The sequence below is a fragment of the Pleurodeles waltl genome, chromosome 10, assembly GCF_031143425.1.
Source record: "Pleurodeles waltl isolate 20211129_DDA chromosome 10, aPleWal1.hap1.20221129, whole genome shotgun sequence".
In the NCBI taxonomy this organism is placed as follows: Eukaryota; Metazoa; Chordata; class Amphibia; order Caudata; family Salamandridae; genus Pleurodeles; species Pleurodeles waltl.
This window is the reverse complement of record NC_090449.1, coordinates 57,873,129-58,394,207: the sequence shown is the minus strand read 5'-3', so window position 1 is coordinate 58,394,207 and position 521,079 is coordinate 57,873,129. Positions and strand designations below refer to the sequence as shown.

The 521,079-nt window shown below is 45.1% G+C and overlaps 3 protein-coding genes across 3 annotated transcripts; 2 read left to right on the top strand and 1 right to left on the bottom strand.

Moving 5' to 3' along the window:
- Positions 1-43,606: 43,606 nt before the first annotated feature.
- Positions 43,607-412,178, top strand: USP11 (ubiquitin specific peptidase 11). Its single transcript, XM_069209659.1, has 21 exons — positions 43,607-43,837; positions 99,251-99,360; positions 101,041-101,171; positions 108,446-108,563; positions 131,747-131,892; positions 132,463-132,524; positions 164,522-164,621; positions 181,073-181,246; positions 203,230-203,388; positions 227,801-228,025; positions 229,341-229,424; positions 229,967-230,061; positions 266,249-266,461; positions 310,484-310,596; positions 338,306-338,668; positions 359,887-359,957; positions 382,956-383,068; positions 383,578-383,727; positions 387,639-387,754; positions 405,535-405,623; positions 406,892-412,178. Exons 1-21 carry the CDS (start codon positions 43,617-43,619, stop codon positions 407,117-407,119), a joined length of 3,081 nt encoding a protein of 1,026 aa, XP_069065760.1. The 5' UTR covers positions 43,607-43,616; the 3' UTR covers positions 407,120-412,178.
- Positions 412,179-435,795: 23,617 nt separating this feature from the next.
- On the bottom strand, positions 435,796-476,850 carry LOC138261039 (ER membrane protein complex subunit 3-like). The gene is made up of 8 exons (XM_069209657.1): positions 476,323-476,850; positions 466,384-466,441; positions 464,365-464,458; positions 461,325-461,429; positions 460,482-460,563; positions 450,134-450,213; positions 438,343-438,425; positions 435,796-436,657 (listed from the first exon to the last, which is right to left on the bottom strand). The coding sequence occupies exons 1-8, from the start codon at positions 476,475-476,477 to the stop codon at positions 436,526-436,528; spliced, it is 789 nt and encodes a 262-aa protein (XP_069065758.1). The 5' UTR covers positions 476,478-476,850; the 3' UTR covers positions 435,796-436,525.
- On the top strand, positions 476,800-513,970 carry UXT (ubiquitously expressed prefoldin like chaperone). The gene is made up of 7 exons (XM_069209658.1): positions 476,800-476,937; positions 482,643-482,821; positions 484,120-484,201; positions 487,850-487,917; positions 495,357-495,464; positions 499,805-499,868; positions 513,645-513,970. Exons 2-7 carry the CDS (start codon positions 482,739-482,741, stop codon positions 513,705-513,707), a joined length of 468 nt encoding a protein of 155 aa, XP_069065759.1. The 5' UTR covers positions 476,800-476,937; positions 482,643-482,738; the 3' UTR covers positions 513,708-513,970.
- The last annotated feature ends 7,109 nt before the right edge of the window (positions 513,971-521,079 follow it).

The window sequence follows — 521,079 nt, the reverse complement described above, 5'->3', positions numbered from 1 at the left end:
TATCGGTCTTTCTTTGGTTCCTCCCTGGCTTGAGGCTAGGGGTCAAAATTTGTGTCTCTGTACGCATGCATTTAGTAAGTGATGGTACCATGTGTTGGGGGGGTGGTGGGCTCCCTTAACTCTAGGGCGGTCATCCAGATAAGACAATCTTGTTGATTATAATACGTTAATTATAATCCTGAGTCGCTGGTGTGCATACATCATCCTGAAAAACTTTATGGGTAACCAAGTTTCCCTCACATCATTGCTTGAAATACTTTATCCACCCTTCATTTGTTTGCAAACAATTCCTAGATGTTGAAGGGATGTGAGAAGGCCTTGTTAAACAGCTGATTAGATCTTGTTCCTGCAAGGGGACCAAAAATGGCCAAGAATGGAAATGCGGGCCTCCTCTGCATCAGCAGTGAAACAACCCTTTAAAATTCCCTGAATTCACTAATTAATTGCCCTACCTCCCAGATGACCTTCCTTTTTTCTCTCAAGTCTCAACTCCGTCTATATGCCTCTGTTTAGTTCCTACATTTTCCAATCCCATTTTCATGTCTTGGTTGGTTGGTGGGAGATTGAAAATGAAATAGTGTTTGCCATGTTTCCCTGTTGCTGTTTGGCATCATGACCTGCGACATATCAAAAAAGCGATGGAAATAAATATTAAAGTTTGATTAAAAGAAAAAACATTATATGCATTATTTTGAACAGTGGAATGTCCCAAGGTATGGGTGCTAGTTTGGGGGTCAAAGGGCGCTTGCACAAAATGGTCACCTAGACTCCCAATTGAAGGTCTTTGTTGCTCACTTGTGCACTTAAGCCTAATGGTATCAGACCATTGTGGAACGAGAACCAGGATACTGCTTGAGAGTGAAATGGTAGGTTGTCACAAATGGTGGAATTGAACATCATCAGGACTAACATAACATGTTTTTAGCAAGTGTGGTTGCAGATACTGATGCTCTGCATGAGCCTGCCATCTAGTGTTGGGCACCAACGATTACAAATAGTTTTTCTTCCAAAAAGTCTTTTGAGTCATGAGGTCTCAATGTCTTCTCGCTTGGTCGTGGATGCCCATGAGCACCAACTGTTTTTTTTTTTTTTACCGCCATCGGCTTCGGAGTTGAAAGTGTTTCTACTGATCTCAATGAGTTTGTCAGTTCCTCTTGTGGCTTTGGAATTTGTTGCCTTCCATCTTGTCACGAGAAGGCTCTTCGAAGCACATTTTCTGTCTCACAGCTCTGCTTCTTGACACCATTGTCATTGAGCGACAATACCATTGACGTCTTTATGGCCACTGTGTGCTTCAGTATACCATTGGAGAATGAAGAGCATGTCAAAGTGATGGAACATACGCCATTCAGAAAATACCCACAGTGCCATTCTAAATACCCCTGAACTGATCTCCATGCTGTCTGTAATCTTCGCCCCTTGCTGGACCACAACGAGAACCAGTGTGACTCCTGTTCAGCATTCAGCGGCATAAAAAAACCTGCATGAGCATCGAGACAGACTGTGGGCCCAGAGCACAATGTTGAAATCCTCCTCTGAGATGCTGGACATCTTCGGGGAGGCTGGCCATCTTAGCGCCTAAGAAGAGGACTTGGGTGAGTCACTCAACCTCCTGTCCAGTCTTAAGGTCATTGACTCAGAAGGCTCCGAGCTAGAGGAGGAGGAACTTCTGGAAGAAGAGCTACTGGAGGACCACACCTCATGTGAGTACTCTCAATATTCAAGCCCATCTCATGGCCCATAAACGGGCACATGTCAGAGGCGAGAACCAACCCTCTGGGGAATAGACTTCGAGTTTGTGCCTAACCCACTAACACCAAGTGTGCCACTGCCTCCAAGTGCTGTTGACACTGAGGCAAAGGCTTGGAGTTGAGGAAGGAGCCTTGTTGAGCCTCGAGTCTGATGACACCTGCTGGCACCGAGCCCTCGAAGCTGGCTTCTCATGTGAGGCCAAATTTACTGTTGCCTCTGACGCCTCACAATACAGAGAAAAGTCAAATGCTCAAGGGACTGCAACAGGAGCTGGATGAAAGACATACAATGATAATCATCCTCACCCACACTGAACCTGCCACAGAAGCATGGGCTTGCTTTCAAGGATGTCCATTCACCAGATGCTCCTGTGCCCAACAGGCCTAAAGACTAAGCTTCTGCTTCTCCTCCTCCTCCTCCAACAATACTACCTCCGCCTTTGTCTCCACCACCACCACCTTCGCTTTTACCTCCTTTGCTGTATCCTCAGGGGTTACAAGAATCATACTCTGTCTAGGCCCTATTCCCTGGCCGCGGGCTTTGCCTCAGTCTTTCCTCACTTATTGGGAGAGCTTTGGGAGGATTATGACGTGGATCATGCGACAGACCCAGATTTAGAACATGTCACAGTCAGGGTCTCCTCATCGGATGACATGATGGGGTACCACGGGGTTATTCAACCCACAGCTGTGTACTATAAGATGGACTTCTGTGTCACCCCAGAGGATGATGATTTTTTGGTGGAGACACTCTCAAAGCCAGAGTGCTCTGTTCAATACCTCCCCATGCTCAAGGGCATGATAAAATCCACCCCTGGGATTTTCAAGGACTTTGTTAAATCCCAGGTAGTCACACCTCTCATAATGAAAAAAATACAAGGCTGCCCCCTCCAATCCCTTCGCATCATGGGTTGTGTCCCCACAGACTCCCTAGTTAGCACTACTGCCAGGAAAAAGGGCAGCAGCCCAGGCCACAGGTTACGTTCTGCCTCCTGACTAGGAGAACAAGTGGATTGATGCTGCCGGGAAGAGGGTAGTGGTAGGTGTGGCAACGTATTAATGCATCGCCAATTCTCCTGGTATAATAGAACTCACTGGGAGGAGTTGTGGGGCCCCTAAAACACGCCCCCTGGTCTGTATCATAAGAAAGGGGAGGAACGTTTTGAAGGAGGGAAAACCCTCTCTAATGCTATTAGGTGTGCCCTGTATTCGACTGATAAGTAGCCAGAGGTGTGAATACAACCATCATCCTCCGGTACCAATTCTGGCGTCCTTGCTCGGTATCCCCAGGTGTAAGCGAGAGGTGCAACAACACCTAGTCAACTTGCTGATCAAAATGGGATCACCTGTTTGGACATCATACTTGAGAAAATTAAGGACACAAAGAGTGCTAAAGCCATGAGTGCCCCTCAGGTCCCTTCTGGCAGGGGCTCCTTTTGGAAGCAACAAACGAAGTGGGTCCAAGGCCACTTCTCCAGACTCAGCCCAGTCCTACCAGCAGCAGTGTTAACACCAGCAGAGACTTCCAACTGTGCTCCTTTCGGGGTAATAGTTCATATGGCCAAGGATACCAGTAAGGGAGCCTCTCTCTCCAAGAACTGACATGCCCCTTACCCACTTCTTCCTCCTGAATTACAAAACAACTGTTGGGGGACACTTCAGGGATTCCTTCCCGGCTGGGAAGAGATCACCACAGGCTACTGATGGGTCCTATGCATGGTCAAGCGCTTCTGCTGCCTAGAGCTCATCTCAGTCCCTCCAAACCACCTATCCTATACACACACCCTCAGCCCAGAACAGTCTTATGTTACTGCAAGAGGTGCTTCAGATGCTCCTTCTTAAAGGAGCCATGGAGCCAGTGCCCTATTAGCTTGAGGGCAAAGGCATCTACTCCATATACTTTGTCATTTCCAAGTAGGACATATCTCTCAGCCCAATCCTCATCCACTGTCCTCTCAACAGATACATCCTGTCAGATCAGTTTCAATTGGGCTTCCTACAGGATTTCATCCTCTTGCTACAGAAGGGCAAATTCCCATTGTAATTCATGGTAAGTAGCACTAGCAATTCAAAGTGCTGCTGTTTGGTGTCATTACGGCTCAAAGGGTCTTCAAGTGTTTAGTGGTGGTAGCTGTTCACCTAAGAATGGGAGGAACTTGCATCTTCCCCTGCCCAGATGAGTATGTGATCAAGAGTGCAAGCAGATGGGAATCTCTCTCCCTCACCCAGGATGCAGGCTCCCTCTTACACAGCCTCAGGTTCACAATGAACACCAAAAATTCTCCCTTAGAACCACTGCAAGTCCAACACTTCCTCGGGTCAGTCCTCATCTCGATTGTGGGCAAAGCCTTCCCCGGCCCTTAGAGGGTGCAAGCATTCCAACAGATTCTACCTCTTTGTCAACACACTGCCTACTTCCAGTCCGCACAGTTATGCAATGTTCTAAGAATGATGACCTCATACCTTGCCATAATGCCCTATACTGATTTCATACGTGCCTTGCATGCCAGTGATCACAACTGGAGGGTCAGTTAGAGGATGTAGTGTTGGTAAGGGCCTGTGCCAATAACTCTCCATAGTTGTGAAACAGCAACAATCTGTTGCAGGGCAGCCCTTCACAGACCCAGTTTGGCAATTGACCATCATCACTGACACATCTTTAGTCCTCAGGGGAGTGCAACTCAACGACGTGACAGTCCAGTGTTTGTGGCTGACTGATCAATGAAGTCTCCATGTCAACTGCTGCGTAAACTAAGAATCTGGCTTAGTTCGATAAGGTTTGTTCACACACCCACGGTTTACATGAGTGAACGTGTTTCATTGTAGCATCGATTGAATGTTAAAGACAGATTATTGTAGCCCCACCCAATATGCAGTTGGAGTGGCATCAGTGCCTTGGGTTACTGATAATCCTTAAACAGGATTCAGGACACGTGGTATTTTGAGAAGCCCAAGTTTGCTCTTCACAATATTTCACACAAACTGAACTGCAGAAAAAAAACTCTAACTACAAAGTGTGTATTTCAGTAGTTTGGTTGTTTAGTACATCTACAATAACCACACAGAATAATATTAAAACAGCACAAAAAGCATGTTGTGACCGATGAGAATAAAATAATAATTTCTAAAATTGTTAAAATGTCATATAGTAACCTTACACCCTGAAACCTACTTCTGTGTGCTACACTAGGAGATCATGGAGCAGTGTAACTTGCATCTAGATTTTCTTAGGGCAATAATAATGCTCTTTATTGTGTGATTAATAAAACCATTCTTGTGGAGAATCAACACATGGCACACCTGTTTATAACAAAACACAGTAGTTATCAGCATTTGGGAGCCAGTGTTTCCCCAAAAGTAAAATACACATCATCTGTAACTTTTCTCCCGGACTTGCCTCTGTATCAGCTTTCAGCATAGAACGAGATGCGGCAGCGTCATGTCAAGATCTTCACTGGCATTATCTTGCAGATAAACTGGTTCACGTACCTCTGCCATCAAGTGGTCGATTGGAGAGCCTGTTATATCTTATCCGTGATTGGTATTTCTGACATAAGTGTAGGAATGTCTGACATAACCTTTGTGCATTCATATAAAGAAATAAGGTAAAAGCACTTTAATTGAGACTACAGTGTTTGTTATTGTTCTGTCAAACCTTGAAATTAATATAACATGGCACATGTCCCAGACTGATGATGCATAAGGTTTTCTAGTGATGTTTGTGTCTGTACATCAAGTGTCTTATCAATGTCATCGCCTAAATGACATGACACTTTCACAGATTCTTAGAAAGCTAAGGACAGAGCACATATGCATTAAAGGCAGACATGTCCATGAAAAAATGGAGTCTGGCTTTATGGACTTTACGTCGCACCCACTTGGAACTGTTAGCCATTTATCTGGCTTTCAAAGACTTTCCTCAACAGATTCAAGGCAAGGTATTGCATTGAACAACATGCCCACCATACTCTATCACATCAAACAAGTGAGCACACACTCCCCTCAGCTGTATCTAGCACTGGTCATCTATCACAGAGTTTATCTCCTACCAGAATATCTTCCAGGAGTGAAAGACTTTGCAGGCCTGCCCAGCGGGATGCAGTAGTAAGGCCAAGAATGGGAACTCCACCCCCAAGTCCTACCACCTTACTTTCGGAGGTGGGACACCCCAGACACAGATCTTTTCACCACTAATGAAAATGCAAAATGCCCAATCTTCACTGTTGGGGGTCTTTACCTTCACTCTTCCTCTTCTCCCACTGATACTGTACGTGGTCAGAAAGCTGAGGCAACCATAGTTCTCAGACCTAGAGATGTCAATTGTCCCTCACGAGAAATTCCTCAACAGGGCGGACCTTCTCACTCAAAACCACGGCAAAGTCATAGTCCCAGACCACAGACAGCTCAAATGGTTATATGGCTCCTGAGGCCCTAGAGTCTGGTTAGCTTGGCTAGCCTCAAGTGTACAAGGGCATACTCTAAGAAGCCTGTAGGCCCACTACCTGCACCTGCTATTCTGCTTAGTGTACTCCAAAACACATAGACCCTCTTGCAGTTAAGGTGTTTATGGAAGACCTTAAATGTACTATGCCACCAAGGATGCTTCCAACCCCAGTCTGGAATCTCACTTTTGTCCTTACTAGACTTATGGAGCCCCATTCCAAGCCACTGCATTCATGCCCTTTGCAGTTTCTTTCTTGGAAGTTTGCCTTCCACATTGCCATCCCATTTCTTAGGTGTATCAGCAAACTTTAGACCCTCACACTGCAGGAACCCTTTTTGCAGGTTAATAGTGACAAAGTAGTTCTTAGACGCAATCCTAAATTCTTACATAACGTGGTCTTCCCATTTCACCTTTATGAGACAATTGAGCTTCCAGTCTTTTTCTCTCAATCCTATTCAGTAGCCAAAAGTGCACTCCGCACACTTGGCATTAAACCTGCTTCATGTACTATAGAGACAGTACCAAATCCACATTAGCAAAAATTATTTTCAGCATTTTCACAGCCTCATAAAGGCCATTCCATTTCCAAGGCAGGAATCGCCAGGTGGATTGTCGAATGCATCCAAACCCTAAAGCTAGAAGAACTCTACCTTCCTGGTCCAGGCCACACTCCACCAGCAGGCAGGGTGCCACAATGGCTTTTCTGGTATAATAGTGGATATTTGTGAAGCTGCCACATTGACCACGCTGCATACATTTGTTGTGTGAACATCCTTTCAAGGCAGCAAGGCAGAGTTGATTAAACTGTCCTTGGGATCCTGTCCCAGTCCTCTGCACTATCCACTGGCTAGTCACTGTGTAGGAGTATATTGCTTTACAGTCAGTGCAGACCATGTGTAGCTACAGCCATACATGCTACAAACTGATTATTATTTCTTGTTCTTTGTCTTGCATATGCTGCTGTTTAGATCATGTGCCCAACCAACTCCTTCCTGGAAGCTAGTGTTTGTTACTGATGTTTTAATAGTATTCTCTTTCTACACATTCCTATTCTCATCAATTGGGTTAAAAAAAAGAACATCTAACAATGGAGCCGATCCCCTGCCATCCAGGACCAGAGAGGAGTCACTGAGACCTTGTGACTCAAATGATTTATTCAAAGAAAAATAACAGAAACATCATTCTAGCCTAACACTAGATGTCAGGCATATGGAGAAGCATGGTAATCTATGCCACTACATGCGACGAACAGGTGCTTGCAGGGGAAGTAACCTAACCCTTTTAAGGCATTTATTACAAAGAATATGTCTACGTTTCTTATCACTAATGCTGCCTGGCAGAATAGCACAGGAAAGCCTATGTTTGAGTTTTTTTCTTTTGTTTGTATTTCTCCTCTGATCTTATCAGTGAAGTTATTCCACCAGTTGACCCCCTCCCAAACTGTATGTCACGTGGCTCAAGAGGTTCCTATCAAATGACTGAGGTACTTGACTTTTATTTTTTTATTGGGTCTGATTTTTATTCATTCTTAAACTGTTCTTAAAATGATGCTTGAACATTTAAACATAACTCTTGCCTCTACTTGGAGCCAATGATGGGATTTTGTGGCTGATGCCACATGGTAACTTCTTCTCAGGACACCTGCTCGGTTGACCCTAATGTTATCCAATCAAAGTATCTCAGAAACTAGTGAGTACATAATTATTTTGTTATAGGCAAATATTGTGGGAATAACTATTCGTAGCATGTGATGGCTGCAGATTCACATGCTATGCACACTTCTGCCATCTACTGTTGGGCCTGGACTCTGTAAGTTGTTTTTCTCAAAGAATTTTAATGGTTGATGTGCGTTGTATCTCTTTCTTCTCGAGGTATTACGTATGTTCAGTGGCTCCTTTGTCAGATTATTTTTTCTGCCATTAGGCTTGGATGGTCTTTGTCAGCATTCATCAGTTTTGATGCCCACATGGCCCACCAGAAGAAAAAAGATTGAAGAACGACAATGGAAAAATAGCATACGACTCCGATACATGCTGAAAAGGTGTACACATCTAGCGCACAAATCAGATTTCCATGAAGTCGACATCCACACCTGTTGAGAATGCGTTTCTCAGGGTAATCGAGACAAGAAAATAAAGCTTTTTTCTACAGTGCCCTCAGTGTGGGGCGTATACACCTACTCGGATACTCACAAGGTCTGTAACTTGTGCTCATCACCAGAACAGAAGGCAGAGGACTGTGCAGGGTGCAGTCTTTTCAAAAACAAGAAGACATACAAAGTAGAAGAGCTAAGTGTTTAGAGCACAACATGGAGAAGGGAGCCGAGGCAGTGCTCTTGAACGAAGAATCACACAATGAAGGTGAGATCGCTGATTTACCTTTTCAAGTTGGGGTAGTCATCACAACTCCCCAGTGTGTCACCTTGGACAAATCTAGAGAAGAGGAACCTGAGTTGAGGGACGAGGAGCTGAACAGAATTCTCTGGTAACTGGATCAGGACTAAAGATGAAGATGACACCAAGGGCTGTGAGTACTATTAACCCACACAGATTTAAGAAAACATTACACACACCTCGCTCCTTCACGCCTAAGTGGGTGTCAACCCTCGAGTTCTTGTCAACACCATGAGTGTTCAGATCGGGCAACAAAGCCAAAACATGGGGATGGCATCAACACCACTCTGTACCGAAACATAAGTTAGCATCGACACAAGCATCAGCCCAAAGAAGACAAAACCAGCTTCAATGCTGGAAAAGTCATTGGATCTCAAGAAGAGCTCAACATTTAGCCACTTGGAATCCAGGTATCCATTGTCAAAAGAAAAACAGCAAGGACACCCTTCAACACTGAAAAAAGCCCGTACTACAAGTGAGACAAAGACACTTTCCTCAGCCACAATAACAGGGCCAGAGAAGCAGGCAAAAATACCACAGAAATGAATGCCATGAGAAGAGGAAGGCAATGTTTTTGAAGGACTGCACAAATATGTGCAGAAAAAACAACATAAAAACACTTCCAAAAGACATGTACAGGACTTCAGGGGTTACACTAACACCACCAAAGAGGGAGGCTATCGAACACAGTGCCAGAAGCCCTATTAAATTTGATCAACCTCAATCCCCATAACCTAGATCTTCTTCATATACACATGAAGATGAGGGTGGAAATACTGTTCAACAGGACTATGACTGATTTGCAGGGAAATACACACCTAAGTCCAGACCCATGGGACGATTATGACGTGGTTCTGTCTGACATCGATCTAGAACCACCAATTCTTGCAAAAGCCTCACCACACAATGGCACTTTATCATATCATATAGTGAGAACTGCAGATTATCATGAACTCTCAATGCAACCTACAGAGAAAGAAATGGATTTCTTAGTAGAGACAGTTTCACACATGAGCGAACAGGACAGTATCTTCCTATGATTAGATCAATATTAAATGTATCAAAGGACATATTTAGGGACCCAGTGAAACCTAGGGTACTTACTCCACGAATTGAAAGAAAATACAGCCTTAACCTTCAGACTCAATCTATAGCAGGAGTCACCCTACAGCAGGCTCCCTACTAGTCACAACAAGGAAGAGAAGAGTATCCCAGGGAACTGGGGATGCTGCACCTACGGGCAAGGAAAGTAAGCGCATCAACGCTGCAAGCAAAAGGGTGGCTACTGGTCACTCCAACCACTAGTAAATCGCAAATTCAGTGGGGTTACTGTGAAGATACACCAGAGCAACGTGGGATGAAATGGAAGACTTAATGCAACATCTCCCAGAGAAATATTGAAAGGCTTGGTGGCTGAAAGTAAACAAATCTTCAATGCAACCACCAGGTGTGCACTGAATAGTGCAAACACTGTGGCAAGAGGAAATAATGATTCTGTTCTGCTACATAGGCATGCATGGCTATGTATATTGGGCTTTAAGCCAGAAGTGCAACAGTACCTTCTTAATATTCCTTTTGATGGAGAACTTCTCTTTGACCCAGAAATAGACAAACAATTAGTAAGAATCAATAAAGACACAGACACAGTAAAGTCAAGGGGTGTCTTGCAATCATCATCACAAAAGCAGCAACCCACCAAAGAGGCACATACTATATATAAAGCATCGAAATCTTCTAAAGGAAGAAGTAAAAGCCTTGCTACAAAAAGGGGCAATTCAAACATCACAAGGAAGTATCCCCCCTGGTTTTCTAATACCCAAAAGGATGGCTCTTTACATCCAATACTGGACTCAAGTCCTCTCAACCAGTACATTGTATCCAAACACATTGACATGATAACTCTTCAAGATGTAATACCATTACTTCTAGAAGGTGACTTCATGACTGCACTAGATGCGAAGGACGCATATTTCCATGCCCCAATCCACCCAGCAAATCACAAATATCTCTGGTTTGTGATAAGTGGACGTCACTATCAATTCAAAGAACAACCATGTGGGGTAACAAAAGCTCCAAGGGTATATGCCTGTTTTCAGCTTATTGGTATCTTCTTGGCATGTTGTCTCTCGTGCTACATCACAAACAACCAATATGAGATGGTATAATCCCCGTCCCGATGAACCAAGATATGGTAGTATCTGACGCGAGAAAAATTGTGTGTGCACATGTCTTTTGTGTTAGACATACCTGCAAAAAAGTGTTTTTAGAGTTCCAGGGATCAGAAGATTTCTTTCAAGTTCTTGCGATGTCGTCATAAATCGCTCCTATGTTTTTTGTTTTTGAAATATTTTCCTCTGTAAATAGTCATGCAAGTGTGTTTTAAAAGCAATGAACCTGAAACTAGTACATTTCCACATTTATTTTACCTATAAATGTACACTTGCCTCCCGGGTTTTAAAGCTATGAGAATCCATATACAATACATCACTCATACAGGACACCCGCATGACATTAACATTCCACCACAGGTACAACTATTCAGATTTTCATTAGGAAAACGTGGCCCTTTTGTTTAACTCCCGTGTGTCAATCTGCACACACTTACTGCTCTGGTTTCAGGATGGGCAGCATTAAAGATCAATCTAAAGAAGACCCATCTTCTCATTTTTCCATTATTTAAACGTAAATACAGCGAAATATATAAGTCTGTCTGTATTTATCTCCAAAAATCTGTTAAAAAAAAAAAAACTGGAAGCATTAATCACAAAACACCTGGGATAGGAGCTGTCTGCGAAGTACTGTGCATCTTGATAGTCTGTTCTAAACAAAGGCCATAAAAACGTACTGAGAGGAATGTTGTATTTAATGGGCCTTAACATTAACACAAGGCCAAATTATACATGTGTTTCACTGATTTCTTTTATCTGAAATCCCAAAGAGGCAATGGAAATATTCAACAAAATGTTTTACTTTCGTATGGCAGCTCAGAGAGGGAATTCCCGTGCTTTACTTGTCTGTTTTAGAGACAGCCTGCTAACACCTGAGAACATTTCCTTTCACACCTTTAATACTCTGAAAGAGTTAGGAGTCTGAAGCAGCGGCAATCATGTTGTGTATGACCTGACAACTGACTGGTTCAACCTCATTTAACATTCAGGGATATGAGCCTGTCAAGGGTTCTGCAGACCACGGCCTCTGTCTGCACTGGACTAGAGTAGTGATGCCTGGCTTGCGGAGGAGGTTAAGGACAGCTTAAGTTGAGACATATTTTGGAAATATGCTCTGTAACAGTGAAGTTTGTGATCTTTGAAACGTTCTTCATTTGCCTTTCCCTGACAATTTTTTCGTTTCTGTTGCTCTATCCTTCTGCAAACATCTTAAATATGCTCGCTTCCAGTTCTTTGCTTTCAGAATTGACTGCCAGGAAATCTCCCCGCAGCGTTTTCAGCATTGTGAAAGAACTGTGCCAATCGCCGGTTTCTGCTAACACCGTACTCTCTTCACACTATCTCTCTAGAGTTCTTTCATGATAAGATCAATAAAAAGTACCTCCTCTTCAAATCATCTACTTCACATCATCTACTTCACTACTGTTCGACCACTTTCCTTGATTGCTGTCCCTCCTTTGGCCACTTCCATTGTGCTTACAAACACTGATACCCTAATTCTTTCTCAATTAGTTTTCCTCTTACTGTACACCATCGTCTCCACCTTCAGACCTGATCATCTCTGGATCCCTATGTCTCTGACATCCTATGTTAGGCTGCCAGCACATTCAATCCTGTTTTGTACAACTCCACACTGGCATTAGTCGTCGTTTACGCAAAAAAAAAAAAAACACAGCTCTTCCATCACTTTTATACTCCTCTCCTGTAGGAAGTTGGCTCTGTATGTGCTATTTCAAAGTAAGGAATAGCATGCACAGAGTCCAAGGGTTCCCCTTAGAGGTAAAATAGTGGTAAAAATAGATAATACTAATGCTCTATTTTGTGGTAGTGTGGTCGAGCAGTAGGCTTATCCAAGGAGTAGTGTTAAGCATTTGTTGTACATACACATAGACAATAAATGAGGTACACACACTCAGAGACAAATCCAGCCAATAGGTTTTTGTATAGAAAAATATCTTTTCTTAGTTTATTTTAAGAACCACAGGTTCAAATTCTACATGTAATATCTCATTCGAAAGGTATTGCAGGTAAGTACTTTAGGAACTTCAAATCATCAAAATTGCATGTATACTTTTCAAGTTATTCACAAATAGCCGTTTTAAAAGTGGACACTTAGTGCAATTTTCACAGTTCCTAGGGGAGGTAAGTATTTGTTAGGTTAACCAGGTAAGTAAGACACTTACAGGGCTTAGTTCTTGGTCCAAAGTAGCCCACCGTTGGGGGTTCAGAGCAACCCCAAAGTCACCACACCAGCAGCTCAGGGCCGGTCAGGTGCAGAGTTCAAAGTGGTGCCCAAAACACATAGGCTAGAATGGAGAGAAGGGGGTGCCCCGGTTCCGGTCTGCTTGCAGGTAAGTACCCGCGTCTTCGGAGGGCAGACCAGGGGGTTTTTGTAGGGCACCGGGGGGGACACAAGCCCACACAGAAATTTCACCCTCAGCAGCGCGGGGGCGGCCGGGTGCAGTGTAGAAACAAGCGTCGGGTTTGTAATGGAAGTCAATGGGAGATCTAGGGATCTCTTCAGCGCTGCAGGCAGGCAAGGGGGGGGTTCCTCGGGGAAACCTCCACTTGGTCAAGGGAGAGGGACTCCTGGGGGTCACTCCTCCAGTGAAAGTCCGGTCCTTCAGGTCCTGGGGGCTGCGGGTGCAGGGTCTCTCCCAGGTGTCGGGACTTAGGATTCAAAGAGTCGCGGTCAGGGGAAGCCTCGGGATTCCCTCTGCAGGCGGCGCTGTGGGGGCTCAGGGGGGACAGGTTTTTGTACTCACAGTCTTAGAGTAGTCCTGGGGTCCCTCCTGAGGTGTTGGATCGCCACCAGCCGAGTCGGGGTCGCCGGGTGCAGTGTTGCAAGTCTCACGCTTCTTGCGGGGAGCTTGCAGGGTTCTTTAAAGCTGCGGGAAACAAAGTTGCAGCTTTTCTTGGAGCAGGTCCGCTGTCCTCGGGAGTTTCTTGTCTTTTCGAAGCAGGGGCAGTCCTCAGAGGATGTCGAGGTCGCTGGTCCCTTTGGAAGGCGTCGCTGGAGCAGGATCTTTGGAAGGCAGGAGACAGGCCGGTGAGTTTCTGGAGCCAAGGCAGTTGTCGTCTTCTGGTCTTCCTCTGCAGGGGTTTTCAGCTAGGCAGTCCTTCTTCTTGTAGTTGCAGGAATCTGATTTTCTAGGGTTCAGGGTAGCCCTTAAATACTAAATTTAAGGGCGTGTTTAGGTCTGGGGGGTTAGTAGCCAATGGCTACTAGCCCTGAGGGTGGGTACACCCTCTTTGTGCCTCCTCCCAAGGGGAGGGGGTCACAATCCTAACCCTATTGGGGGAATCCTCCATCTGCAAGATGGAGGATTTCTAAAAGTTAGAGTCACTTCAGCTCAGGACACCTTAGGGGCTGTCCTGACTGGCCAGTGACTCCTCCTTGTTTTTCTCATTATTTTCTCCGGCCTTGCCGCCAAAAGTGGGGCCTGGCCGGAGGGGGCGGGCAACTCCACTAGCTGGAGTGTCCTGCTGGGTTGGCACAAAGGAGGTGAGCCTTTGAGGCTCACCGCCAGGTGTGACAATTCCTGCCTGGGGGAGGTGTTAGCATCTCCACCCAGTGCAGGCTTTGTTACTGGCCTCAGAGTGACAAAGGCACTCTCCCCATGGGGCCAGCAACATGTCTCGGTTTGTGGCAGGCTGCTAAAACTAGTCAGCCTACACAGATAGTCGGTTAAGTTTCAGGGGGCACCTCTAAGGTGCCCTCTGGGGTGTATTTTACAATAAAATGTACACTGGCATCAGTGTGCATTTATTGTGCTGAGAGGTTTGATACCAAACTTCCCAGTTTTCAGTGTAGCCATTATGGTGCTGTGGAGTTCGTGTTTGACAAACTCCCAGACCATATACTCTTATGGCTACCCTGCACTTACAATGTCTAAGGTTTTGTTTAGACACTGTAGGGGTACCATGCTCATGCACTGGTACCCTCACCTATGGTATAGTGCACCCTGCCTTAGGGCTGTAAGGCCTGCTAGAGGGGTGTCTTACCTATACTGCATAGGCAGTGAGAGGCTGGCATGGCACCCTGAGGGGAGTGCCATGTCGACTTACTCGTTTTGTCCTCACTAGCACACACAAGCTGGTAAGCAGGGTGTCTGTGCTGAGTGAGAGGTCTCCAGGGTGGCATAAGACATGCTGCAGCCCTTAGAGACCTTCCTTGGCATCAGGGCCCTTGGTACTAGAAGTACCAGTTACAAGGGACTTATCTGGATGCCAGGGTCTGCCAATTGTGGATACAAAAGTACAGGTTAGGGAAAGAACACTGGTGCTGGGGCCTGGTTAGCAGGCCTCAGCACACTTTCAATTGTAAACATAGCATCAGCAAAGGCAAAAAGTCAGGGGGCAACCATGCCAAGGAGGCATTTCCTTACATCTCCCTTGTCAGTCTGCTATTCTGGGGAAAGGATGCTATCAATTTGTCCCCTTTCTCAGGAACAACAGCCATCATTGCCACCTCTGATGATATTGGATCGAAGTAGCAGAGCAGCCTTGTTCAATACTGTTTCCCACATTGTTATCAATCGCTTTTCTTTGATAAGAGATTGGGAGAATGGCTTCTCGTGGCTTCACTCTTCCCTAGTCCACAGATCCCAAGCCGCTCTGATTCCTCCTCATTCTTTTCCTTTCTTGCCCCTGTAGTGTACTCCAAGGTTTTCTCAGAGCCCTGCATTTTTCAACATCTACATCAGCTCTCTTGCCTTGCTTATTTGCTCTACTGGATTTAATGTAATGTTGTAAGCAGATATATTATGATACACAAATTGTGTTCGTGAACAGCGACCTTAATTTTATCCAAGAAAGGTTCCAGTCTGGCTTAGTTGCAGTCGCATCCCTGGTTGTCCGGCAACTACCTCAAACTTAACAGCAAGCAGACCGGAGGGCCTGATCATGGGTGGGTCTCCCATTAATCAACAAAACTGTGTTCCTGTTGCCTCTGCCAAAAATCATGGCTTCAACTTTGATTCAGCCCTCCCTTTCTCTTCAAAAGTAGGGCAAGTGGCTTGTTCCTTTTATCTGCGTATGTTACACATGATTATCCTCCTCCTCTAAGTATTCATCAGGAAACCTTTGGTCCAATCAATCGTGCTTTTCCTTTACATATGTCTTTTATCCCTTCTTTTTGGTAATTCTGAACGCTGTTGCCATTCTCACTCTGAGACTATCTGATTGTAACAAAGTCATCTTTCTTTAAGACCCTATATCTTTCCATCAAGCTCTTCATTCATTAAACATCCATTTCTGCCATACCTAATGGATCATATGCTTCATTATACCTTTGTCTAACTCCTTGCTTCAAGAGATCCTACCTGGGAGATTGTTCTTTTACTTTCCTTGTTGCTGAACATTTCACCCCTTTTCCACTTGCAATGCATTCACCAGATAAGTATCTGTCAGACCATAAGAGCCCTAAGGTATGGCACTGCCAGCTTTCTTAAATTCTTCTTATCTGAGCCAGGCATTTCTTAGTGCTAGAATGCCATCTGAGGCAACAATGTTGTCTTTATAATTAATTCATTCTTGAACCACACATGTCTTTTCCTATTCCCATATCTCTTTGAGTAAATGGTGTTTCATACTGCACACACTTTGAACTGAATGACCTGTATGTAGGTACTCAGTTTGGGAGATGGGAAAACAGGTACAAAAAGTGATTTTCTCCTGATTACACAATATGCTGAAGTGAGAAAGTTGAAATTGGAGCCCGTGTCTGTATGATGTAGGTTTTCAATCCCTTACTTCTATCCTTTGACATTTTATTCTCTTTATTATCTTCTCACGTTGTTACCCTTGCCTGTCTCCACTTTCTTTCCCAATCTTCCCCCTCTGACTTCACTCTCTACATGTATTCACCTCATCCTGTCACTTTGTCTCTTCTTCTCTTTACTGTTTCTTCTCACTACTTCTTCTTTTCCGTAAACTTTCAATGCTCCTTTCCCCTAACCAACGCCTGTCGCTTTCATTTCTTTTGCCCATCACCTTTGCTTTGTTCAAATTTCTTCTGACCATCTCGTTTGCTTTGTTCAACCTCTGTCATCTTATTCACCCTTACTTCTCCATTCACTTTCCTCTTGTCCTGTTATGTACTCATCTGACACTCCTTTTCAGTTTTTATTCCCCCCTCCCCTCAAATCCCTTTCTACTTTTCCATCTCTTGTTTTTTTTTTTTTTTTTTTTTTTTAAATAGCTTGTTAGGTTTTGACACAGTCAGGCCCATGTTGAACATTTGACTGATTATTTCCAAACTTCTTCCGATCCGATTTTCAGGCATGGGGCATTAAAGGTCCAGTGTCATTCTGCACTGTTTTTCTTCCCAATCGTTGCTTCTCTCAATCTGTCCTCACCCCCTTTAACCTTACCATGCATCCTTTGTTCCTATCTCTACCATTCACTCCTTTTGCTTATTTTTTCTTACCTATATAATTTGCTTTGCATCTCTCTCTGCATTTCTTTCTTACCTCTTTACCCCATTCTTCACTCCTTTTTCTACTCTTTTCCCCCTCTCTCTGTCCTCTCTTTCCTGTTGTCTTTTTCCATATCTGACCCTTCCTTTCATCTTATCCTACATTTTTCTAATTTATTCTTCCCTTCTGGCCAGCACCATTGTGGTATGCCCATTTTATCAGGATATGTGACACTTCATGGTCTTTACGGCCTCAAGATGTCATGCGTTCATTATCTGGGTACTGCCCTGAGTGTAGGCAGGATAGCAAAAAGTATGGCATGGACTCTTTGTCTTTAACAACCAGCTAGTACAACATAATTTTGTGGGGCAGAGGAGGAGGTAAGCTGCTGCTGTCCACGTTTACTGTCATCTCTACTTCTGTAGGGTAGAAAGGGTTGCTAAAGAGACATTTTGGTTAGTCAGTCTTTTAAACAGAAAGCTCTAGCTCCTAAATATCTTATACTGATCTTGGAAACGATTGGGAGAGTATGATAAACACAAACTTTAAAGAGTAATGTTATTTGAGTTTCTTCTTTATATAGTGTGTCACATAATGAACCATAAGAAATTTAGGGTTGATCTCATCCTTCTGGTTATTCAAAATTCTATTCTTCTTCTATCAATTTGTCATGGTCCAACTCAATCCTGTGATGTGCCAATACGTCATTCAAGAAGTAAGCTATTTAGTTAATTTACTTGAAAGGCACACTGTATCACTCCTGTAGCATCTCCTTAAGCGTGAATGCCTTTTCTGATGTGATTGTTGAGATTCTCCAGCACCGATTGTTTAGTTGTCCCTTGTCGAGCTGAGAGTTCCACTGTGATATTTGTTTAGCAGTAGAAACATAACACATTAGAAACAGCTTAAAGCAGTATCACATGAATAGCAGTCACCTCATTAGAAAAGACCTGAACTTCCACCTGTGAGGTGAAGGCGCACTGAACTCCACTAGAGGCAGCCATACTTGGGTTCCATCGCACGACATGTGGGAGTCCCTCTCTGAGCTCTGTTTATGAACTATTTGGTTTGTCATTGATTAGTCCCCACTGTTTGGCATTAAATCAACCAGTGCCTATGTAGTTTTTAGGTAGTGGCAGACGGAACAGCTTTTTTCTCAGCAAGTGGCTAAATCATTGAGGGAATACCATTTCAGTGCATGTGGCTTGTATGAAAAGAAAGTAGAGGAAACGTGAACTAAAGAAGAATCTCCCCACGTAATCTGACTTAAAGCCAGATGTACCACCAAAGTCGTCATCTCAGGCACAGCCTAGGAGGAAGTACCTTAGAACTGTTTACTTGTCCATAACCACCTCCATGACAGATGCATCTGTCTCCTGTTCATCTACCTTCAAGGCCCCATCTGAGCTGTCCTCTTTGCCAATATCTGTTCCACCAGAGACTGCACGTCTCCAAGTAGACTCCAACAGCACACCCATTGATGACTTCATCATCGACAACACCTTTTTCAACCAAAAAATACACCGTCATCTGCATAGCCATCATGGACTGAACCAATACCATCGGCACCATAAAAGAAAGACTTGCTCTGTCCTCAGCACCTGTCAAGCATACATAGGCACCAAAAGATACCTCATCTACCAAAGTCAGACAGACGTTGCTACAAAATTCCTGGACACCAAAGGCCCTTTAAGGAGGCACCTGCCCACCTCAACTTAATGTGAAGTTCCTGAAGGAGGATTATGAGGTGGAGTATGCACTTTGAGGGGTGCTGTCAGGAGGAGGAAAAATCCACCTCTTGATGTGGTCCTCCTCACTAGACTAGATAGTACCAAGATTTTGGTGAAGAGCGGCATTAGCAAAATCCACTAATACTCAGAGTACCTGTTGACTTAATGTATGACCTGCATAAAATTATGCAAGCCTACTGCAGTCCATTCCCTCTAACTCCTGCACAACTGGACAGTACATCTGTGCTGTATCTGGTTCAGTCTCAACCGCACCACAACAGGCTTGGATCATTGGCTTCTAACTGCATCCATTGCCCACAATCTCCAGGCCTGATCCTCATGGGATCTGTGTGGGCTTCAGATGGAAATTGTTACTTAACTTGTAACCATCTATCTGATATAGGCTTCTAGCCACAAATTCCTCACCCTAGAATTATCCCCAGACATCAGACTAGATCCAGAAAGTTGTCTTGAGCAGTACCCGTGGGCACTGGTGTAGGAAGCTGGCTCTGTATATACTGTATCAAAATGAGATACAGTGTGCACAGGGTCCAGGGGTTCCCCAAGAGGCTTGACAGAGGCAATAATAGATAATACTAATGCTCTGTTTGTGATAGTGTGGTCAAGCAGTTAGGCTTATCAGAGGGTAGTGTTAAACATTTGTTTTACACGCACAAGCAATACATGAAAACACACACTCAGTGACTTAACTCCAGGCCAATAGGTTTCTATATAGCAAATATTATTTTGTTAATTTATTTCTAGAGCTACAAAATTCATTTAGCAGGTAAGTACATTAAATGAAAGGTACTTTACACAGTAATACTTAGAACTTTGAATGGAATCAACAATGGACGCAGTTTTCTTTAAAAATGGCAAAAAGCTATTTTAAAAGTGGACATTGCAATTTTCAACAGTTCCTGGGGGAGGTAAGTAAAGTACAGTTTCTGAAGTAAGTACCACACTTACGGGTTCAGCCTCCGGGGCATAGGTAGCCCACTGTTCAAGGTAACTGTTAGAAATGGGGTCTTTGGTTGACAGTCAGGTTACCCCCTGTTCAAGCAAGGATCCTCACTCCAGTCAGGGTAAAAGAGAATCACCCTCAGCTAACCCCTGCTTACCCCGCGGGTAGCTTAGAGAGCAGTAGGCTTAACTTCAGAGTGCTAGGTGTAAATTATTTGTACCAACACACACATTAACTTAATGAAAACACTACATTATGACACAACACAGGTTTAGAAAAATAGGAAATATTTATCTAAACAAAACAAGACCAAAACGACAAAATCCACAATACACAAGTCGTTATCAATTAAAAATCAAAAAGAGTCTTCAAGTAGTTTTAAACACACACTAATACTGTTAGCGTGAAAATGTACCTTGGGAGCGTCAAAAATAACCCCGCACAGGCAAGTGTGCGTCAAAAAGGGCTTGCGATGCATCGATTCCACTCACGAGTGGGACCTTGCGTAGTTTCTCCTTTCATCGGGTCGGTGCGCGTCGTTTCTTCTCTCCGCAGGAGAGCAATGCATCGATCCGGTCAGCACTATCGGGTCCGGGCAGGCCTTCCGTTTTTTACATGCCCAGTGGTGCTTGTGTCGGAAATCCAGCCGCACGATGATTTGAAAACCACACAGCGCGGGTTGCTATCTCCCAGCCTCCATCAGCGATGCTACATGTCGTTTCTCCAGCTGCAGATTGGAGTAGCGCTGATCTTTTCCCCACACAGCGTTCTGTGCGTGGATTTCTTCCTCTTAGGCTGCCAGCCTCTCCTTTCAGGGTCCGAGGAACTGGATGGGCACCACAGGGCAGAGTATGAGTCTCTCCAGAGACAGAAGGTGCTGGCAGAGAGAAGTCTTGGCTGTCCCTGAGACTTCAGACAACAGGAGGCAAGCTCTAAATCAAGCCCTTGGAGATCTTCACAAGATGGAAGGCACACAAAGTCCAGTCTTTGCCATCTTACTCTGGCAGAAGCAGCAACTGCATGATAACTCTACAAAGCACAGTCACAGGCAGGGCAGATCTTCTTCCTCAGCTCTTCAGCTCCTCTCCAGGCAGAGGTTCCTCTTGGTTTCCAGAAGGGTTCTAAAGTCTGTGGTTTTGGGGGCCCTTCTTATACCCTATTTCTCCTTTGAAGTAGGCCTACTTCAAAGCAAAGTCTTTTCTGATTGTGAAATCCTGCCTTGCCCAGGCCAGGCCCCAGACACTCGCCAGGGGGTTGGAGACTACATTGTGTGAGGACAGGCACAGCCCTTTCAGGTGTAGGTGACCACTCCTCCCCTCCCTCCTAGCACAGATGGCTGATCAGGAAATGCAGACTACATACACCCCAGCTCCCTTTGTGTCACTGTCTTGTGTGAGGTGCAACCAGCCCAACTGTCAAACTGACCCAGGCAGGGAATCCACAAACAGGCAGAGTCACAGAAATGGTATAAGCAAGAAAATGCTCACTTTCTAAAAGTGGCATTTTCAAGCACACAATCTTAAAATCAACTTTACTAAAAGATGTATTTTTATATTGTGAGCTCAGAGAGTCCAAACTCCACATTTCTATCTGCTCCCAAATGGAACCTACACTTTAATCATATTTAAAGGTAGCCCCGTGTTAACCTATGAGAGGAACAGGCCTTGCAACAGTGAAAAACAAATTTAGCAATATTTCACTGTCAGGACATATAAAACAGATTACTATATGTCCTACCTTAACATACACTGCACCCTGCCCCTGGGGCTACCTAGGGCCTAGCTTAGGGGTGCCTTACATGTAAGAAAAGGGAAGGTTTAGGCCTGGCAAGTATGTACACTTGCCAAGTCGAATTTACAGTTAAAACTGCTCACTGAGACACAGCAGTGTTCCACATGCAAGAATACATTTGAGACCTCTAAGGGAGTGCTTAGCATTGCAGTGATCACAAGTGAGGGGGCAACATGGAGGATCGGATGGACCTTTCACTCAAGGTCCATCAGGTATTACAATGGTGGAACTCACAGAACACACAAGTTTGGAGAGCCTTTAGGGACCCAATCCCATAGGTATCAATCACAACAGATGCATCACTCATGGGTTGGGGTGCTCATATGGAAGATATTGTGGTACAGGGACACTGGTCTCCAAAACAACAGACGTTGCACATCAATATGTTGGAGCTGTAAGCCATTCGAATGGCTCTTAAAGCGTTCCTGCCCAACATGGCAGGGAAAAATGTCCTTCTGAGAACCTACAATATGACAGCAATGTGCTACATTCAGAAACAACAAGGGACATATTCACTACATTTATCTCAACTAGCACAAGTCATATGTTAATGGGCCAACAAAACACACCGTCCACCTTCTAGCACAGTACATACCAGGAGTGACAACTTTCTAGCAGACCTACTAAGCAGAACGCAACAATAAGCACACAAATGAGAAATCCACGCTCAAACCCTACAATCATACTTTCAATGGTGGGGATCACCTACTATAAACATAATTGCCACCGTAGAAAACACAAAATGCAAAAACATCGCATCCAGGCACCCACGCCCACAATCCAAGGGCACTGTGCTATGGATGAACTGGTCAGGGATAGCTGCGTATGCTTTTGCACCTCTTTCACTCATTCCTTATGTGGTCAGGAAACTCAGAGAGACTTCACTAACTATGTTACCCGTAGCTCCAACATGGTCAACCTTGAACACAACTCTACTGGAACTTTCCCTAGTACTGCATGAGATGCAGCTGAGCATTCCAGATCTTCTCACTCACAGTGGGGGCAGAGTGACACACCCCAATGCTCAACAACTCAATCTTGCACTGTGGCTCCTGAGGTCACAGAATTTGGGTATCTAGATTTACCTCACAAATGTATGAACAGCTTAAAAGGAAGACAGAAGACCAACCACAAGGGTGTGTTATGCAGCAAAATGGAAATGTTATGTCCACTACTGTGCTGCAATCAGCATAAACCCATCCAAACCAACTGAACAACAACTTGTATGTTACTTGTAACATTTAAAAAAAGCACATCTAACATACACATCTATACGCTTGCATTTAGCAGCAATCGCAGCTTACTTACAAAACTGAAAACATCAATCTTTTTCATATACATGTCATAAAAGCATTCATGGAGGGACTTATGAGTTATTCCACCATGTAAATCTCCTGTACCAATGTTGATACTGAACACTGTGTTAACAAGACTAATGTCTACACCTTTTGAACCAATGGATAAATGCAAAATACAGTTCTTAACATTGAAAGTGGCATTTATCGTGGCTATCACATCACTGTGAAGAGTCAGTGAAATACACGCACTCACTATTGAGGAACCTTACTTTCAAGTATTTCAAGACAAAGTTTGCCTACAAACACCTAAGTTTCTGCCAAAGGTTGTAGCAGCTTTCTATTTAAATCAAACATTGGATTTACCTGATTTCTTCCCAAAATCAGAAACAGTTGTAGAAAGAGCACTACATAACACTGGATGTAAAACGTGCCCTTATGTACTGTGTGGAAAGAACAAACACATTCACGAAAACAAAACAATTTGTAGCTTTTTCTAGCCCATGGAAAAGCAATCCAATCTCTAAAGCAGGAATCGCTAGATAGATAGTAAAATGCATACAGATTTGTCACGTTAAAGCAAAATATACACTACAATGACCTCATTCAACATGGAAAAAGGCAACATCAAAGGCATTTTTAGGAAATATTCCGCTAACAGACATTTGTAAAGTGGCAACATGGAAAAACCCACTCACTTTTACTAAACATTATTGTGTAGATATGCAAGCCAGACAACAGGCTCTATGCACATTATTTCAAGCAAGTGCACCATGTGATGCCTAAGCGACTGCAAGGGGAGTACTGCTTTATAGTCTATGCATAGCATGTGTATCTGCAGAGAAACAAATGTTATGTATGGAGTATGTTACTTACCTTGTAAGCATCTATTCCGAGAGTGTAGTGCTTCAGATTCACATGCACCCACCCGCCTACCCAGTAGGTATTAAATGGTGACAGATACACAGAACTTTCAGCATGTTCAACACCAAGCACCAACTTAACAGAGTATATGCTCACTTCCATGTGGTGGAAAAAAAAAACACTACAGTGTAACAAAGGACCTATTGAACATGTGCAATACCTCAAGAAGGAGGAGATACGATGCACAACGTCGACCATAAAACTTCCCTGAGAAAAACAACTTGCAGAGCTCGTACCCAATAAAAGATGGCAGGAGTGTGCATAGCATGTGAATCTACAGCACTGCCTGCTACGAATAGATGCTTACAGGGCAAGCAACCTACTCCGTTTTTTCTACGAATTACACCTGGATAGAGGGCAGGTGTTTGTTTGGTATGCAAAGTTTTCTTGTGTCCTTGTTTGTATGAAAATACCCTAGCTGCTGTGTGCTCCTCCGGAACACCGTGTGCACATGGTAGGAATGATTCAGTAGTAATGTGAAGTACATGTGTAAGCCTTGACATTTTGAGGCATTGTTGCTTGGCTAAAGATGCAATGGTTTGACTCAAATCTATTTTCCACCCTATAAGGCAGTGAAACCAAGCCAAGATTTGAATAATGGCTTGGTAAGAAGCCTCTTTACAGGCTTTTACATGGATGCCCCAATAGAGGTTAGTGTGCAGAACATCTGGAACTTCCAAGTACCCAATATCTCTGCCACTTGGTGTGTAAAAGAGAGGTCATTATCCAAGAAAAATCAGAGGGTTCCACAGTACACAGATCTCTTTCATGTTAAGTTATATTTTTAGTGATCATAGATAGAGCTTCATGTCACATACTTACAAGTAGTATGTGAAAGACCATACACAACAACTTAAAAGTAAAGGCTTTGTAGACGGAATAAGTGAGCACCTCACACAATTTGTTAAAAATACCACATTTGTAGCATGTGTTACTGCAGATACACATGCTTTGCATACTCCTGCCATCTAGAGTAGGGTCCAGACATAAGTTGTTATTCTTCAAATAAGTTTTACGTCACAAGAAGTCAAGTGACTCACCCCCTGTTCCACAATGCACATGGGCATCAGCTCCACCATTAGATAGTTTTTTGTTTTTTTTAACCATTGGGTTTGGACATGAAAAGCAAAGACTCTGATACCGTTGTGTTTGTGAGCAGAAGCTGTTGATGACTTAGGCTGAACCAGAGTTCACTATTTTAGAAAAATCAGTTATTGAGTACTTGGCCCCCCAGAATGTAGACATTTGGAGCGGACTTTGTTTCTGCCCACACTGTAATTCCAAGTATTTCTTATCCGACCAGCAATAGATTTGTAACCTCTTCCTCTCTCCAGACCGCCAGGAGTCGAAGTGCAGTTTTTCCCCCCAATCTTTTAGGTGTAAAAAGACACTGAGAAACAGGAGCGAGAGCAAGACACTGGGAACTTTCAAGGATGTAGCATTAAGCAATGTTTGACATAATGACATTTTTCAGGGAACTAGACCCTCTTGATATCCAGAAGAAACTGCTGGGACCCCTTGAGCCACAGGGCATTAAGAGAACACCGTGACCCGAAACACTGTCACTAAAGGCCATTGATGAAAAGCATGACCTTTTGAAGTCAAGGAAGTCAGCAGCACTAAGGCACTGAGGTCCGTGAGTACTGATGCCGTGCATGGGAATTTTTTTTACCAAAAAGACATGGTGGGGAGGACCACCATTCCAGAGAAAGTCAGGCCTCAAGCCCAAAAACAGCCAAAATGTGGCTCCACTGCCTCCCTCTGGCCCCAGTTGGAACCAAGACAAAAGTTCTGAGGCAAAAGAACAAACCCACACTCCCACAGCACAGGCATGTCCAAAGGGACACAAATCTCTGACGCCATAAACAGCACCATCAGCTGAGATGCTGAAACAAGGTCTCTCAGGAATGAAATCAAAGTTGAGTGAACTTTCGATTCCCACTTCAGATCCACTGATATTAGAAAGATTGGCAAAAGAGCTTGATGCTCATCAAAAACCTTGTTTCATTCACCAGGACACAGGTAAGATCCTGACAAAGCCTTCCCAAATACCACCAGTCTCCATGCGTCCTCCCATTCCAACTAGGAGTATACGACAACTCAGCTTGTGCCCATGGTTACCACGCCAAAGCCAGCACCTTTGCCACCTTGTTCATCACCACCAGAAACACCACCACCTCTTTCACCATCTCGCCACTGTCCCCCTTGCCTCCACCACAAAAGCCAGAAGGATTGAATTGTTCCTTCTCGGATACAGGCAGACCATGCGTGGTGGGGGTAGCGGTCAAGGGGTGTACCCGTATGATGACCAACCCACTGGAGCAGAGGACGATCTGTGGGAGGATTACAATGTGGATACCTCAGAGGATCAGGACATTGAGCATTATGCAATAAATCCATCTCTCGTGGAAGATATAAAAGAATACCATGCTGTAATTCAGAGAGCGACTCAATACCATAATGTCACTATGCACATAGTGGAAGAGAAACATGATTTCCTCATAGAGACTCACCCGATAACTTTAAAGATCCAATCAGAGCCAGTGATCACACCAAGGACAGAGAAAAAGTATATAAGGTCACAGGTTCGACTAGACTTTCTAGTGGTACATACAACTAGGAAGGGGGTGTCATTACATACCACCGCTGGTTGCCACTGCCCCCAATAAGCAGGGTAAGTGTACTGACGCATTAGGCCGACTAGTTACTGTAGGTGCATCAACCCACTGGTGCATCGCGGAATCTGTTGTATTGTTGTCAAAGTATGACATTGCATTCGGAAGAAACACGAGCACTCAAACAGCAGCTTCCTGAATTATACAGGAAGTGTGGGGAAAAGTTTGTAGCAGAAGGAAAGATATCTAATGCCGCATCCACTGCACACTAGATGCTGCAGAAACTGCCCCCTTGTGTATTAACACCAGTATATCACTCCACAGACATTCCTGGTTTTAGGGTGTCAGATTTCAAACAACAGGTGCAGCAATACCTTCTTTACATTGCGTTCAATGGGGAACATCTCACTGGTCCCTAGGTCCACAAAATGTTAGAAAAGATCAAGAGGGACACTTACATTTCAAAGTGAGTGGGGCCCGTACCAACTTCTACCTCACAAGTTTTTGTTATTTTGTAGGCCATTCCCAAGCGGCTTACCAAAAGCAGGTCAACTCTCACATAAACATCTACTAAAGGCAGAAAATCAAGCCTGCTTTTTAAGATCCACAAAGCACCAGACATTGTTCAAGGGAAAGTCACAGTGGTAAAAGTAGTAGAGTCAGGGGCAAAAGGTGGTTCCCCATTGGCAATACCAAGCAGAGACTCATCCAGGGCACCCCCAAGCATATAGCACCAGTTGAGGCGGAGACAAGATTTCCATCCATACCGAGTGGAAATCACCTCAGATCAGTGTGTGCTCTAAATAGACCAAAGAGACGTCGAATTCCACCCCACCCAAAATACCACCAAGACATTGGTTTTTACAGAAAATAGCATCTCTCTCTGTTAGAAGAGGAAAGTTAAAGCTCTCCTGCAAAAAGTCACAATACAACTAATACCTCCTCTCGGAAGGGAGCAAGGAGTATACTTAGTGTACTTCCTCATTTCTAAAACTGCTGGAACATTGATTTATACTAGACCTCGAGCCACTCAATTAGTTCAGGCTGTTGGAGTACTTACATATGACCACCTTAGAGGATGTAATCTCAGTGTTTCGCAAGGGAAATTTAATTACGACATTAAACCATAAGGACACATATCACCAAATTCCTATTCATCCAGCACATCATTCCTAGAATTTGTGGTTAGTACTACCAGTTCAAAGTACTCCTCTTTGGGGTCACTACAGCCCCAAGGGGCTTTAGAAAATATCTAGCAGTGGTCACTGCTTACATCACAATGGTTGGTGTCCATGTGTTTCCTTACCTGATTGGCTGATCAAGAGCAGCAGCAAGCAAAAATGCCTAGCACTCACTCAACACAGCACTCAATTTATTGCACAGGTTAGGGTTCAAAATCAAAGTGGAAATGTTTCACCTTCAGCCTTAACGGCTGCAACCATTTCTAGGATCAGTACTAAATGCTGCCAAAGGAAAAGCATATTCCAATGAACGAAGGGCATAGCATTTCACCAGCTACTGCCCCTTTTAATATACTTGTTCAGTACCAGTGAGAATTGTAATGAGAGTGCTTGGAATGATGGCATCATGCATAGTAACTGTCCCACACGCCACATTACCTCACCAGTCAATGGACACAAGCAGAAGGTCAACTCAAAGGTCTAGTGTTGATAAAGGCCAGCACTCAGCGCTCTCTGTCTTGGTGGAACACCAAAAACATATTAATAGGCAGGCCTTTTCTGGATTCTCCTACGTAGGAGACAATTACCACCAACACCGCTTACTGGATGAGTCACTTACTGTGGAAGCAAAGCTGCACAGACCAAATACATAACTATTTCAAGCATCTAGCTATCCCGCTAGCATTCACAGCCTTCTGTGCAATTATAAACAACCAGTCAGTCCCAATCAAAACCAACAACTTAACTGCAATGTATTATATTTAAAAAATTGTAGTGGCACCAACATGGGAGGGCAACTTTGGTACGCAGCTCTATTAGAGATGTCAATCTTGCATCACAAGACACTTCCAATCAGAAAGGATCTTTCCACGCAGCTTAAAGGACTCAACAGACATCCAGACTCTAAAAAGCTCAATCCTGATATTTGGCACCTGAAGTCACAGAATTTAGCTTACTTAAATCTTCCATACGAACACATGGCTATGCTAAAGGAAGCATGCAGACATATCACATGTGCATGCTATGCTGCTAAATAGAAGCTACCTCAGCCAGCTACAGGTAACTGTAAAAGACATAGGGCCTGATTACAACTTTGGAGGAGGGTGTTAATCTGTCCCAAATGTGACGGATATCCTGCCCACCGTATTACGAGTTCCATAGGATATAATGGACATGTAATACGGCGGGTGGTATATCCGTCACATTTTGGAAAGATTAACACCCTCCTCCAAAGTTGTAATCAGGCCCATAATCTCTTCCCTCTTGCATTTTCATAAGGCAGGATTCGTGTATACATTTAATCAACTCATTCTGGCAGCATATGTGCAAAATAGAGACTGCTCTTCACTGTTTTCAGTTCCAGTAATAAAGGTTTTCATAGAGTGCCTTAAAAGGATAAGACGGCTGAGAACGCCTCCAGCACCAATGTGGAACTTAAAAATAGTGCTCACGTGGTTGATGGGACCACATTTTGAACCCTTGCAATGGGTCAGTGACACTGCTTGGAGATTCATTCAAAGAGAGGTATTACGTGGTTTTGAAGCACTATATAAGTGACCATGTGCTCAAATCCATATATATTTGGCACAGGTCAAAGATTCAGAGAAAAGCTGTATACTTTTGTGACTACATATGGGTTGTAGTAGAATACAGCTGCCCAAGCGTAGCACTGCAGAGTAATGGAGGTGTGTTTGGACAAAAAAGCAACACATGACTCTGTAAAGTTTGCACCAAATACGAATATGGTTAACGAACAATTCTAACATCTGAAATAGAATTGCGACGGTTGTACGAACACAGAACTGGCACCTCTTCCAGTAGTGCATCTGAAAACATTTCAGCGCAACTAGAAGGAGTAAGTGATAATCACGGGGTCAGATGCAGAGCCTCCAGTTTGCAGATGCATCATTGAAGGAGGATAGTGGTCCCTTTGGAGGACTGGTTCAAAGACATGCAAGAAGTCCAGGCCTGAGATTTAGGCATCAACTATAATTTAAGATAAGAATGTTGCAATTGCTATTTGGGATGCCGACAAGTTAATACATGGTATGAATAGGGAATAAATGTGGGTGAGATGTAGGGGCGTGAATTCAAAACTCAAGTAAATTTACCAGCTTTTAAGAAACAAGCATTGGAATCATTAGAAAAGAAAATACGTCTCTGCACTGAAACCTAATGGTTTTGTCAATGCTTTACCTTGTTAGGTATTCACTGTAGATGCACATGCATCTGTATGGTCATCTATAAATGGGTTTCTAATCTTGGACTAAATTAATTTAAAGATAGCCAGCATAGATACGTCTGCATCTGCTGTGGCCATATTTGAATGGGTTTGTTAAAATAATACAAGCTTATTTCTTGGTGCTCTCGCACATGTGCCTTTATGAGTATCCATTTTGAAATGGGTAAGAAGACAGTGGTGGACAAAAAAATAAATAAATAAAAGAAAGTTGGAGATGCACATAGAATGGGGAGACAGGGTGGTGGAAGCAGGGGAAATATTTTGAAAAAAACAAGGGATGGGGTGGTGGAAGCAACAGATGAGATGGGCAAGGGGCAGGAGAAGAAACAGGGAGAACAAGGATGAGTGGGAGGGAGGTGTGATGAAAGCAACATGGAGAGCATGGGGGCAGCGGTAAAGTATCGAGAAAACACGTATTTCCATGGAATACTTAAAGAAAAAATAATAGTTCCCAGAATGCAATCAAAATCAGCAGGTGAAAAATACAAGTCAACCAATTATAACAGTTTGGTCGGTTAAAGCATTTCCATTAGAAATTCATGTTGTAATAAGGAATTTGTTCAGGTGCATGAAGAAGACTTTTTATTAATAGGTAATCGCCAACTGTGAAAAACAGCTGACGGGATCTTCAAGAACAGCAACAGATTTGCCAATGTTCTATGGAGCATACCAACAGGTGAGAATTTGAAGATAGATGGGTGAAGGAAATAGGGCATGGAAGAACAATAGTACCAGAAGCAATCATGAGAGCCAGAATATAACACATCTTGCTCCTAACAAGGAGGGGCAAGGTAGAAGAATGGATGGAAATCCTGGGGTTAGATTACAATAAAGATTTGGGGTCAATGGATGAATGGAATACAGCTAATCAGCAGGATGATTCTCTGGCCAAGTTTAAATCCTCTATAAAAGAGTGTTGGCCAAGCACAAAAAGTGATGTGAATGATGACATCAAAGGTTATTGTGAAGTAAGATACAAAATCAACTAAAATAATAACTTCTTATGCAGGAATGACAAAATCATACCCCCAATAAATCTAAGAGGTAAAATCATCGACCTTGGCTACGAGAGGCATTTAGGCAGAAGCATGACTAAGGCTCATATTAGGGAACATTATTGGTTCCCTAATATGGATTCCAGGGTGGAAGCCAAGATGAAGGATTGCTCAATATGTGCAAACAGCGACAAATCAAGAATAGTCCACAGGTCCCAATTTCACCAGTATCCACCCCAGAAATCCCTTGGAAAAATTAGCTTTTGATATAATTGGACCTGTTAATATGTCAGGAGTGGTAAAATGTTTTGCATTTGTATTAGTTGATTACCACTCACATTGGATTACAATGAGAATGTTTCACCAAATTACAACAGTCACTCATAAAATTTCTGAAAGTTACATTTTCAACAGAGGGTATACCAGCTGCTATGGTTACACATAAAGGTGTACAGCTAACATCATCAGCAATGACAGAACTTCTCACTTATCTCAACATTGTTCACCAAAAAACTGCCTTATATCGCCCACGAGCAAGCGGTCTAGTTGAAAGGGTTAACCGCATGGTCAAGGAGTGTATCCAGCTGGCTAGCATAAATCACCTCAATGTGGAAAATGCTATCCAAGAAATGTTGTGGGCTTATCACACTACATCTAATTCCATTACTAATATATGTCCATTCTCAACATTAAAAGGCAGGAAACCCAGCACCAAATTATACCCTTCATGGTTGCGAGGAGGGGACAACGTTGCGCACAACTTCTCCTCAACTAAAAACAAAATCACTCTACACCAAAATAAATATATAAATATTATGACATCAAACATGGGAGGTGGGTGATTGGATGTACGTTAAAAGACCAGTTGGGAAGGCGGGAACAAGTTTGAAATATTTTGAACCTATGCGTTTTGCCAATATCAAACATAATGTGGTTGTCATGGATAATGGCCAATGCTGGAGCATGGATAAACTTGTCAAACAGATACCATCATCTAGCCCAATGGGAAAAAAATACCTTTGAAACCCATTGTGGAATTGATGACATCTGAAGTCAAGGAATAGGGGAAGCCTGTTTAGGAAGAACAACTGGTAGACAGATTCATGCTCCTGTTTGGCAAAATGACTATGAAATTAACATGTACATTTCTTGTGAGTGTATAATGATCTATTCTTCAGCATATGGGTTAGTTATACATATTATTAATTTAGGAACATATCCTTGTGTTTCTCTCGGTAATATAAAGGTACATAAAATGTGTATTTAATTGTTTATTAGGTGGAAAGATGTGTTGTAATGTATAAAATGTAAAAGCAGTATATTCCTACTCCCCTCTACTCTTAGTGTATTAGTACATTCCATCAGTTGTTCAGAAGCTGGACATAGAATGTTGGGTGTGGAATGGAGGTCTGAGGAGACTGGTGGAGTGAAGATGGAGCACTGGAGATGTGAATAAAGTATACCAATTAAAGGAGATTGTTGTCTTCATTATAACAGGAACCAAGGCCAAGCCACCACAACCGTCCTCAGATTTTACACTTGCTATACTTCTGCCTAAGTGCGCCTCATGAGCTAGGTCAGTTATTCTTTTTCTGAGCTATGATGGGGGGACCAGTTTGTTCCTTCTATAAATCTGTTTTGTGTACACGCTAAACTCATCTCTAACCTCCCAGTGACCAGCTATGTTCTCAGGAAGCATCTAGCAGGCCTCTTATTCATCATCCTTCATGCAGTCCTCCAACTCCACTCCATTCAATCCTGATAATTCAATAGTCAGCACTCCTCATCACACTCAGATCTTAGAGACATGTAGGAAAGACAATTTGCTGCAATGTTTTCAGTTACTGGTCAATATACTTTCTTAAAGATAAATCCCTCCAGATCTAGAAGCCACCAGCTAATTCTGGGAGTAGTACGCTCAAATCCTTTGGATGTAAACACATAGGTTAGGGGCTTATGGTCTGCACTGATTGTAAATGGGATACCCTGCAGGATACATTTAAAATGTCTACCCAGTAGAACACTGATTGTAAATGGGATACCCTGCAGGATAAATTTAAAATGTCTGCCCAGTAGAACGTAAGTGCTTCCCTTTATACTATGGACTAGTTATATCCGGACCCATTAGTATTCGGGAGACAAAAGCAACATTCCTTTACATCCACCACCTGATCAAAGTAGCACCCAGACCAGTAGTTAAGATTGTAGTTTTGATTGCAAAAGAGTTACCCAATGACATAGGCTTAGATAAAGCCATTTTTGTGCTTTCTTTGGATTTCTGGCCATCTTGGTGCCACTCAAACTAAACTCCTTTTTTAAGACAGATCTCATGATTTCCACCTTGGGCAGGTCCAGGAGTGACCTGAGTTCTTCTTTGTTAATAGGAGGTGGTGCCTTCACTATGGCCTCTATCATATCTAACATGGGTCTAATCCCATCTTTGGATGCACTATGTCTTATATACTCAATTGATCCAACTCCAATGCAACACTTTCCTCTTGTTATGGTAAGCCCTGCTTTTAATAGCTGCAAGAAAATTCTGAGATTGATTGTGGGCATATTCAGAGAAACCATGGACCAGGCCTGCATCCTGAAAGGAAAGAAGATTGGGCACACAATCCAGGATATTCAGCTGCAGCAGATGAACATCCACAAGGCATTCTCATGTCACTGAAAGCTCCAAGAAGATTTCTGAATGATATCGGGGGACAAGACTCAGGGTGTTTCTCAACATGTTGGCATGCTGAGGATAATTTAAGGATGCTGAAAAAGAGGGTATTAAACAATTAAGCTTAGGATATTGTGTACGCTTGGTAGGTGATGTTTGTCTACCCATGCTTTGCTATTACGGTCACATGGCTATAAGGTACTTAGAATTGTCTACGGGTTCGGTTACACCCTGCTGCTGTACCAGCTTATCTAATTCAGCCTTGAGGGGAGCATACATAAGAAGGAGAATGTGGTCAACTTTGTGCATAGTTGGCGTGGCATTGGATTTTAGCTTGATCTGTTGATAATGAGATAAAAGGCGAAGCTTATTTGTGAATACTTCGGAAAACTCTTTGCAGACTTCATGTCTGCAGAAAGAAATTTTGTGAACTGTCAAATTTGCTTTTTCTGACTTACTCTCACAACTGATTAGGTATATGTTCTCATTGCTATCAATTACTTGAAAAACAAGTTTATTGTCTTCTTGCTTTACCAGTTCCACTAGGTTAAGACTTTACTGTTTGCCTGTTCTCTACATGCTCTTGTGAAATTACCCTTCTGCACACCTGCACCAGGTAGTATTCCTGGCTTGACAAATCCGGTTGTGAACTAGGTGGTTGTTATAGCCATACCTGCTGCACTTGGTTTTGTTGATGACTTGTATTGACTTCATAGTAAGATTTTCCTTGTTGATACCAGATAGTTCCACTTTTAGTATTTCCTAAACCACACAGTTTCAGTAGACATCTTCATTTCCTTTATGCAGTCAGCCTCTTTCAGTCAGGGTTCTTTGCAAGTAGTTTTTCAAGGATTCACAGACTGTTTGTGCACTGGACTGACTGATCTCAAATAAAGGAAACTCATACTGGTCTGAAGTTGCATGTGTTTGTGTACTCTAAGCACCACAATACATATCCACTGTTTCATTTTTATCCTAGACTCTTCCAAAGGATTTTTGCCTTCAAGCATGCCATATATAGTTTAACCTAAATATTCCCCCTACTTCCTGAAAGTAACATGATACACATCTAATTGTGTAACTGAACCTTCTGCCTCTGTAGGCTGGTCCTGCAAGCTATCTTGGACATTCCTCCTTTCAAGGGATATAATGTGCAACAAAATATGTTTTTTAAGTAAAGAGGAAAATGTTTCTCTCCAATGGCAATGAAATATGACTCAAATAATTGTATCCACTGTTTCCATGGTATGGTAGGTTTACCAGCATCCTTCAGGAAGAGTGGAGATTGGGACCTGCTAGCCACACCCGTCACTCTAATAAAAGACTTAACAGTAGTTGTATAAAGAGGGAAGTAAAAAAAAAATTGTGTCTTAAGGTGTCCTTCCCCCCAGTGCACTAAAGAAAAAACGATGAGTGTGAATAAATCACTAATGAGTAAGAAGGTAGCAAACAGTAAGACAATGGCATCCACTGGGCAAAAAGTAAAGTAGTCAGAGTTTTCAGTATATGCAAGCATAGAGCATATATATATAGGGAAGCCATCTAGTATGAGTACTTGTGAGTTAGAATCAAATGTTGCTGGTTAGATCTCAGAGGCACAGTACTCTTCCTAGGGCAATGCAGGAAATGTAAAAGAAAGTAGGTGGAGATCTGCCATCATGAAGAGGGACAATAGGCCACTGCCGATCGGCATGTTGATGAGATGAAAGTGCAGAACTCAGAAGCAATGATTACATCTGCAGACTAGTGCAATGTTAGATATCCCCACTGCTAGCATGCAATGACACAGCCAGTGTAGACGGTAGGTGGCGCATCAGCATTGAGGAGAAAGGTGTCACAGAGGGTGAATGAAGGAGCCAGTCATCATTGAGGACTGCAGACTTGTGCTTCATTAGAGTTGGCGATTGCCACCTCAAGCGGGTCCAGATTTCAGTGGTGTGGCTGGGATGCAGTGGGATGTGGCTCAGCAGCGTAGAGGAGCAGGGTGGCACTGGTTAATCACAGAGGCAGAAAACTGCACTATAAGGAAGTAGTGCTAGTATTAGTTCTGCATCATTAGAGGTCAAGAAGAGCCCTGAGAAGAAAGTCCCTCATGTCGCACCAAAAGCTACATCTCAATCAACTCAGATTCTAAAAATGCCAATGTGATGAGCCTGGCAGACAGGTAGCAACCTAAATACCAATGTGGTGATCCTGGTACTCGGGTACAGACCTAAAGCCCCAGGTAGAAACAGCTATGTGGCAGCTATCAGTGAGAGGAACACAGCAGCATTGCAGAAGTAGTAAAACTACTGCTCAGCACTATGAAGAAGCACAGGCAAAGAACAAGGATAAAGAAGGCAAGGTTTCAAGTGGGCGATCACAACAGTTGCACCCTGCACAGCAACAACATTACAGTATTTGAATAAGGATCTCACTCAGAGTATGAAGAAGAGTTTTTATCAACACTCATCGCCAGCTGTAGGAACCAACTGTAAGGATCTGCAAGACACAATCCATTAACATTATATACAGGCCGCAATTAGGTATTGCTGCATCAGAGAGATCAATACGAAGCTTAATCAAGTGGGCAGTAATGGTCATACAATCATGTGGCTCTCCATCTTGAACTTGGATGAAAGACTCAAAAAAGGGCACCAAACAACAGTAATTTGAGAGGTGACCGATATGGATAGCTTAATTCTTTCTGTAGAAAAGTGTCCCTGCCAAGATGAAATGACTTAATTAGGGAACACAGAGAAGACGGAATGTATTTTTTTTTCCAAATCCTTGTGCCACTTCTTAGCTAATGCAATAAGGAGATGCAGTGAGTCAACCTTGCATTGGGCTTGTGAGTCATTTGTAATCAATAAAAGAATTACATATTAAACTAGAGTGGAAGGTGAAGAGATACTGATTGTCACTGTGTATTGGACTAAAGAAAAATGCTAACAAAGATTTACAGCAGTAAATTATTTGGCAGTGCTGGAATACAAGATAATATGGTTACAGTATGTATAAAACATGACATGGGTTTTCCATTGACAACATCTAAGAGCCATCTGGTCCAATGGGATCAGGGCATGTACACAGGAGGTGGCACCAATCAACTGTTCTCAGCGAAATTAGCAATGCTGTTTAATTTAAAGGAGGCCTCTGCCGAAGTCCCGATGGCTAGGTTTCCGCCAGTGTGGCAGCATCCCCGCCGGGCCCATTACGAGTTTCCTGCTGGGTCAGCGGGCGGAAACTCAGTTTCCACCCCCTGGCTCAGTGGGAAATGGCCTACAGCATTGTCTCCAACTCGTAAAAGAGCTGGCGGCAATGCCGTAGTGCGTAGGGTGTACCAGCACCTGTCACAATATTCACTGTCTGCTAAGCAGACAGTGAACATTGCGACGGGGCTGGACAGGTGGGTCCCTGCACTGCCCATGCCAAGGGCATGAGCAGAGCAGGGGTCCCCCCTGGGGCCCCCTGCACCCTGTCTCTGCTAGCCTTCTCATGGTGGTGCTTCCGCCATGAAACCGCTGACGGAGAAGGGGGTCGTAATCCCCAGGGCAGCGCTGCCCTGGTGGATTAAGACCACCAGACCAACGTGAAGTCGTAATCTGGTGGTCCGACCGCAGTGGTACCACCATGTTCGTGATATGGCACTCAGACTGCCACACTGGCGACGGTCTGACTGCCACTGCGACCCTCGTAATGATGTCCATAGTGTGACATTGTCAGAACCCCATTCAGAGTACCATGGGGGAAGCAGGTGCCCAACAGTAGGCGGGGGAGGTCTTTTACTCCTGATGTCCTGGGCCCAAACCAACTATGAATCCTGAACATCTGGGCCAAATACCACTTCAGCACTTGACTTTCCGAATTAGAATGGTTTGAGTCATCCAAGGCTCCCTTGTTGAGAGGGGGGGGGGGGAGTGGTAGATACTGTGGGATGAACACAGGATCACAACTCAAAATACGCACCACAGCAGCAATACATTTTTGTCCAGCCAAATACTCATTTTTATGAAAAACTAGTAGTATTTTATTTACTCTTATAATATGAAGAGTGATATGATAATCACAAACACCTACACAATTTCCCTCTGAAGTCAGGGCTCTAGTGTCTCGTAGGCAGTTCACTGTGTCTCACACTCTCCTCGCTCTAGCAATAGTGTTTTTTTCCCATTCACTATAGGCAACTTTTAGTGTAAGCTCCACCAGTAGAACGAGTCTCAAGAGTCTACTCCGACTCTCTGGTAATGTAAAAAGTGTTCCAGCGCAATCTACAATGCAAGTTTCCCTGAGGGTACTGCCCTAAATTCAGTCTTACCCGCACCTGCAAGACTGGAGTATCCAGAGTTCCTGAGAGCACCCCTTGTGCAGGCGCCAGCAGCTGGGTCATGTGAATTCACTGCATGTGGCACCGGTGGGCTGTACTCAGCGATCTCTAAGTTCCTCACATGTGGTCACACTCCTGCAGTGGCCGAAGGTTCCTCATGGCGCCTTCTGGCAGGGTAAGTCTTTTAGTCCATCCCTCAATAGGGAGAAAGTGATGCCAGGTTCCTGATGCTAGCCTCAATGTAGATGCGGGAAGATCCCAATATAGCTTCACTCCACGGGCGACGCTTATGGTAAGGTCACACTTCTTGCTGGTTCTAGGGACCTCTTTGGCATACAAGGCCACCATACCTCTGTTGTACATGGGAACTGACCCGACCGGCACAGCACATGCCTGCATGGTGGCTTTTCCTGGCATACAGGGTTTCCAGCTCTTCTCCATGCAGACTATGGCCTGTTCACATGGCAATCCGTCCACTCCAGCATCTCTTAGCATATGGGGTTACCGAATCCTCACTGCGCACGTGCTCTAGCCCAGTCGGCACAGCGATAAGGGTAGTTCAATTTGGGGAGGTGCCTCCTGGCATCCAGTCACTGACCCCTTCATTGCACAAGGGCTGCGGCCTGATCTGTACTGTGATACCCACAGTTCTCAACATGGCGGCCCATTCCTGGAATACGGGGGTTGACAACTTTGTTCTGCACACGGGCAATGACCAGCTCAGTGTAGCAGCCGTTCCTCACACCCCGCTCAGGGAATCCACTCAACAGGATTCCCCAATGGACCTCGCTCCCTCCAACGCTTTCCTCTTCCGCACAGGGCACACTGGTTTTGGAAAGCAGGTAGGCGCTAGTGCTCCAGGGCAGGTAGTTTTGGATTCTCTGAGTAATATCCCCTCACCTAGCAAAGCTCGACTGGCTCCTTGGCGGTTGACAAAGCTCTCCTTCTTATAGTTCATTTCCAGACACCAATAGATCCTGAGTCTTTGAAGTTTATATTGGGGGAGTTTGCTTCCTTTTGAAATGCCTACTCCTCTGCCCTCTCTTCCTCTTGAAAGCAGACTTTCAGAGCAGGAAAGACTCCAGAGCTGATAGCCCCACAACACAGGCCATGTGAGTGACTAGAGTTCACACCTGGATGTCAGGCACAGGAATATGTGTGTCAAAAGGTTAGTACAGGGCCCGAGCCCTTCTCTTTAGAATTCTCTTATTAGCCCCATCTCCTTCCTGGGATGTGCCCATGCTTCTTCTTTGTGACCTCTTTCTGAATCAAAGAGCACTATTTGAAGAGTACAGGGGAAGCCTGGCTCTTCTTCCTCCATTTTCTCCCACCCAGCTTTTCGGAATGCAGCAAAACACAAATATGTCTGGGGTATTCATCCACCTCCTTACTTGTCACAATGCAGGCCTGGGTCTCCCAAAATGGAACCCATAGTCTGCTATTCACAGGCACTCATACACACAGTACATGCGTTTAATATACATGGACTGCACAGCACTGTATCTTTCATGTATTGTTCCACTTGAAAGCACACATACATCGAGCACTGCAAAGTACTGCATTATCCCTGTAGTGTAACCCACCCAGGCACACATACACCTAGCACAGATACACGATTCTTGTGCTGCACCACACACCACACTAAACCGATGTAGGCCAAGGGGTGAGTAAAGCACACAGCAGCAGATTTTGAATGAGGGAGCCTGTAGGTCTCACTCCAATGACACAGGTTAAAAAGAACCTGTTCACTTCTCCTGATCACTACACGGTATGCAGCCACCACTGCAATTTTGCTCCTTAAGTCCTAGTAAAGACAGTAGCCTTTCACCACTATGAGGGTAGCCATTTGGGTGCCCCTCCGGGTCTAACAAACGGGGATGTGGAATTCCTATTGCCCGACACTCGGGACATATTGTTTGGGGTCAAGGGTAACACGTTTTCATGTTTATTTTGTCCTTGGGACAAGTAGGCCCAACACCCTGCAGCACAAACCCTTTGGCTGCCAGTTTACAGAGAAGGGAACGGTCTGCAGTCGAGGTAATAAGCGTGTCCAAACATTAATGCTGTTTGAACGTGTATTTATGGTTCATTAATTAAAAGCCTTCCTTTTTACGGTGAGCGCTGTAAATAAACGTTTGAAGGTCACACCGCAAAACTGACGGTGGCTCCAGTAAACAAAAAAAGTCTACACACTTGTTTGAAAACTTTAACAATATGAGGCTAAGTATAATGCTCCCAGAATGCTCTCTGATTAGATGCAAATGTTTGCAGCAGCCTGTAAGCAAGAGTGATGATTCTTTGCTTTCAAAAGTAGTAAAGTGTGTTGATGCATGCTAGTATTTCCAAAAAATATTCCTATTGGAAAGTCAGTGTAACCATTTTCAACACAATTATAAGAATCATAAAAATAAACAAGCACTGGCAAAGCCAAACGATTCGACATTTTTTGTGAGTCTTTTGGTTTTGTCAACGCGTGTCTTGATTTGATGTGTATTTTTTGTGGGAGCTGCCATGCCCTTACAATTGTATCAAACACTAGCAAAAAGAAAAAAATGTTTTTGGTCTCAAAAAGCACACATTGTCAGTAGTAGCGTAACAAAGACCCCGCAGCCCCCCTCCTGGGGTCCCCCTCAGCACTGCACCTGCCATGAGTGAGTCTGGAGGGAGGGGCCCTCCAGGTTCTTTGCAGGAAGCCTTCCCCATACCCCCCAGTTTCGTTACGCCACTGATTGCCACAGTGGTTCCTGGCACTGAACAAAACTACTTTGTGCCAATATGCTCTTTGTGGAAGAGCAGAATGCAATCACTCGCAGTAAAGCCAGCCAATAGAGAAATGGAAGTTTAATAAAAACAAAGGCCCAACTTTAAGTATGGCCTTGCGCCATCTAACGCCACATTAGCGTAATTTTTCTGACGCTAGTATGGCATTAGATTGACAAAACGCTGCACAATATTTACAAAGTGGCGCAATGCATGCAACCCTTTGCGCCACATTATGCATGCGCCATGCATAATGTATGCAAGGGGGCATTACGGCACTAGGAGGCCCGCAAAAATGGTGCAATGAAATCTAAAAGTTTTCATTGCGCCATTTTTAGCGTCATTTTTAACACCTGCAAAAAGCAGGTGTTAAAAGGACACACCCATTGGAATCAATGGTCCTCCTTGCACTTTGCTTCACTAGTGTCAGAATTTTTTACGCTTGTGGAGCAAAGCCCCACAATACTGTAAAATTGTTTGACGATGTTGTACCTAATACCGCCATGGTGCACCATATCTTAAATACGGCTCACACATGGTGGCATTAGGGAGGCGCAAGAAAAGTGGCTCTTTGCGATGTGAAGCGCTACTTCTCTTGAATCTGGGCCAAAATATCTTTGTTAACGCCAATTCTTAAAGAAAGTCACCCATGGTATATATCTTTGAACTAGTGGCTTTCATGAATTCACAAGACCTTACAGAAGTAGACCAGGAAATCGTAATCCTAGAAAATATTTCTGAACTGTATTTTAGCATGACCAAATATGCATGTGTAGATTTGCTCATGTGAAAATCTATTGAGCGTTTACAAGTTCACTTTCCCTCCAACCTCTTTCTCCCAGCCCTGGAAGAACTTCTACTTCTGCTCTTGTCAGGAGTACATTTCCAACTTTTCTCATTATAGTAAACTATTAGAGAAGAGCTGGTAAAAATCCTTAAAGCATTCAAGTTAGTAGGTTTGCAGACTCAAAGGCATTCCAGCCCTGGAACTATTGCTTACTGGTTCCTCCAGCCCCAGTATGTAGATAGGCGGAAAGGTGGCAACATAAGGAAATTCCTATAGTAGGGATTGAAATTGCAAGTATTCAAGCCCTACTACAGTAGTAGCCCTGACATAATTAGAGCGGCTATTATCAGAGCTCTTACATGAAGAGATTCCTGCAATAATTTGTCGCCGTACTACATGGCAGCAAAAGGACAAGTAGATTTTTTACAGGACAAGTAGATGTAAGAAGTAACCTGTCCCATGGACGGGTAGATATTTTATTAAATTCCACACCCCTGAACAAAACTGCAATGCATGAGACAGTCCTATGTCATGGTGCACACACATGACATGTGTTTGCCTATGACAACAAAAATCAGTATTTGGGACCCAGAAATCAGTATGGTTGGGTTACTCAGGGCAAGAGTGCACATCCATTACAGAGAACCTTTCTGTCCCAAAAGATATCATGGGAGATGTATTTTTTTTATATATACTGTTTTGATTGGCTGCTTCAAATTTGCATGAAGAAATGAGAAGTATAATACTCACTTCCTTGTACATAGTGGAATTGGAAATTCTTGATGCAATACCTAGAACATTTTTTATTTCCTCGAAGGAAGAAAGAGATTGTTTTGAAATGGTTAGGGGACTATGTGAGGGACTGATCACTGTAACTTATGGGGCACGTGGTTACTTTGTTGCTAATTTCACTGTTTTTACTGGGAAATCAAGTTTTTTTTTTGTTATTAAAGACATGTACGAGCCTTGTCTGTGCCCTTAATAGATGTTGCATTTAACTTTTGCTGGCAGACGAGCGAGCCTCTATCACTCATAAGGCCCTTCCACAATTATTCAGTCACCTTTACCTAGGAGACAAAGTTAAGCCATCTGGCGACTCTAGACCATCACAAAATGTTGTTTGTTACTAGGGCCTCAGGCCTTTAAAAATGAGACTCTTGGTAAACATTTGCTCAGGAAACTCAACCAGAATATGGAACTCATTACCTTGCACCGCCACCTCGCTGGCGATCCTTAAAACGGAACTAAAAACCCTTCTCCTTCAATGACATTTTAGCTAATGACATCAGCCAACCTCTGCAGTGGAAATGTGCTCTCTATCATCTTTGGCTTAACCTCTGACCACTGCAGATAGTAACTGCATTACTTCCATTTCATTGAACCTCGCCAGTTACTAATCTGTTCTACTGCCATCATACGTGCCAACATTTTGAAATTACAAGGAGGGAAATATTTTTTTTGGGGGGGGGGAATCAGGGGACTTCATTTTCCCCCTTGATGTACATTGAAGCAAAGCCAGTTGCAAGCAAGAGACGGGTAACCTAAAGCCATTTTTGGATTTAAAAATAGTTGTCTCCTGTCTGAATCGGGTCTGTTGCCGCGTGTATGTCAGTCACTTATAAAACCTACGTATTAAAACAACTGTAAATCGGGGCGTTATGTAATGATCTGCTATTTTGTAATTTTGAACTTTCTATAATGAACAAGAGGAACTCCGTTCCTTGTGTTACGATGTGCTCATTTGTCTCTTATGTAAGGGTCTATGCTTCTATTATAAAGCACTCCAAAACCTTTGGGTAATATATAAAAATGCATAAATAAATAAGCACACCTCTTCATCTTACATGCAGGTATTTTGAAAGAGGAAGTAGGAGATTTTAAAAAAATAATAATCAGGGGAATGCACGTTCAGGCAGGATGCCGTCATCCGATGCTCCCTCGACAATGCAGTTACGGAAAACAAAACGGTAATTTTCCAATATATCGGAGTACCTCTGCGCCCTTTATTTAATTCAACAAACAGAGCGGAACCATCACTTTTGCCGGTAAATAACGGGGTGCTTGTTTTGACGCTAGAGGTGATGTTCCGCCTGTGCCCGGACAGACAGTCTGTCTTTTATGTCCACGGGTAGATAACGGCAGCATTTTCTTTCCTCACAATCCGCCCCACTGCGGGCTCCAACATGGCGGCGGCGCACGGAAGTGACGACCAGAGGCGTGCGCCGCCGGGGCGGGGCGCCCCGGCTCTTCCTGTTTCCGGTACAGAGAGGTGGGGGGCGGGGGTAAGAGACGGGAAGCTGTGCGGTATAGCCGGTGAGATGGCGGCTGCCCTGCCAGGCCTGGAAGCCCAGCGGAAGCAGGTGCAGGAGGCCGGGGAGAAAGAGCTGCGGCCCGGGGACACCTGGTGAGGATCCTGGAAGCCGGCCTGAGTGGAGTGTGGCTAGAGACTAGCTGTCCTGTCTCCTGGGCAGCTGGTCAAGGCGGGAGAGAGGATGGTACTCCGGGTGGGGGTACCACTACAACCCTCGAGGGCTCTGGACTGCAGAAATAGCAGGCAGAGAGTCAGAGGATGGGGAGGTAGAGGGGGCCTGTCCTGGCACTCTTGGGGAAGTGAATGGACATTCTCTTCGGTGGAGTTGAAGGGTGTTGTGAGAAGTTTGCGTCTTTGTATCGCTGGCAATAGGGAAATAATGACAGCACCCGCCCCCTTCTCTTAGCTTCTCTGTTCCATCAGCGAGGTTTGTTTACCTCCTGTCAAAGCCCGAGATATGACCTACTGTTTGCAGACTCTTAGTTATTGCTCTACAGTACTTCATTGAACTTAACGTTATTTTCCATCCTACTTTGATGGCATGTACGTACACATTTTTAGAATTTTCATTTGGTGATTCACACGACCGTTAATTTAGTTCAGTCCCTGCTTTTAGTCTTGTTTACGTATTACTATTTTGAGTTTTTTTTAAATATACGGATTATTTAGCACTGAGCGGCATGTTTCTGTCAATTCCGTTTTATTTCCTTTTTTTTGTTTCATTAGTTATTACCTTTTTTCTCAACTCATTAATTTAACATGTTCTTCTCGTTTTCGTATATACTTGTTGGTTGTTTATTTTGCCATTGGTCGATTTCAAGAAAACAACACTGTGAATGCCTTTTCCCAAGTGTACATTTTTCTTGCACTCACCAACATTAACTATGTAATGATTTTGTGTCTGTCAATTTTTAAGTTAAAATGTTACTTATTCGGGACTTACTACTTTCTCGAGGTCCTTGAACTTGGCCTTAAATAATCTATTTTATTGTCTATTAGTGCATGGAAGCGGTCGAGTTTTACAACAACGTGTGTCTGCCCTTTAAAGTACTTCATGATGTGTTTACGAATATCGGGCAATTCTGTAAGAAGTGTGGTATACAATTAAGCAAGTTACCTTTGATAGTGTTCGTTTTTTGTGATCTACCCACATGGCTATATTGCTTCATAGCCATGCTAACAAGCATTTCATAATAATGCACCATTTTGGTAATATTTATTTTCAAACGGTTTTTGTTACTTTTTTTGCTTTCGTAGTTTAACATAAAACAAATTCACGCTGTTACTGTACAGTTATGACTATGTGATTTCTCCATTCTGGACATATTTCCTAACCAGTGGCTGGCTCCTGAATTCGTTGGTTCCACCTTTGCAGACATTTTGTAAAATATTAGGTATTTAATTCCCATTGCACACACAGGATACTTCCCTTATGTTTATAACTCAGCAAATCAAAACCCCCGTCATCCAGTAAACCTGCCAGTACAAAAGCATGCCAACTACTTGCTGAGATTTATTTGGGGTATTGTATTGCATGCACCAGATAAATTGACGTCAGATGCAGAATTAGATTGGAATGAGGCTAGAAAGTACAAGAATAAAGAAAAAGTCACGATATAGTTACATCGTGACTTTGAGTTGTACAGATCATTCTTGTCATTATAAAAGGTAGAAATGTAAGCCTCAGAAACTCTATATGTATATTTTTGCACCTGTGGAGAGTTATGCGATAGTTGGTATTTGGATGGGAGTTCTTTTAATTCCTCTCATGATGTTTGACAGTGCTTGGACTCTTCTATAGAGAAAGACTCGTTCATAGTTTATAGCTGTCTAAATTTTAAAGCTTCTTTGTTTCTGATTTCCTTTATGTCATATGTTTGTTCTCTAAATAAGGACTTGGCTTTAATTACTGGTCTACTCCCTTAAGTGTTTGACTTTTTGAATACGTGTGCAGGTGTCAGTTTTTCATTTAGTGACTTGAGGAACTCTTGTTTTGTCGCACTTGAACTTTAGGAAGTGGTTATATAGACATGTCTGAATTACTTCAATGTCTTTCTTGAAGGTAGCACCGTCTTCTTAGTTAATTTTGAGGTAGAGCTGGGTGTCGTTACCATGTTAATTTATGTTGTGCGTATTTGTAAAGCATACTATCAACCGTGAGGGGTTCCTGGCTGAACAGATGTGTGTGTGGCCCTGCCCATGGTGGGTTGGTTAATTGAAAACCCAACTTCTTGTGGAATTAAAGAAGAAATGCTGAGGCTCTGATATTGAGTGGGGGACGGTTTCCCCTCTTCAGGAGTTCTACAAGAAACTGCCTGCCCCCCCTTAACTGGTTCTGTGCATGTGTGCGAGTAAGAGTCCTGGGCTGGGTTGTGATCGGTTTGGTTGGTTGAAGGGCATGCAGCTTTTTGGGTAGGTGAGGCCCGAGTTGTGCAGTGCCTTGAATTTGTGTGTCTGGGGAGTTTGAATTAAGCACACTTGTGTATCAGGAGCCAGTGTGGTTCCCTGAGATGTAGTTTGAGTGCTCTGTGGATAGTTGAAGATGAGCCTGGTTTTTGAGTTCTGAATGGTTTGTCTTCTAGTGAGTTGCTTGGTGATCCCTGCACAGAGGGTGTTCCCTAGTCAAATTTGCTTGTGACTAGGATGTGAGTTATTCTAGTGTATCTTGGGAGCCATTTGAAGATCTTCCCCAGCATCTTCAGGATGTAGGAGCAGGATTCAGTGACAGAGTTGACTTGTTCAGTCATGTCCAGTTTGCTCTCAATGATCATTTAGAGGTCGCTGGCGTGAAATGTCAGTCCGAGTTTGGCAGGCCACTAGTTGGAGTCCCATGCTGAGGTGTTCTTGTTAAAGATCACTACTTCTGTCTTGTCGGTGTTGACCTTCAGACAGTTGGCTGTCATCCATTTAGCAACTTCGGCCATGCAAGCGATGAACTTTTTTCTTGTGTTGTGGTCTTGTCCGAGAGAGAAAGTATGGACGTGCTGTCTGTGTGTGGGAGGATATTGATGGTGTGTGCAAAGATGACGTTGGCCATAGGGATCATATATGTGTTATAGAGGGATTTGGTGAGCGTTGCAGTTTGCAGGTGAGTTTGGAGGCTTCCAAGTTGATTTATTTATTTTTTATTTTAATTTTTATTTTTTTCAGGGAAGGAGCTCAACTAACATTTTCTCCTTTTCCAGGTAATCCTAACTTTTGACAGCAGAGTTTGCAAATGCTTAGGATGACGTGGTTAAAATAAATGAAGGCTATAAATTGCATCATTTTGTTATGAGTCGCTAGGCTTACAGTTTGAGTGCCATCCATTAAGAAGGAGGAGATCCAGCAGAGAGCGGATCCTTGGATGCCAATCTTACGCAGGCACCTAATGAGGATGGGGTGTGAGACCATGTCAAATGCTGCAGAGAGGTTCAAGTGAATGAAGGGTGCTTTATCTCCTCTGTCAAGGATCATGCGTATGGCACCGGTGTGCTGTTTTCATACTGTGGTTATGCCTATATCGGGACTGCAGTGTTTAGGAGCTGGTGGTCGGTGGGGCGTCATTTGCTTAGTTTCTCAAAGCCCTTTCCTGGGTATGGGAGGAGGGCATTGTAGTTAGTAAGCGTGGCAGGGTCAGCGGATAGTTTCTTGAGCAGCAAAGTGATAGTGGCATGCTTGCAGGTGTCTGGGAATATGGCTAAGTCGATGGAGGTGTTGTAGGTGAGTGATAGTGCTTTGCTGATGGGTTGGAGTCCTTTGGTGTAGGCGTTGTGGGCGCAAGGGTCAGATGGAGACCCTGAGGGGTTGGTCTTCAAGGTAGTAGCAATTTCACTGGTGGTGATGGCAGGCCCCAAGATCCAGGTTTGTTCATCAGCCAGGATGGGAAGTTAAGTTGCAGATGGATCCAATTGAGGGTCAAATAGCTATATGTAATGATGATTTTGTTACAGAAGAATTCTGAAAGCTTATTGCAAAGGTTTATATTGCTGGAGGCGGTACAAGGTGCGATGAAATCTTTGATGCTAGGTTATTTTCTTTAATAGCTTAATTGAGTGGTTTGACAAAGTTAAATAATGTGAGGAGTAGTATAGAGACTCCATGAAAACCACGTGGAGATGGAGTTTGATCTGATAGGAAAATTCCAGTTTTAACTGTAAATGATCTGCTTTCCAAGAAAGATCTTAGCTATTTCAGACCGTCACTGCCCAGTTCCATTCTTTTCCGTAGAATATCGAGTAGTCTCATGGTCAACTGTGTGAGAAGGACTGTGAGGTTTAATATTTTAAAAGATGTCATCTCTGACTAATACGGTTTTAATCTCAAGACTTCATCCTTCTCTGAAGTGGTAAATGCAGAGTGCAACCGACTATGCTACCTGGAAATCTGTGTATCAATATAATATCAAGAAAAATATTTTAGCTTGTTCTCAGTCAGTATTGATTCCAATACTGGTGTGGACTAGTTCCACCTGGTACAGTAGATATTTATAGAATGGTGTATGGTGCATAATTCATTTCTTTAGGTAATAAAATAACTCTCATTCCTTCACATACTAATATTGTAATTGACTGAGTTAGCTGTATGAGGTTTTACTTGTACTAATATTTAGCCAGGTTGAACTTAACCGAAATTCTTTCAGTAATGGCAAAATGCCATAAGTTTTATAAAGTGTAAAGTTTGGGAGTTTCCAATGACTAAAATGTAGAACTATTGCTTTACTTATCAGGAGTTCTGTCATTACTGTATGTCACTAGTATATCTTGTGAGATTAGTGAAAACAAAGTTCATTTTATTTGCTACATTGTGGGTCATCTTGGGGTGCTACAGTCATTTGGACCGATGTTAACCTTAGATAATTGGGTTCCTGCACAGCGGTCTTTCCTAATCTGTTATACATTTTGTGCCTTCTGTTGGACAACATGAAACCAGGCAGGATGTGGGGTAGTGACTCAGTTCGAACCGAGTCTGCAACAAAATTTCAATTTATCCTGGCATCTCCTCTTGAATAATTCACGTTTTTTTTTTTTTTTAAAAGACTTGAGCAAATGACTTTCATCTAACTGCCTCCTCGCCAATATCCAAATTGAGTGGGGTGGATTGCATGGAGGTGGACTGAACTGGGATGGGGTGAATTGGAGTGGGGTAGGCTGGCTGGATTGAAGTGCAGTGGACTGAAGTGGGATGGGGTGGGCTAGATTACAATATATTGGGGTGAGATGGACTGGATTGGAGTGGACTGGACTGTGATGGGGTGGACTGTGGTGCAGTGGATTGGACTGGGGTGATTTGGACGGGTGACTTGGACTGGATTGGGGTGGATTCAGGTGGGGTGGAGCGAACTGGGATGGGGTGGGCTAGATTAGGGTAGAGTGGGGTGGATTGGATTGCAGTGAGGTGGATTGGCCTGGGGTTGACTGGGGTGGAGCGAATTGAGTAGGGGTGGATTGGATTGGAGTGGGGTGGACTGAATTGGAGTGGGCCAAGGTGGAGTGGTGCAGGTTGGAGTGGAGCATGTTGTTTTGAATTAAGGTGGTGCAGGTTGTTTTGGATTAGAGTGGGGCAGGTTGTTTTGGATTGGAGTGGGGCAGGGTGGAGTGGGCAGGTTATTTTGGATTGGAGTGGGACAAATTGCTTTAGATTAGAGTGGGCAGACTGGAGCTGGGGTAGATTGTTGCAGGTTGGGGTGGGGAAGATTGGAGTGGAGCATAGTGGATCGGAGTAGAACAGGGTGGATTGAATTTGGGTGGGGCAGATTGCTTTGGATTGGAGTCGGCAGAGTGGAGTGAGCCAGATTGTTTTTGATTGGAGTGGAGCGTGGCTGGTTTGGGCAGATTGGATTGGGGCAGAGCAAGACGGATTGGAGTGGGCCAGATTGTTTTTGATTGGAGTGGGGCAGGTTGGAGTGGAGAATAGCAGATTGGATTTGGGTAGAGCAGGGTTAATTGGATAGGAGCAGAGCAAGGTGGATTGGATTAAGGTAGAGCGGGATTGGGCCAGATTGGTTTGGGGAGGAGTGGGTGGATTGGATATGGGCGGGAGGAGCGAATTGGGGAGGGAGGTGGTGCGGAATGGATTGGGGCAGGATGAAGCCAGGTGGATTGGATTGGAGCGGGACGATTGGATTGGAGAAGGACGGATTGCAGGGGAGTTTGGAGTGGGGCATACTGTTTTTGAATGGGAGCAGGCATATTAGATTGGAGTTGGTTGGGAGGATTAGGGTGGGTTGGATTGGGGTGAGCGGTTTGGATTGTAGTGGGGAAAAGTGGGGGTGGATTGTAGTGGGGCATATTGGATTGTGATGGATTTGGGTGGATTACTCAATTATGTTACACATAATAAAGAACGTCGTATTGCAATATTTCCTACAAGATAAGCTCTAGAGAAGAGCACCCGTGAGAAAAAACAAAATAAATCATGAGTGGAAAGTGAGAGAAGACGACTTGGCAAAATAAAAGAAAGCTAGCTATAAAAAAACAAAACTTTGCAATTTTGTTTGTCCTGGGCACGTTTTTGCCAGCCACAAGCCTTATGTTTGCAGGGCATTAGAAGGTAAAAAATAGTACCTCAATCACATTGGGAATGCGGATGGGCACTGATTAAGTTGAATAAATCAGTGCTTGGTCCTTGTGCCACAGATAGTAACAGAAATGATGCCAGGCCTGAAGTAGACGAATCACGAGTCTTTAAAGAAGAGTGCCACGCAAGCCAACAAATGGTGACCGACGGGAGGTCTCCAAGCCCTTTACTGTACACAACAGAGACTCGCAAGCGAGGCGCGTGACTCTCGCAGGCTTAAGCCTAAAAACTGCTCAATTCCTAAGACCTTGAAATGCAGCTACATTTTTTTAACCTTTATTTTTTTGTGTGTGAACCGCTAACGGTCTCAGTAAATTGGTTGTGTTGGAGAAGTAAAACATGTTGGCACATGATCAATCGCTCCTCTTCGAAGACAGTGACCACCAAATATGAACACCATTTGTCTTAGCTGGTTAGAGTTTGTGTCCATTCTTGAAGACCACCTCTTATTTCTGATTAGTGTTGACTCCTGCCGCCTTGACATTCATGGCTTTTACAAATGATTTGGTCTGAGAATTTGGTTATTACCGTCACCTTAATTTGTCAGTAGGCTGAAAATCTTCCCATCTTATAAAACATGTGGCTGAAACTGGGAGGAAAGGTAATTTATCCACCATCAGATTTATTCAATGATAGTCTCTTTCTGACTTCTTAGCTGAAGACTAGATATATTCACCACATTTATCACACAAGACCGCCATTCTTGCCTGCATTAAAATAGACCATGGGTATTCAAAGGCAAGGTCGACTAGTGTTTCTCTTTGCTACTGGCACACATGAACAGCCACACTAGAACATATGAGTAGCTTAATGTAAAGCTGCTTCTCAGTGATGCCTAAACATATGTTCCTTAGCATTTTAAGTGGTTAAAGCACTCTCTTACTGCAACTTTACATTTAAATATATTGAAAGCAAGTCTTTAGAGTTATCCAAGAAACCCATTCATTTATGCTGATCACCAGTAGCAGCTGAATTCATAATTTTGGGAGCTTTAGATTACCTCGCCTTCTTATAACTGCTAGTTGAACAAGCACTATTTCCATATGCTATACTCATTCTGTGTCAGTAGAAAAAAACGACCTGACTTGATAAGAGTTGGCAAAGCCAATTGATCCGGGATTCACCGCAAAATCTTTCAGTTTTTCAGTGCTTGTTTTGTCATGGTTTTTACACCTTATTCCTTAAAACATCCCGGTTTTCATCAGTCTAAAAACGGACTGCTAAATTGGTTACGAGCTCACACTTTTTGGTCTCAAAAAGCACAAATTTCTATAGCAGTTCCTGGGACTAAAGATAACTATTTTGTATGTGCTTCTGCTGTTAGTGTAGAATGCCATTAATTACAGCAAAGTTGTCCTGTGGTTGAAGTGCGCTGGCCTACCGCCCCACGCTGTATTGAGTGTAAGAACAACGTTTCTCATTATGGCAAAAGATTAGAGAAGAGCTGGTGAAAATCTTTAAAACATGCAAGTTAGTAGGTTTGCAGACTCAAAGGCATTCCGGCCCTTGAACTATTGATAACTGCTTCCTCGCGCCCGACTATGTAGATCTGCTGAAAGGTGGCAACATAAGGAAATTGCTATAGTAGGTATTTAAATTGCAAGTATTCAAGCCCTATTACAGAAGTAAACCTGGCATAATCAGAGAGGCTAATATCAGAGCTCTTACACATTGAGATTGCTGCCATAATACATGGCACCAAAAGGACAAGTAGTTTTTTTTTACAGGACAATTAGACTTAAGAAGCAACCTGTCCCACGGACAAGTAGATATTTTATTAAATTCCACAACCTTGCTGGGGATTATTATATACCACTCCAAGAACAACGTAGTCCAAGGGAACCTGGGAAAGATGCTGACTAGCATTCACAACTCTAGTACTCTGAGTATCATCGCCCATCTCTCCCATAGGTAGGATAACCACAGCCAAAGTGCTAGCCCTGCGTAGTCTGCTGTATCATTTTTTTTTAGTACTGCCCGTCCAGCTGCCTAAATGACTTTTTTTGCGTCATGAACTCTGCCCTCATTTTAATTTGGGGATTGAGTCGGCTTGAGCAAGGGGGGGGGGTGGGTTCCCCCCCCTTTGAACTCCATTATGCTTTGGCCCAATTGCGGTGGCTGACACAATGGCTGACTGGACCTCTTGACCCGAGCAGTGAGTAATGCTGCAGAATCTGGGAGGCCACAGAGTGGTGGATTGGTTCTTGGTTCTTGTCAATGTGCTCCCGGCATCGGCTGCATGGCTAGAACGACCAGATACTGCTGGTGGATATACATTCAACCTAAATGCAGCCAGGCACCATACTTGCTGGCTCTCTCACTGTTATTGTTTCCCGCTTTCCATACTCAGAAGGAGATGTTCTCTGCACAAAATAAACTGTTTGTTTTCTCTTCAAACAATTTAGTAAAATGTTACAGGATTCACGACCTCAGTTTTGGAGTCCTTGATCTGGAAAAAGAAGACTCACCAGGGGAGAAAACAAAAATCGCTAAACAATGTACGCTGTTTTGAAAACAAGCCCACAGACTCAAGCGGCAAGGATTCCACCCTTTCACAGGATACAGTTTTGCCTTTGTCTTTTCAGAAAGGTAGACTTTCTTTTAAAATCAAGCAGCAGCATCATCTACACCATCACAGTAACACAGTGGTGGTGATGATGATGATGATGATGATGTTGTGGAGGTTCCTTCAACATCTATGCCAGTTGCACGTCACCCAGAGAAAGAATCTTTGCTTTGTCAATTGTTTTTACCCGGCTGCCCTACCTTGCAGATGAAACGTAATGCCTGGAAGATCGCATGTTGAGTACGTGAGCAAATACTGCGTAGAGGTCTCTCTGGGACATACTGATTTGGGACAAGATGCATCACAAGACCTCACCATCCCTTCCACCTGAATATGTACTCGAGGACTGAGATTTCGAGGTAGAGCTGTGATAAAGGAGAAACCGTGCATGCATACATACCAAAACAACTGGGAGGAGGTTAAGAAACCTTGGTTGCAGTGCTTCTTTACATACTGCAGGCAGTGCATAATGGTGATTTTGTTCGGGGAAGGACAAATAACTTATTTCATGGCGAAGCATACAAATATCTGTCCTTGGAAGATGAAGAAAAAAAATAACAAAGTGCCAAGTCATGATCTGCAGTCAGCCCCTTCATCACATCGCTAAAGGTCTACTACAAGCTTTGTACAAAAACTGCAGCCATTCCCTATGTCTGTGTGTAGTGTTGTGAATTACTCTCGCCTCTCATGGAGACTGCTGGATTAGGGGCGGCAATCCTTTTTTTTGTAGGTGACTGAGTCATCCTACGCCAGTTAGAAGCTCTCGGCCCCAACCTCCCAGCTCTCTGACAGTACCTCACCCAGACCCTAAGTAGAAAATGTCATTTCTGGCAGTCTAATGCATGAACTCTGGAGACCTCTCGGGGAAGGCGTTACGTAACAAATCTTTACCCTTTTCACTTGTTGGAAATAAGTCTCAAACACACACACACAGGCAATACAGAAGATGCAGGACGGTATTCAATATATTTATTGAAAAGACTGCGATCTACGATAAAATGCATTTGCTGCAATAATTATGACCATGAGAAATAACAGAAGCAGAATGGTGAGCATAAAAGTGGTGAATATGAAAACCTATAACATAGTGCAATAAACATGCAAATCCTAGTAATAAAGCCTAAGCCCTACCCTAAAGCGAGAGGTGTGCTTAAGCCTAATCTGCCAGTATAGTGTCCATGAGGAACACCCCAAACCCGTTACCTTGGGATGAGATCTGCCTCTTAGTCTCTGGATCAGGAATCGTAGAGACACAAGGCTGTGATTTGATGCAAAGCGGCATGCAGTCTAGATGGTGTGTCCTGGTGGAACCCCCTCTAATGACACTGGTCTTGTGAGGTATTTTTATAGGGCACATGTTATTGTTTGTGCAGGAATCCTGATGTGAGTATGTACCTAAATATCAGATTGTGAACACAAACTTGTGTCGGCAATTACATAAATACCTGACATGTTCGCATTCTGTTCTTGTTAACGTAAAACAAAAAGAGCATGATTACATAACTGATAATGATGCTTTATCAGAATAACACTGATTAGGAAAATTCAAACATTTCTCTAAAATGCACACATCTGCAAACAGTGCTAAAAGCAAATAATTGAATAAAATAAACCAGAGCATGAAAATAGGTCAAAAGGGATCAGATAAAAAAGGAAACTGGTCCACAAATTCTAAGCTATCTTCTGTGCCCATACAGGGAACTAAAATGGATCCACAACAGTAGTAATTGTTAGCCGTAAACCAAGGTTGAGGGTTAAAGGCAGATCCATGTGCAGTATGAAGAAAAAACAAATCACTGGAAAAAACGGTTGTTAAAGTGAAGGTATTGCTAGGTTTGCTCTAACAACCTAATGTATACTTTTAAAAAAACACTCCTAAATGCATTGAAACAAATCACTTTACGTGTAATTGTGGTTACAGCACAAAACCTAAAAACCCTGAAATTAGCCAGTTATGATTTAATGAACTGACTGTAACTTCCACCCCACAACCCCCCAAATCACCCCCTGCCCACCGCCTTCTCCTCAAGGTCATTCACTGCTTATGACTTCAAACACATGAGCTCAAGAAAATGGCAAAGCAATCTCCCGTCATCCTCTTTCTTTGCTGCTATTGGCATCCTAGATAAATGTTCACTTTTGCAAGTTGTATAAAAGGCTTTAAGGGTGTGTTTATAGAATTAAATGTCGTTAGATAGACATGTTGAAGGATCTATTGAGCGAAGCAATTGGATGATCCTTGTAGACCTAAAACATAACTTTTAATTCTTATCTATGATGCCCATAGTGTTTCTTAAATTACTTTGGAGGAAGCTGTTCAGAATGCTTCCACTACCAGTGCAGGCTTCCTTCTGCTTTTGTGCCCCTGGTGCTAAACAGGGGCTAGCCACCGAGCCCCTGGAGTCACTTCTTCTGTTCTGGCATAATTGAATCATTTCTTTTTTTCACAATTAATTGCCTTCAAGGAACTTATTTGTGAGTTCCTTGAGCGCAGGGGGTGCTGAAGCACACAGGCAGAAGAGAGCAGTGCAAGTGAGGATGAGGAGAGAAATACAAGGGCGGAGAAAGCGAGGGGATGGGGAAAGGCACACAAAGCAGATAGCTGGAAAATGATTGTATATTCATGGAGTACGTAAACAAAAAGAAAAAAAAATAGTTCCCTAAGAGGGAGCAGATCTAGCCAATAAGCCCGTCAATCCATAGTAGGGACAAACACACAATGACATAAATACCGTCCAATAAGAAGCAGCTAAGTGAGTGTCAAAGAAAACAAATAATAAGCAATAGGTTGCCTCTACGTCCCTGTATGTTCTTGGTATGTCCCATCACCCACGAAATCGCTGATGGGAGGTGTAGAGAAGATTCCCCATGCGCAGTATAAAAAAAATTCCCCTGGGGAAAAATAGAAAACATTTTTAAGAGCTTGACCTGCATTTGCGCCTAAAGATTTTCACATTAACAAATATACTGTAGCACGTTTACTGAGGTGACTATGGAATTTTTAAAGGATTGCTAGGCGTACAGTTTCTAGGTCTACTTCTGTAAACACGTGCACTTCTGCAATTTTGTAAATCTGCGCAATTTGGGTGTCTCTATTTTTGTTTATACCTTGAAGTTATTTTTCGGGTCCTTTTGGCACAAAAGAGTTGAATCGCAAATGATGTGGACATCAGCCACTCGCGTTCTATATATTCATGTTGGTCCCATGCTCCCAGGATATGATTACGACCACATATATGGAATATCACCCTGGCATAATTTTAAATTATCCTTTAAAAAGCGTCACTCTTGCATCCCGCTCTCACTATTTCTCAGATTGTCTTGAAACCCCTGTGCATGTTTTCATTTTCATAGTTGGATCCTCACCCACTATCCTTGCATCACCAACTGTTCCAGCCCTGTATTGTGGGTTTTTTGTGTTTTGCTTATTGGCTAGGTGAAGTGAATGACTTCTCTGGATATTGTCCCATTTTTGGGTGGTGCAGTGTTTCTTTTTTGCGTAAGAGAATTTTAAAATGATGAGTGAAATAGCTGACTTTTTTCAGCCACTTTTATTTATTCTGGGTTGCACCCTAGTATTTCTTTTCTTTGTTAATGTCCCACCCTTACTAAAAACAGCTTTCGCAAGCGATTATTATTTTTTTCTCTCTCCATGCTTACTGCATGAAAACAACCAACAAAAACTTTTTCTGTGCTCATGTCATTCGTTATTCAATTCATCCAGTGCATTTGGTGAAGAAGAAAGTGTATTGACCTCAAGTCCTGCGCCTCAAGACTTGCAAACAGCCATCTAATGATTTCTTGCTATTTTTTTGTGTTTGAATTCAACCAGTATTGGTGCTGGGACAGGCCAAAATATATAATACTTTGGTGTAATTTGCACACTTGCGTGTTACACTTGATGCATGAAATTGCCCAAATGAAGTACTTATGTCACTTTGTGTACTTACACACCATTCATGGAAGTAGTTACCACAAACACACTGGAGCAGAATAGCGCTAGGGCAAATTTTATGCTAAAATATAGGACCGATTTTTAGATTTGCTTTCATGTGATTTTGCTGAAAATTTGTGGAATTGAGTGAGTGAGAGTCAATGAAACAAATTTCACACACTCCTAATCAGTACCATGACGACTATGACGAGACTGGTATCAAATTGAACCCTTACGTTTATTGTGTTACAAAGTGGTATTTGTGAAAGATGTGTAAGTTAGCAAAGCCTATTGATATCAGTTTGAATATAGACACCCTTTGTACTAAGGCTTTCAATTATCCATTCAGAATGGTCAGTCTGTGGCCAAATTATTTATTGAGTTGTCTATAATTTGCATTAAGTTAAAGTAAAAATAGGAGGATTATGTGAATCAAATGTAAATTATGCCACACGTTTTCAGTCATACATGTAGCTTTTTAAGCATATGTTGAATGACTACAACAGAAGCACATAGCTTTGAAAACAGGAAGATACCTTTAAGTAAAAATTACTGTGGCAAATTAATTTATGGAGGGGATGCTTACATTAATCCCAGCCACTGGCAAATGCTTAGGTAATATTCCAGTCCGTCTTTTCACCCACCGTTCTATTCTAGACAGGGGCCCACCTTCAACAGATATGCGCTGATTGTGCTCCTAATGGCACTTGAACATCCCAAACTACCAGCGTAGCCCCATCAAGATGTAAACATAAGCAACCTCAGTATCAGCCTATTTGACCTCGTCAGCAGGCTGCAGCTTGAGGTCTGTGGTACAGTGAGCAAGCGACCCATATCTTGGCACACCGGTCACACCCAAGGCATCAACTATAACAGACAAGGTGATGAGGCCCATAGCAGCACTGGTGAACTGGTAATTGCCTGGGGCTGCTGTCCAGTACATCTTTTTTTCATGCATCTTGCCACTTAGACAGCAGCCCATCTTATCCAAATCAGTACCACTTATGTTGATTCAGGTCACTATCCAAATGTTTTAGGAATATTCCATAATTGTTTAATTTCTGAAAGGTACACATCGTTATCATAAGTTAATTTGTAGTATGGTAATTTGAAGCTGGTTTTGTGCTTACGCTGCTCAATCTTCTCAAGTTGCTTTCTTCAGTTGGTAATTGTTTTTTTGATATATTGTGGATGGGAGACATCGTGTATGTGTAAAAGGTTTGCTCTGGTGTATTTTGTCCTTATAATAAGGCACACTTGGGTAATATTCCTTTCTGTCTGCATATTCAAAGAGGCGGTAACCAACCAATTATGTGGATTTAACTGAGGTGTCTATTTTGTATTAGTGTATGCTTAGGCAGAGCAGCACTTTTGTAGTGCTCGTCCTGCTTGCTGTTGACTGGAAGGTGATACAGTTTAGCTCAATTAGCTTGTATGGATGGTGGTGTCAGAATACACTGAGCTCTTAAGGGTCCAATTTCAAAATATTTCTTTCTTATTCAATTTCATGAAGCAGAAGTCCTTAGCCCCTGGCTCATTACAGCGCTCTCCCATTCCATAGCAAATTGTCAGTTCGTAAAAGTGTCATCAAGGTCTTGCTACTCGTAGTGTACATCTCATTTTGTTGGACTGCAGGATCTGTTTGTCTGTGTGTGCCTGAAAACACCCTTATCTTACAAATTGCACTCAAATGGCTGAATACATTCTCCGAAAAATTTAAAATATATCTATATATATATATAGATATATATATTTTTTGGTGAGGCATCAGTGCAAAAGGACCTCCATCCATAAACAAGGATTTGTTTTTATAGTTCTGCCCAAAATGACAGTGATATTTGCTGCTAATGAGTGTTCAAGATAATAGAGAGGGGTTTACATAGATAGGCAAAGAGTTCACTTTAGCAATCATGGGCTCATAGTGTTAGTAACATTTTGTCTGGTTGCCCAAAGCATTTGATTTTAGCAACTGATAAAACCTTTAAAATTAGAGTGTCATTTTAAGTAAGAAAGGAGATCACTTTTAATTTGAGCCTACTCTGTTCGAAAGACTACCCATTATCCTAGCAAATTGCAGTCGGGACTGGGCAATTGTGCGCTTTTGGCTTCTCAACTCTGTCTGCTACTCCTAATAATCTGTGAGTTGAGGTGCAATGCTGGACAGAAGAGGATCTCTGAAAACTGTAGCCCCTTAACAATGTGTGTAAATGGCCAGGTCCACCATCACGTTGACTTTAGCAGTAATTGATCCAACTAGTGGTATTCCCTTTAATACTTGGTATAATCTTGTCATGCTGCCTAGTCCTGTAGATACAGCAAGACTATTATGCTCTTTACTACAGTAAATCTTTTGGTTACTGTGTATTCTCCATTGATGGTACTTGTAAACAACAACATGGCAGTAACCCAGAAGCACTAGGTTCGATCTTAAACCCAGCTTCATAGGAAATAATTTGATGTCATTGCTCCTCAACGAAAGTGCCAGGCACGTACGGTTTTCAATTATTTCTCTTTCAAGTCTTCTGAAATGCAGGCCAATAACAAACACTTGAAGCTGAATGTTTAGTTTTATTGCAGTGAATGTTATATATGAATCCAATCCCTCTCTATCTGCCACAGCATTGACTAACTGCAGCTATTCCTGTAGTGGAGGAAACTAAGCAAGAATTCAACTAGAGTTTACAAGCAGGTGTGAGCAGAAACATATTCTAGCATTTTGCTGCTGGCCAGTAGTACCCTTTTGCTTAGTAGTTGATCAAAAGGTGTGACATAAGTGCAGACCAAGTAATGCAGCATTGTGCTTTACTGTAATTTATTTCCCACTAATAGGTGTGTTTTTGTCCAACTACCGAAGCAGCAAGTAAAGAACAGTGACATTCTACTCTTGAGCCTCCAATGGTACAATGGTTTGACTGAAAATTTTACACAGAGGGGATTAAGGTGACTTAATGCCTATTTATCGAAGGATAAGGACAGAATATGAACAAATAATTAAACTTCCAAGTGAAGGGAAAACTGAAAAGGGAAAGTTATTGAGGTAGCTGCCAATCAGGAAACGTTGAATCCAGCTGAATGTTGACTACAGAACAATGCAGCAATCGCCGGTCTTTCCTGCTCGCTGTGTCTAGATGTAATAAAAGTAGCATCATAAAACCACTATCTGACCCATCAAGTTTTATTAATTGTGTACCTGGTAGAGAAAGCACATCAAGTATTATTTAATAATTTAAACCAGTAAGTAAAAATGAAACAAATAAAATTATTGAAAAAATACAGATAGTTGAACAAACTTGTCCCTCCATCTGCCTCCATGTTGGTGTCTAAAAAAACACTGACTAGATAAATAGCTCATGAAAATCTTGAGTCTTGCAGTTGTATTAGCTACTGCTTAGAAACAGATTACTATCTTGTTTAATCCCCCTCACAGTACAAGTGTTATTTTTAACAGTAAAGGGATCAAACTATTTCTGGATGCGACTTTTTACAAGCTGGCATACTACAAGCAAGTGGAGGCCCTCCTGACTGTTGGTCTATAATCATGGCCTTTTCCCTTAGTATTTGTTATCCGCACTGCGTTTGTCACGGGTTTTATGCCTGTTTCCGGCACTTACCTTCAACTTAGTCCTCATCTGTTTTCTAGTGGCTGAGCACTGATGAATAGGAGACCATGAAATACAGTGCTTGGCAAGGCAGCTTTCTGGAGTCTGCTAAAGTTCATATTCCTTTGTTTTTTCGTTCATGCTATTTGCCATATTAAGTGTATATGCGTGTTCTGTGATCCAGTGTGAGATTAGCACAAAGTGGTGACCTAAATCTAAGTTTCAGAAATATGCATTAACTGTTGTAACAAGAGGCCGTTTCAGCAACCGGAAGACCTGCAATAGTCTCTTAGTTGAAAAAACACCCATGTTTTTATTTTCACGTCTTTCCGTTTTTTCCAAAATGTGTGCTTTTACCCTGTGTCCTGAACCGGAGCTATCCAGTGATCATGGTGTCCTCCGTGTTTCCTAATTTGCGCTTTGAGTAACCAGCTCTGGGCTTTGAGGTGCACTGCACTAGTTCAGGGCGTCGGGATTCTGTGACACTGTGCTTATTTTTGTAGAATGTGTAGATCCATTTTATTGTAGTCATTGCTATTTCGCACAGCTTCCCTGAGCACAACAGTCATTTCTCTTCTAATTTGAAGCATAACAGCATGTTTATTTTGACCCTAAAGTAGTTCTCAATTTTGGGCACTATGCAGAGTATGCATGGGTGATTTCGTGTCCAACCCAGAATGTGTGTTCTCTCTCCCTTTGCTTCATTGTTTAACTGTATTGTGTACAGGGGTGTGGAATTTAATGACATATCTACTTGTCGGTGGGACAGGTTTCTTCATAAGTCTACTTGTCCTGTAACAAAATCTATTTGTCCCTTTGGTGCCATGTATTGCGGCAACACATTATGGCAACAATCTCCTTATATAAGAGCTCTGATAATTGTCTCTCTGATGTACCAGGGTTACACAATTTCCTTATTTTGTCTCCTTTACGCAGATACATATACAGTGGCTAGAGGTAGCATTAAGTGATAGTTCCAGGGTTGGAATGCCCTTTTGTGTTGATGCAAACCAACTAATTTGAATTTTTTGAGGTTTTTTCACCAGCTCTTCTCTAATCATTTCCCATACTGAGACAGGTTGAAAACGTACTCCTGACATGGGTCAGAAGTAAAACATCTTCCAGGGTTGGGGGAAAGGTAGTGTAAGGGAGCTTATAAATGCTCAACAGATTTTCACATGAGCAAATCCACATGTGTTCATTTGTTTGTGCTAAAATACAGTTCACACTTTCTAGGAGTAACACTTCCTGATCTACTTCTGTAAATTCTTTTGAATTCATGAAATAGTTGAATCTGCACTAATGCAAAGACATATACCATATTGTGACATTAGGCCTGGGAATAACCCATACCTTTTGTTTAATTAAAATTATTTCTCTGTTCGTCGATCAGCTGGCTTCACTGTTAAAGGTCACAATCTGCTCTTCCACCGGGAGCATATTGGCACACAATGTAGTTTTTTTTTCTCCATGCCAGGAACCACTGTGGCAATGTGTGCTCTTTTAGACAAAAAATAGTTTTGCTTTTTGCTAATATTTGTCAGATTGGTGATGGCCAATGTAAGGAAATGCCCCTTTTTGCATGTTCACCCCCATATTTTTGGACGGATGCTGCCAGTTTTTCGACTCCGAGTGCACTGAGGCTTTCTGACCAGTCCTTAGTTCCAGTGTTCTGAACCCATTGAAAGTATTTGTCGAATTGATTTCACCCAATTGGCAAGGCCTGACTTACTTATATGTCCCTAGTTTATGGTACCCAGGGCATGTATAGTAGAGTGTCCACTCTGGGCTGCAGCACTGCTTGTGCCACCCTTCGTGTAACAAGGTACAAAATGGCTGTCAGCCTTCCACTGCAGACTGAAAGGACAGGGTGTTCACTATCAGATCGAATTTTCCATTCCGACCAGTTTCAAAGCCACCCTGCCCCTTAACATTGCATATAATTAATTCTTCCCTACGCAAGGCCTAGATAGCCCCATGGTAGGGAGCTTTCTTCTGTTAAGTGAGACATGTACACTTCAGTATGTCTCAACAACAACACTTTCAAATTGTCAATTTGCTGTGGATAAAGTTGGTGGCCCCAAGTGGCATCCCCACTGGCTAACTTTTGACTGAGGCTTCCAGTCTAGGGCATGTGAGGTATCACATTATTAGCAACATTAAATGTGATCTGATGCTCAGTTCGAAATTAATGACACTATTAATAGTTGGCCACATTTAGAAAGTGACTATTCTGTGCTCTGTTCATCCAGTGGCCTCATAAAAGCACACAGACAGCTTTCTGACCGCCTGGGGAGATGTGTGAATGACTTCCAGGCCCAAGGACAAAGGCAGTGCTGCATCAGCAAGGTGTCCCCTTCTCTGCCCAAATGGCCACTCAAGGAATAAGCAGAGTTGCTTGCTTCAAAGGGGAAGCCACCTTTTTTGTGCCGCCTGGTCCATCATCCCTGAGCAGGATGCTTTTTGTCCTTGCAAGCAGTATGCAGACAAGGCCAGAAGCGGGAAACTTGCCCCAAAACTGGTTCTACTGTGTAGATGGTATTCTCAGTGAGCTACACCTCTAGGGTGGGCTGCCTTGCTCGTCACGACCGAGGAAGGGTCCTGCTATCTTGGAAGTGGCAAGAACGTGGCACTGTGGGATAGCTAGATGTCACACATCACAGGAACTTCGTCATTACGTGGAACCTAGTAGCCAATTGGCTAGAGTGGTCCCCTCAGGGCAATTTCCTGGGATAAATATGGCATCCATGGCATGTTGACCCTCAGTACTTACTGGATCTGGAAAGAGGATGAGAGGAAGGCCACTCTGCACAGGTGAGAAGCACACAGAGAGGCTGCGACGCCGGAACAACTGCAACTCTGCATTTTGGGCAAGTAGAATTTGGACCCGGTTCTGCATGCCTAGCTCGGGGGAAACACTAATCGCTGGCCCCAGACCAAAGCAGAGACTCTTAAAGGGTCAGTTGGGTGGCTCCCCCGAACAAAACTGGGGGCATTAAAGCCACAGGAGCCTAAGTCGCTACTCTGATATCCACCGCAGAAGTTTGAAGACAGGAGGGCAGCCTGTAGGATGATTTGGAGATAGCCAAAACATGCACCTGTGTCTGCTGGACTTGTGCTTGCTGGTTGTGATCAGATTTGGCACCCGAAAGGGACACCAGCCTCCACCAAAGATTTGCACAGTGACTGACCCCTGTCTTTCAAAATCGTATAGTCCGCATCGGCAGCCCTTAGAACCCAGCAAAGAGGACTTTGTGGGACCCTGAACCCTCTGGCCAAAGTAGCCATCACTCAACTGTGGACCGAGGGCTCGACTGGACTTCATCCCCGTGGACCGCACAGCATCCGGAGTATCCTTGAGCCTGCAACCCTCAGCACCAGGACCACTCCATTATTGTCTATGGCAGTCATCCTGGAAAGTTTGGATCTTGCTCTAAAAACGCTCTGGTGGCCAGTTAACTGTCCAAAGTATCTTTTCTGGCCCCCTAGATTTCTGTCCTGTCAGATTTGGTTGCCTAACTTTAGCCCGAGTTGCCAAACTAGCTTCTTCCGCTTTTCACAAGTTTTCACTGACCAATGTTTGTTTGCGGTTGATGCTAAAGTTATTTATTCCTTTAAAAATCTATATCTCTAAAACCCTTCGTGGGATTTTGATGCTTAAGGTCTCTAAAGATACATAAAAATCTAATCTATTTTTCCTGTTTTTTTTTTTTTTTTTGTTTCTTTCGTGTTGTGTGACTTTCTCATTCTGTTGTTTGGTGGTGTTAAATGCTTTACGCGTTTTTCCTTTGCTAATCCATACTGCTCGTAGCCATAGTTACCCAGGCTTGAGTTAAGGTTCATTAAATGTACCTGACTGGACCCAAGATGGTATTTGTGTGTTTACTGTATGGTAGGGCTACTCATCCATACCATACAGCACACCCCAGATCCTTACGGCCCAGCAGCTCCCACAGCAATAAAGTTTTACAAAAGCCATGTCAAAACAAGACACGCATTGGAAAAAAAAAAAAAGACTGCCACCCCACCCATAGCGCAGTGCTAAAGCATACAGAGTGATCCCCAAGTGCATATAGATATCGCAGAGCAATTATGATCTCTGGTATTCTGTGCACAAAAAATTGGTTTTAAATAATATTTCCTTATACCCACATAAAAACTACAAAATAAATCAAGTGCTGTGTGCTTTGCTTGGAAGAGCCATCACAAGAGCATATTTTACGGTTCTTGCTTCATATCAGGAAAGGCAACTAGATAGTGTACTATGAGCAGCCGTAGCCTAGTTAAAAAAAAAAAATAAAAAAAAATAATAATAAATAAAAAGCTGCTGGATATTGGCCTCCCACTACAGGTAATATTGACATTCGTCCTGAAAAACATTTGATATATGAGGCAACCATAGGCTTCCTCTACTCTTAACGGGCTCTACTTTTTTGTCTATAACTTTCGAAAAGTCTTAATTACGATCTTCTCAAAGGACAGAATTCTATGTGGATCTAGTGATATGGGTATATTAAACAGCAGTTTGAGAGAATCATGTATATAGGGGAGCCAGGTTTTTTTAAAAACCTGATCTAATGCGAGGCAGTCTAAAATAATTGATTTACTAAAGCATGTTTCAGCTTTTGCCCAGTTATAATTTGAAAGTAGTAAAAGCTTCAATAGGAATGAGTCTTCCAAACAGCATAATCCAGCCTCCTTATGGATAATAAAATGACACAGAGGATGGTGCCTAAGAAAAGGTTTTTTTCAACCTGAAGGGGACTACTAGGGACCCACAAGCCTCCACCAAACATGGCAGTTGAAAGCCCTCTTACCTTTTAATATAGCAATCATTTCCTTAATAGGGTGGCTGCCAAGTTTTGAATAAATTTGCCTTCACAATTGAGGAACCCCGACGTAAAAGGTCCTGAACTTGTGCATTTTTTCCCCCCTATAGACCATTGTGTATGTTTTCGAAGTATTGATCTCATTTTCCTTGCCTCCATAGAGTTGCACAATGAGTCCATCAGTTTCTGTACACTATTGGGTGTCCATGATAACAAGGTGGCATCACTGGCGTACAACAACACGAAAACCAATGGGCACGTTTACCTGTAGCGCACCATCAACCCCATTAATACAAAGCAAGAACAAAAAATTTGCCAAAATACAACCCTGTCTAATCCCCCTCTTAATTTTGGATGAAGGGGTACACTGACCATTAGGGCTGTACCAGACCTTTGCGGGCAAGTTTTTATACACCCATGAAAAGGAGACCATATCGGACGGGGCACCAAGGGAAATCCATGTAGACCAAAGGATTGATTGGTCTATCAAATCAAAAGCACTGCTAAGGTCAGCAAAACATAAAAAAGGAGACCCTGTCTTAACTTTAACCTACATCCCAATGAGCAGATCAAGGTTCACACACTGCTCTACTGTCTACAGTCCCCTCCTAAATCCAAACTGTGCCTCGGACAAGATAGTTCTATCCGCTGCTCACTCCTCTAGTCTTTGTAATTGAATCTTGCCCATCAGTTTAGCTGAAGAGTCCAGGAGGAAAATGGGACAGAAACAATTAGGTTCAGATTTTATCCCCCTCCTTAAAAATAGTTACTGTGATTGATACGGCCGACAAAGAGGGACTCGTGCCCTCACTGGTCGCATTGAACACTCGGCTCAAAATGGGACCCCATAATTTCCCCATTACTTTAAGCACATTGACTGGTACACTCGTTGGGGCCTGGTCCTCCCCCTTCCACCCCAATCTAGGGCAAGAAGAGCCTCATCCAGGGGTATATTTAAATGGCCATTATTCAGGTAGTCCTTACTCTCGCCCACTACCGGTATAGCATCCTCTTGGTGGGCTAACAAAATTACAGAAAGTGGGTAGCCCACGCTCGCTGAGAAACGAAATAATTGAGTTCCTGAAATGTATCACTCTTTAAACAAGCATTTGGAATGCAGTGGGTCCCGCGTTTGCTCGAGTTAGAGCTATTGGCGTTGTAAATTCCTAACGGAACTTTTCTTGGCACATACATAGGAAAAATTAAAAGTAAAACATTTGACATAAGCAAGCCAATTCAAAGCGCCATGAGCGTGTGCGCGAAGGAGAAACACACAAGGAAAGTTTTTTTAATTTAAAACAATTTACATACGTGAGCCAATTCCAAGCACCACGGCCGCCATGAGCGTGAGCTCCGAGACACACAAAAAGGAGAAAAAAGTTCAAAGGATTTTTGAAAGGCAATCCGACGAACGAGTGAAAGTGATGGGCGTGAGGTAAGCATGGTTAAAAGCCCATATAGATAACAAAACGTCGGAAAAGCAGCGCTTGCGCACTGCTATGCTCAACCTAAAAAGGAGCATTTGCTGTGTTCCAGGACAGTTGCATCACTTGTTTCTGCAGCCTGGGCCAAGCCTTCTCTTGTAGCACTCTTCCTGGCAGCTAGTGCCAGGTTTTAGTTCTATCATAATTGCTTAATAGCTGAATAATCCTCAGAGGAGCTAAGCAAGGCAGTACGTAGACGTTTGGGTGCCTGGGTACACAAATGGCCAAACCACTCACGATTCTTTGTTTTATTTGGTATAAAAGGTTCTGTAAGTAATTCCCTGAGAGACCTAGTGATATACTTAAGTCATACACTAACCTATCCTGGTTTGCCTCCTTGCACAAACAGTAGCTGAACTGAGCTGAGTTCAGGAGTAATAATTTCTGCACCACACAACAGGGATTTACCCCTGCCCATTTGATATGGACACAATTAGGTCTAACTAGGGTGACATTGGTGAAACATGTTTCTTTGACATTTTTTGCCTGAAGATTAAACATTAAAAATAACTAGTGGGTTGTGGCCACTCACAGCTGTCTGAATAATTCTAGGGATACAGACTAAGTTACGAATTGAAGAAGATAGCAGAACACAATCAATAGTAGTGTGGACATCTCTTCCAGTGAAAGAAGGGGATCTGTTCATTATCATCCGTATATCTACTCTCCAGTAGTATAAGGTCCTACTTAAATAATTCAGTGCTTTCGTGTAGTCTTTGTGTGGGAAATGCAAGACTCCATCACCCCCTATGCTAGTTATACTTTAAAAAAATTGACGATCAGCAAATCAGAACCTACCTTAAACGATAAATGTAAAAATTGAGAATGAAGTGATATAGAATCCGAATTGTGGGACGTTATATGCACGTCTGGGATTTACAGCACGCAACACACACTGACTGTAGATTTTGAACTCCATTAATTTTGATATGTCTACAACTGTGTGTGTGTGTGTGTGTGTGTGTATGTATATATATATTTTCCTTGTGCCTTCCTGGGGTTTCTTTATCATATCAAGGAGATGTTCGCCCCCTCTTTCATCCTTTCTGTCCCTGCGGGGTGGTCTCCGGTTTTCTGTGGCAATGATTCTCTGGAACTCGAACGGAAGACATCAGGACTCATAATAAGTGGGGTGTTTTTACTACTTAAAGGAAAAAGGGAAGCTGTAAGTGAGGGGGCCCATGGTGCAACTCAACCAGTGCACAACAGTTCGCTTTTTGTGGGTGTTTCAGTGATACCTCGGTTGCTCACAGAGCCTACTGTGGTGCACATGCATTCTCCTTGGTCCCCAGGCTCTCCCCTCCCTCAAATGCTTCTTGTCCTGTGCCCCACCTGTGACGGCCGCGTATGCGTTCACGTACCTGAAGGAGCAACATCCCTCCTGGAAACTAGCAGGATAGCACACCTTTCCTCCCTGTATTTGCTTGGATGCCCGTCTGGTCCTCCTCAGGACTCTCAGCTTCTGTCTCAGACAAGCTGGTTACTTTGCTTGGCTGGAGGATCCCTTCCGTTCCTCTGCCTGTTGCCTTGCTGGTCGCTCTTTCCTCCTGGTTTGGTGTCTCTCCATCGCTTGCCCTGGCAGCCTAACTGTTCTGCCGACGACTTCCTCTTCCGACTCCTTTTATTTTCATCACTGACAGGCACATCACTGTCCTGGATGCCCCTGGGGCACTCTGGCAGCACTTGGCATTCACACTGCTGAGCTACTGCCTCCATCAGGACCCCGTCCCTTGTAACCATCTGAGGTCCTATTACAATGCCCCCCCCCCCCCTTAAACTCCTCCCTGCATGGCCGATTAGGCCTTGACACAACAGGTGTCCTGCAGACAAAGTCAGCAGTGATCTGCTGGGAACCTGGTACGTGACAGTTCTGAAAGGAAAAAGGTTGGAAAGGTAAGAATCACATCAGGATCCTGTGGTCAGTATTTTTATGGCGGGCTAACCAGGTAAGTGGTGCATGATCAGTCAAAAGAGTAAAGGAACAACCAAGACTGTAATATTGTAGGGCCTCCATAGCCCACTTTATGGATAAATACTACTTTTCGATGATGGGATAATGTTGTTCTCTGGGTAGCAATTTTCTGCTTATATAGACAATATATGGACAATAGGATGCAACTGGCAGTTGTCGTGTGGTTGTGACAGGATGGCTCCAAGAACTTGTGTTGAGGCATCAGTTTGTGGGATGAAATGCTTGGCGAATTCAGGACAGCATACGATCGGCATTGTACAAAAGGCTTTCACTGTATCAAAACAGTCCTTTTGACGCTTGGGTAATGTAGTGAACTTTTTCATTAGTAGGTCAGTTAAGGAAGCAGCATGGGTGAGAAAATGAGGGATAAGCCCCCTATAATGGCCATCAGCCCTAGGAACGTTTTCGTTTGGTCTGGGAGTATGGACATTTGGCAATCATTGGTGGAAATCGATGCAAAATAGGTTTGTACCGTTTGGTTTCGTTACCAATACCAAAGGAGAACACCAAGAACTATTGGAGGGTTCTATTATGTCCCACTCCATCATCTGTTGTATGTTGTGTTCTCCTATTTGTCATCTAGCTTCTGTGATTTGGTATGGTTTGAGGTGTACAACTTTACCCATTTCTGTTTGTATGTCATGTTGTACTGACGTTGTCCATCCCAGAATGACGGAAAACACAGCCTGGTGGGATCTAACAAGGGATATCAATTGTGTTCTTTTTTTTTGTTGTGGTCAGTGCCTCTGCTATTTATGGAAGCCTGTTGGTTTCTCTCTCACTTGGGGACGGTGGTAAAACGAGGTCTATTGGCCTTGTGTTTGTTACTAATAACGCAGAGTGTTAATATCTCTTTGTCTGTTTCCTTCCAGGGTTCCATAAAATTTATATGATAAATCTGTCCCTTGTGTGAGGAGTGTGGTACTTTTGTGCGGAATGTAACAGGTGTTACTTGTTCTATCACTTTATAGGGGCCTTTCCATTTCACTAGAAGTTTATTGGAAGATGGCAGGAGATCAGGACCTTACTTCCAACGGGTAGGGTCCATAACTTAGAATTGTGGTTATACCCTTTTGTTTGTTTTTCCAGGGCCTTAACCATGTGGATTCTAATTTCATCCCATAAGTTATGTATCTTTTCTTTTAGATTGTGGGTATAATCTTGTAGCTCTCGTCCTTCATTTTCTTCCTCTTCCCACTCCTCAGCCACCATGTCCAGTAACATCCGAGGCTGGCGGTTGAAGACAAGTTCAGACGGTCTCTGGCCCGTAGAGGACAAAGTGGGTTCTGATGGCATACAATTCTAAAGGAGGTTTCTTGTACCAATTTTGTCCAGACTCTGATATGATTTTCTTGAGAAGGGTTTTGATGGTTTTGTTATAGCGTTCTACTAGTCTGCCTGTCTGTGAATGATAGTCATGGAGGCACGTGGCTGTTTAATTGCAAGTAGGTTGCATATCTGGGTCATGTGTCTGGTCATAAAAGGAGTTCCTTAGGAAACCCTGCTTTTGAAAAGAACTCTATCATGGCCTGAGTGATTATTTTCGTTGTCATGCTTGTGAGGGGAATAGCTTCAGGATGTCTGGTAGTGTAGTCTACCAGTACTAATACGTATTGATAACCCCTCAAGGGCGGCATAAGGGGACCTAGCTGATCCATCCCTTCCCGCGAAAAGGGTATATCAATGATTGGGTGAGGCTGTAGAGGGGCTTTAGGAAACATGTGGTGGGTTGACTAATTGACACCGAGGACACGTGCTGCAAAACAGTCTGATATCTGCAAAAACTCTCAGCCAATATAAACGGCATAGGAGATACTCTTCAGTCTTTTCTCTTCCATAGTGACCCTCCCCTGTCTGACTGTGGGCACGTTGTTGAACTTGTGGTCGGTGAGAGTCAAACTATAATCTGAGCTACAGTGTTCCCATTTTTTCTTGTATGTCCGATACAACAACCCTTGTTTTACTAGAAAGTAGGGTTCTACCTGCCCTGTCCCATTAGATACAGCAGAGGTCCAGGCATGTTGTAGGGTGGGGGGGGGTGGTCTTCTTTTTGGCACATCCGAAAGCTCCCTGGAGTGGTCAGTACCTTCATGGTTGTAGGAGAAAGAGGAGTTATGTTGGTTTTCGGACACTTTCTTGCCTATATTGCACTCCAAGAGATTGGTTTCTGTGGCATTTTTTGGGGTCTCTTTAACCAATGGATTAGGCTTCCACGTGGGAAGAGTAAAAGTGGGAGTTTTTGGGTGTGACACCTTAAAATCGGTAGTTCGATGGAATGCACAGGCAAGGTCTACTGCTACCATAATGGTTACATCTGGATGTTGTCTTATTCAGTTCCTGATTTTTCCCGGGAGCGCCTCTAAATATTGTTCTAGTATAATCTTATTAATGATGTCCTGTTTTGTGGCTTCTGTTGGTTTCAACCAACGCATAGCCATGTCCTGTACTCTGTAAAACAGGGTCCTCGGATTGTCAGGAGCGGTCCACTGAACCTTGCAAAATTTGACTCAGTAGTGTTCATTATCGTAGCCTAACCGTTCCAGGATGGTTTTCTTAATTTCATTGTATGGAGTGGTACCCTTGGGATTGACTGCCTTGTAAGCAGTCTGTAATTCCCCTGTAAGATGGGGCACCACATATGCGGCCAGGTAGTCAAAGTAACGAATCTCTCACAATTGGTGAAAAATTCATCAGGATCCTCCCTTGTCTCCTACTTTTGTAGGACTGTGCTTGGAATGTTGGAATATACCCGGGTACTGGCGAAGGTATGTGTGAGTCTTTGTATAGTGGTTTCATGAACTATCTGATTTTTCTCAATGAAGGTGGCTTGACTTTTTAGTGCACTTTGTAGGTTTTCCCGGTCGTTCTGGGTATCTTTTGCTTGCTCCTCTAATACTAACTGTAGGTGCCGCTGTCATATCCTCTAGCGTAAGTTTAGCTACCATTGACCGCTCTGGTGATTGTACCTCCAGACCACTTCTGACACCACTGTAGCGGGTTGGGGGTGGTGTTACATGCACTTTGGGATGGACAACACTCAACACACACTGACTAGGTTTTGAACTTCTTTTATTTTGATATGTCCACATCTGTCTATGTATGTGTGTGTCATATGTATGTATGTGTGTGTGTATATATGTATGTATGTATATATATATATGTGTGTGTGTGTGTTTGTGTGTGTATATATATATATATATATATATATATATATATATATATGTGTATGTATTCAAGAGAACTGGTGCATTATAATCGCACACCAAGGGCTGCACATCATCCAAAGACAGGCTCGTAAAAATAGTGAAAGACCACTAACGAGTAATTTCATCGGCTGCTATTTATTGAAAAGAATTTAAATGCAGGTAAAATCGACCCGCAAAAAGTGGTACATAGGCACAAAAAGAAAATCAATAATGTGCCCACCATAAACAAACAAACACACGCTGTCCCAACCAAATGTCTACGCGTTTCGGCCGAAGCCTTCAACAGGACATTGGCAACCATTTTTACACTCAACTATTTAAACCATATGGTCCTTCTTTGTTGTTAACTGCATGACTCAAGAGAAGTACAAACAGAGCGGCCATTTTGTAACGTGGCAATTCTAGGTTTGAAACTAAGGGACTGCTAATCCTGTGCTCTGATTGGGATAGAGACTTCAAATATGACATTATATATTTCTTTCATATTGTACTGCAATATCACATATATGGTCTGGTCGCCTATAAATATATAAAAAGTAATTATAATCACAATTGATGATTGTTAAATATAAGGAAAGGAATATCCTATATATGAGGTTTTTTCTATTTTTCTCTTCCTTTTTCCTTTTTGCTCTTAATATCAACATATTATCCATTTTTACCTAATAGTTTTAAAAGCCTGATATATAAATAAATATATAAATATATATATTGTCAATTAATTACAATATATTCAATCTATATACAAGCTATAAATAGGTGACTAAATAGATAGAATACATTCAATCAATTCTAAGAGGAAGATGCCAATAAAAATCATGTCCAGGACGGATAAATGTATAAATAGATATTAATAACCAAAATTCTGTACAATTTATATAAATATCTCCATTACTATTAATAACAATATCAAATTTCATTTTAAATAGATCATGATACAATTCATTAGATTAATCCTAATCCTCTGAATATTAATATATTGTAAAATGGAAAAAAGTTTATATTTCCATATCATAGGCAAACCTATCATTAATTAGAAAATTGCAAACAAACCCAACAAATTCAGCAACAAAAAAATATATATACACACCGCTATTCATTCATTCATCTTTTGCCTTCCTGGGGTTCCTTTATGATATCAAGGAGATGTTCTTGGGTTCTGTCCCTGTGGGGTGGTCTCCTGTGGCAATGATTCCTGGGACCTCAAACAGAAGACAACAGGACTCTGGGTAAGTGAGGTGTTTTTACTACTTTAAGATAAAATGGGAGTTTGTAAGTGAGGGGGTCCGCAGTGAACCTTAACCACAGTGCTCAACAGTTCCCTTTTTGTGGGTGTTTAAGTGATACCTTGCTTGCTCAGTGTCCACTCTGGTGCGTATGTATTTTCATTGGTGCCCAGGCTCCCCTCCCTTGAATGTCCCTTGTCCTGCTCCACACCTGTGACGACCTCGTATGCGGTCACATACCTGAAGGAGCCAATTCCCACCTGGGACGTGGCAGAATAGTGCACCTTTTCCTCCCTGTGTTTTCTTGGCCACCCATCTGGTCCTCCTCAGGTCTATCCGCTTCTCTCGCGGACCGGCTGGATTTATTTGCGCAGCTGGATGCTCTCTTCCACTCCTCTGCCTGTTGCCTCCCTGGTCGCTCTCTCCTCCTGGTTTGTCTCTCCATCGCTCGCTTGGTCCTGCAGCCACCCTGTTCCACTGTCAACTTCCTCTTGTGACTCGTTTCTCTTTGTCACTTTTGGGCATGTCGCTCTCCAGAGTACCCCCGGAGCACTCTGGCAGCACTCAGAATTCATTCTGCTAGCTACCACCTCCATTGGGACCCCTTCCCTCATAACCATCAGGGTCCCGGCACAGCGACCTTCTAATGGTAACAAGTTTGATATTAAGATCTGTAAACGTCCTTTGGCCTGTCCCACTCGGAACAGTATTGCTGGTAAAAAGTAAGAAGGGAACCCTTCACTATGAATTGGGTCCACACACCAGATTTCCTGGATGAAAATTGCATCAGAAACTGAGGTAATGTGGCGCCAATCCGGGGAACTCGGCTTACTTTGAAGCTCCCACACATTCCAAGTATAAAATGGCATGTCCCTTCATAAACCCAACATTTTAATTTAGAAGATAAAACTGGGAGGTTAGCTGAGCCTAAATTGGCATACTTAGATGACCGGTGAGATTGTACAGAGGCAAGGGTTGTGGGTGTGATTATGGATGTTAAAACTTAGGGGCCGCATGGCCTGGTCCATCAATTTACCGATGCTGTTAGAAAGAGAAGGTTCCTCCTGAATATAAAGTCCGTCATTCTCTTGCAAAGTGCCCAAGGCCTGAAACCTGTTAGACATGGGGCTATGGGGTAGGCTATAGACAAGAAACATCTGTTTAAATAATGGTTCATTGGGAAGCTTTGGGGCTCGACACAGATGGCAATAAAAGTAGCCCAGAGGAAAGAGAGTAATTTTCCCACCAGTTGGAATGAATGACACAGATCTTGACAAAGACTCTCCCGCAAATCTAGGTTTCTTAAAGTTAATAATAAAGTAGTCCTCCTTGAACGCTGGACCAATCCAGCCAACCCTTCTAGTCAGCAAGATTTGGTGGGCTTTAGCAAGCGGAAATACAAGTTGGATTCGAGCCAGTGTAGGACTTAATTCCGTAGTTGGGCAGGTGATTCCGTTGTACCATGGTGCAAACGAGGAATGTTGACCATTACTGCCACTTAGAGACATCAGGCAGGGGATAAATTAATGGTCACTGAGTTGGGAGGTTCCTCATTAACCTTTTCTACTCCCGTTTTCTAGGACTTTTTGAGGGTCATGAGAGGAGATTTCATTTAATCGCTTAGCACTCGAGTTTCTCACAGTCAGTCAACTAGGACGTGTCAGTCTGGGTCAACTCCCCTGCTGAAGTGCAGGGCCCCCCACTTGGCCAGATCCCCAGCTGAAGCTATAGTATTAAGAACTGAACCAGTGTTGGCAATGTTGGTAATAGCTTGAGAGTCTGAAATGGGGATGCTGGCAACACACTGTTATCCTAGCCTTAGTCTGCCAAAGCAGCATGTGCAAGAGGCACTGCATACAAGAATTAAGGGGTTGGACCTATCATGGAGTCCAGTATTGTTAGGGACCTAAGTCCGTTTCAATCTGGGGCATTGTCTCAGAGCAATGATAAGCCCAGGGGCTGATGCAGTGATGGCAGATAGGTGATGTTCAGCATGTTCATTATCCCTCCTTAAGACGCCACACTTCCTTTCTAATATATCCATCCAAGGGTAGTTGAGTTTGCTCTGGACTGTGCTATAGTGGGGGCCTTGAACTGTACCATCATAAAGTAGGACGAAGTAGCAGTAGCTGAGAATAATTTTAAACAGCACAGTCCTGTAGTCAACAAAGGCATTGGGACCAAGAAGGGTGGCCCAGTCCATCCTCCTCTGGGCTCTGACGGGCCCGATCTTGGCCTGCACTGCGGGAAGAGTGCAGCGCTTTCGTAGCACGTCACCTGCTGTTTGGCCCTTCCGTGTCCCTGGAAATGCTGTGGGACGTTGTCCCACTCCACCCAGGGCCTCAATTAAGATGTGGGCGGTGCAGGCAGGGAAAACGGACAAGGATCGTGTCCAGCACTGCAGGAAGAGTCCAGCAGTTTTGTACTTTGTTGCTTTCTGTTTAACCCCTCTCTCCCTGGGAATGCTCAGGGGCGTAGTCCCACCATAGCTAGGGACTCAGTTAAAATACAGGCAGTGCGAGCAGGGGAAACTGCCGAGGATCGTTTTCTCACAGGTTAGTCTTTAACACTGCACCATAAGGCGAAGTCCATAGTGCTCTGCTCAGCCGCAATCAAGGCGATGTCCTGTGGTAGGTGAGACTGTCAGGCTTAACCAATGGATTGTTTCTATTCATGTTTCCCATAATCTTGTTAAAACTGGTTACACTGACTTTACATTGTGAATATCTTTTTGAAATATTAGCACGCATGAACACATTTTACTAAGTGATCGTTCAAAGAAATGATACCTAATGTTTCACAGTACTGCAGCAAAACATTTTTTTCCTACTTGCATTTCTTCTTTGTGAACATTTTATTTTAAAAGCAAAGGAACACTAATCTTTCTTTCAAGCTTCTGCAAATATTTTCATCTAATCTGAGAGCATTCTGGGAGCATTTAACATAGCCTCATACTGTTAAACTTTGCAAACAAGTGTACACTTGTTTTTTTTTTTATTACTATTTTTATTTTTTATTTTACTGAAACCACTGTCAGTAGTGCAGTATGAACTTACATTTATTTAGAGCACTCACCCTAATAATAAAGGCTTTGCATTAATGAGTCATAAATACAAGTTTGAACAGCATTAACACATGGACACAACTATTACCTCAACTGCAGACAATTCAATTCTCTGCTCCATAATGTGGTACTGTAAATTGGCAGCCATAGTTTATGCTGCAGGGGCTGGGCCTACTTGTCCCAAGGGCAAAATAAACCTGCAAACTTGTTGTCCTTGACACCAGCCAATATGTCCTGCGCATCAGACTATAGGAATTCCACCCCCCCCCCCCGTTTGTAATATAAAGACACTTGTTTACTACACACTAGAAATAAACAAATAAATTGACTGTTAGCACTGGCCTTTGGACGGTTTTGCTAAGGCCAGAGTCAAAAAAAAAAAAAAAAAAAAAAAGTGGGTCTCTTCATCTTAACATTTTTGCATCACTCAATAATTTCCACATTTAGACGGTCAAGTGACTCCAGCTCCCTCCCTTTGACTCCCTTCTTCTCTAGATTGTTTGCAATCCTTTTGTCTTTTTTTGCTGTTAATAGAATTCCGGCTGGGTATAACAAGATGTAACATTTAAACCTAAATCTTATCTCTACTGGGAGCCAGGGAAGAGTTCTGATGAACAACACATCCTCACTTTAGGCGATGCCAACAGCCAGACATACCCTAGTGTTCATAGCTTTCAGGAGGGGCCCCATCTCTTTGTAGATATCCACAAATGTCAAGCTTTCATATAGCCCCAACCCGATTTTACAATCATTCCGATGAAGATAGAGCTAAGGACATGAAGAGCAAACTAGCTGATCTTTGAGGCACTCAACGGAAAGATAATATTCCTTGAAGTGTATCCTCCAGGGGCCTTCGTACACAAATTATGATCCCTCAAGAAGCTCTAAATTTGACGTTTTTAGATGTAATAACTGACCTTAGTGTGAAGATCGCAGATGATCGATGTTGCAGTGCCTGGCTTTATTTCCTCATAGAATGGCTTGTGTTTTACGTTTAGTTCAAAGATGTTAGTTCTCCACCATTTCTGGATTTCATTGAGGCATGAAAGAAATGTCGGAATGCTGTGCTGCTCCCACACACATACTAAAGTCTGTCTGTTTATAACTGCATTTTAAACTTAGGTTTTTGAATACTGTTCTGTTGGAGGGCTCCGATGTCTTAATCTATTCTAGAGCAAGAACAATCTGCATGATAAAACCAGGAAAATAAGAATACATTTCAAGTTTTGATAACTGAGGATCACCACAGCATGGCTCCTACCTGCAGCCATTTAATTTGCTTTATTTGTCAGTTTTGATCTAAGATAAAGAGAAGTCAGTGGTTACTGGGCAATATCCTGTGTGGGTTTGGGCATGTGCTGCTGCTGTACCAGGATGTATAGACAAGTTGCTCCCTTTAGGAGATTTGATTCTTTCAAGGTATTGTGGGTGAGCAGTCATGGATTACTGCAAGGGAAGGACGGGTTAGAAATCCAGATTCAATATAACACAGTATGTTTCTCAGTACCAATCATGTCAAATCTGTGCTTTATTTGAGTAACAAAATGACTTTAGGTAACAAGTAAGCAAAATAAAGAAGGGGCTAGTATTGTTCGCTCACTGTTATGCTAGCAAACATGTTTATTACTCTAGCAATGTAGCTAGCGTTGTTCCTGTTGCCATTGTTCCCATGTGAGGCTTGATTCACTTGATCTCTGGGATCTTTTTAAGTATCCAGTTGTTTAGTTCAATGTGAAGTCTAAACTCGAGCTTAAGGCAGCACTAGATACAAATGCAGGGGCACTGGTCTTAAGTCTTTTCTCTGTGTTTCACCGTGTTACAAGGTTGGCTAAAGCTGGTCACCCCCTAGAAACAGTCCAAATCCAAAAATAAAATCAATTTATAGCTCAGAAACTCATCTCCCAGGCATCCGCAGATGTCTTTATTCAAAGATTTAGGTGCTCCTGTTGGCTGCCTCGTCCTCACTGAGTGCCCAGAAACCTGTATCAAGTTTGGAGTAAAAGCATAGTTAACTGGAGTTAGGGACCAGCGAATGACGCAACAGGTTTCTAAGTTTTTGAATCAGATACAGTAAAACAGTGGGGCAGCTCCAAGTTTGTTTATGCCATTGGGGCCTATATCCTAATCTACTTGTCATGACCATGATTTATTCTTGGTTGGGGCACTTGCACGATTGGGTACGGCATTGTTTGCTAAACCAATTAGAAGGCCTACATCATATAAAATGTATCTTGTTGGCTGCCATAATTTTCAGACTGGCACATTACAGAAAGTATCTCCTACCCTACTATTCCTTGTGAGGGATCTAATATAACCCCTAGATATCGTCCTGCCGTGAAAAGAAAACAAGTAATTTTCTTTGTTAAACCTTAACCCACTCTATTTGTGGCATGCTTCATCGTCGATTCTCATTCTGGTCCCTAAAATCCAGGATGGGCTCAGATCTATTCCAGGGAGCATTTTGAACATTACTTCAGCTGGGTCTTCAGACTGTAATAAGAATACCTGAAACATTGCATTTTTTAAAGGTTCAAAACACTTTTGTGGGGGTAATGATATAATCCTGTTACCTAATAACTCGCACATTTATGCGGGTAAAAGGATCATTATATCGTTACCCTGCACACTTTGTTTAACCAGACCTAAACAACAGCATTTAAAGGGGTACCTTGGTTGTTTAAGGTATTTTCCTACCGCTGCTGAAATACGATTCGAACTTTCATTCCCAGTACTTCTGGGCATTTATTTTAGGGGAATAGAATGATTTGGCAGGATATTTTGTTGCAGTTGCCGAATCACCTCATAAGGGCATGAGGACCAAGGGTTTAAACGCAGGGAAAATAAATTCTACAGATCATCAGGTTAGTTTCACAATTTATGTAAATCTGATGCAACACGGCATGCTGTTACAACGTCTTCTTTTGTTTTAACCTGAACTGTAGCAGTAAGCCAGAACCACTTAACCAGTTTACAACACACTCGTATTGATTTTTATGCAAGGATTATTTTACTTCTTCATGGATGAGCTGATGGGTATTTTGCTATTCACCCCTAACAGAAAACTTTTTAAATTCTACAGATTTCTCATAAACTATTTAGAACGACATCTCCCTGCTCCTTTTTTCAAACTAGACGCCTGCCTTCTTACTAATCCCACTATTGAGTGATATCAAAAGCTTTTTCATTTGCATATTTAGGGTATTGGTATAGGAAGGCAAGCATGGTTAAAATCTCTAACTCAACAGTAAATAGTATGTTACTATTGATTACAAAAGGCCACAAATTACCCTCTACAGCTCTTGTTGATGAGGGAAAATAGCTGAGTGCCGTTGTTCTGAGTCTACAAATGGTATGCCATCCTTTTGCAGACTGTGATTATGATCGACAGTTACTTCACCCTTCAAAATCTAACAGCAGGTTACACAGGTGTACAAGGCATAGCAGTTTTGCAACCTGCTTACAGAAGAAGAAATGCAATATCTGTGCAAACCTTCAAAGGCTATTTTTTTTATTTCTTCTTCAAAAGCTGCATACATATTGGGTGATGTTTGTTTGTTTATTTTTTCAGATGCAGTGGTTTTAGAATCTCAGGTAATCTTTGCAAGAGAGTAGTTAGAATCCAAAGTTTAGGAACCAGGTATGCAAATGATCTGCCTCCTATTTGGCCCTCTGGATTCTTGGAGTCCTCGGTAAGCAGCAGTGGGCAGAGAAAATTGATCTAATCAGGTGTGAAGAGAGAAGGCCTCTGATCTTGGGTAGGGCCCTTGAGGTTGCGGACTTCATCTGCCAGACATAGCATTGTAAATGTAATTCTCGAGTCAATAGGCAGCCAGTGTAGCCTTCTCATGGCCTTTTTCACTGAGTCAGATCTTGGAATTTTTAGAAGAATTCTAGCACCCACATTTTGGACTACCTGCAGTATTTTTGTACCATAGTTTGGCAAGCCAAAGTAAGTGAATTGCTAAAGTCCAGGCAGGATACCACCAGGGACTGTACCACAATTTTTCTGGAGTATTCTGGGATGAGATCCAGAATCTTCCGAATGGTTCTTAGTAGCCCGAAGCAAGTGGCAGCAATTGTTTTTGCTTGGGTGACCATGACTAAGGCTTTGTCTAGCCACATTCCCAGAATCTTTCAAGGGGAGTTAGGATAGGAGGGTTTCCCCAAACAGTTTGCCCAACTGATCAGGGAGTGGGTTGTTTCCCAGGATCATTCACTTAGTCTTGTTATCATTTATATTTAGGCAACAATTTGCCATCCTTCTAACAACTTTTTTCAGGCAGGGACTAGTTGGTGATACTCCAGATTCGAGCCCTTAGGAAAAGAAACCACTAATGGTGTATTGTCTGCATAGGAGATTATGGACATCCCATATTCCTGGACAATGTCCGTTAAAGGTCGCATATAGATATTGAAGAGAGTGGGGCTAAGTGCCGAACCCTTTGGTTCCCCACACTTGGGTGGCAAAACGTCAGAGAAGCATGCATTTTCCATGATTTGGAAAGTTCTGTCCTTTACAAAGGATGTAAGCCATTGCAGCGCCTCATCTTGAACTCCCACTCCTTTAAGTCTTTCATTCAAGATCATATGATCCATTATTAACATTTATTTATAAAGCGCGCTACTCACCCGTGCGGGTCTCAAGGCGCTAGGGGAAAGGGGGGGGGTTACTGCTGCTCGAAAAGCCAGGTTTTTAGGAGTCTCCGGAATGCGGAGTGGTCCTGGGTGGTCCTGAGGCTGTATCAAATCCTGCATTTACATTCAGCAAAATGATTGCAGCTGCACCTCCCTGGTCAAGTAAACGTTTGAGCTCCTCCGTCACTGCTAGAAGATCTGATTCTGTTGTATGCTGTGTGCGAAACCCCATTACGCGGGATGTAAACATTGTTTGACTAAAATGGTTCTCTAGGATTTTTCCCATAACAGGCAGCAAGGAGATTAGTTGATAGTTGCCCGGCACTGAAGGTTCTAGGTTGGCTTTCTTCAGCAGGGTTCTAATTATTGTATGTTTCCATTTCTTTGGTGCTACCCCTGATGCGAGTGAAAGGTTAAGTACTTCAACTGTAGTTGGAAGTACTTCCAGACCCTTGTCCAAAATATGTAGCGGTACTGGGTCTAGAGGCGAACCAGATTTAACTTTTTAACCACAAACACTCTCCACATTGATGGCTGGAATAGAAACCAGTTGCGTTGATACTGCAATATCTAAACTCTTTTCTTTTCAGAATGTCACAAAATCTTCTAATCCCACAAATTGGGTTTACTAAACTTGCTATAATCACTCATTCTTAATAAAACCTTTTAACACTATTGTGTATATACAAGAAATTTCACAGAAATGACTTATCTGCTCAGAAGCAGCAAACATGTGGAGATGGAAGATTCTATTTCTGTGTGTTCCTTAAATGCTGTGTTCAGGGAACTTCATAGTGTTTGCTGCTCAGGAGGAGTAAATAAAAGTAAATCCATAATGCTTGCTTTCTGTTTTGCCATAAAATTAGAAGTAACTTCCTTCTGCAGGTTTCTTCCATTGTCCCCTCTTGCTATTTCATTTTTAGGTCGAGTGTGCATGCGCTCTGACGTACTGTAATCTATCTATGGGCTTTTAACCACGCCCACTGCATGCCCATCACTATCACTCATTCATTTAAAAAATCCTTTATCATAAGTAAATGCTTTACATTTGTCCCTTCTTGTGGCAGTTTTGTTACCGCCTTGGACATCGACCGTATTTCATGGATAATTGTGCGTTTGCCGATACGTTAGACTGCGAGTGAACTTTTTTCCTTTTGTGTCTCTCCTTTGTGCTCACGCTCATGGCTGCCATGGTGCTTTGAATTGGCTTGCTTATGTCAACTGTTTTACTTTTCATTTTCAATTTATTTAGCAAAAAAAGTCCAGTTAGGAATTTAATAGCTCTAACTCGAGAACGCAAGACCCATTGCATTGCAAATGTTTGTCTGCACTTATCATGGGCATTAGCGTTTCTGTATTCAGAGAAGTGCTTCTCTGCTGGCTTGCAGCATACTTGTAGCATCAAACTTGCTTTCCAAAGACCCCTGTCAATCTTCATTTCTCTGGTTGCTCGAATGCTTCTTCTGGCTCTGGAGCCAAAATTAATTGGTGATCTCCAGCTTTGTCCGTGTCTTGTCCCCACTTGTTGTGCTTATTTTAAGACTGTATTCTAACATGTTAGCCTCTGCCACATTTTTCTCTTTTGGCCTCTCCCTTCCTGAGGCTGCTAATTGACTCTGGGTTGTATGTGGCAAATGTCGGTCCCTGCCCAGGTGTGTACTACTTGATTATGGCTCAGGGAAGTAGTGAACCTCACCCCAACAAAAGTCTGCTTGCTTTTTTTCAGGCTTTTGATTTTTGTATCATGCCTTGTCACAATTCTCAGAGCCAGCCCGAAGTGCTAATTCATAGGTATCATAATCCGGCACTATTTAGTGTTGACCTGTACTAGGGAGTAGCCAAATTTCCTGTGAATACCAAAGGCCATGCATAAATGTATTCTTTGTCACCTATCCTTAATTGAATTTGAGACCTCTCTCCCTACTACATTTGAGGTGGTGTTTGTTTTTAGTGTATCCTATCCACCCGCTTGTCAGTTCTTAGAAACAATCCTGTTTTACTTTTGGCCTGAGAGTTGGTTAGATTTTTACATTCTGGAATGTGTAAATCCAGTGGAGGGTGGGACGTGCGCAAGAAGTCTGTTACCAATGTAGATGCCAGTTCCACTTCAGTACCTCCAGTTATTTGAGTGTAGCTGCTCTAGTCTGTTTGCAGTAAAGGAAAGTGGATCACAAGAAATGTAAATAAAGAAAAAAGTGAACATACTACTGAACAGCTTCTTGCATTTACTTTCAGGACAACCTCAGTTTGCAGACTGAAATTGGGAAAAGGGACAAGATATCAATTAGAGCACAAGCAGAAGAATTTCCCTGTTCTACACTTGCTATATAAGTATTTGTTATTGTGCAAGCCTAATATCATAAATTTGTTGACTGGAAATGAGACCCAAAGACCGCTAATAAGTTTATTTGGAATAGGCAGACCCATGGCACTTGCCTGTATGATAGTAGAATCCAGAATATTTAGTGCTTAAGTAAGTGAGAAAATTCTATCTTGTAACTCTGCATGCATGAAATCTAATTTTGCTAGATATGTGCATGGATATTTTAAGTCATCCAAACCTAAATAGTAAAGAGCATTATAAAGTGTAATTTGTTTTGTATTTAGTGTAAATTTTAAAGTACAGAAAGCTTAGCTGTTTCAAACGTGCATCAAAATTAATTGGAAATACCATAAATAATTTACGTATGTACTTTTAATGGAGGAAACCCTAAAAATATACATGTTTAGCTGGTGTTTAGGCCTGGCCGCAGCCTTGCTGATAAACAAAGAAGAAAATAATGCGCAGATTCAGTCACTAAAATAATAGAGGCATATGTACACTACACCACATCATCCATGCTCTGGGCATTTGTATACTAAATTGTATAGCCCTTGCAGTTTTGCTACATGAGCTGAAATAGATGAACACCTGGAGGGCATAGCCCTAGTATGTCTTTCTCCTGGCGAGTGGGAATTTCTCCTACAGCCTCTAACAATAGACGATATCAAAGAATCAATTTGCGCCATTCCTAACGGAAAAGCCCCTGGGCTGGAGGGGTTGTCAGGTGAATTCTCTGAAGAGTTTGCGGAACACCTTGCCCTATATATAAAGGCCATAAATGAGGAGGCATATCAGAAAAAAGTACTTCCTCCCTCACTGCATGAAGCTTTGATTGTGACCATCTTTAAGCTGGATAAAGCCCCATAAGATTGTGAGTCGTACAGACCTCTATCATTAATCAACGCTGTCAGCAAAATACTTGCTATGATATTGGCGCTGAGCTTACAACCGCTGCTCCGCAGTCTAGTCCTACTGGATCAATCTGGTTTCATTCCTTCTCATTCGACCAAGCACAATCTGCCCACCATCTTCGCTTTATTACATCAGGTAGACGCTGATTTGTGAGTGGTGGCTGTCTTGTTGGATGCTGCTATAGCATTCGATTCCATTGCATCGGAATACATGTTCACCGTAACTCCCTGTATGGGCCTATTGGAGATATTTCTACACTGGATACGTCTTCTGTACAATAACCCAGTGGCCCAGATTCAGGTAAATGGACACACTTTGGAGTGTGTTCCCCATTGGCAGAGGGACGAGGCAAGGCTGCCCCGTCATAATATTATTCACCCTTACTCTGGAGCCGTTAGCGTGCCTCATCAGGCAGATATATGCAGAAACCGCTTTAAGATTTCGTTTGCGACCATTAAGTATTTCTCTCTATGTAGATGACATGGTCTTCTATATTAGAGACCCTCCAACAAAACTCTCCCCTGTGATTAGGGAATACATCAAATTTGAGTGCTGTTTTGGCCTTTGCATCAATTGGTCAAAATCTGTTATCCTACCGCTTACACTGGCCACTAACCAGAGCGCCCTGGAATACCCACTGAGGTGGGACACTGAGCCAGTTAAGTGTATTGGCGTTTGGATACATAGATTCTGACGCAGTGCTGCGGGCAAACTGTGGCAGGGACGTCTCTAGGCTGGAATACCAGGTCAACCGATAGCAGGTACTGCCGCTATCTAATGCCGATAGACTAGCTGTTATCAAGATAGTGATTTTACCCAAATTACTTTATCTATTTGTAAATATCCCAATTGTCCTGCCAGCTTAATTCTTTAAGAATTTGTGAAGACTGTTGGCTACGCTGACATGGGCCGGTAAGCACTTGATGATCAATTGGGACATACTCGTGTTACCCTATAACTGTAGGGGCTTTAAGGCACCGGATTTCTGTTTATATTATTTGTGCGCTCAGGCGCATTTCGCCCAGTATTGGTACACAACACATGACTATGTTCCATATTTTGCCATTGAATATGATAATGCATATCCAATCCTTCTTTCAGCTATGTTGCCAAAAAGTGGATAGGAATTCCATGCATAGAAATAAATACACTGCACTCCACCATGGCAGCCTGGCACAGACTAGCATGCTGGGTGGGGAACTTTCCAGCGTATGCTCCCTCACTACCCGTAAAGCACCACCCTGATATATCTGTCTCTTACGAAGGTAAAGCGCTTTAGATGCTGACTAAGGTAAGTTTAACCACTTTGGGCAATGCTTATCCCTGTGGCAAATTTCTAACCCTCGAAGACCTTGCTGACCCCCAACAGATCACCCCATTATTCGCATTTACCTACTATTGCCTCCATGCAGGCTTGCGCTGGCTATATCCACAATTCCCTGATGAGCCACCTAAACTCTCTGCACTGCAGGTTTTACTCACTAGTACAACACAGAATTGTATGTTGATCACTAACCGTTATACCGCCGCCCAGGCTCGGCAGAGTGCAAATTGCTAGTAAAGCTTTAGTAGGCTGCAACAAAGCACTCCCACCACCCCTAACTGAAAAGGACTGAAATTATTGCGGTTAACAATTACGCACACACACACTTCCACCTGCAACCTGAGAATAATACATTTTAAATTCTTGCCTCAAATATATTATACTTCTGTAAATCTTTACAAATATGGACTTAAGGATGATGTAAATTGTGTGAGATGTGGAGAGGCAGACTTTTTACATTTGGCGTGGACCATTCTGTGTTGGAATATCAAGGGACAAGCCTCTATTTCTCCCCCCCCCCCCCCCCCCCAAACAAAACCCTACACCAGATGGAGGAATGGAGGACAATCACCAGATCTAAGAGAATACCAGGCATGACTAATCGTGAGAGCTTTTTCCACATTGTGGCCTGATGTACTTTATCAAATGCCCCAGAAAAATTGATAAAGGCTGCTTAAATCACCTCTCAAGGAGACATATTTCTCATTTATTATCTCAAGGGCCAAGATGTTAGCAATTGTGCCATGCTGTACTCCAAAGCCTGATTGCTCCAGAGGAATGATTTTATTCCTTTCTGCCCAGTCACTAATCTGGAAAAACAAATATTTGGCAAATAGTTTGCCGACCGAATCCAGCAGAGAAATCTGGCATTAGTTCCCAGGACAGTTGCTGTTCCCTTTCTTATGTAAGAGAGCAATAATACTACTCTTCCAGGACGGAGGAATTTTTCTGGTTTCATAGCATCATTGAAAGACTTGGGACAGGATTTTTTACTCCAGGTAAGAATATCATGTTTTATAGCCAAAATAGGGATTTCATCAGGACCCATTGCAGTCGAGCTACGCATGCCTCAAATGGCATCCTCAACTTTTTTTTAGAGTGGGGTATGTATATGAGGGGTCGGCACCAGTTTGAGGAAGCTCCATGGTATTCCCCTTTGATGCATAGAGACTAGATATGAAAGTGGACCTGCTTGTTTCGTTGATGGCAATTGGAAGGGATCTGGTTTCCGTGCCTCACCTATCTGCTACCAATGACCAGAAACACCTTGAATGGCTGTTAAAAGCTGCTTCCCTTACATCGAACCAGAATCTATCAGTAGTATCTATTTTTAAACTAGCTCTTAAACGCCTCCTCCTTTTTAATAAGCACAACTGAGTATGCCTTTCTAAAGTGCATTCCCTGTATTGTCAGGACTTGAAAAATCCACTCGACCACTTGCATTGGCGAGTCTTATTTGATTATTTTTAATACTTACTCATCCCTTCTGGTGAGTTGACACTGAACAGGTGTTCTGTCAGTTGAAAAGTGGAGGGGCATTAAAAGATGCCTTTAAATCTTGTTCTAATGTCATATTTGCTCTGTGTTTAGTGACAGAGGTCAAAAGTCAGTCTTTCTTACAATTAATTTTCCTTCTGACTGCAGAGTTCCAGGGCTTTGTAAGGTGAATTGTGTGACCTGCTGCTTAGAATGTAAAATAAAAGGATAGAGGGTGTCAGGTTTTTCCTAACACACATTTAAATGACTAAGTCAACTGTGCAAATATTTCAAAATATATTTCAGTAGTTCTGAAAGCCCTTTTTTATATTTCTGTGTGATGGAAAAATATTTTAATAGAATGAAAACAAATCAGAATACTTTACATGTTGATGTGCAAAGGATATGGTTTCTGAAACCCTATTTTCACAGATTGTTAATACACTATATAGTTTTATCAGTAAAGCTGCAAGTTATTGGAGAGGTTTTTGGACATTTCCTGGAAAGTTACTGTGTGTAGATGACAATGTTACCACATCATGGTTTAGTAATATATTTATTAAAATAGTGTTTAAACAAACTGAGAAACACTCCTGCCCTGATGGCAATGTTGTTGTTGTTGTTGTTGTTGTTAAACTAAAAGAAGTCCTAGGTTATGTGGGCTAGACAGCATGGGCTTAATCAAACAAGAGTTTTTTGTTGTTGTTTTTTTTACTGCAGAAATGCTGCGCTCACATATTTGAAGGTGCAATCATATGTGAGAATTAAGAAAAAAGCGACTCGATAACCATTTGCCTGGGATCACGCAATTTGAGACCCGTTTACGGGTCAAGTACATTACAGTTAGGTCCAGTAGATTGTTTAAGTTACCTGACCTGCCTGTTTTTTCGAGCAGACCTGCAGGTCTAGTAACATATTTATGATTTTTTTGAGCCCTGATTGTTTACGGGTAAGAGCATTGATTTCTCTGTTCAGTAAGAGTATGGGCCATGTGCTTGCTCTGGGCCTTCTGGCGGGTGCTCGTAATTAGCTACTGCATAAACTTCTCCAAAACATTACCTGCCCAGTTTTCAAGATTGCCAGAGGTGGTCTCTCAAATCCCATCAAACCCCTTAACCCTGTCGCAGGTCCAATGCGCTCTGCCAGTTTTAATATTACATTTTGATTTTGACCCTCCAGGGTTCAGCCGGGAGAACTTTCAGATTAATAAAAGCTACTAGAGTATTATGATCACTGGGTGCAGTTTCTATCACTTTTATGTCCTGTACCAAGGAGAATACCTGATAGCTGTTTACCACATTTGCTATACTACAGTCGCTCGTCTTCAGGTGCTCAAGGAAAAGCTTCCCACGCTTACCAGTTCTAATTTTATGGGGAAAGACACAAGTGGGAATCCCAAATGCTTCCTCTTTTTCCTCATCCCAGAATTGTAAGAGGACTTGGTTTGAAATTTTATAGTTTAAATCCCCAACCATGATAATTTGAGTCGCTGTCTCCCTTTCGCAAAACTCATTGATAAAAAGGAATATCTTAGCTAAGAGGCTATCATGGGGGGCTCCTGAGGAATATAGGAGTTTACCAACGCCAGAGGAGCTCCATTAGACCCTTCACCAACACGCTATAAAATTATAGCCACAAACAAATTGCTGGGATCTCTAACATTTGTAACGCCTGTGAAGCCTATTAGTCAGCAGGCAGGCTACCCTTAGCACGGCTTCTTTTTGAGGGGGTAGCGTTACAGCAAAAAGAATAATTATTGTTGCACACGAGCTCCACATTGGACCAAGTTTCTTGTAAGAAGATTATGTCTGCGTTTAGAGTGTTCAAAAACTCAATTTTTCCTCCTTATTGTTTATGCTAGCAATGTTTCAGTATACAGTAATGAGCTCATTGCTACTGCGATGGTGCTATTGGACAGGATATTGCAGAGGAGCTGCTTAGCGCAGCCGATAACCAATTCAAGAGTGGGCGTTGACGCTTAATTCTTGGGGTGGGCTCATCGGGGGGGCGGGGTCCATAAGTGACAATTCCCTGTCGTATTTCCCTAGAGAGATTTTTAAACCCTGTCGACCGTGAGTGTGGTTGTCGGGGATACTTAGGGGTAGTGGAATAGACATGTGCTTCCTAGCACCTTCAAGGGGAGACTGTGAATTCTTACCAGCTAGTGTGCTCCCCTCCTTGCTCAAAACAGGGACAACATCAATACCTTTACAGTGTAGCCATTCAGAATTATTTAAAATGTTGTTGACTATCTCGAGTATTTCTATTTCGAGTAAAGGTACGCTCTTGTTTTGAGGCCAGAACCAGAGTCCTCCATAGATACAAGTCTAAATCATTGCTTTCAATTAGGCTAAGCGACTCCAAAAAATACTTTAGAAGATGAGATCCATTTAAGAAAACGTCTGTGTCAAACAGAAGCTTAAAGTCTAAAGCTAAAGTGTTCACGTGGTTTAGACTCTTCTCCCTTCTTGAGAGTGGCGACCGGTCCAGCCAGTGTTTGAGTCATGTTTGCTAGGGTATTTAGAGGTAGCATACTTGACTGTGATGTAGGCGTATTTTGGCTCAAGATTGGACAATCCATGTCTGGCTCACAGGGGAAGCATAGAGGAGCGCGATTATTCGAGATTCAGTGATTGCAGTATGGTGTTGTGGAACAGGAACCTCAGGGGTTTAGAGGTTCTTGAGGCACAGGGGGAGCCTCAGAGAAACACACCTTTCTCAGACCTTTTTTAGAAAACCTTCAATTTTTTTTTTTTTTTTTTTTTTTTGCCCTCTTGTGATTTTTCTTTTGACACATTGTCTTTTGCTTCGATAGACAGGGTTATCTGGTCACGATGCTTGCCTTTGGACGTGCTTTAAAAATCAGAAATACTTCCTGTGCAGTACTTTTGAGATCAAAGTTCTGGCTTTTTCCTGGTGAAAAATCACTCAATACAAATCTGATAGTCTACCGGGCTCTTGATAAAAACTGAGTTTGTGGGTAGTATCTTAACCTGAGGCTCACCGGCCTGGGAGCAGAAGTCGATCCCGGGATGAGTACCCATGTTCTCTGCAATACAAGGCTGTGCTAAAACTTCTTCTCATTGTAATGTGAGTGATTGGAGTTACCTCCTTTGCTGGCAGTTAGTTTTTTTAGTATGGTTTAACAGTGTCAAAGATACAATCCGATCCCCCTACAATTTTTTCTACGAGATTTAGAATAGATGATAGAAGTCTCTCTAGGCTAAGGAGAGAGGAAGAAACTTTACAATTTGATCCAGGGGATTACTTAGGAGATTGACATTTAAGCTCAAGTCGGGAGTCACTGAGAGATGTGAGCATACTGAGGGATGGCTAGAAGGAGTACTGCTAAGGAGCTGCAAGCCCGTGGACAATGGCAGGGGAGAAGGCTGGAGAGTATTCTCTCCCTGTTGAGGACCAGATCTTTTATATAATTCTAAGTCCAGATCTGGAAGGGTGAAGTCATCCAAATGATTTTCCTAGTCAGTACTTTGGGGGAGAGCTTCTTTCACATCTCCAATGGGCAGGTCCTCCCTTGAAGGAGCAGAAAAGGCAAACATTCAAGCTGAAGGGAGGATGGCACTGGAGGATGGCGAGGCAACTTTGCAGGGACCATGGGCCTCAGTATGGAAGCAGGATACTAGGAATGCGGAGGAATCCCGAATGGCTTCATCAGAGACGTTAATGCATGCTAACTCCTGAAACTAGGATTCTCTAGTTCTCTCGGCGGAGATATGACCCCTGCCGCCAGACGGCCTAGACTCTGAGGGCTCAGTAGAAGCCTTCTCTTTGCCCCATAGAGAAAAAAATTGATTTCTACATTTTAGTCTCGGGCAACTGCACCTTTGTTGCAGAGAGGGTTGGATTTGGTCTTGGAACAATACCTGCCCGGGAGTAGATGACCACATCTGTTTTTTGTGGTCATTGTGCCTTTTCAATGCTTATAGTAGACAGTTACAGATGCTTCCTTAGGCGTCTGTAAAATATTTTGGTGAGCAGATCATTCAGCTGGGAGGCTGAGGCTTGGAGCTCAGATGACAATCCGGCCAAAGAAGAGATGCGCTGCTGTAGATTCCGATCAGGGGTATATTAATGATCAAGGTGGCAATACCTTAGGTGCAAGGCTAATGAGAGGTACAAGGAGAAATTGAGAAAAAGGCAACAAGTCACACCATGAGTGGTCCGTGTTCGCTTTAGTTGCCTTGGCACTGTTGACCTTTCCTGTAGGATATCTCCCCTCAGTTGCTCTGGAGAGCCTGGTGGGTCACCTGAGCCTCCCAGTAAGTTTTTAACTCTTTTCCGGATGTGTGGCTCCCAATGTTGGCAGCCTGAAGTGTTTGGTGCGCAGAACGCGCCTTCTCCGGGGATAGGTTGCGCTGGGAAGGGCACCGCAAACACAAACCAAACGGGCCCTTTCGGATCAGAAGCTTGTGGACAGGGGCCTCCCTGTCCGAGACTGAGGTTGCTGCTTTCTTAGTACGGCAGGCTGCGCCAGCACAAGCCTACTGCATGGCCTATGTAGCTGGAACGACTCCCTCAATGCCCACGTTGTATTGGGGAGAGCCGCCTGACTGTGGCGGCGCCCTGTTGGCTAAAAGTCTTGGTCTCCTGGCCTGCAGATCTGCAACATAGTACCCTACTGAGGGGCTGCCTTGTGATGTGTTGCACGGTCCTTTCTAGTGGCGGGGGGGGCAGCGTCCTGCAGTCCTCCAGCAGAGCCGGTAGTCATCGGGCCCTCCTTGTCGTGAGGCGCAGTCTCCTCTGCAAAGACCCCTATGGGAGGAGGGTTGGGGGTGCCAAGGGACAGGAGGACACTGAACCATGCCCACTTCTGCCTCCAACCTCTGACCTCCACCGTGGCAACCGGCCAGCTGACTCTGCGCCACCCGGCACCAAACACACCTCACTGCGGCTTCGGCGACTCATCAGAGATGCGGCTGACAGAACGGCTAGTGGTCGACGTCCCGAACAGACTCCCAGCTTCTGCGATTTCCATGCTCTGTTCAGATCAGCCGCTTGGGATAGCCGATGAGTAACGGCCAACAATCCACCTCGCAGGCTCTGGGCTGGTGGCTTCTGATGATGTCACAGCGCGTCTCAGCATTTTCCTGGATTAGGCCAAAGACATTCATGAGCTGTCTTGAATTTAGCTGAGTATCTGCTGTCTGCTTCTGAATAAAATTAGTAGTGTCCACGAGCACTGTCACTAAGGAGATTAATCCAATATAGTCCAAGGGTTGCTCTGAAATATAATTTAATATCAGGGAGCACTCTTCCTCCCTGAATTAATTAGAGTTACAGAAACCATACGGCATAAGGTGTGGAGTTGTTTGGTGCTACAGAGGTTAGAATCTTATTGTGTGGTATAGGTGTTGCTACCTACTGCTATATGTTGCAGGATGTGGTTTGGGAAGGTCTGCATAATGAAGACTAGTCTTGTATGGTGTTATGTAATATATTGTAGGTTCTAGGCAGAGGTGGTCGGTGCCCTTGCCCTCAAATTCTGCTGTCCTGTATTCTTCAGTTTCTTTGTAAGGGTTGTTTGTTAGTCTGTTGATGGAGATAGGTGACAGGATAATTTAAATGCATGAATCTCATCTTGTAGCCTTCCATGGCCAAACTGACTCTCTTGACCTTCAGCTATTGACATTGCGAGTAACATCTAAAGAATATTTCTAGGAAGTAAGGGCCAGGACAGGAGTCTTAGTGCTCGTAGAACACCTCAGGCCATTGCAGGGTTGGTGAGGGAAATGGCAGAGATTGAGCTTTTATTGTAGAAGTTTGTTTGATGTATATGAGTACCCTTGTGTCTCCATTTCTTATCCCAGAGAATATGTAGAAGCGCCACAGCAGGGTAGGGACACTTATGGTCCCAAGACAATACTCGAATGGGTGGTTTGGAACCGGGAGAAGGGGGAGCACTTTAAGTAGACATCGGGGCTGAGGAGTATGGGAGAATTCTTTGTCTGGCTGAGGGGGTAGAGATACCCTGTTCCCAACTGAAAATACCATTCCAGGCAAGCGTTTTAAGAAGAAAGGATTTAATGATACCCCTTTTACCATGTGCAACCTGCTAATTTAAGGTTTCTGAAAGCTGCCTTATTGAGTCATACACAATTGGTCCGTCAAAGTTTTTTTTCTGCTGTTCTTTTCAGAACATTGTCTGCATTTTCTTTTTTTTTAAATGTATACTTTGTTTCACGTTGGATTTTTCTGATGAATACAACTACCTGTGGATTCCTCAATTTATTAATTCTCCCTTTGCACCAGCATTCAACTGAAATTTTCTTCCTAGCTCCCCACTTCGACGAGGATGTCATAATTGCATGGCTCCGCATGCGACTTAGTCTGACGTCATTGTGGCAATAAGTCCTCGCCGGCGTGCTGACTTCAGCTCCCTTTTTTCCGCACCTTCGTCGCTAAAGTTTTTGTCTTAGCTCTTGAATGGTTTGTGTTTCCAGATATTGTTATTGAGCGATACAATGTCTCCGCTGAAAAAATCTGGATTTAAGCCTTATTATAAGTGTGGGGGTTACATGTCGGTGACGGATCCTTATGAGAATTGTTTGTGGTGCCTGAGTTCGGACCACGACGTAGAGGGATGCGTGTCCTGCCAGCAGATGAACCTGAAGGCCTTGAAGGAGAGAGAGGCTAAGCTCTTCTTGGGGAAAGCTAAGAAGGAGAAAAGGGGTCATCGAAGATCAAAGAAGAGGGATACTTCATCGCATAAGTCCTCGAGGTCGCGTAAGAAGCGATGCAGTCACGAATCTTGACACCGTTCTTCCAGGGATCGGTCTCTGTCACCTCCGAGATGGCGCCATGCGGCGTGGAAGATCAGTCCTATGGTGGCTCCTCCACCTCTGAGTCCACAGGATTCTCCGGCGCCAACTTTGATAGAGGTCTCCAAGTCCCCGGTGAGCCCTGCGGCTCAGTTTTCTCCTGTGTCCACTCATGGTCACGAGTCGGGTGTGCAGGCATCGGAGTTGGTTTAGGAGCATCAGGAGGAGCAGAGGTTTCCTGCCTTCCTGGCTCCGGGAGCGGATCCATCAGCGTTCCTCAATATTATGTTCAGCATTTTTAACAGAGCTATGGCCCCCGATGGTGCGCCTGCAGGTCCCATGGGTCTGTTAGCATTCACACTGGGTTCTCCGGCGCTGTACAAACAGGCTCCGTTTGTACCCTTCTATCTGGGTGAAGGTGCTGGTTCGGCGCCGATTACTTCGCCACCTCGGATGATGCTGCTGATGGAATCAATGTCGGTGCGGATGGATCCCATTCGACCCACAGTGTCTCTCCATCCTCTCCACCGGAGCATCCATCTGCTCTGAAACGGGCGTCGACGACGTTGGCCAATTCTCTGTCGACACCGCGTTTGGAGTCTAGACTGAGGTCGAGGAGAAGGGCCTTGAGGCTCTTGGAGGAGCAGGAGTATCAGCAACAGCTGTTGGGAGGAAGGCGAAATTCTGGAGCCTACTGGTGAATTTCAGGGCCTAGACTCTGCAAGTGGCTTAGATACATCCCCCCTAAGTGGGATTTCTCATCCCCTTGTGAGCTCACAGTGGAGGCGGCTTCTTACCACAGTGTAATAAGAAAGGCTGCTGAGTTTTTGGACCTTCCTTTGCCGGCATTGGAGTGAAAGAGAAACATTTTAACTGAGGTGTTACATCCATCTGCTACGTCATCTGAGCCTCTCCTCTCTTTTAACCCCTGTGGTGCCTTTGACGAGGTGGTCTCGTCCCTACACACAGTTTCCGTGTGCCTGGGACGAGACCACCTCGTCCTGCACCGGGCCCACGGGGAAAGCGCTAGCGCTCCCTGTGGCCCCCCAGCTCACCCCCCCCCCCCCCCTTGTCGGGGATGAAAGGGGAATCGCTTCCCCTTTCACCCCCGACTTACCCCCCCCCCCCCCCCCCCCCCCCTCACAGTGACGTCTGATGGCTTCAGCACGCAATCGCATTCTGACCTCAACAGAGGTCGCCTCCCGTCGGGGGCAGAAAGCTCACCAGAGACCGGGGAAGATTTTTTTTTCAAAATAAGAGGGTGGGGTTATGGCCATACCCACGCCCCAAATAAATGGGGCCAAAGTTGTTCTACCCACCACTGGGAAGATGGGGCATTACCCCGATCCACACCCCGGGGGGGCAGAAAGTCTACTAGATGCCATGAAATAAAAAAATTGTGGGGTGGTGACTACCAACCAGTATGGGCCTGGTTATGACCTCACCCGAACCTAAGGGGCTAACAGTCATTCCGCTCTCCCCCCCGCACACTAAAACATCTTATCCCATGGCAAGCAAGAAGACATTTGATTTTTTTGGTTTTTGTTTTACATTTGGGCCATGAAAGCTTGGTAACTCAAAATCATCCCACTTGGAATGGTGAGGGCTGCACTTTTAAAAAAATTTTTTTTTTTTTTTACTTTGGGACGCTGCCATGTAGAAAAATCCACAAGACCTAGACACATCTGAAAACTAAATATCTAGCTGATTCCAGGGTGGTGTGCTTCACATGCACACCGCACCATTTCCTTACCCACAATGCCCTGCAAACCTGCAACTTTGCTGGAAAGCACACATTTTTCTCACATTTTTGTGATGGAACCTTCCGGAATCTGCAGGAATCTACAAAATTCCTACCACCCAGCATTGTCTCATCTATACCGATAAAATTTCTGCTGCACTTGTCAGCCTAAAAATGTTTTGTTTCAAACTGCCCTTTTGGACCCACTTTGGTTCCCCCTCAATTTCAATGTGTTTTTGGCTCTTCCCTGTCACAAACACTTGGCCCACCTACACAAGTGAGGTATAATTTGTACCGGGAGACGAAGGGGAACGTTGGGTGGTAGGAAATTTGTCCCGGTACAGTGATCCCACACAGAAATGTGGAAACAAATGTAATTTTTTTTTTTTTTAGCTAAATTTGAGGTTTGCTGAGGATTCACGCAAGTCACACCTCCCTTGAATCCCTCTGGTGTCTAGTTTTCAGAAATGTCTGGGTTTGGTAGGTTTCCATAGAAGGCTGCTGAGCCCAGGACCAAAAACGCAGGTGCCCCCGCAAAAACAGGTAGATTTCTATTTGATAATTTTGATGTCCAGATAGTGTTTTGGGGCATTTCCTGTTGCGAGCAGAAGGCCTACCCACACAAGTGAGGTACCATTTTTATTGGGAGACTTGGGGGAACACTGTGTGGAAGGAAATTTGTGGCTCCTCTCAGATTCCAGAACTTTGTCACCGAAATGTGAGGAAAAAGTGTTTTTTTTAGCCACATTTTGAGGTTTGCAAAGGATTCTGGGTAACAGAACCTGGTGAGAGCCCCACAAGTCACCCCATCTTTGATTCCCCTAGGTCTCTAGTTTTCAAAAATGCACAGCTTTGGTAGGTTTCCCGAGGTGCCGGCTGAGCTAGAGGCCATAATCCACAGGTAGGCACTTTGCAAAAAACAGCTCTGTTTTCTGTGATAAAATTTGATGTGTCCACGTTGTGTTTTGGGGCACTTCCTGTCGCGGGCGCTAGGCCTACCCACACAAGTGAGGTACAATTTTTATCAGGAGACTTGGGGGAACATCGAATAGCAAAACAAGTGTTATTGCCCCTTGTCTTTCTCTACATATTTTCCTTCCAAATATAAGACCGTGTGTACAAAAGACATCTATTTGAGAAATGCCCTGTAATTCACATGCTAGTATGGGCACCCCAGAATTCAGAGATGTGCAGATAACCACTGCTCCTCAACACCTTATCTTGGGCCCATTTTGGAAATACAAAGGTTTTCTTGATACCTATTTTTCACTCTTTATATTTCAGCAAATGAATTGCTGTATACCCGGTATAGAATGAAAACCCACTGCAAGGTGCAGCTCATTTATTTGCTCTGGGTACCTAGGGTTCTTGATGAACCTACAAGCCCTATATATCCCGCAACCAGAAGAGTCCAGCAGATGTAACGGTATATTGCTTTAAAAAATCTGACATTGCAGGAAAAAGTTAGAGTAAAACGAAGAGAAAAATTGCTGTTTTTTCATCTCAATTTCAATATTGTTTTATTTCAGTTGTTATTTTCTGTAGGAAACCCTTATAGGATCTACACAAATTACCTATTGCTGAATTCAGAATTTTGTCTACTTTTCAGAAATGTTTAGGTTTCTGGGATCCGGCATTGGTCTCACACCCATTTCTGTCACTGACTGGAAGGAGGCTGAAAGCACAACAATTCGTAAAAATGGGGTATGTCCCAGTAAAATGCCAAAATTGTGTTGAAAAATTTGGTTTTATTATTCAAGTCTGCCTGTTCCTGAAAGCTGGGAAGCTGGTGATTTTAGCACTGCAAACCCTTTGTTGAAGTCAATTTTAGGGAACAAACCAGAAGCCTTCTTCTGCAGGCCTTTTTTCCAATTTTTTTTTTTTTTTTTTTTTTAAACAACATTTTTACTGTATTTTGGCTAATTTCTTGGTCTCCTTCATGGGAACCCACAAATTCTGGGTACCTCTAGAATGCCTTGGATGTTGGAAAAAAAGGACTCAAATTTGGCGTGGGTAGCTTATGTGGCCAAAAAGTTATGAGGACCTAAGCGTGCCCTGTCCCAAATAGCCAAAAAAAGGCCTGGCACCTGAGGGGGGAAAAGGCCTGGCAGCGAAGGGGTTAATGATGCCCTTACTGAGCCCATTGTGGACATTTGGAGGAAGCCTGTCACCACTCCAGCAGTTTCCAGGACTGTGGCTAGGAGGTACAAAGTTGCTCCAGGGGATCTGCAGTTTTTGTCACATCATCCAACGCCAGACAGGTTGGTGGTGCAAGTCTCTTGTTCTGTGAGGTCTGCTCCTGGTTCGTTACCTGCGACTCCTTCAGATAGGGAGTCTAAGCGTATGGAGTAAGCAGCTAAAAAAGGTCTTCTCCTTGTGGAGCATGGCCTTGAAGTCTCTCAATGCTACATATGTACTGCGGGGGTATATCCATGCCCTGATGGACTTGTGCCAAGATTGCCTCAGGATGTGCAGGGACGGTTTGATTAACTCCTGTTGGACAGTCAAGTGTCAGCCAAGCAGATTATTCAACCTGGCTTGGATACCGCAGATTGGGTTGCCAGGGCAATGGCACTTCAGTGGCAACCAGGAGGCATGCCTGGCTCAAGGCTTCTGGTTTCTCCACGGATGTTCAGGCTACTCTTATGGACCTTCCTTTTGATGGCGAGATGTTGTTCTGGTCCAAAGCAGACTCAGCTTTGGAACGATTTAAAGACAGCAGGGCTACTGCAAGGTATTTGGAGTTCCAAGCTTCCTCGCCCCCACACCCTTTTTAGGTCTTTTCGAAGGTTCAGGGTTTTTTGGCTAGGGGTCTTCGTTCCATGGAAGGCCGCAAGCCAGCGTTCAGCAGCCTGCCAACATTCTCGCTACAGATCTTATAGAGGTCGGGGGAGGGTTAGGATGCGAGGAGCCGCTCAGCAGCCTTCCACTTTATCTTCTTCTGGGGGAGCCCACCAAGGAAAGCAGCCCTAGTTTTCTCTCCATTTTACATCATGTTTCTCCCGTGGGGGGAGGTTATCTCATTTTCTCCACAAATGGGAGTTAATCACATCAGACTCTTGGTGCTGAATATTGTGGGGAAAGGTTATGCCCTTCCTTTTCGGAGTTTCCCCTTCCCCATCCCTCCCTGTCACTCGTTTTCAGTCTCACTCTAATTCACAACAGTCTATGCCACTCTACGCGTCTCCATTCAACTGTACAGCGCTCCACACTTCTCTCCTCTGCGCCATTAATTTTTAGCCATGTTAAATAGCACCAGCGCTCATGTATAACATGGCTAAAACACACTGGCAAAACCAATAGTTTGAAGCGATATTTTGTTTTGGGGTTAGATCAGGCAATCTCATCTTGGAATATAACGTACTTATTAAAGGATCCCAGTCAAGTGGCTCTATTTTAAGTTTTGCACATTTTGATTTCATTTACTTATTTTTACCCAGCCTACCTAGGAAGTTTCGAAGTAACTTTGTGTGTGATATACTGCTTTAATTTTTTGTTTTACTGAATCCTATATTACCTTTTATCTCAAACAGGTGGTTGCAGTATATTTATGCTAGTATACATGTGACACTGTAACTCCAGGTTCCCATGGTATCTGCAGCATGCAGGACAGTAAAAGGATTGCCCTTAGTCTTTCTGATGTTTGTGCAGCACCCTAAAAGTTTAAGTTGAAAACCTTGCCCAGAGTACTCAAATGTTTTCGATTGTCAGGTGTGACATGAAAAGGCACTTACATAAGTAAATGGAGACAAAAAAGTAATGTCTGGTATTTCCTCAGTCAAAACAACTGCACTCAATGCTGATGAATCACTGTTCTCTGCCTTCGCGAGAAGATCAAGCACTTCCTTTAATATTTTTTGCTCTTTGCTTCTCTGCAGGTATTTGTTGGATTACCGGTGGTACCAGCAGTGGAAGACCTATGTGGACTCGGGTGATCAGAACTCCAGCACTTTCCCTGGGCACATTAACAACATTGAGCTCTTTGATGGTAATGGGGTGGGATGTGGGGTATCAAGTATATTCTTTTCAGTGCTTCAAACATCGCAATCCCTGCATACACTTTCATAGAGTGTGCCAGCTTCTCTGGGGCTTCAGGTTCAATCTAGGTGCTTTTAAATTTATTGCATCAAATGATAGCTTGGCGACAGACTGGCAAGGTGCATCTTCTGTTTTGGGAATTAATTTATTATTCTGTATGTTTATAGGAACGGTTCATGTACAGATATGGTGGAGCACTTGTTCATTCGTGGAACATTTCAGGGTACATGTAAAACCCTTTTATAACTGGAATGATGCAGATTTAATTTCATTTGTATATTTCGAAGTTTTGCTGTAAAAACAGTTTTTTTCATGTTTTGTGTCAGCTCCCCACCTCAACTCCAGTGTAGTTTCCAACCCATGTCTGCAGAGTTTTTAAGCTTAAATCTGAGGCTCTAAAAGGAGGTTTTGTTTGTCTTTGTAGCAAGGCCTGTGAGTGTTTTTCTCCTTCGGGCGTTTGTTTTTCAGGCCAGCAAGGAATGCTGTCCTTAAATGTTTGTGAAAAAAGATTGTCAGATGCCCAAACAAGGGTTTTGCTTGGTTTTCACACTTCAGCACTAGAAAAGTGTCTAGATTCAGGTCGCTAGGCATGAGATTAATTTGATGGAGCTTATGCCTTCCGTCAGTCATGCTTATTATGTGCCTGCGTCAGTCTGTTGTCTCTCTGCCTGGGGGTCCAGACTGTAAAACAGGAACCATGTCTCCTGTTACACAGCGAAGCCAGAGCAGTTTATGTAAATTTATGGGGAATAAAAAATCCTTTACCATTTAAAGAAAAAATACAAAAAATTATATAGGTGTTTTACAAACATAAAGGAAAAAATAAATGCAACCTACTATAAGTAGGGAACTGCAGATTAGCTGAGCTGTTTTAAAATACGCATCCTGGCACAATTCTTTTTAATTTTTTTTATTTAGAATGTTGGGAGTACGTTCTTGTCTTCTCCTTGCAGCACAGTGCATTGGTTAAGGGGAATTCACCAAAGAACCAGTGCTAGACGATCGTGCAATATCCTCGTACATTTAAAACATTAATGTGCCTTTGTTACTTAAGAATCGGGTGAGTCAGTTTTCCTGTTGCTGGTGGGCGTTCAGCTTTGCCACTAGTGAGTGGTTTGCCAGTAGTGTGTCTTTCCTAAATTTGCTTTTGTGGCACCCCTACTATATCCTTGTTTGTAGAGAATTCCTGTATTAGTTCAATACAGTTATAAATGTCTGAGGATTCAAAAGTTGGAGCATTGAGGTAACTGGCCAGTATGTACTGAATATTTTCTTGAACCGCTGACTATAACAAAAAGACACACCTGTGCCTCTGGTCTACTCATTAGGCTTATTTTTAACCTGTTAAAAAGTGGGTACTTAGTGGGTTGGATGCAAGCATCTCAAAGTAATCCCAGCTTCTGCGGACTAGACTGTGCATAAAACCTGATGCTGCAGCTTAGCGCTCTCTCACCAGGTGTGAAGAGAGATGTCTCTACATGGTTCATTGTAATAGGGTTGGTGTTTTTGGATCCAAATGCAGTTGGATAACTGTGAAAAGAATGTTATAGGGCATAACATAGGGCTGAATGTGGTCATTAAGTCCTTAACATTATCCCCAACATTCTCTAATTTTCTTCCTCCTAATCAGATTTGGAGACTCACCGACTTAAAGAAAAACTGGTGGAAGATGAGGACTATGTCTTGGTGCCTGCAGAGGTCTGGCAAAAGTTGGTCAGCTGGTATGGATTGGAGAAAAATCAGCCTGCCATTGAGCGCACGGTGAGTTGTAGTGCCAACAGTGTCTGCAGTGCTATTTTGTACAAGACCGGAGTTCCATCAAGTAAAGCTAGTTATGTGCTGTAAACAGAACTAAAACCAAAAGCAGTAGCTGAATGTGTTTCTTCAGGAGGCAGCATTGGAAACAGAACCATAGCATAATTTTTATTTTTATCTTTGGAATTGGTTTGGAAAACCTGCAAATTCTTTGGGGCGCTTAAAGCCAGTGAATGTTGCCCATTTTCTGTATTACTCTGCACAGAATGTGAAGATTGGAAGGCTGCAATAGTAGTAAAGGAAAGTCTTCAACCTGGTTGCATTATGAGGAACTTTGACCTTTGACTGCTAACACTTACCTGCAATCAGCTAAGACAAAGAGATATGGTGGCTGCACAGAGACCTGCGCCTCTGAGACTTGGATTAGGAGAAGTACACCCCTGGGAACTTACCATCAATGTGCTGTGAAGGCATTAAGGAAAGCCCTTCCTAGGAATGAAGAATGCCCTGCTCAAACCACTGGGGACAATAAGCTCTAGACAATTAGGGAGGGAGACACAGACACCCATTGGAAAGCAAGATCAACAGCTGAACCCACTAAGCAAAAACGCTCCCTTACAGCCTAGGGAGCAGATTTAAGTAAACATGTTGACTGATGGGAACTCTGTAGAGAACATGTGAAAAGTTCCTGAGACTGGAGTATGAGAGGTCTGGCAGTTGTTTATTCTGAGGGTAGTCCAAAAAGACCTGTAACAACTCTTACATGAGTAGCAAGACGGAGACAATTGCATAGCATCTACAGCCAGGTCAGGGTGCGACTAAGAGTAGGAAGGAGTGTCATTCGCACGTTGCAGCGAAGGCAAACTTCTAAAATGACCTAATTTCTGTCCCTCCGTACACAGACTGGCAAATCTTAGTGCACTCTTGCACTCTGAGTGTATATGCTTATTTGCATGCCAAGCAGAATTGAAATTGCCAGAAGTTGAGGTGAAGACAATAGGGAGTAAAATTGGCAAAATTTACTTGAGCTTGGTCAGTGAAGCATACATTCAGCTTGCATAGAGCTACTAATTTGAGGATCTATTGTTGTTTGAAATTCCAGAATGCACAGAGCCTTAAGAAAATCTTACCCTATTTGGTTTGTTGCAGAGAGACCCTCAGCTTTGGTTTTACTTAACACTGCTTACAGAATTCCTGTTAAAAGGAAAATAAAATATCAGGTTGAAAGGGTCGGTAATACTGGTCCTGGCAAGCACCAGCAGAGGTAGATTATCCTTAGGAGCTGCATTAGGAGGGCCAGAATGGTGTACTTACTTCTGACTAGCAATAAGCTAAGATCTGGGTTATCCTTAATATGGATACCTATAGCTGGTGCCCATTCGTAGGTTGCCCAAGAGTTTGCACATTGTGTGAAAACAGCACAGCCTTCAATAGCCAGTATGGCATAGTTGTGAAGCAGAGTGTATACTTTATTTTGCTGTGACAGTGTTCTGTTCTTACTAAAGTATTGTGTTGTGTGAGATATATTCATTTGAAGATGCACAATCCCCTACTACAGGACTAGGATTGTCCTCATAAATCCTATAAAGTACAAGTGAAAGCAGACAGCCGGTGAAAAAGGTTAGGCACTCCATAGAACGAGTGTTAAAGGAGGTACTATGTGCCGTGAGGTAGTAAGCAGTCTTCCAGAGTGATAAACAGTCTGAAGGTTATCCATCTGAGTTAATGTGGAATAGTCTGGTGTACTAGGATGCTTATTTTGTTATGAGGTTAGCAGGAATCTTCAGGTAAGTCTTAGAAAGTGATTGCTGATCAGGCAGGCTGCAAATTCATAAAAATATTACCAGACCTGCAGGTCTATTGACTCAAATAATCTACATCACCTAACTGTATTGCTCTCTTGTGACCTATAAACTGTTCTCAAATTGTGTGACCCTGGGCAAATATTGTATTTCACTAAGACGTCTTTTTCTTCTTTATCAAATATGTGAGTTCAGTATGTCTAATAAATCAAACAAAAGAGGTTTTTTTGTAGAGCAGACTACACGTTTGCTCTAGTATAATGCAAATCTAGCGCACCTATATGGTACAAATGACCCCTGACTTACCTCTTAGTTCACTAACAGCATTGCCATCATAGTGGGGAAGGAAGTTTTCTCAGTTCATGTTTAAAAACCTCCCCCTTTTAATAATTATATCACTAAAGCATGTTGGGCTGACTGCAAATGACATTGGGCCACAGGCATTCCCACTGTCGTGCAGTTTTACTGATAATATACAAATATTGTGTAGGAATTTGAGTTTCTTCAAATATTTGATCCTCACCAATTGTAATTTGCTGATTTGTTTTGCTCTTGTTAAAATGTTTGTTTCTACCACACATTGAACTACCAAAATGTTTTTTTTCCAATTGGTTGATATACTTTGAAATATTTGTATGAATCGTTTACGAGCTGTTTAAATGCTGTATGTTAGAATAAATACTGACATGTTACTGCCTTTTGTTTCATAACGATTGTCAAATAGTTCACTTTACAAAATCCTTTATCTTAGCAGTCAGAGAAAAAAAAGTAAACATCAATCTCCAGGATAAAAGAAGCATCAGTTTGTAAGGAGACATAAGCTGACATTTCACCTCTGTCTTTGAACACACAGCAAATGTTGACAATATAGGAACAAGATTTAAAGTCCCCCTTTTGTGTACATTCACTTTCTGACTGAACAGTACCCATGTTCTTTGCCAGCGCAAGCTTTCGCTCCAGAAATGGTCAGTAGGCCCAAAAAATAGCTCACCCTCATAAAATCTGACTTGCTATAGCGAGTAGGAGACTAAATGTTGAGTCCTGCCAGTTTAGGCCCCTACAATGTTGGGTGAAAGAAGAAAGCTTTTCTGGACTTCATGAATACCTCATGGATTGGAGATGATCTGAAAGATGACTAGGTTTTAGGAAGCAAGCTCTTTATATAGTGGACCAAAACGAGGTGCACTGTGTAAGGATTCCAGGCAAACCCCAGTTGTCTCACAGAGGCAAAAATGATAACCTAAATGCTCTTTTTTTTTAGGTAATTTGGGCGAGCAGGTAAGCTTATCAGAGGGTTAAGCATTTGTTGCACACATAAAGGCAGTTATTAAAATACTTAATAAAGAAATTTGACACCGATTTATAAAAACAACACTTTTATATGAACTTGGAGACCTAGATCATCGGAATTGTGTAACTACTGAATTTTTGTAGGTTTTAAAATTCCACACAGTGTAATTACTGGAACTGTAATGTTATCCAATGGTGGGAACATATACTGCATTCGGGCACTTGTCAGCGACTTACAGGACTTTTTTCCTGGGCTTACGGTGAGTACGCGGCAAGGACCAAGGCACCAGCAGGCCACCTCGGTTGGCGCTGGAGGATCTGGGTTCAAAGGTGCTTTTCAGTCTTACGTGCCCTATTCACTTTAATGAGAAACGATCATCCGGAAGAGAGGCCTGCCAGTGAGGACTGGGTGACCAGTCCGGCTGAACCCAAAGGTGGGGCTCAAGTCTTGAGGGTCTTGGTTACGCAATTGCACTGTCAGTCTACAGCAACTCGGACTAGGGGGCGTGTGTGCAGTGGTCTTTGTCCCACAGGCTTGGTTTGTGAAGACTCCTCCATGTTGGTTCTTGCACAAAAGAGGCTGCGGGCAACGACTCTGGGGAACAGTCTGGCCAAACCCAAGGTAGTGGTTCAGCTCCGGAGAATATCAGTACCTTGTTGGCACAGTTGGTCTACTTTGACTCGGACTGTGGGGCTCTGGTGCAGTGGTTCTTTGTTGGTGTTGGGTTTTCGCGGTCCAGGGCTCTCACAGTTCTTCTTGGGTGCCTGAAGGGGAGTAGCACCACTTCTCTTGGGAGATGCTGGTTGTTCCTCGAAGTGCTGGCAGTCCTCCCAGGCTTTTGAAGGCAGAGCAGGTGTAGGACAAAACAACTTGAATGCAATTGTCGAGGACAGCATACAGGACGGCAGCGTTGGGGCCAAGTCAGTTGCTGCTCCTCAGTTCTTGCTTTTCGTAGGTCTTTGGTGCCCTTCTCAGCTCAGTAGAATCGGAGTTCTTGGCATCAAGAGTGCTACCTAAATACTGTATTTAAAGATGTTATAGGGGTGACCGGTAGTAGCCAGCGACTACCTACCTTTAGGATGACTACATCCTCTCTAAGACCATGTTTTGTGGGAAGTGAGCATGACCCTGACCCAGAGGACCCAATACTATAAAAAAAAAAATATCCTAGCCTGAGGGTGAACACACCTCCTGACTAGCTAATGTTCCCTCCTTCCCTGATGCCAAATAGGCCCTGGGCAGGATGTGGGATTTCCCCTGTTTGGGGGAAGCAAGGGTTGCATATCAAAGGTAGTTGGAGACCTTTGAAGCCTCCTTCCTTGATATGCTAATTACCAGTCATCCTGCTTGGAGACGGTGAGAACACTTCCGGCCAGAGGAGGCACTGTTGCCAACCTCAGAGTGTAGGCTTTCACCTCCAGGGGGTCAGAAACTTGTCTGTGGTGGCAGGCTGTTTAGGACCAGTCCGCCATCACACTAATGGTTGGTAGGTGTTCAAGGGGTACCTCCAAGGTACCTTCTCTGTGCATGTATTAATAAATCCATCAATGGAATCAGTGTGGGTTTATTAATAAGAGGTGCTTGATACCAAACACCATGGGTTTTAGTGAAGCCATTATGTAGCTGGGCAACTCGTTTTGACCAGTGCCTAGTGTTCACATGTGCTGTCAATAATTGAACATGCCAGGACAGGGGCATATCTGCTCATGCAGATATGTCCTCACATGTAGTATAATGCACCCTGCTTTAGGGCTGTAAGGCCTGCTGTGGGGGTGACTTACAAATATTCCATGCAGTATTAGGGGACATGGCACACAGGGTGTGTGCTGTGTTGTGTGTACACGTTTTAGAGCACCTTGTTACCCAGCCTGCACTGGCAGTGTACATGAGTTTAGTGCGGGGTCCTTATGTGTGGCACAAGATATGCTGCAGCTCTTAGGGAGCCTCTTCAGTACCTATGCCCTGTGTTCCAGGGGTATGCTTATTAGAGACTTACAGAGGTGCTAAAGGCTTCATCAATTGGGGATCCATTGACCAGATACCTTTTTTGGGGGAAAGAACACTGGCATTGCGGTCCTGGTTAGCAGGAACCCAGTGCACTCCAGTCAAGGTTGCATCAAATACCAGGCAAAAAGTGTGACTACTGCTAACAGAAACGTAGTTTCCTACACCGGTGATAGTTTGTTGGAAGTTTGTACCAGAGACTCTTGCACAAAACTGAGTAAGTCACCTGTGCTTGTATGTTTCACTGAGGAGAAGAGTTTCATTTTGTTGCAGAGGAATACAATATATTCTGCTGAGGCCTAGTGGCTTGAATGCTGTCATGCTCCATACAGAGAGCCAGTAAAGTCTTGTCCTACCCATTGTTATGGGGTGTTCATCTTTATTCTGCTTGCCAATCTGGGAGCAGCATTTGCACTTTCTTATACTGTGACCAGGAGGTAATGCATAGGCCATTGTAGAGGGGTTGGTTTAGTACATTTTGTATTTGAAAGGTTAAGCTTTTGCGGAGTGAAGTGGAATCGAATAGAAGGTTTTGCGGTGTTGGAAATACCTGCTCTTTGCAACTGAATTTGTGTGCTGGAGCATGCTCCACTCATGGTCTACCTAGACGCCTCACCTTGCAGCATAGGGTGAGATGTTGGTAGGAATTGTTAAAGGAGTGGCTTGGTTGTCTAGTCATCATGAGCTCTGTGATGGCTTGTGTTAATTCTTAGAAGATGGCCCTCTCATTCTGTCACGTTTTAGGTTAGTGCCCGTCTCCATTGGACTGATCAGTTGGGTCTAGCCCGCTGAATATGTGCTTAAGGTCGTCTTGTAGGTCATAGGCTTCACATTAGACAGGGTGTTTTGTCAAAGGAGTGGAATGCAAGTCTTTTCTTAATGAGTATGACCATGATGGGCATCCTGGCTATATTGAAAAGGATGAGGGAATGTGGAGTCTACTGGGGGTACATCAGTCACTAGCGGCAGATTGGTAAAATAATGTTAGTCTTTGTTGAACTTTGTTGACAGTTGCTATGAATTTTGACACCATATTTATTCTACCATGTTTTTTGCATAGGGCAGTTTTGAATGCTACAAACCTGTCATCAACAACCCAGAAATACTGTCTCTTGAAGTTTTAGAGATTGCACTATTTATGATACCAGGTTCTGTTACAGAGAGCTCATTTGTGTCTGTTAATTGCACACAGATTCATCTACGGTCTAGAAAAAGGGGGAACTTGGTTACCTGGGAGCTGCGAACACGGAACCAGAGGGGATGCTGCAGCTGAGAATACCTGCCACACGAGGAATGCTAGTCTGGCATTTTAGTCAACAAGATCATTATCTGTGGCATTAACTAGAAGGTCTGAAGATGTGATGGGTAGTTTAGTTCCTGCGTAATGAACAGTGAAGAAACCGAAAAGGAGTGTAAATCTAGAGAGTGGCAGTTATTTGTTAAGCAAAGCAGTGTTGATGAGAAGCTTTAACTTGGCGTGCCAACGTTTTTTCTAATCGGATTATTTTCTGGTGGGGAGGAATTTTCTGTTATTAATTTCAAGTACAAGCTGCTAGAGAGGGCACATTTGTTTTTGTAATGAGGTCTTGCTTTTTAGTTGAATTTTTAATGTTTTCGTAAAGTCATATTTACTTTTTTGCTGATGAAGGGAGAGCCCTGATTTTCTACTATGGTGCTTGAGAACACAACACCCTTATCCTGTAAATAGCAACTTCCAACCACCAAGTATAGCACACTGTCACAAGGCAACACCTAACCAGTAGAATGCCATTGCCTTTCACGAGTCAGGTGGTTATCTGTGAATTCTAACAGACTGCTGTCTGACCTGACGTTTACTCCTAGCACAACCAAATGATTTGGTGCATCGCTTCAGTTCTTAAGAAATTGATTTGACTGCATGGTGACATACATCGTCTTCTGTAACAAATCTCTTCAGCTCCTGAGTTTTCCCATGTTGGTGCTGCTGCGCTGTTTAACTGGGTATTACAAGAGCTTGTAATTCTATGTTTTTTACTATGGAATCAAACAACTGATAGTTCTGCTTGAGATTTTCTGAACGTTTTCCGGTATCAGCCCTCAGTGGTGGTTTAGACAATTGTTTTTCTTCCGAGTCTGTCTGTATTAGATGACATTCTTAAGTTTATGCTGCTGTTACCTTTAATGTATTCCATGTATTTCCACAGGTGATGGATCTGCCTAGCACCCAAAAGGTGGAAGTCTACTTGGTGGAGCTCTACTTGTGTCAGCATAGCGATATGGACAACGCCATGACATCAGAGTTCAGCCGCACAGACACAATAGGTGAGGATACATTCGACAACCTCCATTCTTTTCAGAAATGGAAATCAGTTAAGATGATAAAACCCAAAATATTTTGAAAAAACTTGGATGCTCAGTGGTTCTATATTTGCAACTGATTGGAAGATGAGAGTATTGCTCAATTATGATTTTCTCTGTTCATTTGCAGTAGAATATCTCATTACAATTCTGATGTCATTAATTCAAATGCAAGTAGTAAGTTTCACTGCGGTCATATGTATTTTTTTTTAATAAGGGAGCAGGATGTAAAAGCTCACATGAAAAAGACTAAAGTTGGTATGCGAACAGACATTGATTCTTGAGGGATTCCAGAAACTGCCCTCTCCCATCATGTCCTGCCGTCTGTTTTTTTTTTTTCAATGGAGCTAGAAACCAGGTCGTCTTGAATATATATATTTGTTTTTTGTTTTATTTGTTTGTTTTTTTGGGTGAAGAAAGGAACCTCTCCATTTTAATAAAATAAAAAATCCTGATTTTCTTAATTTTGTGCGTGTTCCTCTTCTGGGTTTGCAGTCAATATCCTACCTATTTGAAAGGTGGTCTGATAGAGGTTGGAATGCTCCCTTGTCCTAGAGGAAGACACAGGCCTACAGGACTGCCCACTCCAAGACCTGGGAGCATATGTCTGTCTCTTTCTAAATAGTGGCTAGCGAAGGTTTCACTTCTGGTTGCCAGCTTGGTTTGAGTATTCATCTTTTCAGAGGATTTGTATCTGACATCAAGGTTCCATTCTCACTTGAGGTCCCAGTTGGTATTGGGCTTAATTCCAATTTATGAACGCTTGAAGCAGGTACGTTGATTAGTTCCTTTACAGTGAAAACCTTTACAACTTTGTGTGGCAAAATGTCTCCCTAATTGATTTGATTATGAACTATGTATTAGGAGGGAATGTTTAAAGTTTATAAGAAGGATGCCGTGTTCATGTGCTATTGTGCCACCAGATAAATAAGTCATCATAAAAAGGGAATTCTAGACACTAATAAGATTTTGAGCGATACTACCTGTATTCAAAGCCGTTTCAAAGGGAGAGTTGCACAGGGAATGTTTCTTCCAGTACTATTAGCGAAAGACATTGGATGACGATATCAGACTGAGATAATTTGATGCAAATACAGTGCAGTAAGATCCAGAACTCACCCAAATCATCATGTATAGCCAGCTATTTAAGATGATGATAGAAGTTAAGGTCCTCATGTTTGGGCCATGACAACTGGCCAAAGGTTTTTGTTGTACTTTCCGCTGTGATGTAGATTTGTTATAAGCACTCCTGTTCACCCCACCGATCATCAGAATGACCTCTTTGTGGCTGGGAAGAAAGGCAGGCGAGATGAGCTAGCCAACTGTCTAAAATTCCAATCTTGTGCCCCTATGCAAAGTTGTTTCCTAGGGTTTTGAAAACTTACCTTCTGGAGTGGGAAGCTGTTAATAACATTCAGTCACTGAGCTTCAGGACCAAGAGGTTTACTATGCACACTATAATATTTGTGGGCAATGTGGCATAAAATATCCTAAGGGTGAATGGAGAACCCAGTATTGTGCATTTGTCTATCTTCTCTGCATTTCACTTAATGAACCAAGAGAAATAAAGGACCAAAATAATCTTGTGCTCCATCACTGGTTTGATTCAGCAGTACGTGACCTATACCATAGTGCTTAAGCTCATGTCACGTTGTAGAGTAGGCAGTGAATGACAGATCTGATAAAGACATCTTGTTGCAGATTCCTTACCATAGAATTTCCCCAGACGTCAGTTTGGATCTGGAGATTTTTCTCGAGCAGTACCACTGTGCGTTGTTAGTGTGAATTGGCTCCACGTCCATTGCCTGTGTCCTCAACACCAGAAATTAAGTTACAGGTCCTATATAGGTGGCACGCTGACGTCCTTTCTTTTCGCACCAACCAGCACTGATCCGAAGAAAAAGCTTACCTCTCAGTCACCCTTTGACTGGTCTTTTTCAACTTTTTGTCAAAGAATTTTGAGTTATAGTCCTGGTGTGTCGAGGATGTCTTCACCAAAGACCAGTTTCAAGCCCTGCTGGTTCTGTCATAAGGCGATATCCGTGATGTATCTGCACCTCATCTGTCTTTGGTGTTTGGAGCGCAACCACGACCCGAAATGGTGCTCAGAGTGCCAGGCCATGCATCCGAAGGCTTTGATGGAGCGGTCCTTAAAGCTGATGGCAGCCTGTCGCTTCACTCTGCGTAAATCCCGTTCTTGAAGGAGAGGAAAGTCTTGGGATAGATCGTGGAGCATCCCTTCGTCATTGCCCAACTCTAAGTTCTCGGGACAATCGTTTGTCAGTGCACAAGAAGAAGTCAAAGGCCAAGCATTCTTCGACTTCACCCTGTCCATCCGCTAATGGGAGTGTTGTTGCTCTAGGTCTCCATCTACAGAAGCTGCGTCTGGGTCGCTCCTTACCTCCCAGAGTTTCCGGTAGCCGCCCGCTCCCTGCCACACTCAGAATTTGATGAGGCCATGTGCCTGATTTTTGGGCAGCCACGTTCAGCTTGAGTGCCTTCGGGCCGCTTGGGTGGTGCCAGTCCCGCTCCCTGGTGGTGCCAGCCCCCATCCTCATTGCCGACTGTTATAAATGGGGTCTCTAGTTGGCAGTGGTTTGCACCCTATCCAAGTTGGGACCCTATCTCTAGTCAGGGTAAGGGAGTCACACTGCTAAGATAACCCTGCTCACCCCCTTGGTAGCTTGACACGTGCATTCCTGCTTGTCTCAGAGGCAATGTGTAAAGTATTTGCGTACACACACTCGCACTCTCTCACACACGCACACAGACTCCGCAGACAGACTCCACACACACACACACCTCCACACACTCTGACTCCATCCCCACACACACACACACACCCATACTCTACCCACAGACACACAGACTCCACCCACCGACTCCACCCACACCCATCACACACTCTACCCACACCCATCACACACTCTACCCACACCCATCACACACTCTACCCACACCCATCACACACTCTACCCACACCCATCACACACTCTACCCACACCCATCACACACTCTACCCACACCCATCACACACTCTACCCACACCCATCACACACTCTACCCACACCCATCACACACTCTACCCACACCCATCACACACTCTACCCACACCCATCACACACACTACCCACACCCATCACACACTCTACCCACACCCATCACACACTCTACCCACCCATCACACACTCCACCCCCACGCACACTCCATCCCCACACACTCCACACGCACCCTTCGCCCCACACACTCCACACGCACCCTTCGCCCCCACACTCACGCTCCACCCCACACGCCCCACACACTCCACCCCCACACACTTCACCCCTACACACGCACTCCACACACACTCCACCCCCACCCCTACACACGCACTCCACCCCTACACACACTCCACACACACTCCACACACTCCACCCCCACTCCCCCACACGCACTCCACCCCTACACACGCACTCCACCCCTACACACGCACTCCACCCCTACACACGCACTCCACCCCTACACACGCACTCCACCCCTACACACGCACTCCACCCCTACACACGCACTCCACCCCTACACACGCACTCCACCCCTACACACGCACTCCACCCCCACACACGCACTCCACCCCCACACACACACTCCACCCCCACACACACTCCTCCCCCACTCCACTCCACCCCCTCCACCCCTACTTCACCCCCACCCCTCCACCCCCACACACTCCACCCCCACACAGACACTTCCCCCCACACACTCCACCCCCACACAGACACTTCACACACACTCCACCCCCACACACTCCACCCCTACTTCACCCCACCCCTTCACCCCCACACACTCCACCCCCACACAGACACTCCCCCACACACTCCACCCCTACACACACACTCTCCCCCCTACACACACACACACTCCCCACACACTCTCCCCACCAGTTTAAAACAATAACCAATATTTATCTGAGCAGAACAAGACCAAAATGACAAAAATCCAACATACACAGGAGAAGATAAGAATTTTCAAAGATTAAATCTCAGTAAAGCGCTTACAAACACAGTAGCTCCAATTGCAGCCAGTACAACGTCTTGAGGGATTCATTCCCAACAGTCCGACACTACTTTTGAGGAAGTGAGGGGCCGGTCACGGAGTCGCACAGACCCTAGATACAGTACCTTGAAAAATGAGGAAACAAAGACATTGCCATGAGTGGGGGATGTGAGCAGTCGCTGGAGCCGGTGCGGCATCTGTTTCTTACTGCTAGGCAGGGAAGATGCAGGATTTGTTCCTTAAGGTTGCAGGGGAGGTGACTTTTTCCCACCAAGGGCCAGTTGGAGGCAACATTCACCATCACTTGCTCTGCTGGCAATCTTTCACATCAGACAGGTGAATTTTGCAGATAGTCCAAAGAGGCTACTCCTCTTTGAGACTATCCCTCTGTCCATGCCACCATCCTACTATACGATGTCGGAGGATCACTTGGCACTTCTCCACTAGGAGGTTATGCTCTCTTGGCCAAGGGTGCCTGTTCCCCGCTGCTTTCTGGTGCCCAAAAACAAAAAGGGACTTTGCCCTATCCTAGACCTTCGGTCCCTCAATCTCTTCCTCATAATGGAGAGGTTTAAAATGCTCACTCTGGCTCAAGTTTGATCTGCCCTGGACCCTAGGAAACTGGATGATAGCGTTGGACTTTCAGGGCGCTTACTTGCACATTTCCGTCCTGCATGCCCACAGATGTTACTAGCAGTTCATTGTAGGCTGCAAGCACTTTCAGTTCACTGTGCTGCCCTTTGGCCTTACCTGTGCCACTCGGGTGTTCACTAAGGTGAGATCGGTGTTTGCAGCTCATCTGCCCAGATCAGAGGTTTGTCTTCCCCTATCTGACTACTGACTGTTGAAGGTGTTATCTTTCCACCTCCATACTATGGCGGACCTCCTGCATTCAGTGGGGTTCAAGCTCAGCATGCCGAAGTCACACCTGGCTCCCTCTCAGACACTTCCCTTCTTCGGAGTTGTTCTGGACACAGTGCAATTTCAGGTTTATTCTTCCGAGAGGCTATGATACTGATATCTCAGCCTGTATGCCAGATTTCGGTGAGAGTGAGAGAGACTGAGGCTGGTGGTCCTCATGGCCTCTTGCATCCTGTTGGTGACATATTCCATATGGTATATGCAGGCTTTGCAGCAGGACCTAAAGTTCCAGTGGGCGTAGCATCAGGGAAATATCTCTGTCATAGTCCAGATCTCAGAGGGAACTGCATGAGATCTGCGGTGGTGGTTAATGAACCACGATTGGCCCAGTGGCAGATCCCTCTCCCTTCTCCAACCAGATCTGAAAGTAGTAACATATCAGTCACTCCTCGGATGGGACGGAGAGGCATCTGGTCTCCGGCGAAGTCCGGATTCCACATCAGCTTGTTGGACCTCTGGGATTAAAAGCATTGAAAGCATTTCTTCCATCTGTGAAGGAGAAGGTTGTGCAGCTGTTCACAAACACCACTGACATGCAGTACTGCAACAAGGAGGGCTATGTGGGATCATGGACCCTTTATCAAGAGTCTCTGCTCCTCTGTGGCTGGAACAACCGGGCATTTCCCGGTGGGTCAACTTATGGCTGGCTCACTGAACGTTAAATCGGATGAACTCAGTTGTCAGTTCTTAGTCTGTCAGGAATGGAATCTCCATTCGAAGGTGGCGCACGGTCACTTTCAGCAGGTGGGAGAGCCTTGGTTAGATCTGCCCGCTTCTCTTTAGAACATGCAATATAAGCAATCAATCAATATTTGTAAAGCGTGGCTACTCACCTCTGAGGGTCTCAAGGTACTGAGGGGGAGGGGCCTCATCCGAAGAGCTACGTCTTGAGGTTTTTCCCAAAGATGGTGAGTGATAGGCTTGTCTGAGGTGCAGAGGGAGGTTGTTCCAGTTCTTTGCTGCAGTGGAGGTGAAAGATAGTCCTCCTGCGGTTGTTTTGCGGATGCGAGGGGCAGTGGCCAGGGCCATCTGGGCGAAGCGGAGGGATCAACTGGGTGTGGAAGGAGACGCAGTGGTTCAGGTAGACAGGTCCTGCATTGTGTATGGCTTTGTACGTGTGGGTGAGAAGCTTGAAGGTGATTTGGTTCTCTACCGGTAGCCAGTGGAGGGTCCACAGGTGTTGGGAGATGTGTTCTCAGCAAGGGAGGTCCAGAGTGAGCCTGGGGGCGGCGTTCTGGATGAGTTGAAGTTTTTTGATGTTCCTAGTTGAAGTGCTGGCATAGAGGACGTTGCCGTAGTCGAGCTCGCTAGTGACTAAGACATGGGTGACTCTCCTGCGGCAATCTGCTGGGATCCATCTGAAAATCTTCTGAAGTTTGCGGAGTGTGCGCCAGCAGGAGGAGGCGACAGAGTTTACCTGGCATGTCATGGATAGGGAGGAGTCGAGGATGATTCCTAAGTTGCGGGCTTGCTCTGTCTGTGCAGAGAGGGTGCTGAGGGATGTGGGCCACCAGGAGTCGTTCCAAGGTGAGGTGGCGTTTCCGAAGATGATGAACTCAGTCTTGTCATAGTTGAGCTTGAGGCAGCTTTCTCTCATCCGGGTGTCGACGGCTTCCATTCCTGAGTGAAAGTTCCTTATGGCCATGTCAGGGTCTTCGGTGAGCGAAATGATGAGCTGTGTGTCATCTGCATATGACACGATGTTCATATCCTGGCTTCTGACGGCAGCAAGAGGGGCCATGTAAATGTTGAACAATGTGGGACTTACTGAGGATCTTTGGGGGACTCTGCAGTTGACTCCTGTGGGTCTGGAAGTGTAGGACGGGCGTCTGACCCTCTGCGTCCTCCCAGAGGGAAAAGAGTGGATCCATTCCAGGGCTTTTATGTGGATTCCTGTGTCGTGGAGTCTGGTGCTCAGAATGCTCTGGCAGACTGTGTCCAATGCTGCTGAGAGGTTGAGGAGTATGAGTACTGTGGTGTGCTAGCAGTATTACATGTTTCCAAGGAAGCAATCGCTAGGTGATGCTTTTCATCTCGAGTGGAACTCCGCCTTCTGTACGCCTTTCTCCCCATACACCTACTGCCTAGAGTTCTTGAGAAGATCAAGAACGACCAGGCCCAAGTAATCCTTGTGGCTCCGGAATGGGCCCAAAGGATCTGGTATCCCGAACTTTTAATCATGGCCATCGATCCTCCAATCAGACTGCCCTTTCAGTAGGATCTTCTGTCTCAGCAGCAGTGGAGAGTACTCCATCTGAACCTGTAGAGTCTCTGCCTTCTTGTGTGGAGTTTGAGTGGCGACATTTGACAGCTATTAACATTGGACCTTAAGTCTGTAATGTAATCTTGGCATCAAGGTGTCCCTCCACCAAAACAGTATATGCCTGTCAGCTGAAATTTGTGGTATGATGCACAGACAAGTCTGCTGACCCCCTTTCTGCCCATCTCTCTGATGTTCTGTTGTTTATACTTTTGTTGTCCCAGCAGAGCTTTGCTATGGGCATTCTCAAAGATTATTTGACTGCAGTCTCTGCTTTCTTATGGTTGCCTGATCAACCTTCTTTGTTTAAATCTCATATTGTAAAAAGGTGAGTGCAAAGAAAGGTCAGGCTGTGCAGCAGAGAACCATTTCCAGATGGGTCATACCGTGCACTACTTATGAAGCAACCCCCTGAGGTTTTGCGTGCTGATTCTACCAGAGGTAAATCTGCAACCACTGTTAGCCTGTGGAGTTTCAGTCCTAGATATGTCAGGCAGCAATGTGGGTGTCTCTGCACATGTTTACCAAACACTACTTCCTGGACGGTCTGGTCCCTCGGGACGGTCACTTTGCCTGGTCCTGCAGGACTTTCTGTTATGATCTCAGTTCTCAGACCCACCTCCGGGCATGGTATTGCTCGGGTATCTATTCACAACGTAAGGAATCTGCCACTAGAAGTCTTTATCAGATGAACAAGTTACTTACCTACGGTACTGCCTTATCTGGTAGAGACACTATCTAGTTGCAGATTCCTTACCGACCCACCCATCCTCCCCATTCTGCAAACTGATTTCAATGAACAGGGTTTCCCTTTTCAGGGCCCTAGTTTGGACACACCAGTGGTCAGTGTCCTGCATGGCTCTGCACTTCTGACGTGGAAAGTTGTGAAACAGTGTGCTGGAGAGGCTGTTGTTTAGGACCTGCAACGTAATTTCCAGCGTGGCTGGTGACCGACTCTGTGCCGATCAACGTCACTTAACGCTGCACAGGGGTACTGCTCGAGAAAAATCTCTGGAACCAGACTGACGCCTGGGGAAATTCTAACGTAAGGGGTCTGCAACTAGATGTCTCTATCAGATAAGGAGTTACCAGTATTGGGTAACTTGTCCATGTGTTTTCAGTATTCATGGTGGATTACTTCACCTTCTCCTTGCTAGCATCTATATCATTCTGAGAAAATGTATTTACTGGATGGAGAGCAATGATGTGAGCTCCTGCACAGTTAAGTGAATCAGTACCCAAGAAGTAACTAACATTGGCTTAGCCAATAGTACCCTCCTATTTGCTTGTTTTACCATTTCAGACCTATTCGTTTGTCAGTACTTTTTGCTAACTTGAGACAGGAGCAGCAAGCTGGGCAACTGAAAAGCAACTTGGGTATGTATTTAAAAAAAACAGCCAAGTGTGAGGGGGACTAGCAGGAAAAGCAAGTGATGTGCTGGGGTGTGGAAAGCAACACAACTTGAGGGCACAACTTGAGGAGTTGGTATGATGAAGTGAGCGGGGAGGTGGCAAACAAGACGGGGAGCTAGAAACCAGATGCGCCCTGATGGAGTGTTAGAAACATACGGTTAAAGTAGTTTTCTTATATGGACTTACAGAATGATCCAATTAAAAGGATTGAAAAGAAGATGGTCCAGGGGAGGGACAAATGCAAGGAGTAATGAGGCCCTCAAATAAGATGTTAACAAATGAGATTGACAGGATAGACAAACAGTGGTACGCAGGGGCAGCCCAAATATCCCTTTAAGTGTTTGTTGTCCATGGTAGGTCTTTGACACTAGACGTCTGAATGCTGTCTTAACTTGAGCCCTTAAAAGCAGGTTTCTGATGGTAATTTCTGCCTGTAGAGTCCTCACTTTTGAGTGTATCCCAGGTGTTGGACTAGTCTGGAAATAGCAATCTGGCACCTGCAGAGGGCACAGCCTCTGTTACAAAGTTGTTACAGTTGTGCATTTATCATCCGGCTGTATAGCACCGATACTGGCACCCTGACATTGGTTCCATTTTTTTTTTTTTCAACGTTTTTCAGAGCTTCGTTCTCTCACTTTCTTTGCAGAACATTTTGTGGCAAAAGTTTGCTCAAGCGGTATAGATAGATTATGGACACCTCTAGATAGGTCTGGTTTCAACCTGTCCCTGGTGCAATAGCCAAAGGTCCCACATTTATTTCCTGTGTATTTACTATCTTTTCCATTCTGAATGCCATTCCTCTTCTCTATGTGACCAGCATGCTGAAAGGGCTGCATGGGCACACCCTGTGGATTGCTTGTTTGCCTCGAATGATGACACGGACATGTCGAATATCTCCATGACCTTGCATGGATTGTCTTGAGTGGAATTTGGAACCGCTGCGGTAAACTTAGAAGATACTATCCACTGTGGTGCGATACATATGACAGCTTGGCAAGGGGTAACTATAGGTGGGAGAGTGAGTTGTTGTTTAGTAGTTAGAAGTTGTAGTGGACTAATGATATGATTGGATTTATTTTTGCACTCAATGTACTTGCTTGCTTGTCATTTTTAACCTATTATATGGGCTTGCTTGTCTTTGCAATCAGACTCTGCTTGCTTGCTTGTCAATATTAACTTATTTATTTTACGTACTTGCTTGTCATTTTTAACCTATTATATGTATGTACATGTTTGTCACTTTTAACCTATTTACGGAGTACTGTTGTAGTGCATTTTTCATTATTTGTAATGTATTCTGGCAACTATTGCTTTGTTTTTTAAATGAAAATAAAATGTTTAAATCATCTGTAGTTATCAAAAAGATACTTGAAAGATAGAGCATCATACTAAGAGGCATGTTAGATGACATGAGGGCAGAAGAGGAGAAAAAGAAGTAGAAGTTCGAAAGTTTAGTCTCCCGGTCAGCCTCAGTGACCTTCCTGCTTCCTGAGAGACCACTACAGAGAGAAGTCTAGGAAGCCAAGATTGGGTGGCAGGAAAAGACAGTCTCTGTTCAAGTGGAGGAAGATGGCAGATTCTGAAGCCGTTGCTGTCCAAAAACTGTTAACTTGCTTGCTGCAAAAGATAGTTCAGTGGCTACACACTTAAGGCGTTAACATTGTCACCAACGTTCTCTCTTTTTCTACCTTCTAATCGGGTTTGGAGATGCATCGACTTAAAGTAAAGTTGGTGGAAAGAACTATGGAATAACATGGTTAAAACTGACTTGAGCTTGGTCGGTTGTCTTCTGGGGCCAAAGTGAAGCATACATTCAACTGGCATTGAGCTGCTAATTTGATTATCTATAGTTGCTTGAAATAATAGTATGCATTTACTTACCAATCCAGAGAACATGACCGCCCATTGACACCTAGACATTAATGGTCCCGGTTAAAGAAACTTTCATTGACCATTGAACTCTGAACGTTGACTCAATCGACATTGACCACAAGTGCGTTAAGATTGCCATTGATGTTGAAGAAGCACAGATCACCCATATTTCTGTGAAAGAAGCAGATGACTTGCTCGCCATCTCAGTTTTCAGAATTGTGGTTAAATATGCTTTGAATTGTCCACTCTATCCATCTTCAGATGCTAAAATGGCCTCTCCACAGGCTCAAGTACAAGTTTTTTCTAAAAAGAGAGAAAGGGGAAGAGAGAAATTCCATTCATTGGGGCTCAGCAAAGATAGTATAGACTCTGTGCCCTAGACCTTTGCCTTATCCCCTAGATAGGCCAATAGTTCCTTTTGAAGATCTGGTGTATTCCTATTTGACACCCTTTGATCTGTTTCCTCCTAAAAGATGTAAAACCAACTTCTTTGGTTCGTAAAGTGGAAACCGCCATCTACATAAGTTTGCTCTTCTGATTCAAGTATGAAAGATACTGTGCTGGAGAAAAAATTAGGTGCCTCCAACTCTAGGTGTCCATTCTTTTTAGATTCCATATAGTTATATTCGACTCTCATCCTTTCCCAGTCAGAGACTCACTTCATTCATATGTACTTCTTAGACTTGTGCTATGAAATCTGAGCTATGGCTCCATTCTTGGAGGAGAACTCTGCATTGCCACCTCTTTTGGAACCACCCTACATTCAACCACTGGTTGTGCTACTAAACAAACTGTTACTGGGGTTTATGGCCATTTTAACAGTATTTCCTACTATTTACAGTTACTGGGATCACTGGATAATTGGTTTTACAGGTATGAGACTAAATTGATGGGGGTAAGTCTGCTCCGGTCCCTCCACTTTCTGGCCACCATCCTTGTGCAAAAAGCATAGGCATCAAAATCGACTTTGCTATCCAGATAGGCAGCCAGCTATCCTTACTAGTTTTGGTTGAAACAAAACTGTCCAGTGCTACTTCATCTCTCCTTGGGTTTCTGGATACATGCCTTCTAGGATGAAGACTAGTTTACTGAACAGAGTAACATGGCTAATTAACTTCTTTTTTTTCTTTTCTTTTGGACAGCGCCAGTACTTGATGTGACAAATTGGTAAATAGACTATTGCACCTGTACAAATCTGAACTAGAATCTCTATTGCATATGTTTGTTCTAGAAGTTTTTTAATATATTTTTTTTATCAAACCGGAATGAATGGAAAACATCAGGTTACTAGCATCAAGCAAAGTTTTTCCTTGAAAGATTTAGCGGCATAAAACACAGTGCAAATCCAGAAGAATTATGTTTTTCTTTTTGAATGTTCACACAGAAGGATGGAGTACTTCCTCTTTACATTTTTCCGTAATAAATTAATCAACAATTTTTAAAAACTTACATTGTTATTACATTTGAAAGTACAATTTTTCTTGGCTTTACACCACATCTTCACTTGTGTTAATTGTTGTGCTTTGTAAGTACCCTATTTTGAAGGGAACAGAGGTCCCTAATTAACAATGAAATAGCAAATCTATTGAGTAAAACAATAATGCTCAGATGATCTTGAATTCGCAGTTAAAATCACATTTATAATATAATATCAAATTCAGAATTCATTTTAATGGAAAAAACCCTGTAGAGCAAACAAAGCTTGATTCAAAACAAGCACAGGCAGAAAATTGCTTGGCGTGATAAACAATTCAAAGTCACAGCTTAACAAACACTGCTACAGCCTTTGTCGAATTGCAATCAAAATCTGGTGTCAGAGTGCTTATAGTCAACGACGTTTCATTCCTATGTACGTAAAAGGATCATCATCAGGACAACCTGTTGCTTGCCTGTGATGAAAGTAGTTAATTCAAACAGAACCTTTGAAATACCAAAAGAAGAAAAAAGAAAAGGAGAGGAAGGGAAACGAGAGAAAAGGGGAGCAGGGAAAGGAAGAATACATTATAATCAATAAAGAGACTATTGAGAAACAAATGAAAAAAATAGGAAGAAAATAAGCAGAGGTTATTAGTGCCGCCAGTTTGTGAAACATGCAGGGAGACCTCCATGCTGGGGTTCCCAGTGTCCTGGTGTAAAGAAATGGCTCCCTGTTGCAGTTACCCCCCACTTTTTGCCTGATACTGATGCTGACTTGACTGAGAAGTGTGCTGGGACCCTGCTAACCAGGCCCCAGCACCAGTGTTTTCACCTAAAATGTACCATTGTCTCCACAATTGGCACACCCCTGGCATCCAGGTAAGTCCCTTGTAACTGGTACCCCGGGTACCAAGGGCCCTGATGCCAGGGAAAGTCTCTAAGGGCTGCAGCATGTCTTATGCCACCCTAGGGACCCCTCACTCAGCACATACACACTGCTTGTCAGCTTGTGTGTGCTGGTGGGGAGAAAATGACTAAGTCGACATGGCACTCGCCTCAGGGTGCCATGCCAACCTCACACTGCCTGTGGCATAGGTAAGTCACCCCTCTAGCAGGCCTTGCAGCCCTAAGGCAGGGTGCACTATACCACAGGTGATGGCATATGTGCATGAGCACTATGCCCCTACAGTGTCTAAGCAAAACCTTAGACATTGTAAGTGCAGGGTAGCCATAAGAGTATATGGTCTGGGAGTCTGTCAAAAACGAACTCCACAGTTCCATAATGGCTACACTGAATACTGGGAAGTTTGGTACCAAACTTCTCAGAATAATAAACCCACACTGATGCCAGTGTTGGATTTATTAAAAAATGTTCACAGAGGGCATCTTAGAGATGCCCCCTGTATTTTACCCAATTGTTCAGTGCAGGACTGACTGGTCTGTGCCAGCCTGCTGCTGAGAGACGAGTTTCTGACCCCATGCGGTGAGAGCCTTTGTGCTCTCTGAGGACAGAAACAAAGCCTGCTCTGGGTGGAGGTGCTTCACACCTCCCCCCTGCAGGAACTGTAACACCTAGCAGTGAGCTTCAAAGGCTCAAGCTTTGTGTTACAATGCCCCAGGGCACTCCAGCTAGTGGAGATGCCCGCCCCCTGGACCCAGCCCCCACTTTTGGCGGCAAGTCCAGGAGAGATAATGAGAAAAACAAGGAGGAGTCACTGGCCAGTCAGGACAGCCCCTAAGGTGTCCTGAGCTGAGGTGACTCTGACTTTAAGAAATCCTCCATCTTGCAGATGGAGGATTCCCCCAATAGGGATAGGAATGTGACCCCCTCCCCTTGGGAGGAGGCACAAAGAGGGTGTACCCACCCTCAGGGCTAGTAGCCATTGGCTTCTAACCCCCCAGACCTAAACACGCCCTTAAATTTAGTATTTAAGGGCTTCCCTGAACCTAAGAATTTAGATTCCTGCAACTTACCGAAGAAGAAGACTGCTGAGCTGAAAACCCCTGCAGAAGAAGAAAGAAGACACCAACTGCTTTGGCCCCAGTCCTACCGGCCTGTCTCCTGCCTTCTAAAGAAACCTGCTCCAGCGACGCTTTCTCAAGGACCAGCGACCTCTGAATCCTCAGAGGACTGCCCTGCTTCAAGAGGAACAAGAAACTCCCGAGGACAGCGGACCTGCTCCAAAAAGACTGCAACTTTGTATCCAGAGGAGCAGATTTAAAGACCCCTGCAATCCCCGCAAGAAGCGTGAGACTTGCAACACTGCACCCGGCGACCCCGACTCGACTGGTGGAGAAACAACACCTCAGGGAGGACCCTCCGGCGACTCCGAGACTGTGAGTAACGAAAGTTGTCCCCCCTGAGACCCCACAGTGACGCCTGCAGAGGGAATCCCGAGGCTCCCCCTGACCGCGACTGCCTGACTCTAAAATCCCGACGGCTGGAAAAGATCCTGCACCCGCAGCCCCCAGCACCTGAAGGATCGGAACTTCAGTGCAGGAGTGACCCCCAGGAGGCCCTCTCCCGTGCCCAGGTGGTGGCTACCCCGAGGAGCCCTCCCTTTGCCTGCCTGCACCGCTGAAGAGACCCCTTGGTCTCCCATTGATTTACATTGCGAACCCGACGCTTGTTTGCACACTGCACCCGGCCGCCCCCGCGCTGCTGAGGGTGTACTTTCTGTGTGGACTTGTGTCCCCCCCGGTGCCCTACAAAACCCCCCTGGTCTTCCCTCCGAAGACGCGGGTACTTACCTGCTGGCAGACCGGAACGGGGGCACCCCCTTCTCTCCATTGAAGCCTATGCGTTTTGGGCATCACTTTGAACTCTGCACCTGACCGGCCCCGAGCTGCTGGTGTGGTGACTTTGGGGTTGCTCTGAACCCCCAACGGTGGGCTACCTTGGACCCCAATCTTAACCCCGTAGGTGGTTTACTTACCTGCAAAACCTAACAATATTTTACCTCCCCCAGGAACTGTGAAAATTGCACTAAGTGTCCACTTTTAAAACAGCTATGTGTTTTATGTGAAAAGTATATATGCTACTGTAATTATTCAGTTCCTAAAGTATTTACCTGCAATACCTTTCAAATGAGATATTACATGTAGAATTTGAACCTGTGGTTCTTAAAATAAACTAAGAAAAGATATTTTTCTATAACAAAACCTATTGGCTGGATTTGTCTCTGAGTGTGTGTTACTCATTTATTGCCTGTGTGTATGTACAACAAATGCTTAACACTACTCCATGGATAAGCCTACTGCTCGACCACACTACCACAAAATAGAGCATTAGTATTATCTCTTTTTGCCACTATCTTACCTCTAAGGGGAACCCTTGGACTCTGTGCATACTATTCCTTACTTTGAAATAGTGCATACAGAGCCAACTTCCTACATTGGTGGATCAGCGGTGGGGTACAAGACTTTGCATTTGCTGTACTACTCAGCCAATACCTGATCACACGACAAATTCCAAAAATTGTCATTAGAAATTGATTTTTGCAATTTGAACTATTTTTCTAAATTCTTAAAAGACCTGCTAGGGTCTTGTGTTAGATCCTGTTTAGAATTTCTTTTAGAGTTTAAAAGTTTGTGAAAGTTTGAATTAGAACCTAGAACTAGTTTTAGATTCTTAAAAAGTATTCCAACTTTTAGAAGCATAATGTCTAGTACAGAGATGAATGTGGTGGAACTCGACACCACCCCTTACCTCCATCTTAAGATGAGGGAGCTAAGGTCACTCTGTAAAATAAAGAAAATAACAATGGGCCCCAGACCTTCCAAACTACAGCTCCAGGAGCTTTTGCCAGAGTTTGAAAGAGCCAACCCCTCTGAGGATGGCAACACAGAGGATGAAGATAGTGACTTGGAGGGCAATTCCCCCCCTCCAGTCCTACTTAGGGAGAACAGGGCTGCTCAAGCCCTGACTCCAAACATAATAGTCAGAGATGCTGTTTCCCTCACAGGAGAGACCAACATCTCTGAAATCACTGAGGATAGCCCCAGTGAAGAGGACATCCAATTAGCCAGGATGGCCAAAAGATTGGCTTTGGAAAGACAGATCCTAGTCATAGAAAGGGAAAGACAAGAGATGGGCCTAGGACCCATCAATGGTGGCAGCAACATAACTAGGGTCAGAGATTCTCCTGACATGTTGAAAATCCCTAAAGGGATTGTAACTAAATATGAAGATGGTGATGACATCACCAAATGGTTCACAGCTTTTGAGAGGGCTTGTGTAACCAGAAAAGTGAACAAATCTCACTGGGGTGCTCTCCTTTGGGAAATGTTCACAGGAAAGTGTAGGGATAGACTCCTCACACTCTCTGGAAAAGATGCAGAATCTTATGACCTCATGAAGGGTACCCTGATTGAGGGCTTTGGATTCTCCACTGAGGAGTACAGGATTAGGTTCAGGGGGGCTCAAAAATCCTCGAGCCAGACCTGGGTTGATTTTGTAGACTATTCAGTGAAAACACTGGATGGTTGGGTAACTGGAAATGAAGTGCATGACTATGTTGGGCTTTATAATTTGTTTATGAAAGAACACATTTTAAGTAACTGCTTCAATGAAAAGTTGCATCAGTATCTGGTAGACCTAGGACCAATTTCTCCCCAAGAATTGGGAAAGAAGGCGGACCATTGGGTCAAGACTAGGGTAACCAAAACTTCCACTGGGGGAGACCAAAAGAAAGGGGTTACATAGCCTCCCCAGGAGAAAGTGGGTGACAATAGAAATAAAGAAAAAGAGTCCTCTGTAGGCCCCCAAAAACCAGACCAGGTGGGTGGGCCCCGAGACACAACCCAAAACAAAGGTGGGTACCAGGGTAAGAACTGGGATGCCACTAAGGCATGGTGCCATAACTGTAGACAGACAGGGCACTACACCAAGAACACTTCTTGTCCCAAAAACAAACCCCCTAGCAAAATCCCAGGGGTAACCAGTGTAGCCATTGGGGATGACTCCTCAGATGAGGAGGTCTTCATAGCCTTCAACTGGAAAAAGGGCCCAACAGGTGAGTTGGAGGTTCCAGAGGGAAGTAGACACTTCCACCACCTACTGGTGAATGGAATCCCAGCCACTGCCCTGAGAGACACTTGTGCCAGTCACACTATTGTGCATGACAGGCTGGTGTTCTCAAACCAGTACATCCCAGGTGAGATGGCCAGAGTAAGAGTTAGCCCAGACAGGGTCACTGATAGGCCTGTGGCTTTTGTGCCGATAGAAGTGGGTGGGACATTTAGCTGGAGAAGGGTGGTAGTCAGTACATACCTCCCCCTTGATTGTCTCCTTGGAAATGACTACCCAGAGGTTAGTCAGAGCCCAAGAGAGGAACTGGTCCAGTGCCAGTCCTCTCCCAAGGATTCTGGAGGTGCTGCCTCTGCAGTAACTGCAAGCAGGCCCCTGAAGAAAAAGAAAACAGTGTAGGAAGGGTGGACAACCTTTAGCCAAGGTTCCAGCAAGCCAAGGAGATTCTGCTCCAGTAGGGGAGAACTCCACAAGTGGCACTGATAAAGTCCAACCTGACCCACAAGAAGTCCTGGCTAGTCAGGCAACTGTGAAGCCTGAGAGGGTGGCTCCTCAGCTAACAGAAGAAAGAGTGGAAGAAGGGTGTTTACTACAAGGTGTGGTAACCCCCCACTCTAATACAGCAGACAGGCACCCTGAACCCAAAGAAGCCTGTAACTTAGCCCCTTCCCTTGTAGGTGAAAAGCTAAAGGTGTGGTTCTGGGCACTGACAGCTGTCAGTGGCCTCTGCTGGGTGTTAGCCTTTATGGCTGCACTATCCTTGGCATGGTGGTCAGACCCCATGCCAAATAGCAAGTTAGGCCCCCTGAACCTGTTGGTCATGGTGGGGTTACTCCAGCTCGGGGTAACCTCTTTGGGTAAGCTAGGGGTGACCCTGGCTAAGATAAGATTAGCAGAGGTGAATACCTCTAACCCCAAAATAGAGAGAATGGGTGAAGACATTAAAAGCACAGACAAGTGGCAGTTCAGATTAGGTCATATCACTGTGGAAGTGGGTCAGTTCCCCAGAGGGAATGACCTGAACAGGAGGATGTAAGGCAGAGTAGGCCCTGCAACAAACCAGCCTATTTCCTCTACTCTTCCTCGCCTGACAGACTAGGAAGACTCTCCCAGCTTTGGCTGAGTCTCCTGGCCTGTGGGCTGGGGGGGGCTTGTGTAAAGAAATGGCTCCCTGTTGCAGTTACCCCCCACTTTTTGCCTGATACTGATGCTGACTTGACTGAGAAGTGTGCTGGGACACTGCTAACCAGGCCCCAGCACCAGTGTTCTTTCACCTAAAATGTACCACTGTCTCCACTATTGGCACACCCCTGGCATCCAGGTAAGTCCCTTGTAACTGGTACCCCGGGTACCAAGGGCCCTGATGCCAGGGAAGGTCTCTAAGGGCTGCAGCATGTCTTATGCCACCCTAGGGACCCCTCACTCAGCACAGACACACTGCTTGTCAGCTTGTGTGTGCTGGTGGGGAGAAAATGACTAAGTCGACATGGCACTCCCCTCAGGGTGCCATGCCAACCTCACACTGCCTGTGGCATAGGTAAGTCACCCCTCTAGCAGGCCTTACAGCCCTAAGGCAGGGTGCACTATACCACAGGTGAGGGCATATGTGCATGAGCACTATGCCCCTACAGTGTCTAAGCAAAACCTTAGACATTGTAAGTGCAGGGTAGCCATAAGAGTATATGGTCTGGAAGTCTGTCAAAAACGAACTCCACAGCTCCATAATGGCTACACTGAATACTGGGAAGTTTGGTACCAAACTTCTCAGAATAATAAACCCACACTGATGCCAGTGTTGGATTTATAAAAAAATGCACACAGAGGGCATCTTAGTGATGCCCCCTGTATTTTACCCAATTGTTCAGTGCAGGACTGACTGGTCTGTGCCAGCCTGCTGCTGAGAGACGAGTTTCTGACCCCATGCGGTGAGAGCCTTTGTGCTCTCTGAGGACAGAAACAAAGCCTGCTCTGGGTGGAGGTGCTTCACACCTCCCCCCTGCAGGAACTGTAACACCTAGCAGTGAGCTTCAAAGGCTCAAGCTTCGTGTTACAATGCCCCAGGGCACTCCAGCTAGTGGAGATGCCCGCCCCCTGGACCCAGCCCCCACTTTTGGCGGCAAGTCCAGGAGAGATAATGAGAATAACAAGGAGTCACTGGCCAGTCAGGACAGCCCCTAAGGTGTCCTGAGCTGAGATGACTCTGACTTTTACAAATCCTCCATCTTGTAGAAGGAGGATTCCCCCAATAGGGATAGGAATGTGACCCTCTCCCCTTGGGAGGAGGCACAAAGAGGGTGTACCCACCCTCAGGGCTAGTAGCCATTGGCTACTAACCCCCCAGACCTAAACACGCCCTTAAATTTAGTATTTAAGGGCTTCCCTGAACCTAAGAATTTAGATTCCTGCAACTTACCGAAGAAGAAGACTGCTGAGCTGAAAACCCCTGCAGAAGAAGAAAGAAGACACCAACTGCTTTGGCCCCAGTCCTACCGGCCTGTCTCCTGCCTTCTAAAGAAACCTGCTCCAGCGACGCTTTCTCAAGGACCAGCGACGCTTTCTCAAGGACCAGCGACCTCTGAATCCTCAGAGGACTGCCCTGCTTCAAGAGGAAGAAGAAACTCCCGAGGACAGCGGACCTGCTCCAAAAAGACTGCAACTTTGTATCCAGAGGAGCAGATTTAAAGACCCCTGCAATCCCCGCAAGAAGCGTGAGACTTGCAACACTGCACCCGGCGACCCTGACTCGACTGGTGGAGAAACAACACCTCAGGGAGGACCCTCCGGCGACTCCGAGACTGTGAGTAACCAAAGTTGTCCCCCCTGAGCCCCCACAGCGACGCCTGCAGAGGGAATCCCGAGGATCCCCCTGACCGCGACTGCCTGACTCTAAAATCCCGACGGCTGGAAAAGATCCTGCACCTGCAGCCCCCAGCACCTGAAGGATCGGAACTTCAGTGCAGGAGTGACCCCCAGGAGGCCCTCTCCCGTGCCCAGGTGGTGGCTACCCCGAGGAGCCCCCCCTTTGCCTGCCTGCACCGCTGAAGAGACCCCTTGGTCTCCCATTGATTTACATTGCGAACCCGACGCTTGTTTGCACACTGCACCCGGCCGCCCCCGCGCTGCTGAGGGTGTACTTCTGTGTGGACTTGTGTCCCCCCCGGTGCCCTACAAAACCCCCCTGGTCTGCCCTCCGAAGACGCGGGTACTTACCTGCTGGCAGACCGGAACCGGGGCACCCCCTTCTCTCCATTGAAGCCTATGCGTTTTGGGCACCACTTTGAACTCTGCACCTGACCGGCCCTGAGCTGCTGGTGTGGTGACTTTGGGGTTGCTCTGAACCCCCAGCGGTGGGCTACCTTGGACCCCAATCTTAAACCCCTAGGTGGTTTTACCTCTCCCAGGAACTGTGAAAATTGCACTAAGTGTCCACTTTTAAAACAGCTATTTGTGTTTTATGTGAAAAGTATATATGCTACTGTAATTATTCAAAGTTCCTAAAGTACTTACCTGCAATACCTTTCAAATGAGATATTACATGTAGAATTTGAACCTGTGGTTCTTAAAATAAACTAAGAAAATATATTTTTCTATAACAAAACCTATTGGCTGGATTTGTCTCTGAGTGTGTGTTCCTCATTTATTGCCTGTGTGTATGTACAACAAATGCTTAACACTACTCCTTGGATAAGCCTACTGCTCGACCACACTACCACAAAATAGAGCATTAGTATTATCTCTTTTTGCCACTATCTTACCTCTAAGGGGAACCCTTGGACTCTGTGCATACTATTCCTTACTTTGAAATAGTGCATACAGAGCCAACTTCCTACACCTGGCCAAACTGTTCTCACTCCTAAAATATAGTGCCTGGACACAGTGTGGGCAATATACACAATAAGCAACTAATGTAATTCACCTACATGTCAACATGGAGCAAATCCTCCATAAATGGTGAGAGCCATGAATCTGAGAATAAATGTCCCTTACAGAGGTGCCATGAGAGAACTGTAAAGAAAACAAAGATACATAAATAAGGTGGCAATTGACAAGTCTGCCCAATCATATGACCAGAATTGGAATGAAAACCATATGTAATTGATACACCATATAAGTGAACAAAATCACCAGGACTGCTAGTATCTATCATACCCAGCAACAAAGGTGCCCAGTTACAGCATGGGAACCACAAAAAATCTATAAAGGAAATGAAACACAGAAAAATGACCCCCCAATACAATAATTGGGAGTGGAAGCACTAACGAGAATAGATGGTGGCCATATTAGGAATAGTGGCTTAGAAGGAAAGATTGCAATAAAGCAGAAAATACCGTTAGGATAATGGTGCATTTATAATTCTAAAAGATAATAAGAGGACCGTTCACCATAGAGTAAGGAGCACAGAAAAATCTGAGATGTCTTCACTATAGTAATCAGTACATAAAACAGTGCTTGCAAGCCACACCAGGCAGACCATGGGAAAACAATTGGAGGCATGCAGATGGACCGCCATGCCCTGTATCATAAGAAGCAATACTAAGCCATAGATTTCATGAACAAACACCCTATGGTGTACGAAACTCAGAATCAGAGCAACACAAATAAGAGAAGAAGTAAAACACACAAGATGCTGGAAGCACACTGCTGGAGTTCAGGCTTTTGTCATCCAGTCCTCAACTTGGTTAAGTCCACTGTGAAGGCTGTCCGTTCTAATGATCCCCTTCAACTCTTCTTTATTCAGAATTGCAGTGATGTCTCCGCAGTGTTCAGGTACTTTTGACCACTTCGATCACCTGCCACCTTAGGTAATTTACAATATTGTTGAAGTGTCCGAAGTATTCAGCTAAGGGCACATTGGCAACTTTACAATGGAGACGACTCCTGTGCTGGCAAATATGTATTCTCACTTTGTGTGATTTGGCCTTTATAGACAAGTCTGTGAGGGCAAGTGATTGCATAGATAACATTGGCAGTTTTGCAGTTATCAAAATTAATTAATACCATTTTTACATTCTTGTATACAAATTCTTTGGGCTCTATGGTAAACTCAAACACTGCAATTTCTGCTTTTTCTGCGGCTATTCAGGGGAGTTAGTCCCCCCATGCCAAACAATCTTGTTGTCACTTCCAGGAGGTAAACTTGCTTGCATCAAATGGTCTTTAATACTCTTACTCTTTCGAAAGGCAAAAATGGGCCCTTCTAAAGCTAATTTGCCTGCACTTAAGACATGTGAATGGCATAGAATCATTTTTTTTCTTTTATTGGAAAACGGTGTAGATGTGGTAACGCATATCAGTCTCCTTGTAGTTTCTTTGTCCTTAGGGGTTAGAAGCGCCTCCCTGTGGCATTGCCATGCTCCTTGTGAGTGTTAGATAAAGCAAATCTATTATAAATTCAATGGGTACTTGATGAGGACATGTCTTTGTCTCTAGAATATGCAGAATAGCCTCAATCCTGTCAGCTTGTGGGATATCAGTATAAAATGATTCTATGTCCATAGTACATAAAAGATGGTCAGTATTATCAAAAGCCATATCTTCAATTTGATTTTTCAGGTCCATACTATCTTTTATATAGCATGTAGTAGCCAGTACAAAGTCTTTAATAAAGAAATCCTTGTACTGACCAATAGGTTAGAATATTGAGCCACACCCAGAAATTATAGGTCTACCTGGTGGCGATGTTTGATTTTGTGTATCTTAGGTAGTGTGTAGATTACTGGTGTCCTCGGGTTCTTTATGTTCAAAAAGTAATATTCATTCTTGCTAATGAAACCAGCCTCCAGGCCCTTACCAGTTAAAGTACTAATTATGTTCTGGATGTCTTTGGTGGGATCCTTACTAAGCCTTACATGGTTCTCAGTGTTAAAGTTCTGTTGCGCAATCTCGTTCTTGTATTGGTCCGTATTTTGTATCGGAGCCCACCCCCCTTTGTCGGTTGGTCTGATAACCAATGAAGTATTAAACTTAAGGTTATTGAGAGAGCCTGTTTCTCAGACAAGGGCATATTATATGGGATGAACAATCTCTGATGCTAAAGAGTAGTAATTATCCTAAGCATTTGCACCTCTGTTACTTGTCACAAACATTAGTTTTTCTCAACAATGCTCTATTTGAAGGGGGGAACTTTGGAAGGTGCGTAAACATGAGGCCTCATCTCCATTCTTCTGCTTGACTATAAGGTTTCCCATTTCATTTCCTTACAGACACTGTACTGAAGGAAGCAAGACGCTTGTTCTCAGTACCAGCAGATGAAGAGACACGGCTTTGGGTGAAGAACTCCGATGGCTCCTGCGAGAGGCTGAGGAACATTTATATGACTGTTTTGGATGCCTGTCTGAGCACGGGGCAGGTAGCAACTAATCCCATGCAGTGTGTGTGTGTGTGTGTCCGTCCGTCTCTCCCTCCCCTTGAGGCACGAGTCAATAATTAAAATGGGCTTGTCTCCGTGATAAACTTCTCCCAGCCTTTCTCTCCTCCCTTTTTGCCCTAGTCTTGCAGGGCAGGCACTGACTGCACTTTTTCACTTCTAGAATTGATTTCACTCACATTTAGCAGAATCCCATAGTGAATGTATTCTTTTACATGAACTTCCTTCTTCGTCCCCAAGTAGGTTGTTTAGTAAGAGGCCCTCATTAGACTTACCAGTCCAGTCAAGTGTTCATTACAGTATTTGACTTGCTCTCCTTTCACACCATAGACTAACCATGGAAATACAGTTCACTCGAATATTATCATTATTATTTTTGTTTTTTTAAGGTCATGACCTGCCTGCTTGTGACACAGCACCAGTCTGCGTATATAGATTGATTCCAGTTGTCTGTGTTAATTGGTCAGACCTCTTTAAGCCAGGAGTGTGCTCATTCACATGTGTGTGTGTATAACACTTCCTTTGTGAGTTTTACGTTCTTATTTCTTTCAGACAGTCATCATGGAGACCCGGCACAAAGATGGTACCTGGCCCAGCTCCCGGCCCCATGGCATGTAAGCATGAAGAACCCAATGTCACCAAGCCCCTAAACGTTTATGCTGGCACAGTGAGGCTATGGGCAGATCTCAAGTTAGTTGTCAGGAGATAGCACAGCAGAATGCTCTGGTAGGAGGAATGTCAGAAGACCGAAAAGGGTCTAGATTCTGCATTGCTTTTTCTGACATTGCTCTGTTGTCTCAAACGTTATGGCTCAAAGAAGATTTTTTTAAATGTAATTTGAGAGTTTGATGCCACTGAAAGGCAGCATAGAAATTTGGGCAGATTCATTTTTCAACCTCTGTACCCTGCCAGGCTGCACAGGTGGAATAGTGAGAAGGAGCTTTCTGGGGAGTGTCAGTTTAAAGCAGCAGGCGTACATAGCTTGTAATTAAACAAAATCTACTTCTGACATACCTCAGTCTTCATGCATGCAAATTCTTTTTTATTCTTCAGTATTTTGGTATTGCTTTCCTGAGGTTTTTCAGTGCTCTTGTACATTAAGAGAACTGGTTGTAAATTTCCTGTCAAGTTCGCTAATATAAAAATGGCTCTTTATGAAGCATTTGGAAAATTATTGCACTTAATTTAAGTACACGCATCAACAGGCTTGTAAGTGTCTTCCCTAAAGGTATACCTGGTGGCAATTATGACTTAGAGAAATAATAGTTGAAGTATTTTCTCTGTGTCTGTCCACTTGTGGAATACAGTAGCAACTTTCCTTGTGGCATTAACCTCCACTTCTAGATTGAATAAGATTCAGGCATTTGGTTCTCAAGAAATAGCCTTTGTAGTTTTTTTTCTGCAAAAATAAGGCATTACTGTGGAAACATATGTTAATTTTCTAAAGAGGAGAGTAACCTTTTAGTATCCTCTAATCAATGCATTGCAAGATGGAAAGTGTCTTCTATAACCCTTGGTTACCAAAAAGCTGTCAATTTACTATGCAGACAGAAGTAATGTAAATCTGATTCTATATCTTTGTGTGGAAATTGTTAATGAGCTGTGCAAAGTGACCACAATTTTTAAAATGTAGACTCCAGTGCACCAGACTGAATCATCTAGTTTAAGCAATTTTTGTTTAGTTTATCTCTGCTATAAACAATATTTATTATTTATTAATTATGCTGATGCTTCTCTAGGTGGGGGTGAGCTTGTGATTCTATTCAATGTTTGTCTTGCCGTGATGAGCAAGGAACAGTGAGCTACTTGCAATCCTAATTTGCAATAGTGAGAAACTTTACTATTGCATGTGGAGTTACTGCCAAGATCCTGGAAAAGGAGAGTTCAGTATACCATGGCGCACTCACAGCAGAAAACATTACTGAGAGGCCTTGAGTTGTTGAGCGACAAGGAAAACCTGAAGAAACGGAGGTTGCATAGGGAGAGGGCTCAGACATCAAGGAGGTGCCAAAATAGAGAAGTTTTTCAAAAGACAGTGAGGCAAAGAGCCAGGTTAAACACCACTGTGGTGCAGTGGGGCTGAGCCCAAGGCGTTAGGACTTGAAGTCCTTCAAAACTACCCTAACACCAACGGTGATCGAGAGCTAACACAAACAACCCTGCTAGTCGAAGTTAGAAGACCTTGTTGGCTGTAAAAAGTCAGAACTGGTCTCAATTCAAAAATAGATTGGGAGTGTGGAAAGGGGCATAAAATAGCCTTGAGAAAAGCAGGCCTCGATGCCGAAGAGAAAGCTCACTACATAGAGATGAAAAAGTAGAAGCAGTCAAGAAGTTGAAGGATTAGCTGAACAACTCTTTTAGGGGGATTTTGCATCACACTAGTAGATCTGAGGGAGAAGGGGGAAGGAGCAGAAGGCGAGCCCACACAGCTGCAGCTCCAACAACACCCGAGTCCCAAGAAGACGAGCAAGGAAGTGAGTGCAGAAAGGGACCCTGAGGAAGGTCATGTTGAACATGAGTTCTTTCGTCAGCTGGAGTAAGCAAAAGAGGGAAAAGAAAGAGAGAGACTCTCCTAAAGCAGAGTTGGACATGTACCCCTCCAGACCTTCAGCTTGATGACATCACTGTGTACAACACCCTGGTCAGAAGGGCAGCAGACACCTCTTTGGTGCAGTTAAAGGAGGAAGAGGAGGAGTCATGTTGTCTCCTACAAACCATTCTGTCATCCCAAAGGAACCAGTTTATTCCAATGTTTGCAGCATCCTGGACCCGGATTTAAGAGGCCCCTAGAGAGCATGCCCCTGTTATGGCTGCGTAGAAAAGTGCCCCTTTTTGACATGGGCACCCCTTTCATTTTACATGGTATTTTATGCAATTTTGACTGAAAGTGCACTGGATTCCCGCTAACCAGGCCCCCAGTTCCATACCTGTTTCCCTAAAACTGTACAGTTGTCCCCCATTTGGCAATATTCTCCTACCCCCTCCAACCCCCCCCCCCCCCCTGTAAGTCCCTAGTAAACGGTACCCCTGGTACCTAGGGTATTGGCACTAAAGAGGGTCCCCCAGGGCTGCAGCTTGTATTGTACCACCCTCAGGGACCCCTTACTTAACACATGTTTACCGCCATTGCAAGCTGCGTGTATAGGTGCAGCTAAAAGTAAAAACATTACATGGCACACAGCTTGTGCCATGTCCGTTAACAATGCATGTTATATATGCAAGTCACCCCTACAACAAGCCTTACAGCCCGAGGCAGGGTGTATTATATTACATCTGAGTACATATCTGCCTGAGCAGATATGCCCCTGCTGTGTTTTTGTCGATTCTTGGAAATGAGTGTATGGGGAAGCCATTTTAAGTATGTGCTTGAACGCTGGTCAATATGAGTTTCCCATCTTATGATGGCTTATCAAACGTCTCATATTAATAAACCCTTGCTGATGCAAGTGATGGATTTACTAATACATGCTGCACCCAGAGGTGCCCCCTGAAAACCTTCCTATTACCAGTGTGTGGACTGTCTAATTTTAGCCAGCCTGCCGCCACCAGAGTCAAATCTGACCCCCAAGGATGAGAGCCTTTTCTCTCAGGCAGTCGGAGACAAAGCCTGCTCTGGGAGAGGTGCTTGCACACCCCTCCCAACAGGATGACCCATGAATCTGCATTCCAAGGCAAGTGTCTTCAAAGAAACCCACCGCTCTTGGTATGCAGATCTGGCTTCACTCAATGGAGAGTTGCAGAACCCTACCCCTTCTCTGCCCCAGGACCCACTTTGCACTGGGACAGGCAGAAAAATTAGTATGCAGGGAGGTGTCCACCTCATGCCAACCCCCAAGGTGCGCTGCCAGATTTGGACACAACTTTTTAGAATCTGCTTTCTTGGTGTTGGCAGATTCAAGAACTCTGGGCAGAGTTATGACCATTTCACACAAGAAGTTATCATATAGGGGGTGTAATGATCCGAAGGGTAAGTAACCAAGTGGCTACTACCCTGTACTCCCCGAAAGACCCCTGAAGCAGTGTTCACCGGAGCCCACAAGACCTACAAGTCCGATTCCTGCTGACCTTAGAAGAAGGATACTGAAGAGCAGCGAAAGCAAAGGAACTCCAGTGGAGCTGCTTCCCTGCATCTTGCAGGCACTCGAAGACAAACTTCGGCCCGCATAAAAACGGACACCTGAAAGCACCACTGCACTTGTGCTGCACAGCCCGAGTTGAAGTGGGCCAAGAGTGCCAGTGTGGTTTCTCAGCCCTTCAGAGACAGAGCCCACCTTGGGCTTGCCCACTGTGGGCCCCCCCCGACGTCAGCTACAGCCTCTTCTCTACAGGAGCACTCGCGGTTGAGATGGCCTGCGTGCAAACATGATGCCTCAAGACACCTCTGCACTCGCCACTCGTGGAGGAGAGGAACCGAGGTGTCCCCACTTCCCCGGACATTCAAAGATTGGAACCCACTGGTTGGTTTCCCCTGACTGGATCCCCGGTCCTAATCTGCAGCATCTTTTCGACCAGCCCGATGCCACACTACACCTCTGCACCCAGCCACTCCAGTACTGCCCAGGGGAAACCTGTTGGTGTTGTCCTGACTCTTTCCCAATTCTCACCTTAAATCCAGGAGATCTGTCTTGTAAGTAGCTGTACTGTACCAGTTTTGCCGTCTTTGTTTTTCCTCCATAGGATAACATTGCAGCTTCCAGAAGTTGCACTGTTGACTTTTCAGAACCGTAAAGATTTTTCTTGCAAAACATACTTACCTGAACGAACTGCCTCTGTTGCTAAAATATATATGATGATACCTGTTATTTTTGTAAATTGGCGTTCCTCTCTGAGTCGTGGGTCTTGTTTATAGACTGTGTGTATTTGCAGATGTCTTGCAGTCCACTCTGATAAGCCTAAGGCTGTTCGACCACACTACCCCCTAAAGAGTGTAGGAAAGTAGCATCTTTCTGACAGTTACCCCCACTTTTTGCCTGGTCAGTGTGTTGAGACTGTAGTACCATGGGATCCTGCTAATCAGGACCCGAGTGTATGTGATCTCTCCTCTAAATTTGGTTGCAGGTAAACTTTTTACACCCACAATTGGCATACTTGTGCACCCATGTAAGTCCCTAGTATATCATACTTGGATACCCAGGGCATTGGTGCCCCCGGGGTCTCCCTTGGGCTGCAGCATCTATTATGCCACCCATGAGAGCCCATGCAAACTGTGTCTGCAGGCCTTCCATTGCAGCCTGCGTGAAATGGTGCCTGCAACTTTCACTTCAGATATAAGGCTTTCCTTATATCGTGGTCACTGCACTGTAAGTCACCCCTCTGGTAGGCCCTTCAGCCCAAAGCCAGGGTGCATGTCCTTAAGTGTGACGGTACCCCTGCTTGAGGGAGGGTACCCCTACAAACCCCAGACTCCCTTCCCTGAGCTTTGTAAGTGGGGGGGGGAAGCCATCTTAAGGTTTGTAGTGGACACTGGTCAAAACTATAGGTCCAACTGCATAATGGCTTCTCTGAACCTAGGTATGTTTGGAAACCAACATCTTGAAATCATGCAACTACGCCGATTCCAGTGCTAGTTGCATGATCCCATGTAGTATGTGGATTCCTTAGAGGATATCCCATTTCTGCCTGTGCAGCCTTATGGGGTCTGGCTGCCAGACCACGCTGCTGCCAACCCCAGGCACTGTTCTGCCCTTCTGCTTATCACCCTAAATCAAGTAGGGGGAGGCAAAACAAATAATTTCCTGCAAGGGAAAGGTGTGACTACATCTCCTTTGGAAATAGGTGTCTCTAGTCTGGGGTGTGATGGCCTCTGAGCGCCACCAGACTGCTTTGAAGGGCACATTTGGTGCCCTCTTTGCATAATGCGGTTTGCCCCTGGTCAGGAACCCCCAGTTCCCGCTCTGGCTCGAAACCACACAAAGGACACTAATCCTTATTACATCAAAATGAGCCAGACAGACATGGGTCTCAGATCTGGTGGAAATGGCACAAGACACAGGGATGAGACTGTCAGCTATACAGGGTGTATTAACAGTGCCGGGAGCCAGATTTATCACCCAGAGCCAGCAACTCCTAGCCTAATAGCACAGTGTGTTAGAATCTACAGTTCTGAGACCAAGGGCTTCCACAGGTAGCCATGGAACTCCTTAGAGAAGCTAGTAGGCCTTCTACAAGAAAATGTTGCACCTCAAATTGGAGCAGGTTTCTACACTGGCACCCCCAGCAGAGAAGCCTGAAGACACCAACTGACTTGGCCCCAGGCCTACAGGTCTGTCTCCAGCTTCTGAAGCCCTGCAACCAAAAGACGATGCATCATGCAGGACCAGCGACCTCTTAAAAGCCTTAAGAGGACTGCCTGCACCCAAGAAGACCAAGAACTCCTGTGGACAGCGTCCCTGTCCAGAGAGGAACACCAACAAAAGACTCGAGAACCGCCCTGGATCTGCGAGTCCAGCTCACTCTGCACCTGACGCCCACAGCCCATGTCCAGGTGGCCCAACCGACTACAGCTGTTCCTCAGGCGTTTCTGACAGTGTCCACCCTGAGTTGACCCCTCCTGTCTAACATGACTCCTACAGCCTAAATCCGGGGGACCACCCCTGACCGCAAGAGAACCGTATGAAGATACCAGACGCCCAAAGGTAACACTGCACCTGCAGCCCCCTGACCTTGGGGAATCCGAGCACCACCCAGCGACGTCCAGCAGCTGGCCCTCCTCCTTGTACAGCCTTGGATATTCCAGAACTGACCCCCTGGACTTAGCCTTTAGTATCTTTTGTGACCTGCAGGGTTCTCCTCATTGGAAGCATTGGTGACAACCACCTGCCCCCCGTGCTCCTCTAAACCCCCCAGGTCTGCCCTCCGAAGACACGGGTACTTGCCCGCAGGCAGGCCTGATTCCGAGTGCCCCAGTCTCTATAGGAACCCATTTTAAATCAACCTCAACTTTGACCTCTGCATCCGTCTGGCCCCGTGTTGCTGGTGATGGGAGTTTGGGGTTAGCATCTGTTAAGCCTCTGGGGAACTCCTGAACTCTGTGCATACTATATCTCATTTTGATATAGTATATACAGAGCCAACTTCCTACTGTGGCCTATCAAAAAACTCAATAGGCAAACGTTTCTTCAACATGCCAGTGATGAAGAGTTTCCTAGAAGTGGTAAAAAGGGTTGCTCCATCCTATCAAGGTCAGTACACACACCACTGTGGAACATAAAATCTAGTAAGAACTCAGCTCATGAATTCTCCTTTCGAATCAGTGCTGCTTTTCCTTACATCTTTGCGGATCGTTGGTGAGATGCAAGGACTTGCAACACAAGGTCCTTACTTGCAGATGCATAAGTATCGAGCAACAAGGACAGTCCCACATTTTCAGACAAATCTTTCACCTGTTCATGTCAACCTAGCTATACAGCTACCAGCCTATTTCTAAAACCCAAGATCACAAGCAGGAAGATCCCTTCACTTGCTGGATATCAGATGGACTATCATGTATTAATTACGTGAAGCAAACCAAATCAGGAAGGTAAAGCAATTTTTCTCTTTAGCATCAGCAGGCAAGGGTTCACCAGTTGAAAAGGGGACCATTGCAAGACTGATAGTCTAAACAATCCAGAAATGTTGCAAGACGGCAGTAGCAGAGCTTGGGACTCAAACCAAGAGCACATCTGACAAGGAAGATCGGGGCAACACTTGGATTCCATAGGAAATGTTTCCATAGATTACATCTCTATGGCAACCACATGGTCTTCCATATAAACATTCACAAAATATGTGGATATCGTAGCTAGCAATAAGTCACAGATGAGACAAAGGGTGTAAAAAAGGCCTATGTGGAACCACAAACTCATTTCAGCACAGTCTCTCAAGAGGGATGAACTGCATAGTCATTAGCATCCAGAAAAGATTCAAGCTGTGAAATGAAATGGGTACTTATCTGTGTGAGTGGTTTTGCAGCCTGAAGAATTTTCTGTATAAACATGTGACCTTCCCACTCCCCAAAAAATAGTTTATTTTTTTAAGACCAGAAGTGTAAAGAAGATATAGAATGAAATAGGAAGTCACAAAAAGAATGAGTCACCAAGAGGGAAAAAAGAATCTGAAGCTGGCAGCTACACAGAAGGGCTTCGGGCAGGTGTCTCACATCACATGTGGATGGACAGTACTCCAAATTATTGCCACTGCCCAAAGAAAAGAGGGGGTCGTACAAGAAACCATTCTGGATCCAAGACTAGATGCTGCAATGATCCATAGCTAGTGAATCCCAAAAAATCTTCAAGCTGTAAAACAGCTTCTACAAGTAGGTAACCATTGAGTGCCTTGAGACCGGTGGTGAAAATCTGTGCTGCAAGGCCCGGTTTCCAAGTTGATGTAATGGCTATAATTCTGTCTCTCTGTTAACCCCTCAGGATACGCCTGTTGTATCTCCCCCATGGAATAAAACATTTACTGAATATTTTTGCGCTTCTCAATATCGAGTTATTAGACATAAGGCACGATGGTCTTTGTGAGAGCATGCCATTGGAACAGTCAAGTTTTCCTTTTTGTGATAAAAGGCAGTAAACAGTTTGTCATTTTGATCTCTGAAATTTTGTTTTGACAGATTGTTGTCAAACAAGAAGGGTCTGAATCTCTGGAAGCCCTTTGTACAGGAATAGCCTCTGGTGTGCAGGTTATCTATGCCTCTTTCTAGACTAAAGGGAGATGTGAGATAAAGTAATTGCTGGTGCTTGTGAAAAGCCCTTCCAGGGCTACAGCTAGTCATGAGGTTTAAAATGGTTATTATTATGGCATGTAAGTAGCAATTTTATTAAGTCATTCTTTAAACAAAAAAATAAGTCTATGGTGGATAATGTTTGTAACGTGATTGTAGATACACGTGCTCTGCATACTCCTGCCATCTAGTGATGGGCCATGACATTTGCAACGTGCTTTACTTCAAAGAAGTCTTTTGAGTCACGAGGTGCAGTGACTCCTTCCAGGGTTGGTGATGCGCATAAGTGTCAGCTCCATTGCTATATTTTTTTTCTGCCGTCCGTTTTGGACATTGAGCTTCAGGTCAACTCCTCTTGGGGCTCATCGTTTGACTTCTTTGCTCTATTTGCTCTTGTAGGCACAAAAAATAGTTGCATGTTTTTTCTGGGTCTTCGTGTTCACTGGCCTTCGCCAACTGGGACTGTATAGACCTCTTCCATTGGGGGGAGGGGGTACCCGCCCCCCACAGGGCTTTGTGCCCTCATCTGCTCAATGAAAATGCAAGGGCAGTCATGGAAAGGACTCCCTATCAATATTGCCCCCAATGTCACTCCAAGTACCCTTGGACCACCTCCAGTTCTGTAACCTGTTCCCTTCTCTGAACATTAGACCACGTGTCAGGCCTGCCTTTCCTTCTCTTCCTAGAAAACTTTGCGATACCGGTGTGACCGGAGGTTTACTTGACGGGGAATGCCATGACAAGAAGGAGACAACACCCCCAACATTTTTGGGTACTGAGGTGTCATGGAAGAACTGAGACTGGTCTGTCCAGAGCACTCCACATCCAGTTTAGTCCTGAGGCCAGCTTGTAATCCAAGTCGGAGGTTCAACAAGACTCAGAGGCCCAGCATTGCCGAAAACTATGTGAGTACACACCGCACAGCTGCAGACCGACACCACCCACATGCCGAGCACCGCCCTATTGGGCGTCAAGCCCAGAGACTCCTAAGCAGGCCTCCCATTTGGGCCTTGGACTGCACCGAAAAAAGACCTCCGAGCTAATACCACACCCTCCTCTGGCACTGAAGGACCAAAAAAAAAGTCATGGTCGTCCTTGAAGATTAAAACCCCATTGACTCCACAATTGGTGCTAAAACCCTGCACTGAAGCCTCAATCAACATCAAGGGCAATTTCTGCAGTGAGGACTCAAGAGTCCTTCGACGTAGGGTCACTTGCCACCGAAGCCTCCATCAATTGCGACTGAACAGCTAATCCTTCCGCGTTTGCTGGTGGAACTCAATGCATGTCAAAAGTGACTTTTTATCCACCTACAGACTGTGAGAATCTCTACAAATCGGTCACCCAAGGCACAAGTCACTCCGCCACAGAGGAGGAAGCTGACATTTTAGGAGCAGATTGCCTTGGAGCCCCCGACACACAAGCACAGAAAGCACTTGGACAGGGGCACTAGTCCACTACATACATGCCCTCCTGTTCTACCTCCCCTCCTACACCTCCCTTGTTTCCCAGGTGCCACCTCCGCCACCTTCCCCAGATGGTCCACGACACTCCTACGGGGCTAGGAGAAATGGAAACAGAACCGCTCTTAAAACCAGTAGACCCCTGTGAGGCCCTTTATGAACCTGAACCCATAGATAACCTGTGAGATTGCTACAATGTTATTCCCAGTGGTAGACACGTATCCATAACTGTAGCAAACCAAACCTTTCCCGCTTGATGACACTACCTCATATCATGAATTTATACTAGGGGCTGCTACTTGTCATAAAGTAGACATGCACATCATCCAGGAAGATGATGACTTCCTAGTTGAAACAATATCCAAAACACAATGCACCCTTCAGTTTCTCTCAGTGCTCAACGGTGTGCTCAAGACCGGGCCTGAACCATTTAGAGAACCTGTTAAGGCTAGAGTCATCATGCCCTGTGTCAATGAGAAGTTTAAGCCTTGTCCAGCTGTTTCCCCTATATTCATGGCCTTGTCTCTCTGTGCTCCCTTGTAGTCCACACAGAAACGCACAAATGTTTAGGGAACTGGAGATGCCCCGCCTCCTTACAAGCCAGTAAAGAGGCTGGCTGCGCATTCAGCCACCCATTGAGTAATTATGAACATTGTTGACTTTCTCTCCTGCTACAACACAGCACATTGGAACGATATGGAGGGACTCATCTAACCTCTCCCAGACCAAGCTGGTCACATAGGGCAAGATATTCTTCAACAGTACCATCTGCTGCACCCTCAACACTGCTGATATTGCAGTTAGGGAAGTCAATTTGAGCATCCTCATTAGACGCAGCACTTGGCTTCTTGTCTGACTTTAAGCCAGAAGTGCAACAGCATCTTCGTAACCTGTTTTGATGGAGACCATCTATTTGGGCCACAGGTGGATCAAATGCTGGAGAAGCTTATAATAAATATACACAGACAAGGCAATGGGTGCTTTACAGACATCCTCTCCCTGAGGGGCCTTTTGTAGGCCCTAATACAGAGGTGGCAGTAAGGTCTCTTTCCCAGACTCACCCACTTCTTACCAACTGCAGTGGCAGACAACTCTCCATTACTGTCTAGAGCTCCCTGCATCCCCACCTAACATCCCAGCCTGCAAACACAATCTCTGTAGAATATCAGCACCTCCTTCAAGAAGAGATGGGATGCTTATTCTCAAGGGGACAATAGAACCTGTGCTGCCACAACAGTGTAGTGTATTCCCTATACTTAATGTTACGATAACCCAAAAAAGATATGATCCTAAAGCCTATGGCCTATCTCAGGCTCTTAAAAGAGTACATCATGTCAGATTATTTTCATATCTTCATACTGCAAGATGTCATCCCACTGCTGCACCAAGGAGTCTTCATGACCACTCTCTATCTGAGAACCTATACTTCCACATACCCATCCGTCCTACTCACCACCGCTACCTGCGGCTCGTGGCCATCGTTATCAGTTCTAGGTGCTGCCCTTCGGGTCACCACGGCGCCCATGGTATCATCAAATCTCTCACTGTGGTAGATACTCATCTCAGAAGGCAGATGCTGCACCAATTGGGCTTCCACATCAATTACATAGAGCTATTGGCAATTGAACTAACACTCAAAGCCTTTTTCTCTCAGTTTCAAAATTCCTTGCAAAGACAGACAAAATGGCAGCCATGTATTACTTTACAAAGCAGATAACTTCCTAGTGGAGAACCTACCAGGAATGGACAACGACTTTGCAGACCTGCTCAGTAGGGTGGGGCAACAAGTCCCAAGAGTGGGAACTCTACCTGCAAGTCCTGCTACCATACTTCTGTTGTTAGGTGTTTCCCAACATCGACCTTTTTGCCACTGTCCAAAACACAAAATGACAAAGCTTTACCTTTAGGTTTACACACGTACAATCAGTTGGCAATTCTTTATGGATGAATTGGTCAGGGATGTTTGCCTACACTTTTCTGCGCCTCACGCCTTCCGTATGTGGTTCGGAAGCTTGTGCAAACATGCCTAACTCTCCTCCTGGCGGCTCCCACATAGACCAGACAACCCTTCTAGAGCAGTCAGCGCTTCCCTGCGGAGCCTTCCCAACACAACGGATCTTCTCTCACAGAACCATGGTGCGATCAGACATCTGAACTACAGGCAACTCAATCTAGCGACCTGGCTTCTGAGGTCCCAGATTTGTATTATCTTAATCTACCCCCAAAATGTATGTCTATGCATAAAGAGGAATGTAGACCCTTTACACAATCCTGTTATGGGGTTAAGTGGAAAAGGTGTGTCCACTATTGCCTTTAAAAGTACATAGACTCACTAAAACACGTCTCCAGGAATCAGGCTTAGATTACACTTCCATGCGCATGTCATCTAGCTGCAATTGCAGCTTACTTTCAAAACAAATAGCACTCTTGGTTAATTAGACTAATTGTCATTAGGGCTTTCATGGAAGGGCTGAAATGAGCCATCCTGCCCAGAGCACCTCCCTCTCCTGTCTGGATCCTCAATATTGTCCTTAACAGGCTAATGGACCCTCCTTCTGAACTCATGCTTGTAGGAAAGTGTTTTTTTTAAATATTCACCCTCACTTTGTCACTGGTACTGAGGTTTTTCAGCGAAGGTGCACTGGGTTCCTGCTAAACACGTCACCAGTACCTTTTCCCTAAAACAAGGTACATGGTCTGTGTACAAAGTCCCTAGTAAATGGTACCCTGGTACCTAGGGCCTAGGTACTAGAGTGGGTCCCTAAGGGATGTATTGTGCCACCCTAGGGGACCCCTCCTAAAAGTTGCACACAGCCTGCCTTCAAAGACTGAGTGTCAAAGTGCAAGCCATGAGTGAAAACACCACATGGTGCACTAATTGTATGCCATGCCCAAGTCACTGCATCTAATATCTGTAAGTCACCCCTACAGCAGACCATGGTGTCCTAGGGCAGGATGTATTATATTAGATATGAGGATATAGCTGCATGAGCAGGTATGCCCCTGTGATGTATGGTTCAATTATTTAGACATTGCAAGTGAACAGGGAAGCCATCTTAAGATACATACTGGCGCTAGTCAACACAAGTTACCAAGCTACATAATGGCTTCAGTGAAACCTGTGGTATTTGGTACCAAACACCTCATCTTAATAAATCCAGACTGATGCCAGTCTTTGATTTATTATGACATGCACCCAGAGTGCACCTTATAGGTACCCCCTAAAATCTACTAGTTCTCTAGTGTGCTGTCTGACTGGTATCGACCAGCCTTCAACCGCAGGTATGTTTCTGATGCCCTGGAGGTGAGAGCCCGCACTTTTAAGCCCAGAAACAATGCCTGCTCTAGAGCAACATGTTATCACCTCCTTCAGCAGGATGGCTAGTGAATCTGCATACCAAGTCTATGGACTTCAAAGTCCCTGCTGCCTTTGATATCAGCTCCCGGCTTTCCCCCATACTTGGGAGACGCAAACCTCCTCTCCTGCCATTTGGCACCAGGTCAGGTGGGAAATTAGCTATGCAGTAGCGTGTTGCACTACCAGGCTAGCCAAACTCCTAAGTTGGGCTGCTGGATGTGCTCCACGAAGGAAGGGTTGCACCATATTTTTTGTGGATTTAGGAATACTGGGACTAGGTTATGCCCACTCTCCACAGGAGGTGGTCATATAGGGGGTTGGATACTACCCTCCACTCCCCTAAACACCCCTGAATTGTATATTTAGTTCCCCCCCCCCCGACACCAGAAGAACAGATTTGACTGACAAAAGAAAAACCAAGAAGAGCCAAAGAACCGAGAACTCTGCATTGCTGATGGACTTTGGCGAGAAACACTACCTGCTTACCTGCTCCTATCCCAACAATCTTGGCAACCTGACTCCTCTTGCAGCTGGTCATCCCCCAAAAGCCTTGGAAGACCTCTAGCACTTCATTAAGCTGTCAGCATCTCCCTTGAAGTAGAGGAGCCACTTCCCTGCTGGTACCAGCCACAACGTCCGGTTCACCGATCTGCTGACCACCAGGTTCACTAACGTAGCAGTTGCCCTGGAGGTCACTATGCTCCAGGAGGACCGACCCACCTGCCCACCAAGAGAGAAGACACCAAGAGAGAAGCCCAAAGTAGGGTGCAGGACCCTACTTGGGGCTGTCCTGCACCAGTACCTGGGGTACCTGACTCTTTGCAGCAACCAACGCTTGTCTGAGTCCAATCTGGACTCCACCTCAGAACCCAGAGACCAGCTGTCGAGGGACGTCAGCATTGCAGAGGCCATCACTGACTGTGGACCAGGTGCCCTGTTATTGTCCCCTTTTTGCAGGTCCAACCGAGAACTGTAGGCGTCTTGACACTGGACCACCCGACAACTGGAACTCACTGCACCTGAGCTCCATAGTCCATGACAACCGACTGTGTTCCTTTGCTCCCAGGACCACCACCACGCCGACCAAGCCCCCCGTTGGAAGCTCCCAAACCTGTCCCCAAGTTCCCCTCTTCAGCCTGTTTCCAAGTGCCCCCCCAGAGCCCACACCAACTGTGCAGTGCGCAAGACAACTGATGTATCCTCTGCTTCCAGATGACCAAGGGCAGGTAAACCTAAGCTGCTGGTGTTCTTGTGACCTTACTCCTCCAGCACCCCATCACCTAGAGAGGACCCCTGAGAATTGACTGCAAGGACCCTTATGCAGTAAAAGTACTTTACCAAGGAAGTCCTTTACTACATAAAATTTCATTTGAGTGAACTTGTTACTTAGAAAAATTGATATACTGCAACAGTGCTTGCCTCTTTTGAAATTTTTCTGGTGTTGAAACATTCTATAAAAATAACTGTTTTTCTAAGCCGTGTTCTCAAATTTCTTCTTGTGTGTCACATTTATTGACTCTGTGTTCAACAAATGCTTAGCCCTACCCTCCGGTAAATCTATACTGCTCACCCACACTACCATAAGAGGGCATTTGGGATTATTATTTTAACCCCTGTTAACCAATAAGGGTTGCCTGGACTGTCTGCATATTGTCCCCTTACTTTTGGTACACTACATAGATAGCCAGCTTCCTATAATGCCCACTACATTTCCTGCCCTGAAAGGCTACCTTCCTCATTGCTATCACATATTTAGGTTGTGTTGGTGAGCTCCAGTATCTCACCCTGGAGTATCCCCTCCTCCACGTTCATGTGACAGGATTATTTTTAAGACCAAGTCTTTTTGTAAGGGACAGCAACTCTTTGTTGCTTTCACCAAATCGCATAAAAGACATGCTCTGTTCAAGGTGAGTGTGGCTAGGTGAATAGTCAGATGTATCCAAACTAGCTACATTAAGGGTAAAAGCAAGTTGCCCACTCCATGCAGACCACAGTCCACTCGCAAAAAGTGTGCCTCTATTGCTTTCCTTGGCAACATTATCATAGCTGACACATGTAAGGTAGCTACATGGTCCACTACACCCGTTCACCAGACCTGTTAATAAGCAAAGGTTGGCCAACCTGTTCTTTAAATTCTTTTTCAGTCCTCTTCATCATACTCTGGCTAGCCATTGCATAGGTGGTGGTCCTGCTTTACAATCTGTGCAGAGAATGTTTATCTACAACCACGTTCTACAAACTGAATGTTGCTTAATTGTAGGCATCTTTCGGTGATGTGCAGCGCTGTCGACTCACATGCGCCTGCCCACCTCCCTGGAAGTCTTTGGCTGCTGCAAAGGTATTGTGTCTCTCTCCCTTTTGCAAGGTCATCAAACCTTTCTTTCGGAATCTCCATCCTCTCCCACTGTATGGAAAACGGTGTAATAACGGAGCCTATGCCCTTGCGTATTACCAACCATAGGAGGCTTTATTATACCTTGTGACCCGAAAGACTTAGTTCAATGAAAATGTTAAATGTCCAAGACTAGGAGGTAGGAGTAAACAGTATGTGAATTACAGCAATGCACACCACAAACCGATGTCTACAGTGTAAGTAACATATTCCTTTTGCTTTCCCTTGTTAGTTATTTAAAGCAGGAATGGCATTTTCATCTTCTTTCTGGTCAAATATATATTGTTTTAATTGACTTTCAAAGTAAGAACATAACAAGCCGTGCAGAGGTCTTGAGTACAAGTTCTGTACAACTCGTTAGAACCTTGCAATAGTTTTTAACCATGAGCATCTTCAAACATGACAGAATAAAATAGAAGTACGATACATAATAGGGAATACAACAGAACGCTGTACGAGCCTCTAAGCAAGTCCCTTGTAAGGAGACTGTTCATTACCACACTTGGCTGTCATGTCACCTGTTCATAGCAGTGCACATCATGCAAACGTTGCACCTCCTCTTCCGAGCCAGAATCCAAGTCTGATTCCCGTCATCATTAAGTTTGACAAGGAGCCACCTCCAAGTCATCACATCTGTAGCCCTGTTGTCAGTACGAGAAAGGTACAGATGTTGCTCTTCATCCAATCTCACACTCAAGCAGATCCCTAAGCCAGGAGGATGTCTGCAGTGGTTTGGTCCCCAAACACCTGATGGCCACCCGCTGTTTAGCCAGAAGGAGTGAAAGCTGTGAGAGTCTATATGGGAATCTTCTGTCCCTTAGACCTCCTCACCATACCCAGCAGGCAGGCCATGGGGCAAGTGGGAATCTCTATGCCGATGGCAACCTCGATTTTAGGCTCTACTTCCTCCCAGAACCCCTGGACTTAATCACAAGCAAGATGTAGGAAGGAGGCACCCACCACCCTACACTGCATACATCTTGCTGCCCTAGAAGGATCGATCTTATGGAGTTAAGAAGGGGTCACGTATGTGTGGCTCAGGTAGTTAGTGTAGTAATTTAAACCTGTTAGAGGACATGTCCTCACCAGTTTGCAGGCACTCAACTAATCCGCTTCTGCAGTGGATTCTCCCAGGCTCGCTGAGCCTTGTAGGGAGATTGAAAAATTTCCGCCTTAAGGGCTTTTTAAAAGAGGTTAATTAGCCCCCCCCCCCCCCCCCCCACACACACACACACACAATTGAAGTAATCTGCCCAATACCTGTGTTGGCTGCTGGGCCGGTGCTCAAAACAGCACGAGTTCCCAGAGTCTTACTTCCATGTCGAAGGGAGGTTTGCACACTACCCTCTTGACCACTGCTTCCCATATTGCAGCAGTGTGCGTACCAGGTACGGGACAGGATGCTCCAGTCGACCTTGTTGCATCATTATATGTGCAAATCTGCTGTCCCCAAGCATATCCTGAAACCATAGTGCGGCATACTGAAGATGAGCCGCAAAATAGTATAATTCCATGTCCAGGAGTGGCAGACCTGTATCCTCCAGGTCCCTCTTAAGGACTGGCAGGGCACCCTGCTGTTTCTTCCGGACCAGACCCACAAAACCCATAAACTATTCAGTTAGTGGAAGATTTGGGCCCAAGCGGGAATAGCAAATTCTGCACTAAGTAGAGACAGCGTGGAAATAAAACCATTTTGGCTACTGCCGCCCTACCCATCACCAACAGGGACAATTTATTCCACAACCCAGTCGACCCAACGAGACCCAAGTCTGGAAGTTGTTCGGGGGGCATCCCCACAAGTATCCCAAGGGGAAATTACAGCGTCTTCCGGATTTTAACCTTTAGACTGACAATCTCACTGAAGTTGTTCAGTAGCCTCATCGGGATTTGCACTACCCTTCCGGGGTAGTAAATATTTAATAATGTGTCTTCCTTGTATACCCTAATTACATGGTTTGAACCACCCACCTCAATGCCCCAGAGATCCAGTTCTTTGAGAAGCTGTAACCCAAAAGGTTCAATGGCAAATGCGAATAAAGGCAGCAAAAGAGGGCAGCCCTGCCTGGTGCCCCTCCCCATCAACCAAGCCTCCAAGAGTTCTTCCCCAACCTTGATACGCACTACTGGGTCTGTGTACAGCAGCTTCACCCGGTTGTTTGGGACGGGACAGAACCCCAGCCCCTGCAACGCATCATCAGATAGTCCCATTCCACAGCAGGAAATGCCTTTTACAGGTCTGTGGATTCAAGGGTATGGATATTGAATGCTGTATTACAAGCCAGCATGAACCCACATTAGTCTTTGTGCACCAGTCTCCGAATGCCAACCCCAGTCTAGTTACCAACAATTTACAAAGGACTTTAATATCTGAATTAATTATGGTGAGTGGCCTATAAGAGGAGTGGTCCACCCCCTGGTTTTAGTATGAGGCAAACTATTCCCATTGCACATGGAGGGCAGGGGGATCCACTTCTTCTGCGCCTCAAGTAGCTTTTCCTGAACCTCTGAGGAATAGGTCTGAAGGAATTGATCAGGGAAGCCGTCCCCGCTGTAGGCCTTAGCTTTAATAAGGTCATGAGGGCCACTCCTAACTCCTCCAGGGTGAGCGCCCTGTCTAACTCATGCACACAATTGAGTGACATGGGTGGTAAGCCCACCCCTGCAAAAAAAAACTCCAACACTGCCGGGCAAACAACCCCTCCAGCTTGATACACCGTTTGGAATTGTGCACCGAGGGAACGCAGAATGTCCTGCTGACTCATCTCCAGACTACCACCTGAGACGTGAAGATGCAAAATAGGGAGGGGCCTCCAAACTGTGCCTAAGGATTCAAGCCAGAAGCCTACTGAACTCATAGCCCTCTCTGCAATACTTGGCGGTACTCTGGACAGATGTACTTTCAAGACTTATCCTGGAGCCCTTCAGTGGCATGCTTAGCACTCATCACCTCGCCTTGCGACTCCACCGAGCCTGCCTCAGATCTATGAAGATCCGCCAAGCTTTGTGCCCACTCCTTGACACCTGCCTCCAGCTGTCTCTGAATACCACAGGTGGTTCCTGTGCCCACCCCTTTCGTGACCACCTCGAGGGCCTCCCACTTAGTAGTTCCAAAGGAGGAACTCCCCTAATTAGTCCCCAAATGATCAGTGAGTGTGGTTGCTAGTGAGTCACTAGACACCGCATCGTCAGGAGCTCAGAAGGCATGCGCCAACTCCAAGCCAGGCAAAGGGGAGTGGGGAGGAAATCACTGCTGCACCGCATGCAGAGCAGAATCATCTCAGGTGAGTACCCACGCTCAATCCTGCAGGGTCCACCCCAGCTACCAAAAGTGGCCCAGACAGCTATAAGCGTTATGCGTCATAGTGACAGGTGTATTCCTGTTCCCCTTGGTGGAGTACTCGCCACCCATCCAGGAAACCTTTTTTTTTTTTTTTTTTTTTTTTTTAAATCTTTTTATTAATCATTCAGTACACATGACAGCACATTTTGTTATCGATAATTTTGCAAACTGTTTACACACATATATAAGCTTGTACAGCGCGATAGCGCAGTGAAGTGTAAAGAAAAACAGATAAAAAAAACAAATAAACAGTGCAACTTGAAACTGAGCGACATTTAATAAGTCACAGCTAAACAATACCAATATCGCGACTGGTGCTGGCTACGCCGATTAGAGGGTTGGGCAGAGAAAGGATGATACAACTACTGTGTGTAGGGAACAATGGGGACATAATTGAGGTATGAGTTGTGGGGTAGAGAGGGGCGTGGAGACATACGAATAATGAGCTAGGCTAGACGTGGATTACAGGAAAACATATTCGAAGGTGAGGCACCATGAGATGTTACGTTATTGCATTGTGGAAAATTAATAAATCAATAATACACATACCGTTGTTAATTTAGGGGGGGGTATGTGTCGTCTCTAGCTTCCATGGCTACCACAAAAGTGTCCCAGACTTCGGGTCCGTCTTGTAGAAGGCCTCTTTGTTGTAGTAAGCGTAGTGTCTGTGCTTCGGCTTGTGAGCGACTATGTAAGTTGCGAAGCCAAGCAGAATGGGATGGAACGTGTGGGGCCTTCCAATGCGTAGCTATTTGGCGTTTAAAGACGACGAATGCTAAGTCAATGAATCTGTGTGTGTGTTTATCGCTTTTGGTACGGTGCCGTATGCCAAGTAAACAAGAGTCTGGTGTGGGCAGCAGAGCATGGGATGTAATATCTGCTGTGACGTCCGTGACACGGTGCCAAGCCGAGTGTATGGAGTGACCGCTCCAGACCATGTGGTAAAAGTCTGCCGCCGGAGTGGCGCATCTGGGGCATGTCGGGTTTGTGCTCGGGTATAGTCTTTGAATGCGGGCCGGGGATAGCTATGAATGGTGGATATAGTTGAATTGGGTATAACGCAGTCTGGGATTGCAGGATATTGACTTAATCATTGTGAGAGCTGCAATCCAGGTTTTTTGTGATAATGGTGAAGGGAGGACGGAGTCCCAGCGTGCTTTAGCGAGAGGCAAGGGGGAGGAGATTCCATCTAACAGTATTTTATATAGTTTAGTTATGATGCCTTTTGTGTTACCTATAGTAAGAATAGTGGTAAGTAATTGGGACTCGGGTGGTACGTTATTACCAAAGCCCCAAAGGCTACTAAGTAGCCGTTTAATGGCGCTATACGTCAAAAAGGCTCCAGTGTGCATAACCCCAGCGTCCACTAGTTCCGCAAAGGTGCGCACAGTGGAGCTAGAGTAGCAATCGCCTACATTCAGTGTGCTTATGTCACGTGTATCATGGTGTGATGAGAGTATTTGGGTGCCCGGCAATTGGAGTAGTGGTAGCAGAGGAGAGTAAGGTGGCGAAAGAGACTTGCTTTGAACGTATCTACGCCAGCAGAAACGAACTGCTTCTAACAACATGGGTTTTGGCGATAGGCTGTTAGAGCCGGATAAAAGTGCAGATAATATCGTTTGTGGGGCTATATATGCTTGCAGCATTATGCATTCGGGAGGAGGTGTTTCCCTGAGCCATGTGGTTAACCATAGCAGCTGGGCAGCCGCATAGTATAATTCAAAGTTAGGCATGCCCAGTCCTCCCGTTTCTAGCGGGTATTGTGTTATAGCTAACGCCACTCTACGCCTGTCTTTGCCCCAGAGCAGGTCAGTTAACAGGGAGTGCAATTTACGAAAGAACGAGCGTGGTAAACATAGTGGAAGGGCAGTGAAATAATATAAGAATCTGGGGAGGATAATCATTTTGGCTATTGCTACTCGACCCATGGGAGATAGGGTAAGTGAACTCCAGAACGACAATGAGTTGCGGGTAGTGCTAAGTGCCCTGTCGATATTGCCCTCTTTCAGATCGGCAATGGAGTGATAAATTTGTATCCCGAGGTATTTAAAGGTGGTGTGTGACCATGGCAGCTGATATTGCGGTAATACCGTGTGAAGGACGGTTGGTATGGGGGTAAGGGGGAAAATACTTGATTTGCACCAGTTGACACGTAGACCAGAGGTGAGGGCAAAGGAGTCAAGCATTAAGAACACCCCTGCTATAGAGGTGGAGTGGTTGCGCAGGTATATCAGGGCATCATCTGCATATAAGGATACAATGTGATGTGTTCTAGATTCGGAGATGCCCCAAATGTGTGCATAGCTAAACAGCTGAATTGCTAATGGTTCCATGGCTATAGCGAATAATAAAGGGGATAATGGGCAACCCTGTCTGGTGCCTCTGCCTATAGGGAATGCTTCTGAGATAGCAGGACCATTTTTAACTCGAGCTGTGGGTTTGGAGTAGAGCGTTTTTATCCAATTAATGAACCCAGGGCCGAATCCAAACGCTTTGAGTGTGCGTAGAAGATAGTCCCGGCTCAACGTATCGAACGCTTTTTCAATGTCTAGGGAGAGGGCTACCGCTTCTGATTCTGTGTTGTGTATTATGTGGATTAATCTTCTAATATTTAAAAAGGTGCTTCTCCCTGGAATAAAGCCATATTGATCAGGGTGTATTAAGCTTGATAAGTAAGGGAGTAGTCTGTTTGCCAGTATTTTCCCCAATAATTTGCAGTCTGTGTTGAGGAGAGAAAGCGGTCTGTATGATTTGACATCGAGAGGGTCTCGGCCAGCTTTTGGAAGGACAACTATTAGGGCTTCACGCATGGAATCCGGTAATTGCAATTTATTGCGCGCTTCCTTGAACACCTCTGAGTGGTTGTAGAAGGTGGGTAGCATGGGAGTTAAAATACTCTACCGGAAGGCCATCTGAGCCAGGGGTTTTGCTACGTGCCATTTGCGCCAGAGAAGAACGCAATTCTTCTATAGTAATAGGACCCTCTAATGCGGGTGCATTGTCGATGATATGTTGGTTTTGGGAGACTAGTGATAATATGTCAGCCAGTTGATGCTCCGGAGGAGGGGGAGGAGGCATATATAGGGTACGGTAGAATGTAGAAAAGGCATCGTTAATTCCTGCTTGGGTGTTGGTAATAACATTGGAGTTCAAGCGTATTGCGCCGATAGGTGATGATTGCAAAGGTTGGCGGGTCAGCCACGCTAGCAGTCTCCCTGACCTGTCCCCCTCAGCATGTTGTCGTTGCATGTAGTGTCTGTAGTCATGCTTACATAGTCTGGTGTCTGCTTCTTTATGGGCTGCTCTGAGTGAATTCAGTGCTGCTGTTGTGGATTCATTTCTAGAGACCTCAACCTCTATTTTACGGAGTTCAGCCTCAAGAACTTGTAGTTCTTTGAGTGTCCTTCTTACCCCTACTGTGGCCGCGAGGCAGTGTCCTCGTATTACCGCTTTATGGGCATCCCATTCTATGGCGCGAGATGATGTTGTATTTTTATTCAGTGAGAAGTAATCAGCCAGACACTTACACATTTCTGCGTGAAAGGGGGGGTCTAAGAGCCCTTCTGTCTGAAGTCGCCATGTTGGTATGCAAGTGTGGATGTGGCCCCCGGAGATTATTGTGCAGAGCGGGTTATGATCTGATATGGTGCGTGCTAGGTATTCTGTCGAGCACACTTTCTGGATTATGGTTGCGAATGCAAAAATCATGTCTATTCTGGTGTGTAATTTATGCACAGAGGAGTAATAAGAGTATTCGCGGTGGGAGGGGTGGCTGATCCTCCAAATGTCCCTCAGACCGTTATTGGAGGCCCAGTTTATTAAAGCTTGAGAGGCACGGGTGGATGAAGCCGTTGTGAGTGGGGGAAATGAATGGTCTATGTGAGTATCTAGGACGCTGTTAAAGTCACCTCCCCATATGCACTCTAATGTTGGGTCTCTAAGGTTACCAGTGTTAAGCGTGCTCAGGAAATCGCGTTGATTTGAATTTGGGGAGTATAGTGCTATTAACGCTAAGGGGATCCGTCTAGGGCACCCTCTAATATTACATATCTACCGTTTGGGTCGCATTGTGTACGAGATGTATTAAATGGGACCCCGGGGGCAATCCATATCGCCACCCCTCGAGCAAAGGTCGAGGAAGTGGTGCCGTGTAATTGTCCTTTCCATTTTGAGCGTGTGCTTTCCAACGTGGATTTAGAGAGGTGTGTCTCTTGTAGTAAGGCTATGTGTACTTGATGTCTTTTAAGGAATGTGTGAACCTTTTGCCGCTTGCCAGGTGTTGCCATACCTTTGATATTTCATGTGAGTATCTTATATTTCAAGATACTTTGTTGTGTTTGGGAGGCCATGAGATAATTTTAGGTTTTAACACGATCCAAGAGATGAGTGCCCTCCGTCCCCATTGCGGAAATATTGTCTTGTTTACCCTCCAAGGCTAGCCAGTTAATAAGCTTAGTGTTGCTGAGTGCAAGCCTATTAGTAAGGTAGATGTGATATGCACATCTGTCATTGTGTTTATGATTAATTAGCATGTGACAAAACCTACAACTAAGAAAAAAACACCCAAAACCAACATATAACATCAACTGGGATAATGAAAAAATCGAAAAAAGTACCAGCGATAGCCGGCATGGGAGAACAGTCCTTATGGAGCAGGGGGGTGCCGAGGGGCATTAGATCAGTCATGGAATTGCCCTGCCCTAATTACTCACGGCACGGGGTTCACCGCCCGGGACCGCAGGCGGCGGCACGCTGCAGCGAAGGATCAGTGGTGTCGCCAGGTCGTTTCTGAGGAGCTTTGGGGGGGGGGGGGGGGCATATTATTGTGTGGAAGGAACAGAAATACGTGATGCTTGGTTGTCCTAGCAGATATCGTCTGCTGTTTGTGGCGTGAGGGTAGGACCACGTGTAGACTCTGCTGAGTCGGAAGTTATGTTGTGGTCTAGTTCCACGTCAGTTAGAGGAGGCAGGGCTGTTGGCGACATGTTGACGAATCTGAATGTGGCCTGCAAGAGAAAAGAGAGCTCCGTTTGTGACTGTTCAGGTGAGGGTTTAGTGCCTTGTTTTTTGCGTTGCCTTCGCCTTGTCTTAGTAGAGGACCAATTTTCATCCGGGGTGCATGTGTCCAACAGGTCGGCGAGACCCTTGGCATGTAGCCAGGTCCAGGCGTCTTCTGGTGTAGTGAAGAAAAGTACCCGTGCGTCATCTTGCACCCGGAGTCTGGCTGAGAACATCAGCGCGTACTTAATGTTGTGTTTGCGAAGGCATTCTTTGACGCGATAAAAAGAACTCTGTTTCTTCTGGACTTCTGCTGTAAAGTCTGGGTAAGCAGTGATCGTTGCCTTTTCGAAGTGTATCGGACCAGACTTGCGAAATAACTGTAGGATGTGGTCTCTGTCCCGGTAATTGAGGAGTCTTGCTATCATCGAACGAGGCTGTGCGCCAGGTGGAGGGGGTCTGCCAGGGACCCTATGGGCTCGTTCGACAGAGAAGAACTTCGGGATATTGTCTTTAAGAATCATGTTCGTGAGCCATTGTTCTATAAATAATTCTGTGCTGGGTCCTTCGACATGTTCAGGGAACCCCACAAAACGAATGTTGTTACGCCGAGATCCGCCCTCTGCATCTTCAACTCTCCGTTTTAAGAGATCCACTTCGGTTGTTAAGTGAGACAATTGTGATTGAATTTCTTTCATGGTCCGAGGGAGGGTTGCAGAGTCTTTTTCTAATTCAGACACTCTGTCGGCCAGTGCGTGTTGATCCGTACGGAGTATATTAAGGTCTTCTGCCACAGAGTCTATCTTGGCTTCCACGGTGGACTTGGTGTCGAGAATGGCTTGCAATATTTGTTCAAATTGTGACGTGTGTGATTGTAAGGTAAGTTCCATTTTCTGCAAAGCCAGTTGCATGGTAGCATGGGACTCCAAGGAGGAAGGAGCGGCAGAGTCCATTTTGCCCAGAGGAGCGCGTGGGGTTTTTGGTTTGACCATTTGACAAGTACAGATCCAAGTGGGTGCTGACTGAGCAGGATCAGTTGGATGTGATGCAGGCGGAGGGAGCAGAGAGGCCAGCCGTGACGTGGTGCAAATTCAGTTCCAGAGGGTTATGGATAACTGTTGAAAACCAGAGTCGACACTCCAGAGTCGGCGAAGTGCTTAGCGGAGTTTGGAAGATGGCTCAGCCAATACCAGCACGATTGTGCTACAACCGGGCTAGTGCTCAGTGGTTAGTAGAATACTTTATTGCTTCGATGTATGCCTAACGTGCCACTAGGTTCCAGACAACGAAGGGGTCAAGTGCCTGCGACTCGGTAAGTGTCGCCGAAAGGCTCTCCTCGCCTCTCTCCCCACCTTAGCACCCCACTGCGTCTCTGTCTTCAGTCGGTATTTCTGGCGCTACACCGCTCCTGCGGTGCAGCCCAGGCTGGTATTAGGCGGGACTACGAGTTTGTAGAGTTTTTGGCGAAGATTTAGGCCCAGGTACTGGGCTGCGGGCCTGCTTCCCAGCTGCACCAGGGTCTTCACATTGGTGGGCCCCTACCAGGCCAGCAGCAGCTTCCCCAGTCTACGGGGCACAGCAGGATATCTAGCGCGCCCACTCCTAGTGAGCACTGTGGACAGAGTCTACTGAGGAGTCCTGTAGAGGTCTGGTTAGCTTGCCGTCCCTATAAGGAGTCCAGGGCGATCACTGATTTAGGGCGTCCGCACCTTTGAGAGCAGAAAGAAAGGGGTAGATAGCACCATTCTCCTTGAAGCAGATGTCCTGATTTCCAGTACGCCGGCTATCCGCTTCAGGTCGGGCAAGGTCAGACCTATGCAGCTGCACTTTAGCCTGTGTGCGAAGTCCTGTGGTCCTCCCTTTAGCGCGATGGGTTTTTAAGGATTATAGCCTGCTCCAGCAGGCATCCGCGGGCGGGGCGCAGTGCCGCGGCGGGTCCGCCCCAGCGCCATCGCCCCACAGAGCAGCAAAGGATGTGGCGTTAGTCACCAGTGCCGTGCGCCGGGCCGGAGCTCTCGCTTCCCGGCCTCTGGCCGAGGCGCGGGTCTGGTCTCCGGCATCAAGCCCACGGAGGCGTCGCATCGCCCAGAGCGGTGAATGCGTAGGCCGCAGATGCGGGCGAGAAACCAGCTGTGCGGCGGGTCACTCCGGCGCTCAGGCGTCGGCCGCGAGCTCTGATAAACGAGCGCGGCCGCCAAGGCAAGTCCCGGGCGGCTGGATATACGGCGTCCGCCACCCTTGGAGGAGGTAAGGGCGCCGTGAGCAGGATGTTTAAAGGGCCAGGGATCAGAGCTGCAGTTTATGCTGCTGCTCCGGTCGCCATGTTGGCCACGCCCCCCACCCATCCAGAAAACCTGGACTCCACATGACTGCTGTGAAGCGGTCATCAGTGGCTTAGTCCCCCGTCTTGCTGGGTGGCAATCCCATTCGCCAATCAGGACACAGTTGAAGTCTCCTGTCCAGATCACAGGGGATCCCAGACTACCCTCCAGTAAGTCCTGCATCTCCTCACAGAAATTACTGTCATACACATTAAGGGCATAAGTGCCTCCTGCCATTGGGTGCTGCCTCCTCTTCTTGTGACTCTCCCAGCTGCGGAGGGTCACCCCGGACTTTCCTCCTTGGGTCGAGTCCCCTGGTCCTTGCAAAACCTTCTCCTACTCTTCATTTGCCAAGGCTTGTTGGTGGTTATCCAGTGCCACTGACTGACTGAATCATGACCACCGATATGGGACATCACTTGCATCACTTCTGGAACTCCTCTTCTGCTCCTGTGCTGCACTGCTGACATTCTTTGTCCACAGCCGACCTGGTCGTGCATCCCCAGAAGGGTGGGTAGTGGCTCCTCCCACAACCGGACACTCCAATTCAAACTGTACTTGGTCCCCTTCCTTTGCAGGCCCTCTTCTGTCAGGATCGACCTTTTGGTTCTTCCAGTCTTGTCTAAGTCTTGCACAATCCTTTTCCAAAGTCCTCCTGTTGGTTTTGGGGAAAACCAGGTACTTGCATCTCCTCTCCTGGTCGCTGGGGGTCACTCTGGTACTCGCCTCTTGGGGTTCCTAGTTCCTCCTTGTAGGAAGTTGGCTCTGTATGTGCTATTTCAAAGTAAGGAATAGCATGCACAGAGTCCAAGGGTTCCCCTTAGAGGTAAAATAGTGGTAAAAATAGATAATACTAATGCTCTATTTTGTGGTAGTGTGGTCGAGCAGTAGGCTTATCCAAGGAGTAGTGTTAAGCATTTGTTGTACATACACATAGACAATAAATGAGGTACACACACTCAGAGACAAATCCAGCCAATAGGTTTTTATATAGAAAAATATCTTTTCTTAGTTTATTTTAAGAACCACAGGTTCAAATTCTACATGTAATATCTCATTCGAAAGGTATTGCAGGTAAGTACTTTAGGAACTTCAAATCATCAAAATTGCATGTATACTTTTCAAGTTATTCACAAATAGCTGTTTTAAAAGTGGACACTTAGTGCAATTTTCACAGTTCCTAGGGGAGGTAAGTATTTGTTAGGTTAACCAGGTAAGTAAGACACTTACAGGGCTTAGTTCTTGGTCCAAGGTAGCCCACCGTTGGGGGTTCAGAGCAACCCCAAAGTCACCACACCAGCAGCTCAGGGCCGGTCAGGTGCAGAGTTCAAAGTGGTGCCCAAAACACATAGGCTAGAATGGAGAGAAGGGGGTGCCCCGGTTCCGGTCTGCTTGCAGGTAAGTACCCGCGTCTTCGGAGGGCAGACCAGGGGGGTTTTGTAGGGCACCGGGGGGGACACAAGTCCACACAGAAATTTCACCCTCAGCGGCGCGGGGGCGGCCGGGTGCAGTGTAGAAACAAGCGTCGGGTTCGCAATGTTAGTCTATGAGAGATCTCGGGATCTCTTCAGCGCTGCAGGCAGGCAAGGGGGGGATTCCTCGGGGAAACCTCCACTTGGGCGAGGGAGAGGGACTCCTGGGGGTCACTCCTCCAGTGAAAGTCCGGTCCTTCAGGTCCTGGGGGCGGCGGGTGCAGGGTCTCTCCCAGGCGTCGGGACTTTAGGTTCAAAGAGTCGCGGTCAGGGGAAGCCTCGGGATTCCCTCTGCAGGCGGCGCTGTGGGGGCTCAGGGGGGACAGGTTTTGGTACTCACAGTATCAGAGTAGTCCTGGGGTCCCTCCTGAGGTGTCGGATCTCCACCAGCCGAGTCGGGGTCGCCGGGTGCAGTGTTGCAAGTCTCACGCTTCTTGCGGGGAGCTTGCAGGGTTCTTTAAAGTTGCTGGAAACAAAGTTGCAGCTTTTCTTGGAGCAGGTCCGCTGTCCTCGGGAGTTTCTTGTCTTTTCGAAGCAGGGGCAGTCCTCAGAGGATGTCGAGGTCGCTGGTCCCTTTGGAAGGCGTCGCTGGAGCAGGATCTTTGGAAGGCAGGAGACAGGCCGGTGAGTTTCTGGAGCCAAGGCAGTTGTCGTCTTCTGGTCTTCCGCTGCAGGGGTTTTCAGCTGGGCAGTCCTTCTTCTTGTAGTTGCAGGAATCTAATTTTCTAGGGTTCAGGGTAGCCCTTAAATACTAAATTTAAGGGCGTGTTTAGGTCTGGGGGGTTAGTAGCCAATGGCTACTAGCCCTGAGGGTGGGTACACCCTCTTTGTGCCTCCTCCCAAGGGGAGGGGGTCACAATCCTAACCCTATTGGGGGAATCCTCCATCTGCAAGATGGAGGATTTCTAAAAGTTAGAGTCACCTCAGCTCAGGACACCTTAGGGGCTGTCCTGACTGGCCAGTGACTCCTCCTTGTTGCTTTCTTTGTTCCCTCCAGCCTTGCCGCCAAAAGTGGGGGCCGTGGCCGGAGGGGGCGGGCAACTCCACTAAGCTGGAGTGCCCTGCTGGGCTGTGACAAAGGGGTGAGCCTTTGAGGCTCACCGCCAGGTGTTACAGCTCCTGCCTGGGGGAGGTGTTAGCATCTCCACCCAGTGCAGGCTTTGTTACTGGCCTCAGAGTGACAAAGGCACTCTCCCCATGGGGCCAGCAACATGTCTCTAGTGTGGCAGGCTGCTGGAACCAGTCAGCCTATACAGATAGTTGGTTAAGTTTCAGGGGGCACCTCTAAGGTGCCCTCTGTGGTGTATTTTACAATAAAATGTACACTGGCATCAGTGTGCATTTATTGTGCTGAGAAGTTTGATACCAAACTTCCCAGTTTTCAGTGTAGCCATTATGGTGCTGTGGAGTTCGTGTAAAACAGACTCCCAGACCATATACTCTTATGGCTACCCTGCACTTACAATGTCTAAGGTTTTGTTTAGACACTGTAGGGGCACAGTGCTCATGCACTGGTACCCTCACCTATGGTATAGTGCACCCTGCCTTAGGGCTGTAAGGCCTGCTAGAGGGGTGTCTTACCTATACTGCATAGGCAGTGAGAGGCTGGCATGGCACCCTGAGGGGAGTGCCATGTCGACTTACTCATTTTGTTCTCACTAGCACACACAGGCTTGTAAGCAGTGTGTCTGTGCTGAGTGAGGGGTCTCTAGGGTGGCATAAGACATGCTGCAGCCCTTAGAGACCTTTCTTGGCATCAGGGCCCTTGGTACTAGAAGTACCAGTTACAAGGGACTTATCTGAATGCCAGGGTGTGCCAATTGTGGATACAATGGTACATTTTAGGTGAAGGAACACTGGTGCTGGGGCCTGGTTAGCAGGGTCCCAGCACACTTCTCAGTCAAGTCAGCATCAGTATCAGGCAAAAAGTGGGGGGTAACTGCAACAGTGAGCCATTTCTTTACACTCCTGCTCCCATCTACTGATTCCACATCCTTGGGTTGGTGACTGGCTTGCAAATTCCACTTTCTTAGTATATGGTTCGGTCCCCCCGGTGCCCTTCCTGTTTGCCATTGCTTTTACCAGTGCCTATTGCTTTCTCTGCTACTTACTGATTGCTAATGTGTATATAATAGTGTGTTTTCTTACCTCCAGTTGACGTATTGCCTATTCAGTAAGTTAGTGTTTGTGTTATTGTAAGAAAGTACCTTTCTTTTTGTAACACTGTGTGGTTCTTTCATGTTTGTAAGTGCTGAGAGACTCTGGTGGTATTGCATAAGCTTTGCTTGACTCCTAGATAAGTCTTGGCTGCTCATTCACAGCACAGCTACCACTAGAGAGCCCTGGCTTCCTAGACACTTGCCTACTCTTCACCAATAGGAGATACCTGGACCTGGTATAAGGTGATAACACCATAGGTGCTCACCACACACCAGGCCAGCTTCCTACAGTGGCGAGCTCCAAATGCCCTCTAAGGATGCAGGGTTGCTTCGGGGGACTACCACCCAAGCTGCTGGTGTTTCCTGAGGTGGCATGATTTCTAAGGATCAGCCCCAGGCCGAGAAGGAGCTTCCTAGGAACCCATCCTTTCAGCCATCTTGCATGGCCGCACCTCACATCCCAGTCAAAGTTAGTTGATTTTTGGCACTGTGCAGACTTTTCTGATTAGAATTCTACACTCCGGCCTGTCGCGTTGTTCTGCATGTCCCCTTACAGCCCATGTGCTAAGTTGTTTTTTTTTTGTCTTGTGTATGGATGATAAGATCATTGTTTTGGCCCACATGGGGTATTTGACCTTTAAAGCAACTATTCCTAAGTAATTGTAGCCAACTGGTTACTGTAGTGTATGGAAAGACACATGCAGTAAGGGGCTTAACAGAAAAACTAGCAGCCCTAGATTCATTTTTGCTTTTTAGGCTTCATCAGTGTGCTGCATTACCACTCCTTGTGGCACAGGATTCTACCTCCTTTTGACAGAGGTAAATGTCTTAGTTATTGTCGGAACAGGAGTCATTTGCCTCAGTCGCCATTACCCAGTAGTTTACTTTCAGTGGTTTACCAATCAATCAGGGTAAGAAGTGGATAATTAGAGGAAGATGGAGAACCATGTTAAGTAGTAAGATAACGTGAAAGAAAACTAAAAGGTCTGCTGTGTTCTATGCTCTTAATGAAATTGCATAACTGCCTTCTCCGTATGAACAGTCTTAAAAATGAGGCCTAAATTATAGTTATGGAAGCTTTTGTGTCCATAAATCCAGCAGTCTTGCTAGTGTGGGCTATATTTGCATGTGATTATGGACAGTCGTTATAAGGTTAAAAAAGTGCACTTTATTATGATTGGCAAGAATGTTGTTATAGGTTTGTCCACAATTAGGATTCCCAATCTTCAGCACTTGTATTCAGTATGTGCAGAATAAAATGTGACAGTAACATCTAGTTATCATCCCTAGAAAGATAACATGCATTGCACAGAGGTAGTTGACAGTCGTAGCTTCCTGGACATATTCATTTCAGTGTGCAGACTTTTATTTATGCCATATTTGAATGGAGGTTGAAAGATGGGAGTTCCATGGAAGACCATGTGAGATGATCCTAACTGATTAAGTGAAGTAGACTGGAGCAAACTAAATGATGTAACAGGAGAGCTCAGATGTGCCACTGTTTAGAATGTATTGTGAAAAACATTTTTCATCAAACCTGGATTAAGATTGACTTGATTTGTGTCTTTTTTTCCCCATGATCTAGAACTACACATTAAGGAACATTTTTACCTTATTAGATGTAGCTGTATTAAAGTGAACAGAGTTACAGGCTGATTGGTTAAGACTCCTTGGCAAGAGGAAGTCTGAACTAGTCAATTAGACTCTTGATCTTGTTTTGGCAAGTACAAAGACAAGCATTTTGTTTTGTTTGACAAAATCCCTTTTAAACAAAGCATCTATTTTATCAGTGCTCTGGGTCCTCCTAAAATTTATACTTCATATGATGAAGGCTTACTTGTATGATGATCTGAAGTGATATTTAGTTGTGAATGTTTATCTAGTTTTGATTCCTCACTACTATTTAACACCAAAATGATGAATAGCTTTCCAAGTGTATGCAGCCCTATTATGGCTTGTGGAGTAAGGGAGAAACATGCACTCTGTCTGTGTTGTCTGTGCTTTTCTAGGTGTGTTTTCTTGCATTGTGAACTCATTCTAGATTCACTAGCTGTGCGTATTCCTCAATCCAATGGTTAGATTTTAGACTGCGTTTATTTTTTCTTGTAAATGTTTTGGTTTATTCCACGTTACTGTATGTGACACTATCTTTCATGGTGTCTAAAACTCAGAAAGCACCTGCCCTCGGGAGCATTCTGTAGATTTTGTACTCTTCAGAATACATTCCTAGCAGCCTTTTGAAATTCCTAAGTACGAGCTTTCTCCTTGGTTTCTTTTAGGCTCTGCTCCTCTTTAGGTATGCAGTAAAGCAGCAAAACTGATGTATTTCTGAATAAGCTCTTAGCATTCCCCACCTTGCTGCAAATGACAAGTTGTTGTTTTGTTCTCTCCTCCGCCTCAGCAAGAATTCGGTGGATGATGATGAGGTGTATCAAGGGCAGCCTGGTGTCTGTGGTCTGACCAACCTGGGGAACACCTGCTTCATGAATTCTGCCTTGCAGGTCAGTAGTCTTGAGTTGTCTGTTGCAGACCAGGAGGGTCAAATACTTTAGAGAATAAGCAGAAATTACAGGTTGTGATAGCTGTTAGTGAGCAAACCAAGAACTGCAAGGGGGAGTGAGCTGCTGTACAGGAAAGGTGCAGATTATTTTACTATATTTAAATCAAACCACGTTTTTTTCTCGCAAAGGATGACACCGTACCAAAAGTGGGAGTAGTTATTTGACCTCTCTGCTGTTATTTCTACCAATCACTGTGGCATTCCTTTTGATACATTTTTATAATAGACTAGCAGCTCCAATTTTTGGGCTATGTGCAGTTGGACAGTCCCATCAAATGATGTGCTCTTGTCAGACAGATTCAGAAGCTAGATAAACTTTAGTATTGTATGTATGTTTCAGCTCCTTTGTCGGAGGTCTTCCACCAGAGCAAAGCTGAGCCCTTCATGGGGTTTAAGTTTGTCACTCTCTGAATTGTTTTCCTTAATTGATGAAAATCTAATATCTTTTGGTGAAGCAGTAACCTCCCCCTGACTCAATTTTCTTGTTCATCCAGGATGCTTTAGCAAATGTTTCCTCTTAACTGGCATGTCACTATACTTATTTACTGTTTTGCATATATTTTGCCCCTATTATTCTGTGACTCTGCAATATCATTTATTCATTTGTTGTGCATGGTTTCTTTCAGTTCTCTACTGTGATGTAACGCTCCTTACCCATTGTCCCTCAGTCCTTCAGTAGCAGCTATTCATTTGATATACTGCTGTGGTGTGTTTCTTCCTTCACACTGTGAAGTAATGATGATTCCTGACCCGCAAGTGCTTTAACGGTTTCTCTTTGACTCTGAAAAACATCTGCTTCTCCTGTGTCTAAGGATTTTATCCCATGGTCTCTGGCAGTTTAGCATTGTGCTAATCTGTTTGTGTTCTTTGTATTAATAATGTAATCTAGTGGTTGGATGCTTATTAAAAAGAAAATATAGTTTAAAGAGTGACTGTTTTGTGGCTAAGGTCACTTGCAATAAAATGTTCTTTATATATCATATGTTCCTCGCGTGATCTCCAGTTTGGGCTGCATGACCCTCCGTTTTTGCGTGGTCCAGTACATCAGAGTCCCGATTTGTCACTTGATACCTTATCCCACATCTCCAGTCACATCCAGGCATTCTCCTGCATATTGATTGAGACCTCCCTTCCGACAGCACCCACATTCTAGCAGAATATACAAGCCTATACCCGAGCCCCATGGATCTGTTTACTTTTGAGCTCCATGGAACTTTTCTGAGACACTTGTTCCTTTTTGGTGTAGTTGGGGTAAATGGAGATCTTGTGGCTCTAAAATTGGACATTGTTTGTCTCTCGAGCTGCAAGCAGGCTACAGTCCCTGTCTTCATAGTTGAGGATATGCACTATAATGGCCTGCAGCAGGTGCACCCGGCTGGGGCTGCGCCACGAGTGGCCAATGCACCCTTTTAATGACCCCCAATTTCTCTGGGATCAGGGCGTGTTTTTTTTTTTTTTAAATACTTTGGAGTGAAAATCAGTTGTTTAGACAAACCTTGCAGGACAATTCTTATAGCATTGTTCGAAGCCTGAATGGCTCTTAAATAAATCCTTATTGTTGACTGTGACCCTCAAAATATCCTCTTTGAAGTGTCACCATTCCCTCAATGTAGAACAAGGTAACTGCCCAACATGGCTCAAGCATCGTTAAACTGCTCTTCAAAATAGCATTCATGCTAGCAGAAGCTGTCTCATGAAAAAATCTCTTAGCAGTTTACAACTCTAGAGCACTCTGAAACATGAGTTAACACTATTGTCTTTTTTGCTGTGTGAGTTATTCCCAACATACATCTCTTGGCATCAGAAGAGCTCATGAGGATGCCATTGTGATAAATTGGGGGCATTTCTTTTGTCTCTTGTTCATATGCTGGTGACCTCTGTTGTCCAAATACGGGTGACCTCTCTTGTTCAAATACAGGTGACCAGTGGGGTTGCAAAATGAGAGATACAGGAATGTGTAGGAAGCTAGCTATGTATGCAGTGTACTAAATGTAGGGGTGCACTATGCAGATTGTACCGGCTACCCTTATTGGCTTACAGGTTTTAAAATAACCCTGAATGCTCTCTTTTGTGGAAGTGTGGATGAGCTGTTTAGGCTTATCAAAGGGTAGTGCTAAACATTTGTTAAACACAGAAAACAAATTAGGCAGACGCTTAAGAAGAAACTCAAGACTAATTTAGAAAAATGTTATTGATTTTTTTATTTTAGACACCAAAATCTACAGACTTAGTGATCTAAATATCAATGTTATGGTTAGGCAAAAATGTCTCCTCAAATGCGCTTTTATGCAGTAATGCATACAGACATTTGCAAGCGATTTCTGGGGGTTCCCCTTTAGGACTTAAGGTGTTAGGGGATCAAAGGTCAAGTGAGCCACCACCAGTTTGAGTTTACCTACTGTGGAGTTTCTGGGTGCAGAGGTGCTGGATGGGTCACTAGAGTTATGCATTGCACTGTTGGTGAAGGAGTGGGGGGTGTGGGGAAGCTCGGGTGCACAAGGTTTTGGTCGACTGTCCCTGTGTGTCGAAGGCGCTCACGGTGCTTGGTCAGACCTGCAGAAGGGGGAACATAAACAGTAGAGCCACTCTTGGGATCAGTCTCATCGGTTCTCTTGTCCCTCTGTGATCAGTTCAGTCTTAGCAGCAGTGGTGTCTGCACTAGACACACAACAAGTCTTAGCTGCGGCAGATGCTCTGGTGCCCAAGGTATTCGTGCTGTGATGTTCCTGAAGGGGGCAGCGCCTCGATGCTTGGCAGAAGTGTTGGGATTGGTCTCCTGATCACACAACAGCCTCCTCCTGTGAAGTTGCTCCCTCAGTGGCATGTTGACCAGCAAAACGTAGGACCGGGCACTGCGGTTGGTGCCTTGAGATGCAGTGAAGTGGCTCCTCCACTCCAAGGGTGGCGGGTTGGCGAAGTGCTGGCAGTCCTCCAAGGCTTTTGGAAGATGCACACTGTAGGATTAGATGGATAGTTGTGATTGTTGGGACAGCAGCAGGTAGGCAGGGTTTGGCACCAAAAGTCCTCTACTTGTATGCAGTTCTCATATTGGTGGGCTCTTATTTGTCCTCCTCTTCTTCAGTCACTCGAATCTGAAGTCATGGTAAAGAGGGTGGGGGCACATAAAAATTCAATTTAGGTGAGTGTAGAGTAGTAGCCAAAGGGTTATAAGTGAAGTACTCTAAGGTCCAACACTTACCTTCTGTCACATAATACCAGTATTAGTATGAAAGGTGGGTCACCAGTTGAGGTTTGAACCACTTGTTCCTCAAATTAATCAGCTGTATGGAAGGCAAGTAAGTGAACCCACCCAAGGTTAGATGTTAAAATTGAGCACAATGGCCCTTGAAAGGTGGTCTCATTCAAAAACAAATTCTCCAGTTTATTCTTCAGAAAAGAGATCAATGTAGCACTTGTGATCTAAATATTCTTTATTACAAAGGTTTTGAAAAAAAATCCCAGCCAACACGCGCCACTTCCAAGGCTGAGAGCCTTGGGCTTTCTCAAGGCTGCTAAAGCAAATAACGTAATTCTCAATTAGTCCTTAAAACCTAAAGAATAGTGTAACCATCACCCGGTGTGACAAGTGCTATTCAAAGAAAAGGATGAAAAGTAAAGAGGTGAACACCCAGAGATTCTGGAAGTAGCAAAGGAATGGTCTTTGGCTTTTCCCGTGGAGACTATAAATTACATCAAAATATATCCGTAAGGCATGGATTCCCTACTAGTTGCTACGTGCTCACAGCAAGAAATGCTGATTCTAGGATACCAAACAAGAAGGAAGGAAAAACATAATTGTGAACCGCCTGTGCTGGCATGTGATTTGGATACGCCAAGGAATGAATAGGATTGTAGGAAAGAGCCCCTTTTGGCATGGTCCCGGTCCTCTCCCCCTTCCCCCCCCCCTCCCCCACACACACCTTTTGCCTGATAACTGTTGCTAACTTGAGTGGGTGCTGGGATCTTGTAACTAGGTCTCAGGACCTATGTTCTTTCCCTAAACTGTACCATTGCTTCCATACTTGCCACACCTCTGGCACACAGCTAGGTCCCTTGTACAAGATACCAGTGGTACCTAGAGCCCTGTGGTTAGAGAGGGTCCCCAAGGGCTGCTGCATGTATTATGTCACCCTAAGGGGCCCCTCACCAAACACATGCACACTGCCATTGCAGATTGCGTGTGTTGGTGGGGAGAAAAAGGTAAAGTCAACTTGGAATCCCTCCCTGGGTGCCATGCCCACGAACAGCTGCCTGTGCCATAGGTAAGTCACTCTAGTAGCAGGCCTTACAGCCCTTAGGCAGGGCACACTACACCACAGGTAAGGGCATAGCTGCATGAGCAGTATGCCCTTCCAGTTTCCCTTGTAAGTGCAGTGTAACCATATTGAGTACATGGGCTGGGAGTTTGTCATTACGAACTCCACAGCTCCATGATGGCTTTACTGAAGGATGGGCAGTTTGGAATCAAAATTCTCATCTCAATAAACCCACACTGATGCCAGTGTTGGATTTATTGACAAATGCACACAGAGGGGATCTTTAAAGATGCCCCCTGAAATTCACCCAAATCTCTAGTGTGTGGCTTACTGGTCTATGCTAGCCTGCCACTACGAGAAGAGTTTCTGACCCCATGGGGTGAGAGCCTTTGTGCTGTCAGGAGTCAGGGACAAAACTTGCTTTGGGTGGAGGTGCTTCACACCTCCCCCACTCTGCAGGAACAGCAACATTTGGCGGTGAGCCTCCAAGGCTGCTGCCTTTTGTTCTGCTGCCTCAGGGTTCTCCAGCTAGTGGAGATAACCCTCCCACCCCCGATCAAGCCCCACTTTTGGCAGCGGGACCGGCAAGAAAATTAGTAAGCACCAGGAGAAGTGCCCGCCCCAGCTGTGACCACGCCTATGGTGCCCAGAGCGGAGGTGAACCCCTCCTGAATCTTCCATCTTGTTTTGGAGTGTGATAGCCAATAGGGCTAGGTGTGTGCCCCTCCTCTCCAATGGGAGTGGGCACAGGAAGGGTGTAGCCACCCTAAGGGCCAGTATCCATTGGCTACAGCCCTCTGACCCCTGTAACACCCCTAAATCTGGTATTTAAGGGCAACCCCGAACCTTGCTCTTCAGATTCCTGGCGAAACTTAAGAACAGGGACTGAAGAGCCGCACCACCAGTGAAGACTCCAGATGACAAGTGACTTGGTCCCAGCCCTACTGGCCTGTCTGCAGCTTCAAGGCTCCTTCTACAAGAAGATGACTCCTCCTGCAGGACCTGCAACCTCTACAAACCCTCAGAGGACCGCCTGCCTTCCCTAAAGACCAAGATCTCTCCGACAGCAGCCCTGTCCACAAAGAAACCTCTAACAAGGACTCCAGAACCCTCCGGATCCGCGAGTCCTGCCCACTCTGCACCTTATGCCCATGGCCAGAGTCCAGGTAGCCCAACTGACCATAGAGAGTCCCCAGGCGATTCCGACCTAGAGTCAACCTGGTGTTGACCCCTTCTGGCCACCACAACGACGCTTGCAGCCTAAATCCAGAGGACCCCCCTGACCACGACTGGATCCGGTGAAGGTACCCCTCCACCCTCAGTCCACTTGCCTTGAGGAACCCAGCTGTCAGTCCATCGACGTCCAGGGGAGCCTCAACTTACCTGTCCAGCCATTGGTCTTCTTCAGCCGACTCCATGAACCAAGCCTGCAACCTCTTTATGAACTCTGAGTTTTCAATTGAAAAGCATTGGGCGCCTGACGCTGTGTTTGCACCCTGCCTCCCCTGTGCCGCTGAGTGTGTGTTTTGGAGGCTAACCTGTGGGCCTCTCTTCGGGCCCCCTGCCTCCGCCACCCCCACAACATGCTGATCTAAACGCCCCTGGACCCTTGCCCTGAAACTCCATGTACATAACTGCAAACCGTTCACCTCAGAGTACCCCCAGTCTCCTTAGGATTCCATTGGGAGCGAGACACCTTTTTTGACCTCTGCATCCAGCCAGCCTCATGTTGCTGGAGGTGCACCCTTTGTGTCTTCCTAAACTTTGCCCTGTAGACACCTTGATTCCCAAAGACTAAGACCATAAGTCTGGTACTTACCTGTAAACCCTGTATGTACACCCCGTGCTCCCCCCGGTCTGCATAGTCTTAAATGAAAATTGCACTAAATGTCTATTTTCGATATTGAAAAGTATTACTTACCCAAAGACTGTTTTTATCTGTGAATTTCAAACAAAGCGCATTTGATACTTGAAAGTGATACATTCTTGAAACTGAACTTACTTGCAACAAAGATCATTTTGTTTCTAGAAATAAAGTAACAAAGTATATTTTTTGATGTATAAAACATTGGACTCTAGTTAGTCATTGAGTATGTGCCTCATTTCTTGACTGTGTGTACAACAAATGTTTAGCACTACCCTCTGATAAGCCTAGCTGCTTGACCACACTACCACGAAAGAGAGAATTAGGATTCTCTACTAAAGCCTCTGGGGATCAACTGGACTCTGTGCACATCAAACCTTACTTTGGTATGGGATTTACAGAGCCACCTTCCTACTAGGATGATCTAAGATTTTGTGTCAAGGTGAGAATTATTACCTGGGGGATGATGGTGACCTCGCCAGAGGAACAGAAAGAAATAGGCCCTCCTCCCCATGCATTACACCAGAGGTTGAGTGGGGTCAAAACTAGTTGTCAGCTATATACTATACCTCAGAATCCAATAGTCAGTAGTGACTCGCATACTTAATTCAAAATCTTTTAATTTTTAGAAATAATTTTAGTGTGAGTACATCGGTATGTCAAAGTACTTTAAATAAGACCAGCATATATTGATAATAATTTTCATAAAGTTCAAACAGTATTCTGTATTCAGAGTATAAATATACCATAGGTAGTATACTGTAATACATATGAGAATTGAACTATCCCTTACCAATTAGAAAATTATAGTGATATACTGGAGCGTTATGTAATACTGTTATCTGAAGGGGAAGCTGGTAGAATGTAGCTAGCAAAAATTAGATTATACGCCGTCAGGTCTTTAGGGAGCGGTTAGGGACCCTTGCAACATATGATAGGCGTGCATAAAGAATCTTTATAGACAATGGGTCTATGTAGAGCTCTCAGTATCTTATGTGGCACGCTTAGACACATATAAATTACTGGGGCGTATGTGTCTGGCTCTTCAAACACCTGAGGACGAAGCTACAAAGCTTGGGGGTCTAAAGAAACAAAGGCGTGTGATAGCCCACATGTACAATCTAAGGTCGGTGTAAGAATCATCTTAGAGCAGTACAGTCACCAGATAACATGGTCCCTAATTCAATACTGGGATGAATCTTGAAAGGGTCCAATTTGGTGTGGTTGCCGAGATCGGATTCAGCGTTCCAGCTGCGCACCTTGTTTAGTTAGGGATAATCCCGCTTTTAATACATTGTCCCAGCGAAGGGAGTACTAATGTTGAAAAAAGTGGTGGCCATGATAGAGTGGTTCTATCGGCAGGCTGTCACAGCATGTATTAATACAGTCGAGCACGCAGAGTTACTTGAAGGGTGTGTCAGGTGAATGAACAGAAGATCTGAGACTGCTGTTGGAAACGGGTACAAAGAAATGTAGTTGTATAATGAAAGCTGACATCGCTTTTGTATCGCCACAGCTGCCATTTTGGACATAATGCATCATACAAGTGTCCCTAAAAGGAGAGCAAAGATCAGCATTGAGGTGGTGGACAGTAGTGCAGGATGAAAAACGGTGGCATGAAAATATAGTAAACAAGATAAATTAGTGTAATGCCAGTGATGTCACATTAGTCTAGTAAGACACTATTGGATATTCGAAAGAAGAGGACCAAGAGACAGGTCAGGTAGATACATTGATAGACATAATGAAATTCCTGTGTTACTTAAAGGGAGATAGACTAAACCAATTAAGAAACAAAAAACAAAAGAGAGATTATACACAAAGAATGGCCTGCAGCCAAATTGGGGCTAAGGTAGACATTCACATTTTTAGGAAATGGAAACGGGCATATACACTCAAGTCACTGAAAAACAGGAGTGCCAAAGCTTCAGGTTCAGACCCAGTGCTGTTCAGGGGGAAGTCTCATGGTTGGTTGATCTACTAAGTTCGTATACCAGCACTGGTTGATGATTAGATGCTTCTTGTGTTCGTTCCTCTCCTCCGTAATCGAACTAGACATCACAGGTGTATATTTGCTCATGTACCCCCACATTTTGCCTGGCTGTTTAAACAAAGTGCACTGGGTTCCTGCCATCCGGGTCCACAGTGCCAGATCTCTTTCACTAAAAATGCAATTGTTAGCCATTTGGCAACAACATTGGCACCCCTGTAAGTCCATAGTAAATGGTACCCCTGGTACTTAGAGCATGAGTACCAAAGAGGGTCCCCAAGGACTGCAGCATGTATTGTGCCACCCTCAGGGACCCCTCACTTAGCGTGTGCAGACTGTCATTGCAGGCTGTGTGTCTTGGTGCAGCTAAAAGTGAAAGGTGCAGCCTGTGTGCCATGTCACCCAGGATTGCATGCAATCCTACTAGGTCTTTGTCGATGCTTAGACATAGTGATTAAAAAGGGAAGCTATTTTACGTACATGCGCTGGACACTGGTCAGTACGAGTTCCCCAGCTACATGATGACTTCACTGAAAATAGGTGTAGGAAGTTGGCTCTGTATGTGCTATTTCAAAGTAAGGAATAGCATGCACAGAGTCCAAGGGTTCCCCTTAGAGGTAAAATAGTGGTAAAAATAGATAATACTAATGCTCTATCTTGTGGTAGTGTGGTCGAGCAGTAGGCTTATCCAAGGAGTAGTGTTAAGCATTTGTTGTACATACACATAGACAATAAATGAGGTACACACACTCAGAGACAAATCCAGCCAATAGGTTTTGTTATAGAAAAATATCTTTTCTTAGTTTATTTTAAGAACCACAGGTTCAAATTTAACATGTAATATCTTGTTTGAAAGGTATTGCAGGTAAGTACATTAGGAACTTTGAATCATTTCAATTGCATGTATACTTTTCAAGTTATTCACAACTAGCTACTTTAAAAGTGGACACTTAGTGCAATTTTCACAGTTCCTGGGGGAGGTAAGTTTTTGTTAGTTTTACCAGGTAAGTAAGACACTTACAGGGTTCAGTTCTTGGTCCAAGGTAGCCCACCGTTGGGGGTTCAGAGCAACCCCAAAATTACCACACCAGCAGCTCAGGGCCGGTCAGGTGCAGAGTTCAAAGTGGTGCCCAAAACGCATAGGCTTCAATGGAGAGAAGGGGGTGCCCCGGTTCCGGTCTGCTTGCAGGTAAGTACCCGCGTCTTCGGAGGGCAGACCAGGGGGGTTTTGTAGGGCACCGGGGGGGACACAAGCCCACACAGAAATTTCACCCTCAGCGGCGCGGGGGCGGCCGGGTGCAGTGTTAGAACAAGCGTCGGGTTCGCAATGTAAGTCAATGAGAGATCAAGGGATCTCTTCAGCGCTGCAGGCAGGCAAGGGGGGGCTTCCTCGGGGAAACCTCCACTTGGGCAAGGGAGAGGGACTCCTGGGGGTCACTTCTGCAGTGAAAGTCCGGTCCTTCAGGTCCTGGGGGCTGCGGGTGCAGGGTCTTTTCCAGGCGTCGGGACTTAGGTTTCAGAGAGTCGCGGTCAGGGGAAGCCTCGGGATTCCCTCTGCAGGCGGCGCTGTGGGGGCTCAGGGGGGACAGATTTTGGTACTCAGTCGTAGAGGAGTCCGGGGGTCCTCCCTGAGGTGTTGGTTCTCCACCAGCCGAGTCGGGGTCGCCGGGTGCAGTGTTGCAAGTCTCACGCTTCTTGCGGGGAGTTGCAGGGTTCTTTAAAGCTGCTTCTTGAAACAAAGTTGCAGTCTTTTTGGATCAGGTCCGCTGTCCTCGGGAGTTTCTTGTCTTTTTCGAAGCAGGGCAGTCCTCAGAGGATTCAGAGGTCGCTGGTCCCTTTGGAAGGCGTCGCTGGAGCAGAGTTCTTTGGAAGGCAGGAGACAGGCCGGTGAGTTTCTGGAGCCAAGGCAGTTGTCTTCTGGTCTTCCTCTGCAGGGGTTTTCAGCTAGGCAGTCCTTCTTCTTGTTGTTGCAGGAATCTATTTTTCTAGGTTCAGGGGAGCCCTTAAATACTAAATTTAAGGGCGTGTTTAGGTCTGGGGGGTTAGTAGCCAATGGCTACTAGCCCTGAGGGTGGGTACACCCTCTTTGTGCCTCCTCCCAAGGGGAGGGGGTCACATCCCTAATCCTATTGGGGGAATCCTCCTTCTTCAAGATGGAGGATTTCTAAAAGTCAGAGGCACCTCAGCTCAGGACACCTTAGGGGCTGTCCTGACTGGCCAGTGACTCCTCCTTGTTTTTCTCATTATCTCTCCTGGACTTGCCGCCAAAAGTGGGGGCTGGGTCCAGGAGGCGGGCATCTCCACTAGCTGGAGTGCCCTGGGGCATTGTAACACGAAGCTTGAGCCTTTGAAGCTCACTGCTAGGTGTTACAGTTCCTGCAGGGGGGAGGTGTGAAGCACCTCCACCCAGAGCAGGCTTTGTTTCTGTCCTCAGAGAGCACAAAGGCTCTCACCGCATGAGGTCAGACACTCGTCTCTCAGCAGCAGGCTGGCACAGACCAGTCAGTCCTGCACTGAACAATTGGGTAAATTACAGGGGGTATCTCTAAGATGCCCTCTGTGTGCATTTTTTAATAAATCCAACACTGGCATCAGTGTGGGTTTATTATTCTGAGAAGTTTGATACTAAACTTCCCAGTATTCAGTGTAGCCATTATGGAGCTGTGGAGTTCGTTTTTGACAGACTCACAGCCCCTATACTCTTATGGCTACCCTGCACTTACAATGTCTAAGGTTTTGCTTAGACACTGTAGGGGCATAGTGCTCATGCACATATGCCCTCACCTGTGGTATAGTGCACCCTGCCTTAGGGCTGTAAGGCCTACTAGAGGGGTGACTTACCTATGCCACAGGCAGTGGGAGGTTGGCATGGCACCCTGAGGGGAGTGCCATGTCGACTTAGTCATTTTCTCCCCATCAGCACACACAAGCTGGCAAGCAGTGTGTCTGTGCTGAGTGAGGGGTCCCTAGGGTGGCATAAGACATGCTGCAGCCCTTAGAGACCTTCCCTGGCATCAGGGCCCTTGGTACCAGGGGTACCAGTTACAAGGGACTTACCTAGGTGCCAGGGTTGTGCCAATTGTGGAAACAATGGTACATTTTAGGTGAAAGAACACTGGTGCTGGGGCCTGGTTAGCAGGGTCCCAGCAAACTTCTCAGTCAAGTCAGCATCAGTATCAGGCAAAAAGTGGGGGGGTAACTGCAACAGGGAGCCATTTCTTTACAATAGGGATATTTGATATCCAACATCTTCTATTAATAACCCCTCACTGATTCCAGTGACGTATTTATTAATACAAACAACCAGAGGGCACTTTAGATGTGCCCCCTGAAAATCTACCATTTACCTGTGTTCTGGCTGACAAGTTCTGACTAGCCTGCCACCACCAGAGAGGTTTCTGACCCCCAAGTGTGAGAGCCTTTGCTCTCAGGTTGACAGGAAGAAAGCCTGGTCTGGCAGGGGTGTTAGTATACCCCTCCCAACAGGATGAACTGTGAATCTGCTTTCCAAGAAAGCCAAGAAACCAAGACAGATCAGGCAGCTCAACTTACAGGTGGGACTGAACTGCTCACCTTTCAGTTCAGTTCCACCCCTAAGTTAAGCTGTCTGATGTGCGCACAACTTTTGAATGTCTGCCATCTTGGTGATGGCAGAACTAGGAACTCTGGGACAGGGTTACTGCCACTTCCCACACAAGATGTGGTCACATAGGGGCATAGTGACCCCATTGTAAGTAATCCCTTAGTTACTAAACCTACATACCCTTAAATGCCCCTAAATGCAGTATTTAGGGGAGCCCCTGGCACCAGGAAAGCAGATTAGTGCTGACCTTTGAAGGAGGACACTCGAGTCACAAAAGCAAAAACTGAGGAAGAAGCAACTGACTAGGCACCAGCCATGCCAGCCTGTCTGCTGTTCCCACCAAATTCCGGCAAAGTAGTCTCGTCCTGCAAGCTATTGTGCCACCAGAAGCCGGGGGGGGACTGTCTACTTCAACAAAGACCCAGGATCCCCTGGGGAGCAGGGGGCCTTCTTACTTGCATCTTGCAGGCTTCCCAAGAGAATTGTGAGGACTGTGGACCACGGAAAACTTGACACTGGAAAGCACCAATGCACCTGTGCTGCCAAGTCCTAGCTGTAGTGGGCCGAAAGTGCCAGCATGGTTATACAGTCCTCTGAAGACGAAGCCCACCTTGGACTTTCCTATTGTAGACTCACCAACGCCTCCTACAGCCTCTGTTTGCAGGTTCCCACGACTGAGAGTGCTCCTGGACACAAAAGCCCAACACCTCAAGTCACCTCTGCACCCATGGCCTATAGAGACAAGGACCTAAGGTGTCCCCGTGTCCCAGAGCATTGAGAGAGCTGAGCCCCTTGCTGGTTCAGCCGACTGGCTTCCCAGTCCAGGTCTGCAGCCTCTTTGTAATCAGACCGATCCCCATAGATAAACATTGTGTACCCAGTGCTGAAAGGCACCTCTGCACCCAACTGCCCCGTACCACCTGAGGTGACCTTTTGGTGCTTCCATGGACCTTACTCCATATCTGCCTTAAGTCCAGGAGATTGGCCCCTTACGTCGTTGTACTATACCTGTATGTAGTATTTGTTTTTCCTCTATAGGAGAACATTGCTGCTTCTGAAAAATGCAGTCGACTTTTGGAACCTTTAAAGTTTTTCTTTTGCAAAACGTACTTACCTGCACGTATTGATTCTGGTGCCTAACTATATAGATATATTTGTTATTTTTGTAAATGGGTGTGGATCTCCTTATTGAGTTGTGTCTCACCCAGTCCCCACTTGCAGCCTCGTTTTCCCAGGACCGTTTGCCACTAAAGTGAATAGGGCACCCGACGCTGAAAAGCACTTCTGTACCCGGACACCCCAGAGCCATCTGAAGTGACCGGCTGGTGCTCCTCTGGACCTTGCCCCATACTTAACTCCAGAAGAAAACTCCTGTAGTTATTGCCAAGTACCTGTATGCAGTATCGATTTCTTTTCAATAGGATAACTTTAGGGCACCCAATGCTGAAAAGTACTTCTGCACCCGGATGCCCCAGTATCTCTAGAAATGACCTGTTTGGGCTGCCTTGGACCTTACTCCATACTTACACTTACAAAACCGTTCTTCTAGAGTAAGGTAAGTCATTGCTAAGTGCCCAAATGCAGTTTTTCTTTCCCCCTAGGATAGCATTACCACGTTAAAGTCAATGCAAGAGTATTTTCTGTATACATAAATATTTCTAACTTTAAATGCACTTACCCGATACAATTTCTTGGTTCTAAAAAATTTGTAAAAATTTGTTATTTTTCTAAATTAGTGTGGATCTCCTTATTGAGTGTGTATGTATCATTTATTGACTGTGTGCATGCAATAAATGGCTAACACTCCACTTTGATTAGTCTAAGCTGCTCAACCACCCTACCACAAATAGAGCACTTGGGATTTTCAAAGGAACCCCTGCCCATTTCTAAGGGGATACCTGGAGTCTATACACAGCATACCTCTTTTTGGTGTACTATACTAAGAGCCAGTTTCCTACATTGCTGACGAGTAACCACTAATAAAACCTTTAGAAGACCCCTCACAAAAGATGGTCTGCTGATGTCATGAGGTGGTTTGTGAAAAATAATCTTAAGTGAGTGCCGAGCCATAGTCATTGTGTTCTTCTCAGTCGGGTTCTTGATAGCATGAACATCCACTAAGCTATTTTCGTTTTCAAGTTAACTAAATAGGACATTTTTAGATCCAGCCTCTTGTAGGAAACTGGCTATCTATGTAGTGTACCGAATGTAGGGGGCACTATGCAGATAGTCCAAGCAATCCCTACATGTTTACTGGGGTTAAAATAATAATTCATTATGTTCTCTTTTGTGGTAGAGCTGTTTATCCGAGGGCAGTGCTAAGCATTTGTTGTGCTGAGTCAACAAATGTGACACTCAAGAAGAAACTCGAGACCAATGTTTAGACTTATATAGTTTATTTTATTGAATGTTTCAACACCAGAAAAACTTCAAGGAAAGTAAGTACTGTTGCAGTGTATCAATTTTTGCAAGTAACAAGTTCACTCAAAGGTGCTTTTACGCAGGAAAGACTTCATTTGGGTGAAGTACTTTTTCTGCATAGGGATCTTTGTAGTCAATTCTCAGGGGTCCCCTTTAGGTTGTAGGGTTTTAGAGGGGTAAAGTCACAAGGAATACCAGCAGTTTGATTTTATCTGCCCTGGGTTGTCCGGGGGCAGAGAGGTTGGATCTGTTAGGTTCCTTGCGTACCTCACAGTTGGCCTAGAGCGCAGGCCATTTGGAAATGAGCTGTAGAGGGGGACTTGAGGGCAAGTCTGGGAGCTCCCAACGGGGGCTCGGTCGGTGGGGGTACTGAGAGTGAGGGAACCCTATTGATTGTCGTGGACACAGGCCGTCAAGCTCAGGTGGAGCGGGTTTTGGTTGTCAGGTGCTCCTGCATCAAGGCGCCCACAGTTCTTTGTTGGACCTACAAGAAGGAGATGAAAACAAGGCAGCTGGTCCACTCTTGGTGCCAATCTCTACAATGCTGACATCCCTCGACGGCTTGTCTCTGGTTGTGATGTTGGAGTCTGGATTGGAGTCAGACAAGCACTAGTTGTTGCAAGGGGTCCTGTACCCAGTGTATTGGTGCAGGACTGCTCTGGTTGGTCCTGGGGTCTTCTCACTTGATGTGGAGATGGGTCGGTCCTCTTGGAGCACTGTGACCTCCTCCTGGGCGGCAGCTATGTCGGTGGACCCTGTGGTCAGCAGAATGGTGAACCGGACGTTGCGGTTAGTGTCTGCAAGGTGCCGGGAAGAGGCTCCTCCACTTTATGAAAGAGGCTGATGCTTTAATGAAGTGCTGGAGGCCCTCCGGGGCTATTGGAGGATGCACGCTGCATGAAGAGTCAGTTTGTCGCAATTGTCTGGACAGAAACAGGTAGGGTTTCGCTCCAAAGTCCACTAGCAGTCCGCAGTCCTCACTGGCTCAACTCTTCATCTTTCTCCTTTTGTCGGATGAATCTGCATCTGTCAGAAGGGCACCTAAATACTCAATTTATGGGCATTTAGGTGAGTGTAGGGTAGTAGCCAGTGGGTTGCTTACCCCTGGGGTGACTATACCCCGAATATGACTGCTTTCTGTGGGGAGTGGGCATAACCCTGTTCTAGAAATCTTAATTCCACTGAAAACAGGACAATGGAGCACATCAGGCAGCCCACCTTAGGAGTGTGGCGAGCTTGGTAGTGCAATACACCTACTGTATGACTAATTATTTCCTATCTGTCCTGGGTAACTTGTGTTGACCAGTGCAAAGTACGTACGTTAAGATGGCTTCCCGGTTCAATTGCAGTGTCTAAGTAATTCAAATAGACATCGCAGGGACATATTGGCTCATAGAGATGTCCTCAAATAAAATATAATGCACCCTTCCTTAGGGCTCTAAGGTCTGCTGTAGGGGTGACGTACAAATATTTAGATGCAGTGACCGGGGCATGTCATGCAATGTGTGTGCAATGTTGTATATTAACACGTGGCTTGCACTATGACAGTCTGTGATGGCAGGCTGTTTGTAGGGGAGGTTCCTTTGGGTGTCACAATACATGCTGCAGCCCTTAGGAACCCTCTCTAGTACTCAGACCCTAGTTACCAGGTGTAGCATTTACTGGGGACCAACAGAGGTACTAGAATGGGTACCAATTTGTACACAATTAGACCTTTTACCTGGTGGAAAGAGCAATGGCACCTGGGACCTGTTTAGTAGGAGCCTGGTGTACCTCAGTCGAAATTCTTTAATACCAGTTGCAAGAAGTGGGGGTGACCATTTCAGAAAGTGGCACTTTCCTATACCCCTAAATACCAGTGTAATGGAAAATGTGACAGTCTAGATCCTGTTGAGTTTCAGAACTGTATTTACAGGTAATTTCATTCTTTACTTTTTCTGCAATTACTAAAAAGAAATTACCCCCAGCTCATTAATTCCAGTCTTAGATTCCTTCCATAGTGGTTGTTAAGGTTTCCCCATTCCAGAGATTAGATGAATTCACCTCTAGTGATAGAGTAGGTTTGCCTCTTCTCCCAGGAGCCAAAACAATGTTTCCACTTCCACAACAAATGTTAGATGTTTGTGTTGTGAATTATTCAGTAGTTCTCCCTGTTCTGTGTGCTCAGCAGTTTAATTCTCTACAATTATTATAATTTCTTACCTGCTACGATTTTTAGTGTTTCATCCTCTTCCACTCATGTGTTTAACTCCTTCTTTTTTGCTTTTTTCCCCCTTAGTGTCTCAGCAACGTTCCGCCACTGACCGAGTATTTCATAAACAACTGCTATCTGAAAGAACTGAACTTCTGTAACCCATTGGGAATGAAGGGGGAGATTGCAGAAGCATATGCGGACATCATAAAGCAGATGTGGTCGGGTCATCACTACTCCGTAGTACCCCGTATATTTAAGGTGAAAATGGGCTGGGAAGAGTGAAAACTACCAGAAGTCTTACATCTTCATCCTTAAGCCTGCAAAGCATTTTCTAAATTGAGAAACCATATTTGTTGTGTAATCTGTTTCCAACAACTTAAAGGAGTTGGAGCAGACCCATTGAAAGTGATAAAACCCACTTTAGAAATGCTTCTATTTAGATCTGCCAGTTATACTGAAGAAAACAATCCGATGAAGCAGAATATCTCCACTCTGGTGTTGCATTTTCATACACATTCACCCAGCCTTTTTAACTTGTAGGAACTCTGTGTTGGATTCAGCCTGATTTTCCTGTTGATATCCCACACAACATATTTGTGGATGTTAATGTAAACTGGATGTTCCTTGTTGAATCCCTAGTTAATAGATCGGATGAGCCCTTACGTTCAGGCACCGTCACACCTGCATATGGAATATCCAATAGGTTGTCAGCTGTCTCTTGTGCCAGCATAAGCTGCTCCAGTGTCAGCTTTCCAATAGATAGTGGAGAACTACTCTACCCAGATTGTACAGAGAAAATAAGCAAATCCGTTCACACCAACACTGCTTTTTCCACAAATAAATTTCTTCAAATTCTCACCACCTTTCTTGCTTCTTAGCCCCTCCTTTCCATGCAGGGAGGAGAGAAAGTAGAGGTTATTCTCCCAGCAGTTTTGTAGCACAGTTCACCAGAGAAATTGCTGAGCAGTAAAGATATTACACTTTTCCCCTCACTTTTTTTCTGGACTACTTTGTTTTCCCCCCTTGAAATCAATAGTTATGCATACCCTTTTCGGAAGATAGCTAGCTGCATGACAAGAGAGAATCTGTGCTGCTCTATGGTTTAACATCTCCTTTATTTTCTTCTCTAGCAAACTTGAAATCATATGAGCTCATTAATATTAATTTATGTTTAACAGGCCCAGAAACAGAGCTGAGCTCTGATGTCTGGGAGTGATCCCAAATTGTACGATGTGCCTACTGCTGTCTCCTCCCAGGCATTGAAAAAATGATATCGGGGGAGGCATCATTGTTTAGTACAGAGCACAGTCCTTTTTAGGTTTCGCCTTCAAGCATGCTCTTGAGCACTGTGCTTGTGAAATCTTTTGCGAATTAATAAAAATATATATATATATTAAAAGGGGCTTAGAACGTGCCCCTTACCTGAACTTTCCATTGGCTTAGTCCAACGTCACTCTAGCTTACATGCTTCAGATTGTCTAGGACATAGTCTGCTTTCATTTCCTGCTCTCTGTTACCCTGCTGTCCTGTTGTCTGGTCAATTCTAGACCAAGTACTCCTTCCAGTCACTGCCATTCGCTAGTGGCCAGTCTCCTTCCACTGGCTACTTCACTGCGAAGGTACCTTTTATTATTTACACATGAAGTGTTGAAGATGTTTATCCCAGTGTTTGCGGCTGTAAGAGGCTTTCACATTGAAAAGACTACTTGTTTCTTGTTCTTAATTCATTATTCACTTTCTTTTGCGTGTTATATTCGTGTTTTTTTTTATTTACACATGAGCAGTCAAAGGTGGTGATCCCAGTGTTTGCAGCTGTAAGAGGCTTTCCCGTTGAAAATATGACTTGTTTCTTGATCTTAATTCGTTGTTCACTTTCTTTTGCGTGTTATAATTCGATGTTTATAGTTCTGTGCATGTCTCCTTATATGTAGCATTTGGTGCTTGCTTTTCACATTTAACAAACCCTTGCATGTCAGAATAATAGTTTAGTTGCCCCTTTCTTTAATTGATCTTTCTCGGAAATGCAAATTGCAATCTAAAACAAACAATATTGATTAGGAACATTTTTGAGTACCATTGATTTAATATTTTTGAGATATTGTGTGTGGAGGTAGCTTGTTTACGTACATGAACTTTAGTTTGGCTCTCATTACATGTTGTAGATTTTCACTCGTTAATTTCCATGCAGCTGAGATTTTGTAACTTTGGATGAGTTGATTTTGTAGATGCTGTCAACAGTTATACTTGATCATCTTTGTAATTTGGTTGTAACATTGGAAAAACAAGGATTTAATTCTAGTAGCAAACACAAACTTTAATCACACTGTAACTTACTTTGTTACTTTAATGTTGATGTTTAAGTTCAGACAATGTTATGGTGTTGTTAAAGACAACCCAATACCATAAAATAACTAGTAGAAGGAAATATGGTGATGTAATACATTTAGAGGTTATTGCTAGTGTTGTTGCCTTACTTTGAAAGCATCTGCGAAGAACTGATCTGGGACATGCTTTACCACCATAATGACTTCCAGGCTCAATAAGCGAGAGCTGTACTGCTGGCCAATTCACAGAAGAAATTACGTTTCTTTAAAGCATATTTAACATACCTCCCATTACAAATGCAGTTGTTCCTAGCGCTACCTTTGTAGATAAGTGTCAATGTGCAGTGAGGTCCCACATTCCTTTATTGCTGCTTGCACATAAACATATCTGCTGCTACTTTACTTTTGTAAGTTGCGCATAGAGTTCTTAAGCCTCTGGATACCTTTCTTTCATTTATAAGGTTCTTTGCATCTACAAACATTGAGGTTCTTCCTGAAGAGTGTTTTTTTTGTTTCCTTTTTTTAACTATTATTAATTGATCCTTCTTCCCGGCATTCACACCACTAGTAACCTGTCAAAATGCTTCCTGGTGTACCCATGTAAAATGGGCTCCTGGTATCTGTGTGGGTACTTAAATACAGCCATAACAGAGTTGCAGAAAAGTTTAGACCCCGGGGGCCTGTGCAACTGCACCTGCTGCACTATTGATAGTTGAAACATTTGTAAAATGGTATAAAGCGTTCTGAGGCAGTGGGGTGTGGTAGTGAAAGCTTACCTTAGTTTGGACACTGTTGCCTTATAGGGACAGTAGCTCAGCCAGTTAAACACTTGTAGCTGATACCTATTTGTATCTTGCAGTTCACACGTTTGAAATCCAGCTGTTAACTCTGCTTTTCATCCTTCAGAGGGTGATGAAAACTAGCAGTGCGTTCTGCAATCTTTTGTAAATTCAATGCTGTTAATCAAAAATTATGCTGTTGGGCATTGTTCATACTACAGGTTTCATTAATTTCTATTTTGAAAAATAGACCAAAGTTGTCTTTGCAGTGTGTGTTATTAAACTGTGGAGATATGCAATTGGATATTAAATGTTAAAAATTAAGTTCAAGCTCTCTATAGATAATCAGAATTCATGTAGATTTTCTTGTATTTCTTTGGACAGTTAATTGGGGCACAATAATCTTCCTAGTCCCTGTGTACATAAAATCCTGCATTTTATTTTTAAATACACAGACATTTTCTCTTCACGTTTCTTTAAGTTTAGCTGCAAAAAAAAAGTATGGCTGAAAGTAAAGAAAATAAGTGCGATAAGAAGCGCCCACCACAGGTTCCATCATAGCTGATTATTTTCTTTACTTTAATCCAGCATGTCTAAAAAAAAAAAATTGGCGTTGACAAAGCCAATAGATCTTGCATAGGCGGAACCTATTGGCTTTGTCAAGGCTTGTTATCTGCAGCACTCCATGGGACTGTCTACCACCTAACATTTAAATACCTATTAACTTGGTGTCTTAAGTACTGAACTTGGTGCCCTTGATCTTTGTCATGTCTTAGACGTGTATTAAAGCTGATGAGTATTTGTGGAGGATAAACTGCTGTAGTGAGTTGAACTCAACATGTATGGCAGCCCAAGATGCAGGTCACTATTTTGTAGGTTGGCAATTGTTTCATTATGCCAGCTCCCATATACCTCTTGAGTCTGCCATTTCTCCTTTGAAGAGGTTGAGATTCATCTACCACAGTGTAACCCACCCGTCTCCTTCGTCTTAATGGCAGTGCTTCCTTTGTAAAATGGGCTACATGTCTGGAGCCATTACACAATACCAGAGTCCACTTAACTTGTTGCAAAGATCAGCATGGTACTATGCAGAACAGGTGAAGGTGTGGCACAAGAAGCATGTCTGCCAGAATTTGAGTAGCCCCTGGAATTCAAAAGATCAGGACAAAAAGCCAGACATGGCCATGATGGAAGGATATGTATTGGCTCTCTTGCTCAGCACTTAGTTCAACTTTTCATTTGGGCACGAGGAAGCCTGCACAATTAAGGGGAAGACACAGAGAACTCCTTGATATGTCATGCTTCCCCTGGACAGGGTCCAAGTTTGGGAAAGCATATGGAGTTGCGTTACTGCCGGATTTGTGGAGAGAAGGGCAAGCTTCTGCCTACACTAGAAAATGGATTGAACCTTTAAGGAGGAAGTGAGTTAATTCACCAAAGCAGTTTCTGCACTCATTTGACTGTATGGGCCTCTTTGGGAGGACATCTTGACTGATGGCCCACATGTCAGAGGCCTCCCTAATCCAGTTGCTTTTATAAGCAAGAAAAACATTCCAGCAGAGTGTAGGAAGCCGGGTCTGGTTTCAGTACCCATCCCACTTTTCTCCTGTTCTTTAATGGAACTTTGACTGAAGTGCACTGGGTTCCTGCTAACCAGTATTCCTTCCCCAAACCAAGACACCTGATCACTTGATCCCCAAGTGGCCAGCCCCATTAGCACCTCTGTAAGTCACTTGTAAATGGTACCCCTGGTACCTAGGGCATAGGTACTGAAGAGGTTCTCTAAAAGCTACAGCACAACTTGTGCCACTCTAAGGAACCCAGCACCAACCTCATGCAGGCTGTGTGACGAGGTGCTCCCAAAAGTGAAAACACCACATGGCACACAGGCTGTGTGCCATGTCCCTTAAACACTGCATATAATATTTGTAAGTCTCCCCTACAGCAGGCCTTATAGCTTTAATGCAGGGTCCGTTATTACATGTGTGGGCATGTGTGTAAGAGCAGGTAAGAGCCTGCTATGTGTTTGTCGATTATTATGCATGGCAAGTTTGTAGTAAGGTCATTTTAAGTACATGTGCTGAACACTGGTCACTACGAATCCCCCAGCTACATAATGCTTTCCTGAAACTAGGGATGTTTGGTATCCAACATCTTGTATTAATAAACTCACTGTGATTGATTTATTAATACATGCACGCAGAAGGCATGTAAGGAAATGCCTCCTTGGCATGGTTAGCCCCTGACTTTTTGCCTTTGCTGATGCTTTGTTTTGATTTTAAAGTGTGCTGAGGCCTGCTAACCAGGCCCCAGCACCAGTGTTCTTTCCCTAACCTGTACTTTTGTTTTACACAATTGGCACACCCTGGCATCCAGGTAAGTCCCTTGTAACTGGTGCCCCTGGTACCAAGGGCCCTGATGCCAGGGAAGGTCTCCAAGGGCTGCAGCATATCTTATGCCACCCTGGGGACCCCTCACTCAGCACAGACACACTGCTTGCCAGCTTGTGTGTGCTGGTGAGGACAAAACGAGTAAGTCGACATGCCACTCCCATCAGGGTGCCATGCCAACCTCACACTGCCTATGCAATATAGAGAAGTCACCCCTCTAGCAGGCCTTACAGCCGTAAGGCAGGGTGCACTATGCCATAGGTGAGGGCACCAGTGCATGAGCACTGTGCCCCTACAGTGTCTAAGCAAAACCTTAGACATTGTAAGTGCAGGGTAGCCATAAGAGTATATGGTCTGAGAGTCTGTCAAACACGAACTCCACAGCACCATAATGGCTACACTGAAAACTGGGAAGTTTGGTATCAAACTTCTCAGCACAATAAATGCACTCTGATGCCAGTGTACATTTTATTGTGAAATACACCCCAGAGGGCACCTTAGAGGTGCCCCCTGAAACCTTAACCAACTACCCGTGTAGGCTGACTGGTTTTAGCAGCCTGCCACACTCAAGACATGTTGCTGGCCACATGGGGAGAGTGCCTTTGTCACTCTGTGGCCAGTAACAAAGCCTGCACTGGGTGGAGATGCTATCACCTCCCCCAGGCAGGAGCTGTAACACCTGGTGGTGAGCCTCAAAGGCTCCCCCCCTTTGTTCCAGCACCACAGGGCACTCCAGCTAGTGGAGTTGCCCGCCCCCTCCGGCCACGGCCCCACTTTTGGCGGCAAGGCCGGAGGAATTAATGAGAAAAACAAGGAGTCGTCACTGGCCAGTCAGGACAGCCCCTAAGGTGTCCTGAGCTGAAGTGACTCTGACTTTTAGAAATCCTCCATCTTGCAGATGGAGGATTCCCCCAATAGGGATAGGAATGTGACCCCCTCCCCTTGGGAGGAGGCACAAAGAGGGTGTACCCACCCTCAGGGCTAGTAGCCATTGGCTACTAACCCCCCAGACCTAAACACGCCCTTAAATTTAGTATTTAAGGGCTTCCTTGAACCCAAGAATTTAGATTCCTGCAACTTACAGAAGAAGAGGACTGCGGAGCTGAAAAACCCTGCAGAGAAGAAGACACCAACTGCTTTGGCCCCAGCCCTACCGGCCTGTCTCCCTCCTTCAGAAGAAAACTGCTCCAGCGACGCTTTCCCCAGGACCAGTGACCTCTGAATCCTCAGAGGACTGCCCTGCTTCCAAGAGACCAAGAAACTCCCGAGAACAGCGGCCCTGTTCAACAAAGACTGCAACTTTGTTTCCAGAGGAGCAGATTTAAAGACCCCTGCAATCCCCGCAAGAAGCATGAGACTTGCAACACTGCACCCGGCGACCCCGACTCGACTGGTGGAGAAACAACGCTACAGGGAGGACCCCCCGACGACTCCGAGACTGTGAGTAACCAAAGTTGTCCCCCCTGAGCCCCCACAGCGACGCCTGCAGAGGGAATCCCGAGGCTCCCCCTGACCGCGACTGTCTGAATCCAAAATCCCGACGCCTGGAAAAGACCCTGCACCTGCAGCCCCCAGGACCTGAAGGATCGGAACTCCAGTGCAGGAGTGACCCCCAGGAAGCCCTATCCCTTGCCCAGGTGGTGGCTACCCCGAGGAGCCCCCCCCTTGCCTGCCTGCATCGCTAGAGAGACCCCTTGGTCTCCCATTGAAACCTATTGAAAACCCGACGCGTGTTTACACACTGCACCCGGCCGCCCTGTTGCCGCTGAGGGTGTACTTTCTGTGCTGACTTGTGTCCCCCCCGGTGCCCTACAAAACCCCCCCTGGTCTGCCCTCCGAAGACGCGGGTACTTACCTGCTGGCAGACTGGAACAGGGGCACCCCCTTCTCCATTGAAGCCTATGTGTTTTGGGCACCACTTTGAACTCTGCACCTGACCGGCCCTGAGCTGCTGGTGTGGTGACTTTGGGGTTGCTCTGAACCCCCAACGGTGGGCTACCTTGGACCCCCATTTGAACCCCGTAGGTGGTTTACTTACCTGCAAGAACTAACATTACTTTACCTCCCCCAGGAACTGTGAAAATTGCACTAAGTGTCCACTTTTAAAACAGCTAAATGTGTTTTATGTAAAAATTAATATATGCTATTGTGATTATTCAAAGTTCCTAGAGTACTTACCTGCAATACCTTTCAAATGAGATATTACATGTAGAATTTGAACCTGTGGTTCTTAAAATAAACTAAGAAAATATATTTTTCTATAACAAAACCTATTGGCCTGGAATTGTCTGAGTGTGTGTTCCTCATTTATTGCCTGTGTGTATGCACAACAAATGCTTAACACTACTCCTTTGATAAGCCTACTGCTCGACCACACTACCACAAAATAGAGCATTAGTATTATCTCTTTTTGCCACTATCTTGCCTCTAAGGGGAACCCTTGGACTCTGTGCATACTATTCCTTACTTTGAAATAGTGCATACAGAGCCAACTTCCTACAGGGCACATTAGAGGTGCCCCCTGAAAACTTACCAATTGCTGGTGAGCTCCCTGACTAGTTCTAGCCAGTCTGCCACCAGCAGACGAGAATCTGACCCCAAAGGGTGAGCGACTTTGCTCTCTGGAGGTCAGAAACAAAGCCTACCCCGAAAGGGGTGTTCATACCCCTCCCAACAGGATGACCCACAAATCTGCATTCCAAGGCAGGAGGCTTCAAAGAAGGCCACCACCTTTATAATGCAGAATTTATTTTCCTCAGAGGAGAATGCTGACCCTCTTCTGCCCCAGGACCAATCTGCCACATCAGCAGACGAGAAAATTAGCTATGCAGGAGGTGTTGCATTTCCAGGCTGGACACACCCCTAGGGTAACCAGCCTGAAGTGTACACAGTCTAGGAAATTCTGCCAGCTTGTGGGTGGTGTAATTTAGGAACTCTGGACAGGGTCTGCTGAACCTGAGAACCAAGGAGCATGACTGACTTGGCGCCAACCTTGGCAGCCTGCTTGTTGCAGCTGGCCCTTGAGGAGCAACTGACGTGCTGCTACTGCAGCCCCCAAGAAACCGGAGACCTTCCAGTGCTTTGCCAATCGCCAAGAAGAACTCCCTTGCAGCAGAGGAGCTGCTTCCGTGCATCTGCAGGCAACCAAAGAAGAATTGTGACGACCTGGGACCACTAAAATCCAGTGCCAGGCATGACCACTGCACCCCAGTCGCCTAGCACGAGCTTAAGTGGGCCAAAGGTGTCAACGTGGTGTCCAGGCCCTCCAGAAACGAAGCCCACCTTGAGTTTGCACACTGTGGACTTCCCAACAGCGCATGCAGCCTCTTTCTGCAGGTGGACTCCAAGCACGACTATCCCATGCACTGGAACTTGATGCCAAAAGACACCACTGCATCTGAGTCCCACAGTCTGAGGAGAAGTGGACCAATCGTGTCCTGATGTGCCAGAAGATCTCAAGGGTCGAGTTTCTTGACACCCTTGTGTGGGTTCCCCCAGATTGGCCACCCAGTCCCTGCTTTCAGCCTCTTTCTGATCAGACCGATCTCCCCTGCAGTGAATGGGAAACACAACGCAGTAACACCTCTACACTTAGACATCCCAGAGACACCCCCTCCCTCTCCTCCATCCCTGATTGACTGGCAGGTGCAGAACTGGGGGATCCACGAAAGGAACCCTTAGAGTGCATGGGATCATGCCACCAATACCTGGGAATCAGTATTAGGATATGATTCTGACATGTTTGATACCAAACATGCCCAGGTTCGGAGTTAGCATTATGTAGCTGGACTGCAGGTAGTGACCAGTGGCCAGTACATCCAGGGAATTGGAACTGGAGTTCGCAGGGGCACCTCTGTTCATGCACTATTGGACTGGCAATGCTCGGTAAATTAACATGTACAGCTTCATGGAGCCTTGGGCTGAGCACAAGATGAAATGTCATGCAAAAGAACTAATAAGTTCTGCATGCAAGGGCAGCTGATAAAAATAATAAAACATCTCCACTAAAATGAACCCTTGCTCAAATAATGAAAGGAGATAAATGAAATGAACTAGGTAAAATAGCACAGGCCTGAGGCCCAGAGCGAAAATAAATTTGCCAATGCAAAGCGCTAAAATAACCCACAATAGTCCCATTTATTAGTGACTTAAGATAGGTGCTAAAGGTCTGATCACTTGGGGACAAGTGACCAGTGGTCTTAAATTTGGGTAGGGAACAACTGGTAGTAGGCACCTGGTTAGTAGGCACCCAGTGCACTTCAGTCAGTTACATCAGAAACCAGGCAACCAGAACTGAGTTTCCTTCACCCTGGGATTAGAAAATGCGGTTTCTTATGCTTCATTGTCGTCACCTTGAACACCCCCCCCCCCCCAATTCCCACTCACCTGATTTGCAAAGGTGAAGGCATTGATCACAGGCCATCTTTGGGGGTCAGGGGTCCACATATCCCTGTTCCTTGATGAATGGCAGCTGAAAGCAGGCTTGCAGTTATCAGGCCTGGGGCCACCTGCTATCCTTCCAGGATTTCTTTATCAACAAGATGAACTCCCATGTCTGGTGGGTGCAGAGGATTACCTTTTTAAAGGAGTGGTTCTCGAAATGATTGATTTCAAAGCATTTCTTTAGTGGAACATCCACCGTCACTTGATTCAGCATTGGGGCATGCCTCTCGGACAGCATCTGCATATATTGTACGAAGCAGCCTAGGGCCTGCAGTGGTGGCTAAAAAAACGCATCAAGACTTATGACTGGATGTTTCCTTACTTTATCCAAAGCTGACTGAGGTCTTGCATGTATTGTTTTTGGTCTGAGTGTGGGCGGCAGCACCTAGGAGAGTCAGATCAGAGGCCTTGGTTTCCAGTGGTGCAGCAGCACTCTATCAGTCTGCTGGTGTTGGGCACCATTTCACTAGCTCTCAGGGTCTTCCTACAGTTCATCAAAAACATGCTACAGCTTGACTTCAGTTACCATATTTTACTCATGGGTTTCCAGCCCACTTCCTGGAGTAATTGACTGTTCAGCCTCACTACCTTTGTCGAGTTACATGCTGAGGAGAGAGTATGTGAAAAATTCACTCTAAGTGCACCAGCATGGTGGCCCAGGACACTGGTGTTAAATGACATAACCCTAACAAGTTATGGCCCAGTAAAGTCTACTTGACCTGAATACCCAGAAAACATACTCCCAAAACCACTAAAGATGCTCCATGTTTGTGTATTTATCATATGTCTTGGAATAGGAGCTTGATACAGTCGTATTGTCAGGTAAGTTGAGGAGACCCCTCAGATTTTGCTTGTAAGACATTAACTCATATTTTTTAAAAACCCAAGCAGTTGCTTAAAACACAGTGAAAGTAGAGTTACGGCTTATAAACTAAACTGAAAAAAGTGACACTGGCCAGAAATAGTTAGCTGAGCAAACAATGACTCTTGCATCAAACCATAACATCACCAAATGCAATGTCCATGACATCACGCATGATTTCACAGATAACGCGGCCAGTAAGATCAAAGGTGATCTTACTTATTACCTTAACCTGGACTGTATCAATGCCTTCACTATGGATGCGATATTTTGTATTTTGGATATGTTACATAATGATTTATTAAGGCCTGGTATTTAATACAAATATTGAAAAATCATGATCGCTGCATATTGTTTGCATGTGGGGGTTGTTATGGTTTCCTAAGCTTAACCATACCTTTCTAATTTCGGGGTTTACATCCTTCCTGAATTGACAGAGTAAACTACAGGTATGAACAGGAGAAATTCAGTTGTTGTAAATTCTCTTTAGAAACTGTCCATTAGCAACAGCAGAATGAACCATAGGAGTATACTGGTTTCAGGTAGCAAGATTAAAAGCTCTGTACTGTCTACACTGGGTAACCGGAGAGTGACCTACGATCAAGTAGTAGGTCAGGATCCCTTGTAAATATGTCAAGACGCCTTCCAGGAGGAATGAAGACAATACATTTACAGGAGAAACACTCCCAGAGCATTTCCTCAGGAGTTGCGGCGGTGTCCCCATATCACAATTCGACATGCAGGCCCACAATCGTAGAATCTGCGCAAATAAGACAAACGTGGTAAGTCACTAATCAAGTAAGGTATGTCCTAATGCCCAGCAGGTACATTAAACATCCATCACTATCATAGAGAAATGGTAATGCCAAGCAGATTTCAGACTTCCCGTTTTAGGATCTAGTCACTAGCAACATGCATTAGTTCTAGGGTGCAGTGGAGAGGTCCTTGTAGGGTCCCCTCGGGAGCAGCAGGATGTATTCCATTGTCAAGCAGTGTTTACACGTCACCAGGGTAAGTACTCTGTGGACTCGATACATGAGCAACTGGGGGACAACTGCATAATAGGAATCTAACACCTTTTGGACTAATAGTTTTGGTAGAAAGGTAATCCTTGGGAAGGAAAACAATTAGTGGGCTAGAAGAATTGAAAGATAGAATGTGTTAAGAGGAAGGAAGGTGTCAATGAAAAATCTGTCCCAAGTCCCTACCTGTATTTGCTTCACCCATGTAGGGAAGATATCACAGGAGCCCACCCTTAACCTATTAGTCATTCACTGGAATGACCTGAGATGATGGTTCAATAGGGGCGGAAGTAGAGTAGCAGATGGAGAGGAAGGACAGACGACTAAGGGGAAAACCTACACTGCATCCCCTGAATGACTCTTGGTACTTAGGGCCAGATGTACCAAAGGATTTTACCCATTCTGTGTCTATGGGAAAAAGCTTTCGTACATATGGCCCTTAGTGTAGAAAGCACAGATCAAGGGAGAAAGCGGAGTTTGGTTAGATCAGATAGGGTGGCACTGTGGACCGGAAACTGGTGCCTGCTCTGTTTGGTGCACGTGTAGGAGGTAACAAAAACATAAATGTTCAAAACTAATTTCAGTATGCAGTTATTGCATGCAGCGCTCACTAGCCACAGCCGTTAACAAGTATAAATGTAGTATAAATATTACTAGAAACTTAACACAGTCGCCTCAAGTGTGCATGCAATTTCAGAACCGTTCAGGCAGGGCAAAATACAGCCATACCAGCTCCAAATGGTTTTCGGTGAGCAAAGGAAATTGTGGGGTGTCTGCATTTAATTGAAGTATCCTCTTCTGGAAAAAAAAAAAAATATGTGTGTGTGTGTGTGTTCAATGGCATGTGTAGCTGCAGATACACATGCTTTGCACATCCCGCCATCTAGTGTTGGGCTCGGAGTGTTACAAGTTGTTTTCCTTCGAAGAAGTCTTTTCGAGTCACGAGATCGAGGGACTCCTCCCCTTTCGGCTCCATTGCGCATGGGCGTCGACTCCATTTTAGTTTTTTTTCCACCATCCGGTTCGGACGTGTTCCTTTTCGCTCGGTGTTTCGGTTCGGAAAGATAGTTAGAATCTCGGAAAATTCGACGGTATTGTTTGTGTTCGGTATCGGGTTAGTTACAACAGATCGACACCGACTTTTGAAGAGCTCCGGTGGCCCTTCGGGGTTTTTTCGATCCCCGGTTGGGGCCTGGTCGGCCCGACCACGTGTCTCTTCAAGGCTGATGGAACGGACCCCATTCCGCTTCTGCCCCAGATGTCACAACAAGTATCCTTATACAGATCAGCACCTGGTCTGTAACTTGTGTTTGTCTCCAGAACACAGAGAAGATACTTGTGAAGCCTGTCAAGCGTTTGTCGAGGAAGACACTAAGAGACCGAAGAGCAAGAAGACTGCAAATGGCGTCGGCGCCGACAGGACAAAGACACTTGGAGGAGGAAGAAGAAACCTTCTCCATCCAGGAGTCTGACTCGGAAGAGCTCGATCCCAAAGAGACGCCTAAAACCGTGAGTAAGACGTCGACACACAAAACTCACGAGAAGACCACAAAAGCCCAGGGGACGCCACCGCCAGCAGGCCATGGCTTAACCCGAAAAATAGGTGACCGGCCATCGGCACCGAAAAAGGGCACGCATGTGTCGAAGTCATCCGACTCTGGTCGAGATACCGGCACACAGCAAACTCGAGCCCGAGACAGCGGGTCTGAGCAAGTTCGACACCGAGGGTGGCACCGAGAGACCGGCACGCCGAAAATAAAGGTGTCGTTGGAGCCGAAAAAGGCTACCGAAAAGGTTTCCATTCCGAAACATCCAGCCTCTGAACCAAAATCAAGTTCCTACACAGAGGAACAGGGACTGTCCTCCCAAATGCAAGGACATAAGTTCGGACAAGAACTACAGTCACTGGAGCCAGACTACACTCAGAGAAGGCTCCACATCCAAAAGGACACAGGGAAGATAAGTACTCTTCCCCCAATTAGGATGAAAAGAAGACTTGCCTTTCAAGAAAAGGACAAGCAGCCACAGACAAAGGTGGCAAGACAAACAACACCGCCACCATCCCCACCACCATCAACGCACACATCACCGGTAGCCACTCCACCACTGATGCAATCCCAAACTCATACTGGAATGAGTCAGGATGATTCCGACGCATGGGATCTTTATGATGTGCCAGTGTCAGATAACAGCCCAGACTGTTACCCAGCGAGGCCGTCGCCACCTGAGGACAGTACAGCCTATACACAGGTGGTGTCAAGAGCAGCTGCATTTCATAACGTCACCTTGCATGCAGAACCTATTGAGGATGACTTTTTGTTTAATACACTATCCTCTACTCATAGCCAATACCAAAGCTTACCTATGCTACCCGGAATGCTAAAACACTCCAAACAGGTGTTTCAGGAGCCTGTGAAGGGCAGGGCCATAACTCCAAGAGTGGAAAAAAAGTACAAGCCACCGCCAACAGACCCTGTCTATATCACGCAGCAATTAACACCAGACTCTGTGGTAGTAGGGGCAGCTCGCAAGAGAGCAAACTCTCACACCTCAGGAGACGAACCACCTCCAGACAAGGAGAGTCGCAAGTTCGACGCTGCGGGGAAAAGGGTTGCAGCACAAGCTGCCAACCAATGGCGTATTGCCAACTCACAGGCACTGCTGGCAAGATATGATAGGGCTCATTGGGACGAAATACAACAAGCCATGCTGAATATGCCTTTTAACGGACAGCAGTTGTTTGGGCCGGAGGTGGACACTGCTATTGAAAAACTTAGACACTGATACGGCCAAAGCCATGGGCGCACTCTTCTCCCCACAGAGCAGAGGCACATTTCCCAAAATGCAGTTTAGCGGGGGGTTTTGAGGACAAACTACAGAACCCACAACCTCACAAACAAGGCCCACTTATCAGAGCCAATATCAGCGGGGAAGTTTTCGGGGACAATATAGAGGGGGACAATTCCAAAAGAGTAGAGGGAAGTTCCAAAGTCCCAAAACTCCTCAAAACAAGCAGTGACTTCCACGTCACAAATCCCTAACACCGGTGGGGGGGGAGACTAACCAAGTTTTACAAACATTGGGAGGAAATAACAACAGACACTTGGGTCCTTGCAATTATCCAGCATGGTTATTGCATAGAATTTCTCAAATTCCCTCCAAACGTCCCACCGAAAACACACAATATGTCAAAACAACACATGGATCTTCTAGGACTAGAGGTCCAAGCGTTGCTACAAAAAGGAGCAATAGAATTAGTACCAATTCAACAGAAAGGAACAGGAGTTTACTCTCTGTACTTTCTCATACCCAAAAAAGACAAGAGTCTAAGACCTATATTAGATCTCAGAACATTAAATACCTACATCAAATCAGATCACTTTCACATGGTGACATTACAGGACGTAATCCCACTGCTCAACCAACAAGACTACATGACAACACTAGACCTAAAGGATGCATATTTCCATATACCGATACATCCTTCACACAGAAAGTATTTAAGGTTTGTATTCCAAGGGGTACATTACCAATTCAAGGTGTTGCCATTCGGAATAACAACTGCGCCAAGAGTTTTTACAAAATGCCTGGCAGTGGTAGCTGCACATATCAGAAGGCAGCAAATATGTGTTCCCGTACCTAGACGATTGGTTAATCAAAACCAACACGCTAGAACGGTGTTCACAACACACAAAGTACGTCATAGAAACCCTCCACAAACCAGGTTTCTCAATCAACTACGCAAAGTCACACCTTCAGCCGTGTCAGACACAGCAATACTTATGGGCGACAATCAACACAGCAAAAGGGATTGCCACTCCAAGTCCACAAAGAATACAGGCATTTCACAATGTAATACAGGCCATGTATCCAATACAACCAATACAAGTCAAAATAGTGATGAAACTCCTAGGCATGATGTCCTCATGCATAGCCATTGTCCCAAACGCAAGGTTGCACATGCGGCCCTTACAACAGTGCCTAGCATCACAATGGTCACAAGCACAGGGTCAACTTCTAGATCTAGTGTTGATAGACTGCCAAACATACACCTCGCTTCAATGGTGGAACAATATAAATTTAAACCAAGGGCGGCCTTTCCAAGACCCAGTGCCTCAATATGTAATAACAGATGCCTCCATGATAGGGTGGGGAGCACACCTCAGTCAACACAGCATCCAGGGACAATGGGACACTCAGCAAAAACAGTTTCACATAAATCACTTAGAACTACTGGCAGTATTTCTAGCGTTAAAGGCATTTCAACCCATAATAAGCCACAAACACATTCTTGTCAAAACAGACAACATGACAACGATGTATTACCTAAACAAACAAGGAGGGACACGCTCTACACAGTTGTCTCCTGGCACAGTGAATATGGCATTGGGCAATACACAACCCCATTCGCCTAATAGCACAGTTTATTCCAGGGATTCAGAATCAGTTAGCAGACAATCTCTCTCGGCATCACCAACAGATCCACGAATGGGAGATTCATCCCCAAATGCCAAAACTTCGTATCCAGGTACCCACAAGATCAGTCTCAGGGCAATGCGTTATGGATGAGTTGGTCAGGGATATTTGCATACGCTTTTCCCCCTCTCCCACTCCTTCCATATCTAGTAAACAAGTTGAGTCAAAACAAACTCAAACTCATACTAATAGCACCAACTTGGGCAAGACAACCTTGGTTCACAACACTACTAGCCCTCTCAGTAGTGCCTCATGTCAAACTACCAAACCGACCGGATCTGTTAACTCAACACAAACAGATCAGACACCCAAATCCAGCATCGCTGAATCTAGCAATTTGGCTCCTGAAGTCTTAGATTTCGGACACTTAGACCTTACACAGGAATGTATGGAAATCATAAAACAAGCTAGGAAACAAACCACTAGACATTGCTATGCAAATAAGTGGAAAAGATTTGTTTATTATTGCCATAATAATCAAATTCAACCCTTACACGCGTCTGCCAAAGACATCGTAAGCTACTTACTACATTTGCAAAAGTCAAAGCTAGCTTTTGCATCCATTAAAATACATCTCACCGCAATTTCAGCTTATCTGCAAATTACGCACTCAACTTCACTTTTTAGGTTCCCAGTCATAAAGGCTTTTATGGAGGGCCTAAAAAGAATTATCCCACCAAGAACACCACCAGTTCCTTCGTGGAACCTCAACATTGTCTTAACACGGCTCATGGGTCCACCGTTTGAACCCATGCACTCATGTGAGATACAATATTTAACATGGAAAGTAGGATTTCTAATTGCCATCACATCTCTAAGAAGAGTAAGTGAAATACAGGCATTTACCATACAAGAACCTTTTATTCAGATACACAAGCATAAAGTAGTTTTACGAACAAATCCTAAGTTCTTACCAAAAGTCATATCACCATTCCACTTAAATCAAACAGTAGAACTACCAGTGTTCTTTCCAGAACCAGATTCTGTAGCTGAAAGAGCACTACATACATTAGACATCAAAAGAGCATTAATGTACTACATTGATAGAACAAAACAAATTCGAAAAACAAAACAACTGTTTGTTGCTTTCCAAAAACCTCATACAGGGAATCCAATATTGTAAGGAAATGCCTCCTTGGCATGGTTGCCCCCTGATCTTTTGCCTTTGCTGATGCTATGTTTACAATTGAAAGTGTGCTGAGGCCTGCTAACCAGGCCCCAGCACCAGTGTTCTTTCCCTAACCTGTACTTTTGTATCCACAATTGGCAGACCCTGGCATCCAGATAAGTCCCTTGTAACTGGTACTTCTAGTACCAAGGGCCCTGATGCCAAGGAAGGTCTCTAAGGGCTGCAGCATGTCTTATTCAGCACAGACACCCTGCTTGCCAGCTTGTGTGTGCTAGTGAGAACAAAACGAGTAAGTCGACATGGCACTCCCCTCAGGGTGCCATGCCAGCCTCTCACTGCCTATGCAGTATAGGTAAGACACCCCTCTAGCAGGCCTTACAGCCCTAAGGCAGGGTGCACTATACCATAGGTGAGGGTACCAGTGCATGAGCACTGTACCCCTACAGTGTCTAAGCAAAACCTTAGACATTGTAAGTGCAGGGTAGCCATAAGAGTATATGGTCTGGGAGTCTGTTTTACACGAACTCCACAGCACCATAATGGCTACACTGAAAACTGGGAAGTTTGGTATCAAACTTCTCAGCACAATAAATGCACACTGATGCCAGTGTACATTTTATTGCAAAATACACCCCAGAGGGCACCTTAGAGGTGCCCCCTGAAACTTAACCGACTATCTGTGTAGGCTGACTAGTTCCAGCAGCCTGCCACACTAGAGACATGTTGCTGGCCCCATGGGGAGAGTGCCTTTGTCACTCTGAGGCCAGTAACAAAGCCTGCACTGGGTGGAGATGCTAACACCTCCCCCGGGCAGGAGCTGTAACACCTGGCGGTGAGCCTCAAAGGCTCACCCCTTTGTCACAGCACCGCAGGACACTCCAGCTAGTGGAGTTGCCCGCCCCCTCCGGCCCAGCCCCCACTTTTGGCGGCAAGGCCGGAGAAAATAATGAGAATAACAAGGAGGAGTCACTGGCCAGTCAGGACAGCCCCTAAGGTGTCCTGAGCTGAGGTGACTCTAACTTTTAGAAATCCTCCATCTTGCAGATGGAGGATTCCCCCAATAGGGTTAGGATTGTGACCCCCTCCCCTTGGGAGGAGGCACAAAGAGGGTGTACCCACCCTCAGGGCTAGTAGCCATTGGCTACTAACCCCCCAGACCTAAACACGCCCTTAAATTTAGTATTTAAGGGCTACCCTGAACCCTAGAAAATTAGATTCCTGCAACAACAAGAAGAAGGACTGCCCAGCTGAAAACCCCTGCAGAGGAAGACCAGAAGACAACAACTGCCTTGGCTCCAGAAACTCACCGGCCTGTCTCCTGCCTTCCAAAGAACTCTGCTCCAGCGACGCCTTCCAAAGGGACCAGCGACCTCTGAATCCTCTGAGGACTGCCCTGCTTCGACGACGACAAGAAACTCCCGAGGACAGCGGACCTGCTCCAAAAAGACTGCAACTTTGTTTCAAGAAGCAGCTTTAAAGAACCCTGCAACTCCCCGCAAGAAGCGTGAGACTTGCAACACTGCACCCGGCCACCCCGACTCGGCTGGTGGAGAACCAACACCTCAGGGAGGACCCCCAGGACTACTCTACGACTGTGAGTACCAAAACCTGTCCCCCCTGAGCCCCCACAGCGCCGCCTGCAGAGGGAATCCCGAGGCTTCCCCTGACCGCGACTCTCTGAAACCTAAGTCCCGACGCCTGGAAAAGACCCTGCACCCGCAGCCCCCAGGACCTGAAGGACCGGACTTTCACTGCAGAAGTGACCCCCAGGAGTCCCTCTCCCTTGCCCAAGTGGAGGTTTCCCCGAGGAAGCCCCCCCCTTGCCTGCCTGCAGCGCTGAAGAGATCCCGTGATCTCTCATTGACTTACATTGCGAACCCGACGCTTGTTCTAACACTGCACCCGGCCGCCCCTGCGCCGCTGAGGGTGAAATTTCTGTGTGGGCTTGTGTCCCCCCCGGTGCCCTACAAAACCCCCCTGGTCTGCCCTCCGAAGACGCGGGTACTTACCTGCAAGCAGACCGGAACCGGGGCACCCCCTTCTCTCCATTATAGCCTATGCGTTTTGGGCACCACTTTGAACACTGCACCTGACCGGCCCTGAGCTGCTGGTGTGGTAACTTTGGGGTTGCTCTGAACCCCCAACGGTGGGGTACCTTGGACCAAGAACTGAACCCTGTAAGTGTCTTACTTACCTGGTAAAACTAACAAAAACTTACCTCCCCCAGGAACTGTGAAAATTGCACTAAGTGTCCACTTTTAAAGTAGCTATTTGTGAATAACTTGAAAAGTATACATGCAATTGAAATGATTCAAAGTTCCTAATGTACTTACCTGCAATACCTTTCAAACAAGATATTACATGTTAAATTTGAACCTGTGGTTCTTAAAATAAACTAAGAAAAGATATTTTTCTATAACAAAACCTATTGGCTGGATTTGTCTCTGAGTGTGTGTACCTCATTTATTGTCTATGTGTATGTACAACAAATGCTTAACACTACTCCTTGGATAAGCCTACTGCTCGACCACACTACCACAAAATAGAGCATTAGTATTATCTAATTTTACCACTATTTTACCTCTAAGGGGAACCCTTGGACTCTGTGCATGCTATTCCTTACTTTGAAATAGCACATACAGAGCCAACTTCCTACAAATATCCAAACAAGGCATTGCCAGATGGATAGTTAAATGCATTCAAACCTGTTATCTCAAAGCAAAAAGAGAACTGCCTATAACACCAAAGGCACACTCAACTAGAAAGAAAGGTGCTACCATGGCCTTTCTAGGAAACATTGCAATGACTGAAATATGTAAGGCAGCCACATGGTCTACGCCTCATATGTTTACTAAGCATTACTGTGTGGATGTGTTAACAACACAACAAGCCACAGTAGGACAAGCAGTACTACGAACTTTATTTCAAACAACTTCAACTCCTACAGGCTGAGCCACCGCTTTTGGTTAGATAACTGCTTACTAGTCTATGCAAAGCATGTGTATCTGCAGCTACACATGCCATCGAACGGAAAATGTCACTTACCCAGTGTACATCTGTTCGTGGCATGAGACGCTGCAGATTCACATGCGCCCGCCCGCCTCCCCGGGAGCCTGTAGCCGTTTGAAGTTGAACATTTGTAAATTTGTAAATATATCGCTTTAAACTACATTATGTACATACATATTTGCTCCATTGCATGGGTACTATTACTATAATACACAACTCCTACCTGACCCTCTGTGGGGAAAACAATCTAAGATGGAGTCGACGCCCATGCGCAATGGAGCCGAAAGGGGAGGAGTCCCTCAATCTCGTGACTCAAAGACTTCTTTGAAGAAAAACAACGTGTAACACTCCGAGCCCAACACTAGATGGCGGGATGTGCAAAGCATGTGAATCTGCAGCGTCTCATGTCACGAACAGATGTACACTGGTAAGTGACATTTTCCATATAGAGGTGTACATTATTGTTTTAGAGGTGTACAGTCAATTTATTTTCATTGTTGCAAGCAAACATGTCAATCAGACGAATTATGGTTTCTTTTTGATTTACCCAGGTAGCTGTTTAAACTTTGTGTGGGCGAGAGGATGAGGGGATAGCCTGCTTCAATCTAAGTAACTTGCTGGTGTTTCTCATAATTTGGGGAAGTGTATACCCCTTCTCATTTTAGTTGCTGGATGTTTCGTCTAATCAAGAAAGGTTGATTACGTGATCATTCAAAAGTTGTTAGGTTTTTCTTAACTTTTATATCCAGCAGCAAAGCGCCCATGGCTGCCTTATTTCTCTTCTGTCAATAATATAGAATGTTAGCACTCTGTTTTTATTAAAACTCTGTCATTTCTATAGAATTAAGTAGTCAACAAAACTGTTTAAGTGAGGTCATAATTGATGACCCCACAGTGACAAAATAAAGAAGTTGCATTGAAAGGTACTGGGGTGCAGCCAACTCAGTAACACGAAGGAATGAAGACAGTGCAATGCTTTAAAGCAATTCTGAAAAGCAAATGATCAAAATCTGGAGTTCCTCACCCAGAGTCATTATTTAATGTGACCTATTTGGGTATGGCTTCAGGGGATGGATTGAAAGAAAATATTCCTCTACTTCAATGAGGTAGTGTTGAAGGAGTTAGTAATGTATATCTGGAGGGAGTAGTCCTAGGATGCACAAGCATTAAATAACTGGACTTCATAAAGATGTGTCCTGTAGGTGGCACAGGAAATGAGGGCGAAAGTATTTTAAACTTTTTGTCTCGAAGTTTAGTTCCCTGTTTTTTAAATATTTAAAAATCATAGTGAGAGCTAATGCCGATTTATTTGACATCAATAAGTAATGTGAATCTGGACACATTAACATTTTGCAAAAAACTATGCATGGTATAATATTGCAAACCAAAGAACAGATAGACTAGATTACCCATGGATAACTTGTTTGGTGATCTTTACAGCCTACAGGGACCTTCTGCTCAGTTGTGTACACAGGAGGTGCTCAGAATTGGATGTCAATAGAGCCTTGCGTGCCAGATTTTCAGGGTAGACCTATTCATGTTCGATAACGTTTTATTTAAGTGTATGTACATTTATTTTGTGAACATTCTAAAAATGTTTACCTGGCTCTTGTTTAGAGTACTGCTATTGGAGGAGGGCCCATATTCTACCCCTTCTTTTGTTGGTTTAATGTCTACGTTTCTGTGAGTTTTTATTTTTGGAAGTAGTGCTACAACTCACACAAGTCACATTTAAACTGTACAAGGAGAATCGCATTCACACTAAATGTGTAAGATCTCTTCTGCCCAATTTTTCCTTCTTTCACAGACCAAGGTTGGACACTTTGCCTCACAGTTCCTGGGCTATCAACAGCACGACTCACAAGAGCTATTGTCCTTCCTTCTTGACGGCCTCCATGAAGACCTGAACCGTGTCAAGCAAAAGGAGTATATTGAGCTGAGGGATGCTGAGGGCCGGCCGGACCAGGTGAGTTCATGGGAAAACCAAAAGTTTGCCATGGTCGTATGAATTGTTCCATGTTTTGAGTCACAGCTACGCCCATTGAAAAATGGATTCTGACATACCAGTTGGGGTAAAGCTGTTTCTTGAATGGTTGCAGATTCTGATGAAATTAGGAATTGTATTGACATTATCTGGTTCTGCCAATAGCTAATTAGCCCTTTTTCATTATTATGTCCCCCATTTTATTTTAACAATCTGAGCATGTACCCTTTAGGGGTTATAAAGTGTTTGCGATTACAGCACAAGCTATATTCAGTAATGTTAAAATCTATGATTTGCTCAGATTGGGTTAACTGTGGACTGTTTTTAATGGAGAATGTACATGGGCTTTAGTGCACTAGGGAATATTGATAGCACAAGTGATGCTGAGCTCAGAACTAATGCCCCGGTACATCCTTGAATGGGGAAGATGATACAAGGGTTGCAAGAAAGGACACTGCTGTAGAAGAAAGTGTGTTGGGGGGCAGGCGGAGGAATCATGAGTGAAATGTTCTACTCAGGGTGCGCACCATCGACAGTTAAAGCAGGAGAATCAAAGATTGACCAATTTCAAGATGGAAGCGATGATACATATAATCTCTGGGTGTAGACTGAGACAGCTCACAGTTTTAGTTTGTACAGCTATACTTTTCATCGGCAGGCACTATAGATGACTGCATTCTACTTTGCAGTGCCACATTGCCCAATATTTTCGGATTTAAATATCCGACTCTACCTGACGGACATTTGTTGCTTGGCTAAAGCAGGTTTTAAAGATCATTTAACATGTCTGTAGTGTTCTAGGCTGACTGTTAATGTTTATATTTAAAACTTTCTTGTCATGGCAGTCATTACTATATTGTAAAACTCTGGAAGTTAAAATAAGGAAAGAAATTATTTCTGTAAATACTGATTATTGTGTTTACATAAAAGAATTTCACAGAGAAAAGGAAATTACAGAACACTGATGCAATTATGTGGTGCATATGAAACCTATCCAAGCACAGTCAATAAATGAGACCCATTTCCAGTAAGAATATCCAAGGCCAATTTAGAAAAATAACACTGAACTGTATATTATTTAGACACAAGATCCTCGGGATCTGGTAAGTACTTTACACATTTTTAGATTTGTACAGGAAAACAGTAGAAACTCACAGTTGTCAGATTTGAGGCATGAGCCTCAAATGCAGTAATGTTATCTTTTTGGTAAAACATTCACTGCCTAGATGTACTTGCAAACGGTTGTAGCAAGTCTCCTTTGGGGATTAAGGTGCTTGGGTTCAAGGGTCCACAAAACCACCAGCAGTTGTGTGACACAGTCCTGTGGCGTCTGGGTGCAGAAATGCTGGCTGCGTTGGTAGCCTCAAGGGCTACGCGGTTGAGCTGTCAGTTTAAAGGGACCTGACAAGCAGCAGGGTCTGCAAGGGGGGACTTGAGGACAAGTCTGGTGGAACCCAACTGGGGGCTTGACACTGGCAGAAGACGTGTACTCTGGCTGTGGGGCTCAAATGCAGAGGTACTGGCTGGTGGGCCACTTGGAGAAAGAGACTGTCGCAGTTCTCGGCGATATCTGCAGAAGAGGGGAAAGAAACCCAGCAAGACAACATCTGGCATGAAGCTGGCCTCTGTTAGTCCTTCAACATGCAGGTACGATTTTGAGGCAGTGGTGTTCATGCTGAACACAAACAAGCCTTGGTGCTTACAGCAGGCTGCGGTACCCTCTGTTTTGGTGCAGGGAGCTTCTGGGGTGGATCAGTGCCTCGAAGACTGGATGGGCTGAGGGGGGCTCACCTCCTGTACACTTGGTGACCTCCTCCTTGGTTGCTGCTGCATATGTGGATTTGGTGGTCAACTGTTGGACCCGGCTGTGCAGTCGGTGCCTGCAGGATGCAGGGAAGTGGCTCCTCCACTCCAAGGGAGATGCTGGCCAGTTGGTGAAGTGCCGACAGTACTCTGAGGCTTTTGGAGGATGCACAGCTGCAGGACAATTCCGGCCTTTGTGATTGTCAGGACAGGAGCAGGTAGGCAGGGCTTGGCACCAAAGTCCACAGGTAGGCCACAGTTTGCGCGCTCGTCAGCTTTTTGTCCTTATTTCGTCAGTTGAATCTGAGCTCCTTCTGTCAGGGGGATCCCTAAATACTGAATTTAGGGATGTTTAGGGGGAGTGTAGGGTAGTTGCCAATACCCACGGGTGACTTCACCCCCCCTCCCCCCCCCCCCCCCCCCCCCCCCCCCCCCACACACGACCATTTCCTGTGGGTAGTGGGCATAACACTGTCCCATAGCTTGTAGTTCCACCAAAAACAAGAAGGTGGAACCCTTCCTAAATGGGGCACATCAGGCAGCCCACCTTCAGGCTTTGTCTAGGCTTGTAGTGCAACACACCTATTTGCATAGCTAATTTGCCACCTGTCCTATTGCCAAATGGGCCTCACGGCAGGGAGTGGCATCTCCCAGGTCAGGGAGAAGCCAGAGTTGCATATCAAAAGCGGCAGGGACTTTGAAGTCCCAGGCATTGATATGCAGATTCACTAGCCATCCTGCTGGAGGAGGTGTGAATACCTTCCTCCAGAGCAGGCATTGTTTCTGCCCTCAGGAAGAAAGCATGGGCTCTCACCTCCAGGGGGGCAGCAACTCATCTGCGGGGGCAGTCTGGTTGATACCAACCAGTCAGCACACTAGAGGACAAGTAGGTTTTCAGGGGGGTACCTCTATAGTGCCCTCTGGGTGCATGTCATAATAAAGCCAGTGCTGGCATCAGTATGGTTTTATTAAGACAAGGTATTTGATACCAAACATCCTAGGTTTCAGTGAAGCAATTATGTAGCTCTATAACTCATAATGACCAGCGCCCGTACATACCTTAAGATGGCTTCACTGTTCACTTGTACCATCTAGCACAAGGGCATATCTGCTCATGTATATGTGCCCTTGTGTAATGTAATGCACCCTTTGTAGGCCTATAAGGCTTTGCTGTAGGTGCAACTTACATATATTGTATGCATTGATTTGCCATGTTGTGTTATCACACATGGGTTGCACTGTGTCATGCAGCATGCAATGGCAGCCTACATGCAATTTGTGTGGGCCTTCCTTAGGGTAGCATTGTACATGCTGCAGCCCTTAGGGACCCTCTTTAGTACCCATGTCCTAGGTACTGGTGTAAGATTTATTAGGGTCTTACAGGGTGCTAATGTAGGTGCCAATTGTAACACAGTAAGAACATTTTACCTTGTTTTTATGGAAAGAGCACTGGGGACTGGTTAGCAGGGACCCAGTGCACATCAGTCGAAAAACATCAGTGCCTGTGGTAAAAAGTGTGGCTGACCATGACAAAAGGGCACTTTCTGACAAAACGTAAAGGGAGACAGACCATAAGAAGGCAAACATGGTTTTTGCACATAATGGAAATAAAGCTACAAGTATTGGAAAGGGGTTTTCAACAATTAACACCCCAGAATTAGACTGGTCCGCAGCCACACTAAAAGTGAAAAGCCAGAGCTGTGCATCCAGGTGCACGCACTACCTCTCCCATGCGAATGCCCTATCACTAGACTACCAGTCTGTCTAGCAGCCTGTCTCCTGAAGACATAGAATCTGGAGTTCAGGGATTCCCAACGAGAACCATGGACGTCCTGAGGGAAACCAGAAGACCAAGCACAATAACAATGCTGCAGAGTGAGAGAAATATATGTTCACTAGGTCAACAAAGTCTGTCTCATGGGCAGTTAATCACAGGACACTATTCATTAGATCACTAACACACCTTCTAGACTAGCGCCTCACCCACACTTGCCTTAATGCTAGCCATAGTACAATAGACAAGGGGACACATGGGTAGAAATTTCTTCAGTATGCCATTCGTCAAGAGATACCTAGAAGCAGCAAAAAGAATAGCAACACCCGGATTAGCAGCCGTCTGATATTTAAGCTTAGTGCTCACACGTTTATTGAAGGAACTCTTTGAGCTACTGAGTAAAGTTAGACAAAACATTTAACACTAAAAGCAGCATTCCTAATAACAATAACGTGTCTGTGCAGGATATGTGAACTACAAGTGATTCAGACACAGGAACCCTACTTGCAAATCCACAAAGACAGTGGGTCATGCAAACTAACCCACAATTTCTACACAATGTCCTATCATACGGTCATGTCAAACAAACTATACAGCTGGCAGGTTTCTCCAGCCATCAAAAACGTATGCAGAAAATCCTCCACTAGCTAGACATTCGTAGCTCAGTTATACTACCTGAACAAAACTAAGCAAATCAGGAAAGAAAGCTATTTATTTATTTCCTTTCCCAAAGCAAGTGGGCTCACCAGTGACCAAAGGAACCATTGCAGAATGGACATTTCTGATAATCCAGATGTTACAGTTGAGCACCAAAACAGCTAAAAGAGAAACCTAGAGCCCACTCCATAAGGTAAAAGGAGGCAACCCTCACATTCTTGGTGGAAGTTTTGTTAGAAGACCTATGGATCAATCAATCAGTAATTTGTTAAGCGCGATACTCACCTGGTAGGGTCTGAGGGTGCTTGGGGTTGGTGGGTGCTACTACTCTAAGAGCCAGGTCTTGAGGCGCTTCCTGAAGGTCAGGAGGCCCTGGGTCAGACGTAGGTTGACCGGGAGTGAGTTCCAGGTTTTGGCGACAAGGTGGGAGAAGGATCTGCCGCCGGTTGTGGTACGGTGGATGTGGGGGACGGTCCTGAGGGTGAGGTTGGCGGTGCGGCGGTGGCGTGTCGGGATGTGGAAGTTGAGGTGCTCGTTGAGGTAGGCAGGTCTGGCGTTGTGGAGAGCCTTATGAGCGTTGATCAGGAGTTTAAAGATGATCCTTTTATTGATGGGCGCCAGTGGAGGTTTCTGAGGTGGGCTGAGATGTGTTTGTGGCGAGGGAGGTTGAGGATGAGTCGTGCTGAGGCGTTCTGGATGCGATGTAGTTTCCTCTGGAGCTTGGCTGTTGTTCCCGTGTAGAGAGCGTTGCCGTAGTCCATTCTGCTGCTAACAAGGGCGTGGGTGACCGTTGTTCTGGTTTCAACGGGGATCCATCTGAAGGTCTTGCGAAGCATGCAAAGGATGTTTAAAGCTTGAGGATGTGACGGCGTTGACTTGCTAGGTCATAGAGAGCGATGAATCCAGTATGAAGCCGAGGTTGCATGTGTGGGTGGTGGGCATTGGGGCAGATCCCAGGGTGGCAGGCCACCAGGAGTCGTCCCATGCTGATCTGGTGGAGCCCAAGATGATCTCGGTCTTCTCAGAGTTCAGTTTGAGGCGGCTTGCCTCCATCCAGTTGCCGATGGCGTGAAGTACGGTGTGGAGGCTGGTCTTGGCGGTTGCGGGGTCCTTCATGAGAGAGAGGATGAGTGGAGTGTCATCCGCGTAGGAGACTATGTTAAGGCTGTGGGATCGGACATGGTGGCGAGCGGTGCCATGTAGACATTGAAGAGGGTGGGGCCGAGTGAGGATCCCTGGGGAACTCTGCAGATGGTCTTGTGGCTTTAGACAGGAACGGGGGGAGGCAGACTCTTTGGGTTCTGCCATAGAGGAAGGATGTGAGCCAGTCCAGTGCTCTGTGGCAGATTCTGGCATCTTGGAGGTGTGTGCGAAGGGTATGATGACAGACGGTGTCGAAGGCTGCAGAAAGGTCAAGGAGGAGGAGGGCAACGGTTTCACCTTTGTCGAGCCTACTCCTGATGTCGTTGGTGCAAGCAATAAGGGCTGTCTCAGTGCTGTGGTTCTTGCAGAAGCCGGACTGGGAGATGTCGAGTAGGCTGTTGTCCTCCAAGAAGCGAGCTAGTTGGTTGTTGACTATCTTCACGATGACCGCAGGGAAGGGGAGTATGGAGATGGGCTGGTAGTTTTTGAGGTCTTCAGGGTCGGCTTTGGGCTTTTTGAGCAGGGCGTTGAATTGCAGTCACTTGATCATCAGCACACATCATTACAAAATACTATTGTGTGGGCAAGTCAACAGAGGAGCCATGGTGGTACAAAAAGTGTTAAACATCAGTTTGTTGGCATAAACCTGTTTTAACCCATCCTCAAAAAAAGAGGTTATCTAGTTCACATGCTTGAATCGTTCCCTATTGGCGAAGTGGGTATCCTGAGGTACCATGGTAAAGCAGTACGTGAAACTGTCATAGGCTATAATGGCATTAGGCCATCAACTTGAACTATGATCAGTCAGGTGCTAGCACCCTCTAGAACACTCTCAAAAGAGGCAGAAACCCTCAGATTTTCTGCCACACATTTTTTGAAGAAAGTCTCCCTGAACTCTGCTCAGTTTTTCTGTGATTTCTCAATTTTTTAAAACACTTTTTTATCTACAACGTCTGAGCCTTGTAAGAAAGGCATATTTCAATCCTGGAAGCCCTGTGGGAAGAAAACTACATGTGGACGATCCACACAGACTGTCTATTGCCCCTACCCCCCCCCCCAGTATCCAGTAAGAGAGTGCAACATTTGTTGCTCTGACCAAGGGGCTTCTGAGGAGGGTAGAAAGGCCTAGAAGGTACACCATAAGGACCCTCTCAAAAAATAGAAACTTAAGCTTATCTTCACAGGGTCGGCCTCCTCCCATCCTTACACTTCATCTTTGATGAAAAGGGAGCAAAACTGTTCTCGCTTCTCAGATCCGTTGATGTCGAGGACATTAAATCCTTTCAACATCGTCAAGGAGGACGGTACCGTTGACGATATTGACAACAACAGCGACCCTCGTCACAGTTTCATCGACGAAGGCATTGTCGTTGAATATCAACTACAGCAGCTATCAATGCTCCCATTTCATCCATCAAGGCATTTTCTTCACTAAGTCACCCTCGATGGTGGATTTGGACTCTCCAACACTGTTGAAGATACTGTCTATGAAGACATCGACAAGCACACCATCGACTGCAGCACCGCCAACACCATCTACAGTAACCCCATCGACAGGAGATTTTTAATTTTTTTATTTTTTTTTATTACTGTCAATGCCTCAATTCACATTTACGTCATTGGTGAGTCCAACAACTAAGATAAAGATTACAAATATCACAAAAACTGCTTTACAACCGGAAGTGACCTCTCCAAGCAAGGTCTCCGCTTTGCTGGCAAGCCATTTAGTGGACTAGGAAGAATCAGGTGGTGACAGATCTTTTGGGGATGCACACAGCCCTTCAGAGCTTCATGTGAATTACCAGGAGGAAGATAATGACGTGGACAAACAACAATGCTTATGAACCATACCCCTCATAGCAAACATTATGAACATTAAGTATCCTCAACATCATCAGCCTAGCCAAGATGTTATGCAGATGCGTAGCTACTTCATTAGTACAATATTTGCAGGGCCATGCTGCAGGATCAGTGGAGAAGGTTTTCTGAACCTCCTAAGGAACAACAACCACCACCTCAGACTGGTTCTCCTGCCACCCCAAGAAACATCCCTCCTCTGGTAATGCCCTGGTTCACACCAGCCTCAACTAACGCTGCCAGCCCTGCAGACTAACTCATTTCAGTGTGGTGGTCTGCATCACCGCACTGAAATGCAATGTCACACATTATAGCACCTCGTTTGTCCTGCTCTGGTGGTTGCTAATGCACTATACAATTGCAGTGGGAATGCCTCGTGCTGCTCCCGGCAGGCTTGGGGGCTCTGGCTCTGCTGTTAGAGCTCAGCCTGCACAGTGCTACAATGTCGCACCCGACATTGGCGCGACATTAGCAATGACAGTCACGGGCGTCCGGACCGTTTGTCTGAGTGTCAGTGCCCAGTGGTGACACTGAGAACTTTATTTGAGATGCTGTCCAATAGGCGGGTCAGTCTGCTCCGGCTGCCTCCTGCGGGTGGGCTGCAATGGCAGTTGAGTTCTCAGTTTTGGCTGCCTGCTGCTGCACAGATGGTCAGGTGCAGAGGTCAAAGTGGTGCCCAAAACGCATAGGCTTCAATGGAGAAGGGGGTGCCCCGGTTCCAGTCTGCCAGCAGGTAAGTACCTGTATCTTCGGAGGGCAGACCAGGGGGGTTTTGTAGGGCACCGGGGGTGGGGACACAAGTCCACACAGAAAGTACACCCTCAGCGGCACGGGGCGGCCGGGTGCAGTGTGCAAACAAGCGTCGGGTTTTCAATAGAAAGCAATGGGAGACCAAGGGGTCTCTTCAGCGATGCAGGCAGTCAAGAGGAGGGCTCCTCGGGGTAGCCACCACCTGGGCAAGGGAGAGGGCCACCTGGGGGTCGCTCCTGCACTGGAGGTCAGATCCTTCAGGTCCTAGGGGCTGCGGGTGCAGTGTCCCTACCAGGCATCAGGTTCTTAGAAGCAGGCAGTCACGGTCAGGGGGAGCCTCGGGATTCCCTTTGCAGGCGTCGCTGTGGGGGCTAATGGGGGGCAACTCTGGCTACTCACGGTCTCGCAGTCGCCGGGGAGTCCTCCCTGAAGTGTTAGTTCTCCACAAGTCGAGCTGGGGGCGTCGGGTGCAGAGGGCCAAGTCTCACGCTTCCGGCGGGAAACACGAGTTGTTTCAAAGTTGCTTCTTTGTTGCAAAGTTGCAGTCTTTGGTTAACAGAGCCGCTGTCCTCGGGAGTTCTTGGTCCTTCTAGATGCAGGGCAGTCCTCTGGGGATTCAGAGGTCGTTGGTCCCTGTGGAAAGCGTCACTGGAGCAGGGTCTTTAGAAGTGGGGAGACAGGCCGGTAGAACTGGGGCCAAAGCAGTTGGTGTCTCCGTCTTCTCTGCAGGGTTTTTCAGCTTAGCAGTCCTCTTCTTCTTAGGTTGCAGGAATCTGAGTTCCTAGGTTCTGGGGAGCCCCTAAATACTGCATTTAGGGGTGTGTTTAGGTCTGGGGTTAGTAGCCAATGGCTACTAGCCCTGAGGGTGGCTACGCCCTCTTTGTGCCTCCTCCCTGAGGGGAGGGGGGGCACATCCCTAATCCTACTGGGGGAGTCCTCCATCTGCAAGATGGAGGATTTCTAAAAGTCAGTCACCTCAGCTCAGGACACCTTAGGGGCTGTCCTGACTGGCCAGTGACCCCTCCTTGTTTTTCTCATTATCTCCTCCGGCCTTGCCACCAAAAGTGGGGCCGTGGCCGGAGGGGGCGGGCAACTCCACTAGCTGGAGTGCCCTGGGGTGCTGTAACAAAGGGGGTGAGCCTTTGAGGCTCACCGCTAGGTGTTACAGTCCCTGCAGGGGGAGATGTGAAGCACCTCCACCTAGTACAGGCTTTGTTACTAGCCACAGAGTGACAAAGGCACTCTCCCCATGTGGCCAGCAACATGTCTGTTGTGTGGCAGGCTGCTAAAACTAGTCAGCCTACACGGATAGTCGGTTAAGGTTTCAGGGGGCACCTGTAAGGTGCCCTCTGGGGTGTATGTTACAATAAAATGTACACTGGCATCAGTGTGCATTTATTGTGCTGAGAAGTTTGATACCAAACTTCACAGTTTTCAGTGTAGCCATTATGGTGCTGTGGAGTTCGTGTTTGACAGACTCTCAGACCATATACTCTTATGGCTACCCTGCACTTACAATGTCTAAGGTTTTGCTTAGACACTGTAGGGGCATAGTGCTCATGCACTTATGCCCTCACCTATGGTATAGTGCACCATGCCTTAGGGCTGTAAGCCCTGCTAGAGGGGTGACTTATCTATACTGCATAGGCAGTGTGAGGTTGGCATGGCACCCTGAGGGGAGTGCCATGTCGACTTTGTCGTTTTATCCCCACTAGCACACAAGCTGGCAAGTAGTGTGTCTGTGCTGAGTGAGGGGTCCCCAGGGTGGCATAAGATATGCTGCAGCCCTTAGAGACCTTCCCTGGCATCAGGGCCCTTGGCACCAGGGGTACCAGTTACAAGGGACTTACCTGGATGCCAGGGTGTGCCAATTGTGGAAACAAAAGTACAGGTTAGGGAAAGAACACTGGTGCTGGGGCCTGGTTAGTAGGCCTCAGCACACTTTCAAATCAAAACTTAGCATCCGCAAAGGCAAAAAGTCAGGGGGTAACCATGCCAAGGAGGCATTTCCTTACAAGACGCGACCCACCACCAGTGGCTCCCCACTGTGAATCTGTTGGCACACACTGGCAATTAATGTGGCAGTGGCATCCTCGCCACTGCACGCACACGCCTGCTTTATCCCACCACCTGAGACTTGACTCCAGTGCCAGCGGTTGACTGTTTGCTGCTGAGAGAGCTCAGTGCTGAGCCAGAATTGGTGTGAGAGTTAGTTAGTCCACGGCACAAATCAATGTAGCCATGGGGCTGCCATTTGTCACAGTGCCGGCTCGCTTGCTGCCCTCCAAGAAGTAAGTGTGCTATCAGTGTATTCACGCACTGTGCTCAGTTTCAGCAGTGTTCGTGCACTTAGTGTAGTCGAGTCTGGGGTCAGCTGCCGTGCGACTACAACCACTGCATGCTCTTCGTCTGCTTATAGCGCTCTGGATGGCGCCCCAAAACAACAATCTCCCCAGCACCAGGAAAACGTATTTCTTTTTTCAAGAGAAACAGCCGCAGTGCCTGGCTGTGACCTGTAAGTTCCCAGTCAGCCCCACTGCTCTTTTGAGCTTGCCCTTATTCCGTGCTGCCAACTCAGGCAGGTCGAAGTTTTGAGTCAGTTAAAAAATTCAGTTATTTATGAACACTTCCAGACCACTTTATTTTCCACCATTTTTAAATGGAGAGTCATTTAACATCTTGCACAATGGCCCTGGGCAATCAAATACTACCTGTAAAAGATGTGTTTACCGTTTAATATCATGGTTGCACATTTTGTTTAACAGTACACTGGGTTAGTGCCCTTTTATTTCTGGTGCTCTACAGCAGTTTTAAGTTATCCTTAGAGTTTCTTGATGCTCTAATTATTTTTATTTTTTATTTTATAGGTCTCCCTTGTCTTCATTGCTTGATGTTTGTAAGAAAGTGTCACTCGGTCATTGAAATGTCACTCATAATTACACTGAAATTATGAAAATGTCACAAAGCAATTTGAAATCTTAGCAGCTATGCGTTATTCCTCCAAGGCAGGATCACAGTTCCACAGGGAATGAGAGGAAACGAGATCCCTGGGCATCAACAGCCACAAGACGAATGGGATGATTACCTGTCACTACTCTGTCTTCACCACCACATCCTTCAGACCTTCCCCCAGAAGACATGGGATTTTTCACAATCTATTGGACTGTGATGCAGCACAATTCCATATTCCAACCTCTGTTAAGCAGTCCGACTGTTTTCTTCACGATTTTAAGGAGCAGGCCAAGAAGTCTGAGAGAGCCATTCCTATAATTCGGTATTTAGAAAGAGGGGGGAAAAAACTTATGAAGGCTACAGTACCTCCTTGCCTGTATAAGAAATACAAGGCCACAGATGATCCCCCCCCCCCTCCCCTCCCCCACCTCATCAGTCACCCTAAACCTGACTGTCATTTCACAGTCAGCACAAAGGCATTTAAAAACCATACCGTTATCATTTCTGCGCACCCAGACAAGGAAAGCAAACTCTTGGACAATGTAGGTGTAAGAAGCTAGCCTGGTGTGTGGTGAGCACCGGTGGTGTTGTCACCTTACACCAGGTCCAGGTATCTCCTATTAGTGAAGTGTAGGCAGTGTCTAGGAAGTCGGGGCTCTCTAGGGGTAGCTGTGGATGAGCAGCCAAGATTTATCTAGGAGACCTGCAAAGCTTATGGAAAACCACCATAGTCACACAGCAGTTACCCACATGAAAGAACCACACAGTGTTAGAAAAATAAAGGTACTTTATTATGGTATCACAAATACTAAAATACTGTATAGGCAATACTCCAATAGGAGTTAAGTAAACCCACTCTTACGTACACATTAGAAGTCATTGATTAGCATAGAAAGCAATAGCAAATAGTAAAACCAATAGCAAATAGTGAAGGCCCCAAGGGGAAACCAAACCATATACTAAGTAAGTGGAATTTGAAAGACAATCCCCCACCCAAGGAAGTGGAATCAGTAGATGGGAGGTGGAGGAAATAAAAACCCCAAAAGATAAGTACCTGGGTCCTCCCATCGACCAGTAGGGAAGAGGAAAGTACCTGTTTTTCCCCAAATCCACAGGAGAAATTTAGAAAAGGACTGTGCAAGACCCAGACAAGCCTGGAAGAAACCAAAGGTGGATTCTGACAGAAGAGGATCTGCAAAGAAAGGGGACGAAGTCCAGTTCGAGTTGAAGTGTCCGACTGTGGCATGAGCCACTACCCACCCTTCTTTAGATGCAGGACCATGTTGATGGGGGACGAAGAGAGTCCCCCATCAACATGGTCCTGTTGGTCCCCAATGCAAGTGATGTCCCACGTCGGCAATCGTGATGGAGTCTCCCCACTACCACCACATACAGGCTGTTACCTGGACCAGTTACTGGCTACATCCGCTCCTTCCACCCATGTGGGTGCAAATCTCTCCAGCTACCTTCCACAGTAGAAGGAGATAACATAACATTGGGCAAATGTGTGTTGAACTTAATAAACTACAGCCATACCCTGGAGTTTGTGCAGAAACCACCAAACACTCCTCCAAAAGGAGCGCACTCACCTCATCTTTATTTACTGAGGAAAGAAGCCCTAATAATGCTGGCCGCAGGTGCGATAGAAAAGGTTCCTTCTCATAAAAAGGCTTGGGATTTGTTAGAAATGGGGTTTTGGGTTGGCAGTCAGGTTACCCCCTGTCCAAGCAAAAGCCCTCACTCTAGTCAGGGTAAGTCACACATAATCCAAGGTTATCCTGTGCCCACCCTCTGGTAGCTTGGCACGAGCAGTCAGGCTTAACTTAGAAGGCAATGTGTAAAGTATTTGTGCAATAAATCATACAATACCACCATATAGCACCACAGAAATACACCACACAGTGTTTAGAAAAATATATAATATTTATCAGGATAATTGTAGGTCAAAACGAATGAAGTTGCAATGTGAAGTTGTAGAGATATCACTGAAAAGTGATATAAAGTGTCTTAAGTCTTTAAAAAGCAAACAAAGTCTCTTTCAAGCACAAAGTACCTGGTTTGGAGTGGAAAATCTCCTCAGAGGGCCACAGAAAAAGAGATACGTGGAAAAATGGTGTGTGCGTCGATTTCTCCCCAGCACACATGGACTTGCGTCGTTATTTTTCATGCGGGGAAGTCGTGCGTTGTTTTCCGGCGCACGGACAGTCTTTCTGTGGATCGCAGGGATTACCAGATGTCCCGGGTCTGTGCGTAGATTCTCCTGCTTGTTTTCCGGCTGCGCGTCGTTCTGCGGGGCTGCGCGTCGAAGTTTCGCTCTCACGGCAGGCGTCGAGCCGATTTCTCCTCTGGAAGTCGGGCGGCGTTGTCCTTGTGAGGCCGTGTGTCGAAGTTCCGGTCGTCCCAAAGGCGTTGCGTCGATCGGTGTGCGGCGTTTTTCTCGCCACGGAACAAGCTGTGTGTCAAAAATTTCGGCGCACGAAGCGTCCAAGTGAAAAAGAGAAGTCTTTTTGGTCCTGAGACTTCAGGGAACAAGAGGCAAGCTCTATCCAAGCCCTTGGAGAGCACTTTCACAGCCAGACAAGAGTTCAGCAGGGCAACAGCTAGGCAGCAGTCCTTTGTAGAAAGCAGTCAGGTGAGTCCTTTAGGCAGCCAGGCAGTTCTTCTTGGCAGGATGCAGGTTCTGGTTCAGGTTTCTTGTCCAGCAAGTGTCTGAGTGAATGCACAAGGAGCTGTCAACTAAACCTAGCCAGGCGTGGATTGAAGGGCACAACAAGATTTTAGTGCAAAGAAATGCTCACTTTCTAAAAGTGCCATTTCTAGAATAGTAATATTAATACCGACTTCACCAGTCAGCAGGACTTTATATTACCATTCTGGCCATACTAAATATGACCTTCCTGCTCCTTTCAGATCAGCAGCTGCCACTTCAACAGTGTATGAGGGCAGCCCCAATATTAGCCTATGAAGGGAGCAGGCCTCACAGTAGTGTAAAAACGAATTTAGGATTTTTACACTACCAGGACATATAACTACACAGGTACATGTCCTGCCTTTTACCCACACAGCACCCTGCTCTAGGGGTTACCTATGGCACACATTAGGGGTGACTTAGATGTAGAAAAAGGGGAGTTCTAGGCTTGGCAAGTACTTTTAAATGCCAAGTCGAAGTGGCAGTGAAACTGCACACACAGGCCTTGCAATGGCAGGCCTGAGACAAGGTTAAGGGGCTACTGAAGTGGGTGGCACAACCAGTGCTGCAGGCCCACTAGTAGCATTTAATCTACAGGCCCTAGGCACATATAGTGCACTCTACTAGGGACTTATAAGTAAATTAAATAGCCAATCATGGATAAACCAATCAATAGTACAATTTACACAGAGAGCATATGCACTTTAGCACTGGTTAGCAGTGGCAAGGTGCCCAGATGTCAAAAGCCAACAACAGGAGGTCAGAAAAAAAATAGGAGGAAGGAGGCAAAAAGTTTGGGGATGACCCTGTCAAAAAGCCAGGTACAACAGGATTCTTTCCCTGTTTTTCCCTGGTACGAAATCCTGAACCTCAGGAAACTGAACACATTTTTGCACAAACAATCTGACATCCTTCATCTGTTAAACAGTGGAGATTGCATGACATAATTGGATTTGCAAGATGCATAGTTGCACATTCCCATTCATCCCGAGCATTGCAAATACCTTTGTTTCCAAGCCAAAGGACAATGTTCTTGCCAATCTCGATACAATCAGGCTGGATAACAAAATTCACTCTCCTGTAAGTAACCAGTCACATACGCCTTATGAAAATGCGAACGCTCCTGATGATAAACCAGGGCCAAGTATTACACCGAGAGCCAGTGTAAGAAAGTGCTCTTGTTGGCATGGTTATCCCCTCCCTCCCCCCACACACACTTTTTGCCTGATATTGATGCCAACTTGACTGAGAGTGTGCTGGGATCCTGCTAACCAGGCCCCAGCACCAGTATTCCTTCCCCAAAACTGTACCATTGTTTCCACTATTGACACCTCCCTGGCACACAGACAAGTCTCTTGTAAAAGGTACCCATGGCACCAAGTGTCCTGTGGCCAGGGAAGGTCACCAGGGGCTGCAGCATGTATTTTGTCACTCTGTGGGATCCCTCACCAAGCACATGTGCACTGCCCTTGTAGCTTGTGTGTGCTGGTGGGGAGAAAGTCAAAGTTGACAATTCACCCCTCTCAGGGTGCCATGCCCATAAACCACTATCTGTGGCATAGGTGAGTCACCCCTTTAGAAGGCCTTACAGCACTAAAGCAGGGTGCACTATACCAGAGGTGAGGGCATAGCTGCATGAGCACTATGCCCCTACAGTGTCCAAGTCAATTCTTAGACATTGTAAGTGCAGTGTTGGCATATTGAGAATATGGGCTGGCAGTTTGTCATTATGAGCTCCACAGCTCCTTAATCCTGCCACTGAATACTGGGAAGTTTGGTATCAAACTTCTTAGCACAATAAACCCATGCTGATGACAGTCTTGGATTTATTGAAAAATGCACCCAGAGGGCATCTTAGAGATGCCTCATGTATGTTAGCCAAACTGTTAGTGCAGGACTGACCAGTCTTTGCCAGCCTGCCTTTTTCAGACTAGTTTCTGACCACATGGGTTGAGAGTCTTTGTGCTCTCTGTGGCCAGAAACAAAGCCTGCACTGGGTGGAGGTGCTTCACACCTCCCTTCTGCAGGAACTGTAACAACTGGCGGTGAGCCTCAAAGGCTCAGGCCTCTTGTTACAGTACCCGAGGGAACTCCCGCTAGTGGAGATGCATGCCTCCCAGGCAAAGCCCCACTTTTGGCAACAAGTCTGGTGGGAAAATTAGGGAAAACGAGGAGGAGTGACCTCCTCAGCTGGGGTCACCCTTAAGGTGTCTAGAGCGGAGGTGACCCCCTCCTTGCAAAATCCTCCATCTTAGTTTGGAGAGCAGGGACCAATAAGGTTAGGTCTGTATTTCTCTCCCCAAAGGGAGTTGACATAGGAAGGGTATAGCCACCCTCTGGGACAGTAGCCATTGACTACTGCCCTCTAACCCCTGTATCACCCCTAAATCCAGAATTTAAGGGCTCCCCTGTACCTAGCTCATCAGATTCCTGGCTACCTCACAAGCAGAAAGGACTGGTAAGCTGAACCCCAGCATAGAAGTCTGAAGATGCATACTGACTTGGCCCCAGCCCTACCAGCTTCTAAAGCCCTACTAAAAGAAAGTGATGCATCCTGCAGGACCAGCAACCTCTGAAAAGCCTCCAGAGAACTGCCTGCATCGAAGAGGACAAAGAACTCCCGTGGACAGTGGCCCTTTCCAAGAAGATGCTCCATAAAAGGACTCCAGACCGCCCAAGATCCATGAGTCCTGCCCACTCTGCACCGAGTGCCCATGGCCCGTGTCCAGGTGGCCCAACCAACTAGAGCTGGTCCCCAGGCTGTTCTGAACAAGTGCCCACCCTCGGTTGACCCCTGATGTCCAACACTATGCCTACAGCCTGAATACGGGGGACCCCCCAACAGAACCGGAACCCCTGGCCTTGGGGAATCCGACCTTTGGTGCAGCAACATCCAGCAGGCAGCCCTCCTCCTTGTCCAGCCTTTGGTTTCCCGGACCCGACCCCCTGGACTTCAGCTGCAGCATCTTTGTGACCCCTGGGGTCCCCCATATAGGAAAGCATTGGAAGCCCGATGCTGTTTTCACCCTATACCTGACTGCCCCTCTGCTACTGAGGGTGTGTGTTTGGAGCTGACCTGTGCCCCTGCCCGTGGTGCTCCTCTAAGCCCCATAGGTCTGCCCTCCGAAGAAGCGGGTACTTACCTACAAGCAGGCCTGATTCCGAGTGCCCCCAGTCTTCATTTTGCTAAATTTTCTTCCCCTCCTGGATTTTTTTCTGAAAATTGCACTGTCCACTTTTAAAACAGTCTATTGCTATTTATTCGAAAACCGTATAACTGCCAATTTTAAACAGTGTTAATGATACATACGTTGAAGATTTATTTGCACATGTACTTACCTGCAACTTGAATCTTGTTGTTCTAGAAATAAAGTAACAAAGTATGTTTTTGCTATATAAAAACCATTGGCCTGGAGTTAGTCATTGGGTTTGTGCTTCATTTATTGACTGTGTGTGTACAACAAATGCTTTGCACTACCCTCTGATAAGCCTAACTGCTCGACCAGAGAGCATTAGTATTATCTACCTTAGCCTCTGTTAAACCTCTGGGGTATCACTGGACTCTGTGCACACTAAATCTTATTTTGATATTGTATATACAGAGCCAGCTTCCTACAGCCAGCCTTTATACAATTGGATGCGCGGCTCCTGAGTTCTGTGAGTTACAAGATTTAAAAATCACTCAAGAATGCAGAGATATTACATCCAAAGCAAGAGCACAGGGTACAAACAAAACTTACTGGCCAAAGTGCAAAAGATTCTGTTCCTGGGGTCAACAAAATGGCTTACACCCGTTTGAAGCCTCTCCTGTACAGATTTTGCCTTATCTCGTTTCGCTGACCAAGTCAGGCCTTGTTCATGCATCAGTTAAGGTTCACCTTGCTGAAATTTCAAGGTACAGACGTTCTACACATGCTCTATCTCTCTGCTCAACAAGACTGATTAAACAGTTCATGAAAGGGCTTTTGAGAGTTTTCACACTGGTGTGAGCTCCTCCCTCGGAATGGCATCTCGACGTGGTCCTCTCACAATTAATGAAACCTCCTTTTGAATCCATTCATAAGGCTGACCTAAAGTTTCTCACGTGGAAAGTGGCTCTACTACTCGCTCTCACCTCCACGAGAATCATTAGTGACATACAGGCCCTCACGACCCAAGAGCTTTTTCTACGTTACACAGACAAGTTTGTACTTCTCAGAACAAACCCACAATTCATGCCAAAGGTCCCTTCTGAATTTAATCTCTACAAACCTATCATACTTCAAACATTTTTTTCCCGACCTATTCACACTGGCTGAAAGGGTTCTCCATACTGTGTAAATTAAACAGTATCTCACGTTTTGCCTCCACTGTACTAAACCTATTTGCAAAACAGATTAACTACTAGTCTGTTATGGACAAGGGCATCAATGGACTGCAGTGACGAAAGCAACAATAGCGAGATGGATTTCGGTAGCAATTTAGTTTTGCCATTATAAAGCGGGCAAACCCCTAACAAGAAAAGCAAAAGCACATTCTACAAGAGCAGTATCCACTTCAGCTGCTCTGTCTGATGGCATTCCACTGGAAAAAATGTGCTGTGCTTGGAAGAGCAGACTTTGGTTCATGCAGCACTACTGCCTAGAATCTACACAGCACAGCAACGCTGGGTCAGGCAGTGTTACGCCATCTATTCCAATAGGGTGAGCCCCTAAAAATAAATAATAAATTCAAATGTTATTCAGACTGCTGTATATTTTACGCTTGTTTATCCTATTAATGTTAATTTATCTAAATGTTTTAGATATGACTATTTACGATTACAGTGCATATACAATTTCTGGGCCGAGCCACTAGAAGGCGGAATAATGCACAACACAAGGTTTTGAAGCACCTGTCAACAAACAGTAGCACACCTCCTTGTGTGACGACCCATCACCTGTCTGGGGAGGACTCTGGTTATACTTACTCAATTGAAGGAAATAACCTTGAACAAGTGGGTGTTTTCCACCATCACACACTCCTTCTGTATAGCATTTCACTCTGCCCTCCAAATGTCCTGCTGTGACACAACTGCATCAGCCATTAATGCTACAGGCTACTGTTGAAGGAGGTAAAAGGGCTCCTGCTCAAAGGACTGATTGAAGTTGCCCCAATGCATCAGCAAGACCTAGGAGTCTATGCTCTGGACTAACTAAAGTGGAAGACTTTTTTCCCTTAAATTTGTTTCTCTCAATTGACACCATCTTTAGCACCATTTATCAGTCCTTAGTAAATGGCCCTCCGGTGCCTAGGGTAGTAAAGAGGGTCCCTAAGGACTGTAGCACGAATTGTGTCCCCTTAAGGGACCCTTCACCAAGCACATGTCAGGCTGCCATTGCAGGCTGCGTGTCTTGGTACAGACAAGTGAAAACATGGCATGTCTCACAAACCCTAACACTGCATACAGAATTGGTCTGTCAGCCTTAAGGAAAGGGGGCATTATATTACGTGTGAGAACATATCTGCAAGAGTAGAGATGCCCCTGCTCCATCTTTGTGGATTCTTAGACATAGTGAGTTCCCAGGGAAGCCATTTTAAATGCATGTGCTGGACACTGGTCAATAACAGTTCCCCAGCTACATGATGGCTTCACTGAAGATAGGGATGTTTGGTATCAAACGTCTTGTATTGATAAGCCCACCCTGATACCAGTGATGGATTTATCAGTTCATGCACCCAGAGGGCACCTTAGAGGTGCCCCCTGAACACCTACCAGCCTCTGGTGTGCCTGCTGACTAGTTTGAGCCAGCCCGCCACCATCAGACACAAGTCTGACCCCCTAAAGTGAGAGCCTTTGCTCTCAGGCGGTCAAAAGCAAAGGCTGCTCTGCGAGAGGTGTTATACACTCCCACCCAACAGGATGACCTGCAAATCTACATTCCAAGGCGGGGAGCTTCAAAGAAGCCCACTGCCTTTGGTATGTAAATCTAGCTTCTCTCACAAGGGAAATGCCAACATAGTCCCTCCCCCTCCCTAAATTCAGTATTTAGAGGAGCTCCTGCCACAAGAGAAGCGGATCCTGATGACCTAAGAAGACCAAGGACCCTGAAGGGCCGCAGGAGAGAAGAAGCAGCTGGCCTGTACCAACCCCGCTGGCCTTTCTGCATCCTTTGTTGAAATTTTCACCAAAGCCGACTCGTTCTGCAGCTGTCTCTCCAGAAACCCAGGATGACTGCCTTCCTTAAAAAAAGACTCAAGACCTCCAGTGAACAGCGGACCTGTTCTCCAGCAAATCCAAAGATGGGACTCTGAAGCCTCCAGAGCTGGCAAAACACGACACCCGCAGTCACCACTCCTCCCACCGTCTCCGACCCGAGTTGAAGTGGCCTACCGGTGCCAATAAGGTTCCCAAGCCCTCCAGAGTCTGAGTCCATCGAGGTTTCACCCCTCCTGAACTCCCCGACAACGCCTGCAGCCTCTGCACGTGATCCCCCTCTACTGTGACTGCTCCAGTAAAGAAAACCTGACACCTGAAGACATCTTGCACCTGTCGCCCCTGAGCCGTGGAGAAGAGGACCAAAGGTGCCTACCTATGCCTGAGCATCGTGAGGCCTGATCCCCACTGTTGGTTCAGCCCAGCTGGCTTCCTGGCCAGAGCCTGCAGCTTCTTTTCGCAGTGACTGATCTCCATTGAAACACATTGGGCACCCAACATTGGTTTGCAACCGCAGCTGACCGCCCCTGTGCCGCTGGTGGTGTACTGCTGGTGCAGCCTTGGTTCTTGCCCACCACTCACCTTAACTAGTGGAGACTTCTTGAAAGTCATTGAACCCGACCTATTTGGAGAACTTGTTTTTCCTCCCATAGGATAACATTGCAAAACTCACAAATTGCACTGTGTCCACTTTTTCAAAGTGAAAAGAATTCCTCTACAAGAACATGTTTACATGAACGATTTTTCTCTGATGCCTAAACACATATAACGATACTTTATATTTTTATAAATTGGTGTGGATCCCCTTTTTGAGTTGTCTGTCTCATTTGTTGACCATTGTGTGTATTTGTGGAAATCTTGCACTCCTTTGTGTTAAGTCTAAGGCTGCTCGACCACACGACCTCCAAACAGAGCACTTTGGGATTGCATAGCGAGCCCTGTCCCCTCATTGGGGTACCTTTGGGCTCTTTACACGGTGTATCTAGTTATTGATATACAACATAAAAAGAGCCAGCTTCTTACAATCCTGCTGCTCATTGTAGGAGAACATATGACCACTCTTGATCACAATGATGCCTACTTCCATATCCTGATACATCAGACTCCTCGCCACTGCCCAATGTTTGTGGTTAGTGGAGTTATCAGTTCAAAATATTACCATTGTGGATTACAGCAGCCCTGGAGTATTGAACAAATGTCTAGCTGTGGTTCTGTGTGCCTAAAACGTAGTCACATTCATGTCTTTCCATACCTGAATGACTAGGTAGTAAAAGTCATGCGCTTTGCTTCTCCCACCCCAACAAATCATTTTACTTTTTCTTGAATTAATCTTTACTATGAATTCAAAGAAATCACTTGTGTCTTCTAGAAACTCAGATGTTCCTAGGAGTCACAATCATCAATTTAGCCACAGGAAGAGTTTAACTGTCCAGACATAGCAGTGTCATTACAAAGACGTGTTACCCTTTACCGGATGTTGAGTCCTCTTACTGAGGATGATTATGAAACTGCTATGCCACCAGATTCAAGCTAGCCTGGCTGATGAAGGGTGAGGATGCTTGTTTCTGGTCCAGGGAGGACCTGGCCTGGCAGTTCGGGCTGGACTGTTTCCATGGGGAACAGGGTCAAGGCTGATTTGTGTGTGGCTGGGTCTGTACTGAAATGGCATGGTAGGCAGAAAAATTGATGGATTAAAACCAGATCTGTGACTGGGGTGAATGCTTGACTAGTTCTGCATTCCGTCCATCATCTGTTGTTTTTGTGTTTGGAATGACGGCATCATGTACTGCTTTAGTCCCACAAAACAAGGTTACATACGTGCTTTCTACAAGAGTGCCTCTCTAGGCAGTTGCCATAGGCTACTGGCGAGTGGGAGGATGTAGTATAGGATCCCAGTCTTCAGCATGAACTGTAATGGTGGAACAAGAACCATTTTTTACTGAGCGGGTAGGTTTTTGACCCTAAAGCTGAGGTGACCATCAATATAATCTACTCTCTCCAAGTTTGGTGATCTCATACTGGCAACCTCACAATCCAGGGCCAGTGGTACTAGCAACAGTCTTCCCCACATACCTGTGTTGGAACTCATGGCACTACAGTTGGCCCTCTCAGCTTCTTGGACCCAAATTTACCAGGTTTCTCATCTGAACAGACATGGTCTCCAAGTATTACATATAGAAATAGGAGGCGATTTACTTATTAGAGCTGTCACAAATTTCTGGTGTTGGACAGTTCGCCACCAGGTTTCTTTGCTGGCAGAGCTTCTCTTTAGGGTGTATAACAGTTTTTCAGATCTCCTTAGCAGGATCCACCAGTAACCTCAATAGTGGGAGATCAACTCTCATGTACTAAATTCTTACTTCCACGCCAACTATAGACCATTTTACTACAAATGGCAATTGAAAAATGCCAAGGTTTCGCATCCAGCTATCTTAACCTTCAGCCTCTAGGCAGTGCCATTCTGAATCATCTGGCCGGGGATTTCTGCGTAAGCTTTTAATCATCTCTCATTTATTCCATATGTAGTCTGAAAAATGTGAAAGATATGAGTGACTGATTCGCCCCAATGTAGTCAAAAGAGCTTCAGACTGCAAAACCATTGTTACAGTTAAGTAACCTGCTTCTTCTCTCTTTTCCTAGGGATGTAAATCTGCTCTCACATAAAAATGACCAATTCACCTAGATGTGCTAATGCAACACCAAGGCCCACTGATAGACCACAATATTAAGATAATAAATTTTGCAATTAGAAACCTTAAGTCTTAGTTTGGATACCTAGGGCTTCCACCAGAATGCAGGTACTTAATAAAAAGAAGCTAGAAAGGAATGCCTGCCATAACTATATGATATGCAGCTATGTGAAAAACTATGTACTCTGCTATGAAGACCTTCACATTACAAAACAGTAATTGCAGCTTCCTACACCTTCAAATGTCGGGACTTTCCTACTACTCTTTTTGAGTACACGTAACAACATTATCCTCTTGCATAGAAAACAGACAACTCTAGTCTATCTTTCATGTTAAAGCATCCATGAAAGTTTGTGGGGTAATCCCACACCCCAGCTATCCACCAGTCTCTTCTTGAGCTCTTTAATATTTTCCTCACTAGGCACCTGAGAACACCATTTGAGCCCCTTTGTCTGTTTGCCCTGCAATTTCTCTTATGCAAGGTGGTTTCCTTGTGGCTAACACCTCCCATTGTAGAGTCTATGAACTCCATGTTATGTCTTTTGAGGAACATTTTATGGAGGTGTGCAACCATCTGGGTGCACTTAGAACTCTCCCTCATTTTTTTGCTGAAATGAGTATCGACATTTCATGTAAATCCAGTTCATTATTTTGAACAGCATCTTTCCACAGCCACCGTCTGCGCTAGAGAGAGCAATGCCACTTAAAATTTGAAGAGCCAAGATGTACTACGTGGACTGCACTTTGTCCATTAGGAAGACAAAGGCACTCTTTGCTGTATTTTATACATCCTTACCTTGGCAACACAGATTCTAAAACAGGTCTAGCTATGTGAGTTGTTAAACGTATCCAAACCTTTTATGCTAAGGCCAAAAGCATGTTGCACTCTATTCCCAGGACACATTCTACATAAAAAGGTGCCTCAATGCCCTTCTGGGGTAGCGTCTATGTTAGATATATTTAAAGCTGCAGCATGGTCGACCAAGTCCAGCAAGAGGCGCACAGGTCGGGCTAACTGTATTAAAAACACTGTGCCAAGTGTGTCAGCCTCTTCTGTCAAGCTGCCACTTTATGGGCTGGGTACTGCTCTCAAGTCTCTGCGCTGCATGTGATTTAAAGCAGCATATGCTGCAAATTAAAAATGTTACTTATCTGTAAGTTTGCAGCTTGTTGTTCAGTACATTCACATGCACCCTGCCCACCTCCCGAATGCAAGCCCTGCATAACATGTGGTTACATAGCTCAAGTTTGGTTATTCTACTTAAATATGTTCCTTTCTCAGTTAACATCATTTATAAAGCTATGTGTCTGCATGTATACACTTATTGCGAAAAAACGCAATTTGAGATAGTCTTTGTCCTGGTGTGTTGTGGGTTCCTGCGAAGGTATCAAGACTCCTTGAAACTGAAACCTCTTCTCCAAGGAAACCAACTTTCAGCGTCCAGCCCAACACTGGATAGCAGGAGTGTGCACAACCTGGGAATTTAGAGCATAAGAAGCTGCAAACTGGTTGTTACAGGAACAACATTTTCTTTTCATTTTTGCACATGCTCCTAATATGCTACGTATTATCTGACACTTTATTTGATGTCAGAAGGAGTGGTGCAGTTTATTATGCCAAAAGGTTTGGGCCACTGTATGCTTGGAACCTATATTCTGATTAGTAATTTCAGCCACCGTATGGCTGAAACCTATTTTTGAGACTTATTTTATTAAATAGATACTACTTAAAGTCCAACTATTTGTATGGAATTACGTGCATTGCAGAACTCAGTTACAGCTTCAAGCCCTCTTACAGATCACATGCTATGTTACAGGTGTGTCGGTGCCTCTTATGTCCCTTTGCTCTTGACTGGTACCAGCACTTTCTCCCTCTCAAAACTTGTTTCTTTTTTCCCGGTCAGGAGGTTGCAGAGGAGGCTTGGCGAAACCACAAGAGGCGAAACGATTCCATCATCGTGGACATTTTCCATGGCCTCTTCAAGTCCACCCTGGTGTGCCCCGAGTGTGGAAAGGTGTCTGTGACCTTTGACCCGTTCTGCTACCTGAGCGTGCCCCTTCCCACTAGCAAGGACCGGCAAATGGAGATCTTCTTTGTCTCCATGGACCCTCGGAAAAAGCCCGAGCAGGTACTTGATGTATAAGTGATGACTGCTCCTGTTATAACCATTGATGAATCTTACTGCTGATTAATCAAAACCACACAGCGCTCTTCCAGATCAGTGAGTCTGCTCAATTAAAATTACCCACTTTCCAATTGATAGTTTAAAAAACAAAAAAATAGTGATCAAAATTACAGTCCTTTTTAAAACAATAACGCTCGATCTGATCTTCCGCCATACTTCACAGCGCATAGCTGCATTCATTAATTTATCTAAAATTGAGGTCATTTGGACATTTCCACTGCTCTTTGGAAATCTCAGATTCTGGAGACATCCCATTTTAATAAAAAATAATTCAAAAATGGCTTTGTCCTCTTTCTGGTAAACTTAGATTACTTCCCTACCAAAACACTTAACTTTGACGTACAAAATGTTTTGCCCTATTACTGAGACATGTACCTGATCTTCTACTGACCCTCTTTCTTGATAAATCTTTTCATTTGGTGTCCTTTTACCAATGTGTTTCAATCATTATAGACACAGGTTCTTCTGTAGCTAGGGGTTCTACTTATAACTGTATCTACTTATAACTGTATGAATGCACCCTTAACTCTGTTGAAAACACTCCTGTTGATTATATGATTGGGAATTCATACTTATCTGTACAAATGCACCACAATCCTGGTCTGTAATCTTCTTTTATATTCTTGTGCTAAGACTCTTACATGCCTGTCTGTACACATCAGTCCTAACCCACAGCACTAGCTGCTTTTCAGTACCTTGCCCGTGGACCTCATGGCTAATTTACCGCACCTCTGCTGCAGCAGACATGCATAGCCATTACAGTTTACCTACTTCTTGAGCGTCCTACAGTTGTTTTTTAAATACTAAAACGTAAAGCTGTACGTGCATGTCAATCCTGCTGTCTGGGATCACTTGCTACCTCCTTTGATCTTAACATGACATACCCAATATGAGGTTTGAACTTTTCCCTTTATGCACGGGGGCAAGGGTCTAGACACCTTTCTGTGCCTCCCCATAAAAAGGAGCACAATCCACAGGATGGTATAACTTTTAATAGTCATTGAAAATATGCCATTGTTGATGCACACAGCAAAATGCTGTTGCGGATGTAATCACTAGACAGCGTAATTATGCACAGGGTAGGAGCTTGTTTCTTTGTAGTGCCGATTCTATTGAGCCAGTCATTTAGCAAGCCTGTTTTCTAATTGTCATTGGATGTTTCTTACATGCAATTGTCTTTAATTTATGCAAAATTGCCTTTGTGTTTTCAGAATCTGTACTCATTCTATCTGATTTTCTCATCCTTTCTATACTTTAGCACCGATTAATTGTACCAAAGGCTGGCAAGGTTCTTGATCTGTGCTTTGTTCTCTCAAAGCATGTACGGGTTCCTCCTGAGCAGGTGAGTGTCTTATTGTGAGAAGTCAGCCATAATAAGTCGTAAGGGTCCAAATACTAAATATATCCGGTGTTGGTGGAGGTCCTGGGAAGAAAAAGGTTCCTGCATGGTGAGAAGATAAAATACAGTGAAGGGAGAAATGTAGGAGAATGCTGAGATCAAACCGATTCCAAGTTGGAGAATTGGAAAACTCGAAAGGCTCTGATAAACTGATCATTTTATTTACATTCCCAGTCCCCTTAGACTTCTTTCAATGTGTTTAAAAGGAAGTTTGCTCTTAAATTTCATTAATGCAATTGTTTTACAAGCTCAATAGTGATGATTCCTTCATTTGGGTCTCTTTAGTGTTTCAGTGGGTTTTGGGGGCTAAAAACTATAGCTGGCAGAGGCAAGGAAGAGTGGGGGAAGTAGCAACTGCTCTGCCAAAATACACGGTGGGTGTAGAATGGATTATGAGTTCCCCTTGAAGCATTTGGCCTTGTGGTGAAAACATTGCATCTCTCTGCTCCAATCACTTACACTGGCTTCATTCTCTCCTTTGGCAGATGATGGTGGCAGATGTCTTCAGTCATCGGTTCTACAAGATCTACCAGATGGAGGAGTCTTTGAACTCCATTCTGGACCGGGATGACATCTTCATGTGAGTCTCACCAGCTGTAACTTGGTGGGGAGAGCATTGGTATGAGATGTTAATTTTAATTTCTTGAAAAAGCAGTGGCCTCGTAGCCATAGGTCTAGCTACGTTAGTCAGAGAGCTTTAATATTTTTCCTAAAAGTGAGGGCAGACATTGCAAATTTCTGGACTTACTAGACCATTTTCCCCGCTCTCCATGCCAACCAGGAGAGCAGCTAAATAAAATAGTCTAAATATTCTGTCCATCTCAGTGAAATAATTAAAATAAATCTTCCTTCTCCATTAGAAGATGTTCACTAATATTCACCACCTTGGAACACTGTTTATGAATAAAAATATTTCCCAGAGAGTTTTTATATTCTTTTAGAGACCAGAAAAAAAACAGGTTGCTATCTGTTGGTGATATGTCACTTTAAGGGGGACTGTCTTCTCTCAAGTCATACAGTGCAAAGGCAAAGACGACCACCTGGTCACTTTATCACCTTTTCGTATTACCTTGATGCCTTTGATATCTGGCTTATTTTTAAACATTTGTGGTTGCGACAGGTTGTTTTTTTGCCTTCAATTTATTCTCAATTGATCACGTTTTGTGCGTTGTCTTTTCTTCGATACTACACTGTATCAGAGTGTTCTGTTTGTCATTAAATACCATGGAAGATGTGGTTTAACACATGTAAAATTGACCTGTGAGCCAAATGATATTGTGTGGAGACCTTCTAGAATGATTAAGCTTGGAAAAATACTAAAGAGCCAGCACCAGTGTCTACACACTTCAACAGTTCTGGACTGGGAGGGGTGGGGGTGTTAAAACAATGCACCTTGCTTCCACCCAGTCTGAAACCTCCAGTTGTCCAAGTGAAAAAAGTGATCATATTAAGTCAGTGCTGTTCCTAGTTGATGTTTAGAGCCTCACAGGCTTAGTATATTTGAAGCACACACTTTCTATGACCTTAAGGTTTATAACTTTTAAAAAGTACATCTGCAGTACCATTGTTAAGGGATTGTTTCAGGGACCGTAAACGTGTACCAGGGACTCCGCCAGATGCATGAAAGGCTTTTTTTTTTATTCTTTTTTTTTTAAACAAACCTCTTTGTTTCTTTTGTTGTGCTACCTTTTGCCTCGATCCTGGAGAAGTCAATGTTACTAATTCTCAGCATCACTCTCCCAGGCCTAGCTCTAGAGGGAGGAGCCAAGCATGAATTGGGAGATGTACTCAAGAGGACATATTCTCCAGGTCATGTAGGCCTTATGACAATTGAACAGCACCATTCAGATGACATAGGTCCAGTAATGAATATCAGTACTGACACCTTATCCAAATATCTTTGTCTCTGAGCATTGTTCAGATGAATTACATTCTTTAGTGGGATCCTGGATACAGCTGCAACCATACTCGCCCTTTTGATTTCTGCCTGTCCTTCAGATTTTATCTTCAGGGGCTTCACCTCCTTCTAAACTGACACTTATGCTTGTACCAGGGCTCATGGTAACATTGACACCTGCTTTTGCTAAGATAGTAGAAAAGTTTGTTTTGGACTAAAACCTGCTGAGAAAGAACCAAAGACTAGACGTTTGTGCTTTCAGTGGGCTGAAAGCAGTATCCTTTCCTCTCCTTCATAACCACTGTTCTCTGGTTAGAAAGCAGGCATGTGGAAGTTGTAGGTAAAAATGCCTGATGTCCATTCACAATATCTGTAAAATAAACATATGTGACAGAACTTTTGGAAGGCAGCAACCGGTTTCTATGAGAATTATTTCTCAGTTCAAGCTCAGAGATTTGGAGTATGGCTATAGGTAGGTAGTTAAATAAAAATGATATAAAAGCAGCAACAAAGCTAGCTGACATTTCATCGCAATGAGATGTTTCCTCACCTGTCACTTTAGTTCATTCTTGAATTGGGTGCCTACCAAATCATTCTGGAACTCCCATTCTCAGGTGCTTCCCCAATTTGGATCATCTGCTTGTGTTGAGATCCACGCAATAACAAACAAGACTATCACAGTAACCAGTGTGGGACTTATTAATTAAGCCTTAGTACGGAACCTCAAGGAAAAGATGCATGCAAGATCATATTCAAGCCCCCTGCTAGTGGCATCTTTAAAGCCTCATCAGTCAAAGGTGAGAGAAGGAAATGGGTTAAAAGCCCCAAACTAATATCTCTCACACAACTCTTCCACTTTCTCCCCACTGTCAGGCATGTTGTGGGAGCAAAAATTGCGAATTTACTTTCCAAAGAAGCAGAAACTCAACAAAGACATTCAGTGTTGTACAGAAAAGCAATTCAATACAACATTTCTCAATGTCAAACTGGCAAACTCCAAGCAACTTCTGCATCTGGAGTAGCTATTTCAAGTAGTATGTGTCCACCGAGAAAAGTACCCATATCTTGTGCAGTCAAGTGTGTTTGCTGCCATTTATTTCTGTTGTGGAAGAAGAGCATTAATATGAAATTTTATCCCATCCTAGCTCTTAAAACACAAAAGGAATCTGACGAAAGAATGGTACATGAAGTTGGCACTGCAACCTATGTATCCATACTTGCAGAAATGGACCTTTAGGGTGTGCATTATTTCACAGCCCCAGGGCATGAAAGAGCACGCTCTTTAAATTAATTGAGAATATCTAACACAATCAGTTGAAAGTCTGTACTGTGCCTAAAATCAGCTATTATGTTGAAACTAGCTGCTGTGTTTTCTATAAATGCTTAGGTTGCAAGTGGCCAAACCCAAAAATCAAGGTGTTACTACATCCATTCAGTTTGATGTCGGTTAAATATTTTGGCTGAACTTTGAACCCTATTTCAGGTGCCATAGTCGTTAAGACAGCGAGGTGCCATATAAATCACCACAAATTAACACCTGTACGATCAAGGGATCCCTTGCTTGAAAGCTGTTCCGGGCATGGCTTGTGCATCTGGTGAGGGGGATTCCTATAGCAATCAGAAATGCTTGTCCTTTAAAACCTGTGCGCATCAGCATCTTGGCTGGTCTTCGGGGATTAATGGCTTCATATATCTGTTCTGTACCTTATTTGAACTCCTTGCAAGCTGAACATACACGTCAGTGAGAATAAATGTCATGGATTTGGGTGGAATGCTTTAATGTAAAATTCACATTGCTATGATCTGTTTGCTACAACTCTGTAACTACTCTGTTCTACCCAATTGTGGATCGTTTGGTTCTGTAAATGTGTTCATGTAGAGGTTTAACACAGCAGTATGCTAACACAGATTGGGATGCATAGAAGTCTCAATTCTTTTCCCTGAATTTCACTGGTTGCTGAAAATGTGCAAACAGAAAACACAACTACAATTTATTCCCTCAACAACCCAAGAAGCCAAGAAGACTCGGTCAGGAGTAGCTCAAATCGTAAAGATAGCTGATAACAGCGCTTCATCTCTTAGTTGTAGAAAATTTTAAACTAGACCTGTTAACTGATCTTTCAGAAGATGACTAATTTAGCATCAGGAGGCTATTCATGCAAAGGTATCTAACTTTTAGTGGACCACAGATCAAACGATTTGAAGAAGCAAAGCAGTGTAAAATCACGAGGGTGTCCATCATAGTTTCTGGATATTTCCCATGGCAGTACTTTTTTTCATTACCTTGGCAAATGATTTCCTGGTCTGTCCCACACAAAGATTATGAAGGATACTTTCAGACAACATTGCAGAGACTTTAACAATGAACCGCCTGCAACAAATATTCTTAATTAGATTTATTTCAGGAATCTGATCCAACAAAGTCTTCTCCTGTAAAAGGCTTTTTACAGCATTCATTGTTTTCCACTGTTACACCTACCCTTAATCAGTCCCCCTAAATACAGCCCTAAACCTAATCCTTTTGGTATTCCTCATATCTCGGTTAACTACAAGTTGCCTTGCCTTAACACTCATCCTAACTCTCAATCTAACATGCAGCATGAATCCTTTTCTGGATTCAAATGCTTTGCATTATTCTGCCATCTCGTGGTTGGGTCTGGAATTGTCCTTTATTTTTTTTTTGGTGAGCGTTGTCGACTACCATTTTGTGCACTCCGGATGTTCCTGTGTGTAGAGGCCACATCCTGATTCTTTTTTTTTTCCCAGTGTTGGGGTCCAGAAGCACCAGAGAAGCTCCAAAAATGATTCGAAACTTTTTTGACTTCACCGGAAAATCTTCTAGTTGCTGAAAAAACGCTAAGAGAATGATGAGAGAGAGAAGGGGACACTTCCTCACCAACCCTTTCTGGTGAGGGATCTTGCCGGAGCCAGCTATGTGGTCAGAGAATGAGGGCAGGGAGGGGACATGGAAAATACCCCCTTTAAATTGTGTCCCAACTGCCACCACAAGTTTGGGCAAAGAGAACCCGACAAGGTCTGTAACCTCTGCCTCCCAAACAACCTTCAGATGAGGATTGTGAGGCCTGCACCACGTTCATGCCGAAGACTTTTAGAGTGTGTCGTAGACAAAGTCTACAACAACACACATGGCCACCCAAAGATCACAGATATTGCTGAAAGATTTAGGCCTGTCCAGCGACAAAGACTAAAACGTCAAGGAAGCTGAAACTATACATGGCGGAAAGTTGGACGCTGAGACGAAACAGGTGACGATGGGTGGTGAAAAGAGAATGCAAAAGGTAACAAAGCATCAAACACTTTAAGTCCTCGGACAAAAAGTCCAAGAAGGCAGCCTCAGCGCCGAAAAAAGGTCAGCCCAAAATTAAAGAGGCCCACGGATCCAGAGCGGGGCATACCAAGACTACGTTGAAACCCTCAATGTTGACAACAGTGGAAGAGGGGGGTCAAAGGAGGGAACTAAAATCTTGACATCGACAAAACAGTTGGCACTGAAGAAAAGGCTTTCACTGACGCCAAAATGAAGGTGCAGCAGGTCGAGAAAAAGGAGAGAAGACTGGGGGCCGAAATGGCAGCACTACTTCAAAGAAAACATGAATTTGACAAGTCCTTGAAGGAATTCTAAATTGCGAGGAAACAGTTGACAACCTTTGATGTCATAGACTACGAATCCGCCTTGGAAGCTAAAGCAACACAATAGAAAGGACCTGAGGAGCAGACTGATGGCAGAGGGGACTTTGACCAGTCAGGGGTCGAGATGGAGACAGATTCCCCAGAAGAAGGGGTGGACATCTACCCCTCGACGCCATCATCCAGACAATCTCTTATTGTACAATAACCTTATCAAAAGGGCTGCTGACACCTATGAGGTACAACAGGAAGACGAAAAAGACACTTGCTTCCTATTAGAGACACTAATGGCTGCTCACAGGGGTAACTTTTATCCACCAGTGCTACCAAGCATTCTGGGTTAGGGGAAGGAGGCATTCAAGGAAGCTGCAATAGCCAAGGCAGCCTCTCTAAGAGTTGAGAAAGTATAAACCCTCAATACAAGCCCCAGGTACATACAGTGCAATGCTCCAGAAGACTCCATCTTGGTCTCAACTGCTAGAAAATGAGAGTGCTCCTGCTTCAACAGGGCCCCTGCCCAAAAAGGAAAGTAAGGGCCTTGACATTGTGGGAAGGAAGATGGAAAGAGGCTGCAATACAGTGACTCGTTGCTATCTCCAAAGCACTGCCAAATCAAGATTCCCATCAGCAGTGGAATGAGATGGAATCACTCATGCAGTACCTACCTGAAGAATACAAAAAGAGGGTCTACGTAATCATGCAGGAAGGGCGTAATATTGTGAATACCTGCCTTAAATCAGCTCTGGATGCAGCCTTTACTGCGAGCAGGCAGAAGTGTACCAGCACCACTTTGAGGAGGCATGCCTGGTTTAGGGGTGTCAGGTTTTAAGCTGGAGGTGCAGGCATAGATTACAAACATGCCATTCACAGGAGACACCCTCTTTGGTCATGCAGCGTAGGAGTCCTTCCATCAAATTAAAAAAGACAACGAGATAGCCAAGGCCATGGGAGACTTGCAGTTCAGGGGATCCTTTGGGGGGAAGGCAGCACAACAAGAAGGCCAACAGGTAGAACACTGTTCCAACATGGCCTACAGCAACCACTGGCATAGGGCAGCTCCCATCAGGACCCACAGCAACCAGCTTATCAACAGTGGCAACACTCTGCCAGACAGTCCTTTCGATAGAAAGGGACAAGGAAAAGACCACAACCCCTGAGGGAGAGGAACATCAAGCAAGTGACTCACCACACAAGTCGGACATAACACCAGAGGGAGGCAGAATAAAACATTTCCCAAGGGAGTGGGAAGAAATAACACCAGACAAGTGGCTCTTAAATGTGATACATCATGGTTATTGCATAGAACTTGTTGCTTGGATGCAGATTTACCTTAGAGAAATGAAACAGTCATTTGGCAAAACAGGAACTGTTTAATAAAAACACAGCGGCTGGGAGTGAGCAGTACAGAGTTGGGATCTGATGACTGTAAAGAAATGGCTCCCTGTTGCAGTTACCCCCCACTTTTTGCCTGATACTGATGCTGACTTGACTGAGAAGTGTGCTGGGACCCTGCTAACCAGGCCCCAGCACCAGTGTTCCTTCACCTAAAATGTACCATTGTATCCACAATTGGCACACCCTGGCATTCAGATAAGTCCCTTGTAACTGGTACTTCTAGTACCAAGGGCCCTGATGCCAAGGAAGGTCTCTAAGGGCTGCAGCATGTCTTATGCCACCCTAGAGACCCCTCACTCAGCACAGACACACTGCTTACAAGCCTGTGTGTGCTAGTGAGAACAAAATGAGTAAGTCGACATGGCACTCCCCTCAGGGTGCCATGCCAGCCTCTCACTGCCTATGCAGTATAGGTAAGACACCCCTCTAGCAGGCCTTACAGCCCTAAGGCAGGGTGCACTATACCATAGGTGAGGGTACCAGTGCATGAGCACTGTGCCCCTACAGTGTCTAAACAAAACCTTAGACATTGTAAGTGCAGGGTAGCCATAAGAGTATATGGTCTGGGAGTCTGTCAAACACGAACTCCACAGCACCATAATGGCTACACTGAAAACTGGGAAGTTTGGTATCAAACTTCTCAGCACAATAAATGCACACTGATGCCAGTGTACATTTTATTGTAAAATACACCACAGAGGGCACCTTAGAGGTGCCCCCTGAAACTTAACCAACTATCTGTGTAGGCTGACTGGTTCCAGCAGCCTGCCACACTAGAGACATGTTGCTGGCCCCATGGGGAGAGTGCCTTTGTCACTCTGAGGCCAGTAACAAAGCCTGCACTGGGTGGAGATGCTAACACCTCCCCCAGGCAGGAACTGTGACACCTGGCGGTGAGCCTCAAAGGCTCCCCCCTTTGTCACAGCCCAGCAGGGCACTCCAGCTTAGTGGAGTTGCCCGCCCCCTCCGGCCACGGCCCCCACTTTTGGCGGCAAGGCTGGAGGGAACAAAGAAAGCAACAAGGAGGAGTCACTGGCCAGTCAGGACAGCCCCTAAGGTGTCCTGAGCTGAAGTGACTCTAACTTTTAGAAATCCTCCATCTTGCAGATGGAGGATTCCCCCAATAGGGTTAGGATTGTGACCCCCTCCCCTTGGGAGGAGGCACAAAGAGGGTGTACCCACCCTCAGGGCTAGTAGCCATTGGCTACTAACCCCCCAGACCTAAACACGCCCTTAAATTTAGTATTTAAGGGCTACCCTGAACCCTAGAAAATTAGATTCCTGCAACTACAAGAAGAAGGACTGCCTAGCTGAAAACCCCTGCAGCGGAAGACCAGAAGACGACAACTGCCTTGGCTCCAGAAACTCACCGGCCTGTCTCCTGCCTTCCAAAGATCCTGCTCCAGCGACGCCTTCCAAAGGGACCAGCGACCTCGACATCCTCTGAGGACTGCCCCTGCTTCGAAAAGACAAGAAACTCCCGAGGACAGCGGACCTGCTCCAAGAAAAGCTGCAACTTTGTTTCCAGCAGCTTTAAAGAACCCTGCAAGCTCCCCGCAAGAAGCGTGAGACTTGCAACACTGCACCCGGCGACCCCGACTCGGCTGGTGGCGATCCAACACCTCAGGAGGGACCCCAGGACTACTCTGATACTGTGAGTACCAAAACCTGTCCCCCCTGAGCCCCCACAGCGCCGCCTGCAGAGGGAATCCCGAGGCTTCCCCTGACCGCGACTCTTTGAACCTAAAGTCCCGACGCCTGGGAGAGACCCTGCACCCGCAGCCCCCAGGACCTGAAGGACCGGACTTTCACTGGAGAAGTGACCCCCAGGAGTCCCTCTCCCTTGCCCAAGTGGAGGTTTCCCCGAGGAATCCCCCCCTTGCCTGCCTGCAGCGCTGAAGAGATCCCGAGATCTCTCATAGACTAACATTGAAAACCCGACGCTTGTTTCTACACTGCACCCGGCCGCCCCCGCGCTGCTGAGGGTGAAATTTCTGTGTGGACTTGTGTCCCCCCCGGTGCCCTACAAAACCCCCCTGGTCTGCCCTCCGAAGACGCGGGTACTTACCTGCAAGCAGACCGGAACCGGGGCACCCCCTTCTCTCCATTCTAGCCTATGTGTTTTGGGCACCACTTTGAACTCTGCACCTGACCGGCCCTGAGCTGCTGGTGTGGTGACTTTGGGGTTGCTCTGAACCCCCAACGGTGGGCTACCTTGGACCAAGAACTGAACCCTGTAAGTGTCCTACTTACCTGGTAAAACTAACGAAAACTTACCTCCCCCAGGAACTGTGAAAATTGCACTAAGTGTCCACTTTCAAAACAGCTATTTGTCAATAACTTGAAAAGTATACATGCAATTTTGATGATTTGAAGTTCCTAAAGTACTTACCTGCAATACCTTTCGAATGAGATATTACATGTAGAATTTGAACCTGTGGTTCTTAAAATAAACTAAGAAAAGATATTTTTCTATATAAAAACCTATTGGCTGGATTTGTCTCTGAGTGTGTGTACCTCATTTATTGTCTTGTGTATGTACAACAAATGCTTAACACTACTCCTTGGATAAGCCTACTGCTCGACCACACTACCACAAAATAGAGCATTAGTATTATCTATTTTTTACCACTATTTTACCTCTAAGGGGAACCCTGGGACTCTGTGCATGCTATTCCTTACTTTGAAATAGCACATACAGAGCCAACTTCCTACATTGGTGGATCAGCGGTGGGGTACAAGACTTTGCATTTGCTGGACTACTCAGCCAATACCTGATCACACGACAAATTCCAAAATTGTCATTAGAAATTGATTTTTGCAATTTGAAAAGTTTTCTAAATTCTTAAAAGTCCTGCTAGGGCCTTGTGTTAGATCCTGTTTAGCATTTCTTTTAGAGTTTAAAAGTTTGTAAAAGTTTGAATTAGATTCTAGAACCAGTTTTAGATTCTTAAAAAGTATTCCAACTTTTAGAAGCAAAATGTCTAGCACAGATGTGACTGTGGTGGAACTCGACACCACACCTTACCTCCATCTTAAGATGAGGGAGCTAAGGTCACTCTGTAAAATAAAGAAAATAACAATGGGCCCCAAACCTACCAAAATACAGCTCCAGGAGCTTTTGGCAGAGTTTGAAAAGGCCAACCCCTCTGAGGGTGGCAACTCAGAGGAAGAGGATAGTGACTTGGAGGACAATTCCCCCCTACCAGTCCTATCTAGGGAGAACAGGGTCCCTCAAACCCTGACTCCAAAAATAATAGTCAGAGATGCTGGTTCCCTCACAGGAGAGACCAACACCTCTGAAATCACTGAGGATAACCCCAGTGAAGAGGACATCCAGTTAGCCAGGATGGCCAAAAGATTGGCTTTGGAAAAGCAGCTCCTAGCCATAGAAAGGGAAAGAAAAGAGATGGGCCTAGGTCCCATCAATGGTGGCAGCAACTTAAATAGGGTCAGAGATTCTCCTGACATCCTAAAAATCCCCAAAGGGATTGTAACAAAATATGAAGATGGTGATGACATCACCAAATGGTTCACAGCTTTTGAGAGGGCTTGTGTAACCAGAAAAGTGAACAGATCTCACTGGGGTGCTCTCCTTTGGGAAATGTTCACTGGAAAGTGTAGGGATAGACTCCTCACACTCTCTGGAAAAGATGCAGAATCTTATGACCTCATGAAGGGTACCCTGATTGAGGGCTTTGGATTCTCCACTGAGGAGTATAGAATTAGGTTCAGGGGGGCTCAAAAATCCTCGAGCCAGACCTGGGTTGATTTTGTAGACTACTCAGTAAAAACACTAGATGGTTGGTTAACTGGAAATGAAGTGTGTGACTATGTTGGGCTTTATAATTTGTTTATGAAAGAACACATTTTAAGTAACTGCTTCAATGAAAAGTTGCATCAGTATCTGGTAGACCTAGGTCCAATTTCTCCCCAAGAATTGGGAAAGAAGGCAGACCACTGGGTCAAGACTAGGGTAACCAAAACTTCCACTGGGGGTGACCAAAAGAAAGGGGTTACAAAAACTCCCCAGGAGAAAGTGGGTGACACTAGAAACAAAGAAAAAGAGTCCTCTGTAGGCCCCCAAAAACCAGAACAGGTGGGTGGGCCCCAAGACACAACCCAAAACAAAGGTGGGTACCAGGGTAAGAACTGGGATGCCACTAAGGCATGGTGCCACAACTGTAAACAGTCCGGGCACCACACCAAGGACACTTCTTGTCCCAAAAACAAACCTCAGAACAAAATTCCAGGGGTAACCAGTATAGCCATGGGAGATGACTCTTCAGATGAGGAGGTCTTCATAGCCTTCAACTGGAAACAGGGCCCAACAGGTGAGTTGGAGATTCCAGAGGGAAGTAGACACTTCCACCACCTACTGGTGAATGGAATCCCAACCACTGCCCTGAGAGACACTTGTGCCAGTCACACTATTGTGCATGACAGGCTGGTGCTCTCAAACCAGTACATCCCAGGTGAGACTGCCAGGGTAAGAGTTAGCCTAGACAGGGTCACTAAGAGGCCTGTGGCTTTAGTACCCATAGAAGTGGGTGGCACTCTTAGCTGGAGAAGGGTAGTAGTCAGTACAGACCTCCCCCTTGATTGTCTCCTTGGAAATGACTACCCAGAGGTTAGTCAGAGCTCAAGAGAGGAACTGGTCCAGTGCCAGTCCTCTCCCAAGGTTTCTGGAAGTCCTGCCTCTGCAGTAAATGCAAGCAGGCCCCAGAAGAAGAAGAAAAGAAAACAGAGTAGGAAGGGTGGACAACCTTTAGCCAAGGTTACAGCAAGCCAGGGAGATTCTGCTCCAGTAGGGGAGAACTCCAAAAATGGCCCTGATAAAGTCCAACCTGACCCACAAGAAGTCCTGGCTAGTCAGGCAACTGTTAAACCTGAGTGGGTGGCTCCTCAGCTAACAGAAGAAAGAGTGGAAGAAGGGTGTTCACTACAAGATGTGGTAACCCCCCACTCCAATACAGCAGACAGGCAACCTGAACCCAAAGAAGCCTGTAACTTAGCCCCTTCCCTTTTAGGTGAAGAGCTAAAGGTGTGGTTCTGGGCACTGACAGCTGTCAGTGGCCTCTGCTGGGTGTTAGCCTTTATGGCTGCACTATCCTTGGCATGGTGGTCTGACCCCATGCCAAATAACAAGTTAGGCCCCCTGACCCTGTTGGTCATGGTGGGGTTACTCCAGCTCTGGGTAACCTCTTTGGGTAAGCTAGGGGTGACCTTGGCTAAGATAAGATTAGCAGAGGTGGATACCTCTGACCCCAAAATAGAGAGAATGGGTGAAGACATAAAAAGCACAGACAAGAGGCAGTTCAGACTAGGTCCTATCACTGTGGAAGTGGGTCAGTTCCCCAGAGGGAATGACCTGAACAGGAGGATGTAAGGCAGAGTAGGCCCTGCAACAAACCAGCCATTTCCTCTACTCTTCCTCGCCTGACAGACTAGGAAGACTCTTCCAGCGTTGGCTGAGTCTCCTGGCCTGTGGGCTGGGGGGGGCTTGTGTAAAGAAATGGCTCCCTGTTGCAGTTACCCCCCACTTTTTGCCTGATACTGATGCTGACTTGACTGAGAAGTGTGCTGGGACCCTGCTAACCAGGCCCCAGCACCAGTGTTCCTTCACCTAAAATGTACCATTGTATCCACAATTGGCACACCCTGGCATTCAGATAAGTCCCTTGTAACTGGTACTTCTAGTACCAAGGGCCCTGATGCCAAGGAAGGTCTCTAAGGGCTGCAGCATGTCTTATGCCACCCTAGAGACCCCTCACTCAGCACAGACACACTGCTTACAAGCCTGTGTGTGCTAGTGAGAACAAAATGAGTAAGTCGACATGGCACTCCCCTCAGGGTGCCATGCCAGCCTCTCACTGCCTATGCAGTATAGGTAAGACACCCCTCTAGCAGGCCTTACAGCCCTAAGGCAGGGTGCACTATACCATAGGTGAGGGTACCAGTGCATGAGCACTGTGCCCCTACAGTGTCTAAACAAAACCTTAGACATTGTAAGTGCAGGGTAGCCATAAGAGTATATGGTCTGGGAGTCTGTCAAACACGAACTCCACAGCACCATAATGGCTACACTGAAAACTGGGAAGTTTGGTATCAAACTTCTCAGCACAATAAATGCACACTGATGCCAGTGTACATTTTATTGTAAAATACACCACAGAGGGCACCTTAGAGGTGCCCCCTGAAACTTAACCAACTATCTGTGTAGGCTGACTGGTTCCAGCAGCCTGCCACACTAGAGACATGTTGCTGGCCCCATGGGGAGAGTGCCTTTGTCACTCTGAGGCCAGTAACAAAGCCTGCACTGGGTGGAGATGCTAACACCTCCCCCAGGCAGGAACTGTGACACCTGGCGGTGAGCCTCAAAGGCTCCCCCCTTTGTCACAGCCCAGCAGGGCACTCCAGCTTAGTGGAGTTGCCCGCCCCCTCCGGCCACGGCCCCCACTTTTGGCGGCAAGGCTGGAGGGAACAAAGAAAGCAACAAGGAGGAGTCACTGGCCAGTCAGGACAGCCCCTAAGGTGTCCTGAGCTGAAGTGACTCTAACTTTTAGAAATCCTCCATCTTGCAGATGGAGGATTCCCCCAATAGGGTTAGGATTGTGACCCCCTCCCCTTGGGAGGAGGCACAAAGAGGGTGTACCCACCCTCAGGGCTAGTAGCCATTGGCTACTAACCCCCCAGACCTAAACACGCCCTTAAATTTAGTATTTAAGGGCTACCCTGAACCCTAGAAAATTAGATTCCTGCAACTACAAGAAGAAGGACTGCCTAGCTGAAAACCCCTGCAGCGGAAGACCAGAAGACGACAACTGCCTTGGCTCCAGAAACTCACCGGCCTGTCTCCTGCCTTCCAAAGATCCTGCTCCAGCGACGCCTTCCAAAGGGACCAGCGACCTCGACATCCTCTGAGGACTGCCCCTGCTTCGAAAAGACAAGAAACTCCCGAGGACAGCGGACCTGCTCCAAGAAAAGCTGCAACTTTGTTTCCAGCAGCTTTAAAGAACCCTGCAAGCTCCCCGCAAGAAGCGTGAGACTTGCAACACTGCACCCGGCGACCCCGACTCGGCTGGTGGCGATCCAACACCTCAGGAGGGACCCCAGGACTACTCTGATACTGTGAGTACCAAAACCTGTCCCCCCTGAGCCCCCACAGCGCCGCCTGCAGAGGGAATCCCGAGGCTTCCCCTGACCGCGACTCTTTGAACCTAAAGTCCCGACGCCTGGGAGAGACCCTGCACCCGCAGCCCCCAGGACCTGAAGGACCGGACTTTCACTGGAGAAGTGACCCCCAGGAGTCCCTCTCCCTTGCCCAAGTGGAGGTTTCCCCGAGGAATCCCCCCCTTGCCTGCCTGCAGCGCTGAAGAGATCCCGAGATCTCTCATAGACTAACATTGAAAACCCAACGCTTGTTTCTACACTGCACCCGGCCGCCCCCGCGCTGCTGAGGGTGAAATTTCTGTGTGGACTTGTGTCCCCCCCGGTGCCCTACAAAACCCCCCTGGTCTGCCCTCCGAAGACGCGGGTACTTACCTGCAAGCAGACCGGAACCGGGGCACCCCCTTCTCTCCATTCTAGCCTATGTGTTTTGGGCACCACTTTGAACTCTGCACCTGACCGGCCCTGAGCTGCTGGTGTGGTGACTTTGGGGTTGCTCTGAACCCCCAACGGTGGGCTACCTTGGACCAAGAACTGAACCCTGTAAGTGTCCTACTTACCTGGTAAAACTAACGAAAACTTACCTCCCCCAGGAACTGTGAAAATTGCACTAAGTGTCCACTTTCAAAACAGCTATTTGTCAATAACTTGAAAAGTATACATGCAATTTTGATGATTTGAAGTTCCTAAAGTACTTACCTGCAATACCTTTCGAATGAGATATTACATGTAGAATTTGAACCTGTGGTTCTTAAAATAAACTAAGAAAAGATATTTTTCTATATAAAAACCTATTGGCTGGATTTGTCTCTGAGTGTGTGTACCTCATTTATTGTCTTGTGTATGTACAACAAATGCTTAACACTACTCCTTGGATAAGCCTACTGCTCGACCACACTACCACAAAATAGAGCATTAGTATTATCTATTTTTTACCACTATTTTACCTCTAAGGGGAACCCTGGGACTCTGTGCATGCTATTCCTTACTTTGAAATAGCACATACAGAGCCAACTTCCTACAATGACTGTCTCTCAAAGTTAGAGTTCTGAGTGTCCTTTTCTACAATTTATGAAGGGTTATAAAACAATTCTATATATCCTTTACATTAAGGAATCCGGGCCTAGTCATGGAGTCGTAATTCTGACTACCAGATAAAGTATTCGCGTGGAAAAAATGGGGACCAGTAGGTAACATGTCCAGATGTCCAGCATGAGGAACACATTATCACTGCGTGTTGTGTTCTAATTGGCTGAGTGTTCCTAACTTTGTGGCATCTAACTTTTATGGTGTTTTGGAAACGCACGCCCCGCCAACCAAATGTGTTTTATTGGGGGCAAATTTCCTACAACTATTGTTGTTGCCTATCTGAGGGATCAATCTGGGTTTTTCCTGTTCGAGTGGTTGTCTGCCTGCTACGTGTCATGCCACCTGTGATCTGTCAATCAGCATCCGGTCTAGGTAGTAAGGCTTGCCTGACTACATATTTCTGACTCTGGCTTGATGAAAAGGTCACATCGGGTGGAATAGACAATAGTAATGAGTATGTTTGTTATGCACGCACATATCATGGCACACATTGACCTGTCTTTATCTCTATCAACATTCCCTCCTCTGGTTGAATTTCAACTACCTTATCCACCCCATACTGCAGGACAGTCGCATTATTTGAGGGGTTTGTGTTTCTGTTGTGTCCATTACTATTTCCCTAGTTGCATTCTACCTAATTTGAGGACTGCATTTTTACAGCGGGAAACCTCCACTTGCAGGAAACACGAAAATAGCCCAAGAATGAGGATCGAAAGCAGTGACATTGCACAGTCTGGTCACCCACGGGGGGGGTCCATGAAAACCAATCAAATAATCAGTCCTGCTCAGGGGCACCTTCCTCCTTCATGTCTGCTTGTGGACGATGCAGTGCATGGATGGCAGAAGTGAGTGTTCCATTGTTCAGGTTGGTACCAGGGATAAAACTACAACAAGATGAGCCGATCTTGGTGCACACCCCACCCTCCATTGCGGTCATAGAGTCCAACACATACTGATGTTGCATCACCATTAGGCAGATGGTTCTTAGTTCTTCCTTTATAGCGTTTAGGCTGAGCTCAGTATCGTTGATCATTTTCAACATTTCCCACCTGGTTACCAGCAAGCTTTTGCTTTTGTTTGTAGGGTGAAGAAGGGTATGGACCCTCCTGTGTTTACTTGAGCCTCAGTGAATAGTCTGAATTCTTCCAGAATGTCCTTGTACTGAGCCCAGCCAAAATAATAAGCACTTTTTTTCTCGAGCCTGATGCAACAGAGTTGCTTTCTTCTGTGGCGGATGTTGGAACAACTTGGACAGGTCTTCTCCAGGAATCACCAGGTTTGAGGTGTGTGTGGTCATGGGGGAGCAGAGTACCTACCATCAGGGGACAAGTTGAGCTTTGGCTATTTCTCCACACTGCCAGTAGAAGTCCATCAGCGCAGAGATTTCCCAGTGCATTTCTGGTGCGTGCACTATTGCTTCACAGTTCTCATTCGTGCCGAGCAGGGTCGTCCCTTTTCATCTGAAACACAAAGAATACAATGTACATTTCAGTACAATTGCGGGTTGCCCCTTCCCCTCCATTCACGTGTACCAATCTATCTCTGCAGCCCAGGCTTCCTCACATGGGATATTTATGCTAGTGTTCAATCCTCCGTTATGAAACTTGTTTCTCCTTGTATCATTAAGGTGGATGGGCCTACACAGGAACTTCATGACTGGGGTTCTTTTGTTATTAAAGAAGTCTGCCTGAGACACGCTAAGTGCCACCCTGGGGCCAACAGACGGAGGCAAGAGCAGATGTGTTTGTGCACTGGTGCAGCAGTTTTGTTACCTCCAAGAACTCTTTTCTGAAATGTCTCGGGCCAAACTGTGTCCTCCCCTACAGCGCCCTGCCTGTGCGTCCTGTCTAGCTCAGTTTGAATATGGCTAGGCGTGGTGTAAAGGTACAGTGTGGTGGGATTCGTCTCATATTGAGTGACGTTTACTACCACTCTATGGGGTTCTATCCTACTAGGTTGTATCTTGGCCCTAATTCTACAAGGGTACAGGTGGATGAGACCTTTTGCTTTCTCAGTGGCTACCTCTTGGGATAAATAAAGCCTTTCTGCGTCTTCAGCGTGTGGTATTAGTGAACAGGAATAGCATGGACTAGCTGCCTGGGTATCCATAGCGGTCATGTGCTGATACCATGTGTTGTGCAAAAGCGTGCAATGTAGTGTATGTCGAATACTAACATTAGGTTCATTGTAATTATAGGTGATGTGGGAAATGCCCCTACGCAAGCGCTGTAGATGTCGAGGTGGACTCTGACTTGGCAGATTTCTGCCTATGGATGGATGTGGCCATACTCACAGCAAACAGAAGGTGTACAGTAATACATAACTTTTGGAATCCTGCAGCTCTCGGGATGGCTTCCTGGTGAAACATCAGTGGTTTTCTGGTGATCGGGGGTGTTTCTGCTCTGGCAAATGCTGCAGTACCGGGGGTGCCTGTGCTTTGGTGAAAGAGTTTGTAGAAGTGTCCATAAAAACAGTCCAAAAGCAGTCAGTGGTCTTTGCGCACTTGGGTCTTGTCAGGGTTCTGGAAGTTGCAGCTGAAGCGGTAGCGGGCCGGTGTAAAGGTGTGCAGTTGGGGTTTGGTCGCAGACCTGTTGGATAAGAGCTGTGGGTTGTAGATTGGCTTTAGAAAAACAAATATCATTATTTCGTCTCTCGAGAATTTTGTGCCTTACTTTTTAGGGTCGAGCCTGCGTTGCATGCGCTCGCGCATGCGTATCGCAGTGAGACGCTTTGTTATTAGAAAAGGGCTCGCAGCCCTGTCGACATCACGTCAGTGTTATTAATTGGTTCGTGGGGTTGCCTATTAAAATCCGCTTGTTTTCATTAGTCGAAGGCATGCACACGTCATGCCTTTTCCGGTGGCTAGCCCTCCTCGAGCGCATCGACCAAGTACAGAAAACATGCGAGGCTCGTTGTTTTCTGTCCTGCTCGTGGACTACTTTTTCTCCTTTTTACTAGCGCGATTTCGCGTGGCAGAAGTCGAGCGCTTTACACAGTTAATTCCACTTTTTCGGGTTACGTACATAAATGCACTTTTGCCGATAGGTGAAAAGTCGGGTTAGGAGTTTACAATGCTATCAGCTCTAACATGAGCAAACGCGAGACCCGTTGCATTGCAAGTGCTTGTTTTTACTTATGTTCTGTACATTTATTTTGGAGGAGGGGGGGCATTTGGTCAACTATTTTAGTAAGTGGTAAGTGCTTTAGTCATGGGTAACTTGAGTTTTTTTTTTTTTATGGGTCATTTGGTCCCCTCTCCTCCAGTAGCGGCTGCTGCCAAGAAGAGGTGGGGCCACCGGGTTGTGGGGGAGGAGCAATAAAAATTTAAAAAACGTAGCTGCTGACTCTGTGTTTTGCTGTTCCCACCGCCTCAATTCTTTTCTTCTTCCTCCCCACCCAATTATGACCCTTCTCTCATGCTATCTACATGAGAGAAGCCCCAGGATTGGCCTGAGCGGGCAGTGGGCATGCGCTCTGAGTGGGAGCCTGCGCTTGGTCTCCACCTGACTGTGTACCACAGCCGGGTGGAGAATTCTAAGTGCGCATGTCCGTTTGGTCGGTCTTGGACGGCTGGCCAAACTGACATGGGCACTTAGAAACCCACATACCACTCCTCCTCCCTGGTGACGTGGGTGTGGCTGGCCCCGCCTTCAATAAGCCGAAAAATCTAGTAATTAATAATAAAATAATTTTATTATCCCTTTATTTCTTTGCTTTCAGCAGCGGGCGACGCTCCTCTACCATAGCGGAGGGGCCACCCATGCTCCTCTCACCTTGGTAGAGGAGAGTGTTTCTATGGGGTGATCTTTGTGGGAGTATTCCTTTTTTCCCTAACTTTTTTTTCCCTTATGTGTGTGCTCTACTGATGTGGTTGGAACCTTTTTGGCCTACATGTGCGTGGTGCGATGTGACAAGAAGAGGTTGTGTTGCAATTTGGGTGTTGCTGGTGGTTGCAACATGTTTTGAGGACACGGGTATTGCCCTCCAGTTCCGGCACGTGGTGTGCAATGCGTTCTCCCTAATGGAGTCAGGTGTCCTGGCTACGCCCTTCTCTGGAAGCTTTGTTTTGGGCTACGTTTTAGCATGTCGCTGGGCACCTTCCTAGGTCTTCATGCAATGCTGTTTTTATTGTGTTATGCTGGAGAGGGTCGGAGAGGTGCTCTGTGGCTGTTTTTGGGTCTGCTGCCCAGGTTGGGACCAGGGATTTCTACTCTGCGACAAGCCACCCTCGCTGGTTTGGAGGGACATGGTGCGACAAGGAGCCTATGGCAGAGAGATGGTATCTAGAGAAGATGGCGAGGCCTTTGCACAACAGTTTTGCCAACTGCTGGTTAGAAGGGAAGGGCCAGTGTGATGAACCCTGGCCAGAGGAGGGATCCTTCGAATCAGAGAACATGGCTGTCGCGGAAGACTGCATCTGACACCAGGGGCGGATCCCAAATGGAACTTCCCCTACATGCAGTAATGCCTGAGAAGATGGGAGCGCTATTGAGGAAAAAATACTTATCACTTCAAAATAACAATACTTCAACTTCATGGAAATAAAGACAGTCTTGCTTGCTCTGAAAGCCTTTTGAACTCAAATCATGGGGGAGACTGTGCGGATACATACATACAGACAGCACAACCACTATGTTCTACCTGAACAAGCAGGGAGACACAAAGTCCTACACGCTGAGGAAACTAACGCAATAAATTTGGCAAGGGTAATTTCAAGGAGGATCAACCCCTTCACCGTCTGCCTACTGGGGAAGGAAAACATGAAGGCGGAGAGATTAAGACAGGAAAGCGGTTCGCACAAATAGGAACTTAATCAGGAAACACTGGAAAGGATATGCAGAGCTTGGGGAAGACCAACAGTAGACCTGCTCGCAACAGCAGAAAACACAAAATGCCAAAACGTCTCCTCCAGGTTTCTAGACCATCAGTCTTAGGGGAATGCCCTGTCACTAAACTGGTCAGGGAGATTATTTACGCTTTTCCACTGATTCCCCTTAATACAGAAAGTACTGGAGAAAGCCAAACAACGAGGGACAAATCTCATCCTGTTAGCCCCCAGTGGGCCAGAGAGATTTGGTCCTCAGAAGTGCTTGAGTTGTCCATGGGGACAAATTATTAAACTCCAGACAAGGAAGGACTTGCTAACAATGTAAAGGGGAAAGGTGTACCACCCAGAACCGATAACACTCAGTCTAGAGGACATGGCGACTGAATTCAGAGAGTTTGTACACCTAGATCTAATAACGAGAATAATGGAAATTCTTAAGAAGGCAAGACAACCTACCACAAGAACATGTTACGCAGGCATATGGTAAAGAGCTATCCACTGATGCAAAGAATGGTAAAACGGAAACAATACAACACATGCGAGAGTGTTAACCTTTCTCACTCATCTATCGGATGGTGGGTTTACCTACTCATCGTTGAAGGTACACCTAGCAGCAGTAGTAGCATATACCAGGGGCACCTCGTGTGATAGTTTCTTCATTTCACCAGTAGTGAAGAGATTCCTAGAGGGATGAAAAAGAATTGCATCACCAAGATCGGTTTCAGCTCCATTGTGGAACCTAAACATGGTGTTAATGCAATTAATGACAAACCTGTTGGAACCTCTGCACAGAACCAATCTATCTCAAATCACTCACACAAGACTGCATTCGTAATCACTAGCACTTCACTGTGAAGAGTCAACAAATTGCAAGTGCTAACAGTACAGGAACCATACCTGCACATACACAAGGACAAGGTAGTCCTCTGAACCAACGCTTAATTCCTACCTAAGGTAATCAGCAGTTTCCATATCAAAGCATACAACTGCCAGTGTTTGTAGGAAAGTACCCTCTTTTTGGCATGGTTACCCCCCACTTTTTTCTGCTATTAGTGTGCTTAAACCATTTTACCTGGGATCCTGCTAACCAGGACCCCGTTGATTGTGCACTCTCCCTCCAAATTGGTTACGTAAGACCTTTGTGCACTCCACAATTGGCATACTGGTGTCAACTTATAAGACCCTAGTATATGGTACTTGAGTACCCAGGGCATTTGGGACACCATGGGTCTCCCATGGGCTGCAGCATGTCTTGTGCCACCCATGGGAGCCAAAGCAAAATGTGTCTGCAGGCCTGCCATTGCACCCTGAGTGATAAGGTGCATGCACCCTTTCATCACAGGTCATTACACCATGTCACTGTAAGTCACCCTTATGGCAGGCCCTTCCAGCCCAAAGGGCAGGATGCAGGTCTGTGTGTGAGGGCACTCCTGCATGAGCAGAAGTGCCCCTACGAACTCCAGTTCCATTGCACTTGACTTTGTAAGTGCAGGAAAGTCATTTTACACGTGTACTGGACACAGGTCACTGTGTCCAGCTACATAATGGTAACTCCAAACCTGGGCATGTTTGGTATCAAATATCATACCCCAATACTGTTGCCAGTATTGGTTGCATGATTCCATGCACTCTGGGGGCTCCTTAGAGGACCCCCCGTATTGCTCCTTCCAGTCTTCTAGGGTTTTCCAGGCTGCCTGTGCTGCTGCCACCCCTCAGACAGGTCAAACAGGGGAAGACACAGCAAAGGAATTCCTATGGGAGAGAGAGGCAACACACTGTAGTGTAGCCATTTTTAATGTAGCTTTATGCACGTTAGCTTAACGTATTAGGCCTTTGTGCCCTTTGCCCTAGATACATTTTATTCAACCTCGCACTGTTACTTTACAATAACCAGTTTCACGGTCTTGTTTTTATTTCATTCTATCACACTGTTTAGCTTACTTCAGCACTGTGTTCTCAAACAATACATTCTTGCTCGCTCTGTGCTTCAGTCTGGTACATTGCCGGTAAACGTGGTAGAAGTTTAGTCTCTAGTGTTCGTAGAAAGTACGCATCCTTATGTAGGGACATTTCTTAGAACATCTGCGTGTTAGTTATAAAAACACTTTCTAGTCCTAGTATACGTTAGAGGGAGATTCCGAGCAGCAACCTACAACTAGACGCTGACTGCCCCGTTGCAGATGCTGATGCAGATTACAGGCCTTTGCTCAGGTATGAGGGTTGATGTCCTCCCGGGGGAACCTGAAAGGCAGGCTTAGAGCTTCAGATGCTGTGCTCAGAATATAACTTAGAGAGAACATAATCTAGTTGCACTAGGATAGCCTTATTCTTGTGCTTCACTCTCCTCGTTACTATTTTAATCCTACTGTGTTGTGTAGTTCTGGTTATTGCAGCTCACGCTTTGCTATCTAAAATGCAGTTGTTTTATTAAACCAATCTTTAAAACTTAAACTGCCTTTGTCATTTATATATGAGACCGTACTGTGTATGAGAGAGCTGGTTGTGACCTGAGTGACCACGACTTCCCTGGGAAGTACTAAGATGTCATGCGCTCGGCTGCCCAATTGTCTCTTCCCTTCGGGAGAGATGAGGCACTGCTAGTTAGCCGGAGCGAAACCGGATTTGGGGTGACAAGGGTCCTTCACGGTGGGTCAGACTTAGTCCCCCACTCTGCGAGCGATCTTTCCGCCCAAAAATCCAGTAGTCTCATTAGGATAATGAGAGCCTACGCGACAACACACTCCCTTTGAAATAGGTGTTACAAGGTTTGGGAGCCGTAGTCTCCCCAAGCCACCGGTTTGCTTTGAAGGGCACATCTGGTGCTCTCCTTGCATAATCCGGTTCGCACCAGCCCAGGGACCCCCGGTCCCTGTTCTGGCACGACACTGGACATGGGTGGTGCCCAGAGCACCTCCAGGTGGCCACTCTAGTTTGCCATCTAGAAACCAAGATATGCTGAGACCCCTGGGAGCATCTGAGTGGCCAGGTCAGGCAGGGTGACGTCAGTCTGCTCCTGATGGGTGGTCACCTTGCAAGGTGACCAAACCCCTCTTTAGGGCAGTTTAGGGTCTCCCTTGTGGGTGGATCTCCAGATTCGACATGCAAGACTCCACCAGGATTACTCTGCATTGTTTACTTCTGCCACTGGTACCGCAACTGGTCACCAGGAACTGCCAAGACCTGACCTTGCACCATTGTTTCACGACTCCTTCAAACAACTGCAACATTTCCCTGGCTGTGCATCCTCTGGGGTCAGCAAGAATTCAGCTGCTCTAGGAAACCAGAAGGAAACTCCCAGGCACCTACAGCAGCAACAACCAGCTGCGTGGATCTGCTGTCCTCTGGAACCACGTGGATCCTGCATTACAGGTTGTAGTCAGGAGTGGGCCCTTTGGTCATCTCTGGCCTCTGTCTTTGAGCCTTTGCCTCTTCTTGCAGGACAGCACCCCTGTGCACCATGACTCTTGAGGCACTGAAGGCTTTGTTGACTTCTGCTCCAAGCGATCTTCAGGCTCTGAGTAGCCCCGCCTCCAGCACTTCATCCTGCCTGGGACAGACTCCTCTGCTGATCCATCTATGTGGGACTCCTCTTCAGGTGTGCTGATTTGGCCTCACTGCAACTTACTGTGCCTGCTGCCAGTGGGTTACCTGCAGGGACTGCAACTGCTTCTGCTGGCTCTCTCGACTGCCGAGGGTCAGCCCAGACTACTCTTCAGCAAGGTCCAAGGGACTCGATCGTTGGTCTTCTTCAGCTTTGCAACTCTTCTTTTGCATTTACCAAGGCTTGTTGGTGGTTTTCCCACACCACTGACCATCTGCAACCAGACAACCGACGTGGGACACCATCTGCCCCACCCACCGGACTTCACTTCAGCGCCCGGGCTCCACAGCTGGACTTGTTCCCCATCAAACTGGTTCTTCATCCACAGAAAGGTGGGTAGTAGCTCTTGCCCCACTGGACACTTCATCGTGGACTGGACTCTGTCCCCTTCTTTTACAGGTTCTCTTCTTTCAGAATCCACTGTTGGTTTCTTGAAGACTTGTCCTGTTCTTGCACAATCCTTTTTCTAAGTCCTTCTGTTAGTCCATGGGAAGAGCAGGTACTTATCTCTCCTCTCCTGGTCGCTGGGGGTCACACTTGTATTCAGCTCTTGGGGTTACTAGTTCTTCCAGCTCCCCTCTAACAACTCCACATTCTTGGGTAGGAGACTGTAACTCGCAATCCTCTTTCTTAGTATATTGTTTGGCCCCACCAGGCCCTTACTAATTACACTAAGTATTGCAAATGCTTGTCGTTTCTCTGCTAATTTCTGATTGCTATTGTGTATACAACTAGTGTGTACTTACCTCCAGTTGGGGGGGGGGGTGGGGGCTGCCTATAAGTAACCTAGTTTTGTGTTACTATAATAAAGTACCTTTATTTTTGTAACACTGTGTGGTTCTCTCATGTTTGTAAATGCTGTGTGACTACGGTGGTATTGCATAAGCTTTGCATGTCTCCTCGATAAGTCTTGGCTGCTCATTTACCGCTACCTCCAGAGAGCCCTGGCTTTCTAGACACTGCCTACACTTCACTAATAGGAGAGACCTGGACCTGGTATACAGTGACAACTCCTCAGGAGTCCACCACATCAGGCCAGCTTCCTCCATAGTAGGTCAAGATTACTGTCAGTACAAGGTACTTCCCTTCGGCCCCCGAACATTCCTGAAATGTATGGCAGTGGTCGCAGTACATCTCAAACTCCGAATATTCGTCTATCCATACCTGGATGACTGGATGATCAAGGCGTCAACTCCACAAGAAGCCCAAGCTCATTATCAAATGACGATCAATGTCCTCCGTCGACAACTGCTGCATGTTTGATACCAAACATCCCTATCTACAGTGAGGCTATCATGTAGCTGGGGAACTTGTCTTGACCAGTGCCCGGCACATGCATTTAAAATGGCTTCCCTTGTCACTATGTCTGAGAATTTACAAACACATAGCAGGGGCATATCTGGTCGTGCAGATATGCCCTCACATGTTATATAATGCACAATGCTTTAGGGCTGTAAGGCCTGCTAGACAGGTGACTTACATATTTTGGTTGCAGTGTTAGGGGACATGATACACAGGCTGTGTCATGTCATGTTTTAACTTTTGTCTGCACCAAGACACACAGCCTGCAATGGCAGCCTGCCATGTGCTTAATGAGGGGTCCCTTACGGTGGCACAATTCATGCTCCAACCCTTAGGGACCCTTTTTACCCCAGGCACTAGGTAACAGGTGTACCATTTACAAGGGACTTAAAAAGGGTGCTAATGTTTTTGCCAGTTGGGGAAACCTTGGCAGTTTTGGGAAAGAGATCTTGCACTGGGGACTTGGGTAGCAGGAACTCAGTGCACTTTAAGTTGAAATCTCATCATGGACCAGGCAAAAAGTGGGGTGTAACCTTGTCAAAAAGAGGCACTTTCCTACATGACCCCCTCCAAAACGAAGAAGGATGAAACTAACCTTTCTTAAGAGAGTCTTCATCTTCTAAGTGGAAGAACCTTGGAAGGCCATCTGTACTGGCATGGGCAGTCCTAGGTCTGTGTTCCACTGTATAGTCCATTCCCTGTAGGGAGATGGGCTACCTTAACAGTTTGGGGGTTTCACCTTTGATTTGTCTTAGCCATCTGAGAGTTCTGTGGTCAGTTTGAACATGGAAGTGAGAGCCAAACAAGTATTGCCTCAGTTGTTTCAAGGGCCAAACCACAGCAAAGGCTTCTGTTCCAGGGAGTAACCTCCTGCTAATGAAAGCAACAGGTTCGTAATGGCTATCGTCATTGATTTGCGGTAGGACTGTCCCTATCCCATGTTCAGAGGTATCTGTCTGCGCTATGAACTGCTTGGTGTAACCTGAAGCTTTTAGAACAGGTGCTGAGCACATTGTTTCCTTCAGAATGTCAAAGGCCTTTTGACAGCTCACTGTCCAGTTCACTTTCTTGGACGTCTTTATGGAAGTCAATTCTGTTAGAGGTGCCAGAATGGTGCCATATTCTTTCAGGAACCTCCTGTAGTACCCAGTCAAGTCAAGGAATGTCCTGGGTGGTTGGAGCTACCCAGTCTAGAATTGTCTGAATCCTGGGTTTTAGTGGTTGAACTTATCCTCCACCTTCAAGGTGACCCAAGTATACAACCTGACCCTGCCCTATCTGGCGCTTGCTTGCCTTGATAGTGGGGCCTGAACATTTCAGAGACTCTAGGACTTTTCCAAGCCGGATCAGGTGATCCTGCCAGGTACAACTAAATACAGCAGTATCATCAATATATGCTGCACTAAAGTTTTCTAACCTAGCAAGGACTTTATTCACCAACCTATGGAAGGTGGCAGGGGCGTTCTTCATTCCAAAGGGCATTACAGTAAACTGATTATGCCCATCAGGAGTGGAGAAAGCTGATTTCTCTTTTGCTCCAGGAGTCAGATCTATCTGCCAGTACCCTAATTAGAGATCAAAAGTACTGAGATATATGGCTGCCCCTAACCTGTCAATCAGTTCATCAGCGCTGGGAATTGGGTGTGCATCTGTTTTGGTTAAAGCATTAAGGACCCCATAGTCCACACACAACCTCATTTCTTCTTTCCACCTTGGACACTAAGACAACTCAGCTGGCCCAGGGCCTCTCAGAGTGCTCAATAACTTCCAATTCCAGCATCTTGCTTACTTCATTTTTGATACTCTTTGACATGATCAGACTATATATATATATATATATATATATATATATATTATATTATATTATATTATATTTTTTTTGTTTGTTTTTTTTGTTTTTGTTTTAAGTAGTCTGACCAGGGGTCAAAGAGAACAGTCCAGGATACTGATGCAAGACTTGTTTGCAGTCAGTCTGCTGTTGGTCAGTAAAGGTTTCTGAAAAGGCCATTCCTTCAACTAAACCATGTTTGAGGTTGCTGTAGAGGAGTTCAGGGAAAGGTTCACTCTCCGCTTCCTGTCCCTCATCAGTGACCATGAGCATGGTCATCTCAGCCTTGTCATGACACTGTTTAAGGCAAGGTGATTTCCCCTCTCTTTCTAGAATGGGTAGTGTAGGAAGTTGGCTCTGTATGTGCTATTTCAAAGTAAGGAATAGCATGCACAGAGTCCAAGGGTTCCCCTTAGAGGTAAGATAGTGGCAAAAAGAGATAATACTAATGCTCTATTTTGTGGTAGTGTGGTCGAGCAGTAGGCTTATCCAAGGAGTAGTGTTAAGCATTTGTTGTACATACACATAGACAATAAATGAGGTACACACACTCAGAGACAAATCCAGCCAATAGGTTTTTGTATAGAAAAATATCTTTTCTTAGTTTATTTTAAGAACCACAGATTCAAATTCTACATGTAATATCTCATTCGAAAGGTATTGCAGGTAAGTACTTTAGGAACTTCAAATCATCAAAATTGCATGTATACTTTTCAAGTTATTCACAAATAGCTGTTTTAAAAGTGGACACTTAGTGCAATTTTCACAGTTCCTAGGGGAGGTAAGTATTTGTTAGGTTAACCAGGTAAGTAAGACACTTACAGGGCTTAGTTCTTGGTCCAAGGTAGCCCACCGTTGGGGGTTCAGAGCAACCCCAAAGTCACCACACCAGCAGCTCAGGGCCGGTCAGGTGCAGAGTTCAAAGTGGTGCCCAAAACACATAGGCTAGAATGGAGAGAAGGGGGTGCCCCGGTTCCGGTCTGCTTGCAGGTAAGTACCCGCGTCTTCGGAGGGCAGACCAGGGGGGTTTTGTAGGGCACCGGGGGGGACACAAGTCCACACAGAAATTTCACCCTCAGCAGCGCGGGGGCGGCCGGGTGCAGTGTAGGAACAAGCGTCGGGTTCGCAATGTTAGTCTATGAGAGATCTCGGGATCTCTTCAGCGCTGCAGGCAGGCAAGGGGGGGATTCCTCGGGGAAACCTCCACTTGGGCAAGGGAGAGGGACTCCTGGGGGTCACTTCTCCAGTGAAAGTCCGGTCCTTCAGGTCCTGGGGGCTGCGGGTGCAGGGTCTCTCCCAGGCGTCGGGACTTTGGATTCAAAGAGTCGCGGTCAGGGGAAGCCTCGGGATTCCCTCTGCAGGCGGCGCTGTGGGGGCTCAGGGGGGACAGGTTTTGGTACTCACAGTATCAGAGTAGTCCTGGGGTCCCTCCTGAGGTGTCGGATCTCCACCAGCCGAGTCGGGGTCGCCGGGTGCAGTGTTGCAAGTCTCACGCCTTTTGCGGGGAGCTTGCAGGGTTCTTTAAAGCTGCTGGAAACAAAGTTGCAGCTTTTCTTGGAGCAGGTCCGCTGTCCTCGGGAGTTTCTTGTCTTTTCGAAGCAGGGGCAGTCCTCAGAGGATGTCGAGGTCGCTGGTCCCTTTGGAAGGCGTCGCTGGAGCAGGATCTTTGGAAGGCAGGAGACAGGCCGGTGAGTTTCTGGAGCCAAGGCAGTTGTCGTCTTCTGGTCTTCCTCTGCAGGGGTTTTCAGCTAGGCAGTCCTTCTTCTTGTAGTTGCAGGAATCTAATTTTCTAGGGTTCAGGGTAGCCCTTAAATACTAAATTTAAGGGCGTGTTTAGGTCTGGGGGGTTAGTAGCCAATGGCTACTAGCCCTGAGGGTGGGTACACCCTCTTTGTGCCTCCTCCCAAGGGGAGGGGGTCACAATCCTAACCCTATTGGGGGAATCCTCCATCTGCAAGATGGAGGATTTCTAAAAGTCAGAGTCACCTCAGCTCAGGACACCTTAGGGGCTGTCCTGACTGGCCAGTGACTCCTCCTTGTTGCTTTCTTTGTTCCCTCCAGCCTTGCCGCCAAAAGTGGGGGCCGTGGCCGGAGGGGGCGGGCAACTCCACTAAGCTGGAGTGCCCTGCTGGGCTGTGACAAAGGGGTGAGCCTTTGAGGCTCACCGCCAGGTGTCACAGCTCCTGCCTGGGGGAGGTGTTAGCATCTCCACCCAGTGCAGGCTTTGTTACTGGCCTCAGAGTGACAAAGGCACTCTCCCCATGGGGCCAGCAACATGTCTCTAGTGTGGCAGGCTGCTGGAACTAGTCAGCCTACACAGACAGTCGGTTAAGTTTCAGGGGGCACCTCTAAGGTGCCCTCTGTGGTGTATTTTACAATAAAATGTACACTGGCATCAGTGTGCATTTATTGTGCTGAGAAGTTTGATACCAAACTTCCCAGTTTTCAGTGTAGCCATTATGGTGCTGTGGAGTTCGTGTTTGACAGACTCCCAGACCATATACTCTTATGGCTACCCGGCACTTACAATGTCTAAGGTTTTGTTTAGACACTGTAGGGGTACCCTGCTCATGCACTGGTACCCTCACCTATGGTATAGTGCACCCTGCCTTAGGGCTGTAAGGCCTGCTAGAGGGGTGTCTTACCTATACTGCATAGGCAGTGAGAGGCTGGCATGGCACCCTGAGGGGAGTGCCATGTCGACTTACTCGTTTTGTCCTCACTAGCACACACAAGCTGGCAAGCAGTGTGTCTGTGCTGAGTGAGAGGTCTCCAGGGTGGCATAAGACATGCTGCAGCCCTTAGAGACCTTCCTTGGCATCAGGGCCCTTGGTACTAGAAGTACCAGTTACAAGGGACTTATCTGGATGCCAGGGTCTGCCAATTGTGGATACAAAAGTACAGGTTAGGGAAAGAACACTGGTGCTGGGGCCTGGTTAGCAGGCCTCAGCACACTTTCAATTGTAAACATAGCATCAGCAAAGGCAAAAAGTCAGGGGGCAACCATGCCAAGGAGGCATTTCCTTACAGGTAGGATCCACTTAATTTGTCCTGGAGGGCCCTAGGAGTCACAGGCTCCAAAACACATACCTTCTGCCCTGGTTGGAACTCCACTGGTGCAGTCTTTTGGTCATGCCAGAGCTTTTGGAGCTCTTGGCTGGCTTCATGGTCTTTGAAGCTTTTTTCATGTATTCAGCTATTCGAGAGTGAGGTGCCAAGCACATGGTCCACAATATCCTGTTTAGGTTCTCTGAGAGGTTACTCCCACCCCTCCTCCACAAAACAAAGTGGTCCCCTCAAGAGGGCCCAAACACAAATTCCAAGGGGGAAAAACCTACTCCCTTCTGTGGCACTTCCCTGTAGGTGAAACTCAGGCTTGGAAGTAAGACGCCCCATGTCCTTCTGAGTTTTTCAGTGAGTCCACCATTCATGCCTTTCAATGTCTTGTTGAATCTCTCAACAAGGCCATTAGTTTGTGGGTGATATAGGGTAGTGAACTTATAGGTCACACCACATTCATTAATAAGTGTTTTAGGTAGCCAGACATGAAGTGTGTACCTCTGCTGACGCCTCCTCCTTTGGAAAGCCCACTCTGATAAGGATACCAGTGAGGGTCCTCGCTACTGCAGGGGCAGTAGTATTCCTCAGGGGGAATCACCTCAGGATACCTGGTCCACTACAACCAGTATAAATTGGTTTCCTAATGCTGTTGGAAGGTCTAGGGGACCAACAGTGTCAATCCTGTACCTCTCAAAGGGAACCCCAGCAACTGCAAGTGGAATTAAGGGGGGCTTTGGATGGCCACCTTTCTTTCCACTGTCTTAACAGGCGGCACAGAAGTTACAAAACTCCTTCACCTTCAGGGACATTCCTGGCCAGTAGAAGTTGTTTCCTAACATACTCTAAGTTTTAGCCTGGCGAAGATGCCCAGCTAGGAGGATATCCTGGGCCAAACTGAAGAGAAACTCTCTGAACTGCTGAGGCACTACCACTCTCTTAGTGGCACCAGGTTTGGTGTGTCTGGCCTCAGAGAAAGGAGTCCCTCCTCCCAATAGGTCCTGTGGGAGCCACTGACATCTCCCTTTTCTGATCGCAGCTTGCTGTCTCAGGCCTTCAAGAGTGGGACAGGTCATCTGCCCCTGGCACAGATCTTCCCTAGATGGTCCCCTTGGGCCCAAGAGCCCTGCCATGTAAGGACCAAGTTCTTGGAGCTCAGTTCACTCTGGGTCTTCTCCCTGAGAAAGAGGGTACCTTGTCTGATATCTGTTTAGAAGCTGATTTCCCAGACTTCTTGCTCTTTCTCTTGGTAGTTTGGGCCATTATTCCAGACTCCAACTCTTTTTCCTCCTGGGCTTTACATTATGCTAGTGTTTTAACACACACACTCTGGTATACCCAGCTAAGCTGCATGAGTCTTCGTTTGACCTCAGCCCCTGCTGAGGACTCCAGATCCTTGTCTAGCAGACATTGTACAGGGATTGCAGGAGATACCACCACCTTCTTTTAGCAAGTAACTACCTACCATCGCCATGGGATGTCTCTTAGCCTGATTATCAACAGTGAGGACACTGTTTCACCAGTTAAGTATTGTCCTGAGAACACCAGTTGCTCAGTCATCATGGTGACACTGGCATCGGTGTCTCTCAGTGCTTCAATCCATATCCCGTAGATTTGTAGCTGTTGTCTGATCGCTCCAGATTACTGGGCCAGACAGCCAGGGCACCTACACCCACCCCACCTTCTGAAAATATTTGCCTCAGTGGGTTCATTGATATGGTTGGGACCCAACTGGAATCCCATCTGGAGACTTACCACTGCATTTACTGCAGGTGCACTAGAGGCATTCTTTTTGTTGGAACAGGTAAAGTCTTCATTTCAGCGCCCATGAGCTTTACTGTCATTACACTAAGCATGTTTAGAATTCCCGTGTTTACCTTTGTACCCACCCTTGGATTGGGAAGAGTCTCGGGCCCACCCTCCTGAGAAGAATTTTGGGGACCTTTTAGAAGACTTTGTTTATATCTTTTGCTTGGTCACCATCTTTCCCTTGAGAGGGCTTTTTGGCCTGTTTCCTGTAGTCACCCCTTCGCCCTCGTGGTAGTTTTGGTTAGCCTTGTTTTGACCCAGTGGTCTGCCTTCTTCCCCAACTGTTGCGGGGAAAGTGGACCCAGGTCTGCCAGGTACTGGTGTAACTTTTGTAAACAATTACTTAACAGATGCTAATTCAATTATAAAGCCCTTCATAATCATGCACATTGTTACTTTTTAGACAGCCACTTAGTGTTTTCACTGAAATGTTTACAAAATCTACCCAGGTCTGACTCTGGATTTTTCAAGTGTCCCTTAACCTGATCCTGAGCCCATCAGTGGTGAGTATAAAGCCCTTAATCAGGGTATCCTTCATGTGGGCAAATAACTCAACATCTGCCTCATTTAGTGTCTGAAGTCTGTCCTGCATTTATCAGAGAACAGTTCCCAAAGGAGAGGGCTCCAATATTTCTGACTTAACTTCTTGGTTCTATAGGCTCTCTCAAAGGCTGTGAACCATTGGGTGATATCATCACCTTCTGAGTATTTTGGGACAATCCCTTTTGGGGATTTTAGAATCACAAGTGTCTTCCCTAGTTTAGATTTTTCTGCCACCGGAGATGGATCCTAGGCCCATCTCAGCTGCTCTGTTACTCTAGGGCTATCCTCTTGGCTAGCTTCTAAAGAGCTGCATCTTCAGTATCCATATCTTCTGAGACAGTACTAGTAGTTTTCTCAATGGAGGTATTGTCTGATGAGGTACACTACCACTCCAAACATTCCACCACGATATCACAAATTGTCCCCAGAACATACCGTTCCGTTACAACAAGAGGTACAATCTCTACTATTAAAGCAAGCAATAGGATTTGTTCCACATTCTCAACAAGGATCAGGATTATACTCACTATACTTCCTCCTTCCCAAAAAAGATGGCACCCTCAGGCCCATCTTGGACCTCAGGCCCCTCAATTTATACATCCTGTCAGAGCATTTTCACATGGTAACTCTGAAAGATGTTATTCCACTACTACAAAAACAAGATTGCATGACTGATATAGATCTCAAAGATGCGTATTTCCACATACCCATCCATCCAGCTCACAGAAAATACCTCAGGTTTGTCAAAGCAGGAAAACACTATCAATTCAAGGTGTTGCCATTTGGTATAACAACAGCTCCAAAAGTGTTCACAAAGTGTCTAGCAGTAATAGCATCCTACTTAAGAAGACAACACATCCATAGCTTTCCATATCTAGACGATGGGCTAGTAAAATCAAGCAATCTTATACAATGCCAACAACACACTCGTTACATGATAGAAACCTTGCACACCCTAGGATTCACTCTAAACTACCAAACGCCACACCTTCAACCAGCACAGGCATAACCTTATCTAGGCGCTATCCTAAATACTCAACCAGCCCTAGCTTATCCAAATATACAAAGGATACAAGCTTTCCCAAATCTCATACCACTCATACAGCCAAATCAACAATACACTGAGATTTATCATGAAGATTCTAGGAATGATGGCATCTTGCATATCGATAGTCCCACATGCAAGACTAAACATGAGGCCCTTCCAACAGTGCCTTTCACAACAATGGTCACAAGCACACGGTCAACTTCAAGATCTAGTGTTGATGGACCGCCAAACACATATGTCCCTTCTATGGTGGAATCGCAGCAATCTAATGAAGGGGCGGTCATTTCAAGACCCTGTGCCTCAGACCATAATCACAACAGATGCATCAATGATCGGTTGGGGAGCTCACCTAAACAGTCAGACCATTCAAGGGCAATGGGATGTCAAGCAGAAACAGCTACACATAATCCACTTAGAATTATTAGCTGTGTTTCTTGCCCTAAAATTGTTTCAACCTCTTTTCAAACAGAAGAATGTTCTCATAAAAACAGACAACATGACAACCGTGTATTACTTCAACAAACAGGACGGGACACATTCATCTCAGTTGTCCCTTCTAGCCCAAACAATTTGGAAATGGGCAATTCACAATCAAATTAATTTACTAGCACAATATATTCCAGGGATAGACAATCAGCTTGCAGATCTCCTAAGCAGAAATCACCAACAAACACACGAATGGGAGATTCACTCCCAAGTACTTCAAAAATACTTTCAAAGGTGGGGAACACCAGACATAGATTTATTTGCAACAAGCGAAAACGCAAAATGCCAACACCCCGCATTCAGACACCCACATCCCCTATCCAAGGGCAATGCTCTATGGATCAATTGGTCAGGGATATTTGCTTTCGCGTTTCCCCCTCTCCCACTCCTTCCCTTTCTAGTCAGCAAACTACATCAAACGTCACTCATCATGATACTCATAGCACCAACATGGACATCTGTCTGCAGTACCTCATTCCAAACTTCCAAACAGACCAGATTTGTTAACACAAAACAAAGGTCAAATCAGGCATCCAAACCTCAATGCTCTCAATCTAGCGATTTGGCTCCTGAAGTCATAGAATTTGGTTACCTTAAATGTCCACCAGAATGTATTGAAGTAATTAAACAAGCATGTAAACCTACTACTAGACAATGCTACGCAAACAAGTGGAAAAGATTTGTCTACTACTGTCCGTCTAAAAACACTGATCCACTTACAGCATCTATTCAAGATATTGTATGTTATTTACTTCATTTGCAAAAATCTAATTTGGCTTTCTCCTCCATCAAGATACACCTTACTGCAATATCTGCATACTTACACACTATTCAGCATACTTCTCTTTTCAGAGTTCCTGTTATAAAAGCCTTCATGGAAGGATTAAAACTCATTATTCCACTTAGAACACCATTGGTTCCATCGTGGAATTTAAATATCGTGCTTACCAGGCTCTTGTAGCTATTACTTCTTTAAGAAGAGTTAGTGAAATACAAGCATTCATTCTTGAAGAACCGTTTTTTCAAGTACACAAACATAAAGTTGTACAAATCCCAAATTTCTACCGAAAGTAGTATTTCCATTTCACATCAATCAAACAGTGGAATTGCCAGTCTTCTTTCCTCAGCCAGACTCTGTGGCAGAAAGAGCTCTTCATACCCTAGATCTCAAAAGAGCTCTTATGTACTATATAGACGGAACTAAAGATTTTAGGAAAACAAAGCAACTTTTTGTTGCCTTCCAACAACCACATACAGGCAATCCTATATCAAAACAAGGTTTAGCAAGACGGATTGCTAGATGCATACAGACATGCTATATCAAAGCAAAAAGTCAACTTTTGATCATTCCTAGAGCACATTCCACAAGAAAGAAAGGTGCGTCAATGGCATTTATAGGAAACATACCAATGGTTGATATTTGTAAAGCAGCCACATGGTCAGCTCCCCATACATTTACAAAACACTTCTGTGTTGATGGTTTCTCACAGCAACAAGCCACTGTAGGCCAGGCTGTCTTTAGGACATTGCTTCAAACAACTTCAACTCCTACAGGCTAGCCACTGCTTTTTGGGAGGACTAACTGCTTTTTAGTCTTTGCATAGCATGTGTATCTGCAGCTACGCATGCCATCGAACGGAAAATGTCACTTACCCAGTGTACATCTGTTCGTGGCATGTAGTGCTACAGATTCACATGCACCCCCCATCCTCCCCGGAAGCCTGTAGTCGTTTAAGTTTTTACATTTGTACATCTGTATATACATTTATATTTGCATGGACATCTTTGTATTTCTATACTCTATCACTCCTTCCTTCACCCTCTGCGGGAAAACAATCTAACAATGGAGACGATGCCCATGCGCACTGGAACCGAGAGGAGTCACTCGATCCCGTGACTCCAAATAGACTTCTTCGAAGAAAAACAACTTGTAACACTAGATGTCGGAAGAGCTATGCATAGCATGTGAATCTGCATAGCCTAGCTTATATGCTGCAACACTTATGTCTTAAGTGTTTCTCCAATCCTTACTGAAGGCAAAAATCTACACTCAAGAAATCATATTTTAAAGGGGCGCTCCAGGATACCCACAAGTGGGCCGGACTGTTCAGTGCTTTTTAATTCATTTGAGATTCCCCTGAGAGAACACTAGGATTACAGGTAAGAAACCATTTCTTCTCTGTGTTAGATGTTAAAATAATCTAATACTAAACATTCACCACAGTGCATTTGAGGGTCTTTGGACACTGTGCTCTAAATAACTGTCAAATTCCTCTTAGGTTGCTGCCTTTCCATCCTCAGTAGTTTCCTTTTTTTTTTTTAAAGAAAAAATGTAAGGCGGCTTTAACCCCCACCACTTGGTTTTTAAGACAGGTGCTATTCTCATTAGTTGACGAAAATGTAGTCTTTTATAAAAAAAAAATATATATATATATTTTTGAATGGTTGAAAGAAAATGCACCTGATGGGGAATTAGTTTTTAAGCATTTGCCTTTTGATACATCTTTTCTATAATTTGCTCTGCATGACCAATCTCAAAAGATGCCATTTTTGTAACTTGTGGGCAGTTACTTCCTAATGATACAGTGATTGACAACATGTTTGTCAATCATTGATTATATTTGTTCTCCTGAATTGGCTTTTTTCAAATTAAGGTTTGCTTGCTCAGTTTAAATTGAACATTTAACTTGGCAGAAGGCACTTAACATTGACTGTACAAACAAGTAAAGTAGCAGGCAAGTGGCCTGTGAACAAGTGAGTTGACCAAAACAGTAGCAGCTGTTACTTTCTGCACCCGATTTCTGAAAAAAATGGTGCATGTGAGAATAAGAGTTTTTCCGGATGCATAATCATTCCTAATTGTGCGAGAATTGCACCAAAAGTTTGACATCTATCTGCCAAAGCAAACTACTTGATCTAAGAACATTGATACACCAGTACATTTATAAAAATGACTTGCACCTCATAGCTTTGATTCCCTTTGCCTCTCCACCTTTTCTTCTTCTCTCTGCACTTTCACATCTTTTTTGAGGAAAACTAATCTACCTTTCTCTTCTCTCTCCATAGCTATGAAATTTCCATCAATGCCCTTGATGATGATGATGGCGGAGGAGGGGACGATATTGTCTTGCCCATCTATCTTCGGGAGCGTACACACTCCAGGGAGTATGCAGATAGTTACTATGGTGTCTCACTTTTCGGGCATCCCTTATTGGTGTCAGTTCCGAGGGAAAAACTTACCTGGGATTCACTTTACCAGATTTTACTGCACCGGCTCTCGTAAGTATAACTAGAGATGAGAATGTACTCCTTACATAATTTATGGTTTGATTGCAACCCCACGTCTGTGGTCTCTCAATGAGTTGGCAGCCATTTAAGAAAGCAAATTTAAAAAAAAAAGGTTTCTTTAAAGCAGAAATTACTGTATTTTAAATGGTAATGTAATAGTAAACCACATGTTGGAAATTGTTTTTTTTTTTTTATTTAAAATAAGAATAAAACAATGTTTGAATTCAACACAGTACATAAGCAGGTTTACTTACTGCTATTGAAGACTATATCAGTAATGTAGTGCTTAACATTGAGATCTTCAGTAATGAGACTTGACAAATATGGATAACCCTTACTTAGCATCCTGTCTGCCATTAATTTACTTCACTCTTAAGCTTTTCTTTGAAATATCATCTTGTTATAACAGATTCATCCTCACACAATGAAAGATGCCCATGCTCAAATTGGAAATGTGCTAATGTGGATTATTAAAATAGGTACCAAAAAACAAAGGGAGAGATACTTGAGAAAAGAGAAATAAAAGAGAACATCGTATGAGAGAGGAGCTGCAGGAGAGAGGAGAGAATAGCCCTTTTTGGTCAACCGAAGTGCCAGTTGCTATGTTAAATGTATTCACAGCCTTACTTTCTTAAGAAATAGAAGCAAAACTATTTTAATTATATTATAATACTTTGCAGGGATTGTTGGCGATAAATGTCTGGCTTATGCCATAATTTATATCCTTTTTTTTATTTTTATAGCGGGAGCTACCATGCCAGATGTAGGTGCAACAAAATTACTTACCAGAACCTTGAATGCCAAGTGTGGTGTGAACATCTAGTGGGTTCCTTCCTATTCTATAATAAACATGAAAGCAGAAGTCACTAATAGATCCAATAGGAGGACTTCATTTGCATAAATTGGGATATTTGAACCATACCCCAAAATAAGTAAATGATTGCTGGATCGCTATGGTATGCCCAGTGTATCTTAGATTTTTTTCATTGTTTGCCAGTAAGTGTTGATTGTGTTCATGTGTATAACATATGTTGGAAAGTACCTGAGGATTTATGCCAATGACAACATTGGTATGATTTTTCAATATCTATTTGTTTTTATAAAGAGTCTCCTAAATCATCATAAACCTGGTTTGGGTGATTGAGGTGGAAATCTTTGGGTTGAAGGTAGGTTAATATATTGTTTTGTCCAAAATATGTCCCAGCAGACAATTCAAAATTAATGTAAGTAATACCTTCCAGCTTAATATTCATTTTATGCACATTCAATTGTCAAGGGTAAACTTGTATACATGCGTGATTACCTTGAGGGGTAACTACCCCTCCATATTCGATTTTATATCCCGGGTAAGCAGTGTCCAACACCTCTAAAGAAGGCTTTGATTTTTCAGACCCTGTGGAAAATTAAGGCTTCATGCTCGGCATCCACTCAAGGAACCCATTTATTGCCTTTATCCTGACCACACAGCTAAGCACTGTAAGATTGGTCGCGAACCATCAAGGGCTAGGAGGGTGGAGTTTTTTTGCAATGGCTCCAGAAATCAAAATCAAAAGCATGTACTATCCCCAGATGAAGAATCGTAAGGTTTTTCAAGAGAATCTGAAAAAAAGTGCAGGAAAGGGCTTATCCTCTGGAAGCGACAGCAGCAATGCTTTCTTCATCCAAAGAACTTCCTAAAAAAGTAATTGGGAAATCGAGAAATGTGAGTCTTTTCAGGTAACCATCTTGACTAAAATAATTACATAAACAAACAAAAAACTTTTGAGCCACTAAAACCCAGGAAAAAAATATCTCTGCTACTGGAGAAACTGAAATTGTCAATGACCTTGTTGAAGGGAACAGCATTGTCCTCAACAAATATACTGTAGACAAAGATCTCTGTGAATGAAAAATTGTAAGGAAACAGGCTTTTGCAGGTTTATCCCCACTTTTTGCCCCAATTATGAGAGCTGTGCACTGATGTATGGCTCTGAAAAGCCATGAGCCCTGCTAAACAGGAATCGGTGCATGTACTCTGACCCTTAAAGTGGTGCATGTTTAATTTGCTTGTCCCCAATTGGCATAGCCTAGCTTACTTGTAAGTCCCTTGTATATAGTTCCAGGGGTACCCAGGGCCTGTATGTTGGACTGTCCCTCAGAGACTGCAGCATTTGTTGTGCCACCCCGAGTTGGACAAGATAAAACATGGCTCCCAGTTTGCCACTGCAGACTTGAAGGTCAGTTTAAAACTGCACACTCATCTCTGCCATTTAGGGTAGTGGTAAAGGCCAAACCTCCCTTTTTAATATATGCAAGCGCCTCTTATGGCTGGCCTAGAGTGCCTTAAGGCAGGGTGCTGTACATTAAAAAGTGGAACATGCACTCTCACATCTTCCAGCAGTAAAAACCCTAAATTGTTGTTTTTACTGTTGAAAGGCTAGTAGCCCCATTGGCCAGTACAAAGTTACTTGCTGCCACCCCAGCCCTGTTAACTTGTGAATGAAACTACCAAGGTTTGTACAGTGCATTAAATCTGATTTTATGATTACATCGAAGTTCATGTCACTGGTGGGCAAAGTGCAACTTTAGAACTTTTCACTTAGTTGGCCAAGGTTTCTAGTGCTCGTTCACTGATGTAAACGTGACTTGTTCTGCAGAAAGCTTCCTGCCCTCCTGGGGAGGGGAAATAGCCTTTTCTGTTCAGCAGGAGCAACACGTAGTGTAGCCACGCAAGTGTTAACACACTTGCCCAAACCACGCATGTGCTTGAACCACGCAAATGCAGGGTTAAGGCACCATGCATATGCATGGTTCAGGCACATAGCCGGTAGAGGAATGCGGCAGCTGGGTAAGTGGGGCTGGGGCGGTTGGGTGGATTTTTAAAGTCAGGGCGGGGTACATTTTAGAGTTCAGGTTTGGGAAGTGGGGGTCAGGGTAGTCTTTAGGACAGGGTGGGGTAGTTTTTAGGATAAGGCAGGGTAGGTTATTGGGTTCGTGGCGTGGGTTTAGGACTGTTTTTATGACATGGTAGGTTTTACGGTTTAGGGCAGGGTCGGGGTAGTTTTTAGTACAGGGTGGGGTAGGTTTTAGGGCTCGGGCGGTGGATCAAGGTAGTTTTTAGGACAGGACAGGGTAGGTTTTAGGGTTCAGGGCGGGGGTTTCGGAGTAGTTTTTAGAACAGGGCTGGGGTAGTTTTTAGGAATGGATGGGGTAGGTATTAAGTTTTAGATTGTGAGTCAGGGTAGTTTTTAGGACGGGGCAGGGTAGGGTTTAGGTTGGGGATGAGAAGTCGTTTTTAAGTTAGGGCTGGGTAGGTTTTTGGGTTCAGGTAGAGGCGTCTGGGGTAGTTTTTATGACGGGGTAGTTTTTAGGGCAGGGCTGGGTAGGTTTTAGGGTTCGGGTGGGGGGTCAGGTAGTTTTTAGGACAGGGTGGGGTCGTTTTTAGGACAGGGTGGGGTAGTTTTTATGACAGGGTGGGGTAGGTTTAAGGGTTTTGGGTGTGGGTCAGGGTAGTTTTTAGGACAGGCTATGGCAGTTTTAGGGCTAGGTTGGCATAGGGTTTAGGGTGGTGTCAGTAGTTTCTAGGACAGGGTGAGGTTTCTAGGACAGGGAAGGTTTTAGGGTGGAGATCGGAGTAGATTTTAGGGCAGGGTAGGATTCAGGGCAGGATTTAGGGTTTAAGGCAGGGGCTGGGGTAGTTTTTAATACACAGTAGGATTTATGGTTTAACGTGGGGTCGGAGTAGTTTTTAGGACAGGGTGGGGTAGGTTTTAGGGCAGGGTAGGATTTAGGGATTAGGGCAGGTTTTAGGGTTTAGGGTGGGGGGATGGGGTAGTTTTTAGGACAGGGTGGGGTAGTTTATATGACAGCTTAGGGTTTAGGGCAGGGGGTGTGGCGGGTCGGGTTAGTTTTTTTAGGGCAGGATGGAGTAGTTTTTATGGTTTAAGGCCTGGGGTCAGGGTAATTTTAGGACCAAGTGGAGTTTCTTTTAGGGTTTAGGGAGGGGGTCAGGGTAGTTTTTAGGGTGGGGTAGATTTTAGGGTTTAGGGCGGGGGTCGGTAGTTTTTAGGATAGGGTGGGATAGTTTTTAGGACAGGGTAGGTCTTTTTGTGATTTAGGGTGGGGCCGAGGGGGGTGGTTGTATCACACAACCTGTAGCATTACCACATATACCTTTACTTTGCCCCGTGTGATTGTAAGCATGTCTCACCAGGGGTTGTATGACAAACCCCAGGAAAGGACACAATAAGGGCCTGCGTGGGAGAGAGGTGTTGTCTCCCTCCTGCATAAAGCCACACGGGTGTTAGCCCAAAATATGAGCTTCAAAGAAGAAGCAACCTTTTGAAGAGCAAATGGGTAACTCTTGGGAGAGGGGCTTCTCCATTGTTTAGGCAGACAGGCTGGCACCTGAGACAGGAGAGGAGAAGCCAGTTGTCAAACTGTTTTCTCCAGGGATGTGTAGCCCTTGGTAGCCACACCTTTGGGAGTGGGCTAGAGAGCTCTCAGTAAGAGAGAGGTCTTGCCATTTGGGAGCAGTCAGTATGGTGCATCCTGGGGTAGCCCGATGCCTCACTTGCCAGAAAGTGATCATCAGGAGGGAGGGAACCTGGGAGTCATTTCCCTACCAACCACATCCTACCCTGAGGACATTTTCTGTAGATAAATAGGGCACCTCTGTCACCCAGAACTCGAATCTCGACTGACTTTGAAGAAGGACAGAAGAAGGAATTCCTTGCTGCAGCAAGTGATCATTTAAGAAATGTTACACTGATGAAGATTGCACCTGGTAGTTACTGAAGACCGACACTGTCTGCCATGGACTGTGTCAAGGAGAAGCTGTCTCCGGATCACAATCAAGCCAAGCAAACTCCATGGGCCAGTTGACTGGCCGCCTGTTGCAGCACAGAGATGCAACAGGTGAAGACGCCTGTTGGGGCAAGTTGGTAGCCCGAAGTCCTCAAGCCATTTCCCCTGTCGCCGTGCAGCACCAAGACCCAATGCACAGAGTTGAACCTGAGTTAGCTGACCCTGGGAGTGCTGCTTGAGAGTTGGTGAGACCCTCAGAAGTCAAGTTATCAACTCAGGAAGGATTAGCCTGTGACCAGGAAAACAGGCAACTGGTAGTCCAGTGGCTGCTAGACTTTGGCCAGAGTGGAGAGGACTTTGTGTGATGTTGACTCTGCAACCAGGACCCCCTCACTATCTTTGTGGGCTGAGGAATCCCTGCAGGCAGACTCCTGTCTTCCACAGCATCCTGAGAGCATCTTCAGGATCCCTTATGCCTTGCATCAGGACCGCTTTGAAGGAATCCATTGCAACATGGATAAAGTGCCTGGAACTGCTGAAGGACTTCTTCTCAAGTGAAGGTAACTATTCTTTAGGACCTTACTGAACCCCCGACTTGCTCCTTGAGGGAGTTGGTTGCCCCAAGTACTTCTATCCGACCAAAGTGACACTTGCCTAAGTGTTCTTTGAAACAGGTTTCAGTGTCCAATTCATTGACTTTGCCAAGGTTTGTAGGAAGCTGGCCTGGTGTGTGGTGGGTACCTATGGTACTTACACCTTATACCAAGTCCAGGTATCCCCTCTTAGTGAAGTGTAGGCAGTGTCTAGAAGCCAGGCTTTCTTGAGGTAGCTGTGGATGAGCAGCCAAGGCTTATTTAGGAGACATGTAAAGCTCAGGCAATACTACTGTAGTCACACAAGCACTTACACACATGAAAGAAAACACTCAATTTTACAAAAATAAAGGTACTTTATTTTTGGCACAAAATACTAGACAGGTGACCCACCCTTAGGAGGTAAGTAATATACTAAATATATACACTAGCTATCAGAAATAGGCATAGAAAAAGTTAGAAAACAGTGCAAACTGTAATAACCAATAATGACCCTGGGGGAGCGCAAACCATATACCAAAATCATGGAATGCGAAAAAGGTACCCCACCTAGGTAAGTAAAATGTGTAGAGGGGAGCTGGGGGTATTAGAAAACCACAAAGGTGAGTAACACAGTACCCCCCAGCGACCACAAATGCAGGAGTAAAACACTGGATTTTCCCCAAACTACCCAAAAGGAGGAAAAGAAAAAGAAGACAACCAGAGTAGATTGCAAGAAAAACTGTAGTGGATTCCTGAAGAAAGAAGACCTGTGGAGAGAAGGGACCAAGTCCAAGAGTCACAGTGGAGTGGAGCGGTACGACCCACCCAGCTGTGGATACAGGAGTTGGTCGACGGTACTGAAGAACAGGTCAGCACTGCAGCCCAGGAGCCGGAGAAGAGTCCAAATGGATGCAGATTATGTCCCGCGCCAGAAGGAAGATTGCAGACTTGTCGGTGCAGTATTTCCACCAACAAGCCCGTGGCAAAGGCAAACTTGTGGTTAGTAGAAAAGAGGTGCTGCCGGGGACCAGTAAGGCCCAGGAGGACTCAGCCCAGGAGGACTCAGCCCAGGAGGGGGAGTCACAGGGGACCCTCAGCATCGCAGAGAGTCCACAGGAGTCCCACAGGACAGGGACGCAGGAGTTGCAGAAGGATCCCACGCAGCACTACAGAAGTGGAACCCACATCGCAGGAGAACCACACAGGAGGCTGTGCTTTGCAGGATGGAGTGCTGGAGCTACACATCGCCTGAAGAGCCCTTGGTGGAGATGCAAACAAGCCTTGGCAGCTGCAAGAGATGTGGTGCACGGGGATACTGTCCTGCGTGGGAAGGCAAAGGCTTACTTCCACGAACATTGGACAGTTGGCAGAGAGGACCAAGAGGACTATTCCAGACCACCATCTGTGATGCAGGATCCACGCAGCTCAGCAGGATTGGGGATCCACGCAGCTGGTCGCCGCTTGTTGTAGGTTCCTGCGGTTGCAGGGAAGGGAGTCCTTCACACAGAGAGATTCCGTCTTCTAGTGCAGGCTGAAGAGTTGCAGTCTTCTAAGGATGAACGGCTAGGCAATTGTTGCAAAGCTGGCAGGAGCCCTGGAAACAATGTTGCTGAAGAGTCCTTTCTTCTTTAAAGCAGCTTTTTGGGTCCTGGAGGTTCCAGTCGCAATTCCGGAGGCCATAGATCAAAGTAAAGGTTGCAGAGGAGTCCTGATGGAATCTTGCAAGCTGAATCTGGGGACCCACCCAAGAGAGAGAGAGAGAGACCCTAAATAGCCCTGAAAGGGGGATTGGTCACCTAACCAGGTACGCACGTATCAGGAGGGGGCTCTGACATCACCTGCCTTGCCTGGCCACTCAGATGCTCCCAGAGTTTCCTGCCAAACTTAGAACAAGATGGCATAACCCAAGGACCCTCTGGAGGGGCTCTGGGCACCACCCCTGGGGTGGTGATTGACAGGGCGGTGGTCACTCCCCTTTCCATTGTCCAGTTTTGCGCCATAGCAGAGACTGGTGGTCCCTGAACAGGTGTGGACTGGTTTATGCACGGAGGGCACCAAATGTGCCCATCAAAGCAAAACCAGTGGCTTGGGGAGGTTACCCCTCCCAAGACAGTCATACCTATTTCCAAAGGGAGAAGGTGTTACGTCCTTCTCCCAAAGGAAATCCTTTGTTCTGCCTTCCAGGGTTTGAACAGATCAAGCAGCAGGAGGGCAGAAACCTGTCTGAGGGTTGGCAGCAGGTGGCCTGCCCGGAAAACCCTGTAAGACTGGTGGTAGCAATACTAGGAGTCTTCTAAGGAGCCCCCAGAATGCATGGAATCATACTCCAATACTTGCAACAGTATTTGGGTATGATTCCGACATGTTTGATACCAAACATGCCCAGGTTCAGAGTTACCATTATGTAGCTGGACATGGGTAGTGACCTTTGTCCAGTACACACATAAAATGGCGTCCCGCACTCACGAAGTCCAGTAAAATGTTGCTGGAGTTCGTGGGGGCACCTCTGCTAGTGCAGAGGTTGCCCTCACACGCAGGTACCTGCACCCTGCCCTCTGGGTTGAGAGGGCCTACCATAGGGGTGACTTACAGTGACCTACCTGGTGCAGTGACCTGTAGTGAAAACAGGTGCATGCACCAGTTTTCGCAGGCTGCAATGGCAGGCCTGGAGAACCCTTTGCATGGACTCCCTCTGGGTGGCAGAATAACTGCTGCAGCCCATAGGAAATCCCCTGGAACCCCAATGCCCTTGGTACCTAGGTTCCATATACTTGGGACTTACATGGGGGGACCAGTATGCCAATTGTGGGAAGAAAAGGTTAGTAGCAACCAAATTTAGAGGAGAGAGCATAATCACTGGGGTCCTGGTTAGCAGTTACCAGTGAACACAGTCAAACACACTGACAACAGGCTGAAAATGGGGGGGTAACCATGCCAAGAAAGAGGGTACAAGGCTTGTTCTCATGGTTGAGTAAAATTGCATTGATTTATGGATTTCTTTTCATTTTAGTGTCTGAATTCTTATGAAAATAGTCTATTTTTATATATTGGTATTGCATTTCTTCAGTGTTGTCAATTCCTCTTCAATTTTTTGGGTGCTTTTTAAATGCTTAACACTTGTTCCTCTGTGTGAGCCTTAGTGCTAAATGTCACATCTGCCCAGGATTGAGCTGAGGCTTTTACAGACGAAACCCAGGGGTCCTAAAGGGATTGATAAGTGTATTACACGGTGAGGTTACACTACCACACCATATAATACACATAATTTCCTCACAAAAGTCCTCAAGACTTCAACCACTGGCAGCTTGTTCATGGCCAAGACCACACAATCAACTACCATATTGTTCATGACTATTCTGTGGACTAAAGCTTTCTTGATGACAGCGTATTTAAAGTCTCAGAAGCCACAAAAAGTGACAAAAATTTCGGAAAACGCTAACCCAACAGCTTTGAAGCCTGGGCATACATCACCATGCAAAGCCTTCTTGACTGCTTTTTGACAGTGATGTTGGATGATGAGGGACCGTTTGAGTTAACGTACAGTTCCACATGGCTCAAGGTCGAATATCAGGACCCTAACAAGGAAGAAGATGGTGAAACAGAAGATATCTTCCAGTGCCACAGGGACTAGGGCAAGAACAGACTAATGCTAAGAGTTTTTACTAACTGTTTGCTCAACACCAAGAATGTTGACAGTATGAAGAAGTTAATGATGATGGCTTGCAAGTCTCAGATCATCCTGTGGTGCAAGTACCAGGTAACTTGTTATGGATCTCAGACTACTCTGGTAGACCTGCAGCAGGTGATGCACTTAGACAGCCTTCTAGTCCATCTTCACTGTCACAGTAGACCTCAAATTCATCCTACCATTTTACACACACTTTTGTATTTACCTTAGTGGCATAATCGGGGTCTCACCTACTACATTATTCTGTCATCACAGCCTATGACAACAGTTAGTGACAATGATGATTCCTGTGTAGATGAAGCCCAGGAGGAAGCAGAAGTCAAATATGTTACACTGCCATATACTGGTCCTGAATTGGGATGATTATGTGGAACTGGGAGATTCAACTACTCATCCAGCAGTCTCTCCTTCCAACAATAGAGGATTTCATAACTTAAGAAACATGACATCAAAAAGATTACACTTCACAGTTCCTTCAAGGGAAACAAATTTTTTTCTATATGATGTTAGGAGCCAGTTCAGAAAGTTGTCAGTGATTCAGCCATTGTTCACATCTGGTCTGAAGGGATTAAGGTGTTGTAAAATTTAGCTGTCGTTGTTCCCAGACTCAACAAGAACTACAAAGTGATGAACATACTTTGGCGTGCTTATTGGTCATCATTGGGCAGACTTTATGGTCAGGCAAGCTTCCCACAGGTAATCTAGAAATCCAATGTCAATCTGCTCTGTTCTGCCAGAGATGAAGGGTTAGGGCTCGACCACATTGGGAAGATATTTTCTGCAACAGCAGCATCTTTGGTTAGTGCTTCCCATGCACCAGCAATCATGGCCTACTGCAATAGACATATGGTAAAATATTGCACCAAATTTAGTCGCACTATCTGAAGACATTAATAATAGTTATTGCCATTGACACTGCGACCAGTGGATTCAGGCAACTGAATAGTGCAGCTGTGCCCTGCAACCTAGGATGGTTCTTGGCCCGCTCTTTCAGACCTGAGATGCTAAGGAATATCATAGGAGGCGGGGTGGCATGTTTCAGTCCTACAGTTACCAGTCATATAATTTCCCTCAACAATCCTCCTGTGAACCGTATACCCCTCAATAGAACTCAGCCTCCAGCATCCTATCAGAGACTGACTCCTCATCAAAGAGACTACAGCTTGTCCAAAGACCAAAAGTCATCCAGATGAGTGACAACTTTCTGGCGATGGTCACAGAAAATCCAGACAGATCTGTATGGGGGAATATCTTTTGTTATTTCAAACAGAGGAAACATTTTTGGCTCTCTGCATCCTGTACAGTTTTTCCCATTCTCTGGAGTTCGTTCAGAAGCCTCCACCAACACTCGCATCCAAAAACCCATCAACCTTTTCATCTGTTAAAAGCAGAGATCTCAATGTTAAAGAAGGAGGGGTTAGAATAGAAGTATCTGCTGTCTGCAGTACATATGTAAATTTCTATTTATGATTTTTCTGAAAGAGAATTCATGCGAATGGGACAAATGTCAAATCTATGTTCATTAAATACGTTTATCAAGAAACAATTTTACATGGTTACTTTAAAGAAAGTCCTCCAACTTTCAAAAAAGGTGTTTCTGATGGAGACTTCTACAGGAAGCTGGCTAACTATGTAGTGTACCAATGTATGGGGATACTAGGCAGATAGTCCAGGCAACCCTTATTGGGTGACAGGGGTTAAAATAACCCTATTTCTGCATCTTAGGATCTTCATTGATAGTCATAAACTTAAAATAGTTCTGTGCTACCTGTGCGGACCCTGGAACACCCTCTTCAGGATGTTTTTATGTCTCATAATAGTCTTAATCATATTGATCACTTGAGTAATTTTCTTCATAGTTGCAGTGTAGACTATCAGTGATGTATTTTTCCTTGAAATGCTGAAGCAGTGTAGTATGAACCTAAGTGAGAGGGAAAAAAATACTTTTTTATTTTTATTTTATTTTTTAAAAAAATCTGCAGCACTTTGTCATAGAAAAAAGTTAGCCCTGACATAGGTAGCATTTAAGGGAAAAACAGCCTGATGGTCTAATGCTGAAAACTTGAAAATAGTCTGTGCCTTTAAGGATCCTTGAGAAACCCCTTCCCAGAATGCACTTCAGTGGCAGTTTGCCTGAGAGAGTTAGTTATTTCTTCCGGCTCCTTCAGGTAGGATCTCTGAACACTTCAGGTGATTTTTAGGTCAAGTATAGCGCTCAAGTGCTGATTTTTCTGACGTGTTGGTATGTAGCTGGGCTTTAAACCACATACATCACACGCCCATCACTACCACTCATTCGTGGGCTTTCCCTTCAAAACACCTTTGACATTGATAAATGCTTTACCTTTGTACCGCCTTGGCCATGGCCCCTATTACATGGATAATTGCACTTTTGCCGATAAATTTGACTGCGAGTAAACTTATTTTTCCTTTTGTGTGTCTCGCTTATGTGAAACTGTTTCACTTTTAATTTTCAAATTGTGTGGCAAGAAAAGTTGGATTAGGAGTTTACTACGCTAATAGCTCTAACCTGAGCAAATGTGAGACCCATTACATTGCAAATGCTTGTTTTTCTTTGTGCCAAATTGATGTGAGAAAATATTTTCTCTGCATTTTCAAACCTTTTTCATTTGACATTTCCTCTTTGGTTCTGTCAAGTGACACATTTTTCTGTATTTTTCATTCTTTGTGAAAGTTTTTTTCTGGTCAGAATGCCAGCTCTCTTCACAAAGTGCCCTTAATGTGGCACGAAACAAATCATCTTCACATGTCCATAAAGTATGTGTAGAATATTTGTCTCCTCAACATACCAATAAGGGCTGTGACATTAATAAGAAGAGTTCAAAAAGGACTCTCAAAGATGGAGAAGGCACAAGACAATGTGGCTGGATGGAAGACATGAGAAAAAAAACAAGAAAGAAGAAAAAGAGGAGAATGGAAATATCTCCTCTCAAAAGAAGAAAAATCAGGTACAGCAGGAGTTCTACTTTCAAGAGCTCTCCCTCTCGACACCCCCACCATTCTCATCAACATCCTAGATCGACGTCAAGGTCATTGCCGTCTTAAGGTATGGCTCCATTCTGTTAGCCGCCCAGACAAGGATCAAGGTCGATGGGACACTAACAACATCACTGATCGATGTCCAGGTCCACAGGGAAACTCTCCATGACACCATGAACTTAACACCAACTCCAGCACGTGCGCTATTGAGATCCCATAAATCGCTATCAGTCACATTGATAATCTACGTCGATATCACACCTTTTGACATCACACTCACAGCATTCTGAGTCAGTCCCTGAAACTCACTCGACGTCAAAGACACATTTCACTGCCAATAGGTACGTCTTCTTCTAAATGAAGTCGTATGACATTGATGACACCCCAATCGACGTTGAGACCATCTCACAAAGAGATTTCATCATACTCCTGGTCAGGTTCTTCGCAACGTTCAGAACCACCTAAACATGACTTAAATCTACCACAGATACGTCCAGTAATTCCACCTGTGGACCCCCTCAAGTTCACCTATCACCATTTAATCTCTCACCAATAAAACAATGCAATAGGGTGAATTCCGTGTCTCCAATTAGTAAATGGAAGGCTCGATCACCAGCCAAAACAACTCCTACTAGACCGTTTTCTCCCAGAACATCATCTCCATTTTCACGGTCCAGATCACCAGACTCGACAACTGCTTCTTATACTCCAACTTCTCCAGCGCAGTCTCTGAATAGAGTATTGCCAGTGTAGGAAGTTGGCTCTGTATGTGCTATTTCAAAGTAAGGAATAGCATGCACAGAGTCCAAGGGTTCCCCTTAGAGGTAAAATAGTGGTAAAAATAGATAATACTAATGCTCTATTTTGTGGTAGTGTGGTCGAGCAGTAGGCTTATCCAAGGAGTAGTGTTAAGCACTTGTTGTACATACACATAGACAATAAATGAGGTACACACACTCAGAGACAAATCCAGCCAATAGGTTTTGTTATAGAAAAATATCTTTTCTTAGTTTATTTTAAGAACCACAGGTTCAAATTTAACATGTAATATCTTGTTTGAAAGGTATTGCAGGTAAGTACATTAGGAACTTTGAATCATTTCAATTGCATGTATACTTTTCAAGTTATTCACAAATAGCTATTTCAAAAGTGGACACTTAGTGCAATTTTCACAGTTCCTGGGGGAGGTAAGTTTTTGGTTAGTTTTACCAGGTAAGTAAGACACTTACAGGGTAGCCCACCGTTGGGGGTTCAGAGCAACCCCAAAGTCACCACACCAGCAGCTCAGGGCCGGTCAGGTGCAGAGTTCAAAGTGGTGCCCAAAACGCATAGGCTATAATGGAGAGAAGGGGGTGCCCCGGTTCCGGTCTGCTTGCAGGTAAATACCCGCGTCTTCGGAGGGCAGACCAGGGGGGTTTTGTAGGGCACCGGGGGGGACACAAGCCCACACAGAAATTTCACCCTCAGCGGCGCGGGGCCGGCCGGGTGCAGTGTTAGAACAAGCGTCGGGTTCGCAATGTTAGTCAATGAGAGATCAAGGGATCTCTTCAGCGCTGCAGGCAGGCAAGGGGGGGCTTCCTCGGGGAAACCTCCACTTGGGCAAGGGAGAGGGATTCCTGGGGGTCACTTCTCCAGTGAAAGTCCGGTCCTTCAGGTCCTGGGGGCTGCGGGTGCAGGGTCTTTTCCAGGCGTCGGGACTTAGGTTTCAGAGAGTCGCGGTCAGGGGAAGCCTCGGGATTCCCTCTGCAGGCGGCGCTGTGGGGGCTCAGGGGGGACAGGTTTTGGTACTCACAGTCGTAGAGTAGTCCGGGGGTCCTCCCTGAGGTGTTGGTTCTCCACCAGCCGAGTCGGGGTCGCCGGGTGCAGTGTTGCAAGTCTCACGCTTCTTGCGGGGAGTTGCAGGGTTCTTTAAAGCTGCTTCTTGAAACAAAGTTGCAGTCTTTTTGGAGCAGGTCCGCTGTCCTCGGGAGTTTCTTGTCGTCGTCGAAGCAGGGCAGTCCTCAGAGGATTCAGAGGTCGCTGGTCCCTTTGGAAGGCGTCGCTGGAGCAGAGTTCTTTGGAAGGCAGGAGACAGGCCGGTGAGTTTCTGGAGCCAAGGCAGTTGTTGTCTTCTGGTCTTCCTCTGCAGGGGTTTTCAGCTAGGCAGTCCTTCTTGTTGTTGTTGCAGGAATCTAATTTTCTAGGGTTCAGGGTAGCCCTTAAATACTAAATTTAAGGGCGTGTTTAGGTCTGGGGGGTTAGTAGCCAATGGCTACTAGCCCTGAGGGTGGGTACACCCTCTTTGTGCCTCCTCCCAAGGGGAGGGGGGTCACAATCCTAACCCTATTGGGGGAATCCTCCATCTGCAAGATGGAGGATTTCTAAAAGTTAGTCACTTCAGCTCAGGACACCTTAGGGGCTGTCCTGACTGGCCAGTGACTCCTCCTTGTTGCTTTCTTTGTTCCCTCCAGCCTTGCCGCCAAAAGTGGGGGCCGTGGCCGGAGGGGGCGGGCAACTCCACTAAGCTGGAGTGCCCTGCTGGGCTGTGACAAAGGGGTGAGCCTTTGAGGCTCACCGCCAGGTGTCACAGCTCCTGCCTGGGGGAGGTGTTAGCATCTCCACCCAGTGCAGGCTTTGTTACTGGCCTCAGAGTGACAAAGGCACTCTCCCCATGGGGCCAGCAACATGTCTCTAGTGTGGCAGGCTGCTGGAACTAGTCAGCCTACACAGACAGTCGGTTAAGTTTCAGGGGGCACCTCTAAGGTGCCCTCTGGGGTGTATTTTGCAATAAAATGTACACTGGCATCAGTGTGCATTTATTGTGCTGAGAAGTTTGATACCAAACTTCCCAGTTTTCAGTGTAGCCATTATGGTGCTGTGGAGTTCGTGTTTGACAGACTCCCAGACCATATACTCTTATGGCTACCCTGCACTTACAATGTCTAAGGTTTGGTTTAGACACTGTAGGGGTACCATGCTCATGCACTGGTACCCTCACCTATGGTATAGTGCACCCTGCCTTAGGGCTGTAAGGCCTGCTAGAGGGGTGTCTTACCTATACTGCATAGGCAGTGAGAGGCTGGCATGGCACCCTGAGGGGAGTGCCATGTCGACTTACTCGTTTTCTCCTCACTAGCACACACAAGCTGGCAAGCAGTGTGTCTGTGCTGAGTGAGAGGTCTCCAGGGTGGCATAAGACATGCTGCAGCCCTTAGAGACCTTCCTTGGCATCAGGGCCCTTGGTACTAGAAGTACCAGTTACAAGGGACTTATCTGGATGCCAGGGTCTGCCAATTGTGGATACAAAAGTACAGGTTAGGGAAAGAACACTGGTGCTGGGGCCTGGTTAGCAGGCCTCAGCACACTTTCAATTGTAAACATAGCATCAGCAAAGGCAAAAAGTCAGGGGGCAACCATGCCAAGGAGGCATTTCCTTACAGCCAGTAAATGATATTATAACTTTTCCAGACATTCCTATAAGGGGAGCCTCTAAATTAAACATTCAACTAGATACTCCTCAACCATCAGTATCAGTAATTTTGGAGAGACTGCAACCAAGGGCCTCCCCTAGACCTCTTCTCCTGATGCTCCTAGGTCTCATGGAGATAGCTGAAGTAAAATGTTACCCACCCACCGCCAACAAGACGTCCTACAGATGATAGAGGAGGGATCTCTTATTTCTGACCAATCTATCAGTGCAGCGGTGGAGTTATCCGCCACGGTATATGTACATGGTATTTCTCTTAGACGCACATCCTGGATAAGACTCATCATTAAAACATAATGCACAATTACAAATTGCCAATCTGCCATTCTCTGGATCCTCCTTAATCAGACAACATATGGAGGAAAATATGTTAAGCATGAAAAATAAAGCAGAAACCCTCAAGGCTGTAGGACAGAAAGAACAGAAAAAAATTCTCAAGCAATTTAAGCCCAGGGACAAACGAAATTACTATCATAGGGTTCAAACCCTTAGGTGGCATTACGACAAAGGCAACTACAAAGGTCATACCAGAACAGATATCAAAAGATATCAGAAGAAACTATCTCCTTCACACATCTTCTCACGCCAAAGACAACAATTCTTAATCTAAGCAATGAGAAGTGTCCACCCCCTCCATTGTTACCCACTCCAGTGGGGAGAACCCATGCAACGTTTCCTGGAAGAGTGGAGAAAGATCACCACGGACAAATGGGTTCTAAACATCATTCAACAAGGTTATGCTCTTGTTTTCTTAAGCAATCCAACACCAATCCCTCCAAAACACAATTATACCCCCCATTTGCGCATACTCGAAAAAGAATCTTCTCTTTTGCTGCAGAAAAAAAGCAATAGAGGCAGTTCCTCTTCATCAAAAGAACCTCAGAGTATACTCAAGATATTTCTTAGATCAAAAGAAACATCAACCCAATCAATTTCGGCCTATTCTAGATCTTGGGCTGCTCAACAAGTTTATATAGAAGGAAACATTCAGGATGCTGTCCCTCCACCAACTTTTTCATGATCTACAGTAAAACGATTTGCTTTGTAGATTTCCAAGATGCGTATTTTCACATCCCAATAATTCCACGTCACAGAAAATTCCTATGGTTTGTAGTAGGCAATCATCACTATCAGTACGCAGTACTTCCTTCCGGCCTAAAGTCAGCTCCTCAAACCTTTTCCAAATGCATGGCAGCAGTTGCAGCACAACTAAGGAAAAAGGGTGTCTTTGTATGTCTATAAGGGCACATTTCCTATACAAAGCCAAACAAGCCTACGCCATGACAACACCTCTCCTAATGTCACTTGGTTTACAAGTCAATTCAGAAAAAATTAATGGTGACACCAGTGCAACGTCTCAATTTCCTAGGATCAACTCTAGACACTCAAGTGTTTCCTTCGGAAGAGAGAGTGTTATCTATACAAAAGAAGTGTACACATCTTCTGCTTCAGTCCAAGCCGACGATAAGACAAGTAGCATCCTCACTGGTGTCAGTGGCTTCATGCATTTACATAGTTCCGAAGGCAGTCTGAAATTGAGACAGTTTCAAATGTGCCTGCAAGTGGTCGCAAACTCAGGCCTTTGGAAAGACCGAATTCTGCTTACGACCAACACTCGCCAGTCACTCAAATGGTGGATCAACTATTCCAATCTCATACTTAGAGTCCCATTCAAGTAACGGATTCCGACTCACAGTTGTCACAGACTTCTCCTTGACGGGCTGGGGTGTCGTATCAAACACCTGACTATCTAAAATCTCTGATCCCAAAAAGAAAACCAATATCACATAAATTTATTAGAACTGAAAACTGTTCACCTGGCTCCCAAAGCTTTATTTCCAGCTTTCAAATCAAGACCTGCTGATCCAGACAGACAGAACAAAGTCAAGGCAGCTTCTCTTCAATTTCAAACACTGTGGAATTGGGTCCTGGCAAGAGGTTTGCCCATCACAGCTTTCCATATACCAGGGGTTCAAAATTTAAAAGCAGATTTCCTCCGCTGTCATCACAGCGGCAATCACAAATGGGTACTAAATGACAAGGTACTTCATGGTGTCTTCAAAGGCTGGGGAATGCCAACATTAGATTTGTTCTCCACCACCCAAAACAAAAATAAATGCCAAAATTGCGGATCCAGAGCTATGGAACCAATGTCTCTGGGCAATGCCTTTTTGATTAACTGGTCAATCCCATTTGTGTACGCCTTTCCACCAATTCCACTGATCCCAAAAGTAACCACAGAAACTAATCGCATCTCAGGTCACAATGATTCTGGTAGCTACGGATTGGCTGAGACAGTGGTGGTACACAGATCTCCTTCACCTATCCATAACCCATCACAAACATCTACCATGCAGACCAGACCTGCAATTCAAGTGTCAGGGCAAGATTCTACATCCAGCAATCCAGTCTTTGAATTTGGCAGCGTGGCTCCTGAGATCACCCAGTACAGACACCTAAATCTCCCTGGAGAATGCATGAACTTTTTGAAAGAATCTAAACGTCCATCCACTAGGACATGTTAATCGTTTACATGGAAACGTTTTTGCTTATCGTGTTGAGACAGAAACTACAGTCTCATTGCTGCACAAGAGAATGTAATTCTACTGTATCTGTTACATTTAGCCAAATCAGGACTTCGATCCTCTTCGATTAAAGTTCACCTAGTATCCATCACGACTTGCAGGAAAAATCCAGCACAACAATCTTTTCAAGATTCCAGTAATCATCATTCCTACAAGGACTCAAAAAGGGGTTTCCCAAAAAATAGTCCTTCACATCCTTGGGAACTAAACTTATTATCAAAACTAAAGGGGCCCCCTTTTGAACCTATCCGTTAGGCATCTCTGCAGCACTCGTCAAGGAAAATGGCCTTTCTTGTTGCAGTCACCTAAGCTCAAAGAGTTAGTGAATTGCAGGCCGTCTCTTCAGTAGAACCATTACAGTGTTTCACCATAACAGAGCAGTACCATGACCTTGTTTTTACCCAAAGTAGTCTCTGACTTCCATATCAATGAATCTATCACACTACCCACTTTTTTCCAAATCCTTCCTCTCCAGCAGAGAGCGCACTCCATTCCCTAGAGCTGAAAAGAGTCCTATGGTTATATTTGAACAAAACAAAAGCCTTTAGGAACTATAATCGCCTTTTCATAAATTATGGCCCTATCGGAAAAGGTCTGGGAACTTCTAAACAAACTATTGCAAGGTGGATTGTGGCTTGCATATCCTTATGTTGTCAAATAGCAAATAAGCCTCTGCCATACAAGCCAAGAGCCCATTCAATTAGAGGAAAAGCCGCCAACACGGCATGTATGAGACACTTCCCTATACAGGACATTTGCATACATTCACAAAACATTACTGCTTAGACACCGACACTGAAACTGATTCTTGAGGTTGACAAGAAACATTAAGAAACCTTTTCAAACAGATTATCTTGTCCTCCTAGGTACAAGTTACACTTTCTTAAACCTAATAGATACTAAATAATTTTTCTTGCAATTTCATAGTGTATGGTTATTGACAGCCACTTCAGGAAGATACTTGTTAGCTTGCCACTCTATTCTAAGTTTGACTATCAGTGAAGATCCCATGATGCAGAAGTAAAGGTTACCTGCCTGTAGCCATAGTTCTGCATCATAGGAATCTTTGTTGAAGTCTTCCCCGGCTGTCAGATCAATCAACTTTCTGTGATCACTGTAAAAAAAACTGACACTCTCAGGCAAACTGCTACTGCAGTGCATTCTGGGAAGGGGTCTCTCTCAAGGGTCCTTAAAGGTACAAACTCTATTTTCAAGTTTTCAGTTTCCCTTTGATGCTACCTATGTCAGGCCAGCCCTTCTCTATGAAAAGTGCTACAGATTTTTTTTTTTTTTTTTTAAAGGCCTGTTTTTTTTTCCCCTCTCACTTCTGTTCATAGTACACTGCTTCATCATTTCAAGGAAAAATACATCACTGATAGTATACACTGCAACTTTAGAGAAAATGATTCAAGTGATCAAATGGTTTAAGACTTTTATGAGACATAAAAACATATTGAAGAAGGTGGTCTTGGGTCGGCAGAGGCAGCAGGAAATTATTCAAAGTTTACGACTTCAATGAAGATTCCCACGATGCAAAACTAAGGCTACAGGTATGTAACTTTTCCATACTCTTTATGTGGTAATGTGACCGAGAAGTTTAGGCTTATCAGAGGGCAGTGTTATGCGTTTATTGTACTCACAGAGACACTAAGCGAGAGACACACTCCGTAAAGAAATTCAACACCAATTAATAAAAGTTACACAAATTTTTGTATAAATTTAGATACCTAGATCATCGTAATTCGGTAAGTACTTTTCGAGTCATCAATTTTTCTATCACAATACAATACCCTTGTTTGGACTCAAATGCGGTAATGTTATCTTGTGGGAAAAGGCATGTGTACTGCATACGGGTACTTAGCAGCGGCTTACTGGACCAGCCTTCTTTAGTTAAGGTAAATATGGGGTCGGGTCCAAGGCAGCACCAACTAGTAAGTTCAGGAGGCCCTGAAATGTCCAGGTGCTTTTCCGGGTGGGGTGCCCTAATGTTATCCTATGGGAAAAGAAAAATATACTGCATTCGGGCACATAGCAACAACTAACAGGACTGTTTTTCTGGAGTTAAGGCAATTATGGGGCAAGGTCCAAGCAACACAACAGGTCACTTTAAGAATGTGTAGGATGCTGGCTCTTTTTATAGTGTACCAAAAAGAGGTACACTGTGCAAAGAGTCCAGGCAAACCCCAAAAGGTATCACAGTGACACAAATAACATCCTAAATTCTCTTTTGTGGTAGTGTAGAAGAGGAATTAGGCATATTGGATGGTAGTGCTAAGCACGTAAAACACACACATAGGTAGTGAGTGAGACTCACACTCAAAGAAATGTGAATCCAATTTATAAAAATAACACATACTTTTATGTACATTGAGATACAAAGATCACCGAAAACGTTGACACTACATTTTTCTGTAGCTGCAGTGTTACTTTATGGGAGAAAAACATACACAGCAGACAGGTACTTAACAACTTACAGGACCAATCTTCTGGACTTCAGGTGAGCACAGGGCAGGGTTCTAGGCCACACCAACAGGTCACCTCGAGCGGCACTGGGACAGCCAGGTGCAGTGGTGCAGTTCAGGGTCGGGTTTCCCCACTGTAAGTCAGTGGGGATCGGTCCAGTCACAAAGGTGCTGAAGGGGTGGACTGAGAGTCCAGTCAAGGTGAACCACCAAGGGGGTTCAAGTCTTGTGATGCTTGGGGACATAGCAACACCAGTGGTTCTATTCTCTTCGGTCCGGAACATCCAGGTGTCTTGGACCGCTGGGTTAACGTCACCAGTGACATCCGCTGTAAAGGGGGCCTGCAGAAAGAGGCTGCAGGCGTGGACTGGGGGGGTCCAGTCTAAACAAACCAACAAGTGGGCTCAGGTCTCAAGAGTCTCAGGGACATAGGGACACCAGTGGTCCACTCCTCCTCTGTCCAGGTGCAGTGGATCATTGGGTGTCCATCACCGGAGGGGTTCGCGGTGGGGGGGGGGGGGCTGCTCGGGCAAGGAGACTCTGGCTTTGGTTGCAGGGAAGCAACTCCTCTGCTTCAATGGCGTTCTTCTTAGCGATTTCTGAAGCACTAGCAGCTCTCCTGGTTTCAGGGAGGCTGCAGGACAGGTCAGTTGCTCTACAAGGGTCAGGTGCATCAGGCAGGCTGGCAAGGTTGGCACTAAGTCTGTTATGCTCATAGGCTCCCAAGTCAACAGTCTTCCTCGTTCACTCCTTTTGTGTCCATCAACGATATGATTTCCTGGTATCCGGGGGTGGGGGGGTCTCCTCAATACCCAATTTAGAGGGCGTTCAGGGGAGTGAGGGGTAGTAGCCAATGGGCTGCTTACCCCTGCGGTCACTACACCCCCTAGATGACCACTTTCCTTGGGGAGTGGGCATCACCCTGTCCCAGAATTCCTAGTTCCACCACACACAAGATGGGGGAGTTCCTAAAGTTGTGTTCACAAAATAGTCATCCCACCAGTGTTGGTTTTCAGTGGAAACCTCTAAAGTGCTCTCTAGGTACATGTATTAATAAATCCATCACTGGAATCAGTGAGGGCATATTAATATAAGATGTTTGATATCAAAACATCACTAGTTTCAGTGAAGCCATCATGTAGCTCGGGAACTCGTATTGACCAGTGTCCAATGCATCTACTTAAAATAGCTTCCCGTTTCACTTACTATGTCTAAGAATCGCCGGACATGGTAGGGGCATATCTGCTTTTGCAGATATATCCACACATGTAATATAATGAACCCTGCTTTAGGGCTGTAAGTCCTATTGTAGGGGAGACTTAGAAATATTATATGCAGTGTTTAGGGGATATGGCACACATGCTGTGTGCCATGTCATATTTTCACTTTTTGGAGCACCTTGTCATGCAGCCTGCAGTGTCGATCTGTATGAGGTTGGTGCTGGGCCCCTTAGAGTGACACAAGTTGTGCTGCAGGTCTCAGGGAACCTCTTTAGTAGCTATGCCCTAGGTACCAGGGGTACCACTTACTAGAGGCTTACACAGGTGCTAAAGGCCTGACCACTTAGGAATCAAGTGACCAGGGGTCTTGATTAAGGGGAAGGAACACTGGCACTGGGGACCTGGTAGTAGGATCCCAGTGCAATTCAGTCAAAGTTGCATAAAAAAACAGGCAAAAAGTCGTGGGCCCTTGCAGCCAGTACCCAGGGAACTATTGGAAGGCCCTGGGGCGCTCCCGTGAAGAGGTGCTTTACTGCGTGGGATGGCCTATTCACTGTAATGGGAAACAGTCCTGGGGAAAAGAGGATGACCATTTTGGCTGAATTTAAAGGGATCTCAAGTCTTGAGGGACTTGGGCATGCAAACGCACCATCAGCCCATGCAACTCAGGCTGCAGGGTGTGTGTGCAGTGGTGCTTTGTCTAGTGGTGTCATGTTGTGAAGACTCCTCGCTGTTGTTGGTTCCTGCACAAAAGAGGCTGCAGGTGGCAATTGTGATTCCAATCTGACTAAACCCAAGGTGGGGGTTGAGCTCTGGAGGACCCCAGGACCTTGTTGGCCCACTTCTGCTTGGTCTCGGGGGCTTGGGTGCCGTAGTGCTTTTTGGGATTGGGTTTTTCATGGTCCGGGCCCCTCACGGTTGTTCTTGGGTGCCTGCAGGGGAGTAGCTCTGCTACCCCATGGGAGATGATGGTGGTTCCTTGAAGTGCTTCCAGTCCTCACAGGCTTTTGGAGGCCGAGCAACTGCAGGACGAGTCAACTTTGGCACAATTGTTGAGGACAGCAGGCAGGCCAGCAGGGCTGGGGTCAAGTCAGTTGTTGCACCTCAGTTCTTTTTGCGGCTCTTAGTGTCCTCCTTCTCTTTGGCTCAACGGATCTGAGTTCCTGGTGTCAGGGGGGCACTGACATACTGAATTTAGGGTGTTAAGGGAAGTGAAGGGTAGAAACTAATTGGCTACTTACCCTTGGGTCACTCCATCCCCTATATGACCACTTCCTGTAAGAAGTGGGCATATCCCTGTCCCACAGTGCCTTATTCCACCACACGCAAGACAGTGGAATTCCTATTTTTGTGTTCACTTAAAGTAGCTGTAAGGAAATGCCTCCTTGGCATGGTTACCCCCTGACTTTTTGCCTTTGCTGATGCTAAGTTTTGATTTGAAAGTGTGCTGAGGCCTGCTAACCAGGCCCCAGCACCAGTGTTCTTTTCCTAACCTGTACTTTTGTTTCCACAGTTGGCACACCCTGGCATCCAGGTAAGTCCCTTGTAACTGGTACCCCTGGTACCAAGGGCCCTGATGCCAGGGAAGGTCTCTAAGGGCTGCAGCATGTCTTATGCCACCCTGTGGACCCCTCACTCAGCACAGACACACTTCTTGCCAGCTTGTGTGTGCTAGTGGGGAGAAAACGACTAAGTCGGCATGGCATTCCCCTCAGGGTGCCATGCCAACCTCACACTGCCTATGAAGTATAGATAAGTCACCCCTCTAGCAGGCCTTACAGCCCTAAGGCAGGGTGCACTATACCATAGGTGAGGGCATAAGTGCATGAGCACTGTGCCCCTACAGTGTTTAAGCAAAACCTTAGACATTGTAAGTGCAGGGTAGCCATAAAAGTATATGGTCTGGGAGTCTCATGCACGAACTCCACAGCACCATAATGGCTATACTGAAAACTGTGAAGTTTGGTATCAAACTTCTCAGCACAATAAATGCACACTGATGCCAGTGTACATTTTATTGTAACATACACCCCAGAGGGCACCTTAGAGGAGCCCCCTGAAACCTTAACCGACTATCCGTGTAGGCTGACTAGTTTTAGCAGCCTGCCACACATCAGACCTGTTGCTGGCCACATGGGGAGAGTGCCTTTGTCACTCTGTGGCTAGTAACAAAGCCTGTACTGGGTGGAGGTGCTTATCACCTCCCCCTGCAGGAACTGTAACACCTGGCGGTGAGCCTCAAAGGCTCACCCCCTTTGTTACAGCCCCCCCGGGCACTCCAGCTAGTGGAGTTGCCCGCCCCCCTCCGGCCACAGCCCCACTTTTGGCGGCAAGGCCAGGGGAGATAATGAGAAAAACAAGGAGGGGTCACTGGCCAGTCAGGACATCCCCTAAGGTATCCTGAGCTGAGGTGACTCTAACTTTTAGAAATCCTCCATCTTGCAGATGGAGGATTCCCCCAATAGGATTAGGGATGTGCCCCCCTCCCCTCAGGGAGGAGGCACAAAGTGGGTGTAGCCACCCTCAGGGCTAGTAGCCATTGGCTACTAACCCCCCAGACCTAAACACACCCCTAAATTCAGTATTTAGGGGCTCCCCAGAACCTAGGAACTCAGATTCCTGCAACCTAAGAAGAAGAGGACTGCTAAGCTGAAAAACGCTGCAGAGAAGATGGAGACACCAACTGCTTTCGCCCCAGCTCTACCGGCCTGTCTCCCCACTTCTAAAGACACTACTCCAGCGACACTTTCCACAGGGACCAGCGACCTCTGAAGCCTCAGAGGACTGCCCTGCATCTAGAAGGACCAAGAACTCCCGAGGACAGCGGCTCTGTTCACCAAAGACTGCAACTTTGCAACAAAGAAGCAACTTTGAAACCACAAGCGTTTCCCGCCGGAAGCATGAGACTTGGCACTCTGCACCCGACGCCCCCGGCTCGACTTGTGGAGAACAATCACTTCAGGGAGGACTCCCTGGCGACTGCGAGACCGTGAGTAGCCAGAGTTGACCCCCCCTGAGCCCCCACAGCGACGCCTGCAGAGGGAATCCCGAGGCTCCCCCTGACCGCGACTGCCTGTTTCTAAGAACCCGACGCCTGGTAGGGACACTGCACCCGCAGCCCCCAGGACCTGAAGGATCCGACCTCCAGTGCAGGAGCGACCCCCAGGTGGCCCTCTCCCTTGCCCAGGTGGTGGCTACCCCGAGGAGACCCCCCCCCCCCCCCTTTGCCTGCCTGCATCGCTGAAGAGACCCCTTGGTCTCCCATTGATTTCTATTACAAACCCGACGCTGGTTTACACACTGCAACCGGCCGCCCCCGTGCCGCTGAGGGTGTACTTTCTGTGTGGACTGGTGTGTCCCCCGGTGCCCTACAAAACCCCCCTGGTCTGCCCTCCGAAGACGCGGGTACTTACCTGCTGGCAGACTGGAACCGGGGCACCCCCTTCTCCATTGAAGCCTATGCGTTTTGGGCACCACTTTGACCTCTGCCCCTCCCGGCCCTGAGCTGCTGGTGTGGTAACTTTGGGGTTGCTCTGAACCCCCAATGGTGGGCTACCTTGGACCCAAACTTGAACCCCGTAGGTGGTTTACTTACCTGCAAAAACTAACAAACTCTTACTCCCCCAGGAACTGTTGAAAATTGCACTGTCTAGTTTTAAAATAGCTATGTCATTTATGTGAAATCTGTGTATGCTATTTTGCTAATTCAAAGTTCCTAAAGTACCTACCTGCAATACCTTTCATTTGAAGTATTGCATGTAAATCTTGAACCTGTGGTTCTTAAAATAAACTAGAAAATATATTTTTCTATACAAAAACCTATTGGCCTGGAATTGTCTGAGTGTGTGTTCCTCATTTATTGCTTGTGTGTGTACAACAAATGCTTAACACTACTCCTTTGATAAGCCTACTGCTCGACCACACTACCACGAAATAGAGCATTAGAATTATCTATTTTTGCCACTATCTTACCTCTAAGGGGAACCCTTGGACTCTGTGCATACTATTCCTTACTTTGAAATAGTGCATACAGAGCCAACTTCCTACAGTAGCCCACCCTAGGGAGTTAACTAGCTTGGGAGTGTAACACAGCTCCTGACCATCTACTTTCCCGCCTGGCCTGGTGCCAAATGGGCCTCAGGGCAGGGGGTGGCATCTCCCAGGTCTGAGGGAAGCTGGGGTCGCATATCAAACATAGGTGGCAGGGACTTTGAAGTCCCTGGCCTTGGTATGCAGATTTGCTAGCCATCCTGCTGGTGGAGGTGATAATACCTCCTGCTAGATCAGGCATTGTTTCTGGCCTCTGAGAGCGAGGTTCCAGGGTCTCAGAAACACCTCTCCTGTGCCAGGCTGGTCGATACCAGTCAGGCGGCACACAGAGGATTAGTAGGTTTTTAGGGGGCACCTCTTGGGTGTCCTCTGGGTGCATGTCTTAATAAATTCAATACTGGCATCAGTATTGATTTAGTAGGACAAGGTGTTTGATACCAAAAACCATTATTTTCCTTGTGGCCTTTGTTAGCTGGGTCAGTACATGTTCTAAAATGGCTGCCTGGTCACTGGTGATGTCTAGTGATAGAACTAGACATCACAGGGGCTTATCTGCTCATGTAGACATGCCCTCACATGTATTATAATGTATTATAATGTACCCTGCCTTTGGACTCTTAAGGCCTGCTGTATGGGTGGCCTACATAAAATACATGCAGTGACTTTGGCATGGCACACGAGTGTGCCATGTTGTGTTTTCACTCAGGGCTTTCACATTGACACACAGTCTGCAATGGCAGGCTGTGTGCAGTTTGCTTGTGGGTCCCTTAGGGTGGCATAAGATATGCTGCAGCCCCTAAGGACCCTCTTTAGTACCCATGCCCTAGGTACCCTCTTTAGTACCCATGCCTTAAGTACCAAGGATACGATTTATTAGGGGTGTCAAAGTCCTGTGCCAGTTGTTTTAGTCCTGTGCCAGTTGTAAAACAGTTAAACATACATTGTTTTAAACGATAGAGCACCGACACTCTGAGGTATGATTGGCAGGACTCCGTGCACTGTCAAAGCTGAAAACCAGCACCTAGTAGTTCTATAGGGGGCAAAAAGTGGGCGATCCTCCCAAAAAAGTCCAGTTTTTTGCAGCGTCTAGTTGCAGATTCCTCACCTTTTGAATATTCCACAGGCGCCAGGATGGATCTGGAATCTTCATCAGTACCTGTGTGCACCAGTAGGCGGTGCTGTGCTGTTCCAAACTGACACTGTTCTTCTCTAGAAAAGAGTGGGGCCTATATAGGCTGCAATCTTTATTTCCGTGCTAATTGGATCCAGAGCTTCCTCTTGTCTCTTTGAGACTTGCTTTGATCAAAACATTTTTTACAGTGTTCAAGGGATATGTCACCTGCCAAGAAAAGAGGTTTTAAGACCTGCAAGGACGGTCACAAACATCTGTTATAGGTCCTCAACAGATTTGCCTGTGGTGCCTGGCGTCGAGCCACGACTGCAAAGCCTACAGTGACTGTATGTCGAAGAACCTGAAGGCCATAGAGGTGAAATTCTACATTGCCATCCACCAAAAGACTTTGTGACAGTTTCATTTAAGATCAAAAATTTGGCGGAGTCATTCCAGGGGTTGGTCATTTTCTCATTCCAGATCTTTGGGTAAGTCGAAGCTAAAAAACATAGGAATTCTAAGCAGGATTTGATCCCTTCCCGCCACTCCTACTCTCCTGAGAAGATGTTGGTGCGGCCCCATATGTCTCACAACTTGTTCTGGCACAATCAGAGTTTCAGGTGCAATCCACCACTCCTAAGCAGACCGAATAGTTCTGAGAGGCCGTGCTACAACACTTTGAATCCGTGCTGACTCCCATGGCATGTCTGTGGGCAACAAAGAGCTGAGAGGTTTTCCACCACATGCCCTCCTAAAACACCTACACAATATAAGGAACGGCCACTGCTTTGTCAGCTGGCTGTTGGGAGCCCTCTGAGACCACTGCCAAGCATCACTAGTAAGAAATGGAATGATGATCACCTCAGGTTCCAAGGAAATCATTTGTGGAATACCCCAAGGATCCTTGCTCAGCATCACTGTCTTCAATACATATATGACACCTCTTGCAAGTATTGTCAAAACCCACGGACTTAACATATCCTATGCAGATGAGGCAACTCGTCCTTTCCTTCTCCATGGACACCATCAAGGCCAACTTCTAAAAAGGCATAACAGACGTCGCCAACTGGATGAAGGACAATTGCCTGAAGTTCAACACAGACAAGACTGTGGTACTGATCTTTGGAAACAAAAGCCCCCCTGCCCCCCAACCTCCCCTACAACCATGGTACACATCCTGGAGACAGTCGGAACTCTTACCTACTCCTAACCCCATGACCACGCTAGGAACCTAGGAATCATTCTGGACAACAAATTAACCATCATGACTTGGGTCAACTCCATTTTCTACTCTTACTTCTTCATCCTCTGCGTGCTTTGTCAGATATTCAAATGGCTACCCCAAAGCTCAAGATGCACCATCACCCAGACCCTCATCTCCAGCTGACTGGACTACGAAAATGCTCTCTTCAGGGATCGTAGCTCACTACTGCAGACCATAGAGAACACCACCCCCAGACTCACCCTGGATCCCCCTAGAAAAATGCACATCACTGTCTACCTCTGGGAACTTCAATGGCTCCCTGTACAGAAAAGATGCCAGTTCACGGCTCAGCCATGACCACCTCATACTTGATTGCTTACGGTCCTTCTACCACGCTAAAGTCCCTCAGTCCTCCTTCAGTAGGCGCAACCACTCTGAGCACTGACTGGTAGCTGCTTTTTCCCTGGATCCCAAACCTAGCCTCATTATCCGGCTCCTCTATTCCTTGTTCCCCCTAGTTCTTTCCTCCTACACCCATGTTAGTTTCCCCACTTTCTGTAAGGGGAAATTGTACCCCTTTTTTTTTTTTTTTTATTTTTTTTTTTTAAACACATCAGTTTTGTGAAACCCAGTTGTATGGTTCATGCTTGTATCTTCCTTTGTAAGAGAAAAAAACAATATAAAAAAATAAAAATACAAAGTTGCTTCTGGCTCCACTCTTCACTCAACCTCCTGGGCCAGGGTGCACTCTGTTAACTCCCCACGATGAGGCCCCAGTAGTCCTTTCTGACTTTGAGTCTGCGACAGTTTGACCAAAGTCTCACCCGCCCACCATCTTTTTCGTCTACTTGACAGAGTATGGAAAACCTTCTGCCAACTTTGGGGTTCACTATTCCGAAGTCCTGCCTAACTCCTTCTCAGATGCTCCCTTTCATCTGGGCTATTCTGGAAACAATTCAGTTTCGTACTTTTCCGCTGGGGAAGAGAGTCCAGAACCTTCAGGCTACGATCCTGATCTTTCAGCCTCTGTCCTGGATTCGGGTGAGGTCAGCTCTGGTGTTGCTGGGACTAATGGCCTCTTACATACTGCTTTCCCTACAGTGTAATATGAAGTCTCAGTTGTCCCAACATCTAGGGGACATCTGAAACCATGGTCAGATTTCTGAGGTGACAGTAAATGCTTTGCAGTGGTGGTAGCTGGACTGCAACTGGGCCAGTAGCAGACCCTTCACACTTTCACACTTCCACACCAAGAGCAGACATGGATAACAGATGCATCCCTTCTTGGTTTGGGTTGCCATCGCGGAAAGGTGGAGATCAGAGGCCTTTTGTCTGGCAGTGTTGCAGCACCATATCAGCCTTCTGTAGCGGCGGGCCAATCGCTTGTTGTTGAAAGCCTTCCTTCTGTCCATCACAAGGAGGCTGGGACAGGTGCTCATGGGAAACACCCCTCCATGTGGTACTGCAACAAGCAGGGCTGGGTGGTGTCACAATCCATGTGCTTGGAGGACGTGCGCTTCTGGAAATGGCTGGAGCTCCAAGAGATTTTCCTGGTGGCGAAACCCCATAGCAGGATTGTTGAATGCCAGGGCAGACAAGGTCAGCTGTCTGCAACTAACAGATCACTAGTGGCAGTTACACCCAGAGGTGGCTCACGGTTACTTCCACAGAACCTTTGCTTGATCTATTTGTAACTGCTGAGAATGCACAATGTCAGCTCTTCTGTGCGTTGGTGTTTCCAAGGTATCTCTTGCTCTGAGACTTGTTCTACCTCAAATAGGACTCTAGCCTCCTATTGCCTTTCTACTGATACCACTCCTGCCTAGAGTTATCCAGAAGATCAGGCCCGACCAGGCCCAAGTCATTCTAGTGGCTCTGGATGGGGCACAGAGGCTATGGTATCCAGAACCCTCTGGTTTGAGCATCTGTCCTCCGATCAGGCGATCCCTCTGGGAGGATCCGTCACGGGAAAAGCAGAGCAGGGTTCTGTATCCAGACCTTTACAATATCTACCTTCATGCTTGGTGATTGAGCGGTGACGGCTGACCACCTTCAGCCACCTCTGTATGTGGTTGATGTCATATTGGCAGCCAGGCAAAGTGCAACAAAAAGTATTATGGACAGATTTGTGACTTGGTGAAATACTCTGCAGGTAAACCCCTTTGTGCAACTTTGTGTGGCGTTTTGTTGTTTGTTTTGTCCCTAGCCTGGCAAGGCCTATCTCTGGGCACAGTTAAAGGGTACCTTCTGGTTCCTTCTGATTTTTTTGTTGTTGTTGTTGCGGTGCCTGGATGTGAGTGAGCTTCAGGCTCTGTCAGTCTGCTGTACACCACCTTCTTCCCAGACAAACTGGTTTTGTAGACACAATCCTCTTTCTTGCCTGAAGTTGGTGCCGTTCAATTTCGGTCAAAGCAAAACCTTGCTGGCTTTCTATGCCATGCCTCATACCTCTAAGTAGGAGAAGGCTTCATCGATTGGACCCCAAAAGAGCACTAAGTTTTTACATAGATCATACCAACAAGCATGGGATGGACCATCAGCTCTTTGTGGGGTTCTCTGGAGCGAAAAAGGCAAGGCTGTACAGAAGAGAACCATCTCCCACTGGATCGTGCTCTGCATTAAGACCTACTACACACTGCCTAAAAAGCAGCTTCTGGAAGGACTATGTGCTCATTCTGCTAAAGCTGCTACAACTGCATTAGCACACGGAGTCCCTGTCATAGACATTTACCAGGCAGCTACGTGGGGCCTCCCTACATACATTCACAACGCACTATTGTCTGAATAGTCTGCTCCACTGAGAGGGACGTCTTGCCCACTTGGCCCTGCAGGACTTTCTGATTTGAGTTTAAACCCCTCTCTATATCGGTACTGCTTTATGATCTGTTCAAAAGATGAGGAATCTGTGGCTAGAAATCTCTATCAAAAGAAGAAATTACTTACTTTGGTAATGCTCTTTCTGTTAAAGACTCTCTAGCCACAGGTTCCTCATGACCCTCCCATCCTCCCTGTTCTGTTGTTGGACTCTTTCTACTAATAATACACCAAGTGTAGGAATCTGGATAGTTTTATAAGCAACTGTCAGCACGCTGGAGCAGAACAGCATTGATGTGGAGCCAAACCTACTGGTGCACAGGGGTACAGCTGAAAAGTTCACCGATCCAATCTGGTGCCTGGTTAGTAGTCAAAGGGTGATGAATCTGTGGCTAGATGGTGCCTGTACCAAAAAGAGCGTTACTTAAGGTAAGTCACTTGTTCTTCACGTCTCCACTAGACCTACTGGGTGCGTATTTCCATATTCCCCCCCAAGCAATTAAGGTTTCTGAGAATGAAAGTGGCCTGTCACCACTATCAGTTCAAAGCCCACTCATTCAGCCTTATATCAGCCTCCAGAAAATTCACATAGTGCACAGCCCCAGTTGCTGCATAGGAAGCAAGGACACTAACTATTTTCCTATTTTGACCTTCGACTTCTCAGAAGAAATTCATTCACAGCTTCATAAACCTCTTCCCAAGCCGTATTTAGGCTCTTAAACAAGCAAGGCTCTAGATGAAACAAAGGCAGATGTCATCAAGCTACTCAGATAACATCCAATTTTTGGAAGTAGTTCTACACCTAGAACCATGCAACGCGTTTCCATCTAAAGAAAGAATAGCATGTCTCACTAAGTTAGCACATCAGTTACAGCAGGAAAAGTATTTTTCAGGCATGATGTCTCCTTTCATTCATTTAATTTTCATACTGCCACCCACAAGTGACTTTTCAAGAAAGAGCAATGGGTTCAAAGCTGAAGTTCATTCAACGGTTTTCTCATTATAACAAAAAATGAGACCTAGTTTACTTTTGCAGACTCAGCAGAAAAATGTGAATGAATTAATTTAAGGCTTGCCTGCCAGGAATATTCATTTGTAATGACAGATGCTTGTCTAGAGGGCTGAGGAGCACATCGCCAATTCTTAGCTATCAATAGTACATGGTTAGGGAACAGAAGATACTTCCATATCTGTGTCCTAGTGTTAAGGGCCACAGCGTTTGGCTTATAATTGCTCCTCACAAGGATCACCAGGAGTTCAGTGCGATACAAATGGACAATATAAATTATTATTTTTAAATAAACAAACAAGGAGTAGCACAGTCTCTTCCTCTGTTCAAAAAAGCGCAAATGGGAGATATGGGATTGGGCCATCTCAACACCACCACCATTTAATAGGTGTTCCTCTCCCAGGAGGGAACGATGCTTGGGCTACAATCTCAGCAAGACATCAAGAGAATGCCACATCTGGGTGTTAAATCAGATTCAGGACAAGAAAATCTTTAATCACTGGGGCAGTCCAAATCTTTGCAAATGACAATATTACTCTAAGTATGCTCTTCTGGGGTCATTGGGGAATCCGTTTTGAATTGCAGGATAAGGAACCTTTGCTTACCCTTTTCCCCACTTCCACAAATACCAAGGGTGATGAAAATGAAGAGAGAACCGCAGAAACGTGCCACTAAATACTGATTTGCCCAAGGTGGCATAGCCAGTGTTGGTTCAGAGCTATTTCTCCCTTCAGAACAGCATCTAATTCTGCTTGCTCAGCTACTAAACCCATCTTGCAACAGTGGTCAGATCTTGCACCTGCCTTCAGTCGAGACAGACTGAAAATAAATTTACAGCCTGGGCCAGCCATGTCCGAGCCCTTGTTCTGGTTGGAGGAGACCCTAACTCTTAACTTGCCTGGCATGGTCAGAGGCTTGTTCTTGCCTATCGGTGAATAGACAGGTGGCCAGGCATCACAGACTAGAGCCTGGTAGTCCTAATTGTTCATTTAACATACAACCCAAGAGAGCCTGGTGACTCAGATGTTAGCCAGCAAGTTGAACCCCAATTAATTTTCCACAACCCCTATGGATAGGGAGTCAAACAAAATTGAGGTGTTTGGAAATCAAATGTTCTCTTCGCTACCCTAGCACAGAGAGCGGACAGTGGTCTGTTTGGGTTACTATATGTGTAAGCTCTGTGACATGTCCAGTGAGTATTACTGGATGTTCTGGAATCCATTATGAGCTTTCTGTCTCACACAATTCATAATGGTCAGGATGCTGACAGATATGTGATTTGTGCTGACCTCGATACTACTGATAGCCCGGAAATAGGACCACTGTTGTGCGCCACCTCCACTCGTGAATGCATTCTACTGGACTTTCTGGAGACTTACAAACTTCTTGTGGACATACCCTTTGATTGTTCATAACTTTTAGACTGAAAAGCTGATTCTACCCTGGAGTACTTTGAGAAATACAGATCCATGGCACAACCTCTACTGACCAGTTCCCACATCTGTTCAGAAACTTCAGAGGCTAGTCCAAGGGGCTGGTGTATAGAGACTGACAATTAGCCCAGTTCTTACAGCAGTCACCCCAGTCCTTTCGAGGCAAATTACATGGGTCTGGCAAGTAACAAGCAGACCAGCAGGGATAGCAGTCCGCATCCCTGCTGCAGCCAAGAAGCTGCTTAAGCTTGTCTCCAGCATCATGCAGCCATCATAAGGTGTGTGGTGGAGGGGGGCGCGTGCAGGATTTGGTATTACTTCCACTGCTTCAATCCATTGCATCAGGCAGATGAGTCATACAAATCATTCAGAATTGCTATTCCCCACCCATCTTTTTACCCTGCCAATTGCCTCTCGCCCCTCCTCCAATCCAACAATATTTAGCAAAGCATCTCTCCATTCTGTTACAGGAGTTGCATGTGTTGCTCTCCAAAGGTACTTCATGACTCAAAAAGAGGATGCATGTTACTGTAGCTGTTTCCTTGTGTCAAAAAAATGGAAGCCTATATTGGGCCTTCCTGTGGAAGGGCATATTCAAAATGCTCATGCCAGGTAAGATCGTGGCTCCTTTGGACTTGGAACTGGATAGTGTCCATTGGCAGGACATGTTCGATGGCATGTGTGGCTGTAGATACACATGCTCTGCCATCTAGTGTTGGGTCCGGAGTGGTGCAAGTTGCTTTTCTTCGTAGAAGTGTTCTGACTCCTCTCTTTGATATTACGCATGGGCATCCAATTCCTTAGTTCAGTTGTTTTCTCTCTGCCATCTGGTTCCAACGAGTGCCTCAGCTCCGCTTCGGTTCAGCTCTTCCAAATTTTTCTTTATTTTGACAGTATTATCATTTGCTCTTTCCCCATTTTAGCGCTCTTGTCAATCTTGCGGTTTAGGCACCGAGGACCGCCCTTCGTAGAGCCAGCACCCACTCTGGGGCCTACCTTCCACAGGGCTCTGGCACAGACTGGAATGGTTCACTGATGGAATGGACTCCATTCAGATTCTGACCTCTGTGTCACTCCAAGTTCCCGCACCCCAACCAACTCCTCTACTGCAACCTCTGTCTCTCTGCAGACCATCGCGAGGCCCAGAAGATGCCTGATGACATTCCGGACATATTCAGAGAGAAACCTGCTCAGGTTGATTCTGAGGAGGGAAGCCTTTCACATACGGGACAGCTACAAGTCTGATGTCAAATTCGATATAGAAAGCCACAAGGTGATCTCTGCCCAGAGCATGAGTATTGTGGCCCCTGCTGTCCCCACATAAGTCCTCCAAAAAGACTTTACAACCCGTTCTTGAGGTCACTGGTCCGCCAGAGCCTTACGGCCATGGTTGGCACTGTAAATCTGTTTCGGCCGCCCCACCTTCCGGCTCGGCACCGAAAATGCCCTCCGAGGCCAAATGCTGTGTCACCTGTTTCGACTTTCACAGCTTCGGACCAAGAGATTGTTTCGGTATTGATCCAGACTTCAGGACCAAGCCAACAGCTGCCAGCCTCTTCTTCGATGCTGACTGAAACCAAAGAAATTGACGCTGAGACCCTCAGAGTGGTAAAAAATCAGAAGCCTGATTCTCGGGCCAGTACTTCTCCAGACCATCACTGGTCAAGCTCATATTGGAGAAAGTAGACGCTCTTCAGCACAGGCTCCAGATACAAGAGGGCACAGGTCGGATCATCTCTAATTCTTTCTCACTTGTGCTCCCTAGAAGGATATGTTCCTTTCAAGAGGCTCCGGACTTTCCTGTCTCTTCTAAGAGGAGAACCAAGGACAAGGCTACTAGCCCTCCATGCAGGCATTCCCCCCCCCCCCCCCCCCCCCAAACCACCACCACCACCACCACCTTCTTCACCTCCAATCCCTTCCTCTCCTGATTCCCCCCTCATACCCATACTGGGGGATTACACACTCAGCGTTCCCTGGAATCTTACACTGGAGGTTTAGGGGATCCTCCAGTTGATACTGACCCTTGGAATGCCTATGGCCCAGGTCCCATTCGTTCCAATGACCCTGACTTGTACCCTGCACGCCCCTCACCACCTGAAGACACTACTTTGTATCAACAAGTAGTCACCAGAGTAGCTATGTTGCACAACGTGGAGCTGCTCAAAGTTCCTACTGAGCAGGACTTTCTGTTTGACACTCTAGTGACCACTCACAGAGATGCACAGTACCTCCCCAAGCTCACTGGCATGCTTAACCATGCTGGAGATATCTTCAACGAGCCTGTCCGCTCCCGGGTAATCATGCGACGGGTGGACAAAAAGTACAAGGCGGTCGCCTCTGAACTGCTTTACATCAGGGCACATGTACCACTCTATTCCATCGTTGCAACTACACCCATAAATTGGCTAATAGGCTACTGGGTCTCTCCTCCCCCAGAGAAGGAGAGTAAACAAATCGATGCTGCCGGGAAGAGGGTGGAGGCCCAGGTCGCAAACCATTGGCAATAGCTAACTCACAAGCCGGTTTGGCACGGTACGACTGTGTTGATTGGGATGAGATGTAAGAGCATTTCACAAGGGGTCAACGGATTGATTCAGAGGGTCAGAATATCTCCAACAACTCAATCAGGTGCACCTTTGACACCGTAGACACAGCTGCTCGTGGCATAAACACTAGCGTCCTTTGAAGACGCCATGCTTTGTTGCTTTGCTCTGGTGTTAAACCTGCAGTCTAGCAGGCAGTTCTCAACATGCCCTTTGACAAAGAGCACCTGTTTGGGCCACAGGTAGACACCACATTAGAGAAGCTCAAAAAGGACTCACACTGCCAAGACCATGGGTGCCCTTCAGACCACTACAAAAAGGGGTTCCTTTTGCTGCCTTAGGTTCAGGGGATCATATAACTCATCTACTTCAGAGGCATCTACCTCACACGCTCTGGAGCCTTAGTCCACCTACTCCAGAGGCTTCTACAGAGGTTCCTATAGGGTGTCTGCCAATAAAGGAGAGGGAAAAGCACCGCTACACGTGGCACCTCAATTGCGAAGCAGTGACTACTTTCACCTTCCTTCTTATCATCCAACACCTGTTCAGCAGTTCTTCTCCACCTGGGACACCATCACCACGAACCAGTGGTCCTTTCCATTATCCAACATGGGTATTGTCTGGAGCTCATCACCGCTCCTCCCACTATTTCCCCACGCACTCACAGGCTATCTCGGGAACGCTTAACCCTTCTCAAACAAGAGGGGCAGACCCTTCTTCTCAAAGGCCATATATTCCTAGTATTTTCTGATTCCCAAAAAGGACGACTGTCAGACTCTTATTGGACCTCAGACCATTAAACAAATACATCCTTTTAGAACACTTGAAATGGCCATCCTTCAGGATGTCATCTCGTTTCTACAGCAAGTCGACTTTGACAAATCTAAATCTAAAGGACACCTATTTTCACATACCAATTCACCCTGCACATTGAAAATATTTAAGATTTGTCATTGAAGGCAAACATTACCAATTCAAGGTCCTTCACTTTGGAGTCCCTACCCATCCCAGGGTATTCACAGAGTACTTGGCAGTAGTCGCAGCACATCTGTGAAGGAAGAACGTTCACATTTTTTTCCTACATCAACAACTGTGTCATCAAAGCCAGCTTATTACTACAGTGCAAATACCATACCCAGTTGACAGTGGATCTTCTTCACAGTCTGGATTTTACTCCCAACATTTGAAAAACTCACATCCAGCCCCTGCAGATTCAACCTTACTTAGGGGCCATTCTGAATGTAGAGTTAGGGTTGCCATATCCCAGCCCGACTCATGTCCAGAATTTCCACACCCTTCTCTGGCAGAACCAGGAAAACCATTCCTAAACAGTCAGGACCATTCTGCTTATGTTGGGCCTGATGGCTTCTTGCATCATCATAGTTCCCCCATGCCAGACTTTACATGCATCCCTTGCAGCAATCTGTTTCGTCAGTGGACTCAGTCACAGGGTCACCTGGAAGATCTATCGCCGTTAGACCGCCATACTCGCGTTCTCTTAAGTGGTGGAAAACCAGCAACCTTTTGAAAGAGCTGCCTTTTCTAGACTGTGTCCCACAAGTCACAATGATCACCGATGGGTTGGGGTGCTCACCTTCAAGATCTGACAGTGCAGGGCCTCTGGGATGCCAATCACCGTCCCTAAACACGAACTACCTGGAGCTTCAGGCGGTATTCCTAGCACTGGAAGCCTTCCTTCCTCACCTATCTCCGAAGGTTGTCTTAGTCTGTGCAGACAACATGACAGCCACATATTATTAGCAGAAACGGGGTGTGGGCATGGTTTTCTCAACTCTGACCATGAGGAAGTGGGCCCTTCACCACCACATTCATCTGTTGGTGGAGTATCTGCCCAGAACGGACAACAACTTTGTAGACCTGCTCAGCAGGATGCAGCAACAAGTCCACGAGTGATAACTCCACCCACAAGTCCTTCACTCATACTTCAAAAGGTGGAGTACACCCAACATAGACCCTTTTGCCACAGCAGAAAATGCAAAATGCTTAAGGTTTGCCTCTAGGTATACACCCTGTATCCAAGGGCAATGCTCTATGGATGAGTTTGGCAGGGTTATTTGACCTGTGCCCAGTACAATAAGGCTTTCCCGCAATTACGAAGTCCAGAGTAATGGAACTAGATTTCATAGGGCACTTCTGCTCATGAAGGGGTGCCCTTACACACAGGTACCTGCACCCTGCCCTCTGGGCTAGGAGGGCCCTACCATAGGAGTGACTTACTGTGACCTGGTGCAGTGACTTGTGGTGAAAGGGTGCATGCACCTTTTCACGCAGGCTGCAATGGTAGGTTTGCAGACACATTTTGCATGGGCTCCCATGGGTGCAGCCCATGAAGAGCCCCTGGTGCCCCAATGCCCTGGGCACCTAAATACCATATACTAGGGACCTATAAGGGGGCAACAGTATGCCAATTGTGGGGTGCGCAGTCCTAGGCAACCAAATTTAGAGGGAGAGAGCACAATCACTGGGGTCCTGGTTAGCAGAATCCCGGTGAAAACAGTCGAAGCATTCTGATAGCAGGCGAAAAAGTGGGGGTAATCATGCTGAAAGAGTACTTTCCTACACATCAGTCCTCCGATCAGGCTGCCATTTTTAGAAGATCTCCTGTTACAGCAACTCAGCAGGATCTTACAACCAAACATGCATTCTCTGCCTTCATGCAAGGAAATTTGGAGCAGTTGACAACTTTTGACCTTTCTCCCGAAGTGTCTGATATCGTTCTGGCAGCCCTCCACCAAGAAAGTGGTTCTGTATATACTGTACCAAAGTAAGGTATAGTGTGCACAGTCTAGTGGATCCCCAGAGGCTTTACAGAGGCTAAAGTAGATACTACTAATGCACAGTTTACAGGTAAGTACTAAACTTACGGTCCCAGTCTTCGGGGGCCAAGGTGTCCACAGGACAAAGTTTAGGAAGACACCAAGGGTGCACCACCAGCAACACGGGGCAGGCTGGGTGCAGAGGTCATAGTTTGTGTTGGCCGCTCAATGGAATCCTATGGAGACTGAGGGCGCTCAGAAGAGGGTTTTCAGGAATGTAACTACAGTCTCAGGGCCTTGGGGGTGGTGAGGGTCGGGGTAGTTAGATCAGCGCTGTGGGGGTTCACAGGTCAGCACCAAACACACCCTCAGCGACACAGGTGCGGCCAGGTGCAGGGTGCGCAAACAGCACTGGGTACCCAATGCTTTCCTGTGAGGAACTCTGGGTTCACTGAAGAAGACCAATGGCTGTACACGTAGTTTTAGGCTCCTCTGGACGTCCATAAGGACAGAGGGCTGCAGGTGCACAGGTACCTTTAGGCGTCTGGTATCTGCACTGGATCCAGTCGAGGTCAGGTGGGTCCTCTAGATTCAGACTGCAGGTGTTGTGGTGGGAGCCACGAGGAGTCAACCAGAGATGGACTCGAAGTCAGAATCGCCTGGACACAGGCTGTGGGCGTCTGGTGCAAAGTGGTCAGTACTCACGGATCCGAAGGGCTCTGGAGTCCTTCTTGGAGGTTTCTTCATCAATAGGGCCTCTGTCCAGGGAGATCTTGGTCTTTAGGAAAGACAGGCAGTCCTCTGAGGGTTTATGGAGGTCGCTGGTCCTACAGGACGAGTTGTCTTCTTGTAGCAGGAGTCTTGAAGCTGCTGACAGGCCAGTAGGGCTGGGGCCAAGTCAATTGTCTTCTGTGGTCTTCACTGGTGGTGCGACTCTTCAGTCGTCCTCCTTCTTTCAGTCACCAGGGGTCTGAAGAGCAAGGTTAAGGGGTGCCCCTAAATACTTGATTTGGGGGTGTTACAGGGGTCAGAGGGCAGTAGACAATGGCTACACTCTTCCTGGGCCCCAATCACTTTGGGGAGCGGGCACATACCTAACCCTATTGGCTATCACCCTCCATAACAAGATGGAGTATTCTGCCAGGAGAGATTTAACTCCGCTCTGGGCACCCTAGGGGTGGTTCCACCTCCTGGTGTTTACTAATTTTCCCACCAGACCTGCTGCCAGGGATGGGGCTTCGTCGGGGGGTGGCATCTCACTAGCTCGAGTGCCCTGAAGCAGCAGAGCAAAAGGCAGGAGCCTTTGAGGCTCACTGTTAATTGTTGCTGTTCCTGCAGGAGGGAGGTATGAAACACCTCTTCCCAGAGCAGGCTTTGTCCCTGACTCCTGAGAGCACAAAGGCTCTCTTCCCATGGGGTCGGAAACTCGTCTGGTAGTGGTAGGCCGGTGTAGACCAAACAGCCACACACTAGAGTTGGGTGAATTTCAGGGGGCATCTCTAAGATGCCCTTAGTGTGCATTTTACAATAATTCCAACACTGGCATCAGTGTGGGTTTATTAAGCTTAGAAGTTTGATACCAAATGTCCCAGTCTTCAGTGAAGCCATCATGGAGCTGTGGAGTTCGTAATGGCAAACTCCCAGCCCATGTACTCAATATGGTTAAATTGCACTTACAGGGTCTAAGACACTGAAGGGGCATATTGCTCATGCAGCTATGCCATCACCTCTGGTGTAGTGCACCCTGTAGGGGCTGCTAGAGGGGTGACTTACCAATGCCACAGGCAGTGGTTTGTGGGCATGGCACCCAGAGAGGAATGCCATGTCGACTTTGTTTTTCTCTACACCAACACATCCAGTCTGCAATGGCAGTGTGCATGTGTTTGGTGAGGGGTCCCTTAGGGTGGCATAAAACATGCTGCAGCTTTTGGGGACCCTGTCTGACTACAGGGCTTTTGCTACCACCTGGACCTTTTACACAGGACTTAGCTGTGTTCCAGAGGTGTGCTAATTGGGGAAGCAATGGTACAGTTTAGGGAAAGAACACTGGTGCTGGGGCCTGGTTTGCAGGCTCCCAGCACATACTCGGTCAAGTTAGCATCAGATGGCATGCAAAAAGTGTTGGGGGTAACCGTGCCAAAATGTTCACTTTCCTACAGTGTACGTCTGCCGCTGTGACAAATTTGTATCACACTGTGCATCTAAGAACATTGACCATCTTTCTGCACCCCTCTGTCAAGTGTTATTGTTTGTTCTTTCTCTAGCCCAGCAGGACTCTGCCCTGGGCACTGTTGAAGGTTTTTTGTTGGCCACCTCTGCTTTCTTAAGATTGCCAGACCACCCTTCTTTATTTATCTGTTGCAACTCTGTTTCTTAAGTGACTTCAACGTCTGTTCTCTAAAAGACCATTGATCGTGGAGTGGATTATATGGTGTGGTTGTGTAACCTTACTGTGTAATACACTCCCTAACACTTTTTAGGGCCGTTAGGTTTTGTCTCTCAAACCCTCGGCTCAACCCTAGGTAGCTGTGGCACTGAGCAGCAAGGCTTACACAGAGGAATAAGTTCCCTAGTACAGCAGGGCAGTCCTTTGGTCCTTCTTCCAGGACAGTCAAGATGTGAGGTCTGGGTGCCCAGGGTACCCATTTATGCTTGGAAAGTGCCCTGTTGGGAGGATGTGGTTGGTAGCCAATGGGCTGCCAGGTTCCTTCCCACATTGTGACCACTTCCTATGGAGTGTGGCATCTGGCTATCCCAGGATGCTCCATTCTGCCTTTTCCCATGATGGTGAGACCTCTCTTGGTGTTCAGATCTTCCAAGCCCATGCCGGGGGTGTCGCTACGTCAGGGGTACATGTCCCTTGGGAAAGTGGTTTGCAAGTGGTTTCCCCTCTCTGAATCCAGTGCTAGCCTGTCTGCCACTCTCCCCTATTATGTCACCAGTGTTAAGTATAAGTCTCCAAAGTGCCAAGAAGAATTCTGGGTCATTGGTGTTGGGCCCATACACTGATACCATCATGACAATCTGTCCATGCTGCATTGTCTCCACAGTCACTTTTCTTCCATCCCGGTCACATAACACTTAATTGGTATGCCAGGGAGACCCCCGCGAAACGCCTTTCAAGCGCGTGCAGTACACCTCGTAGGGTGTCCCTCCAAGGGTGGATGTTGTACAGGTAGTTGTGGATAGGGAGGTCAACAGTCCCAAGGGCTGGCAGTCCAATAGATCTGGTTACTGGGTTTACCCTTCCCAGGCAGTTGCTGTGGCAATGGCACAGGTTTTCAGGGTCAGCCAGCAAGAAGACTCTGCACCACAGCAGCATGGCAGCACCAGGTACCGAGAGCAGGGGTGCAGTCACGTCCGAGGAAGTGCTGCATGTTCCTCGATGGCTCTAGGGGTCGGTGTTTGTGAAAGAGCCCCTCAGTATCGCAGCACCTCCTGGATCGAACGCTGTTGCCACCCCATTCCCAGCAGACTCAAATAGCAGTGCATACTTTTCTTCTGCTTACTGCTCCTGCTCGTTCCCGTCAGCAGCAAAATCCAGTTTGTGCTCTCCGCACTCAGTTTTTGCTGTCCCCAAGCACTCCATGGTCACGCTTCCCTAGTCAGCCGCACTTCGTTCTCTTGGGGACCCAGGGCCGCCCCATCTCTTTGCTCTCGCCGGCAGCGATGGTAAGCCTAGTCTATGCCTCCGGGGAACCCGCAGAGGCTTCTGCAACGCTCAGTCCCCTTGGGCTGCGCAGGCCTCTGCACCCCAAGCACTCCATGATCATGCTTCCCTAGTCAGCCGCACTTCGTTCTCTTGGGGACCCAGGGCCGCCCCATCTCTTTGCTCTCGCCGGCAGCGATGGTAAGCCTGGTCTATGCCTCCGGGGAACCCGCAGAGGCTTCTGCAACGCTCAGTCCCCTTGGGCTGCGCAGGCCTCTGCACCCCAAACTTGCACTCCAAAGAATCCCCAGGGAACAAATCTTGTTCAAATGATGGGGTGCCACTCCCACCACCCCAGAATCGCTTGTTTGGGGGCAAAGCAGGGTGCTGAAAGTGCAGATTACCAACTTATTATAACCTCACCCAGCAGAGCCTCAACTGCATGTGGTCATCTTGGGGCTCAGCTCTCTATCGCCCAACGAGGTAGGTAACTGTTTGCTTCCATAGGGCATCATGTTGCTTTTATTGTGCAACATTACCAGTAATAGCTACCTTTACTTGAATTAGCCAACTGATTTCATAAAGCTTTATTCTTACCCCCAGAACTCTGATTTCCTAGTACTAGTCAGCAGCAGATGTTGATGTTTACTTGTGGTTTCTAAAATGTTGATATCAGCCTGTCTTTTGAACCATTTTGATATCACCAGCCAGTGTGGAGGCTGGCCTTTTTGTAGAGAGTTTGCACGTCTGGTTCCCTGCTCTGTGTGTCAGTGACAATTAACCCAGTTAAACTCTTGAGATGTGGAGGGCTCATTACGAAGTGCTGCACGTTTGATATCACATGGGTCAGAGAACATAGCGCTGCTAACTAGGTTTTGGGTGGGTGTTTAGCAAATATAATGTTAGGGCTTTTGATGCCAGCAGGCTCGTATTATAGCTTATTTCAGTTTGTGGAGTATGCAAAGACCGGAGAGACACAAGTTTTGTCCACGTCTTTTTTTTTTTTATTTTTTTTTTTAACAGTTTTTTTGTCCTTTTTTGCCAGAGTGCTAACCCTTTATTAACTGTGCCATGGTGGATTTGTAAAAGTTAGTCTACACTTTCCTATTATGTTCGGGATATGGTGCTGTACTTAAGAAATGCTTCTTGTGAACATTGTGTATTTACCTTCTTGCCACACTCTTGTGTTGTGCTGTGCCTTTGGCAGCGTTGTCTGCCCGTCAGGCAGCACAGCAGTGACAAACTTTGCTCAAAATGTAAGTCGCACTGTTTGGATGTTTTGTTGCTTTTCACACGTATACTATTCAAAGAAAAGACTACTTCCTCCTTTGAGGATTCGCCTTTACCACCAGTCTTCACCAGTGCTGATAAAAGTGCAGTCAGTTGAAAAAAATTGAAGCAGAGTAAGTTGTCTCACTTTAGTGGTTAAGCTGCCCTTTTATGTGGGAGTTGTCTTATAGGAACACTAATTCCTCATTTAAATGTCTTCACCGCAGTGAGGCATCAAGCCAACTTGGACATTGAGAGACTTTGTGCAGGGCAGTGTTGATATAAGTCGATTGTAAAATGTTGCACCTATTTATGTCTTTGTAAGACAAATTTATCGTTCCAAACTGTGATATGTTGCTTTTCCTTCCAGTCGATATGTGACACGGCCAGACTCTGATGATGAGGACGAAGATGATGAAGATGAGGAAGACAACAGTGAGGAGGAAGATCTGTACAACAAACGGACTAATGGGTTGAGCGAAGGTAAGATCCCCAATGGCCAATGGATGATTACTGAACATTTTGGCTGCTGGCAGCAACAGTAAGTGATGGAGATGCAAGATCTGCCATTGTATTCTCTTTGACGTCAACATTTAAAACAAGCATTTACAATGCATCGGGTCTTGCGTTTGCTCATGTTAGAGCTGATCGCGTTGTAAACTCCTAACCCGACTTTTTACCTATCGGGCAAAAGTGCATTTATGTACATAACCCGAAAAAGTGAAATCAAGAATGTAAAGCGCTCGACTTCTGCCAAGCGAGATCGGGCTCGTAAATTAAAGAAAAAAAAGTCCACGAGCCCGATGGAAAACAGCAAGCCTCGCATGTTTTCTGTACTTGGTCGCTGCGCTGGAGGAAGGCTAGCCACCGGAAAAGGCATGCCATATGCGTGCCTTCGACTAATGATAGCAAGCAGATTTTATTAGGGAAGCCCACCAACCAATAAAAAACACTGATGTGATGTTGACAGGGCTCCGAGCCCTTTTATAAATACAAAAGAGTCTCCCTGCGAAACGCGAGCGCATGCAACGCAGGCTCGACCCTAAAAAAACAAATAAGAGTTTTTGTTTATTTGATTTTTGTTTTACTCTAGGCCGAAGATTATTTCCACTATGATATCCTTAGTGTGGATAAAAATTCATCTTATGTACAGGATCTTAATTTAATCAGTGACTTTCCAAAGTGATAGGGTGCAACATAAAATAAAGAGCATCAAAATACTAATGTGCATAAGGTCTTGAAGTTTGGCACATCACTTGACAAAGGTATTAAAAAAATAAACTGCCACTCTATCCGCAAGAGAAAGCGGCATCTTGAGCCATCTATTTGTTCCTCCAATTTGGGTAAAGCTACGCCATAATTTTCGTGGATCACCACTTCCAGATCTTTGTGTATCCAAATCGAAGATACTTCACTGCATCAAGACACCACTCAAGCGAGTATTCCAAGGGGACTGCCACCATACAAGGCGTCAGTGGCAAAATCAGTTACTTTTTCCCAGTTAACACTGATGCCAAAATGGCGCACAAAGATAATATCTTCCCGAAGTATGGGATCTAGATATGTGGTGGGGCATCTACATACACCCCCATATAATCGGCATATAGGGAGATACCTTTTGGGTGTTGTTGGAACTGGAGCACCGCAGCAGCGTGTTGTTTGTCAAATGATACATACTAGGGGTTCTAGCACCAATGTAAATCAGAGCGGAGATGAGGAGCAACCCTGTCTTGTTCCACAATGAAGGTATACCAGCACCGAAGTATGTCCATTTACGTGAATTCCCACCAGTGTGTTCGTGTACAAGAGTTGAGCCCACTGCAGGAATGTACTCGGTAACCCAATAAGCTCCAAAATGGTAAACATATATTTCCATTCTATAGGTGGCTGGCTCAGTTTATGGTGTACATCTATTGTGTGGCACCCTATACTGAGTCCAGGCAGCACTTAGTGATAGTGTTTAGGTATCAGCTAGCAAAAGTTCTCGAAGGGTAGCTGAGGTGAGCAGCTGAAGCTTATTCAGGATAAATGTAAAGCACTTGCAGTACCATAGTAGCCTGACAGTAACTCTCACACCAGAAATAACCACACAAGTATTGTAAAAATAAAGGATTCCTTATTACAGCACTACCTACTAGACTAGCATTGGTATATTTCCCTTTGGAAATATCTACACACAATACAACAAGCACAAATAGCATAAAATGTACAGGGCCCTATGGGGGGTAAACAATATACTAAGTGAGTGGAATGCGAAATAATGAACCCAACCAAAGAAAGTGCAGTGGTTAGCCAGCGGCTGGGGAAGAATGAAAACACCAGAGGTAAGTACAGCAGGTGTCCCCAGCGACCGGGTGCGTAGTGGTGATCTACCTGATCGTCCCATGGACAAACACAGGGAAGTCAGGGTTGGAATTCGTGAGTTTCAGGACCCTTCCCAGTGGACCCTGAGGACACCCGAGGAGAGGAGGAAGGTTGGAGAGTGTCCCCACGCAAGGATACCCAGAAGACAGGAGTACCTACACCAGGGGACCCGGATGCATAGAGGTGAAAGAAGGTCTGACACCCTCTTTCAAGTCAGTGGAGGCCTCAGTTGTCCAGCTGCTGTTGTGACCCGTGGGCCAGGCCAGTGGAACCCAAAGACTGATTCCGGATGTAGAAGACCGGAAAAAGGAAGGGGACAGAGTCCAGCACCCTCTGAGGTGCCGAGGTGGTGCAGATGGCAATGTCCACCCTCTAAGAAGTGAAATTCCTGCAGGGTCAGACGCGGCCCGTCCTTTAGGGCGGAGGGGCCACGCCCCCCACCTTTTGCCCCTCATGAAGAGTGTCTGTCAGGCTGAACAAAGGTCGGCCTGACAGATGCTCTTCATTTTCAGCTCAGACTCCTGGCTGCCTGAGCTGAACTTTGCTGGGCTAAGGAGGTCACAGCTCCTATGGGCGTGACCTCCTTGGCTCAGCAAAGGTGCCTCGAGGCCCTCCCCTGGGTGACGAGGAAAGCGTCACCCATTGACACTCACCCTGGGCGCTTCAGGTTTAAGCCCTGAAGCTCCCAGGGCGAGTATCAATCAGTGACACTTTGTCACAGAGTGGGGTGGGGTCAGCAGTCTCACTGACCCCATCCTACTCTTACAAGGCTGGGACTGCTGCCAAAGGCAGCAGTCCCAACCCTCCTGGGACCTCGAGGCTGAAGGTGTGTGTGTGTGTGATGTTTTAAAATTAATGTTTGGTGCATGCATGTTTGAATGGTATAAGTGTTGTTAATGGATGTGCGTGTGTGTGAGAAAGAATGTGTGTGTGAACTTTTAAAATGAATGTTTGGTGCATGCATGTTTGAATGGTATGAGTGTTAATGGACGTGCGTGTCTGTGTGCTTCCCGCCCGCCCCCCCTACCTCCTAAAGCTGCCCGCCGCCACTGTGCAGGTTGGTGGAGAAAGGAGTCCAGCTGCAGGAGATCCTAGGAGTCACTTACAAACTGTCCCCCATTGTTTGCCACATTGCAGTCGGGTCAGTGTCCAGCAAGGCCACCAACAAGCACTGGCAAATTCAAGCAGGAGCTGATGATGGATTTGCAAGTTTTTGGGGACTAGCAAGGCTCAGGAGACTCTGCCCTTGAGAAGGGGAGTCAGGGCTGGCCCTCAGCACGCAAGGATGCCAGCAGAAGTCTTAGGAGCTCCCACAAGTGACCCACAGGCGATGGACACGAAGTCACAAGGAAGCCTCAGCAGCACAACAAAACAGAAGTCCCACGTCACAGGAGTTGCAGAGCGCTGGAGGCTGGGATTTCTCATTGCTCAAAGGTCCCTTCGAGGAAGAGCCAATAAGCCTTGGCAAGAGCAACAGTCACGATGCACAGGGGTGCTGTTCCAGTGGCTGCAGCAGGGGCCCACAGTCTCCCAAGTGGATCAGAAGACAGGAGGGACCCGAAGAGGACCACAGAAATTCACCTGTGAGCAGAGCCTTCACGTTGTCCATGGGACAGCAGGATCCACCAGGTCGTCGTTTTGAGTTGCTTGAAGATGCAGGGAAGTGACTCCTTCAATCCAAAGGAGATTCCTCTGTGCTTCCATGTGCAAACAGAGTCCTGGTGACCCAGGAGAATGCACAGCTTTGGATGTTGCAGAATTCTTGCAGGAATTGTAGAACAATGTTGCAATGGGAGCCATCCCACCAGAAGCAGACTTGTTTCAGTTCCAAAGCAGACCAGCACCTGTTCCATAGGCCAGAAGCAGAAGATGTCTTGCAGAGAGTTCCTTGTAACCCTAAAAGGGGGTTTGTCATTCTCTGAAGTGACCCACCTTTCAGAGGGGGCAGTGATGTCCTAACCTGACCTAACCAGTTAGATGCTCCCAGGGGCCTTTGCCTACCTGGTTTCCAAGATGGCAGAATCAACCGGCCACCTCGCAGAGATCTGTGCACCTCCCTAGGAGAGGAGCTGGACAGGGAGGTGGTCACTCTCCTGTCCTTTGTGTGGTTACGTGCCAGAAAGGGAACCCGGGGTTCCTGAACTGGTGCAAACAGGATTATGCAAAGAGGGCACCAAATATGCCCTTCAAAGCAGTCTGGTGGGGCTCAGAGGCCACCCCAGCCCTTAGACACCTAATACACAGGGAGAGGTGATTACAGCAGGTGTCCCCTGCGACCGGGTGCATAGTGGTGATTTACCTGGTTGTCCCATCGACTAACACAGGGAAGTCAGGGTTGGAATTCGTGAGTTTCAGGACCCTTCCCAGTGGACCCGGTTGCTTCCCTAGACCAGGAAGACTGGCTGGGAGCATTGGACCTGCAGGATACATATTTCCACATTCCCATTCTGCCTGTACATAGGCATTACCTTTGGTTCAAGGTAGGCCACAAGCATTTTTAGTTCACTGTGCTTCCCTTTGGCCTTACCAGTGCACCTCTGGTGTTCACCAAGGGATGGCGGTGGTCGCAGTTTATCTGCAGAGCTTAAAGGTGCCAGTCTACTCATTTCTCATTGACTGGTTTTTCAAGGCCGGCTCACCCCATACTGTTGCCTCCCACCGTCTGACTACGTTGGACCTCCTGAATTCGCTGGGGTTCACTATCAACAGGTCAGTCACACCTGACTTCCTCTCAGACGTTTCTTTCATATAAGCTGTTCTGGACACAGTGCAGTTTCGGGCTTATCCTCCCGATCAGCAAGCCTGGATATTCAGACTATGAAACCAATGATACAGCCTCTCCTGCATTTGGGTGAGAAAGACTGAGGCTGCTGGGCCTCTTGGCCTCCTGCATCCTGCCGGTGAATCATGCCAGATGGCATATGCGGGCTCTGCTGTGGAACCTGAAGTTCCAGTGGGCGCAGCATCAGGGAAATCTCTCAAACATGGTTCAAATCTGAGGGAACTGCAGAACACCTGCAGTGGTGGCTGATAACAGTAATTGGGACTCCTCTCCTTTCCCCAAATCTGATCTCACAATGGTGAAGAACGCGTCACTCCTGGGTTGGGGTGGCAATCTAGGAGAGGTGGAGCACAGAGGACTCTAGTGTCTTGCAGAATCCGGACTCCACATCAACTTGCTGGAGCTCCATGCAGTCCGGCTAGCATTGTCAAAGGGAATTTGGTGCAGGTGTTCATGGACAACACCACTGCCATCTGGTACTGCAACAAGTAGGGCATGGTGGGGTCGTGGACCTTGTCACTGGAAACATCTATTTGAAACCATATCTGGAGGCCAGACTAACTCTGACCACGCTTGCAACCTTGGCATCTTCCGAGAAAATGAGATGACCATGAAGAAGCCTCCTGCTTCCACACCCTCCTCATGCTCTAAAGAATCTTCAGATGGATCCCAGCCAACACCACGAAAACCAACACCCAGGCCCTGGTCTCCAGCTACCTTGACTACGGCAGCGCTCTCTACGCTGGCATATTCTCCCAGCTCCTAAGGAGACTCCAAACAGTAAGGAACACTGATGCCAAACTCATTCTGGACCTTCCCAGGCGCACCCACATCACCCACCACCTCAGAAAACTCCATTGGCTCCCCATCCTTGAAGATATATAATTTTAAGCTCCTCACGCTCACCTTCAAAGCCCTACATGTTATGTTATGCAAATTTGTAGAGCGCATGGCTACCCGAAGGCCTCACAGCATTAACAGAGAAACACTTGGAGTTGGCAGAAAGTTAAGCTTTGAGCAACCAAGTTTTAAGAGCCTCCCGGAAGGATAGTTCATGGCTGATCAGGCGAAGACTAGGTGGCCACGAGTTCCATAGCTTGGCCCCCTGGTAGGCCAGAGAGCTTCCACCCCATATAGACTTCTTTACTCTGGGAATCACGGCTAGGGAGGCCGTAGAAGACCTAGGGTGTCTAGGTGTGTAAAAGGAGGCCAGTGTCCTAAGCAAGGATGGACCCCTATTCTACAGGGCTCTGTGAATATAGCACAGGGACTTAATTTCTATCTGATGTGCCACAGGAAGCCAGTTAAGAGTGGAAATCGCTGCTTTTACTGATTCATGCCTTGGTATATTTAAAAGCAGACAGGCTGAGGCATTCTGAACCACCTGAAGCTTTTTAATCACAGATCTGGGAGATCCAATATACAGAGCATTGCCATAATCAAGACGCAAACTAATCGTGGCCTGTAGGATGAGTCTTTTGGCTACACAAGGGAGGATTCTAAAAACCTTCCTCAGTAGCCTAAGCAAACCAAAAGAGGTTGTGGAAACTTTATTGACCTGTTGAGCCATAGTGAGTTGGCGATCCAGCCAGATGCCAAGGCTCCTAATGAGTACTTTAGGAGGTGGAATGTTTCCCAGGTCTTCCAGGATAGAGGGTTTAGATTTAGGCTGTGAGTGATGTCCAAGTATCATCACTTCAGTCTTACAATTGAGTTTCAGCCTACTTTGGGACATCCATGCTGCCACGGCTTGAAGGCAAGGAGCCAGTAGTGAGCCGTTATCACTGGAGTTTGTAGATAGTGATACTACCAGCTGTGTGTCATCCGCATATAAGACTGGGGACATCCAAAATGGCTTGTCAACTTCTGCCAGAGATAACATCTAAATGTTAAATAGAGTGGGGCTAAGAGAAGATACCAGTGGCACTCCACAGCTATTCTTGACAGGAGGTGAAAAATCAGAACTGTCCAAGACCTGATACGATCTATCATTAATAAAGGATGTAATCCTGTCTAGGGCGGAAGCTGATATTCCGATTTCTCATACTATACCAAGTAATATATCAGGGTCCACCATATCAAATGCAGCACTAAGATCCAGTACAATGATAGCTGTCACAGAGCCCTGATCCAAACCCCTTCTCGCCTCTTCTGTGACTGCAATCAAAGCTGACTCAGTGCTATGGAGGGGTCTAAATCCCATCTGTGTAGAATAGAGGATATTGTTATCCTCTTAAAAAAAAAAAAAAAACAGGACATTTGAGTGTTGACGTGCCTTTCAATTATTTTGGAGAGAGCTGGCAACAATGATATAGGTCTATAATTACTGGGCAGTGCAACATTTAAGTTAGGTTTTTTCAGAATTGGTTTGACAATGGCATGTTTCCATTGTTCCGGTACTGTACTCGGGGACAGTGAGGAGTTCAAAAGATTACTGATAACGGGTACCGTAACAGAGGTACCTAATGCCAACACATGAGGAGGATCTGGATCAAGGGGAGACCCTGACTTAAGGGTGGTGAGAAATGTCAACACCGAATCTTCGTATATTGGAAGAAAGTCCGAAAAGGTGATGGAGCACTGGGAATGGTGTCTCGTCCCCTCCGAGGGCTGAGCTGTAACTATAGGAAGAGTCAAATAAATGTCTAGGACTTTTTGCTGAAAGAACGTTGCAAGGTTATTACTGTGTTCTTGGGAAGCATCCATGAGCACCAAGTTCTGCTGCGGCAGGGTAATTTAAATATCTGAAAAATCTCCTTCGGGGAGTTTGACGCCAGCTCAATTTTGGACGCATATTAAGTATATTGTGCTATTTTAATGTCTGCGTGATAGGACCTAATGGCTCTTCTGTATCCTCATTTTAAAGAATCCTCATAGGACTTTCTCTATCTTCTTTCCAATTTCTTTCATTCTCTTTTGAGATGTAGAAGATTCGGGGAGAACCAAGAAGCACCCTTCCTGCGACATCCTCTGGCTTTGGTCGAGCAGGTCAGAAGCACATCTAGGCTACTGGTAATCCAGCTATTAAAAGGTTCTAGCGAGTCCATAATATTGTCTTTAAAGAGGGGGTTCCGCCTCCCCAGGATATTAATCCATCCGCTGGCATTAAGATTATGCCAGTGTCAGAAAGGTAGAGAGCTAAGTTATGTGAGAGTTTTCTAGGAGTGGGAGTGACTAATTCAAGGGTTATCCGAGAATGATCAGACCAGGCCAGAGGAAGGGGCGTCATAGGAATCAGCTCCACCATATTTGAAAAAACGAAATCAATGGTGTACCCCTTCACATACGTAGGGCCCTTGATCAATTGCTCAAGGTTTAGAGCATCCATATCCAGAAGTAATGATCTGGTGGAGGAACTATCTCTCTCCTCCGCATGAATATTAAAATCACCAAGCAGCGTAAAATTAGGTTTAGAGCATATTAGCTCAGCAATGTGGTCGGAGAGGGAATGTAGGAAGTTTTCAGGTGAGCTAGGGGGGCAATAAATCAGAGCACCTGAAAAGGTCAACTGAGGGTTCAAAGTAATCAAGAAGTACATGCTTTCAAACCCTACTAACTGCAAGGGATGTGAATTAACAATTAGATTGTCCCTGTAAATAATTGCAATGCTCCCACCTCTGGCGGACAATACATCAAGCCTCCTTATCAAAAAGGCCATGCATGAGGTAAGGCCAAAGCAATATCGGGGGGCAGATCCATCATGGATGCATGGTCTCGGTAAGAAAGAGAGCCGTAGGGGAATGCTGTTCTAGGAGCAAATGTATGTCCAATATATGCTGTGCCAGGGAGCGACAGTTCGCCTGGAGGAAGGTACATTTGTTTTCCTCCTGAAAAAGAGGATCATTATTTTCCAAGGTTAGCCGAGGGGACCAGCGACATACGGTGCATTGGTCCACCTTGGTCATAGGGTCAAAACTATGAGTGCAGGTGCTCAGTGAGACTGGCCTCAGGGCATGGAGGAGTATGAGATTCTTTTCTTCTTTAAAAGAACAGAGGGCCCAGCCCCTAGGCCCGACCAGTCGTGGACAGGCTTGCTGCATGTAGCCTGCATCGGGCTAAATATAGGCCCGCAGGTTGGGAAAGCAGCAACTAGACCACTAACTCAAACAATGGCAGCTGGTGATGTGCAGTTGGGGAGGAGAAGAAATTACGCTCTCCACGAGCAAAGACCCCAAGCTATTCCAGTATCTGCAGGCAGAAGGAAGCCCAAACAGGTAAACCCAGCCCCGAGGCCACTGAACACGGACTGGGGGGGGGAGGGGGGGGGGGGGGGAGTGAGTAATTGTAAAGCAATATGACCTAAAGGAAGTGTCAGCATCAGTGTGCCAACTCGCGTGCCAACTAGCGCTAAGCAAGTCACAGGGTGTGTATGCTAGCAGCAGTAAAAACAATACAAAATAAAAATACAAAATCTTAACCGTTTTAAAAAATGTCAGCAATTTGAAGTCTATTTAAAACGCTGGCCGGGTGGCCAACTGTCAACTCACACAATGTCGTCCCTGATGGTGGTCAAGGACTGGACTACATCAACCACAGTCTACACTTCTACCAACCCACCTGCGCTCTTCATCTCTGGCACACACCCAGAATCCGGTGCAGCTACTTCGGCAGCCGCTATTTTTCCTACATCGATGCCAAGGCCTGGAACGACTTACCCTGCCCCTTCTGCACATCACTGTAGGAAGCTGGCCTGGTGTGTGGTGCGTTCCTACGGTACTTACACCTTATACCAGGTCCAGGTATCCCCTATCAGTGCAGTGTAGGCAGTGTCTAGAAGCCAGGTTCTCTAGAGGTAGCTGTGGATGAGCAGCCAAGGCTTATCTAGGAGACATGCAAAACTCATGTAATACCATTGTAGTTACACAGCACTTACACACATGAAAGAAAGCGCTCAGTGTTAGAAAAAATAAAGGTATTTTATTTTAGTGACACAATACCAAAAAGTACTAGAGAGGCAGCCCCCTAATAGGAGGTAATTAACTCACTAAATATATACACTAGTTCTCAGCAATAGGCATAGAAAGTGATAGAAAACAGTGCAAATGCAATTAGATAATAGAGACCCTAGTGCAGTGGTTTTCAGACTTTTTAATGCCGTGACCCCTGGGTGTGGAGGGTGGGGATGGGGAGGGGGGCTAGGGGGAGTCATCGGGCCCCCCTTAAAAATTTTCAAAATTATTCTATTAAGTTTGCAATTGCAATTTGCAACTTATTTAAACACTGCACTTCAGTTCTGTAAATGTTAAAAATGTATTACATTCTTTTATGCTTGAAACAAAGTACTGTTATCTGTATAATGCTTCTTTTGTCCAGACCAGCCGTCAATGCTTAGTCGATCACGAATGGCATCTCCATCCAGAGGTGGTGCGAGGTCTCTTTCAGCACTGGGGAAAGCCTTGGTTAGATCTGTTCGCCTCTGCAGATAATGTGCAATGTCTTCTGTATCGCATGATGGAGTTTTCAAACTTCCTATCACTCAGCTACGCTTTTCAACTCAAGTGGAACTCTGGCCTCATGTACACCGTTCTGTCCATACCGCTTCTGCCCAGAGTTCTCAAGAAGATCAAGAACAACTGAGCCCAAGTAATCCTCGTGGCCCTGGACTGGGCACAAAGGATCTGGTATCCTGAGTTATTGAGCACTGCTGACAGTCCTCCGGTCAGATTGCCCCTTCAAGAGGATCTTCTGTCACAGCAGCAAGGGGAGGGTTCTCCACCCACACCTGTCCAGTCTCTGCCTTCTTGTGTAGAGATTGAGCGGCGACAATTGATAGCTTTTGACCTTTGGCCTGAAGTCTGTAAGTTAATCATGGTAACCAGGCATCCCTCCACCAAAATGGTATACGCCTGGCGAAATAAATTTGTGCTATGGTGTCAGACAAGTCTGACGCCTCCCCTTCATGCCCCTCTCTCGGAGGTTCTATTGATTTATACTTTCATTGGGCACTCTCAAAGTTTATTTGTCTGCATTTTCTGCTTTTTTTACGGATGCCAGATCACCCTTATTTATTTAAATCTCCTATAGTAAATAGGTTCCTTAAAGAACTTAATCATATGTTTCCTCCGTCCCCATTCATTATGGCCCAAAGGGACTCGCCACAACTCTTACCAAATCCCTCCCACCTCCCTCTGATGACACCAACACCTAAGCATGCAATCTCAACGCATGGATCACCGAGTGCGTCAGCATTCTGGCCCCCCGTCCTGCCCTCCGCATGGTGGTTCACCACCGAACTCCAAGAATCCAAATGCACCCGCTGGCGGCTAGAGAAAGTATGGAGGAATAGCCAAACCAGCGAAGACCTCGCCTCCTTTAGAGCCGCATCCACCACTGATACATTAAAAACGCAAGAAAGAACGCACTCCAGGAACGCATCAACTCCTCCACACACACAACATGAAGGAACTTATCTCAGTCATCAACGAGTTCACAAATCCCCCCCTTTCAAAACCACCGGCATCCCCTCCCGTCGTAAGACCTCTGTGACAAACTGCCCACCGCAGGATCCAAGACAGCCCAACACAGAACCTATGACTGACCCACCCCCACAGATCCCAACAAGACCATCCACAGCTGGTCCATGCTCACCACAGAGGAAACGGAAAGCATTATGAATGGAACTCACTCCAGAGCCCCACAGACCCTTTCCCGCACCACATCTACGTCAGAGCTACATATCCATCGCCCCCAGGCTGCGGAACACGATAAACTGTTCCATCAACACTGACACCTTCCCCGAGGACAGGAAACATGCTGAAGTACGCCCCCTCCTGAAGAAACCTCGGCCGACCCATCAGAGCCAAAGAAATTCCGGCCCATCTCGCTACTATCCTACCCGGCCAAAGTACTGGAGAAAGCCATCAACACACAACTAAGAAATTTCATTGAGGTCAACTGCTCTATGGACGGCTCCCAGTCCGGGTTCTGCTGCAAGCACAGAGACAACCTTTTTCTTGCAGCCATGACAACATCCGCTTACTTCTAGACCATGGCCATACCGCAGCACTCCTACTCCTCGACCTCTTAGCGGCCTTCGACCGTCTCCCACAGCACACTGTGCACCAGACTCCACGATGTAGGAATCTGTGGATCACCCCTGAAATGGATCCACTCTTTCCTCTCTGGAAGGACTCGGAGGGTCAGGCTCCCTCCCTACACATCTAAACTCATCGGAGTGAACCGCGGAGTTCCCCAAGGATCCTCTCCGAGTTCTACTCTTCAACATATATATGACTCCACTTGCAACCATCGTCAGAAGCCACATCATGTCATATGCCAATGACACACAACTCATCATTTTCCTCACTGAAGACCCGGACACGGCCATAAGGAATTTCCACTCTGTTATGGAAGCCCTTGCCACCTGGATGAGAGAAAGCTCCCTCAAGTTCAACTCTGACAAGACAGAGCTCATCATTTTTGGAAACTCCACCTCCGAATGGGACGACTCCTGGTGGGCCACATCTCTCAGCACCCAGCCTTCACCGAATGAGCACTCACACAACCTATGCATCATCCTCGACTCCTCCCTATCTGTGGCCCAACAGGTAAACTCCGTCACCCCCTCCTGCTGGCACACCCTCTGCCAACTCTGGAAAATTTTCAAATGGATCCCAGCAGACTGCTGTAGGACAGTCAACCACGCCTTAGTCACAAGCAAGTTTGACAACTGCAATGCTTTCTATGCCGGCTCCACAACGAGAAACATCAGAAATCTGCAACACATCCAGAAGGCTGCCGCCAGAATTGATACCCTCCCACGCCAAGAACATCTCTCCAAGCACCTGAGGACCCTCCACTGGCTCCCGATAGAAAAACAAATCACCTTCAAGCTACTCAGCCACACGTACAAAGCCATACACAACACCAGAAGGGCCTGCCTGAACCACTGAATCTCAATCCACACCCCTGCCAGATCCCTCGGCTCCTCTCAACAGGCTCTGGACACTATCCCTCGCATTTGGAAAACCACCGGAGGACTAGTCTTCACCTACGTTGCAGCAAAGCGCTGCAACAACCTGCCCCTATACCTCCGACAAAGCCCATCACTCACAATCTTCAGGAAGAACCTCAAGGCATGGTTCTTCGGATGAGGCTCCACCCTACCTTGCGCCTTGAGACCCTCACTGGTGAGTAGCCACGTTTTATAAAAACAGATTGATTGGACTTGAATGTGGTTTTGACATTTCTGATAAGTGCTCCTTTCGAGCCTCTCCACGATTGTCCCCTCAGGCTTCTCACTTTAAAAACAGCCTTCCTTGTGGCTATTACATCTGCCTGCAAGGTTAGTGAGCTGCAGGCATTGTCTTCTAAGCTGCCCTACCTTTCTATCTATCCTGACAAAGTGGTGCTTCTCACTTGGGCTTCCTTTCTGCCAAAAGCGGTTGTGCCCTTCCATTGAGGGCCAATCCATCACCTTGCCTCCGATTAACTCTGTTTGTTACATGGGTACAAAGAAAGATCGGTCAGTGCAGAAGAGAACCATCTCTAGATGGGTGGTACTCTACATTAAAATGTGCTACACACTGTCTAAGAAGCAACCCCCTGAGATTTTGCATGGTCATTTTACTAGAGCTAAAGCTGCAGTCACTGCATTAGCATGAGTAGTTCCAGTCCTGGGCATCTGCCAGACGGCAACATGGACATCTCTGCACGCATTTACCAAACACTACTGCCTGGACAGTCAGGTCCTTGGGGCTAGTCACTTTGCCTGTTCAGTCCTGCAGGTATTTCTGGTGTGATCTTAGTTCGCAGACCCACCTCTGTGGTTGGTATTGCTTGAATATCTCTTCTAAGATAAGGAGTCTTTAACTAGATGTCTCTATGAAATGGGCAAGTTACTTGCCTTTCGATAACTCCTTATCTGGTAAAGACAATATCTGGTTGCAGATTCCTTACAAACCCACTCATCCTCCCCGTTCTGCGAACTGATTTCTAGGAACAGGCATTCCCCTTTCAGAGACCTAGTTTTTGCTACACCAGTAGTCCGTGTTCTTCTTGGCTCTGCACTTCTGGCATGGAAACTTGTGAAAAGAAACTGACATCCGTGCGCTGGGTTAGTGCCTATATAGGACCCCTGATCTCCAGTATGGACGATGCTGACAACAGACGCGAAGCAGATCGACACCACCTAACGGTGTGCAGGGTTTATTGCTCGTAAAAAATCTCCAGATCCCGACTGATGCCTGGGAAATTTTAAAGTAAGGAATCTGCAACTAGATATTGTCTCTACCAGATAAGCCATTACCGAAGGTAAGTAACTTATCCTACTAGGGCACACCACCTACCCTGAGTAGGACTTGGACTGCTCTGCTTCGCTACCCTGAGAGTCGCGCACTACCATATGGTGCTTGGCTCCCAGTGAGGCAACAATTGTGGATGTGTTACTTGTGCAGGCCTCACATCCCACACAACTAATAACCCAGTTTCCTACGCCACCCATGTGTAATCTGTGAGAGAATTATTTACTGAATTTAGTATTGGTTAGGGGTTTGCCGATACTTATACCCCTACATTTCCCCCAGAATTTGATAGGTTATCCATTGAATTATTCGAAAGCAGTAAGGTAACTAGGGGTTTCTTCTAGTTGCTCATATTTGGCTGCCGCCCTCTGTAGCTTATGAAGCCTTTCATACCCTTCCAGGAAAACATCAACATGCTAAAAAAAAAAAAAAATCTTTTGAAGGCAAGGCTAACTTACATTTAGTTAGTGCATAAAGTCTCTATCCATTACCCATTCCTGAAAATAAAGCACTTATACAGCAAGTATGGTTAGGATAGCAACAAAGTAACCATTGCCAGTAGAGATAAGGTACCCAGAGTTTATCCCAAAGAGAACATTATTACCTGACACCAGATATCTGGAATAAAAATTAAATTCCAGAACTACTGCAGTGAAAAAAATAGAGAAGAAAGTATATAAAAAAAACAGAAACTTCCTGCAATAGAAAAAAGGATGCATACTATTTTTTTTTTTTTTGCTTTTCAAGTTGAAGAGGAGTGAAAAGGTGACAAAGGTGGAATTAATCCCTGTTTGCCTGTTTGTTTGGGAATGGGATATGTAGGTACTGACCCAGCTGTGCATGCGAGTTATTGACCGACCGATAATTAACTTTCACTAATATGCCCCCATACTAAGCCTTTATGTGACTATTCTCCTGGGGGGACTGAAATCCAAAATATAGCTGAATTTGTTTTTTTGGGGGGAAAAATGGGGGAAGAGGGGCTGCAGAAGAAAGTGTCTGTTTTTTTTCCTGCTGGCATCAAAGAATGGTTTGCAGTGCCGAAATAGCCATTTTCCCAGCTTTCAAGAACAGGCAGACTAGATTCAGAAAGCCAAATTGTTTACTACAGTTTTGGCATTTTACTTTGAGATAGCCCATTTTTCGTATTTTTGTGCTATCAACCTCCTTTCAGTTTGTGGTGAAAGCAGGTGTAAAGCCCATAGTGGATCCTGGAAAGCTATACATTTTTTAAAACTGGACAAAATTCTGAAATTATCATGTGGTCATTTGAGTAGATCATTCAAGTTTTTCCCATAGAAACGAAGTGTTGAAATTTTGTAGGAAATAACATCCATTTGTGACAACATTTTCGTTTGTTAGTTTTTTTCACAATGGTCGATTCACAAAAGCAATATACCAATACATCTGCTAGACCCTTCTTGTTTTGGGGATATGTAGGGTTTGTGGTTTAATAAGAACTCTAGGTACCCCAAGCCAATGACTGAGCCGCACCTCAGAAATGGTTTTTCATTGTGTGCCGGGCATAGAGCAATTCATATGGTAAAATATAAAGAGTGAAAAATGGGTAACAAGGAAACCTGTATATTAATGAAATGGACACAAGATAATGAAGTTTAGAATCAGTAGTTATTTGCACTGTTCTGACTTTGTGGGTACCGCAGTTAGCATGTGAAATAGACGGCATTTCTCAAAATGTCGTCCTTCTTACACAATGATTTGCATTTGGAAGGCACAAATGTAGAGAAATACAACTGGAAATAACACCTGTTCTACTATTCTGTGTTCCTCAAAGTCTTCCGATTTAAAATGGTACCTCACTTGTGTGAGTAGGGCTAGTGGCCCCGACACAAAAGACGCACACCGCCAGCCCACACACTATCAGCCAAGCCCCAGCCAACGCACACTGCCAGCCAAGCATCAGTCCACGCACACTGCCATTCCACACACTGCCAGGGAAGCGCCAGTCCACTCACACCACATGCAAAAGTGCCCACTTTGAACAATCCCTTGAACAATTGTACAACATTGTAGAAGTTATCTACGTATAAATGGTGACCTTTGTTAAAGTCCTCTGCGAAGTTCCCACGCAGTTTTCTCACTGACTCCAAAAGTAGACAGACAACCAGGGGCATCAGTAGAAGAACCCTTGCCAGTGTAAACCCTGAAATTAGACATTTCCAGTACTATTCTCAGACAGTGTAGGAAGCTGGTTATTTGTGTTGTACAAATGTAGGGGTACATCATGCAAATAGTTCAGATGACCCTTATTGGCTTACAGAGCTTAAATTAATCGTAGATGTTCTCTTTGTGATAGCGTGGACGAGCAGTTTAGGCTTATCAGAGGATAGTGGTAGTCATTTGCTGTACACACAATAAATGAGAGACACACTTAAGATGAAACTCGAGACCAATTTAGAAAAATGCTAGATTGTTATATTAATTTAGACACCAAGATCTTTGGGGTCAGGTAAGTAATTTTCGAGTTTGTGATATTTAGAAACACAGTAAATACTGCTGTCTGATTTGAGGCATGTGCCTCTAGCATGTAATGTTATCCTATGGGAGGAACATACACTGCATAGTAGGGTCACTTGAAAATTACTTACAGGACTGTTCTGGACTTAAGGTAAATAGGAGCCAAGGTCCAGGAAATTATCAACAGTTGGTTTTTACCTGCCCTGGTGTGTCCGGGTGCAGAGGTGCTTTCAGCGGTGGAAGCCTCTAGAGCTAAATGCTAAAGTCAATGGTGAAAAAGTACCTGCAAGAAAAGGCTGCAAATGGGGACAAGTCAGGCAGAACCCAAATGGGGCTTGGCTCTTGAGGGTCTCAGGACCACCAAGACAGTCTGTTTCAATGGACTCTGACTTGGGGGGCATAGGTGTTTTGTCTGGCAGATCAGGTGCCCCTACAGAAGAGAGGGAAGAAACACAGCAAGACTTCACGCGTGTAGCTGGCCTCTCTGGAAGTCCCTCAGCTTGTAGGTGAGTTTTGGCGGTGGTGTTCAGATTGAACATAAATAAGCCTGGTGCTTGCAACAGGCTCCACTCCCCTGGGTATTGTTGCAGGAAGGCTCAGGGGTAGACCAGTTTTTCGAGGACTGGCTGAATCATGGGGGCTGAACCTCTGGACACTCAGTGCCCTCCTACTGGGTTGCTGCTGTGTCTGTAGATCCGGCAGATCATTGAACTGGACTGAGAGGTCAGTGGCTGCTGGAAAGTGGCTCCTCCACTTCAAGGGAGATCCTGGCTTGCTGGCGAGGTGCAGGCAGTTTTCCAAGGCTCTAGGAGGATGCACAGATGCAGGACGAGTCAAGTCTCTGCAGTCGCTGGAAGAGGAGCAGACAGGCAGAGTTTGGCACCAAATACAGTTAGTACACATTTTTTTTTACAGTTCTTGCCACTTTGGTTCTTCTTTGTCGTTGTTTTTCTTGTAGTCATATAAATCTAAGTTCCTGGTGTTGGGGGACCCCCGTAAATGCTGAATTTTGGGGTGTTAAGGCGAGTGCGTGCAGGGTAATACCAGTAGTAAGCTGGTTTCTGGGTGTAGTAAACCGCCCCCCCCCCCCCCTGTTTTGTTTTTACCTGATGTCAGTATGTTTAGACTGTAGTTCACTGCAATCCTGCTAATTAGGACTACAGTGTTTGTGCTCCCTCCTCTGTTTGTTTGCTGGTAAACTTTTTACACCCACAATAGGCATACTGGTGCACCTTTGTAAGTCCCTAGTATATGGTACTGGGGTACCCAGGGCATTGGTACACCAGGGGTCCCCCATGGGCTGCAGCATGTATTGTGCCACCCATGGGGGACCATGCAAACTGTGTCTGCAGGTCCACCATTGCAACCTGCGTTAAATGGTGCATGCACCCTTTCACCACAGGTGTAAGGTTTCCCTTATATCTTGGTCTCTGCACTTAAACACCGTAAGTCACCACTCTGGTAGGCCCTTCAGCCCAAGGGCAAGGTGCATGTCCCTAAGCGTGAGGGTACCCAGGCATGAGCAGGGTGCCCCTACAGACCGCAGGCCCCGTTTCCTGGACTCTGTAAGTGCAGGGAAACCATCTTAAGGTATGTAGTGGACACTGGTCAACATGAGCGGTCCAACTACATAATGGCTTCTCCAAACCTAGGCATGTTTGGTATCAAACATGTTGGAATCATGCAACCACACCGATTCCAGTGTTTGTTGCGTGATAACATGGAACCTGGGTGTTGCTTAGAGGAACCCCCAGTTCTGCCTGTGCAGCCTTACTGGGTCTAGCTGCAAGCCTATGCTGCTGCTGACCCCTGCACTGTTCTGCCTTTCTGATGGCGAGCCTACCTCAGGCCGGAGAGGCAGAGCAAAGGGTGACCACCTCCCCTGTATATTAGGTGTCTAAGGGCTGGGGTGGGGTGGCCTCTGAGCGCCACCAGACTGCTTTGAAGGGCACATTTGGCACCCTCCTCGCATAAACTGGTTTGCACCATTTTGGGAACCCCTGGTTCCTGCTCTGGCGTGAAACTACACAAAGGATAAGGGACTGACCAACCCCTGCACAGCTCCTCTCCTAGGGAGATGCAAAGAGCTCTGCCAGATGGTCACTTGATTCTGCCATCTTGAAAATAAGATGTGCAGATGCTGTCCCTGATCCCCCTCTGATAGGTGAGTCCCTTCAGAAAGTGACCAACCCCCCTTTAGGGTTATTTAAGGGCTCCCCCAAGGGTGGGTCCTCAGATTCTTCGAGCAAGACTCTTGAAGGAACTCTTTGCAAGACATCTTCTGCTCCTGGCCTCTGGAACTGCTACTGGTCTTTGGAACCGAAACACGCCTGCTTTTGGTGGGAATGCTTCACTGCGCCATTGATTCTCTGGAACCTGCAAGAATTCAGCAACACCTAAAGCTGTGCATCCTCTAGGGTCACAAGGACTCTGTTTGCTACTGGAACCACGAAGGAATCTCTTTTGGCGTGGAGTCATTCCCTTGCATCCGCAGGCACCTCAAGACAAGGTCGACCGGTGGGTGGGGTCTGCTGTTCCACAAACAACAAAAGGCTGTGCTTCACAGATGGTGAGTCTGTGGCTTCCTCAGGGTCCTGCTTGCCTTCTGACCAACTTGGGAGACTGAGGGCCCTTGCTCCTGCCACTGGACGGTAGCCCCTTTACAGTGTGACTGTTGCACTTGCCAAGACTTGTTGACTCTTCCTCCAGGAGATCTTCAGGCACCAACAAGCCCCGGCCTCCAGCACTCTGCAACTTCAAGATCAGCCCCTGTCCTACAACTCCTTCGTCATGGGACTTCTGTTTTATTGTCCTGGTGAGGCCTCCTTGCGACTTCCTGTATCCAGTGCTTGTGGGTCACTCGTGGGGGGGTCCATCGACTTCTGTGCCTTCCTGCGCACTGAGGGCAGCCCTGACTCCCCTTCAAAGGTAGAGTCTCCTGGACCTTGCTGGTCCCCAAAACTCTGCAAATTACCTCTTCAGTTCCTGCTTGCATTTGCTAGTGGCTGTTGGTGACCTGACTTGTCACTATCTTGCAGTCAAGAAACTGTCTAGGGACATCTCTTGGGTGACTTGGGATCGTCTGCAGCTCCTGGGCCCCGCAGCTGGAATTCTTCTTCCACCGACTTGCAGGAGCCTAACCTCTAGGAAGGTGCACCACCTGGGCACCTCCAAGGGTGCTAGACTCTGCCCCCTTCCTTTTCAGTTCCTCCACGTCCGGAATTTGTCCTTGGGTTCCACCGCCCTGGTCCACGGGTCGTGACAGCAGCTGGACAATCGGAGGCATCCACTGACTTCAGAGAGAGTCCCTTCTCCCCTCTGCATCTGGGTCCCCTGGTGTAGGTGCTCTTCTCTTCTGAGTATCCCCAGGTGGGGAACTCTCTTGTCTGTTGGTTTCCTAGAGTTCCACTGGTAAGGGTCCTGAATCACACAAACTCCAACCACTATCCCCTGTGCTAGTCTGTAGGACGACTGGGTTGGTAACTACCTTGCACCTGGTCGCTGGGGACACGTACCTTACTTAACTTTGGTGTTTTTTTCTACCCCTAGCTAACTACCACACTGACCTTGATTAAGTTCACTATTTCACATTCCACTTTCTTAGTATATGTCTTGACAACTCCCCTCAAACCAACCCCCCCCCCCCTCCCCCCCCAAATAGGGCCCTGTATATTTTATGCTATTTCTGATAGTTATTATGTGTATATATTGTGTGTAGATATCTCCAAAAGGAGACATACCAATGCTAGTCTTGTAATAGTGCTGTAATAAATAATTGATTTTTGCAACACTTGTGTGGTTCTTTCTTGTGAGTGAGTTATTTTCTGACTACTGTTGTATTGCAAGTGCTTTACATACTTCCTGGCTAAGCTTTAGCTGCTTGCCTCAGCTGCTCAGCTTTTGCTATCTGGACACCTATTCATTCACACTAAGGGTTGCCTGGACTCACTATAGGGTGCCACACCATAATAGGTGCACACCATAAACTGAGCCAGCCTCCTACAGAAGCCAGTGGGCTACTTACCACTGGGGTAGCTACAGCCCCTATATGACCACTTCCTGTGGGGAGAGATTATGCAGATATATCCTTATGTGTAATATAATGCACCCTGCCTTAGGGCTGTAAGCCCCCCCGTATGGGTGACTTGCATATATTATATGCAGTGACTTGGGCGTGGCACACAGTGAGTATGCCATGTTGTGTTTTCACACATGACTTGCACCATGTCACAGAGCTTGCAAAAGCAGCCTGCATGCAATTTTTATGGGGGTTTGTAGGAAGCTGGCTCTTTATATAGTGTACCAAAATTAGGTATACTGTGCAGAGAGTCCAGGGATTCTCTTATGAGTGGACAGGGGTTTGCGCTAGCAATCCTAAGGTGCTCTTTTAGGGGGTAGTGTGGTTGAGCAGCCTTAGTCTTATCAGAGCGGAGTGTTAGACACTTAATATAGGCATACAGTCAATAAGTGAGACGCACAACTCAATAAGAAAATTCACACCAATTTATGAAAATAACAGTTTTCTTTATATATGTTGAGTCATCAGAATCTATACAATCATGGAAGTACGTTTTGCAATAGAAATTATCACAGGTTTGAAAAGTAGACACTTAGTGCAATTTTCTATAGCTGCAATATAATCCTGTGGAGGAAAAACAAATATGGCAAACAGGTACTTAGCAGTGACTTACAGGACCGTTCTACCAGGCTTGAGATGAGTATGGGGCAGGGTTCTAGGCCACATCAACAGGTCACTTTGGGCAGCAATGGCGCAGCGGAGTGCAGCGGTGTAGTTCACCGTCCAGTGCTCTGTTAGTCAATAGGGGTCTGTCCAGGCAGAAAGGCAGGGACTGGAAGTCCAGTCTGAGTTTACCAACAAGGGGTTCAGTTTTTGCGATGCTCGGGTGTAGGAAAATGGCTCCCTGTTGCAGTTACACCCCACTTTTTGCCTGGTATGGATGCTGACGTGACTTGAGAGCGTGCTGGGATCCTGCTGACCAGGCTCCAGCACCAGTGTTCTTTCACTAAAAATGTGCCATTGTTTCCACAATTGGCACACCTCTGGCACACAGATAAATCCCTTGTAAAAGGTACCAGTGGTATCAAGGGCCCTGTGACCAGGGAAGGTCCCTAAGGGCTGCAGCATGTGTTGTACCACCCTACAGGACCCCTCACCAAACCCATGCACACTGCCATTGCAGATTGTGTGTGTTGGTGGGGAGAAAAAGGCAAAGTCGACTTGGCCTCCTCCTCAGGATGCCATGCACCCAAAATACTGCCTGTGGCATAGGTAAATCACCCCTCTAGCATGCCTTAAAGACCTAAGGGAGGGTGCACTATACCACAAGTGAGGGCATAGCTGCAAGAGCAATATGCCCCTACAGTGTCTGTTTATTCTTAGATATTGTAAGTTCAGTGTGGTAATAAGTATATGGTCTGGGAGTTTGTCGAAACGAACTCCACAGTTTCATAATTGCTACACTGAATACTGGGAAGTTTGGTATCAAACTTCTCAGAATAATAAACCCACACTGCCAGTGCTGGATTTATTAAAAAAAGTGCACACACAGGGCATCTTAGAGATGCCCCCTGTATTTTACCCCAATCCTTCAGTGCAGGACTGACTGGTCTGTGCCAGCCTGCCACTGAGATGAGTTTCTGACCCCCTGGGGTGAGAGCCTTTGTGCTCTCTATGGCCAGAAACAAAGCATGCACTTGGGTGTAGGTGCTTCACACCTCCCCCCTGCAGGAACTGTAACACCTAGCAGTGAGCCTAAAAGGCTCAGGCTTCGTGTTACAATGGCCCAAGGCACTCCAGCTAGTGGAGATGCCTGCCCCCCAGACACAGCCCCCACTTTTGGCGGCAAGTCCGGGGAGATAATGAGAAAAACAAGGAGTCACTCTCCAGCCAGGACAGCCCCTAAGGTGTCCTGAGCTGAGGTGACACCTGCCTTAGGAAATCCTCCATCTTTTTTTGGAGGATTCCCCCCCCAATAGGGTTAGGGATTTGCCCCTCCTCCCCACAGGGAGGAGGCACAGAGAGGGTGTAGCCACCCTCAAGGACAGTATCCATTGGCTACTGCCCCCCCCAGACCTAAACACCCCCCTAAATTGAGTATTTAGGGGCGACCCTGAACCCAGGAAACCAGATTGCTGACGACCTACAACAACAAGGACTGCTGACCTGAAAGCCCTGCAGAGACGAAGGAGACGACAACTAACTTGGCCCCAGCCCTACCAGCCTGTCCCCAGACTCCAAGAACCTGCACAGTGACGCATCCAGCGGGACCAGCGACCTCTGAGGACTCAGAGGACTGCCCTTCAACCAAAGGACCAAGAAACTCCAGTGGACAGCAGCTCTGTCCAAGAAACAACCATCTTTTAAAGGACTCCAGCCTCACTCCGTAAGCGTGAGTCCCCAACACTCTGCACCCAATGCCCCCGGCTCGTGCCCAAAAGAACTAACACTGCACAGAGGACCCCCAGGTGACTCCCACGATGTGAACACCCTGAGACGACCTCCCTCCACCCCCACAGCGACGCCTGTAGAGAGAATCCAGAGGCTCCCCCTGACCGCGACTGCCTGGAAACAAAGAACCTGACGCCTGGAAGAAGCACTGCACCCGCAGCCCCTAGGCCCGAGAGAAACCAACTACTGGTTCAGGAGTGACCAGCAGACGGCCCTCATCCTTGCCCAGTCGGTGGCTGGCCCGAGAAGCCCCCCTGTGCCCTGCCTGCATCACCAGACTGACCCCTGGGTCTCTCCATTGATTTCAATTACAAACCCAACCCCTTGTTTGCCCACTGCACCGGGCCGCCCCTGTGCCGCTGAGGGTGTGCTTTGTGTGCCTACTTGGGACACCCCCCAGTGCTCTACAAAATCCCTCTGGTCTGCTCCCCGAGGACGCAGGTAATTAGACTAGAACCAGAGCACCCCCTGTCTCCATAGGCGCCTATGTTATTTGGGCCCTAATTTGACCTCTGCACCTGACGGGCCCTGTGTTGCTGGTGCTGGGTGTTTGGGGTTGCCCTGAACCCTCAACCGTGGGCTACCTATGCCCTGGAGACTGAACTTGTAAGTGCTTTACTTACCTGAAAAACTAAGCAATACTTTCCTCACCCAGGAACTGTTGATTTTTGCAGTGTCCACTTTTAAAATAGCTTATTGCCATTTTTCCCAAAACTGTACATTACTGTTTTAATTCAAACTTCCATATTTACCTATGCCAAGTACCTTACAATTTATGTAATTACTTGAATTCTGAATCTTGTGGTTCTAAAATAAATTAAGACATGTATTTTCTATATAAAAACCTATTGGCCTGGAGTTAAGTCTTTGAGTGTGTGTTCTCATTTATTGCCTGTGTGTGTACAACAAATGCTTAACACTACCCTCTGATAAGCCTACTGCTCGACCACACTACCACAAAATAGAGCATTAGTATTATCTAATTTTGCCACTATCAACCTCTAAGGGAAACCCTTGGACTCTGTGCACACTATCTTTCACTTTCACATAGTATATACAGAGCCAATGTCCTACATCGGAGACATAGGAACACCAGTTGTCCTCTTCTCCTCGGTCCAAGGCTGCCGGGTGCAGAAGTGCAAGGGACTGGTGGGTTTCTGTCACCAGTGGCGGTTCAGGTAGGGGGCAAGAGGGGTGTTGCAGAAAAACAATACAGGTGTGGACTTTGTCTCTAGGAGAGGCTGGTGACCACGCTGGCACCGTTGGCCAACTTCAACTTCGGCTAAGGGGCATGGGTGCAGTGGTGCTGTTAGGTTTAGACGGTCTGGAGTCCTCTTGATTGTTTTTATTGGGTGCCTGCAAGATGTAGGGAAGCAGCTCTTCTACTCCATAGAAGTTCCATGTGCTGTGGTGAAGGCTGGCAGTCGTCCCAGGCTTTTGGAAGTTTCAGCAGCTGGAGGACGAGGAGTCTTTCTCACAGTTGTCGAAGTCAGCTGCAGGGTTGGTGCAGTCAGTCACTGGTCTTCCGTTCTTGCCTCTTGCATCTCTAGTGCGTCCTTCAGGTCAGCGGGATCTGGATTGCTGGTGCCAGGTCTTTCCCTAAATACTGAATTTAGGAGCGTTAGGGGAATGTAGGGTAGTAGCCAGTGGCCTACTAACCCTGGGGTCGTTATGCCCCCTATATGACCACTTCCTGTGGGAAGTGGGCATAACAATGTCCCAGGGTTCCTAGTTCTGCCATCACCAAGATGGCAGGTTTTCAAACGTGTCCACCTCAGACAGTTCACCTTGGGGGTGAAACTGACCTTAGAGTGTAAAAAAAACCTCCCTACTACTAATTTTCACACCTGTCCGGGTGCCCAATGGACCCTGGGGCAGGGTGGTCAGCATCTGAGGGAAGCCAGATCTGCATGCCAAGGGCGATGGGCTCCTTAGAGGCTCCCTGTCTTGGAATGCAGATTTGCAGGTCATCCTGTTGGGAGGGGTGTGCTAACACCTCTGCCAGAGCAGACTTTGTTCCGGACAACCCAAGAGCAAAGACTCTCACCCTTGGGGGTCAGAAACCTGTCTGTTGATAGCAGGCTAGTTATAACTAGTCAGCCAGCACACAGATAAATGGTAGTTTTTCAGGGGGCACCTCTAGGTGCATGTATTAATAAATCCACCACTGGAATCAGTGAGGGTTTATTAATACCAGATGTTTGATACTAAACATTCTTGTTTTCGGTGAAGCTATCATATAGCTGGGGATTTCGTATTGATCAGTGTCCAGCACATGTACTTGAAATGGCTTCTCCGTTTACTCACCATGTGTAAGAATCGACACAGACATAATAGGGGCATATCAGCTCTTGCAGATCTGTCCTCATGTAATATAATGCACCCTGCCTTAGGGCTTTAAGGCCTGCTGTAGGGGGACTTAAAAATATTGCATGCAGTGTTAGGGGACATAATATACAGGCTGTGAGCCATGTTTTTTCACTTTTGGTTGCACCAAGACATGCAGCTTGCAAAGGCAGTCTGCATATGCTAGGTGATGGGTCCCTGAGGGTGGTAGAATATATGCGGCAGCCCTTGGGGACCATCTTTGGTACCCATACCCTAGTTACTAGGGGTACTATTTACTAGGGACTTACAGGGAGGCCGAAGGTATTGCCAATTTGGGGAACAATTGTACAGATTTAGGGAAAGAGATCTGGCACGGGGGACTCAGATAGCAGGGACCCAGTGAACTTTCAGGCAAAACTGACTCGTGTACCAGGCAAAAACTGGGGGTGACCCTGTCAAAAAGGGGCACTTTTCTACAAGGTTCTTTAGAGTGGCATAATACATGCTGCAGCCTTTAAGGACCCTTTTTAGTACCAATGGCCTTGGTACTGGGGGTGCCATTTCCTAGAGACTTACAGGCGTGCTAAGTGTGTGCCAGTTGTAACACTGTTAGACATTTTACCTTGTTTCTGGGAAAGAGCACTGGCAATGGTGCCTGGTTAGCAGGGACCCAGTTGCCCATCAGTCGAAAAACAACAGTACCAGTGGCAAAAAGTGGGAGTAACCATAACAAAAGGGACACTTTCCTACAGACCGCATATGCATCTTAATTCTATAAAGTGCCCTCTTGCTAGGAATTTACTGTCTAAAAAAACAAACTTCCATTGAACAGGACCAAAGACTCATACAGTTATTTCTATCCCTGGAACATCGATATTTGAAAGGCAATCTTCAAAATGATCAAGAATAAACTGAATCTGGACGAGACGGTCACATTCTGGTGATCCGTGGCAATGCTGAAACATTATCAACAAATTTCATCTTCCGAAGCAGAAGCATGTTTCGGTCATGACTCACGGTTGCAGAAAATGTAGCTGTTGCCATCAAAGAACTAGTAGACCGATATGAAAACAGTAGCGGCTTCCTTATCAAGCCCATCAAAAAAGTTAAACCACAAAACGTTTTTTCAATTCATCCTGATTTCTGGGAGTGTGCTGGCTAGCTTTAGAGTGGGGCTTAAATCTGGCACTGTTTTCCCTCAAATACAGTCCCGCATACAGATTATTCTGGTCAACAATCTCATCCAAAAATACATTGTCCATAAATAACTGAAAGAAGTTCATAGGCAAAAGTTTTCAGTATTGCCCCTACTCCCTGTGACACCAACCATGTTTAATGTAACGCATAGTTCAGCACTTCCAGCCCCAGACTGAAATCCAGATTCCTCTTGCTGGACTATCGGCATCTCAGTGTCCTTGTCTAAAAGAGGCCCTTCCTCTGCACTGATAGTGCCTTTGTCATCAGATGCTTCCTTTTGGATGGAAAATGAATTACCAGAATCCTGGCTTTTGCCCTGTGCCTCAGATGCGCAGTCACTCTCAGAATCATGGTCAGAGGAAGATTCCAAAACGGCCAAAACACTTTTGCAATAATGGAGAGTGGCCATTGCCCAAGGGGCCGCTCCTCGACATCTAAATAAAATAATCCCTGATGTCTAGTGGTTTCTGCCCCACTTAGATAGGCCGGAAAGCATGACCTATCTTCCCATGGGGAGGCAGAAAATGGGTGAAATTCTCAATAGTGGTGACGGACCCTTGCCTGAGGGGGCCATTCCCCAACATCTAAAATATCAATCCCTAGTGTCTATTGGTTTTCTACCCCCCTTGAGGGCAGATCGGCCTAAAAATATGGCCGATCTGCCCCCCCCAGGGGGTGGGCAGAAAACAGTTAAAATAATGCCCAAATAATGGGGAGTGCCCTTTGCCCAATGGACTGCTCCCTGCAACTAAATAAACATCTCTGGTGGCTTGTAAGTGCATTCCTGCATTCCTGCTGTGCCGTTGCAGCCCCTCCTGCGATCCCGCAGCAGTATGCACTGTGGAGGCACACTTGGGGGGGGGGGCATAAATACTCTTTCCTTTCCCCTGGTGCCTCTCTGCCCTCCCTGATCCCTTCCTGGAGGAAATACGTACCTCCTCCCGGACAGTGCTGGAAGCAAATGGCTTCCAGGGCTTCCCTGGCGTACGTGCTTATGTCATCAGACCGCTGGGTATTGTGGAAGCGCTTCCACTGCCATCCCTGGTGGGGGCATGTGGCGGGGGGACCCACAAAGGAAAAGCCGCAAGCGCATTTCTTTAGGGTGGGTGCTATGATGGCCTGGAGCCTTCCTCATCACACACCCACCGCAACTGAGGATGTGTCCAGGCTGTCTGCAGGACAGATCGGGTTAATCTGACCTTTTTTATTCAAAGATTTTTTATTTATTTTTTATATTGGATTTATCCTTTTCCTTTTCATTCTTTCCTTTTTTGTCTTGTCACAGCACTTTCTGTTTTCATATTGATTTTCTTTTCTCTTCTAATCCACCAGGTGAGGATGAGGGGAGTCCGCAGAGCACTGCAACTCATGACCAAGAGGCCAGTGGCAGTGGTGAACCTGATGACAAGTCTGAAGCATCGGAGGCTGATCTCATGTCCGATCCCTCCAATGGGGAAGCTGAGGAGGAAGAGGATGAAGGGAAGAGCGCCAGCTGTAGCAGCGGCAGTGGAGCTGTTGCCCGGCCAAGTCACACCATCAGTCCACCTAGTCCCAGCATGAACAGCCAGGCCAAGCGGAAGTGCAGAGAGAGGCAGCGGCGGCGGAAACTGCTATTCACCCTGCAGACTGTCAACTCCAATGGTACCAGTGACCGTGGTGTCTACCAAGACGATGGAAACTCGGTCTCCTTCAGCTGTAAGTAATTGGGACTGGAGGATATATCATTTAATCTTATTAGCATCTTAAGATATGTATAGGTCTGCTATTTGGACAAACGTAGTGATATGTGGCTATGCTGTCCTGGCATTTAGCTTTTTTCTGGCTTACCATACATTTCTCAAGCCATTACAGGCATGCAAGTACATGGACGTTGACCCATTTCACCACCCAGAGCACACCCTCTTTCTAAGTGAGGGTGGTTACTGCCCCCTCAGCTCCGGCTGAGCAATGACATGACTATACTACGCAGGCCCAGGTCTTATACTGGTATGCGTATGCATAGAAGGCTACTACCTCTTAAGCTTACTGTTTACAGTGATGAAAAGTGGCTGAAGTGTGCTGTCAAATGTGATATTAAAAATAAATTGTTACTAGTATATGAATGGTACAAAATCCATATGTTTGAGTTGGATGTCCAGTAAACATCCACAATACTGAATCCGAAACCCTTCCATGCATCCAAGTGGCAGAAAGGCACTCAGAGTACCTATCCATGTAATTGTACGACATGTATACTGTGCACTGCATTTCGTGTCTGTATCTAGGCCCCTACAAAGGGGAGACCATAACTGTAATCCCCTTGGCAAAATCTGGCCTTCATATGAAAAAGGGAAAGCAACCTGCAAGAGGATGCCCATTTTTAAGGTCGAGCCTGCGCTTGCACATGCGTATCGCTTACAAGACGCTGTAGTAGTTAGAAAAGGGCTCGGAGCCCCGTCCATGTCTCGTCAGTGTCTTTCATTGGTTTGTGGGCTTGCCTTTTAAAATCTGCATGCTTTAATTAGTGGAAGGCACGCATACGTCATGACTTTTCAGGTGGTTAGCCCTCCTCGAGCACAGCGACAAAGTACTAAAAAACATACGAGGCTCGCTGTTTTCCATCCGGTTTGTGGACTACTTTCTCTTTTTTCCGACGCGCGATCTTGCTTGGCAGAAGTCGAGCGCTTTGCATGACATCGGCCCTGTTACATAGATAATTGCACTTTTGCCGGTTACGTAGATAATTGCACTTTTGCAGATAGGTTTCACTATGTGTGAACTGTAGCAGTGCGATCACGCTCTTTTTTTTCCATTCAATAAGGCAGGAAAAGTCCAGTTGGGTGTTTACAACTGCTCGAACTCGGAGAAATGTGAGACCCGTTGCATTGCAAATGCTTGTTCACCTATTTACCACTGCTGTTACCACATACCCAAGAATATATGAAATTAATAAGATACTTGGTAATGAAGTGTGCTTGTGATGTGAGCTGGCGATTTTTGTTTGGATTCTACTGTAATGCCATGCAACTGGCCCTTTTTATAATAACTGTAGACATCAGTCTGCCTAAAACTTTAACCAGATTTTCCTTACAAAACTGATGTGACAGAAGAGCCCCTGTATGCATTTAGAGAATGTGCACTCCTGCCCTATTTTACTTTCTTGTAGTAATTGTTTGCCCCAAAGTGCACAACAGTCTTACCAGCTCACTGATATCCTTTTTGGTAGTGTTAACTGAAAACCTTAATTTTGTGCTGAAAGGTCAACAGTGCACTAAAATATAAACCCTTTTTAAAAGAGCCTAATGCCCTCTCTGGCCGTCACAGGACTGGGACTGGTGGCAGCAAGACTAAGGAAGGGCCGGCCTGTTTTACTTCTCTCCATTAAGAGTGATGCCTACTTGCCTCCATCATGAAAAAGGACCTGCCTGTCTCCCTGCATGTGGGATGTGCGGTCAGTGTGTGTGCACCATTGTGTGTTGAGTTGAGTGCAGTGACTGTGTGCACACTGATAAGAGTGCAGGGGGAATCCATTTTAGATTCCTCATTGGAATTCCTGAAATGGTGAAGTGCTTTGTGACAGGCTGTTGTAGTTGGACTCTCGCTCCTGAGCAAGACTGCTTGTTTAAGGGTGACAGCACTTTTGTTTGTAGGCAATTGAGTCACTCCTACAACAAGTTTCAACTGTCGCCCCAACCCTCCCGACTCACAAGCAGTACCTCACCAAAACTCAGAAAGCAAAAGTGATTTCTGGCAGTCTTACGCATGGGCTCTAGATTAGACCTCTTAGGGAAGTCACGGTGGAACAGAAGTTACCCTTTTCTCTTGTTAGTAACAAGTCTCATACACAAAAAGGCAATGAAGGAGATGCAGGAGAGTTTTCAATATATTTATTGAAAAGACTGCAATCTACAGTAAAACCATGTGCTGCAATGACTAGGATAATGAACAGTAAAAGAAGCAGAATTGTAAAGATGAGAGTTGTGAATATAACCCCCCCCCACCATCTTAAAATAAACATAAGAGATACAATTCCTAACCAAGAAAATCTAATCTCTACCCTAGTGAGTGCTAGGTATGATAAACCTAATCTGCCATTACCATGTCCATGAGAAGCGCCTCCCAACCCTCATTACCTTGGAATGAGGTCTCTAGGTCAGACTCCGTGGTGGCACAAAGGCTAAGTTCTGCAACTAGGTAACGTGCAGCACAGGTGGCGGGGCACAGGCCTGCAAGCCAAGGCTAAGCTGACTCCTGTCTTCCAAGGGGAAACTAAAATGGATTCACCACAAGGCTGCCCAGGTTGCTGCTGATCTGGGATCAGGCTCTTCTTGTATTTATTCTTAAACCCCTCGTGTGTTCTGTATGTTAGTCTTCCTGCGGGTTGTGTGGCAGGGCTTCTTCCCTTTAATGCATGCTGCTCTGCCTGTGTCAGAACACAGTCTACTCTTCCCATGTTTCAACCAACTCTTCTTTCAGAAAGAAAGTGTTCACTGCTGTCTGTTGAATCCATGTTTGATCCTGGTCGGTTGGAACCACCTTTTGTACATGGCCCTTACATGAGTTGATCATTCAGTGGCCATGCAGGATTTGATTGAAGAAGCACTCACATTTTGAACTAAGCAAAAGACAACTGGGAATGTGTGTCAGACTAGTACTTTGTTCTTGGCTTCTTCATTGCTAAAGAGGGAGTTGTGCACCAGCATAGCATTCTGTGTTCCAGGGACAGAGTATGCTTGAAGTGTCAAATTTCTTCTACACTGAGGACTAATACTGGACAAGAATCCAGCTGAAAGTGATGCTGGACAGCCGTGCAAACAGGAGCGTGTACTACCTGCTGTGAGGAGTTGCCAGACATAACAGAGGACAGCTTGATTGAAATGAGTTAATAAGCACAGCTACCAAGAACTTTCCAGTATCATTGTGCCTTCTGCGTTGCCCCAGCAAACAAAGTAACCAAAAAGTCTGCCTGCATTTCCGATGGCCAAGAGAAAAGGACTATATTGCCTGCATCATTGCGGTATCGATTTTTGACCCACTTTGTCCCTGACCACACCAGCACTGCAGGGAAGCCGTTTAAGCCCTTAGTTGCCAGAAGCAACCTTGATGACTGCCTGGATTCCATCCCTGGCATTAAGATGTTTGACTTCTTGCTAGGCAAGGCTGTGCTGAGTAGGAACTATTAGCGAAGTATAACTTTCCAGAGTGGATGCTTTTGAAACCCCAAACTCTGAAAAACAGCAGATGAATATGGTATATCAGGTGGCAACAGTCATTGCATATTTCACTTTTGTCTGTCAAGATCGTAGACCAGATTCCAGTAATGCATGGAAGAAATCCTCAACTCCATCAAATCACTTCTCTCTATAATGAAAGGGTATCCTGCAAAATTTCCTTTTTCAGGTTAAATCTTCTTACCTCAGCCACAAACTACACAGTACACTAAGCAGCCCAGAGACCTCTTCAGAATGATACTGCTGCAAACTCCACACGAAAGTACACCCACATCTAACATTCTAAATTGTGATAAACATCACACAAGTATCCAGAGTATCAGGGAAGGCATATGACTTAGCAGCCCAATCTGATCTTCCTCACGCTCCTCTTTCTAAGAAAGTTCCCAATGCAACTGCTTCATTGCCATCTTGAAACATGATTTCAAACAGCAAATGATTGTATTGCACATTTGCCCCTTCTGTTGAAGAAAACACATATTCCCTCTTGCCCATATGGCTTGACATCATTGTCTCCTCCCGTGCTCAACAAGGTGGCATTTTTCCTGATATTCTGTAAGTGGATTATGTCTCCCCTTTTCTGGGGGGAAAAGCAGACCTAAACAACCTCAACACTTGGCAAACCATTGCTGTTCTTCCTTGCTACAATTATGGGAAATTGTGTTACCAGTCCACTGGAAAATCTACCTTGTTAGCCTGCTGTTGAGTCTGCACCAGTCTGATGTTAGGTAAGGGGCACAACACTGAAACATTTGTACTGAAAATTATAGGTGACTTCCTTAGGCTGATTGGCCACTTTCAACACTATTGACCAACATCCTCGCGCAACCAAACAAATCGAATTAACAGTTCCAAGGCACTCCTTCTTGAGTTGTAATTACTTGAATTCACACTGGGTAAAAACTGTATTCTCCAGTAATGAATCTTTCATAGATTCACATGCTTGTATCTTCCCCGTCATAATGGTGGGAGCCCCACAGTATTTTAAAATAAGCAGTACCCACCAGTACATCAGCAGGCCATAGAAAATCAGTTGACATTGTTAACCAATTCACGTTGTTGTAAAAGACCCAGACTTCAGCATATCAGAGGCTTGACCCATGACCACTTCACCCCTGCAGAGCCACCATAACTCAGATTTCTAACCTCACATCGTGTGTGAGGAAGTTTCCATGAGCTCTGCTCAGTTGCAACAGTTTGTGAACTTTTCATCCTTTTTTATTATTCAGAACTTGTTGGAGTAATCTTTGAGGTACTTTATTTTTGACATGTCTGAGGGATCTAGGAAGAGACTATTTCAGGACATGTAGATCCTGTGGAAAAGCAGGACTGTTTTCTGAAGACCCTCATAAGGAGTGCCTCTATTGCCTCCATCCTAACCATGTGCCCAAGGACTGCAAACACTGCAGAACTTTTGCTGCAAAAACTCTTAGACAGCGAAGCCAGGGTTGCTGTTATTGCTGCAAAAAGAAAAACTCCCGGTCTCATTCTTGATCTGAGGAGGAGTAAGGTCCTAGTCACTCTTCTCAAGAGCACAAATGTAACAATTAGGGCTCAGCCTCATCTACTAAAGACTCTAAAGGGTTGTAAACTGGAAACAAGGACCTAAGAAATCTGAACATAGGAACTCTATCTCATCCTCCTCATGTGCCTGTCACTCCTCAAAAAACATCCACGACAACGGAGAAACCGTCAGCGAGAAAAGCAGCGTCAGTGAAGACTTCGATGGCTATTTCTTCGGTGAAGACTGTCACATCGATGACTCCTACTACAACTACTGCTTTGTTGACAGCAGCTCTGACTACCGCCACCTCTTCGTTGACAGCGATGACGGCCAGCGACGATGGTCACCCATTGAAGATCGACTTGTCAACGGCCAGTTTCATCTGCTCCGTCAACGGCAGTCTTCAAAACACCGTCGACGAGACCAGTGTCAGAGAACATTGCATCATCGACCCTGTTGATGAGAATAAAAACTACAATCTTTATCCCCAAACAACTAAAACCAGTTTTGACATCTCCCAGTACGATATCCCCACTGCCTCCTGCCAATCTTCTAGCTACTGAGAAATCAGAAGATGAGGGTATTTTCGGGCCTGCATACAGCCCTTCAAAGCTGCTTGTGAAATAAGCTTGGGTATGACGGTGACAATCATGGCAAGGACACTTCCAGCTATGTGGGAGGTGACTACTCTTTTACAACCTGTAACCAGCCCATTTTGTACAGATACAACTCTTTTCAAGAACACTGCCCTTACGATGAGCAGGAAGAGGAAGAGCAACACCCTGTGCAGAAAGATACTATCTCAATACCTATTTCACTGCTATCTGATTTGAGGCATATGCTCAATGATTATTATAGGCGATTCACATGCGCCAGTCCCTCTCACTCCGGGAAGTATGAACCCACCTGTTGGACATCAGTTACCTGCAACCTCTGTTCCAGAAAAGACTAGAGAAAACAGGGTAGAAACTCCCACTATAACCATAAGGCAGCGTTTTTCAAACTTTTTAATGTTGCTGTCAAACCCTCCCCTCCCCTTAGAAAAAAAAAAATCGGGCTCCTTCTTAGAATTTTTCACAATTATTTTATTAAGATGGCAGTGCTTAAATATGTCTAGACTTATTTAAACGTTGCAGTTAAGTACTTTTACATATAAAAAATATGCAGTAAAATGTTTCCGCTTAAAACAAAGCACTGTTCTCTGTATAATGCTTCTTTTGGCCAGAGCCTGGTGCCTCCCCTGGGATCACTTGAGGCCTCCCTAATGGGGCCAACCCCTAGTTTGAAGACCCCTGCGATAAGGGATGACTACATAGACAGTGATCTGGATGACCAACCTGAGGAAGGAGAATTGCTTAATGACCCAGGTACACCTGGTGACAAATGGGACAATTACATTACCCATCTCCTTCACCATCTCCAGCTCGTTCCCCATCCCAAGGATATTGGGGGAATTCCACAAAATAATGGAACATGCATCCAAGAGGTTCGATATACCTATTCCAGCTAAGCAAGCAGTGCGCATTCTATACGATTTTAAAGGTTCAATAAGAAAATCTGTTTGTTCCATCCCAAGTGTAGATCATATTTGGGAGGAAGGTCTGAAATTAATGACAAATCCAGCATCTGTCGTGGCTGTAGTCCCACGGATGGACAAGAAATCTAAGCCTCCAGATTCCTCACCAGCCTGCTTGATAGGTCATCCTAGAGCTCATTGGTGATGCAAGCAGCTCAAAAACATTCAAGGGATCCATCTGCCCCTTGTTCAGTGCCACCGGACAAGGAACTGCATAGATTAAACAACATAGGCAAGGGTTTTGCAGCAATGTCCGCCACCTTCATCAGAGCTTCTAATGATTTGTCCATTCTAGCTCAATATGATTGTCAAATGTGGTTAGATCTGGCGGTAAGGTGTCAGGGCTTCCTCTGAGATCATTGACACAGCAATGGACTTATCTTCGGTCACCTTTAGAGAAATGTCAGCTGCAGCAGTCCTGTGCAGACAAGGATGGCTGAAGACCACATCATTTTGCCCGGAGGTATATGCTAAAGTATTGGTCATGCCCTTTGATGGGGAGAATTTGTTCGGGAAGCATGTGGATGATGCCTTTCAGGCAATCAAGGTGGACACCGATGCGGGGCGTTCCCTAGGCACACTCCAACAAAAAAGTTTTCAACCCCTTCGTGGTGAAAGAGGACAATATGCACAGAGATCCTCCTTCCAGTCATACAGGTACCAGCCATATGCACACCAGGGCTATAGACAAGAATATGCCGGACAGCATCACCAGTACAGAGGCTCCATTCGCTGCATATACTAAACAACCAGCTAGGAAAGGGCGGTCAATGAGAGGAAAAAGACAAGAATCTACAAGAAGACAGTGACAGTTCTATGGGACAAGTCACCTTGTACCACCACAGGCAGTATATGAACTGTTGCATTCCAGTCTTTCTTGACCAATGGAAGCGTATTACCAGCAACAAATGAGTATTGTATGTTATGCGTCTGGTTCACACTCTGAAATTCCTGCAAAAACACCCTTACTATTCGCCATGTAAAATGACACGTCAACATCTTTATCTCCTAAAAAAAGATTTCGGATTTTGTTTTAAAAGGCTCTATAGAAGAAGTCCCTTATAGGTAACTGGGCAGAGGATTTTATTTAAACTTCTTAATACATAAAAAGTTTGGGAAATAGAGGCAGGTCCTGGATCTCAGACAACTAAACAAATACTTAAAAAAAAAAAAAAAAAAAACTTTCACATGCCCTCATTGCAGGAAATCCGTCTCATGATCTATAAAGGGGATTTCATGACGTCTTTTGATCTTCTAGATGCATTTTTCCACATACCCATGCACAAAAGTCATCGTCAGTTCTTAAGGTTCGAGGTGGCAGGGTGCCACTATCAATTCAAAGTTCTCTGTTTCAGGCTATGTTTGCCCCAAGGTTTTTCACGAAGTGTATAGCGCAAGTAGCAGCCTTCTTCAGAAGGTAGCTTCACCAGGTATTCCCTTACCTGGCCGATTGGTTGGTCAAAGGTCCAACATTCTGTGCTGCAAAAGACTCTACTTTAGCTTGCAAGCAGCTATTCAAGTCTCTGGGGCTTTAGCTAAGTGTGGAAAAGTCATCTCTTAATCCAACCCAGTTGTTGACTTATCTAGGAGCCATCCTAGACACCACGGCAGCCAAAGCTTATCCAACCATGGAAATACAAAAGGTATTAAGTTTTGCAACTTCCCTGCTAAAAATGTCTGTTTCAGTGAGGATATACACATCAATGTTGGGGATGCTATCCTCGTGCATCTCATTAATTCCAAACTGTTGTCTTAGTATGAGACCTCTACATCTGGATGCTCAGTTGTTTCAGAGCCATGGATCGTTCGAGGACATAATCAACATCACCCCTATCATGATGAAAGCTCTGTCATGGTGAAGAAGAGAAAGCAACATATCTCCTGGTGTCACCTTCGAAACAACACAGCCCAGTTTCATAATGACAACGGATGCTTCATTAGAAGGCTGGGGAGCATATCTTGAGGAGCTGCAAATCTCTGGGAAATGGTCCTCCAAAGAGGTTCAGATGAACATCAATCTCTGAGACCTGTCTTCCTGGGCCTCAGTCTTTTTTCCCCCAGAATTCGCAGCTTCTCTATTCTGTCAGAACGGACAACACCACAACTATGTTTTACTTAGCCAAGCAAGGTAGCAGACCCTTTTATCTCTGGCCCAGCAAATTTGAAAATGGTTACTAACACAACACATCTCTAAACATAGAGCATGCCCCAGGCATAGACAGTGTACAGGTGGATTCTCTCAGCAGGGCAATGACTCAGTGCCACAAGTGGGAAATAGATAGAAAACAGCTGCTTCAGGTCTTCGGAAAATGGGGTGCACCAACTATGGACCTATTTGCAACTCTATCCAACAAGAAGTGCCAAACATTTGCTAGCAGATTTCCACAGAGAGGGACTTGGGGAAATGAGCTCCCGATTCAGTGGACTGAGATGTTCGCATATGTATTTCTACCCTTCCATCTCATCCCCAGGGTGCTCCGCAAGATGGAGGCATGTTGTCTCATTCTAATAACCCCGGCTTGGCCGAGACAAAACTGGTACAAGGAGCTGCGCCTGCTGTTGCTTTCTCCGTCCATACATTTCCAGCCAGAGAGCTAATATCAATAAACAGACAGATCTTGTATCCTCAGATACAGTCTCTCAATTTATCAGCATGGCACCTCATGAGTATGAGTTTGGATCCCTAGTGATACCACTGCAATGCAGATCCATATTGAGACAGGCAAGAGCTTATTCCACAAATACATCTAACGCTGCAAAGGGTAAGAGATTTTGTTATTGGTGTATCAAAAATAACATCCATCCTTTTTATTCTTCTCCAGAGCAGATATTACTGTATCTTCTGCACTTGGCTAAATCAGGCTTAGTACACATTTCCATAACAGTGCATTTAGCAGCAACCTCCAGATTCAGTAGAAAAACTGGGTAAAGTCCATCGCTGGTGTAAAGGCTAGTCAAAGAATTCATGGAAGGCCTAACATTCCTTTCAGCTAAATGAATCAATAATTTGGTCAACATGTTTCAAAGACCCTTCTTCAGAGGCGGGGAAGGCTCTTCACTATTTGGATATTAAGCACTGCTTAAAATTCTACATCCACCAAACAGAACGTTTCAGGAAATCTGATCAAGTATTCATCTCTGTTACACCTCCCAGAAAAGTGTATGCACTTTCTAGATGCAGCATTGCACGTAGGATGTTGTCAGCTATTGCTTTTTGTTATGACGAAATGGGAAGACCACTATCCAAGAACGTGACAGCACACTCAACTAAAAAGATGGTGACATACACTGCCTTATTCTCAAGAGTGCCACTCTGAGATATTTAAAGGACAGCAATTTGGTCCAATGCGCATACTTTCACCAAGCAATATTGTTTGGAGTCTGCATGGAAAGCCGATGCAGCTGTCGGACATGCAGTCTTGTGCCAATTTTTTTAACCAACGTACTTGTTTTATCGCACCTTATGTTATTGTTAGTACTAATATATATATATATATATGTTCGATGGCATGTGTAGCTGCAGACACAAATGCTGTGCACAGTCCTCCGCCTGGTGTTGGGCTCGGAGTGTTACAAGTTGTTTTTCTTCGAAGAAGTCTTTTCGAGTCACGAGACCGAGGGACTCCTCCTACTTCGATTCCATTGCGCATGGGCGTCGACTCCATCTTAGATAGTTTTTTTTCCGCCATCGGGTTCGGACGTGTTCCTTTTCGCTCCGTGTTTCGGGTCGGAAAGTTAGTTAGAATCTCGGAAAAAAACTTCGGTATTGTTTGCGTTCGGTATCGGGTTAGTTAGAACAAATCAACACTGAATTTTGAAGAGCTCCGGTGGCCCTTCGGGGTTTTTTCGATCCCCCGTCTGGGCCTGGTCGGCCCGGCCACGTGCGACTTCAAGGCTCATGGAACGGACCCCATTCAGTTTCTGCTCAAAATGCCATCACAAGTATCCGTATACGGATCACCATCTGGTCTGTAACTTGTGCTTGTCCCCCGAGCACAAGGAGGATACTTGTGAAGCCTGTCGAGCGTTTCGGTCGAGGAAGATGCTTAGAGACCGAAGAGCCAGGAGACTACAAATGGCGTCCACGCCGACAGGTCAAGATCGTTTCGAGGAGGAAGAAGAGGCTTTCTCCGTCCACGAGTCGGATTCGGAAGAACTCGACGCCGAAGAAACAACCAAAACCGTGAGTAAGACGTCGAAAATCAAGACTCACGAGAAGTCTACAAAAGCCCAGGGGACGCCACCGCCAACAGGCCATGGCTTAACCCGAAAAATAGGTGACCCATCCAAGGCACCGAAAAAGGGCATGCTGGTGTCTAAGTCATCCGACTCCGGTCGAGATACCGCCACACAGCAACCTCGGAGCCGAGACGGCAGCTCCGAGAAACTTCGGCACAGGGACAGCGGCACCGAAGAATTTCGGCACCGAGACACGCCGAAAACAAAGAAGGTTTCTTCGGAGCCTAGAAAGACTTCCGGAAAGGTTTCGGTTCCGAAACAGCCAGCCTCGGAGCCGAAAACTAGTTCCTATACAGAGGAACAAGGACTAACCTCCCAATTACATCGATTTGGAGAGGAGCTTCAATCTGCAGAGCCTGACTACACACAAAGAAGGCTTCATATTCATGAGGACACAGGGAAGATAACCACTCTTCCCCCAGTCAAAATAAAAAGGAAACTTGCCTTTCCACAAAAGGACAAGCAACCACAGGCAAAGGTGGCAAAGAAAACAACCCCACCACCATCAATACATGCATCACCAGCAACTACTCCACCACTGATGCACTCACCAGCTCATACCACAATGAGTCAGGATGATCCCGATGCATGGGACCTCTACGATGCTCCAGTGTCTGACAATAGCCCAGACTCTTATCCTACAAAACAGTCACCACCTGAGGACAGTACATCCTATACACAGGTGGTCGCAAGGGCAGCCGAGTTTCACAATGTGTCCTTACATTCGGAACCAATTGAGGATGACTTTCTCTTTAACACCCTATCCTCCACCCATAGCCAATATCAAAGCCTTCCCATGCTCCCAGGAATGCTGAAACATTCCAAACAAATATTTCAGGATCCAGTTAAAGGCAGAGCCGTAACTCCAAGGGTGGAGAAAAAATATAAGCCACCGCCCACTGATCCAATATATATTGCAACACAACTAACACCGGACTCAGTAGTTGTGGGGGCAGCTCGTAAGAGAGCCAACTCTCATACATCAGGAGACGCACCACCTCCAGACAAGAAGAGCCGCAAATTTGATGCTGCGGGAAAAAGGGTTGCAGCACAAGCAGCAAATCAGTGGCGTATTGCCAATTCACAAGCACTTTTGGCAAGATACGACAGGGCTCATTGGGATGAAATGCAACATTTCATCGAACACTTACCCAAGGAGTTCCAAAAAAAGAGCGCAACAGGTGGTGGAAGAGGGACAAAGTATCTCAAATAATCAGATACGGTCTTCCATGGATGCAGCAGATACAGCTGCAAGGACAATAAACACTGCAGTCACAATACGAAGGCACGCATGGCTGCGCACTTCTGGGTTCAAACCGGAAATCCAGCAGGCTGTGCTCAATATGCCGTTTAATGAACAGCAATTGTTTGGGCCGGAGGTAGACACTGCCATCGAAAAACTCAAGAAGGACACCGATACAGCCAAAGCCATGGGCGCACTCTACTCCCCGTGGGGAGCACACCTCAATCAACACAGCATCCAAGGACAATGGGACATACATCAGAGACAGTTTCACATAAATCACTTGGAAATGTTAGCAGTATTTCTAGCGCTGAAAGCATTTCAACCTATAATAACCCCAAAATACATTCTTGTCAAAACAGACAACATGACAACAATGTATTATCTAAACAAACAAGGAGGGACACACTCGACACAGTTGTGCCTCCTAACACAGAAAATATGGCATTGGGCGATTCACAACCACATTCGCCTAATAGCACAATTTATTCCAGGGATTCAGAACCAGTTGGCAGACAATCTCTCTCGAGATCACCAACAAACCCACGAATGGGAAATTCACCCCCAAATACTAAACAACTACTTTCAAATTTGGGGAACACCTCAAATAGATCTATTTGCAACAAAGGAAAACTCAAAATGCCAAAACTTCGCATCCAGGTACCCACAAGATCAATCCCAAGGCAATGCTCTATGGATGAACTGGTCAGGGATCTTTGCATACGCTTTTCCCCCTCTCCCTCTCCTTCCATATGTAGTAAACGGGTTGAGTCAAAACAAACTCAAACTCATACTAATAGCACCAACATGGGCAAGGCAACCTTGGTACACGACACTACTAGACCTGTCAGTAGTACCTCATGTCAAACTACCCAACAAACCAGATCTGTTAACACAAACAACAGATCAGACATCCAAATCCAGCATCTTTGACTCTAGCAATTTGGCTCCTGAAATCCTAGAATTCGGACACTTGCGCCTCACACAAGAATGTATGGAGGTCATAAAACAAGCTAGGAAACCTACCACTAGACACTGCTACGCAAACAAGTGGAAAAGATTTGTGTATTACTGCCAGAATAATCAAATTCAGCCATTAACCGCATCTCCAAAAGATATAGTTGGATACTTACTACATTTGCAAAAATCAAATCTAGCTTTCTCTTCCATAAAAATACATCTCACCGCAATATCAGCTTACCTACAAATTACTCATTCAACTTCACTATTTAGAATACCAGTCATTAAAGCGTTTATGGAAGGCTTAAAAAGAATCATACCACCAAGGACACCACCTGTTCCTTCATGGAACCTCAACATTGTCTTAACACGACTCATGGGTCCACCTTTCGAGCCCATGCATTCTTGTGAAATGCAATACTTAACGTGGAAAGTTGCATTCTTGATTGCCATTACATCTCTAAGAAGAGTGAGCGAGATTCAAGCATTTACCATACAAGAACCATTTATTCAGATACATAAAAATAAAGTAGTTCTGAGAACAAATCCAAAATTTTTACAGCGACTCATGCCACGAACAGATGTACACTGGGTAAGTGACATTTTCCATATATATATATATATATATATATATATATATATATGTTCGATGGCATGTGTAGCTGCAGATACACATGCTGTGCACATCCCGCCATCTGGTGTTGGGCTCGGAGTGTTACAAGTTGTTTTTCTTCGAAGAAGTCTTTTCGAGTCACGAGACCGAGGGACTCCTCCCATTTCGACTCCATTGCGCATTGGCGTCGACTCCATCTTAGATTGTTTTTTTTCCGCCATCGGGTTCGGACGTGTTCCTTTTCGCTCCGTGTTTCGGGTCGGAAAGTTAGTTAGAATCTCGGAAAAATCGTCGGTATTGTTTGCGTTCGGTATCGGGCTAGTTACAACAGATCGACACCGAATTAAGAAGAGCTCCGGTGGCCCTTCAGGGTTTTTTTCCATCCTGGTCGGCCCGGCCACGCGTCTCTTCAAGGCTGATGGAACGGACCCCAGTCCGCTTCTGTCCAAAATGCCATAACAAGTATCCATATACAGATCAACACCTGGTCTGTAACTTGTGTTTGTCACCAGAACACAAGGAGGATACTTGTGAGGCCTGTCGAGCGTTTCGGTCCAGGAAGACACTCAGGGACCGAAGAGCAAGAAGACTGCAAATGGCGTTGGCGCCGACAGGACAAGGGCGTTTCGAAGAGGAGGAAGAAACATTCTCCACCCAGGATTCGGACTCGGAGGAGATCGATCCCGAAGAAACGCAGAAAACCGTGAGTAAGACGTCGAAACAAAGAACTCACGAGAAGACCGCTAAAGCCCAGGGGACGTCACCGCCAACAGGCCATGGCTTAACCCGAAAAATAGGTGACCGTCCATCGGCACCGAAAAAGGGCGAGCTGGTGTCGAAGTCATCCGACTCCGGTCGAGATACCGGCACACAGCAATCTCTGGCCCGAGAGAGTGGCTCCGAGAAGATTCGGCATCGAGACAGCGGCTCCGAAATGGGTCGGCACCGAGAGGGCACGACGCCTAAAGTAAAGAAGGTTTCGTCTGAGCCGAAAAAAGCAGCCGAAAAGGTTTTGGTACCTAAACATCCGGCCTCGGAACCGAAAATAAGTTCCTATTCAGAGGAACAAGGGCTGTCCTCACAAATGAAGACACACAGATTTGGACAAGAATTAGAGACAATAGAGCCAGATCACACACAAAGGCGGCTCTTTATTCAAAAAGATACGGGGAAGATCAGCACTCTTCCTCCAATCAAAATGAAACGTAAACTTGCCTTCCAAGACAAGGACAAACAGCCACACGCAAAGGTGGCTAAACAGGTAACACCACCACCATCCTCACATCACTCTCCGCAACCATCACCGGTAGCCACTCCACCAATGATGCAATCCCCAACTCATACGGGAATGAGTCAAGATGACCCTGACGCATGGGACCTTTATGACGCACCAGTGTCAGATAATAGTCCTCAATGCTATCCAGCGAGACCATCGCCACCAGAGGATAGTACAGGCTACGCTCAAGTGGTATCAAGAGCAGCAGCATTTCACAATGTCAGCCTTCATTCAGAACCCATTGAAGACGACTTTCTTTTTAATACACGGTCTTCTACACACAGTCAATATCAGAGTCTTCCGATGTTACCCGGAATGCTAAAACACTCCAAACAAGTGTTTGAGGAGCCTGTCAAAGGGAGAGCCATTACTCCAAGAGTAGATAAAAAATATAAACCGCCACCAACAGACCCAGTGTACATCACACAACAGCTATCACCAGACTCTGTTGTAGTTGGAGCAGCGCGCAAAAGAGCCAACTCTCATACTTCAGGAGATGCACCACCTCCAGATAAAGAAAGTAGAAAATTCGATGCAGCAGGCAAAAGGGTGGCGGCACAGGCAGCAAACCAGTGGCGTATTGCAAATTCGCAAGCTTTGTTAGCCAGATATGATAGGGCCCATTGGGATGAGATGCAACACCTTATTGAACATTTACCCAAGGAGTTCCAAAAAAGAGCGCAGCAAGTAGTAGAAGGACAGAGTATCTCCAATAATCAGATACGGTCAGCAATGGATGCTGCAGACACAGCTGCTAGAACTGTCAACACAGCAGTAACAATAAGGAGACATGCATGGCTGCTTACATCAGGATTTAAACCAGAGATACAGCAAGCTGTGCTGAATATGCCATTCAACGGACAGCAGTTGTTTGGGCCAGAGGTGGACACTGCAATAGAAAAACTTAAAAAAGACACTGACACAGCCAAAGCCATGGGCGCACTCTACTCCCCGCAGAGCAGAGGCACATTTCGAAAGACACAATTTCGAGGGGGGTTTCGAGGGCAGACCACAGAAGCCACAACCTCACAAACAAAGCCCACTTACCAGAGCCAGTATCAGCGGGGAGGTTTTCGGGGACAATATAGAGGAGGACAATTTCAAAGAAATAGAGGAAAGTTCCAAAGTCCCAAAACTCCTCCAAACAAACAGTGACTTCAAGGTCACAAATCCCCAACACATAACACCTGTGGGAGGGAGACTAACCAAGTTTTACACACATTGGGAGGAAATAACAACAGACACTTGGGTCTTAGCAATTATCCAGCATGGTTATTGCATAGAATTTCTCAAATTCCCTCCAAACGTCCCACCGAAAACACACAGTATGTCAAAACAACATATAGATCTTCTAGGACTAGAAGTTCAGGCATTGCTACAAAAAGAAGCAATAGAATCCAAGACAACAATTAAACACAGGAGTTTACTCACTGTACTTTCTAATACCCAAAAATGACAAGAGTCTGAGACCGATACTAGATCTCAGAATATTAAATACCTACATCAAATCAGACCACTTTCACATGGTTACTTTACAAGACGTAATCCCACTGCTCAAACAACAAGACTACATGACAACACTAGACCTAAAGGATGCATATTTCCATATACCAATACATCCTTCACACAGAAAGTACCTAAGGTTTGTATTCCAAGGGATACATTACCAATTCAAAGTGTTGCCATTCGGAATAACAACTGCGCCAAGAGTTTTTACATAATGCCTGGCAGTAGTAGCTGCACATATCAGAAGGCAGCAAATACATATGTTCCCGTACCTGGACGATTGGTTAATCAAAACCAACACGCTAAGACGGTGTTCACAACACACAAAATATGTCATAGAAATCCTACACAAACTAGGTTTCTCAATCAACTACGCAAAGTCACACCTTCTGCCGTGTCAAACACAGCAATACTTAGGAGCAACAATCAACACAGCAAAAGGGATTGCCACTCCAAGTCCACAAAGAGTTCAAACATTTCACAATGTAATACAGGCCATGTATCCAAAACAAAGGATACAAGTCAAAATGGTAATGAAACTACTAGGCATGATGTCTTCATGCATAGCCATTGTCCCAAATGCAAGGTTGCACATGCTGCCCTTACAACAGTGCCTAGCATCACAATGGTCACAAGCACTGGGTCAGCTTCTAGATCTGGTGTTGATAGACCGCCAAACATACATCTCGCTTCAATTGTGGAACAGTATAAATTTAAACCAAGGGCGGCCTTTCCAAGAACCAGTGCCACAATACGTGATAACAGATGCTTCCATGGCAGGGTGGGGAGCACACCTCAATCAACACAGCATCCAAGGACAATGGGACATTCAGCAAAGACAGTTTCACATAAATCACTTAGAACTGTTAGCGGTATTTCTAGCGCTGAAAGCATTTCAACCCATGATAACCCACAAATACATTCTTGTCAAAACAGACAACATGACAACAATGTATTACCTAAACAAACAGGAAGGGACACACTCGAAACAGTTGTGTCTCCTGACACAGAAAATATGGCATTGGGCGATTCACAACCACATTCGCCTAATAGCACAATTTATTCCAGGAATTCAGAATCAGTTAGCAGACAATCTCTCTCGGGATCACCAACAAATCCACGAATGGGAGATTCACCCCCAAATACTGAACACTTACTTCCAAATTTGGGGAACACCACAAATAGATCTATTTGCAACAAAGGAAAACTCAAAATGCCAAAACTTCGCATCCAGGTACCCACAACATCAGTCTCAGGGCAATGCGCTATGGATGAACTGGTCAGGGATATTTGTGTATGCTTTTCCCCCTCTCCCACTCCTTCCATATCTAGTAAACCAGTTGAGTCAAAACAAACTCAAACTCATACTAATAGCACCAACATGGGCAAGACAACCGTGGTACACAACACTACTAGACCTTTCAGTAGTACCTCATGTCAAACTACCAAACAGACCAGATCTGTTAACACAACACAACACAAACAACAGATCAGACATCCAAATCCAGCATCGCTGAATCTAGCAATTTGGCTCCTGAAATCCTAGAATTCGGACACTTAAACCTCACACAAGAATGTATGGAGGTCATAAAACAAGCTAGGAAGCCTACCACTAGACACTGCTATGCAAATAAGTGGAAAAGATTTGTTTATTACTGCCATAATAATCAAATTCAACCCTTACACACATCTGCAAAAGATATAGTAGGATACTTACTACATTTGCAAAAGTCAAAACTAGCTTTCTCTTCCATAAAAATACATCTTACTGCAATTTCAGCTTACCTGCAAATTACGCACTCAACTTCATTATTTAGGATACCAGTCATAAAAGCGTTTATGGAAGGCCTAAAGAGAATTATACCACCAAGAACACCACCAGTTCCTTCATGGAACCTCAACATTGTCTTAACACGACTCATGGGTCCGCCTTTTGAGCCCATGCACTCTTGTGAAATGCAATACTTAACGTGGAAAGTTGCTTTTTTGATTGCCATCACATCTCTAAGAAGGGTGAGTGAAATTCAGGCATTTACCATACAAGAACCATTTATTCAAATACACAAGAATAAAGTAGTTCTACGGACAAATCCAAAAGTTTTACCAAAAGTTATCTCACCGTTCCACTTGAATCAAACAGTAGAATTACCAGTGTTCTTCCCACAGCCAGATTCTGTAGCTGAAAGAGCACTACATACATTAGACATCAAAAGAGCGCTAATGTACTACATTGACAGAACAAAACTAATGCGAAAAACAAAACAACTATTTATTGCCTTTCAAAAACCTCATACAGGAAATCCAATTTCCAAACAAGGCATTGCTAGATGGATAGTTAAGTGTATTCAAACCTGCTATCTTAAAGCAAAGAGAGAGCTGCCTATTACACCAAAGGCACACTCAACCAGAAAGAAAGGTGCTACCATGGCCTTTCTAGGAAATATTCCAATGAACGAAATATGTAAGGCAGCAACATGGTCTACGCCTCATACATTTACCAAACATAACTGTGTAGATGTGTTAACTTCACAACAAGCCACAGTAGGTCAAGCTGTACTACGAACATTGTTTCAAACAACTTCAACTCCTCCAGGATAAACCACCGCTTTTGGGGAGATAACTGCTTACTAGTCTATGCACAGCATGTGTATCTGCAGCTACACATGCCATTGAACGGAAAATGTCACTTACCCAGTGTACATCTGTTCGTGGCATTAGTCGCTGCAGTTTCACATGCGCCCACCCGCCTCCCCGGGAGCCTGTAGCCGTTTAGAAGTTGATCTTGAACATTTGTAAATATATTACATTAAACTTCATTATGTACATACGTATTCACTCCATTGCATGGGCACTATTACTAGCATACACAACTCCTACCTCACCCTCTGCGGGGAAAACAATCTAAGATGGAGTCGAAATGGGAGGAGTCCCTCGGTCTTGTGACTCGAAAAGACTTCTTCGAAGAAAAACAACTTGTAACACTCAGAGCCCAACACCAGATGGCGGGATGTGCACAGCATGTGAATCTGCAGCGACTAATGCCACGAACAGATGTACACTGGGTAAGTGACATTTTCCATATATATATATATATATATATATATATATATATATATATACACACACACACACACACACACACACACACACACACACACACACACACACACACACACGTACAAAGAGGGTTTATTTAAGGAAATTCTGTACATTTGGGAGAAATGGGGCAAATTCTTCCACAGTCCATTCAATCAATCAAGGATTCATAAAATGTGGCAAATCACCCGTGAGGGTCTCAAGGCGTTGGAGTTGGTAACTGCTTCGTGGTGATCTGTTCATTTGAACAGCCAGCTCTTGAGATCTTTCCTGAATTGCTGGGGTGATGAGGTGGTCTACCGGTGCAGGGAACGGAGTTCCAAGCTTTGGCCGCCATGTGTGAAAAGGAGCGTCCTCTGCTGTTGCCTCAGCGGATCCAGGGGTGTCTGCAAGGAAGAGGGAAGTGGAATGTAGCTGACTGGTCAGTTAGTGGAAGGTCATGCGCTTGTTGATTTCTGCTGGTCCTTCGTTGTGTAGGGCTTTGTATGCATGGGTCAGCATCTTGAACACTCAATTAATAAACAGTTACACTCCCTTGAGGGTAATTTATCTTTCCCTGGTGTCTTTCAGGACATTATAATCAAAAAATGGGCACAAAAAAAAGTAGTAACTGTTGGACAAATATATATTAATGTGACACTGCAAGGTTTAACATTAGACTCACAGAGGCTGCAATTTATTGCAATCAGACTTTTGCTTTTGAGTATTTACAAAATGGGAATTTTTTCCTAACTCGACCTTGCCAGCTGATAACATTGAAATCAAGCTTTTCTACTCGTCTCAAAGCAAAATGTATCTGAGATATATGTAGAATTTGTATTGATTTGTTACACATTGGGTTGCATGAGCTGTCCTCTGAATGGTCTGCAATACTTGGCATTAATATTAATGAATACATTATCTTGGTTAAAATTTAGGTGAGCAGTAAGACATTTAAAGCCACAAATCTTCGCCTTCAACAGATCAAGGCATTAAAAATATTATGCACCAATTAAGTTAATCGTGTGTGTGTGTGTTAGGCCATTTAGAAATGCCCATTTTGTGGACAGCCCAAGACTTATGACTTACATGTGTGTGCAGAATTCACCATTTAAGAGTATTGGATCGGGGTCACTAAGGCAATGTCAGGACTGGAGCAGCATGGACTGACGCAGGCTAATCAGATCATTTAGTTTCGTATTGATTTGACACTTTTGTGTAGATATTCTCAGTTTATATACTTTATTCATTAATAGACTGTGCAGCGCTCAAATTTGGTTAATTCGAATGTGCCTTGCATCGATAAATGGTTTAAAATTTATGAACCTAAAGCAGCTGGTCAATATGCAGAAGGCCTGCCTGGTCAGAAACTATTTTAATTCAATTTGGGGCCTTTGATTTAAATTTCATTTGTTTTTGTAATTGTGACTTTTGATTACCTCCAATTTCAGATCGCAACATTGCTTTAATTATGCTTCCATAGCAGACAATATGTAGATTATTATTGAGGTATATTGTTTGTTCTTGCTATTTTCTTTATTTTTTTTCTCATTTTTATGTTGTGCATTTATTCTTTATTAATCTACCTTCTCAGTAAAAAGAAAACAATGTGTTTGCACAAAATGCAGAGTGGCAGATAGATCAGAGGTATGTGAAATGGCATCCCAAAACCAGCAGTGTGACTCACACCTGTTCTTTTTTTTTCCTACAGCTCAGCCCTATATCGCCCTGGATTGGAATCCTGAGATGAAGAAAAGGTATTATGATGAGGTGGAGGCTGAGGTGAGTTTATTTTCAAGTAATTACATCTGTGAGTGATATGAAATATAAAGGAAACATTGCAAGGAGCCATTCTAGAAGACAACCAAAATAAGCAGAAAGAGTCAGAGTGAGATATTTCTAAAAAGGCAGGTGCTCTAGGTACCTCTTCTATATAGAGAAGTATCTATTGTGGTAGTTCCTCACAGTCTGCTTCCCAGGCACAACTGCTCTGTCACCGACATTAAAGTCAACAAAGACTCACAAGTATCCAGTGTTCATCTCTAGCTGAAGTCATGACTGACTCACCAGAAATCTGCCCTTATAGTGACATTTTTTTTAATTTTATTTTTTTTAACTCAAGTCACTTTGAGTTCTGTTCCATCCACATACCTTGCAAATGTGGAGTTGCTGCTTTGCATCAAGGGGCTATCATTCCCAAATACATCCTAACACATTTACCTGCATGTGTACAGTTCATTTCTGTTAAACCTATTTTTACATTTGCTCATTTTCATGTTTGAAAATAGAATAATAAAAAACATATGAGGCACTATTTTGGCTCAATGAGGCACCGTTTGTTTTAATGGAAGGGTAAGTAAATCAAACTTTCTCCAAAATGCCACTTATGGGATGCCTTTTAAAAGAAAAAAAGAAAAGTAGAGAATGGTGGTCCTATGCTTAAGCCTGAACATGTGAGAAAAGCTAAGTTAACTAATTCTAGAAGCTGCACGTCATGCCCAGTGAAGTCAGTCAAGCAGGATCAGAGGAAACTCTTGCCTTTTTTAATTGATCATAAATTATTTATATATATATATATATATATATATATATATATATATATATATATATATATATATATAGAGCCACATGACATCTAGCTGTTTAGGCAGTTTCCCTTGTGATATCTAGCTTACATTTCCTTCACATTTCAAAGGTAGGTACTCAATCCATCAATGCTTGTCATCTCATCTACTATTCTCTAGTCACCATGCTGGCTTTTTGTGCCAGTATGGTTGTTGCAGAAAGAGCCTTAGAAATATATCTAGTGCCTGCTTTTTTTATGCATCCCAGATCACCAGCAATTGAGAAGTGTGATGTCTGTCAAGGGAGTCTTTGGGGACCTGGGAACAATGTGCCTTGGAGCGAAGCTGCAAGAGCTTGGCAGATGCCAGGAAAAATACTCCTTCTTGATCATCTTCAAGTGAAAGAGTTAGAAGGCATGAGTCCTCCTACCATTTTTGAGTAGGGATGACTGGGGGTCTAGGACTGGATTAATGAATGCCAAGATAGATTGATAATGTCGACATCTGTACCATAGTTGGTGTGACATAACATCAAGGCACTTGGTCTCATCATTTGATTTCAGTGGCATAAGAGATTTGGTTCACCATCGGAGTATATTTTGACATGAAAAGATTCAATGTAGACATTGTATTTGATCAGGGATTGTGTGTCAGTAACTCTCCCCTAACATTTTGAAATCCCACAACTCCTTTGGCTGCAATGTGTTTATTCTGACATTGGAGACTGACGCTGTAAAGAAATGGCTCCCTGTTGCAGTTACCCCCCACTTTTTGCCTGATACTGATGCTGACTTGACTGAGAAGTGTGCTGGGACCCTGCTAACCAGGCCCCAGCACCAGTGTCCCTTCACCTAAAATGTACCATTGTATCCACAATTGGCACACCCTGGCATTCAGATAAGTCCCTTGTAACTGGTACTTCTAGTACCAAGGGCCCTGATGCCAAGAAAGGTCTCTAAGGGCTGCAGCATGTCTTATGCCACCCTAGAGACCCCTCACTCAGCACAGACACACTGCTTACAAGCCTGTGTGTGCTAGTGAGAACAAAATGAGTAAGTCGACATGGCACTCCCCTCAGGGTGCCATGCCAGCCTCTCACTGCCTATGCAGTATAGGTAAGACACCCCTCTAGCAGGCCTTACAGCCCTAAGGCAGGGTGCACTATACCATAGGTGAGGGTACCAGTGCATGAGCACTGTGCCCCTACAGTGTCTAAACAAAACCTTAGACATTGTAAGTGCAGGGTAGCCATAAGAGTATATGGTCTGGGAGTCTGGTTTACACGAACTCCACATCACCATAATGGCTACACTGAAAACTGGGAAGTTTGGTATCAAACTTCTCAGCACAATAAATGCACACTGATGCCAGTGTACATTTTATTGTAAAATACACCACAGAGGGCACCTTAGAGGTGCCCCCTGAAACTTAACCGACTATCTGTGTAGGCTGACTAGTTTTAGCAGCCTGCCACAAACCGAGACATGTTGCTGGCCCCATGGGGAGAGTGCCTTTGTCACTCTGAGGCCAGTAACAAAGCCTGCACTGGGTGGAGATGCTAACACCTCCCCCAGGCAGGAATTGTCACACCTGGCGGTGAGCCTCAAAGGCTCACCTCCTTTGTGCCAACCCAGCAGGACACTCCAGCTAGTGGAGTTGCCCGCCCCCTCCGGCCAGGCCCCACTTTTGCGGCGGCAAGGCCGGAGAAAATAATGAGAAAAACAAGGAGGAGTCACTGGCCAGTCAGGACAGCCCCTAAGGTGTCCTGAGCTGAAGTGACTCTAACTTTTAGAAATCCTCCATCTTGCAGATGGAGGATTCCCCCAATAGGGTTAGGATTGTGACCCCCTCCCCTTGGGAGGAGGCACAAAGAGGGTGTACCCACCCTCAGGGCTAGTAGCCATTGGCTACTAACCCCCCAGACCTAAACACGCCCTTAAATTTAGTATTTAAGGGCTACCCTGAACCCTAGAAAATTAGATTCCTGCAACTACAAGAAGAAGGACTGCCTAGCTGAAAACCCCTGCAGCGGAAGACCAGAAGACGACAACTGCCTTGGCTCCAGAAACTCACCGGCCTGTCTCCTGCCTTCCAAAGATCCTGCTCCAGCGACGCCTTCCAAAGGGACCAGCGACCTCGACATCCTCTGAGGACTGCCCCTGCTTCGAAAAGACAAGAAACTCCCGAGGACAGCGGACCTGCTCCAAGAAAAGCTGCAACTTTGTTTCCAGCAGCTTAAAGAACCCTGCAAGCTCCCCGCAAGAAGCGTGAGACTTGCAACACTGCACCCGGCGACCCCGACTCGGCTGGTGGCGATCCAACACCTCAGGAGGGACCCCAGGACTACTCTGATACTGTGAGTACCAAAACCTGTCCCCCCTGAGCCCCCACAGCGCCGCCTGCAGAGGGAATCCCGAGGCTTCCCCTGACCGCGACTCTTTGAACCTAAAGTCCCGACGCCTGGGAGAGACCCTGCACCCGCAGCCCCCAGGACCTGAAGGACCGGACTTTCACTGGAGGAGTGACCCCCAGGAGTCCCTCTCCCTCGCCCAAGTGGAGGTTTCCCCGAGGAAACCCCCCCTTGCCTGCCTGCAGCGCTGAAGAGATCCCGAGATCTCTCATAGACTAACATTGCGAACCCGACGCTTGTCTCTACACTGCACCCGGCCGCCCCCGCGCCGCTGAGGGTGAAATTTCTGTGTGGGCTTGTGTCCCCTCCGGTGCCCTACAAAACCCCCCTGGTCTGCCCTCCGACGACGCGGGTACTTACCTGCAAGCAGACCGGAACCGGGGCACCCCCCTTCTCTCCATTCTAGCCTATGTGTTTTGGGCACCGCTTTGAACTCTGCACCTGACCGGCCCTGAGCTGCTGGTGTGGTGACTTTGGGGTTGCTCTGAACCCCCAACGGTGGGCTACCTTGGACCAAGAACTGAACCCTGTAAGTGTCCTACTTACCTGGTAAAACTAACAAAAACTTACCTCCCCCAGGAACTGTAAAAATTGCACTAAGTGTCCACTTTTAAAACAGCTAGTTGTCAATAACTTGAAAAGTATACATGCAATTTTTATGATTTGAAGTTCCTAAAGTACTTACCTGCAATACCTTTCGAACAAGATATTACATGTTAAATTTGAACCTGTGGTTCTTAAAATAAACTAAGAAAAGATATTTTTCTATATAAAAACCTATTGGCTGGATTTGTCTCTGAGTGTGTGTACCTCATTTATTGTCTTGTGTATGTGCAACAAATGCTTAACACTACTCCTTGGATAAGCCTACTGCTCGACCACACTACCACAAAATAGAGCATTAGTATTATCTATTTTTACCACTATTTTACCTCTAAGGGGAACCCTTGGACTCTGTGCATGCTATTCCTTACTTTGAAATAGCACATACAGAGCCAACTTCCTACAGACGCTTTACCCGCAACTACTGGCAACAACTCTAGATACTCCTCTGAAAGCATGTACAGCACTGACATGCTGGGGGCCTACATCATGTGCCTCCTCAAGCAATTCTATGACTTACAACACCAACTGATAATATGCATAGATCAGAGAAGCAAAGGCACAAAATGGCAAGTAATGTAATTCATTCAGAAGACCAGGCTATGGGGAAGTGTCCCATAGAGGAGCGGCATACCAAGAAATAGACTACTTGGGGGATGAACGACCTGTGGACATCCACGAAAACAAAGGGGATAATCCAGTATAAACCCAAGGATGGACATCTATGGAATGCCTTAGAAATTTGGTTGCATCTTCACATCAACAACATGAACTATAAAGACCAGATTATAGTGATGTTTTTCATCTGACTTTGGACTCCGGCCCATCATATAGTTTAAGCGGATGACAGAGCCTTACTCCGCAGGTTAGATAAATCACCAAGGAAATTGAATAGTACAGCCAGAATTTTTTTTTTTTTTTACTTTTCAGTCACAACCATTGGTAAATCCAGTAGTTCTGACTTCAGAATCCCCCACTTTTGATGGTCTCTATTCATTTTCCTTTTGTCCATTCACGAAAATACAAAAGAGGAATTTTAAGCACCTGAGCCTGATAATTTACTCCTAAGGGATTCTCTGGTGGTCTCAACAGGTAAAATTAGCTTTGGCTCCACCTCAGTGCAGACTTAACTAGGAAAAGGTAGATGACAGAACACAGCTGAAAATATGACAAAATACCTGCTGTGGTCATGTGAGTACCTAGCGTTCCTGGTTCATGAGGAACCTCACCACAAAAAGTAGATTTCTAAGTGAGATAAGACGGTCCTTTTTTGCAATGAATGACAGCCACTGAACATTAGTGAGTACATGATTGAGTTCTGCATGTTTGTTTTACACATATCAAAGCCTCACATTGTTTACATATTTTGCACAGCAAAAGATTCTTAACTTAGTTTACTCAGTCTAAGCTCTTTGTCTGATAGGTTAATGAAGAGGTAAACTGAGGCTGGAGACCTTTTGATCTATAGGTTTGGACAAAGGTTGAGATTTTTCGAAAATCTGATTAATGGTCTACCGCAGGGGCCAACAATAGTGAGTGCTCCAGCACTGAATTGTTCATTTAGTCCTTGTGGGAGGTATTGCCTTTTTTTAAATGATTGCACTTCCCCAACTTATTTACACTCTTCACAACTACCCAGAAGAATTGCTGCCTAAATGGTTCGACAAGCTTCAATCTGAAGTTAACTGGTACTGTTGGGGAGACTCGCATGGGTGGCCCACACCAAATGTCTCGAGACACTGTTTGATGGGGGTACCTCTAGTCACTGCCGTTCCCATGGACTGATGGCATAAAGCTGTGACATTGATGGGGTGGTGTGGGAGTCTCATCATGGAAACACACTGTGGCAGCAAACCTGGCTGTACCAAGCGTTACAGCTACAGGGCTTTCAGAACTGGGATAAAATAGGTCTCCAAATTGGGCCGCATGTGGGCACAGGGACACATGCTGTCATTCGACCAACTGCGATCGGACTACTCCATGCACTGATACCAGTTCTTTCTCTTCTTACCGCTACGGCACTCCTTAGAACGTTTACGAAAAGAACCAGCCCCACCACATAACTGTACTCCTCTGGAACACAAACTCACAATGGGTGAAATAGGTCGAAAAGGTATATCAAGATGGTATAAGACTCTTATTATTAATAAACCCAACTCTATGGAGCTCCTTAGAGATAAATGGGCTTCAGATGTTGGCGAGCAAGATGATGACTGTTAGGATGCTAAAATGGCACTCAAACAACTAGTGACACCAGTACGCTTAAAGCTTATCCAATTTCATTATTTACACAGGGTCTATTATACACCACATAGACTGTGGAAAATTGGTCGGATCCCTAGCTCTGAGTTCCCAGGGTGTGGAGCCCCCAGAGGTGACTGGATACATCCATCTGGAAATGCCCCAGTCATCAGCAATACTTGGATGGAATCCTTTCCATGCTAGAGGAGGTTGCAGGGTTCCCCCTCGGGCAGGCCCCAAAATGATTCTCCTGGGAGGTTTCCAGGGATGGAATGGCCACCAGAGACAGCAAATTCAGGTGGGGATTGTAGAGCAGGGTATTTGACTACTGCCATTCCCAAGCCATGTCACGGGCTGGGAAAGAGGTTAGGAGACTGGAGTGTGAATGGCAGTGAAGTCAACAATCAATCCAATCTCAATGTCAAGCTGGAAACAGACTGACTCTTGTTGGTGACTGCAGTACCAGTTAATTGGTTTTGTTGTAATCAATAAAAATATATTTTTTTAAAACACATTCATATATTCACGTGTGAATCATTCATCATGCTGGAAATCCCTGTTAATCTTAAATAGCAGTACACAGTGTTAAAATGGCTATAGGCATCAACAGTATATGTTTAATAGCGCACTTTATTTGAAGTAACCCAATCTTGAATGATTGAAAGGTGAAAGTGCCGTCTCTCTCCTGCACCCCTTGAGGCCACCAGTGCTTAGATATCTATGGTAGGGTCTGATAGTCTGCTTTAACTATTCAGTGACCTTATTCTGACACTTTTTCTGGTCTAAACCATGACTTGGCCAGCCCTGTCTTCAGCGTTTTGAGTACTGTAAGTTGTTTTTAGAGAACATTTTCCTTTCTGGGCCCAGGGGGGCGTCTCATCTATACTCAGATATTACCATGGGTCAAGGAAAGAAGAAATCTCTGAAGTCCTGTTCATATTGTGGTCCAAAGATATATGACCCACACGATGAATGTATTTATTGCCTCTGTCCAGCACACAAGCCCTTGTGCTGTGACATTTGTAGTACTTTTCCATCTAGAACACTAAAGGAGGCTGGCCTTTTATTTAATGGGAAAAATAAAAATAACCTCCTTCAGAGGAGGATGCCCATTCTTCAGAGCAGAGTATGATCCCTCTTCTGGGGAAGATTAAGTGAAAAATGCTCCTCCAAACACTTCCATGAAGGTGGTGCTAAAAAGAAAACAAACATTTTCCTCAGATGGACCTTCAACTTGAAGTGCCTGCAGCCACCTCATCACACAAGTATAGAGCTTCCACAGTTAAACCCTCCAAACATAATGATTGAGCTTGCTAGACCATCCAGCTGATGTCATCGACATTGAAAAATCCATCAATATCACTGACCAGACCATCATCTACGTTGATAATCAGGGCAATGTCAACGACAGCTACAACTGACGACCCAACATTGACCAAGGCACCAAGAATGTCCTTGCGCCTGACGTCAACTCCATTTGATGACAGCCCCCTCCCCACCAACATAAATGGTGAACCCATTGAAGACAAAATATAGTTGTTGATAGTTATTTGCAATTCAGTCACTTTCCCATCTGTTTAATGGACTTAGAAGGTGAATGCAGTGACCTGGAAGCTTCAGTTTGGTTATAGCCCTATGGTGTTGAAAGTCTATTTGCCAGAATATGAAGGAATCACAATGGATGAGGAGGATACTTTTCAAGACTATGATGATCAACTACAGATTTATGATGAGGCTAATTTTTATCAACACTTATCAGCATCGCCATGGTTATACACAGCCTATGTTCCAGGTACTTGTTGCATTTTAGGTGGCAATGCAACAGTTGATGAACATTTTAATGTTGTTTCCCCACCACCACCACCTCTGCCACCAACTGAACCTCCACCCCCTTTGCCTCAAAGGGAACACCCTCTAGATTCAGTTGTACCAAAAATAATCCTGCCAACTAATAAGAGTAAGGGAGACGAGGACTCTTTTCTGGTTCAGCTTACTCTGGCTTGGTGAAAAAGGGCATATTGTCAAATGTTTCTGTCCATAAGAATGCGCTGATTACGTTATTCGTATGGAAGTTGATAAGTGTCCGGTCCAACCAGACTCCTTTCCACCCACTAAAGGAGAGAGCAGCTAAAAAAAAAAAAAAAGAAAATCCTCCGCTGTCTTGGTAAGAGCAACAGTGCTTTCAGTACCACTTCAAGGGACTGAGGTATAAAGTTAGTAAGTCGATTTTAATTCTGGATTTGTCTCGTCAGAAGGCCTAAAATTAATGAAAAGATGATGTACGGTACGTTTATTCATGCCAGGTTTAGAAAAGTAGTACAGGGCTCCAGACATAGACCCAGTCTGCCTTAAGGGACATTTTAAACCATATTCTTTCATAGCAGTGTGTAGCTTAGCAGAGTTCAGAAAATCTGATGAGAAACACACCCCAGTCATGCTCCTAGGATAATCAAAAACATGACTTTTCGCAGCTGTCCCCCCTCTTGCATTTGTGCTTCAGCATATAGATGGGAGAATTTCCCTTTTTGTCCCCATAGGGGAGTCAATAAAAAAGGGTCAGTGGGTGAGGCTGATTGTTCATTCGGGTCATACCTTGGGGTTTATTCAGACTATGCTGATGCAGGGGTGCCCTCACACACAGGTACTTGCATCCTGCCCTCTGGGCTATGAGGGCCTTGCATAGGGGTGACTTAGTGCCTGCACCTTTTCACACAGGCTGCAATAGCAGGCCTGCAGACATATTTTGCATGGGTGGCATAATACATGCTGCATCCCATGGGGAACCCCTGGTGCCTGAGTGCCCTGGGTACCTAGGTACCATATACTAGGGACTTACATGGGGGCACCAGTATGCCTATTGTAGGGTGTGCTAAGTCATAAGTAACCAAATTAAGAGGTAGAGGGCACTGTCACTGGGGTCCTGGTTAGCAGTGTCCCAGTGAACACAGTCAAAACACACTGACAGGCAAAAAGTAGGGGTAACTGTCAAAAAGATGGTACTTTCCTACAAAAGGCATCTGGTCTCCAGCAGAGTCCAGACTCCACATCAACCTGTTCAAACTCCGGGCGATCAGGCTAACATTTAAAGCATATCTTCCTTCTCTCAGGGTTAAGGTAGTGCAGTTGTTCAGACAACACCCCTACAATGTGCTACTTTAACAAGCAGCGTGGGGTCATGGACCCTTTTTCAAGAGCTCTGGACATGGCTGGGACAACAGGGCATTTCCCTGGTAGTTGAACATCTGGGGGTCTCTCTGAACATCGGAGTGGGCAAACTCAATCGCCAGTGCTTAGTCTATCACGAATGGCGTCTCATTCTGGGTGTGGCGCAGGATCTCTTTCAGTGGTGGGGAGAGCCTTGGTTAGATCTGTCCACCTCCGCAGAGTATGCATAATGTCAGCAGTATTGGGTATTGGACTTTGTAAGGTGGCATTCGCTCAGCGACACGTATCGTCTTGAGTGTAACTCAGGCCTCCTGTACACATTTCTGCCCATACCACTTCTACCCAGAGTTCTCAAGAACTACCGGTCCAAGTAATCTTTGTGGCTCAGGACTGGGCACCGAGGATCTGATATCCTGAGCGATTAAGCATGGCCATCGATCTTCAGATCAGACTGCCCCTTTGGGAGGATCTTCGGTCAGAGCAGCAGGAAAGGGTTCTCCATCCGAACCTGTCCATTCTCTACCTTCTTGCATGGAGATTGAGTGGCAACAGTTGACAACTTTCGACCTACCTACCCCCACCCCCAAAAAAAAGTCTGTACTGTAACCTTGGCAGCCAAGACCTCCAAAATGGTATTTGCCTGTTGTTGAAAGAAATTTGTGGAATGGTGCACAGACAAGTCTGTTGAACCCTCCCCCCCCCCTTCTGCCCCTCTCTCTGAGGTTCTTTGTTTATACGTTTGTGGTCCTTGCAGGGCTCCTCTCTGGGCACCATCAAAGGTTATTTGTCTGCAATCTCTGCTTTTTTTACGGTTGCCTGGTCAACCTTCTTTATTTAATTCTCCTATTGTAAAAAGGTTTCTTAAAGGCCTCACTTACGTTTCCTCTGTCCCATTTCATTATGCCCAAATGGGACTTGAATTTGGATTTGACATTTGATATACGCTCCTTTCGAGCCTTGCTGAAATTCTCTTTTCAGGCTTCTCACTTTGAAAACAGCTTTGCTGTTGGCATTACATCTGCCCACAGGGTGCGTGAGCTGCATGCATTGTCGTCTGTCACCCTACCTTTCCACCTATCCTAACAACGTGGCGCTTTGCACTTGAGCTTCTTTCTGCTGAAAGTGGTCATGCACTTCCATGTAGGCCAATTCATAACCTTGCCTACTTTTTACACCCCCCACATACTTCTAAGGAAGAGGAGAGACTTCACTGCCTGGACCATAAAAGAGCTTTGGTGTTCTACCTTGATCATACCATATAGTTTTGGGTGGATGATCAACACTTTGTTGGTATGTGGGTGCGAAGAAAGTTCGGACAGTGCAAAGAGAACCATCTCTAGATGGGTTATGCTCTGCATTAAAACGTGCTACGCACTGGCTAAGAAGCAACCCCGTAAGTGTTTGCATGCTCATTCTACCAGAGCTAAAGCTGCAACCACTGTCAGCACGCAGAATGCCAGTCCTGGACATCTGTCAGGTGGCATCGTGGATGTCTCTGCATGTGTTTACCAAACACTGCTGCCTGGACAGTCGGGTCCGTACAGATGGTTAGTTTGTCCATTCAGTCCTGCAGGACGTTCTCGTATGATCTTAGTTTGCAGACTGGGGATGTTATTGCTTGGGGATCTCTTCTAAGGTAAGGAATCTGCTACTTGATGTCTCTATCAGATGGACAAGTTAATTCCCTTCGGTAATGCCTTATTGGGCAGCAACAATATCTAGTTGCAGATTCCTTACCAACCCACTCATCCTCACTGCTCTGCAAACTGATTTCTAGGGACAGGGATTCCCCTTTCTGGGCTCTAATTTTGAGGCACCAGTGGTCGGTGTTCTTCAGGACTCTGCTGGCGTGGAAAGCCATGAAAAGACAGACTGCAGCACACCGGGGTGGTGCCTATATAGGCCCTCTGTGATTTCCAATTACAACAGACGCAGAGCCCATCAACACCAAGTAACGGCATGCATGTGTACTGCTGGAAAACAAAATCTCCGGATCCAGACTGACACCTGGGGAAATTCTAAGGCAAGGGATCTGCACCTAGATATTGTCTATACCAGATAAGGTGGACTGAAGCAGTCAGCCTCTTACGAGTGGTATGCTTCATCATGGGGCCCTTCCTTACATTGTGGGAACACAATGTGTGCTACAACCATGAAAAGACAGGGGAGCTCTTGAGTTGAAGAAAGCAGTATGCTCTCCTGGGAACATGAGGCCTTGATTACTTGGTGTGGGAGTGATCTATGAAAGTGAGGAGGGGCCCCATGATGAAGCTTGCCACCTGGGTAGGTGAGGTCTTACATCCTTTACTTTTTTTTTTCAGGAGATGTGGTTTGAGAATCTGCTATTTCTAAATTCCTTGGTACCCCAAGCTTGTTACTTAATTTGAAGAGGAAAATGTGCCCCAGTTGTACTTTTTCCCCTCCTTTCCCTCTTAGTCTGCTCTATACTGTTTAATCTCTGCCATCTTTAAACTTGTCCTTCTGAGATGCATAAAACCACCTAGGAAAAGACGCTGCCTGGTCTCTGAAAGTGGTGGGGTTACCTGTTCAAACAGCGACAGAGGCAATAGATTGCTGAAGTGTGAAGGGAGAGGTGTGACCAACCAGAAAAACAAATGGTATTCCAATATCTGCTTCAGTTATCCCATAAATCCAGAATTATGAGTGTTAAAATGATGTGCAGTGTCTGCATCAGTAGTCTGGGGACAAGGCTTTTGGTATAAACCTGTATTGCTTGGTGGACAGTGGAACACAATATGCCTGCAGTATGTTGAGATTGTGATTTCTAGACTAGAAGGTTGCTCCATTCCCTACCCCAAGGACCCTGTAGCTCTTGACATTTTCACAAGGCTTGCAACCTCAGAGCAGGCCTATTGCATATCTGGATAATTAAAGTAATTGTCTGTTAAAGGCAATTAAGGACTGTGTAAATTTCCTCATCTCCTATTGTACCCCACTATATAGAAAAATTCATCAACAGCCTATACTTTGTCGAGAAGATAAACAGAATTAAAAACAATATACCTTTCCAACCAACCTGACAATCTGTTCTCTCCATGCCTCAACTCTCAAAAAGCACACCGCAAGTCCTGCCCTGTTGAAGACTCATCTAATCATTCACCCACTTCCCCCAGTAGCTGTGAAGCCATATTTGATGTCAAACCTTCACTTTTCTGTTGAAACTTGGAACCATCAGTGAAAACTAGTAATATCCTACCATTATCACATCTCCCACAAAACAGTCTGGATGGCCTTGCCAACTATCATCCCACCACCCCCTTCATGTACCATTGTCCACAATTGCCCCCCCCCCCCCCCCCCCGGCACACAGATAATTGCCTTATGAAAGATAAAAGTGGTACCAAGGGACTATACCTGAGAGCTGCAGCAAGTGGTCTGTCACCCTAAAGGAACCCCTCACCTAACACATGCACACTGCCATTGCAGGTTGTGTGTGTTGTTGAGGGGAAACAGGCAAAGTCGACATGGCATCCCTATCAGGGTGCCATGCACTCAAAACACTGCCTGTGACATAGGTAAGTCGTCCATCTAGCAGGCCTTAAAGCCCTAAGGCAGGGTGCACTGAACTACAGGTGAGGGCATAGCTGCATGAGCAATATGCCCCTACAGTGTTTAAGTCCATTCTTAGACATTGTAAGTACAGTGTGGCCATATTAAGTATATGGTCTGGGAGTTTGTCAAAACAAACTCCACAGTTCCACAATGGCCACACCAAATACTGAGAAGTTTGGTATCAAACTTCTCAAATAAACCCACACTGATGCCAGTGTTGGATGTATTAAAACATGCACACAGGGGCATCTCAGAGATGCCCCCTGTATTCTACCCAATCCTTCAGTGCAGGACTGACTGGTCTGTGCCAGCCTGCCACTGAGACGAGTTACTGACCCCCTGGGGTGAGAGCCTTTGTGCTTTCTGGAGCCAGAAACAGCCTGCACTGGGTGGAGGTGTTTCGCACCTCTCCCCTGTAGGAACTGTAACACCTTGCAGTGAGCCTCAAAGGCTCAGGCTTCATGTTACAATGCCCCAGGGCAATTCAGCTAGTGAAGATGCCTATCCCCGGACAAAGCCCCCACTTTTGGCGGCAAGTCCAAAGGGATAATTAGGAAAAACAAGGAGGAGTCTCCCTCTCAGCCAGGACCACCCATAAGGTGTCCAGAGCGTAAGTGACCCCCTCCTTGCAGAAACCGCCATCTTGGTTTGGAGGACAGGGACCAATATGGACAGGAATGTGCTCCCTTCCCCAAAGGGAGTGAGGACAGGGAGGGAGTAGCCACCCTCAGGGACAGCCATTGGCTACTGCCCTCTAACCCCTAAATACACTCCTAAATCTTGTATTTAAGGGCTCCCTGAACCAAGCTAGTCAGATTCCTGACGACCTCAAGAAAGGACTGCTGAGCTGAAAACCCTGCAGAGAAGAGATGGAGACAACAACTGGCTTGGCCCCAGTTCTACCTGCCTGTCTCCTGATTCAAAAAGCTGCGAGAAAAGAAGCAACGCGTTTTGCAGGACCAGCGACCCCTGAAAAGCCTCCAGAGGACCAAGAAACTCCTGTGGACAGCTAACCTGTCCAAAAAGAAGACAAAGAAACCATCTTTAAAGGGATTCTCACCTCACTCTGGAAGCGCGAGTCCAACTACTCTGCACCTGACGCCCCCGGCCCGTGTCCAGAGAAAACTAGCCAGAGAGGATCCCCAGGTGACTCAGACGTGTGCACCCTGGGCTGACCTCTCTACACACCGACGACGACACCTGCAGAGGGAATCCTGAGGACCCCCTTGACCACAAGTGCTCCGGACGAAGATATCTGTCGCCTGAAAAAGCACTGCACCCGCAGCCCCCAGCCCCGAGAGAAAACAACCACTGGTGCAGCAACAACCAGCAGGCGTCCCTCACCCTTGCCCAGTATATAGTTTGCCCGAGCGGCCCCCGGTGCCCTGCCTGCAGTGCCTAAGTGACCCCCTGGTCCCTTCAAAGAGTTCTATTGAGAACCTGACGCCCTGTTGGCACACTGCACCTGGCTGCCCCTGTGCCTACTTGGGACCCTTCCAGTACTCCTCTAAACCCCCCTGGACTGCCCTCCGACAATGCGGGTATTTACCTGCAAACAGACTGGAACCGGAGTACCCCTTGCCTCCATAGGGGCACACGTTATTTTGGCTCATGTTTGACCTGTGCACCTAACTGGCCCTGTGTTGCTGGTGCTGGGTGTTTGGGGTTATCTTGAACCCCCAACGGTGGGCTACCCATGCCCCGGAGATTGAACCCATAAGTTAGTTACTTACCTCAAAAATTGTTCTCCAGTATTGGATCTTTCATAGATTCACATGCTTGAATCATCCCCGTCGTCGAGGTGGGAGCCTCACGGTAAACTTAAATATATAAGAAGCAGTAAGTCAGTAAAAGTAAAACCAGTAGGCCTCATAGGGTATTTTACAGTCTATCCACTTTGTTTTGTGAAAAGACCCAAACTTGAGTATCAACCAATCAGGATTCAGCCCCTCCCAAACACTCCCAACAGAGGCTGAATTCCCTCAGATTTTCTACCGCACGTCGTGTGAAGGGAGTCTCCCTGAGCTCTGCTCAGTTTTTTTCCTATTTTCTGACTGAAGATTGTTTTTTCTCTCAGGAAACTAGTTACAACTTTACTATGTCTGAAAAGGCAAAGAAGGGTCTGTTCAGAGACTGTGACAACTGTGGGAAGAAGAGACTACATATTGATGACCCCCACAAGAAGTGTATTTACTGCCTTCATCCAGAACATAAGGTGAGAGACTGCAAAATCTGTCGCACCTTTAGTCAAAAAACCCTCAAAGACCGAGAGGGTAGACTTCTCTTATGGCTGCAAAAACAGAAAGCCTTAGAGCATCCTTCATCAGACAGCGAAGAGTCACCACAAACTTCTCGCCCTCAGAAAAGAACAGGTGAGAGAGATAGAGGTGCGGATGAACCACCAAGAAAAATGCACAAAAAGACAAAACAAGTCTTAACTGAAGAGGCAGTTAAACATGGACCAAAAAAGGTTCATTCAGAACCTACTACGCCGTTACACCGGAAAAGCACCTCAAAGAAACCATCCCTGTCTGTCACCACAAAAAGAGCCAGAAAAACTCTTTTCGATGAAAAAACAACCGTCGACGACCGCCCCGTCGACGACAGTGTCGACGGTAACAGCGACCACGGTATCGTCGACGTTCACAACACCATCCTCACCGATGATTATGACGTCGTCGCTGTTGTCATCGATGATTATTACTGCAAAAATCTTCAAAAGAGCTTCGTCGGCAACCACAGCGTCGACAGCGGAGGCCTCCTGGGTTCACAAATCATCCAGGGCACTCCCATCTACGCAAGATACGTCGGCGAAGCGACCGTCGTCGGTAAAATACCCGTCGACGAAGGGACCGTCGACTAAGGACCCATTGACAAAGACGCAGTCATGGACGGAAGCGTCGACGACAGTACCGTCGACGACAGTACCGTCGACGACAGTACCGTCGACGCCAGTACCGTCGTCGACGAGGGAACCGTCGATCACCACAGCATTAACAGTTTACAAACCTTTGGACATTTCACCAGATCATTCCTCATACCATCATGAGGACTCCACCAGATTCTTACCCCTTTCCCTTATTAATATAGGGGACAAGCCATCTGACATTTTGCCGATGCATACATCACCAAGTAAAGTGCTGCCATACCCACCGCAACATCTTTTAGACGATGATGATGAGGATCAAGGAATGTTTGGGGCAGCTAGTAGCCCGTCCCAACTAAATGTCAAATGTCAAGAGTTTGATGAAGAAGAGGATCAACATTACCAGCATAGTTATGCTTCAACATCTTATCCACAGGCAAACCAACCATCGCCACTAGCTATGCCTAGCACATTAGTGACAGATTTACAACATATGTTGAAGGACTACTATAAAAGGTTCCCACCGTCAACTCAGTCCACGCCACCTAGACCTCAAAGTTACCAGCAAGCTCAAACTACTAATGTTTCCGAAAAGCCACAGGCTAGTAGACCTGTAACTAGCCAAGCTCCGGAAGCTTACCTCTCGTCAGATGACGAAAGGGAAGAGGGCGAGCTAGCAGATTCAGCGGCTAGTGAATGGGACGATTATCTCGTTCCCACACCATCTCCACCTCCAGCAGCTCCAGTGGATTCTCCTCCAGAAGACATAGGAGGTTTCCATAATATCATAGAGAGAGCGGCGAAACGTTTTGGCCTGGCAATTGTTTCCCATGAAACTGAGTGTTTTTTGTATGACTTTAAAGAGCCATCAAAGAGGTCTGTAAGAGCCATACCGATTGTGGATTTCTTATGGCAGGAGGGTTTGAAGGCAATGAAAAACCCGGCAACAGTGCCTTCACAAATGCCAAGGCTAGAGAAAAAATACAAGGCCCCAGATGATTCTCCGGCCTGTTTAGTCTCACAGCCGAAACCTGACTCGGTTATATCACAGGCGGCTCAACGACGATCCAAAAACCCCTCTACGCCTATTGCGTCTCATCCAGACAAAGAGGGAAGGAGACTAGACAATATCGGTAAGAAATTCTCCTCGGTTGCTGCAGTAACGGTCAAGGCGGCCAATTCCCTCGCCATCCTGGGAAGGTACGATCGCCAGATGTGGGCAGACATGTCCGCTTTTGTAGATTCACTGCCAGAAGATCTCAAGGTGGAAGCTAAAAAGGTCTTGCAGGGGGGAGAAAGGGTCTCCGCAGAGATAATAGACAGTTCAATAGATATTTCCCTCACTGGCTTTCGACAATTAGCTGGAGCAGCAGTCCTGCGCAGACAAGGGTGGCTTAAAGCTACTTCATTCAGACCAGAAGTCCAGACTTGTGTTCTCGACATGCCCTTCGATGGAGAGAGTTTGTTTGGCAAACATGTCGACGACATGCTGCAGGCTATCAAGACGGATACCGATACAGCAAAATCCCTAGGTACCCTGCAGTATAAAAAACTACCTTTTCGTGGAGCAAGGGGTAGAGGTAATTACTCCTTTCGAGGTGGATACCAACAATACAGGTCACAATATCCATCTTCCTCCACAGGACCAGGACATCAGCACCATCAACAACAGCAGCATTATCGATTACCACCAGCCGCAGCTTACAAACATCCGGCTAGAGGAAGAGGAGCTGCCCGAGGAAGAGATACAGGCAGAAAGCAATGACCAGCGGATAATCTCAACACCTCCCCAATCAATATTGAAGGTCGGAGGTCGCATCAATTCTTGTTTCCCCAAGTGGAAGGCTATAACATCGGACAGATGGGTACTAGATGTAGTGACCAGAGGTCATACTCTGGAATTCATGCAAACACCACCGAGTGTCCCTCCATCGGGTACGCCGCCTCCGAGGTTGAACCAACTTCTCAGGGAAGTAAGAATAATGCTAACAAAAGGAGCAATAGAACCAGTCCCTTTATCTCAAAAGAACAAAGGATTCTACTCCCGGTTTTTCCTTCTAAAGAAACCCTCAGGAGACTGGCGCCCCATCCTGGACTTGAGAGCACTAAACAAGTTTCTAAAGAAACAATCGTTCAGGATGGTAACGTTGCAGGATGTCCTGCGTCTCTTAAACACGGGAGATTGGATGGCATCCCTAGACCTCCAGGATGCTTATTTTCATATCCCCATATATCGCAAACATCGCAAATTTTTAAGGTTCAGGGTAGGAAGTATGCACCTCCAATTCCGGGTTCTACCATTCGGTCTCAAATCAGCCCCCAGAATCTTCACAAAAATGTTAGCTCCAGTAGCAGCACATCTTCGCCAGTCAGGTATCCAGGTCTTCCCTTACCTGGACGACTGGCTTATTAAGGCACCCTCAAAATTCCAAGTAACAAATCATATTTCCTATTGCCTTCAATTGTTACACAGCCTGGGGTTTGTAGTCAACTACCAGAAATCTCAGATATACCCCAAACAAGAATTGAGTTTCTTGGGAGCAATTTTGGACACAGTACGCAGCAAAGCGTACCCATCACACGAGAGGAAACAAAAGTTAACCTCTTTGGCAGACAACCTATCCAGAAAAAAGTTCGTTTCAGTCCGCATCTACAAATCATTGCTCGGAATGATATGATATCGTGCATTCCGCTAGTCCCAGATTGCAGGCTCCATATGCGACCCCTGCAAGAACAATTGGACATACAATGGACACAGGTCCACGGCTCCTTCGAAGACAAGATTCGCATAACGCCTCTAATGAAGAACACTATGAGGTGGTGGGCGACTCCAACCAATTTCTCAAAAGGGCTGTCTTTTCTTCTTCAAACACCAAGTTACATAGTAACAACGGATGCCTCTCTCGAAGGATGGGGTGCACACTGCCAGGACCTGCAAATCAACGGAATCTGGAATCGGCAAGAGAGCCAGCTCCACATCAATTATCTAGAACTCAAAGCAATACACTTAGCTCTAAAAGCTTTCTTGCCAAAGATACAATGTTCAAGCGTCTTAATCCTGACGGACAACATGACCAGCATGTTTTATCTAAACAAGCAAGGAGGCACAAGATCCCTACAACTCTCGCAGCTAGCCCAACAAATTTGGACATGGGCCATCAAACACAATATTTCACTAAAAGCGGAGCATGTGCCAGGACAGATCAATGTTCTAGCAGACACCCTGAGCAGGACAGTAATTCCTTATCACGAGTGGGAGCTAGACCAGAAAACTCTCAATGGCCTGTTTCTATTATGGGGCAAACCAAACTTAGACCTATTTGCCACTCTCGAGAACAAGAAATGCCAGTTCTACGCAAGTTGGCTTCCCCAAAAAGATTCGTGGGGGAATGCGTTTTCGATGAGATGGTCAGGAGTTTATGCCTACGCTTTTCCTCCGATCCCGCTTATTCCGAGAGTCATCAGAAAAATGAAGACGGAGGGGTGTCGACTTCTACTCATAGCTCCCAGATGGCCCAGACAAATATGGTATACGGAGCTCCTCATGCTCTCCGAACGACCACATCTACCACTCAGACTGAGTCCGACTCATTTAACGATGCACCAGGGACAAGTCACACACCCACATCCGTCGTCTCTTCATTTGTCGGCTTGGCTCCTGAACACAATGAATACTTAAATCTCAAAATTTCCCCAGAGTGTAGAGACATCTTAGCAAAAGCTAGAGCTGACACTACCAACAAAACCTATAGACTTAAATGGAAACGGTTTTGTGTTTGGTGTGCAGCGGAAAATATACATCCTTTATCTTCTACTCCGGAACAGATACTTCCATATCTCCTGCTCCTGGCAAAATCAGGACTTGCATATTCTTCCATACGGGTACATCTGGCAGCAATTTCCAGATACCGCAGATCACCAGACAGACTCTCTTTGTGTTCCACAAGAATTGTCAAACAATTTATGAAGGGCCTTTTTCGGGTCTTCCCGCCAATTAGGAAACCTCCGCCTCTATGGTCATTGAATGTTGTGTTGATGCAGCTCATGAAAGCTCCTTTTGAGCCGATCCACAAAGCTGACCTAAAATTCCTCGCATGGAAAACAGTGTTACTGTTAGCTCTTACTTCGGCAAAAAGAGTCAGTGACATTCAGGCGTTCACTATCAAACAGCCGTTCCTCCAGTTTACAAACTCCGGTGTCATCCTGCGGACAAATCCTAAATTCATTCCAAAAGTTCCCTCAACATTTCATTTAAATGAACCAGTCATCTTAAAAACCTTTTTTCCAAATCCGCAAACAGTGGCGGAAAAAACATTACATTTTCTTGATATTAAAAGATGTTTAAAGTTTTATCTACAGAAAACTCAGGCCATCCGCCAGTCGGATCAATTATTTGTAGCATTCGGCGGAACAAAAAAGGGACACGCGGTGTCCAAACAGACTTTAGCAAGATGGATTGGCCTGGCGATTCAGTTCTGCCATTCAAAAGCAGGAAAGCCGCTCCACACCAGGGTGAGAGCCCACTCTACAAGATCGGTAGCCACTTCAGCTGCACTCTTTGCAGGTGTACCACTACATAGCATCTGTAGAGCAGCAACATGGTCCAGCCAACACACATTTACAAGACATTACTGTCTAGAGGAGACTAACCAGGTCGATACAGCAGTGGGACAAGCAGTGCTGAGGCATCTATTTCGTTAAGGTGAGCCTCTTACACATCCCACCACCACACTCGAGGTATGGTCATTAATGGTTCATTTTCTTATACTGTGTTAACGTGTCGTATTCTCCATAATAATAGCATAAATTGTGTCAGGATTTCTTGCCACACACCTTTTATTGCTCTTATATTCGGATGTTTATGAATATAAATATAATTATATGTAAGTGCATATTTAAAACTGAACTAATATGAATCACATCACATATAGAATTACGATGGAATTACAGTCAATGTAATTCAGTAAGTAAGAAAACATTACTGCTCGTTACTCTGATTCAAGCATGTGAATCTATGAAAGATCCAATACTGGAGAAGAAAATTAGTTACTTACCTGTAACTGCAGTTCTCCAGTATTGGTATCTTTCATAGATTCACATGCGACCCACCCTCCTCCCCTCAGAGGCTCCCCTATTATACAGATATTAAACTTCACACTCCTACTAGAAAATCTGAGGGAATTCAGCCTCTGTTGGGAGTGTTTGGGAGGGGCTGAATCCTGATTGGTTGATACTCAAGTTTGGGTCTTTTCACAAAACAAAGTGGATAGACTGTAAAATACCCTATGAGGCCTACTAGGGCCTACTGGTTTTACTGTTACTGACTTACTGCTTTTTATATATTTAAGTTTACTGTGAGGCTCCCACCTCGACGACGGGGATGATTCAAGCATGTGAATCTATGAAAGATACCAATACTGGAGAACTGCAGTTACAGGTAAGTAACTAATTTTCTACTTCACTTAACTCCCCCAGAACTGTTGAGAATTGCAGTGTCCACTTTTAAAATAGCTTTTTGCCATTTTAAAGAAAACTGTGTTGATTCCATTCAAAGTTCTAAGTATTACTGTGTAAAGTACCTTTTATTTAAAGTACTTACCTGCTAAATGAATCTTGTGGTTCTAGAAATAAATTAACAAAAGTATATTTTTCTATATATAAAATCCTATTCGTCTGGAGTTAAGTCATTGAGTGTGTTTCTTCTATTGCTTGTTTGTGTACAACAAATGCTTACCGCTACCCTCTGATAAGGCTAACTGCTCAACCACACTACCACAGATAGAGCATTAGTATTATCTATTATTGCCTCTGTCAAGCCACTTGGGGAACCCCTGGACTCATTTTGATATAGTGTATACAGGCTCAGCATCCTACAACCACCATAATCCCTTCCAGGTCTTTTTCATCAGGTCTCCGCTTGAACCCCTCATCTTCACTGCAGCTATTTACTTAATTGATTATTTTAAAGCTCACGGATAAGAATACATTTTGTCACATGATCTCCCTGATCTCGCTGCAGTATTTGGTACTGCTGGTGAATAACTGCTTTGCAATACCCACTAGTCTTCATGTCATCAGTTGTTTACTTAATTCCTTGCAAAGTGACAACATTATGTCTAGGTGTACTTCTGCAGATCACTTTCAGCATGTCATACAGGACTTGGCTCTTTGTAGAAGCAGTTTGAAGACCACAGAACTACACAAATGCCTAAGCGCCTCCATACCCTCTTGGGTGATTAATAGACTATGCAGGTCAATAACTTATGACATAAGCCTTCTCAAAAGGTTTCATTCTTCAAACAGTGATCTTCAGTCTATATATGTAAACATAGATAGCCCTACTTACCCAACAAAACCCTATGAAAACGTTTATCCCTCAACATTGTCAGCAACCTTCAGCCACAAATAACAGGTATTCTTCCCCATTCTTATCCACCAGCGTAAAACAATTTGCTGCTTATTTCAAGAGCTTGTCCAGATGAAATCTGAGATGGCCTGGCTTTAACTGAACCTCTGATGCCAGATCAAGCCCTTCCTCTTTACCTTGCTGACAAGAATTGTTGTCTACTTTCACCTCCTGAAGAATGTTTTCTTCACTGCTGCCTGCCTTAGCACAACCACATCATACTTTTCCTCCACTGTCTCCCGCTTCCAGTCAGCCTACATTATAAAGGAAGCTGTACACACCTAACTCCACCTCTCTGGCCACACGTGCCACCTTCTGCACGAGCATGTACCTGGATGACCCCAAGGCAAGGAAAGAGAAGGCTTCCACTTTCTAAGCCTCCGGCCTCTGCAGCAACTACCCATTCTTCTGAAAATGTTTCCTGCAAAAAACCTTTGAGAAGAGAACTTGAAGAATTCTTTGTCTCCCTACACCTCCAACTCATTTAGGACTCCATTGTAAAAATGGTTGCTTTTTCCTGTTCATTGTGCTATTGTAAAACTGTTTGAAGCTAGTCTCAATGCTGGGATTTTGCTTCTTTATCATGGAATTACCCCATATATTTAACATACAGAAACTGTTCTTTCCCTCGGGGCAAACTACACTATATAAATAGCAACAATAAAATTAACAAAAATAAATCATGGTCCTAAGACTGCCATGGGCATTTATTTGGCAATCACATATTTAAGGTGTAGGAGGTGCCATCCCATTGCTGGTGTTAATTTTATCTTGGCAGCACCATTTCTCATTTAAATGAATGGAATTTAAGGTAGTCTCTTTGTTCTTGGAGGTGGGAATGCTGCTTATGTCCATTTCCTAGTTCACTTTTGGCACATGAAAATGTTGTTTCTCAGGTTTAGTCTTGCAATCCTTTTTCTACAGTAAACCGTATCTTGCACTCTTTTTGCAGCGGTACATTAAACATGACTGTATGGGGTACATGGTAAGGAAGCATCCTGTGAAACTGAAGGAGTGCATAGACCTCTTCACCACAGTCGAGACCCTGGAAGAGGAGAATCCATGGTAATTGACATGAAAACACATCTACATTTATGCTGAGACCCCTTAAATGCTAGTTTCTTAAACGTTCCCTTTGGGCCTTTGATCTTCTATTTTCCTCTTGTATGTTTCTGTTCCTACTATATAATGTTCAGTGTTTTTTATGTAATGCAACATTTGCCATAGTATTGCCTTGGAACTCTCTTTGTTTCAGTTACCAGTGTCCCATTGCTGGTCTTCTCACATATTTAGGAATGACATTTTCTTTGTTCTAGTTTCCTCTGGTCATCCGGTTATTATTTCCCCATTCCTTTTGATCAGTATGTGATCCTTATGAATCATCATTTTCATTTTTCTTCTGTGAATGTCACTTTTCATGGTCTTAATTTATCTTCACCATTTTTCTTGCTTTCACTCTATACTGGTTCTTGTTTTTCAGTCTTTCTTTCTCTGATCTAGCTTTACTCCTTCTAACATTGCACTTTTCAATTATGTCATCTAATAATTATCCTAACTTATCTGATCACACATAGGTACTGTCCGACCTGTAAGAAACATCAGTTGGCTACCAAAAAGCTTGACCTGTGGTCCTTACCGGAAGTTCTCATCATCCATCTAAAGCGATTTGCTTACACCAAGTTCTCGCGAGAAAAACTTGACACCCTTGTGGAGTTTCCTATTCGGTAAGTGGCAGAGAATATTGTGAATACTGTCTAATAGGTAAGATTTCAAATTGGCAAAGTACATTAAATTTTGCAGAGAGGAATGAAGCACTCTTCATCAGAAAGCAATCTGGAAAAAAACGTTCAAATGTAACATCAAGCGAAATCAGGAATACATCAGTCTTCTGAAGCTGTGCATTTTCTAGAAATGGTCTTAAGTCGTATGACTAATTCAGTGGCCACAGTATGCAACAGGTTCCATGGCAGACACATTTGTGAAAGTAAGGGAAGGATTGTAGGGCATTTTCCAGCTCAACAAGGCAAACTCTGGAATAGGTTAATTGGGTTTTTTTGGGGTGGGGGGAAAAAAGTGACTTGGATCAAGGTACAATCAGGATGGGGGATGCAGCACACAAACTCACTCACGGTAGACTGATGAGCTGTGTGGCAAATGTACCAACACCGGGAAATAACTCACAATCCTAAAATCTGGCTCATAAGCACATAGAGGACAGTAACATGTATGTAGAATAGAGAATATGGCATAGGTGGGTTGAGGATAGGCTTCAAAGTATGCAGAAACAGTACCAATACCGAAGCACCCAGAAGAGACAAAAGGGGTTGAGGGCTGTAGTCCACTAATATGATCAAGTCCGTTGAGGGGACAAACAATTTAATTAGAACAGCCAGGACTGAAAATCAAGGGAGGCTCCTCCGCTGGATTACTCAAAAAGGAAAAATAAAATTATAATAACATACACTACGTTATTATCATTTTATTTTTCCTTGTTGGGCTGGGCTGGGCTGGAGGGAGGGGGGGGCCAGAGGAGGGCTATGTGCACACAAAGTGCGCAGGTCTGTTGGGCCGGCTGTGTTGAGCCGACCAAAAAGACTTGCGCAGTGTGCATGTTCTCTACCCGGCTGTAGCACAGCCATGTAGAGAACATGCGCAGTCAACCAGTCCCAGTCTGAGCGGCAAAGCAGACAGCTCAGACCAATCACAACGCTGCTGTCATCAGTGTTGATTGGCTGGGAGCCTGTGCAGCCGGGAAGAGGAAGAGAATGGACGGGAGACGAATGCGTCACCCTCAAAGGTAAGTGTTTTTTTTGTTGTTTTTTTTTGTCTTAAATTATTTTTTAATGCCTCCCTCCTTTCAAGTCCTGCCCCGCCACCCCTGTTCAGTGGCAACCGCCACCACTAAATATGTAACCCTCTGCCCTTTTGCCTCAAAGGTTCCAAATCATCCAACGTCCTTAACTGCACAGATTCTGATTATGACTGCTATGCTGAAGGGGATGAGTTTGCTCAACCATACACTGAAGACAACTGGTACGATGAGCTACAAGATGCAAGTGGAGTGGATACTTCTCTAGATAATCAGCTGGTTTATGCACCTTGGCTAACTACTGAGGAAAGTGCCTCTTTTGTAGCCGTGATGCAAAGGGTGGCTGAGATTCTCTTTCTCGAATTGCCTACTGTGGCAGTAAAAACTAGTGTTCACACTGAACTAGGACTACCGGGACATACTAGTATTTGAGCCCCTGTTGCCTTTTAATGAGGCCCTCACAGACACCCTTGTTGGGACATCGGCAAAGCCATTTTCTGGACAGCCTGTAAATAGGTAGTTAGCGGAACGCCATAACCTTGCCCTGTGTGACCCATCTTTACTCAAGCAGCACACGACCCCAAAAAGCTTAACGGTGCATGCCTAACAAGCAGGGTGAAACCAAGTGCCTTCAATACCACCCCACCAGAGAGCGTCCAAGTGCCTCAAAACCTTTAGGAAGCATATGTTAATTAACCTAGCATTAAGGTCCATCAGCACAGGAGGAGAACTGCAGGCTCTTCTGGTAAAAGGAGCCATTGAAAGAGTGTTAGTATCAAAAGAGGAAATGGGCTATTGCTTACTCTCACATCCCAGTCCTGCAGGCCCACAGACATTACCTGTGGGTCACGGAGGGGCAGAAGCATTTTCAGTTCACTCTGCACCCCTTTGGCCTTACCAGTGCCCCTCAGGTGTTCACAAAATTGATGGTGGTGGTTGCAGTACATTGTCTGATTTAGTGGTTGCAGTCAATCTCCTACCTCACCAACTGGCTGGTGAAGTAGTCAATCATCTCCAGACTACGGCAAACCTGTTAACTTCATTAGGGCTCACTATCAACGTGTTGAAGTCGCACCTGACTCCTTTGCAGACGCTCCCCTTCATCAGAGCTATTCTAGATATAGTGCAGCTCCGTGCTGTCTGCCAGGAGCAGATAGTCCAGGACACTCAGGCTTTGATCCATATGTTTCAGCCTTTGTAATTGATCTCAGTGAGTAAGGCTGCTGGGACTTCTGGCAACCTGCTTCATGCTGGTAAAGATTTCAGAGGAGACTGCAAAAGATCTGCTGTGGTGGCTACTGGACCGCAAAGAATGGCAGATCAGTGCAGAAAAGGACAGTTTCCCCCTGAATAATTCTGTGCATTAAAATGTGCTGCCAGAATGCTTCTGGGCTCATACCACTGGATTTTAAGATGCTACTAGTGCTTTGACATGTGGAGTGCCTCTTCTGAACATTTGCCAGGCTACTACTTGGCCAATTCACAAAGCACTACTCTCTGGACTGGCCAGTACGACAGAGGTGGCACTTTGCCTGCCCAGTCCTGCAGGACTTTTTCAGTTCTGCCAGTTCACAGACCCACATCTGAAAGATACTGCATTGGCATCTCTTCAAAAGGTGACGAACCTGCGAAGTATCCATCAATAGACTTTGGTAACCCTTTTTGTCTGGTGGATACTCTACCTAACTAGATTCCTCACTGAGCTGTCCCCTCCTTGCTGTATGAACTTGGCTCTTTTCCGTCCAAAAAGATCCCAAGTCCAGAGAGATAACTAGTAAGGACCAATCTGCTATTGGGCTCTGCCTCTGGAGTTGAGAACACCCTAGAAAGCAACTGATGAGTGGTGATCGTATGCAACTCAGCAGGTCACTTCCGAAGAAGAATGATGCCAGCATGGAACTGCACAATGCCACCTACCGTCTCCCAGTGGCACATCTTAAAATGGTGTTGATCTAGTCTGGCGCCTGCAGAATATTCTAAAGGTGAGGAATCTGCTGATGTACGAGAGAGCTTTACTGAAGTTGAGCAATTTGTTCGTCTAGGGTGTTTTGCACGACGGTACCATTATAACACCAGTTAGTAATCTTTGACTGCTTTTCTTGGCGCACGCTGTAAAAGCATTTGTCTAAAGGGAGTAATTTATTCCACCATTTGAAGCACAACTAAATGTACGGCCCTGGGACACAATTCAAACAAGAGTTTAATAGTCTGTACATCATCACAGAGCTGTCCAATAACTAGTGGTGTATGAAGAGGGCATGTGCTGTCAGTTGTCACAATTGAAAAGAGTTCCATACTGCTACTTTTTTTTTTTAAAGAGCATCTCCTTTATCTTAAAGGGCACATTTCCTTCCAGACATCACTCTATTATTTGTTTTCTGAGTCTGTGCTACTCAAGGACTCAAATGAGTATCCTGGTGTCTCAAGCGGAACTGAGCCTCATCCAAACCATCAGAACCTCTTTTGGGGCAAGCTTGCTGAAACCAAGCTTTTGTTTTTTCTTGCGTGCCCAAGACTTGGAGGCCTTCTTCAAATACTCTCTCACGGATAGGCGGCTTATGTACTGATGGTGTGGACCCTGTCCGCATTGCAGAGAGCAGTGTAATCTGCTGGTTGCAGAGGTAACACCCCGTTACCCTAAGGTAACAAAATAAATGTTACCTTTAAGTACATAAGTTACTTTTATTTGCTTCAGTGGAGTAGCCGTATATTGTAATGACGCTTATGAGATCTGATGTTATATGCATCTAAATCTGTCATTTGTGTGCATGCATGCACAGACACATTTTCAAATTGTTAGTTACTTGCTATCTTTCCTCATTTCAGAGACCTGGATTTCTCAGAGTTCATCATCAAGCCGAGAACAAATTCAGACCCCGCTCCATATAAATATGACCTTATTGCTGTTTCAAACCACTATGGGGGCCTTCGGGACGGTCACTGTACGTATGCCAATCGGTCACTGAATATGCCAGTAGTTGTCTGCTGTGTTTACATGTTTTTCATGCCTAATTTGTAAATTCCAATTCACACTTTCCTTTTTGTTACAAGTTTACCTGTTTGTGTTAATAACACATAGGTTCTGTTCAAATCTAGTAATTTGTACCAGTTTTTCAAATTCTGGACATAGAGCATAATGGGCTTGAATTTATTTTGCATATCAGTAAAGGTATGTGACCTGCTTGAGCTAATAGTATGGTGGCAAAGAGGCCAGCTGTGATGAAAACATTTAAGTTCATTGGTGGTATATCACAGCAGAGATCAGCCTGAGCCTGCAAGGTACATTGGGTTTGAAGGGTTACACATATTTTAAACATGAATATGATACCAAAGGATGCAAGAGTGGTATTGTAAGGAAATGCCTCCTTGGCATGGTTACCCCCTGACTTTTTGCCTTTGCTGATGCTATGTTTTGATGTGAAAGTGTGCTGAGGCCTGCTAACAAGGCCCCAGCACCAGTGTTCTTTCCCTAACCTGTACTTTTGTTTTACACAATTGGCACACCCTGGCATCCAGGTAAGTCCCTTGTAACTGGTACCCCTGGTACCAAGGGCCCTGATGCCAGGGAAGGTCTCTTAAGGGCTGCAGCATAGCTTATGCCACCCTGGGGACCCCTCACTCAGCACAGACACACTGCTTGCCAGCTTGTGTGGGCTGGTGAGGACAAAACGAGTAAGTCGACATGGCACTCCCCTCAGGGTGCCATGCCAACCTCACACTGCCTATGCAGTATAGATAAGTCACCCCTCTAGCAGGCCTTACAGCCCTAAGGCAGGGTGCACTATACCATAGGTGAGGGCACCAGTGCATGAGCACTGTGCCCCTACAGTGTCTAAGCAAAACCTTCGACATTGTAAGTGCAGGGTAGCCATAAGAGTATATGGTCTGGGAGTCTGTCAAACACGAACTCCACCGCACCATAATGGCTACACTGAAAACTGGGAAGTTTGGTATCAAACTTCTCAGCACAATAAATGCACACTGATGCCAGTGTACATTTTATTGTGAAATACACCGCAGAGGGCACCTTAGAGGTGCCCCCTGAAACCTTAACCAACTACCCGTGTAGGCTGACTGGTTTTAGCAGCCTGCAACACTCGAGACATGTTGCTGGCCACATGGGGAGAGAGCCTTTGTCACTCTGTGGCCAGTAACAAAGCCTGCACTGGGTGGAGATGCTATCCCCTCCCCCAGGCAGGAGCTGTAACACCTGGCGGTGAGCCTCAAAGGCTCACCCCCTTTGTTCCAGCACCACAGGGCACTCCAGCTAGTGGAGTTGCCCGCCCCCTCCGGCCACGGCCCCACTTTTGGCGGCAAGGCCGGAGGAATTAATGAGAAAAACAAGGAGGAGTCACTGGCCAGTCAGGACAGCCCCTAAGGTGTCCTGAGCTGAAGTGACTCTAACTTTTAGAAATCCTCCATCTTGCAGATGGAGGATTCCCCCAATAGGGATAGGAATGTGACCCCCTCCCCTTGGGAGGAGGCACAAAGAGGGTGTACCCACCCTCAGGGCTAGTAGCCATTGGCTACTAACCCCCAGACCTAAACACGCCCTTAAATTTAGTATTTAAGGGCTCCCCTGAACCTAAGAATTTAGATTCCTGCAACTTACAGAAGAAGAGGACTGCTGAGCTGAAAACCCCTGCAGAGAAGAAGACACCAACTGCTTTGGCCCCAGCCCTACCGGCCTGTCTCCCTCCTTCAGAAGAAACCTGCTCCAGCGACGCTTTCCCTGGGACCAGCGACCTCTGAATCCTCAGAGGACTGCCCTGCTTCCAAGAGACCAAGAAACTCCCGAGAACAGCGGCTCTGTTCAACAAGGACTGCAACTTTGTATCCAGAGGAGCAGATTTAAAGACCCCTGCAATCCCCGCAAGAAGCGTGAGACTTGCAACACTGCACCCGGCGACGCCGACTCAACTGGTGGAGAACCAACACCTCAGGGAGGACCCTCCGGCGACTCCGAGACCGTGAGTAACCAATGTTGTCCCCCCTGAACCCCCACAGCGACGCCTGCAGAGGGAATCCCCAGGCTCCCCCTGACCGCGACTGCCTGACTCTAAAATCCCGACGGCTGGAAAAGACCCTGCACCCGCAGCCCCCAGCACCTGAAGGATCGGAACTTCAGGGCAGGAGTGACCCCCAGGAGGCCCTCTCCCTTGCCCAGGTGGTGGCTACCCCGAGGAGCCCCCCCCACCCCCCTTGCCTGCCTGCACCGCTGAAGAGACCCCTTGGTCTCCCATTGGAAACCCGACGCTTGTTTGCACACTGCACCCGGCCGCCCCCACGCTGCTGAGGGTGTACTTTCTGTGTGGACTTGTGTCGTCCCCCCCGGTGCCCTACAAAACCCCCCTGGTCTGCCCTCCGAAGACGCGGGTACTTACCTGCTGACAGACTGGAACCGGGGCACCCCCTTCTCTCCATTGAAGCCTATGCGTTTTGGGCACCACTTTGAACTCTGCACCTGACCGGCCCTGAGCTGCTGGTGTGGTGACTTTGGGGTTGCTCTGAACCCCCAACGGTGGGCTACCTTGGACTCCAATTTGAACCCCGTAGGTGGTTTACTTACCTGCAAGAACTAACAGTTCGATGGCATATGTTGCTGCAGATACACATGTTTGGCACAGTCCGCTGCCTGGTGTTGGGCTCGGAGTATTACAAGTTGTTTTTCTTCGAAGAAGTCTTTTTGGTCACGGGACCGAAGGACTCCTCCCTCTTTGGCTCCATTGCGCATGGGTGTCGACTCCATCTTAGATTGTTTTTTTCCGCTGTCGGGTTCGGACGTATTCCTTTTCGCTCCGTGTTTCGGTTCGGAAAGTTAGTCAGAATCTCGGAAGAAAGCGTCGGTATTGTTCCGTTCGGTATCGGGATAGTTAGGTACATCGACACCGATCATCGGAAGACTTTGGGGCAGTTTCGATCCCCCATCGGGGCCTGGTCGGCCCGACCGTGTGCGACATCGAAGCCGATGGAACGGACCCCGTTTCGTTTCTGCCCAAAATGTCACAGTAAGTATCCTTATACAGATCAGCACTTGGTCTGTAACTTGTGCTTGTCCCCCGAGCACAAGGAGGATACCTGTGAAGCCTGTCAAGCCTTCCGGTCCAGAAAAACACTCCGGGACCGAAGAGCCAGGCGTCACCAAATGGCGTCCACGTCGACAAAACAACGTTTCGACGACGAAGAGGAAACATTCTCGGTTCCGGAATCAGAATCCGGAGACTCCGACGTCGAACAACAGCAATAAACTGTGAGTAAGACGTCGAAAAGTAAATCCATCGACAAACCGAAAGCCCAGGGGACGCCACTGCCAACAGGCCATGGCTCGACCCATAAATCAGGCGACCCGTCGAAGGGGCCGAAAAAGGGCACGCCCATAGCGAAGACACCCGACTCCGGTCGAGGGACCGCCATGGAGCAACCTCGGAGCCGAGAAAGCGGCTCCGAGAGACAGAAACAAGATACCGGCACCGAAAAACATCGGCACCGAGAATCCTTGCCGAAAGGAACAAAAATTCTGTCGGTGCCGAAACCGAAAAAAGATTCTCTCTCGGCGCCGAAAAATACCACACCTTCATCCTACTCAGAGGAACAAGGACTAAGTGGCCAAATGCACAAATTTGGACAAGAGCTCCAAAGTGTAGAATCGGACTACACACAAAAGAGACTGTGCATCCAGCAAGATACAGGGAAGATATCAACCCTTCCCCCAATCATGAGGAAAAGAAGGATCGGACTTCCAAAGGATGACACACAACCACAAGCCAAAGTGGTTAAAAAAGTCACGCCTCCGCCCTCTCCTCCACAGGCATCGCCGGCACAAACACCGCCACAAATGCACTCACCAGCGCAAACTACCATAAGTCATGACGATCAGGATCAAGACGCTTGGGGACCTGTATGACACCCCAGTGCCGGACAATGATCCCGAGTCATACCCCACAAAGCCGTCACCGCCAGAGGACAGTACCTCATACTCGCAACTGGTGGCTAGGGCTGCAGACTTCCACAATGTCCAACTGCATTCCGATCCTATAGAGGATGATTTCTTATTTAACACCCTCTCGGCTACACATAGCCAATATCAATGTCTCCCAATGCTACCAGGGATGTTACGGCACGCAAAACAAATTTTTGAGGAGCCCGTAAAATCAAGAGCCATCACCCCAAGGGTGGATAAGAAATACAAACCACCACCCACAGACCCAGTGTTTATTACTTCGCAGTTACCACCCGACTCTGTGGTAGTAGGGGCAGCTCGCAAAAGAGCAAATTCACATACATCTGGCGACGCCCCACCTCCGGACAAAGAAAGCCGAAAATTTGACGCGGCAGGGAAAAGAGTGGCGTCACAGGCAGCCAACCAGTGGCGCATCGCAAATTCACAAGCGCTGCTGGCCAGATATGACCGCGCACACTGGGACGAGATGCAACTTCTCGTAGACCATCTTCCCCAGGAATACCAAAAAAGGGCGCAGCAAATAGTGGAAGAGGGACAAACGATCTCAAACAATCAAATCCGCTCTTCACTAGACGCAGCCGATACTGCAGCAAGAACAGTCAACACTGCTGTCACCATAAGGAGACACGCTTGGCTACGCACTTCAGGCTTCAAACCTGAAATCCAGCAGGCTGTCCTTAATATGCCCTTCAACGAGAAACAACTGTTTGGCTCGGAAGTGGATACAGCCATTGAAAAACTTAAAAAGGACACAGACACGGCCAAAGCCATGGGCGCACTCTACTCCCCGCAGAGCAGAGGCTCTTTCCGGAAAACTCCATTTAGAGGGGGGTTTCGTGGCCAACCCACAGACCCCACCAGCCAACAATCAAGAACCACACCATATCAGGGTTCCTTCCAAAGGGGAGGTTTCAGGGGATATCGGGGGGGTCAATTCCCAAGGAGTAGGGGAAGATTCCAAACTCCAAAAACACCTCCACCTAAACAGTGACTTTCACGTCACGCAACCCCTTCACTCAACACCAGTGGGGGGAAGACTAAGCCAATTCTACCAATCTTGGCAACAGATTACAACAGACAATTGGGTATTAGCAATAATCCACCATGGCTATTGCATAGAATTCCACAACTTCCCACCAAACATCCCCCCCAAAACACGCAAAATGTCACAACATCATTTAGAACTTTTAGGACTAGAAGTTCAAGCACTACTGCAAAAGAATGCAATAGAATTAGTACCAGTACAACAAAAAAACACAGGAGTTTACTCCCTGTACTTTCTAATTCCAAAAAGAGACGAAACATTGAGACCAATATTAGATCTCAGGACACTAAATACCTACATCATATCGGACCATTTTCACATGGTCACACTACAAGACATCATTCCACTGCTCAAACAGCAAGATTACATGACCACATTAGACCTAAAGGATGCGTACTTTCATATACCAATACACCCTTCTCACAGAAAGTACCTACGGTTCGTATTCAAAGGAATACATTACCAATTCAAGGTGTTGCCATTCGGAATAACAACTGCACCAAGAGTGTTCACAAAATGTCTAGCAGTAGTAGCAGCACACATCAGGAGACAACAGATACATGTGTTCCCTTACCTAGACGACTGGCTAATCAAAACCAACACAGTAAAAAAATGCGCAAGCGACACCACCTTTGTCATACAAACCCTTCACAAACTGGGGTTTTCCATCAACTACACAAAATCACACCTAGAACCGTGTCAAACACAACAATATCTAGGAGCAACCATCAACACATCAAAAGGAATTGCCACTCCAAGTCCACAAAGAGTGCAGGCATTCCACAAGCTAATAAGTGCTATGTTTCCAAACCAAAAGATACAAGCAAAATTTGCGCTAAAACTTCTAGGCATGATGTCATCATGCATAGCCATTGTCCCAAACGCAAGACTACACATGCGACCCTTACAACAGTGTCTAGCATCACAATGGTCACAGGCACAGGGTCAACTTCAAAATCTGGTGTTGGTAGACCGCCAAACATACCTCTCGCTTCTATGGTGGAACAGCAAAAATTTAAACAAAGGGCGGACATTTCAGGACCCAGTGCCTCAATACGTTATAACAACAGATGCTTCCAAGACAGGGTGGGGAGCACACCTCAATCACCACAGCATTCAAGGACAATGGGATATACACGAAACAAAATTTCATATCAATTACCTAGAACTGTTGGCAGTATTTCTAGCGTTAAAAGCCTTCCAACCCATAATAACACACAAATACATTCTTGTCAAAACAGACAACATGACAACAATGTATTATCTAAACAAACAAGGAGGAACACACTCAACACAATTGTGCCTCCTAACACAAAAAATTTGGCAGTGGGCGATTCACAACAACATTCGCCTAATAGCACAATTTATTCCAGGAATACAAAACCAACTAGCAGACAACCTTTCGCGAGACCACCAACAAGTCCACGAATGGGGAAATTCACCCCCAAGTTCTGAACAAGTACTTTCAAATTTGGGGAACACCCCAGATAGATTTGTTCGCAACAAGAGAAAACTCAAAATGCCAAAACTTCGCATCCAGGTACCCACACCGCGAATCACAAGGCAATGCTCTATGGATGAATTGGTCAGGGATATTTGCGTACGCTTTTCCCCCTCTCCCTCTCCTTCCATATCTAGTAAACAAGTTAAGTCAAAACCAACTCAAACTCATACTGATAGCACCTACATGGGCAAGACAACCTTGGTATACCACTCTACTAGACCTTTCACTAGTACCGCATGTCAAACTACCCAACAGGCCAGATCTGTTAACACAACACAAACAACAGATCAGACATCCAAACCCAGCATCATTGAATCTGGCAATTTGGCTCCTGAAATCCTAGAATTCGGACACTTGGACCTCACACAAGAATGCATGGAGGTCATAAAACAAGCTAGAAAACCTTCCACTAGACACTGCTATGCATCTAAGTGGAAAAGATTTGTTTACTACTGCCACGCCAATCAAATACAACCAGTACATGCCTCTACTAAAGACATAGTAGGATACTTACTACATTTGCAAAAAGCAAATCTCGCTTTTTCATCTATAAAAATACACCTCGCAGCTATATCTGCTTACCTACAAACTACTCATTCATCGTCTCTATTTAGAATACCAGTTATTAAAGCATTCATGGAAGGGCTAAAAAGAATTATACCACCAAGAACACCACCAGTTCCTTCATGGAATCTTAACATCGTCTTAACAAGACTCATGGGTCCCCCTTTCGAACCCATGCATTCCTGTGAAATGCAATATCTAACCTGGAAGGTCGCATTTCTCATTGCAATCACATCCCTCAGAAGAGTAAGTGAAATACAGGGATTTACCATACAAGAACCATTTATTCAAATACACAACAATAAAATAGTTCTAAGAACAAATCCAAAATTTCTGCCAAAAGTAATCTCACCATTCCATTTAAATCAAACAGTAGAATTGCCAGTGTTCTTCCCACAACCAAATTCTGTGGCTGAAAGGGCACTACATACATTAGACATCAAAAGAGCACTAATGTATTACATTGACAGAACAAAGCTAATCAGGAAAACAAAACAACTGTTCATAGCTTTTAAAAAACCACACATAGGAAATCCAATCTCTAAACAAGGCATTGCTAGATGGATAGTCAGATGCATCCAAACATGCTATCTTAAAGCCAAAAGAAAATTGCCTATTACACCAAAGGCACACTCAACCAGAAAGAAAGGTGCTACAATGGCCTTTCTAGGAAACATTCCTATGAGCGAAATATGTAAGGCTGCAACCTGGTCTACGCCTCATACGTTTACTAAACACTACTGTGTAGACGTACTAAATGCACAACAAGCTACAGTGGGCCAAGCTGTACTAAGAACATTATTCCAAACTACTTCAACTCCTACAGGCTAAACCACCGCTTTTAGGGGAGGTAACTGCTTTATAGTCTATGCCAAACATGTGTATCTGCAGCAACATATGCCATTGAACTGAAAATGTCACTTACCCAGTGTACATCTGTTCGTGGCATTAGTCGCTGCAGATTCACATGTACCCTCCCACCTCCCCGGGAAGCCTGTAGCCGTTTAGAAGTAGATCATAAACCTTAAACATCTGAACATTTGTAAATAATTATTAGAAACTCTTATCATACATACATATTCACTCCATTGCATGGGCACTATTTATACCAAACAACTCCATCCTCACCCTCTGCGGGGAAAACAATCTAAGATGGAGTCGACGCCCATGCGCAATGGAGCCAAAGAGGGAGGAGTCCTTCGGTCCCGTGACCAAAAAGACTTCTTCGAAGAAAAACAACTTGTAATACTCCGAGCCCAACACCAGGCAGCGGACTGTGCCAAACATGTGAATCTGCAGCGACTAATGCCACGAACAGATGTACACTGGGTAAGTGACATTTTCATTTTCTATAACAAAAACCTATTGGCCTGGAATTGTTTCTGAGTGTGTGTTCCTCATTTATTGCCTGTGTGTATGTACAACAAATGCTTAACACTACTCCTTTGATAAGCCTACTGCTTGACCACACTACCACAAAATAGAGCATTAGTATTATCTCTTTTTGCCACTATCTTACCTCTAAGGGGAACCCTTGGACTCTGTGCATACTATTCCTTACTTTGAAATAGTGCATACAGAGCCAACTTCCTACATTGGTGGATCAGCGGTGGGGTACAAGACTTTGCATTTGCTGGACTACTCAGCCAATACCTGATCACACGACAAATTCCAAAAATTGTCATTAGAAATAGATTTTTGCAATTTGAGCTATTTTTCTAAATTCTTAAAAGTCCTGCTAGGGCCTTGTGTAGTCCCTGCTTAGCATTTCCTTTTAGAGTTTAAAAGTTTTGTGAAAGTTTGAATTAGAACCTAGAACTAGTTTTAGATTCTTAAAAAGTATTCCAACTTTTAGAAGCATAATGTCTAGTACAGAGATGAATGTGGTGGAACTCGACACCACCCCTTACCTCCATCTTAAGATGAGGGAGCTAAGGTCATTCTGTAAAATAAAGAAAATAACAATGGGCCCCAGACCTTCCAAACTACAGCTCCAGGAGCTTTTGGCAGAGTTTGAAAAGGCCAACCCCTCTGAGGATGGCAACACAGAGGATGAAGATAGTGACTTGGAGGAAAATTCCCCCCTACCAGTCCTAACTAGGGAGAACGCCTCTCAAGCCCTGTCTCCAAATATAGTAGTCAGAGATGCTGCTTCCCTCACAGGAGGGACCAACATCTCTGAAATCACGGAGGATAACTCCAGTGAAGAGGACATCCAGCTAGCCAGGATGACCAAAAGATTGGCTTTGGAAAGACAGATCCTAGCCATAGAAAGGGAAAGACAAGAGATGGGCCTAGGACCCATCAATGGTGACAGCAACATAACTAGGGTCAGAGATTCTCCTGACATGTTGAAAATCCCTAAAGGGATTGTAACTAAATATGAAGATGGTGATGACATCACCAAATGGTTCACAGCTTTTGAGAGGGCTTGTGTAACCAGAAAAGTGAACAAATCTCACTGGGGTGCTCTCCTTTGGGAAATGTTAACTGGAAAGTGTAGGGATAGACTCCTCACACTCTCTGGAAAAGATGCAGAATCTTATGACCTCATGAAGGAAACCCTGATTGAGGGCTTTGGATTCTCCACTGAGGAGTACAGAATTGGATTCAGGGGGGCTCAAAAAACCTCAAGCCAGACCTTGGTTGATTTTGTGGACTACTCAGTGAAAACACTGGATGGTTGGATTCAAGGCAGTGGTGTTAATAATTATGATGGGCTGTACAATTTATTTGTGAAAGAACACCTGTTAAGTAATTGTTCAAATGATAAACTGCATCAGCATCTGGTAGACCTAGGACCAATTTCTCCCCAAGAATTGGGAAAGAAGGCGGACCATTGGGTCAAGACTAGGGTGACCAAGACTACCACAGGGGGTGACCAAAAGAAAGGGGTCACAAAGCCTCCCCAGGGGAAGAGTGTTGAGACATCCAAAAACAAAAATAGTAAAGAGTCTTCTTCAGGCCCCCAAAAACTTGCACAGGAGGGTGGGCTCAGAGCCTCTTCACAAAACAATTTTAGGTACAAGGGTAAAAACTTTGATCCCAAAAAGGCCTGGTGTCGTAGCTGTAATCAGCCTGGACACCAAACTGGAGACAAGGCCTGTCCCAAGAAAACTACCACTTCTAACTCCACTCCAGCTAACACTGGAATGGCTAGTCTCCAAGTGGGATCAACAGTGTGCCCAGAGCAAATCAGTTGTCACACTGAAGCTACATTAGTCTCCGAGGGTGGGGTGGATTTAGCCACACTGGCTGCCTGGCCTTCTAACATGCAAAAATACAGGCAGCAGCTCTTAATTAATGGGACAAGTGTAGAAGGCCTGAGGGATACAGGTGCCAGTGTCACCATGGTGACAGAGAAACTGGTTTCCCCTGGTCAATACCTGGCTGGACAAACTTATCCAGTCACCAACGCTGACAATCAGACTAAAGTACATCCCATGGCTATGGTAACTTTAGAGTGGGGAGGGGTCAATGGCCTGAAACAGGTGGTGGTCTCCTCAAATATCCCAGTAGACTGTTTGCTTGGAAATGACCTGGAGTCCTCAGCATGGGCTGAGGTAGAACTGAAAACCCATGCAGCCATGCTGGGTATCCCTGAACTGGTGTGTGTCAAGACAAGGGCACAGTGCAAGGCTCAGGGTGAAAAAGTAGAGCTGGAGTCTGGAAAAAGGGCCCAGCCTACCAAGAGAAAAGGAAAGTCAGCTGGGAAACCAGCTGCAACACAACAACAAAAAGAGAACCTCTCTTCTCAGGAAGAAGTTCTGCCCTCTGAGGGAACTGAGCCTATGGAGTTAGAACCTTATCAGGTTGAGCTCTTAGGCCCAGGGGGACCCTCAAGGGAGCAGTTGTGTAAGGGGCAAGAAACCTGTCCCTCTCTTGAAGGCCTTAGGCAGCAAGCTGCTGAAGAGTCCAATGGCAAGAAAACTGGAACACATAGGGTCTATTGGGAAGATGGGCTCCTGTACACTGAGGCAAGAGATCCCAAACCTGGTGCCACTAGGAGAGTGGTAGTGCCTCAGGCGTTCAGAGAGTTCATACTGACCTTAGCCCATGATATTCCCCTTGCTGGGCATTTGGGACAAACCAAGAAGTGGGAGAGACTAGTCAACCACTTCTACTGGCCCAACATGTCCCAGAAAGTTAAGGAGTTTTGTGTCTCCTGTACCACCTGTCAAGCCAGTGGTAAGACAGGTGGACATCCAAAGGCCCCCCTCATTCCACTTCCAGTGGTGGGGGTCCCCTTTGAAAGAGTGGGTGTGGACATAGTGGGTCCACTTGAACCTCCCACAGCCTCAGGAAGTGGATCATGCTACTAGATATCCTGAAGCTATTCCCCTTAGGTCAACTACTGCCCCTGCAGTAGCCAAGGCCCTCATTGGTATCTTTACCAGAGTGGGCTTCCCTAAGGAGGTGGTGTCTGACAGAGGTACCAACTTCATGTCAGCATACCTGAAACACATGTGGAATGAGTGTGGAGTGACTTATAAATTCACTACACCCTATCATCCACAAACTAATGGCCTTGTTGAGAGATTCAACAAGACATTAAAGGGCATGATCATGGGGCTCCCAGAAAAACTCAAAAGGAGATGGGATGTCCTCCTGCCATGTCTGCTTTTCACTTACAGAGAGGTGCCTCAGAAGGGAGTAGGGTTCTCACCCTTTGAACTTCTGTTTGGCCACCCTGTAAGGGGACCACTAGCTCTTGTGAAAGAAGGCTGGGAGAAACCTCTTCATGAGCCTAAACAAGACATAGTGGACTATGTACTTGGCCTTCGCTCAAGGATGGCAGAGTACATGGAAAAGGAAAGTAAAAACCTTGAGGCCAGCCAACAGCTCCAGAAGTTTTGGTATGACCAAAAGGCTGCACTGGTTGAATTTCAAACAGGGCAGAAAGTCTGTGTTTTGGAGCCTGTGGCTCCCAGGGCACTCCAGGACAGATGGAGTGGCCCTTACCCAGTGCTAGAGAAGAAGAGTCAGGTCACCTACCTGGTGGACCTGGGCACTAGCAGGAGCCCCAAGAGGGTGATCCATGTGAACCGCCTTAAGCTCTTCCATGACAGGGCTGATGTGAATCTGTTGATGGTAACAGATGAGGATCAGGAAGCTGAGAGTGAACCTCTCCTTGATCTTCTCTCATCAAACCCTAAAGATGGCTCAGTTGATGGAGTGATCTATTCAGACACCCTCTCTGACCAACAGCAATCTGATTGTAGGAAGGTCCTGCAACAGTTTGCTGAGCTCTTTTCCCTAACCCCTGGTCAGACACACCTGTGTACCCATGATGTGGACACAGGAGACAGCATGCCTGTTTAAAACAAAATATTCAGACAGTCTGACCAAGTTAAGGAAAGCATCAAGGTGGAAGTCCACAAGATGCTGGAATTGGGAGTAATTGAGCACTCTGACAGCCCCTGGGCTAGCCCAGTGGTCTTAGTCCCCAAACCTCACACCAAAGATGGAAAGAGAGAGATGAGGTTTTGTGTGGACTCCAGAGGACTTAATTCTGTCACCAAGACAGATGCCCATCCCATTCCTAGAGCTGATGAACTTTATAGACAAATTAGGTGCTGCCAAATTCTTAAGTACCTTTGACTTAATAGCAGGGTACTGGCAAATCAAAATGGCACCTGGAGCAAAAGAAAAGAGAGCATTCTCCACACCTGATGGGCATTATCAGTTTACTGTTATGCCCTTTGGTTTAAAGAATGCCCCTGCCACCTTCCAAAGGTTGGTGAATCAAGTCCTTGCTGGTTTGGAGTCCTTTAGTGCAGCTTATCTTGATGATATTGCTGTCTTTAGCTCCAGCTGGCAGGATCACCTGTTCCATCTGAAGAAGGTTTTGAAGGCTCTGCAATCAGCAGGCCTCTCTATCAAGGCATACAAATGCCAGATAGGGCTGGGAACTGTGGTTTACTTGGGACACCTTGTAGGTGGAGGCCAAGTTCAGCCACTCCAGCCTAAGATCCAGACTATTCTGGACTGGGCAGCTCCAAAACCCCAGACTCAAGTCAGGGCATTCCTTGGCTTGACTGGGTACTATAGGAGGTTTGTGAAGGGATATGGATCCATAGTGACAGCCCTCACAGAACTCACCTCCAAGAAAATGCCCAAGAAGGTAAACTGGACTGTAGAATGCCAACAGGCCTTTGACACCCTGAAACAAGCAATGTGCACAGCACCAGTTCTGAAAGCTCCAGATTACTCCAAGCAGTTCATTGTGCAGACAGATGCCTCTGAACATGGGATAGGGGGAGTTTTGTCTCAAACAAATGATGATGGCCTTGACCAGCCTGTTGCTTTCATTAGCAGGAGGTTACTCCCCAGGGAGCAGCGTTGGAGTGCCATTGAGAGGGAGGCCTTTGCTGTGGTTTGGTCCCTGAAGAAGCTGAGACCATACCTCTTTGGTACTCACTTTGTAGTTCATACTGACCACAGACCTCTCAGATGGCTGATGCAAATGAAAGGTGAAAATCCAAAACTGTTGAGGTGGTACATCTCCCTACAGGGAATGGACTTTATAGTGGAACACAGACCTGGGACTGCCCATGCCAATGCAGATGGCCTTTCCAGGTTCTTCCACTTAGAAAATAAAGACTCTCTTGGGAAAGGTTAGTCTCATCCTCTTTCGTTTGGTGGGGGGTTGTGTAAGGAAATGCCTCCTTGGCATGGTTACCCCCTGACTTTTTGCCTTTGCTGATGCTATGTTTTGATTTGAAAGTGTGCGGAGGCCTGCTAACCAGGCCCCAGCACCAGTGTTTTTTCCCTAACCTGTACTTTTGTTTTACACAATTGGCACACCCTGGCATCCAGGTAAGTCCCTTGTAACTGATACCCCTGGTACCAAGGCCCTGATGCCAGGGAAGGTCTCTAAGGGCTGCAGCATAGCTTATGCCACCCTGGGGACCCCTCACTCAGCACAGACACACTGCTTGCCAGCTTGTGTGTGCTGGTGAGGACAAAACGAGTAAGTCGACATGGCACTCCCCTCAGGGTGACATGCCAACCTCACACTGCCTATGCAGTATAGATAAGTCACCCCTCTAGCAGGCCTTACAGCCCTAAGGCAGGGTTCACTATACCATAGGTGAGGGCACCAGTGCATGAGCACTGTGCCCCTACAGTGTCTAAGCAAAACCTTAGACATTGTAAGTGCAGGGTAGCCATAAGAGTATATGGTCTGGGAGTCTGTCAAACACGAACTCCACAGCACCATAATGGCTACACTGAAAACTGGGAAGTTTGGTATCAAACTTCTCAGCACAATAAATGCACACTGATGCCAGTGTACATTTTATTGTGAAATACACCGCAGAGGGCACCTTAGAGGTGCCCCCTGAAACCTTAACCAACTACCCGTGTAGGCTGACTGGTTTTAGCAGCCTGCCACACTCGAGACATGTTGCTGGCCACATGGGGAGAGTGCCTTTGTCACTCTGTGGCCAGTAACAAAGCCTGCACTGGGTGGAGATGCTATCACCTCCCCCAGGCAGGAGCTGTAACACCTGGCGGTGAGCCTCAAAGGCTCACCCCCTTTGTTCCAGCACCACAGGGCACTCCAGCTAGTGGAGTTGCCCGCCCCCTCCGGCCACGGCCCCACTTTTGGCGGCAAGGCCGGAGGAATTAATGAGAAAAACAAGGAGGAGTCACTGGCCAGTCAGGACAGCCCCTAAGGTGTCCTGAGCTGAAGTGACTCTAACTTTTAGAAATCCTCCATCTTGCAGATGGAGGATTCCCCCAATAGGGATAGGAATGTGACCCCCTCCCCTTGGGAGGAGGCACAAAGAGGGTGTACCCACCCTCAGGGCTAGTAGCCATTGGCTACTAACCCCCCAGACCTAAACACGCCCTTAAATTTAGTATTTAAGGGCTCCCCTGAACCTAAGAATTTAGATTCCTGCAACTTACAGAAGAAGAGGACTGCTGAGCTGAAAAACCCTGCAGAGAAGAAGACACCAACTGCTTTGGCCCCAGCCCTACCGGCCTGTCTCCCTCCTTCAGAAGAAACCTGCTCCAGCGACGCTTTCCCTGGGACCAGCGACCTCTGAATCCTCAGAGGACTGCCCTGCTTCAAGAGGAACAAGAAACTCCCGAGGACAGCGGACCTGCTCCAAAAAGACTGCAACTTTGTATCCAGAGGAGCAGATTTAAAGACCCCTGCAATCCCCGCAAGAAGCGTGAGACTTGCAACACTGCACCCGGCGACCCCGACTCGACTGGTGGAGAACCAACACCTCAGGGAGGACCCTCCGGCGACTCTGAGACCGTGAGTAACCAAAGTTGTCCCCCCTGAGGCCCCACAGCGATGCCTGCAGAGGGAATCCCCAGGCTCCCCCTGACCGCGACTGCCTGACTCTAAAATCCCGACGGCTGGAAAAGACCCTGCACCCGCAGCCCCCAGCACCTGAAGGATCAGAACTTCAGGGCAGGAGTGACCCCCAGGAGGCCCTCTCCCTTGCCCAGGTTGTGGCTACCCCGAGGAGCCCCCCCCCCCCTTGCCTGCCTGCACCGCTGAAGAGACCCCTTGGTCTCCCATTGGAAACCCGACGCTTGTTTGCACACTGCACCCGGCCGCCCCCGCGCTGCTGAGGGTGTACTTTCTGTGTGGACTTGTGTGTCCCCCAGTGCCCTACAAAAACCCCCTGGTCTGCACTCCGAAGACGCGGGTACTTACCTGCTGACAGACTGGAACCGGGGCACCCCCTTCTCTCCATTGAAGCCTATGCGTTTTGGGCACCACTTTGAACTCTGCACCTGACCGGCCCTGAGCTGCTGGTGTGGTGACTTTGGGGTTGCTCTGAACCCCCAACGGTGGGCTACCTTGGACCCCAATTTGAACACCGTAGGTGGTTTACTTACCTGCAAGAACTAACATTACTTTACCTCCCCTAGGAACTGTGAAAATTGCACGGTGTCCACTTTTAAAACAGCTAAATGTGTTTTATGTAAAAAGTATATATGCTATTGTGATTATTCAAAGTTCCTAAAGTACTTACCTGCAATACCTTTCAAATGAGATATTACATGTAGAATTTGAACCTGTGGTTCTTAAAATAAACTAAGAAAATATATTTTTCTATAACAAAAACCTATTGGCCTGGAATTGTTTTGAGTGTGTGTTCCTCATTTATTGCCTGTGTGTATGTACAACAAATGCTTAACACTACTCCTTTGATAAGCCTACTGCTCGACCACACTACCACAAAATAGAGCATTAGTATTATCTCTTTTTGCCACTATCTTACCTCTAAGGGGAACCCTTGGACTCTGTGCATACTATTCCTTACTTTGAAATAGTTCATACAGAGCCAACTTCCTACAGGTATGTAACAAAATGTCATGACATCTGACTGTAAAGCTACGGTGACAAACATTTCGTCATGAGCACTGTTTCTTTAACAGGAGGCTACATGATGAAGTGAATTGAGAACATGATAATTTACTGTGGAAGGTAGTCACATTTGCGCACTGGTTCTAGTAAAATGGGGTAGGATTATAAAAAGGGGCTTATTTTTACTGTAGTCACCTACAACCTCTATTATCCTCCATTTTTTAGACTGAATTTCTTTTTAAATTCCCTGTAATACGGAAGACTGTCTTGGTAGATTTTGGCCAATCCTGATGGATTGTAATCTGTGCACCGATTACATGCATTAATCCTTGCTAGGAGAGTGGTATGTGGAGCCGGTAATATTGTGCAGTTAGGAGTCCGTGCTCCTGCTCCATCAACACCGAGCACACTTTGTAAACCAATATGATTACAAAACTACAGGATTTGCAGGATGATAAATTATTTTTCGAGCAAGATAGATAAAGTGGATAAGAGGCAGAAGAAAATCTTAGTATTCACACCAAATCAAAGTAGTACCCCCAGGGAGCACTTTGCAGATATGGCCGAACAGATGTCTTATCGTGCAAGCCACGCAGATTCTGTCCAGCCTTATGGGTTTCCTGCGATCCCAGTAGCGATGAGAAATATAAAAGTTACACCAGCTGGAAAAGTATGTAACTGGATCCAACATGAAAGCATTTTGAACTCTCAACAAAAGAGTTGCTAAAATGGAGGAAAGTGTAGATGAGTTAAGGCATAAAATGAAGACCGTGGTTCACTTACTCAGGGATTTAAATCTTCAAATGCTGCAGTGGGTTATCTGTTAGGGTGGCAAAGTTTACTGTATTCAGGTTTTTGTGATACAAGAGAGATTGACTGTGTTCCATAGTGCCATTTGCCAAAAAGCTAGCCTGGTGTGGCCTTCCCTTATGCTAATTTTTTTTTTACAAAGTCTCCTGGATAGAATGAGCGCCCTGGTCCCTAGGAACCAACTGAAACCTGGAGAAAACTCTACCCCAAATGTGGGTAAAATGTTATGTATTAAACGTAGCTCTCTCATTTCTGTAGTATCAACTAGTGTCTAGGCAAGTGAGACTCTGCTAACATTCATCAGCGGTTTTCAGCTATGATTTTGTCCTAAATAAGGGGTTGGGTCTGTGAATGACTGGAAATAGTTACTGTGTTGATTGTTGTTACCTGCTGATTAGTGTAATCACTGAGGGCTACTATTGAACAGAAAGCTTTATGCCCTACTCACAGGGAATGAGTCGTGGGCGTGCAATTGTGCCTAACCGTTCTTTTCTTCCATAGATACAACATTTGCCAGAAACAAGGATAGTGGGGAGTGGCATTATCTTGATGACAGCAGTGTGTCCCCGGTCTCTGAAAGCCAGATTGAGGTGAGGCATCCAGCACTGAAAAGCTTGCTGGGGCTTTAGACCCAGTACTGCCCCTTAAGTTGTAATAAAACCTTCTGCTTTTATACCCATGTATCCTTTCCCGGGCAGTGGTATTATCACAGTGTCAGCTTTATCATTCTTCTCACCCTGCTTCTTTGCACCTGGTCTCTTGTTAGAGGTGATTCACTGTATGCATGTGCACTGTCTGCCCTTTACTTACCTTCCCGCGATCCACCATGAGAGGGGCTGCCCTCTTAAATTTTCATTGAACACAACTTGCATTTGCACTGGTCTCCGTTTCCTTCTCTGTGTTAATTTTCTGAGTGGTACTTTATAGGTGAGTGAGTTCTTTTGATGTAACTTTACAGTGCTCTACTTCTACTACAGAAGGAAACTTTGTTGGCCTCTGACGGGAACATTTATGATCCTAATAACTTCTATTCAAGGTGTGTTACAGTTTCCGCCTTCTCCCAAAGGGGCTTAAAAATAGACTCCAACATATGCAGCTGCTCACACTGATGGTGTGAGTGATTGGTGAATGTTAAGGATCCCATGTTTGAGAATTATTGTTCCTGGCGTGCAATTTTTGTGTACGTATTTGTAAACAAAAAAAGAGGCTTATTAAATCAATGGTTTTGAATCCGTCATAGCGTGGTAAAGAGGAATGGATAGGATCTTGAGCCTTCTGATCAAAACATTTTGACATGTTTTGAACCTAATTGAAATTATTCTTCACCACCAAAATGAACCTTTTTACTATGAGGATTTAGCTGGGGTGTTCTCTTTCTACCAAGATGATTTCGTGGGAATCGTCTAGGTTTGGTCTTTGCACAATAGTGTTCTGGACAGCATCACAGAGGCATTTTCTTTGATGCAGCTCTTTCTTTAGGAAGTTGAGAGAACTTACTTTACCCTGTTCTTAAGAACCTGTGGCTAATGTGTTTTTGATGCATGTATTTTTCGGCTCCAACCACAGTCCATGTTCAAATACGCTGTCTGAATGCATCTTAGCCGCATGGCAGCAGCAAATTAAATTATAGTACAGGTCTGTGTTTATCTTCCTCTATGATGTTAGCTTTTGCTATAATTGTGTGACATTTACAGAGAGCTGCAAGATGCATTGGGTTGTAGCCCCTGTACTAAACTGCAGCATATCCCGTTTTCTTATGAATTGCTGTTCATAGTTCATTGCATGAAAACTAATGTGTAAACAGATCTTGTAAAAGCAAGCTTCTAACTTTCCCAATTTTTTTCTGTAATTACAACAGTCCAAAGCTGCATATGTACTCTTCTATCAACGTCAGGACAAAATCCGTCAGCCTAAAGCCCCACAACCACGTGCAAAGCGATCCAGCACGGCTACTACTTCTAAGCAGGTCGACGCAGAGGTGGAAGATGTCATGTCCAGTAGTAGTGTCTCTGATGATGGGGCCACCTGCAACTCGCATGAATGCCAGGCTAGCACCTGCCGGAATGAATCTATGGATGTAGACTGAAGTTGCGCCCCTCCTCGCCGACGAGGGGGGGGGAGGAAGAAGAAAAGGGGGCGTACTGCCAGCTCTCTAACATTGCAGACTTGAATTTGGCCACCACTCCCAAAAAGCACGGGAGAGGAGGTCAGAGAATATCTCAGGCTTTTTTTGGAGGGGAATAGTGTAGGGGGCAGAGGGAGAAAGGAAAAAAGTTCCAATCATGTGTAAGAATCACACACTCCCAACCACCCTTGAACTTTTTTTTTTTTAGCAATGAGAAGTCTTGGGGGAACAGGAAGGACCACCGGAGAAGGAGCGCAGTTCTTTCTATTCATTAGCATTGATCTGAGAGACATGGCGTCTCAGACAAAACTGGAGGCCAGATGAAGCCAAGTGAGGCATGACTATGAGCCCATGAGGGACAGCCGCTGTTTTTTCTACTGTGGTATGAGCTCTGCTAACATTTTGACATGTTTGGAGGGATTGACGTACCTTTTAGGAGTCATAAATGTTCTTCACATTCACCTCCTATCCCTAGAAGATAATAAGAGGGTTTAGGAACTTTAGAGATCATGTGTCACTTTGTTTTAGTTGAACTTGCTTTGACTTGATCACTTATTCATGCTGTTTCTGAGTTTATCACCCACATTGTTGCAGCTCCCCTCTTTTAATTGTTACTGGGCATTGAAGAACCTAACTGGTAAGGGGTGAATGACATAATATCCTATGCAGTGCTTTTATTTGTGTTTTGGCAAAAGTAACTGCATGCATGCAGCAGTCCCTTTCCTCCCCTGCGCCTGGATAGTTCATATTGCAAAGTATGTGCTGCAGTTAACATTTTTACCATGAAACTCCAGATCTACCTTGTAGTGGAGGTTACTCATCCCTTGGTTGTTGCTTCTTTTGGGAAAGGTGTTGGGTGGGCATTTAGTGTACAAATGTTTCGTGTTTTTGCCTTTTGGTATTGCATCAATATGCACATGAACATATTTTCCCTGAACCTTTACCATCTGCTCTCTCACTGATTGCCCATGGGCCAGAAGATCACTGCCTTGCCAGGAAGAAATTAACTCTGAGGTGGCTGAAGACTTGGGGAGTCTCAGAAGTCAGAGGTAGTGTGTGTTTTTGCCAAGATAACTCTGCAGCTTGCTTTCCCTTGCCTAGTATCGAACCCGTGACGTACTGCTCAACTTGCACTTTAGGAGGAAGTACCTTTCACCTTATGGCTACCATATAAGAAATATGTAACTAGCATCCTCCATTCTTAGACTCTTGTGCAGGTTTATTTAAATCTTTAATGTGCTTCCCCTAGTCCTTTTTCCTTTTAAGAATATTTGCTGTTTGTCTCAAGTCCAGATATTGGAGTAAAACTAGATTGCCACCAGTTATAGCACATGAAAGAACCTCGCCTCCTACTCACTAACCACCAAATGAGGAATAAAAGCTAAAAATTATTTCTGCATCTGCACAGACACTGGTTCTGCAAAATTCAGCGTCTTCCTAGACTTCTCTTTCCTTCATGTTAAGTGAGGGGCATATTTTATTTTACTTGGCCATGCGCCCATTTGCTCCCCCTCTGCTCAAATTGATGGTAGTGCTAGTGACGTACAGCCGTGAGTCTGCGACTGTTGTCATGACCAAGCCTGATTGGCATTATCATTTTACATGTTCTCCTAAAAGAAGCACACTCTTCCCAAAAACCATAGCCCAACTCCTTTTTCCCGCAAGCATGATCTCTGTGCTTATACCCTTTATTGGGGTGGATTGGGGGAGGGAGGTGCGGCGGCATGTGAGAATGCCGGATCACGTTTAGTCAGTGTAGTTTCCACCATTTCACATGTATGTCATGACGCTGTGGTTGGATACGTTTGCTAGAGTGATAAAAGGACCATTTCCCGGGTTCCAATGAGGTATCTTTTTAGCTACTTCATTTACGTTCCTAGGTCACCAGCAAATGTTTGTCCTCAAGCATTGTTCTCTCCCTGCTGCCCAGAGCCTCACACTTGCTTGCTGTAGCTGCCCAGCAAGTGTTGCAGTAGTATCAGGTTTGCTTTCCGTGCCCCTGAGCCCTACATTTTTGCAGTGCTTCACTTACCAGTTTTCTTTTTGGGCAGGTGTTTTGTGCAGCTGTACTTCGCCTTAGGAAACGTTGCCATCATTGCAGTGCTCCACTTTCGTCTGTGATGTTTCAGATACCCTTGTGGGTTTCCTCTCCTGTCACTAGCACGAATTAATGCTGTAAGATCAAAATATGTCGAACGTTTTAGCCATTTATCCATTTTTCTTTTGACCAATCTTTCCCCTGACATTCCTTCCAGTCCTTGGATATATGAATGCTTTTAAAACTAAACTTAGGCATACATCATGCACCGAAAAGCTTTGAGGAAAGCTACTGTGTAAATGTGCAACACATTTCACTTACTGTTATGACTGCTCGGTTTGGTCCTGATTTTTTCATACGCAAGGTTAGAGCTATAGTAGATTTGCTTGGAATGGACTGTTTTAAGAGCAGGCATCTTCCTCACAACAGTCTAAGGTTACTGTCACCCTGTGACACTGAGCTGTCGTGACCCGTGCACAGCTCGCTTACAGGGCAGTGCTGCTCTGTAGGAGGGATGCATAGAGAGTAGAGCCCTGAGGGATTGTAACATTGCAAAATGGGCACTCCTGTTCCCATGTCCACAGAGAAAATATGTAATGATCTCATTCCTATGTTTAAAGTCTACGCTACAGCTCAGCACCTTGAAAATATGAATATGTTGGTGCCTTATGAGTGGTAAAGAACTAGACCAGATCAGTGCAATCCACCACTCCATGCATCTACTTCCAGAAGATGACATTGGTATTTGCTTAACCACATCCCATCTCCTTTCAGGAGTCCATTGACATTCTTTCCGGTGCAGTGAATTGAATGGCTTTGGAGTGCTAACCTTGGAAAGCAAGCTGGTAGGAGAGATTCGGAGTGAAAGGATTACCAGTAATCCACCTACATTGCCAAATTAGAGATGAATGGATTTTTTTCTCCCCGGAGCACAGCCCTAAACATTGTGTCATAGAAACGGTATTTGCCAGTACCGCCACCTTCACGAAGCACCTTAACTTAAGGAGCTAAGATTCAGGCAGCTCTTAAACCATCACCATTAACTGCAAGAATGATTGCTCTAATTCTTGTCTGCTTACAGGGGAGTGGGCCCTGTGTATTGCGTGAATGAAAAAAATGAGAAGAACGACATATAATACCCATTTTCTTTTGCAATTGAGTGTTCTTCTCTGTGCATCTCCCCTCCCATTCTTTTGGCCATGAACGACAAGGTAAATCTATTGTACTTGTTGGCAAGCGCATACTGCGATCTAAATCTCTAATGTCTGGAAGGGGATTTAATGCAATATGTTCTTCCATTGATAATAAAAAGCAGCTGAAGTCACAATCCTTTTTGAAAGTTCGAAAAAAGTCGAAGGGAAACGTTCTGATGAAGTCCTCTCCCCAAGATTAGGTTGGTGATGTCTTATCAGTTATTAACATGTTTGTTCTTCTAAGATCATAAACATCTATGCATACAGAGATAATGGGCCCTGAGAAGCAGAAGAAAGTGCATTGAAAGAACCTTGCATTCTTGATTTTGCATTACACTGTGAAAATGCATTTTGTGTCTATCCTGCTAACCCGAGCTTCCTCCTACTTGACTAGTTAGAGAAGCTCCTTAACAAATGTTAGTATCCAAGTCCACCTGAGCTATTTGGGATTATTTCATGAACTACTAATCAATTTTTAGGAATTGTTTTATTTTGTTTCATGAGCTGCCAATCCCGGTCATCTGGTCATGGAATCCATTGAGTGGAGGGCTGATGATGTTGAAGCTATCTTATAAAACTACTTTAGGATATAAGATTTACAAAGATGACTTCCGGAGACTGAGCCCATATAAAGATTAAATGAGCTAAAGACGTAGAGAGGCTGTGGGGGGTACAAACTTATGGGCTATTGACATTAGAGAAAAACGCTACCCTAGACTGAGTGTATGGGCATGTGTCAACTGAGAACATGATAGCAAGGAAGCACATGTTGGCTGCTGATGATACATTTTCAACCGGGCGATTGGTTGGGTATGGATACAAAGGAATGGTAGAGGAGAAAATTGATGTTGTAGGATAAAGTGTCATCTTAACAGGTGTAAATGAAATGTAGCAGATGTAGAACTCATTCTTTGGACTAGGTGCAGGAAAAGGTAAAAACCTGCAGAGGATGTGCAAAGGTGTTGTGTGGGCTAAGAGCAAAGAAAAGAGTAATTAAGTGTGGAGGTTGCGCACAACAAATATAGAGCTGTATTGGCTGAGAATGTTGTAAGATGGGTTCTGAGTTGATGACAGAGAAGAGATTTATGTTGCACATAAAACTGAAATGTTATATATCCAGCTAGCAATAGAGTTAGAAAGCAGAAATGTTCTGAAAACCCTGGAACGCAAAACTGCTCATAAGTGGGGGAGGGCATCCAAAAAAGGCACATCCACATTTGCTGTTTTTCAGTTTTTAGACAGTTGATTCATGGCACATATTGGGTGCGGGGAAGGCATTGGATGTCTGTGATCTGCACATTTATGTTAAGTTCCTTACTTTCAAGAACGCACATTTGTTAGGAAAGTGAAGCAACTGGTCGAATTCCAACGCTCTGACTTGTTTCTTAGAAAATATATATATATATATAAATGTAATAGCCACAGTTTTGTGCCTGCCGAAACGGGTGTATCCTTTACGGAAAGGGTAAAGTGGCCAGGCATCCTTGAGACTGTACTGTAAATAGAATAACTTTGGGAATATATTTTCATTTTTGTTTTTATTTGTCGAGTCTTTTAGCTTCCCTTTACCCGCTTTTCCCTTTCTCCAGGGGATAGCTAAGGGTGTCTACCGCTTTTTCCTCAGAGCACACATTTGTATTTTCTTACTGAAAAGAGAAAAAGAAAACAAGGAATCAAAAAAAGAACTTTGTCTTTTTCCTTTCTTTGCTGTTGTTGGAAGTTTTGAAGAAAATATTTTTTTGGCACACTGCGAACATTGTATATAATAAAAATCATTTTAAAAAATGAAGTGCCTTTATTTAACAAGTGCTGAATTTTTAAGCTCCTGCCTATTTGTGAGTATGTAAACCTAGTATTTTGGTCCTATGACCAAAACACCGTATTTTTGAACTACACAATTGTCAGTGAAGAAGAGGGAACGAAAAATTTCCTAGCTATTATATCAGAAACTTTTAATTCTATTAAGGACACAGAAGAGAGGGTTAGGCTTTCAAGGTATTCACTTTATTCACCAGCAGCTATTAACTGTATGCTTGTATAACAAACTACATTTGCCATAAGTCCTTGGGAAAAGAGTAAAAACTGTCTATCAAATCAGAAGACTGTACAACCAAAAATATTCACTAGAGACTCTATCCTCCTCTTTCTACCTGCAACAGAGCCATTTTTCCTAGGTTCATTGGAATCTGTCCCTGAAAAAGAAAATCAAAATATAAGAAATTTGGAGTCATGTGGCAAGGACTCAAACGGCAACTAAACCATGAGACAACCATGTGTACATGTCTAATCAAATGTACAATCCTTAGTAAATTCTAATATGCATGAATTACATTCACCGAAATGACCTAAATAGAAGAACTCTCAGATCCTGTTGGGTGGGTATCCTAACCACTTTAGCGGAATGTGTCGGCTTATCCTCACGTCCTTGTCTTTAATAGAATTGAAACTTTCGGTTGCAATAGCTAGGAAAGTTTGCATTCTATGTCAGGAACCAGAGGCGAGGATTAGACTAGTTTAAAGCTTTTCCATCACTTAAGTTGCCAGATTTGAGACTGGTTTAAAGTAAAACCTTTTCAAAGTAGAATCCGAAAACCAATGTGCTGCCTTGAGGACGTCTTCTAGTCTAGCAACCAAAGATATGGCTTAAGATGCAATGGTTCCTCGCACCGAATGAGCCCCGAGTCGGGAGATATAGATACCAACTTCCTGCATAGTCCATCTGGCATTAGTAGGGGAGAAAGCTTCTTTATGAAGTTTAGTGAGAGCAATCAACAACTCTCTCTCCCCTGTAGGACGAAGATCTTCTGTCATAGATTCATAAACTTTGATTGCCTTAACACATAGTTTTGGAATATCTGGGAATGCAGGATACAACACAATTCTTGAATTGCTCTTAGTTCTTCAAGCAGTATGAAAGGAAACCCCGTCCGGGGAGAATACTCTACCTGTTGTGTCCTGTTATATCCAGTACCCTTACATCTGAGACTCTCAGACAAGAAAACAGACACAATAAGGTGGCTAACTTTGCAGACATTTGTTTTCATGACATGAAAAGATCCAAAACCGTGTTTACGTCCCACAACTTGGAGTATCTGGGTTTGGGCGGAACAGATAACCTAATAACCCTCAGAAGTTTGCAGACCAAAGGGTGTTCCCCAACCAGATGTTTGTCTGCCAGAGACCTGCTGAAATAGCCAATCGAAACATATTGATCGACCTGGATACTAGACCATCTCAAGCCAGGGCTGCCAGGAAAATCAAGACATGGACAACGCCTGCCCCCTAGGAATCCAGTTGGCATTGAAGAAACGGCACCAACCATTGGGAGCAGGTGGAACTGTATCTTTTATTCATGCTGTCTGCACAGGCTTTGGCAAGTAAAGTGGCAGCCTCTTGTGAAATGCCTGGGACTTTCCAGCTTTAGCAGTAATCTTCCAGGCCATGAGATAAAGTGAGCCTGCTAGGACCAGGTGATGAGGAGTGCCCCTGGGGATCCCAGACGAGATCAGGAAATAGGGGTAGAGGGATTGGAAAATCCCAAGAAAGTTCCATCGGAGTTGGAAACCAGACTTGAGACCTCCAAACTGGAGTAATCACCACCAGGTCCACCTGCTGTCACTGAACCGGAGTGCATATACTCATTATATTAGCAAATGGTGGAAACGCATAACCAATCTCCTTGCTCCAGTCCTGGAGAAACAACGTCAGGTGCCACCGCATTGGGGTCCGGGCGCCAACTGCAATATCTGTCTGTAGGAGTCTGGCTCTCTACATAGTTCAGCAAAATGATGTGCGCCATGCAGAGTTTTAGCAACCCCACCGTGGTTTACAGAGGTAAAAACTAGAGCACCTAATGCTCTAACTTTTGTGGTAGCTTGGTCAAGCAGTTAGGCCAGTCTTGGAGGAGTGCCAAGCGTTTGTTGTACTCACAGTATCAATAAATGTGGACACTCACTCAAAAAAATAACTTGAGACAAATTTACAAAAATACTTCGGATTTTTATAAAATGTTAAGATCAGCAAATTCCGGTAAGTACTTTTTAAGTCATGATTTCTTAAAGTTTAGCAAAAATAGTCTTTTAGCGTAAATACGCACTATAGGAATCAATGCAAGAAAACTTTTAAAATACAAACAAAATCAGGCAATGCGTGTACCAATGTCTCCTTCTGTTTTTAGGACGATGTCATGAGGGGGTCCTGTGGGCCAGCTGGGGGAAGTTCGGGCGTTCCCGGTTCAAGCAGGAGCGGCTGCTGAAAGTCTTGCAGCTGGTGCAGGACAGGCAAGGTGGACCACTTGGAAATGCACTCCACAGGCAGAGTTCAAGGTGAGTCGGTCGGGCCTCCTCAGAGTGTAGAGAGGTTGCAAGGGGTGTAGGACCCTTGGAGGAAAGCTGGTTCTCCAGTGCAGGGGTCAAGGAGGCTAGGTGCAGAGCAGATAGGTCAGCCAAGAACTGTGCACTAAGGAGCCCTTTAAACCAGGAGGCGGGTCACTTGGAGGGTGGTTTGCAGGTCAGCAGGTCCACTCTGGTGGGGGGTGGTTTTGGGTGTCCTGAAGTCCCTCGACTGGTGCTTGCTTCTGGTCCTCAGAGTCCTGAGTGGACTTTTCTTCTAGGTGTCTGACGTAGGGGGAGGGGGGTAGAGTACCACTGGCTACTGCACAGTTCAGCCACTGGAGGTCGCAGCGCCACCAAACTTGGCACACTTGCAGGATTATCCTCTCGTCTGTCTGGTGAAATTTAGTCTGGCAGCTATATCCAGTTCCTTGGTCAGCTGCTGGTTAGTGAACTGGACTTCACTGGTTTATGCTTCCTGCTTGCATGGAGTGATGCCTTCATTCTGGAGGGATGTCCTTGACAATTTTTAGAAGGCTCAAGATATTCTGGAGCTTCTTACAGTCCGTCCGATATCCATTTGACCCTTCAGAGGCGACTGTCGAGTCCTGGGTGCAGCAGGCAGGGCTTTGCACCTTTTTCCTTGGTGCAGCAGTGCTGAAGCTTTGGGTCTTCTTTGTCACTGACCTTCTTGTGTCTGTCGAATCTGATCTGCAGGTCTAGGGATGCCCACTAAATACTGCATTTGATGGGTGTTTATAAGAGTACCTAGTAGTGGCCAATGGGCCACCTACTAGGTTGCCACTTCCTGTGAGCAGAGGTCACATCTCTATCTCTGATTGGCTATTTTACTACCATGAAAGATGGAGGGAAATGAAATGGAAAGGTCACCTCGACTGCAACACCTTGGGGGTGGTGCATGTCGGGTGTTGCCACTTCTACTGGTCTTTGTGCATTTTCCCACCATTGCTCCTGCCAAAAGTGGGGGTTTGAAACGGAGCTAGCCATCTGCTGCTAGCAGCAGCGCTGGGTGTTGAGTTTCAGGGGCGGCAAGCCCTTTGAAGCTCGCAGGCAGGGCTGTGCATATTCCTGGGGGAAGGTGTGACACCTTTGTCCAGGAATGGCTTTGTTTTCTGGTCCCAGAGATCAAGGGCCCTCACCCCAGGGATTCAGAATCTTGTCTGGTTGGTGGCAGGCTGGTTATGACCAGCCAGCAACCATGCCAGGGTTAGAAGGTGGCTGCTAGAGGGGTGGAGTACCTATATTGCATGCATGCAGAATATAGTGGACAGGTCACACAGAGGCTGTGTGCCATGTCAAGTTTGCTTTTTGAGATTGCAGCAGGATCTCAGCCTGCAGTGGCAGTGCTGAGTGCACTTGGATGCAGGGTTCCTGAGGGTGGCAAAATCTGTGCTGCTGCCCTCAAGGGCCTACACTTAGTACCCCACGCCCTGGGTGCCGAAGTACCATTTACTAGGGACTTATAGTGGCAGCCAAAGGTATTGCCAATGCATCACAACAGTTTTGGGAAAGAGATCTGGCACTGGGAGCCTGTTTAGCAGGGGCCCTGGGACTACAACTTTGAAACCACATCAGTTACCAGGCAAAAAGTGGGGGGCTAACCATGTCAAAAAGGACTAATTTTGCAAGAAAAGTGGTTATCTTGGCATCCGTCGGGCCCTCTTGCTTCTGGCTGCCTACACAGTGCACCAGAGCCTGGCAAAAGTTAGAGCAGCTACGTAGAAGCGTGCACATACCTGCATCTGAGTTAACACAGTACAGTAAAGCAACATACTCTACAGCAAAAAAACAAGAAATCTGACTTTTATGCTCGGTATTGCTGCAAAATTTAAACACATGAAACCAATGATTAGCAGAAGCAAGAAAAGCACTTATCGGAGGCATCTGGAGCAGCGAAGAAAGAGGAGGATAGAGAGCCTCCAGTGGATATTGGTTGTACGGCGTTCTGATCAGATGGACTGTTTTTGCTCTTTTCCCAAGGACTTATGGGAAATGTGGTTTATTGTTATCTGCATAAATGTAATGGCTGCTGGTTAATATAGTAGAGAAAGTTAAAAGCCCAATCTTCGCCCCCTGGGTCCGGACTAAAATTTACATTCATGTAATTTGATAGTGGTCCAGCAGGCGTTAATTCCTTTGAGTGTATCTTTTTGGCCAATTTCAAGAAATGTTGCTTTTAATTCATGGAATGGAGATATTGGAGTGAGTGAGGGAAAGCAGAGGCGAGGCTTCAGAATGGTGAAGAGTAGGATAAGCACCTTAGATTGGAGGGGGGTGCTTCCAGCCCTTGTTCTCATGATGCATATGGCACTCAAGACTGAGTTGATACGTTTTTCAGGCACAGGTGTAACCTGAAAGGGCCTTGATCTTTTTAGGTTCATTGTGATATCAAAACAATCTGAAGAAGCAGAAATGGATGACCACAAAGTCTCACAGGTGTCTTCCTGAGTAGTGAAATCGACATCTTCAAGCCACCTCCGTCTCATGACCTGTGTCTACAGTGGTAAGAGCAAAGGCTTCCCCAGGAGTCTTCATCTACCCTCAGCAACTACAACATCCTCTTACGTCCCAAGTGTTGGAACCTGTGTAACTGAGGAAGACACTTTCTGGAACTTACTTTGCAATACCTATTTTCCTGTGACCATTAAAATAAATAAAACTGAGCCCTTGCCTAGTGGTAACCTCACTATAAGTGAACAAGGGAGGCCTGGAAACTCACCACCTCTGTTTTTCCCTTGTAGAATGGAATCATCCATTTTCTTTTTTGAGGCATCATGTCCTTCATCAACGATTTTCTAGTAGAGTAATAGAGATGCAAGTGTACCTGTTCACTTATGAGCACAAAGAGTGATCCCCACAGAACCTTTCAGCAAAGAACAAATAAATCAAGAACACATTATGTGTAACAGCATTGTAGCAGTCCACCAATTAAGTCTGTTCTGTTGAAAGCCCTCTGCTTTTTTTTTTTGGTTGAATAGCTTCTGTTCACTGTATAATGCATTGATAACTATGGGCCTCCAGAGATGGTGCTTTGTGTATCTGGGTTGCTTTGATGGGGCAGTCCTCAGCAAGGATAGGTTTAATTAGTTTTGGAGAATTGTTCATCTTTGCTAGTGTTGTAGAGTGAGAGTATTGGTCATGCTTTGCTAGTATTGTTGTGGCAGCTCCAAACTTTTTAAGCCCGGATGCTAGAAGAAAAGTGATTTCAGCTAAAGGTATGTACACACACATATGCTTGCCTCTTGTGTGGCTGTAGATACACGTTATGCATAGTCTTGTCACCTAATCTTGGGTGCAGACTTTTGCAAGTTGTTTTTATGTCCAATCACAAAACCTTTTGTGACACCATCCTTGCCAACAATACACCAGAATAGAGTCCATCTCAGAGTGTTTACTCTGTTCTGGAACCAACAACCCTTCTTTCCCAGGACATCAGTGCCATCCATTTGGTTTTTGTCCGCAGAGAAGGAAACAATAGTGAACCCCTTTGGTTCTCAAAAAGAACCTGTGGCTGAAACCTGTCAGCATCACCGAACTGCAACCAAAGACTTCTTGTTGAACCGTGACTGGGGATACTCACTGAAGAATGGCATTGACAACTCCATCAAGGATTCAGGCTTTATTGAGAGAATGACTTGGGTGGGGATGGGGGAGGTATTGGGGACTCGACATTTGCTGGTTGTTAATGGAGGGAACACTGTTCCTGTCCTATCCTGGGTCCAGGGCCAAATTCCCCATGCCGAATCAACACAAGGTTTGTAACTTGTGCTCTTCTCCGGTGCTGTTATACAAGCCCTCGGTGGAGGAGTAACACTGGCTCGAGACCCACAGTCCAAAGACAAAACCCCCACTCTGGGACATCTGTCTCCACAGATGCATGAAGGTTGATTTCAGATGGTTCAACAGAGAATGCACCCACAGGCCTTGGCAGAGCACCACTTCTGAGGAAATTTGGCATCCAGTGGCAATAATTCGGAGGCATCGACCTTTGGGTATAGTTCAAAGAGTCGGCTTAGACTCTGAGCAAGCAATCAGCAGTCATGTCAAACATCACCTCCATTGGAATTGAGGTCATTACCAAGGTCGCCACCCAACCCAAAATGATGTCTTTGCCATGGGATCCTGCAATTGCGAAGTTGCAGACTACCAAGAACCCAATTGTGCTCCTGCGTCCAGAAGTCTATGACATGAAACAAAAGAAAATATGCATACACCTTTCTAGAGGAGAAATCCTTACCAGGCACCCTTCACCGGAGCACCCACAACCTCCCCATCCTACCCACCGCCATCCAAAAAAAGTGAAGGCTTATACTTGCAAGAGAAACCGGTGTTTTTAGCCCAACAAAGCAATGCTTTGGCTGTATGGGCTCAGGTGGTTAGAACTGGTCATCTGATGACTGGAAGTCATAAATCTTTCTGATAGAGATGTCCAACTGCATATTCCTCACCTTAAAATATTCCCCAGGTGTCAGGTTGGATACAGAAAATATTGAGCAGTACCTCTGCACGCTGGTAGTTAGCGTTGTTTGGATAGGGTCAAAAGTTACATTGCAGTGCCCCTATAAGCACCACATGGCATACTGATGTCAGTTCCTTTCTTTCCACACCAACAGCACAGATCCAGAGCTACTGCAGCCATTTTCTAACCATGTTTTCAACCTTGTAGTTGACTTTAGATGCTATTGCTCCAAGTGTGCTAGGGACATGTCCACTTTGAAACCTATTGGTTTTAAACCTAGCAGGGAATCTCACAGGCATATGTCTGACTGATCTCCACTTGATTTGTCTCTGGTACCTGTATCAAGTGCAAGTCGATGCACCTCAAGGCAGTTCGTGACCAGGCAAGGAAGCTCCTGGCGAGGCAGCAGAAAGTGGCTCTGCACAGCTCAGTCTCATTTCCAAAGCAGACTGTCATCTTCCTGGTCCAAGACCTTTTCCTCTATGTTGAGTGGGTCGAAGAAGTACAAGAAAAAAAGTGTAGGCGTTCTTCTGCTTCTCCATCCAAGTGCTGTGGTTTCAGGCCCTGCTCCCGCACCCCACCTGCAGAGCTGCTGTTGGGGCCTGCTCTCCAGTACGTAGAGTTTTCAGGAGTGACTACTACTAAATGGAGAGTTCTATGATGCCATGCACTTGATTTTTGGACCACAGACGCACTCTAGCGCTGCTTTGGGCCCACAGACCTGCAAGGTGAGCCAGCTGTTTTACTACTGCAGGTCTGCCCCAACACCAGCTAGGCTCTCTGGATCCAGCTGTGGATCCGGACAAGGGCTGCTACGGGTGCCTTCTTACACCCGGCCCCCTCCTGTGCTGTCATCTGCCTTGTTCGCTGACAAGCCTATCATTCCCAATTCAGAGCTGGCATCATCTCTGCACCATTTGACGTTGTTGCTGTCGCCATGCCCTACCAAAAGATGGCCTTCCTGCCACTTGATAGTCCCTTCCTCCAAGAAGAGGATGACTGGGAGGAAGAGTTTGGTCTCGTGGAGGAGGACCCTGATCCAGTTGAATACTGGCATGAGACGTTGGGTGATGCCAGTGGTTTGAACACTACCCGAGACTTTGGCATGATTTCCCTTCCTGGCTCAGTTTCAGAGAAAGGGGCATCCTTCACCACCATGATTTGTAGGACAGCACCTTCAGCTGCCAGTAGTTGAGGTCAATATCAACGCCTTTTAGATCCCCTCGGATAATAGAAGTAATGGTGGTAGTATTAGCTCATCTTTGTAGGTTCCACTCTTTCCCCTACCATGACGACTAGCTGCTAAAGGCAGGCTTACGCACTTGCTGGAACTCACTAGTGTCATGCCAAAGTCACAACTGACTCATGAGACACTCTCTTTAATTGGAGGTATTCTGGAAACAGTACAGTTCCACATCACACCCCCAACCACCCTCGCTGGAAGAGTCCAGCGTATTTGTGAAAGGTGCTAATGGGCAACACCACTGCCATGTAGCGCTGCAACAAACAGGATGGGGGGGGGGGGGGGTCATGGACCCAGTGCGAGGAGCCCTCCCCCCCAGTGCGATCATCTGTCAGCTAATTAGAGATTACAAGTGGTTGTTACACCTGGAGGTGGTGCAAGGTCTCCTCCATGAAGGGGGAGAACCTTGGCTCAGTCAGATTGCATTGCAGAGAACATGCAGTCAGCACTTCTGCATGTTAGGGTTTCCAAGGTGACTGAGTTACGCGTTATGCCTTGAGTGGAACTCTGGACTTTCGTATGCCTTTCTGCTGATACCACTCCTGCCCCAAATTCTCCAGAAGATTGGGACTGCCCAAGTCATCCTAGTGGCTCTGGACTGGATATAGTAAGTGTGTTATCCAGAACTCCTTGGCTTGAGTATATGTCCTCTGATCAGGCTGCCCCTCTGTGACTATCTGTTAATGGTTTGGTGCATCTCACACCAGATTGACCCCCTCCAAGCCCAAATGTCTGATGACCTGCTATTTGTTCACTCTCTTGCCTGGCAAGGCCTTGCTTTGGGCACTGTTAAAGGTTAACTTTCAGCCTTCCTGTAAATGCCTGATCATCCTCCAATATTTGATCACTGATTGTGATGAGGTTTTTGAAAGGGCTGCAGCATAGATTTCTCCTTTTGTGATACCTGAATGGGACCTCAGTCTCATCCTTAATTATGTAATGTGCACTCTCTTCAAGCAATTCCACTGCTGCCCGCTACGGCTCCTCTCCATCAAAACTGTGATCCTTATTGCCTTCACCTAGGCAAGGCGTGTGTTCAAGATTGACCCCCACCTGGCTGTATCTCTGAATGCTAAAGGGGGCAAACTAAGCCTTCACTGCCTTATTCAGCCTGAATGGCAGTTACATACGGAAGTGGAGCAGGTTCTTTTCTCCAAACAGGGATCAGCACTTCTGCGGGTTGAAGTTTTCAAACCAGCTCTCTCCTTCACATGTTCTTCATAGATAAGTTCTGAATATCAGGACCGACTGAGCCCAAGACATCCTAGAGGCAACAGTTTGGGTGTGAAGAGTATGGTATCCCCATTCCCCTGAGCATTTGTTCTCTGATCAGACTGCCTCTTCAGGAGGATCTCTCACAGCGCTAGGACAGGGTTCTTCATCCGAACTTGCACAACCTATACCTTCCTGGTTGGAACTTGACCAACAACCGTTGGGAGCTTTCATTCGTCCTTCTGAAGTTGTCAATGTCATTTTGGCAGCCAGGCGTCCCTTAGCCAAATCTGTATATGCCAGCCATTGGGATACGCTTTTGTCCAGGTGGGCTGCACATCCGATTGACCCATTCCATGTCATACTGTCTGAAGTTCTGTTGGTTGTGTTGTCCTTCCCCAGCTAGGTCTTGCTTTGGGCACTGTTAAAGTGTACCTGTCATCCTTCTTGCAGCTGCCAGACCAGTTGTTATTTCTTAACTATGATGCTGTTCGCACGGGCTAGCTAGATTGTTTCATGTGGCGTCATGTTACCATAAGTCAAACAGATCTGTTTCAGGCAGGCCTAGAGCCCATTTTACTCGAAGTGAAGCACCTAATGCTAGTCTTTTCAGAAATGATCTAGTTAAAGAAATGTGCAGACTGCCCACACGGAGATGTCTGTATATGTGCAAGATATTTGTGCCTTATCTATGACTCCAAACTAAAGAGTAGCAAGGACAGGTGTTTCTTCCGATATGAGTATCCTATCATTTGTGATGTTATCCTACATTACGAGATCACCACGTCTTCTATCTCCACTACATAGGAGGTGAGCTGTGTAGGAAGCTTACTCTTTTTGTCATGGTTACCCCCCACTTTTTGCCTGCACATCAGTGTGTTTAGACTGGTTTCACTGGGATCCTGCCAACTCAGTGAGTGTGCTCTCTCCTCTAAATGTGGTTGCTTTGGTATCCTTTACACCCCCTAATTCACATACAGGAGTACCCCTGTAGGTCCCAAGTGTATGATACTTAGGTACCCAGGGCATTATTAAACCATGGGTCCCCTGTGGGCTGCAGCATGTATTATGCCACCCATGGGAGCCCATGCTGTTCCTGCCCCTCAGACAGGTTTCTGTCCTCCTGCTGCCTGACCACCTAAAGCACGGGATGGCAGAACTATGGATTTCCTGTTGGAGAGGGGATGAAACACCCTCTCCCTTGGAAATAGGTGTTACAAGGCTGGGGAGGCATAGCCTCCCCACAACTCCGGCTTGCGTTGAAGGGCCCACTTGGTGCCCTCCTTGTATAATCCGGTTTGACCCCTGGTCCCTACTCTGGTGTGAAAGCACACAGAGCAAAGGGGAGTGACCACTCCTCTGTCCATCACTACTCCAGGGGGTGGTGCCCAGAGCTCCTCCAAGTGGCCACTTGATTCTGTCATCTTGAAAACAAGATGTGCAGAGGCCCATGGGAGCACCTGGTTGGTAAGGACAGGTGAATTTCAGTGACCTCCTTTCAGAGGTGGTCATCCTGCAGAATGACCAAGCCTCCTGTTGGGGCTATTTAGGGGCTACTTTGTAGGTGGGGCCCACAGATGCAGCGTGCAAGACCCCACCAGGACTCCTCTGCATTGACCTCTTCTGCTCCTGGCCACCAGAACTGCTGCTGGACTTCACAGGCACCAAAGAAGCTTGCAAACCCTGAGACAACCTCGCCTTGCAACATCCTTTCTTCGCCTCCTTCCAGTAATTGCAACATTTCCACAGCTGTGCATCTTCTGGGGTCGGCAAGACTTCAGCAGCACCAAAGAAGCAAGAAGGAACCTCCCTTGAAGTGAAGGAGTCACTTCCCTGCATCCGCAGGCAATGACGCCCGGCTGCTGGGATCTGCTCTTCACAAGAACTGATTGATCCTTGAACAGAGGTGTGGTGGTCCTCTTGACCCTCTCTGCCCTCTGTCCATCTTGGGAGACAATGAGCCCTTGCCTTTCCCTGCAGGACAGTACCCCTGTGCACCGCAACTCTTGCAGCAACCAAGGCTTGTTGACTCCTGCTCTGAGGGATCTTCAGGCTGTAATTAGCCTCAGCCTCCAGCACTTCATCCCTGCAGGGATTGTGTCTCCTCTCCTGCTCCAGTGATAAGGGACTCCTTTCCAGGTGTGCTGATTAGGCCTCACTGCAACTTACTGTGCCAGCTGCCAGTGGGTTGCTTGTGGGGGCTTCGACTGCTTCTGCTGGCTCTCCCGACTGCTGAGGATAGGCTTGCACTCCCCTCCAAGGGTCGAGTCCCCTGGACCTTTCTGGTCCTCTTCTCTGCAACTCCTCTTCTGCCCAGATTTGTATTTGCCAAGCCTTGTTGGTGTTCCTCCTGGCCACTGACCATCTGAGACTGAGCCACCGACGTGAGACATCATCTGTATAACTCCAAGGACCTCTGTGCAGCTCCTGTGCTCCACAGTTGATCTTCATCTTCCCTCATTGACCCAGATCTTCATCCACAGAAGGGTGGGCAGTGGCTCCTGCCCCTTCCCCGAACACTCCTGTGTGGACGGTACTGTGTCCCCTTCTCTTGCAGGTACTATTCTTCCAGAATCCACCTTTGAGTTCCACTGGACTGGTCCTGGTCTTGCAATGTTCCTTTTCCAAGCCCCCTTGTTAGTCTTTGGGAAGACCAGGTAACTTACCTCTGTTCTCCTGCGCTGGGGTTCACCTAGGTACTCACCTCTTGGTGTCATGAGTTCTCCCAGCTCCCTTTTAACTGTCCCACATCCTTAGGTGGTGACCTAACTTTGCATCCCACTATATTAGTATATGGTGCCCCCAAACCCCTCACGATAAGGCCCTGGCTATTTTCTGCTATTTCTTGCCAATGCTTGTTGTTTCTATACGCTAATTCCTAATATTTACTGTGTATATATATAGTGTATGCTTGCCTCCAGTTGGGGGACGGCCCTTAAGTAATCTAGTTCAGTGTTACTGGAATAAAGTACATTTATTTTTGTAACACTGTGTGGTTCCTTTCAGGTGTGAAAAGTTACTGTGTGACTGCTGTTGTATTGCAAGTAGTTTCCTCTCCTCCTAGATAAGTCGGGGGTGCTCACAACAGCTACCACTAGAGTGCCTTGGCTTCCTAGACACTGTCTCTCTAACACATACCGGCTGCCTGGACCTGGTATAAGGTGCAAACATCATAGGTAGCCACCACACACCAGGCCAGCTTCCTGTTTTGTTTCAACAGTCTAGAAATACACAAAGGATTATCTTTTTGGGGGTATGCCATATAAATAGAGAAATCTCTAAATGTGAAGAAAATACCTTGGCAAATCATGATAATCAAGTAACTTATACTTCTTAGCTTTGTGGTTTGACATGACTAAATAAAAAAATAATAAAAATAAAGCAAGAAGTTATGTTGGCCTCCTAGAGACTAAAACAAGTAACCTTGTTCCTTTAAGCATTCCAGCTGTTGCACATGGTCCACCATTTATAAAAGGATCTGTGAAGTAGTTAATTTTCTTCTGCTCACGAGGCAACATTTCCCGGAATACTGCTGCATTTCTAATATGTTTTTAGACTAAAATTGACCATTCTAACCTGATTGTGTTTCTTCACTTGTCATCCTAAGATGCATCTTTTCTACTGAGGTATTTTCAATGTTTCCTGCCTGCATGACTGCTCTTTTCAGAAGGTGTCCATCTTTGGTGGACAAATGACCAGGACAGATAACCGAGGTGTGTATGGTCTGGCATCTCATAACTGCAAATGATATTACATATGTCAACTGTCCTTCGGAAGTCTCAGGGACAGAGTGGGCATCAACTTCAGTGCTCTTCCTCTCTCTGCCACTGAAAGGACCTTGTTTCAAGCACCTCTAATTCTGTGTTTGGACCAATGTCAAAGTTCTAGACTTTGTAAAAGTGGCCATTCTGCCCTGTGCCACTTTCCTGAGCTACCCTGTATTTCTACTCCCCTGGACTTTGCAGTCATCCAAGCTGCACAGTCTGAACTGGGGGAATCCTCTAAGGAACTACCAGAGTACATGTTATCATGCAACTAGCACTGGAATCAGTGTGGTTTTGATGCCAAATGAGCCTAGGCTGGCATAAGCCATTATGTAGTAGGACCACTTGTGTTGACCATTGTCCAGTACATACCTTAAGATGCCTCTCACATACTTACAGAGTCCAGGAAATGTAACCTGGGGTCTGTAGGGTCACCCTGCTCATGCAGGGGTACACTCACACTTAGGGACATATACCCTGCCCTTGGGCTGAAGGGCCTACGAGAGGGGTGAATTACAGTGTCTAAGTGCAGTGACCAAGATATAAGACAAGCCTTATATCTGTGGTGAAACGGTGAATGCACCATTTCACGCAGATTGCAATGGCAGACATAGTTTGCTTGGGCTCCCATGGGGTACCAATGCCCTGGGTAGCTAAGTACCATATACCAGGGACTTAAATAATGTAGGTGTAAAACCTTTATCATCAACCACATTTCAGAGAGGGCACTGGGTCCCTGGTTAGCAGGAGCTCAGTGCACTACAGTCCAAAACATACTGGCACCAGGCAAAAAAAAAATGGGGGTAGTGCAACCAGAACCCAGCTTACTACAATGACAACAACAAAGGTGGTAATAATAATGAGGAGGAGGCTGTAGAATAAGAAAAGATGGAAACTTACTCATGATGTTGAGTCACCACCCAGATTCCTAGAAACATTCTTATAAGGACCCAGACATACAACGTTTTCATGACAAATGAAGAAAAGATTTGCAATTGTCAGCATCCTCTTAACAATGGATGCTATTTTAGCTTAGAGCCATGTCTCTCCACACCACCGACGTTACAAGTGCAGCAGACTTTTTGGGTTCCTTTAAGCACAAGACTTCTACGAAAGCACACTTCAACCTGGAGAGTCCTCAACCTAAAGTTCCAATTTTGCCTCTACAAGCAGTTGCACCATCCTGCCCCAATTCTGCTGCCACTTCCTTGACCGCCTGACCTTCTTAACTGGCTGCACCAGATCCTCGGCCTGTCAATCCTTCCTGATCCCTTATATGAGTGTTCCCTATACACAGACGCCAAATTGTTTGAATCACACGGCAACAGGCGTGAAGACCAAGGTGATGGCAGTGATAGTGACCGGAAGGATGACCTGCAAAACCTGCTGCCAGAAAGTGTCAGAAACCTGAATAAGATGCCAATGTTACTTCCGAAAGTGCCGAACAAGATCCTTTTGTGTCAACTAACAGTAATTAAAGTGCCTCTGTCTCAAAAAAAGGTACTTAGAGCTGGATTTCCTCTTTTATTTCACTCTATTGTACTTGGATTCTTACAGCCCTGTTTCACATTTTGCTGTGGTGATATGTCCAGATATCTTCTTGGACATCCCGTTCACATCAGAGCGAGCGATTGGACTGGCGGTGCTGTGCTATCTCGTTCATCAAGGCAGGCCTCTTCTCACCATCCACTTAATTACTATAAACGGCTTCGCTAATCATAATTCAAGCATATGAACCTATGAAGGATCAAATGTGGAGAAGAAAACAATTGCCTTTAACTATAGTTTTCTAGCATTAGTATCTTTCATAGATTCACATGCAATCCTGCCTCATTCCCTTTGAGACTGCTATTACAGCTATATGCTTTAAAGATTTTGGCTACTTGAGCCTCTGGGAGGAAGTGGAGCGCACCATCTGTCCAACTTACTGTCCAAAGCTTGGCTCAAAATGAGGTAGACAGACAAGATATAGTCGATGGCTCTATCAATGTTTTTGAGTGTATGTGTACACTGCGACATTAACATTAATTATTAAGGGTCTCCAGTCAAACACCGGGGAATAATTAAAGCAACTGAATCGATGAAAGATAAAAGTGGTGTGGTAAACTGTCTCTATTTCTCCCCCAAAATGAAAAAAATCCAGGAATTCCTAAAACTGTGGATAACAGCACATTGAAGGACAATACTTACTAATGCCAAAGCCTGTCCATGAGGCAACCACTGTGGTGATGTATTCTCTTCCACAACAGGATGACCAGAAAATGAGTGGCATTCCTTCCTTGTAGGAAGTTGGCTCTGTATGTGCTATTTCAAAGTAAGGAATAGCATGCACAGAGTCCAAGGGTTCCCCTTAGAGGTAAAATAGTGGTAAAAATAGATAATACTAATGCTCTATTTTGTGGTAGTGTGGTCGAGCAGTAGGCTTATCCAAGGAGTAGTGTTAAGCATTTGTTGCACATACACAAGACAATAAATGAGGTACACACACTCAGAGACAAATCCAGCCAATAGGTTTTTATATAGAAAAATATCTTTTCTTAGTTTATTTTAAGAACCACAGGTTCAAATTCTACATGTAATATCTCATTCGAAAGGTATTGCAGGTAAGTACTTTAGGAACTTCAGATCATCAAAATTGCATGTATACTTTTCAGGTTATTCACAAATAGCTGTTTTAAAAGTGGACACTTAGTGCAATTTTCACAGTTCCTAGGGGAGGTAAGTATTTGTTAGGTTAACCAGGTAAGTAAGACACTTACGGGGCTTAGTTCTTGGTCCAAGGTAGCCCACCGTTGGGGGTTCAGAGCAACCCCAAAGTCACCACACCAGCAGCTCAGGGCCGGTCAGGTGCAGAGTTCAAAGTGGTGCCCAAAACACATAGGCTAGAATGGAGAGAAGGGGGTGCCCCGGTTCCGGTCTGCTTGCAGGTAAGTACCCGCGTCTTCGGAGGGCAGACCAGGGGGGTTTTGTAGGGCACCGGGGGGGACACAAGTCCACACATAAGTTTCACCCTCAGCAGCGCGGGGGCGGCCGGGTGCAGTGTAGGAACAGGCGTCGGGTTCGCAATGTTAGTCTATGATAGATCTCGGGATCTCTTCAGCGCTGCAGGCAGGCAAGGGGGGGATTCCTCGGGGAAACCTCCACTTGGGCAAGGGAGAGGGACTCCTGGGGGTCACTTCTCCAGTGAAAGTCCGGTCCTTCAGGTCCTGGGGGCTGCGGGTGCAGGGTCTCTCCCAGGCGTCGGGACTTTAGGTTCAAAGAGTCGCGGTCAGGGGAAGCCTCGGGATTCCCTCTGCAGGCGGCGCTGTGGGGGCTCAGGGGGGACAGGTTTTGGTACTCACAGTATCAGAGTAGTCCTGGGGTCCCTCCTGAGGTGTTGGATCGCCACCAGCCGAGTCGGGTCGCCGGGTGCAGTGTTGCAAGTCTCACGCTTCTTGCGGGGAGCTTGCAGGGTTCTTTAAAGTTGCTGGAAACAAAGTTGCAGCTTTTCTTGGAGCAGGTCCGCTGTCCTCGGGAGTTTCTTGTCTTTTCGAAGCAGGGGCAGTCCTCAGAGGATGTCGAGGTCGCTGGTCCCTTTGGAAGGCGTCGCTGGAGCAGGATCTTTGGAAGGCAGGAGACAGGCCGGTGAGTTTCTGGAGCCAAGGCAGTTGTCGTCTTCTGGTCTTCCGCTGCAGGGGTTTTCAGCTGGGCAGTCCTTCTTCTTGTAGTTATCTAATTTTCTAGGGTTCAGGGTAGCCCTTAAATACTAAATTTAAGGGCGTGTTTAGGTCTGGGGGGTTAGTAGCCAATGGCTACTAGCCCTGAGGGTGGGTACACCCTCTTTGTGCCTCCTCCCAAGGGGAGGGGGTCACAATCCTAACCCTATTGGGGGAATCCTCCATCTGCAAGATGGAGGATTTCTAAAAGTTAGAGTCACTTCAGCTCAGGACACCTTAGGGGCTGTCCTGACTGGCCAGTGACTCCTCCTTGTTTTTCTCATTATTTTCTCCGGCCTTGCCGCCAAAAGTGGGGCCTGGCCGGAGGGGGCGGGCAACTCCACTAGCTGGAGTGTCCTGCTGGGTTGGCACAAAGGAGGTGAGCCTTTGAGGCTCACCGCCAGGTGTGACAATTCCTGCCTGGGAGAGGTGTTAGCATCTCCACCCAGTGCAGGCTTTGTTACTGGCCTCAGAGTGACAAAGGCACTCTCCCCATGGGGCCAGCAACATGTCTCGGTTTGTGGCAGGCTGCTAAAACTAGTCAGCCTACACAGATAGTCGGTCAAGTTTCAGGGGGCACCTCTAAGGTGCCCTCTGTGGTGTATTTTACAATAAAATGTACACTGGCATCAGTGTGCATTTATTGTGCTGAGAAGTTTGATACCAAACTTCCCAGTTTTCAGTGTAGCCATTATGGTGCTGTGGAGTTCGTGTTTGACAGACTCCCAGACCATATACTCTTATGGCTACCCTGCACTTACAATGTCTAAGGTTTTGTTTAGACACTGTAGGGGTACCATGCTCATGCACTGGTACCCTCACCTATGGTATAGTGCACCCTGCCTTAGGGCTGTAAGGCCTGCTAGAGGGGTGTCTTACCTATACTGCATAGGCAGTGAGAGGCTGGCATGGCACCCTGAGGGGAGTGCCATGTCGACTTACTCGTTTTGTCCTCACTAGCACACACAAGCTGGCAAGCAGTGTGTCTGTGCTGAGTGAGAGGTCTCCAGGGTGGCATAAGACATGCTGCAGCCCTTAGAGACCTTCCTTGGCATCAGGGCCCTTGGTACTAGAAGTACCAGTTACAAGGGACTTATCTGGATGCCAGGGTCTGCCAATTGTGGATACAAAAGTACAGGTTAGGGAAAGAACACTGGTGCTGGGGCCTGGTTAGCAGGCCTCAGCACACTTTCAATTGTAAACATAGCATCAGCAAAGGCAAAAAGTCAGGGGGCAACCATGCCAAGGAGGCATTTCCTTACATTCCTGAACTACAAGTTGTTGCTGCACAGCAAAGAAATCAAAAGATTGATATTCTCATACCTTTAAGGTTAGAGAAGAGGAGAAACCTCTCAAAAATCCAGTTTGAATATATATAAAAATAAAAAAAAAAGACAGCGGCACATTCCTATGCCCTAGTGCAGGAGGCAACAGCAAGACAAATTCACCTCTTAACAACAAATACCAACAGAAGGAGAGTGAACTGTACACACATAAACCACTGTCCACCATCCAACAACCGAGTGGGAGGGAGCATAGCTAATCTGATAGAGACTTCTAGCTGCAGATTCCTTACTTTTAGACTTCTAGCTGCAGATTCCTTAGATCTTTAGAATTTCCTGGCATCAGCTTGAAATCCAGAACTTTTGCAGAGCAATACCCTTGCGTGTGCCATCCATTGGCATCGTTTGGATCCACGTGGTGTCGTTGGAGCAGTCTGTGAAATCACGGTCGCCTATAAAGGCGCCACCAGACATTCATACATCAGCTCTTTTCCTTCCGCAACATTTAAAGCGCAGATCCGGAACAGAGCTACCCTGTCATTTTTTGACTGGCCTTTTTCAACATTTTTGTCGAGACTTTTTTTGGATCTATGCAGGATGACATGGAGGAAGATTGGGTTCAAGCCGTGTGGCGCCTGCCACCATGCCATGTCAGTGACGGACCTCCACCAGGTATGTCTCTGGTGCATAGACCAAGACTACAATTTGAAGTCGTGGTTGGACTGCCGGTCCATGGCACTGAAAACTTCAAGGGGGCGGCCCCCAAGCTAATGCGGCCAGGCATTTGACATTGGTAGGCGCAACTCCTCGGTGCGACGGTCCCGGAGGAGGTCATAGGACCGAACCAGGAGCTCCAAGTCCTCTTCATCCCACTCTAGGTTCTCTAGGCACTCAGGGAAGAGGCACAAAAGAGGACTCAAACTTCAGCTTGTCGGCTGATGGGGCAAATGTGGTACATAAACGTTCCAGGCACGGTTCTGAAGAGCCGTTGCCAGGGCCAAATCCAAGCCCCACCCTCCCTCTTTTCTGGTAGCAAACCCTGATCAACTTAAGGAGTTTTACGAAGCTATGAGTCTTATGTTTGAGCAGGCTGGCCCCGCAAGAGCTTCTTCGAGCCCCATGGAGCTGGCAGAGGCCCCATCACATTCCACGCCAGCAGCTTCGGTGTCTATGGGGTCTCACCCACAGGTGCTAGATCAAAGCCTGAGCATTTCTACGGAGTCAGGCACTGGTGAGGTATAGGAGGGGGGGTCTCAGGACCTTCTAGAGTCCCAATTAGAACCTCTGCATTGGTATGAGGCCAGTGGACGGGACACCGCTCCAGATACTGGTATGCTCTCACCTCCTACTGTGGCTACAGAGGAGGGGGCATTGTATGCAAGGGTTGGTGAGTAGGGCAGCAGAGGTCCTGGACCTAAATCTGCCTATGGTGCATATCCCCATCCTGCCTGCCCACAGGCGTTACCTGCGGTTCAAGGTGGGCCACAAGCACTTTCAGTTTACTCTGCTCCCTAGCACCCCTTGTATGTTCACCAAGGTGATGACGCTGGTCGCAGCTCATCTGTGCAGGCTAGAGGTTTCAGTCTTCCCCTACCTCGATGACTGGCTGTTGAAGGCTCCTTCGCCCCAGGCTGTTGTCCCCCACCTTCAGACTACAGCAAACCTCCTACATTTGTTGGGGTTCACTATAAACGTGCCGAAGTCCCACCTGACTCCCTCTCCGATGCTCCCTTTCATCAGAGCTGTTCTGGACACAGTGCAGTTTCAGGTCTATCCTCCCGAGCAGCGAGCCCAAGATATTCCGGTTATAATTCTGATGTTTCGACCTCTATCCTTGACTTCAGTGAGACAGACTGAGGCTGCCAGGCCTCATTGCTACCTGCATCCTCTTAGTAAAAAAAAAAGAAAATTCCACATGGCATACGAGGGCTCTGCAGTGGGACCTAAAGTTCCAGTGGGCACAGCATCAGGGGAATCTCGCCGACACGGTTCAGATCTCGGAGGGAACTGCAAAAGATCTGCAATGGTGGTTAGTAAACTGCGATTGGGTCAGAGGCAGACTCCTCCCTTCCTCAACCAGAATGTAATGTAATGGGATGGGGTGGCCATCTGGGAGAGGTGGAGATTAAAGGCCTCTGCTCTCCGGCAGACTCCGAATCAACTTACTAGAGCTCCAGGCGATCCAACTGGCATTAAAGGTTTTTTTCTTGTTGTCAAAGGGAAGATGGTGCTGGTGTTCACAGACAACACCACCACAATGTGGTACTGCAACAAGCAGGGCGGTGTGGGGTCGTGGACCCTTTGTCAAAAGGCCTTGCGTCTTTGGGCATGGCTGGAACAGCAGGGCATAACCCTGGTGGTTCAACACCTGGTAGGTCCTCTGAACGCCAGGGCAGACCAACTCAGCCGTCTATGCCTAGCGGATCACAAGTGGTGACCCATCCAGAGTTGGCACAAAGACTCTTTCAGCAGTGGGGAGATCCGTTCGCCTCTGCAGACAATGCGCAGTGTCATCAATATTACGAGTAGTAGTTTCCAAGGCGGCAGTCTTTCAGCAACATTTTTTGTCGCCTTTCTGCCCAGTTCTCAAGAAGGTCAAGAACGACCGAGCCCAAGTAATCCTGGTTGCTCTAGACAGGGCATGGAGAGTTTATCCTGAGCTTCTGAAAATGAGCATCAGTCCTCCAATCAGGCTACCCCTTCGGGAAGATCTGTCGCAGTAGCAGGGGAAGGTTCTCCACCTGAACCTATCTGCTCCGCGCCTTCATGCATGGAGATTGAGCGGCCACAGTTTGACAGCCTTTGACCTTCTTCTTAAAGTCTGCAACATTATTTTGGCAGCCAGTTGTCCCACCACTAAGGTGGTAAACACCTGCCGTTGGAAACTCTTTGTATATTATTGTACAGAAAGATCTATTGAGCCTCTTTCTGCTTCTCTCTCTGACATTCTTCTCTCTGTCTTATCGCATGCCCAACAGGGTTCTGCATTATGCACTTTCAAAAGCTATGTTTCTGGCTTATCGGCGTTCCTTCGGCTGCCCGATCAGCCTTTGTAGGAAGCTGGCCTGTTCTGTGGTGGGTACCTAAGGTACTTACACCATGTACTAGGTCAAGGTATCACCTCTTAGTGAAGTGTAGGCAATGTCTAGAAGCCAGGCTCTCTAGAGGTAGCTGTGGATGAGCAGCCAAGGCTTATCCAGGAGACACGCAAAGCTCATGCAAAACCACAGTGTAGTCACACAGCACAGGAAAGAAAACTCAGTTGTACAAAAATAAAGGTACTTTATTTTTGGTCACACAATACCACAAAAAGGACTAGAAGGGCAACCCTCCAATAGGAGGTAAGTAGTACACTAATTATATACACTAGTAAAACAGTAATAGGCATAGAAAAGGTTAGAAAACAGTGCAAATGTAAATAACCAATAGTGACCCTAGGAGAAATCCAAACCATATACTAAAAAAAATGGAATGAAAACATAGGACCCCGACTTTAGCTAAGTGGAATGTGAAGAGGGGAGCTGGGAGTACTAGAAAACCACAGAGGTCAGTAATATAGCCTCCCCCCCCCCCCCCCCCCCCAGTCCCCTCCCCCAATCCAGCGACCAGAAAAGCAGGAGTAACTCACTGGAATTTCCCCAAACCACCCAAAAGGAAGAACCCAAACAAGACTGCAAGAAACCAGCGGTGGATTCCTGGAGAGATAGACTTGTGGAGAGAGGGGACCAAGTCCAAGAGTCACATTGGAGTCTAGGAGCTACTACCCACCCAGCTGTACTTGCAGGAGTTGGTCGACGGTGAGGAAGAACAGGTCAGCACTGGAGCCAGAGAAGAGTTCCTGATGGATGTCCCATGCTGGAGTGAAGAATGCAGACTGGTGTCGGTGTAGGAATTCCACCCGCAAGCCTTGGCAAAGGCAACTTCACGGTTAACGGAAAAGTGGAGCGGCCGGGGACCAGCAAGGGCCAGGAGGACTCAACCCAGGAGTGGGAGTCAGAGGGGACTCTCAGCTATACAGAGATCCCAAGGGGCAGAGGTAGCACCCACAGGTTGGGGACACAGAAGTTGTAGGAGCCCATGCAGCACTACAGGAAAGGGTCCCACACCGCAGGAGAACCACACAGAGCTGTGCATGTCACAGGAAGGAGTGCTGGGTACTAGAGCTATACGTTGACTGAAGATCCCTTGGAGGAGATGCAAACAAGCCTTGGCAGCTGCAAGAGATGCAGTGCATGTGGGTACTGTCCTGCATGCAAAGGCAAGGGCTTACCTCCACCAAAGTTGGACAGCTGGCAGAGAGGACTACTCTGGACCAACACCGTGATGCAGGATACACACAGCTCAAGATTAGGGGAGATCCATGCAGCCGGTCGTCGTTGCAGCAGGTGCCTGCGGATGCAGGGGGAGGGACTCCTTGTAATGTCATTGCTGCCAGACAGGCACTCAGTAGCACTAAAACCATACTGAGGGGGCTTGAGGTGCAATTTCATGATCTATATTCATAGATACATACATACACACACTTGCAAATGAATTTAAACCTTTCTCAGCCAGGGAAGGAGAGGAGATACGACTTAGGCACCAAAACCTATGTAGGGAAGAGGGGCAAGGCACAGTAACGTAGCTTGGTGTAGTTGAAGGTAAAGAGATACTACCCGCTAATTGAAAGTTTAACCTACAGACACCAGTAAAGAGTGTAAACTCCCTGTGCAATGATTCGTTGGCCTATATCATCAAAACCACTCATGTCAAGGCTTGATTTCAAAGTCGTGAGTCTGCCTCCAGCACAATTACATTCCTCATACACTTTTAAATTGAAATGTTTTACCTGAAAGGGGCGGAGGTAACTCACATTAACATTTAGTTCTTGAATACTTCGGCATTCTAGGAACATAGTTGGGATGGTCTACAATCGAAGTTTGCAAAGTTCCAGAAGGTGAAAAACATGGCTCAAGCTGTTTGAGTAAACTGGAGAACTGCAGTTTGGAGATCATTTACTTACCTTGTGGACACAGAGCGCTCAGTCTAGGATTTAGTTCTACACATTAAACTTCACGGTTCTTGAATTTCTATACAACTGCCTAGCTAGGGGGTTTCTTTCGATTTCAATTAAATTTATCAAAGTTGTATAGTACAAATATGTGCAGTGTGACGTTGATCTTAGAAATTATGCTTCAGCCGAGAATAATAAAATTGATTGGTGCCATTAATAATATGTAAGATGTTCTTAAAATCGATCACTATGCAAGGTAGCTTTCTGCAGAGCTGGGGTGCACTGGCTGCTGTGTGGAGGTATCTTTGGAGTTACAGGATGTGATCCACTCATCCTGGTGAAAGATTTCCCTTTCTAGTGCTTTTGAGTCGCAGCCAAATTACACAAAGATCATAACACCTGAGATGAATTTAAGAGTTTATTGCTTTTTTACAGAATGGCATAATTTGGCACATTGAGTAACACTATCTCAATCTTCAGAATAAAAGTACTTTCAGTCACTTATCACACATACTCAGCAATTTTATATTTTACTGGGTTCAGCCCACGGTGTAGGGCTGGGATGTATAAACAAATAAGCAAGTTCTTTCAAAAGTGCACCATTTGGGAATACAAATAGTAGTAGAATATTTCCGACGACCTCCAAGAGAAAAGCAAGACTGGGGACTCGGAGATAAGGTCACTTCACGGCTTCTGCAAGTCTAGCAAATCCCCCAAATGTTGCTGTACCTGGAATTCGCCTAACAGTGTTACAAGAAAAAGAAAATCAAATTAGAAATGTATGTTGATCAGATGCCTGTGAAATCACAGAAGTAGGGGTTCTGGCATTTTCCCCTAAACTGGCTGGAAGAAAGGAGATCGAGAAGTCCGAAGGTGGTGCGATATTCTTGGGTGCTCTCCAATCTGCACACCATAACAGAGTCCACCCTGGCAGTAAATACTGTGCTGGTGCATCAGGCAGCGTGCAGAAGGGGCCAGATGAAGATGCAGGCACCACCACAGTCTTGTGCGCTTCCAATGTGTAGGATGAGCTCAAGAGGCAGCTGCAGGAAGTTGCTTCTGGACACTATATGCTGTGCTTCCTGGAGGCTTTCCTGGTGGTCACTGTATTCTGCGCAGTGGTGAGCCAACAATCTTAGAAGGATGTGGTGGCAACAGGCTCCCGACTGTGGAGCCCCTCAAAGTCCAGGTCCTTTGCCATTAGTTCATCTTCCACGCTCTCCAGAGCCCATTGATGATCAACAATTTCCAAGGCTTCCCACTCTGCCTGCGAAGTTCCAAGAGAGAGAATACAGATTACTTCGGTACAGAACGGGAACGGAGACTACGGAGGGAAAACTACAATTCCGGTTTGTCGGCAATACATTCTGAATGCATCTCTCTTTCATACACAAAAACTGGGAAACAAGTAGGAGTGGATTAAACTGATGGTTCCGCAGGGAGGTGGAAAAGCGACAGCAAATGTATATAAGACACCAGCAGCACCCTGGATTTACTAGCAGTAAAATCAAAATATACTATGGTGTAGGTTGCCTCCTCAGCAAACTTCTACACTAGAGGCTTCTGCCCGCATGGGACTAAAATGCTAAGCCTGAGAAATATAAAATGAATATCCCTGCATTATGACAGCCTACTTGCCATTAGTTACTTGGAAAGCAAAAAGGGTTTCAGATATTTGTGTGAGGAGTTGCCGTCCAGCTTTAGGGATCAAGACTATAAGGTGGTCATGTTTTACATTACACCAGAAGCCACTTTTGTTTCCTTCGCAACGCAAACATACAGTTACATCTTGGTGTGCAGGTCATATGTTAACAGGGGGAGTGAGCCACGTCAGATCGAACACAGTCAGTTCTGTGCAGTCATGTTTGATAAAAAGTTTAAGACTGTTTGTTGCAAGCAAGTCTTCCAAAACACGAAAACTAATCCTATGCAAACACAAGAATTGGCTTAAAAAGCAAAAAGTGATAGATGTAAACACTTTATTCAGTCTCGAGTCTCTCCGGGTGTAAACATGCAGATGCACAGCTTTCTCTACTGCAGGGACCCTAGAGGCACCTCGCTGTTAAGGCCCAACAATGTTGAAATACATCTTGATTTGCTTATTTTCATTCTAAGGTGAGGTGTCCAGCAGTTCAGACTGGAATGCTCCTTCCATGACAGGACCTTAACTGATTATTTGGTGGGGCCCCCCTTCTGTAGTATTACAGACAAGGTAAAAAAAGCAATGGAATGGAATGATATTTAAACGAAGGCCAGTTTCCAGTCCTGGGCTTATGGTCCACAAATCAGTGCTATCACGACTGTCAGTCTAACTAGTACCGCAGACGTGGATGAAGACTACAATAACCAAAATAAACTAAGTTGTCAGATGAGAGTCCAGGACTAGAAACAAGTCCATATGGGCATGAAGTTACACACATACACAAGACACTGTTTTGTCCAAGAAACCCAAGAGACGCAGAATGGGGCAACCTGCCAGCCACGTCTGATGGAAGCCTATTCTGAACAGTTATGTCTATTAAGACTCGAGCTGAAATCTAGTGGTCATGTGTGATGGAACACAATAGGTGTCTTGCATAGTCATGTATAAATAGAAACTTGGGGGATAACGTTCTGCACAGTCATTTCCAATAGGACAAAAGCAGGAACCCTGTGCAATCGTGTCTGAAGGACTATTAGAAGCACTGTGTGCATTCAAGTCCAATTGAACACAAAAATGTACTGTGGACAGTTATGAAGGATAGATGACCAGGAGGAGGACATCCCATGGAGTCACAGTAAGGTAAGAGAAGGTGAAGTCCTGCCCAGTTATGTTTGAGAAAGCACAATTTATTAACGTTAACAGGTACTGTTACACATTGTAAAAGAAAGTGAGATGTCGTAACACTTCTCAGTCGGTTCATGGACACAGTAGGATATGTTAAAATCCCTAAGACCACACAAATGTCTCACCTTGAAAGCCTTGTTGGGGTCTGGAGGCATGGCAACTGCAGCCCCCGTCATCTGGTCCTGCATGATGCGACTCTGATCAGCAGCTGCAGCAAGATGGCAAACAAGCACATGTTTAAACCTCTTAAAAAGAACCAATACATACGGCTAGGAAAAACTTCACAAGGCTCCTGCGATGGCTTTAAGGGCACCTCTGAGTGTTTGTTACACTCGGAGTACTATTGGCGCCTCCAATTATTTCATTACAAACTCTTAGGAATACTGCAGGACTCTGTGGTGAAACAAATCTATAAACGTAGCTTTCAGGCTACGGGAAGAATATTGCCCTACAGTACAAATAGGAACCAGAGGAAATACAATGGCTGTAGGTCAGGGACAGTGGGTAATTCAGTTGATAATATCAAAAAGCAACAAGGATTCTGTTGCTAAATCAATTCATGAAGACAGATATGCAGTGTGTTTCACTTCAGTGAATGGTTGCTGGGTTTTTGTAGCTCGCAAAGTCTTAAAGCCTTATCAGATCCGAGCCTGTCAGTGTGGGAGTGACGGTGATTGGCTTGACTACAATGGCCCCCTTTGGGAACCACTTACAGGAAGATACCAAGGCACATAACGCATTTACACACTTCCACTGTAGACAAGGACAAGGCACACGTATCCCACCACAATCACGAGTAACAGAATTAGTCTCTTCTCACCCTATTATTATGTGCTGATCTTTTAATTGATCATAAGCTTCTTTTTTATGACGTGCTTTGCACACTTTAGAAATATAAAAGTTCATAATGAATTCCTCCACATTCGAGAAAATGAGTAGCAATAAATAAAGTAATTGTGGTACCTTCTCATTATAGTGTTGGGATAGGAAAAGGGGTTTAATATATTGTAAAACATTACTAATTTCTACGGTGTAGGAAGTTGGCTCTGTATGTGCTATTTCAAAGTAAGGAATAACATGCACAGAGTCCAAGGGTTCCCCTTAGAGGTAAAATAGTGGTAAAAAGAGATAATACTAATGCTCTATTTTGTGGTAGTGTGGTCGAGCAGTAGGCTTATCCAAGGAGTAGTGTTAAGCATTTGTTGTACATACACATAGACAATAAATGAGGTACACACACTCAGAGACAAATCCAGCCAATAGGTTTTTATAGAAAAAAATATATTTTCTTAGTTTATTTTAAGAACCACAGGTTCAAATTTAACATGTAATATCTTGTTCGAAAGGTATTGCAGGTAAGTACTTTAGGAACTTCAAATCATAAAAATTGCATGTATACTTTTCAAGTTATTGACAAATAGCTGTTTTAAAAGTGGACACTTAGTGCAATTTTCACAGTTCCTGGGGGAGGTAAGTTTTTGTTAGTTTTACCAGGTAAGTAGGACACTTACAGGGTTCAGTTCTTGGTCCAAGGTAGCCCACCGTTGGGGGTTCAGAGCAACCCCAAAGTCACCGCACCAGCAGCTCAGGGCCGGTCAGGTGCAGAGTTCAAAGTGGTGCCCAAAACACATAGGCTAGAATGGAGAGAAGGGGGTGCCCCGGTTCCGGTCTGCTTGCAGGTAAGTACCCGCGTCTTCGGAGGGCAGACCAGGGGGGTTTTGTAGGGCACCGGGGGGGACACAGGTCCACACCGAAATTTCACCCTCAGCGGCGCGGGGGCGGCCGGGTGCAGTGTAGAGACAAGCGTCGGGTTCGCAATGTTAGTCTATGAGAGATCTCGGGATCTCTTCAGCGCTGCAGGCAGGCAAGGGGGGGATTCCTCGGGGAAACCTCCACTTGGGCAAGGGAGAGGGACTCCTGGGGGTCGCTTCTCCAGTGAAAGTCCGGTCCTTCAGGTCCTGGGGGCTGCGGGTGCAGGGTCTCTCCCAGGCGTCGGGACTTTAGGTTCAAAGAGTCGCGGTCAGGGGAAGCCTCGGGATTCCCTCTGCAGGCGGCGCTGTGGGGGCTCAGGGGGGACAGGTTTTGGTACTCACAGTATCAGAGTAGTCCTGGGGTCCCTCCTGAGGCGTCGGATCTCCACCAGCCGAGTCGGGGTCGCCGGGTGCAGTGTTGCAAGTCTCACGCTTCTTGCGGGGAGCTTGCAGGGTTCTTTCAAGGCTGCTGGAAACAAAGTTGCAGCCTTTCTTGGAGCAGGTCCGCTGTCCTCGGGAGTTTCTTGTCTTTTCGAAGCAGGGGCAGTCCTCAGAGGATGTCGAGGTCGCTGGTCCCTTTGGAAGGCGTCGCTGGAGCAGGATCTTTGGAAGGCAGGAGACAGGCCGGTGAGTTTCTGGAGCCAAGGCAGTTGTCGTCTTCTGGTCTTCCTCTGCAGGGGTTTTCAGCTGGGCAGTCCTTCTTCTTGTAGTTGCAGGAATCTAATTTTCTAGGGTTCAGGGTAGCCCTTAAATACTAAATTTAAGGGCGTGTTTAGGTCTGGGGGGTTAGTAGCCAATGGCTACTAGCCCTGAGGGTGGGTACACCCTCTTTGTGCCTCCTCCCAAGGGGAGGGGGTCACAATCCTAACCCTATTGGGGGAATCCTCCATCTGCAAGATGGAGGATTTCTAAAAGGTAGAGTCACCTCAGCTCAGGCCACCTTAGGGGCTGTCCTGACTGGCCAGTGACTCCTCCTTGTTTTTCTCATTATTTTCTCCGGCCTTGCCGCCAAAAGTGGGGCCTGGCCGGAGGGGGCGGGCAACTCCACTAGCTGGAGTGTCCTGCTGGGTTGGCACAAAGGAGGTGAGCCTTTGAGGCTCACCGCCAGGTGTGACAATTCCTGCCTGGGAGAGGTGTTAGCATCTCCACCCAGTGCAGGCTTTGTTACTGGCCTCAGAGTGACAAAGGCACTCTCCCCATGGGGCCAGCAACATGTCTCGGTTTGTGGCAGGCTGCTAAAACTAGTCAGCCTACACAGATAGTCGGTTAAGTTTCAGGGGGCACCTCTAAGGTGCCCTCTGTGGTGTATTTTACAATAAAATGTACACTGGCATCAGTGTGCATTTATTGTGCTGAGAAGTTTGATACCAAACTTCCCAGTTTTCAGTGTAGCCATTATGGTGCTGTGGAGTTCGTGTTTGACAGACTCCCAGACCATATACTCTTATGGCTACCCTGCACTTACAATGTCTAAGGTTTTGTTTAGACACTGTAGGGGTACCATGCTCATGCACTGGTACCCTCACCTATGGTATAGTGCACCCTGCCTTAGGGCTGTAAGGCCTGCTAGAGGGGTGTCTTACCTATACTGCATAGGCAGTGAGAGGCTGGCATGGCACCCTGAGGGGAGTGCCATGTCGACTTACTCGTTTTGTCCTCACTAGCACACACAAGCTGGCAAGCAGTGTGTCTGTGCTGAGTGAGAGGTCTCCAGGGTGGCATAAGACATGCTGCAGCCCTTAGAGACCTTCCTTGGCATCAGGGCCCTTGGTACTAGAAGTACCAGTTACCAGGGACTTATCTGGATGCCAGGGTCTGCCAATTGTGGATACAAAAGTACAGGTTTAGGGAAAGAACACTGGTGCTGGGGCCTGGTTAGCAGGCCTCAGCACACTTTCAATTGTAAACATAGCATCAGCAAAGGCAAAAAGTCAGGGGGCAACCATGCCAAGGAGGCATTTCCTTACATACGGTTATTATTAACAAGGGAGATTGCTCCCTAGGCAAGCACATCCGAGCTCACTTTATTCACTGTGCCACGGTCAACGCTCTGAAACAAGCCTAGTGCAAATTCTGTGAATCCCTTGCTAGTGCTACTGATGAAGATGAATTCTAATGGAGCAGGAGATGATGGGCTGAACTACACCCGGAGTAGATGACATATTAATCGAACGGTCACAGTATAGTCCACAAAGCGAGAGAGTCTCATGTTGAAACAGAAAGGTAGTAATGCAGGCTGAGCTCGAAATGAATCTCAACCAAATACCATGAAGTTTCATAGCTCTTTTATGCCACTCACCAAGGTCTTTCGGCCAGACTATAAAACTACACATGACCTGCAGAGTGCGGCAACCAGGTACCTGGGATTCTGGTTTTGCGGTTTGAAGTTTTTAGAGTCACATGAGTGCATAGTTACACCATCTAGTGTGGGGTCCGGGAGTGTTATAGAATATAACTTTTTTTTTTTTAATCTTTAGTGGATGTCGACATAGATAGACCTTGAGCGTGACAGACTGTAAGCCTGGGGAAGTGTGAGGGTCCCAAGTGACTGAAGCCGCACAACTACTCTTCCTGTAAGTAATTGGTTTATTTTGCAGCATAAAGTCTCTGCTACTTTAGAACTGTGCATCTACAAGTCTCACCCTCCTGCCCCCCACCGTATACACATGGTAACAGGAAGCAGATGACAATGTTTAATGAAGGATTGCCCAATCAATATTTCCTTCACGAGTGTGGATATCCACATAACAGTGTTTTGTGAAGGTGTGTTCCGATGAACATGCAGCCACCTTGCAGGTATCTTGTAAAGATACTTCGGCCATGAATGAGAGCATGACTCCTTTATTCGTAGTAGAATTAGCTCTTGGCTTTGCCAAACCGCAGCGATGCTCAATATTTTGTAATATCCGTCTGGCGACAGTGATTTTAGTTATTGCTGCTCCCACAGCTTGTTCAGAGTGCGCCACAAAAAACTGCAGAGGTTTTCTGGCGTTTGTTTCTTGAATATAGTACATTAATACTTACATCCAACAAGTGTAGTGCCCTTTTTGATGCGTTAGTGGAACTCTGAAAGAGGGCAGGTGGTGTAATGGTTTACGTGATGATTAAAAAATTTAAAAAAATAAAAAAAAAGTGGGGGGTGGGAGGGGAGAGCACCTTGGGTTTGTTCACAAAATGACTTTACCAAAACACTGGCAGAAGTTACAAAGATAAACACCCTTGTTGCAGATTTATTTTTTAATCAAGGGGTAATACTTTGGAATGATAGTGCATCCCTTTTACAGAAACCAGAGGCACTGTCAGTGTGGGGGATGAATGGGGCTGTGGAAGTAGGCATCTTGTAGGCCTACAGCTGCCAGCTATTCCTCTTCTCTCAAGAGGGGAATCACCTCCTGTAAATTCGACATCTGGAACCTTTGTGTCTTGACAAATCCGTTGACAAACTCCCAGTGCTCTACTGGCCACAGCAGTTGAGTTGTGCTTTGAAACAAGAAACTACAGAGTGCATGCCGGTTATGTTCCTTTTGGATACAATTTCTATTGTTCCCTTTCCCAAGATTACCGTCACATGTCTTTGTAATACTACGTTCGATGGCATCTGTCGCTGTAGATACGCATGTTCTGCAATAGCTCGCCATCTGGTGTTGGGCCGGAGTGTTACAAGTTGTTTTTCTTCGAAGAAGTCTTTCGAGTCACGGGACCAAGTGACTCCTCCTTTTGTCTCCATTGCGCATGGGCGTCGACTCCATCTTCGATTGTTTTTTTCCGCCATCGGGTTCGGACGTGTTCCTGTTGCTCCGAGTTTCGGAACGGAAAGATAGCTAATTTTGGAAGATTTTCGTCGGTATTGTTGCGTTCGGGATCGGCGTACTTAGGTTCCACACCGCATCGAAGATCGAAGAGCTCCGGTGCCCTTCGGGGTAGTTTTTCGATCCCCCGTCGGGGCCTGGTCGGCCCGACCGCGTGCTGAAGAACGCCGATGGAACGGACCCCGTTCCGTTTCTGCCCCAAATGCCACAATAAATACCCCTACACAGACCAACACTTGGTCTGCAACCTGTGCCTGTCACCTGAGCACAGCGAAGACACCTGCGAGGCCTGTCGTGCGTTCCGGTCCCGAAAAACACTCCGAGACCGTCGAGCCAGAAGACTTCAGATGGCGTCCGCACCGACAGCCCAACGGGAGTTCGAGGAACAGGAAGAGGAAGGTACCTTTTCGATCCAAGACTCAGACTCCGAAGAATTCGACGATACACAAACCGTGAGTAAGACGTCGAAAACCACACAGAGAAACATTTACAAGGCCCAGGGGACGCCACTGCCATCCGGCCATGGCTCCACCCATAAATTCGGTGACCGACCGTCGGCACCGAAAAAGGCCCAAGCAGTGCCGAGATCGTCCGACTCCGGTCGAGACACCGGCACGCAGCCTTCTCGGGACCGAGAAAGTGCTGGAGACAAGCCTCGACACCGAGATGCCGGTGTCGACACGGCTCGACGCCGAGACAGCGGCACCGAAACAGATCGACGCCGAGAAGTTTCGGCCCCGAAAAAGAAAAAAGTCACCTCGGAGCCGAAAAAACACGCAGACAGGGTTTCGATGCCGAAACAAACTGCAAGCGACCCAGCTTCAGGCTCTTATACAGAAGAGCACTCGCTAACCTCCCAAATGCAGAAGCATAGGTTTGAGGAAGAGCTACAAACAACTGATGTGGACCATACGCAAAAGCGTATCTTCATACAGCAGGGGACAGGAAAAATAAGCACCCTTCCCCCCATTAGGAGAAAGAGAAGGTTGGAGTTCCAGACTGAACAGACACCACAACCAAAAGTGGTGAAAAGAGTTACCCCACCACCCTCTCCTCCGCCCGTGATTAACGTCTCACCAGCACAAACTCCATCACACTCCCCAGCTCACACCACCATGAGCCAGGGTGACCAAGATCAGGACGCATGGGACCTATACGACGCCCCAGTGTCAGATAACAGTCCGGAGGCATACCCTACGAAGCCATCTCCACCAGAAGACAGCACCGCGTATTCTCAGGTGGTGGCTAGAGCAGCACAATTTCACAACGTGAGCCTCCACTCAGAACAAGTCGAGGATGATTTTTTATTCAACACACTCTCCACCACCCACAGCTCATACCAAAGCCTGCCTATGCTCCCTGGTATGCTCCGGCACGCAAAAGACATCTTTAAGGAGCCGGTCAAAAGTAGGGCCATCACACCAAGGGTGGAAAAAAAGTATAAGGCGCCTCCTACAGACCCGGTTTTCATCACTACACAGCTGCCACCAGACTCTGTCGTTGTAGGAGCAGCTAGGAAAAGGGCCAACTCTCACACATCTGGAGATGCACCACCCCCAGATAAAGAAAGCCGCAAGTTCGATGCAGCTGGTAAAAGAGTCGCAGCACAAGCTGCAAACCAGTGGCGCATCGCGAACTCCCAGGCACTACTTGCGCGCTATGACAGAGCCCACTGGGACGAGATGCAACATCTCATTGACCATCTGCCCAAGGACTTACAAAATAGGGCAAAACAAGTGGTTGAGGAGGGACAGTCCATTTCCAACAACCAGATCCGCTCCTCCATGGACGCTGCAGATACAGCTGCACGGACAATTAATACATCTGTAACTATCAGAAGGCATGCATGGCTCCGAACGTCTGGATTTAAACCAGAGATTCAACAAGCAGTTCTCAATATGCCCTTTAATGAAAAAGAACTGTTCGGTCCAGAAGTGGACACAGCGATTGAGAAACTCAAAAAAGATACGGACACTGCCAAAGCCATGGGCGCACTCTATTCCCCGCAGAGCAGAGGGAATTACAGCACATTCCGTAAAACGCCCTTTCGAGGGGGGTTTCGGGGTCAAAGCACGCAAGCCAGCACCTCACAAGCCACACCGTCCAGTTACCAGGGACAGTATAGAGGAGGTTTTCGGGGACAATATAGAGGAGGGCAATTCCCTAGAAATAGAGGAAGATTTCAAAGCCCCAAAACCCCTGCTACTAAACAGTGACTCACATGTCACTCACCCCCTCCACACAACACCAGTGGGGGGAAGAATAGGTCATTATTACAAAGCATGGGAGGAAATCACTACAGACACTTGGGTTCTAGCAATTATCCAACATGGTTATTGCATAGAATTTCTACAATTCCCTCCGAACATACCACCAAAAGCACAAAATTTAACAACACACCATTCCAATCTCCTGGAGATAGAAGTGCAGGCACTATTGCAAAAGAATGCAATCGAATTAGTGCCAAACACACAAATAAACACAGGAGTTTACTCACTGTACTTTCTGATACCAAAGAAGGACAAAACGCTGAGACCAATCCTAGACCTCAGAGTAGTGAACACTTTCATCAAATCAGACCACTTCCACATGGTCACACTACAAGAAGTATTGCCATTGCTAAAACTACACGACTACATGGCAACTTTAGACCTCAAGGATGCTTATTTCCATATACCAATACACCCATCGCACAGGAAATACCTAAGGTTTTTATTCAAAGGAATACATTACCAATTCAAGGTACTGCCTTTCGGATTAACAACCGCACCAAGAGTCTTTACCAAATGTCTAGCGGTAGTCGCTGCACACATAAGAAGGCAGCAAATACATGTGTTCCCATATTTGGACGACTGGCTAATCAAGGCCCATTCGTTCATACAGTGCTCAAATCACACAAATCAGATCATACAAACCCTCTTCAAACTCGGGTTCACCGTCAACTTTACAAAATCCAACATTCTGCCGCGCAAGGTACAACAATACCTAGGAGCCATAATAGACACATCAAAGGGAGTAGCCACTCCAAGTCCACAAAGAATTCTAAATTTCAACACCATCATACAACGCATGTATCCAACACAAAAGATACAGGCAAAGATGGTATTACAACTCCTAGGCATGATGTCTTAATGCATAGCCATTGTCCCAAACGCAAGACTGCACATGAGGCCCTTACAACAATGCCTAGCATCGCAGTGGTCTCAAGCACAGGGTCACCTTCTAGATCTGGTGTTAATAGACCGCCAAACTTACCTCTCGCTCCTGTGGTGGAACAACATAAATTTAAACAAGGGGCGGCCTTTCCAAGACCCAGTGCCACAATACGTAATAACAACAGATGCTTCCATGACAGGGTGGGGAGCACACCTCGATCAACACAGCATACAAGGACAATGGAACGTACATCAAACAAAACTGCATATCAATCACCTAGAACTTCTAGCAGTTTTTCAAGCACTAAAAGCTTTCCAACCAATAATAGTTCACAAATACATTCTCGTCAAAACAGACAACATGACAACAATGTATTATCTAAACAAGCAGGGGGGGACGCACTCCACGCAGTTAAGCCTGCTAGCACAAAAGATTTGGCATTGGGCAATTCACAACCAAATTCGCCTAATAGCACAGTTTATACCAGGGATCCAAAATCAACTCGCAGACAATCTCTCTCGAGATCACCAACAGGTCCACGAATGGGAAATTCACCCCCAAATTCTGAACACTTATTTCAAACTCTGGGGAACACCTCAGATAGACTTGTTTGCGACAAGGGAGAACGCAAAATGCCAAAACTTCGCATCCAGATACCCACACGAACAATCCCAAGGCAATGCCCTATGGATGAACTGGTCAGGGATATTTGCTTACGCTTTTCCTCCTCTCCCTCTCCTTCCTTACCTGGTAAACAAACTCAGTCAAAGCAAACTCAAACTCATATTGATAGCACCAACTTGGGCAAGGCAACCCTGGTACACAACGCTGCTAGACCTATCAGTGGTACCCTGCATCAAATTGCCCAACAGGCCAGATCTGTTGACACAGCACAACCAAAAGATCAGACACCCAGATCCAGCATCGCTGAATCTAGCAATCTGGCTCCTGAAATCCTAGAATTCGGGCACTTACAACTTACCCAAGAATGTATGGAAGTCATAAAACAAGCCAGAAGGCCATCCACCAGGCACTGCTATGCAAGTAAATGGAAGAGGTTTGTTTGCTACTGCCATATTAATCAAATACAACCATTACACACAACTCCAGAACATGTAGTGGGTTACTTGCTTCACTTACAAAAATCTAACCTAGCTTTCTCTTCCATTAAAATACACCTTGCAGCAATATCTGCATACCTGCAGACTACCTATTCAACTTCCCTATATAAGATACCAGTCATTAAAGCATTCATGGAGGGCCTTAGGAGAATTATACCACCAAGAACACCACCTGTTCCTTCATGGAACCTAAATGTTGTCCTAACTAGACTTATGGGTCCACCTTTTGAACCCATGCACTCCTGCGACATACAGTTCCTAACCTGGAAGGTGGCATTTCTCATCGCCATTACTTCCCTAAGAAGAGTAAGCGAGATTCAGGCGTTTACAATACAGGAACCTTTTATACAACAACACAAAAATAAAGTCGTCCTAAGGACCAATCCTAAATTTTTGCCAAAGGTTATTTCACCGTTCCATCTAAATCAAACAGTGGAACTTCCAGTGTTCTTTCCACAGCCAGATACCGTAGCTGAAAGGGCACTACATACATTAGATGTCAAAAGAGCATTGATGTATTACATTGACAGAACAAAAAACATCAGAAAGACTAAACAACTCTTTATTGCATTTCAAAAACCTCATGCAGGAAACCCAATCTCAAAACAAGGTATAGCCAGATGGATAGTTAAATGCATCCAAATCTGCTACCTTAAAGCTAAACGACAGCTGCCCATTACACCAAGGGCACATTCAACCAGAAAGAAAGGTGCTACCATGGCCTTTCTAGGAAACATCCCAATGCAAGAAATATGTAAGGCAGCCACATGGTCTACGCCCCACACATTCACCAAGCACTACTGTGTAGACGTGTTATCCGCACAACAAGCCACAGTAGGTCAAGCCGTATTAAGAACATTATTTCAGACTACTTCCACTCCTACAGGCTGATCCACCGCTTTTTGGGGAAATAACTGCTTACTAGTCTATGCAGAACATGCGTATCTACAGCGACAGATGCCATCGAACTGAAAATGTCACTTACCCAGTGTACATCTGTTCGTGGCATCAGTCGCAGTAGATTCGCATGTGCCCACCCGCCTCCCCGGGAGCCTGTAGCAGTTTGGAAGTTACCTTCAATTATTTATATATGTATCATCTCAACCTTAAATAGGTGCATACTTAGTCACTCCATTGCATGGGCACTATTACTACAATTCAACTCCTACCTCACCCTCTGCGGGGAAAAACAATCGAAGATGGAGTCGACGCCCATGCGCAATGGAGACAAAAGGAGGAGTCACTCGGTCCCGTGACTCGAAAGACTTCTTCGAAGAAAAACAACTTGTAACACTCCAGCCCAACACCAGATGGCGAGCTATTGCAGAACATGCGAATCTACTGCGACTGATGCCACGAACAGATGTACACTGGGTAAGTGACATTTTCATTCTTGCTCTTTCTTTTATATCTTTCAGATTTGGCATTTTGCGGGAAGTGTTTGTATCAACTGCGTGCAATACCCATGCTCTATTAGGTTTAGCACACGTGTCTGTAGTAAAGGAAGCCCCCACCTTCCTTCCTTCCTTCCTTCCTTCCATCCACCCCCCCCCACCCACCCACCACCACCACAGGTATCGTGGGTGTGGAGGGGGTCGGAGGTCCAATGACTTACTCAGTGGATTGTGAGGCTGCTCTTCTCGAGGAGCTGTCTCTGGACTTGCCTCTGGCACACACACAAAAAACAAAAAAACACCTCTTGTTTGTGCTGCAGTTGTCACTGTTGTGCCACCCTAAAGTGGGTACGTGAAGGTGTTTTTTTGGGATGTGAGAATTAAACTTGCTCTTCCTTACCCTATTTAATGTGACGTTGTCTCGGCTTTTAGGCATAAATGTTTGCAAAGCTCCTGTGGCTTTAGCCTTTTCATTTGCTTTTTCCATGCCCCCTGCTCCTTAAAAACTACAATTCAATACAAAACTCACTTACTAACCCTGTGTGATGCAGTGGGGGCAGCTTACGTTGTGTTTGCCTTAGTGCACAAGAGTCTCCAGAAGTAATTGAAAGATCAGACAACATGCATTGCAATGAATGGTTGTATTCCCCTTCCTGACAACCAGTCAACTTCCCTATGGACTTACCGTTGTCCTGTCCCAGGATCAGGTTGTACATGCTGCGAAGGCCAAAAACATTGAGAAAATACCACGAGGCTGAACTTACCCTGAAAGGAAAGAAATGAGGCATCTTGATGAATTTAACATATAGGAGCACAGACAGATACAGAAGGGTGTGGATGCAGCTCTCACATAGATTCACAAATAAACAGTGCCACAAAGACCATTAGGCCTTTCTAGTTCTCAATGTTGATCCACCACAGCACAGCTCCTTCATGGTGTCTAGCTCTGGCCATAACATTGTTTTACTGCACTTTGTCCCACATTGCAGTAAATCTTCTGCCTTAAACACAATTAGGATTCTGCCAAGGCTGCTCACTTCTGCCCTGGAACTCTTTTCACAGTCACAAAGACCTGGGATAAAACTCTGACCAGCATTTAGACACACAATAGTCTGCTAGTACAATCCAGCCCAGGAATGTGATCTATAAACAGAGAAGCTTCTCCAGATAAAGCTTTGGGATTGACTCAGCTTCCTTGGAGAGTCATATCTGCAGCTAGTACGGGCCAACAGATGGTGGAAAAATGCCAGTTAAGCCCTCATCCCAATTGTTGGGGCCACGTCTGCACCCTGGAAACAACCAGCCCCAAGTCACCAAGTAGAGGGGAAGCTTTTGCCCATCTCAGAGAAGGTAAATTACTATCAAGTCTGGGAGCCAGAACAACTAGTCAGCCTGGTTAAGAAAATGAAGTCCAAAGGGGCTGCTGAACCTAACGGCCTCCCAAACGCAATCTTCAAAGGCGATCCAGTATATTGGGTGCAGTATTTGTCGCCACTTTAACACCATCACTCATGCTAAACGGATCCCAGAATCACAGAGAGGCAGTATTGTGCATACTATTTATAAAAGTGGCAATCTGGCTCTGCCTTCGAACTACAGGCTAATAGCCCTTATTGATGTAGAAGCTAAGTTGTATGCATCCTACCTGTTACAGCACCTCCAAACCTGGCCAGATGAAAATATGCTACTCCGGAGATTTCAAACAGGCTTCAGGGCAGGCATGGGAACATCAACAAATCTAATAGCTCTCTCACTTATCCTTTGACTGGGTCACAAGGGAAAGGCTTTGGTCCAGCTGGCCAAAGGGGGAAACCCAAACACTCTGCTTTGGGCCACTATAGATCTTTACACCAATACCTGGGCTCAGGTTAAAATTGGAGATGGCACCAGACTAACAAAAGGAATACCTAAAAAGATTAGCATAAAGCAAGGATGTGTCTTGGTTCCAATCTTGTTTAATTTATACCTGGCAGACCTCGCAGGTGTGTTAGCACATGTAAACAGCCTTCCTCCAGCTCTAGGCTGAGATAAAGTCGGGTGCTTATAATATGCCAACGACATCTCATTACTGAGTCATACTCCACGGGCCTGCAACAGAGTATAACAGCACTTAAAACTTTTATGGATCAGCAAGACCTATAAAGAAATCTGGCCAAAACAAAAATGATGCGGCTCCTCTGTACAAATTACAAATCTTTCAATTGGTTTCTGGGAGGAAAAAAAGTGGAGGTGGTGCAGTCATACAAATATCTTGTAGTCCACCTTAAACCCTGATTGAAACGGAAGTGCCACCTGTTTTCGATACAGGCAAAGATCCACTCATTAATAAACAGCTTCAAGCTGCTTAAGCAGAAGCTGGATTGTCCGATTTTGTCTCACCTCCTAAAAGTTATGTCAGCCCAGTTGCTCCCAGCTATTTCCTATGGGACCGAAGTATTGCAGGGCAGGGAGATCCTTTTACTAAATACCAGCCAAGTTAAAAGTATATAAGGCTGTAATTAACATTCCAATAAGTGCTGCCCAGGTCAGACTGGAGATGGGCCTATTAAAAAAATATATATATATAAAAAAAAAAATACACACACCAACAGGTCTTTCAGCGAAAGGGAGCCTTTCTTAAGGCATCTTGGAGGCTACAGACTGCAGTGAATACCTCCATAAATCATTCCCGCTGGCAAGATGTGCAGGTGCAACAAACCAGCCATAGAAAAGGAACTTGGGGAAGCAACCTAACCAAGTCATCCAAAGCTTAGGTATGGAAGAAGCATGGAGCTCCCTATTGCTTATCACAGAAAAGACGTCTTTGGCCAAAAAGATGGCATGCCTGGGTATTTTTTGGGTCTTATTTGACTCTTCCCCACAAGGATATTTAGCGGAGCACTTTCCTATTCAAGTAAAACATCAGTTCTTGCTATATCGAATAGGGTTCTTTGACACCAAAGACACTCGCCCCTCTTCGAAAGATCAGCATCCTGACCAAGGCTGCTGCTTATGTGGCCATAACCGAGAACGTTTGTTGCACGCCCTTTGTGCCTGCCCGTCTCTGGGCCTGAAAAGAAGAAAGCTGCTAAAACAGCAATTTTTAATTCATAATGTCCGCTCCTGCAGACTAGCTGTAATAAGTTAGTTCATGGGAGAGTCAATTCCATTCAGTTGCAGAGGGGTGAAGTTTGAACAGCTGTTTCATAAGAAGCTGGCTATGGCTGACTCGGGGAAGTTGTTGGACATGCAGGTTGCCCCGGTTGGTGATTCGTAAATTACTGTTTACACATTTAAGGAACAATAATCTCCTCAGGAAAGCAGCTTTTTAAAACTTGTTCACGATCCTGCATATGATCGTTTTATTTCCGAGTCTGCAAAAGAAGGTTTGCTAATGACCGTAATTAGTCCTTGACGAAATTTTTGCCCCCCACTGTTTAAGTATTTTTAAGGTCTTAACTGTTCGTCTTTTGCAGATGGTCATTTAAGATTGACGTTTTATTATGTATTATAGTGCAATGGTTGTTATTAATGGAGCAATAAAGATAATCCAGATTAAACTGTATCTGAACTCCGATTCTACCGGATACCTCCCCTTCCCACATTCTTAGTTCCCAATTCGATTTCCTACAAGTTAATACATCCCTCCAAACAAACAGGTAAATAAAACTCTACACGTGCCAGTGAAGAGACAGTTGTCCAAACACAATTAAGCCAGATCAGCTCTCACCCAAATTTCAGTATGTGGACACAACCGCCTAGATGCCTCTTCCACACTTGTTGTGGGCTCAGGTGATTTACGATCTTTGCCTTCCGCCCTCGGTAGAGAAGTACAACATGTGTTTTTGTATCAATTATTTTTAATATGTTTGCGTGCATGCGTGTGACCGCTTAGTATGTTTATCAGGAGTACAAAAATGACTGCATCCTGAACAAGAAAGAAAAGGTGGTAGTAAATGATGGCTGTGTTGCACGAATAGTATGCTTCCTCCAAAACTATGTTTTTGTCCATAAAAATGACTGTTTATAACATGTAAAGGCGACTTTGGAAAATTGGGTGTTCGATGGCATCTGTCGCTGTAGATACGCATGTTCTGCAATAGCTCGCCATCTGGTGTTGGGCCGGAGTGTTACAAGTTGTTTTTCTTCGAAGAAGTCTTTCGAGTCACGGGACCGAGTGACTCCTCCTTTTGTCTCCATTGCGCATGGGCGTGGACTCCATCTTCGATTGTTTTTTTTCCGCCATCGGGTTCGGACGTGTTCCTGTCGCTCCGAGTTTCGGAACGGAAAATTAGCTAATTTCGGAAGATTTTCGTCGGTATTGTTGCGTTCGGGATCGGCGTACTTAGATTCCACACCGCATCGAAGATCGAAGAGCTCCGGTGCCCTTCAGGGTAGTTTTTTCGATCCCCCGTCGGGGCCTGGTCGGCCCGACCGCGTGCTGAAGAACGCCGATGGAACGGACCCCGTTCCGTTTCTGCCCCAAATGCCACAATAAATACCCCTACACAGACCAACACTTGGTCTGCAACCTGTGCCTGTCACCTGAGCACAGCGAAGACACCTGCGAGGCCTGTCGTGCGTTCCGGTCCCGAAAAACACTCCGAGACCGTCGAGCCAGAAGACTTCAGATGGCGTCCGCACCGACAGCCCAACAGGAGTTCGAGGAACAGGAAGAGGAAGGTACCTTCTCGATCCAAGACTCAGACTCCGAAGGATTCGACGATACACAAACCGTGAGTAAGACGTCGAAAACCACACAGACACATTTACAAGGCCCAGGGGACGCCACTGCCATCCGGCCATGGCTCCACCCATAAATTCGGTGACCGACCGTCGGCACCGAAAAAGGCCCAAACAGTGCCGAGGTCGTCCGACTCCGGTCGAGACACCGGCACGCAGCCTTCTCGGGACCGAGAAAGTGCTGGAGACAAGCCTCGACACCGAGATGCCGGTGTGGACACGGCTCGACGCCGAGACAGCGGCACCGAAGCAGATCGACGCCGAGAGGTTTCGGCCCCGAAAAAGAAAAAAGTCACCTCGGAGCCGAAAAAACACGCAGACAGGGTTTCGATGCCGAAACAAACTGCAAGCGACCCAGCTTCAGGCTCTTATACAGAAGAGCACTCGCTAACCTCCCAAATGCAAAAGCATAGGTTTGAGGAAGAGCTACAAGCAACTGATGTGGACCATACGCAAAAGCGTATCTTCATACAGCAGGGGACAGGAAAGATAAGCACCCTTCCCCCTATTAGGAGAAAGAGAAGGTTGGAGTTCCAGACTGAACAGACACCACAACCAAAAGTGGTGAAAAGAGTTACCCCACCACCCTCTCCTCCGCCCGTGATTCACGTCTCACCAGCACAAACTCCATCACTCTCCCCAGCTCACACCACCATGAGCCAGGGTGACCAAGATCAGGACGCATGGGACCTATACGACGCCCCAGTGTCAGATAATAGTCCGGAGGCATACCCTACGAAGCCATCTCCACCAGAGGACAGCACCGCGTATTCTCAAGTGGTGGCTAGAGCAGCACAATTTCACAACGTAAGCCTCCACTCAGAACAGGTCGAGGATGATTTTTTATTCAACACACTCTCCTCCACCCACAGCTCGTACCAAAGCCTGCCTATGCTCCCTGGTATGCTCCGGCACGCAAAAGACATCTTTAAGGAGCCGGTCAAAAGCAGGTCAATCACACCAAGGGTGGAAAAAAAGTATAAGGCGCCTCCTACAGACCCGGTTTTCATCACTACACAGCTGCCACCAGACTCTGTCGTTGTAGGAGCAGCTAGGAAAAGGGCCAACTCTCACACATCTGGAGATGCACCACCCCCAGATTAAGAAAGCCGCAAGTTCGATGCAGCTGGTAAAAGAGTCGCAGCACAAGCTGCAAACCAGTGGCGCATCGCGAACTCCCAGGCACTACTTGCGCGCTATGACAGAGCCCACTGGGACGAGATGCAACATCTCATTGAACATCTGCCCAAGGACTTACAAAATAGGGCAAAACAAGTGGTTGAGGAGGGACAGGCCATTTCCAACAACCAGATCCGCTCCTCCATGGACGCTGCAGATACAGCTGCACGGACAATTAATACATCTGTAACTATCAGAAGGCATGCATGGCTCCGAACGTCTGGATTTAAACCAGAGATTCAACAAGCAGTTCTCAATATGCCTTTTAATGAAAAAGAACTGTTCGGTCCAGAAGTGGACACAGCGATTGAGAAACTCAAAAAAGATACGGACACTGCCAAAGCCATGGGCGCACTCTACTCCCCGCAGAGCAGAGGGAATTACAGCACATTCCGTAAAACGCCCTTTCGAGGGGGGTTTCGGGGTCAGAGCACACAAGCCAGCACCTCACAAGCAACACCGTCCAGTTACCAGGGACAGTATAGAGGAGGTTTTCGGGGACAATATAGAGGAGGGCAATTCCCTAGAAATAGAGGAAGATTTCAAAGCCCCAAAACCCCTACTACTAAACAGTGACTCACATGTCACTCACCCCCTCCACACAACACCAGTGGGGGGAAGAATAGGTCATTATTACAAAGCATGGGAGGAAATCACTACAGACACTTGGGTTCTAGCAATTATCCAGCATGGTTATTGCATAGAATTTCTACAATTCCCTCCAAACATACCACCAAAAGCACAAAATTTAACAACACACCACTCCAATCTCCTGGAGATAGAAGTGCAGGCACTATTGCAAAAGAATGCAATCGAATTAGTGCCAAACACACAAATAAACACAGGAGTTTACTCACTGTACTTTCTGATACCAAAAAAGGACAAAACGCTGAGACCAATCCTAGACCTCAGAGTAGTGAACACTTTCATCAAATCGGACCACTTCCACATGGTCACACTACAAGAAGTATTGCCATTGCTAAAACTACACGACTACATGGCAACTTTAGACCTCAAGGACGCTTATTTCCATATACCAATACACCCATCGCACAGGAAATACCTAAGGTTTGTATTCAAAGGAATACATTACCAATTCAAGGTACTGCCTTTCGGATTAACAACCGCACCAAGAGTCTTTACCAAATGCCTAGCGGTAGTCGCTGCACACATAAGAAGGCAGCAAATACATGTGTTCCCATATTTGGACGACTGGCTAATCAAGGCCCATTCGTTCATAGAGTGCTCAAATCACACAAATCAGATAATACAAACCCTCTTCAAACTCGGGTTCACCGTCAACTTTACAAAATCCAACATTCTGCCGCGCAAGGTACAACAATACCTAGGAGCCATAATAGACACATCAAAGGGAGTAGCCACTCCAAGTCCACAAAGAATTCTAAATTTCAACACCATCATACAACGCATGTATCCAACACAAAAGATACAAGCAAAAATGGTATTACAACTCCTAGGCATGATGTCTTCATGCATAGCCATTGTCCCAAACGCAAGACTGCACATGAGGCCCTTACAACAATGCCTAGCATCACAGTGGTCTCAAGCACAGGGTCACCTTCTAGATCTGGTGTTAATAGACCGCCAAACTTACCTCTCGCTTCTGTGGTGGAACAACATAAATTTAAACAAGGGGCGGCCTTTCCAAGACCCAGTGCCACAATACGTAATAACAACAGATGCTTCCATGACAGGGTGGGGAGCACACCTCGATCAACACAGCATACAAGGACAATGGAACGTACATCAAACAAAACTGCATATCAATCTCCTAGAACTTCTAGCAGTTTTTCAAGCACTAAAAGCTTTCCAACCAATAATAGTTCACAAATACATTCTCGTCAAAACAGACAACATGACAACAATGTATTATCTAAACAAGCAGGGGGGGACGCACTCCACGCAGTTAAGCCTGCTAGCACAAAAGATTTGGCGTTGGGCAATTCACAACCAAATTCGCCTAATAGCACAATTTATACCAGGGATCCAAAATCAACTCGCAGACAATCTCTCTCGAGATCACCAACAGGTCCACGAATGGGAGATTCACCCCCAAATTCTGAACACTTATTTCAAACTCTGGGGAACACCTCAGGATACAATCCCAAGGCAATGCCCTATGGATGAACTGGTCAGGGATATTTGCTTACGCTTTTCCTCCTCTCCCTCTCCTTCCTTACCTGGTAAACAAACTCAGTCAAAGCAAACTCAAACTCATATTAATAGCACCAACTTGGGCAAGGCAACCCTGGTACACAACGCTGCTAGACCTATCAGTGGTACCCTGCATCAAATTGCCCAACAGGCCAGATCTGTTGACACAGCACAACCAAAAGATCAGACACCCAGATCCAGCATCGCTGAATCTAGCAATCTGGCTCCTGAAATCCTAGAATTCGGGCACTTACAACTTACCCAAGAATGTATGGAAGTCATAAAACAAGCTAGAAGGCCATCCACCAGGCACTGCTATGCAAGTAAATGGAAGAGGTTTGTTTGCTACTGCCATATTAATCAAATACAACCATTACACACAACTCCAGAACATGTAGTGGGTTACTTGCTTCACTTACAAAAATCTAACCTGGCTTTCTCTTCCATTAAAATACACCTTGCAGCAATATCTGCATACCTGCAGACTACCTATTCAACTTCCCTATATAAGATACCAGTCATTAAAGCATTCATGGAGGGCCTCAGGAGAATTATACCACCAAGAACACCACCTGTTCCTTCATGGAACCTAAATGTGGTCCTAACTAGACTTATGGGTCCACCTTTTGAACCCATGCACTCCTGCGACATACAGTTCCTAACCTGGAAGGTGGCATTTCTCATCGCCATTACTTCCCTAAGAAGAGTAAGCGAGATTCAGGCGTTTACAATACAGGAACCTTTTATACAACTACACAAAAATAAAGTCGTCCTAAGGACCAATCCTAAATTTTTGCCAAAGGTTATTTCACCGTTCCATCTAAATCAAACAGTGGAACTTCCAGTGTTTTTTCCACAGCCAGATACCGTAGCTGAAAGGGCACTACATACATTAGATGTCAAAAGAGCATTGATGTATTACATTGACAGAACAAAAAACATCAGAAAGACTAAACAACTATTTATTGCATTTCAAAAACCTCATGCAGGAAACCCAATATCAAAACAAGGTATAGCCAGATGGATAGTTAAATGCATCCAAATCTGCTACCTTAAAGCTAAACGACAGCTGCCCATTACACCAAGGGCACACTCAACCAGAAAGAAAGGTGCTACCATGGCCTTTCTAGGAAACATCCCAATGCAAGAAATATGTAAGGCAGCCACATGGTCTACGCCTCACACATTCACCAAGCACTACTGTGTAGACGTGTTATCCGCACAACAAGCCACAGTAGGTCAAGCCGTATTAAAAACATTATTTCACACTACTTCCACTCCTACAGGCTGATCCACCGCTTTTGGGGAAATAACTGCTTACTAGTCTATGCAGAACATGCGTATCTACAGCGACAGATGCCATCGAACTGAAAATGTCACTTACCCAGTGTACATCTGTTCGTGGCATCAGTCGCAGTAGATTCGCATGTGCCCACCCGCCTCCCCGGGAGCCTGTAGCAGTTTGGAAGTTACCTTCAATTATTTATATATGTATCATCTCAACCTTAAATACGTGCATACTTAGTCACTCCATTGCATGGGCACTATTACTACAATTCAACTCCTACCTCACCCTCTGCGGGGAAAAACAATCGAAGATGGAGTCCACGCCCATGCGCAATGGAGACAAAAGGAGGAGTCACTCGGTCCCGTGACTCGAAAGACTTCTTCGAAGAAAAACAACTTGTAACACTCCGGCCCAACACCAGATGGCGAGCTATTGCAGAACATGCGAATCTACTGCGACTGATGCCACGAACAGATGTACACTGGGTAAGTGACATTTTCATTACATTTCTACTAGTGTGTTTTAGAACGCATCTGGCTCACAATTTCTTTCTTACGAATAACCTGAGAAACAGTGCTGCCTTTTTAACAAGCTGTTGCCAAATCCATCTATTCAGATGTTTGTTTACAAAGTGCAAACATATACAAGTTATTCTTTGTTTTAGTTGATACCAAGAGAATGTAATACTACATACACACCAAAGAATTAATGCAATACTCCCAAGAACCTGAACTGCTGAAAAGACAGCTGAGCATATTTCAATAAACAATGTAGGATTTTGTAAGGACTGACTATATATTGTTAAGTGTCTTCTTCACATTCAGGTTTTTATTATTTGCTTTTCCAAATGCTCCGATAACGGCTTGTCCTTTTTCATAAACAAGGTTAGCCTATAACAACGATGTGTAGATCCAGGGACCCCAACATAAAACAGCGCCGCCACATCTCGGGCAAGCTTCACGAAATAGCCCACAGGTGGGATCCATGTCTGTTTCCCAACTCCACAGTTCCACAGGTTGCCTCCATGCTTCTAAAGCCATGGGAAATGTGAAGTGCTAAAATCGTCAGAAGACATCAGGTTAACACAAATTCTTCAAAGACACCATAACGTTTTACCTCACCCCACCAATTTAATGATTAGGAACCTATGAAATACAATAATTTTTTCTTTAACTGAATTGGTTATCCTCCATTTTAATAAGACCCAAGCGACCCGTTTTTTTCTAGTTACTGGGGGTGTTCTGTTATGCTCCAAAAACTGCTAAGAGTATGGCCGTTGTTTTTGCGGTTATATCGTTTGTTGTGTTGGTCTTCATTTAAAATTCTAGTAGCGAGTCTTAATATGAATTTTTCGTGAATGTGTGCTATATAAAATGACTAACTTCATATGTAAAATAAAAATCGCCAATACACCCGGACAGCAGATACATCTACATAGTTCCACCTTTGTGTTAACATACAAGTGCCTCCCTTGCACCAACAGAAACACAAATCCAAAACCAAGAAGGCTAACACTCCCTATTTTCTAAAGCAAAGATAACCCTCTAGACACAATTAGGCCAAATGTGCATATTTCCTAAAGCTGAGACTGCCATAGAAACAGCAGCAGAAGCGCTTCCATCCCAATACAAGTAGGCGAGCATTGCAATACACCTATTGCAGTTCTTACCAGGATGCATCTAGGGAAAGCAGCTCAATCCCCCGCTGGAGCATCGGCTTAAAGCGGAGGGTCAACGGGAAAGGAACCTTTGCTGCAGAGGATAAAAAAAACAATATCTTAGGAGAAGGTTAAGTACACATCACAGTTCTCCACGTGCTCTTCTGAAGAGACCACTGTGTCTTTGTCACTCTGCTTTAGATTTTGCTTGTGACTGAATATACTGTACTAGTGTGCAGTGTTTATGTTAAATCTTTTGCCTGCTGTTACAATTTGCAGGAAAGGTGATAAACCTCTGTTTTTAGAAACTGCTCTGATAATTTTATACTACTGCAAAGTGTCTAGGCAAATAGTTTCTAATTAAGGTGCAGTGTATTTTCATATTCCCCTGGTTACAGGCCACAAGAAAGGTAATGCACATTTTTTTTACATTTGTTTGAACACAGGTTGCACAAAATGATTAATAAATATATTTTTAATTAGATAATTTGTAACAGAGATGTTTTGCTTATGATGCAAAGGCACTTACGGGCACAGATTATATCAAAGTTAGTCACCCTGAAGTTCTTTCAGATACAATTTGTATTTCTGAAAGTGCACTTTGCTCAGTGGGCCACTTGCATTTCCAACGGGCACATGCTGACGTAAAAGGAGTACTTGGAAGCCACGTTTAGTGCGGGTACTGATGTCAGCTTCACCCAACAAGAGGACTGAACATTTCAGAGGCCTCTACTGAGAAAAAGAATTCTTAGCGCTGCACCATACCTGCAGTATAGTTATATCTGGTAGCACCAGGGCTCATATTCTGCCCGGTAGTAGAAGATCGCCATTCCCTCAGAGGACAGCAATACTTACTGGTCACAAACCCAGAGAAGGCCCAGTTGATCCAGCCACCAATCAGGATCATAGGGAGCACGTTGGTAAGATTTCCTTTCATCATTTCGGTCACCATAGTGGGATCTGAAACAGAAATGGGCAGAGGGGGGTGGGGAAATGAGTAAATAAACAGAGAAGGAGAGCAGTAGCTTCTGGATGCATGTGAGCAAAGTGAGAAACTTAAAGCTTCATGACCCAGGTGCTTAGATTGTCTTCCCAACACCACCAGTAATCCAAACCTCCCATAGCCCTACACTGGACTGGCCACTTTGCTGAACAGGAAGATAGGAATGGCAGTCTATCAATAAACCAAGGTTAACACACAAAAAGGAGACCAAATCTTGATATTCTTCAGAGACTTCTACATAGACAGTCTAATGCTTGAATATATCACCCTAACAGCTCCACATCCAAAGCCAACTACCTTATAAACAACTTTCACACCTTTTTGGAAAGCTAAGTGAACTTCCATGCCCCAATTATATACCATGAAAGTGCAATCCAAAGCTTCAGCGCCAAGGTACTCTAAGGACCTTGCTCACAAACAATTCATCCATTGAATGGAAAGAGAATAGAATTAAACAGCAGAACTTCCAATGATGTCAGGATACTTAAGTCCCTCCGCACAACATGTAAACAGCTCTTAACATCAGCCAAAGCAAAGTACTATACCAGCACCATCAACGAAGCCACCAACATAAGCCGATCACTGTTCAAGACAGCCAAGCACTACAATAATCCTCTGCCAGACTCAACCAGACTTTATGGTAAAGAATTTATGGTAAAGAGTAGTGCATTCAACCTCCTCTTTAGTGAAAAAAATTCAGAAGATCCAACAATTTAATCAACAATACCAAGCCTGCTTCGTCACAGATCAGTAAACTCCCTCAAAGCCACTTCTTATGGAGATGGCTTATCCTCAAAGCTCTCTCTGAAGACACTCCCTCACCTCTATTCACAATTGTGAATGCCTCCCTCACTCAAGGCATCTTCCCAGAAGCTCTCTCGAGAAGCTAGATCCTCTCACCCCTTACAATTTTTTTTTTTTTATAATAATAATAATAATAATAATAATAATAATAAACCCACAGTAAGCCCTGAAGACCTCGCAAGCTACCGGACCAATACTCACTTAAGATTCATCAGCAAAATCTCTGGACAAGGATTAGCAAAGCCAACAGGTTTTGCCTTTGGGACTTACTGGCTTTGCCAATCGTTTTTCACAATGTTGTTAAGTATACTCAATACTGTGCTGCATGACTAAAGAATAATAATAAAAAAAAAAGGACAAAGCCTATGACTCAGGCATCTGTGGCACTTTGTAGGCGGATGCACCAGAAAAGGAGACAAGTGGTTTTTTTTTTTTAAACGATCAGTAAATTAGGGAAAAAAATAAATTTAAAAACACAAAAAAGTGGGTATGGGGGTGGCAACATAGGGAAGAAAGCAACATGGGGGTGCACGAGTTAAAGGGAGCAACACAGAGGAGCACAAGTGGAGAGAAGCCTCATGAGGGCGCACATTTAGAGGGAAACAACATGGGAGAGTACAGATGGAGGACGGAGAAGAGCAAACGGCTGAGAGAGAGCAACAAGGAACATGGGGAGAAAAGCAAACGAGAGAGCACAATGTGGAGCAGTGGGAAGAAGCACATAGATGGGAAGCTAGGAGAGAAGCATACAAGGGTGAGAGAAAGCAACACGGTGCGCAGAGGAGGGAAGACAAGCACACTATGAAGACAGATGAAAAACACATACTCTCTCGTGGACAGCTTCAGACAAAAGAAAAAAGTAGTCTCCTAAAAGTGAGAAGTGGAAGGTCACAAGTAAATTGACAATGGTCCTGGGGAGGAAAAGACAGAAGATTAACAAGACAGGCCATCAAATAAGATGCAGACAAATGGGAGGGACAAAAAAAAAAAAGCCAACCATTAGTAAACAAATGGGAGAGATGCTTTGTGGTAAGCCCATATTATGTGTTTCACAACCAGACCTAAAAAAGCAATCTGTGTTCAACTTCAAGATCACATCAATGCTAACCATCTCCTGCACGACTACCAGTCTGGCTTTAGATCATGCTGCTGCATGCAGCCCACTAACCTACGCAATGTAGATGAAGCCTTCTTGGCCACAGATGAAAGAGGACTCCTCCCTCCTGATATTGCTTTACCTCACAACTGTCACTGTCCACCAACCCATGCTTATATGCACCCAGGAGTCTCAAATATGATTCATTGGCAATGTCCTTGATTGGTTCTTCTCCTTTCCAGAAAAAAAACAGTTTGTTCACTAACATCCCTATCGCCTGTGGAGCACAGCAGTGTTCCATACCGTCTCCTGCCATCTTCAACCTATACAAAGAGCCACTAAGTGTTCTACTCACAGATAACAGTATCAAGAATCGCCAATATGCAGATGATACACCGCTCTAATTGAATGTCTCCTCTGCTTCAGGCATCCAGCGCCTCAAATACTACCTGCACATTATACAGACCTAGATGTCCTACACCTACCTGAAGGTCAACTCAAACAAGACAGAATTTCTGTTATCTGCCAGTAACAACAAACAGTGCAAACCTGGCTCAATGGACTGAACATTGACAACTTCAAACCCCAACTTTCACCAAATGCCATGAGCCTGAATATATTTCTGCAACACCAGCATGTGTCAGTACTCTACCTTTTTCTAAAAATACTTCTCTGTGGGGAAACAAAGGTGGCCAGAGGCATGTGGCTTTAATATGGGTTTAAGTATTCTGGTCAGTAGAAAGGAGACTTAGCCAGCACAGAGAGGACACCATCACAAACTGCTCTCTGGAAATGCAACACCCTAGAATGGAACACACTTAATATAGTACTTAACCATCATCTGGTGGAAAGATTTTCTTCTGCCTATTCCAAAACGACAGAAGGTAAACGATGACAAAGCTGTAGAAAACCTTGATTATCAATTAGCTAAATGCCTACAGTCACCTCCGATTGTGCAGCAACTTCCCTCCTCTCCAATCAAGCATACGCACCCGTCATAGGATTCTTGGCAGCAACCTTCCTCTTTGTCTTCTTGAAAAATCCAGTCTCAGCATCATTGAAGTAATGCTTCCTCATCACAAAGGACTGCAGCAAGTGTTTTTGAAAGAAAACAAATAATGTAGGCCACGGAGAAAGGAATAATAAAAATAAAGGACGATATAGGAGAAAGCAAAAGAGACAAAAAAAGGTCAAGAAGTACAAAATAACCACATGGAAAAAAGGCAGGAGTAAGAAGTAGCACGCATGGCCAGGAAGAAAAGCAAAGGATGAGAGCGAGTGAGCGAACGGGATACAGAAAGTAGTAACAACAGGTTATGGGCAAGGACAAAATGAAAAGCCACAAAATGGAGAATAAAAACAACATTTGGGAAAGTAAGACACAGCACACACAAGGGCGGTAGAAAAAAAAAAAAAAAGACATAAGAGTACGGACAGCCAGAGTACAAGACAGAAGGAAATAGGTGGTAAAGAGAAAATGGACACGTGACAGGATGGAACCAAAAGGGAACATGAAAGATGGGATATGCAGGAGAGAATGATAGGTGTGGGGGGAAAATGATAGAGGGGTACAAGAGGGAAAGAGTACATGGATGAAAAGACAACAGGTTAAGGACAGAAAAGAAAGGGAAGATGAAAAGAGAATGAAAAAATAATACATCGTTTAATATTACACAAATTAATGACTGCAACCAATTTTCTGTCAATACATATGTACATGTTATATGTTGGGGGAAGGGGGTTGAAATCAGTAGCATTCCTCCACTCACTCCTCTAGCCACTACACTTTTTACGACTAAGTGTCTTAGATTAATTAGTAATTGGTAAGGGCTATTTAATAAAAACAAATTTAAAAATTAAATAAATAAAGGAAAACGTATCTCCCCTCCAAAACAATGCAATGCCCCATAACGTAGTTGAGGAAATATAGTCAAAGGAGATAATATAATAACCCAATGTGTCACAAAACCACTACAGCTCTGTCACCAAGCAGCCAACATTCGCAGGGGGTTGTATTTTTGTTTTGGCTAGTTAAAATATATATATATATATATATATATATATATATATATATATATATATATATATATACATATATATACACGCACACACACACATATATATACACATATACTGACAAAACCATTGCTCTGCCACTTGTATACTGAAACGCTGTCTTCAAACTAAAGCAACACATTCAGAAGAGTTTTAGCATGGGACAGCAGTGAAAGCTCAATTCACGAAGCCAGGCATGTATGCTTCCATTTAATTTTTTTATCATTGTCTGGCCAAGAACCAGCTTGGGTTAGCACTCTTTATCCATTAGTCTGTTCAACACTCGGTCACATGTTGCTTCTGCCACCGTGGCATACACCTTCATGCCAATGGGTCGTCCTACTTAAGCTACTCACTCTTCACCCATCAACTCAATCAGCAGAACTTCTTTCCCAACCCATTTTGCTATTAACACCATAGCATCTTCCCACAACAAGACGACCAGATAGCTCCAATGCAACCACAGCCTTCATAATACTGAGGAACACCCACCGCATCAGACTCACGCCATTGTTACCTGGGTGTTTCTACAGTACATGCTTACATCACTAGTAGTCACCTGTTTAAATATTGCCCCATGACAAAATGCAGCCACCCTACACATAATATATACGTTGGACGGCTACAAAATATGAATAATTATGATGTCATTAAAGGGGGTTTGGAATCTGTTAATTGGTAATGAAACCATGAAATGTTTCACTCTATCAGTCGAGCATCAGTGCTCCACAACCTTCCACTTAATGTGCGGGTGAGTACCTTCCACTGCAGGCCACAAGCTATCTATGTTGCTTGCAAGAGGCTGTCTGCTGCAGCACTAGCAATCTATGCACAAAATGAGTTTGAGGAGTCTGACGGCACCAAATTAACAAGAGTGTACTTTTAAGGTAAAGATATGAGCAGTTAATGATAACAGGAAGATTACGCGTAGGGGTGCACTCTGCCTGCACCTTTACCTGCTTAGGGATGTACCGTCCATTCTCTCGCAGCACCCGGCTTCGGATTAAGATTTGACTGAAAGATGAAAAAAAGGAAGAAAAAAAGAGAAGAGTTAAGCATTAGACAGAACACACAAGCTCCGGCTGTGAAGCTTGTGGGTGTTACCACAAGCTATGCCATCATAAACACAAAATGTTGCTCGCTGGGCGACCTCCAACGTCCAGGCAAACCTGCCATCAACCTCAACAGAATATAGCTACCAGACCATTTTCAATCTCAAAATTCATGGACCTATCAAAGGTCATTTTGTCAATCACCACTGGATGTCAATCTCAGTAACACAATCAATAAACATAATATCTGCAGTCTTCTGGAACAAGGACCATAAATATCGCCCATAGAGAAGTCAAGTGCATTCAAAAGGAGAGCTTTAGGATTAGAAAACTCAAAGCTGCCCGGGCCGCCCAGGACTACAGAAGGTTTTGATGGCTGTAGCACATGCAATATATGTAATCCTCGAGGAAGAGGATTGTCAGAGCCAGTTCTGACATGACAAAGGACACTTCTCTCCCAAAAACACCTGCCCAAACGTTACACACACTCCCCACATTCCAAAGAATCGTTTTTTCAAAGCAGCTGCCTCGGTCCCATCTGCCTATACCTTCTGCTATCATGCTATGAAAATACTGCTGCAGCATGCATTGCAAACCAAGTGTAAATCCAAAAGATAATTAACACATTTATGAAACGAAAACAAGGTGAGAACAACACGAGATCGGGGCGGGGCTATGGGACTTGCCCAGCTGTCAGAAATCTGGAATACCAATAATACTTTGCAATTACAACACAGTTCTTGGTGAAAATACATTTCGTTCACTCTCTCAGAAAAAAAAACACCATCTGCAAGCAAAGGGAATTTAGTTAAGTACATAAAATAATAAACCCTTCCCACTGTTCTCTCACTAAAAGCATTGGCAATGCCAATAGGTCTGGCTTTCAAATAAATAAAGCTCTTCAGTCAATAGTGAGTTTAAGCACTCAATAAGTCACTGTCACATATCCTGGCAATCACGCATTCACTCAACCACTAACAGGCATTCTTGCATCCTCCAAGTGACAACAAAACACCCACATACAAATTTAACAAGCAAAGTCAGGAGAAATTGGAAGGAAATTATTATGAAAAAGTGCTGCCACAAATGTGGGTGCAATATAATTAACATTACGCACGTGCAAACAGAGACCTGGTGTTTGGGACTCCGAGTCCCAAGAAGCTGCGAGGAGGGGCAGGAGCCTCATACCCAGAGCGATATTAAGCGCAATCACTTTTTCGCACGGGCTGCTCACGGGCACTCCAGCTTCCCCTTTGGAGATTAGCAGTCCCCGCCCCAAAAAAGAAAAAGGCACCAAAGAAAGTTGGGAGTAGATTTAAACCGCCTACGTCAGTAATTTTGAATCCTACAGGCTCGACGGATAGAATTGATCCCATACAGCCCCCGGGTTGGGATGCAAATAGCTTACTGATGAAGTTTAAGGAGATGGTCGAGGCGAGTCTGGCCCCGGTCCTGGAGAAACTGCAGGTGCTCGAGAAAGCAGTTTCCCGGATATGTGGGCAGGAGAGGCCTCGTCCAGTGATAGCTGAGGGTGGTCCGGACTCTAGACATCAAATACAACCACCTGAGAGGGCGTCTCCTTGTGAGGGTCACCACAGGAAACTGGACAGAGCCATACGAGAAGCTGCAAAACTTGTTAATTCAGGGTCTCATGGTTTTACTGTGGAGGCTGCCTCGCCATCAGCAGCAACGTAGCAAGTCCAGGACTGTGAATGTCAGGAATTCCGTTTCCCGAAAACAATCTTCTCCTTCACATACATATCTGGCCAGCTGGCTAGCATCCATTCATGCACTGCAACTAAGCACGTAAGCAGGTTAGGCTAGCTGGATTTAAATCACCACCAGGCAGGTTAGAACATGCTCTGGGTGTTGTTTCAATAGTTATCAAAGTACAGGACATAAAAGCATTCCGGGCATCACACCTATAGAGGAGCAGGAGAACAAGCAAAGGGGGAGGACAGTGTCCATGTACGATGTGCGAAGTGACACGATGAAAATATATTTAAAGTCACCTTCCCGCAAGAAGAATGAAAGGAATCTCGATGCCTGCTGTAGGGACAAGAGTTCCATTTTAATGCAACTTTCCTCGGGTTTAGGTATCCTGGCATATCATCTATTTAATGGTGAAACCCTCTTCACCTTGAGAGGGTGTAATTTTATTGTTCACTTAGCAAAAGTACTAGACTGTTTTGAGCCGTGGGTACAACCAAAAGTGCGCACTCCACCTTCATTGGAAGCTGGGCACCGCCTCCTCACAACGCTAGATGGAGACTGTGGCCCAGACATTTGTAATCGGTACCTCTGGGAGGTTCCCCCCCCCCCGAACAAACTGGTAAAAAAGCTGTGCAGTCTACAAAAATGTCGACGCTTCACTCACCCCTTACTTCAGAAGTGTGAGCCTTTTGACTATTACAAGTAGTATACTTGGTGACAGGGTGCTGTCTGAAAGGTGCCTTGCAAGGACAACACGTCACTGAAGATTGTGGTTAGCTAAGCTAAGGCTAGTCTAAATTTCGTGTCCTTGGAGCAGCTGGTGGAGCCAGTGCTTCAGAGACACCACAGCAGTTTAACCTCTAATTGATGGAGGAGCTGTAATCCACATTGAGCTCACAGATTGTGTTCTTCGAGAATACACATCTGACACCAGTATGACGGTTTGGCACAACAGTACCGCTATTTGCCTAATAACATCTCAAATCCATGTGGGCTGTCTGGCCAATTACATCCCAATATGCTATGTGTTCCTCTGAACTCCGATTCCTGCACCAAAGGAAGAGCAATGTCTGCAAAGATACACTTCGCTCTTATTGGTAAGGGGCATACTATTTTAATGTGGCACAACTTCCAATTAGGCCTTTTTTCATGCCAGTGCCTCTTGTTTTGTAATAAGTATGGTTTGGTCCCAGGATATACTGTGTCACTGTTCAACCAGAAACTGTGACAAAGCCTGGAATAACAGAGAAGTCCACTTGCTATCCTCTTGTTGTAAAGCAATTTGACGAATTATACAGAGAAGGAAGAGCGGTTTGATCTCGAGGACAAGTTCAGATTTCACTTATTTCACTTATTGAAACCTGAAGGGAAGTAGTGTATTGGAGATAGCTATAAGGATTGTTGGAAAGGACCACACCTTTAAAGCAAATTCTCATCTACTTGAGTCAATTGACGACATGCCAAAGATAGCAAAGGACTGCATCAAATTATGATCCCAAGCTGCTCCATTTATAGTTGCCATATAAAACGGAGAGCATCTGGGCCCAGGACATATTAGGATCACAAGATGTGGCCTGGACAGGGTTGCAGAACGCTGTCTATCTTAGTCTTCGTGGGAGCCTCAATAACCCATTTCGGAGTGCAGAAAACGTTCAGGTTTTCCTCTTTTCACCCTACACCACTGAGACATGTTGTGGTTGACAGAACTGGCTGAAATAAACCGAAAACCATTAACTCAAGATTCCCAAGTTACTACTCACGGAAGATCTGAAAAACATCTACTGGTGTGTTCCCCAAACACCACAATATCATCACAATTGCAAACCATTTCCAGAAACAGACCCCCAAACTTTTTGTCACATACTGCTAACAAACATGTGCTTCTATTTCACACTTTGAGAGTGCTGAAGAATTAAAAACTAAAAAGCCTGAACATATTTCCAATGGAACTTTCTTCTTCAATACAAACTTTGTAGTAATCTACAAACCACTCACAACCTTTTTTTCATTGTAGAGCATAACATCCACTCCAATGGACAGAAAATATACTCTAAAACTTCAAGTCTGTATTTTTTAGCGCTATACATCATCCAGCTGCTGAAAACCTAGCAGATTACTTTTCATGACACCAAAGGCTCGTACCTCTGCCAAATACCAAGAAACAGAATGCAGCAAAGAGCATACAGACTTTGTAATCATAGGTGTTTGCCCCAAAGCACTCAATATAACTGAAATCTCTGCAGCAATTAATTAAGAGTGCCTGTTCCTCATCCATACAAAGAGAAAAAGTGTACTTCCCCGAGATTAACTGTCTGGTGGAAGACACTAATGGGAACTACATCCTGTGTAAACCTACTGGTCTGAGTAATGGCCCTGCATCCATTATCATATAAAAGTAATGTCACATTCTGTGGCATAAATCCAGTTTAGACTTCTATAATATGCCAGGTGGCAGACAAATTCCAGTGATAATGGACAGGTGCACCAGATACCTAATGATGAAGATGGTTAACTCCCTAGCCACAAGCCAACAGGAAGTGGAAATTCATGTGAACCATATGAACTGGGATGGAGGAGGAAAATCTAGATGTGTCTGCCCACTGACCTGCAAGCTGTAAAGCAAACCACATCATTGTATGATACACTGCACTTCAATGTCCATGCTGCATGGAAGCACTGTTGAAGCCACCCCACTGCTAAGGACAAGAAACCAACAGTCACAAACATTGAGGTGTGTGAGAAAAGGAGAAGAGGTCGTACATAGGCAACAGAGTTATTACATAAAAAAATAGCTAGGATGACAATTCTGCACCACATAGTTGTGAATATTGCCCCTGATTTGGTCACATCCTTGTCAAGAAGAGCAGTAACACCAAGTGATCCCTGTGGGCAAGGGAATGGACGATATCCAATTGATATCAGTTACAAGCCACATCCATGATCATCCCAAAAGCTAGCAAAGACCTATGACGTATGACCTTCACAACTGCTTGTATTTATTTTTCTATTGTTTTTATTTTTTGGAGGAATGTTACCATGTGAGAACCCTTGAGGGCTCATAAGAGACACCAGATTCTGTTACATGCACACCACCATGGGTGTGCTCTGCCTCCAAAAGCAAACAGGGAGCAGGACACACTTTAGCACTATTAAGGAATTGGATTATTATTTGGGGTGGATTACTACCCACCTCAAGGAACAATCACAATCCTTGTCATGGTGAACCCTCTAACTAGTCACCTTAACCTGAGCTCAACTCCCTGGTAACTATGGCACACAGCAGACAGCATTGACTTAGGACAATGTGTAAATAATGTATGCAGAAGCAAAACAGTAATAAAGTAAAAATGCAAAACATTTTGTAAAAATCGCAAACCTTACTAGAAAAATATAGTAACATTTAATAAACAAAATGACAAACATCCAAAAAGTGGAACCAGAGATATGTCTTTTTAAAGTTGTAAGAGGAAATTCTGCCAAAAGCATAAAGCCCCAATGACAGTCAATGGTCTTGTAGACCGAGAGCTAGGCAGAAATTAAGGCTAGGTTTGTCCTAGTAAATATTTTATTTTCTAACTTAGTCCTTTTAAGTTCCAATCCACCACAGGAGTACATTTCTAAGTTGTCTCCCTGGGTCTCAGGGGAGGCACTTAAAGACTCACATGGTGTCCAGCACAGGACTACAGAAGGGTCCAATTGCCACTGATCAGCTGGGTACTTCCATGAAAAGGCCTCTTTTAGCTTGTTGTATACATGTAGCTTGAGCAGGAAGTCAGCCTTATGAACAGTGGAGTCCGTTCCTGTGCACGCTCTGACCAATGAGGTCAAAGGTCCGGCGGCCAACCCGAACCACTTTGGGCATTTTCGAGAAGGTCAAAGTCTCTGTTCACACTAAACTTGGGCTTGGAGGGCTGGGGAGTATAATATGATAATCCCGGTGTGCTCCCACATCTAACACTAAAATCCAGTTTGAGGCAGCCACTGTATCCACTATGAACCCGTAAACAGAAGCCTGGTAGGACAAAAGCAGAGTCCCTCAGCAATAAGTGAATCCACAAGAAATGTTTTGGCATCCTGTTCTCTCCCTTTTTAAGTGTGCCCCATGTGTTATATGTGAATCCAGCAGACTTGCCAAGTAAGACTGGGCACTCAAGCAGGATGTGACACAATAGTGTGAAAAAGGATGTCGACAGCACCACCCTTCAAATTCAATAGGGTTCAGAAGAGGCATCTATGCCTATTCAGGCAAGCTTATTGTTTGCTCCTGGGAGGCATTTCACACATATTCAAGGTTAAATATGGGCTGGCGCAGGCTTGTGTTAATTACCCTCCTGAAAGATCAGGCAGGAAAAGGTTAACTTTCTAAAGGTTACTTTTCCTTAATATGCATTAAGCAACTGACTTGATCAATTAATTGGATTTAAAATATCCATTTCAAATATTTGTTTAATTAATTTTCTCACTTGCCCTATTCCTGAGACATAGTATTATCATTTTAACCTGTTCTTCTCTACATAGGACAGCTAGGCCTGCACAGTGAAAATAGCTTTTGGAAGCTAGACACGGTAAGAACATGTTAATACATTTCTACATGTTATTTTAAATACCATGCACCTTCCTTTGTGGGCTACAAGGCTTACACTGGGGTGACAATTTGTTTTAAAAAAAAAGAGGTTTTTACATGTCAAAAGGGGTAGATTTTCTACCATATACTAGGGACTTGTATGCAGGTTAAATACAGAAATAGGAGAATGCCAATTCAACCATGTTTAAAAGGGAGACCACCCATATTTTACTAGTGGTTAGCAGGTGTAAAGCACAGAGTTCTAAAGCTAGTATATGTAAAAAAAAAAAAAAAAATCAGGGAGTACATTGCACAAAAGATGGTCAGTTCCTACAGCTACTTTGGACTCAAGCAACAGGTGTTCCTTACTAGTCTGCATATCAGCCATGTCTAACTCAGTCCATTGTATCCTGTCCCAGACCACTACCTACACAGAGCGTCTGCAGACAGAACTGCTACTAATTATGTTACTAATCTTCACAGCAAAAGTAATAATAAGCTTTTCTGTCAGTTGCAAAAGTTAAACAATGACAATACCACACAATCATTAAAATGAATTAGACTGTGTGCCACGGAAACAAAATGCTAAAAATGATGTTTAATCACAGGTGGTCTAGAAATACATCAGTGCATTAACACTTTGTATTTTTTAAGTTGTGTGTAAAAAGTTTACAAATTTCCCTTTCACAGGCATCAAAGTGCCACTTAAGCAAACAACAATGGCTTCCTCACAATTACAAACTCGCCGTTAAATTTATATCGCAGGCAGAGACTTCTATCTTTTTATGTCCCAAATCGGGACATAAAAACACTGTATGAAAATTACATGAGTGTTAAGCGAAGGTCAGATATGGGCTGGAGGGGGGGTGTTCTCGTTTTTTAAAGGTTAGGAAGGGGGTCAAGCAAGGGTGTGTTCTGGCCCGCTTTCTGTTTACCTTTTATGTCCATGGCCTAGAGGAAGCCCTAGCAAGGTTGGTGGCAGACCACAATCTGTATTAATGTATGAGGACGACTGTGTTCTTATGGCAAGAACTGGGAGGGGTCTCCAAAAGCTGCTAAATAAATTTGTGGAGTTTATGACATCGTTGGGTCGGACCACTGATACAGCAAAATATTATACTATGGTGTACAACCACCCTAGAAGTAAGTCCCCAGGTTCTGTATCAGAGATACCCGTCTGAACTATGTAACCACATCCACCTTCTTGGGAGTCCCCTTTGACAATGAGTGCAAGTGGAACCCTCTAAAGGTCACGCAATACAATCAGACGGTGGTATTGTTGCGCAAATTTATCACCAAACTGGGTTGTTCGCCACTTAAACCAATTATTACAATTTACAAAGCAAGGCCTACATGAATTGCTATATATGGTACAGGTGTTTGAGGACATAGGTGCACTACCTCTGCAAATGAGGGAAAATAAATTCCTGAGGAGCCTGCTCTCACGTCCCACCAGTGTACCTGATATTTTTCCACATGAGGAACTGGGACTTCCTTTCATAGAGGGTGTGATCAAGTTAGCCTCAGTATTTGGGTGATTTTTCTTATGGCAGGGATGTGGAATTCCTATCGCCCGACGCCTGGGACATATTGTTTGGGGTCAAGGGCAACAAGTTTTTATGTTTATTTTCTCCTTGGGACAAGTAGGGCCAACCCCTTGAAACACAAAACCTTTGGCTGCTAGTTTACAGAGAAAGGAACTGTCTGCAGCGGAGGTAATATGTGTCCGTATGTTAATGCTGATCGAATTTGTATTCATGGTTCATTAATTAAAAGCCTTCATTATTAGGGTGAGCGCTGTAAATAAACCTTTGAAGGTCACACATCACTCCTGACAGTGGTTCCAGAAAAAAAAAAAAGGAAAAAAAGTGTACACGTTTGAAAAGTTTAAGAATATGAAGCTAAGTATAATGCTCGCAGAATGTCCTCTGATTAGATGCAAATGTTTGCAGAAGCTTGTAAGCAAGAGTGATGATTCTTTGCTTTCAAAATAAAATGTAAAAAAAAAAAAAAAAAAAAAAAAAAAATGCAAGCAGGAAAAAAAACATTTTGCTACTGTGAAATTAAATTTTAGGTGCTATTTCTTTGACGCGTTATTAAGTAAAATGAGTTGATGTATGCTAGTATTTATACAAAAATTTACCAATGGAAAGTCAGTGTTACCATTTTCCACAAGAATACGGGAAGCACGAGAATAAACAAGCACTGGCAAAGCCAACTGATCCAACATTTTTGTGAGTCTTCTTTGCAAGGGGGCCCCCCTCCAGGTTCGATACGCCAATGATTGCCACAGTGGTTCCTGGCACTGAACAAAACTACTTTGTGTGCCAATATGCTCACTGTGGAAGAGCAGTCACAGTAAAACCAGCCTATAGAGAGAGAAATAGAAATTTAATAAAAAAGAAGATATGTCTTTGTTAATGCCAGACCTAATTAGGGACCCAATTCTTAAAGAAATTTACGAAAGTGCACCCAGGGTATATGTCTTTGAATTAGTGGCTTTCATTAATTCATAAGAACTTACAGAAGTAGACCAGGAAATCGTACTCCTATAAAATATTTGTGAACTGTATTTTAGCACAAGCAAATATGAATGTGTGGATTTGCTCATGTGAAAATCTGTTGGGCATTTTACAAGTTCACTTTCCCTCCAATCACTTTTTTCCCCAACCCTGGAAGAACTTCTACTTCTGTGCTTGTCAGGAGTAAATTTCCAACCTTTCTCATTATGAGAAAAGATTAGAGAAGAGATAGTGAAAATCCTTAAAACATTGAAGTTAGTAGGTTTGCAGACTCCAGCTCTTGAACTATTGCTTACTGCTTCCTCAAGCCCCAGTATGAAGATCTGTGGAAAGGTGGCAAAATAAGGAACTTGTTATAGTAGGGATTAAAATTGAAAGTATTCAAGCCCTACTATAGTAGTAGTCCTGGCATAATCAGAGAGGCTATTATAAGAGCTCTTACATAATGAAACTGGTGGCATAATTTGCTGCTGCACCACATGGCACCAAGGGGAAAAGTAGATTTAAGAAGCAACCCCTAACATGGACAAGTAGATATTTTATTAAATTCCATACCCCCGTTTCAACCTGGACCGGAAGCTGTCCTTACCCAGTCGCTGATCTTGGACTGTATGAAATTGGAATTCATGCATTCGTCTATTTTCATTTATGTACTAAACAAGTGCACATACAACGGAGAACAAGTTAGCTAGCCGATGACCTCGTGAAGCATTTATCACATTGTATTTTATTTTAATTATAAAGCAGCCTAGGATCAGCCCAGCTTGTGTTAGGATGAATTTATCATGTGCGGACACTGCTCTGTAATCAAATAGCACTGAGCCGGGAGAAACTGTAATTTAAAGCAAGCGTTTACAAAGCAAACAGACAAATCTATTGGCTTTGCCGATTTTTTTTTTTTATTGTTGCTGAAATTCTATCACCAAAATAAAACATACAATGGTTATTGCAGTGGTAAACAGCAATAAAGAAATATGACGGGAGGTCACCGGAAAGCACAGATTTCTGACCAGGAGAGCGAGTAAAGTTAAGGAATGGCCTCACCTGTCCGAGACGGCCTCCAGCTCCACTTTCTTGTCACTGTGCAGCAGCTGTGTCACGTAGTGTCGGATAAGTCCCACAAAAAAGGTGATAAAGACTATAGGCAGCACCACCCAGAGTCGGATAGAGGAGTCCAGGAGCAGCTCCACGGCCGCCATGATGTCCTCTCACCCAACTTCTCCGTATGACGTCAAATTAGGGCTGGAAGTTACAAACTTTACTACTGCCCTTTGACCTCCGCCGAGGACCCTGTGCCAGATGACCCCGCACAACGCCACAAACTTCAGCAGTTAAAGTAGTCACGTCATTGCCTTCGACCTCGCGCCGCTCCAGTCTGTGACGTCACAGACGAGTAGGTCGCTCCGCTTTGACGTCAGACTGGCTGCCCACCGGAAGTGTTGTGGGCTATGACGTTACCGGGCAGGAGCCGTTGAAGTGGACGGCGTTCGTTAGCCTCTAACGGTCCTTAAAATGAGGCTCATCGCACACATGGAGTGCACGAAACGACCTGTCCCGTACACCGGAAGTTGTAATCTTGAGCCGGAAGCTCTTCGTGCAAAAGGCGGAAGCATCGGGAACACGTCCGGGAGTTGGGAGCAGCAGTTCCGAGCCCGGATGGTAACTATAGTTGTTTGACTCGTGCTGAGTAGCGCAGACTTGTTTTGAATTGTGCTCGGATAATTATGCGTTCCGGCGGCCTGTGCTGACGGGAGCCGGGGGGAGGAGTGAGACTCCACGTCTGCCTACTTTTCTGAATCATGTGTGCCCTTTTTATGTTTTAAGTGTACACGTGTGTCTCACTTTTTTATGATAATTTCTTTCTACTGGCTACACAGTCATAATGACCTTTGTCATAGCATACCATCTTCCACTAGAGTCTTTAATATTCCCTTCATAGCATCTCCATTGGTGTCCAGGCTATTTAAATGGCAGTATTGCATAGGGGCATTTTATATGTTTTGTTACTCCTGTGTAGGTCGCTAAAACGCATTTTCAGATGGGTGACATGATACACTGTTAGGGAGAGCATTATAGTTGTTGTGCTTTTATGTGGATAGTAGTTTGGTATACCGTGTGAACGGCAGACCTTCCCAAATCCCGTGCTGTTTCTCCATTCATGTGGCACCAAGCTCATTACAGGCACCAATAATTAAGATGGTATATTGTGCTTGTTAGCAAGCCATTTGCTTATCTATTTTATCATAGTATGTGATTGGACGCTGTAGTAATGTCGATGAACCTTTTGACTTGTTTAAATTATATTGATTAACGTATTGATTATTGACACATAAAACAACATTTAAATAATAATCACCAAAGAATCAATAAACGATGCACCATGCCTCATTTAGCCACGAATAACCACACCTTTTAGGCTAAATAAAAATATTTATTTTCCTATATTAATAATGCAAAGGTCACAAAATTATTCTCAACACCAAATGGTACAATTAAAGAAACCTCACAGGATGTCCATATCTTCTAAAGAATCTTAGTTTAAACAAAGTATTGAGAACAATAATCTCAACAGCAAAAACACTCGTTAATAGCAGCAATATTTGAGAAAGAGATATATAATACATTTATTCAGCAACAAGATTAACAACAGTTCATTAGCATGAGGAAACACCTCACCAACCTCAGATTGGCATTCGCATGTTGGGCTTCATGCAAAAGTTTTAGTAACATCAATTTAGAAAACATCTAGCTATGGCACTATCAAAACAGCAGCAGTAACAAATCAGTAGCACTTGGTACCTGAAAAACAAAAGACAAATACAGTGCACAGATCACTCATAGTTACCTATGCTAAGGTAATCTCAAAACAGCATAGCTTCATCAGAGGGTCAGCAGCATCAGGACAGAGGGCAGGACAAAGGGTGACAGTTCAGAATTTGTACTCTAAGTTCTCTGCACCATCAAGTTAATTATCTAAGGCAGACAGCAAAGCGCTACAGACTCTGGGTGCTACGGTAAGCACCAGCATCATTGCACGGAGCGTGAGAAATAACTCAAAATAATAAAGTACCAGAATGTCAGTAGACTGACTGGCAAAGCATGAAATGTCAAAGTGACAGATCCCAAAAAAATGCGACGTGAAGTCTCTGGAAACCAGGAAGCAATGAACCCCAAATGTCTGATTGTCAAACGTTAAATTAAACTTACTATACTTTTTAATTGGTTAAAAACTCCACATGGAAAGAGAACATCCAATCATAAATCATCAATTCATCAGAAATACATTTATAGTATCATAATATTAGTTTAAATGCTTTGGATTTGCTGCTTTTCCTTTTTGCGTAAGCCCTAACGATATTAATAGTTGCATCTGAAGCACTCTTTTCCAAATGGTTCAGTGGAGCCCTTTGTTCAGCCACTCCAGAATACACTGCTACCGGGCGATAGTTACAAAGAAGTAGAAACATTTTCAAATCACTTCTTTCCCTCAAGAGAAATGCATTCCATTAGTACGAACACAGAATAAACTCATGATTCAATCAAAAGAAGCTTGTAATTCTACGGAGAGAATCTCATGCAGTTGATGCTTTAGCTCAGCTTGGCAGACAAATAACTACAGGCCGTGGCTTTTCATAAAAGTTTTAAACAAGTTTGAGATTCAAACAAAGAATGAATTATACAGCAGACATGAAATCATTCTACTAAAGTTGCAGTTTTCAGTGCCTTGGCAGACGTTCAACATTAGTTGTTGCCTTGCTCTGCTAGAGACACAGAAGAAACTCAAGAAATACTCGTATCATTTCAGCATTTATTTTTTGCAGAGAACGTGCTCTTAAAGAGAGAGTATTTTTTTTCTTCTCATCCCTAAGTTAATACATTTTTATAAAACATGTACAGGCCTTTTACTCTGATGGTGGCCACTAATAACGTCACATTTTGTGTCAACATTAGTTTTTCTAGTTAAAGTATTTCACATTAATACATAAGTATGAGTAAGTAAAAAAAGATAATTATTTATGTCAGAATATCTGCGCTCACAGGCTCATCCTGAAACAACTCCACTGGCTTATCCTCAAGGCTAGGATCAACTTCAAAATTGCAAGGGTAACTTATAAGGCAGTCCACAATGCCTTACTTTATGACCAGAAGGAAACATTAAAACTCACAACGGAATATAGTGAACAGATGCAGACTCGTCCTCAAAAACGCTCCATTAAAAGGAAGAAACTCGTGTCTCATCCCAGGAGTTTGGTTCTCTATCACTGACCATGTCCGATGTAACTCTGAGCTATTCGCTTTCCCAAAAGGTCTTAAAATCAAACATTGAGACTGCTTCACTAACTAAATACTGCAATTTCCTTTTCCTTTACTCTTCATACGTTACGTTTAGTATGTGAAACTCTTAATATGTTCAATGTTAGCCTTGACAAGTTATATGTAAAGTGAGACACACTGCCTGTTTCATATAAACAGTAAAAAACCTTGCCTTGAGGTGCAATACCTAGTGTGATAGATGTGTGAGAGAAATATCGACTCAAATTATCATTAGAGTTATAAGTAAAACATATAAGCAGCTACAAAGCACCTGCTTAGCAAGAGGGGAAGTGGAACGTGCATACCCTTAAAAATGGAACAGTACCGTGAAATTTCTACATTTATGCCAAATGATCGTCAATGGGAGTTGGTGCCTAGCCATGCACCCTTTCAATTGCCTGCTGATTTTCCTGAACTAGGAAAGAAGTAGGAAATTTATTGAGCTTGGCCTCTTGAGCAGAAATTGCAGAATCTTTAAAAGGTTCATATTTCACCTGCACCTACTACTGAAAGAGGCCAAAATGTTAAGTAGGCTTTTGTGCCCCAACCTTCTCATGCTTCCCAAGATAGACAGGGCAGGAGTCTGGCGAGCCATGGTCCGGTCATGGTCAGACTTGAGACAGACCAGCACCCGCAAGGGTGAGAGACAAAGCGCTTGCTAGGTTGCTGCCCTGGGTGCCGAAGAATTAGCTAACCAACCCTGTGTTGTCCGATCTTCACTCCCCTTGGGATGTTCAGGTACTTTTTTCTTAAAGCTCAAATACTCTTGCTCTTTCTAGTTTTACATGAGGAGGCAAGCGAGTTTTTCTTCCAGGCACCTTTTTTAGGGTTGAGCGCACAAGCGCTCCTTCCCTGTTATAATCTCTCTTTGGGCTTTTAACCACGGCCACCACTTGCATTGGTTTGTGGGCTTGCCTTTTAAAATCCGCTTGACTTCATTAGTGAAAGGCAGGCATACGTCATGCCTTTCCCGGTGTTTAGTCTTCCTCGGGTGCACTGGCCAACTACTGAAAACATACGAGGCTCCATGTTTTCAGCCTCAATTCTACACTACTTTATCTTTTTATTTTCCACGCAGCGCAAGCACACTGGGTTTTACATATCATGACCATGCTTGTTTTTTTTGTTTGTTTTTTTTTTTCAATTTCAGCGCGACCACGCTTGGTTTTACATAGTGCCATCACGCTCGTTTTTTTCTTTCAGTTTATGTGGCAAGAAAAGTCCGGATAGGAGTTTACAACGCTAATAGGTCTAACTCAAACCAATACGAGACCTGTTGCATTGCAAATGTTTGTTTTACTAGTATGGGCTTCTACTTTTAGGCAAAAAAGGGACAATCTGGTGAAATGAGACTTGGGTTGTCTCAGCTGGAGCAGTAGCTTGGGGCGCACCCCTCAGCTGCATTTCCAAATGTCCTTAAAGGTAGCAGTGACACAAAGACAGATGCGTTAGCGAAAGTCAGGAAAACTGATTTAAGAGGTAATAATCCATGATCACTGAGGATTTGAGCATGAGGGGCTGGGTAGGCCCCGTCCCCTCAACCCATTTAGAGTAGAACCCTCCAACCATCCATGGATCATATTTACAAGTGAACTTCATTTTATTTTTATTCAATGAATGGCTATTAGCAGAATATTCGAAATAATAACGTTTTTTTTTTTTTTTTTTTTTTTTTGGGAAAATTTAAGCATAATAACATTCCACTGTCTTTTAGCTTTCGTTTCAGTTGTGACAGGATGAGGTGCACTTTTAATGTCACCTTCCCTTCGTTCACATTGTGGTTCAATGACTGTCACTGAGAGAGTTCATACCTCTACTGTTAATCTTTTTTTAATCCTTAAATTACCGTTGTGCTGCTGTGTCCCAACATACTATTTATGCATCACAATGAATTGAATTATAAAGGTCACTTTGGGCAAGCATTTGAGTATGTGTCCTCACATTCCAACTTTGGCAGGATCGGTTCTGTTACTATTATGTCAGTGTTAAACCCACTAAGAGACCTCCAGTTTTTCAACTTTTATCTACACACAGAAAATGGTCCTGTCCTTGCCATGATGCCACGTTTCACCTAATTATGTGCCACTAACACTTTGCATTCTGGGATAAGTAGTTTTGCTTTTTTGTACTTTTAATTCCCCGAGGCCAGGTTTTTTAGTGTAATGCTGTGTTTATTAGGAGTGGATTTTACGTTTAGTTGGAGTATTGGTTACTGAGTCCTCTCGGCATGGTCCTACGATAGAAATATCAACATAACAATCAAGCTACTTGCATTCCATGACACTGGGCATATTCATTCACATGATGTTTTAATCAATACTATGTAGTTAACTTTCCGTAATGTAGCCCTAACAACCCCTATTTGATATAATCGAATAAGACGGACATTGTAAAACTTGTTTACACTTCTTTAAACATGTACTTTTATCAATGACTTTCAGATGGTATGCTATAGCTTTCAACAAACTACTTTTGGGTTTTGTCCTTTTTCCCCCTGAATAACATGCACAATACTGGTTGTTGCCGTGCTGATAAACCTTTAGTATTGTGAGGTCACAAACTCCTGGCTAACCACTATTTTTGTTGTTGTTATGTAATCACTGACAAGGGTCTCTGTGTTTTACAACATCTCCTAGCCTTATGCAAAAAAGTGATATGCATTTTTTGCCGTTCATTTCCTAATTTCTTGAATGCGGACTCGTTTCCACCAGTAAGCTCTTTACCCTGCAGACGCTGTGGTGTGCTAAGTTCTTCTGATTTTGTTTTGTCTCCTCATTATCACTTGTGGTACACACCACAGACGATTTTGGTTTTATTACAGCATCTCTCCCCCAACATCCTTATCTGTCAATACAGCTTCTCCCGCTTTACCTTTTTCCATCTGTGCACTCTTTCACTTACTATCTCGCTTCTTTTGTTCTTTCTTCCACCTTCTGTGTTTCTAATCTAAGTCATCCATCTCATTTTATTTTCTCTACTGCCAGGTTTTTATTTCACCCTTATTCTTTTTGTCTGTCATCCTGTTCATCGCTTCACGTCTCTCGTTTTAGGTTATGGCACGGAGGAGAATGTAGCCTCAGGGCTGACGGGATCCAGAGACACCTAGGTGTTCTGAATGCTCTCTTTGGAAACACACTTCGATTGCCATGACATCTGGGAAAGTGCATGTGCAGCAGAAGATTTTAGAATATGAGAAATTTCTCAATGAAGTGCTTCAACAAGACCTGCAGTAAGTAACGCATTTCCCAGGTTATAATTCTTGGTATTACAGCGCTGCTGGTTAAATCTCCTGGTGTGAAATATGGTGGATTTTTTTTTTTTTTTTTAGATATCTGGTAGACCTCATTTCCCTTGTCCGACTATGTATTTTTCACTGAGCTCTCTGATTGGCTCTTTGTTTAATCCAGCCATACGGCAGTTTGTGCTCAATTGAAACTTTGATGTGTCTTGAAATGAGTTACGTACGACTATTGGATTTTCGCTTAGGCTTGCTAATAAGGAAGATTAAATCTCCGCTTAAGTCCGATATTGATAGTGGTGATCCTAAAAGTAGGCATTCAAGTAGGGAAGTGCTCCTTTTTTTTTAATCACATTTTAGGGTCGCGCACGGGTGTCCTTGACCCACGGGACCAGCCGGCCAAAACCCTCTGCACCAGAGCACCCCATCCTGGGTCTAGTGCTATCGAATGCATCCCCTTGCACCCAGGACCCTCACAAACCGAGGCCCACATTGGGAGCTCTTGGACTTGTCCCCAAGTCCCCTTCTGCAGCCTGTTTCTAGGTGGCCCCCCTCTTCACCAACCTTGCTGTGTGCAAGGCACCCGTCCAACAGCTCTGCACTCGGACGCCCCAGGGTAGGCAGAACTGAACCACTGGTGTTTTTTGTGACCTTGTCCCCCTTACACATAAAGAGGACCCTCAAGATACCTCTGCAAATACCCATATGCACTATATGCAAAGTAATATCTTGAACAGTACTTGCCTTTTTCTAAACATTTTGGTGTCTAAAAATAATTTTTTAAAAAAAGGTATGGTATTTTTCTAAAATTGGTCTTGAGTTTCTCCTTGAGTGTATGTCTCATTTATTGATTTTGTGTTGGACAAATTATTAGCACATCCCTCTGATAAGAAGGAAGGAAATAATCTCGGTGATAATGCTGGGCTTGTACCTCTGTGCCATCAGCACACCAGCAATTTTCCTTTGCCTCTAGACACAGAGCGTACACCTCCCAACATATCAACGCTGGTTTACTCCCAAAACACCATTATGCCTTCTGTGGACACAATTGTGCATGTATGCACTGTTCACTATGACTCCAGGGGCAGAATTAAGTTCTCTCAGCCCCTGAAGCAGTTAGACACTGTATACCCCAAAGTGTTCCAGAACGGTTTAATACATTGATATTTTTCCGTGATTTATGTATGGGATAACCGTAATGGATGTAGTACTTCCCTCTAAAAATGCTCATGATACTGCTGCCTTTGATGTGTTAGTGCTGGTAATTTTATTTATTTTTTGCTCCCCAGGAAGGTACTTGAACAAAGAGATACGATATACGAGAAGATTGCACAGTACCTACAGTTGAAAAATGTAGTTGAGAGGCTACAGGTAAATGTACTTGGAGGCAATTGATAAGACAGGCCAGGATTGTTTTTGGGTGAACCTGGATGTCCCAACAGTTGGTTTGCAGTGGGTAAGGGTATTTCTAGTTTCAATCTCATGAAACTCAAACATTTAGTAATGCAGTTCCAGGGCCGTTCACTGATGCATGTGAATAGAGTTGAACTCAACCTTGCTCACTGGTGTGCATATGTCTTCTGCATTAAATACATTTAAAAGTTACATTCACGTGTTAAGGTCACAAGCTTAAGATTTGTGCTAATCCATTAAAAGGTTTAGACATGGTAGGTTCTGTATATTTATGCCCATCCAAGCTTTAGGAGGAGAGGTTCCATAGCTCTTTGCCAGCTTTCTAAATCATGGCTCAACATAATTTGAGTGGATGGCAAACTATTCTCCGGTGGTTAATGTAACCAATGGGTATATAAATACCTCTTACACTGATTAATTGCATGCACGTTTATCTCGGCTAGTTGTCCTGATAGTTTTAAATGGATTTGTCCATTGTCACCAGTGTTGGACCCTCTAAAGCCATCCAGTCCCAGAGATACAACATGCATTTGCCAATCCTAGGAAACCACAGAGCCCTAAAGGCAAAACGGTGCATATCCCTTGTCACTCGTAATTCATATGCAAAGGCAAATCTGTTTCTCTGTTACAGTCTCCTGACCCATTTAACCATTGGTTGCACAGCAGCCATATATGCCATCAGTAGAATCTCTGACCCAACTAATCTGAAGCGAAATGTTCCAGGTCTCCCTTCCATTGCACAAAGAGGAAGTTTAAAAAATGAATGCCAATTATGTATATCTTAAATCTGTGTCATCCTGTTCAAAATGTGGAAATGTACTTTGTATTATTCGTTAAGAACAGTAACAGCGTTTCAAATGGAAACATTTTCATAGTAATCATACATACATATTATATTAACACTGGTATCAAGGATGGTGTGAGACACGAGGCACACAGTACAACATCTAAATGGTAAACAATTATTAACGTTTATAAAGTGGGTGCAAAAACATTTTTTGGGGGACCGAAAGTAATTGAGGATGGACCTCTGTTTTGGGAGCAGTAAGGAAGGTTGTGGCACCTGGCCTAGTGGGTTACACTGTACAAAGATGAAATTATAGCAGGTAAAATAATCTAAAGTGCAAAAAGCCAAAGGATGGTTTAAAAGTGTTTTTGTAGTGGCAGAGCAAAATATACTTGCTGAAGCGTAACGTGAGATGGTGTCAGCAAGAGAGCATGGTTGTTTCGCAAATGACTTTGCAGAACAGTGCAATGATTCCATATCTATCCCATAGATTTGCAGATATCTAACTAAGCATGAGTTTGACATGGACTGCTGCTCTTGGAGATTGAAGAGCGCTTCTATTGCAAAGTTAATGGCTTTGTCAAGAGGATAACCATAGGCCCACTAGAACACATGTTCAGTTTGTGTGTTGATGAAAACTATACTCTGTTTGCACTATTCCCACGATTGTCTGAGCATCCCAGCTTAATTTTGGTATTCCAATTTCAAATTCCTTCATATTTAAATTTTTTCTTTTTTTGTATACATTTTCTATTTTGCCTCTTTATTTACATACACTTAATCTGCTAATATTACTTAATTTTCTAAGCACTTGTGGACCCTCTGAGTAGGTGTCACTGACCCCTTGGGCCCTTCCTGGGCCACATTTAAAGAAACCGTGAAACAAAATATTAAAGGTTGCAGAAATTTTAAGGGGAACTAGATTTGAGGAGACATGATTGTAGTGGAAAGAGGAAATTAAGCTAGAACTTCTCTGTGGAATGAAGTGCTTGGATGCCCATTTGAATCGGGTTATGTAGGTTCTTGGAAGGTAGATGGAAGAAGAATCATTTGAATGCTAGAAAACTGAGGATGGTACAACAAAAAAAACCTGAGGAAGTTTAGATTGCATACGTGATAGTAATAGGTTGGGTCTACAGTACATTTCTGAGAAAGGATAGGATACCTGTAAACTAATAGCATTCCATCACAGCATAGATGGTAAGATAATCAACCTCAGTATGTCCATTCAGATGCTGCTCATACTCATCAAGGAGAAGACGTGAGTGTGTATCCACTACTGGGTGAAGAGGTTGCGGGGGTAAAGATGCAAGGGGAGGCGGTACAGGTATTAGTAGGGGTGTTGTCAGCGTGAAATTGATTGAATACAGAAGTTGTAGGGATGGGTGAGGTATTCAGTCGATGTTTGCTCCAGGAACATTAAAACAACATTTTCTAGAGACTTGGTGTATCATGGTGTTATTTGTAGCTTGGATTGGGTTACATGACATCAGTAGTGGTACCAAAGCTGGGGTAAAATGAAAAAAAGGACTGTCCTGGCCTCACCCAGTCCAGAGTTTGTGAATATGGGTGCTGGGTCTGCTCTTCAGGACTCAGCAGAGTTTTTCTCGGACCACTAATTCTTAATTCCTCAAGGGAACCATTTATTGAGCAAATGAAGCAGTGTGCGCTAGAGCATACATTGTAGATCTTCTTTGGGACCAACAAAAGACCTCACTAATTTGCAAATGCAATCAGATCTCTGGTTTCCTTATGGATGGGTGTACTACTCAGTGTCTTATCTGACTATTACCTGTCCTTTCCAGTTCAGTGACTGCAAACCTTTTTTGCACTGGTCAAAATACTTAGTTCCATTTTAGAACATCTCTTATAGTGATAACATTTTCTTCCCTCTTCTCTTGAAATGCCCCTAGAAATGATGAATGAGGTAAAATACCTTCTAGATGCCATAAGTCCATAGTCCAATATTATTATTGACATTGTTTACCAGAATTGTAATCTTGGTGATGAGCAGATAAATATCAAAGGGCAGTCAAGCAATGATTTAAACTACGTCACTTCCAGTTGTAACACCTCTCTTCATAGCCTTGCAAAAGTGCAGATGATCACGAATGTTCCAAATCAAAGGCCGGCTGGGAGGAGGAGAGGTTAAAAAATGTAAGGGCAGAAAGACAAATGTACACATGCCCTGACCCATGAGTTGTTGAATTTGGGGCAACAGCTGATTGTCAAGACTACCTGCTGTTGAATGGTTTGAGTTTGAAGGGGTTTGGGATTGAGTGTAAATTGTCATTCTATCGTGCAGTGCAGCAAAAAACAGCTATTATGTAATGTAACTCTACTTCCACAGAGATTTATTTTATGGCATAAATATCAGATCACAACCTTTTCAGCTGAATTAAAAGAAAATACTCTAATTGATTTGCATGTATCAGTTGCCTTTGCAGCACATTTTGAAACATTGAGTTTTGAAAATGGTCTCAAGCAGAAGTTGTGAGCTTCATATGGCCTCCTCTTCAGGGGTTTTATTTTACCAATAAGCAGCACTAACAGACTTAACTTTGGCTCCTTCCGTGTTAACAATTACTCTAGAATAGCACTATTTTATACTCCAGAAGTCTCTCAGACTTAAATATCAATGTGCATTTACAGTATGTATTTGCCCAAATGATCAAATCCCCTTCCAGGCAATATACAATTATGTTTGATTTTGAAAATGTTATATAAATTTCACCATGAAGACTGGACCTGAAGGCAACATGAAATGACACAAAACTTCTAGCTTAATGGTTGTCTTTTGTTTCTCCTTTTCTCATCAGGAGTCTGAGCAGGAGGTTCTCAAGATGCAGGTGGACTTGGGTTGTAACTTCTTTGTCGATGCAGAAGTGTAAGTGAAAGTATATTTGTAGTATCCTATCAAAGGTGCAACCTTAACAAATCGTGATTCAAAGTTCAGCCAGGAGTGGCACACAGGGGTAGTAATTGAGAATCTAAGCATTAGCCAGGGGCAGATTTGTGGGTGACTCCAAGGTGGGTCTTCAGTGTAGTTATTGACTATTGTGATTCAAATCTTCTCAGTGCGACTGCACAGGACCCCAAAATGAAGCTCTGTAAGGATATAAGTCACTTAACCATAGAACACAAGGGAAAACATGTTTAATGTCCTTTTAGAGAAAGCACCCTATCACAATCCAGTTACCTTTCCTATTACTCATTGTCTTTATGCTTGTCTTGGTCCTGTACAGCACTCTGCGGCCTGTTTTCTTGGTTCACACTTTTGAAATGCTACTTACAAATAATACGTTGGTTACTTACGTTCAATTCATGGTATAGATGGGAGCTTTTCGCTGAGGAACAGAAGCCAATGTGGGCTGCCTAGTATTTTGAAGCACTCTAATGTCTCTGGTCACTTGATCATTGTTGTTAGATGGCATCTGAAAAAAGCAAATGGTTCTCTTGATAGTTGGATTTCAGATGCACTGATCTGTCGTTGGGGCATGTGGTCTTTAGAAAACAATATATGAACATATATTCATCTGCAAACGATGAAGTTTTCTGTTGTTATCTCTTTTGCCACAGAGAACTGATACCAGAGTTTGTCTTCTAGTTGAAATCAGGGAATATATTATTTTGAGATTCACCATTCGTAGAATGGACACAAGTTTGTGTGTCCCCCTCTCTGTGATTTCCCCCTGATTAAATTGAACTCTTTATCAAAAAAGTTTTTTTTTTTAAAAATCAAGTGCCCTCATTTCCTCAGGCTTTAGTTTAGTTGATCTAGCAAGAGATCTCAAGTCTTCACACCTTCTATAAGCTGAAGTACGTCTAGACAACAGAGATAAGCAATGCCATTATGTGTGCATCTATAGAATATTTACACACAAATCAAAACACAAGCAAGTGCCATAGGTTCTACTACTGGACACTAGAAACGAGCGATTTAAGTCCTCTTGGTGATCCTTTAATGTTTTTTTTTAAATTTTTTATTTTGTTTTCCATTTGGCTACTTTTAGTATCTTTGTGGATTCTATAAACACTATCTTTGAGTGTCCTCGAATCCTCCTAATGACACTTGTTTGTGAAAAACAAGGACGAGAGGTCCTTTTAAGGACCATTTACATCTTGAGTCTCCCTTCAGACTGAATTGATTTTATATGTTGTCCTTTCTTCTCTGACTCACAAACCACTTGAGCACCCAACCTATTTCAGCATCTATTCAAATGCTCCAAGAGCTGGGAAGGAAGGCGAGCTAGAGTAAGACAAAATTATCATCATGCTAATTCCTGGTTGTTTTGGTCTTAGGTTTCCTTCCCTCCCAATATCCACTCGGCCATGTCCTCGGTGAGCCATTGCTGTGCTACGGCTCTGCGAATTGGAAAACATGGGTGTGCTTGATGGAAGTGGTCACAGATGCACTGGTGGGAGCAGGGCTTTATCAAGCAGAGGGATGCTAGCAGTAGGGAAGTTGGGATTGTGTTGAAGTAGCATTTTCTTTATGAGAAGCTTTCCTGGTCCTGACAGCTGTGACAGGTAATTCTCAAACAATTGGGAAGTAGAGAGAAATGAGTCCAAGTGTAAGCGTCATTAAGAAGGTAATCTATGTGGGCAGCTAATTTATTGCGTGGCCGCTACTATTACAACGATCTTTCTCAGTTGCTTTGATCTTAACATCATCTTGATCTTACATATAATTATTGAATAGTACTGATTCCAGTACTCCCCCAGAGTTGCTTTGCTTATAACAATGTGCAGTCTTAAGCTTCTCTAATTACCTTCATTAGGTGTCTGCAAATATGCAATTTTTTTTATGTCCACCTCCTCCATGTTCAGTCTAATTTTTAGCCTCTTTACTTTTCATATTGTCATGAAAGAGAACTACAAATGCTTTTGAAGACTTCATTCATACCAACTTGGATTCCATGTTTGCAATATTTTCTAATAAGTAGATTATATTTGTTTGCCAAGTTTTATTGTTCACAAACCTTGCCTTTTGCAGGTGCTCCTATAAATTGTCAAAAACCAACTAAAAGAGGGGTTTGGAAAAAGGGAGATTTGGATAGAAAAATCCTGGTCCTGTGTATAGAGCTCCCAATACATGTACAAAAACAAGGTATACACAGTTCCACAACGTAAGTATAATCAGGAAAACCACATTGGGTCCTGATCTAAGGAAAAGATCGTAAAAAAGAGAGAAGAAAGAAGAAAGAAAGCCAGGTCCCTGGAAAATTAATTATTCTGGAACAAGAGCCCTCACTCACCAAAGGTGACATGCTTCATCCTCGGGCTTTGCTCCACGTCAGGCCGGCGCTGCAATGCCTGACGGGCCCCTCAAGGGGGGCTCTTTGCCGGAGATCTTTTGAGATATATGCCCGGTTTAGAAAGAATAGGGTATAGGATTGGAAAAATTCTATTTAAAAATAACTAGAGGTTAGGCAGATTTTATTAAATAATCCAACCACTGTCATGATTAAAACCAAAGAGCGGGGAGAGAAAAGAACAAGGTCTACGCTCCTCTTTTTACAAGATTTACAATTCCGTACTGATTGGGCACAAATTTCTTGGAAGTGTACCCGTGATTGGTTGATTCTAATCATTAACACTTCAAAACGTTTGGCTGATTCGATCACCATTCAGATCTCTATGATTGAAACCTCCATAAAGACTACAATACAACTGTCCCAGTTTAAAACTCGTTTGGCAGAGATGAACTCAGATTTGAATGAGATTAAAGAACAACTAACACGACAGAAGATATCCAAATTACAAAAAGATATCAAGCGATTTAGTAGGGAGAAAGTCTATCCTTACACAAAACAAGATTTTCAATCGGTAGGAACCTCCGATACTTCCGATGACTCGGACAGTTCACTACATAGACCTCGGGGCTCACATCCCAGCTCCAGTTCGGATGAATGGAGCAGTGATGAAGGCCGAAAATCTTATCAGAATCGTCAGGTCCCATTAATGAATATGACACCGACTTTCCCATACCATCAATTTCCTATGTGGCAACAACCGCCATACCCATTTTTCCAACCGCAACCCCAGTTTGGTTTCAATCCTTTTTTAGGGAGAGGCCGGGGCAGAGGCAGAGGCAGAAACAAAAGAAGAGGCAGGAACGTGCACTGGGCCGAGGAAGAACCACAAATGGTGACCAGGAGCCGCAGTGCGACACCAACAAACAATCCTTAGTGGTTAACCTGTCTGGCACCATACTATCCCCCTCTGAACTGTCAGTTTTGGAAAAGGGCTTAGGTTTTGTACCTACCCCAAAAGAAGACCAGTTCCGGCTAAATTGCGAAATTTCAGCAATGTTTAGGAAGGTACGTTTACACTTCTTCTTTAAGGATCGTATCCCCTCGATACCCCTGGGTGATACGAATTTAAGGAATCCGTCATCCTTCATGCCTCCGTCCACTTCTGTTCCAACAGAAGTTCTAACCTTTGAGAAGGCGATACGGCATGAATTACAGCATCTTTTACCTACTCGTCCTTTTCAGAATATGTCTAGATTAGAAAGAACAGCCATTAGTTCTTTATCTTCAAATCCTGACATTACCATCAAACCTGCGGATAAAGGAGGTGCTATTGTGATACTCGATACCACCTTCTATAGACAAGAATGCCTGAGACTCCTAAGTGATGATACATACTACGAACCTATTAATGTTGATCCTACAGCCCGCCTTCAACACATCATTCGTGGAATGATTAGCGAAGCAGAATTAGCAGGTTGGATCACACAACAGGAAGCCAAATTCCTTGACACCAAAGAACCTAGGGTGCCATACTTCTACTGTCTCCCCAAAATTCATAAGGGCACCCCCCCTCCAGGCCGACCGATTGTATCAGGGATAGGATCCCTGTTGGAACCTCTCTCTAAATTTTGCGATTTCTTCTTTAAACCTATTGTACAACAAACTTCCACTTTCCTAAAAGACACTAAGGATACTCTCGTCCTTTTAGATCACATTAACACTACAGGCTTAACGGATATGTTAATTTGTCTTGACGTTGAAGCCCTATATACTAACATACCCCAGGAAGCTACACTTACAGCAGTACAAGACACATTGATGTCCACTCCCTGGACTCGCAATACCCCCATCAGTTTTATAATGCAATGTGCGAGCCTGGCCCTTAAAGAAAATTTCTTCCAATTTGAAGATAACTTATATCACCAGGTACAAGGTACATCTATGGGCAGCACTTTTGCACCGAGTCTGGCTTGTCTGTATATGTACACCTTCGAACAAAACAACATACTGGTTCCTACTCAACCCTTCTTTTCCAACATCAGACTGTGGCGTCGTTATATTGACGACATACTAGTGGTTTGGAAAGGAGATGTGGATCAAGTTAAAGCCTTCATCCAGTGGATTAATACTCTTGATGTGCATCTTCGCTTCAGTGCTGAATATTCTGACAAAGAAGTTTCCTTTTTAGATCTACGGATCATACTTACAGATGGAGTACTACATTCATCCATCTTTCACAAACCCACTGACAGGAATAGTCTCCTGCTCTACGACAGTCACCATCCTAAATCCTTAAGGAACAATCTTCCATTCGGCCAATTCTTAAGGACAAGACGTAACTGTTCTGATTTGGCTGATTTTCATACACAGGCAGATATTTTGAGTCAAAAACTTAAAGAGCGGAACTATCCCAACTCTGTTATAAAACAGGCTAAGAAGAGAACTAAGAATATCCCAAGGGATACATTGCTAGCCACCAATGTCCGAGAACCACTAACCAGACTGACATGTGTCACTACCTTTACTCCTCTGAGTAACCGTGTCAAGAAGGTCATTTTGAGACACTGGAGTATCCTGAACAGTTCGGGAGAATCCCTAGAACGTCCTCTTTTTGCTTTCAAAAGAACTCAAAACATTAGAGATTTACTAGTCCATACCAGACCTGTTGTGCCAAAACCTAGAGAATTGATAAAGACACGTTGGCTGGGGGTCAGGGGACATCATCCTTGTGGTGGGTGTAATGTTTGTTCACTTACCACTACCACCCAAGAATTAGATTTGGGAGAACCCTATACCTGGCAGTTAAGGATACATACCAATTGCCGTACTAAGAATTGTATCTACATGATCACTTGCCCGTGTAAACTACGATACATAGGGATGACCACTAGGATGATCAAGATTCGGATAAATGAACATCGCAGTACTATTAGATGTCAGAGGTCCTCCACAAAATTGACGAAACATTACATTGATTTACATCACACCCCTAATGATCTCAGGTGGGTTATACTTGAGACCATCAGAGACCAAAGAGAATCCACAAACCGCCTTTTTGAAAAAGAGCAACGTTGGGTCTATCGACTTAAGACACATATTATAGGACTTAATGATGACATACCATGGACAGACTTTGTGCATCGATCATGATTAAGGAATCTCTTGACCAGGTTTAAGTACACTCACTACTGGTTGTGGCTATTCCATCTCTTTCCATAGATTTTATGCTTATTTAAGTCTGAGCAATTTGCCTCTTAATCCCATTCTTTTTTCCGATACATATATTTGAGCCTTAGTTCTGTGTCTTTTAAATTGGTTTTCTGTAACACTAAGATGGCCGACCCCTTTCTTCCTTTTTTTTGGGGCTTACATGATGGAGTCCCTCTTTAATTTCTATCCCACTGCTGGACCTAACACAAGATGGCCGCCATTACTGTCCTCTTTCTATGCTGAGGCTTGAAGATATATAGCCCAGCCTACCGGGTGCTCTTTCCTATTCCAGGAACACCGAGACGGGGCAGGTGATGCCGCAAACTTCGGACAGGTCCCAAGTAAGTGGATGGTAATATTGTTGGGTGTTTAGATGGGAATCCTTAGGATCATTTCACATTACTTTGGGAAAAGGCAGTTATATACCCTTTGATTTGGTCCTTTGTTGTTTACACGCATTTCCCACCACGAACACTCGTGTGTAGACACTGCCGCTGCATACTTGGCTACAGCGTTTTTGAGCACGTTATATATACTTATACATATATGTGTCTATGACATTCCTTATATATGCTGTCAACATCTGCAATCAGCACACCACGTATTTTACGTTTATTTGATGTTTTCTCAGCTAAGTGAACTTTAAAAACCTGGTCAGTCAGAATATGTGTACCATCCTGCTACATTTGATTATGGGACACGTGAATGTTTGGCAAACGCTATATCCCTCAACTTCCCGGTATTACTGTTTTTGTCTTTCTCCCTAAATACAATCTGATAATTGAACTCACACATTTAGCTCAGTAGGACCTCCGTTACTTGGTGCTTTACCTGATGCGGCCCATCCACTAGTATGAGGAGGGTAAGCATTTATTTCATCATTATTTTCACATTGATTTACACGTTGATCCACAGTGGGCATACTTCACCTATGTGTGGATTTGCACAGAGCACATTGCTGTTGATATTGTGCATGTGAATAATGTGTTGTTCTTTTTGTTTGTTATTCTTCTCATTTTAGGTCCCTGCATTGTACTAATATTCCTTATTATAGGTTATATTTACACATAGGATTAGGTAGTTTAGGTCCTGAAGAATCGCGTTAGATCCATAGGACATCAATAGCGAGAAACATGTTGACCTTCTGGTGAATCGTACAGGGGATCCTGTGCGTACAATTCCTAACCTCAAATTGAGTGAGGAAGTGAATAATATTTTGGGGAGCGTAGACCTTGTTCTTTTCTCTCCCCGCTCTTTGGTTTTAATCATGACAGTGGTTGGATTATTTAATAAAATCTGCCTAACCTCTAGTTATTTTTAAATAGAATTTTTCCAATCCTATACCCTATTCTTTCTAAACCGGGCATATATCTCAAAAGATCTCCGGCAAAGAGCCCCCCTTGAGGGGCCCGTCAGGCATTGCAGCGCCGGCCTGACGTGGAGCAAAGCCCGAGGATGAAGCATGTCACCTTTGGTGAGTGAGGGCTCTTGTTCCAGAATAATTAATTTTCCAGGGACCTGGCTTTCTTTCTTCTTTCTTCTCTCTTTTTTACGATCTTTTCCTTAGATCAGGACCCAATGTGGTTTTCCTGATTATACTTACGTTGTGGAACTGTGTATACCTTGTTTTTGCTCCTATAAATTGAACACTTATTGTTGCTTTTTACTGGTCCTTCTATAAATTGAACACTTATTGTAGTTATTTATCAAGAATTAAAATCTGACTTGCTCTATGGAAATTTCCTAGATTACTTGTTACCTTTTTAAGTAGAAGTTAAGTTGGTACTTGCTCAGATGCAATTTGTTATTAACCCACATTGTCCTTTTTTTTTTTTCTTTTTTTTTTTTTCCTCTTCAGACCTGATACTTCCAAGATATTTGTTGCTATTGGTTATGGCTTCTTTGCCGAACTGACTCTGGCTGAGGCACTGAAGTTTATTGAGAAGAAGACACAATTACTGACAAAGTGAGTGTGTGCAATAGTAATACAACCCTCCTGCCACTTGTCTAGTATGGTTAGGGCGACATCAGGATGTAGAAACCTATATACTTAGCACTAACCTAATTGTTCTTAATCTGTAGCTTTATATTGAGCTCTATCCAGATACACTTTTGGGACATATGAGATCTTGGGCTATAATGCTACATTGGTTTTACGCAAGCAGTATAATATACCAACCCTTCCTGATGCACTATCAATTAGACCTGCTTTCCCTATTTCCCTATTTGTGATTTCCTACTTGGGGAATCGCTAAAAATTGCGATTCCCTAAAATGGGACTGCAATGCCTTTCATACATCATGAAAGTTTATTTTGCATTCGCAAACAGTGGAATTTTGCGATTCACACCGTATGCAAATGCAAAATCGTTTGATACATCTGGCCCTAAATTATCAGCTTTTACTTGGTGTATGTAAAGCAACTAGCCCTTTGGTGCTGCACTTCACAAATGGCACAGGTAAACTGAGCACACCACTACTTCTAAGCATAGTGTAGGAAGCACCCTTTATGGTGCACTCCAAACTAACAAACCCTAAGGCCCTTGAAAGACTTCAAAGGGCTCTTGAGGGGTGCAGGTTTCCTTGGGGTTTGGTTGGCTAGCCTGATAAGCTCCAGGACCACCAAAAGCTAAGGAAACCTGTGCCGCTTAACAGGCTAGCCAACTAGCCCTTTGAGCCATTTCTTCTGTCCTGGCACAAATGGAACTCTTGTCCACGAGTTGGCGTAGCAGGCAGAGTCCCCTTTGCAAGTCCCTCCAGTTCAGCAGGTGCAATCCAGTGTTTGTTGCAGCCTCTCTTTGCTGGGACCTGGGAGTTGCAGAGCAGTCCATCTTCTGTCTTTGTTAAAGTCCAGCGGAGATTTGAGGACTGTGGGTCTGGAGTGCCACTTTTATGCCATCTTCTAGTTTGTGGGAGGGGAGGACTCACTAGCCAAGCAAGCTGTGGTTGCCGCGGTTCTGCAACAAACTTTTCCCTCCTCTGTACTAGAAGCTAACCTGTCTCCCTATGCAAATGAGGGGACAGGCGAATGTGTAATCGTCATTTGCTTCGGCGAGGCGGTAGTCTCTTTGAAGCTGGGCCATATGTGTCCACCTCCGGGTAGTTATCCTGCTGTAGGAGGTCACACCTCCTCCCACCAGAAGTTCTCTCTGTGCCTTGTTCCTCGGAGCTCTTCACACTTTCCAAAAAGGGGCAGCATGTTGACTTCAATGACAACTGCTGCAGATAGACAAGAATAACTACCGGAAGTTTGGAAAACAAAGTTGTGACATTTTTTAAAGTTACCTTTCTATTAAAAGTTACCTTAGATCCTAACTCAGCAATGGCTCTGGTTTCATGTTAGGATTAAGTTGATACCCTGTAGTAATATTTTTTGGTGGTCCCAAATGGAAGCTAGTACGTAGCACATTGACCAATGAAACTCCATGTTTACCAGTGGGACAGCCAGCCTTGCTACGTGCGAATCGCACATACTTGTTTTCAGTGTCTGGCCTGCTAAACACAAAAAATGACAATGCCTTCTTTTTAATATTAAGCATCCGGCCTGGTAGGCTACCAGGGCTTCCCCTAGTGGTGGCTTATTAATATAAAAAGGAAGGATTTAACCTGGTAAAATGTGTGTGTATATGTGTGTATATATATATATATGTGTGTGTGTGTGTGTGTGTGTGTGTGTGTATATGTGTATATGTATATATATATATATATATATATATATATATATATATATATATATATATATATATATATATATATATATATATAAATTATTTAATTTTTGTTTAATTTTTTTTTTTTTTTTTTCCTCCTTTACCAGGTCGAGCTGGCTGTGTCTCTGCCTGACTAGACTTCAATGGCAGGCGCAGAGTCACATTTTCTCCTTGTCACTGTTGTGGTGGTAAAATTAAGTGCTGCAACCCACTAGTGACATTTAACTTCCTAGCTGTGGGTCCCTCTTGTAGCATATACTGGGATCTTTAGCATACATAAAATGAGTCAGTCAGGCATTAGCCAGTTGTATACATGCTTTGGGGGTCGGAGCACGTGCATTGGGGCCTGGGCAGCAAGGCTCAGTGCACTACAAAGTTTTAAAAAACTGCAGCAGCATCCAAAAACGTGGGGGATCATAAAAAAAAGAGGTCCTCTCCTTCAGGATTCAGTGCAGTCTCTTTCAGATTCTACTCCTACTTATCATACTGATACCAGTTTGTTCACATGGGTATTTCCAGGTCCTTGAAGCCCCCTTCACATGTGGCACCACCCAGGGTTGCACCTTGTCCATCTTAATTTCCAAAACTCTTCAAGGTGCCCCAGATGTAACCGCTTCAAAAATCACAACTATGCAGATGACACACAACTGTACTTAAAAACCTCCTTCTCTCAAGACAGCCCACTGCCCTAACGCTGCCTGCTTTTTACCAAAACCTGGATTTTCTACGCCCACCTGAAGTTTACCCTCACGAAGACAGAATTCCTGCTGTTTTCAAGAGTAACAAGCAACAACTGTGTCCAAAACTCTCCTCCATCTGAACTTGGACTGATTTGAATCCCAGCTTTGACCCAAGGCCAAGTCACCTGGACTCACACTGGGTGTAAACCAAACCAAAATGGCCAGACGCTAGCTTTCCGCTGATGAAAGTTAAATAGTTCCTCACAGAAAAAAAATCTTCAAAAACATTGTTCAAGATTACTTATTCTTGCCCCTCGATGGAGGCATGGCCCTTCTCCTTGTTTTCCCAGAACCCACATTAACACCCCCTTAATGGCATCCTGCACATCGGAGCATGCCTTATAAGGAGCTTTAAGAAATTTGACCATATTCCCCACCTGGGTCGAACTCCACTTGCTTGCCTTGCCGGCCCCAGCCATCTTCAAAGCAACTGCATAATCTACAAAGCCATCGCAAACCTGCATCCCACAAATTTAGCTGATAAGCTAACCATCTCTAGGGGCTGCCTGCACAAGTGCAGCTTGGTACCATCAGAGTGGAGACTAAGTGCAAAAAATAATATAAAAACGAGGCTACTCACCATCTCCCTGTATACACGCAGGATAGGGAGGGGCACCCCACTATCCATTTGGACTGCCCCAAACCTGCTTCAATTTAGTAAAAAACTAATAACACACCTTTTGAAAGAACACTGTCCCACACAACAGGAACAGTCCACTTCTGCTTTCAGAACTAGGCTACTATTTGAATCCGTTAATGACTGTCTTTCGTTTGACCCTGTATGGCGCACTACTGCCTTTTGGCTAAGCTTGCACCATACAACTATTACATGCATATGCACAGCAGTGTTTTGGCACATAATCTGTATCATGGGCATTCCCTTTCCATTATGGTCATCACCACTTACTGATGTTATCCAGTTGATTGATTAGATTCAATGGTTCATTTACCAGGTTGAATTAATTGTTTTTTTTAAGTCACTGGGCTCCCGGAACTGTTGCATTTTGATGGTATAAAGCATGGGTGCTCACGAACATTTTCCTAGGGGCACAATATTTGGTCTGTGATGTAATGGAGGGCCGCAATGATACCAGCAAGGTGGCGACCGGGGTGGGTGTAAGGGAAGTGCGGCATATACATCTGGTGTCTGAATTGCACAATGTGAAACCAAAAACTTTGAGTTAATCCTGGCTTCTACACTTAACCAAATGACGTGGTCCTAGGCAAGTGTTTTATTTCATTTTCCCTCCTTTTTCTTCATTATCGCATATGAAGACCTTGAAATACATGACGTTAGGTTGTGTGCTGTACAACACCTGCACCTGTGTTTGATGTATTAAACTATGTGTTGTTCATTTATAAAAAAAATTTTTTTAAAAGACGCCCCCAAAGTGTGCTCCAACTGACTTGCCTCTTAGTACACTATTGGCATTGTGATAATAGAAGTGGGTAGAATTAATATTGCTTAATTTATGTTTGAAAATTATCACTTAAGTATTTTTTTTATCAGTGCATTGATCATCTCATGTACCAAGGTGAAACGGTTCAGCATGTCAGAGAAATATACTATTTTGATTATTAACAGACTTATTGATACTTTTACACTTTTGCTGCAAGATGCCTTTATAAACAAAGGTGTTCCTTAAGTTACGTGACACAGGGCACCATAGTTACACCCTTTCTTTCATTTCAATCAACCTGTGTATTTAACATCTTTTTGATGTAAATGGTGAGTCGAGTAAGCAGCAGCAAAGTGCTCCTCTTAACCAGGGGGCCGCATTTAAAGGTCAGGAGGGCTGCACTTTGAGTGTCACTGCTATAAAGTATTATTGTTCCATTACCTGTTCTCATTCCCAGGTCAAGTGAAATGATGACCCAGGATGCAGCAAAAATCAAAGCTAATATCCGGATGGTGTTAGAGGTAAGTTTATGTTGCTGAACAATACTTGTATTGTCACTTAGAGACTAGGGGCAAATGGAATCTTCGACTCCTTATTCACCTTCCCTTTTTTTTTTTTTCTCCAATAAAATTAGTCCATATATAAGATTTTTAAGCGACTATCGCTTTTATTTTAGCCCAGTAAAATTTTCATGCGGAATAATCTTAATTAGTGAACATTTCATCTGAGCCAACACCCCATTTGTGAATATTTCATATTTGGTAACAAGAGCCAGATTAATCTGCCCTCCTACAGATCATCAGAAAGAAATATGAACAAAGTAAATATTCAGACTCCCTATTAGGTTTGTACCCATCCAACAGTAGAAAAACGTCTTACTTGGTGATCTGCAGATTATGTACAAAATACACATAAACTAATATGGTGCCAAACAAGAATTTTACACTTGTATGACAGTGCATTTGCAGCAAGCTTTATCAGTGTATCTCTAGAGAGAGTGAAACTTATTTTGTGTGCACAATGAAAAGATGTATAAATGGCGTACGAAACCTTAGAGATTGAGAAATAGTGAAGAACAGTGATTCCCAACCTTTTGACTTCTGTGCACTCCCACTTTATCATTACTGGAATATGGGGGACCCGCACTGAATCATTATTTGAATCCAGGGGCTTTCATTACTGAAAGCTGGGGACCTAATCTGTTAATATTATTTTAATTTTCTAAGCAGTCACGGCCCCCCCGGGGTCCCTGGACCACAGGTTGGGAACCCCTGGTGCAGAGGAAGCCTTCGATATCTCCTTCATTAATGCACTTTGAACATGGGAATGGCCACACACTTTTTTACTCAGCATATGTTCACACAAATCTGGAAATGGAGGTTGCTTTCAGCTACAAACAAGCATTTGGAATGCAATGGGTCTCGCGTTTGCTCGTGTTAGAGCTATTAGCTTTGTAAATTACTAACTGGGCTTTTCTTGCCACACAAACTGCAAATAAAAAGTAAAACAGTTGACATAAGCAAGCCAATTAAAAGTGCCACCGTGAGCGTGAAGGAGACACGCAAAAGGAAAAAGAAGTTCGCTCGAGGTCAAAGTTATCCACAAATGTTCAATTATCCATGTAACAGGGTCGGTCCCCAAGGTGCCAACAAAACTGCCCTAAGGAGGGACAAACGTAAAGCATTCATCAACGAAAAGAAAGGATTTTTGAAAGGCGAGACCAAGAACGAGTGATAGTAATGGGTTTTGCAATGGGCTTGGTTGAAAGCCCAGATACATACCAACATGTCGGAAAAACAGCGCTTGCCCGCTGCTGTGCTCAGTCTAAAAAAAGGACGTTTACAAGCTCTCTAATACTTGTGAGCTCTTTTGCAGTTGCATTGATAACCACGTGCGCCTTTGGGTCACTGAGTATGCTTGCATATTCTGTCGGAGGTGCAGAGGTATTTTATGGAAAATGATTGGCACTGTTGGATGATGGGGTGTGCTTACTGTGTATTATCATATTTGTGAGAAATTTACAGAACAAGGAATCACAATGGTGTCCTGGATGCCGTTGAAGTCACCACTTCCCGCTAAATCCCCTGAGTTAATTAAAGACTCGCCTTATGTCTTTAAAAGCTACAAGAGTAGGCTTCCTCCAGGAATATTCACTGCATAAATGGCTATTTAATTGACCAAAATGCAGACAGAATATCAAGCCAACTGGTAGTGCCATCATATGCATCATTGAGCTGCTCAGTATCCATAACCTAATAACTCACACACCATGCTATTTTGCATACAAAGGTGGACCAGTTCATATGAGTAACTTGCAAAGAAGAGGTGTGGTGGGGAGACAAAACATTTAAACGCATTGTAATGAGTTTAGCCGATTAGAGTGCATCACAGATAAAAGCCATTACATTTTTTCCAACCTCTTCGCATATAAATCACTACACTTTTTACAGCCGAAAGAACATAAGCACCTGATATTTCGAAACTAAAATCAGCTTTGCAGGACATTCATTCAGCATGGGTGCTAAAACCCCCCTTTCTTTCAGATCAGCTTAATGGCCGCTGTAAATGCTGAGCACTAAGATAAGTCCTGCTGTTTAGATAACTTTATAGGGGTAGGATCCAATACAGTTATTAGTGATGGCCCAGTGGTCTGCGCAGTTATCAACTACAAATTGTCAGAAGCTATTGGTCCAGGCAAATGTTCTTCTCCAATAACTCTAAACAACATAACTTAATCCTTTTGTTACTGAGGCTTTTCCCACCCAATGTTGAGCCCTTTTTTGATGTTTGGGGCAACTCGTGCACAAGCCTTCATACCGTTTTCCACAGAAAGTACCAGATCAAATTTGCATATATTTATTTTTTTCGCCGACGTCTTAGGAATGTTAAAGGTGACCCTGCGTTTGTGGATTATCTTAGAGTGGACAGAGAAAATAGTACAAATATAGCAAAAGTTTGCAGTTTGTGTTCTTCTTTTTTTTTTTTTTCTCCCAGAGTGGTTAAAAAGCTTTGCAAGAAAGTATATATTTTTTAATAGCTTCCACAAAAGGTTTACTGTGCTAAATCCACCATCCTACCACCTTTTGGTAAATACAGAGTTGTAAAACAAAAAAGCAATATTGTTTGCTGAAGTTTTTGTATTTCTTTTAACTGGTGCTCGATTGTTCCTAATTTTTATGGTTTTAACCTAATTGCCATTTGTTGGAAACAAGTGAAAAAAACGGTGGATGAACGAGGAAAGCTAGACATTTCAGGAAAATAACACGATTTTGAATTCAGCATGTGGTCATTTGTGTAGATTGCTCTTATCACTGTATAGAATTGATGCCAATGTTTCATTGCACAATGGGAAGACTACTTAATGCATGAGTGATACAAGAAGTCAGAGAGATTGAGAGGTACTGTAGGGCAGACCTTTCCCAGCTCCCCATTCATTACAATGTGAACTTGGGAAGACGCTCACACATGATTTTCAGCATACGTCACAAGTAAAACTGGGAATGTAGACTGCTCTCAGGTACAAAAGAAACAAATCATTGACATAATGAAAATGAGCAGGAAAAATAATAGCAATGGGTGACAACGTTTTCATCTGTAATTGTTTGCCCCAGTGGCTGGATTGCAAAAGTAATATACAGTTACATCAGTCAGACCCTTCTAATCACAGGAAAGTATAGTGTTTGTTTATTCTAAAAAAATATACAAACCCCAACCCAACAGCCAAGCTTATGATTTTTCATTGTGGACTGACTGTGCAACAATTAATGTTGTACACTCTAATCAATGAAAAACGACTATAAAGGAAACCTGTTTAATTTTGAAATGTGCAGGAGAAACAGTTTAAGAAAAGTGAGTACTCACACTATCTTGATGGAGAGTGTATTTTGCAAAATATGTTCTTTCTTGCACACTGGCTTACTTTTTTAGAAGCAAACAAAGGAAATAAATCCAATAGGTAATAAACCATGTTCTATCATGTGTTCTCACGCCTCTACTGTATTAAAAGTACCCCACTTATTTGGGCATGCTGAACAGAAGCTATGTTGGTGTATAACGTGGCTAAAACACATTGGCATAACCTATAGCTCTTGCACAAGCTAGACCTCTTGGCTTTGCCAGTGCATGTTAATTTTCCAGAGATGGGGAGCAGTTTTTTTTTTTTTTAACTTCAGAGATAGTGGACCCACAATTACCCTTCAAGCAACAGTGCCTCATTATTCACTACCGTGTGAAGATGTCCAGGATCCATTGGAGAGGGGTTTTCCACAAACGAGACCAACACAAAATTATGTATGCCTTTCCTCCAGTACCCATGGTTTCTGGGAAGGTAAGGTCAGGATGCTCAACAATAATGCTGAAAGCAGTATTCGTCCCTCCGGTTATTAAAGATGCCAGTCCAGATCAAGCTGGACACTATTCTTTTGTCATAGGGTGAAGGTCAAATACTTCAGGAGGGTGTGGTGTCCTTACACACGACAGTCTGGCTTCTCTGCACTTAGAATGTGGTACATTGCAACTCACAGACAAGTGCAATCGGATCTTGTAGTCAGCCAGAGCACTTTCGTATTCTACAACTTTCAAATTAAATGAACACTTTTTGTATTCTAGGGACATTCTAATCAAATTGAACCACATTCGTTATTTTCCTATCTGCTATAATTGAGTGAATCTATTTGAAGATACTCTTTAAGTAAGAGTTCAAATTTCAGCAATATCTATGTCTATAATAAGAAGGCCTGCTTATCCAACACTATTTTTTAAAAAGTGTCCATGGAAAGATTCTTGTGCATTCCACCCAATGTTTACCTCCCACGGTGGTGCTGATGTTAACACCATTTAGCTGCATTGATGAAGGAGCAATTGAAACCTATTCATATAAACGCGATTCAGTATCTGTATTGGAAGACAGATGTTTTGGAAACTGCATTGACTAGAAAAGTAAGAAACATGGAGCAGTTTTAACAAATGAGCCATTCCTATTGTTTTACAGTGACTAGTTTATCCCCTGCACTAACCCAAGATTCATACACAAAATTCCATTGAGTTTTCACTTGAATAAACAGATTTGCCTTCTGACTTATTCTCTTCACCCAGTTTTACCGGTTGAAAAATAGTTATACTCCTTGGATATCAAAAGATATTTACAGTTTTGCAATCTGATTTCAGTCAGTGCAACAAGGGCAGACTAGTGGACAAAGTATTTCACAATGGATTGTATATATATTTGTTTTTAACAGATGCCTGTTTCCATATGGTGGTCAACTACCTTGCACCCTTAGAGCTTGATCCAACTGAAATATGGCAGCTAGAATAACCCTAGTTGCAGGGTTTAAAAAAAAAAGGCATTTGCAGGGTTTGGAGGATGATGCTTTCCTTCACCAAGGAATACTGCTTGGACATGCTCCGGAGAGCAGACTAGGTGGTGCTTCAAAATCCATTTTCTTAAGGTGAACCACTTTCCTGTCTACCACTTTTAATGCTTTTGAAGCATTGGAACATAAGCAAGGTCCAAATTTTGGAAAATAAAATATCTTATCTGTAATTACAGTTCTTCACTGTTGGTGTCTTTCATCGGTTCACATGAAACCCGCCATTTCATGAGATTCGGCCACTTACATTAGTGATGGCTCATAGTCTGTCCTCTTGATTAGCCTGTGTTCGGGTCATAAAAAAAGGCAAACATACTACAACTAGAGTATGGCTGTTTTCATTGTTAATTCTTGTTATCTACACTTCTCTAACATCATCACCTACTTAACATTTTCAGGGAGGCAGGCAATAGGCAAATATATGAATCTTTCAAAGATACTAAAGCTGGGGAGTTGTAATTGCAGGTAAATATATTATTCATATTTATTTGAACACCAAAAGCATTTGACAAGAAACATTATATCTACTGTATATTACTGTAGGTCCAATATAGTTGCTTTTTAATTAGCCCTTTATACACACAGTCTACCATTTAATTGAATATTTCAGCACCTTTCGCTTGTGTGGGCATGACTTTCAGTGAGAACATATACAAACAGTGACAGCATGACAAAAATAGTAATTGATGGCTGTAACATGACCGCTCATGAGTTTTTCATTTTTTTTTTTTTATGTACGAAAGCAAAGGCATATTGGGGGAAAAAAACAATCTAAAAAGGGAATGATGATAAAATTAGAAAAAAGTGTCAAACTTAGGTAGGTCTGTGCGGCAAACATGTATGGTGATAATATGAGGCAGTGGTGCAACTTGTGAGGATTTGGAGTCCTTCTAGAGCATTTTATTATACTATCCAATAGGTCCAAGGAGTATGGGGAGTCTCACTAGAAGGTGGTTGCTGCAGTTGTTTTCTGACAAGCAGGAATAAGCTGAAAGTTTGGCAGCCTATGTCACAGTCACTAATTGCTAAATCTCAGTGAATATTCAAATGCTAATAAATTTGACAATCTCGGAGAATTTTTTTTTTTTTTTTTTACATTTTTTTTTTTTAGTCTTCATATCACCTCTGACAAGCACCGACCGAATTTCTGACACCCATCATGCTTAGTATAGGGCTCAAATCCACACACATCTGCTGGGCAATATCGACTGTTCTCTGTTTCCCATTCCCTCCAGCTGTTACAGATTTGAGATGGTATTATCATTGGACATAATAATTCATCATATTGTAAACAAGTCCTGGAATCTTCTTCTTCGTTCCCACTATTACTCTTCTTATCCATCACCCTAAAAAACACAGACCTCTTCCAGGCTTGCGAGGTAGGGGTAAGAGGTTGACTCCAAAGATTGCAGTTTTCCCTCCTTGCAAGTAAAATACAATTTCTGTTCTTTAGGTAGAAAGGAGAACTTCCCACCTCCTGCTGCAAACCCTAAATATAATTTGAGCGGGACTTACCTCTATGGTGTTTCCAATAGTCAGAAATAGTCTTACATACGCCTGTCCAAAATTCTTCCAGGTTTGGGCAGGTTGCAAACATATGCACGTCGTCTGCTTCACAGCTACTGCACCATTTACACTTCAATTCTACGCTCCCCCTTAGTTTTTGCCAATTTTTGGGGTCCTTTGTATTCTGTGAAGGGTAAAGAAGTGTTTTTTTCCTTAATGTAGTAGGTTTAACCACCAAATAAAGTGCAGTCAAATCTCTTCCAGCTTCGCACCCGGCATGTATCTATCCCATGCAAGATGTGGAGATTTCATATTTTCCTTAGCTGCCTTCACAGATGCTGGTACCAATGTGCCACTTCCTCCTTCATGACTCTGTGATCTTGAAGATCTAGTTCCATTTGCCCAAGCTCTGCATCAGACCAGCCCTGGCTCTTAAGCCATGCGTTCACTTGATAAAGTGTAAATCTGGAGAGAGACCCGTTTGTCTTGTTATTCCAATATTCCCAGGATGGCCTCTGCCCGGTATTCACCATCTGGCCCCTTCTATTTATGCCACTCTGTTTCAAAGGCGTTGCAAGACTGTCGAGCAGACATTCCTCAATCCTCGGGGAGTCCCATATTGGGGACAACTTAATATAGTAATTAATACCCAAGAGTGATCTGACCATGTACCACTATTTGGCTGCTGCATGCAAATATTTCAATCTAATCTTTTTGAAAAATGTAAGTGCCCCGAATTTGTGGGAAAAGCCCTCCTTCATTAGACCTAATAACCTGGCCCTAAACATTACCCCCACTGCTGTCTCATTTGGGGGAAGGAGACGAAGCGTTCTTTTATTTTTCAGCTGAAATGTCTAATAGTAAAGTTGTAGACCCGAGTGCCCTATTCCTCCTGCCCACCGTTTCTTCCCGGAGAGTCATATTCCCCTGCTTGCCTAAATAAAAAGATGTAATTTTCCCCTTGTATTTTCAGGAGAGCCTTTTTATCTAAATTTAATGGGATGTTGTAAAAAAAAAAAAGTAAATTAAAGTAAAATAGACATTTTCACTAAGTTAATCCATCCATATATAGAGAGGGAAATATTCTGCCATCTGTTTACAAGCTCCTCTGTCTCACAACCTGTTTTTTCGATGTTCACAGCTGCTATTTTCCCTAAGTCTTTGGTTATCTCATATTTTTCTTTGTTAACCTTGTACCCAGAAAACCTGCTGAAATTTCTCACCTTTATCATAAGATTTGGTAAAGTAGATATAATGTCTGCGGTATAAAACATTAAGTCTTTGGCATATAGGGATATTTTCCTGGAATAGGCATCTAGTACAAAAAGTTTTAACTCCTCATTCAGTCGTGAGCTTTGAGCAAAAGGTTCAATGTGAAGATCAAAAAGGATAGGCGAGAGAGGACGACCTTGCCTGGTTCCCCTTTCTGTTTTCACTGGTGTTGATAAACTATCATTCACCAAAATCCGAGGAGTTAGAGCACCATAAATCTCATGGTTTTTATCAAGGATTTTCCCACCCCGAAATGACCCACCATACCCATGAGGTAACTGCAGCTGACCCAATCAAAAGCATTGGTGGCATCCAAGTGACAATGGAGCTCCTGATGTTGTGGCTAAATCTGTTGAGAGTATGGTTCAACTCTCTCATGTCCCTCCCTGGCAAGAACCCCTTTTGATTGTCATGTATCGGCTCCCGCTTCTTTTTTCAATCAGGCTGCTAAGATGCTAGGAAAAACTTTATAGTCGCAATTAAGTAACAAAATTGGGTGAAAGAATTGACACAGCGTAAGGTTCTTGCCGGGTTTTGGAATTAACTAAATGACTGCTTCATTCCAGGACTCAGGAATTGGCAGGCCTTCTATCAAAATAGAATTAAACAACTTAACCCAGACCTTATCCCCTCTGCAATTGAAGAGTAAAGCTAGTTTGGGATCCCATCTGGACCTGCAGCCTTTCCTCTTTTCAACTTTCTAATTGTTGCTGAAAGTTCACTACCAGTAACTACTTGACACGAGTTGTTGTTGACCATTGGAAAGTTTGAGAAGATTTTTTTCCCAGGAGCCATTTATCCAGATCTTCCCAGTCTACACTACACAAGGCTTCTGTATAGAGCTTCTGGAAAAAGTTATTAAAAGCAGCCTTAATTCTGCTTCTCTCTTCAGAGAGCACCTTTGTATCCTCCTTTATGACCTTCCTAATATAATTTGGATTCTTATCCAACCTTGATTTCCAGGCTAACAGCTTTCCACAATATTTCCCATATATAATATCTCTGACTCTGCTGGCTTCCCATTGCTGTAGAACATTCTTCTCTACCTTTACTCTAAACGTCAGTTGCAGATCTTCAAGTAATTCTAAAATCCTCTTCCTGTCTTCCCCACTTAATAATAAGGTGGCCTTTGATACTTCCTATGATTTTTGCAATCTCCTCTAATTGCGAGAGCTGCACTTTCTCTTCCCTGATGTCATATTCCAGGAAAGAAACTCTTCTGTACCCTGTGGTATCTAAGGCAGTTGTATCAGACTGTAAGAGAATTCTTCGATTAACTGTCCATCTCCTAATACCATGGAAATCCTTCAACTCAGTTTTTAAAAGCATAGCATTGTGATCTGACAAGTGACTGGGAAAATGTTCTATCCTAACTACCTTCTCCACTTCCTTGTTATCTATGACAAATAATGCTATATAGAATATGGCCATTCTTTTTTACTGTGAAAACTGTAATGGCTACACCTCCCTTTAACTCTGCGCCACACATCGCAGATGTTAACATAGCCAGCAAATAAACCCTCATTTTTGGGGACCTGATCTGGATCTGTATTGAAGACCTGTCAATATTATTATCCAATAAAATGTTGAAGTTCCTACCTGAAATAATGGGAGCATTAAAGTTCACCAAATAAACAAAGAGTTGGGTCACGGGGGTTAACATCTACATTCGGGCCGTAGTAACTCACTAAGGTATAGAGAATTTGCTGTTCCTTTATTTCAGCACTTATCCAACGCCCTCTTTCATCTACTCCATTCCGGACTAATTCCACACCTAAATGTACATTAAAAAGTATAACTATTCCTTTGGTGCAGTGCAGTTGGTCCAAAATGACCATATTCTCCACCCATCTTTGTGTTTATTTAAAAAAAAAAATCCCTATATTCCTGTCTCAAAAGGTGAGTCTCCTGAAGAATAATAATTTTGGATCCATTCTCTTTTGAATGCTTTAAAATCAGTTATTTTATTTTTTTCGCCCACAGGCCGTCAGATTATCACTCCAACCTCCCTATGCTCCCCACCACGTGCTCTCTCTCCCATGGGAACACTCCCAACTCTATAGATAGGCATACCTTGTTCCTATTTGAGATCATCCCCCTCAGGATTGTCAACTAATACTGCATTATTGTCACCTCATACTTCTCATTTTTCTGAGCTTACCCCTTTCTTAGCCTGCGTTATAAATTTGTCAACCTCTTCTGGGTCTGAGAAGTTGTGCATTTTTTTTTTCTGCCACATGACCTTAAAAATAGCAGTGAATCTCCATTGCTCTCTAGCCCATAACCCCCTCAGCTCCTCTAATCGACTCCCCGATTCCCACTGTCTGTCTGCAGTCTCCCTAGAGCTATCTGACATAACCCTGAATGTGTCCCACATTGCTTGCAGAGATTTCTCCTTCAAGGCTAGGCCTAAGATCTTCTCCTTCACAGTATAAGATGAGTAGTTCACCAGGATCTTCAGAGCTTTTTCTGCCCAGGGTACATTTTAAAGGGGTTCTTGTGAACCTCTTGAATTTCAGTCAAAGCTAACCGAGGCAGCATCTTGTAGGAAAGCATTTTTCAACAGGCTTGTCACAGAAGATTTAATAGCCCCCCGTACCTTTTGTCACTCCCAACATTCTGACTTTATTCCTCCTGACATTATTTTCCAGCTTTTTTTTTTTTTTTTTAACATTACTTTTTCTCTCTGCTTCAAACGTACAACCTCTAGAAAATTCTGTTGAACAATCAAATGAAGGTCCTGCATTCTAAACTCCAATTCCTGTGTTCAGTGGGCTATGCTCTGTATCTTCACCTCTAAACTGAAACCGGTCACCTGTATCTCTTTTTGATTTTGCTTCGGAGATTGAAAAGCGCTCATTGATTTCCTGCACTAGTTGACCCAACATTTAGAACTGTCCCCCTCAGTGTTTGCTTCCTCATGGTTGGCAGTCTCACTGTGGTCCTTAATCCTTTTTCTTACACCCTCACCTGCTGCCAGTTTCAACGCCTTCATTGTCCAGCAAGAGAATTTATTTTGTGTGGGAACTGCTGGGTGCACTCTAGAAGTTGCTGGGGCTGCACCTCCTGAGTCCATACCCCTTTATTCGTTTTTTACTTTTCTCACCCTACTCTCCTGGCTCTCTTGTTCAGAAAATACTTTATCACCCTCTTCACCTTCTTCTTGCTCTCTCCTGAGACTTTGCTTTAAATTAGAGTCTCTCGGATGGAGTAAATCTGAGATTTTTTTATGCATTGGTGGTGGGGGGAAGGTGGTGTCTGTCTCTTCCCCATGAGGGACGTCATCGTAGTGCACTTTCCAGCGTGTGTTACCACGCGTTTTAATATGCCTAACTGATAGCTTGATAGTTAGATGGTGGCTGTTTCCCCTTCTTTCCAGGACTTCTTCACCTATTACCCACTGTGGAGTTTTTTTCCTCCCACAACACCTTCAGCCTTGTTTTTGGTTTTTGTAACAAGACTGGCAGCAGTCTCTTTGACTATCTTTCCCAGGCAGTAAAGTGGAGGTCAGATCACCGAATCCAAAGGACACTCACTCAACTCGCCACCTTTTTTCCATCTGAGCATTCTGCCCTGCGTGGCTTAGGAGCTTCTCTCTACCTGACACCTGTTTCCCGCCTTGGAGCTAAATCCATGCTGCTCAGATTCGTGTCTCTCAGTCCAACTCCAACAAACAAGTGCTGACTCTGCCAGCACCAACCACGTCGCAGATTTGCTGCAGCAGGACGGGTTCCATGGCGCGGAGGTCCCAGCACAGCCGCAAACCAATACAGCAATCCCAGTTCCACCATTAAGGCAGTGTTATGTCCGCACCTGCTTCCAACGCCTGCCAGCCCCAGAGGAGAAGGGTGCAAGTCCCCAGCACCAGCAGTTACCACAAGGAGGTAAGTGCATTCATTCCATCAGGCCGGCAATCCCTTGGGATTAGAGGTTCCGAAGGCTACCTCAGCCAGCCGCCATGTTCCCTCGGCACTGTTATACTTTTCAAAGTTAACGCTATTTACATTTTTAGGTAACAAAAAAGGGATTAGTAGTGACTAAAAATCAGAATGCTTTTGTTTGTAAAAAGTAGCAAAATGCTTTCCTTGATTTATATTTCAATAACTTAATCTCTACTTGTTATTGCATTGTAATAGTATTTATATAGCGCTTACTACCCCTGACGAGGCATTGAAGCGCTTTTCAGCGAGTAGCGCGCTACTCCGGAGCCCAAGAGGAATTAGTGGTGGATTAGTATAGGGAAATATGAGTTAGACAAAGAAGATTAATCGTTAGTTAGCCACTATTGTAGTCAAGGTTAAACAAAGGGCATTAGTAGATATAAAACAAAGTTCACTTTTACCTGGTTTTTGTTGCCAGTAAGGAGGGCCTGTCGCTGTTTCTTTAAAATGGCACCACGTAAGTGCGTCAAACTATGGAAGTATGCAATCTGAAAACGTCTGTGCCTTTGCGTGACGCAAGAACATACCTTAATGTAGTAAAAGAGTGATGATAGCAGCCTCAGGCAGTAAACAATTGTAATTTGAGAAGATGGTAACGGAATTTGGTTTGGCCTAGAAACTGCTTTAGCTTTTTTTGCGTTCCTCATGTAATCAAAAAAGAAATAATACATGCGTACATACATACAAACCTATTAGGGCTTTGGGTCATCCCTCTTCATCCTTTGATCTTTCACATTTTGCTTCAGCCCAGCACAGAGCACAGCATGGGTTAAGTCACCTTCCTTAGGCCATGGGCTGTTTTACCCTCTGAGTGATGTCAATTGACTTGACCACATCTGCACATCCACTTAAACAGAAGTACATTTCGATGCTTAGTTTGGTGCTTTACTTTGCCCACACTTTATTATTTCTATTCTTTATCCTCTGTATGTTTAGCCATCGTTATGTGCTTAAATTGGGTCCTAGAATCGGAGGTTACAGTCGTTCAAAGCATTTAAAAGTATTAATTAGCCACAAAAAGCACAAGCATATTGCTTCCACCTTTAGGTGGCTGATTTTTTTTTTCTCTTCATTTTATTTTTGTAGTATATGCTCGCAGTTCAAAATAAATTAGGCACCGCATTAGTTTACCAAAGCCAGACCTTTTAGTTGCCTTGGCAGGCCTGTTCAGCAGAGTAGTGGACTATACTGATGTGTATGTTAAGAATGATCAATATCCGTACAACCTGGGGTCACTTCGTATCACGTTGGTGCTTTACAAATACTACATTACATCTAATAATCCATCTAATTTCTCTTTGATTACATCCTTTCAATTTCCATCCCATTTCCTCCTGCTGTTTTAGTGCTGTCTTCCTACTTTTAACTGCCTTTTCAACTTCATAGATCTTTATTTTGATTGATTGCGTTTGGCCTTTTTTGTGTCCTTTTTTTAGGGTTGAGCCTGCTTTGCATGCGCTCGCGCATGCGTATAGCAGGGAGACTCTTTAGTATTTAGAAAAGGGCTCCGAGCCCTGTCAACTTCACGTCAGTGCTTTTTATTGGTTCGTGGGCTTCCCTAATTAAATCTGCTTGCTTTCATTAGTCGAAGGCACGCATAGGTCATGCCTTTTCCGGTGGCTAGCCCTCCTCGAGCGCAGCGACCAAGTACAGAAAACATGCGAGTCTCGCTGTTTTCCATCCGGCTGGTGGACTTTTTTTTAAACTAATTTACGAGCCCGATCTCGCTTGGCAGAAGTCGAGCGCTTTACCTACTTGATTTCACTTTTTCGGGTTACGTGCATAAATGCACTTTTGCCCGATAGGTGAAAAGTCGGGTTAGGAGTTTACAACGCAATCGGCTCTAACACGAGCAAACGCGAGACCCGATGCATTATAAATGCTTGGTTTTTTTTTCTTCCATTTCCAGATTTTTCATTCCATTTTCTATATTGCTACTTTTATTCTAAGTTGTATTACTTCCGTGTTCCTGTTTCCAATCCATTATTTTGTCTATTGTCAGCCTATATTTTTATCTGTACATCTTTGCTAACTTTCTTTCCTTGTCTTGATACTCTCTCAATTGCTTTTTTCCCTATGCATCTTTTGCTTCACCCACTTCTGTACTTGCTATCTGCATCGATTTTTCCTTGGTTTCCCATCTTATATTGATCATCTTGCCTTGGGCTATTTGCCTCTCATTACCGTATTTCTCTCTGTCCTCCTACAGGGTCTGCGAGAACTTCAGGGATTGCAAGACTTGCCAGATGAGAAGCGCAGAGACGTTTTCTAGGTGCAGTTGAACTGAAGGCAACAGCTAGAAAACCCTCCCCTTGCAGGGTGCCCCCAAACTACGTCACAAACGTGACGCGTCTAACAACACCGCAAGCTCTCCGCAAAGTGGCTTGCCCACCCACGCCAGACCTCATGTACCAGACTTCCTCCTTCAGCACTGCTGTGGAGGGAATCCTGGCTCCTTCTCAGTGTGGACTGTCGTCGTGGTAACCAAATTGATGCACTGAAGGAATTCAAATAAAGTGTCATGCCTTCTAGGGACTTGCAGCTTCCTTGTCTATTTCCGTGGGTGTATTATGTGAGTGGGTGTGCGTGCACCTTTGTGGTTCATTGTTGAACATAACTGCAGGGAGAGAATACATCGAGGGATGGTTAAGCCATCTGCTGTATTACCATATATTCTGTTGTAAAGGAGTCAAAACACGTTCATCTGCCTCAGCCTATGAGCGGATTTGGGTTGATTAAAAGTGCATCTTTTTAGCATGGGAACCTACCAGCACTTCTGTGACAACTGTGTATAGTAAACTTTCTCTCGTACTTTCTTCCTTTGGATCTTTCGCCTCTCTCTTGTTGCAATCTTTCCTGAGACTGCTTTGCTTTCCCCCAACAAACCCTTTCTTTTATTAATTAGTTGTCATTTTAGGACAAACCGCCAAAAGTATAAGATTTTCCCCTATCCGTTAGAAGAGACGAAATCAATAGGAGAGAAGTTCCGCCGACCCCGCCCCACAAAGGTCTGCAAGACTATACAGCAGTATTTCATGTGGGGTAGTTTCAAAAGCTCCAGATGGATCCAAAAGAATGACAAGCCATCCTTGTCGTTGAGACGCAGGCTTTCAGAGTAGTGCATGAAACATGTACAGAACGGAGCACTTTAAACTGCGTTTGAAATAAAACGCTAGCCCAGGAAGGGCTTCTATCGCCCACAAGGCACGATCAAATTGGCTGATGCTATACAACAGCTAGATGCAAGTCACAGCCCTCCCAGTCTCACAAAGATGGCCAGTACCTTATCTGGGAAGCCTCAGCTGATGGATGTTTATAGAGTCAAGACTTGAGACTGGGATGCTCTGACTGCCGAGTACAGTTGTGAAGTGAGTTGAAACAAAGTCTATAAATTTAACCAAGGATACAAAAGACAGTTTTGTACCAATTTGAAATCCAAGTTTTTTTTTACAGAATTGAACACCGGCCTAGAGGAGAATGAGGGAGTGACCCTTATAATGCGGCACCAGAATTCACATCCAAAGGTAGTTGGCATGCTTGTGGTGTAGATACTACTCCGAGAAAAATTTCTCTACTGAATTTTGTTTATAGTGCTTAATTTTAGCCCTGGGCTGCCCATTCAATCCAAATTTGCAGCTGTATCTCACACTTTCAGGACTAACTGGGTGATATCTACATCCTTGTAAAGTGAACCCAATGGGTGTGTCTTGCTCACAGTACAACAGAAGGATGTCTATTTCATGCTTTTTGTTTGTATTGATCTGTGATGGCCTTGATGTCCCTTAACAAAAACATTTCTAGAAACTTGTATGGAAGTCTCATCCTTCCTAAACCGAAGAAACCAAGTGAGGCCATATCAATCCTAATTTCTGTTTGCAAACCTAGGACAGTCTGTCATTTCTTAGCTGAGAGAAGAAGGAATGGCTATACCAGAAGAAAATACAGGTTTTATTATTTGTCTACCCAGTACTACTAAGGATTCATGTGGAGCAATGTAGAGCCACATCTCCAACTTCTTTAGCAATGTGCCATGTGCAGCCTTACATGCGTAGACCGCATTTATGCCCTGGCACAGCTTCAGATACCTAGGCTCAACCTCATATGCCCAGTACAGTTTCACGTGACATGGTACATTATTACATGCCAAGGTACTGCCTTCAGAGCCTCCCAGATTCATATGCCTTCAGGTACAGCCATGTAAGACCAGGTACAGGCCCAAAGTCTTCGGAAAAGCCTCTTGTGGCATGGGCAGCTGCCAATGCATAGGCCTAATCTTGAACACTCTGTCTCAGCAACATAGGCACCTGTACCATAGTCCTATTGGTCCTCTTCAGTGAGCTTTGCCCCCAGTGTCTTGAAGCCCTGGTGGCTTCCCAGTGTGGTGTTATAGCTTCAGCAGTGGGCAGGAGAAAGGGCATTAGATAATGTACTCTTTAAATGAGGTGCAAGAGTCTGCCTGGGGTCGGGGGGGGGGGTGCATATGGGAGGGTGTCTAGTGGGGGCGTTGGGTAGTACAAAGTAGAGCAACCCCTCTTCCTTCCTACACAGCATCCAGCATATTTGGTGACAGGAAGAGTCCCTGCCCCCTCCAGATGATGCTCATCAGCAGATAGGCTGCTGAGATGTGCATGTTTGTACAAGACGGGCAGTAATGGTAGAACGGAGACACTGGTCGTAAAGAATAAGTGGGGCCTTCGTTACTGCTGCTGCCCCCTTGCGTCCTAGAATCAGTGGTCACAGAAGGCAGTGTTGGGAGTATCGAGGGATTGGCCACAGGTCACGGGTAAAGTTTCTGTAGACACTTCAATGATGTTCATAGCTCCAGCACTTCACAAAGGCCAGAACTTCAGGATGATTATTTTCAGATCTCCTTAAAAAGTAGCCACAGACGTGTTCTTACTTCACTTCGCTCTAGGTGAAGGCCACTATCAGAATGGAGTACTTCGCCCATGTGTCCACCCAATGCCGGGATGCGGCAATTGCCAGACTCTGAATGAAATAATACTTTATCTTTCCGTACTAAGATAACTGAATATTGGGATCAACAAAGTGATAGTTTTTGTACAGTTTAGGGCTTTCTCAAAACCTTGGGATGTTTAAAATCCATCCAGGAAGTTCTGGTTGTTACGGAGGCAGCGACTCCGGTTCCCATCCAAGCAGGGTTACTTTTCCATTCATAGGAAGATGTAATTTGCTGGTCTCGTGTATGACACCTTTATGTTAGAATCTCTGAAGAATATCTACAAAGTTTGGGGTCAAGATAATTCTGACCTAAGGCTGGTCCAACCCTTTGGTGACCAAATTAAATAAGCAAGCTTTTTTGTTTTATTTGTTTTTTATTCTTATTTTTTAATTGCAAATGTGTTGCAGTTACATTATAGCTGTGAAAAAAATCTATATATATATATATACATACACTGTATATATAAAAATGGTCACTAGTTTAGTGAGTTTTTTCCTTCTATATCGTACCTTAAAGCACACGCCATTCTATTAGAACCTTGAACTCTATTGACGAGAAGTGAAACATTTATTTGCAATAAATAGAAAGCCTAAGTTCAACCTCTGAAGTTTATTGCTGCCCCTTAAATAATACTGACATTTCTAGGCAATGCGGTGAAAGCTGACAGTGTACATTTGTGAAATATGCAGATCTATCTTTTTTTATTATTCGTTTTTTTTTTCTTTTTTCTATTTACCTCTCTCTGCCCCCATTTCCTTGGAAAACATATTGTGTGCTGGACATCTTAAGCTCAACCTTGTTCAACAATTTGAATCCAGATTCCAACCATACTCCAGCACAACAGTCACTTTTCAGGTTGCTTTTTACAAACTGTACTTGCTTGCTAACTGTTACTTAGGCCTGTTTCTTCTAGTGGATTTACTGGTGGCTATTGCCATCATTAAACATGGACCACTGATGCCCATCCTATGTTCTTGCATGTGCATGGAATTCAAAGTCCATCAATGGTTCTCATCCTCTCTCTCTGACTGTAGTGTGTGAAGATGTAAGACTTCAGATCATGTCCCCTCCCCAGGTGCAACAAAGTTCCTCATGACTAGATGTTGTGGCCATCTCTTGCTAGCATGTACATGGGTGTAAGAAATTGGATTATTATTTGAGGTGGGCAAATGTCCACATTGAGTAATAGTCACAACTCTCAGGGTGAGCCCTTAAAGTCACTAAACTAATCTGAGCTCAACCCACCTGGTAGCTATGGCAAAGAGCAGACATGCTTCACTGCGGGAATTGTGTAAGGTATTTATGCAGCACTAAAACAGTAATAAAGTAAAAACATCAAGCAATAAAAATCCGAAACAGAATTAGAAAAGTGTAATTAACTTAATTACACAAAAACGACAAAAAACAGTGATATGATTTAACAATTTAAATAAAAATTGCACCAATGGCAGTTAATGGTCGTAGTAGACCAAATCCTAAGCACAATTGCAGGTCAACTGCAATAGCTACCTGTTGGGTAGCTATACACTTAATAAGTTCTCAAAAATTCTCAATTGAGACTTGATACACCAAACATATATGTCTCAGTGAAAGTCCGAAGTCAAGAAGTTTGAAAAAGTTTCAAAGACCCAGTCCAAAAAGGGACTTTGTCTTGTTTTTTGAACAAAACATCTTCTCCAAGTGGGACAAGGGTGAAATTGTATCCACCACTGAGGATGCATACTTGAAGCGGCTGTATGACGGAACAACGCATTCCATTGCAACGCATGCCTTCACCACACATGCATTACAATGCCAATGCCATTACCCCCACATAACCTTAACCATGCATATCTAACAACAAATATGCATTTAGCACACATGATTTTACAATGTATTTCGTTGTAAAAGCATGTATGGTAAATGCATATATGTGGTTACGGTTTTCCCTGGCCCCTGCCCTAAACACTAAAAATGGACCTATGCAACGTAGGCCTTTAAAAAAAACAAAAAAGACATAGCGACCCCTGCCCTGAACCCTAAAACTGCCTCCCAAGTCCTAAAACCGAACCCCCCTGCCTTGAGCCCTAAAACGTGATCCCAGCGTGACCCCCCTTCCTGTCCCCAACCCTTTAAACCCACCCCAAGCCCTAAAACAGGACCCCAGCGCAACACCTTCCCTCGACTCTCCGATGCTTTAAAAAAAAAAAAATGAAACCCACCCCCACCCTGAGCCCTTACACCGCCCCCTGTCCCAAGCCCTAAAGCCATACCCCTACCAAGCCCTAAAACCATAACCCACCCCCCTGACCCCAACCCTTTTAAACCCCACTGCCCCAATACTAAAGCCTAAGCCCTCCCCCCCACCAAGACTCTAAAACTGCCCCATTTCCCCTTCCCCTTACCTCACTTTCCTCACAACGAGGCAGCTCCCAAGGCAGGCAGGTAGGTCACAAAAAGGAAACAGAAAGGTCTTTCCGTTTCATTTAAGACCGCTGATAGCCTTTTCCACACATATGCCTTAACCACCACAACCATGCATGCCTCTACAACTTAATTCATTGTAAAGGCATGCGTGGTAAAGGCATATCCATTGCAAAAAAATGCATGGTTAAGGCTATGCTTGGTAAAGGTGCATGCGTTGTAATGCATGTGTGGTTCAGGCTCTTCGACGTTACAGCTGTATGGTAACGGATGTTTACCGTTGACGCTGGTTGGTCCCATTGACTTTTGGACCTTTTGTGATTCTTGTTCAAAAAGGTTTCCAAGTCCCAACACAGAAAATGAATCTGAAATTCAATCTGATGTTGAGGAAATGCTGTTGGGTACTTTTTGCATTAGGTCCCCTTGACTCAGGATCTCTGGAGCAAATGTTTTCAAGTTTCCAAACTTTTTCTTGGTTTCAAAACAACCACAGGAATACAATTCCAAGCCCTCAGGATCTTGAGGTACGGCCTCTATAGACTCTCAAAGTGTCAGGCAGAGACCACCAACAAAGTTTTAAGTCCAAGTTCAGTTGGCACTGGTCAGCAGGGCACTTTAGGAAAAAGGCCTCTTGAAACATGTCACTGGAGCCACTTAGGAACTGACCTTCAGAGTTGTCTTCTTAGTCCTGAGTACAAGAGAGAGCAGCTCCAGTCGTTCATGAATCACCTCAGGTCACAGGCAACAGGTCCTGTAAGTCTTCTGACGAGGTGCCACATTTATGGCTGGCATTGGGCACACCCTAACCAATGGAGTAAAAGGTCACGGGGACAAATCTGCCCAATTTTCCAGTAGTTTGTTTGCCTTACTGCAAACAGGCCGAACATGTCATACACCAGGGCATATTCCTGATGGGGAAGTCTTAAGACACACTCAGCTTGGGTCGTGGGAGTTGTCGGATCTTCTATCGCTCCTTGCACATGTCATTCTTTTTCAATTGGCTGCCATTCCTTTCACACAATGAGACCCACCTCTTCTGTGTCCCTCAGTGTGAAGCCTGGGCATCACTCGAGACTCTTCTTTGAATTGAGCAGTTTATATTGATGAAGGATACAGATACCGCCTCTTCCTACTGCAACTACAATGCAAAAGCAAAGCTCTCATCACTGGCTATGACTTTTGCTTTATAGTCCAAGTCACGATCATCTCCAGAGTTGTCTATGAAAGTACCATCCTAACTGCAATTGTTGAGTCATCCCTCTACAATCTGAATGCCAACCTTCACCCTTCTGCACTTCTCATTCAAAGTGGAAAGAAATTAGATTTCAGTTTTAATATGTTGAAAGGTGTGCACTGTCACTTAATCAGTGCATGCACCCCCTCTAGACTAATTTATATTGCCTTCAAATTGGTGAAACTCCAAACCTCGGCTGCCTGAGTTCAAACCTTTTAATTTCAGGAAGCCTCTTTCTGATCCAGGTTATAACAAATACTTTCAGACTCAACATGCCTTGCTACAAAAAATTGAAAACCTATGCAAACACATTCTCAGCTGTTGCCCATAAATGTTGCCAAATGCAATTCCAAACAATGCTACTCTTAGTGCCACTGACTTCTGATTTCATAGAGAATCTAAAATCGGCCATCTTTTAACATCTGTATGTAGTTGCTAGCACCACTTGTGTTTCACCTATCCAATTCTTTCCAGGGTTCGAACAAGCCCAAGTTTTGAACCAATTTATATATCTATACACAAATCAATCCATGCCAAACTTTAGACTATACAGTGAACAGATTCAATACACAAAGTTAACATTTGCTGTAGCCAACTTCCAGCCAGAAAGACTGGAAGGGGCCGTATTGCAGTAATCAGTGCATTTTTGGACACCTATTGCGTCCACAGCAGAGCCATTGTGATCTTGGTCTCTATTACATAAGTCTTGGTTTCATGGCCACGTGCCAGACCTGCTAGATTTTAGTCCATCTTTTAAGGACAGGTCATTTTCGACACAGGTGGGCCACACAGTCATCTTGTACTATGTCAAAGGTGCTGAGATGTTTCGTTGGGTCCTGTTATGTGTAGTTCATTGAGAGTCACTGGTGGAGGACCACTAACTGTTTCTTAAAACCTTAAAGTGCCTTCATCATTTTGGAATAGTTTGTAGGGCACCTAAGGGCTAGCAGTTGCCAGTCATCCAGATATGAACAATGAAGTCCATATAACCAGCAGTCACTCTATGCCAGTTTACAAATACGTTCTTTGTTATGGGTTATGTTT

What these genes read in the sequence shown, in the direction of transcription:
- USP11 (XM_069209659.1), top strand. Translation starts at nt 43,617, where the DNA reads ATGGCGGCGGCGCACGGAAGTGACGACCAGAGGCGTGCGCCGCCGGGG. An exon ending in ATGATGAGGTGGAGGCTGAG is followed by an intron (nt 359,958 to 382,955) that starts GTGAGTTTATTT and finishes CTCTTTTTGCAG; the next exon opens with CGGTACATTAAACATGACTG. An exon ending in TCTCTGAAAGCCAGATTGAG is followed by an intron (nt 405,624 to 406,891) that starts GTGAGGCATCCA and finishes TAATTACAACAG; the next exon opens with TCCAAAGCTGCATATGTACT.
- LOC138261039 (XM_069209657.1), bottom strand. Translation starts at nt 476,477, where the DNA reads ATGGCGGCCGTGGAGCTGCTCCTGGACTCCTCTATCCGACTCTGGGTG. An exon ending in TGCCAAGAATCCTATGACGG is followed by an intron (nt 461,430 to 464,364) that starts GTGCGTATGCTT and finishes TTTCTGTTTCAG; the next exon opens with ATCCCACTATGGTGACCGAA. An exon ending in ACCCCAACAAGGCTTTCAAG is followed by an intron (nt 436,658 to 438,342) that starts GTGAGACATTTG and finishes GGAACTTCGCAG; the next exon opens with GCAGAGTGGGAAGCCTTGGA.
- UXT (XM_069209658.1), top strand. Translation starts at nt 482,739, where the DNA reads ATGACATCTGGGAAAGTGCATGTGCAGCAGAAGATTTTAGAATATGAG. An exon ending in GTGCTTCAACAAGACCTGCA is followed by an intron (nt 482,822 to 484,119) that starts GTAAGTAACGCA and finishes TTTGCTCCCCAG; the next exon opens with GAAGGTACTTGAACAAAGAG. An exon ending in TTCTTTGTCGATGCAGAAGT is followed by an intron (nt 487,918 to 495,356) that starts GTAAGTGAAAGT and finishes TTTCCTCTTCAG; the next exon opens with ACCTGATACTTCCAAGATAT.